The sequence below is a fragment of the Musca autumnalis genome, unplaced genomic scaffold (assembly GCF_047663935.1).
Source record: "Musca autumnalis isolate F117 unplaced genomic scaffold, ASM4766393v1 scaffold_4, whole genome shotgun sequence".
Lineage (NCBI taxonomy): Eukaryota > Metazoa > Arthropoda > Insecta > Diptera > Muscidae > Musca > Musca autumnalis.
The window spans coordinates 211,430,787-212,007,502 of NW_027411977.1; the positions used below are offsets into that span (position 1 = coordinate 211,430,787).

Below are 576,716 nucleotides of genomic sequence, written 5' to 3' on the forward strand. Positions count from 1 at the left end.
TTTCCAAAAATGCTTTTTAAAAAATACCCGTTTCCAAAAAGGCTTTTTAAAAAATGTAAGTTTCCAAAAAATTTATTTAAAAAAAACCATGTTTCCAGAAATGTTTTTAAAAATTCACGTTTGCCAAGATATTTTTTAAAAAACAGGGTGCAAAAAATATTTTTTAAAAAATCCATGATGGGAAAAATATTTTTTAAAGAATGCACAATTGAAAAAAATATTCTTCAAAAAAATCCATGATTAAAAAAAATATATTCTTTAAAATATTTCTATTGGATAAATATTTTTAAAAAATCTACGATAAAAGAATTTTTTTAAATTGACAGTTGATAAAATTTTTTTTTTAAAAATTCCACGATTGAAAAAAATCGACAATTGATAAAAATATTTCTTTAATAAATCCACGATTGAAAACATATTTTTTTTTTGAAATACTCTATTGGAAAAATATTTCTTAAATAATCCAATTTTCTTGAAAAAATATAATTGAAAAAATTTATTAACAATAAACATACAGAATTGAAACGCATTTTTTTAAAAATCCACGTTTCTTAACATGTATTTTTTTAAAAGTCTATGTTTCTTAAAAAATTATTCTTAAAAAAACAAGTTTCTTGAAAAAATATTTCTTGAATTTTTTTATATCCACGTTTCTTGAAAAACTATTATTTAAAAAATTCAAGTTTATTGAAAATTTTTTAAATCCACGTTTATTTAAAATATTTTTTTTATTTAAATAAATAAAATAAATAAAACATATTTTTTTAAAAAAATCCACGTCTATAGAAAAAAAAAATTACAAAAGTCCACGTCTATTGAAAAAATTTTTTTTTAGAAAAATCCACGTCCATTGAAAAAATACTTTTTAAAATAATCCACGTCCATTGAAAAAATACTTTTTAAAATAATCCACGTTTATTAAAAAAATATATTTTATTAAAAATCCACGTTTATTGAAAAAATGTTTTATTTTTTATTGAAAAAATATTTAAAAAAAAAAAAAAACAATCCACGTCTATTGAAAAAATATTTAAAAAAAACAATCCACGTCTATTGAAAAAATATTTTTTTAAAAAAATCCACGTCTATTGAAAAAATATTTTTTTTTTAAAAAATCCACGTCTATGAAAAAATATTTTTTAAAAAATCCACGTCTATTGAAAAGAAAATTTTAAAAAATCCACGTCTATTGAAAAATATTTTTTAAAATAAACCACCTTTATTAAAAAATATATTTTAATCAAAATCCGCGTTTATTGGAAAAATATTTCTTTAAAAAATCCACATTTACTAAAAAATATTTCTTTAAAAAATCCGCGCTTATTGAAAAATATTTTAAAAAACCCTCTATTAAACAATTTTTCTTTAAAAAATCTACGCTTATTCAAAAATTTTTTTCTAAAAAATCTACGCTTATTGAAAATGTTTTTTTTAGAAAATCTACGCTTATTCAAATAATTTTTTTTAAAAAAATCTACGCTTATTGAAATTTTTTTTTTTTAAAAATCTACGCTTGTTGAAAAATATTTAAAAAAACACTTTATTAAAAAAATATTTTTTAAAAAATCCGCGTTTATTAAAAAAATATTTTTTAAAAAATCCGCGTTTATTAAAAAAATATTTTTTAAAAAATCCGCGTTTATTGGAAAATGTTTTTTAAAAATTCCACTTTTATGGAAAAAATATTTTTTAAAAATTCCACTTTTATGGAAAAAATATTTTTTAAAAATCCACATTTATTGAAAAAATATTTTTAAAAAAATCCACGTTTATTGAAAAAATATTTTTTAAAAAATCCACGTTTTATTGAAAAAATATTTTTTTAAAAAATCCACGTCTATTGAAAAAATATTTTCTAAAAATCCACGTTTCTTGAAAAAATATTTTTTTAAAAAAATCCACGTTGCTCGAACAAATATTTTTAAAAAATCTATGTTTGTTGAAATTTTTTTTTTAAAAAAATCATGTTTCTTGAAAGATCATTCATGTTTTTGAAAGGTCGTTTGAAAAAAATAGTTTGAAAAAATCCTCGTTTGATTTTTTTTAAATCCTAGTTTGTAAAAGTCCACGATAAAAAAAATAAAAAATCCACGTTGGAAAAAAATGTTTTAAAACAACCACGTTGGAATACAATGTTCTTTAAAAAATTAAAGTTTAAAAAAATATTCTTTGAAAATATGAAAAAATATTTTCTCTAAAATGCATATTTTGTGGGACACTTGAAAATATTTTTTTTTTTTTAAATTCACGTTTTGTTGAGTAATTATAAATATATATTTTTAATCCGCGTGTTGTTTGAGTCCTCTTTTCCCCGAAACCTCTACTCACTTCTTATAAAATTTATTATTTTCCAGGATACAACCTACCGCCCTGCAGTATTAGCAGCAATCATTAACTTTTTCAAAGATACCGAAATTAAGGGCATGCCTTGTCGCATGTGTAATAGATTATATCGATCTGGCTTGGGACTTTTATCACACGTTGAAACATGCGGATTGGGGTATCAACGAGCTGATTGTGAATATTGTAAAAGAAATTACTCCGTTACTTCCCTAGCCATTCACATACGTTCATGTCCGGCAAAATTAAATCAAATGAAAGCCACCGAAACTACAGAATCTGATAATGTTGTGCCGCCAGAGGAACAAGTGTTAAGTGTAACGGGTCGCGCTAAACGTCATTCCACAATAAAGGCTGAATCAAAAATAAAACAAATTGGTGCCCATTTAGTTAATACCGCCGACGAAGGAAAGTCTGAATTTAATCCTCTCGACCATATACGTTATCAAGCCCCACTGGCAGAAGACAGCATACGTGCAGGATGGTCCGCACATATAGAGAAATTCGGCAAAGCTTGTTGCCCCTTAAAATGGTGTCAATTTTCAAGTGATAAAATCGAAGAACTGGATAATCATATAAAATCTTGTCGATTTCTACCAAAAGTTGGCTATCATTGTACAGCGTGTAAACGTCGACCCTGTTACGAAACTGAAGAGCAAGCAATAGCCCATGTAAGAGCCACACATCGTACAAGTGAAGATTTCTCACAATCCGATTCGGATTGTAACATTAAAACCGATGATGATCAAACATCAGATGATGATGCCGGTGATAGCCTTTCGGATGCCGTTGACGAGGATGAAAATGAATTAGATGATGTTGAAGAATCTAAGAATTCGAAGAGAAGGTCCAAGAAAAAATCCACAACTGCGTATAGGCCGTTTGTACAGGGATATGGTGCTTTCCGAAAGAGAGGTAAGTTTTTGTTTCAAGTCGTAAAACATGGTTATGTTGTTAACAGTCTCTGTGGAACTTGGCAGTGGAGTTTGTATTTTAAAGCATAAAAACAGAGCAAACTTTTAGGCTTTCCTTTTCGTTTATTATTATTTTGTATTTAATTCTTTAATTCACCTTTTCTCAGTCTCTGAGAAAAACTACTTCTATGGAAAAATTTACTCAGTGACTTTTTTCTATGGGAAAAATTTCCTCAGATGCCGAAGAAGAAGAACGCTATTGCTTTTGGTGAAAATCGGTTCAGATTTGGATATAGCTCCCATATATATTTTCACCCGATTTCACGTATTTGCTGCACCAAACACGCTATATACGTCCGATTTGGATGAAATTTGGAATGTTTGACGGAATTCGGTCTAGTAATAAATGTGCCAAATTATATCGAAATCGGTTCAGATTTGGATATAGCTTCCATATATATTTTCGCCCGATTTCACGTATTTGCTGCACCAAACACGCTATACACGTCCAATTTTGATGAAATTTTGAATGTATGACAGAATTCGGTCCAGAAATAATTGTACTAAATTATATCGAAATGGGTTTAGATTTGGATATAGCTCCCATATAAATTTTCGGCCGATTTCACGTATTTTCTGTACCAAACAAGCTTTATATTTCCGATTTCGATGAAATTTGGAATGTGTGACTGAATTCAGTCTAGAAATAAATGTGCCAAATTATATCGAAATCGGTTCAGATTTGGATATAGCTCCCATATATATTTTCGGCCGATTTCACGTATTTTCTGTACCAAACACGCTATATACGTCCAATTTTGATGAAATTTTGAATGTGTGACTGAATTTTGTCTACAAATAAGTGTGCCAAATTATATAGAAATCGGTTCAGATTTAGATATAGCTCCCATATATATTTTCGGCCGATTTCACGTATTTTCTGTACCACACATGCTATATATGTCCGATTTTGATGAAATTTGGAATGTTTGACTGAATTCGGTCTAGAAATAAGTGTGCCAAATTATATCGAAATCGGTCCGGATTTGGATATAGCTCCCATATATATTTTCGGCCGATTTTACGCATTTCCTGTACCACACATGCTATATATGTCCGATTTCGATGAAATTCGGAATGTGTGACTGAATTCGGTCTGGAAATAAATGTGCCAAATTATATCGAAATCGGTTTAGATTTGGATATAGCACCCATATATATTTTCGGCCGATTTCGTGTATTTTCTGCTCCAAACACGCTATATATTTCCGATTTCGATGAAATTTGGAATGTGTGACTGAATTCTGTCTAGAAATAAATGTGCCAAATTATATCAAAATCGGTTTAGATCTGGATATAGCTCCGATTTATATTTTACATATTCACAGTGGTGTAGGGTATCATATAGTCGGCCCCGCCCGACTTTGATCCTTTCCTTACTGGTTTTAAATTAGATTCAAATATTTTTTTTAAAAAATCAGCTATGAAAAAATTTAAAAGTTCATACTTGAAAAAATATTTTTCAAAAAATCCACTCTTTGAAAATTTTTTTTAAAATAAAATTCTCGTTTGAAAAAAATACATTTTATAAAAATACATTTTTTGGAAAATATTTTTTCAAACGTGGATTAAAAAAAAATACCTTTTTCAAACGTGTATTTTATTTAAAAAAATATTTTCTTCAAAGTTCAACTTTTAAAAAATAATTTTTTAAAATTGAATTTTACGTTTAAAAATATGTTTTTATAAGTTAAAAAAAAATAATTTAAAAAAATATCACGTTTAAAAACATATTAAAAACCCGATTCAAAAAATGAAATACTTTATGAAATTATGAAATAAAATATTTTTAAAAAATTCACGTTTGAAAAAACAATTTTTTAAAAAATCCACCTATAAAAAAACATTTTTTAAAAAATTCTCGTTTGGAAAAAAATATTTTTAAAAAAAGCAACTATTGAGAACATTTTTTTTTAAATCTACTTTTGGAAGGAAATTTTATTTTTTAATCCACGTTTGAATAAAAAATATATTTTTGTAAATTCATGTTTTTTAAATTCAACTTTGAAGAAATATTTTTTTTTTGCAGTGTTGGCGGTTTTTATTTGGGATGATGACTTCTATTTTGTTTTTCAAATAAATAAATTAAAGTTGTTTTAATAAAATATCAAAACAACGATTATGGGAATAAGCCTGACTATTTTGAAAAATAAAATAGAAATATTTTTTTTTAATTCAAAGTACAACTTTCAAAATGTCCACTTTTTAAAAATAAATTTTTAATAAAATCTACGTTAGAAAAAAAATATTTTTTAATAAAAATAGGTAAAAAAAACTTTTTAAGTTAAACGGTTTTATGTTAAACATACATTGCAATGTTTAAGATAAAGGTACTAAAAACCAAAAAATAATAAAATAGATACAGTCGTGGGAATTATAAACATATGCATAGACTAGACTAAAATAAAACCGTGGGGCGCGTCAATTGTCTACAATCGTTGACTAAAATGTTTGTTTTGTAATGTTACACTATAATTAGGCAGTTGTTCAACCGACAACGATGGACGTGTGATAAGTGGGGCTAGAATGTGGAAACAAGCTAGCAAGCTCGATTATAAGCGAGTTTTAGGGTTTCATAGTGGTTAGCGAGTAGTACTTTGTCGATTAAAGACAAACTACGAGCAGTGAAACGCTTCCTCGCCAGGCAGCAGTGTGAATGTCCAACGATAAACTAGTTGAAACATCTCTTTTATTTACATGGAGTGTATAACTATTGGAATTTCCATGAGCAAGAAATATTAAGTAATTTCCTCACCGTCTGCGGGCCAACTGCCTAACGACGAATTAAACGATTCTTCTATCGCACATTAAGTCGATAATTTGTAGACAATTGACGTGCCCCACGGTTTTATTTTAATCTAGTCTATGCATATGTTTATAATTCCCACGACTGTATCTATTTTATTATTTTTTGGTTTTTAGTACCTTTGTCTTAAACATTGCAATGTATGTTTAACATAAAACCGTTTAACTTAAAAAGTTTTTTTACCTATTTTTATTTTCTAGTTTTTAGTTTTTATTTCGCATTCTGTTTAATTCATTTAGTGCTTCATTATTGCAAGGTTTCTTGCCCGTTAGTTTATTGCAGTCCAACTCCTCTATACGTAGTCCCTGCAAAGATCTTACTCTACTAAGAGCCACGTAGGCTTGACCTTCTTCAAACAGTTTCGCACCTAAGTATACGACTGCGTGATCCACAGTGCTGCCCTGCATTTTATGTATAGTAGAAGCCCATGATAGTATTAAAGGCAACATTCTTCTTTCAGCCGTCCCGTAATTGTACTTAGCTGGAAACTGTATGGCTTTCGGGTGTATAAGATGTCCTGTATAGTGCACTGTATTCTTCTTGTCAAGCCCTTTTATTTGATACCCATATTGGTGGGATTGATAAAAAATTGTTATCAGCCATTTGGTAGCGGCGGCCATCTTAGATTTCAATTTTGCATAGTAAATTGTATTCTACTTGTTGAGACCTTTCATTTGATACCCATTTTGAGGGGATTGATAAAACCTACGTTATCCGCCATTTTGTAGCGGCCGCTATCTTGGATTTCAATTTTTTATAGTACATTGTATTCTGCTTGTTGAGCCCTTTCATTTGATACTCATATTGATGGGATTGATAAAACCTACGTTATCCGCCATTTTGTAGCGGCCGCCATCTTGGATTTCATTTTTTTACAGTATATTGTATTCTGCTTGTTGAGCCCTTTCATTTGATACCCACATTGATGGGATTGATAAAACCTACGTTATCCGCCATTTTGTAGCGACCGCCATCTTGGATTTCAATTTTTAAAGTATATTGTATTCTGCTTGTTGAGCCCTTTCATTTGATACCCATATTGATGGGATTGATAAAACCTACGTTATCCGCCATTTTGTAGCGGCCGCCATCTTGGATTTCAATTTTTTACAGTATATTGTATTCTGCTTGTTGAGCCCTTTCATTTGACACCCATATTGATGGGATTGATAAAACCTACGTTATCCGCCATTTTGTAGCGGCCGCCATCTTGGATTTAAATTTTTTATAGTATATTGTATTCTGCTTGTTGAGGACGGGGCACAGGGTACTCAGGTTCCAATCGTCGGGTACTCGTTCTTCCTGCCAGATGGTGGCAATTAGCTGATGAATACACCTTATCAGCGTGTCGTCTCCGGTTTTGAACAGCTCGGCTGGCAAGCCATCGGCTCCTGCTGCCTTATTATTCTTCAGCCGGTTTATTGCTGTCTTTACCTCATCTTGGCCGTGTGGTATACATTCAATACCATATTCTGGGATTGGATCTGTGGTATCTTCGTCGAATTCGCTGCTATTGGGTACCAACAGTTTGGAAAAATGCTCTTTCCATATCCTGATGAAACCTACGTTATCCGCCATTTTGTAGCGGCCGCCATCTTGGATTTAAATTTTTTATAGTATATTGTATTCTGCTTGTTGAGCCCTTTCATTTGATACCCATATTGATGGGATTGATAAAACCTACGTTATCCGCCATTTTGTAGCGGCCGCCATCTTGAATTTATAATGATAATGAATAAATATAATTGTATTGTCACCAAAATCCAAAGTGTATACAAAATTTCAGATTAATCGGTTGACAGGAAGAGGGTGAAATTTGAATTACTAAATTTGACCCAAGAATAAATAATAAATAAAACAAACGGGGTGAGCTAAATAAAACCATTTAAAAATGGGTTTTTTCAAATTTTTATCAAAGTCGAACTTTAAAAAAAATCATTCGTCAATTAAAACAAAAAAAAATTTTAAACATGGACTTTAAAAAATATATTTTATTCAAAGGTGGATTAAAAAAAAAATATTTTCTTTCAAAAGTGTTTTATTTTTTTCAAACGTGGATTTAAAAAATGGCTTTTTAAACGTGGATTTTATTTAAAAAGTATTTTCTTCAAAGTTCAACTTTTAAAAAATAATTTTTGAAAATTGAATTTTACGTTTAAAAATATATTTTTTTTTAATATGCGTTTAAAAAAATATATATTTTTTTTAAAAATCACGTTTAAAAACATATTAAAAAACTCGATTCGAAAAATGAAATACTTTATGAAATTATGAAATAAAATATACTTAAAAAGTCTACGTTTGAAATAAAATATTTTTAAAAAATTAACGTTTGAAAAAACATTTTTAAAAAATCTACGTATAAAAAACATTTTTTAAAAAATTCGCGTTTGGAAAACAATATTTTTAAAAAAGCAACTATTGAGAACATATTTTTTTTTAAAAAATCTACTTTGGGAAGAAAATCCACGCTTGAGTAAAATATATTTTTGTAAATTCAACTTTGAAGAAATATTTTTTAGGAGTGTTGGCGTTTTTTATTTGTGATGATGACGTCTATTTTGTTTTTCAAATAAATACATTAAAGTTGTTTTAATAAAATATTGAAAATATTATTTTTTCAAAGTTCAACTTTCAAAAAATCCACTTTTTAAAAAATAAATTTTTAGTAAAAAAAAATATTTTTTAAAAATTGTTTTTTTCAAAATCGAACTTAAAAAAAAAATATTTTTTCTTTCAAAAGTGTTTTATTTTTTCAAAATATGTTCTTCAATAGCTGAATTTTTTAAAAAAGTATTTTTTCAAGCTTTCATTTTTAAATAAATGGATTTAAAAAAAATGTTTTGTCAAACGTAGATTTTTTTAAATAAAAATTTGACAACCTAGATTTTTTAAAAAATATCTTTTTATACCCTCAGCCTTTAGGCTAAAGAGGGTATTTACACTTTGATACGACCAAAAATGTGCCTCATCGAAATAATGGTTTTAGACCCCAAGTATGTTTGTACGATATCCGTTTCAGACAATTTTGAGTAGATCTAGCAATGTCCGTCCGTCTGTCTGTCTGTCTGTCCGTCTGTCCGTCTGTCTGTCTGTCTGGCTGGCTGGTGCGCACGATAACTCTCGAACGGATCAATCGATTCGGTTCAAATTTTGGGTATCGAAATATTTTGTCCAGATTCGATTTAAGTTCGAAGATGGGCCATATAGGTCCACTCCTTCAGGTACCTCCCCCACAAATGTTCAAAAATTATCGCAAAACTTGTGCGCACGATAACTCTTGTACGGAATAACCAATTTGGTCCATACTTTGCACATCGTGTAATTTATACCAACCTTAGATGAGGTTCCAATATGGACTCAATCGGTCCACTCCTTCGGGTACCTCCCACACAAATTATCGGAAAAGTTCAGTTTAGGACCTGGTCTCGAATCGCTTTGATTTTTGTTGACGCAAGTTGTATTCGCTGTCCTCTATACGACGCTATAAGTTTCATTAGGGGCAAGTCCATACTTCCTGAGAAAATAGCCTGAAAGTTACAAAAAACCCTATGAAACCGTGTGTAGTGGTTGGAGCGCAAGATAACTCTCGAACGGATCTGCCGATTCGGTCCAAAATTTGGCTTTTGTAATATTTTGTCCAAACTTAGTTCAAGTTCAACGATGGATTATATCGGTTCACTCCTTCCGGTACCTCCCCCACAAAAGTTCAAAAATGTTCGGAAAATTTGTGCGTACGATAACTCTTGAAGGAAGTAACCGATTTGGTCCATACTTTGCACATTATGAAATTTCTACTCATACGACCAAAATTTTGAAACCCCCTAAATACATAAGTTTTTTGTGAAAAAAGTGTTTCAATTTGCACAGGCTGAGGGTATATCTCTGTCGGCAAAGCCGACTGATACTTTTTTACTTGTTCAAATTTGAATTTTTCAAACGTGAACTTAAAAAAATAATATTTTTTCAAACCTGTATTCTTTAAAAATAATATTTTATTTTAAACGTGGATTTTTTAAGAAATATTTTTTTTTCAATTATATATTTTTATGAAGTATTTTTGCAAAAAATTTTTTTTAAATGTAGATTTTTTAAAAAATATTTTTTAAACGTAAATTTTTTTAAATAATTTTTAAAAATTATTTTACTAAAAAGTACTTTTTCAAAGGTAAATTTTATAAAAAAAAGAATATTTTTTCAAAGTCGAATTATTAAAAAATATTTTTTTTAAATTTGAACTAAAAATAAACAAATCCACTTTTTGGAAAATATATTTTCCAAAAAATACACGTTTGAAAAAATATTTTCCAAAAAATCCTCGTTTGATTCAAATATTTTCCAAAACATCCACGTGAGGAAAATGTTTAAAAAATACACGTTTGAAAAAAAATATTTTTTAAAAATCCAAGTTTGATTTTTTTAAATCCAAGTTTAAAAAAATATTTTGATAAAAAAATCACTTCCGAAAATAATAGAATAAACGTTTAAAATAAAAAAGCTTTTAAAAAATCTACGTTTCAAAACGTTTCCAAATTAAGAAATCACAAAGAAACCAATATTTGTAAAAAGTTTACGTTTGAAAAGCATTTTTGTAAAGTTCACGTTTGAAAAAAAAATAAAAAAAAACACATTTAAAGAAATCGTAAAAACAGTTATGATTTTTTCAAATCCACGTGTGAAGAAAAAATTAAAAATCCATTTAAAAAAAATATTTGGAAAATGTTTTTTTTTTTTTTAATTCCACATTTGAGAAAATATTTTGTAAAAAATCGACTTAAAGAAATATTTTTAAAAAATCGACTTTTGAAAAAATATTTTTTAAATTAATTTTTAATTTTATATTTTTTAAGCGTTTGACATTTTTTTTAAATACCATGTTTTTTTAAAATATCCACGTTAAAAGAAATATAAAAATGTTAAAAATCGTCAGGGCAATTATTAAAAAAAAAAAAAAAATAAAGAAAAACAAATCAGTCAACACTTATTTTTTTTAAAAAATCAAAGAAAAATGTATATTTTTATGAAATATTTTTTCAAGCCTTGATTTTCGAATTTATTTTTCGAATCGGGTTTTTTAATTAGACTTATATTGTTTTGAAAAAAATATTTTTTTTTTAATTTAGATTTTTTAAAAAATATTTTTTAGACGTAGATTTTTTTTATGTTTACCTGTTAAAATTTTTTTAAATAGTTTTTGAAAATTATTTTACTAAAAAAATTTAATATTTCTAAAAAATTTTCCAAAAAATCCACGTTTGAAAAAATATTTTCCAAAAAAATCCTCGTTTGATAAAAGTATTTTCAAAAAAATTCACGCGAGGAAAATGTTTTAAAAAAATATTTTTTAAAAATCCAAGTTTGATTTTTTTTAAATCTAAGTTTAAAAAAAATATTTATAAAAATCACTTCCGAAAAATATTAGAATAAGCGTTTAAAATAAAAAAGTTTTTAAAAAATCCACTTTCAAAAACATTTCCAAATTAAGAAACAACTAAGAAAGCAATATTTTTTTAAAAAGTTTATATTTGAAAAGAATTTTTGTAAAGTTCACATTAAAAAAATAATATATTTTTTAAAAGTTCACGTTTGAAAAAATTAAAAAAATATACGTTTAAAAAAATCGTAAAAACAGGTATGATATTTTTTTAAATCCACGTGTGAAGAAAAAAATAAAAATCCATTAAAAAAATATTTGGAAAAATGTTTTTTTTAATTCCACATTTGAGAAAATATTTTGTAAAAAATTCGACTTTTAAAGAAATATTTTTAAAAAATCGAATTTTAAAGAAATATTTTTAAAAAATCGACTATTGAAAAACTATTTTTTAAATTAATTTTTAATTTTCTAATTTTATATTTTTTAAGCGATTGAATTTTTTTAAATTCCATTTTTGAAAAAAAAAAATATTTTTTTAAAAATCCACTTTTTAAAAAAATGCTTTTTAAATTAATTTTTATTTTTTTAATTTTATATTTTTTAAGCGTTTAAAAAATTTTTTTTTTTTAAACTCCATGTTTGAAAAAAAAAATATTTTTTTAAAAATCCAGCATTGGAAAAATATTTTTTTTAAATCCACGTTAGGAAAAATGTTAAAAATCATCAGGGCAATTATTTTTTAAAAAATCAAAGAAAAACAAATCAGTCAACAATTATTTTTTAAAAAATCGGGGAAAAACCAATCCTTTCTCAGTAGTATGACTTTTTTTTACTAAGAACAATTTTCCAATAATCTATCCCTGTCAATGGGGAGTCTGCAGGTTAACCTAGACCACAATCACAAAACTATATCAGTAGAGGTCAAATGTCTCGGTTTTGCATACTAATTCATCCTAAGATACCCTTCCGATACTAATTCATATTTTTTTTAATGATTTTAGTTTATGCGAGACGTATTCGAGATGGTCCAAGTAGGCTGGTATTGGAAAAGTGGCAACATTTGTAAGTATACCAAATTTCAACATTTCGCCCATATATCTAATAATTTCTTTGTTTTTGCTTCCTTTTCCAGCACAAATTCCAATTATTCCACAAAACCCTTGTTTGTTAACTTCAAGGTGCAATTTTCAGCATTCAAAAACCCAAATTGGGAAAAATATTTACCAAATCAAAATATTTCAATGAAATTTGCCATGTCTAAGAAAAAGAAATTGGCTCCTGCCATTGGCTTGGCCACTAACGATGATGAGATGGAGTGGACACAAATTGAAAGGTTTCAAAATATTCAACATGAATGTAAGTTAAGATGTCTTAAAAAGAGAACAGCACATCATCAAACATGGATGATAACCTTTTTATTGATTTCTCACTGTTCGACAATCACGGAAATCTTCGTCGTGGCTGGACTTTGATTCAGTGGTCACACTGTCAATTTGTTTGATGACATGTTCTCTAGTTTTTTTTGAGAAGTTTCCCAACACTTACTAATTTCTTATCTTCTACAGCTGATGCCTTCTGCTTTGTGGGTGCCCCCGTAATATGTTGTACATGGATCCCCCTGCCCAATGATGTCAAGGAACAATATCTTCTAATAGCCTATCGTAAAGATATCTTTAAATTTACCAAATTTCAAAATCCTAAACGTTTCAAAACAAGTCTGGTGTTATTTAAAGTTACCAGAAGTAAGATAAGCGGTAAGAAGGTGCCACAATTGAGATTACATTATGCCATTGCTCTGGAAGATGGCCCAGTTTATAATATGGCATTTCTACCAAGTGGTGGTTATTGTTTGAAAACCAATCGTTTGGGTTTGATGGCTGTGGCAACGGCTAGTAGTAATGTAAATGTTTATTCCCTGCCTATTGATTTTTCTGCGGATGAGGAGGTGTCCAAAGATCTGCCCATAATTGAACTTAAACCAAGTTTTGAGTTAAAGTTAGACATCACTTGTCAGAAGGGTGACAGTGAGGATCACATACTCATGAATCCACAATGCATGCAGGTCATATGGTCGGAGGTAAGAAGAAATTTGATTGTAATTTTTTTTTCAAAGTGTTTTTGAATTGTTTCTTCTTTGCACAGTTTTCTGGTCACAATCACATTTTTGCCAGCTATTCCAATGGTTGTGTAGGTGTATGGGATGTCAGCGATGATGCCCAGGAGAACTTGAATCGGTTTGAAGTAAATGGTGTAATACAATATGCTCCGATAAATTACTTTTTCGTTGGAGAAAAGGGAATAAGAAGTAAGTAAATCACCACCAGCTGCTCTCTCCCTCTCTCTCTCTTTAATGATAATTTTGTTTGTTTAGAAATTGCCTTACAATATGACACTTGTGGTCCTCGATGGTTAGCGGTTCATTGCTTTTGTCGTAAATTCATTATTTACGATATAAGGAATTTCAGTCTACCAATACCTTTGAAAGAAGAATTTGCCAGAAATATTGTAAGGGATATGGATTGGAGTCCACTGTGGGAACCTATTATGGTGGCCTATTGTGATTCAATACCAAACAGTAAGTAGTGGGCAATTGTTCCGAAGATCATTCTGTCATATTTCACTATCTATTTTCTGTCTTGACAGATGGTCGTAGTGTCTTATTGATAAATCCCACCAACATTATGGCTCAACAACAAAAATTAGATTATGTCATCAGTGCCGCCACAGGGGTCCATTTTAATCCATGGACAAATATGTGTGTAGAATCGGTGGATAATGGTGATATCGTTTTCATGGATTGTCGTGAAATGCACTATGAACAAGTCTTGGGTAGGAAGTTTGGTGAACGCCGTATACTTTCTTCAATGGATATCATGCAATTGAATGGTGAACCTTTGAAAAGGTTGACCGATGTTAAGGAGAATGAAAAATTTGAATCGGAATGGTCCCTGTACGAACATGATTATAAGGACAAATATGGCCTGGTATTTCAACCATTTATTAAGGTATGTAAAGAATAAAAACTTTTTGGAATAGAAAAAGGAAAAAAATCTATAGCAAAAAGTCACCTTATTTCCTGAGGAAATTTTTTTCTATAGAAAAAAGGCAATTCAGTTTCTGAGGAAATTTTTTTCTATAAAAAAAGTCACCTCATTTCCTGAGGAAATTTTTTTACAGAAAAAAGTCTCCTCAGTTCTTGAGGAAATTTTTTTCGATAGAAAAATGTCACCTCAGTTCCCGAGGATATTATCTTTCTTAAGAAAAAAGTCACCTCAGTTACTGAGGAAATTTTTTCCTATAGAAAAAAGTCATCTCTGTTCCTGAAGAAATTTTTTTCTGTAGAAAAGTCACCTCATTTCCTGAGGAAATTTTTCTCTATAGAAAAAAGTTACCTCAATTTCAGAGGAAGTTTCTTTCTATAGAAAAAAGTCACCTCAGTTCCTGAGGAAATTTTTTTCTATAGATAAAAGTCACCTCAGTTCCTGAGGAAATTTTTTTTTCTGTAGAAAAAAGTCACCTCACTTCCTGAGGAAATTTTTTTCGGTAGAAAACAGTCGCCTCAGTTCCTGAGGAAATTTTTTTCTATAGAAAAAAGTCACCTCAGTTCCTGAGGAAATTTTTTCGGTAGAAAAAGTTACCTCAGTTCCTGAGTATTTTTTTCTGTAGAAAAAAGTCACCTCAGTTCCGAGGATTTTTTTCTATAGAAAAAAGTCGCCTCAGTTCCTGAGGATATTTTTTTCTATAGAAAAAAGTCACCTCTGTTGCTGATGAAATTTCTTTCTATAGAAAATAGTCACCTCAGTTCCTGAGTATTTTTTTCTATAGAAAAAAGTCACCTCAGTTCCTGAGGATTTCTTTTCAATAGAAAGAAGTCACCTCAGTTCCTGAGGAAATTTTTTTCTATAGAAAAAAGTCACCTCAGTTCCTGAGGAAATTTTTTTCTATAGAAAAAAGTCACCTCAGTTCCTGAGGAAATTTTTTTCTATAGAAAAAAGTCACCTCAGTTCCTGAGGAAATTTTTTTCTATAGAAAAAAGTCACCTCAGCTCCTGAGGAAATTTTTTCTATAGAAAAAAAAGTCACCTCAGTTTCAGAGGAATTTTTTTCTATAGAAAAAAGTCACTTCAGTTCCTGAGGAATTTTTTTTTATAGAAAAAAGTCACCTCAGTTCCTGAGGAATTTTTTTTCTATAGAAAAAAGTCACCTCAGTTCCTGAGGAATTTTTTTTCTATAGAAAAAAGTCACCTCAGTTCCTGAGGAAATTTTTTTCTATAGAAAAAAGTCACCTCAGTTCCTGAGGAAATTTTTTTCTATAGAAAAAAGTCACCTCAGTTCCTGAGGAAATTTTTTTCTATAGAAAAAAGTCACCTCAGTTCCTGAGGAATTTTTTTTCTATAGAAAAAAGTCACCTCAGTTCCTGAGGAAATTTTTTTCTATAGAAAAAAGTCACCTCAGTTCCTGAGGAAATTTTTTTCTATAGAAAAAAGTCACCTCAGTTCCTGAGGAAATTTTTTTCTATAGAAAAAAGTCACCTCAGTTCCTGAGGAAATTTTTTTCTATAGAAAAAAGTCACCTCAGTTCCTGAGGAAATTTTTTTCTATAGAAAAAAGTCACCTCAGTTCCTGAGGAAATTTTTTTCTATAGAAAAAAGTCACCTCAGTTCCTGAGGAAATTTTTTTCTATAGAAAAAAGTCACCTCAGTTCCTGAGGAAATTTTTTTCTATAGAAAAAAGTCACCTCAGTTCCTGAGGAAATTTTTTTCTATAGAAAAAAGTCACCGCAGTTCCTGAGGAAATTTTTTTCTATAGAAAAAAGTCACCTCAGTTCCTGAGGAAATTTTTTTCTATAGAAAAAAGTCACCTCAGTTCCTGATGAAATTTTTTTCTATAGAAAAAAGTCACCTCAGTTCCTGAGGAAATTTTTTTCTATAGAAAAAAGTCACCTCAGTTCCTGAGGAAATTTTTTTCTATAGAAAAAAGTCACCTCAGTTTCTGAGGAAATTTTTTTCTATAGAAAAAAGTCACCTCAGTTCCTGAGGAAATTTTTTTCTATAGAAAAAAGCAACCGAGTTTTTTTTTCTATAGAAAAAATTTCCTCAGGAACTGAGGTGATCTTTTTCTATAGAAAGAAATTTCCTCAGGAAATGAGGTGACTTTTTTTCTATAGAAAAAAATTTCCTCAGGAACTGGGGTGACTTTTTCTATAGAAAAAAATTTTCTGACTTTTTTCTATAGAAAAAATTTCCTCAGGAACTGAGGTGACTTTTTTCTATAGAAAAAAATTTCCGCAGGAACTGAGGTGACTTTTTTCTATAGAAAAAAATTTCCTCAGGAAAAAAATTTCCTCAGGAACTGAGGTGACTTTTTTTCTATGGAAAAAAATTTACTCATATCCGGAGGTGACTTTTTTCTATAGAAAAAAATTTCCTCAGGATCTGAGGTGACTTTTTTCTATAGAAAAAAATTTCCTCAGGAACTGAGGTGACTTTTTTCTATAGAAAAAAATTTTCGTCAGGATCTGAGGTGACTTTTTTCTATAGAAAAAATTTTCCTCAGGAACTGAGGTGACTTTTTTCTATAGAAAAAAATTTCCTCAGGAATTGAGTGGACTTTTTTCTATAGAAAAAAATTTCCTCAGTAACTAAGGTGACTCTTTTGTATAGAAAAAGGTCTACAGAAAAAACCTTATAAACTGAGGTGACTTTTTTCTATAAAAAAAATTTCCTCAGGAACTGAGGTGACTTTTTTCTATAGAAAAAAATTTCCTCAGGAACTGAGGTGACTTTTTTCTATAGAAAAAAATTTCCTCAGGAACTGAGGTGACTTTTTTCTATAGAAAAAAATTTCCTCAGGAACTGAGGTGACTTTTTTCTATAGAAAAAATGTTCCTGATGTGACTTTTTTCTATAGAAAAAAATTTCCTCAGGAACTGAGGTGACTTTTTTCTATAGAAAAAAATTTCCTCAGGAACTGAGGTGACTTTTTTCTATAGAAAAAAATTCACCTCAGGAACTGAGGTCAGTTTTTTCTATAGAAAAAATTTACCTCAGGAACTGAGGTCAGTTTTTTCTATAGAAAAAATTTACCTCAGGAACTGACGTCAGTTTTTTCTATAGAAAAAATTTACCTCAGGAACTGAGGTCAGTTTTTTCTATAGAAAAAATTTACCTCAGGAACTGAGGTCAGTTTTTTCTATAGAAAAAATTTACCTCAGGAACTGAGGTCAGTTTTTTCTATAGAAAAAATTTACCTCAGGAACTGAGGTCAGTTTTTTCTATAGAAAAAATTTACCTCAGGAACTGAGGTCAGTTTTTTCTATAGAAAAAATTTACCTCAGGAACTGAGGTCAGTTTTTTCTATAGAAAAAATTTACCTCAGGAACTGAGGTCAGTTTTTTCTATAGAAAAAATTTACCTCAGGAACTGAGGTCAGTTTTTTCTATAGAAAAAATTTACCTCAGGAACTGAGGTCAGTTTTTTCTATAGAAAAAATTTACCTCAGGAACTGAGGTCAGTTTTTTCTATAGAAAAAATTTACCTCAGGAACTGAGGTCAGTTTTTTCTATAGAAAAAATTTACCTCAGGAACTGAGGTCAGTTTTTTCTATAGAAAAAATTTACCTCAGGAACTGAGGTCAGTTTTTTCTATAGAAAAAATTTACCTCAGGAACTGAGGTCAGTTTTTTCTATAGAAAAAATTTACCTCAGGAACTGAGGTCAGTTTTTTCTATAGAAAAAAATTTCCTCAAGAACTGGGGTGATTTTTTTCTATAGAAAAAAATTTCCTCAAGAACTGGGGTGATTTTTTTCTATAGAAAAAATTTACCTTAGGAACTGAGGTCAGTTTTTTCTATAGAAAAAAATTTCCTCAAGAACTGGGGTGATTTTTTTCTACAGAAAAAAATTTCTTCAGGATCAGACGTGATTTTTTTCTATAGAAACAAACTTTCCTCAGGAACTGAGGTGACTTTTTTCTATAGAAAAAAATTTCCTCAGGAACTGAGGTGACTCAGTTCCTGAGGTGACTTTTTTCTATAGAAAAAATTTCCTCAGGAACTGTGGTGACTTTTTTCTATAGAAAAAAATTTCCTCAGGAACTGAGGTGACTTTTTTCTATAGAAAAAAATTTCCTCAGGAACTGAGGTGACTTTTTTCTATAGAAAAAAATTTCCTCAGGAACTGAGGTGACTTTTTTCTATAGAAAAAAATTTCCTCAGGAACTGAGGTGACTTTTTTCTATAGAAAAAAATTTCCTCAGGAACTGAGGTGACTTTTTTCTATAGAAAAAAATTTCCTCAGGAACTGAGGTGCCTTTTTTCTATAGAAAAAAATTTCCTCAGGAACTGAGGTGACTTTTTTCTATAGAAAAAAATTTCCTCAGGAACTGAGGTGACTTTTTTCTATAGAAAAAAATTTCCTCAGGAACTGAGGTGACTTTTTTCTATAGAAAAAAATTTCCTCAGGAACTGAGGTGACTTTTTTCTATAGAAAAAAATTTCCTCAGGAACTGAGGTGACTTTTTTCTATAGAAAAAAATTTCCTCAGGAACTGTGGTGACTTTTTTCCATAGAAAAAAATTTCCTCAGGAGTTGATGTGACTTTTTTTTTTATAGAAAAAATTTTTCTCAGGAACTGAGGAAGAACGAAAGGACTTATTCTACAGAAAAAAAACTTATTTTTCTGTATTAAAAAATTTAATTAAAAAACCTCAATCTTTGTAACAAAACTGTCTCCATCTCTCTTCTTTACAGCTCAAAGAATCCTTAAGGGATACCTACTTGAATGAAAATCGACGAGCACCCATAAATATCGTACCCTTTATGCGTATCAACAGCCTGCGTTGTAATTTAAATAGGAGTGGCAAGAGTTTAGTTGCTGTTGGATATGAAAATGGTTTCATACGTGTTATAAATTTTGATAAAGACTCACAATTTAGTAATTGGTAAAACAAAAAGAAACACACATTGTATACTCTATTTCGATGTAAATAAATTTATATAGTATATTATGTAATATACATTATTATGGAAATATTTGTTAAACTATGTAGTCTTAAGTATTACTACATAATTACTATTATTTATTTTATTCTATTGGTACTGCTTTTATAAATCGTCTGCTATAAGTTAGTTTTTTAAAAAAATAACATCTTTTAATTGGAATTTTTCTTTTGAATTTTGTTTTTATTTTTATTTTCATTGATATTTAATTTATTTTTAATAATGCCTTTAAGAGTCCCCAATATATATACTATTATTATTATTATTATTAATATTATTACTATTAGTAGTATTAAGTGTTTTTTGGAACAATTCCATTAAAAAGTTATGAATTTTATTTATTATAATGGAACAAAAAAAAAACCCTTTTTAATAAACTGAACAAATTTTTTACATACATACTTATGTATATAAACAATGAAATAGTGTTTTGGTTGTTTTATTTTTTACAATAATGAGGTATGTACTGAACGGCGAACATTTTTTAATTTATGTTCCCCGACATAATTAAAAAAGAAAGTGTGGACGAATATGGTCTTCTTAGATGTACCTAATGGTCAAACTCATCTTCATATATGAGGTTGATGGTCTAACTCATCCTTATAGAAGAGGTTGTTGGTCATACTCATCATTATATAAGAGTTTGATGGTCAAACTCATCATCATATAAGAGTTTGATGGTCAAACTCATCATCATATAAGAGTTTGGTTGTCAAACTCTCTTCATGGAGGAGTTTTGGGGTCAAATTCCTCTTCATAGAGGAGTTTAATGGTCAGACTCAGTTCGTAGAGGAATTTGGTGGTCAATATATACTCTATAGCTCACACCTATGGCAATGAAATATAAATTCCAATTTGAGTGTTTCAACAATGATATATTTATTTCGTATTATTAGGGCTCTAGGTGCTGCTACTGGTTTAATTGTGTAAATAAGCTTATTTTTTTCTCTAAAATAAACATCTTAATCTCCACCACCACCTTCTCGTAGAGCAGCAGCCTCAGTATCGCCTTCACCCTCAGCCGAAGTCTCGCCACTTTCTTCTTCACCACTAGAAGCCCGGGTACCATCAACTTCAGTTTCCTTTTCGGCCGGTGCATCGGCAGCTTCCTTCTTACGACGCTCCTTCTTTTTGCGTATCTTTTTGGCTAGCTCAGCAGCTATGGCGGCGGCCTCAGCTTCCTCTTGTTCGACTGTCTTGTAAGTGGCAGGGAAAAATTTATTTGCCTCCTGAAGGCCCATCACGCTATTGGGACTAACATAACTGGGACAATATGATATCAAGGTTAAAACGGTATCTTCCGAACTTTTGTTGACCTTCATGATTAATTTGTCGTTCCTTTCAAAAAATTTAAATTTTATTTTTTGTTAACCAAAAAATGTGGTAGCACATGGAAACTTACGTAGTCTGAATTTTATATTTATGCACGGAATTGGATAAATATTCTGCCGTTTCCGGATCATCACTGGTAAAGAATCCATACATGGGTATAAATTCTTTGCGTGCATCAGCCAGAGGTATTAGATCCCGCTTTTTGTAAGTATCAAAAGACATAATAATATAGGGTGGTTCCGGCTCTGGGTCGGGTGCCAAAAAGTTCGCCGTTTGATTTCGAAAATAAACATAAATCATAGCAGCATGGGTCCTTTGATCATTTGGTACCCATATTGCTGGTAACTGCAGCGTTTTACGGCAAAGGCGTTTCTTTGTTTCTTTTTTAGTTGTCTTTGTTTCATCAGTGGGTTTTTGCTGTTCTTCCGGTATAATTTCTTTTTCCAGATCTTCTAGATTTAAATTCAAATCTTCCGTAACCATTTCAAGACCTGGTTCATCAACAGCTTCGAGGTTAAGTTCTTCTTCGGCAAGGGTTTCATCTGTTTCTTGGTCATTTTCATTTTGAGTTTCTTCGGCATTTTCGTTGGGTTCTTGTTCTTCATCTTCTTTATTTGGTGTTGCGCCATCGGCTTCAGGGGCCTCGCTAGTTTCTTCTGCTTGTGGATTTTCGGGGGTTTCATCTTCGGCCTCGTCATCTAGGAAAAAAGAAGATATTATGGATATTTTAAAAAATTCACGATTTGATAACATATTTTTTAAAAATCCACGATTTGAAAAATATTTGAAAAAATATATTTTTTAAAAATCCTCTATTTGAATATTTTTTAAAAATCCTCGATTTGAAAAAATATTTTTTAAAATCCAGGATTTGTAAAAAATAATTTTTAAAAAATCCACGATTTGAAAAAAAGCTTATAAAAAATTCACTTTTTGAAAAAATAATTTTTAAAAAATTCACGATTTGAAAAAATAATTTTTAAAAAATACACGACTTGAAAAAATAATTTCTAAAAAATCCTCGATTTGAAAAAATAATTTTTAAAAAATCCAGGATTTGAAAAAATAATTTTTAAAAATCCACGATTTAAAAAAAAATTAAAAAATCCACGATTTGGAAAAAATAATTTTTAAAAAATCCACGCTTTGAAAAAAGAATTTTTAAAAATCCATGATTTGAATAAAAAAAATATTTTTTAAAAATCCACGTTTTGAAAAAATAATTTTAAAAAATCCACGATTTGAATAAAAAAATTATTTTTAAAAAATCCACGATTTGAAAAATAATTTTTAAAAAATCCACGATTTGAAAAATAATTTTTAAAAAATCCACGATTTGAAAAATAATTTTTAAAAAATCCACGATTTGAAAAAGTAATGTTTAAAAATAATAAACTTTAAAAAAGCCACAAAAAATCCACTGTTTACAAAAATAATTTTTTAAAAATCCATGATTTGAAAAATAATTTTTAAAAAAATCCACGATTTGAAAAAAATCATTTTTAAAAATCCACAATTTGAAAAAATAATTTTTAAAAAGTCCACGATTTGAAAAAATAATTTAAAAAAAAACACACGATTTGAAAAAATTATCTTTAAAAATACAGAATAATTTTTAAAAAATCCACGATTTGGAAAAATAATTCTTAAAAAATCCTCGTTTTGAAAAGTATTTGTTAACAAATCAACGTTTATTGAAAAATATGTTTTTAAAAATCCACAATTTGATTAAAACTCTTTAAAAAATCTGCGTTTATAGAAAAATATTTTTTTTTTAAGATCTGCGTTTATGGCAAAATATTTTTTCAAAAATCCACCCAGATTCGAAAACAATTTTTTACAAAATCCACGTTTATGAAATAATATTTAAATTTTCTTTAAAGTCCACATTTATTGAAAAAATATTTCTTAAAAAAATCCACATTTATTAAAAAAAAAAAAAAATATTTTTTAAAAATTCCACCATTATTGAAAATGTATTTTTTAAAAAATCAACCTTTGTTGAAAAAATATCTTTTAAAAAATCCACTTTTATTGAGAAAAATGTTTTTTAAAAAATCTATGTCTTGCTGAAAAAATATGTTTTTTTTAAATATTTAAAAAAATAAACAATTTTTTATTTTTTTTTTAATCCACGTTATAACGAAGAAATATTTAAAAAACAATCCCTGACTTGTTGAAAACAATTTTTTTTAAAAAAATCCACGTCTTGGGATCTTCTCCCGTTTCTTACCTGTCACTTCGTATTCCACCTCCACCTCTAATGTGGGTACAATTGGCGGCTTAACCTGCTCCTCTTCATTGAATTCATCGGGTGGTATGGTTTCCGATTTTGTCAATTCCCTGGCATATTCATTTAGAATATCTGGAACTTCCTGTCCTTCTCCGGGTATTTTCCAATAACACAACAACAACTCTTTGCCCTCAAACTGTTTCAGGACATCCTCCCCAATGGGATTTGAACAATTGTGATGTATAATTTTAAAATCTTCACGATTAATTTGGGTAACTTTACGATCTTTACATTGAATTTTTAGCAGATCTGCTGGTTCCATAATTTTCTTAAACATGTCACGATTAACCTGCGGTCCGAATAATGTTACGCCCATATCATTGAGATTTTCCATAATGGTGTCGGTAACAAATTTCAAATAATCCAAACGCTTCTTCTCCGCAACAGCTGCTTCAATTTTTCGAGCTGCCTCCTCGGCCTGTTCGATGACTTGACGTCGGGCAATTTCCTCTGGTTGTAATTCAGTTATTTCGTAGAATTTACGATTTTTATTACCCACTAAATTCAGTTCGTTGACAATCAGCGACATTAGCTTGGGGACATTTGTGCCGAACATTAGATTGACGGCTTTGCCACCCTGTAGAGGAAATTTAGGAATGAGAGATAAACTTTTGATATTATTATTACCGTTACCGTTACAAATAACCATGTGGGTTCACTTTTCCTGCGAAACCTTGCCAAGGCCGTTATGTGATCCGATTTACACTAAAATTTAAGAAGTAGCATTTACTTCTCAAAGGCGAACTGTAAAAAAATCCAACTTACAATGGCCAATTGAAGATTATCACCTCCAACTTCCAGTTTTACTTTCTTCAAACTTCCCACCATGCCCAGACAGGGGCCACACCACTCGGAGCAGACATCTAAAACTTAAATCACAAAATGGTTTGAATGTAACCTTGTCCTTTCTTTACAGGACCTCGTGGTCCTAATATATTTCGATACTTACCCAATAGCCCAGGTTTCTCCAGAAACTTCTCGAAATCTTCATCGTTCGATATATCCGTTTGTAGCTGTTGTACTCCACCCTTTTTGGCCATATTTCAAGAATTGAAGAGATTTTCAGAACATTGATTTAAAATTTTCCATATTGGATTGGAAAAATTTGCCAAACATTCTCTTAGTAACGGCCAAACATTGCGGTTGTTAAGGTAAGGAAGGTCACAAAAATGACTTTGGAGCAGCAACAGCACCAACAGTAATTGAGTTTAGTTATTAAGAATATCCTTTGAGGTACGAAACAAAAGGATATGTGGATTTAAAAAAAAAAAAATTTTTTTTTCAATAAACGTGGATTTTTAAAAAAATATTTTTTCAATAAACGTGGATTTAAAACAAAATATTTTTTTCATAAACGTGGATTTTTTGAAAAAAATATTTCTTCAATAAACGTGGATTATTTGAAAAAAAAAATATTTTTTCAATAAATGTGGATTTTTTATAAAAAAACATTGTTTCAATAAATGTGGATTTTTTATAAAAAAATTTAACAATTTTTCAACTTAAACATTAGAGTTTTTTATTTATATGTATATAAAATAAATAAAAAACTCTAATGTTTAAGTTGAAAAATTGTTAAATTGATCTCTTAAATATGTATATTTGAATTATTGTACAAAAATATATCAGGAATATTGCCAATTATTTCATATTCCATTTCAGAAAAAAAGGATAAATTTTTTTCGCGCTACATCAATGATTTTCGATATGTAGGTTAAGAAAAAGATTCCCAGTACGAATCTGGTCGCGAGCCAATTTTTGGTTGTTGCGGACAAAAGTTATGTCGCTTTTATTTCGCTTTTTTAGAAAGAAAATATTATAAAAACGCTAATTATTTTAATGAGCACAATTGTTACAAAAAAGTTCTCTCGAAGTGACTTCAGCGAGTAGATTGCATAATACCTGCAAAATATTACACAGAATTCGCGGAATGTACATAAAATTGATAAATTATTGAATATAAGTCAACTTTTTTCAAAATTAAGGCTCATTTAGTGGTCATAAAATTACATAAAAATTTGTTCTAGATCAAAACTTCACGGCGAATCAAATGAGACTACAATCATACAGACTGGTGTTATAGTTTCGATGTTACAGCCAAAATAAGCACATATTTTGGTCAACAAAATAATTTTTTGTTTGAAAAAATATTTTTTTAAATGCATTATGTAGTAGAAAAAATTGTAAAAATCTATAGGAATACTTCCTTCATTTTGCTTAAATCTCCCATTAAAATAGACGGATTTTGCTTTATTGACATTCATATTAAAGCTTTTCCATTAGAGAAGGTAATTGGGTTGATGAGGATGTATCTCAAAGCTTCTGAAATGGAAATAGAGGTCAAATAACCCATTTTAATTTATATGCATTTTAAAATACGTGTAAATCGCGTAATTATCAAAATCATTTTGTCCGCATGTGATTTTCATGTACAGCAAGACCATATCTTTTAATTTGTATATATTTTTCGAAATTTAATTTGGACGCTAAGATGTAGCATCGGCTGCATCTTAGCACTAAAAAACCTATAAAATATCGCTAATTTGCGCAAAGTGCATAAAATTTTTGTCCGCATCCGATTTCAATGTCAACCATGAAAATCTACATCGATATATATCTATTTGAAGGCGATCAATCAAGAACCGCGGATGTAGCATCACACACTATTTTTTGGGATAAAATGAATGTAGCTTCCTTATCAGTAAAGTTTTCAAATCTCTGTTTCCGCTAAAACGAAGATGCTGCACTAGTTTTTTCATTGCAGTGGAAACGATGCGCAGAAAACGCGATAAAATACGCGATATTTTCAAAAACAATTTTAGGTGATTTTTCTACTTTGGAATTTCTCGTAACTCGCGTTTTAGTAGATCGATTTTCACGAGGAATGATTTATTGGATCCGAAACGTAAAAAACTAAAATGTGCAATGGAGTACGAAGTATTCTAGAGACAATTGCAAATATTAGACCCGAAAAATATGATTTTTAGTAAAATGTTCACACAAAATTTCCGCATTTGGATGCAGATTTCTATGAAGCTGTGCAGACTACATTCACAATATACGTATCAAATAACTCAGAATCGCAAGTATTACAATCCCTGTAGGAAGTGTGGGGTCATGTGTTGACATGTCGCCACTTTGTCTACTAATATGGTGACAAAGTCAACACTTTGTCACCAGGTTGTCAACTATTGATACCTTTACCTTAATAAGAAGAAGCATTGTGTATATTGACAGATGATAGCCCAACGAAGCATCTTTTTTTAATTTTCTTAATTGTTTGGCGTAAAATAATTTTTGCGGTTGGTGAAAAACAGTGTTTTTGTAGAAATCAATAAAATATCGTGAAAACTTAAAGCATATAATTCCAATAACAAGTATGAGCAAAAGAAAATATAAGAGACATGTGAAAAATAAACAATTCTATAGCAAAGTACGAATTCTGAGGCGACTAACAACATTTGTGGTGAAATTTCGACAATTGGACATTATGTGGAACCTTTAGAGAAGATTGTGGAGCCTGATGTATATATTGTCCCGTCTCGCTGGAAATGCTGAATGCAAATAAATATAATACAATGTTGAAGAATTATTTGGCAAAAATCGATTGTGAGATTTTTCCAATGTTATACAGTTGTAATAGGCAAGCAAATTTAATAACATATTTTTTATTTATGTTTATTTATACATGTTTATTCTTTTCAATTCCTAGATATTATATCAACATTCAGCGAATCGCCTGATAAAACGTTAAGTGCAACAGAATAAGAACTATTTTAAGCAGACAAGTCATTGGTGCGACTTGGCCAAGAAAATAAAACGAAAACGTTTTTTATTTGTTATATGTTAAAATAAAATGTTTAAGCAGCCTTGAAAACATTGTCTTTATTTACTAATGTTTACTTATGTGGATTCTTTGGCTTAGCCATTTAAAAAGATAAAAATACTGTAATACGCAATTTGTACATTTTTAGCATTTTCAATATTATTTGTTTTATTCTTTAATGAAATATAGTATTGAAACAAATGTGTAGCTTCATATTCTTTCTTATTAAACGTACTATATAGCTGTTTTATCTATGAAAAGTTCCAAACAAGCTAAAAAATTTAATATTGAAAATCTGGTACTATTGACTCACTACCTCCAATGTCTATACTGACTCACTACCTCCATTGTCTATACTGACTTACTACCTCCAATGTCTATACTGACTCACTACCTCCAATGTCAACACATGGTTCCTCAGGAACTACTGACTTACTATTGACATACTAGTTCCATTGTCAGTACTGACTTTCGAATGACACGTTCATACAAAATGTCTATAGGAAATTACATTAGTTGTCTACAGTTTGTCAGTAGTACTGTAGACAATGTCAGTAGTAAGTCAGTATAGATTCACTATTGACATTTCCTACAGGGATTCTATATATGATTTTTTGAAAAACCTGTTTGCGGAATGAAATTGGAAGAAAATTTCAAAAAACACTGTAAATCTGGCTTCAAAATGTCAGCATCATTTAATGGTAGAAGCAGACGAAATTTTGAAAAGTAATACATTAGTGAGATGATCCTTATTTAGTTTGCTTCTGCTTTTACTTTGACAGAAAACTCAAGAGAAGTGTGGTTTACTCACAAATCAAAATATAACAAAAAAAGACATGGTGGCTTCAACCCATTTTCACCAATTTGTTAACATAAATGTAGCCACAGCTTCCACGCAAATTATCTTTTAAAGCCAATATTTTTTGCCACGACCAAAAACATTTCATTTTATCCAAAAGTATTTAATTTGTATAATATACAATCACGAGTCGCGTTTTCTAAAAGGGTAAACCTTGGCTTCAGCTATGTTAAATTTTCAAAAATATTGGTGATATACCAACTGATCACAATAAAATGCACGAAAAAAAACATTGTTTCAATAAACGTGGATTTTTTATAAAAAATATTTTTTCAATAAAATGTATAAAATATTTTTCAATAGACGTGTATTTAAAATATTTTTTCAATAAACGTGGATCTTTTATAAAAAAATATTTTTTCAATAAACGTGGATTTTTTATAAAAAACGTTTTTTCAATAAACGGGGGTTTTTTGATAAAATATATTTTTTCAATAAACGTGGATTTTTTATAAAAAATATTTTTTCAATAAACGTGGATTTTTTATAAAAAATATTTTTTCAATAAACGTAGTAGTCATCTCCGGTGACTTTTCCCATACAAAAGTTCACCGGAGATGACTTTCCCAATATAAAAGTTCACCAGAGATGACTTTTCCCATACAAAAGTTCACCGGAGATGACTTTGCCAATACAAAAGTTCACCGGAGATGACTTTCCCAATACAAAACTTCACCGGAGATGACTTTTCCCATACAAAAGTTCACCGGAGGTGACTTTCCCAATACAAAAATTCAACGGAGATGACTTTTCCCATACAAAAGTTCACCGGAGATGACATTCCCAATACAAAAGTTCACCGGAGATGACTTTTCACATACAAAAGTTCACCGGAGATGACTTTTCCCATACAAAACTTCACCGGAGATGACTTTTCCCATACAAAAGTTCACCGGAGATGACTTTTCCCATACAAAAGTTGACCGGAGATGACTTTCCCAATACAAAAGTTCACCGGAGACGACTTTCCCAATACAAAAGTTCACCGGAGATGACTTTTCCCATACACAAGTTCGCCGGAGACGACTTTTCCAATACAAAAGTTCACCGGAGATGACTTTTCCCATACAAAAGTTCACCGGAGATGACTTTGCCAATACAAAAGTTCACCGAAGATGACTTTCCCAATATAAAAGTTCACCGGAGATGACTTTTCCCATACAAAAGTTCACCGGGGATGACTTTTCCCATACAAAAGTTCACCGGGGATGACTTTTCCCATACAAAAGTTCACCGAAGATGACTTTTCCCATACAAAAGTTCACCGGAGATGACTTTCCCAATATAAAAGTTCACCGGAGACGACTTTCCCAATACAAAAGTTCACCGGAGATGACTTTTCCCATACAAAAGTTCACCGGAGATGACTTTCCCAATATAAAAGTTCACCGGAGATGACTTTTCCCATAAAAAAGTTCACCGGAGATGACTTTTCCCATACAAAAGTTCACCGGAGATGACTTTCACAATACAAAAGTTCACCGGAGATGACTTTCACAATACAAAAGTTCACCGGAGATGATTTTCACAATACAAAAGTTCACCGGAGATGACTTTTCCCATACAAAAGTTCACCGGAGATGACTTTGCCAATACAAAAGTTCACCGGAGATGACTTTTCCCATACAAAAGTAAATCGGAGATGACTTTTCCCATACTCACCGGAGATGACTTTTCCCATACAAAAGTTCACCGGAGATGACTTTCCCAATACAAAATATCACCGGAGATGACTTTTCCCATACAAAAGTTCACCGGAGATGACTTTTCCCATACAAAAAAATTTCACCGGAGATGACTTTTCCCATACAAAAGATCACCGGAGATGACTTTCCCAATATAAAAGTTCACCGGAGATGACTTTCACAATACAAAAGTTCACCGGAGATGACTTTTCCCATACAAAAGTTCACCGGAGATGACTTTTCCCATACAAAAGTTGACTGGAGATGACTTTCCCAATACAAAAGTTGACCGGAGATGACTTTGCCAATACAAAAGTTCACCGGAGATGACTTTTCCCATACAAAAGTTCACCGGAGATGACTTTTCCCATACAAAAGTTCACCGGAGATGACTTTTCCCATACAAAAGTTCACAGAAGATGACTTTCCCAATATAAAAGTTCACCGGAGATGACTTTTCCCATACAAAAGTTCACCGGAGACGACTTTCCCAATACAAAAGTTCACCGGAGATGACTTTTCCCATACAAAAGTTCACCGGAGATGACTTTCCCAATATAAAAGTTCACCGGAGACGACTTTCCCAATACAAAAGTTCACCGGAGATGACTTTTCCCATACAAAAGTTCACCGGAGATGACTTTCCCAATATAAAAGTTCACCGGAGATGACTTTTCCCATAAAAAAGTTCACCGGAGATGACTTTTCCCATACAAAAGTTCACCGGAGATGACTTTCACAATACAAAAGTTCACCGGAGACGACTTTTCCCATACAAAAGTTCACCGGAGATGACTTTCCCAATATAAAAGTTCACCGGAGACGACTTTCCCAATATAAAAGTTCACCGGAGATGACTTTTCCCATACAAAAGTTCACCGGAGACGACTTTCCCAATACAAAAGTTCACCGGAGATGACTTTTCCCATAAAAAAGTTCACCGGAGATGACTTTCCCAATATAAAAGTTCACCGGAGATGACTTTCCCAATATAAAAGTTCACCGGAGATGACTTTTCCCATACAAAAGTTCACCGGAGATGACTTTCCCAATATAAAAGTTCACCGGAGATGACTTTTCCCATAAAAAAGTTCACCGGAGATGACTTTTCCCATACAAAAGTTCACCGGAGATGACTTTTCCCATACAAAAGTTGACTGGAGATGACTTTCCCAATACAAAAGTTGACCGGAGATGACTTTGCCAATACAAAAGTTCACCGGAGATGACTTTTCCCATACAAAAGTTCACCGGAGACGACTTTCCCAATACAAAAGTTCACCGGAGATGACTTTTCCCATACAAAAGTTCACCGGAGATGACTTTCCCAATATAAAAGTTCACCGGAGACGACTTTCCCAATACAAAAGTTCACCGGAGATGACTTTTCCCATACAAAAGTTCACCGGAGATGACTTTCCCAATATAAAAGTTCACCGGAGATGACTTTTCCCATAAAAAAGTTCACCGGAGATGACTTTTCCCATACAAAAGTTCACCGGAGATGACTTTCACAATACAAAAGTTCACCGGAGATGACTTTCACAATACAAAAGTTCACCGGAGATGATTTTCACAATACAAAAGTTCACCGGAGATGACTTTTCCCATACAAAAGTTCACCGGAGATGACTTTGCCAATACAAAAGTTCACCGGAGATGACTTTTCCCATACAAAAGTAAATCGGAGATGACTTTTCCCATACTCACCGGAGATGACTTTTCCCATACAAAAGTTCACCGGAGATGACTTTCCCAATACAAAATATCACCGGAGATGACTTTTCCCATACAAAAGTTCACCGGAGATGACTTTTCCCATACAAAAAAATTTCACCGGAGATGACTTTTCCCATACAAAAGTTCACCGGAGATGACTTTCCCAATATAAAAGTTCACCGGAGATGACTTTCACAATACAAAAGTTCACCGGAGATGACTTTTCCCATACAAAAGTTCACCGGAGATGACTTTTCCCATACAAAAGTTGACTGGAGATGACTTTCCCAATACAAAAGTTGACCGGAGATGACTTTGCCAATACAAAAGTTGACTGGAGATGACTTTCCCAATACAAAAGTTCACCGGAGATGACTTTTCCCATACAAAAGTTCACCGGAGATGACTTTGCCAATACAAAAGTTCACAGAAGATGACTTTCCCAATATAAAAGTTCACCGGAGATGACTTTTCCCATACAAAAGTTCACCGGAGATGACTTTTCCCATACAAAAGTTCACCGGAGATGACTTTTCCTATACAAAAGTTCACCGGAGATGACTTTCCCAATACAAATGTTCACCGGAGATGACTTTTTACCATACAAAAGTTCACCGGAGATGACTTTCCCAATACAAAAGTTCACCGGAGATGACTTTTCCCATACAAAAGTTCACCGGGGATGACTTTTCCCATACAAAAGTTCACCGGGGATGACTTTTCCCATACAAAAGTTCACCGAAGATGACTTTTACCATACAAAAGTTCACCGGAGATGACTTTCCCAATATAAAAGTTCACCGGAGACGACTTTCCCAATACAAAAGTTCACCGGAGATGACTTTTCCCATACAAAAGTTCACCGGAGATGACTTTCCCAATATAAAAGTTCACCGGAGATGACTTTTCCCATAAAAAAGTTCACCGGAGATGACTTTTCCCATACAAAAGTTCACCGGAGATGACTTTCACAATACAAAAGTTCACCGGAGATGACTTTCACAATACAAAAGTTCACCGGAGATGATTTTCACAATACAAAAGTTCACCGGAGATGACTTTTCCCATACAAAAGTTCACCGGAGATGACTTTCACAATACAAAAGTTCACCGGAGATGACTTTTCCCATACAAAAGTTCACCGGAGATGACTTTTCCCATACAAAAGTTGACTGGAGATGACTTTCCCAATACAAAAGTTGACCGGAGATGACTTTGCCAATACAAAAGTTGACTGGAGATGACTTTCCCAATACAAAAGTTCACCGGAGATGACTTTTCCCATACAAAAGTTCACCGGAGATGACTTTTCCCACACAAAAGTTCACCGGAGATGACTTTGCCAATACAAAAGTTCACAGAAGATGACTTTCCCAATATAAAAGTTCACCGGAGATGACTTTTCCCATACAAAAGTTCACCGGAGATGACTTTTCCTATACAAAAGTTCACCGGAGATGACTTTCCCAATACAAATGTTCACCGGAGATGACTTTTTACCATACAAAAGTTCACCGGAGATGACTTTCCCAATACAAAAGTTCACCGGAGATGACTTTTCCCATACAAAAGTTCACCGTAGATGACTTTGCCAATACAAAAGTTCACCGGAGATGACTTTGCCAATACAAAAGTTCACCGGAGATGACTTTCACAATACAAAAGTTCACCGGAGATGACTTTTCCCATACAAAAGTTCACCGGAGATGACTTTTCCTATACAAAAGTTCACCGGAGATGACTTTCCCAATACAAATGTTCACCGGAGATGACTTTTTACCATACAAAAGTTCACCGGAGATGACTTTCCCAATACAAAAGTTCACCGGAGATGACTTTTCCCATACAAAAGTTCACCGTAGATGACTTTGCCAATACAAAAGTTCACCGGAGATGACTTTGCCAATACAAAAGTTCACCGGAGATGACTTTCACAATACAAAAGTTCACCGGAGATGACTTTTCCCATACAAAAGTTCACCGTAGATGACTTTTCCCATACAAAAGTTGACCGGAGATGACTTTCCTAATACAAAAGTTCACCGGAGACGACTTTTCCCATACAAAAGTTCACCGGAGATGACTTTTCCCATACAAAAGTTCACCGGAGATGACTTTCCCAATACAAAAGTTCACCGGAGATGACTTTTCCCATACAAAAGTTCACCGGAGATGACTTTTCCCATACAAAAGTTGACTGGAGATGACTTTCCCAATACAAAAGTTGACCGGAGATGACTTTCCTAATACAAAAGTTCACCGGAGACGACTTTTCCCATACAAAAGTTGACCGGAGATGACTTTCCTAATACAAAAGTTCACCGGAGATGACTTTTCCCATACAAAAGTTCACCGGAGATGACTTTCCCAATATAAAAGTTCACCGGAGATGACTTTTATCATAAAAAAGTTCACCGGAGATGACTTTTCCCATACAAAAGTTCACCGGAGATGACTTTCACAATACAAAAGTTCACCGGAGATGATTTTCACAATACAAAAGTTCACCGGAGATGACTTTTCCCATACAAAAGTTCACCGGAGATGACTTTGCCAATACAAAAGTTCACCGGAGATGACTTTTCCCATACAAAAGTAAATCGGAGATGACTTTTCCCATACAAAAGTTCACCGGAGATGACTTTGCCAATACAAAAGTTCACCGGAGATGAATTTCCCATACAAAAGTTCACCGGAGATGACTTTTCCCATACAAAAGTTCACCGGAGATGACTTTCCCAATACAAAATATCACCGGAGATGACTTTTCCCATACAAAAGTTCACCGGAGATGACTTTTCCCATACAAAAAAATTTCACCGGAGATGACTTTTCCCATACAAAAGTTCACCGGAGATGACTTTTCCCATACAAAAGTTCACCGGAGATGACTTTCCCAATATAAAAGTTCACCGGAGATGACTTTCACAATACAAAAGTTCACCGGAGATGACTTTTCCCATACAAAAGTTCACCGGAGATGACTTTGCCAATACAAAAGTTCACCGGAGATGACTTTTCCCATACAAAAGTAAATCGGAGATGACTTTTCCCATACAAAAGTTCACCGGAGATGACTTTGCCAATACAAAAGTTCACCGGAGATGAATTTCCCATACAAAAGTTCACCGGAGATGACTTTTCCCATACAAAAGTTCACCGGAGATGACTTTCCCAATACAAAATATCACCGGAGATGACTTTTCCCATACAAAAGTTCACCGGAGATGACTTTTCCCATACAAAAGTAAATCGGAGATGACTTTTCCCATACAAAAGTTCACCGGAGATGACTTTGCCAATACAAAAGTTCACCGGAGATGAATTTCCCATACAAAAGTTCACCGGAGATGACTTTTCCCATACAAAAGTTCACCGGAGATGACTTTCCCAATACAAAATATCACCGGAGATGACTTTTCCCATACAAAAGTTCACCGGAAATGACTTTTCCCATACAAAAAAATTTCACCGGAGATGACTTTTCCCATACAAAAGTTGACCGGAGATGACTTTTCCCATACAAAAGTTGACTGGAGATGACTTTCCCAATACAAAAGTTGACCGGAGATGACTTTCCTAATACAAAAGTTCACCGGAGACGACTTTTCCCATACAAAAGTTCACCGGAGATGACTTTTCCCATACAAAAGTTGACCGGAGATGACTTTCCCAATACAAAAGTTCACCGGAGATGACTTTGCCAATACAAAAGTTCACCGGAGATGACTTTCCCAATACAAAAGTTCACCGGAGATGACTTTTCCCATACAAAAGTTCACCGGAGATGACTTTCCCAATATAAAAGTTCACCGGAGATGACTTCTCCCATACAAAAGTTCACCGGAGATGACTTTCACAATACAAAAGTTCACCGGAGATGACTTTCACAATACAAAAGTTCACCGGAGATGACTTTTCCCGTACAAAAGTTCACCGGAGATGACTTTCCCAATATAAAAGTTCACCGAAGATGACTTTCCCAATATAAAAGTTCACCGGAGATGACTTTTCCCATACAAAAGTTCACCGGAGATGACTTTTCCCATACAAAAGTTCACCGGAGATGACTTTCCCAATATAAAAGTTCACCGGAGATGACTTCTCCCATACAAAAGTTCACCGGAGATGACTTTCACAATACAAAAGTTCACCGGAGATGACTTTCACAATACAAAAGTTCACCGGAGATGACTTTTCCCGTACAAAAGTTCACCGGAGATGACTTTCCCAATATAAAAGTTCACCGAAGATGACTTTCCCAATATAAAAGTTCACCGAAGATGACTTTCCCAATATAAAAGTTCACCGGAGATGACTTTTCCCATACAAAAGTTCACCGGAGATGACTTTCCCAATATAAAAGTTCACCGGAGATGACTTCTCCCATACAAAAGTTCACCGGAGATGATTTTTCCCATACAAAAGTTCACCGGAGATGACTTTTCCCATACAAAAGTTCACCGGAGATGACTTTTCCCATACAAAAGTTCACCGGAGATGACTTTGCCCATACAAAAGTTCACCGGAGATGACTTTCCCAATACAAAATTTCACCGGAGATGACTTTTCCCATACACAAGTTCACCGGAGATGACTTTGCCCATACAAAAGTTCACCGGAGATGACTTTTCCAATACAAAAGTTCACCGGAGATGACTTTTCCCATACAAAAGTTCACCGGAGATGACTTTGCCAATACAAAAGTTCACCGGAGATGACTTTGCCCATACAAAAGTTCACCGGAGATGACTTTTCCAATACAAAAGTTCACCGGAGATGACTTTGCAAATACAAAAGTTCACCGGAGATGACTTTTCCCATACAAAAGTTCACCGGAGCTGACTTTGCCCATACAAAAGTTCACCGGAGATGACTTTGCCCATACAAAAGTTCACCGGAGATGACTTTGCCCATACAAAAGTTCACCGGAGATGACTTTGCCCATACAAAAGTTCACCGGAGATGACTTTTCCCATACAAAAGTTCACCGGAGATGACTTTTCCCATACAAAAGTTCACCGGAGATGACTTTCGAAATACAAAAGTTCACCCGAGATGACTTTTCCCATACAAAAGTTCACCGGAGATGACTTTTCCCATACAAAAGTTCATCGGAGATGACTTTTCCCATACAAAAGTTCACCGCAGATGACTTTTCCCATACAAAAGTTCACCGGAGATGACTTTTCCCATACAAAAGTTCACCGGAGATGACTTTGCCAATACAAAAGTTCACCGGAGATGACTTTGCCCATACAAAAGTTCACCGGAGATGACTTTTCCAATACAAAAGTTCACCGGAGATGACTTTGCAAATACAAAAGTTCACCGGAGATGACTTTTCCCATACAAAAGTTCACCGGAGCTGACTTTGCCCATACAAAAGTTCACCGGAGATGACTTTGCCCATACAAAAGTTCACCGGAGATGACTTTGCCCATACAAAAGTTCACCGGAGATGACTTTGCCCATACAAAAGTTCACCGGAGATGACTTTTCCCATACAAAAGTTCACCGGAGATGACTTTTCCCATACAAAAGTTCACCGGAGATGACTTTCGAAATACAAAAGTTCACCCGAGATGACTTTTCCCATACAAAAGTTCACCGGAGATGACTTTTCCCATACAAAAGTTCATCGGAGATGACTTTTCCCATACAAAAGTTCACCGCAGATGACTTTTCCCATACAAAAGTTCACCGGAGATGACTTTTCCCATACAAAAGTTCATCGGAGATGACTTTTCCCATACAAAAGTTCACCGCAGATGACTTTTCTCATACAAAAGTTCACCGCAGATGACTTTTCTCATACAAAAGTTCACCGGAGATGACTTTGCCCATACAAAAGTTCACCGGAGCTGACTTTGCCCATACAAAAGTTCACCGGAGATGACTTTTCCAATACAAAAGTTCACCGGAGATGATTTTCACAATACAAAAGTTGACCGGAGATGACTTTTCCCATATTAAAGTTCCCCGGAGATGACTTTTCCCATACAAAGGTACACCGGAGATGACTTTTCCCATACAAAAGTTCACCGGAGATGACTTTTCCCATATAAAAGTTCACCGGAGATGACTTTCCCAATACAAAAGTTCACCGGAGATGACTTTTCCCATATAAAAGTTCACCGGAGATGACTTTTCCCATACAAAAGTTCAACGGAGATGACTTTTCCCATATAAAAGTTCACCGGAGATGGCTTTCCCAATACAAAAGTTCACCGGAGATGACTTTTCCTATACAAAAGTTGACCGGAGATGACTTTCCCAATACAAAAGTTCACCGGAGATGACTTTTCCCATGCAAAAGTTCACCGGAGATGACTTTTTCCATACAAAAGTTCACCGGAGACGACTTTCCCAATACAAAAGTTCACCGGAGACGACCATTCCCATACAAAAGTTCACCGGAGATGACTTTTCCCATATAAAAGTTCACCGTAGATGACTTTGCCAATACAAAAGATCACCAATACAAAAGTTCACCGGAGATGACTTTTCCCATACAAAAGTTGACCGGAGATGACTTTCCCAATACAAAAGTTCACCGGAGACGACTTTCCCAATACAAAAGTTCACCGGAGATGACTTTTCCCATACAAAAGTTCGCCGGAGACGACTTTCCCAATACGAAAGTTCACCGGAGATGACTTTTCCCATACAAAAGTTCACCGGATTTGACTTTTCCCATACAAAAGTTCACCGGAGATGACTTTGCCAATACAAAAGTTCACCGGAGATGACTTTTCCCATACAAAAGTTCACCGGAGATGACTTTGCCAATACAAAAGTTCATCTGAGATGACTTTTCCCATACAAAAGTTCACCGTAGATGACTTTGCCAATACAAAAGATCACCAATACAAAAGTTCACCGGAGATGACTTTTCCCATACAAAAGTTCACCGGAGATGACTTTTCCCATACAAAAGTTCACGGGAGATGACTTTGCCCATACAAAAGTTCACCGGAGATGACTTTGCCAACACAAAAGTTCACCGAATATGACTTTCCCAATATAAAAGTTCACCGGAGATGACTTTGCCAATACAAAAGTTCACCGGAGATGACTTTGCCAATACAAAAGTTCACCGAAGATGACTTTCCCAATATAAAAGTTCACCGGAGATGACTTTCCCAATATAAAAGTTCACCGGAGATGACTTTTCCCATACAAAAGTTCACCGGAGATGACTTTGCCCATACAAAAGTTCACCGGAGATGACTTTGCCAATACAAAAGTTCACCGGAGATGACTTTTCCCATACAAAAGTTCACCGGAGATGACTTTTCCCATACAAAAGTTCACCGGAGATGACTTTTCCCATACAAAATTCACCGGAGATGACTTTTCCAATACAAAAGTTCACCGGAGATGACTTTTCCCATACAAAAGTTCACCGGAGATGACTTCGGCAATACAAAAGTTCACCGGAGATGACTGTGCCCATACAAAAGTTCACCGGAGATGACTTTTCCCATATACACAATAGCTTCGAGTTTTTTTCCTTTTTATTTAATTCACTGGATTCTTCTTTACTTCACGATTGTACATCATGGCGTATAATTACTGTCCTTACGTATACGGTATGGTGTCTAAAGAAGTTGAATTACAAATGTTAGGATTTAGAATTTATGGAACTGCTGCTTCGGTAACTAAGTGTTTGCGTACTGTCCCATTACATTATAGTTTTACTCATCATTCCGGACCATCCATTCCTCTATTGGTCATGGATTGTAGTACACCACTGCGTATAATTGTTGTCACAACGTAAACGTTACGGTGGCTAACGAAATTCTTTTACAAATTTTCAGATATAGAAAGAATTTATAGAGCTGCTGCTTATACTTCTCCATAGGATTAGCCTCAAGATTCTGTTACTAAAATAAAACTTGTCAGTATTATTAACAGTTTCTTCAAGTGCCAATAGAAATGACCTTACTTCGATTTTATTCAGACCGAGGGCAAGTGTTCCATTTATTTCCCTGACTATTTCTTTTTATTCGGATCATCTTTAGCATTTTTGGCTTCCTCTTCCATCTCTTCGGCAGCGGTCTTATACGATTCGGGGAAGAATTTCTTGGCCTCCTCAAAACCAACATTTATATTCGGGCTAACATAGCTAGGATCATAAGTTATCAAAGTCAACATGGTATGGGAGGTTGCCTTGTTGACCTTCAAGACCAATTTATCGTTTCTGGAAAGATCAAGATATAAATCTATTACGAAGTAACTTTAATATTCCATTTCGACTTACATTGTTTGGGGACTATATTTCTCTATGGAATTTGCTATAAATTCTGCCTCCTCAACATCGTCGCTGGTAAAGAAACCATAGCAAGGTATTTCATCCTTGTGATGCTCGGCATGTGATATTAAGTCGCGTTTTTTGTACGTATCAAAAGCCATAATGATATGGGGTGGTTCAGGCACAGGATCGGGTGGTAGAAAACTTGTGGTTTGATTGCGAAAGAACACATATATAAGGGCAGCATGTGTGCGATGATTATTGGCTACCCATATTGGGGGTATGCGTACTTTTTTAATACGCACTCTTTTCTTGACGGCCACCTCGGCAGGAACTTCATCTTCTTCCTCGGCTTCTTCAATGTCATCACCCAAGCCCAAATCAAAACCTAAATCTGGCATTTCAGTGGGTGGTAATGGTTCAACATTTCCTTCATCTTCTTCCTCCAAATCTTCTTCTATTTCTGGCTTGGCTACATCCTCTTTGTCTTTGGCAGCCAGATTTTCTTGGGAAGATGCTTCTTCAGGTTCTTCTATCCATATTTCACCCTCTGTGGCAAACAAATAAATGTATTATTAATGGCAAGTTAGGTTGTATAATTGCTGAAGTTACTTATACGCTCTGCAGAGCGTGGTAAATAAATTTATTATTAATGGCATGTCAGGGCGTATGATTGCTGACGTTACTAATACGCTCTGAAGTTAAGGAATGCAGGTAAATTTTTCAATTAAACACTTCTTTATGGACCATCCATACATCCTTGCTTACCGTTAATTCTATCGTAAACTAGCGACAGAGTCCCACTCCTGCTTACCTTTCAGTTCAACCTCAACCTTCAAATCGAGCGGCCCCAAAATCGGTGGTACCACAATTTCCTCGTCATTAAATTCATCCGGCGGATATGTATGTGACTTTGTCAATTCCTTGGCATAATTTTGTAATATTTTCGGTACCTCCTTGCCTTCGCCGGGTACACGCCAAAAACACAATAGCAACTCTTTGCCATCCAGCTGCTCTAAGACATCTTCCTCTATGGGATTGGGACATTTAAAATGCACCGTTTCAAACTGGTCTTTTGTTACCTCAAAAACTTTACGATCTTTACATTGAATTTTGAGCGTATCTGCAGGTTCCATAATCTTTTTAATAAGATCTCGATTTACTTGGGGTCCAAACACGGTTACACCTACATCGGGTAGATTTTCCATTATGACATCTGTTACATGCGTTAGATATTCCAAGCGTTTCTTTTCCTTTGCCTCAAACTCCTTGCGTTGAGCTTCAGCTATAATATTCTCCTTGGCTTGACGTCGTATTTCTTCTTCGGGTTGATATTCTGATATATCATAGGTAGGGCGTTTCATGTTGCCCAAATTGGCAAGTTCTTCTAAAATTAGATTCATTAGCTTTGGGGTATCACTGCCGAACATTATGTTCACAGCTCTGCCGTTCTGGAAAGATGGGTGGATAAAATTGTTAGGTGTTGGAGGGAGCGTATAAAGGTTGTCGTAACGTCTACGTTAAGGTGGATTGACATGTGTGTTTGATGTTAAACTTGTCCAGTACCAGAGGGCGTATAAATGTTGTCGTTACTTATACGTTTAGGTAGTTCAGGGAGTTTTAAAGAATTTTAAAAGATCATGTGGATTTTATGAATCGGAGAAGGATAACAATCGCTTTGATTCAAGAAACGAAGCTGAACAACACCCACAGTCTTCAGAGTTGTGATGCATACAATGTACTGCGCTTGAGCGAGCGGACTTGCAATCCTATTGCACCAGTCTGTTATTTATAGACTTATCTCGCATTAGGTGGACTCTAGTGAACCATATTTGGAGTTTATGAGGATAGCGGTCAAGTGTAGAACCGCCGAGGTAGAACTGCTGAATTTGTATATGAAGCCGCTTAAGAACTGTGTCTCGAGTTATTCGTCTGACATCAAACCACTGGAAACCAATAACCGGCTGGTCCTGGGAGATTTATTTAACGCTCATCATTAGCTGTGACAGTAAATCCTAGGAAATGACCAGAGGGGCAGAGTCGTAGCTGAGCAGATAGATATGTAACTCCACATTTTGACCGTGACCGAGGACAGTCTCACCAGGATAAGATGAGACTGTCGTAGTTCGACTGACATATCCATCGCGTCACCTGGTCTGGTGAATGACGTGATCAGTCATTTCCTTTGGGTACAACCATCTCCTTATATTCATCTCCATCAATAGACCACTTAATAACATCTGAACGCAATACTTTCCATAACCAGATGAAAGTCAATTAGCAAGGATACAGATGACTTTTCCCATACAAAAGTTCACCGGAGATGACTTTTCCAATACAAAAGTTCACCGAGATGACTTTTCCCATACAAAAGTTCACCGGAGATGACTTTGCCCATACAAAAGTTCACCGGAGATGACTTTTCCCATACAAAAGTTCACCGGAGATGACTTTGCCCATACAAAAGTTCACCGGAGATGACTTTTCCAATACAAGAGTTCACCGGAGATGACTTTGCCCATACAAAAGTTCACCGGAGATGACTTTGCAAATACAAAAGTTCACCGGAGATGACTTTTCCCATACAAAAGTTCACCGGAGATGACTTTGCCCATACAAAAGTTCACCGGAGATGACTTTGCAAATACAAAAGTTCACCGGAGATGACTTTTCCCATACAAAAGTTCACCGGAGATGACTTTGCCCATACAAAAGTTCACCGGAGATGACTTTACCCATACAAAAGTTCACCGGAGATGACTTTTCCCATACAAAAGTTTACCGGAGATGACTTTGCCCATACAAAAGTTCACCGGAGATGACTTTGCCCATACAAAAGTTCACCGGAGATGACTTTACCCATACAACAGTTCACTGGAGATGACTTTACCCATACAAAAGTTCACCGGTGATGACTTTTCCCATACAAAAGTTCGCCGGAGATGACTTTTCCAATACAAAAGCTCACCGGAGATGACTTTACCCATACAAAAGTTCACCGGAGATGACTTTTCCAATACAAAAGTTCACCGGAGATGACTTTTCCCATACAAAAGTCCGCCGGAGATGACTTTTCCAATACAAAAGCTCACCGGAGATGACTTTTCCCATACAAAAGTTCACCGGAGCTGACTTTGCCCATACAAAAGTTCACCGGAGATGACTCTTCCCATACAACAGTTCACTGGAGATGACTTTACCCATACAAAAGTTCACCGGTGATGACTTTTCCCATACAAAAGTTCGCCGGAGATGACTTTTCCAATACAAAAGTTCACCGGAGATGACTTTTCCCATACAAAAGTTCACCGGAGATGACTTTGCCCATACAAAAGTTCACCGGAGATGACCTTTCCCATACAAAAGTTCACCGGAGATGACTTTGCCCATACAAAAGTTCACCGCAGATGACTTTTCCAATACAAAAGTTCACCGGAGATGACTTTGCCCATACAAAAGTTCACCGGAGATGACTTTGCCCACACAAAAGTTCACCGGAGATGACTTTTCCAATACAAAAGTTCACCGGAAATGACTTTGTCCATACAAAAGTTCACCGGAGATGACTTTTCCAATACAAAAGTTCATCGGAGATGACTTTTCCAATACAAAAGTTCACCGGAGATGACTTTACCCATACAAAAGTTCACCGGAGATGACTTTTCCCATACAAAAGATTACCGGAGATGACTTTGCCCATACAAAAGTTCACCGGAGATGACTTTGCCCATACAAAAGTTCACCGGAGATGACTTTACCCATACAACAGTTCACTGGAGATGACTTTACCCATACAGAAGTTCACCGGTGATGACTTTTCCCATACAAAAGTTCGCCGGAGATGACTTTTCCAATACAAAAGCTCACCGGAGATGACTTTACCCATACAAAAGTTCACCGGAGATGACTTTTCCAATACAAAAGTTCACCGGAGATGACTTTTCCCATACAAAAGTCCGCCGGAGATGACTTTTCCAATACAAAAGCTCACCGGAGATGACTTTTCCCATACAAAAGTTCACCGGAGCTGACTTTGCCCATACAAAAGTTCACCGGAGATGACTCTTCCCATACAAAAGTTCACCGGAGATGACTTTTCCCATACAAAAGTTCACCGGAGATGACTCTTCCCATACAAAAGTTCACCGGAGATGACTTTTCATATACAAAAGTTCACCGGAGATGACTCTTCCCATACAAAAGTTCACCGGAGATGACTTTTCCCATACAAAAGTTCACCGGAGATGACTTTTCCCATACAAAAGTTTACCGGAGATGACTTTCCCATACAAAAGTTCACCGGAGATGACTTTGCCCATACAAAAGTTCACCGGAGATGACTTTACCCATACAAAAGTTCACCGGTGATGACTTTTCCCATACAAAAGTTCGCCGGAGATGACTTTTCCAATACAAAAGCTCACCGGAGATGACTTTACCATACAAAAGTTCACCGGAGATGACTTTGCCCATACAAAAGTTCACCGGAGATGACTTTTTCCATACAAAAGTTCACCGGAGATGACTTTTCCCATACAAAAGTTCACCGGAGATGACTTTGCCCATACAAAAGTTCACCGGAGATGACTTTTCCCATACAAAAGTTCACCGGAGATGACTTTGCCCACACAAAAGTTCACCGGAGATGACTTTTCCCATACAAAAGTTCACCGGAGATGACTCTTCCCATACAAAAGTTTACCGGAGATGACTTTGCAAATACAAAAGTTCACCGTAGATGACTTTTCCCATACAAAAGTTCACCGGAGATGACTTTGCCCATACAAAAGTTCACCGGAGCTGACTTTGCCCATTCAAAAGTTCACCGGAGATGACTTTTCCAATACAAAAGTTCACCGGAGATGACTTTGCGCATACAAAAGTTCACCGGAGATGACTTTTCCAATACAAAAGTTCACCGGAGATGACTTTTCCAATACAAAAGTTCACCGGAGATGACTTTGCGCATACAAAAGTTCACCGGAGATGACTTTTCCAATACAAAAGTTCACCGGAGATGACTTTTCCCATACAAAAGTTCACCGGAGATGACTTTTCCAATACAAAAGTTCACCGGAGATGACTCCCATACAAAAGTTCACCGGAGATGACTTTTCCCATACAAAAGTTCATCGGAGATGACTTTACCCATACAAAAGTTCGCCGGAGATGATTTTTCCAATACAAAAGTTCACCGGAGATGACTTTTCCAATACAAAAGTTCACCGGAGAAGACTTTTCCCATACAAAAGTTCACCGGAGATGACTTTGCCCATACAAAAGTTCACCGGAGATGACTCTTCCCATAAAAAAATTCACCGGAGATGACTTTTCCCATACAAAAGTGCACCGGAGCTGACTTTGCCCATACAAAAGTTCACTGGAGATGACTTTGCGCATACAAAAGTTCACCGGTGATGACTTTTCCAATACAAAAGTTCACCGGAGATGACTTTGCGCATACAAAAGTTCACCGGAGATGACTTTTCCCATACAAAAGTTCGCCGGAGATGACTTTTCCAATACAAAAGCTCGCCGGAGATGACTTTACCCATACAAAAGTTCACCGGAGATGACTCTTCCCATACAAAAGTTCACCGGAGATGACTTTTCCCATACAAAAGTTCACCGGAGATGACTCTTCCCATACAAAAGTTCACCGGAGATGACTCTTCCCATACAAAAGTTCACCGGAGATGACTCTTCCCATACAAAAGTTCACCGGAGATGACTTTACCCATACAAAAGTTCGCCGGAGATGACTCTTCCCATACAAAAGTTCACCGGAGATGACTTTTCCAATACAAAAGTTCACCGGAGATGACTTTGCCCATACAAAAGTTCACCGGAGATGACTTTTCCCATACAAAAGTTCACCGGAGATGACTTTACCCATACAAAAGTTCGCCGGAGATGACTCTTCCCATACAAAAGTTCACCGGAGATGACTTTACCCATACAAAAGTTCGCCGGAGATGACTCTTCCCATACAAAAGTTCACCGGAGATGACTTTTCCCATACAAAAGTTCACCGGAGATGACTTTTCCAATACCAAGGCTTTAACCCTACGGAATTTTAATGGCGATTCTATAACAGTTGGGTAAATCAGGTATCGAATCTCTGAGCAAAGATGATTGATCGTACCAACATATATCATATTGAACGGCATGCTTGTGATAGCTCAGAACATGTTCGCGTGTAATTTTAGCAAACAATTCAATATTGAGCTTAGGGATACGTAATGGAAAGCAATAATCGATTTTTCGACTTCTCGATTTTGTGCTAAAACTAAAATTACGATTTTTCGGTCTGGCGATTATTTCACTTGTCCTAAAACTCGACTTTCAACTTTTTCATAACCGCAGAAAATCGATTATGATCGATTATTCGTCGATTTTCGAGTTTTCTTTTTAAAATGTAAAACCGCTAAATCCGCCAAGTCCGCAATCAACGGGCAAACTCGAAAATCGATCACAAGGTAATCGATTATGCGATTTTCCCTCCAGCCAAAAGTCGAATACCATTTTTAGACTTTTAACTGCAAAAAGTCGACTAATCGATTAATCGAAAGTCGACTTACCTATCCCTAATTGCGCACCCCAATAGCGACCGAGCGAAATGTTTTACATCGTTTTAGATTACTTTCTGCCGAGGGGACAAAGACCACAGTTTACTATGGGTAACATCTGCGACATTATCCGAGGCGCAAAATATGACAAAGCGCTTGAAGCTGGTGGAACTTCAGTGGTGATGCAAAATCAGCTGGGTGAACCAGGAGCAAAATCTGAGCAAAATCCTTAACATGTCGTAAGCCAACCTAATAGTGGTAGAAACTTGGAATATGAGCAGAGTGATCCCGCTACTGAATCATACTGACCGATTTCACTTTTGTCACCAGGAGCAGGAGGTGTTGTTGTTGCGGATTATCAACACTGGTTACGGAAGCAGCACTGCACGTCATTTCCATACATACTCATATTAGCCGAGGCTTTAAACAAAACAGGCTGTATTGCAGAACAGTGATGGTAGCATTGGACCTGACTAAAGCATTTGATACGGGGGCAGTCATGCTAAGCTGATCGAGAATCTCAAAAATACTACCTTCCGGCCTAGTTAGAAATGTTGGGTCACCAACTGCGAAAATGAAGCTCCTACTGAATGTCAGTAAATCCGAACACTAATTATCCCAAATTCCTGGAGGCCATATCCGATAGCTTATATAAGACGTACGCGTATGCTACAGCTACATATATAGGTAAAACATTCAAATCATCATCTAGTGGATAGGTACCCCATGCCAGGAATGATCTTCATGATCTAGTGAGAGAGGTCCAAAGATGCAAACTCCTTCTTAAGTCTTCATGTCCTATACAAAAGTCCACTGATGTCTCATGTCCTATACTGAAGCATCTGAGATCTTCATGGTCTATACAGAAGCACATTGAGATTTCTAGTCCTATACAGAATCTCTTTGGAAGTCTTCATTACCTATAGAGAAGGCCTATGAAGTATCTAGTACTATACAGATTTCATCTGAGGTATTCATGCACTACAAAGAAGCCCACTCCACTTAACTGGATTGATAGAAAGCTGTAGAGCAGACTGATCAATTCCAGTATTGGAGAGAGTTCCGTAAGGAAGACAGTCACTAGGGGCACCCCACAGGGTGGAGTTTTATCACCACTACTGTGGCTTCTAATGGTGAACGGGATACTCAAGGAGTTCGATAGGCTGGGAACTAAAGTAGTAGCATATGCTGACGACGTTGTCATTTTAATTAGTGGAAAATTCTTGTCGCAAGCATCACGATCTGCCTTGAGGCTTAAGGAGTTAAATCTGTGGCGTTGTTCACATCTTGGACATGCTAGGGTACTGCAGCGGATATGTGGTCAGATTGGACTAAGAGACAGGGGAGATGACACTGACTACATCTCACCAAGCCTGGACTTTGACATAGCTGAAGTAATAATCCCCGACAGGAGTGAATGGGAACAAGGCAGACCACTTCCCGATAGCCTATTAATCTTCACCGATGGGTCGAAGATGGAAGAAGGCACGGGATCTGGTCTGTTTTGTGAAGAACTAAACATCAGGAACTCGTATAAGCTTAATGACAATTTTAGTGTTTTTCAGGCAGAAGTTTTTGCGGTTTTGAAAGCCTTGGAGCTAATAGTGGGAATGACGGATCTTGTAGATAAGACAGTTACTGTTTACGTGGACAGCCAGGCTGCTTTAAAAGCGTTAAGGTCATACAGTATTAAATCTAGGACAGTTCAGTTAAGTTTTGCAGGGCACTGCAATGTTGAGGGAAACGAGATAGTTGATGAATTGGCAAGAAGAGGCTCCCATCCTTGGACCTCAGGGTGGAGGATTGTGTCAAGCCACCTCTCTGTTTTTTCCTCGACAAGCTCAGTAAGCTCTACGCAGAGAAAACCGTTAAAGTTTGGCATGACGTACCTGGTTGTAAGGTATCCAAGTCAATCTGGCCGGCAATCTCAGGGCGTAGAACTGCGTCCCTCCTCTCTCTGTGCAAATCACTTTGTAACAGTGTAACAGTGCTTTTTATTATGTTTGTATGTTCGTTCCTTTGTTCATTCTGGCTCTGGGTCTATCTCCAGTTTCAGAAAAATGGCTGCTTCGATGGAATATAGCCACAGATCCACTGGAGTTAGATGGGTAGGTTTGGCGGGGCAGTTGAAAAGGTCTTCTGTGTCGTGCGGCCCGATGTTTTGCGCGGCGCTATCGATTTCCGCCCAATAAGAATTTAGGCGACAGCAATTTCCCGATCGTAGTTGAGCCAAAACTATTCTGGTTTATCGTGGCAGCTGACACTCCTCAGCTGCGATATATGAGGAATGTACTCACACTATAATTGCTTAATGCCTTGGCAACTGCTTCCGTGTGAATGCTATTCAAACCTGCTTGATATGCTTGTTGATCTAGGGGTGCTCTCCTGTATCGTTTAACCTCTCCCTCTAGAGCATGGATATCCTTCCTGATCTGCCTGAATGTGCCGGGCCTACCCACAAGATGGTGATTGGGATGGCTCACACGGTAACATCCAAGCAGGTACTGCAACGAAAGCATCTCATTGTGTTGCTTTACTGGAAGAATTTTTGCCTCCTCATGTAGATGGTCCACTGAAGATTTGAGGAGGACAGGGTACCTCCTGTTCCTGCTGTTATCAGGGCGGCATTCTGGCAAGTTTGAATCTTTTTCCATTTCGTATCACATAATCTCGGGAACCAGACTGGCGCCGCATAGCTTACCACAGACTGACCTATCGCGTTATATGTGGTCAACAAGGTTTCTTTATCTGCACCCCAAGTGCTGCCGGCTAGGTGCTTGAGGGCCTTGTTCCTATTTTTCAACTTGTCGCAGATAGCTGTGGCGTGTGCGCACGACATGAATGTAGTGTCAAATGTGACCCCTAAAATTTTAGAACATTCTGTGGTCGGAATTCTGCTACCGTCGACCACGACATTCAACTCACGTCCAAACTGCGCTGTCCACGTGATGAACAACAGAATGGCTGTAGATTTTGTGGCGGAAATCTGCATATTCCTCGAATGGAAAAAAGGTGGTAAGATCGGCTAAATAGAGGTTAAACAGTTCTGGAGATATCACCCCACCTTGGGGGACTCCCTGTTTCACTCTACGGATTTTGGACTTCTTATTCCTGAATTCCACGTACGACTGGCGTTCACACATATAGTTGACTATCCAACGTTTCAAGCTTGGCCGGAGGGTTGTCTGCTCAATGTCCTCAATCAGCGTGGGGTGCCTGACTGTATCAAAGGCTTTTGATAAGTCAAGCGCCACCATCACTGTTCTATCGCACGGTAGTCTCTGGTTGGATCCTTGACAGATATATGTGGTAATGGCGTGCAGAACTGTTGTCGTACTCTTCCCTTCGCTCTGTCTCTCTCTGGGTGCTCGACAAACTGTCGAATGAAATTACTTGCGCACCTCTTCGTGTCAGTCAACGTAACGTCGCCAAACGTGACTGAGGTCTATTTTCCTTTCTCCCAGGGTTCGAGAGTGCCCACAATTCACCTATACCGCCTCTAATGTTGCAGTTCTTTAGATGATTTAACCATTTGTTCCGCTTATGTTCGCCGACCAGCCTGTTAACTTCCAGTGTCAGCTCCCTGACTCTGGGGTCATTGGGGTTGGCACGACGAAGCTCATCACGCTCATTTGCTAATCCCGTCGCCTCTGCTGGAAAGTTTGGTCTTACTTCGGGTATTCGACCAGCAGGGATATGGCGAGCGGCTGCAGCAGTGATGATGTCTCGAAACGTCCTTTCCGCTAGCCGAACATCAGAAGGATTGGGCATTTCTCTGAAGCGGTGATTGGTGAACTCTCTGAAACTCGGTCAATCCGCTTTCTTATGATTGACGAATGTGCGGCGTTCAGATGTGATGAAGTCGAGTAATCTGCTAATGGAGACAATTATGGGGACATGGTCTGATCCAAGGGAAATGACGGGTTGCCACGTAACATCATTTGTCAGACCAGGTGACACGATGGTTATGTCTGGCGAACTGCGACACTCTCCTCAAATTCTGGTAGGGGCGTCTTCATTGACCGTGCAAAACGTAGAGCTATCAATCTTCCGAGGACCGTATGCCACATCTCATGATGCGCATTAAAGTCCCCCAGGACCAGACGATTATGACCTTCCAAGAGCGGGCTAATGTCAGGCCTATAATCTGAGATACAGCTATATCTCGGCGGGATGTATACGTTCAGCAACTCTATCTCCGCAGTTCCACACCTGACTGCTACCCCCATACATTCTGTGCACGGGCCATTAGAAACAGGCTCAAGCGAGATAGGTCTGTATTGGACAGACTGGTGCAATAGGAAAGCTAATATCCCACCTCCACTTCTGGTGACATCTTTCCTTAGCATATTGTAACCATCACAATGCTCTAAGCTGTGGTTCCATTTGAGGTCTGTGGTTACATTTGAGGTCTGTGTTCTTCATTTCCTATACTGAAGCCCTTTGAGGTTTCAAGTCCTATACAGAATTCCCTAAGTTCTTCATGTCCTACACAGAAGCTCTCTAAGGTCTTCATAACCTATACTGAAACACTCGGACGTGTTCATGTCATATAAAGAAAATCTCTTAGGTCTTCATGTCCTATATAGAAGCGATTATAGGTTTCAAGTCCCACATAAAAGCCTCGGAAGTCTTCTTTCTCATACTTAAACACTCTGAGGTATTAATGTCTTTATACAGAAGATCTTTTAGTTCTTCATGCCCCATACAGAATGCGTCAGATATCTTCATTGCATATATTGAAGCACTCTGTGGTGTTCAAGTCACATACATTAGCTCCTTTAGGTCTTCATTCTCATACATAAGCCCTATACTGGGGCACTCTGAGGGGTTCATTACGTATATGTAAGTTCTTTCTTTCAGTTCTTCATTTCCCATACAGAAGCAATTTGAGGATGCAAATCCTATGCAGAAGCTCTTTGTGATCCATATCATATACAGAAGCTCTCTTAGGTCTTCATGAAGCTCTCTGTAGTATTCAAGACATATACGAAAGCCCTCTGAGATCTTCAAATCCTATACATAAGACCTTTGAGGTCTTCAGGACCTATACGGAAGCCGTCTGAGATCTTTATGTCATATAAAGAAGACCTATTAGGTGTTAATGTCCTATACAAAAGCCCTTTGTGGTCCTATACAAGAGACCTCTGAGGTTTTCATTTCCTATACAGAGGCAGCCTGAGGTCTTCACGCCATGTACAGGAGCCCTCAGTGGTCTTCATAACCTTTACGGAACGCCTCTGATGTCTTCGTGCCTTATACAGTAGCTATTTGAGGTTTAAGTCCAATGCAGAAGCCCTTTGAGGTCTTCAGAACCTATACGGAAGCCATCTGAGATATTAATGTCATATACAGAAGCTCTCTTAGGTCTTCATGTCCCATATAAAAGCCCTTTGTGGTCTTCAGGACCTATAGGGAAGCTCTCTGATGGGCTCATGTCCTATACAAAAGACGTCAGAGGTCTTCATTTCCTATACAGAGGCCGTCTGAGGACTCCACGCCCTATACAAAAGCCCTCATTGATCTTCATGACCTTAACGGAAGCCCTCTGAGGTCTTCACTTCACATACAAAAGATCTCTGATGCCTTCATACCCTATACAAAACCCTTTGTATAGGTCTTCATGACCATGAGGTGTTCATGTCCTATACAGAGGACCTCAGAGGCCTTAATTTCTTATACAAAGGACGCGGGGGTCTTCGCGCCCCTTATCGAAACGCCTCTGATGTCTTTGTGTCTTATACACAAGCCTTTGGAGGTTTCAAGTCCTATGCAGAGGCGCTTTGTGGTCTTCATGTCCTACGGAAAAGCACTCTGAGATCTTCATGTTATATACAGTTGCTCTCTTAGGTCTTTATGTCCTATAAAAAGCCTCAGGACCTATACCGAAGCTCTCTGATGGGCTCATGTCCTATACAAAAGACCTCAGAGGTCTTCATTTCCTATACAGAGGCCTTGTGAGGTCTCCACGCCCAATACAAAAGCCCTCATTGGTCTTCATGACCTTAACGGAAGCCCTCTAAGGACTTCACTTCATATACAAAAGATCTCTTATGACTTCATACCAATGTCCTATACAGAGGACCTCAGAGGTCTTAATTTCTTATACAAAGGATGTCGGAGGTCTTCGCGTCCCTTACCGAAACGCCTCTGTCCTACGCTTTCATGTCCTACGGAAAAACACTCTGTGATCTTCATGTTATATACAGTTGCTCTCTTGGGTCTTTCGTAACCTATGCAAAAGCCCTTTATGGTCTTCATGACTCGGACGTGTTCATATCACATACAGAAGATTCTTAGGTTTTCCTGTCTCAAAGAGAAGCCCTTAAAATGTTCAAGTCATATAAAGGTAGAAGATGGAACGAATTTGTATTCGAATCGTCTCAATGAAACAGGCCATTAGTCAAGAATTGTATTTAATTACGTTCAGGTGGCTCATAGTGTGTATACGTATTGTCATTACTTATACGCTCAGGTGATTCCTTTATACTATTTCTCTTGGCTCCATGGAAAGGTAACATTAAATATGAATTATGAATGATTTTTAAAAGCTTATACAGAATTCCCCTGAGTACTTCATGTCCTACACAGAAGCCCTCTAAGGTCTTCATATCCATTACTGAAACACTCGGACGTGTTCATGTCATTTACAGAAGCTCTCTTAGGTCTTCATGAACCATACAGAAGCCATTCTAGCTTTCAAGTCCCAAATAAAAGCTGTCGAAAGTCTTCTTTTTCAGAAACTCTCTTAGGTCTTCATGTCCTATACAGAAGCCCTCTGAGGTCTACATTGCCTATATTGAAGCACTCTGTGGTGTTCATGTCATATACATAAGCTCCTTTAGGTCTTCATTCTCATACATAAACACTCCGAGGGGTTCATGACTTATACATAAGTTCTTTCTTTCAGTTCTCCAGCTCTCATACAGAAGCCCTTTAAGGTGTCAAATCCTATACAGAAGCTCAATGTGATCCATATCATATTCAGAAGCTCTCATTGGTCTTCATGACCTTTACGGAACGCCTCTGATGTCTTCGTATCTTATACAAAAGCCTATTGAGGTTTCAAGTCCGCTTTGTGGTCTTCATGTCCTACGCAAAAGCACTCTGAGATCTTCATGTTATATACAGTTGCTCTCCTAGGTCTTCCTATCCTATGCAAAAGCCCTTTATGGTCTTCATGACTCGGACATGTTCATATCACATACAGAAGCTTATTAGGTTTTCCTGTCTCAAACAGAAGCCCTTAAAGTTTTCAAGTCCTCTAAAGGTAGAAGTTCGAACAAATTTGTATTCGAATCGTCTCAATGAAACAGGCCATTAGTCAAGAATTCTATTTAATTACGTTCAGGTGGTTCATAGTGTGTATACGTATTGTCATAACTTATACGCTCAGGTGATTCCAATAGACTATTTCTCTTGGCTCCATGGAGAGGTAACATTAAATATGAATTTTGAATGATTTTTAAAAGCTTTAAAGCCCATCCAAAGTCTCTGCAAATGTGTTACGAGATTGCATACCTACAATCTACATATATTAGAAGACTAGTGGTTTAGGGTCTGGTTTTTACGTTCACATTATAGGAGCCATATGTTCTATCGGTACGTATAAGTTCAGTATGTAGTGGGATTCTCTAAGGCATTTTTTGGTTACCTATAAAAATCGGTCAAATTAAAACGCAGAATTATGAATGAAAATTACAAATGAAAGTTGACAACACTGTTGCTATGGGTAGTACATAGCGACTACTTTATTTTGGTTGCTAACTTACCGACAAACTCCGTTAATTAACGAAATTATAAGCATTTTAATTTTACCGATTGTTGTCGTTAACCAAAAAATGCGTTAGAGAATCGCCCTACAGGTGGTGTCAGTGTATTATTTGACTAGTCTCTATCATGGCTCTCTGAAACAAGTCTCAATTACATTGGCCATGGCAAGATTTTCGAAATTGTTTTTTTTTTATATTACCGTTACAAACAGCCATGTGGGTTCACTTTTTCTGCGAAATCTCTTTAGGGCTTCTATAGTATCACTTTTGCACTGAAAAATTTAGAATAAAATTTATAAAATTAAACAAAAAGCAATTCTTCCCAATATTGCCTTACAATAGCCAATGACAGGTTATCACCACCTGCTTCCAATTTGATTTTCTTTAAACTACCCACCATACCCAGGCATGGACCACACCATTCCGAATAGACATCCAAAACTTTAGGCCAGAAAAAAAACAACACACACGCCGTTGTAAATTTTGATTTTTCTAATAAAGAATTCCAATGAAATTGTATTACCTAATAATCCCGGACGATCTACAAATCTTTCCAATTCTTCGTCACTGTTAATTTCTTCTTGAATTTTTTGGGCAGCAGCTTTTTTGGCCATTATTTATGATTTTTTTTTTTTTTTAACTTTTTAATTTAGAATAAAAATGGAAAGGATTGAAATGAAAATAAAAGAATTGCTTATTTGAAATTTAGGTGACATTCAAGGCATATTTAAACAAGTCTTATGCCAGACTATGAAAGTCATGTACGTGAAAATGAGTTTATAGCCAAGAGGGGTAGTGAAGTGGGTGAAACTCTGAACACAAGGTTCTGTAATCTGAAATTATTCTTTGTGTTTAAATTCGTAACTCTCAAACCAATGCAAAGCAAGGGAAATATCAAAATTTTCATTTGATTTCATATACGTGTGTGGATGACAATGAAATTTTAGAAGAAAATGACAACGATTTTTCAATGAAAATTTTCATAGTCTGGCATAAGACTTATATAAATTTGCCTTGGTAGATTCTTGCAGTACTGGAACAGACCAAAAATATATCAATTGGTATCACCGAACATAAAAATTACAGCCAAATATTTTTCAGATTGAACACGTGTTTATATCAAATTGAATGTCTAAACGAAATTTCAAAAATGAGGCCAGGCGAAGAATTCAAAATTTCAACAATTTTCAACTTTGTGGCCTGAAGCCTCGCTTCGTTGTGGTATGTCCTATTGAAAACAGTACAATTTGTTGCGCTTTGAAACGAGGCGGAAAAAATAAGCAACAAAAATCCATTGAGTTCTCGCCTTTAAGCCGTTTTGGCGCTGAGTGCCTCATTTGTAAGTGACCTCCTTTAGACCCCATAACGTATACGTCAGGGCAGTAATTATACGCAATGGTGTACAAACGTGAAATGTGCAAACATGCACATTTCTGAAAAAAATATATATTTTTTTTAAATCCACGTTGGTTGAAAAAAATATTCTTTTTTGTTAAATTACACGTTGATTGTAAATAGTTTTTTTTTTTTTGTAAAATCCACGTTTATTGAAAAATATTTTTAAAAAAATGCACGTTTACTGAAAATATTTTTAAAAAATCCACGTTTATTGAAAAATATTTGTTAAATAATCCAAAAAATATTTTTTAAAAAATCCACATTTATTGAAAAAATATTTTTTAAAAAATCCACATTTATTAAAAAAAATTTTCAATATACATTCACTTTGGCAGTTTTTGTTGTGATGTGTGTTTACTTTTTACTTTTAAAGTAAGCCCTCTTAATCACATATTTGTTGTTTTCAAATTTTAAAAACAACAAGTTTTTAAAGCGGTTTTTAGTTAAAATTGATTTACTTTAGGAAAGGGCAGAGAATACTAGTTTCGTCCAACACCACTTGGACTCATCAGTTCTCTTAGTTCTTTGCATTGAAGCAAAGAACTCTTCCCCAATTTTATGACGACCAGAGCTCAAGAATAAACGTAATCGATGAATTTGTTTAAATGCGAATTCATCAGAAACATTGCAAAGAACTAAGAGAACTGATGAGTCCAAGTGGCGTTGGACGAAACTAGTATTCTCTGCCCTTCCCTAAAGTAAATCAATTTTGACTACACCCACTTTAAAAACTTGTTGTTTTTAAAATTTGAAAACAACAAATATGTGATTAAGCGGGCTTACTTAAAAAAAAAATTTCAATATATTTAAAAAAAATTCACGTTTTTTGAAAAATATTTTTCAATATATTTAAAAAAAATTCACGTTTATTGAAAAATATTTTAAAAAAAAATCCACGTTTATTGAAAAATATTTTAAAAAAAAATCCACGTTTATTGAAAAATATTTTAAAAAAAATCCACGTTTATTGAACAATTATTTGTTAAAAAAATCCACGTTTATTGAACAATTATTTGTTAAAAAAATCCACGTTTGTTAAAAAAATATTTGTTAAAAAAATCCACGTTTGTTAAAAAAATATTTGTTAAAAAATCCACGTTTATTGAAAAAATATTTGTGAAAAAATCCACGTTTATTGAAAAAATATTTGTTAAAAAATCCACGTTTATTGAAAAAATATTTGTTAAAAAATCCACGTTTATTGAAAAAATATTTGTTAAAAAATCCACGTTTATTGAAAAAATATTTGTTAAAAAATCCCCGTTTATTGAAAAAATATTTGTTAAAAAATCCCCGTTTATTGAAAAAATATTTGTTAAAAAATCCACGTTTATTGAAAAAATATTTGTTAAGAAATCCACGTTTATTGAAAGAATATTTGTTAAAAAATCCACGTTTATTGAAAAAATATTTGTTAAAAAATCCACGTTTATTGAAAAAATATTTGTTAAAAAATCCACGTTTATTGAAAAAATATTTGTTAAAAAAACCACTTTTATTGAAAAAATATTTGTTAAAAAATCCCCGTTTATTGAAAAATATTTGTTAAAAAAATCCACGTTTATTGAAAAAATATTTGTTAAAAAATCCACGTTTATTGAAAAAATATTTGTTAAAAAATCCACGTTTATTGAAAAAATATTTGTTAAAAAATCTACGTTTATTAAAAAAATATTTGTTAAAAAATCCCCGTTTATTGAAAAAATATTTGTTAAAAAATCCCCGTTTATTGAAAAAATATTTGTTAAAAAATCCCTGTATATTGAAAAAATATTTGTTAAAAAATCCACGTTTATTGAAAAAATATTTGTTAAAAAATCCACATTTTTTGAAAGAAATATTTTTTAAAAAATCCACATTTTTTGAAAAAATATTTGTTAAAAAATCCACGTTTATTGAAAAAATATTTGTTAAAAAATCCCCGTTTATTGAAAAAATATTTGTTAAGAAATCCACGTTTATTGAAAAAATATTTGTTAAAAAATCCACGTTTATTGAAAAAGTATTTTTAAAAAAATCCACGTTTATTAAAAAAATATTTGTTAAAAAATCCACGTTTATTGAAAAAATATTTCTTAAAAAATCCACGTTTATTGAAAAAATATTTGTTAAAAAATCCACGTTTATTGAAAAAATATTTGTTAAAAAATCCCCGTTTATTGAAAAAATATTTGTTAAAAAATCCACGTTTATTGAAAAAATATTTGTTAAAAAATCCACGTTTATTGAAAAATATTTGTTAAAAAATCCCCGTTTATTAAAAAAATATTTGTTAAAAAATCAACGTTTATTGAAAAAATATTTGTTAAAAAATCCACGTTTATTGAAAAAATATTTGTTAAAAAATCCCCGATTATTGAAAAAATATTTGTTACAAAATCCCCGTTTATTGAAAAAATATTTGTTAAAAAATCCACGTTTATTGAAAAAATATTTGTTAAAAAATCCACGTTTATTGAAAAAATATTTGTTAAAAAAATCCCAGTTTATTGAAAAAATATTTGTTAAAAAATCCACGTTTATTGAGAAAATATCTGAATATTTGAAAATATTTAAAAAATCCCCGTTTATTGAAAAAATATTTGTTAAAAAATCCCCGTTTATTGAAAAAACATTTGTTAAAAAAATCCACGTTTATTGAAAAAATATTTTTTAAAAAAATCCACTTTTATTGAAAAAAATATTTGTTAAAAAATCCACGTTTATTGAGAAAATATTTGAATATTTGAAAATATTTAAAAAACCCCCGTTTATTGAAAAAATATTTGTTAAAAAATCCCCGTTTATTGAAAAAATATTTGTTAAAAAATCCACGTTTATTGAGAAAATATTTGAATATTTGAAAATATTTAAAAAATCCCCGTTTATTGAAAAAATATTTGTTAAAAAATCCCCGTTTATTGAAAAAATATTTGTTAAAAAATCCCCGTTTATTGAAAAAATATTTGTTAAAAAAATCCACTTTTATTGAAAAAAATATTTGTTAAAAAATCCACGTTTATTGAGAAAATATTTGAATATTTGAAAATATTTAAAAAGCCCCCGTTTATTGAAAAAATATTTGTTAAAAAATCCACGTTTATTGAAAAATATTTGTTAAAAAATCCCCGTTTATTGAAAAATATTTGTTCAAAAATCCACGTTTATTGAAAAAATATTTGTTAAAAAATCCACGTTTATTGAAAAAATATTTGTTAAAAAATCCCCGTTTATTGAAAAAATATTTGTTAAAAAATCCCCGTTTATTGAAAAAATATTTGTTAAAAAATCCACGTTTATTGAAAAAATATTTGTTAAAAAATCCCCGTTTATTGAAAAAATATTTGTTAAAAAATCCCCGTTTAATGAAAAAATAATTGTTAAAAAAATCCACGTTTATTGAAAAAATATTTGTTAAAAAATCCCTGTATATTGAAAAAATATTTGTTAAAAAATCCCCGTTTTTTGAAAAAATATTTGTTAAAAAATCCCCGTTTATTGAAAAAATATTTGTTAAAAAATCCACGTTTATTGAAAAAATATTTGTTAAAAAATCAACGTTTATTGAGAAAATATTTGAATATTTGAAAATATTTAAAAAATCCCCGTTTATTGAAAAAATATTTGTTAAAAAATCCCCGTTTATTGAAAAAATATTTGTTAAAAAATCCCTGTTTATTGAAAAAATATTTGTTAAAAAATCCCCGTTTATTGAAAAAATATTTGTTAAAAAATCCCCGTTTATTGAAAAAATATTTGTTAAAAAATCCCCGTTTATTGAAAAAATATTTGTTAAAAAATCCCCGTTTATTGAAAAAATATTTGTTAAAAAATCCACATTTATTAAAAAATCCACGTTTATTGAAAAAATATTCGTTAAAAAATCCGCGTTTATTGAAAAAATATATGTTAAAAAAAATCCACGTTTATTGAAAAAATATTTTTTTAAAAACTCCTAATTTATTGGAAAAAATAAACGTTTATTAAAAAAATATTGTTTTTTTTTAATCCAAATTTATTGAAAAATTATTTCTTTAAAAAATCCCTGTTTTTTGAAAAAAATTGTAAAAACTCCGTGTTTCATATTTAAAAAATTCGGATCTGAAAAAAAAATTACTTACCCAAGGCCGCCTTCAGTTATAAGATAAATCTAATTACTAAAATCCCCCCAATTTCCAAAGACCAAAGAAAACCAAAAGTTATGTAGTTTTATTAATTATTTTATTTATTTATTTTTTTATTTATTTCACAGGTTACACCTTTAAAGACTGTTCCCCTTTCCCAACCCCAGTTATAATTGAAAAGACCATTTATTTTTGTTTTTTAATAATTTTTTATTTTTTTCTTGGTTGTTTTTTGTTTTGTTTTAAGTTTTTATATTTACCATCATCATATATAATTAATATATAATGTTGTTGTTTATTTTTTATGACAAAGTATTACATTTCATCATTAAGTGTGTGTGTGATTTTTTTTCTCTTTCATTTGTTTGTGATGTTTTATTATTCTCTTAAATGTCTGCAAAAATGAGGGGGGGAGTTGGGGGGAATGAGTGACACAGAGAGTCTGAGTGTGTGTTGTTGGGGGAGATAGGAAAATAGTTTGGATTTCTTTTGCTTGTAATGCAGAGTGTGTTGTTTTCATGAGAGTATGACAGAGAGAATGTTTTGTTACTTCAAAAGTGTTGCTTATTTAGCGTTTTTTCATACGTCTTTTGTTTTTTGTTTGCAAATATTATAGTTTTTTGTGATTTCTTTTTTAAAAAGGATAGAATTCCTTTCGTTTTTTTGTTTTCTTGTTGTTATAAAATAAATGCAACTGAAAGGATATGGTAAAATTGAAATTAAATTTGAAATGCTTCTTTAGAAAATTAGAGAGTTATTTTTTGCTTTTACTTTTTAGTGATTTTATTTTCCATGCCAAATTGTATTTTTGCTTATCCTTGTGGTTTTTTCATTTTGTTTTTTTTTAGTATTCCTTGTATCAGTCATTTTTGTTTTCATTTAGAGAGGGGGGTATTTTTGTTATAATATTTGCAAAATGTTTTGTGTTTTGGTTTTATAAATGTTAAAATTATTCGGTTTTGTTGTTGTTAATTATTGTTTATTTTTATTTTTAAGAAATATTGCATTTTTTACACATATTCATTTTTCATTTTCAATAATGTACACTTACTAAGCTTAGTTTTTTTAGTTTATATATGTATGTATTTAATGGTGTATAGTTAGTTTGAGGGGAGGGGGGGACATGAGGAAGGAAGAGGAAAGGATTTGTTTTTTTTCAATTTTACACATTTTTTTGTTTTTTATTATATGTATGCAAATGTTTTTTTTAGGAAATGATAACTAAATCTAATGGTTTAAATTAATAAGGGATTTTTTGTATATAGTTTAGTTGTAGGCTTAAAATATTTTTTGTTGTTGTTTTATTATTATGCCTTATAACCTAATGTTTAATTTTATTTAATAAAATTGCTAAACCACCATTGTTTATGTGTTGTTTTTTTTTTATTTTCATTGGCTATATTATGTTTTATTTACGATTTAATCATTTTTTGTGTGTCTCTGTTTTGTTTTACGAAATGCTTTTAAAAGCCAATTTTGTTTTTCTTTATAATTATTAATTTTATATCTTAAATGTTTTAAGCTACAACTTAATGACTAAGCAGATTTTGTTGGGAGATATATTACAAGGGTCCAATCTTATAATCTAGTTTTCGCTTTATTTCAAGGGGGATGGATAGGGAGGATATAAGGTAGTAGGTTTTTTACTTGTTTATCATTAATATTATTTTTTTTCTTTATTACGTTTAAGTAGTCAACACTAAATATTAGTAAACAATAATTTATAATTAATATTTATATATAAACGCACGAGCATTATCGTTTTTTTTTTTGTGTTTTTCTTTCGTATATTTAATAAGCATTTTTGTTGTGGTTTTCTTTTTTTTTTTTGTTTTATTATTTAATTTTTAAAAAATATAAATTAAAAAATCATTAAAAATATTTTATATGGCATTTATTAAAATTAAAAAAATTATAGATATTTTTTGAGTATGTCTATACTTAATAAGAAAAAAATATTTTAGAGTTTATAAAAAAATATTGCAAAAATTAAAAACTTTTATATAAAAAAAAGAAAAAAATAATAATAAAATATTTTAAAATACATAAAAATGATAACTTTATTTTTTTTGTGTATGCATAAATTTGTTTTGATGTTAAAGTTTAAGGATTTACGTTTTTTTATTTTTTATAAAGATTATATATCACAATTGTAAAAATTTGCTTGATTTTCGTTACAATTTTTATGGGGTATTTTTTGTTTTATTTTTTTTTTTAACAAAAAATTGTGTTTTTTGTTTTAAATAAACAAAAAAATCAAAATATTCGAGCAGTAAGAAATAAAGAGAAACTATTATAAGACAAATAACTGTTATACTGTTATAACAAGAATTCAATTTGTAATGTCAATCATAGGAATATGTACATTAAATGAGTATTTTTTTTGTTAATTTTTGGTTTAGCTTGGTGATGGAATCTGCAATTATGTTTTTTTTTTTTTTTGTTTGTATAGAAATGTATTTGAATTTTGGTACAGGAAAGTGACAAATCCACAAACAAATTCCAATAATGGGAAGAGGGCGAAACAGGAGGACAAAACACAATCTAAAAGTTGCAAAATCTGTGGTAATTTGCAAGAAATTGAAACTTTAAAATACGAATATCAACAAAATTTGCTGATCACACTGTGAAAAATGGTTACAATTAAACCTTTTCAAACAATTTTCGCAAAAAATTTTCTTAATTTCATCATATTATTACATAACAAATGTTACCGGACAATATTGCGGACCATTTCGGAATTCATTGCCTGAAAAATGCCCCACATGCCTTTCAATTACTTATTTTTTTGTTTCTATGGCAGTTCAGTTTGACATGTTGCTAGGCCACTTCAGAAATTTGTGTAGAAACATGTGAAACCACATCGAGGTTTATGCTAAGTTTACATTTACGAAATCCTCTCGATTTCAACTGTCAATTCCATAGCTCAAACGTCAAATGAAATCTCATCTTCATTTCATTTGACGTTTAACCTATGGATTTGACAGTTGAAATCGAGTGGATTTCGTAAATGTAAACTTAGCATTAAGGAGCAACAGAGTTATCAAGTGCAAATGTATTAAATCTCAATTTCATTAATTAATCAGGCCAACGTGAATTTGTATGGTTGCCATACCGCTTAAGAAAATTGACAAACATATAGAGATGTCCGTGTGTCACATTCGCAATCAATAAAAAGGATTTCTACCTGCTTTACTAGACAGTTGATTTTCTTTCTTCGTCAAGTCGATTTGAAAGGTTACCAGACCACTTAAGAGATATGGCAAACACATGAATCTACCTCAAGTTTCAAAGAACAATAAAATTAGAAAGTTAAAGTACAGAGAAAATGCTCTGAAATACTACAAAAGTATTAAATTAATGAGGTTAAAGTGAATTAGCAAGGTTACCAGGCCGCTTAAGAAAACTGCAAACATTTGTAGATATAAGTGGGGTACAAAGGCAATCAATGAAACGAACTTTTACAATGTTCACTACATAATTTTTCTTCATAAGTGAATTTAAAAGGTTACCAGGCCACTTAAGAAAACTGGCAAACAATTGAAATTGTTTTATTGATATCTGAGTTTCATTTGCTACACTTTTTTGAAGAGATAGACACCAAAAGCCGCACCTATAAAGCCGATATTTCAGAAAAGCTATTATTCACGAGTGAATGACAGTGCACTCCACTATAAGTAAGAGAAAAAGTGCGATAGGAATACAATTGAAACTAATACTATGTTTACATTTACGAAATCCACTCGATTTCAACTGTCAATTCCATTGCTCAAACGTCAAATGAAATCCAATCGATTTCAGATGAGTTTTCATTTGACGTATACGCAAAGGAATTGACAGCTGAAATCGAGTGGATTTCGTTAATGTAAACGTAGTATAATAGCACATTTACATTAGCGCAGAGACACTAGACAGTCCTTTTCTGTCTTTGTTAAGTGAATTTGAAAAGTTACCAGGCCGCTTAAGAAAGCTGGAATACATGTGTATCTACCTTCAACTTGAATGAGTTGCAATTACGAACATTTTCGTGGATGTACGAAGATTGATAGACACGGCACATACGGCGCGTGGAGCGTCTCGTTACAACAACCACATGAAAAATTCACGAACAAACTTGGCATCACTTAAAAATTTTTCATGTGGTTGTTGTTTTCAACGCCCAACGGACCGTATGTGCCGGGGGCTTAATAAAGCCAATAATTGAGAAGTGCTATCATTCACGAGTGAATGACAATGAACTCCACCGGAGAGAAAATATGCAAATAGTGAGAAGAAATTACCAAAGTTGTAACTAATAGCACATTTACATTAGGGCACATCGATGCCAGGAAGAATTCTCAGTGCAAAATATCTTTTATAGCACATTTACATGAGAGTTTTTTTCCGTAATAATCTCCCCTATTATGGTGTATATGCAATAGAATTGACAAGCTAGAAAAGCTATCATTCATGTCCGAAGGTGTGTACTCCACAATAACCAAGAGAAAATGTTCAAAAGTTCGATTTAAAGCACATTTACATTAGCGCACATTGATGCCAAGAAAAAAACTCAGTAAAGAAATTCCTTATAACACATTTACATGAGAGTTTTTTGCCATCATACCTCCTTTATGAGAAATGACAATTTAAATCCACTTGATTTACTAAATCTCTTACAGTGTATTATTAGGATGATATCATATTACGTTTACACATAGCAAATCCAGTGGATTTAAGTTATAATTTGTATGCATGTATGCCAAATAAATCAAGATAATGCACTATGTCATCTAACTAAAGCCATAGTGTAAATGCGCCTTTAGCTTACTGTTTCAATAAAATAAAACCTGCGGATTTGTAGTTTTTCTCTTGTTGTTGTTTCTTTTTTGTGATGTTTGTAGATATATTTAAAGCTTGTGTTCGTTTTTTATTCTTAATTATTTTCTTATATAAAGACAAAATTAAAATAAAAAATGTATATAAGAAAAAAATTTGTTTTAAAAGAAATAATAATAATATTTTTTGATAAATTACAAATTATTCGAGAGTGAATGAGAGACAGATTACAAAATATTGCAAAAGTATAATTAAAAGAAAAATATTTATATATATAAAAAAATAATATATAATCAAGGCTCTATTGTAACTTTACGGCTGTTGTGTTTGCTATTTTATTATTTATAACATTACAATTATTATTTTTTTATAGGGGAAGGAGATTCAATTTTCTTCTTGATGTTTAGCTAATAACTGTGTTGCCTGTTACTTTCTTCCTTTCTGATTTTCTTTGCTAATCTCACATTGATTTTCTTTTATATGTAAGTTTTCATTTTTAATACATAAAAACATTGATTTGAGATTCTAGGTTAGGTTTTTTATCTAAAGTGTTTTTATCGCTTTTCTTCTTCTCATTACATTACGTTATTTTTAGATGTGTTTTTATTTTTTTTTTATTATACAAAACTATAATTTTTTGTTGGAGTTTCTTTTGTTTTCCTATTTATATGTGTGGATTTATATCTAAATTTTAATAGATATTTTTTCACAATTTCTTGTTTTGTGTACCCTGGCACAAATTGCATGACTTTTTTTGATAGACTACCCTTTAAATGTAGACTATAGGTTTCCATAGTCCCAAATTGTTTCTTTTAAACTTTAATGCCCTTGTTGGGGTGTATAGGGTTCTCTAGTTCTTTTTTTACACAAATGTTTCCTGTTTCCTTTGCGCCTTTTTTGTTGTTTTCTTTTCTGTTTTTGAATTCTATACAAATTTAGAGCTAAACATGTTTCGCTTTGCAATTGATCTTATTTTTCGCTTGTCTTAAGTAGTTATTTTTTTTTTCTTTTTGTTGTTTTTTGTCTTACATTTTTGTTTTGGGTTGGGTTTTATTATTTCTTCTTCGTTATTTTAGTTATTTAATAATACAAGTCATCTTCGGTTGAGTTGCTTACCAAGTCTTTTTTAGCGTTTTTATCGTGGAAATCTTCGTTTACTCCATCCTCTTCTCGTTCTACTTCTTCCAGATTCACATTATCTTCCAAATCGTATTGTAGGGGTTGTTGTTGTTGTGGTTGTAATAGTAAATCGTTGTTGTTGTTGTAGTCAAATTCTATGTAAGCTTGTTTTCACGCTGACATATCCTTTAACTTTTGTTGTTGTCGGCGACTTTTTCCCGTTCGATGATTATTGCCAATCTTTCTCCTTTTGCGTTTGGCATCTCGCTGGAAGGCCACATTGCCGGGATCATCAGCCAGTTGAGGATACTTATAAATGCTGTGGATATCAACACCAATCCAGCCATCAACATCACCATGTGATACCAACTCTTCCTTTTCTTCCTCAGTCCAATCACCACGACCCTGGAAGCCAGCGGCGACCAATTGTTTTTCCAATTCCCAGGCCCGTTCTACGGCCCGCTTGTGGGCATGTTTGAGTATGCGATGTCTTTCTTGTTCCGGATCAACACCATATTTAATAATGACCACAGCATCGGGACCATGTAGTCGCAATTCCTTGGCTGCTGAACCACCATGATCGGTGATTTCATGGGTGGAAATATTAAACATGCCTCCCAATCTTCGCAATTCCTCATTGTCATCGCGCAACTTCAAAACATTGTCCTTGACGAAATAGAATACATCCTGGTCATGGATGCTAAAGTGCAAATCCAGGAAATGGGAATTGTTGAAGACCGACGAGACCACATCTTGTACCACACTATTGGAGCCGTCCACCACACTAACCAAGGCACGGCCACCGATACGCGACAATAACACTCCTTCACCAAATACGGCTCGGCGATAGCTTACTCTGGGCAACAGGTTACGCATTTTAGGTTCCATTTTCAGCAAAGGCTTGGGTACAAAATCGAAATCGCTGAACTTTTCATTGGTCTTCTCCACAATACATTCCAAACCACTGATGACACCAAAATCGGGCGCCAATGTGGAAGATTTAATATTCGCCTGGGGATTATATTGCAAGGCCTTGGTGTATTTGGTACTCTGCATATTCTGCAAGTCATAGCCGAACAGCTGTAACCAGGATTCCAAATCAATCATGTAGTTCTGGGATTTACTTGGATTAATGGGATCATTGTTGTGATAACGATAGATAAAGACATCCGTGGGGTGGGACATTTCCGTGGCCAAAGTTTCCCATAGCGGTGTCATCCATTGTCCCAAAATGGGATCGTAGAGGCGATTTTCAGTATAAACCAATTTGGTGTGAGGATCCAATAGGCCACCATGGAAGTCGATGGGTATAAAGAATTCCGGATTGGTATCTTTGATAATGCGGCCAAATGGTGTGCGTTTCATCTCCTTGACAATGGAGCCATTCATGTCGAAATAGGCCAAGGGCGAACCGTTTTGATCTGTGGCCACATAGTAACGTTGATCTCCTGTCTCAACAGCCATCAACATATCACGATCATCATAGAAGAATCGGGTGGTCTTTTGCAGTTTGGGGAAATGCATGTGGGTCAACAGTTGAGGACTCTTGGGATTGGCATAGTAATATTGGGTAACATTTCCCTTCGAGTCATGCCAGGCCACCAAACGGCTGCGATCATCATAGTAATACCAGGTTTGGAATCTCTCACGCTCAAAGGCATGAATCAATTGACCACGATTGTTGTAGCGATACTTTTGCTCTCCATGGCGCACCACAAAACCTCGGGCATCGTAGTTATTAAATTCCACCTCTCCAACTTGAATGACACGATCTCCAATATCATAGCCCAAATTGATTTTCTCACCCTGATCCACCACACCCACGGCATTGCCATTTTCATCATACAAATATTTCCAGTTGTTGGTACCCAACACCTCAATGACATGGCCATCGGCATTATAGTTGATCTTATCAAAGGCCGTGGATCTGCCAAAGGTGGTCTTTTGCGACTTGATTCTGTTCCTCAAATCATAATCCAGCTCCAAACGGAAGACATCTATTTCACGGATATTCATGAGGACGCTCTTGATTCTGCCATGTTGATCGTAGTCGATGATGCTAAAGAACTTCTTGGAGGGATCTTGAATGACGGTGCGGTTAAAGGCATTTCTGGTTATCTTGAGATCTTGCACCACTTCGAGTTGTCCTAGGTTTTGGCTGTACTTATATCTTGTGGTAGGTAATTCCTTGTCATCAATAGAAATCTCTACTCCAGTCAGGCGGGCATTACCATCATAGGCATATTTGTAGTGGGCCGAGGCCAAAGAGTTCTTGGAACCAAAGCGTAGTTTCTCATCCTTTAAGATACCAGCATGGTATTTAAACTCTCGCCGCAATTCAAAACCAGGTTCTTGTACCTCTACAGATTTCACCAAACTTGTTGCTTCTTGGTAAGTGTAGTGGGTACTTGAGAGTCCAGCCAAAATAGTTTCCAAACGTCCTGAGTTGTCGTGGACAAAAGCCACTTTGCCTGAGTGATGAGGATGTATCTTAGCCAAAATTTGCCCCTCATCATTGTAGAGTATCTCGAAGGGATAACGATTGATGGGCGAGAAATATTGATATTTAAAGAAGCCCAAAGATGTTTGCAGCGAGAAGGAGTGGATATGGCCTCTGGGTGTGGTCAAGCTTTGCAGCGCTCCAGCATCATCATATTGCAGTAGATAATCAGATTTCCTGGGGGTGGTTACCTTCAAAGGCAATGAACCATACATATCCTTGAAGTTGTAGAACATTGAAGAACCATCTCCATACTTGATTTCATTCAGCCGACCATTGCGATCAAAGGTATAGGCTTCTTGCAGATTACCCCATTTCCAGGTAACCAATCTGCCAAAACGATCATATTCCAAATCAACATCAGCATAGTCACCAGATTGAGGACGGAAGCTAACAGGCCGCGAGGTGCGATCATAGGTCACATTCAGCAAATCATGTTTATCATCCACAGAAACCAAAATCGATTGGGTGTCACGATCATATTCCAATGTCAAGACATTATCGCCATTGACTCTTAATTTACGTCCAACTTGCGTCACGGTTCTGGGACCCTTGTTTTGTTTGCCCTGCTGCAATCTCCTCACAAAGTAACGCCACTCAAAACGATTTGCCAAGTCACCAGCAATTTCATTACGCTGTTTGGCAGGCACCGGGTAACTTTCACCAATAATTGGACTAATTTCAGCCAAAATGGGATAGGGAACCACTTCCATTTGCAGCAAATGGCCCCAGGGTGTCAAACTTGTGGTAGAACCATCCATCTCCACCATGGTCTTGGATTCAGCCTCACCATTACGCACCACCACCGAGGATCCCTGGATCAACATGGAAATCTCTTTCTGGGCATTTTCGGATACCTTCACCTGGGCTCCCTTGACACTTAAATCGAAAGTCAAGTCAATAACTCTGCCGGTTGGCGTGACGGCCGATGTCAATCTACCAAATTCATCATAGTTATAGACATAGGAGCGTCCGGTGGAATCCAATTTAGTCTTCAGCAATCCCGTGGGACCATGATATTCAAAGGTGACATTGTAATTATCTGGGGTATTCAATTCATGCAACATTTTCATGCGAGTCATGCGAAGGCGACATTTCTGGCCCTTGGTATTTTCAATGGAATTCACTTGCGAGGTATAGTCACGCAACAAGAATACCTTGTTGCCGGCCGCATCGGTCACCGTACTCAATTTGCCATTAGAGGTGTTCACATTATAGGTAAAGACATAGGTGGTTTCACCGGTCAGGATATTCTTGGTCAAGACATGTTGGCCGAAGCGATTGAAGATGTAAATTTCCTGCATATCAGGGGCATAGATTTCATATTCTCGGGATGAGCTGGCCTCTGGGATACTTGACATAACAGCGCGTATGCGATAATTGGCCTGATCGGCAATGTGGACATGACCATCGGGGGTAACAGCCAAGGCAGCAATGGTATTAAATTTGGCACTGGTTGCCAGATAGTGATCAGCTTCGAAACAATCACAACCACGTTCCAGGCAATTGCATTTCGATTCCACACCGGCAAATGGTGCAATACGACCATTGGTTCCAATCACCCTCACCCGATTGATGCGTTGCGAATCACTTTCCGCCACATATAGCTCGCCCAAAGGTCCAAAAGCAATTGACTGAGGCATCACCAATGTGGCATGGGTAGCCAAATCCGAGTCGTAGAGGAATGAAGAAGTAGCACAATGTAGAGGACGTCCAGAAATCACCCTCACTCTACCATCTGGAGTCATGCGCAAAATCATGTGATCATCTATAATGTGCAGGGTATTGTCCAACGGGCTGACAGCCAATTCTGTGGGCCAGCGTAAATGCATTTCTTCCAATTTCAGGGTGCCTTCACAGGGTATGGGTTTCCAGTGTGACTTGTGCATGTGATTACCAATCAGGGTGGAGACAATGCCATCACGATCAACCATGCGTATGTTGGTGCCATCAGCAAAGTACAGGACATTATCACTGGATATGGCAATACCTTTGGGATAGGCCAACTTGGCATCCTTGGCAAGAGCACCATCACCACAATGGGCCTCGTCGCCGGGCAAGCAGCGTTCTCCGGAACCCACAATTGGTTCCCAATTCTTTTCGGGTTGCGAGTAGTCATTTGTATCTCTTACACGAATGATTTGATGTGACTCTGGATCGGAAATGTACAGCGTACCATCCAAGGGACTCAGGGCCATGTGGTAACGATAGCTCACCCTTGTGGCATTTAGTTTCACCACTGTTCTCACGGTGCCATCGGTCATAATGCGTCGTATATAATTGAAATCTCCTACATAGAGACTACCATCTGGTGAGGCAGCCAAGGCCACTGGGGCCAAGAGTCGTTGTCTTGCAGCCAAGCCATCACAATCCATACATTCCAAAGGTCTCTGGTGCCCGTCGCCCATGGTGGTTAGGATAACTCTGGGTTTGTTTTTCAAATAAATATTGGAACCATCACCTTTTTGGAGAATGCCCTCATGGAAGTTATAACGATGATGAATATCCAAATTCCAACCTCCCACTTCGGAGATGGACATGTCATGGCCCGACAGTTTGGTGGTTTGAATATCCCAAATGATATCCTTGCAATCCGTGTATTGATAGCCAACTTTGACAACAGCTGTGGTCACACCATAAACCCTTTGGCGATAGATATTCAAACGATTCCAGGCATAGGTGAATTTGATGCCAGGATCAGCTTCAAAAACACGATCAAAGAGTATACCCTCAATGGTTATGCGTAGATGAATCAAATGCAGCGTTGGAGGTATGGATTCAGGAGTTAATTGCAGTTTAATGGTGGACAGATAACCAGCGGCCCGTGATGAATGATAGACTAGATTAAGGCCAGTACCGGGAATTTGTAGAGACTCCTGGATCACTTGAGACTCGGCTAATATGGCACTGCGATCAGGACAGGCACCTTGGAAGCCATGTTTCCATGAAGCCAAGACCACAGGTTTCATGAGATCATAATCGTGAGAGAAGCAGGTGTGGGTGGTAACAGGCAGGCTCTTTTCCTCTGACATGGACATGACAACGGTATCAATGATAATGACTTCATTCCAGGGCACTTGGACAATGCGTGACTGGGGACGGAAGGGTGAACGGCCAAACTGCAACGTAACGGCACCGCCACCATTTACCATCAAATCAAACCAGCCATCTTCACGGGTCAGGGTGAAACCTTCCAGCAATGTTGTGGTGGAGACGCGCACCCCCACCAAACCCATGCCCAGGGAGGTGACCACACGGCCTCGTATAACAGCAGAACGGCTAGAGGGGAAGGAAAAAATAAAATTATTGTTAGTTTTGGGGTTTCAAAGTGATTTTAATACTTTTTCGGAAATCTAAAAAATCATAAAAAATAACTTAAAATTTATTTTAAAAATTTCACACACACAAAAACTTAAAAAACAATTTCAGAGAACACTTAAGGTTTGTTTTACATAAAACATAAACATATGTATATTTTTTCGATATTTTTTTAAGGGAACCCAATAATTCCAATCCAAATTGAGAAAATCAAACACAAATTAACTCGACTGGCTTTAGTGGTGAGAGGGCCAGTACACAAAAGGTTGCTTGGCGAATTAGTTTTGTTAAATAATGAGAAAATGAGAGTTAAGGGGGGAAAGAATGTGAAATTTTCAAAATCTACTGGAAAAAAAGAAAACAAAATTAACTACAAAAGGCCAAAAATGCCAAGGCAAAATAGTTCCCAAGACCATGTGGCATATAACTACTGACAATACTTATACGCCCCCATGAGCTGAAACATATTTTGCTTATGCTATTATGGCCAACAAATAAAAATGATAATCGAAAGCAAATGAAATACCAAACAACCAGTTTTTTAGTAGTAGTAGTTCTTAATCTCAAGAAGTCCATCTTACCTTGCATTGAAATAATTCCAAAAAATGCTGTTAGTTTTGATTTTTTTTTAGAGAGATGAGGTTAGTTTGCAATTTTGAACGGGTTAGACATGATTTTGACGTGTTTTGTTTGGAGCCGAATGTGAAGTTAGTTTTTTTTTTATTATTTTTTCAAAGATGAGAGCAAAGGCGCGCGCGTTTTTTAGTTTGTTTTTTGTTTTGGGGAAAAAGTTAGGAAGAGAAAAAAGAGCAAAGAAAAAATGTTTTTTGACATTAGCAAATGTTTGTTAACCAAAAACCGAAAAGAAAAATCCCATGACCAAGAAAACCATAAACCAAAGAAGAAAAATTATCAAAACATTTTGAAATGATTCCCTAAAACCATAAATAAAATAGTAGGCCTCAGCTGATCTTTTGGGTTGATATTTTTTTTCACATAAAACAAAGGACGTTGAAATATTTTTTGGGGGAATCTTTTTTCTTAACATATATTATAGTTTTGGAGGAAGTGGGGGAATTTGGGGATTTTTGGGGAATTTTTCATAGACAGGGTCACAAAACTTAAAATAAATAACATTAAAAATTTAATTTAGTTTTATATTAAATATATTTACAGCTAAGCTAAGAAGTGTGACTTGTTTAGAAGAGGAGATAGAGAGAATGCCAACATTTTTAATTTCAAGCTATATTTCAGCCTTTAAAAGCCTAAACAATAGAGCCCTACAATCGTTACATTGTAATGCCGATCCCAGCATTGCGTAAAATGAAATAAAAAGAAAAAATTATGTGGTCTAGCAACATAAACACTTAAAAATGTTGAAAAGAAAAAATTATGTGGTCCAGCAACATAAACACTTAAAAATGTTGAAACGTGTTTACATATAAGCAGGGTTCACACGCTTTAGTTTGTGGTTTGAGAGCATAAATATGTATTGCCATTAGTCCCGGTCCACACTAGAGTGATTTCATTGAAAAAATTTCATGAAATTATGCGTCTCTAGATCGACTTCCATAGTAGAGTAAAATCATAAAATTGCTGTAGTGGGGAATTCGATTTAAGAACGCCTAATTTCATGAAATTTTTTAATGAAATTCACGCTAGTGTGGACCGGGACTTAGGCTACCATGGAAAAAGTGCCATGGAATTATTTAAAATTGAATAAGAAATGTGCAGCTTTACAACCCTAACATTGTCTAATGTTTTAAGAGATGAAGATCCCCAAAATATTCCAATTTCTATGCAAAAGAATCCTTATGCTAAGTTTACATTTACGAAATCCACTCGATTTCAACTGTCAAATCCATAGGTTAAACGTCAAATGAAATCCAGATGAGATTTCAAGCATTAAATTGATGTTAATATAGGTTTCGCACTATTCAGAGGGCATAAATATGCACTGCCATTAGGCAACGTTCTCATAGACGGTAATTGAATTCATAATTCCATTAAAAATATCTAAAATTAAATAAGAAATGTCAAACATTAAAGCTCTACCGTTTTCTAATGTTTACAGAACTAAAGATCCCTAAAATAGCACAATTTCTGTGCTATAGAGTCCTTAAAAGAGTGTTAAAGTAGGGTTCACACGCTTCAGTATGTCGTTTGAGAGCATAAATATGCTACGTTTAAATAGAAAAGTTTTAATTAAATTCATAATTCCATGGGAAAATATGTAAAATTAAATTAGAAGTCTGAAACTCTAAACCCCCAACATTTTCTAACGTTTAAAAAGCTAAAGATCCCGAAATAGATCAATTCCTATTGGGTTCACACGTTTCAGTATGTGGTTTGAGAGCATAAATATGCATTGCCATTTGGCTACGTTTACATAGGCCAATTTTAATGAAATCCACTGTTTAAATTGATAATTCCCTGGAAAATAACTAAAATAGAATGCGTGTTTTGGCGCAAGATCAACTCTCACTAAAATTGTCATATAAAAATTTCTCTTTGTTTTCCATCTTCTAAACAAGTTTTTAAATTTTTTCAATAATTTTTTTTATAATAAAAACTTTTGTGGAACCAAAAAATTAGACCCAATTGTTTTTCATTAAAAAAACCAAAACCTCTAAGTTCTAAATCTCTAAATGTCACAACTTACCTTTCATTGAATGTCTCCAACTTGGCATAATTTTGTAAACTACTTTCATCAATCAAGAATTTCATGCGTTCAAAGAAGGAGGCGGTAATGGCGGGTGGTTGTTTGCGTAACAGCACATCAATTGGTTTGGGGGCTGAGACACACAACTGAGAAGTTTTGCACACATGGCTGGCACAGCATTCAGGATCCTCGCAATCCACCAAGCCATCTAGGGAAAAAATAAAACAAATTAAAACTTCAAACAAAAATTCTCTACCCCTCCAAACTTACCCTTGTCATTATCCTTGCTATCACCACAATTCAACTCAAGAGCAATACCGCAATCGGGACCATCCCAACCTTCATAACAACGGCATTCCCATTGTCCTTCACCGCTGACCCGACATTGACCATGACCACTACACGAATTGGGACATCCTTCAATGGTACAATGTTTACCATTCCAACCGGTAACACATAGACATGTGCCATTTTTACACTGGCCATGTTCGTTGCAGCGAGCATCACACAGCTTGGTATTACAATATTCACCACCCCAACCGTCATCACAGGCACAGGCATCACCAACACAACGACCATGTTGACCACAATCTAAATCACACAACTCTTTGGAGCAATCATCACCACTCCACTTGGGTTCACAGGTACAAGTTTGAGAATCCAAATCGAAACTACCATGTCCCGAACAATCGGGCAGACATTGTAAGGCATCTTGATCCATAGTCGCACAATCGGGTCCTTTCCAACCTTTCTTGCAAATGCATGTACCATCGGCACAGAAACCGTGGCCCGAACAGGTGGGATGGGGGCAATCGACTAAAGGGAGAGAGAGAGGGAAAGGCAAAATGTGAAAATGTTGCGAGTAAAATGAAACAAAAAGAAAAAATTCGACCAAAGTAAAACATAAGCTAAAAATATTTAAACGATTTTTGTACGTTACGTGCTAACTAATTGGTTGTAATTTTTCTAATAGTACGTTAAAATTTAATAAATCCATTCGACTTTAAATCTTGCAAAGCGTGTACGTCAAATATAATTTAGAAGGAGGATTTTTTGACGTATTCACAATGGAAGTGACATTTGGAATGTATTTCGCAAGTCTTAAGGCCTGGGTACATAAGCTGCTTAGCCTGCTTACCTTGCTTGCTTCTGATAAAAGAATAAAAAAGAAAAGGGCAACCTAGTTCGAAATTTGCTCGGCCTTCTTTATTCTTTTATTTTTATTATGTCAGAAATGAAGCAGAAAAGCAAGGCAACCAGGCGAGGCAGCTTATGTACCCAGGCCTTAAACGTACTATTAAAGAAATGAGAAATAATTAGTTAGTGCTAACGTAAACCACAGTGTATATATTTTGGTAAAATGAAATAAAAAGAAAAAGACAACCTAAGTTGTAATAGTACGTTTAGATTTATTCGACTTTAAATGACAATTACATAGTGTAAACGTCAAATAGAATCTAGTCGATTTATCAAGATGATGTATTTGACGTATACACAATGGAATTGACATTTCAAACGAATATCGGAAATGTAAGCATACTATTAAAGTAATTACAACTAATTAATTAGTACGTAACGTAACACACGGGTAACGTAATTTTTTCGTACATTTACAAATTAACAATATCAGGTTGATTATGAATGTAAACTCCATGTGAGTTTTGTCTTTCTGCCGTTTCGACTTAAAGGAAAAAGTGAGAAAACTCACGTGGAGTTGATATTCATAATTGGGCTGTATATTTTTTGTAAAATGAAATAAAAAGAAAAAAATTAACCTAAATTAAGAGAATTATAACCTTTAAAAGTATAAACACAAAATATATTATATTTGGTTCAATTTTTTTATGAAAAACACTATTATTGTTTACCTTCTTCACAGAATTTTCCTTTATAACCACGCATACACTGACATTTGCCACTAACACAATGGCCGTGTCCATTACAATCGGCCACTTCACACTCGTCATGACGCAGAGAACATTCTTTACCCTTCCAGCCGGGATTACAAATACATTCACCATTAATATATTCACCATGCTGGGAGCACAACACAGGGCATACACTTTCACTACAATCATCACCACCAAAACCGGGATTACATTGACAATGGCCCAACAAACACTGGCCATTACCCGAACAACCGTTGGGGCAATTTTGGGTCATATCTTCAGCAATTGTGGCATAGAAAGTGATTTCTTGAACATCTCCATCATCATTGTAGAGAGAAACAAACCAATGACCGGGTTCCATATAACGGGTTACTTCACGTGTTATTGATTGCTGTTGTTGTTGCATAGGTGAATAAACGACCGTTTACACAGAGTCCGTAAGAAAGTCCGTGAATAATGTGTGGGAAAGCAGTGTGGTGAAATGAAAATGTGTAATGAAATGTAGTTTGTGTTGTAAATATTTGAATGTGTGTGATGAGAGGTAGCATGAAAATACACAAAAAAGAGACAAAAACACATCATTAGGTTAATAAAGCAGCCGGGTTTTTAGTAATACACCACATATAATTTTTCTTACAATAACCTCTAAAGGGAAATTCCCCTCAAACCATTTTAGAAGAAAAATAAAAAAGAGAAAATTTTATACTTACGTGTGCCGCCCTGGTTGATCTTGTACTGGCACTAAATCCACTTAGCACCTCTTTGAAATGATATTGGGTATGTGTTGGCAGGGCATTACGTCTTCCATAGACACCTATTGAAGCTCCCCGTGGTATGGTATAATCGAATTTCACATAAGCCGGTTCCGACTGATAGAATTGCATATTCCAATAGCTATAGGGTTGTATTTCCTTGGTCAACTTTTGTCCCAAGGTGATTTGTCCAAAAGTGGTGCCATCTGGTGGGAAACTACGAGCTGGGAATGTGCGAGCACCTTTTGTTTTTTTTTTGTGGATTTCAGATGGAATTTCCGAATGAGAGCGACAACAAACGACACAAAAAGAACGAAATAATGCATTTTTGGGGTTAGTTATATTAATATTTTGTTGGTATAGGTTTTGTTTATTAAAATATCGTAAAAATAAATGAGTTTTTTTGTTGTTGTTGATTTTACAATGGGAACGATTTTTTACACGAGTTTTTATTTTGGATGAAATAATTTTGGGCGCCAATTGGTTTTTGGCATTATTAGATGTGGTCGAGTTTAGTAATTTATGCTTGCTTTTGTTGTTATGTTGTTATTGAATGGAGATGCGACCTATTTGACGTTACGTTAGCCATTAACTAGTGTTTCTTAATATCGAATTCACATGCTGAAGGGTTTCATAAGAGTTTCCTTACTCGTATGCTGCAAGTTGAAACTTTCACAAGTTTTGGGTGAGAACGGATGTGAAGGAGCTCCCTTTCTCCCTTCTTGTCCATAAATTCTAAAAAGATTCGTATGAAAGTTTCAACGTGTAACATAAGAGTTATATTTTTTCTGTAAACGATACTTGAACCACTAATTTTTTTCTTTGTTTTAGTTAGTTCAAGACGTGATTAGTGTTTCACGTATCGTAAAGGTAACGTATCTTTTTTATAATTGTAATACAAATTTAGTACAAATGTGGCAAAATTGTGACTTTCTCAGTAAAAGAATTGCGATTTTGGGAGAAAATACAAATTTCTACTGATTCTTTGTCCAGTTTGTTGTAAACTAGGTTTGAATGACACCAAACTTTCATTCGATTAGTGTGTGACGTATTGTATACCTTACGTATTTTCGATTATTTTGATCAATTTCTTGCAATTTATTGAAAAACTGAGGGTTATTATGAAATTATTGATGAATTGAAGTGCCAATATTTGAAATGATGGTCTTTTAGAATGGTTCTCATCACAACGCTTGTTTTATTACTTTGGAAATTTTGAAAAGTTTTCATGAATTTGTGCCAATACTTTGCTTGAATGATGAAGTGCAAATATTTGAAAAATAATGTTAAGAAGGTGATTTATGAATATTTTACAAGACAATATAATGAAAATTAAATAATTATATGAATTTCAATGGACTTAAAAATACTTCTTAAAAGTTAGGTTAGATTAACCTAAGTTACATAACTATACATATTTGCTGTTTTTAAGGTTAGGGCAGAAAGTTAGTCCAGTTAGGGGTTAGATAAAAGTTAATAAACAAAAAAAGCCACAATCACCTTCAAGTATAAGTATAGGCATAACATCAGGACATGCAAACTTTTCACCATTCGTTAGATTAGTTGGGGGAGCAACAGACACCAAATTATTTGTTTTAGTAGTAGTGCTAACATCCAGCTCTGGCATATTTGTGGTAGTAGTAGTAGCAATAGCGATATTTTCAGCACTAACATTTAAATCAACATCTTTAATGGGATTTATATTGCTAGCATAATTTGTGGTAGTTAATGTTGTAGCAGATGATTGAGGAGATTTTTGGGTTTCAGAAACTTTTTCCCGATTAGTTTGTGGTTCAATGTCATTGTCCAGGTCATTATTGTCAGTCGTTTGATAATAAACAGATGATTGATCTAAATCAGCTGTTTGATTTGAGGAGATTTCAGATACATCATATGGTTCATCTCTATCAGCTGTTTGATAAGGGGTGGTGGTGGTGGTTGTAGAAGAATCGCTTGTTGTCTCCATAAATAAACCACAGGCACAGGGGCATTCTGGTATTGGTGGCGGTGGTTCTGGTATGCAATAGGGGCTATTGGAAAAGTTCGTGTCAGTTTCTTCTTCCTCTTTTTCCAGCTTTTCCAATTTTTCTTTGATTTTTTCTTCCTCCTCTTTAATTTTCTGCAACGCCTCTTTGATATTTTCTTTTGTAGATTTCTCTCCATTTTCTTTAACCGTTTGATTATGTGTAAAATTCTCCATTTGTTCTGTAGACTTTTCTTTCTTAATTGTCATGGGACTTGGAGCAGCGGGTAAATGATCATGTGTCAAAACTTGTTGTACGTGACGTATTTCTCCATTTTCCTGAAAAGCGGGAATATCCACATGTAGAGTGTACATATTCCCGGACCCATCATTTGTGCCAATTGTTAAATTCACCAGAATACGTTTATCGCTGGCAGGGTGTGGCAAAATTTCAGTTTTATAAGCTTTCAAAGTTTCCACTGGGGGTGGAGCAGATGTAACGGGGGATTGTGGTGATACTGGCGCTTCTTTGGGTCTCTCTAATAGACCTCTTTGGGCCATCCACTCTTCCTGGCGTTGTATCACCTCATTCCAATGTTTACTGTAACTAGTGGTGGGTGGTGGTTTTAGTTTTTTGGGTTTGAGGGGGATTTCCATTGGTCCAGAAATATCTATGGTCTTATAGAGCTCATCTTCTGAGGAGTGGGTATGTTCCAATTTGATAATATCAACATCATCCAGTTGATGGGCAAATTTTATTTCATTACTGAAACCCTGATGTGGATTCAGGGGAATCAAGCCATCATTGAACATTAGATTGTCTAATAACTCGGGTGATTTGTTAGGCTCTTCTTCTTTTTCGTCTCCATCATTTTTACTTAACTTGGCACCACCATCTTTTGTTAAGACATCATCTTTTACTTGGTGTTCAATCAAATTTTCTTTTATTGTTGTTGTTTGTCCTAAATAACTGTCATCATTGCTGTCAAATAAATGATGGCCATTAAATGTCATTGAATCACCATTATCCACTGTCGCTTTGATATCATCAACACCACCGCCAGCGACACGAGTGTTTTGGCCGTCTCTCTCCAAACGATTGATAACAAAATTATTACCATCTTTATCATCCAAGTTGTCAGTGACAAGATTATGACTGTCATCATCATCATCTTGGCCATTGTTATTTTGAGCCAAAGTGGTGGATTTACTCTCATCATTATTCACTTTTTCATCTCCGCTTATAGACCCATCAATTATGTTATTGATATTTTGATTTATGCCAATATCCTTGGGGATAACAATTTGTTTGTGGTCACCCTGTGAATTGGCTTTAATCAATTCTTCTTCTTCATCATAATTGTAATTTTCAAAAAGTGTAAAAAGCGGCTTTGATGTGGTAGAGAGAATCGCATCTTCTTCAAGTAGGGGAATTAATAAATCCTCTGGTTTATTAAGAAGACTTAAGGATTCTTCGTCCTTGTGGTTTTCATTATCATGATTTTCGTTTTGATTGTGTTTTAATATGTTATTGATTTTCAAAGTTTTATCAGGAATGCTTGTCTCTTCCTCAATATCTTCCTGTATAGACAAAGTTGTTGTTCTAGTATCAAACTCATTGTCATAATTACTTTTCAAGATTAACATGTGATCAGTTTCTTCATCTTTGCCAGTTTCAGTTTCCTTGTCAATTGCGCCTTCATCCAAAGTAGAAGGACTCAGTGTTGTGTCATTGTCATCATAATTTTCTGTTGCAGCTTCATTAAACGACTTTGTATTTTCATTATTTGTATTACCATAGTATTCATCAAATTCCTCATCAGAATTATCTTGAAGCCCTGTGTATCTCGGTGCTGCCATAATTAATTGTTGGAAACTTTGTGCCACTAAACTTCGACGTTGTCTTTTATTTTCTTTGCCTGACAAGTCAATCACCTGTTCGATGGTACTCGATGACGACGACGACGATGATGTTAGCTGTTGTTGTTGGTGTTCGCCTATGTCATAAACATAATTTTCTTTATGCTCCTTAAATTCGGAATTTTCTTCATCAAACTTGGGTTCGATAATCCATTGATTGGTATCTAATACGCCGATAAATATTTGGAATTTAGTTGAAATGCTTTTTTTACTTAGCTTAAAGATAAATTTTTTTGACTAAAACTAAGTTGTCATTGAAAGAGTCAATGGTCTGGAACGTTATTCGAGAGTAATTAACTAAAATTTGGTATGATTTTGTGTGGCAGCGTGGACTTTTTGTTAAATGTAGCTATTTGAAACTATAAAAAATTGTTTTGTTTTTGCGGGAGGAGGTAAACATACTTTAGGTCTAAAAAAGTGTAATTCGTTTGATATTAAAGCGACTTATAGTACGTTTAGATATAACTAGAATTTCAAATGTAAATTCCATTTCGTATAAGTCACAGCTCTAATGTAAATATAACGTTATACCCCGGTTACACTTCTGCTAGGTTTACATTTACGAAATCCACTGGATTTCAACTGTCAATTCCATTGCTTAAACGTCAAATGAAATTTAATGGATTTCAGATTAGATTTCATTTGACGTTTAAGCAATGGAATTGGCAGTTGAAATCGAGTGGATTTCGTAAATACAAACTTAACCCAGTGGGTTTAGGTTTCAAATGTCAATTCCATAGCCCTAATGTTCGCCACAAAATTCTACTATAGGTCTCTGAAGACAACAAAGCCGCGAATGCTAGAAACAAATTTAAAACCCAAAAATGTGTTGAAAGGTTAATTTGATACTAAAACTAGATTTGTGACAATTGAAGGAATATTCTCCCTCGAATTTAATGAATGAAAATACATTCAATTAATAAAAAACAATTTAGAAAATTTTCCTTTAACATCCTTGTCACAACACTTTCTGTACAAACTGTACAATTAAAGCTTTTTAGTGGTGGTGCAGGATGTTGAAAGGCAGCAACAACATTATTTTAGGTAATGGTGGTGGTGGGGCGATGTTGTTGTTGTTGGAAACCCATTTTTTGTGTCATCTCATCGCATTCATTCATCCAACGCCTTCAAGACGTTTTAGGTTTCACACTTTTAATTATGCCTAAGAAATGTGTTTATAATTTAATTACAATTTGTACACAACTAAATGATGCTAACAGATGACGTAGGATAATGTCGTTTTGCATTTTTTTGCTTTCGTTGTATTGTTTTTGTCAATGTTAGAAAGGACGAACAAAGCGAAACGAAATGATAATTTGCTTGATTTTCACAGAAACAGCTTTAATTTTCTTTTACTGGGGTATTTAAAAGTGATTTGTTTGTTTTAGAGAGGACAAGACGTCATTTAGGAAAGGAAGAAGAAGTAACTCACCGAAATTCATCGGAGAGACTTTCACTAGTAATGTCTGTTGAAAATTGTCCCGGTCCACACTAAAGGCCGCTGCACATACGGCGCGTTGAGCGTTGAAAACTTCAAGAGCAAACTTGGCATCACTTACACATGGTCTGATGGCCGCCTAGTTATATCATGGTAGACATGGTACAATAATACAGGTAGCATTATCAAGCCAGCTGATGGTAACATGATGTGTCAATTGCATTGAATTGATGTCAAATTTTGACATCTTATGTTACCAACAATTGCCGATGCGGCTACCTGTGTATTTGTACCATGATGGTAGATTCCCATCATGGTACAATAATACAGGTAGCATTATCAAGCCAGCTGATGGTAACATAATGTGTCAATTGCATTCAATTGATGTCAAATTTTGACATCTTATGTTACCAACAATTGCCGATGCGGCTACCTGTGTATTTGTACCATAATTCCCATGAATTAAAACCTACAAAAAATCGTTCCATGTTTGTTAGTTTTACCTCATTTTTAAGCTTCTTTATGAGGAGTTATTGCATTTACACTTGAAACTCAGTGGGTTTATTAATATGTAAACGTTATATGTAAACGTACTATAAGACCTTTGATGGCATCTCTTCTTTAACCCAACAATTCGATTAGAATGTCTTTGGCAGTTTCTTCCTTTCTATTTTACAAATTAAGCGCAAATTTCCATTTAATATTTTATGAATCCTGTTGACACTTGGTTTAGTTGGTTGGTTGGTTGGAAGATGCCACTTCCATGGAAACTTACTTCGTTATTATTTTTCTTATTAATTTTTGCTTAACTCCAGCAGCAGCAGCAATGAGTGATTGTCTTGTTTGTCTTTTAGCAAATTTTAGTCCTAAAGACGAGACCGCGAGAAAGAGAGTACGAGAGCTTTAAATAAAACGAATGACATTTTTATTTTCAGTTATTTATTTTTTACTAACAACCTTCCCCCCTCCAATTTCCATGCTACTAAGAGTTTTTGTTGTTAGCAAATGACATAGAAATCTTGTTGAGTTGGCTTTCTTTCAACACCATGACTAACCCTCCTCCTTCCTATCAACAATATCAATTTTCTTCCTTGCGCTGAAGTAGATAAACCCCAAAGAATAAAGTTTTTTGTTTTGTAGTAGTTAGTGTCTTTGGTAATGTCTTTTCTTTCCACCCCGCGACGACCAAAAGTTCAAAATGAATTTTTCATTTAGCCCTTCGCTGCCTGTTTTCCGCCTTAGCCAATGTAAGGCGTTAAAAATTTTTTCCTTCATTTTGCAAAAGTTTCTTTGCCTTCTTGTGTTTTGTTATTTTCCAGTTATTCTGCGATTTCTTATTTTCATTCTTTCTTATTCTTGCGCTTTGCTTGCTTTTGTATAAAACTCATTTAAAAATAATTAAAACTTGTGAATAATTACCTCCATTATTGGCATTTGCCAATGGTGATGACAGCGATGTAGACGATGATGATGGCGAGGATAGCGATGTGGCTGCCTGTGATCCAATGGCCACCGATGAGGCGGACGTCGATTGGAAGGCTGAAGAGGATGCGGCCGCCGCCGATGACGATGCAAACGATGATGGTAGGGAAGAGGTGGCCGTTGTGGTGGGTTGTCCGGTCTTTGAGCGTAACAGGGAATTGTGTAATTTCGATAAATCTGTATTGGTACTTTTTGCGGCTGTTACTTCGCTGGCCTCATTGCCGACTAGAACTGTACAGGGGGCAGAGGGAGACCAGTGGAGTACACCAAAACCTATTCAAGTAAAGAATGTAAAGAAATGGATAATAAATTAATGAAATATTTGAATAAAATTAATCTAAAGGCCTCGAAAAAAAAGGAACATGGCATTCTTGCTTAAGTCATATCTGGTAATTGACTAAAAAGCAAGTTCGACCTAATAAAAAGATTTCAGAATCACATTTAAATTAGGTCGAACTTGGTCTTTAGTCTTTTATCAGATATGACTTAAGGAAGAATGCCATGCTTCTTATGTGTCGAGGCCTTAAGTTTTCGAAAATTTCCGTATTCCTTCCTTACCTGTTAAAAATATTAACAGCACACACATGGCCACAAACACAGATACCGATACAATGGCTATACATTTGGCTGAACATCTGGCGGCCAAATCTTTACGGAAATTCATCGGTGCCGAATAATGATGTGAGGGTATGCCACTCATGACACTGCGTGGCGGAAGCACAGGACCCAGGCAATTGTTGGCCGAACGTTCATAACCTTTCAAGGTATCCTTGGTGGGTGTCGAACAAGTCGAACCGCTTTTATAATCGATGGGTGAACCTTTGTTCATGTCTGCAAAGAGGGATAGAGGAAAAACAAAGATAAATTAGTATGGTAATGAGAGATTTTGTTTTAATAAAGGTTGGAAAAATCATTGGAAATATCATTGGCTTAAGACTTGAGCATATAAAGAGCTTGGCTTTATATATCGGTTGATTTGAAATGTAAGTGAACCGAAGCGACCACATACATAGTTGAAATGGGATGCGGGAAGTCCTTTGCTGTTTCACATTTAAAGGCGAAAAAAGGCGCTCCAAACTGAGACACATAAACAGGATTAGAGATTTTTGCCAGGTTAATATTCTTTATGAGGATGTATTTTTATTATACTACATTTACATTTACGAAATCGAGTGGATTTCAACTGTCAATTCCTTTGCGTATAGGTCAAATGAAAACTCATCTGGAATCCATTGGATTTTATTTGACGTTTAATCAAAGAATTGACAGCTGAAATTCACTCGATTTCGTAAATGTAAACCTAGCACTACTATCATATTTCTAGATATTCGATGTCTGTACCAGGAGTAAAAGCGCTCCAGGCTGAGGTACTGGATTTACTAAATCCGGTATGATGTAAACATACTATAAACCTTTAAGTTCCTTTGTCCCGGTCCACACTAGAGTGAATTTCATTAAAAAATTTCATGAAATTAGGTGTTCTTAGGTCGAATTCCCCGCTACAGCAATTTCATGATTTACTCTACTATGTCCCGGTCCACACTAGAGTGATTTCATTGAAAAAATTTCATGAAATTATGCGTCTCTAGATCGACTTCCATAGTAGAGTAAAATTATAAAATTGCTGTAGTGGGGAATTCGATTTAAGAACGCCTAATTTCATGAACATTTTCAATGAAATTCACGCTAGTGTGGACCGGCACTATGGAACTCGATCTAGAGACGCGTAATTTCATGTCAAAATTGCATTGAAATTACTCTAGTGTGGCCCGGGACTTTCCTTGTTATATTTTATAATTTAAAGCCCTACAAGTTTTGGTATCAAATGCAAATTAAACCAATCAATTCTTCTTCCTCCCACTATTTAGCAATACAAACAACAAAAAGAAGAAGAAGAAGAAGGGATATTATTCATCAGAAAAATCAATTAAACAACAAGAAATCAAACACTTTTTGGACATTTATTTAAAACCCAAAATGTCTATTCATTCAAATGTCCCCTGGGAATGGGAATAGGAAACCCATTAAATTCACACCTAATTCCTAGCATGTAACAATCCTTTTCGATCCTTTGCATTCTAGCCCAAAAACGAAGCCAAACAAAAAATCCCGAAATAGCACGCAAGTTTAACTCTGCACAGAGATTTCTCGGGTGGGTGGTTAAGGATTTTCGGGAAATTGTGTATATATTTTCCAGTTTTTTTTTTTTTTGTCATTCGTTTCTCCCTGCCTTCGTTAGGATACTTATTCAGATTACGTTTTTATACAAAGGATTTGAATAACAACAGAAAACGAAAAAAAGAAAGACAGCCAGATAGAAAAAAAACTTGTCAATGAACATAACCTCAAACATTGGCAATGGCTTTAACCATTCACTTATTATCAGGATTCTAGAGGATTTTTGCGTTTTCATTTCCTCTTGTGGAATGGGGTGGGAGGTAAGGGACGAATGGACAAGGATTTAAGCAGTACTAATAAATTGGTAGATGTCAAATATTTTGGATGTTAAACAAAAAGTGTATGGAATACTACTGCACACACAACCACAATACACAAATACTTTCTGACCATAACGGAAGTTTTTGGGTAAAACTAAACGAATTTTTTGGTTGGGGATTTTTATCATTTTGTTTGACGCGCCATGTTTGGATGATAATTCGATTAAGTGACATGTAAGTGGCAGTGCCAGTGACAAGTAAAAAAACCGTAAAGGAACAGAGATAGTGTTGTAGAGAGAGCCACCCGGTCTAGATTCTTGCCGTTTTTAGTTTAGGAATCCAGTGATTTTTTTCCTCTTTCTTTGTTTCCCTTCTTCTGGGCCCCAAAGTCTGTCCTTGCATTTGTGTTTTTTTTTCCATAAGGGATAGAAATATTGTCTGCTGCATCAATTAATTTAGCCTTGTCCGCCAATAATTTAAGGGTGCGTAACATGCTCTTAAACTTTTAAAGGTTTATGGCTGAGTGTGTGTGTGATATTTTCCGTTTGTGTAATTTTCTCCACTTCATAGCTTTTGCAGGGATTGTCTTGTTAATGTCTGGGCTAGTAGCAGTAGTAGCTGCAGCAGAATATCGATAACGCTTATAATCACATTATCAAGCCAGACATATAAAAATAAAATCCAATAAAAAAATGGCAACAACACGATTAATAAAACTCCATGATTTATAAACGAATGTATGTATTTTTTATTGGTGGATTTTATGTGAACATAAATAAACACGCCGACATAGATATTTACTTAACAAATTATTAGGGGGAGATTTGAAGGATATTTTATGCATTCAAAAGACATGCCATTGAATTTTGGTTGTTTAAACTACCATCTCTGATGAGAGGAACAGGTGGAAATTTAATACAGTGATGTTTACCCTGCGTTTACAAATGACAGGACAGTCGACTTCATGTATTGATTGTCAAAATCCCACAACTTGCCTGTGTGACGTGGGCGTCCAGACAACTGCAAAAACAGTTGTAAAATTTTGAATGAAAATCGTCGATTTATTTTTGTTTTCCGTTCACATATTTTGTTTATGTTCATGTTCTTATGTTTTTAACACATTTCAATTATTATCTCACTTATTTTTACAAAAATGCCAAATATTTGTCTTCCATACTGTCTGTGAAAAAATGATGAACAGCTGGGAGACAAACGACACATGTATGTATGTGTTAGTAAATCAGAGTTGTATTTGAAGACAAACTGTCTGGTGTAAACGCCTAGTTAGTCATGTCGGATGGATTGTTTTCATGTAAACCTGGTCTATGCCGGTTCGAATTGTGAGTCCCAATTTACATTAGGCGAGTTTACTTGCGGCAATTGTCAGTTTGACGGAGTGAGAGGTGAGGCATATGGTAATAATTGCAACAAAACCTAACAAACTTTATTAAGCCTAATTTACACTTGCACCTAAAACCAGTATTTAGGCCAAATATGTCATTTATTTCACATATATTCTATGGAATTGACAACATAAATGATCAAATTTTATAAAACATGCTAGATGTAAATGGGGCTTTAATTTTGGTTATAAATAAATTGGTATTTCCCATAAAATTCTTTAATTTTTGGTTAGCAGCTCTGTGTTGCCAAGCTTGACTTGGAATGTTCATATTTAATAATATTTTTATATCGAAATCCCTTCAAAGACATTTTTCTGGAACGATTTTTACTTAGATTAGGTTAGCTTGACTAGGAGTGTTCACATTTAATGAAATCCCTGTCAAGACATTTTTTGGAGCGATTTTCACTGAGATTAGGTTAGGTTTAAAAAGTAGGTACTTTAACGAGGGCGTATGGTAATTTTAACGAATTCATGGCAAAACGAGGCTAATCTGTACCTTCTTTTACCCCGTGGTTTAAAGTTATGAAAAATTCTTTATTTTGAGCGAAACCAAATAAAAATATTCAGTTCCCTTCAGCCGTTATGATTATTTTGTGTTATTTTTCCGATCTATTTTTAATAAAAACCCCACTAGCTTTGAGTCATTCTTTTCACATAATTAACAAAATAATTATCATAAATCCGTATACAAATAATATTTATAATCCACATATTTTTATCTGTTTTTATATAGAAATTCCTTTTCTCTCCCTTTTATTACAGAGAATTCATTAAAATGTAATTTAAATATGAAACTGTAAAAATCCAACTTTTTAATTGAAATAAAACTGCTCCATTTATCTATTAATTGTTTACAAACAAATAATTATAAAAAAAAATAAAAACAGATAATGAAACACACGAAGTTAATTTCCTTGGCAACTGTTAATGATAAAAAAGGACATCAACAAAAAACAAAAAAACATTTCAAATAATTGTCAATTTTCTAGTTTTGACACAAAGTTGTGCGGGCACATCACTGGGAACAAAAAAAATTCCCAATTTATTATAAGTGTGTGGGTGTGTTTTTAATTGCAATAAATGTCAGAAAAATTGGTTTTGTAATAACAGCCAAAAAAGAACAAAATTGTTTGCACGTCGCCTTTTTTCAAACGTCAAAGTTTTATCTCAATTTAACAACAAATTTTGTAAAACGAACGAAGGTCCAGTGGTGTACAATAAACCCGAACCATGTGCAGTGTAATATGTGTGTGGTAACATTTAATTGTTAAAAATTGGCACGTCAACATTTATCCCTTTTCTAAGCTAAATTGAAGCGTAAAACTTTGTACGTTTTTTTTTTTGGTTCTGCAGGTGTTGTCGTGTCCTTTCAAATGTGTGTGAGATTTTCGTAATACATATTTGTTGTTGATTTTCTCTTTATTTTTAACTAAAGTTTTATATTTTGCTGTCGTCGTCCTTCCCCGCCACAAATTGTTTGTATTTTTCCCCAACATGTGTGAGGGTTTATTTTTATTTATTTTTTCCAACTAGTTTAGTTTATTGTCAAAAAGTTTATTTGAAATTGTTTAGCTAGAATAAATATAAAGAAGTAGAAACCAAAATAAAAACGGTATAGATAATTCCCAAACAATATACAGTATTCATGGGTAAAAGCCATAGGAAATTTGTTGCTGTTGTTGAAAAACAAAAAAACTTTAATTAAAATGTGAAATATTTTTTTATTTTTTAAGTTGAGAGTAAAATAAAAAATTGAAACAGAGTATGGAAATTCCTGGAATATTTTTATAAATTGATATGACATTTCGGAAATTTTTTAATTGTCAATTCAATTACATACACGTCAAATAAATCTTCATAATTAATCATAGAAATGTGATAGGGAACGCATTTTTATTAGGTTTACCTAGGCACCACGTAAAATAAAGCCAGGTTTATATAATAACCCTGTTCCTTTACGTTCAAGAATCTTCAAGTTTTTCCACTTTTTACTCGAAAAGCGTTCCTTTTCTTCAGACACCATACAATTCATATGAGAGCAGTTTACAACTTTTCCTACTTTTGCCGGTTTTACCACTTTCTAAAGTAAAGGAACAGGTCCAATATCATCTTCGAGTGCACAATAAGGACAAAGTTTAAAAATGTAAATGTATTACATATGGTCTGTTCCAGCCCTGCAAGAATCTACTAATTTTTACTATTTTTTCCGAGGACATAAAGAAAAAAATGTTATCGTAGTAAAAAATAGTAGCTTCTTACAGGTTCTGGAACAGAGCAATTCTTCTTGTTTAGGGACGCTTTTTACTTAGTCGTCACTTTATATAAAACCAGGTTTACATCATCAACTTTTGGACAATGATGACGAAAGTATAAAATTTATTAGATTTGTCTTTTTTAGGAACGCTTTTCATGTAAATAAAGGCATATTTACATTATACCATGATCTTCTGGATAATGACGACAAAAGTAAAAAAACATTCTCCATCGAAATTTCCCCAAAAACAAAAAATCTCAATTACAACTTTCTTAAAATTCTTATATTAAAGTGTCAATTAGTTCATATTATTGCTATTATATACTTTGCAAATTGACAACATACAACAGTTACGATTAAACTTACATACATTAACAACATTTTATCATTAAACTTAATTTTTACACTTAAATGGAGACCAAAAAAATATATATGAAAAAATTATCAAGATTGACAGGATACTGTGTGTAATGATAATGAAACTGATGCCTTGCAAACAAACAGTGTAAAATGTAATGCTTCTGTTTTTGTTCGTTTTCATTGTAATTATGTAATATATGTATGTATGGAAAACAAAACATAATGATGGCTTAAAAAAATTACAAGGTTTGTGTATATGAATATCTGTGAAAACAACAGAGCAACAGCAACAACAATAATAATGTATACAATAAATATCACGATTTGTTAAATTAACAATAAAATGTGACTTTTTTGCCAACCTGTCATGTCATTTATACAAGGAGAATGGTTTTGCGGGAGGTTTAATGTAAAATGTGCTTTATATATCCTTTCCACTACGTAGCAATACACGCACACCACAATATACAGCTGTCAATTTTTTAAACAGACATCAAACAGGATGTATAAATAAACGGACATATTTTTTTTGTTTTCTCATTGCTGTTGCATGAAAAAAATTAAAAAAGGATATATTTCAAATTAACGCCATGGCTACAAATGACATATAATATTGTATATGTACTGCAGGGACGTACGCAGGGGGGGGGCACGGGGGGCCCGGGCCCCCCCCGAAATGGTTTGGTCGAACAAAATTTATTAAGCTACTGTAACCAATTATTAAATTTTTTCTTTGTCATAAACATTTTTTATGTTAGGAGATTTCAAATGAAAACTTATATATCTATCTTATATATATGAAGTTTCTGTACAGAAAATGTACATCAAGTCAAGTTATGTAAGATTTTTTTTCAATTTTTTTGTTTGTATACTCCTTTTGGGAGAAACTTCCAATGAAATCTGAATTACGTCTTCATGCCATATCATTCCGCTATTAAATACGAATTCCGTAATTCATATACTCCATATTCGTTATGTCTTATTCAAGCTATAATGAGGTCTCGAGGCTTTACACTCATCCTGAATCCAAAATAATTCAGTATTGTGGGAATGGAAGTGCATGAAAAATATCTATTGGACAAAATGTATGAAGCGTTATTCGTGGACTATATATTGAAAGCCAATTAGAAATTTGTTTCGCTGCCTTCATCAACATTTTTTTTACTTGTTGCTAAACTAGGGGAGAAAATTATGAAGAAAAATGAATTTGTGTTCGTCAAAAACTGCTAAAATCTGCTATATGTAGCATACTCGCATTTTTTCCCTATAATTGCACATATCGCTCATTTATATTTCAAAAAATCAAGTTTCGAGAAAAACGCGTTTTAAGCTGCGGAATGAAAGTGACTTCCCAACTTAAAAAGGTTAATACACAAAAAATAAAATAAATATTGGGATCATCTTTTATACAGATCTTGCCAGATATTCGTGCTAAATTTCTGTGCAAGATCAAGCATGATTCGAATTGTTTTAGTGCTTTATAAAAAGGTTTTTACCTTTTTTTGATTTATGCCAAACTCCTAGAAAACAAGTGTAACTCGTTGATTTTTAGAGATATCAACATAAAAAATTGACACAAGATAAAATAGAAGTCGTAGAAAAAAACCCGTTTTTTGAGTTATGCCACTCTTTGAGTAAATGAGCGATATGTTTGGACGGACAGCCCGTCCGTCTGTACCTCAGTTGTCTGGCAGGCTGGAGCGCATTATAACTTTCGAACGGATCAACCGATTTGGTCAAAGTTTTGGATCTCGTAAAGAACAAAATTTCGCTAAAATGGTAGTAATCGAGTCGATCTGAACTTTGCACATCGCAGTATTTCTTCCAGAAATATATCGAACCCAAAATTGATTATATCGGTCCAGTTCTTCAAATAAAATTTTTTTCCAAATGTACAACAAGTTCCAAGAGAATATGTGTGGCCAACATCTTCATGTACGTCCCTCTCAAAATTCAACATAAGTGCAGCTTAAGACTGATCCTTTGGACTTTTTTGACATTTGTAGTCTTGTTTACTGCGATATCAAATTTTGAGGGGGAAAGTCCATGCTTCAAAGCTCTAAATACTAAGGAGACCAACTAAAATTGCTTGTGGGCTCAGTAACTATTCATAGATGAGAAATAAAAACGAAAAAAAATCGCCGGAGGAATTTTCAAATAAATCGCGATCAAAGTTCACATTTTTGGGTTATTTTAGGTTTTCACGATTTTGCGTGTGAACGACAAGTCCTATCGAAATGGGACTAAAGAAAATGTTAAAGAGGATTTTCACTGCTACAACATTTTCCTTAGTTGCCTTTCGATAGGCCTTGCCGCGTCCAGCAAAATCCTGAAAATCTAAAATGAACCTCAAAATGTGAACTTTGACCGCGATTTATTTAAAAATCCCTCCATCTATTTTCCCAGGTGTAAGCCGTTTTCAACTAAAGTTAGTTAAGGACACCATACATGACATTGTTTTATAAGGAGGCGATACAGTCAGTGCATTGTCCCAATTTGAACTTCTATATCTCAAAAATGGCAAAACTTAGGAAAAAGTAGTAAAGGCCAATCTTGTAGAGAATTTTTATAGCTACAACATTTTTTAGTCCCATTACGATATGACTTGCAATTTCCAAGCAAAACCGTGAAAACCTAAAAGACACCTAAAGATGTGAACTTTGACCGCGATTTATTTAAAAATCCATCCAGCGATTTTTTCTTGTTTTTGGATTTTTCTCCTCTATGAACATTGTAGTTTCAGAAACTGCAAAAACTTCCCAATTGTAAGCACCTTTCAATTAAAGTTTGTTAAGGCGTTTTTTAACATTATACTAAAAGTAAAGAATGCAGCCGGAACAACAATCATGAAAATTTTCGACTTATATTATTTTGTCACGACTTAGCTAGTGTTTGCCAATTGGTTTTTGAGATATTTGATCGACCATGCTGTGGCTTAGTCCAAACATGAGTTTTGTAGTCTCAAACAGTACTCTGAGAAGGATTTGGAGTCTATGAAAGGTAGTCTGTATCGTCCGTTTTTAAATTTCTAAAGTTTTTATTTAATCAAATTTGGCGTTTTTATGGCATTAAAGAATAGTTTATTCTTAGGTTATCGACACAATAGCTAGATATAGAAGTCCAATATGTGCTCGCAGATTCGTGTTATTATTCTTTTTAAAGATAATTAATTTATAGAAGTCGTATGGGTATTTCGATATGTAATTAAAAAAATGAGGCGTTATGTTCGGGTCGAACTATACCCCTATACCCTACAACTCCTGTATAACTCAATTCGTCCTACTCGCGAATATAGTTAAGTAGGGATTGGATTAAAACGTAGATATATTTTAACCACTTTCTGCATGGAGGCTCTTTCACAAAAAGGAATCCCAAAATCTGTATTACAGCTGATATTCTAAAAATTAGATTAAGAGCTTTGAAATACTGAAAATCTTGCGATAGCAGAAATAATGGGATAACTCTGTACTTTTAAAATTCTGGGATATACCATAACGTTGACCTATATTTTTTAATCATATAGGTCCAAAATACTGAAAACGGGGCGCAATTTTTATATGGCGACTATTCCAAACGTGGTTTCAATTTCAATTCTGAATATTTTATATTTAACTTATATTTAATACTCTGTAAAAAGTTAAGATTGTATCCTAAATATTGTGATCTTTCTCAATATTTCATATAAAATCAACAGCAAAACCTTAAAAAAGCTTTACGTAACCCTACACACCATTTTCAATTTTCATGATTTTTGGTCAAGTTGGGCCCCCCCCGAAATGAAATCCTGCGTACGTCCCTGATGTACTGTATATATGATTCAATGAAACTTTAATAACAATAATAATAAAAATGGCAGCAAACTGATACGACATCCATCTGTCACATAAAACTCTTTTTGCCAGGCACCGACAACAACAACAACCACAAACTTGCAACATACGCGCAAAGGATCCATTTATTGTTATTTATGCGGGTTAAAATCCATTTTTAAATAGCATACCCAATTTCTCTATTGTTGTTGTTTTAATAATATTTCATTGTATAGTAACTGCTGCTGCTGGTATATCAATTATTGTCTCATAAAGAGTCATTTATATTTAAATAAAACTCAAATCGCTTATATTGCCGATTATTATTGTTTAAATTTCGAAGGAAAGGCATATAAACTGATAATTGGACAATTTCTACTTTTATTTTGGTGGCACATGTTAAGGATGTTTACCAAGGGTGATTCTTTAGTAAGGGCGTATAGCATACTTTATGCCATACATGGTACAATAATACAGGTAGCATTATCATGCCAGCTGATGGTAACATAATGTGTCAACTGCATTGAATTGATGTCAAATTTTAACACCTTATGTTACCAACAATTGCCGATGCGGCTACCTGTGTATTTGTACCATGATGCCATACAAAGCAACGCATATTTGTGACAAAAGTTAAGTCCCGCTCAGTTTCATGTAAGAGACTAAAGGCAAAGTACTACCTAATTCAAATTAATTAGGCAGCATTTGAATTAGGTAGTACTTGGCCTTTAATCTATGGCATGAAACTGAGCGTGAAAAAAGCGGCGTATTTCATTCTGTTCACACCTTAAAGTGATTTCATGAAATTAGGTGTTCCTAGATCGAGTTCCCCGCTACAGAAAATGTATAAAATTACTTTTGAATGGAACTCGTTCTAAGAACGCATAATTTCTAAATTTTCTCAATGAAATCACGATGTTTAGAAAGGGAGATTCTTCAATAGAGGCGTGTGGCAAACTTTACCAATTGCCCAACAGAATGACGCATATTTGTTATTTTTTTGATGGTACATGTAAGGGCTTGCGGCAAACTTCATTATTCCTAACAGAACGACGAATATTTGCTGTTATTATCACTTAATGTGAGTTCCCGTACTGTTTTTAATGGTAAAAGTAGTACAAGAGCAAACTATGAAAAATGAGATACACATACAAAACTTTATTCAAAAAGTACGGGAACGGAAAAATAGAATCAAAAGTTGATTTTGAATGAATCAGAGCTTAATTTAACTAAAAGAAATATTATAAAGTTCATAAAACTTGTGACAAATTTTATTTTACTGTTTTTGATAGTACGTTTATATATAACCGGATTTAACAAACCCACTTGGTTTCAAATGTCAATTCGATTGCTTATATATCAAATAAATCCTCATAAAGAAGGTTAACCCGGCAAAAGCCATAATATAAACATGGCTTAAGACAACAATAATTTAATTTACCAAAGATATTTACATTTGTGTGTGTAAAATTTAAAATTTCTTTATACCATTTACATTCTATAAGATTTCCTTGTGTTATTAAAAATTCAAAGCAGATAAACCTCAGGTGTAGATTGGAATTAAACACATCTCACAGACTCATATGCCCACACACAAACATATTCATTCATAAAATCACAAGCGTTACAAATCTTACGCAAAAACAAAACCATCACAGCTGTTTATAATGGATTTTGTGGTTTTTATACAAACACACACATACAAACTCATCTATTTGCCTAGAATTTGAACCTTTAATTGTTAGCTACATATGTTCTCAAAAGAAAATTTCTTTGCAGCAAAATACTAAAGAAGAAAAAAAGGTTATACTGCGTATGACATTTAAATGTCATATGGTAAATATAATTTAAAAATAAGAAATGTCAGCCAAAAATAGTAACACATTTCTTTTGGCCAACTTGTTTTGGCATTTGCATTTTTTGAAGGGGGATGAAGTATGGTAATTGACAAATCTAAGGGTTGTAAAGCTTGGTGTCCTATTTCTTAGAAATTGGCAACATATTGTGGTTATGTTTAGAATAACGAATATGGCAAATTATTAAAATTATATTTTGTGGGGAAATTAAAAGCGGGGGGAAAGTAATGCAGTAATAAGAAATACGTTTATTTAGTTAGGTAATCAGCTGATTTGCAATGGTTTCCCCAATAAGTAGCCAATCAGCTGTTTAGTTTAAGATACCACATGTAATATGTGGTTTTGGTAATGATGTAGGTTGTATTTGATTTGAATAAATTATAAGCAAATAATTGAGGTGGAATAGGTTTTTTTATTATATTTTGTGGGGAAATTAAAAAAGGGGGGAAAGTAATGCAGTAATAAGAAATACCTTTATTTAGTTAGGTAATCAGCTGATTTGCTACGGTTTCCACATTGAGTAGCCAATCAGCTGTTTAGTTTGAGATACCACATGTCATATGTGGTTTTGGTAATGATGTAGGTTGTATTTGATTTGAATAAATTATAAGCAAATAATTGAGGTGGAATAGGTTTTTATTAGCATCAGGTGCCTTAAATAAGGGATGTAGGGATAATTTGAAATAAATACAGCATTTCCACACATTTTACTTTATGTTTATTGGCTTTGAGGCAGCGTTAGGAAAGAGGGCGCCAACGTGCTGTCAGTGAACGCTTCTCTCTCCATACACACAATTCAACCAATTGAAAAGGCATGCACTCACACAGTGACAGCCCATACAGTATGTAATAGAAATAGATGGTGCCTATCGCTGCTTTGAGCTTATTTATTAGGTATTTTTGAGCACAAGCAATTGAATTTTTCGTCCACATTGTATTTTTAAGTCATTGTAAGTACCCACGTCGGCACCTCAGCAGCAGGATGTTGTTAATTAAAAACTTTCTAAAAATTCCCCATAAATTTATATACTTTCTTATCTTACACCGGAATATCTCCTTTCCCGAGCATTTTGTATAAGAATTTAAACGGCTTTATATTGCTTTTTTATTGCTAAATTGCGGCGAGTAACCATAAAATGTCTTTAAATTACAATCATGGCCTATACCATTGCCTCCACTCTTCTCCTCTCCTCTCATCTTCATGGAAATGGAATTAAAACGGAAACTCGTTACTCTTAAGGATTCAAATAGGAAATGTGTCGAGCAGCACAGCGTTTAGCAGAAATGACACAAACTCTGATACTTTAAAGCAATTTAATTTTCACCAACCCCCTTCTCCGGCCATGATTAGAATTTTTACAAAAAGTGCTAAGACAGCAGGCAATTAATTTGCATTGTTCATGGCAAAAGTGTAAAACTTTTGGCTGTTAGACAAAAAATTAAATCGTATTGCTTTCCCCCCCATCCTGAGAAAGAGGACAAGATGTTGGAAAAAAGGTCAAAACTCTAGTGAGAATTACGTAAATGGTTTGCTGTTTTGTTACTTTTTGCCGGTGTCCGGGCCATATTTAAATCACCTGATTTATGAACATTTTTAATTACTTTCCATCAATCTTTTCTTTTTTGCATTGAAGATAAGGGTCCACAAAAAAAGTTGGGCAATAAATAAGTTAGAAAATAAAGGCAAGGAAAAAAGGTTAAAGGTTTCAAGGACAAGTGTTAAAGAATTTTTGTTGGGCTAGGTGGAAAATTTCCTAAGGATTTTATTTTTTTCACTTATTTCCGTCTCTCTTTCATAATTATAACTAACTAAAGCTTCTTGAAATCTTTAAGCTCATTCCTTTCATCTTCCAATGCTTTTTAAGCCTTTTCTCTCACCAAAAATATTTTTCCCCAGTAGAAATTAACAATGTGAATGTGTAATCCTTTAACTCTGTTTTTTAATTATTTCAGTCTTAGGTGCTTAGAAGAGTTGAGGAATGCAATAAAAATGTAAGGGATTACATTTTAAACTGAAAAAAATCAGAGTTAATTAAAAGATTTTAGCTTTGGAAGATTTGTTTTATTATCACCGCTTTATTTGTATAATTTTATTGCATGTGAAGCCCCCACCCTTTCCACGCAGACTTGTATTCTTGGTAGCACTTTGTTTCTAGTGACAAAATTGCGGTAATTTTAAAGATTTACAATTCCTTTCATATGGCTTGTTTACATTATAGCTTTTTGCCGGGTTAACCTTCGTTATGAGGATTTATTTGACGTTTACGCAATGTAATTGATATTTGAAACCCAGTGGGTTTATTCAATTCGGTTATATGTAAACCTACTATTATTTGTTTTTAATTATTGGCCACACTTTTTTATGGTACGTTTATATAAAACCGGATTTAACAAACCCACTGGGTTTCAAATGTCATTTCCATTGGGTATACGTCAAATAAATCCACACAAAGAAGGTTAACCCTGCAAAATGCTATTAAATAAACAGCCTATTATTGTGGCCCAGTAGGTGATACTCCAGTGATGAAGTGTGTCAATATTTTATATTTTTGTGATAACTGGCTTACTATACGGAGCGCCTTCACCTAAAACTTTCTATTGGGACTCTGTAATGAAACCGCATGGCAGTTATTGGGAATTTCTGGTAAACAAATAAAAAATTAATGGTATGTTCCCGTACTACACATTTCTACACATTTTTACTCCGATAACCGATTTTTCCTTTATGTTATCGAAAAAAATAGTAAAAATGTGCAGTACTGGAACAGACCATAAGTCAAGTTACATAAGAACTTTTTTCCTCGGTGCTACGGAACGCTTTTAGTTAGGTCATCCATGTGCATTCTTTACTGGAGACGTGTGACAATTTATGTCAAATCGTTAAAAATTAACGCATTTCTGTACTATTTTGGCATTTAAGGCAATGCCAAGGGTATTTTGATTAAAAAATTCTAGTAACCGAATAAATTAAGGGAAAATTTCTTATATTCTGCCTATTATTGTTGCTTGGCGAAGAAAATTTGCCCAACAATTTGTATTAATTAATTTTTATGTTGTTGTATTGATATTGTTATTTACTTTCTTCATTTATTTCATCTTCGTCTTTCATTGTTTATCTTCAACCTCCAGGGTTTATGTAGCCTTAAAATAAAAACAAGTGGAATTTATGCCTTGTTTATAACATGCAACATTTTATGAATTCCCTTATGTGCAATATAATGGCAATGTTAGGACGATAATTACTAACAAATGGTGAACAATTAAGAAGTGTGCAAAACTCTGGGCCCAACTTGAGAAACAACTCGAAATTTAATAATTATTTGTGTGAAACACGATTTAAAGATTTTTTCAAGATATTTTTTAGTGAATTTAACAACTCTCTTTAAAAAATATGTGATTTTGTCTAATTGCTAGTGGTTTCATATTACAATAATAAGCACAAAAAAGAGAAACAAACTTTTCTTAATTACACTAGTCTGGCCAGAAATCAATTTCACCCAATATCCAGACATACATCTGCTTAGCACTTTTATAACATTAATTCGTTTCTTGTTATGTATGTGGTTTTTGTTGCCTCCTTCCAACCAAAAATCTACTATCTGTCAGTCATTTAGAAGTTTATCGCTAACTTCATTTACCACAAACAAAAAGAGAAAAAAACATAATACCATGAAATTTTATAAAAACTCTTTTCACATTTGTAATATTATACTTGGTGTGAGTACGTGTCTGTGTTTGTGCCATGGAGCATCAGCAGTTCGATTTAGTTTGATAAATGTTACTTAATTGCTATTAAATATCAATAGTAAATGAAGTACCAAATGGTTTTACTAATGCGTTAACTGCAAAACACTTCGAACTACGATAAAAGCCAGTTAGAGAGTTAAAGGGGAGAGAGAGAGAAATAAGTTTTTTTTTTTTATAAAGTTGGCAACATTTGTTAACTTATAGATGAAGACTTTACTTTAGGGATTATTTTTGTAATTTTATAAAAGATAAGTGGGAATGGGATTTAATTACATATTTTATTGAGTGTGGAACGCTTTTTTTATTACTTTGTTGTTTAAACATAATTTACTCCGGCGGCTTAAACAAGTGCTCTGTACAAATATGGCCAGTGGAATTGATGTTGGATGTAAATGAGGTTTAAGTCTTTATTTTTTAGCCATGAATGTATTAACCACAGCCAACTTCAGTTTGTTTTAGTACTAACAGCTGTTTCTCCAAACCGGAATTACTCTAAACGTAACGTAAACCTTTTTACAAATCCCTTTTAAGTCTTATTTCCATATTTTGTTGAGTGTGGAACGCTTTTTTATTTCTTTGTTGTTTAAACATAATTTACTTCGGCGGCTAAAACAAGTGGTTTTTTTCAAATATGACCAGTGGAATTAATGTTGGATGTAAATGAGGTTTAAGTCTCTATTTTTTGGCCATGAATGTATTAACCACAGCCAACTTCAGCTTGTTTCTGTACTAACAGCTGTTTCTCCAAACCAGAATTACTGTAAACGTAACGTATCCTTCTTACAAATCCCTTTTAAGTCTTATTTCCACCCTTTAAGCTTTGTGTACATGTTTTTAATCTTTTTTTCGCAAAAGGTTAAATCTTGATTTTTCCCAACACAATAGCCGTCGTCTACCAAACACAAATGTTTACTTTAATCTCTTTGTATGACGGTTGGGTCTTGTTTTAATATAAAATGAACTTGTCGTTCAAACAACCGACCAACCAGTCAGCTATTGTCCCTAACCTTCAAATTTATATGAAATATAAAAGATTCATTCAGTCATTCAGTTTTTTTGTTCGTTTCATTATTTGTATCCTTTAATTGTGTGTTGTTGGTGGTGGTGGTGTGGCTAGCATTGACATTAGTTGTCGTCGTTGTCGTGGACGTTTGTTGTCCATGGTTTTGTGTCATCTTTACCTCTTCTCTTTCTTTGTTTGTAACCTTCAGTTGACTTAAGTAAACGTTGTAGTAGTTGGTCTATGATGTTGATGAAAGTCCACCACACATAAACTAAATGACTAGAAAGGATCTTTTGTTACAGATAGCCCGAACCAACAATACGGCATTATATCCTTGGACTTGAAAAAAAATAAACCATTTGGAAGATAACAAAGACAAAAGGATTTCTTTTCTTATTATAGAAGGCAACATATTATAGATAAGAGTTGTTAGTGTTTTTGTTGTGGGTAGGAAGAAAATAATATTGCATTTTTATCTATCAGGCCCATAAAATTAATATTTAGATAGTCTATAATAATAATGGGGGGAATATTAATGGTAAGGTTTATTAAAATGATTGCTTGTTTTAGGAAAAGAAAGAAAAAAGAAACAGGAAAGTAATTAAGATAAGTTGAAGACATATTGCAGCATTTAAACTCCACTTAGGCAACAATTTGTGGTGTGGGAAGGCCACTTAGTACAAAGCAAACACTGGGGCAGTCCACATGGTAGGGCTTGATTTACACTAATCCCCATTGTTATAATTATTAATGAATATTTATTGATTTGCATAAATTGGGAGTATGAGAAGGCCACTTAACACATGGGGAACGCTAGGGCAATTCACATAGTTAGGCTGGATTTACACTAACAGCCATTGTTACGATTATTTCTGCACATAAAAATATTGGCATAAAATTGTGGTATGGCAAGGCCACTTAACGCATAGAGAGCACTAGGGCTGTTCACAGAGTAAGGTTACTTTTACACTAAAGCCAATGGTTATAGTTATTTTTTTATATTGATTTGACGTTCTTCTTGGCAATGTTTATGTGAAATAAATCAAGTTTTATCAGTTTATCATGAAATTTGACATAAGTGTAATGCCACGTTCACACTGGTATGATAATTACCACATTTCCATTAATTTGTGGTATATCTGCACATATTCTGCGTCAAATAAATAAAAATGGAGTTGTTTATCATAACAAGGTGTTGTTAAAACAGGTAATAAAGCTAGAACGGCTTACATTATGTACTAAACTACTAAAAAATCTTCAATTAGTGATCTCCCCAATTAATAAATTGAACATACATTACTTTTAATATGAAATTTAATGTTTTATAATCTGATTTAATTTATATATGGTTTTCTTTAAACATATAATAGCCCACATATTTAAATACCTGTAAATAGTATTATTTTTATGTATTTTTATCGCATTTTATGGCCATTTTTGATGTTTTTTTTGTGCGTGTGCGTGCATGTTTTGTTTAAAGGTAATTTATATTCCAAAAACAATATTAATCTTTGTTTAAATTCAATTCAATGAACAATAAATGCCGTAATGTAAATTGCAAATATTCAACAATGACATCAAACAGAACTGAAATAATAATAACAACAAGAACAACCAAACAACAACAAACAGCTAACAAAACAACAACGCACACACACACAAAAAACATACACATAAAGAATAAACATTAATTTCAATTAATTTCGATAATTTCCATTAAATAAATTACAAAAGTTTAAAATGCGTTGTGTATATTATGCCAGGGCATAATAGTAGGCATTATAATTATTGGTTTTAAGTTTTTATTTTTCCATAAATATATTTGTAACGGTGGCGGGCGGGCGGGCGTCGTATTTTTGTATGTGAAATATTTACTGTCATAGCTTCATGGTTTATTTATTTTTTTGTTTTGTTCTTTTGTAAATAATAAATAACACATAAAATAATAATAAAATTATTAATATTGTACAGTTCATTAAATAATAAACATAATAATGTTGTATTTTCTATATTTGAGAGACTTAAAACATACAGAAATGTTGAAAGAAAAATAAGAACTACAAAAAAAAAAAAAATAATTTTACTAAATATTAGGAAATGTCATAAACAATAAAATGTGGCAAATGTGTTACGCTAGACATTTTAATTACAAACTGCTCTATAAATTCCTTAAAAATCACCATTGTTGTCTGAGAGAACTTTACATTACCTTAAATCGTAGTCTACGTTACGTTGGAGTAATTGTATTTGGCAACTATCGAATTTTATTGTAAGTTTTTCGATGAACGCACAAAATATCTCATAAAATATGATTTGATGAAGAAAAAATAACCAAAGGAATTTTACATTACGTTAATAGTATTATACGTTACGTTGGAGTAACTGTATTTGACAACTATCGAATTTCACTGTAAGTTCTTCGTCGAATGAACAAAATATCTCATAAAATATGATCTGATGAAGAAAAAATCCACAAGGGAACTTCACATTACATTAATAGTAGTCTACGTTACGTTCGAGTAATTGTTGTTGACAACTATCGAATTTCACTGTAAAACGCCTGTTATAGTACGGTTACACTAGAGTTTTTTGCCGGGTTAACCCACTTCGAGAGGATTTATTTGACGTTTGCGCTATGACATTCACATTTGAAATCCAAACCCACTGGGTTAATCCGGTTATGTGTAACCGGGGTATTAGACTATACACTCATAACATGTTTAAGTGCATTATCTCGATTTATTTGACATATATTGTATGAAAATGACAACTTAAATCGACTGGTTTTGCTAAATCCACCATAGTCTAAACGTACTATAGGTTCACTGATAAGGACGAAATCCCAAAAAAACTTTACATTACGTTAGTAGAAGTCTACGTTACGTTGGAGTAATTATGTTTGGTAGCAATCAAGTGATTGTAACAATCAGCTGTTATAATGCTGTGTTTACATTAAAATGTATTTCTTAGTCCCGGTCCACAAAAAAAATTTCATTGAAAAAATTTCATGAAATTAGGCATTTTTAGGTCGAGTTCTCCACTACTGCAATTTTATGATATTATTCTACTATGGAACCCGATCTAGGGACGCATAATTTTATGAAATTTTTCAATGAAATCGCTCCAGCGTTGGTCGGGACTTATTGCAAACTTTTACAGAAGTTTTTTTGTTACAAATAAAAAACTATAAATGTCAGATTTTTTATGTCCACTTATTAATGTTATCTGTTGATATGGCCATAAAGTAAATAATGTTATGACATTAATTGCTATTTATGTTGTTTTTATGGTCTTCGGAGGAAAAAAGAGCAAACAAAAATTGTTTAAATAGTTTGTAACAAATGTTTTTTAATTATACAATTATTATTGAATAAATGGACAATAATAAAAAGTGTAAAATGTAAAATATATAGACAAAAAATGAGCTTCAAATAGAATTATTATAACGTTTTTTTTTTTGCAAATTTAACCACAATTTATTTTAATTTCTTAAAGATTTCCAACACTTATTTATGGCTAAAGATCTGAGCATAATAAATCTTTCTCCGTTTCTACTTACATTTGTTGCCTTTCAAACACATTCTATCGCATAGAGTATTTTTTTTGTAGAATGAGCTCCAAGAATTAATCTTGATGTCATTTTCTTTCATTTCAATACCTTCTAAAGTAATTAGTGGTTTGATTCATTGTATGCTGGAATGTTGGTTTCTGCAATTTTCTTTTGACTTTTTATATTACTTTTGCTAGATGTGTTGACGTTTGACTTTAATTAAAATGGATTTACTTTCAGTTTTTTTTTTATTTTGGTTTTTTGCCTTTCAACCTTTTTTTCAAGGTTGTTGAGTTGATTTAATAAGGATATTCTTGGTTGCCGAAACTATTAGCAAAATGTAATTAAATATTATTTCGTGGAAAAGTGGGAAAATTTTTATGAAGAAAATATATTTGTAAGGAATATACAAAAGTATGTTAAGTATGGGAAATTTTTAGTATAATATTAAAATATTTTCAAGATTTAGGTAATTAGATTACTAATTAATTAAAATGTAATGCAAATTTTATTACCACGTTACGTGTTCACTAATTGGTAAGGGATGAAAGAAACGAAAAGAAAGTAATTCAACTAAGTTGAAGACATATTGCAGCATTTAAACTGCACTTAGAGGTGAATTTGTGGTATGGGAAGGCCACTTAACACATGGGGATCACTAGGACAGTTCACATAGTAAGGCTAGATTTATACTAACGGTCATTGTTATGATTATAACTGCAATATACAGTTGATTTTCATAAATTTGTGGTATGGGAAGGCCACTTAACAAGCATGGGGAACACTAGGACAGTTCACATAGTATGGCTAGATTTACACTAATGTAATTTTTGGAAGAAAATCGCAAGGGTTGCCACAAAAAGAGTTACCAAAAAATTCCATATATCCAAATATATAAAAAATTATTCGAAAGTATCGCAAATAGTTTATTTGTAATTATTTTCTCTCAACTTTAAAAATAACTACCTTCATTCTCGCTTAGTATTCCTCGCCAAACAAAATGAAATGAAAAATTTTGTTGACATTTTAATAATTGTATACGTATATTTTTTCCCCGAAAACAAATTGCCACCATTTAGTGGGAAATAGTTTTTGTTGTGTTCCATGATGGCATAGTAGTTAAAAAACAAATATATTTCTTATTAACATGTCACTATGTTAATTACGTTTTAATGAGTTTTTTGCACTATAAAATAAAAAAAGCAAACTAATAACAACTATAAATTAGTTTCAGTTTTGTTTTTTGTTACTTGACTTCGCTTTACTAGGAAATGAAAGCTGTGCAAGAGAACGCCTACTAGGGCAAAAACAAAAGTTAAGCGTAGAAAATAAGCGTAACTTTTATGGCTTTCTTTAGCCGACTTAAGTCCTTGATATTTGGATTATGAACGGGGGCAAAAATCTAGCATTGCGTGCAATTAAGGATTTTCTTTTTCTCTATTTTTGCAAATCCATTTATGATGGAAAAATGTTGCCAGTTTTTTACATTGTTACATTTATAGATTTTCAGATTGCATGTCTATTTAGATTTATTTTGGTTGCAAACAAGCCCAGGGGTTAAATACGTTGAAATGAAATCATTGGTATGGGGGTTTGGGTGAAAAGGATTTAGTGTAAATAGTGTAAACAAGTGACTGTAAATCACATAGCACATAGAATGTAATGATTTTAGTGTCACCTCGGTTAATGACATGTCATGATATTAGATAAATAGTTTGCTAAAGTGGATTTGGGGGTAAATTTTACTAATACAAGGGGAAAAGATTTACTCTTTGGAGCGGATTTCATTATGTTGGGCAATTGGTAGTGTATTGGTATGATAGGAAAAAGAAATGGCAGCACTTCTTTGTAACACAAAAGTCAATCAATTTTACTTAAATTTGTTTTATTTGTGAAAGTTACATTCAATTATGTAATAAAAACTCATTTAAATAAATTAAAAAACAATTTATGAAATATTTGCCTTTTGGAGCGAATTTTATAATGTTTGGTAATGTTAATAACGATAAATTTATTGGCAACACTTGATCAAACAGAAGTGTGGTACAAACTTCCGATAAATTTAGGCAACTTAACTCAGCTGTAACTCTTGGTTTACATTCCACTCGATTTCAACTGTCAATTACATTGCTTAAACATCAAATGAAATCCAATGGATTTCAGATGAGTTTTCATTTGACGTATACGCAAAGGAATTGACAATTGAAATCGAGTGGATTTCGTAAATGTAAACCAAGCATAAGCCTTTTTCAAAGCATTTGCGTTTCTTCGATCATCTGAAGTGAAATGATTAATTCCAATACCATTACAAATAAGTTTTATCCACTCCGTGAATAAAAATATAACATTTGACTCTCCACCCTTACCCACCGCAACTAATATATGGATGCCATAACATAAAATGTCAAGCACTTAAGCTTCATTAATTTAATATAATGTTGTGTTTTTTTGTTCAACTTTTTTTTAATATTTTTATTTACACAAATATGCATATAGTCAACCAAACGTCCATAATATTTTATTATACATATATTGGACATAATCATTTTGTGTACATATGTATGTGCATGTTAAAATATATGTATATGTTTATAAATAATTAAATGATTATAATTTAAGTTGTAAAGGTAATTGCATTTATTATGACAATTAACAACATAAAATATAAACTAGAGGGAGTTTGTTTGTTCATATTTTTTTATGTGCTGTAAATAAATATAATAAAATTTACTGTATATTGACATTAATTAAAATAATCATACATTTTAATATAAAAATAGTGAATGCCAGTAAACGATTCCCCGCATAGATGATGGTACAATGAAATGTCAGAATATTAATAGATATTATTAAATTGAAGGCTTAAAATTTGATGGAAGGGATTAAAGAAAAAAATTAATTGATTGGGAAATGTTTTTTTAATAAATTTAAAAATATTTTTTTTTAAAGTTTAAGATCTTTAAAGGTTTTGGACTTTGAGTGTGAACGTTCCTTTATGTCAACAATAAAATCTCCAAAAAATCGGAATATTAATTCAATTCCAATACTTATTAATGCTTGGTTTACATTTACGAAATCCACTCGATTTTAACTGTCAATTCCTTTGCGTATACGTCAAATGAAAACTCATGTGAGATACATTGGATTTCATTTGACGTTTATTCAATGAAATTGACAGTTGAAATCGAGTGGATTTCGTAAATGTAAACTTAATGTAAGTTTTCAATGGAAAAAATAAAGTCATTTTTCCAATTTCTGCGGAAAAAACGACCAATGTGAACATCCCTTATAGAAAATATTGCTTGTTTGACACATTCAAATCACATTGCGGTGTGAACCTTACATATTTTAATGTAATTATCATATTTTTTGATAATTTCTTTTCGTCTATTACACAACAAATTATGTCTCGTTACGCTTAATTAAACATTTGCAAAAATGTTTTTGGAAAAATTTATAACATAAAACGGATATTAATAATAACATTTGGTATATACCACATATACACATAAATAAACAACAAATTAAATATATATTTAGAGGACCATTCATCTAAATAAATATCACTGATAGAATGAAAATTTAATTTCCGTTTTCAAATATCCAAAAAAAGAACTCACTAAAATCCAATAATGTCCTGGTGTGGTGGTTTGAAAATGGAAAAATTAATTAGTTTATTTCCCCCTCTTTGTTATGACCACTTGGCAATTGGGTGTATCCCCAAAGAGTGTGGGGAAAGGTCATATTACCTTCGACATGTGACAAATATTCTTTTAAAACGCAATGAATTTGTGTGTGAAAAATAAATACCATAAAATATAAACGAAATGACCTTATAGCATTTTGTTGTTGGTATTGTTGTTTTTGTGGGATGGAAAAAGGAGAATGCGTATAATGTTTGGTAATTTTTATCAATATCATTTATCTTTAATTTATTATTAAGAATAAAATTAAGAGAAATCGAAGAAGAAACAACAAATAATGATGTTGTGTGGCAGGGGAATTTGGTCCTCAATTCGTTTGTGGAAAGTCATTATTTTAAAAATAGATATCGATAGCTATGACCTTTGTTAAACCCCTAAGTAACTAGAAACAGGTGTGGTGGTATATTGAATTCCATTGCACGTGCTGTGGCAATTATTTTTTGGCTTGGAATAAATCAGGTAATATTGGTATTTATTGACTTTAAACAGTTAATTTGATGGGTGACTAGGCCACCTTGTAACAACTATTACCATGGGTTAAAATATATACAGTTGGCAACACAGTAAACAGATGTTTAAAAATAAACAAACATTAGGCTACGTTTACATTGCCGCTTATTATGATGATAATTCCTTTATTTCAATTTATTTGAGGTATATTTCTTTTATATTTTCCTCTTTACATACAAATCTGCGTGGCAATTTTTATTTTTTCTAATTTTGAGCAGGTAACTTGATGGATTACCTGGGAGTTATATGATAACAATCACTTTGAATACAAAATTTGATGGGTGGGTAGGCCACCTCGTGCGAGAAGTCTCCCTTTTCCCTCCTGGGATGTTTTGGAACAATTATTTTACACAATAAACATATGTTGAATATTCAACAAACATTAGACTACCCCTTATTATCGTAATAATTGCTTTATCTCGTTTTATTTGAGCAATAATTCACCTAACCTTAGTATTTACGTACAACTCAGCCTTCTAATATGGATATTCAATAACTTGAAGCAGTTAAGGTGTGAACAGAATCAAATACGCCGCTTTTTTCACGCTCAGTTTCATGTAATAGATTAAAGGCCAAGTACTACCTAAGTCAAATGCTGCCTAATTAATTTGAATTAGGAAGTACTTTGCCTTTAGTCTTTTACATGAAACTGAGCGTGATAAAGAGGGGTATTTCATTGTGTTTCTACCTTTAATTTGATGGGTGACCAGGCCACTATATTAAAATATGTATATGCCATGGTGGAATAAGAAGGTGTTACATCAAATCATGTCAAACGTCAAATTTGCTCACAAAAATGCATTACTGTGAATTGCTTCTTTACATTTTGTATGCGATTTTATTCACAATAACGCATTTTGACAACTGGTATGAATATCAGCTGTTTTTGGCGTTACACCTTATTATTCCACCATGGTATATGCCTTTGTTAAGAGGGCCAAAAATATGCAGTTGGCAACACTTTAAATATATGTTTAGAACCCAATATAAATTATAGTACGTTTACATATAACTGGATTTAGTAAATACAGTGGGTTTAAATTGTCAAATAAATATTAACGAAGGAGGTTGACAAGGGGCGTTTAACCTCGTTTGCATTAGAGTGTTTTGCCGGGTTAACATTCTTAATTTGACGTATACGTAATGGAATTGACATTTGAAATCCACTGGGTTTATTAAATCCGGTTATATTTAAACGTACTATTAGGCTACGTAAAAATTGGCCCCCATTATCACGATTACTGATTTATTTCAATGTATTTGACGTATATTTTCATTTCATTTTATTTCAATGTATTTCACGTATATTTTCATTCTTTATTGTAAGTTATATCAAAATTTAACAGAGTTACCAAATCTCTTTAAAGAAATTTCCTCTGCATTTATCTATCTTCCACCCCCCAACAATTCCCTCGATCATAATTTAAATATTTTTAATAAATATTTCAAAACTTTCAACACTTGTAGTAGACTAGAAATGACATTTCGTGATGATGTTTTATGCTCAATTCAACATGGGCATGATTTATACCAGCTCGGTGTGAGTGTGCATGTGCCTGTGTAGGTGTTGTTACACGCAATTTCTGAAGAATTTTTGAGTTGTTGTCTTCTCTTCTTAGGATTCCTACTGCTGCCACTTCTTTTAAATTTAAACATCTCTATTGTGTATTATGTGCGTGTACTACTTCTTGGCCTTCTACTACACCATATTTTGCTTTGCCTTTCTTGTTCTTCGTCGTCATCATCATCATCAACATCTACTCTACTCAATGCCATAAATTATAAATGTGAAAAATGCTCACGTTCTTTTGCACAACATTTCCTTACAAAATTACAACATTAAAATGCAAACGTGTGCAATGTAATTGTTGAGATTTTTCACAAAAGCAGCAGCAGCAGCAGTACCGACAACAACTAAACCATCAAGCAAAACTTGTAGTTCAAACGACATTTAACAAGAAGAACGAGTGGCAGTAGAGGAAAAAAGAAATTATGTTTTGTTCCAGTTATAATTTGTAGGTTAGACCGGGTATGGGTGGGAGGAGATTGTGAGAATTATCTTATGAACATTTTTCCCTTTAACAATTTGTCATAATTTTTGTTTAATTTTTAATAGTTCGTGAATAACAAGTTCAAACATTTCAAAGTGGAAGTTTGAGGTGCTGCATACATAATTTTTTGTGTGACCAGGTGACTTCATTAGAGGAGAACATATATTTTGCTAATAATTTAACTTAATATACCTGTGGCGAAAATGGAAATGGAATTTTTGGGGATTTGCTAGAGGCTGCATACAAAATTTGGTATGTGGCCAAGTTACTTCATTGGGACAGAAATCATATGTTGCTAGTCATTGCTAAAAACAGTTGATCTTCATACCAGTTGTCAAAATGCGTTATTGTGAATAAAATCACATACAAAATGTAAACCATGGCCCAATTATACAGGTCCTCTCTCAAGCGAATTCAAACAAAAACAAAGATTTGAAATGTCAAAATTCATAAACAAAGGCGAAAAATTTGTTTTCGCCGACACGGAATATGTTTGAGGCGAATTTGTTTATTATCAATAAAGGTAGATGCATACACAACATTTTTTGAGAAAAAGTTGTTGACGCAGTTATTTTAGTTTGGCGTAACAGAAAATACCAGCTGATCGATCTTTAACTGCCAAAATAAGTTATTGTAAATTAAATTCTAATAAAAAACACAACAAATGTTGACATTTTACGTGTACAACAAAAGGTAATTTGTTTTTTTTTTCGATATACATCTACCTGTTCCTCTACAGTTTGACATTTCTCTACCTCACAGCGAATTCAAATGACAAATATGAATTTTGACAGCTCAAATCAAAATCATTTGTTTTTGAGAGAGGACCTTTATAATTGGGCCATGATGTAAACAAGCACTTCACAGTAATGCATTATTGTGAGCAAATTTGACGTTGACATGATTTGATGTACATAACACCTTCTTATTGCACCATGATTCTAACCATGGCACAATAATACAGGTACAACGGGAAAAACAGCTGATTATCACACTAGTTGTCAAAATGCATTATTGTGAGTAAAATCACATACAGAAGGTAAACAAGCAATTCACAGCAATGCGTTGTGAACAATTTTGACGTTTGGCGTGATTTGATGCAACACCTTCTTGTTCCACCATGATTTTAACTGAACTAGTAATTTAACTGAGAGAAGTCTCCCGTGTCCCGCCTGGGATGTTTGTGGAACAATTATTTTATATTTATTATATATAATAATTTAACTGAACATACCCCATGACAAAAATGTAGAGATCACTAGGTGTGTTAGGTGATTTGCTAAGAGCGGCATACAAATTTTGATGTATGGCCTCGAGACTTCATTAGAAGAGAAATCATATGTTGCTAGTCATTTAACTGAACATACCCCATATGTAAAATGGAGGAATAACTATTGCTCTGTTTCAGAACCTGAATTTTTTCCTTTATGTTATTGGAGAAAATAGTAAAAATGAGTTGATTCTTGTAGTTCGGGAACAGACCATATGTGTTTTAGGTAATTTGTTAGGTACAATTGGATGAAATGTGGACAAAACTAAAAAAATTGGTAAATATCATGGGTAAAATAAATATGTGTGGCCACAAATATGTTTTATTTCTTTATAACCTAAAAGTTTGCTTTTAAAATAATTTATTAGCATTAATTAGTAAGTTTATTTTTTGTTTCTTAAAAAAAAACTAAATTAAATTTACACAAATTGTAATAAATTATTACAAAAATCTTATGTAAATTACATTTATTACCAAATCTCTGGTAAATTAAAAGAAACTGCATATATTTCTTCTCTTCCGACTCAAAAGCCGACCATAAAGACTTAAAACAAGCCATAAATAAATCATATGGAAATCTCAGGCAATAACAACAAAAACATTAAATTCAATTTAACACTAAACAGAAATTTTGCAAAGGCATTTTATAATTTGTTTATGTGTATGTGTGAGAGCTAAATGACTTAAGATATACTGTATATAAATTTCATAAATTGGCAAAAAACAAAAGTCTGTTGATTTCCAAAGCATACATTTGGGCAAAACAAAACTAGGCATATAATAAAAATGTTTATAATAATTGAAATTGTATTTAGTTTTGGATTTGGAAAAAGGTTTTGTTTTTTTTTTTTCGTTCATAAATAATCTATTTTCTCTTTAAATTATGGCCAAAGAGCATTTACGCCCACAATATTTGCCCTTTGGGCTTAGAATAGGGAAGTTCATATATATGTATGTATAATTTTAAGGGCTACTGAAATTGGCTTAACAAGTTTGCGCACACACACAATTTGATACCGAAATATATTCATGTGTAATTTTCCTAGCAATTGGGAAATTCTGGCAGGCCAATAAAATAAGAAAATTATATTTTTGTTGTTTGCTGTGCTGTGCTGCATAGTAAACTAGCTGACTTCAACAATAACAAAAAATTATATTTTATGGCCTAAATCATAACATAAATTCTATCCCAACATGACTAAAATTCAAAGTATTTTGTTGTTGTTGTTGTGAATTCCTAGGCTTCATAATCCAATAGTCAATTTATTTGGAAAAATTTGTTTGTATTGAGATAAATACACATGTATGTATGTGTACAGATCCATTTGCAAAAAGTCAATAATAATTCGAAGAAGCAAATTTTCGAAATAAATATTTGATTGTAGACAGAAGGACAGACAAGAGGCATACAAACATTAAAAGCTTAACTTTCTTGATAATAAAAACATACATTTTGTGATGTTTAAATACAATTAGCAACAAATTGATGGAGTAGCCTAAATGTAGGCAATACATTTTGTAAGCAAAAAGTTCAAAATCGTTCAATATTTGTTCATAATAGTCTATAAATGGACTTGGTAATATTTGTTTTTCCTTTTTCTTGGTAATTTGTACCAAAGGCCTAAAAGTAGGCAATTTAGTTCCACATTTATATATTTGCGCCTAATAGTAGTTTTTATATCATATTTCATTTTCCACAACCTCCCCAAAAGCTATACCTTAAAATTAAAATCACTTCATAATTGTCTAGTTTTTATCTTACCGCCTAAAAATATGTTTAAAAATATTTAAATGTTTTAATTTGTTTACCCTTTTTAAAATAGACGACTTGAAACCGAACAAAGTCTGGTCCGGTCCGGTCCTTTTTTGATTAACATAATTTAACTATAACTTTGTAATTAAATTGTCATCTTTGGTCTATGGACGGCGGCGGCATTATTAGACCCTTGGCATTGGATTCCATGAATTGCATTAGAAAAAACCTAAGAAAAGAAACCAACAAATTCAATGGGTAATGGCAAAACAACAATTGTTGTGATGTCGTGTTCACCAAACCATTTTCTCAACTTTGAACAACAACATAATTCTATTAACAAACATATTAATAGTGTGACTGGCAGACCAGTCAGGAGGAGGGTAAGACGCATTCTTTCACCCCCTTCAATAAAAATTCTATTTTACTTTAACATTGCTGGTAGATCTGGTATTGCTGTTTGCTTGCTAATTGAATTTTCCATTCGTTCTCGAGCAATGATATTTTCTAAAGTTTATAAATATTTATAGGGAAAATAGAAATAGAATATTTCGTTCTCTCTCTCTCTGCCAAAAAGTTATGTTTGAATCTAAGTTTGGTAAGAAATTGAATTTCTTTTTCACTAGCCAAATCACCAAGCCATAAAAGTTTGTGGGTCCACCAATAGAATAAAGTCAATTGTGGATTTTTAACACTTTGTTGAAAAGTTCTCAATTTTTTTCTGGTGTGAAATTTTCAAATAGCTGCAAATGAATTAAGGCATTTGAATAGCAGCGAATTGACAATATTTGACTTTTGAAAAAAAAATATGCAAAACAATTTTGTTAGAGCTACACGACAGAGAGCAAAATGAAATAAAAATAAGAATGTGATTTTCTAAATCAGGCATAGTCTAAACGTACGGTAAGTAGTGTAGTCAGGTTGCTTTATTATAGGAGAAACCATATTATTGGTCTGATCCTTTACTTCTAAAAACGGTAAAGGCCGCTGCACATACGGCGCGTTGAGCGTTGCGTTACAACAACCCCATGAAAACTTCAAGAACAAACTTGGCATCACTTACACCTTTTTCATGTGGTTGTTGTTTCCAACGCGCAACGCGTCGCACAACGGACCGTATGTATTTGGCCCATAAAACCGGCAAAATAGCAAAAGTTGTAAACTGCTCCCATATGAATTGGTGTCAGAAGTAAAGGAACGCTTTTCGAATAAAGAGTGGTAAAACTGGAAGATTCTTGAACGTAAAGGAACAGAGCTTATGCTAATAATTTAAATGAACATAGATAATTTGGTGTGTGGCCAGGTTTGCTTTATTACAGGAGAAAGCATATTTTGTCTAACAATTTAACTGAACATACCTCATGGCTAAAATGTAAGGATAACTAGGTATTTTAGGTGATTTGTTGGGAACAATTAGATGAAATGTGGACAAAACTAAAGGCTTGGGTACATAAGCTGCCTCGCCTGCTTGCCCAGCTTGTTTCTGATCATGGTGGAATAAGAAGGTGTTACATCGATAACAATAATCTGGCCATTTACCACACAAAACGTCAAAATTTGTTCACAATAACAATTGCTTGTTTACATTTTGTATGTAATTTTATTCACAATAATGCATTTTGATAATCAGCTGTTTTTGCCGTTGTGCCTGTATTATTGTGCCATGCTTCTGATAAAAGAATAAAGAAGGCCGAACCAATTTCGAACTAGGTTGCCCTTTTCTTCTTAATTCATTTATTTTTAGCAAGGCAACCAGGCGAGGCAGCTTATGTACACAGGCCGTGAAGAATCTAATTAATACCACGTGTTTTTATCTGAATTTTTAGTAATAACACTGAACGTACTTCATAGCAAGATCTATTTATAAGGTCACGTAAGTAGCACAACAACAACTCTATTTTTGCCGAAAATTCTTCAATATGTCAAAATTATTGTTTACGTTTTCATACAAATGATTCACAATAACAAAAAAATTGACAGATTGAAACAAATCAGCTGGTCGTTTTACGTCACCTTATAATTTCATCATGCTTCATAGCTAAAACGATGTATTTGAGAGACATTTTGACATAGGTTGGAAAATTTGTATTTTAGTGGAATTTTTCTGAGATTTTTTTAAGAAATAATTACAAATACATTGCTAGTGGATTATAGAGAGTTCTCCAGAGGCTTCTTCTTCACTACTCTTTTTAGATGGAGTTTTCTAAAATTTCTAAAGACAATAGTTTTAGTTCTTTTTTTAATTAAATTTTCTCAAATTATCGTCCAAAAACCGCCTTTTAGCAAAGATCAAGGTACATATTAAGTATGTCTGGTTACTTTCCCAGCAAGAATTGTCCAGCAAGAACTTTCTCAGCGAGTAAGCAGTTTTTATTCTCTTTTGCAAGAAAATTGTAAAAAGTAAACAGCAAAAACCACCAAGCAATCAGCTGACTTGGCAAAACAGAACAATTTGTCCACCAATAAAGGAACCAAAGGTAGCAAAAATGTTGTATTTTATTTAACGGCCTGTTCCAGAACTGCAATAATCTACTAATTTTTACTATTTTCTTCGATAACATAAAGGAAAAATTGCTATCGTAGTAAAAATTAGTAGATTCTTGCAGGTTCTGGAACAGAACATAAAATAAAAAAGAAAATGACTTAAAAAAGGAATTTTTCCACTTTGCAAATTTGTTCTCCGAAAAAAGAAACCATACAATTAGGCTTGTTATTTCCACAATAAATTTGTTTTTAATTTTTACAAACATAAATCACCGAATAATTAAAAACAGCTGATTGTTTGATTGTTTTCAGGAAGAAGAAGAGTTACAAATGTTTGTTAGAAGAAATATGTCACAAACATAAATCACCGAATAATTAAAAAACAGCTGATTGATTGTTTTCGGGAAGAAGAAGAGTTACAATGCTTGCTAGAAGAAATTTGTCCAGCAAGAATTTGCAAACTCTCAGTAAAAGAACTGTCAACATGTTTCTCTCGATTCGCTCTCTTTTGCTGGCTTTTTTTTGTTAACAGATGACTTCCAGCAACAATTGGTACAAATTGTTACAAGTTTTATGGTAACCAGACAGACCTACTGTCCTCCACAAAAGCGTTCCTCGAAGTGTCACGGGTAATATTGCTGAACAAGCCCCCAGACTAAATGCAGTTTGGATACTCTAAAGCCACACGTTGAAACTTTCATACGAAACTTTAACAGCTGTTGGGAGAGAGAGGTGATGAAGGAGCTCCTTCACATCCACTCTCTCCCAAAAGCTGTGAATGTTTCGTATAAAAGTTTCAACGTGTGTCTTTAGAGCGGTGGTGCTGAAAATATTTTGTGCATTATTCTCTCTGTGCGAGTCTTTCCTTTGCTAAACCACGACAGATGAGAATAAAGAGAAAATATGTTGTTGTTGTTGTAGTCGCGTTAACGTATATGGGAGATCTTGGCTGCTTTCAAAAAACCTACTGGCTTCCCTAAAAGCGTTCCTCAAAATGCCACAACTAATATTGCTGAACATATCCTTAAGAAAAACTGTTTTTTTTATTTTTTTTTTATTTTTTTTTTTTTTTATTTTGTATGACCGTGTTGTTGTTTTTACTTTTGTTTGTATATTTTTATACCGGGCTAACTGTTTTTTGTTCACGTTTTTTTATATAAAATTTAGTCAAATAACTGCTCAGAAATACTCTCTCATAGGCTGTTTATATTATAGGTTTTTATCGGGTTAACCTTCATTGAAACACACAAAAAAAATTAAATGAAAAATTGCGAATTTTTGTTGAATTTTTGTAATAATGCGTTTATTAATACCTGCCTAATGAAATTTTGTTGAAAAAATTATGTGAATCGCTTTATTTTTGGAAAACATTTTTGACATTTCACAGTACTAAACTGGTTTTTGTTGTAGTTGTGGGCTGATGCATCTACCTGGTAATTGTGCCATGATATAAACGTACTATCACGGAAGAGCTAGATATAGCCTCATTTACATCACGGAATATTAGTAAAATAAATGATCTTGTTACCCAAAAACACTTGATTTAGGCGCCACTGTAAATAAGGTTTAGCTATTGTCTTTCACAAAAGCGTTCCTCAAATGGTCACGAGTAATATTACTACTGAACATACCCCACCGAGACAAACATTTTTGCATATTTTGGCTAATATATCAAAAATTGTTAACACTTTTCAAATAAATGCCTCAAAAGGTCCTTGCAGCGTACAACCAGAATATTATTGATTTTCACAAAAGCGTTCCTGAAGTTGCCACTGGTATTAAGAAGCATTATTACGAGTTAAAACTTTCAAGATTTGTTAATTGGGTCTAATAGTACGGTTACATTGTAGTTTTTTTTGCCAGGTTAACCCACTTCGAGAGGATTTATTTGACGTTTGAGCTATGGAATAGACGTTTTAAATCCAAACCCACTGGGTTAATCCGGTTAAGTGTAGTGCGTGCTCCTAAACATTATTAAAATATATTTTTTTATGAAAATTTAAATAAATTATGTTATAAATGCCTAAGAATGCCTAAAAGTAGAATTAAATTTATAAAAATTAGTTAAAAAAGCGTTCCTGAAGGTGTTACGGGTGTAAAGGAGCATTAATACGAAATAAATCTTTGAAGTAAAAATTTAAATATTTTTGTTTTATAAATAAAACTTTGTATTAAACTTAATTTTATTTTCTAATGCAAATCCCTAAAAGTAGCCTCCTATTTTGAAAACAAACTTGCTTAGATAAGCGCGTTTTTTTATTAAAAAAGGGGAAAAATAACGTTTAAGGAAACTTAACAGATAACCTTTCGTTGTCTTCTTTTTTTTTCAAAATAACATTCTTATCTTTAAAATGGTATCAATAAACTTGATTATATATCTTTATATCTGAAGCTACTCGCTGCCTTTCGCTCTCCCTGTCAACCAAGAAATTATTCTATGGGGAGTTAACCCTTAAACGATTATCAAACCGGCAAGAGGGGAGGTGGTTTGGAGAAAAGACAATTTCATTAAAGTCATAAAACTAAATTTATCTACAATTTTCACAAAAAGGAAGCTTTAAAAACTCTCTACCACAAGCCACACAACAACATTTTGCTAACCCTTTTACGGATATCCAAAAAACGTCTCAAACTAAAATGTATAGAGACTGTTGACGCTGTTATACGAACAACGTGTGAAGGGGTGATGAAAATTGTTTGGGAAGGGGGCGAGGAGGATAGTCTATAAAATTCCTTAACAATTTATTCAATCAACAAAGAAGCAAAGAATTTCCATTCAACAGCAAAATTAACCCTTTAAATGAATGCGATACTACTAAACCCCTTTTTGGCTATAACATAGACGACTTCCGTCATCCCCCACCATTTCTCCTTTACTTGTTTTGCGTGTTTCTAAATATCCGGTGCTTTAAGACAATTTCCAAGCATCATCATCATCATCATCAGCAGCAGCATCAATATTGGCAGGAAACCTCGAAGGTTTAAGCAAATATTCCTGCATCCATCCAGTCATCTATGGCCTGCCCCACCACCAGCAAAGCATAATTTCAGGCAAACAAAGACATTTGTAATCAAGGACAAAATACAAAGGAAATAAAGGTTGGCACAGATAATGGAAGGGGAGTAGGGCAGAAGAAAACAAAAATTGGTAAAAACTTATTAACATCTTTTGTGCCATAAACAATAGAGAGGGGTTAAAAACTTAGAGCAAAAAAATTGCAACTTTTCAAAGATATTCAAAATTCTTCTCTCGCTCTCTCGTAAGAGTTAAATCACCGGCTAAAGAGAGACACATGTAAGATTATTGAAAATATTTGTTTATTTCCGTTTTCTTTTTTTTTTTTTTGAGTCCAGATTCCCTTGAGAAAAACAGTTAAATGCTTGTGATTGCCAGGGTGTTACTGCTTTTTGTTGACTCAAGGGGTTTTCTTTCTCAGCCATTGCCCTCGGAAAACATCAATTCCATTGCTTGTTCTTCTTTAATTCTTTTTGTTTGTTATTTTCATTTTTGGTTTAATTTTTTTTTGGCAAATTCGTTAACTTCCGTTTTTGCCAAACTCTCAAGAGCTTTTCGGGGGTGGGGGTGGTAATGAAGGTGGTGCTATTGGTTATGTAGTGATTCCTGTTGGCATGATTTTTTGATTTGCTATACACCTGGGAATAAGACAAAAATACACAGATAGCACAAAAACAAGAACAACAACAGTAATAATACCAGTTATTTTTGGTTTTCCGGCTTTCCTCAGTGGCCTTATATTGCAAAAGTCAGTTAGTTAGAAAATGGTGGTTGGTTGGTTTGGTTGGTGTTGATGGTATTGTGTTATTTGCTGGTAAGGATTCTTATTGTATAAGAGTGACACACACACACTCACACACACAATTGGCAAGATGGTTGTTTAGCGTCAAGGAAATAAATTGTCTGTGCGTGCAGTAATTGGAAATTACATTTCTTGATTGTAACTTCTCACCCTTCGCCAAAGGGCACACATACACTCAGACACACACACTCAAACACACACATACAAACACACACATTTATCCACAAAGCTACTAAGAGTGCTTATTTTCCTATAAATTTTATTGATCTACTTTGAAATGTTGTCTTCTTCTGACTTCTTCTTCTTCTTCTCCTACTGCCTTTTGCTAAAAGCATAGCATAATTTTTTTTCGCTTTTGTTTGTTAAGCTTATAAATGCTAAAATAAAATGTTGATGATTGACTTTAACATGACATTTCGTTTTATTTTGTGCGCCATTATCAAAAGCCCCACAATAAACATTCACTGTTAATAGGCTTTAAATTTTCTTTTTATTTATTGATTTGTCACCCAAGGAGACGTTTATATACATACATATATACACACATACATGGGAGTTGTAAAAACCCCAAATTAAGTCCTTAAAATGGTATAGACAGTGATTTGCAATTAAAAAGAAAGCCTTAAAGTAGGCTATAAAATATTTCGGTTTGCCTTTAAAATAATAAAAACGAAGCAAGAAATAGGCTTAGAATATTAAATGAATCATAAGTGGCCTTAAATTAGGATTCGCATTACAAGAAATGCCTAAAAATATGCTGTAAAAATAAACAACTTCAGCCTAATAGTAGGCAATACAAATTAAATACTGAACAAATTAGATTATAAAGGAGTGTAGTGTTATTATTCAACATTATGGTAAATTTTAGCCAAAAAGTATGCTTTGATTTTTATTTAAAATACCATAAAGCATTTATTTATTAGGAAATATTTAAAGAGAATAGGACCAAATAAATAAATAAATAAATAAATAAATAAATAAATAAATAAATAAATAAATAAATAAATAAATAAATAAATAAATAAACAAATAAATAAATAAATAAATAAATAAATAAATAAATAAATAAATAAATAAATAAATAAATAAATAAATAAATAAATAAATAAATAAATAAATAAATAAATAAATAAATAAATAAATAAATAAATAAATAAATAAATAAATAAATAAATAAATAAATAAATAAATAAATAAATAAATAAATAAATAAATAAATAAATAAATAAATAAATAAATAAATAAATAAATAAATAAATAAATAAATAAATAAATAAATAAATAAATAAATAAATAAATAAATAAATAAATAAATAAATAAATAAATAAATAAATAAATAAATAAATAAATAAATAAATAAATAAATAAATAAATAAATAAATAAATAAATAAATAAATAAATAAATAAATAAATAAATAAATAAATAAATAAATAAATAAATAAATAAATAAATAAATAAATAAATAAATAAATAAATAAATAAATAAATAAATAAATAAATAAATAAATAAATAAATAAATAAATAAATAAATAAATAAATAAATAAATAAATAAATAAATAAATAAATAAATAAATAAATAAATAAATAAATAAATAAATAAATAAATAAATAAATAAATAAATAAATAAATAAATAAATAAATAAATAAATAAATAAATAAATAAATAAATAAATAAATAAATAAATAAATAAATAAATAAATAAATAAATAAATAAATAAATAAATAAATAAATAAATAAATAAATAAATAAATAAATAAATAAATAAATAAATAAATAAATAAATAAATAAATAAATAAATAAATAAATAAATAAATAAATAAATAAATAAATAAATAAATAAATAAATAAATAGATAAATAAATAAATAAATAAATAAATAAATAAATTAATTAATTAATTAATTAATTAATAAATAAACAAATAAATATTTCAATTGAAAATGCTTTCACCTAAATTTTAGGAAAATTTAATTCAAATTTATTGAATCTGAATTGAATTGGGCCTAAATAGGCAAGGTTTGAAAAGTAGGACCAAAAGTATGCTTCAATTATTTCAATTATTTTTATATAAAATTATGTATAATAATTGTTATGCTATTTTTAAAGATATTATTTATTTATTTATTTATTTATTTATTAATTTATTTATTTATTTATGTATTTACTTATTTATTTATTAACGTTAAACACTTTATGTTTTAAATTTCAGTATTACCAATTTTTAAACATCTACTTATTAGGACGTTCGACCTAAAAGTATGCACTATTTTTTAATGTTTTTTGATATTTTTTAATATGTTTACCTAATCTTTAGAATTGGTTTATTTTATCTAAACGAAAAATTAATGCTCAGGTGTTTATCAGAGTTTTGTTTTAAGGAATTCAGCCCAAAAGTATGCACCATTTTTTGCTTACATTTTTTTACAATTACAATTATATTATAATTAATGTTTTGTAATATACTTAAAACCTACATTGGGTTCTAAATTTAAATTTTTTCTGTGACTCTATTATTCTCTCCCACTTCCCCTCCAGCTATGCTTTAAAATATTTCAAATTGTTTAATGGGTAAAACAATCTTCTTTGATTATTGTGTGTGTGTGCATTGACAAATTGACACTGAAATTATATACCACAAAATATGTTAAGCACCATCACCAACATATCTATGGAAATAAAAAGATTTTTGTTGTTGTTTTTTGTTTTTGTGATTATAAAATGATTTCCTTCGATTCCTCTTAAAATATCACGTGTCTTTCGTGGAACAAACAAATCTATTTATCAAACAAACCGACAAAATCATACAAATCTTATATTAGTGATGGGATGTTAGTGTGTGTGTGATTTCTTGTATAAATCACCATGACAGCCAGCCATAAGAAACTAGCAAAGACGTGCTGCAACAACCGTTCTTACAATGTGTGTAGGTTTGCTAACTGTATACCAACAATGTTGTCAATGCCTAAAAGTAAGCAACATTAAATATGATCTACGTATGTATGTTGGGTGTTTGTAGCTAGGTTACCGGGGATTGTGGGCACGTTTTTTTGCTGCGTTACCAACTGACTGGCTGGCTGGCTGAGAAGCAATGAGGCAAACACACGTTTAAACCATAAAACAAGTGGGCCGTTACAAATGTGGATCAAGTCGAAAGCCTAATGGTATGCTTTAAATGTAATACAGACAAGAAAAAGAAACCAGAAGAAGATGATGCTGGAGCCAAAGCAAAAAGTTTATCTTAAGATATTTTACATGAAAAACTAGTTTACCAAGAAAACAAAACGTATCTCCCAGGCAGCCATAAGTGTAGATGACATATGTGAAGTATACTTTTTTGAGGGGAGGCTCACGTTTAGTTTGTTGTTTGAAGGGGGGTGAAAATTGGAGGAAAACATTTGTAAATATAAATAAAATAAAAAGGTAAATGTTTTTCCGGTTTTCATACTTGTGATAATAAATCATAGGAAAAGGCTTGCTTGCACAAAAAAAGCGACTGCCTGAATATAGGCTTTAAATTAGAATATTTGTTTTTGTGGTTGTATATCTTAAGGGATAGAAGGAATACAAATACTCAACTGATTGTTAATGATGGTATTTTACATTTTGACAGTTATCAGTGGTTGCTTGTAAGACTTCAATTTTCTTTATGGATATTTGGGTAAATGTGTCAGATTTAAGGAGGCCCCAGGCCTTAAGGCTAAAGTGTTTATTTTATTAAACCTTGATATAAATAAATTGCTTTGCATTTGGTTGTCTCCATAATTTAGCTTTGAGCTCTAAGAAAAACAAATGTGTTTAAATGAATTTTCAAAAAAAAAAAAAAATCCATTTGAAACTGTGGCTCATGGAGTCCCAATGAGAAGCGGAGGGATGGAGTGTGAATAACACCCACACAAAGCTCTTAAAACGTTTTAATAAATGACATTTTATATTTTGTTCATTTCTTCTTCGTCTTATTTTACTTTCATTCTGTTTTTGGTAATATCTTCTTAGAATATGTTTTTCTTTTCTTTGTGGTAATTTATTATACAACAAAATATTTTGCATATAAAAAATATGCTCAATGCTATTGACATTTTATAAATTATTGTGTGGCAGGGAGAAAAAACGAGGCGCCCAGGATCTTAGGAAATTTTCCCTGCATACCTCCCAAATGGAGAAAGTGGGCATTATTTGGAAAATATCTGCTCATTTATTACACACACACACAGACACACGAATGAGGTCAAAAATGTATTAGTTTTCATTTTTTTCCCATTTTAATGGAAATTCTGAAAAACATGTGTAAATAATAAATTTATTTCCGGGGAAATTAAGCTGTTAACCGGCAAAAGGCAGGCAGAGGAGACCAGAATCAGATGGATGGCTGGCTGGCTGGCTGAATGAATGTCTGTCTAATCAGCCTGCCATCCAGGCAACTATTGTTTTCATATTTTTCATCATCAATATTAGATGATTTGTTATTCCCCGAACAATGAATATCATAATAATGTACTATTCCCTCTCTATCTCCCACCCTCCATGTGGCAAAAAAACTTCAACTATAAATCAGAAGTGATATAAGCATACTTTTAGGAGCAATAAACTTATAAGCTGTCTATAGCCAGAACCATAGAAGTTGATATTTGCACATTAGTAATGTTAGAAAGCTTCATGTCCCCCATATCACTCACCTTCCCTTCCCTTCATTTCATTCCTCTTGAACACATAAACGAATATGCAAAGTAAGGAAGGGAATGAAGGGTTTAGTGAGGGGCCATCATTGGAGAGCTATTTTGTAGTTTTTCGTACGGCATCAATGGGCCACAATGCAATAAAATTGGCAAAATTATTGAAAGAAGGAAGAAAGAAGCAGAACTATAAGAGGTGGTTCATATTTCTGGCGTTATTACGGAAATTATTAATATATGAAGCATAGTTTTTGGGGTGATGGAAAATGGAATAATTTCAATTGTTAGTAAATTCATAAGATTTTTCATTTTCACAGAATGTGTAAAAATATGTTAAATTTTTCACAAAAAAATCAGAGCATAATTTTAGGGTTAAATAATTTAAATTTCAGAAATATGTGCCTTAATATTTAAAAATCCTTGGGACTCACAATTTCATGGGAAAACTAATAATAAGATTACTAAAAGTTTTATACCAAAAATCGTAGCCTACTTTTAGGACGAGTTTTCTAAAAAATATAATAAATATTATATACATTTTAAAATAAATAATAATGAAATAATTTAAAAAAAATAGACAATTCATAAAAATTTTAATTTTAACAAAAGTATTTTACTTTTTTATAAATAGTTTACAATTCTTCATTAAAAACCACAGCATAGTTTTAGGATTAATTTCTTAAAAAGTTTTAGAAAAATGTTCCATAATATTTCCAGTTGGTTTAAAATATAAAAAAAATATATTAAAAAATATGTTAATACTATCACTTATATATCAAAACTATAGTTGCCTAGTTTTAGGCCATTTTTGTAATAAAAATGAAAAATTGAAATAATTTGAAAAATCGTAATAATTTAATAATAACAATTTTTATTTTCGTAAAATGCATTAAATATTCTATAAAAATTAAAAAAAAAATAAAATAAAAATCATACTTTTAGGATGACATTGTTGTTCTGAATTTAACAAAACGCTCCCCAGAAATCTGTTTTACATAACACAAACACCGTTGTGTGGACCATGTGAAAAACATTCGAGTGTTTTAGGGGAAAACTTTAAACAAATTAATTTTTTCTGCTCATCCCTTTGTTTTATTTCGCATACGGTGGGTGTCCTGTGGGAGAGGCAGATGAGTTTTCCTCTTTTTATGCTTTAATTGTCTGTGTGTTTACAAATACATATGTACCTAGGTCAACTAGCCATCTTCTTAGTGGTATGCAACACTTCTTAAGTTTGTTCAATTGCAGTTTCCCTCCTAAACATATGCAATACATTTATGTTGATACTTTTAGCGGGTGATGTTTTTATTAAAATAAGTTTTAATTTATATTTATTGAGTCTTTTTTATTATTATTTATTATTTTTATTATTAAAATAATATTTTTTAAAAATATTACAATATCAACAATATGTTTATATTGTTTAAAAAAAAAAAAAATGGTTTCTAAAACTTTGCATACTTTTAGGCAATTATTGATTTTTTTAATATTATATTGCCAAACCCTAATACTTTAAAATTCATAAAAATTTTCCATTATTTGTAAATTTGTTATCTCTAAAATATTAGTAGGAGAAACATATTTTTCTCTCTCTCTCTCTGCCCCCTCTATTCCCTTTTGTGACCATTATTATAATTATCGTGGTGCATATTTTTCCATTTGTAATAAATTGTTATTTGGTAATTAATTTACCAGCTTATATGCATTATTGTTTATTTTAATGCGATTTTATGATATAAATTATTAAATATAATTAGCTAAAAATTTTTTGTTGTTTTGATAAAAACAAGCAACTCCCTAAATGCCATTATTATCAATAGCATTTTTTTTAAAACCCTACATATTTATCACCGACTATTTTTTTGGGGAGGAGAGAATAAGTCCCGGGGGGGAGTTGTACTTTGCCACTTTGCAAAATCTACAATTATTTGGGATTTAAGTTTTAAATGTAATTAGACATGTGTGTGCGTGTGGTTTACTTAAATTGACCAGCTAAGTGGTATTAGCGGATAGTGCACTTTGCATTAGCATTGCTGTGAAATGAACGACTAGCTGAACAATATGGCTGAACAAACAAAGTTAAACCCATTAACAAAATATCAACACAAGTAGAATGAAGAAAAAAAATAGGAACAATTGGAGCACATTTTAAGGCTTTCAAGAGCCCACCTACTCAGTTTCGTTTCGTTTTTTGTTTGTCTTGTAACCCAATTTCTTAACTAGTTTAGGTTTTCCATACCTTGTCATGTTTCAATTTCAAATTTAATTGCCTACAATTAGATTAGGCTAAATCACACACCTATATCGCTATATGTACATACATATGTACATCCAACACTAACCCACATTTCCCCCTCTCTCTCAAAGGGCGTTTCATAGCTTCTATTCTATTATTAATGTATTGTGTAATTGATACTTTGACGTTTTTACTAGGCCTATTAGTGGTGAAATTATTTGTCTTAACCCCCCTTGTAATGAGAGAAAGAGAATTTTTAAATAATCTGCAGTTTAAAGGGGGGCCTGAGAAGGAGTATGAAATATATTTGTAAACTATTTTGTGTTTCAGAGATATGTAACATTAATTAAAGAAAATTTAATTTTGGTTAAAGTGACATTTACTCACACACACACACATGAAGGGATTATTAAGTTAGCCAGTCAAAGAGATAATTCAGGTAATTTGAAATAATAAGGGAATTTTTAATTTGTTTTGATTTTTTTTTAAATTTGAAAACAAAAAAAATCTATTATTTAAAGAAGCCACTCGCCTAAATGTAGTCAACAAATGAATTATTTGTATTATTGACCCTAAAAGTATACTTAAAATATTGCATTATTACACAAGTGAAAAAAAAAACAAAAAAGGCTATAAAATTCTAATTTTTTATTATTTTTAAATTATAATCCAATAGTTAAATTCCATATTTATTTAAATATGACCTTAGTGGAACGATTTTGAAAAGGTGAACCTAAAAGTATGCTTCAATTGTCAAACTAAAACATAAATTTACCTTCATAACAATATAGATTAAATTCAATAAATTTTTGTTAATGTTTATCGATATATTTTAAATAAATATATATTGTAAATATATTATTCAATAATCTTGGATTCAAAAAAAAAAAAAAAAAAAAAAAATTAAATAAATGTGGATTTTTCAAAAAATATGTTTTCAATAGTCTTGGATTTTGTAAAAAAATATTTTTTCTATAATCGTGGTTTTTCTAAATAATTTTCAATAGTCGTGGATTTTTTAGAAAATATTTTTTCAATAAATGTGAATTTTTTTCAATATTTTTCAATGAACGGGGTTTTTCTAAATAATTGTCAATAATCGTGGATTTTTAAAAAAAAATTTTTATAATTGTGGATTTTTTAAAAAAATATTTTTTTTTTAATAATCGTCGATTTTTTAAAAAAATATTTTTCCAATAATCGTAAATTTTTTTAAAATATATTTTTTCAATAATCGTGGATTTTTTAAAAAAAATTTTCAAAAACATGGATTTTTTTTAAAAAATATTTTTTTTAATAATCGTCGATTTTTTAAAAAATATTTTTCCAATAATCGTGGATTTTTTTTAAAAAATATTTTTTTAAATAATCGTGAATTTTTTTGAATATTTTTTTAAATAATCGTGGATTTTTTTGAATATTTTTTTAATAATCCTGGATTTTTTAAAAAATATTTTTTCAATAATCGTGGACTTTTTAAAAAAATATTTTTTCAATAATCGTGGATTTTTTAAAAAATATTTTTTCAATAATCGTGGTTTTTTTAAAAAAATATTTTTTTAATAATCGTCGGTTTTTTAAAAAATATTTTTCCAATAATCGTAGATTTTGAAATTTTTTTTTCAATAATCGTGGATTTTTTAAAAAATATTTTTTTAATAATCGTCGATTTTTTAAAAAAATATTTTTCCAATAATCGTAAATTTTTTTAAAATATATTTCTTTCAATAATCGTGGATTTTTTAAAAAAAATTTTCAAAAACATGGATTTTTTTAAAAAATATTTTTTTTTAATAATCGTCGATTTTTTAAAAAATATTTTTCCAATAATCGTGGATTTTTTTAAAAAATATTTTTTTAAATAATCGTGGATTTTTTTGAATATTTTTTTAAATAATCGTGGATTTTTTTGAATATTTTTTTTTAATAATCGTGGATTTTTTAAAAAATATTTTTTCAATAATCGTGGACTTTTTAAAAAAATATTTTTTCAATAATCGTGGATTTTTTAAAAAATATTTTTTCAATAATCGTGGTTTTTTTAAAAAAATATTTTTTTAATAATCGTCGGTTTTTTAAAAAATACTTTTCCAATAATCGTAGATTTTTCAATTTTTTTTTTCAATAATCGTGGATTTTTTAAAAAATATTTTTTCAATAATCGTGGATTTGTTAAAAAATATTTTTTTAATAATCGTGGACTTTTTAAAAAAAAAATATTTTTTCAATAATCGTGGATTTTTTAAAAAATATTTTTTCAATAATCGTGGACTTTTTAAAAAAATATTTTTCCAATAATCGTAGATTTTTTAAAATATATTTTTTCAATAATCGTGGATTTTTTAAAAAATATTTTGAAAATAATCGTCGATTTTTTAGAAAATATTTTTTCAATAAATGTAGTTTTGTTTCAAATATTTTTCAAAAAACGTCGATTTTTTAAAAAAATATTTTTTTAAATAATCGTGGAATTTTTAGAATAATTTTTTTAATAATCGTGGATTTTTTAAAAAAAATATTTTTTCAATAATCGTGGATTTTCTAAAAAATATTTTTTCAATAATCGTGGACTTTTTAAAAAAATATTTTTCCAATAATCGTGGGTTTTTTAAAAAATATTTTTTCTATAATCGTGGATTTTTTTAAAAATATTTTTTCAATTATCTTGGATTTTTTAAAAAATATTTTTTCAATAATCGTGGATTTTTTAAAAAATATTTTTTCTATAATCGTGGACTTGTTAAAAAAATATTTTTTCAATAATCGTGGATTTTTTAAAAAATATTTTTTCAATAATCGTGGATTTTTTAGAATAATTTTTTTAATAATCGTGGATTTTTTAAAAAACACTTTTTCAATAATCGTGGACTTTTTAAAAAAATATTTTTTCAATAATCGTGGATTTTTTAAAAAATATTTTTTTCAATAATCGTGGACTTTTTAAAAAAATATTTTTTCAATAATCGTGGATTTTTTAAAAAATATTTTTTTCAATAATCGTGGACTTTTTAAAAAAATATTTTTTCAATAATCGTGGATTTTTTAAAAAATATTTTTTCAATAATCGTGGATTTTTTTATCGATATATTTTAAATAAATGTATACATTATAAATAAACAAAATTATTCTACACCCAATGACAGGGACTTTTCAGCCCCTGTATTTCAACCCATACACATTTACTTCCTTCCTCCGCTCTCATTCCATCGCCCCCAAAAATCCACAACATTTACTTTTGCTATTGTAGTTCAACAACAACCACCACTATTTGTCGAAAACATTAAAAGTGGGCGCCAAAAATTATGCCATAGTTTTTGGGAAAGTTTTGAGACAACTATTACAGCACATCCATCCATTCTTTCATTCATTCATACATCAATCTATTCAACTTTTCCCAAGGATAGTGAAAAATTTTGGATGTAGAACATCTTTAGCACAACAGCATTTCGTAGAACAAAGTTGATGGAATGTTTTTGGTACATAGTTTTAGGCGCCATGTAATATAATAATTGCAAAAGACTGTAGTTGACAGCTGTTAGCTGCCAAATAATAATACCACGGCATTACAACAACCAACCAACCAAGATAATTCATCTATCAGCCAGTCAACAAACAACCCTGGGAAAGTAATAGAAATAAAATTAAATGATGTTCATAGTTTCGTTCGCTTAACTATACGGAAAAGCGAAAAGGCTTGCAGCACCGTGAGACTGGCAAAAGTTGGGAAAGAGATAAGGAAGAGAAACAAGATGAAGTTACAATATTTTTGACACATAGCAAATAAACATGACATTAATTGTTAGGTTTTGAGAACATTATTTTTGGGCGAGAGAAACATTATAACCCATTGCTATTGTTAACCATGGCATACTTTTAGGTGGTAATATTGAAATAAGGTTGTATATCTAACCCACCACCTTTTAACATAGATTTTTAAGGCAATTCCTTAAAATAAAGGGATTTATTGAAGGTTCTTAAGCAGGGAATATTTTTACACATATGTATGTAGATTTATAAGCTGACATTTCCCTTTTCCACCTATTAAATTACATGTGTTTTCGAAGTGTTGTCCCGTTTGTGTATATGGAGGAGCAGGGCCGCATTGTTCCTTTTTAATTATGCTTTGAAATTTCATTTTACCTCTAATTACCTTCTTATGTGTCATGACAAATTCAAGCTCATTTTCATATACAAAGGACCATACATACACACAAACACATAAGTAACAAGGCAGATAGATGGGTATTACCCAATAGAAAATTGCTTCAAGAAATCATTGATGAATCCAGAAAGACCACAGAAATATTCTTGAAAACCTAATTTATAAAAATTATTTTTTTCTATTAACGTGGATTCTTTTAAAAAATATTTTTTTAAAAAAAGTGGATTTTTTAAAAAAATTATTTTTTCTAAAAACATTTATTTTGTAAAAAATATTTTTTCTGTAAACGTGGATTTTTTAGAGAATATTTTAATAAACGTGGATTTAAAAAAAAATATTTTTTCCTTAAAATTGAATTTTTTAAAACTATTTCTTCTATAAACGTGGATTGTTTTAAGAGAATATTTTTTATTAATAAACTGATTAAAAAAAAAAAAATTCCAATAATTTTGGATTTTTTAAAAAATATTTCTCTAATAATCGTGGAAATATTTTTAAAATATTTTTTTTCAACAATCGTGGATTTTTAAAAAAATATTTTTCAATAATTGTGGATTTTTATAAAATACATTTCAATTATCGTGGTTTTTTAAAAAAATATTTTTTTTACATAAAAATGGTTTTTTAAAAAATATTTTTTCAATAATCTTGATTTTTTTTAAAAATATTTTTTCAATAAAAGTGGATTTTTTAAAAAAATATTTTTTCAATAAACGTGGATTTTTTTAAAAATATTTTTTCAATAAACGTGGATTTTTTAAAAAAATATTTTTTTCAATAAACGTGGATTTTTTAAAAAATATTTTTTCAATAAACGTGGATATTTTAAAAAATATTTTTTTAATAAACGCGGATTTTTTAAAAAATATTTTTTCAATAATCTTGGATTTTTAACTTTTTTTTCATAATTGTGAATTTTTTAAAAATTAATTTTTCAACAATCGTGGATTTTTTAAAAATTAATTTTTCAATAATCGTGAATTTTTTCAAAATTAATTTTTCAATAATCGTGGATTTTTTAAAAATTAATTTTTCAATAATCGTGGATTTTTTAGAAATTATTTTTTTTACTATCGTGGATTTTTTAAAAAATATTTTTTCAATAATCGTGGATTTTTTAAAAATTAATTTTTCAATAATCGTGGATTTTTTAAAAATTAATTTTTCAATAATCGTGGATTTTTTAAAAATTAATTTTTCAATAATCGTGGATTTTTTAAAAATTAATTTTTCAATAATCGTGGATTTTTTTAAAAATTAATTTTTCAATAATCGTAGATTTTTTAAAAATTAATTTTTCAATAATCGTGGATTTTTTAAAAATTAATTTTTCAATAATCGTAGATTTTTTAAAAATTAATTTTTCAATAATCGTGGATTTTTTAAAAATTAATTTTTCAATAATCGTAGATTTTTTTAAAATTAAGTTTTCAATAATCGTGGATTTTTTAAAAATTAATTTTTCAATAATCGTAGATTTTTTAAAAATTAATTTTTCAACAATCGTGGATTTTTTAAAAATAAATTTTTCAACAATCGTGGATTTGTTAAAAATTAATTTTTCAATAATCGTGGATTTTTTAAAACTTAATTTTTCAATAATCGTGGATTTTTTAAAAATGAATTTTTCAATAATCGTGGATTTTTTAAAAATTAATTTTTCAATAATCGTGGATGTTTTAAAAATTAATTTTTCAATAATCGTGGATTTTTTTAAAATTAATTTTTCAATAATCGTGGATTTTTTAAAAATTAATTCTTCAATAATAGTGGATTTTTTAAAAATTAATGTTTTAATAATCGTGGATTTCTTAAAAATTAATTTTTCAATAGTCGTGGATTTTTTAAAAATTAATTTTTCAATAATCGTGGATTTTTTAAAAATTAATTTTTCAATAATCGTGGATTTTTTAAAAATTAATTTTTCAATAATCGTGGATATTTTTTTAAATTAATTTTTCAATAATCGTGGATTTTTTTAAAAATTAATTTTTCAATAATCGTGGATTTTTTAAAAATTAATTTTTCAATAAATGTGGATTTTTTAAAAATTAATTTTTCAATAATCTTGGATTATTTAAAAATTAATTTTTCAATAATCGTGGATTTTTTAAAAATTAATTTTTCAATAATCGTGGATTTTTTAAAAATTAATTTTTCAATAATCGTGGATTTTTTAAAAATTAATTTTTCAATATTCGGGATTTTTTAAAAATTAATTTTTCAATAATCGTGGATTTTTTAAAAATTAATTTTTCAATAATCGTGGATTTTTTAAAAATTAATTTTTCAATAATCGTGGATTTTTTAAAAATTAATTTTTCCAATAATCGTGGATTTTTTAAAAATTATTTTTTCCAATAATCGTGGATTTTTTAAAAATTAATTTTTCCAATAATCGTGGATTTTTTTAAAAATTAATTTTTCAATAATCGTGGATTTTTTAAAAATTAATTTTTCAATAATCGTGGATTTTTTAAAAATTATTTTTTCAATAATCGTGGATTTTTTAAAAATTAATTTTTCAATAATCGTGGATTTTTTAAAAATTAATTTTTCAATAATCGTGGATTTTTTAAAAATTAATTTTTCAATAATCGTGAAAAACTTTATTCATGGAATAATTTTTCCCAAAATGTCTCCAATGATTGTCAATTCTACTGGGTACTAAACATACCTCTCTAAACCTCAACATGTCTATACAAATGTCTTTTCATTTATATGTATGTATGCAATTTGTCAATCAGTTAATGTGCTTGTAATGTGGCACATCATTGTGCTCATATACATGCGTTTGTGTTAATAAAATCCCTTGCCGGTGATAGCAATTCCATGTGCTCCTTTCTCCACTTCTTCTTCTTCTTTTTCACCTTCTTTCTAATGCTAATAGTGATGATGCCAATGCATTTGACAAAATGTTATAAAAGCTAATGAGCCATATTGATTAGTAGTCCTAAGTCTTTTACTGACATTAAAACAAAAACAACAACAACATCTTCTATTACATATAAAGTTCTGTCTGTGCAGGTGTTTGTGTGTGTGTGTGTGTGGGTATTGAATTATGTTGTCTGTTAATTAGTTAGGCTTTCTTGTCATTATCATTATCAGTAATGTTACCGCAAAAATGGTTAAGAAAAATAAAAATGGAAATCAAGGAAACTAATATAAAAAGCACTTGGCTAAGATATTAATTTTGCCTGAAAGTAGGCAGCATTAATGGGATTTAGTGGGTCTACACACAATGGCAAGCTATTTACAAACATTTTTTTTAATGGTGTCTACTACAATTAAATATTTATAAGCATTTGTTATCCCAAAATTAACATTGTGGAAATGTGTTTCAATATTTAAGAAAAATATATTTTATGTTTAAACGTTTTTCCACATTTCTTGTATAAGCTTTCCCATCTTCCCCAAAATTTAAAATCAAAATTTAAAATTTCTAACCAAAAAATCAAAAATTCTCGAAAAAAATCCATATAGATTTTCTTCAAAAAAAAAAACTTTCTTTTTTCGTTACGCTTTAATATTTGCTGTTTCCTTCTTGTTTTCTTCTTCCCCCCCCCCCCTCCAATACCCTGTTTACCAAAAATATACAACAGACAAACAGAGACATACACACATACAAGTTAATATATTATGCACATAATTTATATAAAAAAAAAAACTTTGGCACATATGTTGGGTTATACTTCATTACGATTCCCTCTTCAGTTTTTCCTTCACTCCATGCTTGCTTTTGTGTACATTTTCTTCTTCTTTTACAATTTTTTAAAACTTTATGATTTTCCTGTTTTATTTGGGTTTTGCTGGATGTTTTTTTTTTGTGAAAGGTTTTTCTTAGGAAATCCTTTTGCCTTGGCTTCTTACCACACACACATATGTGTATCTATTATTGTTATTATTTTCAACTCACACACACACACAAAAGAAGCGGCAAACATAAAAAAGAGGCCAAAAACTGTAAAAAAGGTCACTTGGCTTGGCTAAGAATGAGAAACCTTGTATAATAATTTGTGGAAACTTTGTTTGAGAGATAAACGAATTCTTTTTTTTTTGGGTAAGGCCAACAGAACAGAAATGAAAGTTCAACATATGGGCAACAACACAAAGAGAGAGAGAGAAAGAGACCAAGACAATATAAATAAGTTTAAAGGAAAATTAAAGCATACTTTGAGGGATTGTAGCAAAAGGGAAATAATTGTGTTTATGAAATGGAAAGTCTGATAATATGTCATATAGGAAATTTTGTTTTGGAGGTCAAAAGGCAATGGCTTAAGATGGGGAACGGATCTCGTAGAAAAAAATTAAAGCATACTTTTAGGAAAATATTTTTTATTTTGGTTTAAAATATCTATTGAATAGAATATTGTCAAACAGATATTAAAAAATTGATATTTTGAAAAAAGACGGATTATGGAAATATTTTTGAGAAATTTCGAAATATAAAAATATGCCATAAAAGGAAATTTTTTACTTTTCTTAAAATTTCCCAAAAGGGAAATTTCTGTTTTTGCTTCTAAAATGCTTACGTTTATTTCGGAGACTTCAAGAATGAAATATTTTTTTGAAAATTCCTCAAAACAAAAATTTCCCTTAAAGGGAAAATTTCCCCTAAAATTTCCCAAAAGGGAAATTTTGGTTTTTTGCTTCGTAAATTCTTGGTTTGTCTCAGGGACTCCAAAATGAAGGTTATTTTTGAAAAATTCCCTAAAACGAAAATTTCCCATAAAGGGAAGTTTTTATTTTTGATGAAAATTTTCAAATTTATTAAAAATTCTTCAAAACAAAAACTTCCCTTAAAGGGAAATTTTAATTTTTGCACCAAAATTAAAATTTCTGATGTTTTTGTTTACAAAATGAGAATTTCCATTGAAAACAAAAATTTCCCCTAAAATTTCCCAAAAGGGAAATTTTTGTTTTTTGCTTCGTAAATTCTTAGCTTGTCTCAGGGACTCCCAAATGAAAGTTATTTTTGGAAAACTCCCTAAAATGAAAATTTTCCATAAAGGGAAGTTTTTATTTTTGATGACAATTTTTAAAATTTATTAAAAAATTCCTCAAAACAAAAACTTCCCTTAAAGGGAAATTTTTATTTTTGCACCAAAATTAAAATTTCTGGTGTTTTTGGGTATGGCTGTTTAGAAAATAGCAATTTCTATTGAAAACAAAAATTTCCCTAAAATTTCCCAAAAGGGAAATTTTTGTTTTTTGTTTCTTAAATTCTTAGTTTTTCTCAGGGACTTCCAAATTAGAGTTATTTTTGAAAAATTCCCTAAAACGAAAATTTCCCATAAAGGGAAGTTTTTATTTTTGATGGAAATTGTCAAATTTATTAAAAAATTCCTCAAAACAAAAACTTTTCTTTAAAGGGAAATTTTTATTTTTCTGATGTTTTTGGGTATAGCTGTTTGTTAAATAGCAATTTCCATTGAAAACAAAAATTTCCCCTAAAATTTCCCAAAAGGGAAATTTTTGTTTTTTGCTTCGTAAATTCGTGGTTTGTCTCAGGGACTCCCAAAATAAAGTTATTTTTGAAAAAATTCCCTAAAACGAAAATTTCCTATACAGGGAAATTTTTATTTTTGATGGAAATTTTCAAATTTTATTAAAAATTCCTCAAAACAAAAACTTCCCTTAAAGGGAAATTTTTATTTTTCTGATGTTTTTGGGTATGGCTGTTTACAAAAAGCAATTTCCATTGAAAACAAAAATTTCCCCTAAAATTTCCCAAAAGGGAAATTTTTGTTTTTGCACCAAAATTAAAATTTCTGCTGTTTTTGAGTATGGCTGTTTAAAAAAATAACAATTTCCATTGAAAACAAAAATTTCCCCTAAAATTTCCCAAAAGGGAAATTTATGTTTGTTGCTTCGTAAATTCTTAGTTTGTCTCAGGGACTCCCAAATGAAAGTTATTTTCGAAAAAATCCCTAAAATGAAAATTTCCCATGAAGGGAAGTTTTTATTTTTGAAGGAAATTTTCAAATTTCTTTGATGTTTGTTAGGAAAACTAGTAAAAAATATTTTACAAAAAATTTTCCAAAATGAAATCATGTTTTTTCTAAAATTTAAAATTTTTAAATTTTTATTTTTTTTATAATTTAAATTTTTAAATTTAAATTTTTATATTTTTAATTGTTTAAATTAATTTTTTTGTCACACTGATGTTCCCCCCTTTAAAAGTTTCTTTATCCAAATATTTCCTAATGCAAAAATTTTATTTTTTTGCAAAACTTATTGCCTACTTTTAGGTTAAACTATTTCAAAATTAATCATGATTTTCCATTATCTTGTTAGCAGCCATCATCATGACAATTAGCTTTACCAGCAAATAATTGATGATATTTTTATGAACTTTTTCGCAAGCAGAGAAGCAAAAATTTCTGATGTTAGTGTTAAGTAATTTTCTTAATGTGAAAAGTTTTCAGTTTTCTCATTATTAAAATCGAAGAAAAAAACAAATTTTTTTAAAAATAACACTTTTGGCTAAAAGTTTTTTCTGTCGACTTGCAACTGCAAGTGAAACCTTCAAATAACATGACCGACCACCACCACCATTATTACTTAAGAAATTTCCATTAAAGTTCATAAAATTTCCATGCGAATAATTTTCCAATATTCGTATTATTGTTGTTGTTAAATATAAGTTTTTTTTTTTCTGGCGGAATATGTACAAACATTAATGAGTTGTGTGCTTGAAGATGATGAGGATGTGCAGAAGAAGGTTTTATTTGCTGGCTCCGAAGATTGCATGGATGAAGGATTGCATGAAGAAATAAAGAACTGCAGTTGAGTGCTGAATTTGCCTTAAATACATAAAGTTAACAGCAGCTGACATTTCTGACAGCTGTACGTACATATCACTTTCTTTATTCAAGTTAAAACATATTCCCAAAAAGCATTAAAGTAATTAAATATAATTTTAAGGAGTGATATGGAGAGAAAGTATATAATTTTTTTGTCATGTTTATGTCTTTAAAGAAAAACAATTTGTTAAAAATATGTTGCATACTTTTGGGGATTAAAATTTAAATAAACAGTTTCTTGAGAATATGTCATTATATAACTAGGAGTTGTCATAATTGACAATTGACTGAAACAAGACAAGAAGTAGTGCATATTGTTAGGCTGAAAAATTCTATTTTATTTAGGGCATACTTTTAGGTGGTACATATTAATAAAAACACACAAATAAAAAATATATATGAAATATGTATACAAATATTTTTTTAAATAAAATAAAAACTATTGAAAAAATAAAAATAATTGAAAAAATAAAATAAAAATATCGAAAAAATAGCAAATAAAAATTATTGATAAAATGAAAAAATTTTAATAATACAAATTATTGTATTCTTTCAATAGCTTTCATTTTGTTTTTTATTTTTTCAGTCATTTTTAATTTATTATTTTTTTATATTTTTTATATTTTTTAAAAAATTTTATTTTATTTGGTTAATAATTTTCACGCACATCAAACTCAAATATAGCGTAGAAACGTGCAGTAATTTAAAATCGTACTGCCGTGACATAAAGCGGTTAGCAAACTTATCAGAGAGACTGAAATTTTTGTTAGCATGCAGAAAATGTGGACTAACACCAACACATATCTTAAACTCAACAACAAACTCAAAAACTCTCTTTACTAACCAAAAAGTTTTAAAAGAATTCACGAATATAGAGCAAAAATACCATTCGAAATTATTGAACATCGAAATTAAAGAAACAATCTTAAATACAAAACACACGAAAATAGCCATAAATCACATGAAAAAAACACTAAAATCGACGATGCAGTTAGAAGAATATGAAAATTTCATTAAAAGACAACACACCAGATATCTTCTTCTGACTTCAAACAACAGGGAGAAGCATTCATCAAAATTGAAAAAACTAAAACAAAAAAGTATGGAATCATATGGTCTTAGATTCAACCCTTCGTGGTTCGTAAATAAAACAACCATTACCTTTAATGACGAAAGCATGTGGTTGCTGTCATTAGGCCCAAAATTTGCAATCCCCATTAACAACGTCACATTTTCATCAGTTCAACTGATAGCAGATCTCGAACAATGGGTTCAAACATTGACAGATGATAGACAAAAAGATATATTAAGAACAAAAATAACAAACAGAATATTAACATACAAAAGAATAAACAAAATAAGCCAAAAAGATAAGTTTATACTCAGAATTTTTGATGAAACCAAAAATTTCCTAAGAAGACATAAAGATGAAATAGTCATTACAAAAGCCGATAAAGGCAATAAGACGGTCATAATGTACAAAGAAGATTACAAAAAGGGAATGTGCGAATTATTAGAGGACAAAACTACATATAAGAAAATAAGATCGGATCCAACACAAAAACTACATAGAACAAATAATAAGATTGTTATGGACTTGCACAAGAAAAATTATATCACATCACACGAGAAAATTAAGTTAACAACGCATGCCTCAAATGCGCCAAGACTGTATGGGCTTCCAAAAGTCCACAAACCAAACATGCCTCTAAGACCAATATCATCGTCGATAGAAGTCCCTTGTTATAAATTATCAAAACACATTGGAAACATTCTTCAGAACATAATTTCAAGAAAATATAACATTAAAAATTCATATGAATTAAAGAAGAATCTGGATGGAATCATACTTGACGACAAAGACATTTTAGTATCCTTCGACGTGGTATCGTTATTTACAAACATACCGATTCATTTAGCGATTAACAATATAATGACACACTGGACAACCATAGAAAAATTTACAAAAATTCCCAAATCACAGTTTTTAAAAATATTACAATTCTGCCTCAACGACAACAATTATTTTATGTACGACGACAGCTTTTACACACAAATATATGGTATGCCAATGGGCAACCCCCTATCTCCAACAATTGCCGACATTGTTCTAGATAGTCTTTTAACACAAATAGTAGATGATCTGGAAAAGCAACACATAAAGTTCAAGTATTTAACAAAATATGTAGACGATATGTTTGCTATAATTAAGAAAGGAGACGAATTGCATATATTAAAAGCGCTAAATAGTTATCATACAAAATTAAATTTCACTATAGAGATGGAAGAGAACAATTGCATACCTTTTTTAGACTTAAAAATACACAAAGTTGGAAACAAACTACATACAGATTGGTACACAAAACCCACATCATCAGGACGAATAATGAATTTCCATTCCACTCAACCTCTTCAGCAAAAAATCAACACAGCCAACAACTTAATAAATAAAGTATTACAACTTAGCCACGAGGAATTCAGCAATAAAAACATTGCTAAAATCAGGGACATACTCAAAGAAAATGGTTATCCGAACATGATAATAAACAAACTCTTAAATAAATCATCATCCCAGAAAACAAATGAAAACAATACATCTGGCAACACCAAATATTTTAGCATACCTTTCATACCCCGACTAACAGAAACGAATCTAATAAGACAAATAATAAATGAAAATGAAATCAAATTAGCACACAAACCATACAAAACAATATCCACTTTATATACCAAAACAAAATCTAAAATAGATAAACTGGATCAAAATAACATTGTGTACGAGATAACATGTAAAGGGAATGAAGAAGAAAAATGCGGCAGACTATACATTGGGACGACAAAACGAAGCTTAAGTACGAGAGCAAATGAACACAACAATGACATACAAAAAAGAAAACAAACAACAGCACTAGCGCAACATTGCCTTGAAAATAACCACACAGCTGACTTTGACAACATAAACATACTAGACAAAGAGAAAGTGGAGAATAAGCGATATACGTTGGAGAGTTTGAGAATACAACAGAAAATGGATCGTGCAATAAACAGAAAGGAAGATAAAGATAACACCAACGCGATTTACACTTTGGCAATATTCTAATCGTGTTTAAACATCTGTGATTAGTAGTAATAAGGAACTCTGTGATATTTTAACTTAATTTTGGATTATTTTTGCATTTATACAATTAATTGTTTGTGTTGTTTTTATTATTAACCGCAATTATTAATATTTAAATGTAAACCTGACGAGAAATTACTTGTAAGTACCCATTGTTCTTATTACTAAAGAAACAGATAATGAAAAATACGAAAACTAATTATTGCATGTATGTATATTTATGTCGTTGCCAGATCAAATAAAAACTTATCCCTGAAGAAGTTGGAAAAAACCCAACGAAACGTCGGATAGAATAATGAAATAAGTAATTTTTATTTATTTTTCATTGACAATAAAAGGACCTTATAGCCCGATAAGACTGAAGTCTTAAAATATTAGTAAAAATATCCAAAGGTCAATAAAAGCTTTAGAAAATTTGTAATTTAGTTTTAATTTTTGTTTTTTTAATAATTTTCATTTATTTTTTTAATAATTTTAATTTTAGTTTTTGATTCATTTTTTCAATATATATTATTTTTTTAAATTATTTTTAATTTATTTTTTTTTTTTTTCAATTATTATGTTTATGTAGTAATAAATATTAATTAAGGTATAACAACAAAAATTTATAAAAAAAAATAAAAATCAAAAATAATGACATATATAAAAATAAAAAAAAAAATATTAAAAAAAAACGAAATAGAAACAAAAACAATAAATAAATAATAAATAAATAAATAAATAAATATGAATGAATTTTATAAAGATTTCGTTAAACAAATAAAGCTTTTGAAAATATTGCATTTTTTAATTCTTGGAAAAATATTACTTTTAAAATCTTGATTTTTTTTAAATTCTTTAAAAGTTATTTTTTTAAGAGAAATCTTGAAAAAATACTTTTTGAAATAATTACATTTTTGAAATAATTTTTTAAAAAATTTTAATAAATTTTAGTTTAAAAATTCTTTAAAATTTGTATTTCATTATTTTTTAACATTAAATTAAAAAATATATATTTTTTAAATTCTTTAAATTATATATTATTTTAAAATTCTTGAAAATATATATTTTTTTAATTTTTTAAACATTTATTTTTTAAATAATTATAAAAATATTTGTGTCTTATATTTTGGAATTTTCTCTCTTAATATTTTTTTTTTAATTTAATTATCTCTTTTTAATAATTTTTAAAAAAGTACTTGCTGACCTTGAAAAAATATTCGTTTTGAACTTAAAAAATATTTTTTGAGCCTGAAAAAATATATATACTTTTCATCCAATTCTTGAAAAATATTACACATTTTTTTAAAAAATTCCTCAAAAATATTAAAAAAAAAACATCTTAAAAAATTGTAAAATCTTTAAAAAAATTAATATTCTATATATTTTTTTAAAAATTCTTCAAAATATGAAAATGTTTAAAAATTTAATTTTTTTTAATCTACGTTTTCTTTTGAATTTAAAAAAAAAGAAATCCACATTAAAAATTTTTTTAACAAAATCCACGTTTTGTAGGGTATTAAAAACTCCGAGTTTTGTTGGTTACTTAAAAAATATTTTTTAAAAAATCTATGTTTTGTTGGTTACTTAAAAAATGTGTCTTTTTAAATCAACGTTTTGTTGGTAACTTAAAAAATATATTTTTTTAAAAAACTCACGTTTTACTATTTTGTACTTTATCGGAAATATCGAAGGTTACTTAAGAAATACTTAAAAAAAACATGTTTTGTTGGTAAATATTTTTTAAAAAAAAAAATGCGTTTTGTTGGTTACTTTAAAAAAATGTGTCTTTTTAAATCAACGTTTTGTTGGTAACTTAAAAAATATATTTTTTTAAAAAACTCACGTTTTACTATTTTGTACTTTATCGGAAATATCGAAGGCTTCCAATTCTTTTAAAGAAGAAAATTATTGCATAATTTTAGGGCCATCACAATTCCCCAGAAAGTCATTGAAAATTTATTTTTTATTTGGTTATTTTTTCTTAAAGCTTCCTTACATGTCATATTCATCTCTCTTTGTCCCCATGGTATTCTTCCTCTGCCTTTTGTTTTCGTTTTTTTTGTTCTGGCATAATATGGATATGGATTTTGAAATGTAATTAAAATCTTATATATTAATTATGATGTTATGCCAGCCAGGCAAACGCAGCCAAGCAACTTCTTCTATGAATGGCAGATTAACATTCTTGGGAAATTTGTGGTAGATGATGGAGGAGACATACTCATATGTTATGATCCCAGCAATCCCTTTAACTTCAAGTTCACTATGATGAACATAAACCAGGCAGCCAGTCAGTCAGTCAGCCAGCAGTAGCGTCAGCTGCTGTTTAGCAGCAAACTTATGAAGGACATCAAGGGTTTAAGAAGAACATGTGGGTAGTATGTATGTATACCTACATGATTATGTTTATATTTCCATACAATAATCGTCTAAACATTTTTCCTCTGTTCTTCCCTAGTTTGATTTGCAGAACAGCATTCACTCATCATTATTATTATTATTTTTCTTATTATTGTTGTTGTCGTCATCATTATTATGCTAAAGGAAATGCATCTTTAATTTAGTTTCTTTTTTGTCATTTCCTGTATTGCATTGCTGCGAATACACACACATAAATACATCATTTTGCATAGAAATCATGTGAAAAGCTTCTTTTTTACCCCCTCTATGTAAGAAAGAAAAGAAGCAAAAAGTTTGCAACAAAACAAAATATAGAAACGGAAGTCATCAACATAATCATACTCATTTTCAGCTCTCGTTTACAATAATCACATGTTATGTATGTGTGTGTGTGCGGGTGGATGTGTGTGAGTGTGCATTTTTGTATTGTATATACAATAATTTTCCTCTTTTGGGTGTCGTTGTTATTTCAATGGAAATCTTGTTTGCCTGCCACCACACACACACACACTCTTGCATATCCTTTGTAGCCTTTAGAAAATTTTACATTGCAGCACAAAAAAAATTCGTTCAGCGTTTCTTTTCTTTTTCGTTAGAGCAGCTTCCCCTTTTGAATTCTGTTTTTTCATTGACAAAAAACTAGACTTACGGTAAATATAAAAATGGCGTCAAAGCATGAATGACACAACATTTAGAGGGAGGCTGGAAAGCGGAAAGAGAGGTAGGGAAGCTAGGGCATATTATGCTGGTCTTTAGGCAAAAGAAAAAAAGAATCCTTCATCATTTTGTAACCGTGGTTTTAAAGACAGATAACAATTCAGGCTTAGGCGACTACCATGCAAGCACCTTAACAAGGGGGGAGATTTGCAGTAGCTGGCGGTGGTTTCTGTGTGCAAAAAAAAAAAACCAACCTCGCTCCCCTATCCCTCCCTATGCCATTGTATAACTCTAACTGCAGTAATACATTATTTTAATTAACATTTTCATTATGAGCAGCAGCAAAGTAAGGCCCGAGTAGAAAACTGCTAACGAATGTGAAAGCATAAAGCAAACACACATGCATTCTCACACACACACACAAACATGAAAATTGTATAATGTATTATGTGTGCGGGTATGTTAATGTGCATAAAATACCCATACAGACTACATGACGACTCACTACTGTTTGATTTGACTGTAGACAAAAAAGAAACGCCTTAACATATGCAGTGTAATTTTAATTATATATGCAGATTTCCTTTTTGCAGAGGGTCTTTTTTTGTCTTTGCCTCGATGTTGTTTACTGCTGTCATTATGGCATTCATCCACAAATGACTAAGCCGACAGTAAGTAAGGTAAAAATGTTGGTGTTTTTTTTTTTTGTAAGCTTAAAGAAAAGTGTTGCTCTATGAAATCTTGTTAGCGAAGAAAATATTTCTCTTTTTCATTGCAATTGTAAAAAAAAACAGATTAACAAGCATAGCATCAGTGTATAAAAATGTAACAAAAAAGAAAATGTAATTAAAACTAGTGGATTATTTCTGCTTTAAAGACATCTATAGTGAATGGTAGTTCAGTGGAAAAGAAAAAAACTGGGGCATACTTTAAGGGGATATAAATAAAAATAATATATATTTATAAATAAAAGAAAAGATTAATATTCACATAATAATTATTGCAAAAAATAAATAGAACATTATTGAAAAAATACAACTAAAAATATTGAAAAGATAAAATGAAAATTATTGACAAAATAAAATAAAATATTTAAAAATAAATAAAATTGATAAAAATGGTTAAAAATAAATGTTATTGACAAAATAAAAAATATTAACAAAGTAACAAAATTATAAAAACAAAATTATTTAAAATTAAACTAAAACTATTACAAAACTAGAATAGAAATATTTGAAAAATAAAATAAAAATTATTGCAAAACAAAATAAAAATTATGGACAAATAAAATAAAATTTAGTTTACAAAACTAAAAAATAACATTAAAAATTGTGAAAAATTAAAAAATATTGCCAAATTAAAAAAATATATATTATTGACAAATAAAAAAAAAAATTAAAAAAAAATAAAATACGAAAATTAAATTAAAAAAACTATTACAAAACTAGAATAGAAATATTTGAAAAAAAATAAAAACTATTGAAAAATAAAATAAAAATTATTGAATAATAAAATAAAAATTATTACACAACTAAAAAATAACATTAGACATTTTGGAAAAATAAAAATATATTACCAAATTCAAAAAATATATTATTGACAAATAAAATAAAAATTAAAAAAAAAAAATAAAATACGAAAATTAAATTAAATAAAAACTATTACAAAACTAGAATAGAAATATTTGAAAAATAAAATAACAATTATTGAAAAATAAAATAAAAATTATAACAAAACTAAAAAATAACATTAAAAAAATTTGGAAAAATAAAAAAAATATTGACAAATTAAAAAAATATATTATTGACAAATAAAATAAAAATTAAAAAAAAAACAAAAAATACAAAAATACTATTTTGAAAAGCAAAATTAAAAATTACTAACAAAAAAATATGGAAAAAATAAAAAATATTGAAAAAAAAACAAAATATTTTTGAATTGAAAAACTAAAATAAAAATTACTGAATAATAAAAAAAAAAATTAAACAATATTTTTTACTATTAAAAAAAAATGCAATTTATTGTATTTTCGTTTCTTTTAATTTTTGTGTTACATATTGCTTTATTTCTATTTGACAAACAAAATAAAAATTTAAAAAATACGAATTTTTGAAAAATCATATAAAAATTATTTTTTCGCACTAATAAATTTAAGAACATAAAATAAAATAAATAAATAAAAATTAAAAAAAAATAAAAAACAAAAAAATTTTTGAAAATTCCAATACAATAATTTGTATTATTAAAAATACAAATCATTGTATTTATTTATTTATTTGTTTGTTTATTTATTTATTTATTTATTTATTTATTTATTTATTTATTTATTTATTTATTTATTTATTTATTTATTTATTTATTTATTTATTTATTTATTTATTTATTTATTTATTTATTTATTTATTTATTTATTTATTTATTTATTTATTTATTTATTTATTTATTTATTTATTTATTTATTTATTTATTTATTTATTTATTTATTTATTTATTTATTTATTTATTTATTTATTTATTTATTTATTTATTTATTTATTTATTTATTTATTTATTTATTTATTTATTTATTTATTTATTTATTTATTTATTTATTTATTTATTTATTTATTTATTTATTTATTTATTTATTTATTTATTTATTTATTTATTTATTTATTTATTTATTTATTTATTTATTTATTTATTTATTTATTTATTTATTTATTTATTTATTTATTTATTTATTTATTTATTTATTTATTTATTTATTTATTTATTTATTTATTTGTTTATTTATTTATTTATTTATTTTTTATTTTTTTATTTATTTATTTATTTATTTAAAAATAATATTTTTCTAAGAATTTAAAAAAGAAACAATGTTTTCGAAAGCATGAAATTTTTCTTTAAATTCTTAAAAAAAATATTTACAAAAAAAAAATATTTAAAAAAATCAAGATTTTAAAAATAATAATCATCCAAGAATTAAAAAAGAAACATTATTTTCAAAAACTGAATTTTTTTTTAAATACTTAATTATTTTTTAAATTTTCTTATAATAATATGTGTTTAAAAAAATCTTTATAAAATCTTTTTTTTGAAACAAAATTATTTGAACATATGTTAGTTTTATTTATTTATTTATTTTACATATTTTAAAAATATATATTTTTTAAGCTGAAAAAAATATTATTTCAAGTTCAAAGCGAATATTTTTTCAATTTCAACAACTACTTTTTTTTATAATTATTTAAAAAAGTAAATTTTTAAAAAATTTATGTACTTTCAAGAATTTAAAGAAAATATGTAATTTAAAGAATTAAAAAAATATATTTTTTAATTTAATCTAAAAAAATAATGAAAAAAATTGAAGAATTTTTAAATAAGTCTTTAAGAATTTAAATATTTTTTTTTTTCAAAAATTGAAAAAGCATATTTTTAGTTTGCAAAAATTAATTTTTATTAAAAAATATTTTGTCAAAAATAATTTATTAAGAATTTTTTTAAAAAATATTTAAAGAATTTAAAAAAAATATGTTTTCAAGATTTTTCTTAAAAAAATAATTTAAAATATATTTTTCCAAGAATTTAAAAATTAAACAATATTTTCAAAAGCTTGAAATTATTTTTTAAATTTTTAAAAAATATTTTTTAAAAAATTCTTAAAATAATATTTGTTTGAAAAATTCTTTATAACATATTTTGTTAAATTCTTTTTTTTTTTTAATTTTTATGTAAACATATTTGAAAATAATTTTTAATAAAAATATACATTTTTTTAATCAACAAATATTTTTTTTTTCAATTTTGAAACAAAATTATTTGAATTTATAAAGAATATTTTTAAAAATTTTTAGAAATATATTTTTTTATTATATATAAACATTTTAAATTCTTTGAAAAAAATTAAATCCAATTCTGTTTTTAAGTCCATGTCATCAAAAATGTTTTTAAAACAAATCTTTGAAAATCTTTAAAAATTCCTGATATGTTTTTTTATTTTTTTTTTTAAATTTTAAATCTTTAAAAATTCTTGAAAATATGTTTTTTTATTTTTTTTAAATTTTTAAAAAATATTTTTTTCCGAAAAAAAAAACATTTTTAAAGAATTCTTATTTGAACAAAGATTTTTTTTTAAATCTTTAATTTATTAAAAAATTGCTCAAAAAAATGTTTTTTTAAATCTTAAAAAAAATATTTTTTAATATTGCATTAAAAACTTCTCACAAAATATATTTTAAAAATCCTCAAAATATATATTTTTCAATTTTTTAAAAATATATTAAAAAAAATATTTTTTTTTTTAAATTGTTGACCTCTTTCGTAAGGAATAATATTTCATTATTATAGACATAGTTTGCATTAGCTGAGTTTTTATGTGGCTGAATTTGCATTTAAACTGTATTGAAATTTGGCATTTAAAATTTGTGTAGAAAAATTGTGCATATTTTTAGGTCACATCATAAAGAAATATTGCATACTATAGGAATGATTGATGGTTTAATCATTAAAGCAAGTTTAAGGAACCAAAATAAATTTTTCTTTAAATTTCATGGTTTTCTTCCCCTTATAGTTTCCCCAAACCCCTTTAGGATTTGCAATATTCTGATACCCAGTTTTCCTTATTTTATTTCATTGAATATTTCGTTATTTTGCCAACTTATTTAGCGTAATAGTTTTGCTTCACCTTTTTTCCTCTTACATATAAATAAAATTTTCACTAACACCCTTTTAAAGAAATATTTAGCATACTTTTAGATGCTTCCATAAGAATTTCCATTATATTAAGATGGAGGAGAAGCAGAAGAAGTAGCAGAAAAACGGAAAATATTTCACCTGTTTTGGCTTGGCCTGTGATGATGAAAGGGGAACAAGTTTAACGAATTCATTTGTTAAGAATTTCCTTTTAGTTTTGTTGTTGCTTCTATGGCATATCTTAGGGAGAAGTTTATTGCACAAGACATGACAAAGTGTGGAGAAACTGGGAAAAATCTGTTATGCCTTAAGGAAAAATGTCACTGTAGAAGTCATTTAGAGAAAAGGTAAGAAAAAAACGACGACTACACAAAACATGGCCACAAATACCAACACAATTGGAGCAGCAAAGGCAAAGGTTAATGAAGTAACAAAATATGCAAACAGAAAATCAGGGAAAAAACGGGTTAATAAACTTAACAAAATATTTAAAGGTGAACATTTAAGGTGTTTGACAAGAAATGTTGAGAATTTTTGTGAGGCGAAGTTTTAATGGGGGATGCAAAAAATATTTGGCTTTTTAAGCGAATAAATGTTCTTATAATTTTATTAAGCATTAAAAATCATTGCATAGCTTTAGGGTTTGCATGTTGTAAAAAAACATTCCGTCATTTTTTGTGAAATATTTCATTCTGTTATATTTGTTTTGAACAAAATTCAACAAATCAAATTATTGGCTTTTAGTTTGTTGCTCTTTGTCTCTTTTTTTAATTTTGTACACAATCAAATATTCAATATTTCATTTGCCAAATTAAAGCTTTTAAATTGTATAGTTTGATTGATTGTGAAATAAATAAAAAAGTACTACTCAACAAAACACCAAAGTCAATCATAACTTTTCGGTCCATAAATGAACAGAAAAAAATTGGCTATAAAAATATTTGCTGTAAAAAATGTTATGCCATCCATTTATTTAAATTAAATTTAATGTACAATACCAGTATAAAATAAAAAAGAAATTGTATTGCATTTGCCCACTTTTCTGTTAATTTTGTACTAAAGTGAAAATTACCATTTCGTTGGTGGAGGTTGTTTTTTTGGTTTTTCGCAATTTTACTTTAATTGTTAGGCACGACGAAAAAAAAAGAGAGCACTTTTTTGTAGCCGATTTTCATTGAAGTTTTCAATATGCACATAAATTTACATTTTATTAGCATAGAATCCATAAAATTTGCAGAGTGAAACCCCGGTTTTTTTTTGTGGTTGTGTCGTGAAAGGGTCGTTTATGGTTATGGTAATTTGCTTGGTATGTGAAAATTTTTGTGTAAATTATTGTAATAATGAGAGTAAGGGACGAGAAAAAAAACGGCAACACAATATTAAGCCTAAATATGGGCATTACGTAATGTGTAAATTGGAATTGAGAATATACCAAAAACTTTAATAAATAGCCTAAAATATATATTTTTTTAAATTATCACCTAAAAGTATGCTTAAGATTTTCTATTTTAAACAGTTTGTTTAAAACAGAGATTGAATAGTTTTATAGATAAACCCTAAAAGTATGCTTTATATTTTAGTTTTTATTAGAGCCTAGAAGTATATTTTATTTTGTTTCACTTTTGTTTTTCCTTTGTAAATATTTTTTTAAACAAAGATAAAATTTTTCTCTATTATTTTCTCTACTTTATATATTTTAATGTTTATTGTTATTTCCTTAAAGGTCCATCTATTATTTTTTATTATGTTTCTAAGCCTAGAAATAGGCTTAAGATTTTTGAAATATTTTTTCCGGGGTTTCTATTTTAAATTTAAACCCTAAAAGTGTACTTTATATTTTTTAATGTTTATTGTTATTTTCTTTAAAGTCCTTCTATTATTTTTTATTATGTGTTTTAAGCCTAGAAGTATGCTTACGATTTTTGAAATATTTTTCCGGCTTTTCTATTTTAAACAGTTTATTAAAAAATAGTTTTACAATCTTCTGTTATTTGTCTAAACGTAAACCCTTAAAGTATGTTTTAAAATTTAGAATATGAGGGCCTGAAAGTATACTTTATTTTCATTCATTGTTGGTTTTTCCTTTTTTTCTTGTGTAAACATTTTTTTTGAAAACAAAGTTTGCATATTTTTAAGTTATCTATTATTTGTTAAAAATTTAAACCCTAAAAGTATACTTTATATTTTTGCTAATGTTTGTTTTTATTTTTCTTAAAAGCCCTACTTTTATTGTTTTAATACTTTTTTTTAAGATTTTTATATTTCTAATTCCCATTTCTTTACTTTTAAAACATAACACCCACTCTCTACTCCTGCTCCTAAAAATATGCAATAAATACAAGGCTTTAAACCTTTGTGAAATAGTTGAAATTTTCCTCAGCCAAACTAACACCTATTTTTCAAAAACTTTTACATATAAACACACATACATATACAGTGGCGGCCAGCTAATTAGGGACAATAAATTCAGTTTAATAGATTACTCGATTTCATTTAAAAATGTGTAGATTTTGATGAAATAAATTTTGCATATAAGATATAGATATAAGCACTATCGAGTGATGTCAAAACTTTCGGAGATTCTCCATATGTGGGGGAAGTACAGCCCACTTTTCTAAAAATGGTCCATTTTAGCCTGGCCAGCTAATTAGGGACATTATTAGTAAAATCAACTTTAATGTTAATTGATGCACATTTTTATACAAGAATAGCTCGTTTTAGTTACTTTATAGTGTATTCAACTGATTTCATGCTTTACCCCCGCCGAAAGTCCTTTAGGGGGCCGAAGTATTACTATAATCCCTAATAATGTGCTTTAGGCCTTCTTTTCCGTTAATGCACCAAAAATATGCATATTTTTGGCACTTTATAACAAAAACTATAGTTTTAGTAACCCCCGACACCATTCCGAACCATACACTTTAATTACCGTTCCATACTTGGTGTACAATTATCATTGAATTACTTATTGACCAGCTTGGATGAGTTATTAGGGTGAAAATCATATTTGAAGGAAGTGTAATGAGGGATTTTTAAGTCAACAAAATGTGGTAATCTGGTCATCAGCATGCTGACATAATGTGTTAAAAACATTTTGCATTTATTTCAACAACTGGAGCTTTTCGGCATGGAATACAATTTGTGTGTACCATTTTAAAACTATTCAAATAGTACCAACTGTTTGTTTATACGCATCGGATAATTTTAGCAGCAATTTAAACTTATTTTCCCTAAAAAGTGAGTAGTACCGATTGATTTCGATGTGAAAATGTACGTTGTTCCATACAAAAGCTAACACAAGGATCCCTAGGGCTGCCATCAATGTTGTGTGTTTTACAGCCTTTTTAAAAATTGTGTATGTAAATAATCCCTAATCTAAATTTTGCTCAATTTTATAGGTAGCGGAAAAATATTTTTTTTTACATTACGTCGGCATACTAATGACCAGATTACCACATTTTGTTGACTTAAAAATGCCTCATAACTAATCCTACAAATAGGATTTTTACCTTAATGACTCAACCAAATTGGTGAATAAGTAATTTAAGGATAAATGTACACGGCAATTGAAGTGTATGGTTCGGAATGATGACTGGGGTTACTAAAAATATATTTTTTGTTATAAAGAGCCAAATAAATATGCATATTTTTGAGCATTAACCGAAAATAATGTCTAAAGCGTATTATTAGGGATTATAGTAATACTAAGGCCCCTTAAAGGACTTGCGGTGGGGATAAAGCATGAAATCAGTTGAATACGCTGTAAACTAACTAATACGAGCTATTCTTGTATAAAAATGTGCATCAATTAACATTAAAGTTGATTTTACTACTAATGTCCCTAATTAGCTGGCCAGGCTAAAATGGACCATTTGTAGAAAAGTGGGCTGTACTTCCCCCACATATGGAGAATCTCCGTACGTTTTGACATCACTCGATATTGCTTATATGTATATCTTATATGCAAAATTTATTTCATCAAAATCTACACATTTTTAAATGTAATCGAGTATTCTAATAAATTGAATTTATTGTCCCTAATTAGCTGGCCGCCACTGTATGTATTCCTATATAGATATGTAAATTTTACTAGCCCTGAAAACAAAATTCGGTTTTTGCATAACAAAGCATATTTTTAGGCTATAAATGGTTTGCAAACAATACAAAAATCACATAAATTGTTTAGAGTAAAATCAAAAAAATAGAGAATATCATAAAAAAAATCTCAAAAGAATTGTTTTCAAAACAAAAACTGCATTTATATGGAAATTCTTATTGATTTTTTCGGGTAAGGAAGAAGGGAGTAGGAGGAACAGTCTGAGGTATTTTAAAATTGTTGCTAAAACATATCGACAACAACCGGATTGTGTGGAAATCTTTTGTTTTGGATTAAGTTATAGATGAATTGACACCTAAGAAAAAAATGGAGGGGAAATTGTTTGGAATTAAAAGGATTTGGCGCCCAATATGGGGTGGCATGCAACAAAAATACATTATTAGAAGATTTTACATACAAATTTCGCATTAACTGGCTACAAACTCATTCGTGTCATGAAAGAAAAAATTCTGAGATAATTGCAACGTGGGGTTGAAAGTTAGAATTTAAAATATATTTTTTAAGAGATTTTTAAAAGAATATTTGTCCAAGAATATTTTAAAATATTTTAATAATTATTGGTGGAGAAATTTTAAATTTTTTTTTTGCCCGAATTTAAAAAAAAATTCTAGAAATTGAAAAAATATATTTTTTTAAAGAATTTTAAAAAAATATTTTTCAAGAATTTTTAAAAATATATGCTTTAGGAATTTCTTTTAAAACAATTTTCTATTTTTTAATAATGGGAGTTAAATTTTTTTCAAAATGAAGGGATATTGCTTGGAAATTAAATTTTTTTGGCGCCCAATATGGGGTAGGATGTATCAAAAAAATATTATTAGAACATTTCACATAAAATTTTCGTATTGATGGGCTACAAAATCATTTGTGTCATGATAGAAAAAATTTTTGATATAATGGAGAAAAAAAGTAAAAGAAAGTGGCGCCCAACGTGGGGTTGAAATTTAAAAAAATATATTTTTAAGAAATTTTTAAAAGAATATTTGCTCAAGAATTTTTTAAAATATTTTTAATAATTATTGGTTGAGAAATTTTTAAAAAATCTTTTTGGCGAGAATTTAAAAAAATTTTCTAGAATTTTTAAAAATAATTGTTTTAATATTTTCTATTTTTCAATAATGGGGTTAAAAATATTTTTTTTCAAAATGGAGGGAAAAAAGCATGGAAAGTAACAGATTTGGCGCCCAATATGGTTTGGGATGTATCAAACAAATATTATTAGAAAATTTTACATAAAATTTTCGTATTGATGGGCTACAAAATCATTGGTGTCCTGATGGAAAAAAAATTTGATGTAATGTAGAAAATAGTAAAAGAAAGTGGCGCCCAACGTGGGGTTGAAAGTATGAAGACAACCCTTTTATAAGAGGTAAGAAGTTTTTTGTAGGCGACAAGAACATTCCTAGAATCTTCTTTTGGAAGTCCCAAATATTTTCCTATAAGAGACAAGATAGTCTTCTTACATACATATATTCTTATAGAAAACTAGCTCGACTCCTTATATAAAAGGGTAGAATCTCTATTTATGGGAGATTAGAAGTTCCAGAAGGAATTCCTTTTGGATGGACTAAATAAATACAAAACAAAATTAAATATTGGTGCCCAACCTGTAGAAACCCCTAAGGTCTTCCTTGAGTAGACTAGCAAGTCTTTTTATTAATCCTCTTATAAAAGACAAGGTGGACTTCTTATGGAAGGCTAGAAGGTCTTTTTATAAAAGACCTGAATACTAAAATTTTTCCAAATGATTTTTCCATCTTTGAAAAAACTCGGAGAATAATTTCTTATTCCTACAAAGAAATCCAAAAAACGTCTACTTACTTAAATTACCGCTGGGAATGTATACGTTGCCCGAGGGTGTACGCACCAAACATGATGGCTCAAAATCAACACCCAAATCATTTGGATTTGCTGCTACTAAACGACCATTATTCATGCGACTCATTGTGGGATTTCTAGGTGGTACATCTGGTGGTGCCGTAGGCGTAACTCCTTCGAGAAGGAAGCCTGCAAAAAAGACGGGAAAAGAACAAAATGGAAACGTAAGGTAAGGACAAGGGAATAATAATAATAAGAATTGAAAAAGAAAAATATTTGAAAATTAGATGGCAATATAAATAATAACAAATTAAAAAAAAAATTGCCTAAATGTAGGCTTTAAAAATTGTTTAATAATTGAGAGTTAAAAAAAGAAATTTTTTTCATTTAGATTTATAAAATTATTCTAAAATTAGCCTACCAAATAGTTTCAAAAATAAAAAATGTGTAAAATTAAAAAAAATAACCCTTAATTTGCCTAAATGTATGCTTTAGCTTTTTAAAATAATTTTTTAATGCAGTATAAATATTTTTACGAGCACTATTTTGAAATTGAGAATTTTGCCTAAAAAAGGCAACAAAATATTTATATTAAAAGTAGCCCAATACCAAAATTTGCCTACTTTTAGGCTGTTTAAAAAGAATTTTCTTTTACAGTTGCTATTTTCCCTTTGATTAACACTCCCCACAACATCCTTTCAAACTTAGTTTAACCTAATTTTTTGATTTCGTTTCGTTTTTTCACAAAATTACAAACTATTGCCTAATTCTAGGCTTCATTTCATTGTCCTTCACGCACAAACACACACACACACACGGAGCCTAAGCCTGCTGCTTGCTGCTGTCTATCTAATTTATTTCTCTTCTACTTTGTTATGTTTTTTGTTTCCTTTTCTATGTTTGTTTGCAAACTAAACTAATTTTACGCTTTATTTAGTTTGGTAATTTGCTTCAGCTACAGCTTACGTTGTGGTTGTTGTTGTTGTTGGCTGATGGTTTTGTTACAATTGGTAGTTTTTAAACGGGGCGAAAAAAGAACTTGGCGTAAATTTCAAAATGCTGTTTGGGGCACCATCAAAAAGTTCATTTACAATTTAAACTCTCTCACTCGCTGTGCACAACTGGGTCACTTTTGACATGGACGTATGTATGTACATACATACATATGTATGTATACAAATGTTTGCAGGACCTTGTACAAAGTTTTGAATGCAATTTGAAAAGTATTTAAAAAGGGAATTTGGAATTAGAAATGAAATTTAGAATTTTCAAAATGAAATTTTTAATCACTTCACTGCAAAGGAATTTTTAAATAAACAGAAAAAATAATAAATAATTTAAAAGTTTTTGGAATTTTTTGGGGCATACTTTTGGGAGCCGTAATAAATAGAATATATTATTAAATGATGGAGAATTTAATTTGTAAAATTTTTAACAATAAGTCAAATAAATAAAGAAATTTTCAGAATTTTTGAATTTCTAAGCATACTTTTAGGCCTCCATACAAAGTGGTAAATTATGTAGAACTGTAAACCAAGTAAAATATAAATAAATGAAAAAAATGTATTTAAATTAAAAGTAAATATGAATAAATAAATATTAAATAAATAAATAAATAAATAGATAAATAAATAAATAAATAAATAAATAAATAAATAAATAAATAAATAAATAAATAAACAAATAAATAAATAAATAAATAAATAAATAAATAAATAAATAAATAAATAAATAAATAAATAAATAAATAAATAAATAAATAAATAAATAAATAAATAAATAAATAAATAAATAAATAAATAAATAAATAAATAAATAAATAAATAAATAAATAAATAAATAAATAAATAAATAAATAAATAAATAAATAAATAAATAAATAAATAAATAAATAAATAAATAAATAAATAAATAAATAAATAAATAAATAAATAAATAAATAAATAAATAAATAAATAAATAAATAAATAAATAAATAAATAAATAAATAAATAAATAAATAAATAAATAAATAAATAAATAAATAAATAAATAAATAAATAAATAAATAAATAAATAAATAAATAAATAAATAAATAAATAAATAAATAAATAAATAAATAAATAAATAAATAAATAAATAAATAAATAAATAAATAAATAAATAAATAAATAAATAAATAAATAAATAAATAAATAAATAAATAAATAAATAAATAAATAAATAAATAAATAAATAAATAAATAAATAAATAAATAAATAAATAAATAAATAAATAAATAAATAAATAAATAAATAAATAAATAAATAAATAAATAAATAAATAAATAAATAAATAAATAAATAAATAAATAAATAAATAAATAAATAAATAAATAAATAAATAAATAAATAAATAAATAAATAAATAAATAAATAAATAAATAAATAAATAAATAAATAAATAAATAAATAAATAAATAAATAAATAAATAAATAAATAAATAAATAAATAAATAAATAAATAAATAAATAAATAAATAAATAAATAAATAAATAAATAAATAAATAAATAAATAAATAAATAAATAAATAAATAAATAAATAAATAAATAAATAAATAAATAAATAAATAAATAAATAAATAAATAAATAAATAAATAAATAAATAAATAAATAAATAAATAAATCTATATATATAAAAGAGCTTAGTGATGAGTGAGTGAGTGAGTGAGTGAGTGACTGACTGACATATCATCGCCCAGACGAAACCGCTGAAACTAGAAAGCTGAAATTTTGACTGTGGGTTGCTGTCGGTGTGTAGGGGTGAGATAAGGCTGGGTTTTTGGAAATTCGACCTAGAAGGGTACGAAAAGTACTAAAAGGTACTAAATATGGTACCCTTTGTATTAGGCAACCGGGAAGAGCTAGAATTCTGAAATTTAGAATGAGGGTAACTGATGGAGAGTTAGAAAGATGTACCAAAGGGTTTTTGGAAATTCAACCGCTAAGTGTACGAAAAGTACTAAAATTTAGTACCAGTTGTATATTTTGAACGGATATAGCTAGAATCATGGAATTTGGTGTGGAAATCAAGGTTGGGAAGTGGTGCTTCTAAAATGAAATGGTTTGGAAAATTACTAATCATGTGTACGAAAAGTACTAAATGGTACTAAATTTAGTACAATTTAGATTTGGGTGAACGTAAAGAGTTGGAAACCTGAAATTTGGAATTAAGATTACTGTTGTAGTGTAGGATTGAGATATGAGGATAGTTTTGGAAATTCGTAAATTTGGTACAATAGGGATTTGGGTGAACGGATAGAGCTTTATTCCTCAAATTTTGACTGAGGATCACTGATGAAGAGTAAGAAAGATGCACCAAAGGGTTTTTGGAAACTTGAGTGTACGAAAAGTACTAAATGGTACTAAATTTAGTACAATTAGGATTTAGGTGAACGGAAAGAGCTGGATTCCTGAAATTTGGAGTTGATATTACTGTTGGAGTGTAGGTTCGGGGAAGTTTTGGAAATTCTTACTTATGGGTATGAAAGGTACTAAATGGTACTAAATTTGGTACGATGGGGTGAACGGATATAGTTGGAATCTCGAAATTTGGAATTGAGATTACGGGTGGGGTGTAGGATTGAGATAGTTTTGAAAATTCGTACTTATGTCCGGCAGTAATCTTACTAAATGGTACTAAATTTAGTACAATTTGGATTTGGGTGAACGTATATATGTAGCTAGAAACCTGAAAATTGGAATTAAGATTACTGTGAAGTGTTGGACTGAGATATGAGGGTGGTTTTGGAAATTCGTACTTATGTGTACGAAAAGTACTAAATAGTACTAAATTTGGTACAATAGGAATTTGGGTGAACGGATAGAGCTGGAATCCTGATATATGGAATTGAGATTACTGTTGGAGTGTAGGATTGAAGAACTTTAGGAAATTCGTACTTATGTGTACTAAAAGTACTAAGTGGTACTAAATTTATTACAATATGGATTTGGGTGAACGGATAGAACTGGAATCCTGAATTTTAAGTATTTTAATTTTATTTATTTTAATTAAAAGTATGAATTTTAGTAAACGGAAAGAGTTGGAATTAGGAATTAAGATTACTGTTGGAGTGTAGGATTAAGGTAGTTTTGGAAATTCGTACTTATGGATATGAAAAGTTCCAAATGCTACTAAATGTGGTAGAATTTGTATTTGGGTGACGGATAGTGTTTGAGTCCTGAAATTTGTTGGAGTGTAGGACTGCGGTAGTTATGGGTACGAAAAGCACTAAGTGGTACTACCTTCGGTACAATTTGGATTTGGGGGAACGGATAGAGCTGGAATCCTGGAATTTGGTCAGACTGCTGTTGGAGTATAGGATTGAGATGGAAGTAGTTTTTGAAATTCGTACTTATGGGTACGAAATGTACCAAATGGTACAACTTGGATTTGAGTGCACGGATAGCGCTGGAATTCTGTTATTTGGAATTATGGTTCTGTTGAAGTGAAGGATTAAGGTAGTTTTGGAAAATCGAATTGTACAGAATTTGGTACAATTTGTTTTTGTGTAAAAGGGTTTTTGGAAAATAGTCGTAGAAAGGTACGAAAAGTACTAAAGGGTACTAAATATGGAATCCATTGTATTAGGCAAACGCGAAGAGCTATAATTCTGAAATTTTGAACGAGTGGTCATTGATGGAGAGTTATAGAGATGTACCAAAGGGTTTTTGGAAATTCAACCGATAAGTGTACGAAAAGTACTAAAACTTACTAAATTTGGTGCTAATTGTATATTTTGAACGGATATAGCTGCAATCTTCAAATTTGGTATGGGAATCAACCTTGAAGTGGCGTTGAAATAAGGAAATGGTTTTGGAAGTTCGTATTTATGAGTACGAGCAGTACTAAATTTGGATTTGGGTGAACGGATAGAGCTGGAATCCTAAAGTTTTGAATTAAGATTACTGTAGGGGTATAGGATTGAGATAGTTTTGGAAATTCGTACATATGGGTACGAAAAGTACTAAATGGTACTAAATTTGGTACAATTTGGATTTGGATGAACGGATAGAGCTGGAATTCTGAAATTTGGAACTAAGATTGCTGCCGGACAGTAGAATTGAAGTAGTTTTTGAAATTCGTACTTATGGGTACAGAAAGCACTAAATTTGGTACAATTTGAATTTTAGTAAACGGATAGTGTTGGAATTAGGAATTAAGATTACTGTTGGAGTGCAGTATTGAAGACATTTTGAAAAGTCGTACGTATGGGTACGAGAAGTACTAAATGGTACTAAATATGGTACAATATGGATTTGGGTGAACGGGTAGAGCTGGAATCCTGAAATTTGGAATTAATAGTACTGTATAAGTGTAGGATTCAGGTAGTTTTGGAAAATCTTACTTATGGGTACGAAAAGTTCGACTTGATACTAAGTTTGGTACAATTTGGAATTGGACGAACGGATACAGCTGGAATCTTGAGATTTGGAATTACGATTAATGTAATTATTTTGTATTAATGTCCGTGTATGGCTGAGATGGTGGTGAGCAACGTTGATCTTGCTGTTAATGTGTAAGGGTGAGATACGGTTGATCTTTTTGAAAATCGAACTTAAGGGGATACGTACAGTACTAAGATAAAAATAAATATTGTTTAAAATTGGTATTAGTGCAACCAAATTTTCAGTGTTTGCCATTTCCATATTATATATTGTTTATTTGTTTTTTTTTTTATATCCTTTCCGCATACGAAGTAGCGGGCATTTTGCTAGTAAATAAATAAATAAATAAATAAATAAAATAAATAAAATAAATAAAATAAATAAATAAAATAAAATAAAATAAAATGAAATAAAATTAAATAAAATTAAATAAAATAAAATAAAATAAAATAAAATAAGATAAAATAAAATAAAATAAAATAACATAAAACAAAATAAAATAAAATAAAGTAAAATTAAATAAAATAAAATCAAACAATATCAAATAAAATAAAACAAAATAAAATAAAATAAAATCAAATAAAATCTAATAAAATAAAATAAAATATAATAAAATAAAGTAAAATAAAACAAAACAAAATAAAATAAAATAAAATAAAATAAAATAAAATAAAATAAAATAAAATAAAATAAAAGAAAATAAAATAAAATAAAATAAAATAAAATAAAATAAAATAAAATAAAATAAAATAAAATAAAATAAAATAAATAAAAATAAAATAAAATAAAATAAAATAAAATAAAATAAAATAAAATAAAATAAAACAATAAATAAAAATAAAATAAAATAAAATAAAATAAAATAAAATAAAATAAATTAAAATAAAATAAAAAAATAAAATAAAATAAAATAAAACTAAATAAAATAAAACCAAATAAAATAAAATGAAATAAAATAAAATAAAATGAAATAATGTAAAATAACATAAAATAAAATGAAATAATGTAAAATAACATAAAATAAAATAAAATTAAATTAAATAAAAATAAAACAAAATAATATAAAATAAAATACAATAAATTAAAATAAAATAAAATAAAATAAAATAAAATAAAATAAAATAAAATAAAATAAAATAAATTAAAATAAAATAAAATAAAATAAAATAAAATAAAATAAATTAAATTAAAATAAAATAAAATAAAATAAATTAAAATCAAATAAAATTAAATAAAACAAAATAAAATAAAATAAAATTAAATACAATAAAATAAAATTAAATAAAATAAAATAAAATAAAATAAAATAAAATAAAATAAAATAAAATACAATAAAATAAAATAAAATAAAAAAATAAAATGAAATAAATAAAATGAAATAAATTAAAAAAATAAAATAAAATAAAATTAAATAAAAAATAAAGTAAAATAAAATAAAATATATAAATAAATAAAATAAAATAAAATAAAATAAAATAAAATAAAATAAAATAAAATAAAATAAAATAAAATAAAATAAAATACAATAAAATAAAAATAAAATAAAATGAAATAAAATAAAATAAAATAAAATAAAATAAAATAAAATAAAATAAAATAAAGTAAGATAAAATAAAATAGAATAAAATAAAATTAAAGTAAAATAAAATCAAAAATAAAATAAAATAAGATAAAATAAAGTATAATAAAATAAAATAAAATAAAATAAAATAAAATAAAATAAAATAAAATAAAATAAAATAAAGTAAAATAAAATCAAAAAAAAAAATAAAATAACATAAAAATAAAATTAAGTAAATTAAAATAAAATACAATAAAATGAAATAAAATAAAATAAAATAAGATAAAATAAAATAAGATAAAATAAAAAAATAAAATCAAATAAAATAAAATAAAATAAAATAAAATAAAATAAAGTAAAATAAAATAAAATAAAATAAAATAAAATAAAATAAAATAAAATAAAATCAAATAAAGTAAAATAAAATAAAATGAAATAAAATGAAATAAAAAGAAATAAAATAAAGTAAAATAAGTTCGAGTCGTCGGCTTTTCTTTTTCAGATGCATTATTGATCATGAAGCTCGATTTCCTACGAGAAATTAATTAAAAAAATTAATACTAAAATGATCTTCGCCTAAAAGGGCAAAATTTTCAAATGAAATAAATTAAAATAAAATAAATAAAATAAAACAAAATAAAATAAAATAAAGTGAAATAAAATAAAAAAAAATAAATTAAAATAAAATAATTTTTTAGACTTTTAGGCTATCCCAACAAAATATAAAATAGTAACAACAACAAAATATAAAATGTACAACTAGAAATTATAAAAAATAAAAATAAATTAAATTATATAAGTTAACTAGTAAAAATATTAAAATCTTTTAGCATAAATAATTTGTATTAAAAATATAAATAAAAATAACAAATGTTCAGGGTTTTCGGAATTCTATCTATATTTTTAGACCTTCCTAATTGTTTATTAAACATAATTGTTTATTAAACAATAATTAAAAATTAAAAATTTACTACTAAAAGTATGATTTAATTTTATGTTAAGAATGTATGAGCGATGAAAAAATATAATAATTAAAAATATGGATAATTGTTTTTTTTAAATAATTAATTTTTTAATAATTTTTTTAATAATATTAAATATCTTTAAACATAAATAATTTGTATTAAAAAAATAAATAAAAATAAAAAATGTTCAGCGCTTTCGGAATTCTATCTATATTTTTAAGCCTTCCAATAATATATAAATTAATAAGGTATGACAAAAATAAGTTTGAATCTTTTATAATAATAAATAAAAATAATACAAAATTAATAAAATAGAATAGAAAAATATATTACATAATAAAGATTGAATTTTTATAATAATTAATAATAATTACACAAAAAATAAATAAATAAAATAAAATTAAATTAAATTAAAAAAACATTCACAAATTTTTGTTATAAAATTAGAAATTGTTTTTAAATTGTATCAAATATAAATAAATTTATTTACAAAAATTTTAATTATAAAAATAATAATAAAAAAAAAAATAAATAAAATAAACTAAAAAAAATTTTCACAATAATTTTTAATAAAATTAGGATTTTTAAATTATTTCAAATATAAACAAATTAAATTATAAAAATATAAATAAACTAAATAAAATATTAAAAAAATGTTAAGTAATAAATATAGGATTTTTAAAATAACAATTAATATCTGTTCTTGACATTATTTCAAAAATTCCATAAAATTAAAAAATTTTGTCAACACATTAGACTTCCTGTCCCGTCTATGTAAATCATGTTGTTGTTGTAATTTCACACCTATTATTTAACAACTTTCCCTTTTACATCTCTGCCTTATAACCCAGGTTATTTTTTTGTATAACACAACCTTTGTCATAAAATTACACACATAGTCGGGTGATAGGACCAACAACACAAGCCACACACACTTCCATTCACATAAAGAAAGTGTCAAGTGTACTTAACCTTCTTTAGAAGGCAGCAGCAGTAGAAAAAAAATTAGTAGTAGCTGCAGCCGCATGCTTAACAATACCTCTAGTTTCACTAATATCTAGATGACAATCCAGCCGACAACAACTAAACACCACATGAAGACAGTTATAGTCATATAATATTTCAGCTGAAATACCACTCCTCCCCTCCATCATAGATAGTGTAATAAAGACAATGTTGGTGGCGTCGACTGACACTACTAAAAAGGTACTTGACATTTTGTGTTTCGCTTCTATCCACTTTATGTTTGTTCTTTTTTCTATGTTTTGTGACTAGCATACTTTTAGGAGTCTAGTTACTTATATAAGTCTCTCGTGAATTGTTCGCCCATACGTTCGTCTTCTTCCGCCCGCCCAAAAAACAATCATGTATACCGGCTTGTAAATATACATATTTACCAGGATAAAGAAAGAAAAAAATGCCAAACACATGAGGTAATTTTTAGGAGCTACTGAACCAGAGATAGAATAGAGCACAGCAGCAGGCCAGTTATGTGTTAGCTTATATTTCACACATGGTAAGGCAAAAAACGGGTTAAAAGTAATTTACAACTTAAATGCCTTTGTTTTTTAACATTTGCCTTTCACTTAAGCCCGGGTGTTGAGGAGACAACAACAGACAATTAAATATTTGCACAAAGAGTGTTAAGAAGTTCATCATCAGAAGAATGACTACCAAAAAGGGGGCCAAGTTTACTATTAGGTTAATATTTGTAAGCCGGTATACGGTAACCATAGAAATAAGTTATATGGAGAAAAAAGATTGGTTTTCTTTTCATTTGAAGGCAAATAATGGGGGCATACTTTTGGGGCGGAGACATTTCTCGTTGTAATAGGCTTTTGAAGTGGAGAACGAGTGAAATAAAATAATTAAATGCCGTCCTTCAAGATATTGGAAAATAAATTTAAAACAATATTTTTTGTAGCATACCCTTAGGGTGAGGATCAGTTGGATTAGGTTATGGACTAAAAATCGAAATTATATTTTTGTATTTTTTCCTTCGAGATCTTAATATAAAATTTCCCCATATTTCTTAATAATACGATAAATAAATCAAAACACAGAAAACTATTAATTTTGTAGCATACCCCAAGGGTGAATTTTAGCAAGAATTAAAATTTTTATATTTTGTTTTTATTTTCCTTCCTCTTTGAAATCTTAATTTATATTTTCCCCAATATCTTTAAATTCCAAAAAATTCAATAATAATATTTATTAACAAAATTTAATCAGCTAACCATCCATCTATCTCTCTGACCATTGTTATACTAATTATTTAAAAATTTAAATCATTTAATCATTATTATTGCCATTGTCTATTTTGTGTACTATGTATATAAAGTATAACCAACAAACCACAAATATCAATTATGTTGATGGCAATTACAGTTGTTAATTTTAATTAGTATGGAATGTCTAAATGGTATGCAATGGATTGTTGGTGAATGTGTATGAGTGATGGTAGTAGAACAAAAACCAACAACAACAACATGAGGAAACGTGTTTGGTAACGTTTTTGTGGTATTTTTAGGTGACATGTAATTAATGTAATTATATGATAATAAATGTTGCTATATTTTGAGGCATTAATGAAACTAGATTCCTAGAAACAGGCAATGAAAAAATTTTAACATTTTTTTTTAAATAGAAAAAAATGGGATAATTATTGAATAATGATTTAAATTGAAAAATGTAGTTCGATGAAAAATTTTAAAAATGTTTACAAAGAGAAAAATTTTAACAATTTTATAGTAAAAAATATGAAATTAGTTCCTTAAAGTATACTTTAATTTTATGTTTAAAATTTATCATGCTTTAAGAGAACAAAAAATTTGTTTTAATTTTTGATGGGTAATTTAAAATAAAAAATTAGCTCTTGAAAGTATGCAATAATTTCTCATAAAAAAATTGTTAACATTTCGACAAACTAAATAATGTTGATAATTTTATACTAAAACATAAATTTAAATTTTAAAATTATCTCCTAATAGTATGCAATGATATGGTGTTTTCAAACTAAGAGTTTTTTAAAGAGAAAAAAATTGTTTTATTATTTGTTAAACAATAGTTTCAAATAAAATTTAGCGCCAATACTTCCAAGAAATATTTTAACAATTTTTGCAAACGGAACACCATTGATAATTATATATTAAATTATAATTCAAAATTTAAAATTAGCTTCTCAAAGTATGCATTTAATTTATACTTAACAAAATTAATAATTGTTTAAGGAGAACGAATATTTGATAATTATTTATTTAACCTTAAAGTATGCCTTAATTGCACTTTTAAACAAATTGTGTGTGTGAAAAAAGTTAAATAATTTTTAAAAAGAGAAAAAAGTAGTGAAAGTTTTATTTAAATTGTTATATTATTATTATTATTATTATTATTATTATTATTATTATTATTATTATTATTATTATTATTATTATTATTATTATTATTCTTATTATTATTGTTATTATTATTATTATTATTTAATTTTTTAAAGAGAACAAATATTAATAACTGTTTATTAAAGAATAATTTAAAATTTTAAATTTTCTCATAAAATGATTAAAAATGTAATATTTAAAGAAACATATTGATAATTATTTATTAAAAAATAATTCAAAATTAAAAATTTACTACTTGAAGTGTATTTTAATTTTATGTTAACAATGTATGGGCAATGAAAACCGATAATAATGAAAATTATATTTTTAAATAATTAAAATTATTTTTTTAAATAATTTAAATTATTTTTATTAATAATTTAAAATTATTATTTTTAAATAGTTCAAAATTCAAATTCATTTTTTTAATAATTCAAAATTATTTTTCTAAATATTTCTAAATTATTTTTGTTTAAATAACTAAAATTATTTTTTAATAATTAAAACTATTTTTCTAATAATTATTTTTTTTAAATAATTGAAAATTATGTTAATTTTTTTAATATTTCAAAACTATATTTTTATTTTTTTTAATATTTTTTTTAATAATATAATATTATTTTTTTTATAATTATTTTTTTTTTAAAGAATTAACCTTTTTTAAAAAAGAACTCAAAAATATTTTTTTAGAAAAATAATTCAAAATTATTTTTGTAAAAACAACTAAAAATTAAAAAAAAAATAATAAAAATGATTTTTTTAATAATTCAAAGTTATTTTCTTTAAATAATTCAAAATTATTCTTTTTAAAAATACTTTATTATTATTTTATTTAAATAATTTATTTTTTTAAAATAATTCAAAATATTTTGTTTAAATAATTAAAAAATATTTCTGTTGAATAATTCAAAATATTTTTCTAAAATAATTATATTTTTTTAATTCAATATTATGTTTTTTCTCAACAATTCAAAATTATTATTTTTTTTTTTTTTTATTTTTGCCTTATTAAGGCGAAGGCCATTTATAGTGATATTTAATTAATTCTCTTTCGAGTTGAGCTGTTAGGCCTTTAGAGATACATTGAAAAATTAGGAGTCTACCGATATCCCACGCATCCAACCATTACACTACGTTTCACGGGTGGTAAATCCGATCTTCAGGTGTATTAGGATGTTGTTTTTGTGGCAGACGAAGGCAAAGCTTGGTAACTGGTATATATATCGAACTTCATTAGATAAATGTATATGCGAAATTATGTCAGTTAATTGAAACTCCAAACTTTTCCTATAGTCCTGCTTTGGTAATCCCATTTTTCAATGATCACAAATACTATGGTAAGTTTTATTCCTACATCATTAGTAATTGCTCTTCTATATCAGAAGATTTTATTTTTTGATCATCAATTATTGTCTACTAAAGTTTTGACAAGTTGATGGTGGCTTAGAACGCTAAGACGCCGGCAACCTTGACACTCAGTTGTCGGAGACCCAGGTTCGAATCCCAGCCTGGCTCATGCTGAAATTATTTTCGGTAGACTCCTAATTTTTCAATGTATCTCTAAAGGCCTAACAGCTCAACTCGAAAGAGAATTAATTAAATATCACTATAAATGGCCTTCGCCTTAATAAGGCAAAAATATAAAATAATTTCAGCATGAGCCAGGCTGGGATTCGAACCTGGGTCCCCGACAACTGAGTGTCAAGGTTGCCGGCGTCTTAGCGTTCTAAGCCACCATCAACTTGTCAAAACTTTAGTAGACAATAATTGATGATCAAAAAATAAAATCTTCTGATATAGAAGAGCAATTACTAATGATGTAGGAATAAAACTTACCATAGTATTTGTGAACATTGAAAAATGGGATTACCAAAGCAGGACTATAGGAAAAGTTTGGAGTTTCAATTAACTGACATAATTTCGCATATACATTTATCTAATGAAGTTCGATATATATACCAGTTACCAAGCTTTGCCTTCGTCTGCCACAAAAACAGCATCCTAATACACCTGAAGATCGGATTTACCACCCGTGAAACGTAGTGTAATGGTTGGATGCGTGGGACTTCGGTAGACTCCTAATTTTTCAATGTATCTCTAAAGGCCTAACAGCTCAACTCGAAAGAGAATTAATTATTTTTTTTATATTTCTAAAAAGTTTTGAATTTTTTTAAATAATTAAATTTTTTAAATAATTCAAATAATTATTTTTTAATTAATTAAAATTATTTTTTAAAACATAATTCATCAATCGAATTATGGTTTTAAATAATTCAAATTTATTTTTTAATAATTAATAAATTTTTAATAATTAAGTTTTTTTTAAAGAATTTAAACTTTTTTAAAAAGAATTCAAAAATAATTTTTAAAATATACTTCAAACTAAATTTTAAAAAATTCCTTCTAAAAACAATTAAAAATTAAAAAAGAAATAAAAATGATTTTTTTTTTAAAATAATTCAGAACTATATTTTTAATTTATTCAAAATTATTTTTTTTAGTAATTCAAAATTATTTTCTTTAAATAATTCAAAATTATTCTTTCTTAAAAATTAATATAATATAAATAATTTTAAGTAATTATAAATAATTGTATATAACTTAAATTTTTTTTTTTAAATAATTCAAAATATTTTTTTTAAATAATTAAAAAATATGTCTGTTAAATAATTCAAAATATTTTTGTAAAATAATTATTTTTTTTTATAATTCAATATTATAGTTTTTTCAATAATTCAAAATCATTTTTTAATATTTCGAAAAAGTTCTGATTTTTTTAATTAATTAAATTTTTTTAATAATTAAAATAATTAGTTTTTAAATAATTAAAATTACTTTTTAAAACATAATTCATCAATCGAATTATGTTTTTAAATAATTCAAAATTATTATTATTTTATTAATTAATTTTTTAAAAAGAATTTAAACTTTTTTAAAGAGAATTCAAAAATAGTTAAAAAAAAACTCAACATTTTTTTCTCTAAAAACAATTAAAAATTAAAAAAAAAATAAAAATGATTTTTTTAAATAATACAAAATTATTTTTTTGAATAACTCAAAATTATTTTCTTTAAATAATTCAAAATTATTTTTTTTATAAATAATTCATCATTACTTTTAAAAATAATTCTAAATAATTTTATGCAACTTTAAACGATTTTTTTTTAAATAATTCAAAATATTTTTTTAATAATTAAAGGAAATTTCTGTTTAATAATTCAAAATGTTTTTGTAAAATAATTCATTTTTTATAATTCAATATTATTTTTTTTTTCAATAATTCAAAATTGTTTTTTAAATAGTTCAAAATTAGGAGGATTGGCGTTTTGACGATGGATGACGACTTATATTTTGCTTTTCGAAATAGTCAGGCTTCGTTGTCGTTGTTTTAATATATTATATTTATTATATATTTAATATATTATTAAAACAACTTTAATTTATTAGTGGGGAAAAATATAGTTCAAAAAATTTTTTAAATATACAAATTATTTTTTAAAATAATTTAAAATTAGAAAATTGGTGGTCCAAAATAATTTTTTAAATATACAAATTATTTTTTAAAATAATTTAAAATTAGAAAATTGTTGGCGTTTTTATAGGGATAGCTGTTGCAATTTTGCTTTTTTCAAAATAGTTTTGTCTTGTTTTGCAAACACTTTCATTGGGGTTATATGTGATTTCCAAAGAAAAAATTCTCATGGATATTGCTTCCTTGGTCACTCTTTTATTTCGAGCCGACAATTGATGTTTGAGTATAAAATGTGTTTTGTTGAAGAAGTTATTGAAAAACAACTGATGAGGTCCTGTAGCGAGGATCGAAACTATGGTCTTCGCTGCAACAATGGGACTAAGCCAGACTATTTTGAAAAAAATTCAAAATTATTTTTTTTTTCAAATATTTAAAATTTGTTTTTCTAAAAATTAATTTTTTTACACAATTCAAATTTAAAAATTCACTACTTTTAGTATTCACTACCACTTAAATTTTGAATTTTAAAAAATTTTTTCAATAAATCAATTTTTTTTAAATAATTAAAATTTTTTTATAATTATATTTTTTTTATTCAAAATTATTTTTTTTAAATAATTTAAAATAAATATTTTTAAATAATAATAATAATTTTAAAAATTATTCAAAAAAATATTTTTTAAATAATCAAGAGTTCAAAACTATTTTTCTAAAAATATTTAAAAAGTATTATTTTTTAAATAGTTAAAATTTAAAAAGTCACCAGACTATTTTGAAAAAAAAAGACAAAATTCTACATTATGTTTTTTTTAAATTTAACATTTTTTCGAAAAATAATTAAAATTTATTTTTTTAAGAGAATACAAATTTAAAAATTCACTGCTTTTAATATTCGTTACTACATAAAGTTTGAGTTTTAAAATATTTTTTTAATAAATCAATTTTTTTTAATAATTCAAACTTTTTAATACATATATTTTTTATATAATTCAAAATGATTTTTTTAAATTATTTAAAATATTTTTTAAATATTTTTTAAATAATAAAAAATATTTTAAATAACTAATATTTTTTTTAAATTGCTTAAAATTATTTTTCTAAAAATATTTAAAATTTTTTTAATAGTTCAAATTTAAAAAGCCACTCTTAAAAGTACGCATTAATTTTCAGCTTTAAGGAATTTCCATAAGTAGATTATACAAATTGTCCAAATATTTATTTATAATTTTTTATTAAACAATAATTAAAAATTATGTCCAAAATTATGCATTACTTTAGATTTTTTTTAAATTAATTTCCAAAACAATGCTTATTTATTATTTATTTAAAAATTTTCTTAACAAAATAATTTAATAAATAAATATTCCATTCCCCACATCATCCCTAAAAGTATACTTTTCATATTTATTTTTATTCGTTTTATAATTTTCTTGGGAAATGGAATTCTTACCACACCACTTTTGAAATAAACCATAATTTTCTTCCTCCTACATAAGAACTCCTCAAAGTATACTTTGTTTTTGGTCTCATTTATTGTTACTGGCAATATAATTTCAAGGTAACAAATGTTTCTTTCTTTATTTCTTCCATGTAACTTTCTAATCTTATCATTAAGGTGATTTTAAAATATTTTTATTGCTGTAGAAAAACCAAGAAAAAAACAAAAAAAAAAGTTCTTATCAAAAGCGAAATAAAGTGATTTTGTGCTTGCACCTAAAATTATACCTTAAACAAGAGAACAAAAAACAAAACAATATATAAATTACACAACATTAGGGGAAAAAGCAAAGCAGAAAAAAAGTTAAACAGCATTTCGCAAAGACGGCAGGTACACATAATTTATGATATTTACTTAACTATTTAGTATGCAAAAGGTATAACATTGCGCTCGCAATACAATACAAAAAACTTGCCCAGCACCAAAAAGAAAAAAAAAACTTGTGGACCAAACATAGATGAAGAGAGCGAAAAACAACATTAAGAACTTGGACAGCTGATGCTGGAAAATGTTGGATTTTGTTCTTCTTTTTTTTTTTTTTTTTTTTTGGGCAAATAAAAGTTAAACATTACTTTTTACCTTGTTTCGTTTGGGGGCACTTCTTGCGAAGTCTATGAATGGCTGGTTGGCTGGCTGACTGGCTTGGGCGCCAAACTGTAAGCACGTGACTATCATACATAACAATTTTTGTGTGTGTTTTAACATTATGTGTGCTACCAAACACAATTTTTTTATTTACAACCACAAATCAAAAATCTAATAAAACAGACACTCTCTTTCACACACACACGAAGTCACACACATCCACACAGCATCAATAAAGTCTCAAACAAAAAAATAAAAATAAAACTTTGTTATGTTTACAATAAAGTTTATGTTATGGTTGACAGTTTGTTTTAATCATAATAAATCCGCAAATTATTCGTTATAGCAAAAAAAAAAAAAAAGTTTATTTCTTTTCTATGTGTGTGTGCTTGAATTTTGACCCGTAATAACAATAAAATAAAAAAGAAAACTTTAATACTTATAACACAAAAAATAGAAATAAAAATAAAACCAAAACAACAAACTATATTTAGGAGGCCTAAAAGTAGGCAACATATTCTTTATGAACCATAACAACAGAAACAACTTTTAGTTTTATTATGTGGCGGCATAGAAATTAACGAACAAAATGTAATAACATTTATTTTGAGAATTTGTAAATTATGCCTTAAAGTAGGCAATGAAAACATGATTTCGAAATATTGAAAAAAATATTTGCATATCTTAAGGCATTGCTAATAAAAATTAAATATTTTTTCCTAAGAATTATTGCCTAAAGAGAACAAAGACAGGACAACGCACAAAATTTAACAACATATATTTTGAGAATTTGTAAATTATGCCTTAAAGTAGGCAATAAAAACATGATTTCGAAATATTAAAGAAATATTTGCATATCTTAAGGCATTGCTAATACAAATTAAATATTTTTGTCAATAATAATTATTGCCTAAAGAGAACAAAGAAGGGACATCGCAACCACGACGAAAAAAATTGATATTTTCTAAAATTAATGTCTTAGGATCAATGACTTCTGGCTACTATGGCGATTTCGACCCATTCCAGGACTGGTTAGGAAACTTTCATAAAAACAAATTGTGTTATATGAGACTTTAAAGGCAATATTGATGCCATACAAAATATACCGAACTGACAGTAAAAGGGCTGAAAGAGAGTAACTATCAAAAGGGCTCAATTTTGTTGTTGCTAGTCTAGGCCCTTTCTTGGCCATTGCAATCAGTTCAGTTCAGTCAAGCGTCAAACAAAAATGTTGCTAGTTAAAATTGCATACCAATTTTTGATTTTGCCCAAAAATAGAAAACTTCAATGTGTTGAAGTGTGTGTGTCGTTTGTGCCTCAAAATACCAACATAACCAATCAATTCTGCCAGGCAGCCAGTCAGGCAGTCATTCCACACTCAGTCATTCTTTCATTCATTCATTTGAGAGCCAAACTACTACACCGACAAAGTCAGTGGGTGAATTTGAGTGCTTTGACTTTATTGTTTGACTTGCTGTTTGATTTTTGCTACAGCACTAAATATTGGCATTTCATTATTGTAAATGAAATCTCTAACTTTGACACAAACACACACACACATACTCACAGCCGATATATAGAAAGACCTCATGTAACAGCTATATTTATGTTGGGCCAACACTTATACATCTGCACACAAACAACGGCAGCATGTTTATATTGCAGATTGATGAGAATTCTTGTTGTTGTTGTTATTGTTACATATATAGAAAGTTGAGAGTTATGTTCAACAATTGCAATGATGTGGTAGTGAGTGAGTTGTATTGGCAACTAATGTATTTTTCCTGTATGTGAAGGCAAAAAAAAGAGATTTTTGTTGTGTTACTTCTTCTATGTTGTTGTCCTAGTGTAGTGGTCGCCAAATATTGACATACTACTTGAAATTGACAGCAATTGGTTGTTACACACATAGATAGATATACAATTTTGTGATATATGTGTATTTGTGTGGGTTATATGTATGTTAGTGTGTGAAAGCAGGGTAATTAAATTTTTTTTTTTAAATTCAAACAAAAAAATTTTTTTACGAATTTGGATAAATTTATTTTTATTATTATATAATAACATTATTATGTATAATAATAATTAAATATAAAATATTTTAGAAATAAAAAAAATAAATTTTAAAATATATTAAATATATACATATAATAAAATAATAATTATTTTAAAATTTTTTAAATTTAAACAAATATATAGAGAAATGGGTATATTTTGTACTAATATGTACTGATACATTTATTTTGATTATTAATTAAAATTATACGTATTATAATATTGTATATTTTATAATATTATATTTTTATATTTTATAGTTTAAAATATTTTTTATTATTTATATTTAAATATCCTAGAAATAAAAAATAATTTTAAAGTATATTTAATACATATATATATAATAATCAGTTTTATATATTTTAAATTAAAAAAAGATATAAACAATTTTTTTTTTATATTTTGTACTAATTTTGATAAATTTTTTATGTATTATAGTTAAATACAAAATATTTTAGAAATAATTTTCTTTTCAATGAATTTAATAGTTACGTATAATAATTATTTTTATATTTATTACATATAAAGTTTGTATATAAAATTTAATAAAAAATATTTTTGAAATAAAAAAATTATTATTTCTCAATTAAATTTATTTCATATTTTAAATATTATAAATTTCTTATATATTATAAAAATTTATTTATTTTTATATGTTATAAAAATTTAAATATTTATTTATTGTTATATATTATAAAAATTAAAATAAAATATTTATATATAATGATATAAAATGTAAAATAAGAAATTACAGAAATTAAAAATTATTATTTCTTTAATATATTCAATAAATTTATTTAGTGTATTTTATATTACAAGATTTTTATGAGCTTTATAAATTTAACAAAAATATATTTAAAAAAAAACCTTTAATAGATAATAATAATAATAATAATAATAATAATAATAATAATAATAATAATAATAATAATAATAATAATAATAATAATAATAATAATAATAATAATAATAATAATAATAATAATAATAATAATAATAATAATAATAATAAAAATAATAATAATAATAATAATAATAATAAAAATAATAATAATAATAACAATAATAATAATAATAATAATAATAATAATAATAATAATAATAATTATAATACTAATAATAATAATAATAATAATAATAATAATAATAATAATAATAATAATAATAATAATAATAATAATAATAATAATAATAATAATAATAATAATAATAATAATAATAATAATAATAATAATAATAATAATACTAATAATAATAATAATAATAATAATAATAATAATAATAATAATAATAATAATAATAATAATAATAATAATAATAATATTATTATAATTAATAATAATAATATTATTATTAATAATAATATTATTATTAATATTATTTTTAAAAAAAATTTTATATATGTATGTTACAAAAATATTATTTTTTATTTCTAAAATATTTTGTATTGAATTTTTATAATGTATATTGGTTTTATTAATAATAATATTTTTTTTAAAATTTTTTTTTTAAACATTTTTATATTACATAATTATTATACAGTATAAAAATAAATATAAAATATTTTAAAAACGATAAATTAATAAATTCCAAATAGTTTCTAATAAATTTTATATTTATTTTTATAATATTTAATAATTCTATGCAAATAAAATATCAAATATTAATAAATTTATTTATATTAGTATTAATAATATTATCAATATATATTATAAACATTCAATACAAAATATTTAAAAAAATATATTTTTGTAAAATAAATAAATATTTTATTACAAATTTTTATATTACAATATTAGTATATATTATAAAAATTAATATAAAATATTTTAAAAACGATGAAATAATAAATTCCTTATAGTTTTTAATAAATTTTATAATAATGTTATGCAAATAAAATATTCTAATATTTTTTTAAAATTTTTAAATTATATTTATTGTTAGTAAAATTGTTATGTATTATAAACAGTTGATATAAAAATTACATTTTTATTATATTTATTAAATTTATTATATATTTATGTATTATAAAATTTGTATGTGTTATGAACATAATACAAGATATTTAAGAAAGAAAAAATATCAAATCTTTTATATATTTAATTAATTTATTTCATATATTTTCATATTCTTTTAATTTTTTCATATTTTGAAAATTCGTTGAAAATATTTTAGGAATGAAAACATAGTACGTTATATAATAATAAATAAAAAATCGTTAATATTATTTAATAAGTTTATAAAAATAATTTTTTTATAATATTTATTTATTTATTTTTACATAATTACTACTATATTATTTTCTTTGATTACTTGATTAAATTTATTTAAATTATTATAAATTAAAACAACATTTAAATATTATAAATAAATATATAATATTTTATTTTTGCCTTACTATAAAAAATAATAAAAATTATATAACATATTTTGGGAATAAAAAATATTTCCTTTATATGTTAAAACAAATTTATTTATACAATTTATTAAAATATGTTATATAAAATTTGTAATCATAAATAATAATAATAATCATATCATAATAGAAATAAATGTATTAAATAATATTATAAAAATGTTACATTTTTTAATAAATTAAATTTATTTCAACAATGTAACATTTTTATAATATTATTTAATTTATTTATTTATATTATGATATTATTATTTATGATTACAAATTTTATATAACATATTTTAATAAATTATATAAATAAGTTTGTTTTAAATATAAAGGAAATATTTTTTATTTCCAGAATATGTTATATAAAATTTTTTAAAATAAACAATAATAATTTTTTATTTAAAATATTTATTATTTTAAATATAAAATAATTTCATGATATATTCATAAAAATAAAAATTAATAAATAAAGGAAAATAATTATTTCCAAAAAATGTTATATAACAGTTTTTATAATAAATTTTTATTTATAATATTTATTTTTTTAAACATATAATTTCATATAAATATATCAATAAATAAGTAAATTAATGAATAAATAAATAATTTCTTTCATTTTTAAAAATTGTGACATTTTTTAGGTTAATTTTGTCAATTGCTCTGGCTTTTTCGTTTATCTCTGGTGCGTTGTTTTCAATTTCCTTTCTTTTTTCGACATTTTTGGGCTTTAATAAATTTTATGGACCTTGGCATTGCAATGGTTTGTTATTGTTAACAAAAGCCGTAGAGATTAACGTGGGGTTGGGATGGAAAATCCAGCACAGATAGGCATAATGGTTATATGCCCGATACTTTTTAAGCAACAACAAAAGCAAATAGCTAATAAAGTCCATAAGACTTTTATGATTTGATGCTTGGCACCATTTTTAGTCCAGTTTGCATAGTTTAGAGGGGAGTCCAAAGCTCATCAGCAATGTGAAGTAACACCAACAAAATAGTTGTGACATGTTGTGAAAAAATATGTTGTTTGTGAGTGCTTGGTTGGTTTGTCATCTGGAAATGGAAGTTGAAATCTCTTGATTTTCCTTTTGTTAGGAATAGCAGAGAAGGGAAAAACAAAAAAATTTCTATTTTTGTTTTGGAAAATAGCAAATAGTAATGGAAATGATAAGCTACTTAGCTTAATACAAAAACAAAAATACAAATTGTAATACAAACATACTTGCATTTCACTACTATTTTTACAATAGCATACTTTCAGGCTGAATGAATAAAGAAGTAATGCAGGGAACAACAAACCGGAGGAAAAACAGGCAAAATGAGAGGGATTTTGTTAGATTGACAATTTTTGGGTAAAATTGAGAAAGTATTTTTTTGTTGTATTTCTAAAATTCTACTTCTTCTTCAACTTCCCCCATTAGATTCATTAGATATTGTGCAATTTATTTATTTATTTATTATTGTTGTGGTGTTGTATCTTTACTTTATACCAATCCATCTTGAAACTTTTAGGCTCTCAAAATATAAGCAAATATACTTATACGCATATATGTATGTATGTATATAAGATAAGTATATTTGCTGAAGACTTTTGTTATATTTACTTATATTTTATGGTATAAAACCCAAAAACTGTTAATGTTTTAGTTTACAATTTCAATTGAATTTTCGGAAAAAGAAATATTTATTGAGTAACTTGTTGTGCAAATGGGAAGTGTGAGTGTCATTCAGTTTCACTGAGTGCCATGTGTGTATTCAGTTTGTTAAATAATGATACAATTTGTTTTGTATTGAAAAAAAAATTTAAAGTTTACCCAAAATTATACTTTAATAATATATGTATTAATAACATCCTAAAAGTATGCTGCAGTAATAAATATAAACATTTTAAAAAATGCTTTCATAATTTATTTTTGATTGTCAATTTAGTTGTGAACAAAAATCATTGAAAATATCCCAAAACTGAGTATTAGGTTTTTTTATTTCACCATCCTAAATGTATACACCAAAAATTTTAAATACAATTTTTTTTAAACAAATTTACAAGGTAGCTTTATCTTATAAACCAGATTTCGTTTTAAATAAAGAAGAAATTTTTCCCTAATACTTGCTTTAAAAATACAGTTTTAGTTAGGCATCCCAAATGTATGCCTCAAAAATGGTGTATAATATTTCCATTCCACTGTCAAGGGAAACAATCAACATCAAATGAAAAATGCCTTTGGCAAGGATTAGTGATTTTAAGCATTAATAGAGATTTTTATATATATTTTTTTTGTACTCCTCACTGATGGCGATGATGATGATGATGAGGTTGGTGGTGGTGGAGGTGATGGCGGCGAAGGCCATGATAATGGTGTTGGCTGCTGATGTTGCGGTATTAAAATACTTTTGTTATGGGAAAAACTTTGGTGTTGATGATGATGAGCAGCGAACGGCATAACGAATGATTCCAAGTAAACCCTTAAGCTTTGACAAAAAATAATGCGCTACCGTTACTGTTGTCGATGATGATGATACTGGCGTTACAAAACGGTTTTGAAAATGCGGTTACGCTGTTTGGGTTTTGAAACTTAAAACCCCGTTAAATTGAAACAAGTGACACATAGATTGCCATGGTAGTAGTAGTTGAAATTAAGGAATAAAGGCTAGAGGGTGGCATAAAGGTTTATATAAAAATTCCAGTGGATTTTTGTGTATTCATTATTTTCTCCTGTTTTCTTAATTGTATAATTAAGATTTTTCGGCTTATGGGCCATGTGCAACGCAACAACAAAAGTGTGACGCAGAGATTGCTAGGAAAAGAGGCTTAACAATATTTTCTCTAAAAAGAAATAATGAATGAATTAAGTTCTTTCATCATCGGTAAAGGAATTTTTGTTAGTGATGTTCTTTATATGTTCCTAAAAGTATGCTTTATGTAAAGAAATAGCAACATATTTAAACATTCCTTTAACTGAAGTTTTTTAATAAAGTTTTGTGACTTAAGGAAACCAACAGAGTTAGTTTTATATTAAAACCTTTATTTCAGGTAATGCTCCTAAAATTATGTTTAAAATATATAAATTCTACAGGTTAATGAATTTCTATATAGAAAAAAATTTATCTCCCCCATTATCAGGTTGAATTTTCATTCCAATTTGTATATTTAATATTCACACTACTTTCCCCACCTTTTGCTCCCTCTACATTTTGTTCCACCTCCTCCTCCCATCAATTATTCCCTTCCCATTTCACATTTATCTTTACCGCCTAATTAACTGTGCAATTTACTGTAATGTAATGAATTAGCAAATGTTTGCATAACAGATGTCAAGCAATTTCAAATAAAATTTTAATATTTTAACGCCCCTAAGGTATGCTATAAAAATTATAAAATTAACACTTTTATATGTATGTGTTGAGTGAGCAAATAGATGACAAACGCAAATTCTATTAAACTAAATTATCATGTGTTTTAAATGTTTGCCAATGAAATTAGCCCAAAACTAAGTTAGAATGTGATTAAATAATTCTGAAATTAGATTTCTAAAATGTAATTGAAAGGAAATGTGCTTAAATTATTTGACTATCTAAATATTACAAATTTATATAATATTGTTAAGCAAATAATGTTAAAGAAATTTATTTATATTTTGAACATTTTTTAAAATTACTTTTTTATAATAAACATAATTATAATTTTATAATATAATTAAATTTATCAAATAATATTTAAGCTCTTAATTTTAATTATAATTTATTATATAATTTAAATATTTATTTATTTATTTATTTATTTATTTATTTATTTATTTTATTTATTTTATTAATTAATTAATTTATTTATCTTTTATTTATTTATTTTGTATTAATTATCACATTCATAATTTCCAATTACAAATGGTAAATGAAAACTAATTCTTTTTCTCTTTTTCTCACCAGGTGTTAGGCATTATTTATATAACTTTTCTATATATTGCTATTTAATTTCATGAGTTAACTACCAAGCTCCGCTACCTTGCATAATGCTATGGCAATAAAACAGAATTAAAAATAGTGTCTCTATTAAAAAAATCCTGGTTACGTGTAATGACCTCTTTTATGTGAGGCAGCGGAGGCTTTGCAGTTTATAAGAAGGCAAAGAGAAGAGAGAGATGTAAGGAACGAATAAAAACGCCATAGAATTATTATAGTTTAAGCCTTCTTCTTTGCAAAGTATTTGCAAAAGTATCCGCAATTGTAGTTGCTCGTTTTAATTTCTTTACCTTGTTTTTTTTCAAGACTTTAACTAAACATTGTGTGCCTGCCTGCTTTGTTCTGGTCATTAAGGCTATAAGTTGGAATAATTTGTTCGTGTTGTTTCGTTTCTTTTTTTCGATACAGTAGCAAGTCATTGGAGAAGTTACAAGAAAAAAAGAACACAAATGGAGTTGACTTAGTTTAATTGCTTTAGAGAAACAAAAATTAGGAACTGGAAAGGGGGGAGAGGAGGGGAGAGGGGAAATGTTACACAATTCAAGAGGAAATATGCACAAATTTATGGCAACACAAGTATATATAGTCATTAAGATGAAACAAGCCTGCAAAGTTGTATGTTTTTAGGAAATATGGAAATTTAAGCCCAAAAGTATGCAGCACAATTTTTTAAAAGCTTTTAAAATAATTTTTCGTTAATAAAATATTTCTTTTACATACAAAGAAATTTAAATTTAAAGTTTTTTAGATATATTTATGTTAGTACTAAAAACTTAACTCCTAAAAGTATGCCCTAATAAATAGTAATGGTGTTTTTATACCTTAAAACAATTTTTTGTTTATCGGATCTATGGTTTATTCACCGAAAGTAAATAAAATTTTAAGTTTGAAATATAATTGTAGTATTTTTAAGGAATTAGCTCCTAAAAGTAGGCTTGAATAAATAATATTGAGATTTTTGCACCATTTTTGAGCTTTAAAATAATTTTTCATTAATAAGATATTTGTTTTTATTATTTAAAGTAACTGAAATTTTATGTTTTATATATAATTGTGTGTCATTTAAAGGCCTGGCTCCCAAAAGTTGTATGTTTGTTAGGAAATATGGAAATTTAAGCCCAAAAGTAGGCAGTATAATTTTTTAAAAGCCTTTAAAATAATTTTTCGTTAATAAAATATTTGTTTTACATACAAAGAAATTTAAATTTAAGGAATTATTAAAATTTTATCTCCTAAAAGTAGGCCCTAATAAATAGTAATGGTGTTTTTTATACCTTAAAACAATTTTTTTTGTTTTTAGGATTAATCGCTTATTCATCCAAAGTAACTAAAATTTTAATTTTGAAATGTAATTGTAATATTTTGAAGGAATTAGCTCCTAAAAGTAGGCTTGAATAAATAATATTGAAAATTATGTACCATTTTTGTACTTTAAAATATTTTTTTCATTTGTTTTTGTTATTTAAAGTAACTTAAATTTTATTTTTTTATACACAATTGTTTGATATTTAAAGGCCTGGCTCTCAAAAGTTGTATTTTTTTTTAGGAAAAATGGAAATTTAAGCCCAAAAGTATGCAGCATAATTTTTTAAAAGCCTTTAAATTAAGTTTTCGTTAATAAAATATTTGTTTTACATACAAAGAAATTTAAATTTATAGTTTTTTAGGTATATTTATGTTAGTACTAAAAATTAACTCCTAAAAGTATGCCCTAATAAATAGAAGTGGTGTTTTTATACCTTAAAACATTTTTTTTGTTTATAGGTTCTATGGTTTATTCATCCAAAGTAACTAAAATTTTAATTTTGAAATATAGTTGTTAGTATTTTGAAGGAATTAGCTCCTAAAACTATGCTTGAATAAATAATATTAAGATGTTTGTACCACTTTTGAGCTTTAAAATAATTTTTCATTAATAAGAAATTTGTTTTTGTCATTTAAAGTAGTCTACATTTTATTTTTATATATAATTGTATGATATTTAAAGACCTGGCTCCCAAAAGTATACCTTAATAAATAGTAAACGCCATAAAACATTTCCTGGTTAATAAGATATTAGTGTCTTATATCTAAGGTAACTTAAAATGCCCACTTTAGCTATAATTCAGCAATCTTTAGATAATTAGCTCCTTAAAGTATGCATCAACAAATAATATTGGTGTCTTTAAAAAATTTAAACAATTTTGTCTTATAAGAAGTTTATAGTTTTTTATAAGTAATTGAAATTTTATGGTTTTTATATGTCGTTGTGAGACTTTTAAGACTTTACTCCTTAAAGTATGCCTTAAAAATAATAATAGTGGTTTAGAACGCCCACCACAAGCACAATTTTTCATTAATGAGATATTTATATTTTATCCAAAGTACACTTACTATTTTAAATTATAATTGTAATATTTTTTAAAGTCATAGCTCCTAAAAGTATGCCGTAATAAATTTAAAAAAAATTATTTGTCTCAGCTCCTAAAAGTATGCCGTTAATATTATAAAATTATTTTTTAATACTGTAAAATATTTGTTTCTTATCTATATTAACATTTATTTCAAGTTTTAGATTTAATTGTGAAATTTTTAAAGACTTTGCTCCTAAAAGTAGGCCCCAATAAAAATTAGTTGTGGTTTTATACCTCTTACAATGTGCACCGCAATATAGAGAGTGAAAAATCTATCTAAATAGCAATTTTCCTTAGACATTTTGCCTCTTTTACCAGCAAATATTGTAATTGTCATTATCTAGGCATGCCTAAAAATATGCCTTAAAATATGAAATGTTTGAAATATTTTTCCTTGCTTATTTTTTCATATCTCTTTATCAAGTTGTTTTAATAAAGACATAAAATAATTGTTTGACTTTAGATTGTTTGTTTTTTTTCCGCCCCCCCCCCAAAAAGTATGCAACACTTGTGTTACAAATTACTTGTTACATATTCTTCAAATGAATTCCACACACAGTTTCCTTCCTTGTTTTTTGTTCCTCTGGAGGCCGTTTTTATTTGTAAATTGCCGCACATTGCCACAAGAAAATAAAACAAGAATTTTGTTATGTTGGCCTACACTTGGCCTTATAGAAATAAAATAAATAAAAAAAAAACACCAGTAAACACAAACACACACAAACACTTCAAAGTACTTTTTATGTAAATGCAAACAAAGAAAAAAATGGAAATAAAAATATATAATTTTCTTAAGCATAACATTGTTGTTTGTTTAAATATGTGAGAGTTGTTTTTGGGCAGGCCCCTGAAAGTATGCCTTTCCCACATGCTTACAAATGGACATTTGCTTTATATTTGGAGGTTGCTTGGTTTTTATTTTTCTTTGTTTTTTTTTGTTGCACTGCAGAGAAAAACTACTTGAAAATCCCAAGGGAATGAAAGGAAAAAAAATTTTCAAGTAAGGCCGTAGAAAAAAAATCATCACTACTTGAAACTTTGTTATTTTTTGGTCTATTGTTTTTTTCTTGTATCTTATTTTTTTTGTTTCTCTTGGTTTCAAGTGTTTGGTTTTTGCAATTCAACTTTTTCATATTTTATGAGTCTCCAAAGAGTAGTAAAAACAACATTGTTGCTTGGTTAGTTGTTGTTTTCGCTGTGGAGGGAGGAGAGGAAAAATGTGGCAACTAAGTGCTAGGCCATTTTAAAACAAAAACATATAAAGAAAAGCCATAAAGTATATAGAAAAGTTCTATGAACTTGAGACTTATGTTTGGTGTTTTTTTTCATTTTTTTTCTTTTTAAGGAAAGGCCTAGACAAGTTTGAAGGAAATATGGAATCAAGAAACAAACAAAGTCCATATTTACATTAGGCAATTTTCCTTGCGGCAATTGTCAGTTTGTAGGTGAGAGAGGGTGTTGAGAGGCAAAGGGTTACCATATGCCTCACCTCTCTGTCCTTCAAACTGACAATTGCGGCAAGGAAAATTGCCTAATATAAATATGGACAAATGAAAGAAGTTTTGATGGGCATTTTTTTTAAGGAAATGGGACTGGTCTCGCCTGGAAAATTTTGGAAATTATACCTAAGAGGCGAATATGGGAGTCCAAAAGTGTTATTTTAACATTTCAGCACCTAAAAGTGTGCTTTAAAGTTGAGGTAATGGGACTTGCTTTGGTATTGGTTGCAAAAGTGACCAAATTTTCCCCAAACAGAGAATGTTGGGCTATAAACACTTCATTTATGGTCAAGCAATTCATTATTTATGAAATTAGAACCCAAAAGTATGCTTTAAATTTAAGAAAATGGGAATATATATATTTCTATGGCTATACTCTTCCACAAGGAAATCTTGGTCTGCAAAAATACATTTACTCCCATATATTCCAGCACTTAACATTTTTTGAGCTCCTAAAAGTATGTTAAAGTTGAGGTAATAGGACTTGGTTTGGTATTGGTTGCAAAAGTGACCAATTTTTCCGCCAAACAGAGAATGTTGGGCTATAAACACTTCATTTATGGTCAAGCAATACATTTTTTTATGAAATAAGCACCAAAAAGTATGCTTTAAATTTAAGAAAATGGAAATAGATATAGTTCTGCTTGAAAACTATGGCAATATTCTTCCAAAAGCAAACCTTGGTCGGCAAAAATACATTTACTCCCATATACTCCAGCACTTAACATTTTTGGAGCTCCTAAAAGTATGTTTAATTTTTTTAACAGCTACTAAAATATTTTATATTTCGTTATTTAAAATTGGTATATTGGATCGATTTTTATTTTAAAATGTCTACAAAAATTCTTCAATTTCTTTAAAAAATTTAGTTTAGTATTTCTAAGCTCCTAAAAGTATGTTTAAAAATCTCACAAAATTGTATATATTTTTGGATTATCACAATAATCTTTCATCACATCTAAACATACACTACAAATCTGCCTGAAATTCTTGAATTTCTATAAAAAATATTTATTTAATATTCACAAGCTCCTAAAAGTATGTTTCAAAATTTTTTAAATCTTATAAAATGGAATATTTTTGGAATTTCAAGCTAAACAAAATTGGTTTCACTTGTATTACAAGATCTTCATAAAATTCTCCAATTTATATATATGAAAAAAATTAATTTTGTATTTTTAATCCCCTAAAAGTATGTTCAAAAAATATTTAAAATCTCATGAAATTGTATAGTTTTAGAATCCTTCACTAAGATTCACATATACTTTAGAATTTGTTTGAAATTCTCCAATTTCGCTACAAAAGTGTTAAATTTAGTTTTTATGACCCTAAAAGTATGCTGCAAATATTTAAAATCTCATGGAATTGGATATTTTTGAAATACATATTCAACAAAATTCACATATATTTTGGAATTTATTTGAAATTCTCCAATTTCGATAGAACAAATTAATTTTGTATTCTTCATCCCCTAAAAGTATGTTCAAAAAATATTTAAAATCTCATCGAATTGGATATTTTTCGAATCCTTCACCAAGATTCACATATAGTTTAGAATTTGTTTGAAATTCTCCAATTTCGATACAAAATTTTTAAATTTAGTCTTTTTAAGCCCCTAAAAATATGCTTAAAATATTTAAAATCTCATGAAAGTGGATATTTTTGAAATATTCAACAAAATTCATATATACTTTGGAATCTGTTTGAAATTCTCTAATTGCGATGCAAAAGTTTTTATTTAGTACTTTTAAGTGCCTAAAAGTATGTTCAAAAATTTGTAAATTTCATGAAATGGGATGGTTTCCGATAGTTTTAAGATTAATTTCATTAGATTTTACTTTTACTTTCGAATCTTCGTAAAATTGTCTGATTTATATATAAGAAAAATCGGTTTTGCATTTTAAGCCCCTAAAAGTATGTCCAAAAAATGTTTTATATATCATAAAATCGGAATGTTTTTAAAATTTCTGAATAATCCTTCATCTAGAATCAAATATACTTTGGAATCTGCTTGAATTTCTCCAATTTCAATATAAAAAAAAAATTAGTTTAGTTTTACTAAGCCCCTAAAAGTGTGTTTAAAACTTTTTAAAATCATATGAAATGAGATATTTTTAGAATTTAAAGATTAACAAAATTGGTCCCACTTCTATTACAGATTCTACGTGAAATGATCCAATTTGTATATAGGAAAAAATTATTTTGATAATTTTGAGCCCCTAAAAGTATGTTCAAAATATTTTAAATTTCCATAAATTGGATGTGTTTTTAAGATTTCACAGTAACCCTTCATCTAGAATCACATATACTTCGGAATCTGCTCGAAAAAAATTTTTAACTTACTTTTACTAAGCCCCTAAAAGTGTGTTTAAATTTTTTTTAAAATAATATGAAATGAGATATTTTTAGAATTTGAAGACTATCAAAATTGGTTCCACATTTATTGCAGATCTTCGTGAAATTTTCCAATTTATATATAGGAAAAAATATTTTGTATTTTTGAGCCCCTAAAATTATGTTCAAAATATTTTACATTTCCATAAATTGGATATTTTTAAGATTGAAGAATAATCCTTTATCTAGAGTCACGTATACTTCGGAATCTGCTTGAAATTCTTCAATTTCGATATGAACATTTTCAATTACTTTGTTTATAACCCCTAAATGTATGTGCAACTTAGTACTTCAAAGCCCCTAAAAGTGTGTTTAAAAATTTTTAAAATCATATGAAATAAGATTTTTTAGGATTTTAAGATTAACAAAATTGCTTTCACTTTTATTACAGAATCTTCGTTAAATTCTCCAATTTATATAGGAATAAATTATTTTGTGTTTTGGAGCCCCTAAAAGTATCTTCAACGTATTTTAAAATTTCCATAAATTTGATGTTTTTTTTTAAGATTTCACAGTAATCCTTTATCTAGAGTCACACATAATTCGGAATCTGCTTGAAAATTTCTAAATTCGATACTACCATTTTAAACTAATTTTTTTGAACCCCTAAAAGTATGTTCAATTTTTTTTAATTTCATGAAATGGAAGAGTTTTCGATTTTTAAGGTTAATTCCATAAGATCTACGTTTGCTTCAGAAACTTTGTGAATATCTCCAATTTGTATATAAGAAAAATTTATTTAGTATTTGTAAGCTCCTAAAAGTATGTTTAAAAATTTTAAAATATCATGAAATTAGATTTTTTATAATAATCTTTCATCACGTAGCTTAACATCCTCTTCATCCTCCATTTTAAAGGTGATTTCAATTTTCGCTTTCGCTTCAACGAATTGTGAAAGGAGAAGAAATGGATAAAAATCAATAAAACTCAAAGGTATGTTTCAACAATTTTCTCTATATTATCTTCCCTTCCCTTGCTCCTTTCCGTCTTTACATTTTGTCCAAGATTCCCAGCTGGTATATGCCGTGACACGGATTGACTTAACCTTCAATAAAAGCAACAACGACAACATTTATATTTTTTCTTCTTTATCCTGCCTCTCACATGAGTTAAGCACCTTTCCTTTTGCTCTCTCCATTCCACTCCTCTTCTTCTTCTGTAAAGGAAATCCACCAGTAAGTTTGTCTGTGTTATATATTTAATCGTATAAATTGAAAGAAATATAGCTATCAATTGCTTAAGTTGATGGATATTGAAGGGCTGGTTGGTTGGTTGGCTATTGGAATGAAAAGAGGTGGCAGCAATGAGAAGTAGAAGGAGGTTGTATGGGGGGGGGGCCTCCACATACACTCACATAATTTTATTATTATTTTTTTCTGTCTTTATTCGTTGTGGAATTTATTTCTTATATTTATTAAATTTTTTCCTATGATGGCAGAAGCAGCAGCAGCATCATTTTTTTCTATTTCACTTGAAACGCCCAACGATAACAAACACATTCTAGAGAGACTCTTCTGGCTCCTCTTGGCCATAGTCTGTCTGTGGGTCCCAGTATTTGCCAGTTATGATGACTGAAAGAACAAATCTTTTGAGTTTCCTATCAACAATGAAGCAAATATTTTTTTCCCTTCTGCTTTATTATCCATCTGCTTCTGCTCCTTCAATTTTGCCCTAGAATTTTACTTTTCAAAGCATTTATGGATTTTTATTGCTTCAAGGAGATCCTTTCAGTTTTTTGCTTTCTTCTTTAATGTCCTCCTTTTCCTTTTCAACAGGCCTTCTACCAAAGAAGAAAATTTAACATGAATTATGTATTGATAATCATCATATGGGGTCTTGCTGGGGCAAAGGAATTGGTTAAGTAAGCTTTCTTTTCATTTTGACATTCCTTTTTCAACAATAAACACACAATCAAAATTGACAATTGTCCAAAAATAAAATAAGTAGATGTCTAAGCAAGGCAATGGAAAGAGGGGATAGCTTTGAAATGGAATGGAGAAAAAAAACCAGGAAAATAACCTTCAAAATAAATTGCGTGAGTTGTCGTTGGCAGTAATTGAGAAAGGACATCCTAGATGAGTCCCACACAGATACACACATGAATATACCCACACCAAAGCCCACACATGTGTCCCGGCCATATGTAGCTCTGCTCCTGCCGGTATAATGAACTTTTGGGTGTGTAAGGATATTATCAATTCTATTACTTTGGCATTAAGTTAAGCGACTTTTATGACTTTCTATTGCCGCCGCTTAGAGGTTTTTATGGAAAAATGGTAAGGAACTTAATGTCAGACACATATGTATGTATATACAACAAAATCTATTGATTAGTATGTATATATACACATATTATACTTCTATTCCTCTTTTTCTATTAGACATTATTTCAAAGTAATTGATTTTTACTTAAACATGGCCAGAAAAGCGAAGACAAACCGAAGACATAACCACTCACACCATAACCATATGTTTTCCTTATTCTTTGGCGTTTTGTTTACTTCTTCCAATGAGTAGAGAGAAAGAGACAATGTCCTGACTTTTGGGAAATAGTTTGGGAAATTAATTTTGGTATTTATTTGATAGCTTATAGCCGTTCAATATTTACAAATGTCCTTGTTGTTGTTACATGACTTACAAACATGACTACGACATATGTAATCTTTAAGGAGAGAGTGGGTGGTTGGGGTTAGTAAAGAAACATAGGGGAGAAAGTTTAGCTAAAGATTTTACTAGTTTACCTTACCTTAGCCCAGTTTTTCTTACTACTGCAAAACTAACCTGAGGGGATTTGCAAAGTAAGTTGCTTTGCCAAGAAGTTTTGGCAGAAACTTCCTTCGAGAGAGAGAGAGAAAGAGGAAGAAGACTAACATTAGTTAGGTCTTTTGTGTGGTCTTAACGCAATAAAATGGAGTTGATATTTAATGGCATAATTTAAGGTAAATTTGGGCAATGAAAATTACAAGAAAAAAAATCGGAAAGAATAGTAGAACAAAAAGAGGTGCCCTTGGGCAAAGAAATGCCTTATATTATCTAAAGAAAAACAATAAAAAGTCTATACTGTCCCCTTAAAATTGGGAAATATCTAGAGAAGTATAAAGAACTAAAAAAATTGAAGTTATTTATATTTTTCGGGATTTTCGGAGGAAAATACGATTTAATACGGCGTTAAAATTACAACAACTGAATTCATTTTATTACTTCATTTCTAAATTCTATTTTCTTTCCAATTACAGCTAACTTCATGATGATCTTATATACTATTTTATGTATTTAATAAATAATATTTATTTTTCAAGGGCGGTGGAAAACTTTTAGGAAAAGACCCTTTAATTTTGCGGTAAGTTTACGACAACTTAATTAATTTTATTACTTCATTTCTTAAATCGATTTTCTTTCTAATTACAGCTAACTTCATGATGATCTTACATACTATTTTATGTATTTAATAAATAATATTTATTTTTCAAGGGCTGTGGAAAAATTGAAGGTAAAGACCCTTTAATTTTGCGGTATGTTTACAACAACTGAATTCATTTTATTACTTCATTTCTTAATTCGATTTTCTTTCTAATTACAGCTACCTTCATGGTGATCTTAGATACTACTTTATATATTTAATAAATAATATTTATTTTTCAAGGGCGATGGAAAAGTTGAAGGAAAAGGCCCTTAAATTTTGCGGTATGTTTACAACATCTGAATTCATTTTATTACTTCATTTCTTAATTCGATTTTCTTTCCAATTGCAGCCAACTTCACGATAATCTTACATACTATTTTATTATTTTTATCACAGCAATGCAGATAACAGGTAACAGCAATACAGATAACTTTATGATGATCTTAGATACTATTTTATATACATATTTAATAAATAATATTTATTTATTGTTCAGGGACGGTGGAAAAGTTGAAGGAAAGGACCCTTTAATTTGGCGGTAAGTTTACAACAACTGAATTCATTTTATTACTTCATTTCTAAATTCTATTTTCTTTCCAATTGCAGCTAACTTCATGATGATCTTACATACTTTTTAGGTACTTATCATTTTTATTTTCTTTTTCGTGGATTTTTGGACGGTTGAAGCAAAGACACTTTAATTCATCGGGTAAGTTTACAACAACTGAATTCATTTTATTACTTCATTTCTTAATTCTATTTTCGACCTAATTGCGGCTAACTTCATTATGATCCTACATACTATTTTATTTATAATTTTTAATTATTTTTTTTTTAATTTTTCAATGATTTTCGGACGTTTGAAAATTTGAAGGAAAATACACTTTAATACGGCGGTAAGTTTACAACAACTGAATTCATTTTATTACTTCATTTCTTAATTCGATTTTCTTTCTAATTGCAGCCAACTTCACGATAATCTTACATACTATTTTATTAATTTTATCACAGCAATGCATATAACAGGTAACAACAATACAGATAACTTTATGATGATCTTAGATACTATTTTATATACATACATATTTAATAAATAATATTTATTTATTGTTCAGGGACGGTGGAAAAGTTGAAGGAAAAGACCCTTTAATTTGGCGGTAAGTTTACAACAACTCAATTCATTTCATTACTTCATTTCTTAATTATATTTTCTTTCCAATTACAGCTAACTTCATGATGATCTTACATACTATTTTGCTACTTTTTATTGCAGCTCTGCAGAAAATGCAGAGGAACCTCAAGAAGCTCGAAACAATGTCTTGAAGAGTATAGAGAACATTTTCCACCAAAGTCTAAACGGAAATTATATATTAGATATATCTGGGTATGATAACCCTTTGTTCGATTAATTCCAACATTATTTTAATCACCTCTCGGCAGGAATTTTAGGACTATGGGAATGGTGAAGGAAAAGACCCTTTAATTTGGCGGTAAGTTTACAACAACTGAATTCATTTTATTACTTAATTGCTTAATTCTATTTTCTTTCCAATTGCAGCCAACTTCACTTCATACATATGTACTATTTTACTGCTTTTTATTACAACTATGCAAACAATTCATACTGCTTTAAATAAGACAAATAAAAATATTTGAAAATTATTATGGTGATGTTTAACGGCGATTCTTGAAATCCAAAATAATTATAGCTCTTATTGACCTTTAAGAATCCCTTAAATAATTGCATACTCCACTTTAAATGATCAATTAATACCGCCGCGCACCACTTTTTTCCTTTTAACTTCAATTAAAAAGTGTTAAAATCAATACCCTTTTTTTGTGACAATTCGTGGTAAACATTCCAGCACACACAGATTTTGGATTGCACCCGATCGTGGTGACCACAAAAGTTATGACAATTAAATAATATTTTTCATAATTTGAATGACAATGGCAGCAGCAATAAAAACCCAAGCCATGCGTTACGTGCACCGCAACAAACTCCAAGTGTCAAATGATTAATTTATGTTTAAATAGCAGATGTTCTGGCAAAGGGAGATGGAAGAGATGTGGGACAGTAGCCACAATTTCCCAATGATATGGCAAAACAAGCAGGGATCATCCAACAAACCTCAAACAAAAACTGTGGTAAGCACAATTTATTTTAGCGAAAAATTACCATTCATTCAATTTCTGACAGACAATGGCAATCCAACTTAACAATTGTTAAATTGTAATTATGTTTTTTGTTTGGGGTGGGTAGAATGGCAAACGTTTCACTAATTACTTTGGGATGAATTCACTTCCGCTCTAAGTAGAATAAAAGCACCAATTCTTTACTTTTACCAAAAGTTTTGAAAGCTTTCATTTAATAAATCTAAGAGTCTGCTGCAAATTTTTTTGTTTTATTTTTTTTTCTTATTTTTTTGGGAAAGGACTTTGAAAGTCAAACCAAATATTCTCTGTTTCCTTCCTCTATCACCACCCTTCTATTAGAAACTAAATAATAAGTGGAAAATTATTATCTTTTGTCTTACTTTTGCTCTTCAAATTTTCTTTAGAATTTTTTTGGCGGCTTGAAGGGAAGAAGAGCAAAGGGTAAAGTTTCTTAAAATGTTAATAAAGCAGCTAAAGATTTTCTGCACTAAGGGGAGTGAAACCTTTCAAATACCAAATAAATCTTTAGAGCCCCACCACCAAATTTTTCTAATAATAACAATAAATTCCACCCTGTTAAGCTTTAACAAAATGAGTTAACCTCTTATGGAAGGAATGGTTCAATTTTTTTGGTAAAGTAATTAATCATCATTATATTTGTTGGAAAGATTTTCTCTATTTACTTCATAATGATTCGAGAAAAAGAGTAATGACCCCAAGTAAAAAAAATGGGAAAGGGATAGAAGGGTTTGCTGGCACAAGTGCTAATGCTCTTTTTGGGGTTATCCCAAAAAACGTGGCTTCTTCCTTTCCCTTCCATCTATTTTTAAAGTAAATGACCATTATCCTTTTTATTTTCTTCTTTCCTCTTTGGTTTTGGGGTTAAGCTTAAATTTTTGTTGGCCCTCAAAATTCCTTAAAATCTTTTTTATGTCTTAGTAGCTTTTCTGGAGGCCAAGCAAAGTGAGAACTGACATTAATAGCCACTAAGTGATATCTATAACATGACATTGATGTTATTTATGTTATCCTATTTTGTAATAACTATACATTTCTTTGTTCCTGGGTCTTCTTTTTACTATTAGTGCTCCATTTACTTAACCCCCTTTAAATAATGGCCAAACATTAATCATCAATCATTTACAGGCCATAGCAAAATGAAAGCAGGGAAGCAAATAAAAGCACAATACATCAACATTTCACACTTATTTTTCTCCAAGAGCAAAGAAAACCCGGAAAGCTTTCAAAACTTGGGAGATGATACATCAATCGTTGTGTCCACAAAAGAAATGGAAAAAATCATTCGATATATTTACTTTAGTGCGAGAGAGAAATGTTGGGAACTCGTTGAAACACTTATGTAAATTCACCCTCCTAAAAATCTTTCAAAACTCCAATTCTACTGTCATATGTGGGTCCTCCTAAAAAGTATCATCTCTGAGTCTTATTGAATAATTTAAATTTTTTTTTAAGAATTTTAGGTCTATGGAATAGTGAAGGAAAATATTCTTAAATTTGGCGGTAAGTTTACAACAACTGAATTCATTTTATTACTTCATTTCTTAGTACGATTTTCTTTCTAATTACAGCTACCTTCATGGTGATCTTAGATACTACTTTATATATTTAAAAATAATATTTATTTTTCAAGGGCGGTGGAAAAGTTGAAGGAAAACACGCTTTTTGCGGTAAGTTTACAACAACTGAATTCATTTTATTACTTAGTTCCTTAATTCTATTACAGCTAACTTCATGATGATCTTAGATACTATTTTGCTACTTTTTACTGCAGCTCTGCAGAAAATGCAGAGGAACCTCAAGAACTCGAAACAAACTCTTGAAGAGTATAGAGAACATTTTCCACCAAAGTCTAAACGGAAATTATATATTGGATATATCTGGGTATGATAACCCTTTGTTCAATTAATTCCAAAATTATTTTCATCACCTCCCGGCAGGAATTTTAGGACTATGGAAACTGAATTCATTTTATTACTTCATTTCTTAATTCTATTTTCTTTCCAATACAGCTAACTTCATGATGATCTTAGATACTATTTTATATATTTAATAAATAATATTTATTTTTTAGGGACGGTGGAAAAGTTAAAGGAAAAGACCCTTTAATTTGGCGGTAAGTTTACAACAACTGAATTCATTTTATTACTTCATTCCTTAATTCTATTTTCTTTCCAATTACAGCTAACTTCATGATGATCTTACATACTATTTTGCTACTTTTTACTGCAGCTCTGCAGAAAATGCAGAGGAAGCTCCAGACCCTCGCAACAAAGACTTGAAGAGTATAGAGAATAATTTCCACCAAAGTCTAAACGGGAATTCTATATTGGATATATCTGGGTATGATGACCCTTTGTTCAATTAATTCCAAAATTATTTTCATCACCTCTCGGCAGGAATTTTATGTCTATGGAAATGGTGAAGGAAAATATTCTTAAATTTGGCGGTAAGTTACAACAACTGAATTCATTTTATTACTTCATTTCTTAATTATATTTTCTTTTTAACTGCAGCTAACTTCATGGTGATCTTAGACACTACTTTATATATTTTTAATTTTTGATTAACATTTATTTATTTTTCAGGGATTTTCAGGGACGGTGGAAAAGTTGAAGGAAAAGACCCTTTAATTTGGCGTTAAGTTTACAACAACTGAATTCATTTAATTACTTCATTTCTTAATTCTGTTTTCTTTCCAATTACAGCTAACTTCATGATGATCTTACAAACTATTTTGCTACTTTTTATTGCAACTCTGCAGAAAATGCAGAGGAAGCTCAAGAAGCTCGTAACAAAGACTTGAAGAGTATAGAGAATATTTTCCACCAAAGTCTAAAGGGAAATTATATATTGGATATATCTGGGTATGATGACCTTTTGTTCAATTAATTCAAAACTTATGTTTATCACCTTTCGGCACTTTTTTTATAAATTAATACAAATAATAAATTGCCAATTAAAAACAAGTTTCTTGGCCAATTATCATAAACGAAATTCAAAACTGTATTACAAGCGTGGTTATACCAAAATAAACAACAAATTATGTTACACCAATGGTGAGCATATAACACACATTAGGGGCAGCACTTTAAAATCACGCTTTCATACACACGTGGAGGGGGGAGTATGGTCATCAACGGCACCACAAACCTCTTCACAATGAAATAGTTAACAATTCATCTGGTGACAATAATATAAATTAATATAAAATTAACATAAATTAATGTTAAGAGAGTAGGGAGGAGAGGTGTGTTTTTCAAAACCATGACAAAATTTTGAAATTATAGATTTTATGGGAATTACAAAAATTCAAATATTTTTCCGCTGCAATTGGAAAGTGAAGGTGGTGCCACTCGAAACAGGTATTGCAATAAATTTTATTGACACTTTCCCAAAAGAAACACAATTTCTTCCCCTCTTCAACACCCCAAACTTTATGGATAATTTATGTTAATATTTATTTTTGTTTCTGCCCGCCTTGATTTGGAAAGTTATATAATCACCAAAGCTTTGGGGGAGTTACTTTGAAAAAAAAGAAAAGTAAAATTGTTTTCTGGGAGTGCCAAACTTCAAAATTTTCTAATGGCGTTGCTGCTCCCACTGCCAATGACTATGTTGCTGATGATAATGATGATGCTGCTGCCCATGATAAGCATAAAATGAAATTGATGGAATTAGTTCTGCTGTTACTTGAGCTGCTGGATAATTTAATTATAATTTCACTAAGCTCTCTTACTCTCTCGCTTAACAACAAAATACTATACACAGATTTGCCAAGAGATGCTAAACCAGAAATGAAAATGTTTTTGACATATACTAATGATGTCTGTCGTTTATTTTTCTTTGTCCAATAAGAAACAAAACTAGAAGAAGGAAAAATAAGAATGCCAGAAAACCATGGGGTATCCAGCATTTAGACTCAAATTGAAATATAATAGGGAGTGGAGCAAGCTTCATATACTTCTAATAGATTTTCTGTTTTTTTTCTACCATTTTTCCTTTGTAATAGAAACTATTACAGCAAATCCCCAAAATAATGCCTACTAATGAAATGTCAGCTTTAGTCATAATTCAAACTATGAAGAAGAAGAAGTTCTTTGGAAAAAAGAAAGCAACAAAATTTGCTGCTTGTTCTTAACATGTCTGGTCATATTTTAATAGAAAAGAAAGCTAAATAATCAAACCATCACCTCCCCCCGAAAGAAAACCTAGGCAACTTCATTGACAGCCGTCTACTTGTTTCAACCACAAAACGCAAACAAACCAACTGACAGTTAGGAAGATTTATGTAGACTTCGATATATACACTTGAGAAAGAAAATTCATATCTATATGTGTGATTGACCCCCCGTCTCTTTTGCTTCAATGATAATGGCAGTGGTTTAAGTCATTGAAGACATTAATGAATTGCCAGAAATTGTCTTACGAAAAATTGAATAACATAAGAGCTGTCAAAAGTGCTTTTGGAAATTAAAATTGGCGAAAAGCGATAAGAATTGAAGAAAACAGCTTTAGTGTGGATAGACTAGCAGTGTCATAATTGAAGAACTTTGAACCCTTTTTATATTTTTAGGACTTGATGAAGTTTGGCCTGAATTTGGAGAAGTGTAGTGAAGTGGCTGCCAAAATTTATTCGACTATTACTATTTTTCAAGGAACCAAGCGGAGACAACCCAAAACTAAAATCCTTGGATCTTTTTCTTTAAAAAAATTCTGATCAATTCGAATATTACTATTTACCAATGTACTAACAAAAGTGAAAAATCTCCAATTTTCATCAATGAAACAAAACAGTTTGAGTGTGGATAGGCTAGCAGTGTTATAACTGAGGAACTTTGAACCCTTGCCTCAATTTGGAGAAGTCAAGTGTAGTGGCTGCCAAAATTGATTGGATTGATCCGAATATTACTACTTTTCAAGGAACCCAGCGGATCAGTGAGACAACCCAAACAGGAAATCCTTGGAGCTTTTCCTTTAAAAAATTTCTGATCAATTCGAATATTACTATTTACCAACGAACAAACAAAGTTGACAATAGCAGCGCTCAAAATTTTAGAAATCTTTTCTAAAATGGCTAAAATAAAATAAAAAGAAAAAAGTCCTTACAATCCTCAAAAAATTTCGTCGTTTCGAATATTACTATTTTCCAAGGAACCGAAAAAAAGAGAAAAATCTCGAATTTTCATCAATGAAACAATACTCAAAAATTCCGTTTTGATTCGAATATTACTATTTCCAAGGATACTAATATATATTAGGATTATTTTACCAGATTATTAAGGCCTGGGGGGTACATAAGCTGCCTCGCCTGTTTGCTTCTGATAAAAGAATAAAAAAGAAAAGGGCAACCCAGTCCGAAATTTGCTCGGCCTTCTTTATTCTTTTATTTTTATTATGTCAGACATGAAGTAGGAAAGCAAGGCAACCAGGCGAGGCAGCTTATGTACCCAGGCCTTTAGATTCTGTCATTCGCTTCATAATTTAAAGCATTTAAAAAAGGAGGAATTTGTTGCAATTTAGTTTCTATTTTGTATAATCCTTTAAATATGCATTTGACCCAGATTCCAATAATTTACTGATTGAGATTTTGTTGGCAATAAATTTTCCCATTTATTAAGTGTCAAAATCAAAGCTCAGAGCTTCATATATTTGCCGTTTTTTCTCATGCTCCGTATCAATGCAACAGAAAAACAGCTATTTGAAAATGTTCCCTCAGGGCAAATGCAGCATTAAAATGTTGTGTTCCAGAAAAAAAATATGTAAACAATGTTGCGGAAAATTATAAAATATTGACTTGCGTCAAAAGTTCACAATTTGTTTGTATGCAAAAGTATACAAATATTGTTATGGCAAAAAAATAAAAAAAATCATGGACTGTGAACTTGTGTACCCAAGTCGTTTGAAAAACCCATCGTCCAAATGACGAACGAAAAACCTTCTACATCTCTCTACTTGGCACAAGCAACGGCATGTGGTTAACCACAAAATTAATTTAAAATTAAATTATGCTGCAAGTAATTTTTTACGATGGTTTTCATTTCTAGTTAAATTTGTTGATTCTAAAAAGACTGCCATAATAATTATGAAAAAAATTGCCAGAGAAGAAAGAAAAAATTTAGTATTTTTTCCATTTTAAAATAAATAAATTTTGTTAAAAAGAATACAAAGAAAAAAAGCTAGCAAGTAATCAAGCAGCAAAATTTAAATATATTTTCCAGCAAAATTATTTAATTTACCTCTGGAGCAAAATATTATGTGTTGTGTGAACCTGGCTAAATAATGTAAAATAGATGTAAATAGATACAAGGTCGTGGTTACACCATCAAGGGGCCAAAATGTAAACAGAGAAGCAAAGAGATATTCTAATAGGTTGAGAGTCGCATGAAATTGATCAAAACACATGATTAGCGGCTGCTTGTAAGTAATGTTGACGAAACACGGAGAAGTAAAATGAAATAAAAAGAAAAAATATTTACCAAAAACAAAAGAAAAAAATTGATGCACTTTGTTTTAAAACGATAACCACTCCCCTTTTAATATTTTTTATAAATCTTGCCATTAATTAACTGCAATATGTTGCACTCATGGCCATATAATGACTATTAAAAATGACATATCAGTCCATAAACATATTAACCATTATTGTTATGTTTTTTTTTTTCTTTATGCAGATCCCCCCCTTTAATTTTCCCATCCAACAACAAATTAACCACATATGTTTGTACATTGTCATTTCTTTTTTTTTGTTTCCACAAGATTCTTGTCGGTTTTGTGTCATAAACCAGCAAATTGAAAAAGTGCCTTCATTAGTGAGTTACACAGAAGCAGCAAAGGAGAGAGAAAAAAAGGAATACAACAAAATAATGCAAATTTCCCTTTATTATGGCTCACGGCTTTGCAAAAGTCGCAAAAAACGTAAGAATTTAAATTGCCTTATGCCAAAAAAGCAGAGAAAAAAACAACAAAATACTGTCCAAAGAAAGATGAAGATAAATTAAAGACTACGGCGTTATAATAAGGCATCTTACAATATGTAGGGAAGCCAGCGAGCAGGCTAGTATGGAAAGAAGAAAAGCCAAAACAAATGAAATACGAGTATACGTTGGCTTTACATTGCAGCAAACCCCCACGCGGAAATGTACAAAGCATTAATATCAAGCAGCTACTGACAGATGTTGTTGTTGCTTTTTTTAGTTTTCTGTAAAGGTCGATCACGGTTAAGGTGCCTAGCGGTCAAGAGTAAAGTCCATAAGAAGAAACAATGTTGATGATGAGAGGGGAAAATAATATAACAATGTGAACCTGTATGCAAAACGAAATGCCAGGAGGAAATATGTATATGGAACTCTCAATATGTCAGCAGGGACGGTAATAAAATTAAACATGGAGGGTAGAAAAGGTAACTTGGAAAGGCCTTAAGATATTTAACATAATTTTTAATTCAAACTTTTACAGGTTAAAACAGAGGAATGTTAGCAGATGATGGATAATGGGCGTAAAATGAAATAAAAGGAAAAAATCGCGGTAAAGAATTCCGAAACGATTCGAATATTACTATTTTCCAAGGATTCAAGGTGATCAGTGAGACGACTCACACCTGATATGGAGGAACATTTTAGAGGTAAAATGAAATAAAAAGAAAAAAATAGCGACAGTTCTTAAAATTTCCGAATCTATTCGAATATTACTATTTTCTAAGAAAAAAACGATATCCAAACATTAAAAAAAAATATATATCACATAAAATGTTTGAAAATGATGGCACGATGGCAAAAGAAAAATGTCTTAAAAAATTCCGGTTTTTTCGAATATTACTATTTTCCAAGGAATCAACGTGTCCAAGAGAACCAAACCTATAATGGTTGAAGATTATGAAAATATTGGAGGTGGAATGAAATAGAATAAAACAACGATGCTGATATTCCTTAAGAAATTCGGGAACAGTTTTCATTACGAAAAAATAGTTGTAGTTTTTTAGTAAACTGAAGTAAAAAGAAAAATTTGTCTCAATACTCAAAAGTAGCGGATTGATTTTTTTGTAACAACAAAAGTGGACAAGTGGAGCAGTTGTGTTCTATATCAAGGCCTCCTTTTGGAAAGGCCCCTAGCAAACTCCTCTTCTTCCCTCTTTGTGACCACATAGTATATGTAATTTCAAATTGGTTTTTCTTCCCCCTTATCTTTCATGTGGAACCTTCTTTAAGTTTTTTTTTTGTACCTACTTTTCTACCGTGGTTACCACAGAAGCCAAATGGTACGTGCTATGGTTAGGCGGCTATGTCTTATTGTCCATAAGGTAAACTTTAATAAGACTTGAGGTCACAATGCCTGGCTGGCTGGTGGTTGCCTGGTTTGTTGGTTGGATGGATGAATGAATTGTTGCTTGGGTTCGGCAAATTTTCCTTTTTTCTTGTTTTATCATTGGCTTTGGCTCATTTTGCTCAATTACAATACAAAAGAGTTGTTGCCAAAGACACAAAAAAATTTAATCCAACTTCTTGGACCATCTTAATGTTTAACAATGAAATTAGGTATATTCAAGCACAACTTCCTTTTTTTGAGGCCATAAAGAGGAGATGATTTCTTGCTAAATTGTATTATAAAGGATGTTGTTGTTGCTTTTGTCATTGCGGCTGATTATTGAGGTTTTAATAAGTTGCATTTATTATTTAGCATAAGTAGGGAAGGCGGAGCGAAGTAGGGAGGGAGATAGAGAAGGAGATTGCTTGAAATTATGGCGCTTCCATTCTTCTAAAGTTTTGTGGAGATTTTGTTGTAAATTGACGTTTTGTATGTCTACATTTTGAGGTTTGATTTGTGTTGGAAAGGTTATTTTCGTTGGTGTAGTTGGAATTTTCTTCATTTATATTTTGTTTTTGTAGTTGAGCTGGGATTTGTTGTTGCCATAGCTTTGGCTACTGGTCTGCTTTTCTCTAATGCAAATCGGCTTTAATTTTGTGGCTTCCAGTTTCCCTGGTGTGTTGTCATTATGCCAGGGAAATGGGGGCGGGGGAAGTTTAAACTTCATTAGAATTCAAAAGACCAGACCGCGGGAAGTTCTACTTGCAGCGGTAAATGAAATTATGGCACATTGGTAAATTAAGATTATGGAATGCAATGCCAGTCCACCATCTGAGAGAAAATAAGAAGAGACCTCATTCGAAATACATATGTGAATATTGGGCCTTATGCGAGACATAATGGAAAAAATTCCTGGTTGATTCGAATATTACTATTTGTCAAGGGCCAAAAGTGGATGCAAAACATATAAATTTCAAAGAGGAAAGTGGACATAGTCGGAAAAACTTCTTGAAAACCCCTAAAAAAAGATGTTTAATCACGGGAATTTTATTTTTAGGAAATTGAGGAGGGGCCAGATTAGCGGAAAAATCTCCCAAAGCCAACAATGTCCTTGAATATTTGTAGTTACCTTTTGTAGGCTGTCATGAGAGACATACTTCAAAAATTCCGGATCTATTCGAATATTACTATATGTGAAGGGGGCCAAAAGCGAACAAAAACTTTGTATTTGTGCCTTAAAGGTCTTTAAGAGTGAGCTCTGTAGGACAACGGATGTTGGTTTGTAAAGCTTTTAGGTGTGCGCCAAAGACCAGAAGAAGCGTTGGCTTTTCCCAGATATTCTGTGGGATATACAAACATGATTTGGAGGTCAGGACAAAAGTAAGATGAAATAAAAAGAAAAAAATCAGAGCAGAATAGAAGAGGAGTTATAAAGCCTTTAGGAGTGCGCCAAAGGGACCAGGGAGCAGATTAACTGAAAAATTTCTCAAATTCAACAATATCCTTGAATATTTGCTGTTACTTTTTGTAGGCTGTCATGAGAGACATACTTAAAAAATTCCGGATCTATTCGAATATTACTATATGTGAAGGGGACCAAAAGCGAACAAAAACATTGTTTATGTGCCTTAAAGGTCTTTTAGGGCGAGCTCTGTAGGACCACGAATGTTGGTTTATAAAGTTATTAGGAGTGCGCCAAAGACCAGAAGGGGCGTTGGATTTTCTCAGATATTCTGGGGATATACAAACACGATTTGGAGGTCAGGACAAAAATAAGATGAAATATAAAAAAAAAAATCAGAGCAGAATAGAAGAGGAGTTATAAAGCCTTTAGGAGGGCGCCAATGGCCACAAGGATTGTTGGTTTTTAGCATTTATTTCTTGGAAGACATACATATGAGATTTTGAAGAGGCCAGAACAAAAGTAAGGTGGAATAAAACGCAAAAATGCACAAAATAAGAAAAAATCCCGGAAATTAAAAACACATATCTAATATTCGTCGACATAAAAATACTATTTAGAGGAGGTCAGAACAAAAGTAAGATGAAATAAAAAGAAAAAACTTAGAGAAGAATATAATGGGAATTAATAAAATCTTCAAAGGTGCGCCAAAGGCCATAAGGAAAGCTGTTATTCGCATATATCTATTTCCTGGGGACATACAGATAAGACTTTCAGGGTGCGATAAAAAGAAAAAAAATCAGAAAATAAGAAAAATTGCGGCAAACTAAAAATACAGATCTCATATTTGTGATTTACATTTTCTGTATGATGACCATGACCCTGGGACAATTTTGCAATATTTTGCGTTGGAATGATGGTAAGTCCCATCATGCCTAATATTTTGCCTACCCATATACTGATTTCCTTTTGTTGCCACCTTCCTTTAACTCCATTGCATTGTCATATTAGCGTGCCTGGGCAATCTTATTTCTACGGGATATCGTTATTTCTGTTTTTTTTTTCTCGGCCACTGGTAATTTAGTTTCTGACTTAATCTTAATATTTTAATCTTTCATTCAGCGCATACAACAACATTTTTACAAGCAGCATTTCGTTTTCTGGTAATTAATTATCATGAAATTAAGTTTAAAATGTATTTAGAGAGGTAGGAAGATATTTACAGTATTAAGCAGAGAAGAAATAAAAAGCAAACCTTGGGTCGTCTCTCTTAAGAAGTGGAAGCTTCGTCGTATACTGCTAAGGACATGTAGTTCTTTTTTTCTGTGTGGAACTAATGAATTGCCTTTTAACTTCTGGACAATGTATACAAAAAAAAAAAAAAAAAAAAAAACAGAAACGAAATGAATGAATAAATGCAGAGGAGGATATGACCACTAATGGGTATTTAGTTTTGCTAAAGAACGCAATACTCAATCTTGGCTCTTCTAAAGCAAGCAAGAAAGAAAAAAAAAACGGACATTATTACGTCTGTGTTTTTTTGCTTTTTAAGATTGCAAAAGGGTTTCATGGCATGCTTAACTACTTCATCATTCTTAGTAGTAAAGGAAGAAAAAGAAGCAAAAAAATGGAAGAACTCGAAAGAAATAAGTCTTCTTCAGGTAAGTATTAATGTCTGGCTGAAACACACAATAAAAAAAACCGAAAAAATGAGGACCACAAATGTAGCTGAGAATGGTGAGCTTGACGATAACAAGACATTGATGTGGCTATAGTTTTACTTTGCCACTCAACTCGTTGAGGATTTTCAAGAGGCTCCTGGGGTTTCTTTAAACTTGTGGTTGTTTCTTCTTCTCCTACGTTGAGGACAATGCGCTATTGTGTGGGAGTTTGCTCTAACAATTTTCAAGTTGGACATTTACAAAACTTAATGATTCAATTAGGAGTAAAACGTAAAAATATTTATTTTAATGGAGGGAATGGCGAAGATCGTTTTTCCAGCGATTTCAATATGGCAAGACTTTATCAACAGCCAGTCAATAATAGTGAACAGAGAGATAAAGGAAGTATTAAGGAATTTAAGAGAGAACAAGAGACCGATAATGACTCAAAAGCTAAAGAGATAGACATTAGAATGCCTTAGAATTTTTGGTAAATTGAAATAAAATGAAAAATAAATGGGAAATGGATATTTTTGCGGATTAGAAATACAACAATGGAGGCAGATTATGAAAAATTTAGGTAAAATGAAACATAAGAGAAAAAAGATACAACAAAAATTTCGGATTGATTCGAATATTACTATTTTCAAAGAAAACAAGGAGCTCATGAGACATGTCTCCCCTGAAAAGGGTAGAGGTTATCAAAATATTGCAGGAACATTTAAATAAAATATAAAATTATGTCACATTCTTTAAAAAATTCCGGATCAATTCGAATATTACCACAGTTTATACAGTTGGCCATTCAGCCCAAACTAGTTAGCCCTGACTATTTAGTTTGCTGTCAAATACATAAAATATTTTATGTATTTGACAGCAAACTAAATAGTCAGGGCTAACTAGTTTGGGCTGAATGGCCAACTGTATAAACTGTGAATATTACTATTCTTCAAGCAACCAAAGCTAACAAGAAGTGGCATAAAAAGTGGAGGCAGAAATGTAAAATGAAACAAAAAGAAAAAACCGCACTTCCTGGGAAACAAAAATCAAACACCATTTCAATTCCCACTTTAAAGTAGATTTTAAATCCGATTTTCTTCCGGACATTAGCATTAATATTTGTTTGAAGTACTATGTACAAATATCCCTCAAGAAAAAGTGCAAACAAATGCCACACAAAATTTGTTACACTTTCTGGTTATGTGGCTGGCTGTGGCCCATATTTTTCGATTTCATTTATTCGCCCATTCATCTTTTCATCAAACAATAATGGTGGAGACCTTGTGCAAAAAGTTCTCACACCCTGTCAAAATAATAATCACTATGATTTTGTTTCTCTTGGTTTCTGTTTGGGTTGGGATGAAGGATGAATGGAATACGACATCTGTCATAACACATTTTCTTTAACATTGTTGTTCTGGTAGATGACATTGTTGACGATGACGACGCTGTCGTCCTGGTAAGCTTCTTTTGATTGACCATTTTGTTTGGGAACTGGTACTCTTCACAAAGAAAAGAATTCAAATAATACGCTACAATTAGGATCAAAAGAGGAAGTAAAAGAACAAATAAGACTGGAACATTGAACAAAAAAACAAAGCAGGAAATTTCCACGAAACAAAAAGGAAACTGTGACGCCCAGTTATGAACAAAAGCGGCCTATATTTATGATAACAACCACCTCTTCTCAAAAAGAGGAGAATTCTTTTAAGTAAATCAGAAAATGTAATATTTTAAGCTATTTTTATCAACACCTCATTTGTTATGGATAACCAGCCGCTGGGTCCTTGCAAAATGCATGCCGAATTTGATTTGAAGTTATGTAGTGTGTTGCCTGGGGAGTAAATGAATGCCTGCCTGCCTGTGCGGCGTGCGTGCCATTGCCTCAGATTTTTTTCTTTTATTACAAAAGAACCTAAGGTAATGAAATTGTCGCATGGCAAATATATTGACATATATACATTGTAAATAATACATAATTGATATAATCAATACACACGAGGCAGGCACGACACACTTCGTAATTCCTCCGCCTTCTTCTTCCTCCCCCAAAATATAAGCAATTGCAAATACACAATAGGCAAACACTTCCGTTTCCTCTTGGCATCGAAGCTCCCACCATTGTATACATACTAATTTCTTACACCTTGGAGGAAAACTATTGGAACTGGGGGAAATCAAGAAATACAAATATAAAAATTCTTGGCTCCCATATTTTAAGCCTAGATGCCTCAAATCAAAATTCCATGTATATTAAATCGCAAAAAACTACTTATTTTTATTTTTATTTGCTTTTTTGTGTAATAAAGATTACAGTAATAATCCCCAGAGGCCTAATACTTCTTGTGTGTTCAACCAAGCCTTAAAATAATAGTGTGTGTGAACTATGTGTAAACCAAGAACCCAGGAATATGTGGTCAAATCTCTTGTCTGGTGCTGTAAGCCCCCCAGGCCTGTGGCATTTATATTTTGTTATTAGTTTATTTGTGCTTAATTAGAAGTGTAAACAATTTGTCTGGCGTTTAAGAAAAAAAAAAAAAACAAAAATGAAAACGAAAACGAAAACCACCACGTCACGCAAATTTTTAACACAAACCAAAATTGACAATTCCCTGAATACATTTTAATATGGTGGTTTTTTTGTTGTTGTGTGGCAAATGATACATTCGCCTAAAGGCTGGATAAAACGACTTACCGCCGCCAATGAAAATATGATGAACAGAGATTTGAAATGTGATATTTTATTTTTGGGTGGTTTCAAAACATACCTGCAAAGAAAAAAGGAGAGAAATATTGGTAAGTAAAAAGTTGAATATAAAAATTATTATTGAACATTTTTTAAAGGTAGGTTAGATATTTTTTTTAATTTTAAAAGAAGAAATATTTTTATTTGAAATCTCATAATTTTTTGTAGGTCTTGCAAATGTGCCTCCTCAGATGCAATTGGATGAAATGAAAGTGGAATTTCAAAAGTAAAATGAAATAAAAAGAAAAAAGATGGCTATCACACATTTTGAGGCCGAAAAAATTCCGTTTGATTCGAATATTACTATTTTTCATCAAGAATACAAAGCAGACCATGAGGCATTTTTTGAATTCAATGAAATAAGTTTCAGCTGTGGATTTTAAAAAGTAAATTGAAATAAAAAGAAAAAAGATAGCTGTAGAAAAATTATAAAAGGACTAATGAATTGTAGTGGCCGAAAAAATTCCGTATTATTTCAAATCATGAGATTTAGGTTAGGAACTATATAACACAAAAAAATATGGCTATGACAAATTTAAAGCACAGCCGACCAAGAAGAGGGCACACAAAATTCTCAATATTTGCAACTTTTGACAGTGTGTTAGTAACGTTGTATGCACACAGCTGCAAAACAAAAACAAATCAAAACATTTGTGTGCTCTTTCGTTGCCTTCGGGTCGTGTGTGTGAATTGCCGAAAAACTTCGTAACTTTAACAATATCAAAGCACGACATTGATTTAAAGGGTATTCGAAGTGCTGCTGTGCACGAAAAAGTTCCGCCCTGATTCGAATATTACTATTTTTCAACAATACAAGGCAGACCATGAGGCTTACGGAAAAATAAAATTAAATAAAAAGAAAAAAGTTGTTTTAGAAAATATTAGAGGACCCAAGGACTAGCAGAATATTACTACTTTCATGCTATACAAGGCAATCCTTGAAACTTAGGATAAGAAAAATTAAATAAATAATCCTATAAAAATATAAGAGAGCTCAAGGAGTTGCAGTGTCGGAAAAAATTCTGGCTTGATTCGAATATTACTATTTTCCCAAGTATCAAGGCAAACCGCGAGGCTTAGGACGAGAAAAAATTCCTATAAAAATATAGGAGAGCACAAGGAGTTGCAGTGCCCGAAAAAATTATTTTTCTGCAGTCCTTGAAACTTAGGATAAGAAAAATTAAATAAATGATCCTATGAACATATAAGAGAGTCTAAGGAGTTGTAGTGCCCGAAATAATTCCGGATTGATTCGAATATAACTATTTTCCAAAGTATCAAGGCAAACCGCGAGGCTTAGGACGAGAAAAAATTCTTATAAAAATATAGGAGACACCAAGGAGTTGCAGTGTCCGAAAAAATTCCGGCTTGATTCGAATATTACTATTTTCCAAAGTATCAAAGCAAACCGCGATGCTTAGGATGAGAAATAATTCCGGTTCAATTCGAATATTATTATTTTCCAGTGATGAAAGGCAGACATTGAAACTTAGGATTAAAAAAAATGCTATAACAAATTAAGTAAGTGAGGTTCAGGAAAAATCCTTTTTATAATGAAAATATTTTAAAGATAACTCTTGGAAATAACACTGAATTTAATGAAAAGAGCTCAATTGTGGATTTTCAAAAGTAAATTGAAATAAAAAGAAAAAATATTGCTGTAACAAGATTTATAGGAGGGCCTAAGAACTGTAGTGTCCGAAAGATTCCGGTTTGATTCGAATATTACTATTTTCCTACGATACAGAGTAGATCACGAGGCTTGCGTAAGAACTGTGGATTTAGAAAAGTAAAGGAGTTGCAGTGCCCGAAAAAATTTGGTTTCGTACGATGAAGCTTAGGACAAACAAATTTTAAAGACCTGTAGTGCCCGAAAAATGCCGTAAGGCTTGACTTAAAAGTAGGTTCAATGTTTTTTAAATTTTAAAAACAAAAATTTATTTGAGTTCTAATAATTCTCCCATAATTTTTTTAGGTCATGGAAACAACATGGAATTTGATGAAAAGAGCTCAAGTGTGGATTTTCAAAAGTAAATTGAAGTAAAAAGAAAAAATATTGCTGTAACAACATTTATAGGAGGACCCAAAGAGTTGTAGGGCCCGAAAGATTCCGGTTTGATTCGAATATTACTACATTCCTACGATACAGAGTATACCATTAGGCTTGGCGTAAGAACTGTGGATTTAGAAAACAAAATAAGTACGTGAGGTTCAGGAAATGAAAATTAAATTTTTTTAAAGGTAGTTTCAATTTTTTTAAATTTTAAAAACAAAAATTTATTTGAGTTCTAATAATTCTCCCATAATTTTTTTAGGTCTTGGAAATAACATGGAATTTGATGAAAAGAGCTCAATTGTGGATTTTCAAAAGTGAATTGAAATAAAAAGAAAAAATATTGCTGTAACAACATTTACAGGAGGACCCAAAGAGTTGTAGTGCCCGAATGATTCCGGCTTGATTCGAATATTACTATTTTCCAACGATACAGAGTATACCATGAGGCTTGGCGTAAGAACTGTGGATTTAGAAAACAAATTAAGTAAGTGAGGTTCAGGAAATGAAAATGAAATTTTTTTAAAGATAGGTTAGATTTTTTTTTTAAATTTTAAAAACAAATATTTATTGAGTTCTAATAATTCTCCCATAATTTTTTTAGGTCTTGGAAACAACACGGAATTTAAAGAAAAGAGCTCAATTGCGAATTTTCAAAAGCAAATTGAAATAAAAAGAAAAAATATTGCTGTAACAACATGGACAGGAGGGCCCTAAGAGTTGTAGTGCCGGAAAGATTCCGGTTTGATTCGAATATTACTATTTTCCAACGATAAAGGGTGTATGAATTGTGGATTTTCTAAAGTAAAGGAGTTGCAGTGCCCGAAAAAAATTTTGCTTCGTACGATGATGATATAGACATCATGGGACGATCAGTAAAAGAAGTAACCGATACCTTTATGAAGGTGGAAGGAGAATCTGCTAAAGTGGGTCTGACGGTAAACGGCGAGAAGACCAAGCTGATGGTATCTACTCGAAATGCGTCCATTGAGCTCGGACCTGCTTTTGAAGTTGGTTTCTACAATTTTGAGGTAGTAAAAGACTTCATATACCTCGGCACCGCCTTAAACACAACAAACGACATCAGTTGTGAAATAAGAAGAACAACTGTTTTGGCCAACAGATGCTACAATCTCGTCAACTCGTCAAACAAAAATAACGCTTTACAAAACACTGATACTACCCGTGCTGATGTATGGGTCCGAAGCCTGGGTACTTGCGCGATCAGATAAGGCAGTGCTTGGCGTCTTTGAGAGAAAAATTCTTCGAAAGATCTACGGACCAATCTGCGTTAACGGTGAATATCGACGTCGTATGAACCACGAGCTGTATCAGCTATACAACGACATCAGTGCAGATAAACGTATCGAGATGCAGCGATTGCGCTGGCTAGGCCATATCATAAGAATGAGCAATGATGAACAAGCTAAAAAGGCGTATAAATACATGCTACATGGCGGTGCACGCAGAATTGGCAGGCCAAAGAATAGATGGCGCCAGCAAGTGGATGAAGAGATGACAAGGCGCGGTATTCCAGAAAGCGAAGCAATAGACAGAGAGAAATGCAGATCTTTTTTTAGTTCGGTCTATGGAACATATGTTCTGTAATGGGCCAGCTAAGTAAGTAGGTAATTACGATGAAGCTTGGGACAAGAAAAAATTAAAGGAAAAAATGTTAAAGAGTTATAGTGCCAGTAAAAATTCCGCATTATTTTCCAAGAGATCAAGGCAAATCATAAGGCCAAGGACATAGAGACAACCTCAACGTTTTTTTAAAGAAATTTATAATTTAGAATGGTTGTCGAACGTCTAAAATTTGTGAGTATAATTTCTCTGCAAAAAATCTATATTATCTTTCTATCTTCTTCTTATCGTTCCAGTATTCGACACAGTTTACATAGGTCTTCTAAGAATCTTCTTTATCACAAAAGAAAAAAATTTTGACATAAAATTGATTTTTTTTTGGGTTGAAATAACTTCTAATTTTCCCAACAAATTCCCAGCTTCCTTTTATTCCTCCATACTCTTTTTACGAATATAACTTTCTTCTTTTAAAAAAATCCGTCTACCTTATACTCCTAACCCTCTTACCGTAACAATTCATTTTCGAATTAATGTCAAAATCGACATAAAGTAGACAATATACAAACACAACCGGCATTTGGTGGCGGTGGCTTAGATCCTATTGCTGCGGATTTTTTTTTTCAAAAGAATTCTAATAAGGACACCATACACACAAAACTACATATAATGGTAACATTCTTTTGTACTACACGACAACAGAATGGAAATGAGAATCAATGAGTGAGCGAATGATTGACAAAGAGCGTAGGTTTTTATTGGCCCTGATGTGATGGGTCATATAATCAAATATTGATTGCCAAGGCATAGTTATGTTCTGTAGATGACTGCCAGGCTGGCTGGCAAAGTGAATGATTGAATGGCTGGCTGGCTGGCCGTCTAACTAATATTGCTAACTAATTTTATGTTCAATTAGTAATATATAAAAGGCTCTGCTTTCATTTAGATTTCCACAAATTGCAATTTAATAATAAAATATTTTTACTCGCTCTCTCTTTTTGTTATGCCCTTTAATATGGCTCCTCATAATAAATAATAGATAACAAAATCATTGGAATATTTCATGGAAAATTATATTTTCATTCATATTGATGTATAGGAGAGGCCTACAACACTTGGCCTGCTTTGTAAGTCAGATGCATGGTGAAATACAAACTGGAAAGCAAATGTTGAGAGCATCCGCCACTTGATATCCTTTTGATAATTATGATTTTTATTTTTAGTTTTTTTTTTCTCTTTTATTCATTTATTTTTAAAAAAAATCGACTATTCTATAGCATGAGTTATGTGTTAAGTGCTGCCAGCCAGGATGCATGAACTTATATTCAAGTGCATGAGCAAGAGTATTATGTAGATTTTCCACTGGTTGTTGTAGTTTTATGTTTGTAGATGAAAAACATAAAACAAAATATATACTATGAAACAAATATCAATAGTACTTAAGTTTTCTGTTTGTTTGTCAGCCTCTTTCCTTCTCATCTAGGTTTGTTTTGTATGCTATCGAAAAAAAAAACACAATAATTTGCGCTTTTGTAACACCCAGTTTGGATTTTGCGTTTTTTTTTTTTGCACACCATCACTTAATGGCATTGAACTGCCTTCGAAATGAACTTCTGAATGGCAAAAATTTGTACGTGTGTAATGATGGCTCGGTCATTCATGGAAAAAACTTATGTTTATATTTATGTGCTGCTGCTGCTGAATTTCCATAGCAATTTTTTATGCCTGTGTGTCCAAAGGATTTCCATTTGTGTGTATATTTACCAAGCTATATCCTCCATACATAAAAACATATATTTATTATATTCTTTTATATAAAGGAACATTTTATGAACTTTAAAAATGGAATATTGATGGTTATGTGGGTGCGGTGTTGTTGTTGTGCAGGATCAACAATATGGCCATTGGTCTAGTTATAGACATAATAAACAGCCCATGGCTTTTCTCAAAAAGCACATCAAAAAACAATTATCCATCAAATTAAGTTATAAGAAAAAAGGAAAAACGAAAATCAATCAGACCAATAATGTTTTATATTATTGGGCTATTTACCCTTTACACAGTGGGAGTATTAATAAGAATGTTTTTTTTTAAAGAAATTTAAGGAAAATAAAAATAAATTGATACAGAAAACGGAGAAAGAGATTTTTAAGTGAATTCAAAGAGTTCGACTTTATTCAAATATTACTCTTTACTATTTTCGCAAGGACATAAAGATCAATGATAATATTTTAAAGGTAAGTTCAATTTTAGAATTTTACTAAAATGTGATTTTCCTCAGTTCTAATAACTCTCAAATTTTTTAGGTCTTGGAAATGCCCCCAAACGTATGTTTGCATGAAATTAGTGCGAACTGTGGATTTTTAAAAGTAAAATGAAATAAAAAGAAAAAATATAGTTATAAACAAATTTATTGAAAGGTTATTGAAAGAGTTGTAGTGCCCAAAAACTTCCGTGCGATTCGAATATTACTATTTTCCAAAGATACATAGCAGACCATGTGACATTTTTTTGTCATGAAAATGTCCTCTACTAATGTGGAATTGGACGAAATTAGTACCAACTATGGATGTTCAGAAGTATATTGAAATAAGCCTTGTGCCAGACTATAAAAATGTTCATGAAAATGTTTTGAGCTTATGGGTAAGAAGAGAAAAAGGGAGCTCGTTCACCTCCGCCCTCTCCTAAAAGCTAAAAAAATATTGCTGTAACAACAATTATTGGAGGACCCTAAGAGTTGTAGTGCCCGAAAGATTCCGGTTTGATTCGAATATTACTATTTTCCAACGGTACAGAGTATACCATGTGGCTTGGTGTATTACTATTTTCCAAGGACATAAAGAGGAAGAGTTTTAGATCTCCATGAGGCTTCGGGCAAAAAACAGAGGCTTCAAAGAGTAAAAGTATCCAACAAATCCCGATTGATTAGAATATTAATATCATTAAAGATGCCAGGTACACATTTCGGCTTAAACAAAAAAAAAGAATCCGGTCATTTCGAATATTACTATTTTCCACGGACTAAAAAGGGGACGGCCACGTTCCTCAAACGTATTTTTAATTTAAAAAAGTTTGTAGAAGATTTATCCTATCTATGGATCCTAAGTATTTGTCTACTTTTTCTGACTCAATTTATACACAAGAAAAAATGTTTGAAAATAAATAAAAAGAGTTCAGAGCCCTAAAAAATTCCGAGTGATTCGAATATTACTATATTACTAATATTACTATTACTGTAGAGGGATTTTTTTAAATTATTAATTTGGGAATTTCGGGGAATTACTTTTCGTAGTCATCCCATAAGTAGACTATGTTTTTATTTTCAAAAAATTTTAAAGTAAATTCAAAACATTGCCAAACGTTCCAGATTTTTTTTTTCTTAATTTTTCCCTGGGAAAATGTGAAAAAAGATTCTTTAATATTCCCCCTTCAAAGTGATTCTCGAGAAATAAAATCTCCTGAAAATAGGCAATAGATTTCTTGTGAATTTTAATATTTATGATTTCCATACTTGTTTGTATGTGGGTGTTCTCCTTGTTTCTTTGCTTTCGAGTTGTGTCCACTTTAAAAATATTGCCATACCATAGATATTTACTCAAAACCTTATAGCCAACCATATGGAATTCAATTTGAAATTGAGATTTCTTAAAAAAAAAGAGATGGAAAAAAGGAAAGTCTTCATATTCTCAACGCAATGACAAATAAAACTCAGCGTACACAGAAACAACCCAAAAACCCAGCAGCTCTGCACTGAACTCACATCCTTGCCCGCTTACTTTTACAATCTACGATGAGATTGTTTACTGAAGTAAAAGCTTTTTTTTCGGAGCATACACACATACATTGAAGTGACTCGGTGACTGAATGTGGGACAACGGATGGATGGCTGGCTGGTTGGCTGCCTAGCATTGCCATCCATATACTCAAATAGCAAATAAAATGCATTCAAGTGGTCAGTGACAAGAAAAACGTAAACCAGAAAATGTTGAGAGTTGCAAAAATAAAATGAAGAACACAAAAAAAAATGACGAAATGAAACGTTAACAGGACATTGGACAAATAAACTTTAAAGCATCGACATGATGACATCACAGAAAATGTGATTGAAAATTCAACTTCAATTGGCAAATAAAAATTCAAAGTGGGGAAGAAGAATACAAACAGAAGAAGAGGGAGAGGGATAAGCAGCAAGAGAAAGCCAGTACAAAGTAATGACTCTTGAAATTGTAGAAAAATAAAATCTTTAGAAATATTAAGATCTTCAAAATGCACAAATATATGAAAATTTTATGATTTCAAAAGAGGAAAAAAATATGTTGCCTAGCATAGGGGGCAGAATGGAAAAAATTTCATTAAAAATTGTTTACTGGAAATTTGTTGGCTTAAGTAACAGTCATCTTAGTTGCTTTTTAGTGATTATTAGAAAATAATAAAAACTTGGGCATACTTTTAGGGTTATGAGATATTAATATTAGGGGGCAGTAGCAACAAATTTCATTAAAAATTATTTACTGGAAATTTTTTTGGCTTAAATAACGGTCAGCTTAGTAGATTTTTAGTGATTATTAGAAAAGAATAAAATCTTGGGTATACTTTTAGGGTTATGAGGTATCAATATTAGGGACTGTATGGGAACATTTTCATTAAAAATTATTTACTGACCATTTTTTGGTTAAATAAAACTCAGCTTATTTGCTTTATAGTGATTATTAACAAATACTGAAATATTGGGCATACTTTTAGGATTATGAAATATTAAAATTATGAGGTATTAATATCTGTATGGAAAATTTTTCATAAAAATTATTTCATGGGAATTTCTGGGTTAAATAACAGTCAGCTTAGTTGCCTTTTAGTGATTATTAGAAAATATTGAAATATTGGGCATACTTTTAGGGTTATGAGGCATCAATATTAGGGGCTGTATAGGAACAGTTTCATTAAAAATTATTTACTGGGCATTTTTTGGTTAAATAAAACTCAGCCTAGTTGCTTTTTAGTGATTATTAACAAAAAATGAAATATTGGGCATACTTTTAGGGTTATGAGATATTAAAATTATGAGCTATTACTACCTGTATGGACAATTTTTCATAAAAATTATTTCATGGAAATTTTTGGGTTAAATAACAGTCAGCCTAGTTGCGTTTTAGTAATTATTAGAAAATATTGAAATATTGGGCATACTTTTAGGGTTATGAGATATTAATATTAGGGGGTAGTATGCAAAAAATTTCATTAAAGATTATTTACTGGAATTTTTTGGCTTATATAATAGTCAGCTTAATAGCTTTTTAGTGATTATTAGAAAATAATAAAATCTTGGGCATACTTTTAGGGTTATGAGGTATCTATATTAGGGGCTGTATAGGAAAATTTTCATTAAAAATTATTTACTGGTAATTTTTGGGGTTAAATAATACTCAGTTTAGTTGCTTTTTAGTGATTATTAATAAATAATGAATTATTGGGCATACTTTTAGGGTTATGAGATATTAAAATTATGAGCTATTACTACCTGTATGGAAAAATGCTCATAAAAATTATTTCATGGAAATTTTTGGGTTACAAAACAGTCAGCCTAGTTGCTTTTTAGTTATTATTAGAAATATTGAAATATTGGGCGTACTTTTAGGGTTATGAGATATTAATATTAGGAGGAGTATGCAAACAATTCATTAAACATTATTTACTGGAAATATTTTGGCCTTAATAACAGTCAGTTTAGTTGATTTTTAGTGATTATTAACAAATAATGAAATATTAAGCATACTTTTAGGGTTATGAAGTATCGATATTAGGAGCTGTGAAGGAAAATATTCATTTAAATTTTCTTACTGGTCATTTTGTGGTTAAATAAAACTCAGCTTAGTTGATTTTTAGTGATTATTAACAAATAATGAAATATTGGGCATACTTTTAGGGTTATGAGGTATTAATATTAGGGGGCAGTATGCAACAAATTTCATTTAAAATTATTTACTGGAAATTTTTTGGCTTAAATAACAGTCAGCTTAGTTGCTTTTTAGTGATTATTAACAAATAATGAAATATTGGGCATACTTTTAGGGTTATGAGGTATTAATATTAGGGGGCAGTATGCAACAAATTTCATTTAAAATAATTTACTGGAAATTTTTGGGCTTAAATAACAGTCAGCTTAGTTGATTTTTAGTGATTATTAAAAAATAATGAAATATTGAGCATACTTTTAGGGTTATGAAAGAATTGCATATTTTTAAGGGGAATTTTGGTCATATCTTGGACATGTAGTTAGCTGTAAAGATTTCATTTCGAGTAACTATACCGAAATACATTTTTGCAAAAAGTGTTGCATACTTTTAGGTGCACAAAACCCAAATAGCCCATAAAACTTAGCATTTAAATGTAAAATGCCCTAAAATTGTTTCTCTAATTGTTCTCACTTATCTAAACAAGCCCCAAAACTATGCTGTAATTGTTGTAACTGTAAACTTTATTACTTTTTTGAGATTTTTCTATGATATAAAAATTAAATTACAGATTTGTTTTTTTTTTTTTTTTTGTAATTTTCCTTAAGACAATTTTGGAAATTTCTTTACATGTTTAGTAAGGATGTCAAGTTGTGATAGTTTTTAATTTACTTGGGCATATTAAATTTGTGTGTGTGTGTGTGTTTGTGAACACTCTAAATTCTTTATGCACAATTATTTTGTGATGCTGCTCTAACTGAGTGTAAAAAACAATTAAACTAAGGACAAAATATATGTTTATTAAAATATACAAAAAATTGAATTGAATGTAGAAAAAACAGAAAAATGGCAGTGACAAAAAAAATTGAAATTAAAAATACATACATGACCTAGTTTTGGGGTTTTTTTGCATTGGTGTGTATGTATTGTTTTAACAAAAAAAAAAAAAAAAAAAAAAACAACAACATAAATAAACATAAAGTCCTTTTGCAAACATGCTGTATACAAATATAAATACACAATGTTTTTGTATAACCCATCCACCATTAAGCCAGGAAAGAAAGGCTTCCAAGGGGACAAACGGATGGCTGGCTGGTATTCAGCTGTGTCTGGCCATTTATGTTTAGATATGTGAATATGTGTGTTTTTTTTGCAACATTTTTAGTTTTGCAGTTATTGTTGAGGACAATTAAAATTATTTATTAAACGACTGCCATTGTATGGCATTGTTTGTTTTAAGGCCAAAACAAAAAAGGATATACAACAACATAAAATAACAAATTGCACAAAATTTCAAACTAAAACTAATCCATCAATTGTATCTGTTTTTTGTCTCTAAGGCCGTTGAAAGAGATTAATTTTATTTTCATGGGGAAAAGTAAATATATAAATAAATTGTATAAAATAATACTAAAAATTGGGCATTTGTTTATTAAAATATAGGTGAGTAGAACACAAAAAAAACAACAAGAGAGAACAGCAATTGTTTGTTTTGTTTCATAGCAACAAAGTCAAAATCATTATCAAATAGATGAATATGTTAAAATTTGAAAAAAGATTTCAATTGCAAAAAATTGCCTAAAAGTATGCAACAAATTTTTTTGAAGAGATAAATAGTTCGTGAATTTTTTTAAAAATATTTTTTGAAGGTTGAATAGTTCGTAGATTTTTTAAAAATATTTTTTGAAGTGATAGAGATGCTCTGGATTTTTTAAAAATATTTTTTGAAATTTTTAACAATAATTGTTTTTTTTTTAAATATTGTACGAAATTTGAATAATAATTTGAAGAATTTACCAATCATTGCATTTTTCTAACATTTTTTTGACATTTAAAATAAAGCTTCAGCTTAAAATTAAAGCTTTAACTTAAGAGTTGACCCCTAAAAGTAGGCAAAAAATTTTACAGTGAAGAAAAAATACTTCGACTTAAGAAAAAATTCTTACAATGTGTCACACACTTTCGTATTATTAAAAAATATAAATTATTTAAAAATAAAACTTCCTCCTAAAAGTAGGCTATATATTTTCGCCAAATTTATTTAATTCATTGCTTTCACATTTAATAAGCTGCCATAACAGCTGTTACCAAAAATGCCTTAAGGTCAGCCAACACCAAGTTAGACACAAAGAAACGCTAAACAAAAATCTTTCCTTGGAAAGTCACCCCCTAAAAGTATGCTCCTCTTCATAGTAAATGTTGGTTTCTATGCATATCTACACTTTCGCAAATAAATATTTAGACACCAGAAATGTTGTAGCCAAAATGAGTTCGAAATCCACAAATACATGTGCAATTTCTTTAGCCAAAAACATGTTAAGAGATGTTCCAATACGAGTGTGTTTGTGTGTGTGGTTTTTCCTAACATTAGCTTGTTTCGATATTCATTTAAAATTTTCAACATTGCTTGAATACACCAGCAACATGGACTACTGGCCACAATACTCTGGAGTGTAGAGTGTAGTAGAGCTCAGCAATCCTGGGCATTATCACACTCTCACAAAGAGCAACACTCACATATCTAGTTATATCTTTATCTACATTAAATTTAGAGAAATACCACCAACAAGCCAACCATCCAAACAGAAAAAAAGTTACACACAACACTTTGAATATATATCGAAATCCTAAGCCAGCCATGGCATGCTTTTGATAAACATTTTTTTTTTCAAGCTGCCCAAATGTTGGCCATCTCGCTCTCTCTCTCTCTCTGGGAGTATATGTGTTTGTGTCTGTGCGTTTCCACTTTAATTTGCATAAAAGTTTTTGGTGTGTTCAGCATTTTGTGGTTTGTGCAACAGCAGAAGCAGCAGCAGCAACAGCAACAGCTAACATTGGCATACTAAACATTATGCAGCATTTTAATTAATATTTTGTGGCATGCTTTTGGGCGCTCATACTATTTTTGAATGCATGGTGAGAAGCGTACATAAACTGCACACCACACCACACCTCCTCGCATACATACACCCAGCCAATTGTACAACATTTAGTTGGTGTTGTTGTTGTTGCTAGTGTTATTTAAACATTTTCGGTTATTTTGCAAAGCATACTTGGAGGCGTGGGGCCTGGTATTGTATCAGCAGCAACAGCAGCAGCAGCCGTTTGGACAAAATGAAAAGACAACATAGAGGAAATAAATAAAATTGCAGGCAACATATTTTCAATTGATATTGAAATATATACAAACACCGCACACACACAACCACACATAATGGTAAACAAATAGACACACACACATGGAGAGACACAATAGCAAACATAACACCATCAATTAATATGCGTATAAATTTGTGCCCACAAGCTATGCTGTTCAATAATCAAGAGAGGAGGAAACTAAGTGGAATGAGGAGAAAAAAATTAAATGTTTGAAATTAAATTTAAGGTTCTTGGAAGGGAAGCCAATTAGACTAAATTTAGGGAATAATTATGGCAACAATTATGGGCGTAGATTGTTTAAAAATATTTTTTTGAGAGGTATAGATGGGCGTGGATTTTTTAAAAATATTTTTTGAGAGGTATAACTGGTCGTGGATTTTTTAAAAATACTTTTTGGGAGGTATAGCTGGGCGTGGATTTTTTAAAAATATTTTTTGGGAGCTATAGCTTGGCGTGGATTTTTTAAAAATATTTTTTTGGGAGCTATAGCTGTGCGTGGATTATTTAAAAATATTTTTTGGGAGGTATAGCTGGGCGTGGATTTTTTAAAAATATTTTTAGGGAGGTATAGCTGGGCTTGGATTTTTTTAAAATATTTTTTGGGAGGTATAGGTGGGCGTAGATTTTTTAAAAATATTTTTTGGGAGGCCGTGGTTTTTTAAAAATATTTTTGGGAGGCCGTGGATTTTTGAAAATATTTTTTGGGAGGCCGTGGATTTTTAAAAATATTTTTTGGGAGGCCGTGGATTTTTAAAAATATTTTTTGGGAGGCCGTGGATTTTTAAAAAAAAATTTTGGGAGGCCGTGGATTTTTTAAAAAATTTTTTTGGGAGGCCCTGGATTTTTAAAAATACTTTTTGGGAGGCCTTGGATTTTTAAAAATATTTTTTGGGAGGCCGTGGATTTTTAAAAATATTTTTTTGGAGGCAGTGGATTTTTAAAAATATTTTTTGGGAGGCCGTGGATTTTTAAAAATATTTTTGGGAGGCCGTGGATTTTTACAAATATTTTTTGGGAGGCCTTGGATTTTTAAAAATATTTTTTGGGAGGCCTTGGATTTTTAAAAATATTTTTTGGGAGGCCGTGGATTTTTAAAAATATTTTTTGGGATGCCGTGGATTTTTAAAAATATTTTTTGGGAGGCCATGGATTTTTAAAGATATTTTTTGGGAGGCCGTGGATTTTTAAAAATATTTTTTGGAAGGCCGTGGATTTTTAAAAATATTTTTTGGGAGGCCGTGGATTTTTAAAAAATATTTTTTGGGAGGCCGTTTATTTTTAAAAATATTTTTTGGGAGGCCGTTGATTTTTAAAAATATTTTTTGGGAGGCCGTGGATTTTTAAAAATATTTTTGGGAAGCCGTGGATTTTTACAAATATTTTTTGGGAGGCCTTGGATTTTTAAAAATATTTTTTGGGAGGCCTTGGATTTTTAAAAATATTTTTTGGGAGGCCTTGGATTTTTAAAAATATTTTTTGGGAGGCCGTGGATTTTTAAAAATATTTTTTGGTAGGCCGTGGATTTTTAAAAATATTTTTTGGGAGGCCGTGGATTTTTAAAAATATGTTTTGGGAGGCCGTGGATTTTTAAAAATATTTTTTGGGAGGCCGTTGATTTTTAAAAATATTTTTTGGGAGGCCGTTGATTTTTAAAAATATTTTTTGGGAGGCCGTGAATTTTTGAAAATATTTTTTGGGAGGCCTTTAATTTTTAAAAATATTTTTGGGAGGCCGAGGATTTTTAAAAATATTTTTTGGGAGGCCGTGGATTTTTAAAAATATTTTTTGGGAGGCCGTGGATTTTTAAAAATATTTTTTGGGAGGCCGTGGATTTTTAAAAATATTTTTTGGTAGGCCGTGGATTTTTAAAAATATTTTTTGGGAGACCGTTGATTTTTAAAAATATTTTTTGGGAGGCCGTGGATTTTTAAAAATATTTTTTGGGAGGCCGTGGATTTTTAAAAATATTTTTTGGGAGGCCGTGGATTTTTAAAAACAGTTTTTGGGAGACCGTGGATTTTTTAAAAATAGTTTTTTGGGAGGCCGTGGATTTTTTAAAATATATTTTGGGATGCCGTGGATTTTAAAAATATTTTTTGGGAGACCGTGGATTTTTAAAAATATTTTTTGGGAGACCGTGGATTTTTAAAAATATTTTTTGGGGGCCGTGGATTTTTAAAAATATTTTTTGGGAGGCCGTGGTTTTTTAAAAATATTTTTTGGGAGGCCGTGGATTTTTAAAAATATTTTTTAAGAGGCCATGGATTTTTAAAAATATTTTTTGGGAGGCCGTGGATTTTTAAAAATATTTTTTGGGAGGCCGTGGTTTTTTAAAAATATTTTTTGGGAGGCCGTGGATTTTTAAAAATATTTTTTGGGAGGCCGTGGATTTTTAAAAATATTTTTTGGGAGGCCGTGGATTTTTTAAAATATTTTTTGGGAGGCCGTGGATTTTTAAAAATATTTTTTTGGGAGGCCGTGGATTTTTAAAAATATTTTTTGGGAGACCGTGGATTTTTAAAAATATTTTTTGGGAGGCCGTGGTTTTTTAAAAATATCTTTTGTGGAGGCCGTGGATTTTTAAAAATATTTTTTGGGAGGCCGTGGTTTTTTAAAAATATTTTTTGGGAGGCCGTGGATTTTTAAAAATATTTTTTGGGAGGCCGTGGATTTTTAAAAATATTTTTTGGGAGGCCGTGGATTCTTAAAAATATTTTTTGGGAGGCCGTGGATTTTAAAAAAAAAATTTTGGGAGGCCGTGGATTTTTAAAAATATTTTTTGGGAGGCCGTGGATTTTTAAAAATATTTTTTGGTAGGCCTTGGATTTTTTCAAATATTTTTGCGAGGTATAGCTTGGCGTGGATTTTTTAAAAATATTTTTTGGGAGGTATATTTAGGCGTGGATTTTTTTAAAATATTTTTGGGAGGTATATTTAGGCGTGGATTTTTTTAAAATATTTTTGGGAGGTATATTTAGGCGTGGATTTTTTTAAAATATTTTTGGGAGGTATATTTAGGCGTGGATTTTTTTAAAATATTTTTGGGAGGTATATTTAGGCGTGGATTTTTTTAAAATATTTTTGGGAGGTATATTTAGGCGTGGATTTTTTTAAAATATTTTTGGGAGGTATATTTAGGCGTGGATTTTTTTAAAATATTTTTGGGAGGTATATTTAGGCGTGGATTTTTTTAAAATATTTTTGGGAGGTATATTTAGGCGTGGATTTTTTTAAAATATTTTTGGGAGGTATATTTAGGCGTGGATTTTTTTAAAATATTTTTGGGAGGTATATTTAGGCGTGGATTTTTTTAAAATATTTTTGGGAGGTATATTTAGGCGTGGATTTTTTTAAAATATTTTTGGGAGGTATATTTAGGCGTGGATTTTTTTAAAATATTTTTGGGAGGTATATTTAGGCGTGGATTTTTTTAAAATATTTTTGGGAGGTATATTTAGGCGTGGATTTTTTTAAAATATTTTTGGGAGGTATATTTAGGCGTGGATTTTTTTAAAATATTTTTGGGAGGTATATTTAGGCGTGGATTTTTTTAAAATATATTTGGGAGGTATATTTAGGCGTGGATTTTTTTAAAATATTTTTGGGAGGTATATTTAGGCGTGGATTTTTTTAAAATATTTTTGGGAGGTATATTTAGGCGTGGATTTTTTTAAAATATTTTTGGGAGGTATATTTAGGCGTGGATTTTTTTAAAATATTTTTGGGAGGTATATTTAGGCGTGGATTTTTTTAAAATATTTTTGGGAGGTATATTTAGGCGTGGATTTTTTTAAAATATTTTTGGGAGGTATATTTAGGCGTGGATTTTTTTAAAATATTTTTGGGAGGTATATTTAGGCGTGGATTTTTTTAAAATATTTTTGGGAGGTATATTTAGGCGTGGATTTTTTTAAAATATTTTTGGGAGGTATATTTAGGCGTGGATTTTTTTAAAATATTTTTGGGAGGTATATTTAGGCGTGGATTTTTTTAAAATATTTTTGGGAGGTATATTTAGGCGTGGATTTTTTTAAAATATTTTTGGGAGGTATATTTAGGCGTGGATTTTTTTAAAATATTTTTGGGAGGTATATTTAGGCGTGGATTTTTTTAAAATATTTTTGGGAGGTATATTTAGGCGTGGATTTTTTTAAAATATTTTTGGGAGGTATATTTAGGCGTGGATTTTTTTAAAATATTTTTGGGAGGTATATTTAGGCGTGGATTTTTTTAAAATATTTTTGGGAGGTATATTTAGGCGTGGATTTTTTTAAAATATTTTTGGGAGGTATATTTAGGCGTGGATTTTTTAAAAATATTTGTTGGCATGCCGTGGATTTTTAAAAATATTTTTTGGGAGGCCGTGGTCTTTTAAAAATATTTTTTGGGAGGCCGTGGATTTTTAAAAATATTTTTGGGAGGTATATTTAGGCGTGGATTTTTTTAAAATATTTTTGGGAGGTATATTTAGGCGTGGATTTTTTAAAAATATTTGTTGGCATGCCGTGGATTTTTAAAAATATTTTTTGGGAGGCCGTGGTCTTTTAAAAATATTTTTTGGGAGGCCGTGGATTTTTAAAAATATTTTTGGGAGGCCGTGGATTTTTAAAAATATTTTTTGGGAGGCCGTGGATTTTAAAAAATATTTTTTGGGAGGCCGTGGATTTTAAAAAATATTTTTTGTGAGGCCGTGGATTTTAAAAAATATTTTTTGGAAGGCCGTGGTTTTTTTAAAAAATATTTTTTGGAAGGCCGTGTTTTTTTAAAAAAATTTTTGGGAGGCCGTGGTTTTTTTAAAAATATTTTCTGGGAGGCCTTGGTTTTTTAAAAAAATATTTTTTGGGTGGCCGTGGATTTATAAAAATAATTTTGGGAAGCCGTGGATTTTTAAAAATATTTTTTGGGAGGCCGTGGATTTTTAAAAATATTTTTTGGGAGGCCGTGGATTTTTTAAAAATAGTTTTTTGGGAGGCCGTGGATTTTTTAAAATATATTTTGGGATGCCGTGGATTTTAAAAATATTTTTTGGGAGACCGTGGATTTTTAAAAATATTTTTTGGGAGACCGTGGATTTTTAAAAATATTTTTTGGGGGCCGTGGATTTTTAAAAATATTTTTTGGGAGGCCGTGGTTTTTTAAAAATATTTTTTGGGAGGCCGTGGATTTTTAAAAATATTTTTTAAGAGGCCATGGATTTTTAAAAATATTTTTTGGGAGGCCGTGGATTTTTAAAAATATTTTTTGGGAGGCCGTGGTTTTTTAAAAATATTTTTTGGGAGGCCGTGGATTTTTAAAAATATTTTTTGGGAGGCCGTGGATTTTTAAAAATATTTTTTGGGAGGCCGTGGATTTTTAAAAATATTTTTTGGGAGGCCGTGGATTTTTAAAAATATTTTTTTGGGAGGCCGTGGATTTTTAAAAATATTTTTTGGGAGACCGTGGATTTTTAAAAATATTTTTTGGGAGGCCGTGGTTTTTTAAAAATATCTTTTGTGGAGGCCGTGGATTTTTAAAAATATTTTTTGGGAGGCCGTGGTTTTTTAAAAATATTTTTTGGGAGGCCGTGGATTTTTAAAAATATTTTTTGGGAGGCCGTGGATTTTTAAAAATATTTTTTGGGAGGCCGTGGATTCTTAAAAATATTTTTTGGGAGGCCGTGGATTTTAAAAAAAAAATTTTGGGAGGCCGTGGATTTTTAAAAATATTTTTTGGGAGGCCGTGGATTTTTAAAAATATTTTTTGGTAGGCCTTGGATTTTTTCAAATATTTTTGCGAGGTATAGCTTGGCGTGGATTTTTTAAAAATATTTTTTGGGAGGTATATTTAGGCGTGGATTTTTTTAAAATATTTTTGGGAGGTATATTTAGGCGTGGATTTTTTTAAAATATTTTTGGGAGGTATATTTAGGCGTGGATTTTTTTAAAATATTTTTGGGAGGTATATTTAGGCGTGGATTTTTTTAAAATATTTTTGGGAGGTATATTTAGGCGTGGATTTTTTTAAAATATTTTTGGGAGGTATATTTAGGCGTGGATTTTTTTAAAATATTTTTGGGAGGTATATTTAGGCGTGGATTTTTTTAAAATATTTTTGGGAGGTATATTTAGGCGTGGATTTTTTTAAAATATTTTTGGGAGGTATATTTAGGCGTGGATTTTTTTAAAATATTTTTGGGAGGTATATTTAGGCGTGGATTTTTTTAAAATATTTTTGGGAGGTATATTTAGGCGTGGATTTTTTTAAAATATTTTTGGGAGGTATATTTAGGCGTGGATTTTTTTAAAATATTTTTGGGAGGTATATTTAGGCGTGGATTTTTTTAAAATATTTTTGGGAGGTATATTTAGGCGTGGATTTTTTTAAAATATTTTTGGGAGGTATATTTAGGCGTGGATTTTTTTAAAATATTTTTGGGAGGTATATTTAGGCGTGGATTTTTTTAAAATATTTTTGGGAGGTATATTTAGGCGTGGATTTTTTTAAAATATTTTTGGGAGGTATATTTAGGCGTGGATTTTTTTAAAATATTTTTGGGAGGTATATTTAGGCGTGGATTTTTTTAAAATATTTTTGGGAGGTATATTTAGGCGTGGATTTTTTTAAAATATTTTTGGGAGGTATATTTAGGCGTGGATTTTTTTAAAATATTTTTGGGAGGTATATTTAGGCGTGGATTTTTTTAAAATATTTTTGGGAGGTATATTTAGGCGTGGATTTTTTTAAAATATTTTTGGGAGGTATATTTAGGCGTGGATTTTTTTAAAATATTTTTGGGAGGTATATTTAGGCGTGGATTTTTTTAAAATATTTTTGGGAGGTATATTTAGGCGTGGATTTTTTTAAAATATTTTTGGGAGGTATATTTAGGCGTGGATTTTTTTAAAATATTTTTGGGAGGTATATTTAGGCGTGGATTTTTTTAAAATATTTTTGGGAGGTATATTTAGGCGTGGATTTTTTTAAAATATTTTTGGGAGGTATATTTAGGCGTGGATTTTTTTAAAATATTTTTGGGAGGTATATTTAGGCGTGGATTTTTTTAAAATATTTTTGGGAGGTATATTTAGGCGTGGATTTTTTTAAAATATTTTTGGGAGGTATATTTAGGCGTGGATTTTTTTAAAATATTTTTGGGAGGTATATTTAGGCGTGGATTTTTTTAAAATATTTTTGGGAGGTATATTTAGGCGTGGATTTTTTTAAAATATTTTTGGGAGGTATATTTAGGCGTGGATTTTTTTAAAATATTTTTGGGAGGTATATTTAGGCGTGGATTTTTTTAAAATATTTTTGGGAGGTATATTTAGGCGTGGATTTTTTTAAAATATTTTTGGGAGGTATATTTAGGCGTGGATTTTTTTAAAATATTTTTGGGAGGTATATTTAGGCGTGGATTTTTTTAAAATATTTTTGGGAGGTATATTTAGGCGTGGATTTTTTTAAAATATTTTTGGGAGGTATATTTAGGCGTGGATTTTTTTAAAATATTTTTGGGAGGTATATTTAGGCGTGGATTTTTTTAAAATATTTTTGGGAGGTATATTTAGGCGTGGATTTTTTTAAAATATTTTTGGGAGGTATATTTAGGCGTGGATTTTTTTAAAATATTTTTGGGAGGTATATTTAGGCGTGGATTTTTTTAAAATATTTTTGGGAGGTATATTTAGGCGTGGATTTTTTTAAAATATTTTTGGGAGGTATATTTAGGCGTGGATTTTTTAAAAATATTTGTTGGCATGCCGTGGATTTTTAAAAATATTTTTTGGGAGGCCGTGGTCTTTTAAAAATATTTTTTGGGAGGCCGTGGATTTTTAAAAATATTTTTGGGAGGCCGTGGATTTTTAAAAATATTTTTTGGGAGGCCGTGGATTTTAAAAAATATTTTTTGGGAGGCCGTGGATTTTAAAAAATATTTTTTGTGAGGCCGTGGATTTTAAAAAATATTTTTTGGAAGGCCGTGGTTTTTTTAAAAAATATTTTTTGGAAGGCCGTGTTTTTTTAAAAAAATTTTTGGGAGGCCGTGGTTTTTTTAAAAATATTTTCTGGGAGGCCTTGGTTTTTTAAAAAAATATTTTTTGGGTGGCCGTGGATTTATAAAAATAATTTTGGGAAGCCGTGGATTTTTAAAAATATTTTTTGGGAGGCCGTGGATTTTTAAAAATATTTTTTGGGAGGCCGTGGATTTTTAAAAATATTTTTTGGGAGGCCGTGGATTTTTAAAAATATTTTTTGAGATGCCGTTGATTTTTACAAATATTTTTTGGGAGGCCGTGAATTTTTAAAAATATTTTTTAGGAGGCCGTGGATTTTTAAAAATATTTTTTGGGAGGCCGTGGTTTTTAAAAAATATTTTATGGGAGGCCGTGGATTTTGAAAAATATTTTTTGGGAGGCCGTGTGTTTTTAAAAATATTTTTTGGGAGGCCGTGGATTTTTAAAATATTTTTTTTGGGAGGCCGTGGATTTTTAAAAACAATTTTTTGGGAAGCCGTGGTTTTTTAAAAATATTTTTTGGGAGGCCATGGATTTTTAAAAATATTTTTTGCGAGGCCGTGGTTTTTTAAAAATATTTTTGGGAGGCCGTGGATTTTTAAAAATATTTTTTGGGGGGCCATGGATTTGTAAATTTTTTTTTTTCGGAGCTTTAGCTGGTCGTGGATTTTTTAACATATTTTTGGGAGGTATAGCTGGGCGTAGATTTTTCTAAAAAAATTTTTTGGATTTTTTAAAAATATGTTTTGTAAGGTACAACAGGAGGTGGATTTTTTAAAAATATTTTTTTGGATTTTGAAAAATATTTTTTCTATTTTATAAAAATATTTTGGGAGGTATGGATTTTTTAAAAAATATTTTTGGGTGGTATAATAGGTGATGGAATTTTTAAAAATGTTTTTGGAGGAAACAGCAAAGAATTGTTTTTTTTTTTAAATATTTTTTGAAAACGAAAACAAAGCTTGGATTTAAAAAAAAAATAATATTTCAAAGGACTAACAGAGCGACAGAATATTTTGTTGGATTCTTGAAAGTCACAACAAAGCCTGGATCTTTTAGAAGTATTTTTGAAGGAGAAAATAAGGCGTGGTTTCTCTACAGCAAATTTTGAAAGGCACAACAGACTCTGTATTTATTAAAAATATTTTTTAAAAGGCGCAACAGCGCCTTGATTTTTTAAGAATATTTTTTGAAAGGCACATCGACGGCTGGCTTTTTTAAAAATATTTTTGAGAGGCACAACAGTGTCTTTATTTTTTAAAAATATTTTTTGAAATGCACAACACAGTTTGGAATTTTTAATTTTTTTTGGAAGGGACAACAGTGTGATGATTTTTTTATTTATTTTTATCAAACACATTCACACAAAAAAATATTCCAAAATTCACGCCGCGAAGTTCATAAAATTTTAATCCCATTTTTTGATTTATTAAAAAACAGCCCATAAAAATTGCCTACTTTTAGGCGTTCCATAATAAAACAAGCCAAGATAAGAAAATGAAAAAAAATATAAACAAATTTATTTTTTATATTTTTTCTGTTTTATTACTTCTTATCCGAAAGAAGCCAAAGTGATATTTTAAAGGCTAAACATTTCTGTTGCCTGCATAACTCTTTCAATTACTTTTTCGTTCGTTTGTTTTTACGCCTAACACCTGGCCATAAAAAGAATGCAAAAAGAATTTCGGTACTCTTAACTATTTTCCATCACCACAGAAGCTATGAAATTTTTAGGTCTTGCGTTTTATTATCAAACCCCCCCCCCCCCCAAAAGTATGCCTTCTTTTTTACGACATGATTAGGAATTTTGGTTTTTATGTGCCGCTCGCTCATAAACCGATGAGAGAATTGGAAATTTATGAAGTGTTATCGAAACCGTTACATCATAAAAAATATTTTTCCTATTTATTATATTTTCACTAGCAATTTTAATGTTGTTAGCTGGTTGATTGGTGGTTTGTGTGGGTGTGTGTGTGTGAGCTAGTTATTGATTTTTATTTGTAATAACTGGGGAGTGGGGGAGGTGGAGGAAGAAAAACCTTGGAAATAGAGAAAAGATTGCCTGCACGCTTTTCGTAACCTAGTTTTTATTATTATCTAATTTTTGTCTATGTTACAAACTAAACCAATAGGCAATTAATTTAATTAATCTAAAAAAGCTATAGCATTTTGTTTGAATTGTAAGAGGTCATCAAAAAGTCAGTGAAAAGGGAAAAAGGGCTTGAGAAACAATATCCATTGCATGTCTTATTAAAAATTGATAACACGCCCTGCGTTGTTGGAAGAGGAAGTCAATACGGAATAATAAAAAAAAAACAGACACGTAATTAAAGTCATGAAAGGGTGCGTAGGGGTCTGCATAATAAATACTCTCTCTCTCTTGAAAAGCTCACGAATAATAAAAGTTTCGGTAATTTAATCTTTAAAAATAGGATTTTTATGAAAAATATTATTTATTTTTTGTTAAATCTAAATTTGTTATTATTTTCTCTTAATGTCATGTATGCAGTGCATATTTTTGCATCCACCCCCTAAAGTATGCCCCCATTTTAAAGTTTTAACAATTCTCCGATGCAGATGAGTTTTTTTGCTGTCTATAAACTATTTACCCACACATATATGTTGGGTTTAAATCAAATATTAAAAATTTCCTATCTGACACCTAAAAGTATGCAATGAATTTTTAAATAATTTTTTTGTTTTTCTTAAAAAATAATTCCCAGAATTTTCTTAAAAATTCACATTTATGTTCATAACAGATTTTTTAATAAACAATAACACAATTATTGTCCTGGAATAGGATTTTTTTATTTCATACAATTTTGTTGCCTAACTTAGGGGATTTATTTTTTGTTTAATATTTATTGCATAAGCTGTGCATTGAATGGAATGGCAATTGTTTCGAGTTCAATTTTTGTATTTAATTCATATATGACACTGCCATAAGAAGAAGAAACATTTTTTCAAGCACCTAATGGTAGGCAAGAAATTTGTATTTTAAGAATTTATATTTTAATTTCCAAGAATTTTGTATTATTATTTTCTAAAGTATTTTTTGTTAGTTTATTTGTCGAGAAGCTCTATGAATTCATATAAAATATTTTAAAAATATGTGTTTTTTGCTTACATAATAATCGTATTAATTTCCTAGAATAATATTACGTTTTTAAATAAATACATTTTGTTGTCTATCATAAGGGCTTTGTCGTTTATAATTCATTGGAAATATCCCCTTTTACCTCAACCGTAAACTATTTGCCTTTGTAATTTAGTTACATATACATATATAATAAATTAAATGTTCGGAGAATTTACTACATTCTTATGTAATTGTCGCAAAAATAGTATCTACTTTTAGGCTTATTTTTTACAATACAATAATATTTGACAAATAGTTTATTATTCTCGGCAAAAATCTTTAAGCAATCATCTGGAATACTGTTAAAAATTTATTGTGATTGCAGATGTTTTAGAAATATCTCAAAGAATTGAGGAAATCATCCTTAAAGTATACTTTTGTTTGTGTTTTTATTGTTTTCAAATGGAAATCATCCTCAAAGTATACTTTGTTTCTGTTTCTATTGTTTTCAAATGGAATATTTGAAGAATTCAACAATTATTTGTTAAATAATTTGTAAGACCAATTATTCATTAAATTTTCGTTTCGGTTCGGCGATTTTTTAAATATTCAGGCATTAAAAATACTCAAACATTTAAAATATTGTTGGGGCTAAAAAACATAAACGTATTTTTTTGGTGTTAACAAAAGAATTAAAAACATTTTCTGGGCTAACGAAAATATTAAAACAAAATTTTGGAGGCTTACAAAAGATTAAAAAAATATTTTTTGGTGTTAAACAAAATTAAAATTTGGAAATATTCCTTGGGACTAAGTAATATTTTTAAAATTTTTTGTGACCACAAATTTAAAAATGTATATATTTTTTGGCAAACAAAATACAATTTTTTGGGCTAACAACAAATTTTAAGATATTTTTTGGAAGCTAACAATAATTTAGGAAACTTTTTTAAGGCTAACGAAAAAACTTTAAAATATTTTTCTAAAAATTTAAAAATATATTTTTCGGCTAACCAAAAAAAAATTAAAAATATTTTTGGAGATAACAAAAATAAAATAAAAATAAATTGGGCAAGTAAAACATATTTGTGGGTTAAACCAAAATATATATGTATATATTTTTTTTACTAACAAAAGGCTATAAAATATCTTTTGGCGGGCTAAAAAAAATTTTAAACTATACATCTTTGTGTTTATTTCAGCTTTAGTCCATATTTTGTTGTAATTCAATTGTTTGAATAACAATAAAATATTTTAAAGTGAATATGAAATTGATTAGTTGCGGGCAAAGGGTAGGGAATACTATAGTTTCAGTTGTCACCAAACAACTTCATCAGTTCCCTTTTTCGCCGACTCTGTATCGATAAACAGGTCAATAAAGCCATCTAGCAAATTAAATAAAATGAGAAATTTGCTGTATGTCCCTAATGCTGTTTACCCTACAATTTGGGTCGAACTAAAGAATTTCATATCCACCACTGTTTTTATGTCGTCTTTGCTTCGCAAAGAATACGAACATAGGAGTGTTGCTTCAATAAGCGGGGGTAAAAACAACAATAAAGCTGTTTTTGAATTACGCATTGGTCAACAAGGCCGTGCTGATGCCTATTATTGTTGTTGGCGTTTTTTTTTTTTTTTATTTTATATATATATTTTAATATATATTTTTTAAATTATAAAAACCAACGCTTCGTATTTTTTAATATATTTCTGGATTTCTTAAAAATATTGTTTTTATAAATTTTCATTTTGGATTTTTTTTAAGAAATATTTTTGATTATTTTTGTAGTGACCAATACCACGTGGATTTTTTAAAAATATTTTTCCCAAAGACCATCGCTAGCAGATTGTTTAAAAATATTTTTCCTACGATACGTGGATTTTTTTTTTTTTTTTTGAGAAAAAATATTAAAAATGTTTTTTTTTATTATTTGGGCTAACAAAAAATTTTAAGATATTTTTTGGGATCTAACAAAAATTTAGGAACATTTTTGAGGCCAACAAAAAAAAAACTTAAAAATATTTTTCTAACAAATTTAAAAATAAATTTTTCGTCTAACAAAAAATTTAAAAATATTTTTGGGACTAACAACAAAAAAATAATAATAATTTGGGCAAGTAAAAAATATTTGTGGGTTTAAATAAAATATAAATATATATTTTTTTCTAACACAAAGCTATAAAATATCTTTTGGCAGGCTAACAAAAATTTTAAAATATATTTTTTTTTACTTATAAAGACCATCGCTTCGTATATTTTTAATATTTTTTTTTAATTTCTTAAAAATATTGTTTTTTCAAAATCTTCATTTTGGATTTTTATTAGTTTTTTTTTAAGATATTTTTTGAATTTTTTGAATTATTTTTTTGAATTTTTTTTTTAAATATTTTTTGCAGTAACCAATATTACATGGATTTTTTAAAAATATTTTTCCCAAAGACCACAGCTGCGCGGCTTGTTTAAAAATATTTTTCCTACGATACGTAGATTTTTTTTAATTTTTTTGAAGATATTTTTTTGATTTTTTTTTTAAATATTTTTTTGCAGTGCATTTTTTAAAAAAAATTTTCCCAAAGACTATCGCCAAGCGGATTGTTCAAAAATATTTTTCCAAAGATACGTAGATTTCTTTTGAGAAAAATTATTAAAAATATTTTTTGGAAAAAATATTAAAAATATTTTTTTTGGAAAAACCATCACTAAGTGGATTTTTTAAAAATAGTCTTTACATAACGTGGATTTTTAAAGATTTTTTAAGTATATAAAATCAATTTTAAAAACCTTTTTTTTTGGACGAAAATATTAGAAATGTTTTCATTGAAAAAATATTAAAAATATTTTTTCCAACAAAAATATTAAAAATATTTTTTGAAAAAAAAAAGATCATCGCTACGTGGATGTTTATAAAACCTTTTTTAAATAAAAATATCAAAAAATATTTTTTGGACAAACAATATTACAAATATTTTCAAAAAAAAAATATTAAAGATATTATTTGGAAAAAAATATTAAAAATAATAAAAAATATTAAATAGATTTTTTATAAATAGTTTGTGCAAAGATCATCACGACGTGGATTTTTAAGTGTTTTTTTTTAAATATTAAAAATATTTTTTGATTTTTTTTTAAAATATTTTTAATTTTTTTTATTTAAATATTTTCCCAATGACCATCGCTACGAGGATTGTTTAAAAATATTTTTCCTACGACAACTAGATTTTTTTATTGAGAAAAATATTAAAAATATTTTTTGGAAAAAATATGAAAAATATTTTTGTGGAAAAACCAATACTAAGTGGATTTTTTAAAAAAAAGTTTTTGCACAGATCATTAGAAATGTTTTCATTAAAAAAAAATATTAAAAATATTTTTTTTTTGCAACAATAAATATTAAACCCCTTGCTGATACGTGGATTTTTATAAAGTATTTTTTGAATCAAAATATCGAAAATATAATAATATAAAATACTTTGTTGGACAAACAATATTAAAAATATTTAAAAAAAAAGAAATATTAATAATATTGAAATATATAAAATATATTAAAGATATTTTGGAAAAAAATATTGAAAATATTTTATTTTTTAAAAACCAACACTACGTGGATTTTTTACGTTTTTTTTTAATATTAAAAAAATATTTTTTTTTTTGAAAAAAAAAAGATCTGAGAAATGTTATTTTGGAACAAAAATTAAAAATATTTTTTTTTAAATATTTTTTGAAAACAAAACATCACTAAGTGGATTTTGTAAAAAAAATATTAAAATCCTTGTTGATACGTGGATTTTTATAAAGTATTTTTTTGAATAATTTAAAAATATTTTTTTTTTTTTTTTTGAAAAAAAAGGTATTAAAAGTGTTCCTTCGGAACAAAAATTAAAAATATTTTTTTTAAATATTTTTTGAAAAAAAAACATCACTAAGTGGATTTTTTAAAAAAATATTAAAACCCTTGTTGATACGTGGATTTTTATAAAGTATTTTTTTGAATAAAAATATCAAAAATATTTTGTTGGACAAACAATATTAAAAATATTTAAAAAAAAAAATAAATATTAATAATATTGGACAAAATATTAAATTTTTGAAAAAACAACACTAAGTGGATTTTTAATAAATAACAAAAAAAAAATTGTTCCACAACATCCCATACGGGATAAGGTAGACTTCTCTCATATCAATGAGTGCACCCCGATTCATATTTAGCCCAATGACATGGGACCTACTGTTTATCGCCGAGTCCGAACGGCGTGTCTTAAAACACCACTTGTGGAGAAGTTTTTCAAGGCTGAAATACTCAGGAAATGTCGCCAACATTACTGAGGGGTATTTTGCCACCGTTGAAAAATGTTTGATGTTGCCTGGCCGGGGAATCGAACCACCGACCTTCTGCGTGCAAGGCGGGCGGGCGTGCATACCATTGCACCGCGGTGGCAACCATTTTTAATAAATAGTTTTTGCAATATATAAAAATATATTAAAGATATTTTGGAAAAAAATATTAAAAATATTTTTTTTAAAAACCAACACTACGTGGATTTTTTAAGTATATATTGGTAGCGATCAGTAAAATTTTGCAACACTGTCAGTTCGTTTTGAAAAACATTACTCTCTGTAATAGAGGGTAATAAATGAAGTTGAGCCAATGGGGGAATACTCCACTCAAACAATCAAAAATTTTTTCTTAAATATTAAAATTTTTTTTCTTTGAAAAAAAAGATATTAATTAAAAATATTTTTTTGAAAAAAAAACATCACTAAGTGGATTTTGTAAAAGCAATTTTTTGGATATTTTTTTTAATTAAAAAATATTTTTTTTTTGAAAAAAAAAGAAAGTAGAATTGTTCTTTCAGAGCAAAAATTAAAAATTTTTTTTTTAAATATTTTTTTGAAAAGAAATACATCACTAAGTGGATTTTTTAAAAGCATTTTTTTGGATATGTATTTTTAATTTAAAAAGTTTTTATATTAATATTCATATTAATATATTTTTATTTTAATTTAATTTTGTACAAAAATAATTTGTAATTTTTGAAAAAAAAAATACTGTAATTTTTTATTTTCGATTGCTTGAGTGGAGTATTCCCCCATTGCCTCAACTTCATTTATTACCCTCTATTACAGAGAGTAATAACAAATTTTTTATAAAAATATTTTAAAAATTAAAAAATTTTAAAAGAATACTTTTTATAATATATTTATTTTTTTTTTTTTGCAAAGACAACCATAATGTAAATTTATAATATATTTTTATTTTACCTAAAAAAATATATTATTTTATTTTACTATTTTGATTTTTCACTTTCAAAATATATATTTTTATTTTGCTTTAAAAATATATTTTTTATTTTAATTTAATTTTGTACAAAAATATTTCCTAATTTTTGAAAAAAAAAATTACTGTAGTTTTTTATAAAAATATTTTTAAAATATTTAAAAATTTTAAGAGAATATTTTTATATCATATATATTGTTTTTTGTAATATTTTTTAAAGGCAACCATAATGTAAATTTATAATATATTTTTATTTTACTTAAACAAATATATTATTTTATTTTACTATTTTGATTTTTCACTATAAAAAATATATATTTTTATTTTGCTTTAAAAAAATATATATTTTTTATTTTACTTCGAGAAATATATAATTTTTTATTTAATTTTTTTAACTAATATTTTTTATTTTTTTTATTTTACTTCGAGAAATATATAAATTTTTTATTTAATTTTTTAATTAATATTTTTTATTTTAGTTTTTTTAAATATTTTTTTTTAATTTTAAAGAAAACGGTTTGTAATTTTTTAAAAAAAATACTTTTAATTTTATTTTTTTTTCAATACTTTATTTTAGTCTTTTTTTTATTTAGTTTTATTTTAATTTAATAATAATTGCAATTTTGTATTATAATAATTATGTATAACAAAAATAAACACAACAATGAGTGGTTAATAACATATCTTAAAGAAGTATTAAATTTCCAAATGATCGAAAAAGATTTCAGTAACCCTTCCAAAAAACAAAAACACACTGAAGCTTGCCCTGATTATAAAGCAGACATGTCGTATTCAACCACCACCATCAACACCTCACTTCAGCTTCATTATTAATTAAATCACATTTCTACAACACCAAATACTGAATCATTATTTTCAATATCTCTGCCTGCCTTTTCTTTGCCGTACCATGATATTTAATTTGACCGCATTTATTATTAACAAAAAAAAAAAAAAAAGACTGCCTTAACAAATATCATGCCAAGAGCATGAGTTCTAGTTTCCATGGAATGTGAGTAAAGTCGTCTCGTTTTTTTGTTAAATCCAGAAAAAAAATTGGACAAAATATCGCATTACCTATCCAATTTGTTATTGGTGGTGATGACGATGATGATGGCGGTGGTGGTGCCTTGTCTTCAACATATCATCCTACTTTCAATTTCAACAAAAATAAAAAAATGCTGGCTGGCTATGGCAATATTTAGGACTATTTTTTTTTTGAAACTGGTATCAGTTCATTCCTGTTTTTGTTATTGTCTTGTCTTGCTCTTGACAATAAGAATGATGGAAAACAAATTTTTTGTTCCCAATTTTTTTTCGTTATATTTTTTCGTTTTTTTTGTTATATTGTAAACGATAAGGTTTTTATTATATATCAATTTCAATGGTGGGACAACAATACAGATATGAAGAGAGCAAAAGCCCACACACACGGAATATCCTTGAAATTTTTTTTGTTCATAGCCATAACAGTTTGTTTTTTGTTTTTGGTGTGATTGTGTGTGCACTGAGAGTTGGTGGTATAGAAACAATATTTTGACAGTTTTAGGTTAAAATGTCATCAGGAGGCAATGTTGAACTGAATGTTGACAGGAGAAATAAAATAAAGAGAGAGATAGTGGTTTGATTGAAGACTTGAAGTAATAGTAACAAAAGTAATTACACAGTTTTGGGGCATAGTTTTAGGGGACATCCTTGAAAGGTATTAAAAAATCTATTCAACTATTATTTTTAATTTTCCGCACAGTTTAAGGTGTTGCTGTGGGAGGAACTCTTTGTTTTAGAAGTCCTCCAATCTTGGTGCCTACTTTTAGGCTATTTCTAAAGTTTTATTTCCCTTGCCTTTGTACAAAATTTCCATTTGATTTGATTTTGAATTTCTTGTGGAAATTCCAGCAAACTTTTTTTCGCCAAACGAATTCCATGTCGATAAGCCTCAAGTTTAAATGTCAAAACTTTCGCTGGTATTGTTGAAGAAAATTAAAGATTCAAAAAAAAAAAAAAAAAAAAAAAAACTAATCGTCAATGCCATTTAGAACATGCATAGAAAATAGTTTTATTTGATTTGAAATATTCCTAGAATGAAAAAAAAAAATAGTTTTTTAAGTTCTTGCCAAGAAATGCAATTCGTAGATTAGGAGCGAAAAAACCACGGCTACCCGACGTGACCCACAAATGTTTGAGAACTGATGGCAATTGGTAACGAAAAAATATATTTTCTTAGTATTTATTTTAATTGAGTTTGAAATAACAAAGAAAAAATAACAAGGAAACTTAGTTTTCCTGTTTGAGAAAGCATGGCCTACTTTAAGGCTAGAGAAAAAACTAATAATGGAAAATTTTGAGTTTCACTAATTAAACCCAAATGAAATTCAATTGAAAATTGCAAGGATTTTGTGGCCCTTAATTGTGTGCTATATATTAAGGCATACTTTAAGGCTAAGCATATTTTATACTCTGTAGTAATATTGATTTTGTTGAAAACAAAAAAAAAAATGGTGCCTACTTTCAGGAGTAGAATATATTTGTTGGAGCTATCATAGTATTTAGGTTTGACATAGTTTTCATTTGTTTTTTAATTGTCAAAAATATTGGGGAATTTTTGGCAAATAATTTTTTTTTTTTGATATAAAAAAGTTGTGCCTACTTTTATACACAATACACATTTTGAAGCTATCATTGCTTTTATTGCTTTTTTGCCGTATAGTGGCGTGTTTAGATGAAGGCAAGCCCTGAAAAAAACTAAAATTGATTTTTGTTTATCTCAAGCCCATATCTTCTTTAAAGTTTCCACACACCACCGAAAACAAAGTTTCAAGTGATGGCAATAAGAAAATGTTCAACAAAGAGGAGCCCAAGCAATGAGAACAACAAAAATCAATCAGCAAAGGGTAGCCAACATATAAGCAAAAACTTTTTCCTTAAGGAAAATATTTTCTTCTCTCCCTCTCTATCCCTGCGAAAAACAAAAAAATAAAAATAATAAAAACTAAACAAAAAATCCCTAAAAATGTAAAGTTCTTAACATAAGGGGTTACGTACAGAGTGAAAAACAATAAAGAAGAAGTATCCCGAAAAGTGGCAAAAGGCCAACAATTTTCCAAAACTTTGAAAAAGAATCAATATTTTTTTTTACAGATTTTGTTTAAAGCAGCATACTTTAAAGATTGACTTTGTTGGTTAATGATTTGAAGCCCATTTTTCGGTATGGACATTTTTTCAATTTCAATTTGAATGTTTGTTAACTTTACACTTCATTAAATTTTATGTACCTCTTGGTAGCTACACACCCCACACCGTATAAGAAAGTAAGGAAAGGAAAAGAAGTAAGGAAAATTTCGTTCCAATGAGTGTCGGGTATATTAGAGGCTTTTCAATGTAGCCACACAATTTTTCATAGTCATTAAATTTTATGACTTCCCAAAAAAAGAGGCAGGGGAGCATGAAATGAAATTAGAAGACCATAGAGAGAGAGAGTGGGGTAGTCTTTAATTCAATTTGACAATTTCAATGACTTGTTTTTTATTTTGGAGAATAATTTGAAATGACCATAAAGAATTCAGATCAAATTTTAAGGAATGTGCAAATATTTTTGTGGCGCCCAACGTGAAACAAAGGCTTAGCTTCTCTTAATTATTTTTAAAAATTCATTGAAAACTATTTTACTAACTACAAAAAATCAATGCTTTTAACTCATTCCTTAATTCTCAAAAATTATTATAACTTTAGCGGCCATAAATTTCGAAAATATTCAATTTTGGACTTGGTTTCGATTCGGAAAATTTTGCAGATAAATGAGAGCAGAGTCCAGATTTTTAGAAGAAATGACTTCAAGAAAATTTTTTTACCAATCAAACACTTTCAATATTTTTTTTAAATACCTGAATGCTGCCATGGTAGCCAGATTAAGTTAAAATTCGGGGGAAAAGACAAATAAAATCATTTTTGAAAATTTCGAACATTTTCAGTATTTCTTCAATTTCTCACTTAATGCTTCATATCAGAGAGTTGGTGTCAATTAAGGAAGTATTCTTCATCAAATTTCACTATAGGTCTTCAAATAAAACTAACCTGTTGGAATAATGTAACCTCATAGAATATCCCGATTGATTTGTGCAAAAATATTCATTGAATTTTAATAAGTTCATCTCAAAATAATTTTTTTTTGTAATGCATCTCTCTTTCAAAAACTTTTTGCTTTAATTTTAAATATTTTCTTTTATTTTCATTCCTTTTACAAATTTTCTTAATTTCTTCCTTTTTAATTTTCCACAATTTTCTTTCCCTTCCTTTCATGTCACGTAACTTGATATTGAAAATTTAAATAAATTAATTTCATTGCTCGCTTTTTTCTGAACTACAGGGTTTTGACTTTTTTCACGGTACAGTGAATTTGATATGGATGGTTGTTAAACAATTTTTGTTGGGATTTCTTAATTAGAAGAGAGAGAGAGAAAAAAACGGCAAATTTCTCAAACAAAATGTGGGCCAAGAAGTTTTTGTTGTTACACAAGAGAAGAACCTAAAAGTATGCCATATAAATATAAACATATGTATATGACTCTTAACAAAAAAACGGCAATTAAATTTTTGGCCTAAAAGTAGGCAATGCCATGGCATGAGAGGATGCCAGAACATAAGTGTGGCACTTGTGGAGGTTTCGAGTTACCAGAAAAATTAAGGGTATTTTATTAAGAGGGCCAGGAATAAAATAAAGAGGACTTTAATTAAAAATTGTAAGAAAAAGTTACTATTTTATTAAAAAATGGCGCCCAACGTGGGGTTAAGAGAAATATAAAAAATAATAACAAAAATTCAATGGCTAAATATCCGTTAATGTATAAAAACACATTTGCATTTGAAAAACGAAAAGTTCTAGGAGGGAGAAGCCATTCGACAGTCGATACGTCTGAAGAGCTGCTTAACCAACAGCGAAACAAGGTAGCGTAATTTGGTGACTGTGTGGGTTCGAGTCCTTGGCTTTCCTTGCAAAAAATTTCCGATCATCAAGCTCAACTCTAAACGCAAAGTTCTAGGACAAGAAGCCAAAGTCGATACGTCTGAAGAGCTGCTTAACCAACAGCGAAACCAGGTAACGTAATTTGGTGACTGTGTGGGTTCGAGTCCTTGGCTTTCCTTGCAAAAAATTTCTAATCATCAAGCTCAACTCTAAACGAGAAAATTAACAAAAATTCTTTTTCATATTACACCGAACATTTTCAGGACAAATTATGTTATAAAGAAAGTCCTATTGAAAAAAATTAAATTGGCGCCCAATGTGGAAAAGCATTTATAATCGTTTTATAAAAAAAATTAAATAAATTGATTTAAAAAAGCTAAAATACATTTATTAAAAAAAATTAAGTTACATTAATTAATACAAATAAATTTCTCCGCCAAGTATTTAGGACATATTGTGGAAAATGGCGCCCAACGTGGAAAGATTTTCCATAACTTAATATATATACATGTCTGTGTAATATTCAGCAAATTATTAGAATTATTTTTATTTATTTTACAGAACACATTTTAAACACATTTATGATGCCAATGGAAAAAATATTCCTCATCGAATTTCATTATGGGTCTCTAAATAAAACTAATCTCTAGGAATAATATAACCCAGTAAAATATCCCAATTGATTTGGGGAAAAAATCATTGGGTAAATTTTTCAATCATTCGAATTCTGTTATTCTTTGAATTGGACTTAATTGTCCCACTGTACTACGTTTAAGAAGAATGATGTCAATGGAGAAAATATTCTCCATCAAATTTCACTGTGGGTCTCCAAACAAAACTAATTTGTGGGAATAATATAACCCAGTAAAATATCCCAATTGATTTGGGAAAAAAAATCATTGGGTAAATTTTTCAATCAATCAAATTTTGTTTTTCTTTGAATTGGGCTTAATTGTCCCACTGTACTAAATTTTAGAAGTATGATGTCAAAGGAGAAAATATTCTTTATCAAATTTTACTTTAGGTCCCCAAACAAATCTAATCTCTAGAGGTAATATAACCCAGTAAAATATCCCAATTGATTTGGGGAAAAAAATCATTGGGTAAATTCTTCAATAATTCAAATCTTGTTATTTGTTGAATTGGCTTAAATTGTCCTACTGTATTAAATTTTAGGCGGATGATGTCAATGGAGAAAATAATCTTCATTAAATTTCACTATAGGTCTCCAAGGAAAACTAATCTCTAGGAATAATATAACTATATAAAATATACCGATTGATTTGCGCTTTAAATTTTGTTAGGTTGGCCCACTTTTAAAGAGATTTGAAGATATCGCCTTTGAAAATACTGTCCAAATTTGTATTATTATTCAAATTCAGTAAGCCACTTCAACGAAGAGAATGTCTAGCAATAACTTATGGATCTGAAATGTGTTTTGACACTGAGAAAATCCTCGATTTGCTTCTTCTATCGTAAATTCTCAGAGCTGACGATTTGTTTGACATTTGATAGGGAGTAAACACCATTAAAATACAGTAGCACAAAAAAATAGACGCATACATTTTGTAGTCCTCACACAGGTTACACGTTTTGTTTGGGTAACACTCTAATGACTTTTAGCCAACAACAGTTAATAGAAAAAATGCAACAATAAAATAGTTGGTAAGAAGCGTATAAATGTCACAAAGATAAGAACCAAGGAAAAGTCACCACCACCAATTGCATTATCGCTTAGTTTCTCTGGCTAGTTAAGGTTACCAACAAGTGGTAATTAGTGCAACAATGTCAATGAGGGTTAAAAATACGTTGATAACGAAATATTTTTTGGACAGTAATTTTCATTCAAAACTCCATAACCATAAAAACATTTTGTTGACATTTGTAATTTACGATAATATCCAATAAAAACAAAAAAGTTAATGTCTTTCAAGATAAGATGGTTATGCAGTGATGCATGATATCCTTTCCATGGAGAGGGTGTGCATTGAATGCATAATGCGCCCCAAAGAAAAAACCACGCTGTAAGTGACCTTAAAGTTAGTTTGACCATTAAATTGCTTTGCAAAGGGAAATGATGAGTCATAAAATAAAGAGACCCCTCAAACAATGTTTGTCAACTGCAATTGTGGTGGTCATTTTGAGGTATTTAAGATTGAGGGTATCTTTAAGAAGTGTAATGAAATTCATTCGGAAATGGTTATTAAATTCCAAGGTAATGGAAAGAGCTTTCTTTAGTATAAAATGTTTATGCAGGGGAAATGATGTGAGAAATTAAATCAAAAATGTTTTATAATTCTCAAATACTTTAGAAAAGTTAAACTGGCGCCCAACAGGAATTTCTTTTTCGCCAAACTTAAAGTTGTAGAGATATTTAGCACATCTGAATAGTATCCTAACATTCTCAAATCTATGTTCTTCTTCTATGTTTTGCCTCACCTTCCCTAAAGCATGTAATTCTCATTAAGTTCATTTACAATTTAAAATAATTATTTTTATGAGCCAAACATTAAAAAGAAGATATATTTTTTCCATTTTGTAATAACAATTTGCAACAACTAATTGCATAAACAGATTTAAAGATGTTGGCCTTAATAGATTTTTAAGTAATTTTATATTATGATAATTTCCTGTCACAAGTAACAGAAAAAATGGAAATTATTAAACTAAGAAAATTCTTCCAACACCAGCGTTCATCACCAGGAGTTCATTAAACTCCATGGTCCGTAGAATTAATATATGTACCTAATATATGTTTGTGTGGCTAGAAGCATTTGAAATTTGACATTATACAGATAGAACACACCTTAATTGTTTGTCATTTGTGAGTTAATTCATTAACATCAAAAACATTATTTTTTTTCTTACTTGACGTTTGCAAAGGCAACGTAAATGATGATTTGTAACAAGTACTTGAATTGTTGGGAATAAGACAGACAGACAGACAGAGCAGACGAATAAACATTCAAAGCAGCCATTATGGCAGACATTTTCATCAAAATATTAGCAGATATTTGGCAAATGACACAAATATATTTTAAGAAAAAAGGTTTGGGCAAGCGAATGTTTTTCTGCACACTACAAATGACATTTAATAATGACAGCTTACAAAAAGTTCCGTTAGTTAATTAAAAAAATCTTAAAATTTGTTTAGGAAACTTTAATTTGTATCTAGGCAAAGAAAAATCTGTTTTATATCATCAAATAAATCTTAAGAATATTTGTAATCTTTTTTTCCTAGCCTTAGAAGCTGAGGAGAATCAAAAACCCCCTTGTTTTGCTTATAAATAATAAACCATTAAAATCACTGATGGTTGTTAACAGCCTTCTTAATGTTTTATGCAACATCATCACTGGCTCCGACTCCCCTCTTCCCATTTTCTCATCTTCATCCCACCTTTCTTTATAGTTTCTATACTCTTAAATAGCGTGACAAGCCAGTTTTGATTTGTTTCTTCTGACTGGTGGGGATGGTGGTTTTCTTTATGGGTTTTCGCATTTTTATTGTAGATTTTTATTTCATATATATTTTGGAGGTGAGGAAGAAGAAGAAGGAAAAGAAGCATGTTTTTGTTTGCCATATTACTAAAGCCACATGCCTACCTCATAAAATCAAAATTTAACAAGCTACAAAATTTATTTCTAATTTTAATGGCATTTTTGTTTTGTTTTCTTACGGGGTCCATAAAATTGGGCAAAGCGTTAAATGTAAGATTTGCTACCTTAAATTAGGCAAATTAGCCGCATTTTAGGAGAGTGATGTCAAAGGAGGAAATATTGTAAATCAAATTTCACTATGGGTCTTCAAGCAAAAGAAATCGCTAACTATTATGTAACTATGCAAAATATTGCAAGTGATTTGGGGGAAAAATCAATCATTGAATTTGAATAAATTCAACTTTTTGGACGGAATTTGTCCCTATAAATTTCATGTTAGACTAAAAGTGCCAATGGAGAAAATGTTCTGCATTACATTTCACTTTAACCTATGTAATAAATTTAATCTCTAGCTCTAATACGTAACACTACAAAAACAAGCACCAACTTCGGGAAAATAAAAAATTTAACAATTTCAGCGAAATTACGACATGCTGATTTTTTGGCCAATTTATCCCACATCACTCAATTTAAACTAGTTGGGGTCAATGGAAAAAAATATTGTGCATCAAATTTCACAATGGGTCTTCAAATAAAAGCAATCGCTATCTATAATACAACTATGGAAAATATTGCAATTGATTTGGGGGAAAATTGGTCGTAGAATTTAAATAAATTCAACTTTTTGGACGGAATTTATCCCTATAAAATTCACTTTAGACGTATACTGCCAATGGAGAAAAATGTTCTGCACAAAATTTCATTTTAACCTGTGGAATAAATTTAACCTCTAGCTATAATAGGTAACACTACAAAAGCCAGCACAAATTCCGGGAAAATAAGAGATAAAAAATTTTAGCGAATTTACAAAATTATTTGTCAATTTCTCCCACACCACTACTTCATTTAAATAAGTTGATGTCAGTGGAGAAAACGTTATACACTAAATTTCGCAATGGTTCTCCAAACAAAAGCAAGTCGTACTTATTATATAACTATGTGAAATATCACAGTTGATTTGGCGGAAACATGTTCAGTGAATTTTAATAAATTCACCTTTTTGTCCAAATTTGTCCCTTCAAACTTCATTTTAGGCGGATAGTGTCAATGGAGAAATTGTTCTACATTAAATTTTACTAAAGGTAGTATAAAGTAATAAACTGGGAATATAATATCCAAACCTAAAAAAGTAATCACCAATTCGGGGAAAATCAGACATGAAGACATTTCAAGAAATTTCGAACATATCCATTTTTGGCCAATTTTTCCCACAATACTTCATTTCAGACAATAACTGTCAATGAAGAAAATATTCTTCACCGAATTTCACTATATGTCTCCAAACAAAAGCAATCTCTATGTATTATATAACTATGGGAAATACATCAATTGATTTGGGGGAAAACTGGTCATTGAATTTGAATTAATTCATTTGGTTTGGTGCCAATTTGTCCCTTTAAACATCATTTTAGACGTATAAAGCTAAGGGGACAAATGTTCTACATTAAAATTCAGCATAAGGTGCCGATGAAATAAAACCTGTAGCTATAATAGGTAAACGGGAAAAAGTATGCACCAATTCGGGAAAAATCAGAAATGGAAACATTTCAACAAATTTCGAACATTTTCTGTTTTTGACCAATTTATCCCACAATACTTCATTTCAGACAATAACTGTCAATGAAGAAAATATTCTCCACCGAATTTCACTATGGGTCTCCAAATAAAAGCAATCTCTAAGTATTATATAACTATGGGAAATATATCAATTGATTTGGGGGAAAATGTTCATTGAATTTGAATGAATTCATTTGGTTTGGTGCCAATTTGTCCCTTTAAAAATCTTTTTAGACGTATAAAGCTAGGGGGAAAAATGTTCTACATTAAAATTCAGCCTAAGGTTCCGAAGAAATAAAACCTGTAGCTATAATAGGTAAACCTGAAAAAGTAAGCACCAATTCGGGGGAAATCAATCATAAAAACATTTCAACAAATTTCGAACATTTTCGTTGTTGACCAATTTATTCCACAATACTTCATTTCAGACAATAACTCTCAATAAAGAAAATATTCTCCACCGAATTTCACAATGGGTCTCCAAACAAAAGCAATCTCTATGTATTATACAACTATGTGAAATACATCAATTGATTTGGGGGACAAATGTTCGTCGAATTTGAATAAATTCATTTGGTTTGGTGCCAAGTTGTCCCTTTAAACATCATTTTAGACGTATGAAGCTAAAGGGAAAAATGTTCTACATAAAATTTCACCATAAGATGCCGAAGAAATAAAACCTGTAGCTATAATAGGTAAACCTAAAAAAGTTAGCACCAATGCGGGAAAAAATCAGAAATGGAAACATTTCAAAAAATTTGAACATTTTCCGTTTTTGGCCAATATTTCCCACAAAACTTCATTTCAGACAATAACTCTCAATGAAGAAAATATTCTACACCGAATTTCACGATGGGTCCTCAAACAAAAGCAATCTCTATGTATTATATAACTATGGGAAATTTATTAATTGATTTGAGCGAAAATGTTCATTGAAATTGAATGAATTCATTTGGTTTGGTGCCAATTTGTCCCTTTAAACATCTTTTTAGACGTATAAAGCTAAGGGGAAAAATGTTCTACATTAAAATTCAGCATAAGATGTCGAAAAAATATAGCATGTAGCTATGATAGGTAAGCCGGAAAAATTAAGCACCAGTTCGGGAAAAATCAGAAATGGAAACATTTCAAACAATTTGAACATTTTTCGTTTTTGGCCAATATTTCCCACAATACTTCATTTCAGACAATAACTGTCAATGAAGAAAATATACTCCACCGAATTTCATTATGGGTCTCCAAACAAAAGCAAGCTATATCTGTTACATAACTATGGGAAATATATCAATTGATTTGGGGGTAAATGTTCATTGAATTTCAATGAATTCAATTGGTTTGGTTCCAATTTGTCCCATTAAACATCATTTTAGACGTATAAAGCTAAAGGGAAAAATGTTCTACATAAAATTTTACCAAAAGATGCCGATGAAATAAAACACGCAGCTATAATAGGTAAACCTGAAAAAGTAAGCAACAATTCGGGAAAAATCAGAAATGGAAACATTTCAAAAAAATTGAACATTTTCCGTTTGTGGCCAATATTTCCCACAAAACTTCATTTCAGACAATAACTCTCAATAAAGAAAATATTCTCCACCGAATTTCACTATGGGTCTCCAAGCAAAAGCAATCTCTATGTATTATATAACTATGGGAAATATATCAATTGATTTGGAGGAAAATGTTCATTGAATTTGAATGAATTCATTTGGTTTGGTGCCAATTTGTCCCTTTAAACATCATTTTAGGCGTATAAAGCTAACGGGAAAAATGATCTACATTAAAATTCAGCATAAGGTGCCGAAGAAATAAAGCATGTAGCTATAATAGGTAAACCTGAAAAAGTAAGCACCAATTCGGGAAAAATCAGAAATGGAAAAATTTCAACAAATTTCGAACATTTTCCGTTTTTGGTCAATATTTCCCACAAAACTTCATTGCAGACAGTTGCTGTCAATGAAGAAAATATTCTCTACCGAATTTCACTATGGGTCTCTAAATAAAAATAATCCCTAGCTATTATATAGCTCAGTAAAATATCACTGCTAATTTGGGAAAAATATTCATGGAATTTGAATAAATTTATCTCGACATTTTCACATTGAGGGTCAAATTCCTCCACAATGCTGCATTTTAGGAAGTTGGAGTTAATGGAGAAAATATTCTACACAAAATTTCACTATGGGTCTCCAAACAAGATTAATCCACAGCTATACTATAAACATAAGTGTGCAATAGGCAGTTTATAATATTATATTTTATTTGTTTCATAAGATACTTTTTGGACATTTTGGAATCATGCCTAATTGTCCCACTGTATTACATTTTAGGTGATTGATGTCAAAGGAGAATATAATTTTCATAAAATTTCACTACAGGTCTCCAAACAAAACTAATTTCTAGGAATAATATTACTCAGCCAAATATCCCAATTGATTCGAAAAAAATTTCATTGAATTTTAATAAATTTACCTCAAGTAAGTTTTCAATTTGGCTCAAATTCTTACACACTGCTATATTTTATGAAGCTTGTGTTAGTGAAAAAAATATTCTAAACTAAATTCGACTTTGGGTCTCCGAACAAAATCGAACTATAACTATAATATCTACATGACTGTACATGCAGCAAATTAATATTATTATTTTTGTTAGTTCCATGACATACATTTTGGACATTTTTGAATCGTCCCTAATTGGCCCACTGTATTACATTTTAGGTGATTGGTGTCAAAGGAGGAAATAATCTTCATCAAATTTCACCATAGGTCTCCAAACAAAACTAAACACTAGGAAGTATATAACCCCGCAAAATATCCCGATTGATTTGTGCCTTAAATTTGGTTGGATTCAACGCATTTTTAAAGTGATTTGGAGTTATTGCCTGTTTAAATAGCATTAAAATTTTTATTATTAATCAAATTCAATAACAGGGAGGAAGTCTAACATTCAATTATGTATTAGAAATGCGTTTAACACTTATAAATCGCGTTGGAACAGAGAAAATTTGTCATTGAATTTCGTATAAGATTGTATTGTACTTATAATTCTTCCTACTTCCTGCTTCCCACTCTCTCTCTCTCTCTATGTTCTTTCAATTAAGAAACTGTAATCAAATTTGCATAAAATCCAGACAGTTTTAAAATATTCACCCCTTTTTGTTGTTGTTGGTAGCAGGGCCGGGTCAAAAAACCACCAGACAACAAAACTCTAATCTTTAACAAATTAACGTTTACAAAAAATGGGATTTACGAAACAAGTTTTTGGTTGGCTAAAACAAAATTCTCTTGCAAGGATAAAGTTTTGGGAATATATTTTCAATTAAGAGGAATTTACTAATTTGTTAATAGTTTTAGGGAAATGTTAATTTCAAGTTAAAAAATATTTTGGAATAAATTTATTCCGGTTGAAAATATTTTTGTGAAAAAATTTAAAGGTTCTCTGAAATTTGAATTTGTATTTGATTTTATTTTTCTTTTTATTTGTTTTTTTCCTTGGTCAATATATGCATAGATAAATGTCTATCTTCACTCAATCTTTCAAGTGATGGCCTCAAGGGAATAAAGGTAGTTAAAGCGGAAAGCAGGCTGGCCAGCCAACCAAACAATGTAGCTGGCCATCTAACAACTCCTTCAAAAAGGATTCGCCAAAGAACAAATGAAATGCTTGAATGGTTTGCAAGCCTTGAACTCTTTTTTTGAAACCAGGGAGTGAAAAGTTAAGGGGAGCCAACCATTATTAATCATTGTTGAAAAACTAACTGACATGTTATTTTTTCGATAGTTTAGACGAGCAACAAAAAAAAAAAAAAAAAAAAAAACGGAAACGAACGTTAGGGTGTTAGATCAACCATTCAAATGGTGGGACGAGTTATAGTGTTTTAAAACCTTTTTTGTTGCCATGTTTTCAAACTTCCGTTTAGTTTGCACTAGAGTTTTCCGGGTATAGGAAAAAAAGAAAACTTTTATGGTTTTTCAGCAACAAATCGAATATGGTTTTTTAACTTTGTAGCGGAGAAAAGGAAGAAAGGAAAGGAGTAATGTAGACTCCATGCCAGCCAACTAGCTTGGCTTGGCTGTCTATCTCATTCTGGGATTGTTATTTTGAGCTTCATTTACATATCGTTAAATTTTACTTATCAGTTCTTAGCAAATAGAACAAAAACGACAACAACAAAAAATCCTTGACGTCTTTTGCTTCTATTCTTAGTTGCTGGCAATAAGGTTTTATATAATTTTGATTTAAAACCGAAGTTTTCATTGTAACAGACAACGTTAGGCAAATAGGGAAGGAGCGGTTTGGTTGGCATTGAAGTGTCTGGAGTGTTAAATTAAGTACTTTATTGATTTGAGGTTAGAATCCTCTTTTTGGTCCTTACCAGCCAGTCTTTCGGTTTTAATTCCAAGCAACTTAAAGGCAGGGGGTTTTGAAACAAATTTTGTTAGACTACTATAAAATAAAAAAAAAAATAAATAAAATCCCATGATTAATGACTTTTAAACACCAACATACATATACTTGCAAAGAGGTTTGGAAATAATGGATGGAAGAGGAAAATTTTAAGTGATATTTAAGCACAATGTGATGGAAAAGTGTTACAAAAAAGGATATAATTACCGACAAAATACAAAAGCGAAATGAAGTTACAAATTTAAAGCAACATAAAGACGTTTTAAGGAAATCAAGGCGAAATAGGGGCATTTATTCACATTTTGGCAAAATTCTTCTACAATGCTACATATTGCGATATTGGTGTTAAAGGAAAAAATATTAATATAATTTGCCGAAAAAATACCTGTACGAAGAAAGGCAAATCATGTAATTCGGACCTTTTTGTCGCATTATATTACATTTTAGGTTGTTGATATCAATGAAGAAAATCATCTTCATTAAATTTCACTATAGGCCTTCGAACAAACCTAATCTCTAACTATAATATTACCCTGTCAAATATACCAATTGGTGTGGAGAATAAAGGCTTTGGAATGAATATTTTTTATTTAGGCAAATTTTGTAATTCTCGAAATCGGGCCTTTTTCGCATTATATTACATTCTAGGTGGTTGATGTCAATGAAGAAAATCATCTTCAATAAATTTCACAATAGGCCATCGAACAAACCTAATCTCTAACTATAATATAACCCTGTTATATATACCAATTGATTTGGAGGAAAAAATGGATTTTGAAAATGCAATTTTTTAACCTTTGAATCGGGCCTAATTGTCCCACTATACCACATTTTATGTATGTGATGTCAAAGGAGAAAATATTCTTCATCAAATTTCACCATAAGCCTCCTAACAAAGCTAATCGCTATTTATAATATAACTATGTTAAATAAACCAATTGATTTGGAGCACAAAATTTATTGAAATCAACAGATTAGTGATGTTTTATAAGACCTTGTTAGTCTTTGAATCAGGCCTATTTGTCTCACTATACCACATTGTATGTGGGTAATGTCAAAGGAGAAAATAGTCTTCATCAAATTTCACCATAGGCCCCCTAACAAAGCTAATAGCTAACTATAATATAACTTTGTTAAGTATGCCAATTGATTTGGAGAACAAAATGTATTGAGATGTCTTATAAAGCTTTGTAAGTCTTTGAATTGGGCCTATTTGTCCCACAATACCACATTTTAGCTGGGTGATGTCAAAGGAAAAAATATTCTTCGTCAAATTTCACTATAGGCCTCCTTACAAAGCTAATCGCTAGCTATAATATAACTCCGTTAACTATACCAATTGATTTGGAGAATAAAATGTATTGAGTTCAACAGATTAGTGATGTTTTATAAATTTTTGTTAGTCTTTGAATCGGGCCTATTTGTCCACTGTTTTACATTTTAGGTGGGTGATGTCAAAGGAGAAAATATTTTTCATCAAATTTCACCATAGGCCTTCTAACAAAGCTAATCTCTAACTATAATATAACCCTGTTAAATATACCAATTGATTTGGAGAACAAAATGTATTGACATGTCTTATAAAGCTTTGTAAGTCTTTGAATTGGGCCTATTTGTTCCACTATACCACATTTTAGCTGGGTGATGTCAAAGGAAAAAATATTCTTCGTCAAATTTCACCATAGTCCTCCTAACAAAGCTAATCGCTAGCTATAATATAACTCTGTTAAATATACAAACTGATTTGGAGAACAAAATGTATTGAGATCACCAAATTAGTGATGTTTTATAAAACTTTGTTAGTCTTTGAATCGGGCCTAATTGTCCCACTATACCACATTTTATTTGGGTGATGTCAAGGGAGAAAATATTCTTCATCAAATTTCACCGTAGGTTTCCCAACAAAACTAATCGGTAGCTATAATGTAACTCTGTTAAATATACCAATTGATTTGGAGAACAAAATGTATTGAGATGTCTTATAAAGCTTTGTAAGTCTTTGAATTGGGCCTATTTGTTCCACTATACCACATTTTAGCTGGGTGATGTCAAAGGAAAAAATACTTTTCGTCAAATTTCACCATAGTCCTCCTAACAAAGCTAATCGCTAGCTATAATATAACTCTGTTAAATAGGAGAACAAAATGTATTGAGATCAACAGATTAGTGATGTTTTATAAAGCTTTGTAAGTTTTTGAATCGGGCCTATTTGTCCCACTATACCACATTTTATTTGGGTGATGTCAAGGGAGAAAATATTCTTCATCAAATTTCACCGTAGGTTTCCCAACAAAACTAATCGGTAGCTATAATGTAACTGTGTTAAATATACCAATTGATTTGGAGAACAAAATGTATTGAGATGTCTTATAAAGCTTTGTAAGTCTTTGAATTGGGCCTAATTGTCCCACTATACCACATTTTAGGTGGCTGATGTCAAAGGAGAAAATATTCTTCATCAAATTTCATTATAGGCCTCCCAACAAAGCTAATCGCTAGCTATAACATAACTCTGTTAAATATACCAATTGATTTGGAGAACAAAATGTATTGAGATGTCTTATAAAGCTTTGTAAGTCTTTAAATCGGGCCTATTTGTCCCACTATACCACATTTTAGGTGGGTGATGTCAAAGGAGAAAATATTCTTCATGAAATTTCACTGTAGGTCTTCAAACAAAACTAATCTCTAGGAATAATGAACTCCCATAAAATATGCCAATTGATTTGGAGCAAAAAATGCATTGAATTCACCGCCTTGTTAAAGAGATTTGGAGTTATTGCGTTTTGAAAACCTAACAAAATTTGTATTATTATACAAATTCACTAAGCCACTTCCACGCTCAGTTGATCCCAGTGTAAATTATGGATTAGAAAAGTGTTTAAGACTTAAAAATCGCCATGTAGCAGTGAAAATTTGTCATTAAATTTGTTTGGGATCAAGGCATTATTAAAGACAGCTGAAATTATTGAACTTATAAATATTTTTGAAAATTTGTATTGTTATTGAAATTTTTAGAAGATTATTCCGTATTAAATGATGGATTAGAAATTTGTTTATAACCTTTTTCTTTTTTTGGGGAAATTATAATAAAACCATGTTTGAGTTATTATTACAAGTGTTGAAAAAGAAATGAAAACGAAAGGAAAGCAACTGTTTAAATACTTTTTTAAACTTACATGTTTTTCTTTCTTTATAATACTCCTCAATAAAAGAAAGCATTTTATAATCTGCTCTTCTCAATAGAAAATTTTCTATAGATGTTCCCAAAGAAGAGGAAGTAAGGGAAATCAAATGGAAACAACTGTGACAACATAAAGAGAGGTTGTGGTGTTAAGGTTTGTGTGTTTGCCAGGTTTTAGTGGTTGTTTGCTGGTGTTGTTTTTATTTTGTCCATTTGATGTTTTGTTATTGTATTGTTAAATGAATGGTGTTTATTTCTCTTTAGAGTGTTATGTTTACGTTTGACATTTATCATCGAATGTTTTATGGTTTTGTTGGGACTATTGTACAAAGTTTTTTTTCGTGTTTTTTTTTTTGAATTCGAAGTTATAAAAATAAAATTCATTTTATTAGAAAAATTCATTTCCATTATGTGTTGTCACGTTGGATTTGGTGTAAAAAGAAAAATTGAATAATGGTGATTTTTAAGGGCTATTTTTGTTGGAATAATTTTTTGTTTGAGGTACAAATGGTTGCAAACGAATTGATATTAAGGGATGAAGGTGTGAATATGATGACCAAGGTGGAGAATTTGCAGAATTTGGTATGGAAGTCTTGGTGAGTAAAGTAGAAAATTAAAAATAATTTTAAATAATTAAAAATATATTTATTTTACTTTCTAGGATATTTCATAAAGAATTTAATCGAATAAGAATTTGTGTTATTAAAATGGACAAATTGTCCAGAGAAATTCACCAAAAAAGTGATGAAACGTTGGGAATAAAATGCAATAAACTTTTAGTGGACAAATTCGATGAATTGCCACCTTTTATATGAATTATTTTAATTTATTTAAATACTCGCTTAAAATACCAAAGTTTTACAAAATCTTTACAAATAACGTTTTTTTTTTCTTAAATAATACCTTGTCTTTTCTTCATTGCTTTTTAGAGATCTTCTTCTTTTTCTAAATTTTTGTCTCTCTGCTCTTGAACTTGTTACAATTTTGAATTTTGCAATACCATTTATAAAGAAATCACTTTAAAAACTAAAAACCATTCAAAGCAATGCATCCACATAGCCAGGCAAATATATGGAGCGGAACTCTTATCGAAATTTCCGGCAAAGGAAATCAATTCGTTGTGCAGCAGCAGCAGCAGCATTTGAATACTTTTCAACACCCCCAACCAACCAAACTACTCTTTACGATTTTGAAATGTAAACCATTTTGATATTTCTAATACAATACAGTGACTAATTCAGCTCGTCGTTGTTAATCTCAAACAATGAATGAATGTTTTGTCGTAGTACGTCGTCTGACATGTTCGTTATCGCCAAACGTTACTTCAAAATTAGCCTTGAAACAATTTCAAGATTTATTTATTTCTAAACTTAAGTTACAGCAATCAATCTGTTGTTGTTATTGTTGCTGTCATTTTAAATAAGAAATCTATCAAACTGAATTTATTATTTTTATTTACAAAGACACAACCAGACAAATGTCAAATCAAATGTCAATAAAGTCAATGACTTAAATACAATGAATGCAAAATAGCAATAACAACAAAAAAAAAAAAACTATGAAGTGGAACAAAATAGTTGAGTCAAATTGTGGAGAAAATTTGATTATTTTGTTTTACAAAAAAAAAAAAACATATTTTTAAATTTTGTATGGTTGCCACCACGTCCCTAGCAGAACAATGTCTGACTGCATACGAAATTTGTTTATTTCAAAATAAAATAAATTTAAATTATTTTTTTTATCACCATCAACGGAAATGGCACTTGGCTTCACAGCATAAAACCAGACGACATATGCAATTTATATAATTTATTATAAAAAACCCTGAAAGATGATAAGAGAGCTGCTCTCCTTGTATCACAGCAATAATTTTAAAATTGTTTTTTAAAATTTTCTTTATTTTTTTCTGTGATAAGAAACCCTCCCAAAATGAAATGAAATTAATTTCTTGTTAATTAAGAATTTGTAGATTTTTTTGTTGTGGTAGTGGTGTTGTTGTTGTTTTTATCCACAAATTATGACTTGTTCAAAATTTTAAGTGGTTGGTCACCACAACAAGCAGCAAGTATGACTCGTTTCATATTTCATCAAGTAATTTCTTCCTGTAGCTTCCGGTCTTTAGTTGTATTTTTTTCTAAATGAGTGTTTTTGGGGATTTTTTTTTTTTGTAGGAAATTTAATCTACGTCCACTTTTAACTATCATCCACTCCTCCCTCCTCTTCCATATCAAATGTCTTGCTGTACACTCACTCAAATTGTGTTTCGATTGTAAAACTAATTGAGTGCTTAAGCACTTAAGAAACCATATATGCCAGGTGGTTTTCATATCCTCGCCACCACAAAATTGAGGTAAATTGTGAACAAAATTGAAGAAGATGAGTTGAAGTTGAGGGAAATAACCACAAAACCAACCAGAGAAGACCAAAAAGGGGAAGAAAGGGTGGAGAAATTTCTTTCAAGAAATTTTAAGGTACAAAGTTTAAAGCAAATAAATTACTTACAGTTTTGGCAAGAAGTTTGGGTAAAAATTTAAGATAAAATTTAAACATACCTGTAATGACAAGAAAGAAATTAAATTCATTATTTTCTGTATACAAAATATAAGGAAAAAAATATAAACATATACATTTAAAATTGGTTGAACACAAAACTTTGATTTCATATTGGCTTTTCCACACTAAAGTTAAAAATTTGTATTTCATCGAATCGAAATTATTTGTCCCACTGTGCTACATTTTAGGTGGGTGATGCCAAAGGAGAAAATAGTCTTTATCAAATTTCAGCATAGGTCTTCACACACAACTAATCTCTAGCTACAATAGAACCCGGTAAAATATACCTATTGATTTGGAGAAAAAAGTTGTTATTTAAAATACTTTGTAATTCTCTGAATCGGACTTATTTCTTCCACTGTGTTACATTTTAGGTGGATGATGTCAAAGCAGAAAATATTCTCTTTGAAATTTTAGCAAAGGTCTTCACACACAACTAAGCCCTAGCTATAACAGAACCCTGTAAAATATACCAATTGATTTGGAGACAAAATTTGTTATTGAAAAATATGCGTAATTTTCTGGATCGGACTTATTTGTACCACTGCGCTACATTCTATGTAGGTAATGTCAAAGGAGAAAATATTCTTAATCAAATTTCAACATAGGTCTTCACATACAACTGAGCCCTAGCTATAACAGAACCCTGTAAAATATACCAATTGATTTGGAGACAAAATTTGTTGTTTAAAAAACATAGTAATTCTCCCAATCGGACCTATTTGTCCCTCTGTGCTACATTTTAGGTGGGTGATGTCAGAGGAGAAAATAGTCTTTATCAAATTTCAGCATAGGTCTTCACACACAACTAATCTTTAGCTACAATAGAACCCTGTAAAATATACCAATTGATTTGGAGACAAAATTTGTTATTGAAAATTATGTGTAATTCTCTGAATCGGACTTATTTCTTCCATTGTGTTACATTTTAGGTGGATGATGTCAAAGGAGAAAATATTCTTTTTGAAGTTTTACCATAGGTCTTCACACACAACTAATCCGTAGCTATAACAGAAGCCTGTAAAATATACAACTTGATTTGGAGAAAAAAATTGTTATTGAAAAAAAAAGATTCTCGTAATCAGACCTATTTCTCCCACTGTGTTACATTTTGGGTTAGTAATGTCAAAGGAGAAAATATTCTTTTTGAAATTTTACCACAGGTCTTCACACACAACTAATCTCTAGCTACAGTAGAACCCTATAAAATATACCAATTGATTTGGAGACAACATTTGTTATTTAAAATACATTGTAATTCCCTGATTCTGACTTATTTCTTCCCCTGTGTTACATTTAAGGTGGGTGATGTTAAAAGAGAAAATATTCTTTATCAAATTTCACTATAGGTCTTCACACACAACTTATCTCTAGCTATAATAAAACCCTGTAAAATACAATTTGATTTGGAGTCAAAATTTGTTATTGAAAAAAATTGTAATTCTCTAAATCGAACCTATTTCTCCCACTGTGTTACATTTTAGGTGGGTGATGTGAAAGGAGAAAATTTTCTTCGTTAAATTTCACTGAAAAAAAAACCGACCTCTAGCTATAATATAACCTTGTAAAATATACCAATTGATTTGGTGGTAAAAATGCATTGGATTCAAGGCATTATTAGATAGATTTGAGTTTATTGCATATTATTGATAATATTTTTATTATTCAAATATCTACACACTTGGACAACACTAAGTGACAATGAAGGCTGAGGCCCAAGTGCACATCATACTGCATGCCGTTTGACGAGATCAATTCATAGTGGCTATTAATCCGCAGTAAAACACAGACAAAATAAAGACAATTTCTAAAGACTAAATTTTCTACAAAACAGTATTTTCAATATTTTCACACTAAAAGACCGACCAAATAAGAAATGTCCAAAAACCTAATTTTTCTGCAAACAAAGTATTTTCAATATTCTTAAAGGGCAAGTATGTGCACACTTGAACAACGGTAAGTGGAGATGATGGCTGGGGTCCATTGGTTACTTATAATGCATGTCGTTTGCATAGATCAATTCATATAGGCGTTTAATCCCTACTGAAACACCGAACAAATTAGAAATGCCCAAAAATATAAATTTTCTACAAAACTGTCAAAGGACAAGTACGTGCACACTTAAACCACATTAAGTGAAAATGTTGGCTGAGGTCCATGTGAAACTCATACTGCCTGCCGTTTGACGAGATCAATTCATATTGGCCTTTAATCCACACTAAAATACCGACCAAATAAGAAATGTCCAAAAAATAATTTTTCTACAAAAATAGTATTTTCAATATTCTTAAAGGACAAGTATGTGCACACTTGAACACCATTAAGTGGAGATGATGGCTAGGATTCGTGGGCTATTTATAATGTATGTCCTTTGGATAGATCAATTCATATTGACTTTTAAACCACACTAAAAGAAGAAATAACCACACCAAATAAGAAATGTCCAAAAACCTAATTTTTCTACAAAATAGTATTTTCAATATTGTCAAAGGACAAGTATGTGCACACTTGAACCACATTAAGTGAAAATGAGGCCTGAGGTTAATGTGAAACTCATACTGCATGCCGTTTGACGAGATCAATTCATATTGACTTTTAATCCACACTAAAAGACCGACCAAATAAGAATTGTCCAAAAACCTAATTTTTCTGCAAAATTGTATTTTCAATATTCTTAAAGGACAAGTATGTGCACACTTGAACACCATTAAGTGGAGATGATGGCTGGGGTCCGTGGGTTATTTATAATGTATGTCGTTTGCAGAGATCAATTCATATTAGCTTTTAATCCCGACTAAAACACCGAACAAATAAGAAATGCCCAAAAATTTAAATTTTCTACAAAACAGTATTTTCAATAGTTTTAAAGGACAAGTATGTGCACACTTGAATCCGGTTAAGTGGAGATAATGGCTGGGGTCTATGTGAAACTCATACGGCATATTGTCTTTTAATTCACACTAAAAGACTGACCAAATAAGAAATGTAAAAACCAAATTTTTCTGCAAAATAGTATTTTCAATATTCTTAAAAAACAAGTATCTGAACACTTGAACAACGTTAAGTGGAGGTGATGGCTGGGATCCGTGAGCAACTTATAATGTGTGTCGTTTGCATAGATCAATTCATATTGGCTTTTAATCCTTACTAAAACACCGAACAAATAAGAAATGTCCAAAAACCTAATTTTTCTGCAAAATAGTATTTTCAATATTTTTAAAGAACAAGTATGTGCACACCTGAACACCATTAAGTGGAGATGATGGCTGGGGTCCGTGGACTACTTATAAGGTATGTTGTTTGCATAGATCAATTCGTATTGGCTTTTAATCCCTACTAAAACACCAAACAAATAAGAAATACCCAACAATTTAAATTTTCTACAAAACAGTATTTTCAATATTTTCAAAGGACGATTATATGCACACCTGAGGAAATTGGCCTGAAAATGATTGCTGAGATTTGTGTGCAACTCATACTGCATGCCGTCTGAGGAGATCAATTCATATTGGCTTTTAATCCATACTAAAACATCGAACAAAAAAGAAATGTCCAAAAATTTAAATTTTCTACAAAACAGTATTTTCAATATTTTCAAAGGATGATTATATGCACACCTGAGGAACATGAGCTAAGAATGATGACTTAGGTCCTTGTGCAAACCATTCTGCATTCATATTGGCTCTTAAACCACACTCAAACTCGACCAAATAAAAAAATCCAAAAATCTAAAATTTCCACCAAAACAGTATTTTCTACATTGCTAAGGGCCAAGTATCTGCACACTTGAACAACATTACGTGAAAATGATGGCTGAGGTTCGTGTGCAACCTGCACTGCAAATTGTTTGCTGAGATCAATTCATATTGTCTTTTAATCCAAGCCAAAACATAGACCAAATAAAAAATGTCCAAAACCTAAATTTCATGCAAAATAGTATTTTCAATACTCTTAAAGGACAGATATCTGCACACCTGAATAACATGAACTGAGAATGATGACTAAGGTCCTTGTGCAACTCATACTGCATGCCGTTTGCCGAGATCAATTCATATTGGCTTTTAAACCACACAAAATCTCGGAACAAATATGTAATATCGAAAAATCTAATATTTAATAAACATAAAAATTTTAAATGAGATTCTTGGGGAGGGGTATTGTTTAGAGTCTCCTTTCAATATTTTAGCAAAGAAGTCCCCAACACTCGACCCATTGCCTAATGCAGTTTTTATTCCATTCATCCTTTAGAAAAAAACTACAAAACCTTACAAAATGTCTCCATTTGCCACAATGAAAAAGCGTCCCTACCACTTGTTCTAAATCCGAACAACATCAACAACAAAAATATTTACATGTTTTATATATAGTTGTTGCAAAAATAGAAAAACAATATACATTGTTGTTAACTTTCAAAAACATAAAGAAATATGTCGTCGTTTGGTTTTTTTCTTCTTCTTGGCTGGATGGCAAGCAAGTTGGCTATTGGCCCAGTTGTATGGCTGGCTCGCTAGTAGCTAACATGGCTAAGTATCCGTTAGATGTCTTAAGTGGGCCATATAAAGCTCCATATATAACAAAGACACCCAAACAACATACTTGCACTCTTAACTTGTATTGTTTAAAACAAAGCCTTAGAAAAAAAAAGAAAATTCTCTTGGCCACTTGTAGGGGTTATTTAAGGCTCTTGACTAAAGTATTTAATTCATTTCAACAACAGCAACAACTATATATTGCCGGCAAAGCACTAAAGCAAAGAAGAAACACAAAAAAAACAAAAACTTGGGGCCATCGTCACCACTAGCACCATGACCACAATAACAAGCTAAACAATAGTCCCTTACAACGACTAGCAGCAGCAGCACCACCACCAACCACCCCATAATAAGCAATTGCCAGTTTCCCAGTTTTTTCAATAGGGACCCCCGACACAAACAACAACAAAAACCCATTTCTTTTGTTTATAACAATCGCCAGCTAACAACAACTGCCACAATTTTGTTTTTAAGTCAAGTGGTCAATATTTAAGCATCCATACTTTAATATTTTTTATTCGACTTGTTGATGTCTTTTTTTCTACTTTTTGTTATATCAAAAAAGCAATCCAATGGTCGGTCGTCCCCTCAGCGCCCAGCTTGTGTGTGTGGCCAAAAAGAAGTACATACAACAATTTTTTTTTGGAGAATAATAAAAATCTTAATTAGCTAATTTTTGTTTTGTGGACCCCCAATGATGTTTCACCCTGGACTTGATCTTCCAAAACCATGGGCAGTAATAAGTTGGGCCACATGTTGTTCTAAATAGAGTTGCTAATTTGACACTAGAACTGTTGGACAGGAGTGATAGAAATTGAGCTACATATGTAGTTATGAGAAATCATGCCATGCAAATCACACTTAATAGGGGAGAACAATAGAAAAAATCTATGAAATTATTGTGACCTCTAAAGAGAAATTAGAAAAATGTTAAAGAGCTCATGTGTGCACACATGAATGGTCAGTGTAGAAAATTTTAGCTGAGAGTTGTGGAAAAACATTCCTGTCACTCACTTTGCTGTATCAATTCCTATTTACTTAAAACCGATATAAAAAGTTGAGCTGAAATTAAAAATATTTCCCCGAAAGGTGTTTACTTCCACTTAAGAAAGAAATTTGAAAATTTTCAAAGGGCAGATATCTGCACACCTGAACCATATGAATAGAAAATGATAGCTGAGGTCCGTGGGGAATTCATACTGCATGTCGTTTGCCAAGATCAATTCGTTTTTGCTTTCAATCCACACTAAAACTCCCGCCAAATAAAAAATTTCGAAGAATCTAAATTTTCGTCTAAACAGTATTTTCAATATTGTTAAAGGTCAAAGTTGTGCACACCTGAACCACATATATAGAAAATGATGGCTGAGGTCCATGAGGAATTCATACTGCATGTCGTTTGCCAAGATCAATTCGTTTTTGCTTTTTACCCACACTAAAACTTCGACCAAATACAAAATGTCAACGGATCTAAATTTTCCTCTAAACAGTATTTTCAATATTGTTAAATGGCAAACTTGTACACACCTGAACCACATATATAGAAAATGATGGCTGAGATCCATATGCAATTAATGCTGTATGCCGATTGCCAAGATCAATTCGTGTTTGCTTTTAATCTACACTAAAACACCGACCAAATAAAAAATGCCCAAAAGTCTAAATTTTTTTACAAGAGAGTATTTTGAAAATTTTCAAAAGACAAAGATCTGCACACCTGAAGAACATGAACTGGAAATGATGGCTAAGGTCCATCTGCAGCTCATACTGTATGCCGTTTGCGAAGATCAATTGATATTAGATTTTGATTCACACAAAAATGTAGACCAAATAAAAAATATCCAAATATCCAAATTTTTCTAACAAACCGTATTTTCAATATTATTAAAGGGCCAATATTCGCACACCTGAAGAACATGAGCTGAAAAAGATGGCAGAGGTCCGTGTGCAACTCCCCCTTCATGCCGTTTATCGAGATCAATTCATTTTGACTTTTAATCCACACTAAAACACCGACCAAATCAGAAATATCAAAAATTCAAATTTTGTACCAAACAGTATTTTCAAAATGTTTAAAGGACAAATGTATGCACACCTGAACCAAATAAATAGAAAATGATAGACTAGGTCTCTGCGCATCTCATTCTGTACGTCACTTCCCGAGATCAATTCATATTGATTTTAAATTCACACTAAAGCACCGACCAAATAAAAAATACCCAAAAGTCTAAATTTTTTTACAAAACAATATTTTCATAATTGTCAAAGGCAAATATGTGCACACCTGAAGAACATGATTGGAAAATGATGGCTGATGTCCATCTGCAACTCATACTGTATGCCGTTTGCTAAGATCAATTGATATTGGATTTTAATCCACACCAAAACATAGACCAAATAAAAAATATCCAAATATTCAAATTTTCTAACAAACCGTATTTTCAATATTATTAAGGGGCCAATATCTGCACACCTGAAGAACATAAACTGAAAATGATGGTTGAGGTCCGTGCGCAACTCCCCATATATGTCGTTTATCGAGATCAATTCATATTGACTTTAATCCACACTAAAACATCGACCAAATCAGAAATCTCAAAAATCCAAATTTTCTACCAAACATTATTTTCAAATTGTTTTAGGGACAAATATATGCACACCTGAACCAAATAAATAGGAAATGATAGATAAGGTCCCTGCGCATCTCATTCTATACGTCACATCCCAAGATCAATTCATATTGACTTTTTATCCACACTAAAGCACCGAACAAAAAAATGCAAAAATCAAAATTTTCTACTAAACAGTATTTTCAACATTCTTAAAGGGCGAATATATGCACACCTGAGGAACATAAAATGAAAATGATGGCCGAGGTCCATGTGCAACTCATACTGCCAGCCGATCGCCGGGATCAATTCATATTAACTTTTAATCCGCACTAAAACACCGACCAAATACAAGGTATGCAAAAACCTAAATTTTCTACCAAACAGTATTTTCAATATTGTTAAAGGGAAAGTATATGCACACTTGTACAACTTAAACAAAAAACGATAGCTGAGACCTCTGTGCAACTCACCCTGTACCCCATTTCCCCAAATCAATTCCTGTTTTCTTTAAATCCTCAGCTGAATAGAGGAAAATTTTTAAAAATCAAAAATTTAAAATTTTCTCCCAGACGGTATTTCGAATATTTTTAAAAGGCACATAACTGCACACATGATCGGTGCTTATGGGAAATCATGACAGAGACATGTGAGCAGCTAACCCAATAAGCCGTTTCCCAAGATCAATTCCCATATATTTTGCATCTAAAACTTTTACTTGAGAAGAGAACTCAATTTTCTTTTTATGCTTTATGAAACCCACATAAATCCCAATCAAATTTTCCAGCTACTTGTTTCAAATAGGTATTTCTTGTTATTAGTCTCTACTCTATTCTACTCTATAAAACGAATTGAATTAATTTCTAATTAATTAACGTTAACATAGATATTTAGTCTGTGTGTGTTGTTTTTAGGGCCGGTCTCGTTACATGTTACAAGCGTAGCGGGGCTTAATTAGTTAGTGATGAAAATAAAATTTTAGAGGAAAGTTGTTTTTTTATTATGAAAACAAACATAGGGTTTTTTCGAAAATAAACCATAAAAAAGCTTTATTAATAACTTCAACAAATTAGTTATCTTTCGGCATGGTTTGTGTTGTTTTTTTTTTTCTTTCTTCATGTGTTTTTTTCATCTTGTTGAAAACATGTTAAAATATGTAAATTAAGTTAATCACCCTAATGTTATTAGCATAATTTTTTTGAAGGGGGAAAATATTGATGATTTTATCTAAATTATCTGACATTTTGTAAGATTTTCAGGTGACATTAACACTTTTTTAAATGGCTATCAACTGTTTTGTTGTTGCTGGGAATTTGTCTACAGAAGAAACATCTGCTTGGAATTTTAGTAGGAAATAAATGCTGGAGTTAAAATGAATTTTGTTAACAAACATAGCGTTAGCCGTCATGGCTAGTTATCACCTGGGTTTTTTGGTGAAATGAAAACATGTAAATTAAATTTCAATTTCTTTAAATAATGTAAATTGTATTTTCATAACAAAAAATAATATCATTTTAATTTACTTGAAATTATGAAATACATATTTTGAAATTTTATAAAGGGCGTATAACTGCACACTTCAACAACTTATGCGGAAAATGATAGCTGAAATCAACACAAAACTATGTCAGCATGTCGTTTGCTGAGATCAATTCGTATTTACTTAAAATTCGCATATACAATTTCAATAAATTAATAAATAAAAATTATAATTTTCAATGATAATTTCATAATTTGAAATTTTATAAAGGGCGCATATATGCACACTTGACCGACATAAGCGGAAAACGATAGCTGAGATCAACACAAAACTGTGTCCGCATGTCGTTTACTGAGATCAATTCGTATTTACTTAAAATTCGCATATACAATTTCAATAAATTAATAAATAAAAATTATAATTTTCGATGATAATTTCATAATTTGAAATTTTATAAAGAGGTCATATATGCACACTTGAACAGCTTAAGCAGAAAATGATAACTGAGATCTGTAGGAAACTATTACCACATGTCGTTTCCAGAGATCAATTCGTATTTACTTAAAATTCGCATATAAATTTTCACTAAATTATAAAATTAACAAATGATGGAAGTGGGACCAATTGATATTTTGAAAATTTTCTAAAGGACTCATATATGCACACTTGAACCACGTAAGCTAAAACTGATAGCGGAGATCTATAAAAAACTATTACCGCATTTCGTTTCCAGAGATCAATTCGTATTTACTTAAAATTCGCATATATAATTTCACTAAATTAATAAAAAAATGATAATTTTTGAGCTATTTTATATTTTGACTTTTTTGTAAGCGGCTCACATATGCACACGTAAACAAGATAAGCGGCAAATGATATCTGAGACTCATACAAAACTACATCTGTATTTCGTTTTTTAGATCAATTCGTGTTTCCGTAAAATTCGCATATATATCTTCACTAAATTAATAAATTAAAATTGATAATTTTTGAACTAATTTATTATTTGAAAAAGGCTCATATATGCACACTTAAACAACTTAAGTGGGGAATGATAGCTGAGATGCATGTAAAAATAAATCTTGAAGTAGTTTTGTGAGATCAATTTGTATTGCATTAAAATTCGCATATAAAATTTCACTAAATGAATAAATTAAAATTATTATTTATTTAACCATTTTATATTTTGAAAATTTTCTAAGGGACTCATATATGCACACTTGAACAACTTAAATGGAGAATGATAGATGAGATCCATACGAAACAACATCCAAAAGTCGTTGTCTAAGATCAATTCGTCTGTCATTAAAATTCGCATATAAATTTTCACTAAATTAACAATAAAAAAAATTATCAGTTCTTCAACCAATTCATAATTTGAAAAATTTTTAGAGAACTCATATATGCACACTTGAACAACTCAAGCGGAAAATTATAGCTGAGACCTGTAACAAATTATTTCCGCATACGGTTTTCTGAGATCAATTCGTCTGTCATTAAAATTAGCATAGAAATTTTCATTAATTATAAATTAATAAATAAAAAAATTATCAGTTCTTGAAGCAATTTATAATTTGAAAAATTTTCAAAGAACTCATATATGCACACTTGAACAACTTAAGCGGAAAATTATAGCTGAGACCTATAGGAAATTATTTCCGCATGCCGTTTTCTAAGATCAATTCGTCTGTCATTAAAATTCGCATATAAAATTTCACTAAATTAATAAATAAAACAATTATCAGTTCTTGAAGCAATTTATAATTTGAAAAATTTTCAAAGAACTCATATATGCACACTTGAACAACTTAAGCGCAAAATTATAGCTGAGACCTATAGGAAATTATTTCCGCATGCCGTTTTCTAAGATCAATTCGTCTGTCATTAAAATTCGCATATAAATTTTCACTAAATTAATAAATAAAAAATTATCAGTTTTTGAAGAAATTTATAATTTGAAAAATTTTTAATGGACTCATATATGCACACTTGAACAAGTTAAGCGGAAAATTATAGCTGACAACTACAGCAAATTATTTCCGTATGCCGTTTTTTGAGATCAATTCGTATTTCCTTAAAATTCGCATATAAAATTTCACTAAATTATTTAACGATTTGATTTTTTTGAAAATTTTCTAAGGCGCTCATATATGCACACTTGAACAACTTAAGTGGGGAATGGTAGATGAGATCCATACAAAACCACATCTGAAAGTCGTTCTCCTAGATCAATTCGTATTTCATTAAAATTCGCATATAAAATTTTCACTAAATTAATAAATAAAAAATTATCACTTTTTGAACCAATTTATAATTTGAAAATTTTTTAAAGAACTCATATATGCACACTTGAACAACTCAAGCGGAAAATTATAGCTCAGACCTGTAGGAAATTATTTCCGCATGCCGTTTTCTGAGATCAATTCGTATTTCCTTAAAATTCGCATATACATTTTCACCAAAGTAATAAATAAAAACTTATCAGTTCTTGAACCAATTTATAATTTGAACATTTTTTAAAGAACTCATATATGCACACTTGAACAACTCAAGCGGAAAATTATAGCTAAGACCTATGGCAAATTATTTCCGCATGCCGTTTTCTGAGATCAATTAGTATTTCATTAAAATTCGCATATACAATTTCACTAAATTATTTAACCATTTGATTTTTTTGAAAATTTTCTAAGGCACTCATATATGCACACTTGAGCAACTTAAATGGAGAATGATAGACGAGATCCATACGAAACCACATCCGAAAGTCGTTTTCTAAGATCAATTCGTATTTCATTAAAATTCGCATATAAATTTTCACTAAATTAATAAATAAAAAATGATCAGTTTTTGAACGAATTTATAATTTGAAAAATTTTTAAAGAACTCATATATGCACACTTGAACAACTCAAGCGGAAAATTATAGCTCAGACCTGTAGGAAATTATTTCCGCATGCCGTTTTCTGAGATCAATTCGTATTTCCTTAAAATACGCATATAAAATTTTACTAAATTAACAAATTAAAATAAATTGATATTTTGTTCATGTAAAAATAAATCTTGAAGTAGTTTTGTAAGATCAATTCGTATTGCATTAAAATTCGCATATAAAATTTCACTAAATTAATAAATTAAAATTATTATTTATTTAACCATTTCATATTTTCAAAATTTTCTAAGGGACTCATATATGCACACTTGAGCAACTCAAATGGAAAATGATAGACGAGATACCTACGAAACCATATCTGAAAGTCGTTGTCTAAGATCAATTCGTATTTCATTAAAATTCGCATATAAATTTTCACTAAATTAATAAATAAAAAATTATCAGTTTTTGAACAAATTTATAATTTGAAAATTTTTTAAAGAACTCATATATGCACCCTTAAACAACTCAAGCGGAAAATTATAGCTGAGACCTGCAGGAAATTATTTCCGCCTGCCGTTTTCTGAGATCAATTCGTCTGTCATTAAAATTAGCATATAAATTTTCATTAATTATAAATTAATAAATAAAAAAATTATCAGTTCTTGAAGCAATTTATAATTTGAAAATTGTTTAAAGAACTCATATATGCACACTTGAGCAACTTAAGCGGAAAATTATAGCTGAGACCTGTAGGAAATTATTTTCGCATGCCGTTTTCTAAGATCAATTCGTCTGTCATTAAAATTCGCATATAAAATTTCACTAAATTAATAAATAAAAAAATTATCAGTTCTTGAAGCAATTTATAATTTGAAAAATTTTCAAAGAACTCATATATGCACACTTGAACAACTTAAGCCGAAAATTATAGCTGAGACCTATAGGAAATTATTTCCGCATGCCGCTTTCTAAGATCAATTCGTATTTCATTAAAATTCGCATATAAAATTTCACTAAATTAATAAATAAAAAATTATCAGTTTTTGAACAAATTTATAATTTGAAAAATTTTTAATGAACTCATATATGCACACTTGAAGAACTTAAGCGGAAAGTTATAGCTGACAACTATAGCAAATTATTTCCGTATGCCGTTTTCTGAGATCAATTCGTCTGTCATTAAAATTAGCATATAAATTTTCTTAATTATAAATTAATAAATAAAAAAATTATCAGTTCTTGAAGCAATTTATAATTTGAAAAATTTTCAAAGAACTCATATATGCACACTTGAACAACTTAAGCGGAAAATTATAGCTGAGACCTATAGGAAATTATTTCCGCATGCCGTTTTCTAAGATCAATTCGTCTGTCATTAAAATTCGCATATAAAATTTCACTAAATTAATAAATAAAAAAATTATCAGTTCTTGAAGCAATTTATAATTTGAAAAATTTTCAAAGAACTCATATATGCACACTTGAACAACTCAAGCGGAAAATTATAGCTGAGACCTGTAGGAAATTATTTCCGCATGCCGTTTTCTAAGATCAATTCGTCTGTCATTAAAATTCGCATATAAAATTTCACTAAATTAATAAATAAAAAAATTATCAGTTCTTGAAGCAATTTATAATTTGAAAAATTTTCAAAGAACTCATATATGCACACTTGAACAACTTAAGCGGAAAATTCTAGCTGAGACCTATAGGAAATTATTTCCGCATGCCGTTTTCTAAGATCAATTCGTCTGTCATTAAAATTCGCATATAAAATTTCACTAAATTAATAAATAAAAAATTATCAGTTCTTGAAGCAATTTATAATTTGAAAATTTTGTAAAGAACTCATATATGCACACTTGAGCAACTTAAGCGGAAAATTATAGCTGAGACCTATAGGAAATTATTTCCGCATGCCGTTTTCTAAGATCAATTCGTATTTCGTTAAAATTCTCATATAAAATTTCACTAAATTAATAAATAAAAAATATCAGTTTTTGAACCAATTTATGATTTTAAAAAATTTTTAAAGAACTCATATATGCACACTTGAACAACTTAAGCGAAAAATTATAGCTGAGACCTATAGCAAATTATTTCCGCAAGCTGTTTACTGAGACCAATTCGTATTTCCTTAAAATTCGCATATAAAATTTCACTAAATTAAAAAATTAAAATAAATTGATATTTTGAAAATTTAATAAAGAGCACATACGTATATGCAGACATGTACAACTTAAGCGGAAAATTATAGCTGAGCTTCCTACGAAACGATGTCTGGAAGTAGTTTGCAGAGATTAATTCGTATTTTGTTTAAAACGCTTGTGAAGATGGTTTTAATTACTGAAGATTTTTCCCCTTTTTTCTTTTCGAATCAATTCTTTTTTCCCTAAGACCTATATTTGAACTTTTAAATAATTCATATATGTATGTAATTTGTTTGTAATTAAAAATAATAATTTCCATTATTATAAGTGTCATGTGTAACATATAGGGGGAAAATTGCGTTTGTCTTTTTTCTATGACAAGTGACATTTTTTTAATATTTTTAATTGACAAAAGGGTTAAAATTTGTTTCATTATTAATATTTATGAGTTTTTTTTTTCCAAATTGAAATTCAAAAAATGGAACTCCAAAAAACCTTTTGCCCTTCTAATGTTACACCCACCAAAAAAAGAAAAAATATTTCCAACTTTCTTAAGCTTTTTCCATTCACATTCACCCTCCCTTGTTAGAATTGTGTTGCAACGACATATGCGGCTCATTAAAAGCCAAACACAACATTTGAATTAACATTTCGTCATCATCAAAAAAATGAAACACAAAAAAGAAGATGAAATGAAATGGAATAGATCTAACACAAATGCGGCCAGACAGTCAAGCTAAATACGCCACATGAAATGTCATTCATCATTGGCCTTTTAGTAAAGTTTAAATGGAATGTAAAGACCCGAACTTTTTCCAAATATAATTTCCATATGCAACAGAAAAAATGGAATAAAACTAAACTTTTGCTCCCTGCAAATGCTAAAGGGATTTGAAATACTAGCAAAACCGAAAGCAGCTATGAATATGTGGGGTTCCCAGAAATTTCCCAAAACTAAAAAAAAAACAAAACAACAAAACAAAGCAAATGATGAACTACTTAGCAGGGAATTGAATTGTGTAGTGGAAATGAACATAACATAGATTGGTTTTGTAGTTTGTGGAGGGAGGGAATGGGAACACTATTTTTGACAGCTAAACAACAATTGATGGATGTTTCTTTTTTTTCGTATTTGAGATGTCAGAGTGAGTACTATGTTCCTCGTGCTAACTGACTGACTGGCTGACAGGGAGTGCAAAATATCCAAAAAAGCACACATTGCTCTTAATAGAAATGTTGAAATTCGTACAATTTAATAGGGAAGCAGTAGTGGTCATACATAATTTATAAGGGTTACAATTGGAGGAAGATGTTTGGGTAAGGGGGAGTGACATTCGAACATGAAGTTTGGTGCCATATTATTTTGTCCATAATTAAAACAGACAGTTTTCTTTATAAATTAAAACCAAAGATGACAGTTGTTAATCATTAGTTCGCAAATAACCAACATTTACCCAAACTACCTCCATCATTTATTATTAAGATGTCGTTAATGATGAGACAAAACAATTTTTCCAAAACTCCAAATAAAGTTATTAAGTCGATAATGTTATGAAAACATTTCTTATGGATTGAATAAATTAATAATGATTAATGACATGATTATGAGGGGGATTAAATGTGATGCGACCAATGTCCAATAATTTTGGCCCCTTTTCTGCAATTAATTAAATTTCAATTTATTTTAGTTAAGGCACGTTTTTCCTCTATATTTTTTTAAAATAAACCTTATCATGATTTTAATTTGCATCTCTGTATTTCCAATTCCAAAAGTTTCTCCACCTAATCTATAATCTCAATTCTAAGTCAACCATAAAAATACCCTGAGTGCTGCTGAGTGATTTCTATGATAATAATAACATCATCAATGGATTCTGAAGAATTTGCTATTTGCATTTCATGAAGAGCGAAATAAAAATAGAACAAACGCCACATTCATATCAGCACAAAATCAAAAAGTTTTCAAATTGAATTTGAATGCGAGTCATAGACATAAACATTTAGTTGTGACAAATCAAATGGAATTTTGTTTTTTTGACCCTTAACGTAATCGCAATTTGAATTAGGCTACTACAATTATTTGAAAATATTTTTGAAAGAGAGACGGAACATCAAAAGTTTGGGTGGGCTTAAGCAATAACAAGCAAACAGTGGCGGTGAAACTTCAAAAGATGATTTACAAAAATTTACAAAACCAAAAAAAAAAAAAATAATAATAAAAATAGTCAATTGCGAAGCTAGAAATTTTCAAAATATTTCCATAATTGCCTTTCAAAATTCCTTACCAAGGGGAGGGGGAAAAGAAAACGATGAACTGTTTTGGGCCAGTTGATACTTTGAATGAACAACTTAAGCGGATGATAATAACTGAGATTTATGCGAAACTAGGTCTTAACAAGTAAGAAAAGCGTTAAGTTCGGTCGGGCCGAACTTTTTATACCCTCCACCACAAATTTCAGTCATTTCGGTGGATTAATGTGGCCACAACCTTCAAAATACCGAAATTCGGAAGGTACCGTTCTATGGGGGCTATATGATGGCGTGGACCTATACCTACAAATTTCTGGGGGAAAGTTTTATACGCCTAAAGAAGACTAAATACCAGATTTCAGCCATCTCGGTGTGATAATGAGGCTAAAACGTTCAAAATATCGAAAATCGGGAGATATTGTATTATGGGGGCTATATCAACACGTGGACCTATATAAACATTTTATGGTAGAAATGTTTCTTAGCCTCTGGAAACACAAAATACAAAGTTACAACCGATTCTTTGGTCAAATGGGTCTAATACATTCAAAATATATTAAAATGACGCGTACTTTATATGGGGCCTTATATGGGGGCTATACCAAAACGTGGACCTATATAACCCAACTTTGGTAGGAATGTTTTCTGGCCTCTGAAGACACAAAATACCAAATTACAACCAATTCTGTGGTCAAATGGGTCTAATACATACAAAATATATTAAAATGACGCGTACTTTATATGGGGCCTTATATGGGGGCTATACCAAAACGTGGACCTATATAACCCAACTTTGGTAGGAATATTGTTTGGCCTCTGGAGACACAAAGTACCAAATTACAACCAATTCGGTGGTAAAATGGGCCAAATATCTTAAAAATTCCTTAAAACGACGACGCGTCACGCGTCATTTTGTATGGGGGCTATACGAAAGCGTGGACCTACATAGCCCGCTTTCAATACCAAAAGTCCTACGTAAATATAACATATTTTCCCAAAATTTCATCAACCTACGTCAATCCGTTCGGACGCTAGAGTGATTTCCACAGACGGACAGACGGACAGACAGACAGACGGACAGACGGACGGACATGGCTATATCGATGTAGAATTGCACGCTGATCAAGAATATATATACTTTGTGGGGTCTACAATGATTATTTCGAGTAGTTACAAACGTAGTGACAAACTTAATATACCCCCATCCTATGGTGGAGGGTATAAAAATTCGCCGGTAAAGATGGGCTAAATATTTATTTTTGGAGCCAATTGATATTTGAAAAAATTATAAAGAGCTCATGTATGCACACATGATCAGCTTAAGCGGATAATAATAGCTGAGGTCTATACGAAATGACATTTGCGAACCGTTTTCTAAGATCAATTCGTATGTCTTAAAAATCCACATGGTAAAATGGGCAAAATTAATAAATAAAACATATTATTTTTGGAGCAAATTAATATTTTGAATTTTTATAAAAAACACATATTTGCACACATGAATGAAATAAGCGGAGAATGATAGCTGAGATCCCTGCAAAACTATATCCGTAAGTCGTTTGCTAAGATCAATTCGTATGCCTTAAAAATTAGCATGTAATTTTGAATTTTTGTAAAGAGCTCACCTGTGCACACTTGAACAACTTAAGCGGAAAATTATAGTTAAGGTCCATACTAAACTACGCCTGTACGTCGTTTTCTCAGATCAATTCGTACTTCCTTAAAATTCACATATAAAATTTCACTAAATTAGTAAATAAAACTTATTATTTTTTTAACAATTTGATATTTTGAAATATTTTTAAAGGGCTCATATATGCACACATAAACAAGTTAATCGGATAATGATAGCTCAGGTCCATACGAAACTACGCTCTAATGTCGTTTTCTAAGATCAATTCGTATTTCCTTAAAATTCGCATATAAAATTTCACTAAATTAATAAATAAAATTATTATATTTTTTTAACCAATTGATATTTTGAAAAATTTTCAAAGGGCTCATATATGCACACTTCAACAACTTAAGCGGATAATAATAGCTGAGATTCCTACAAAACTACGTCCGCAAGTCGTTTGCTAAGATCAATTCGAATTTTCTTAAAATTCGCATATAAAATTTCACTAAATTAATAAATAATAATTATTATTTTTTAACCATTTGATATATTGAAAAATTTTCAAAGGGCTCATCTGTGCACACTTGAACAACTTAAGCGGATAATAATAGCCGAGATCCCTACAAAACTATGATTGCAAGTCGTTTGCTAAGATCAATTCGTATTTTCTTAAAATTCGCATATAAAATTTCACTAAATTAATAAATAAAATTATTATATTTTTTTAACCATTTGATATTTTGAAAAATTTTCAAAGGGCTCATCTGTGCACACTTGAACAACTTAAGCGGATAGTAATAGCTGAGACCCCTAAAAAACTACGTCTGCAAGTCGTTTGCTAAGATCAATTCGTGTTTTCTTAAAATTCGCATATAAAATTTCACTAAATTAATAAATAATAATTATTATTTTTTAACCATTTGATATTTTAAAATATTTTTAAAGGGCTCATCTGTGCACACTTGAAAAACTTAAGCGGATAGTAATAGCTGAGACCCCATATAAAATTTCACTAAATTAATAAATAATAATTATTTTTTAACCATTCGATACTTTGAAACATGTTCAAAGGGCCCATCGGTGCACACTTAAACAACTTAAGCGGATAATAACAGGCGAGGTATATACAAAATTAGATCTGCGAACCGTTTTCTAAGATCAATTCGTTTGTCTCTAAATACCGCATGTAAAATTGGGATATATTAATAAATAAAAATGTGTTATTTTTGGAGACAATTCATATTTCTAATTGTTGTAAGGAAAACATATATGCACACATCGACAATGTAAGCGGACAATAATAGCTGTGGTCTATACTAGATTGTGCCCGCATGTCGTTTTCCAAGATCAATTCGTATTTCCTTAAAATTCGCATATAAAATTTTATTAAATTAATAAATAAAAATTAAACCTTTTTTTAACAACTTGATCATTTGAAATTTTTTTAAAGGGCTCATATATGCACACTTGAACAACTTAAGCGAATAATAATAGCTGAGACACCTACTAAACTGCGCCCGCATGTCTTTTTCTGAAATCAATTCGTATTTCTATAAAATTCGCATATACATTTTCACTGAATTAATATATAAAAATGATCATTTTTCAACCATTTGATATTCTAACATTTTTTAAAGGGCTCATATATGCACACATGAACAGCTTAAGCGGATAATGATAGCTGAGGTTCACACGAAACGAGGTATGCAAGTCGTTTCCAAAGATCAATTCGTATGTATGAAAAATTGGTATGTAAAATTGGGCTGAATTAATAAATAAAAAAAAATATATTATTTTTGGACACAATTGATAATTTGAATTTTTATAAAGAACACATATATGCACACATGAATGAAATAATTGGAGAATGATAGATGAGATCCATACGAAACCTTGTTCGTAAGCCGTTTGCCCCAATCGTATGCCTTAAAAATTCGCAGGTTATATTGGGCTAAATTAATAAATAAAAAACTATTATTTTTTGGGCTAAATTTAAAATTTAATAATTTGGAATTTTTCAACAGCACATATTTGCACACATAAGCAAGATAAGCGGGAGATCTCAGCTGAAATCCATAGGAAACATAATCCGTAAGTTATTTTTGAAAATCAATTCGTATGACATACAAATTCACATGTAAAATCGGGCTATATTAATAAATAAAAAATATTTATTTTTGGAGCAAATTAATATTTCGAATTCTTATAAAGAGCACATACATGCACACATGAACAACTTAAGCGTATAATGATAGCTGAGACCTGTAAAAAAAATACTTCCGCAAGTCGTTTGCATAGATCAAATCGTATGCCTCAAAAATTCGCATGTAAAGCTGGAGAAAATAATAAATAAGTAATTATTATGTTTTGAACCAATTAATATTTTGAAATTTTATAAAGGGCAAATAAGTGCACACATGACCACCTGAAGCGGATAATGATAGCTGAGACCTTCAAGAAACTACGTCTGTATGTCGTTTGGCAAGATCAATTCGTATGTCTCAAAAATTTGCATTTAAATTGGAAAAAATTAATAAAATAAAAAAATTTATTTTTTTGAACCATTTATTGTTTCGAATTTTTATAAAGATCACATACATGCACACATGAACAGTTTATGCGGATATTGATAGCTGAGACCTGTATGAAATTATTTCCGCAAGTCGTTTGTCGAGATCAATTCGTATGTCTCAAAAATTTGCATTTAAGTTGAGCAAAATAAATAAATAAAAAATATTATTTTTTGAGAAAATTACTATTTCGAATTTTTATAAGGACCACATATATGCACACATGAACAACTTAAGGGGAAAACGATAGCTGAGTCTTGTAAGAAATTATTTCCGCAAGTGGTTTGCTGAGATCAATTCGTATGTCATAAAAATTCGCAGATAAAGATGGGTTAAATAATTAATAAAATATAATTTTTGAACCAATTAATATTTTGAAATTTTATAAAGGGCATATAAGTGAACACATGACCAGCTGAAGCGGATAATGATAGCTGACACCTTCGAGAAACTACGTCTGTATGTCGTGTGGCGAGATCAATTCGTATGTTCATAAAACTCGCGTATATATATTTGGTCTAAATTAATAAAATAAAAAATATTATTTTTTAACCATTTAATATTTAATATTTCGAGATTTTATAAAGAGCACACATATGCACACATGAGCAGTTTAAGCGGATATAGATAGCTGAGACCTATAAGAAATTATTTCCGCAAATCGTTTGCAGAGATCAATTCGTATATCCCAAAAAATCGCATTTAAGTTGAGCAAAATTAATAAATAAAAAATATTATTTTTTGAGAAAATTACTATTTCGAATTTTTATAAAGACCACATATATGCACACATGAACAACTTTAGCGTTTAACGATAGCTGAGACCTGTATGGTCTTATTTCCGCAAGTCGTTTGCTGAGATCAATTCGTATATCTTAAAAAATTCCATGTACATTTTTGCAATATCCATAAATAAAACATTTTTTGGAGCCAATTAATATTTTGAATTTTCGCAAAGAGGACATATATGCACACATGAACAATCTAAGTGGAGAATGATGCCTGAGATATATACGAAACCATTTCGGTAAATCGTTTGATTCGATTGCCTCAAAAATTCGTATTTAAATTAGTCTGGATTAATAAAAATAATTATTTTTTGAGATTTTGATATCTTTTTGATATTTTTATGTGCAGATTTTTTTTTTTTGAAGTGAAATTTGTATCCCAAAATTAAAAAAATATATCCTAACTCTTTGCACTACTTAAACATGAATGGATTTTTACTCATCTTCCTTCAACTTCTTTTGAAGCTGCTATACCAAATTTACACACAACTTAAAACAATGTATGTTCTACGTATCTGAGCTAGCATAAGTGTGTGTACATTGCTTGTGTGTCAAAAACACCTGTCATTATTATTTTTTAGTTTTTTTTTTTCCTTTTTACATCTTGCAGACTTTTCAACATTATTAATTTTTTTTCTACCCATTCCTACTCCCACTGTTTATTGTGTGTGTATGAGCATTTTTCTTATACTCTATTGTCTTATATACAAGATAGGAATGCAATATAGTACGTTTACTTTTCTTGTGTATATAGACATTGTATGTATATATGTACATATATCGACATAGTTATAGTCCTTGCAGTTATGTACATAACAACTATGTAGATATTAAACATTTTGAGCAATTAAAATAGAAACAAAAAACGTATAAAACAGAAAACAAATGCTTGCTTACTCTTCACAGCATCATACTTGAGATATGAGCAAAGAGATGCGAAGAAAAATTCATTTTGCAAAAATCTGGAACATGTTCCATATATTGCAAGTGTTTTTTTTTTGCTTTAGAAAAATAAACTAAAGTAGAGGGAAGGGAGGATGGAGGAGAGATTTTTCTTCTTAAAGGCAGAGACCTTTTAGAAAATTGTCTTTTTTTTGAAAAGGGAAACTTAAAAAAGAAACACCAAACAAGCCATTAACAATTCTCTAACAAAACATAATATATTTAAAACAAAAACCCCACTTCCCCCTCCTTGAATTCTATTTGTGTACGTACGCACCTCCTCTCAACAACATTTTGAAAAATTAAAATATCACCGTGACATTTGAGCCAACAAGCCGGCAAGTCAGTCGGCAACATGACAATGGGCTCTTATCGAATGCTCATTAATTAACAACCTGCATAGGCGGAGGAGTTCTACTGTATCAGGAGGCAATGTGTGTGTGTGTGTTTCTTTTGAAAAATTCACATAAAATGTTTTAAACTAATTACTAAACGTGAATTCACTTTTACTACCACAGTTCAGTTCATGTGTCTACATATGGGAGGGAGTCTCACTCCATATCTCTTTGGTTTTGTGGTGTTTATGCTTCTTCCAATAGCTAGCTGAACGACCTACCATAAAATTAGTTCACCCGCCATTATCCAAATTAATTCGAATTTTTAAGGTTCTTGTTTTGTCTGCCAACGAAATTTCCATATTTTATTGAAGTGTAAAGTGTTGAAATGTCAACGTAACCTCCAAAATACTGAAAGAAAAAAAAACTACAAAATAAAATGGCCATAAAAATTCTTGAATTAGAAACAAATTTTATGGAGCCATTGACTGGATTGCATTGGAGTGGTGGAGTAGACATTGTTGCCCTCACGGGAAAATTAAGAGAAATTGTCAATATAAAGAAATTTTCTTACAAGAAAATACATTTTACATGCATTCGTTTTGTAAGATGAAGAGGCCATAAAGAACTCTAGAGAATGAGTGCAGCACAACATCTTAAAATTCAGGGAGCAAAACATGCAGCCATGAAAACGGGAAAGGTGAAAGCTCCACCATTTACAAGTTGTGCATAATAAAATTGTGTAGAAAATAGAAAATTCATAACAAATCGTTGAAAACATTTTCCATGTTTTTCATTACAATTTAATGATCTAATAAAAATTACTACCAATACCAAATCCACTTGGAATAATAAATTTTTGTATAGAGTTACTTAATTTATGTGCTAAAAGAACATTAAAATTCTGTCACCAAAAAAGTGTCATAAAATTTTGGAAAAACACAAATTTTAAATGAAATGTATAAATCTTATATATCGAATCAATGGAAAATATAAATCATTTTATAAAAAATAAATTCTTAGTAAATTTCCAATCAATCTAAAAAATTTAGCTTTTTAATGGAATTTTTTGTAGCCAAAGAATTATCTCAGATCTTAATCATTGCCTTAAAATTGCTATCTAATAATTTTCCAATTTTATTACCTACCACAAAATTAGGTCGTTACTCAATACTCGTTTGAATATTCACATTACGTGCCAAAAAATGCAGATTTTATCTAAATTCTATGAACCCATAAATCTTTGAAAACATTTTAAGAGATTAGGTGGATAACACAAATTGACATTTAAATATTTTCTAAATCTTGTGGAATTAAAGATTTCAGATAAGCAATTTAATAAGGAAAGATTTATGGGCAAGTGGAATAATAAAGAAGCAAGAAATTAATTTATTTTTACGAAATATTATCCAAAGTGAAAAAATAATAAAAAATTGTGTCCCAACTGTACATGCAAATTTTTAAGACATACGAATTGATCTCAGCAAACGGCTTACGAATAAATTTTCGCATCTATCATTCTCCAATTATTTCATTCATGTGTGCATTATTCGTGTTCTTTATGAAAATTAAAATTATCAATTGTTTCCAAAAATAATATTTTTTTTATTTATTAATTCATGCCAACTTTACATGCCAATTTTTCATACATACGAATTGATGTTAGAAAACGACTTGCGTACCTAGTTTCGTATGGACCTCAGCTATCATTATCCGCTTAAGTTGTTCAAGTGTGCGTAGATGAGCCCCTTAAAAAATGTTAAAATAACAAATGGTTAAAAAATAATAATTATTATTTACTAATTCAGTGAAAATGTATATGCGAATTCTATAGAAATACGAATTGATCTCAGAAAACGACAAAGGAGCGCAGTTTAGTATGGACCTCAGCTATTATTATCCGCTTAAGTTGTTCAAGTGTGCATATATGAGCCCTTTAAAAAAATTTCAAATGATCAAGTGGATAAAAAAAAAATAATTATTATTTTTTAATTTAGTGAAATTTTATATGCGAATTTTGAGGAAATACGAATTGATCTTGGAAAACAACATGCGAGCACAGTTTAGTATAGACCACACCTATTATTTTGTCCATGTGTGCATATTATATTAAAAATATCAATAGGCTCAAAAATAAATATTTTTTAATTATTAATTTAATCCAACTTTACATGCTTATTTTTGAGACATACGAATTGATCTCAGAAAACTGTATGCAGAGATAATTTCGTATGGACCTCAGCTATGATGTTCCGCTTAAGTTGTTCAAGTGTGCACAGGTGAGCCCTTAAAATTTTTTCAAAATATCAAATGGTTAAAAAAATAATTATTATTTATTAATTTAGTAAAAATTTATATGCGAATTTTAGGAAAATACGAATTGAACTTAGCAAACGACTTGCGGGCATAGGTTTGTAGAGATCTCTGCTATTATCATCCGCTTAAGTTTTTCAAGTGTGCACAGATGAGCCCTTTAAAAAGGGTTCAAAATATCAACAGATTAAAAAAATAATTATAATTTATTAATTTAGTGAAATTTTATATGCGAATTTTTAGGATATACGAATTGATCTCAGAAAGCGACATGTGAGCATAGTTTCGTACAGGTCTCAGCTATCATTTTCCGCTAAAGTTGCTTATGTGGGCCCATATGAGCCCTTTACAAATTTTTCAAAATATCAAATGCTTAAAAAAATATAATAATTTTATTTATAAATTAAGTGAAATTTTATATGCGAATTTTAGGAAAATACGAATTGATCTTAGCAAATGACTTGCGGACATAGTTTCGTAGGGATCTTAGGTATCATTTGCCGCTAAAGTTGTTCAAGTGTGCATATATGAGCCCTTTGAAAATTTTTCAAACTATCAAATTGTTCAAAAATAATAATTTTCATTTATTAATTTAGTGAAAATGTATATGCGAATTTTAAGGAAATACGAATTGATCTTAGCAAACGACTTGCGAACGTAGTTTTTTAGGGATCTCAGCTATAATTTTCCGCTTAAGTTGCTCAAGTGTGCACAGATGAGGCCTTAAAATTTTTTCAAAATATCAAATGGTTAAAAAAATAATAATTATTATTTATTAATTTAGTGAAATTTTATATGCGAATTTTAAGGAAATACGAATTAATCTCAGCAAACGACTTTCGGGGATAGTTTTGCAGGGATCTCAGCTATAATTTTCCGCTTAAGTTGTTCAAGTGTGCACAGATGAGCCCTTTGAAAATTGTTCAAAATATCAAATTGTTAAAAAAATAATAAATTTTATTTTTTAATATAGTGAAATTTTATATGCGAATTTTAAGGTAATACGAATTGATCTTAGCAAACGACTTACAGAAGTAGTTTTGTAGGGATATCAGCTATTACTATCCGCTTAAGTTGTTCAAGTGTGCACAGATGAGCCCTTTGAAAATTGTTCAAAATATCAAATTGTTAAAAAAATAATAAATTTTATTTTTTAATATAGTGAAAATGTATATGCGAATTTTAAGGAAATACGAATTGATCTTAGCAAACGACTTGCGAACGTAGTTTTTTAGGGATCTCAGCTATAATTTTCCGCTTAAGTTGCTCAAGTGTGCACAGATGAGGCCTTAAAATTTTTTCAAAATATCAAATGGTTAAAAAAATAATAATTATTATTTATTAATTTAGTGAAATTTTATATGCGAATTTTAAGGAAATACGAATTAATCTCAGCAAACGACTTTCGGGGATAGTTTTGCAGGGATCTCAGCTATAATTTTCCGCTTAAGTTGTTCAAGTGTGCATATACGAGCCCTTTGAAAATTTTTCAAAATATAAAATTGTTAAAAAATAATAATTTTCATTTATTAATTTAGTGAAAATTTATATGCGAATTTTAAGGAAATACGAATTGATCTCAGCAAAGGACATGTAATCGTAGTTTCGTATGGACCTCAGCTATCATTTTCCGCTAAAGTTGTTCATGTGTGCATATATGAGCCTTTTGAAAAATTTTCAAAATATCAAATGGTTGAAAAAATAATAATTAATATATATAATAATTGTTCCACAAACATCCCAGGCGGGACAGGGGAGACTTCTCTCATATCAATGAGTGCACCCCGATTCATATTAGCCAATGATATGGGACCTACTGTTTATCGCCGAGTCCGAACGGCGTGTCTAAGACACCACTTGTAGAGAAGTTGTACAAGGCTGAAATACTCAGGAAATGTCGCCAACATTACTGAGGGGTATTTTGCCACCGTTGAAAAGTGTTTGATGTTGACTGGCCGGGGAATCGAACCCACGACCTTTAGCGTGCAAGGCGGGTGTGCATAACATTGCACCACGGTGGCACCCTTAATAATTATTATTTATTAATTTAGTGAAATTTTATATGCGAATTTTAAGGAACGACGAATTGATCTTAGCAAACGACTTACGGACGTAGTTTTGCAGGGATCTCAGCTATAATTTTCCGCTTAAGTTGTTCAAGTGTGCACAGATGAGCCCTTTAAGATTTTTTAAAATATCAAATTGTTAAAAAATAATAATTTTCATTTATTAATTTAGTGAAATTTTATATGCGAATTGTAAGGAAATACGAATTGATCTTAGCAAACGACTGGCGGACATAGTTTTGTAGGGATCTCAGCTATTATTATCCGCTTAAGTTGTTCAAGTGTGCACATATGAGCCCTTTGAAAATTTTTCAAAATATCAAATTGTAAAATAATAATAATTTTCATTTATTAATTTAGTGAAATTTTATATGCGAATTTTAAGGAAATTCGAATTGATCTTAGCAAACGACATGCGAACATAATTCCGCACAGGTGTTAGCTATCATTTTCAGCTTATGTTGTTCATGTGTGCATAAATGTGCCCTTTATAAAAAATCAAAATATCGACTGTGTCTAAAAATAATAATTTTTTATTTTTTTAGTTTTTATGAGAGAATTTGTCTTCCAATGCAAAATGCAATTTACAAAGCGTTTTTCCTACAATTGACACATTTTTAAAATTAATTTAATTGAAGAAAATATTTCAAAAGCACCCCATCCTAATTTTTAGAGGAGAAAGCAAAGCTTGTAATGTAATATAAAGAATTGTTTAACAAAAGCTCTCTTATTGTTGCTTTTTCAAGCGACTTTTCTATACATTATTTTTTATACAAACAAAAACTGGGGTAAATGCTGTAGACATTCTGAGGAATGGGAATAAGTACCTCCTCACTAGTTACTTGGTGGTTCTCAGAAGAGGAGGGTACATCTTGTAGTTAGTTAAAAGCAACAACAACAAAGTAGCCGTTTAAATTGCAGTTACATCTAATAAACTATGAGTGCATTTAAAGTACATTCACCTATATTTTTTTGTTAAACGATTTTTTTCTTTCTGTTGCATCCACTTACTCTTTATATGACTGGCGTATAGAAAAAAGTAGAAAGAAAAAAAACAACTAGCTAGGGTCTGGCGCTTAAGTAAACAAAATAACCGAAAAAAATGCAGGCGTTTTCTGTTGGAATTTTATATTATTTAACTGTAACAAACTGATGGTGATGATGATACAGATGCTGCTGTGACAGAGTAAACGTTTTTTTTTTGTAAATGATGTTAAATGTATGCAGCAAGAGGGGGAGTCAAGCGGGGGGTTATTGCATTTTTCTTCTTCTCTGTATGTGTTGTAAAAAAACCATCAATGGCAGCCGTTACACATTATTTAAGCTGGTAGCAAGCAGTAGCTTTAAATAAAACTTGGGGTTTTATAATAGAGACAAAAGCAGCAGCAACAACAACAACAACAACAAGTACACTCCTTGCAATAAAAAATAAACACAGTTTAAAAAGAAAAGTAGTGCAGTTTATTTTGCCAAACCCTCCCCACCAAAAAAGAAGAGAAACAAAATAAATATACAAAACAGAAGCAGCAGCAGCTTAAGTAGTGTAATGTAGAGCTGCAAGTTAAGCACTTTAGAATAAGAGATACAAAAACACCCAATTTTATATAAAAATACTACTACTATGTGCGTAGCTGCAGCCACAGCATTTAAGGAATACATGTCTGAAAAGAACGCCCCAATTTCCTTGTTTTTGTTTTTTATTTATTTTTTTTCTTTTTTAACGCCAACTTCCCAAGCCAACTATTTTTATATTTACTCAGCACTTGTGTTTTTTCTGTATTATTTTGACAAAAAGGATGAGGTTGTGTCCACAAGCGTGGTGTTTTTTTTACTAGGTCCAGGTTGAGTCTGCACAATATATAAACAAACAACCATGAAGTTAAAAAAATATACTCAACACTCTTTAGAAAAAAAACCTCGGGTAAGGGAGTATAAAACAAAGTTTGGGGAAAAATTAATGCTGAATTTTGCGGAAGCAGCTGTTTTGAGGGGGAAAAATAAAAAAAGAGTTGCTGACAAAAAAAAAATGCAGCCAACAGGAGGACTAAAGCGAACATTTGAACTTTTAGTCAACATTATTTTGTGATGGCTAGGAAGGAGAATATTCAATAAACGGAAGTTATAGTCAAGAAGAATTAAAGAGCAGTGGAAAAAATTTTAAAATATTTTATAAAATAAAATATTCCTTTAAAAGAAACAAATATTCTGTATCTTGCTTAAAATGCCATACTACAAGAAAAGTCTCAAAGAAAAAAATATGTATGTTGCATAGAATTTCACCAAGGGTCTCCGAGCAAACAAAAAAAATCGGTAGACTTAATAGATTTCGTTAAAATAACGCTACAAATAAGGGGTTGTAATAAAACACTTTTGTTAGTAAGAAAATTTTGTTTTGAGATATTTTTAAAAATCAGCTAAAATCTAACGCAAGTGCACCCTTTAAAAAGATGGCACCAAAGAAAAAAATGTTATCCATAAAATTTTCTCAAGGGTCTCCATTCAATAAAAATATTTAGTCTTTGTAGATATGTTTAAAATAAGGGTTTCAAGATGGAATTGCAGTAAAATTTTTTTGGGTAAATATTTTATTTTAGGTAATTTTAAAAATCAAGTAAAATCTCACATTGGGACTTACTTTAGCAATAGGGTACTAAAGGAAAAAATATTCTACATCGAATTTGACTATATGTCCCCAAACCAATGAAAACTGTATCTCTAGTTTAACTCCATAAAATATCGGGTCCAATTCCAAAGCAATGTATTTTTGGCAATTTTCTAATTTTTATTATTTTAACTCCATAAATTTTTGGCTATATCTCCCTTTAAACGTCATTCCACAGGAAAGTTTCCATTGGAGAAAATGTTCTCCACAGAGTTTTACCTAAGGTCTCGAAACAACAAAAATCTGTAGATTTAGCAGATCTCAATACTAAAACGGTACCAAAATGAATTTTTAATAAAAAAAAATAATTTTATGGGAATATTCTTTTTATTTTAGGTCATTTTCAAAATCAATTAAAATCTCCAACATATACTCAATTTAGGAAGATGGAGGCAAGGGAAATAATATTCTACATAAAATTTCACAACATGCTTCCGAATAAAGAATAAACGTGGCTTTAACTTAACTTTATGTTTTCAGCAGGATCAATTCCAAAGAAATGTATATTTAATTGATATTTAGGCATTTTTGAACCTTTGCCCATATCTCCCTTAAAATGACGTTCTAGGAGAAATGTCTCAATGGAAGAAATGTTCTTTGCAGAATTTTACCTAAGGTCTCTAAACAACAAAAATCCATATTTTTAATAGAACTGAATAAAATAACGCTAACAAAATTAACTTCTTTTACAAAAAAATTATGTTATGGGAATATTTTTATTTATTTGGGTAATTTTGAAAATCAGCTAAAATCTTGTAAAAGTCCTCACTATGGGAAGTAGGTCCCAAAGGAAAAAATATTCAGCATCGAATTCGACTATATGTCTCCAAACAAAAGTAAAGTGCAGCCTTAATTTATCCCCCTAAATAATCAGGTTCAACTCTCAAGAATTTTTTTTTAAATATATTTTTTGACATTTTTACACTTTTTCCCCATATCTCCCATAAAAAGTCGTCCTAGGTGAAATGTCTCTATGGAAGAAATATTCTGCTTAGAATTTTACTTAGGGTCTCCAAATAATGTAAATCTCTATTTTGAATAGATTCCGATAAAATAAAGCCAACAATATGGGCTTATTGCAAAATAAAATATTTTAATAACTTTTTGTTAATTTTGATATTATTCAAAATCGACTTAAATCTGTGGTAATATCTGAATTTAGGCAGAGACAGTCAAAGGTGAAAATATTCTCCATAAAATTTGACTATTGGTGTGCACCAAAAAGATAACTGTAGCTTAATTATAACCCTATAAAATATTAAGTTCAATTTGGAAGAAATTTATTATTTTAATTGATTTAATATTTTTCCGCTAATTTAGAATTCTTGGCAATATCTACCCTAAAATGACATTCCAGAGGAAAGGCCTCAATGAAAAAATTGTTCCTCGGAGAATTTCACTATGGGTCTTCAAACAACAAAAATCTTTAGCTGCAATTGATCACAATAAAATATGGGCAAAAATGTGGGCTTTAATACACAAAAAAAATTATTTGAAAAATTCTTTATTTTTGACAATTATTTCATATCTCTGTAAAACCCTTACTTTAGACACTTGGTGTCAAAGGAAAAAATATTCTACATCAAATTTGATGAAATTCCTTCTAACTGAAGAGATCTGTAACTTAAATATAACTCAAGAAAATATATAATTTAATTTGAAAAAAAAAATTATTTTAGTTAACATTTTTACCTTTCTGGAATTTTTTGCCAATTTCACTTATAAAATGTCATTCTAGGAAAAAGGTTTCAAAGAAAGTTTTGTTCCACACAAAATTCTACTGTGACTCACTAAACAACAAAAATCTCTAACTGTAATACAACACAATAATATAACGCTGTAAATATGTGATTATAATAAAAATATTATTTGAAAAGACTTTTATTTTTGTTCTATTTTTAAAATGGGCTAAAATCTCTAACAATTTTTTACTTTAGGGAGGAGGGGTCCAAAATTTCACTGTGGGTCTTCAAACAACAAAAATCTCTAGCTTCCACATAACCCAATAATATAACGGTACAAATATATGATTATAATAACAATTTTATTTAAAAAAGTTTTTATTTTGGTATTTTTTTCAAAATCGGTAAAAATCTCAGGTAATAATTTAATTCAGGGAGGTGGGGACAAAGGAAATAATATTCTGCACAAAATTCCAGTGTGGGCCTGCGAACAAAAGAAGTCGGTATCTGTAGTATATATGTATGATATATCATTGGCAAATTGGGGGTTGGTAATAAAAATATTTAGAAATTTCTTGGCATATTTACAAAATTACATAAATACTCCTATAAAACTTCATTTCCAGGCAAAGATGTCAAGAAGAAAATTATTCCTCACAAAATTTCACTGAGGGTCACCGAACAAAAGAAATCGATAGCTCTTACCAATACCACCAAAAATATATGTGATATATCGCCAGCAATTTGGGTCTGTTGATTAACAAGCATTTATCAATTTTGTGTATATTTTCAAAATTACCCAAATTTTTCTAAAATAGTAAATTTTACATTGATGAAGTCAAAGAGAGAAATGTTTCTCACAAAATTTCACTGGGGTTCTCAGAACAAAAGAAACCTATAGCTCTTACCTTTACCACTAAGAATGTATGTGATATATCATTAGCAATTTGGGTACATAATAAAAAATATATAGCATTTTTTGGATGTTTTCAAAATAACTTAAATTCTCCTATAATGCTTCATTTCCGAAGGTTGGTCCTAAGGAGAAAATTAGTCCTCACAAAATTTCACTATGGGCCTTGGAACAAAAGAAATCGTTATCTCTTACGTATATCACTACAAATGTATGTGATATATAAATATGAATTTCGGTCTAAAATTAAGGAAACTTTAGAAATTTTTGGTGGATTTTCAAAATGACCCAAATTCTCCCACAAGACTAAATTTTCGGGAAATAGTCTCAAGGCGAAAAATATTCCCCACAAAATTCTACTATGGGTCCCCGAACAAATAAAACCGATAACTCTTAGCTATATAAGTTAAAATTTAAAAAAAAAATATTTTCCAAAAATTAATTCCAAATAAATTTCCGTTAATGCAATTTTGTTGCTCTTTCCTTGTCCCTCCATGTAGTTATTTTTTGTTGCTGTTATTTTTGTTGTCATTGCATTTGCATTAATGTTAACTGCTTAAGTGTCAGTGCCCTGCTATAGCCAGATTTTTTTGCTCTCAATGGACTTTGTGGTTGCATTTGGTTTCCTACCCACTCTCCTATTTTTTTCTGTTTGCAGGCAGGACATTCCCCCAGCCGAAAAAAAAGAGGTAGGAATGCCAATGACATTTACCCAACTCCACGCCGCTATTTGTGGTGTGCGATTTTTTTTTTGTTGGTCCATAGAAATGGAGCCAGAAAAAAAAAACAACAACAGCAAACTTTAATGGTACCCGCATATTGTGTTACTTATTAAATTTGCCAAGTTCGTTTTTTTTTTCTTGGACTTTTGATAAGGGGGCGTTGACATCAACTATCTGCCAGTTTATTTTTGTTTTGGGTTCTTGTTTACAGTTACTCAACTTACAAAATATTTACTTGAGAAGAAAAGTGTTATCCATTTTTCTTTGAAAAAGGGATGCAGAAAAAGAAAAAAACTTTATTGTGAAAAATTTGTTGTAAGAACTTGAGGACGTCTCCTCCTTAAAGGCAAAAACACCTGCAATTATTGAATATTACTTAATTTTTTCGTGATATTTATGCTTTTCTCCCTTTTATGTTGTGTTTGACATTATGATGATGTTGTCCAGCCAGCCAGGCTTCCTGGCTGTTGTCATCATGGCGCCCCGTGTGAGAAGCAAGACCTCAATATAAAGTTTTTTTTTGTTATTGTTGTGTTTTCTTCTTTTAGTTTAATATTACGTGTTGTGTTTAGTGTAACCTATAGCCCATGTTGTTCTTTCGTGGTGAGCATCGCCGGCACCACCACCACCACCGCCGTTACCACCTTCGTCACCAGTTCACCACCGCTTGCAGTGTCATAGCCTGCCTGACTGACTATGTGGCTTTTGGGGATTTGAGATGGCTTTGACTTAAGCAATGGTTGGCTGGCTACATGGATGGACAATCATGTTGTTGGTTACTGTGGCCGTTATATTCCATGGCCTTAGCTCTAGCTGGCTGGTTGACTGGTTGGTTGCTTTGGCTGTTGAGTGTTGGTGGTATTGTTACCGACTGCCTGCTTTGGTGTTGTTTGTTGTTGAAATTTTGTTTAAATAGGATTTCCGCCTTAAACTGCGTGACAAAATGACTTTGAAAGGCTAACATTACACGGCAATAGTTGCGAAATTCTGTTTCCTAACAAGGCTGTGTGGCTGCCTAGAGGTCAGGCAGGAACAAAAATAATAAGGGATAGGAAACACAATGTTGTTTGTGGTAAATGTTGGATATTTTGTGTTTAGAGGGATCATAGGATCCCAAATGGTGTAGAGAGATGATTGGGATTTAATTTTTAAATTTTGGGCAAAATTGAAAACCAGAATTTAGGAAAATCAGGAAAAATTGAAGAATAACAAAGGGGAGTTACCATTTTATGGGCGAGAGTGGGATTTTGAAGTGCATTAATTATATTTTTAAAGTTATTTTTTATTATTCTTCAAATTTCGTTAGCTCTTATCTATACCACTAAAAATCTATATGAATTATCATTAGCAATTTGGATCAAAAATGAAAAAATATATTAAGTTTTCAAATTTGGACAAAATTAAAAAAAATAAATTTACGAAAATGAGGATTTATAAAAAATATTAAATAAATATTATTTTATGAGCATATTTTTATTTTTTTAATTATTTCTTAAATTTTTATGAAAAATATTTTTTAATTTTTTTATAAAAATATTTTTTATTCCATATAAAAGTTTAAAAAATTTTTTATAGAAAATTAATAAAAACAATTTTTATAAACAAATTGTATTTATCAACATCTTATTCTAATTTTTATAAAAATTGAAAAAATGTTTTTTGTAAAATTTTTTAAATTTTTTTTAATTATATCTTAAATTTTTATGTCCAGTCGTTGTTTAACTTTGCTACTAGACAGACGTGTTACTGCTTAAAACGGCAATATTTCGTTAACAACAATTTCATAAAAAATTGCAACGGTTTATTTATTTTTTTGTTCTTTAATTTAAAAAAAAGAGACAGTGCACTGTCTTGCAGTGTTCCAATTTTTTGCATGCGTGCATTAATTGCATTGCTTGCAAAACCTGAATTAACCACAACGCAAAAAATAACAATAATTAAAAAAATAGCCGCAATGAGTGTTACAACAAAAAGTAATGCAACTGATTGCATTGATCATCAAGAAGAAAAGTGGCAGGAAGTGTCGACTAAAAGAAAAATAACTATGTCCCCACCTTTAGGTAATTCGCCAAAAAGGAAGCAAGTGGTTGATGACAACCAGCCGTCCACATCCAACAGATTTAGTGTGTTATCAACTATGGAAAATGAAGCAGATCAAGCTGAACCGAATCAACCAGAACCAAATCAAGCTGTACCAAAACCGCCACCAATTTTTATTCCGGACGTCAAGAATGTTACTAAAATGTTGGATAGTATAAATAAAATGATTCCAGTTGAAGATTTTAATTTTAAATCTCTTCTGAAAGGTGAAGTTCGTCTAATGATAAAAAATGTTGATTCGTACAGAAAAGTAATTAAGCACTTTGATAGTAACAATATATGCTATCATACTTATCAACTGAAAACGGAAAGAGCTTACAGGGTAGTAATTAAAAATTTACATTACACCACCGATGTATCGGATATAAAAGCCTTTTTAATGAGTAAAGGTCACGATGTAAGGAGCGTACGTAACATAATTAGCAGAAAAACCAAGGAGCCTTTACCCATGTTCTTCGTTGATTTGGACCCCAAAAGTAACAATAAAGAGATTTACAATATTACTGGCATATTCAATAACATTGTTACTATTGAACCCCCAAGAAAATTTGACGACTTAGTGCAATGCTTTAGATGTCAAGAATTTGGACACACAAAATCATACTGCCGTAAACCTTTTAGGTGCGTTAAATGTGGTTTAGGTCATCCCACATTAGAATGTAATAAACCAGAAAATACCGCACCTAAATGTTTGCACTGCTTGAACACCCATACAGCTAGTTACAAAGGATGCCCGATTTACCAAAAACTGGTTCAAAAGAAGTCTGCTCCCGTGTATTCTAAACGTAACGAAACTGCTTATGAAGATAACACCATGCCCAACCAGACTTCAGATAACTTTGTGTCATATGCCCAAGCCGTAAAAGGTCAAAGCACGGGAGAAATAAATTTGTTAAGCAAGATAGAATCTTTGCTAACGAAACAAATAGAAATGACAAATTCTTTAATGAATATGATGACATTGCTAATGTCAAAATTATGCAAGTAGATTTGATCATTGCTGAGTGGAATGCCAATGGCATTTCAAATCATAGAAATGAAATAGAATTATTCCTTCATAAAAATTTTATAGATATTCTACTTATTTCTGAAACTCATTTTACAAGCAAATCATACTTCAGAATTAAAGATTATGACATTATAACAGCGAATCATCCAGATAACCGAGCCCATGGAGGTGCAGCTATAATTATTAAATCTAAAATTATATACGAAGAAGCGGAGCCAATCTTAGAATCTTTTATGCAGGCAGCTGGTGTTAATATAATATGCGAAAATTCAAAAGTATCTATTTACTCCGTTTATCTTCCTCCTCGATTTAATTTAAAATGTATACAATATGAAAATTTCTTCAAAAATCTTGGAAACAAATTCATCGTCGGTGGCGATTTCAATGCCAAACATACTTGGTGGGGATCTCGGCTATCAAACCCCAAAGGAAGAGAACTGTATAAATGCATCGCTTTAAACCATTACGAAGTTTTGTCAACTGGTAGTCCTACATATTGGCCTGCAGACCCAAATAAAATTCCCGATCTAATAGATTTTTTCATCTACTCAGGAATATGCCAGTCAATGCTAAGTATAAACGCATGTTATGATTTAGACTCAGATCACAGTCCAATTATTCTTAACTTTAGTACAAGAAATGTTCATAAGCATAAACATAAAACATTAATTACATCAAAAACCAACATACCTATGGTACAACATCACATTGAACAACACCTAAATTTAAATATCCCGATTAAATCCGGAAAGGAATTGGAAAATGCTATAGAACATTTAACACAAGTCATACACAATGCTACAAATCTATACACTCCCGATAAAATTGATCTAAATTCCACAAACTTTTATGTTACGGCTGAAATACGATCAATGATAAGAGAAAAGAGACGATTGCGCAGAATTTGGCAAAATTCGAGACACCCAATGGACAAAACAAATTTAAACAGAGCTTCAAATCGGCTTAAAACCCTTCTAAGTGACTACAAAAACCAATCAATTGGAAGCTTCTTAAGTAATTTAAGCCCAGATGAAAGTAACGAGCACAGTTTATGGAGAGCAACAAAATATCTTAAGAGACCTCAAAAGAGAAATGTGCCTATAAAACATTCAAATGGAAATTGGTGTAGATCAAATAAGGACAAAGCTGAGGCGTTTAAAGACCACTTGGTGAATTCCTTTACACCTTTTGATTTATGTAGTCCCCAACAAAATAAATTAATTTCCGATTTTTTGGATGTTCCATGCCAAATGAGTCGCCCTATTAAACATTTTACGTTTAGTGAAGTTTGTAAGGAAATTAAAAATCTAAAGAAAAAAACACCAGGGTCAGACTTAGTTGATCACAAAGTCATAAGATTGCTTCCAAAGAAGGGTTTGGTGTTCCTAACGACAATTTATAATTCTATTATGAGGCTGTCCCATTTTCCAGTGCAATGGAAATGTGCTAAAATAATTATGATACCAAAACCTGGCAAACCTGAAAACCTGTTATCATCGTATAGGCCTATAAGTTTATTGTCCATATTTTCTAAACTGTTCGAAAAATTGTTTCGAAAGCGACTTCTTCCGATTTTAAATAATATAAATATTATGCCAGATCATCAGTTTGGATTCAGAGAAAATCACGGAACACCTGAGCAGTGTCATAGACTGGTGAAGGTTATAAGAGATTGTTTGGAATGTAAGCAGTTCTGTTCTGCAGCCTTTCTGGATATCAAACAGGCGTTTGATAGGGTTTGGCATCAAGGCTTGTTATATAAACTAAAAATGTTATTACCTGCTCCTTTTTATTTACTTTTAAATTCATATCTGAATGGAAGAACATTTTATGTACACATCAATGATAAAGAATCTAATTTTGGCGTCATTAAAGCTGGTGTACCACAAGGTAGTGTTTTAGGTCCTGTTTTATATACGCTTTATACAGCAGATATGCCCGTAAGAAATGAGACTATGATTGCTACTTATGCAGATGATACTGCCGTTCTTGCTATTAAAGATGATCCTTCTTCAGCTACTGACTTACTCCAAACACATCTGAATGATATCGAGAAATGGTTTAATAACTGGAATATTGGAGTCAATACTGAAAAATCTGTGCATGTTACATTTTCCTTAAGGAAAGGAAACTGTCCTTCTCCAAAATTGAATGGACTTACAATTCCTTCTGCGGATTGTGTTAAATATCTCGGTCTGCACCTTGATAGAAAACTTAACTGGAAAAATCATATAACATATAAGAGACAGCAACTAGATCTGAAGACTAAAAGAATGTTCTGGCTTCTTGGTCCAAAATCAAAACTGAGCCTGAATAACAAATTACTACTGTATAAGACCATTCTAAAGCCTATTTGGACATATGGAGTACAACTATGGGGAACAGCCAGCAATTCTAATATTGAGATACTTCAACGATATCAATCAAAGACGCTTAGATTGATTACGGGTGCTCCTTGGTTTCTTAATAATAACGCGATTCATAGAGATTTAAACATAAATAAAATTACAGATGAAATTAAAAAAATTAGTACTACGTATCTTAACAGATTAAGTAACCATTCGAATGTGTTAGCAATTAATCTATTAGATGACACAGATGAAATTAGAAGACTAAAACGAAGACATGTTTTAGACCTCCCATTTATTTAATGAGTTTCATAAAATATGTAATCTGAAATTAAAATTGTAATATGTATTTATTGTTAAATCCACTGGGGTTTAACAATTCTGTTATATTGTAGTAATTATTAAATTTGCTGAATGTTTCTTGTAAATAGATTGCAAATAAAAAGAATAAATAAAAAAAAAAAAAAAAAAAAAAAAAAAAATTTTTATGAAAAATATTTTTAAATTTTTTTATAAAAATATTTTTAATTCCATATAAAAAGTTTAAAAAATATTTTTTTTTATAGAAAATTAATAAAAACAATTTTTATTAACAAATTGTATTTATTTACATCTTATTCTAATTTTTATAAAAATTGAAAAAAATATTTTTTGTAAGAAAATATCTTCAAAATGCCACAAATTTTTAATTTAAAAATTATTTTTTTATAATAAAACAATTTTTTATAAAAAATAAAAAAAATAGTTTATAGATTTTTTTTTAAATAATTTTAAAAAAGTAAGAACAATAATTTTTAAACAAAATAAAATGATATTTTTTTTATAAAAATTTAAAAATATTAGTTTTGAGAACAATTAACTATTAATAAGTTTTTATAAAAAAATTAAAAAAAAAATATTTCTGTATATAAATAATTTCTTTACAAATAAAAAATTTAAAAAACAAAATTATAGAAAATTCCTTTTTTATAAAGAAATATTTGTTTAAGTTTTCTATAAAAACTTATTATTTTAATATGTAGTTCTAAAAAAATATTTTTAAATTAAAAAAAAAATATTTTTTTAATTTAAAAAATTATTGTTCTGGCTTCTTTAAAATTATTAAAAATATATTTTTTTTTACATTTATTAAGATTTAAGAAATATAATAACTTGGGTGAAAATGTTTTTCTATTTTAATTTATATTTTTTAATTTTTAATTTATATTTTTTTATAAAAAATAAAAACATTTCTTATTTTTAATTTCTATTTAATTAACATTATTTCTTAATTTTTTATGATTTTTTTTTTAATTTTATAAAAATTAATAGATACAAGATTTTTATAAAATTTGTTTTTATTAATATTTCATTAAAATTATTTTTTAATTTTTTTAACAAACTACTGTTTTAAAATAATATTTTTTTGAAGATCTGTGGCGAGATCTGAAACTATGGTCTTCTCTGCCTTACCCCTAGCTAAACATCGCAAATTTTTCTCACTAATAAATTAAAGTTGTTTTAATAAAATATTACAACAACGACTATGGGATTAAGCCTGACTATTTTGAAAAACAAAATAATGTTTTTTATTTTTATTTTTTAATTTAATTAAATTAAAAAAAAACTTTTTTAATAAAACATATTAAAAACAAAATTATTTTTTTCAAAAAGTATTTTTTTTTTATAAAATATATTGTTTTTTAGGCTTCTGAAATAAGAGCGCAGAACAAGCCTACTCTGGCTTAAGGGTATGTCTATACGGGCATGTGGCGATTCCTATATCACCGCTCTTTTTCAACCTAACCTATTGTTTTAAGTGTTATAAAATATTTTCATTTTTTCATAAAATAAAATGTTGTTTTATTGTTTTAAATTTCCTATTATTTTAAAATTAAAATTATTTTTTAAATTTTATTTTTCTTTTAATTTATTATTGTTTTATTTTTTTATATTTTTTTAAATAATGTTTTTAATTTTTTTTATAAAAATGATTTTATAATTAAAAAAAACATTTTTTACTTAAAAAACAAAAATATATTTAATAAAATATATTTTTTTTTCATTCTTTTCAAATCCTCTTTTATTAACTTTTAAAAAATTAAAATGTTTGGCAATTTGAAGAGCATTATTTTTTTATAAAGAACATTTTTTTTAAATAATGTTTTTAAATTTTTTATAAAAATTATTTTATAAAAAAAATATTTTTTACTTTTAGAAAAAAGTAAAAATAGTTTTTATAAAAAGTAATTTTTTTAATTGTTTTCAAAGGGTAAAGATTTTTTTTTAAATTCGTTTATAAAAAATTAAATTTTATGGCATTTTGAAGCATTAATTTTTTGTATAAATATTATTTCTTAAATTTTTATTAAAAATATATTTTATTTTTTTTTTTTTGCAAAATAATTTTTTCCCGCTTTTATAAAAATTAAAATAATTTTTTTTTAATTTTTTATAAAAAAAATGCTTTTTTTAAATCCTTTTATTATCTTTTAACAAAAATTAAATTTTTTGGCATTTTGAAGAGCATTATTTTTTGTATAAAGAACATTTTTTTTTAAAACATGTTTTTAAATTTTTTATAAAAATTATTTTATAATTAAAAAAAATATTTTTTACTTTTAGAAAAAAGTAAAAACAGTTTTTATAAAAAATAATTTTTTTAATTGTTTTCAAAGGATAAAGAATTATTTTTTAAATTTTTTTATAAAAAATTAAATTTTTTGGCATTTTCAAGCATTAATTTTTTGTATAAATATTATTTCTTAAATTTTTATTAAAAATATATTTTATTTTTTTTTTCAAAAAATAATTTTTTCCCATTTTTATAAAAATTAAAATAGTTTTTTTTAATTTTCTATAAAAATATGTATTTTGTTTTAATTTTTCCATTGAACAAATTTTTTAATTTTTTATTAAGAAATGTGTATATATATTTTTTTTAAATTAAAAAAAAATATTTTAAATTTTTTTCTTTTGTTTTTTCATAAAAATATTAATTTTTTTTTAATTTTTTATAAATTTTTTTATTAAAAAAAAAGAAATTTTTTTAATTCTTTAAAAAGATGATTTTTTATAATAAATAATTTTTTAAAATAAATATTTTTTTATAAAAAATAGTTTGTTTATTAAAACTATTTTTTTTATTTCTTATAAAAAGTATTGTTTTAATTGTTATAAATTTATTTTATTTATTTATTTTTATTTTTTATAAATTTAAATTGTTTTTTTTGAATTTATTTTAATATTTTCTTTCGTAAGGATTCTGTTGTTTTTTTTGTTATTTATTTCTATTTTTGTATTCAAGGATGAGTATAAAATTGAATGAAAACAAAACAACAACAAAAATGAAAAGCCATAGAAAAAATTCTCTTTCTGCTCTGTGTTAGTAAAATTTATAGAGCATCAAAGCATTTTCATAACTACAGCCATTAATTGTAGTTGAATGAATGGGGGTGGGGGAAAGAAGGGGGAGAAGATTGAGGCATGTATACACGCACATATGAAAGAACGTCTAACAAGTTAAAAGGACCAACAAATAAATATGTGTGTATATTTTTTTAGTTTTACTTAAAAACTAAAATGTTAAAAAAAAGTTTTAAAATAACTTTAAAGAGGCCTCTTACAAATGTTTTGTTAGTTTGGCATTTGGAGAGCAGTAATATGGATTGAGAATTTTTTTTTTGTATGTTAAAAAAGGAATTTAAAAAAAAAATGTATAGAAATAATCAAATTATATTTTTTACGACAAAATATGATTTTTTTTGAGATTATGATTTTTTTGTTTATTCTCAAAACGACACAATTCCTCCTATAAAACTACATTTTCGGAAGATTGTCTTAAAGAGAAAAATTTTCATCACAAAATTCCAGTATGGGTCTCCGAAAACCAGAAACCGATAGCATGTACCCATACCACTAAAAATTTGGGTCTATAAGATAATGACAAAATGAGCACTCGCCTTTACGTTTTCGTACGATTCACCATACAAATTCTCTCTTCCAATGGTGAATTGGTCTATAATAACAAATATTTAGCCATTGTCAAAGAGAAAAATATTAATCACAAAATTCTAACACAAACAAACAAAATCGATAGGCCTTAACGGTATAAGTAAAAATCAGGTATCAATTTTATTTATGCTTTATTCAAAATAAATTTAAAAAATAATTTTGGTAATTTCTCTTTAGAGTTGGTCTATTATGCCCTAAGTGATACATTGAATGATGAGGAGTCTACCAAAAAAAAAAAATTTCTTTTAAATATATATATTTTTTTAAATGCGTTTATTAAAAATATAATTGAAAAAAATTGAATTTTTTATTATGCACAACAATTTCTCTCCATGTAGCCCTTTTATTTATATAACAAACACTCTGAAATGTAGTATGTAAGCGCCATATCCTGCATATGTAATTATATGCTCTACATACAAACATAGATTATTTATTAATCCTATTGAAATTGTGCACAAAAAACAAGTTGAATGTGGCCTTTTATGTCAGTAATGAATAAAGACCGAGCACACAGAGATAGTACATTTTTATCTGGTTACCTTTTTGAAGCCATTCAACTTATCTGGGAATAAGTTTTTTTCTAGTTAAAATTGTTTGAAATTTTTTTGTGGAGTGGTATTTCATTAATTTATTTGTAAAGTTTTACATACCTGTAAAGAGAGAAAAAAGTTGGGAATTAGTTAAAAAATTAAAATAAGTAGAATAGGATTACAAATTGAAATAAAAAATGGAATTTGACAAATAACTAAGGGGGAAGTTTTGGGCAAAATTAAATGGGGACATATATTTTTACAATGTTTTTTTTTTTTGTAATTTATAATGAAGAGAGAAGTTGTAGAAATAAAACAAATAGTCCTCCTTTTTTCTTGTTTCTTGTAGAAAATTTCCTTTCTACCTCTCTTCCCTGTAGCCATTTATCCCTTTATTATATTGTTAAGGCTAAAAGCAACGAAAAAACTTGCCATCTTCTTGATTTCAATCAGATTATCTGCTCATTTTCACAAAAATTACCAAAACTGTCTATATAATATTGGTTAAACTATACGATTTTTTGTTGTTATTGTTGTTAGTTTTCTGCAATTTTTTATTTACTCTTAGATTGCCAATTACCTCTAGACAGAGAAATCACTTGCTGGCCATCTTTCTTGTGAAAGCCAAACCAAAAAAAAGAATGGGAAGAACTTTGGAAGATGCATCCTTATTGCAGTTAGCATCTCGTTTTTATACATTTTAATATCTTCAACTTGCTGGCATGCCTGGCCTCTTGTCTTCTCCTCTTCCCAAAAAAACAATATTTTATCTTTTAAACATAATCAATGAAGAAAAGAAAAAAATTATTCTATAGTTTTCTTATAAAATTTTTTATATGGCCATTATGTTCTTGTTGCTGCTTGGCTGGCTGGCATCTTTTTCCCATCTTTATTGACCTTTTGCTATTGAATTTCCTATTAAATGGAATCCATACTCAAGATTCTTATAGCCAAGCCATTGCCGAAGCAGCAATTGCTTACTAAGCGGTCATACAACATCCACAACAATATGACCATATTTTCAAGTTGAGTTGGAAATTTTTGTACAAGTTTCCAGTATCAGTTCCATATCTTTGCAATATGGTTGCAAGCATCTAACTGCTGCTGCTGCCTGTTCCTTTTCATTGTGTGTGTGAGTTTGTAAGGAAAACACTGAAATTGCATTGTTCTCCTCGTCAATGATTTTCTTCCCTAAAAAGGCATCAAACAGTTTTCATATCAAACTTCATTATTTTAATGATTATCTATCTTTTCTTTTGGCCAAGATGGCTTGGTTAGTGGCTTTTTCTTTTGCATCTTCATTGAAGACCACCATTACAAGAAGACCAAGACGCCAGCAAAGTTTAAGTAACTTGAAGAGTTCTTTGAATAAAATTAAAATAAAAAAATTGAAGACATTGTAGGTTCCCAAAAAGGGCTAAAGGCTATGAAAATTGACTTAAGGTTAGAAAATATGCAAAAGAATTCGATTCGAAAACTCTTTAATATTAGAAAAGCACATAAGCATTAAGTAGATTCCAAGGAAATTCCGAATTGATTCGAATATTACTAATTTCTAAATTCACCAATCTAAAGCATTTTATGCAGGAAACTAAAAATTTAATAGAGGAATTTAAAGATTCCTTAAAAAGACTAAAAGCTATTAGAATTTACTTTAAGTTAGACAATATTCAATACAATTCTATTCGAAAACTTTTTAATATTATTTTATTAAAAACTTTTTTTATTCGAAAACTTTTTAATATTTTCAAATGAAAAAAATTATAAAGGAAATATTTTTCATTTCAAATTTTCATTGAACAGGAATCCAGCCCCAGGAAACTTAAAACTTAATTGACTTATGTTGGAAAATTTTAATGCCATGTTCATACTAGAATTTGAATCACGTAGTTCGTTCTCATAATTACGTACACGAATTAACCCGTTCATACGACATGGTACACAATTCATAGCAACATGATTCATATTTTCATACTTTTTATTTTCCGATTTTAAAGAAAGTTTCGTCCAGAAGACGAGTAAAATTAATTGATATGAACTGAAAAACTATCTGTCCTTCTTTCAGATATCTATTAAATATTTAATTACATTATTTTCATTCATCTTTTCGATTTTTTCTCACAATTTTGGTGTTTTCAGCAAATAAAAATATTTTTCTATTTTCAAAATTAACGAGAGAGAGACCTGCCAAAATAACTTTTTGGTATACAGACTTTCTGGCAGGCATTTGATTTTTGTTTTTAAATTTGTACGCGACTTTGAAACGATGGACAAGAAATGCAACTGCAATAAACGAAAATAGAACATTTGCTATGATTTGAATGTTTATTAGTCCTTAAACCGTTTACTTTTCATTCAGGTCTTGCAGTTTTACTGAAAAATTTTGGGTTTTTAATAAATTTTAAATTTTATATTTTTCCTGTCATAATTAATTTATTTCGATAAATTCTCTCATATGTTAGAGATGGGACATATTTTATCGTCGTTCTGAGAGTAATTTAAATCGAACAAAGTACACAAATCGTTGTTCGTTCTCAAAATTTTGTATAGGAAATGATGTAATTATATCGTAATTTGGGGTCGAACAACGAATAGAGAACGAATTACCGTCAGTCTGAACAAGGCATAAAGAGAGTTCAGATTATTTTCAAATGACATGAAAATTATTGAGTTTTTGGGCATAAATTGTTTCTTCTACCTTCAAATATTTTCTTATGATATTCTGGTAAAAGAATAAAAGGAAGAGGGCTTGGCAGTTCTTTATTCTTTTATCAGAAATGAAGCCAGCCGCTGGTGAGCCTCAGAGCCTGGCTTACTTATTAGGAGTTACGTTTCGTCCTTTTTTATGTAAAAAAGTGTTCATTTTGGGTTATCTTGTTTCAAAAATTAGTAATATTCGAATAGAACGGAATTTTTTACACACACTGAAGTTCACATATCACATAAAACTCTTCATAACCCTAACCCTAATTCTCTACTACCAGTCATCAGCTCCATCTGTATGTCCCCCAAATCGGCTGTCCTACTGTAACCAAAATAGTCCAACAGACAGCCAACTATGCTACAAAACTTCTTCATAGAACTCCCTATAATCATGAGTTAAGCTTCACATACCCAGTTCACAGTGTGTCCTCGCATCTTTGTCTCCTCAAAAGCCTTCAACTATCTACATAGGATATCATCATCTACCTCTATATCTATGGGGTATTGTTATTTTCTTGCGTTGTAGTTTTGTTTTTTCATTCTTTCTTCGACTTTTTTTCTAACTAAATGTAAGTCCTTAACTCGCTCTCTCACTCTTAGTCAAAAGCTCTATGGTTACTTATTTAGTCAACATTGTTGATATTTTTATCTGATGAATATTCTTTCAGTTTCAATTCTTTATTTTTTTCTCTTGGCTAGTAGTTTTGTTATAAAGTGATTGTCGTTTGATGTAGCATATTTTGTTGTTGTTGCTTTATAGTTTTTGAGAAAAAGATTGTTTATGGTTAAACTATTTCTCTACATGGTTTCATGGAAATGTAATTTGAGGTAATTGAAGGACCAGTGAAGATATGTGAAAGAAACTCAGTTAGATTTGCTTTGTAATTTCAAAAGAAGTCTTAAATATGGAAGTATACATGTAATTGTTCTCTATAAGAGATGTACAATTATTAATAAGTATCGTAATGTAACAGGTTCTTCTACGTTACTGAAACTTGCCAAATTAGTATTAGAAAAAAATAAAAAAAGTTTCATGGATCTAAAATTACAGAAATCTGGTCAAATTCAACAATTTTTTATTCAATCCAAGCTCCGAGAATTATTCGCAACAATTTCCTTTGGTCTGCGTTAATTTTGCATAACACCTAATTAGTCAATAACGTATCGTTGGAAGTATAAGTGCGAGTATCGTAGCGTAGTAGGCTTCTACGTTACTGAGACTCATCAAATAAATAAAAGACATAAACTAGAAGCTTTTCTAGATCTAAGATCATAAAAATCAGGTCAAGTTCGAAGATTTTTCTACAGTCTGAAGCTTAAATTTTTTTATTTATTTTTATAGTCTGGGAAGTGTTACTGAAACTCGCCAAACAAGTATTAGAAGGAAATAAACAGATTTCATGGAACTAAAATTTTAGAACTCTGGTCAAATTCAAAATTTTTTTATTCAATCCAAGCTCCGAGAATTATTCCCAACAATTTCCTTTGGTCTGCGTTAATTTTGCATAATACCTAATTAGTCAATAACGTATCGTTGGAAAAATAAGTGTGAGTGTCGTAGCGTAGTAGGCTTCTACGTTACTGAGACTCATCAAATAAACATAAGATATAAACAAGAAGCTTTTCTAGATCTAAGATCATAAAAATCAAATCAAGTTAGAAGATTTTTCTACAATCGAAAAGGTAAATTTTTTTTTATTTATTTTTATAGTCTGGGAAATGTTTTTCATTTAATAAACCAGAGGCTGGATTCTTGTTCTATGAAAATTTGAAATGAAAAATTTTTTTCTTATAATTTTTTTATTTGACATTTATTTCCTTTATAAATGTTTTCATTTCACGTTTTCATAGAAACAGAATTGAGCCCCAATTCCCTTTCATATTATCCGCCTTAATCATTTTTTTTGCGGCTCAGATGGAAAAATTCTTTTGCGCAATCACGGTGAATCGTTGCTCATCGTGGCATGTCGGACTCGATCTTTATACCCACTAAAAACCACCTTACTTTGAGCTGGCTCCCAGGCCAAAGGCCTTCTTCTCCTTTTAGCAAGCTTCCAAGCACCGCCGCTTGCTTTCTCTAAACAATATCCAAGTATCTTCTTCGTGTCTCAACAGCTCTTCGCAATACCTTGCGATTGCAATCTAGTGTTTCTCATCTGTTAATCGTTTTTTCCACTACATTTTCAGCCGAGATATCGCCTGTTACACGCACCGTTTTTGCTCGGAGTTCAAACCATCGTCTGTACGAAAAGAACATGTGCTCCGCGTCATCTATTTCCCCTTTCTCGTATAAGAAGAATAATGAACTGCACTTTATTTGTTTAAACCAATACTTCCGAAAATATCCATGTCGTTATAATAATTAACATATACATGTCTTCTATTCACCCGTGTTCTTATATTCGGAGTAAGCTTCGCAGTCCACCTGGTATAGGTTTCTCGATCCTAGTGACAACCTGCAATGCCGTTGCAACTGCGTAATGTAATAGTTAACTTATACATGTCTTTTATTCACCCTGTTCTTATATTCGAAATAAGCTTCGCAGCCCATCTGCCATTGGTTTCTCGATCCCAGTGGCAACCTGCGATGCTGTTGTTCTTTGTACTGCTAACAATTTTTTGGTGTTTTGTGCACTTAACAAACTCCGAGCCCAAATTTCGCATCCATAAAGCAAGATACTGTTGCACGCCTCCATCAGTAATTTCCTTTTATTGGGGCAGGCCCTCTGACATTTTTCACCAATTTGCTGAGTTGGGCTATGATAGGCTTAGCTTTTTCATTTGCATATCTCATCTGCGACGAGAAAGACATTTTATTGTCTAGTCGTATGGCAACTTCCTGTGTGCGAATGACCATGTTATTTACTTCCATTTCGACTACTGCTGGAATATTCATGGCCAACTCCAATCCGTGTGATTCCAGCCACGCTCTGGTTCGCATAATTACTTGCCTGAGCCTTTGTTGTGCTTCCTCTGTGTTTCTGGCCCGGATAAGTGCGGCTATATCATTTGCGTACCCTACTAGGAATGTGTTATCGGGCATACCTATTTTGAGAATCTCAACATAGCTGAAGTTCCAAAGGTCAGGGCCTAGGAGGGAACCCTGCGCGACGCCATATGGTATTTGTATATTCTTTGTACCATCATTGGTTTTGTATATTAGTACTCTTTCACTTAAATAACTCCTGATTATCTTCATGAGGTATAGGGGATTTTCCAGGTCTGAAACCACGTTGCTAGCTGATCCACCTTAATAATTAAAGACTGTGACTTTTCGTCTATTTGGCTTGTCGCTACTGCTTTGTTTGCTGTGTTTAATTAATTTTCTCGGCAGCGATCATTATCATAATCCCAGTTAGTCAATTGCGTATACTTGCAGTTACTCACAAGGTAACGTAGTAAGTTTCTGTGTCATCAAGTAAGCAAGCATAAACGGGAATCGTCCTTGATCCAAGAAATAAGGCCGAATTTAACGATTTTTATTGAATTCAAACTCCGCGATGCTTTTTAAAGTATTTCATCTGGTTGGGGAAAGTAGTTTGCAGTTATTCACAACGTAGCGTGGGCATTTTTTGTGTTACAAAGTGTCGTCATGTAAACACAAAAGTCAATTGAAGGCTTCCTTGATCCAAGGAAATTGAATTCAAGCTCTGCGATTCTTTTTAAATGATTTGTTCTGTCTGGGGAAAGTATTTTGCAATTATTCACAACGTAGCGTAGGAATTTTGTGTGTTACAAAGTGTCGTCAAGTAAACACAAGCGTCAATAGAAAGCTTCCTTGATATAAGATCGTAGAAATCAAAGCAAATTCAACGATTTGTATGGAATTTAAAATCATTGTTATCCTTTCAAATGAATTGCTCTGGTTCGGGGAAATATTTTTCTTTGGATTGAAAATCATAATATTTTCCTTATTATTTTTTTTCATATTTTTATTTATTGTTATTCTTTCCTTCAACGTATTTATGTTTACTCATAAATCAATTACGCACACACATTAAAATAATTCTCAAGAATGTTTTTTGTCACCATAAAAAGTTAAAATGAAAAATAATAAAAAAAAACGCAAACAGAACATGAAAAATAATGTGCTGAAAATCCATCAAATTGTTGATGACTACAACAAGAACAATATAGGAGAGAAGAAACAAAGCGTCGACAACAATAAATAATACAAAAAAATAATCATTTTTACAAATTGCCAACAAAAGACACATGAGCGAGCGAACCAAACAATAAATTCACATAAATCGGATTTTCTGTAAAGATGTCGCGTGTTGAAATGTCTGCCCTTTTTAAGTTTCAATATTCCTCCTCTACCTGGCACTTTGCTCTTCTCTGTTTCTACTTACGTCGTAGTAATAATTCTCCAGCATGCATTATGGCAATAAGCGTCATCTTAACAAATTGCCAAAGCAGTGAAAGAGACTTTGGGGAGTCGCAGAGAGAGAGATGACCAATAATAATGATTGGTTGCTTGGCTAGAGAAGGAACTTCAATATAAGTTTGTTGTTTTTTTGTTTTGCTTGTGCTTCACACAAAAATATGCACCAGCATACTCCTGGGAATACATGCCATTACACATGTCCGTTTGCAATAGAACATGTGTCATATAAACTATCTGGCTAAACGTATTTCGCATTATAGAAACTCCTAGGAAATCATCATTGACAACAAAAAAGGGCAAACAACTTTCCATGGCAGTCAGTACGATGTAATGCAACGTGCTTGCCATTCTGAAGAATAAGAGACATAAAAAACTTGAGATTTTTCAAGTTGCAATCTTTTGTTGCATAAAAGGACAAAGATTACCAAAGAAAAAATATAAATTTTCTTCCTCCAACTAACATCATAACAAATCGATTTTTCTCCATAAAGACTAAAAATGAAGGCGAAAAGGAAAAGAAAGAAACAAACTATTGAGTCAAATAACAACAACATCAATAAATAAATTATTGACATAATGTTTTTTGTTTTGTGTGCGAATGTCTTCAAGGGATTTCAAAATGAATGTGAAGTGAAGTGAGGTATGATGTTGCAGACAGCAGCAGCACTAGCCGGTGGTAACCATGGGAAGGGGTTAAGTGTTGACCAAGCATGTGTTGCACACTTGGTCAGCCAGCAAGAAAACTTGCTGGCCGGCCAACTGTCACTGCATTGTTTTATGCCTTAGAGACACCTAAACTTGGATTTTATATGAACAGATCTGGAGATGGTAACCTAAGATGCTGGGAAGCAGAAAAACAACACATGAGTCCAGTAGTAATTGATTTTTATGACAGTATGAGGTATAAAAAAGCAAGGAGCAGCAGAATCTCTACTACATGTCGTCTGCCAGCATTTAAAGTGGCCAGCTGAAAAAAAGCAAAACAAAAACAATCACACAGTAGCTGCTGCATCCAGCAAGCCAGGTTTAAGTAGGTATCAATGCCAGCCAACCATTCACTATCATCAACAGCAGCAACTGATGCCATTCACATCAGTTTTTTTCTCTCTCTCCTTTATTTTTGCCACACATTGTATTCTTGGCATGGCTTAAACTTCGGTCTTTAACTGCTAACAAAACATCATGTCATGGCACTTGTTAACATGAGTAAATTGCTGATGAAAAGAAAGAAAAAAAAATGAACACTTCCCAAGACAACATGAAACAAATCTAGAGGAAAAATGACCAATGACAAGCAGCAACAATGGCAAAAAATTCTAAAAAAAATCTCAAAAAACGTATTAATATGGCCATAAATTAAAAAAAAGAACAACAACCATTGGATATGTCATATGAGGCGTAAAGTTACACGAGTTATGAGGAGTTGTAAAGGTAAGTAAAAAATTTAATAATACAGAAAATACAAGGAATCAACCTAGGTAGTGGAAGAAAAGCAATCATTTCCGACTCGATTCGAATATTACTAATTTTAATGCAATTGCAAGCAAATATCATGGAAGAAATAGAAGGAAGCACCTCAAGCACTGGAAAGAAAACAAAAATTCCGATTCTATTCGAATATTACTATTTTCAAAACAATTGTTTGAACAAATCTCATGCAGTCTCTGAGGCTTGGAAAATAAGGCATACTAAAAAAAGAGGGGGAAAATCCACTACATATATCAGAAAAATTTTAGAGCATTGAAACTAAACTATTATTTATTAGCCTTCATTGATAAGACCTGAAATACTCTCCCACAAATGAAGTGTCTCCCCTCATTAGACTTAAACATTCCGTTGATTCGAATATTACTATTTTCTGCTAAAACTACGGATTAATCCAGTGGGTTTGGATTTCAAATGTCAATTTCATAGCGCAAACGTCAAATAAATTCTCATGAAGTGGGTTAACCCGGCAAAAAGCTGTAGTGTAACGTTGCTATAAGTCAAACTTGTCTGCTTTGGCTATTGACTTTCAAGGTCTCAGGCCTTCTCACTTTCTTCACTAAAGCCCTATGTTCAACATGAGCTTTGTTGAGATATGTTCATATTATTCATGTATTACATTTCTTTAACAAATAATAAAGTACATATATATATAAAACTATTTATAAACATTTTTCTGGCTTCCCTGCCTGACTAGCCCACTCCCCAAATCCCATAATTCGAATTCAAAACCAACTATCATCCGCTTATTTAATCCTTTAGTAATTTCCATTCATTTTTAGCGTTGTACTCTTAGTACCAGCTTGATTCTTTTTTTACATTTATTACCCTGATCAGTGGTTTTTAAAAGGTCATAAAAAATTCCCCAGAGATGAAGAACGCGAAAGGGAAAGAACATCACTAATTATAATGATTTTTAATTGTTGCAAATTAAATATGCAACTGAGCTAAGAATGCATGAATGAATGACTGTGACAATGACCAGCGGATCAAGATTTTGTTCTTTAGAAAAAAAAAGAAATCAGGCTATGGGTTATGATCTTGAAAAACCACAAAATATGGTAATAAGAAACTGCGTTCTATGGGCTTTACAATGGATTTAAGAGGCTTTTATGAATCAAAGTGGACATTAAAAACTCTACTTGATGGCTATGGGTGCTTAAGAGAATATGATTAATAAAACGAAAAATGACAAATCAAATGTAGAAAAAAATAATAAAAACAATATAGTGACACAGCGGGAAGGAATGCAAAGGCGAGTACAAAAAGTATGATGATTCTGGTACTCTCTGAAGACATTATTGAAAGCTTTGAGGTGCTTTAAAAATGTTTTAAATTCCACAATTGTACGTGAAAGAATTCCGATCGATTCGAATATTACTATTTTCTAAATTTAACGAACCAATTCAATAACAACAAACTTCCTAAGCCCACTGTAAAACATATTTTACGTCTAAAGCGTTTTTAAACCGATATGTATCTCAAACATGGGACCCACCGTAAGCCAATTAGGCTTTGGCTGGAGGAGGAGTTCGATTAATTGCCGATACTCCTAAGCTTTTTCTGGTAGCAAATGCTTGCTTTTTCCGGCGTCCAATGTCTCATTAAAGATTTAAAGTTCTTTTAAGGAACTCCCTTTCTTTTTTTTTCTCCTCTCCCTCTTCCCTTTTTCCAACCACTTACGTTAAGTTATTCTTCAAACTTCACATTAATTAAATTTCGTTAAATTCAATTTCCTGTCTTTTGGGCAAAATCAAAGTAAAATCTAATTTAACTCACTCCCACGCACTACAAAAGAGGAAAACGAAAAAAGAAAATTTCAAATCAAATAAAAATGGACACATATATCATTGACTCAACAATATAGTAAAGATGACAAAAAATTTTTAGTTTCGAAAAAGCAAGCCTAGACATCCTTAACTAAATAATGAAGTCTGAAAAGCAGAAGAAAAACTCTTAGCAAGACAATCCTTTTGTTAACTTTGTTTCGAGACTGGCCGTTTTGTTGGAAAAGATGTGTGCGTCGTCCAGTCAAGCATAATATTAAAAGAAACGAAAAAAAAGACTTCCTTGAACAATCATGTCAAATCTCTTTAAACAAACTGCCTATCATGGCCTATTATTTCGTTGTAGTAAGAGTTTTCATTGTATCCAGTCAGTCGTCCACCCACCCAATTCCAATCCCAATCCAATCAATGTTGCATGGATGGTATGGTTTGGCATGGCATGTTTGATGATTGTCTTGAGTTAAAGTGATAGCCATACTATAAGGTTTTGCGATCCTTTGTGACCAACACAACAGGAAGAAAAAAAAAAGAGCTCATACTCCTCCCACACGTATAGTTACGTTTTGCAGAGGAATGTAAGTAAAATTGTAGTCTATAACTTTGATTGAGTCCATGCAAAATGTAGAGAAAAAAAATTGTTCGTTGAATGTTAGAGAGAAAAAAAACAAGCTGGTGGAAAAAAAGTTTCCCAGGCCAATGCCACTGCCAAGTGGAGTCAGCCAAAGTATTGGTAATGAGAAGAAAGCGGCTTGTAATTTCCTAAAAAAATCTATATTAGGTAGGTTTTTTCTGGTAAGTGAATTTGGACATTTATTATGAAAGAAGAAACAAAGATTTTAATGTGGAAGACTGAGGGGAATGAAACCCGCAAAATCCACTTATTGCCTCACAGACTTTTCTCTTTCTGCTCCTTTCGTATTGCAAAATCTGTTTCTTCAGGTTAGAACATCAGAGTAGCTGTGCCATACGCTTGATGATTACAGTATCTGGACGGTTCTTTGGTCTCTTATTCTTCTTTTTGCTTACAGATTGTCATTTAGACTTGTCTGCTGTTTGGAATAAAACCGGTTTCTGTTTGTGTTTCTTCTCCGGATTAGTCACAGCTGGGCTGAGACGTTTGAATTGTTAGTGGGACACTAAACGTTCATTTTTCAGCTACTTTCAATTCCACCGATAATTGAAGATTTTATCTAGTAGCTCGTCTAGTTCCGATACTCCATTTTGAACGTCTCTGCTGATGTTCCGTTGTTTGGTAATTACCTATATCATTTTCCGATGTAAAATGTGACATTTTGCGAGATCTTCCTCCCCTCCGTTGCCCTCATTTGGAGAATGAATTCATGCTTAGGAGAGTTATAAGGTGCTGCAGTAGTTGGTGCTACTATAATTTGCTGTGGGGTTTGTTCGTGGCTCTCTGAATATTCCACTGCTTCTGCAGGCCAACTCATTGGTATGCGTTTTGGTTCTAGAACTCCTGCGAAACGCAAGTTCTTCTTCTTTTTTTAGTTTTAAGGATTCCAATGTTCATCATTTTGGTGGATCCCAACGTAGAGCTATTATTTTTACCCGGGATGTCCATTTTTGACTCTGATGGTGGCTTTGCGAGTAGTGAGGTCTCCCGGGAGTTGATACAAGACCTTATAAACACTAGGGTTCAGAGCCAAGTCTGGCATTTTGCGAAGTCTTCCTCCCCTCCGATGCTCTCAGTTCGAGAATGAATTCATGCGTATTGGAGTTATAAGGTGCTGCAGTAGTTGGTGCTATTATAATTTGCTGTGGGGTTTGTTCGTGGCTCGAGGAATATTCCACTGCTTCTGCAGGTCAACTCATTGGTGTGCGTTTGGTTCTAGAACTCCTGCGAACACACAAATTTTTCTTCTGTTATCATTTTGAGGGTTTCAATGTTCATCATTTTGGTGAATCCCAACATGGAGCTATTATTTATAACCGTGATGCCCATTTTTTACACTGATGGTGGCTTTGCGAGTAGTGAGGTCTCCCGAGAGTTGACACAAGACCTTATAAACTCTCGTGTTCAGAGCCAAGTCTGGCATTAATCAGGATTACATCAAACTGAACCGTGCAATAAGGAGCATTCCCTGAGTCCTAGCCAAGGTTTTATTGGGACGGAAGACAGGCTCGTACCTGTTAACCTGGAAGCCATTTTGGTGAGATGTTACTTTCCCTTACTGAGGTAGCAGAATGCCGCTTCTGCCAGTATTGATCGTTTTCCATGCTCGTAGTTCTGACATCACCGTGCTGTTGGTTGACGGTGGGGGATCACAGAGGCATCACTCTCCTGTTTGCTCTATCACTAGAGCACCTCCTGTGGATGAATGCTTAGTTAGATAGCGTCTTCTACTCGTCATGTTGTGAGAAGCTTTATCGGATTTGCTCTATCATTAGATGAACGCTTTGATGTTTTTTGTAACATATCCTCAGTTTTCACCGCTCAATGGACTTATTTAATTTGCAATTAAACTACATATCTGCAGCAGGCCTTTCAGTTATCGGCCGCCGACTGTCCACCATAATAGTAATTATGATAATAAAATAAAATAATTATATATAAATAATTGTTTATCCCGCTTTGTCGACGGTGTTGCGTGCTGTCGGGAACTAGTTATAGAAGAATAAGACGGCAGCTTTTCCAAGGGTGCCGGTGTCCGGTCTCGAGTGTGGCAATGGTCAGCCTCGCTGCTGGGGCTCACAGGTTCCGGACAATCTTCGTGTCCACCAGAGTCCGCAACGGTTACGTAATGGAGCGTGTGTAGTCTGCTGGAAAAAAAACCCAACCCAAAGGAAAGCAAGAGGTTTTTCTTGAATCTTACAATTTATTGGTTTTCAGCAGTCTTTTGGTGGGTGACGGTATTGGCGTAGCGTGATTAGAAGAGGATATAATCCAAGGATGTAGGTTTTTAAATGCACTATCAGTACCACTTCGTTTTTCTCGGTTTTCGTTCTTAAAACGTTTACTTTTATGTATACTTAAACCATTTGTGTTCGATGACAAAAGAAATATGATATGACAAGCAAGACTGAAAACGGAGCCCAACACTTTTCTATGGTGCCGCCGTCAGTATTGCTTGCTTAGTAGAAAGCTTCAATAAATAATAAAAATAATCTTAAGGCACCTCAAAAACCCCCGATTTATTAGAAAATCATCTCGAAGCATCAATACATTGTTTACCCATTTTCAAAGATCTTACACGAAGTTTTTGAATTCTTAGCCCAGTTTAATTGGATTTTTGACCTCTGACACCATAATGCTTAACTCAAGGAATTTCAAAAATTCCGTTCTGATTCCAATATTACTAGAAAATCATGTCGAAGGACCAAAATTATATATCGCTAAAAGGAATTGGATTCCTGGGCTGGCTTAACTAAAATCTTATGCTCAAATTAAAGAGCCTCCAAAAATTCCGTTCTGATTCGAATATTACCAGCAATAATTTACTATTTGTAATCTTTCCATCCTAAAGTGAAGAAAAAACCCACCTATTATTGTCCATTAACAAAATGTGTGTTTTGTTCTTCTTTTGCTAGGCATTTAGTTTAGACATTGATGCAATCATATGGCAACATTAACGAACCTCTAGCTAAACATTTCGCATTTCTCTACATGTATGGACGATATGGCCAAAGACGTCGACGGGTATATATGGAGCCAAACAACTAACCATTTTTGTGCAGACTCCTTTCCAAGGAGGAAACGAGAGAGTGAGAGCGAGGAGGACAAAACAAAGTTATTTCTATGTGGGCTGCAATGTATGGCTGGTGAACAACAGTCATTTGAAGACGGAAAATCAATCGGACATATACATACTTCAAAGCTAAAAGTGGCAAAAGGTGCTTGGTACACAGCACAGAGTTGGTCTAACGTTTGTTATTTTCCTTCTGCTACTTTCCCTAATGAACCAGCAAATAATGATTGTTGGTTGTTGGAGTGTGGTTTGGAGTAGATGGAAGATGTTATGGTATGGCATGGTAGATGCATTCATTGCTCGCATGAATGGTTTGTTCTTGTTGTTGATGGTGTATGGCATAAACTAATAACAATTGACTTACATGTGTACATAGATGAAAAAAAAACGGCAAAACAAAATAATGTATGGCCAAAGAGGACAACAATGTCGACAACAACATTCAATGTGTATGACTCTTTAGAACCCCATTATAGAAAAAATGCCAAACAAAACTTTACAGCAAAAAAGAAAAAACGCAACTCCTACTCCTTTAAGCGTTATCTAAAACAACAACAAATACATAAATAAAAATGAACTGGCAACTTTTCAGGATACAACAACAAACCATATACACGCAATGCCATTGGAAAAAGAAAATAACATCAGTGTATATCCACCAGTCAGCCAGCCAGTCATCCAACTTGGATAAATAACTCGAGATAGCTTTAATGTATGTATCCTAGCCTAGGTACCTAGCTTGCTGAGTATTAAGAATAAAACGCCTAAAGGTAGGATTTCTATATGTATGTTGGGACGCAATGTAACATTGTAGAAAAAATTGCTGTATAGAGCTGCATGGTAATCGCCAACGTTATGGGGTGGAGAATGCTTTTTTTAGAATTGTTAACAACAGAAAAAAAAAAATCCTTCCACAACTCAACTCAAAATAATAGTCTATAGTTAACAAAACATTTGAAAGGTATGCTGGGTTTTCATTTTGAAACTTGCGTTGCCCCATTTGGGGCTAAATATTTTAAAGGATATATTATGGCGAAATATTTGGAGTCATAGCCCCAAGGAGATTTTGAAACAATTGTTTGTGAATATTTTTTCTGCATACATAAATGGATAATATTGATTATGAATAAAGGGATGCCGATTGAAAAGAAAAAATGTATGAACAATGACGGAAGAGAGAAGCTAGTAATATTCGAATAGAACGGAATCTTAAAATTGATCTTTGGAGCCTTCATGGGGAAGTATGGCCTTGTGGTTTTTGTGTGGATTAGAATATGAGCACCAATCCATAATTGGTCAAGGACAAATCTTCTTTATCCTCCTGGAAAGATTTAGACAAATTCTTTACAGAAAGAATTCAAATTCTGGCTTGTCTGAGAGGTTCAACTTCTACTGCGACTCCGAAAAGTACATTCGAAGCAAATTTAGCTAAGGTAAGTCGAACATACATTGTCGAACGGAATCTTAAAACTGGTCTTTGAAGCCTTCATGGGTAAGGAAGATTTCGACAAATTCCTCACAGAAAGAATTCAAACTTTAGCTTGTCAAAGAGACATAAAAGGTTCCGAAAAGTAGATTCATAGTCGGTCAAATATATGTCGACATCGTTCATCATACGAACCCAGCAAAAATACTCATTACAAATTGGCCTACTTTCTCATTATTTTAACACGGGCATGTCATAGGGAGTAAGTACTTATTTTTTGACAACTAAAAAGTAGATAAATAAGTAGTTACTCCTGGTTACTTCAAGTCGTAACTACTTATTTAAGTACTTTTAAGTGCCAAAAAATAAGTACTTACTCCCTATGACATGCCCGTGTTAAAATAATGAGAAAGTAGGCCAATTTGTAATGAGTATTTTTGCTGGGAAGTTGAACTTGTCCAGGGCCTCAATTCTGTTTCTATGAAAATGTGAAATGAAAACATTTACAAAGGAAAACAAAAAACGATGAGAAAAAAGTGAGGTAAACTGTATGTTGGTACGACTAAAAATAAGACTCGCATGTCGGCACATAAATCCGATATAAAACTGAGAAATACAAATATAATACAAAAAACAGCGCTTGCCGAGCACTGTAAGCAGAATAACCATTTATCAAACATCGACGAAGTGAAAATATTACAAACTGAAAACAATTACAACAAGATACTCACACTGGAGATGCTACACATAAATAGCTTAAAACAACAAAAAGGATAAACAGCAAAACAGATACTGACAACACAGCTTACTGCAGAATGCGGCACCTTTTTACTCGCGAGCAAGCAAGGAGAGCTCTCTCCACTCACTAATTGAAAAACAATGCACTGTCAATAGTGTTTGCTCAAATTGTTGTTGTTGTCTGCCGCATTCTGGCTTATTGTTACAGAGAACTTATTCAGAGAAGAGATCGTGCAATTAGTAAATAATATTCAGTGCAATAAGAACTTTTGACAACGGTAGACATGCTACACTAGTTTCTAAGCGTAAACGATCTTATTTTTTGGGGATTATACCTATTTATTTATACATTTTTATTTATTATTTATACACTTTTATTAGTTTGTAACAAATGCTGTGATATAGATATTAAGTCGTGCTTTATTATTATTTTCGTTTTGTAGATAAAAGGAATTCCGAAATATTGGAAAATAAATAGAGAAAAATAAACATCAAAAGCAGACCTCAAGCTCGAATAATCTTTCATTTATTTAAAGAAAAAAAAAAAAACAAAGGAAATATTTTTCATTTCAAATTTTCATAGAACAAGAATCCAGCCCCAGGCCTTGTTACTTTTAAAATGAAAGTCTTACGAAGGAATGTGGATTCCCAAATTGACGATACATGTCTACTAATTTGGTATACACTCTTCATTTTGAGATTTCTTTTGAAGAGGACTTAAAAGCCCTTAAATTTATTTAACATTTTTCAATTTGTGATATGCTAAGAAATCATCTTTATTATTATTCAAAATTAATGCTAACCTCTCCCCCTCCACCTCCTTTCGACAAAATCTAATTAGAGAAAATCTCAAAATATTCTTATCTCCTTACGCACACCTGTTTTGTTTCTCAGGAATTTGACACCCCAAAATGCCATAATCAAGACCAGAAAAAAATGAACAAAATCCTCAACAAAATTCCCATGTGTCTTGACATAACCACATGACACCCACCACCAAAAAAAGAATTTCTGAGATTCCTCTTTGAAACAACAAAGGGAAAATGCAAAGAAAAAAATCGTATCTGACTGTCATTAATTCATTTGTTAACTGAGGTTAATTGCTTTAAATTAATTATTTATTTGTCAACATAAATAATAAAATAATGGCAAAAAGAAGAAAAAATGGAAAAGAAAGAGAGAGAGAGAGAAAACTCAACCATGCATAACAAAAAGCAAGAAAATCGCAATTTGTTATGGTAAAGGTAGGTGGCCTCAACCACAGGATTTTTATGGTGCTGCTGCTAAAAATGCTATCAATGTACAATACACCAGAGGACTTTTTGAAATACTTTTCATTTTCTTATATTACTTTGTTTTGCTTTTTTTTCTTTCCCCATTCTCCCACTCAAGAAGAATGGAAAAAGGAATGAATATGTAGAAGAAGCTTGTTATGCAGGCAAACGAATATGTGTAGCAATAATATTACCATTGTTGTTGGCACAAGTAATGCGTGTTGATGTTGTGAGTGCTGCAAATTGCTATGGTACTGCTAGGATGTTTCATGGTGTCATTCGGGTTAAAATATAGTCTTGGGAATGTGGTGGGCAATGACGAGGCAGGTAATGGAAATCAACAGAATATATGAAAAATTCCGATTCTATTTGAATATTACTATTTTTCAAAGGATATAAAAAAACTTCAGGTGAATGTGATAGAAAAAGGAAAACCAAAAGCGATCGAGAAAGTTCCGTTTCGCCTCGAATATTGCTATTTTCCAATGATGTCCATGGGGTTAAAATATAGCGTTGAGTTGGGCAACGACGTGGTGGAGAAAAGAAATGGACAGAATATAGTTTAGCTGATGAAAAATTCCGATTCTATTCGAATATTACTATTTTTCAAAGGATATCAAAAAATCTTCTGGTGAGTGTAATAGAAATAGAAAAAGTCAAGAAAAACAAAAGGGATCGAGAAAGTTCCGTTTCGCCACGAATATTGCTATTTTCCAATGATGTTCATGGGGTTAAAATATAGCGTTGAGTTGGGCAACGACGTGGTGGAGAAAAGAAATGGACAGAATATAGTTTAGCTGAAGAAAAATTCCGATTCTATTCGAATATTACTATTTTCCAAAAAATTGTATATGAAGTATCTTCAGGTGAATTTTATAGAAAACAAAATTACTAAGCCAACAAAAAGAAAACTGATCGAAAAAGTTCAGCTTCTATTCGAATATTACTATTTTCCACAAAAAAATCTTTTCTATAGAAAGCGATGATCATCAAGGTAGTAAAATGAAACGAACACAATCAACTTCCATTTTTATCTTTAGACACCAAGTGAGGGCCGAGAGGGTACAATGAAGTCGTTTTGTATAAGTTCCGAAAAGGATCCGAACAGATTTGTGATGGTATAAAATGTTGTGTATGAATCTGATCTACCTGATGATAGTGCCGGCGCTTTAAAACTGTGAATGTAAATAAGTGCTGGCACTAAATAATGCCAAAGCAAGATTTTTAATTTGAGCATTTAGAAATGCTTAAATAAAAGAAGAGTTTTTCGATAGCCAATAAGTCGGCTTGTAAAACTTGAGTGATCCTTATTTTGGAAATGTTGATCTTTTTATACAAATTGTAACGGCATATTATCATATTCTCTTTCAAATTATGTCCTTATAAATAATCATGTTAACTTAATTCTAAACAGCTGTGGAGTATTAACAGCTGTGAAATATAAAACGGGGATCTATAGGTGGATGAATCGATAACTTTCCATAACACCACAGTAGGGATTCAAATCCTAGATTTAGATTTCATGCTGACAGTTTTCTTCCCACATAAAGACAAACCGCAATATTACCTTTTAAACACTACAACAAACTCGACAAATATTCCCAATACGTTTTGTATTCTACTTTTGTTTTGGACTGAAAGACTACGCCAACTTGAGAAGAGGTTAAGAGAAAGAACAAGAATAAGCTACACAGACATGGACCAAAAAGGAAAATAAATAATTTTAAGGAGCAATAAAAGTGAATATTTTTCAGATGAGAAGTTTTCAAACAAAAAATTCCGTTTCGATTCGAGTATTACTAGTATTCCTAAAAAATGCATGTCAATAAACGATGGTATTTGAAATTTCTTAATAGAGTAAAATTAGACTTCTCAAACTGGCTAAATATAGAAAAGATGGCTTCAGATTTGAATTCTTCATGGTGAGAATGTCTAGTTGCCTTCTATTTAAGAACGAATAAAGATCCTAGTGTAATTAAAGATCCAATGATTTGAATTCGAAATGCGCAGGATGTTGTACAACCAGTAGACATTTCAATGAATTTGCTATAAGGTTGGACAATTTGACACAAGATTCCGATTGATTCGAATATTACTATTTCTGAAAATACCGGATTAATTCCAATCTTTCTAATACTATCAGCACAACTGCCACTTTCTTCCGTTGTTGGCTCTATTAAAACACTTTTAGGTCACCACGAAGGACCATTAAATATGTATGCTTATCGCAAAATTCCATTATTTTGCCTCGTATGTGTGTTCAGATTCAAAATACATTCCCATATGTATGGCTATCCGTCCGTCTGCAAGTACCTCAATGTTGTTTACATGTTTAAAAGAAGTTTTGCAATTCGCTATCACAGTGAATTGCGTGCAACATTTGCGTCTTGTTTTGATTCTTGGTTATTTTATTTGTTCAGCGTTGATGTCGTCGTCTTCGTCTTCATCTTCTTTTAACTTTTCAACAGCAAAAAAAAAAAGCGAACTTCAACCACAACACGTAGCATCAGGGGAGGCTGGCAGGGTATGCCACGAAAGAAGCAAGTAACTGAACATGCTGAATGATATGTGGGTTGAGTAGTCACTCCTTATGTTTTTGTTGCTGTTGTTACTAAAGAACGAACAAAAAAATTAAAGGTATTTGCGTGCTCTTGTGGCACGCACATGCCGCCGCTGCCGCGACAGTGATTGGCTATGGGTCGTCCCCATGTACATTGTTGGAACATAACGTATGTGAATGATTCCTTGCCAAACGACAAACGGAGATTTTGTTTTCGCAATTACAACTTTAAATTTTTTTTTTAAGTTTTCTCTAGGAAAAATAAAAATTTAAGGAAATCACACCATCAAGTGACCTTACGGCATATAACATTTCATGGATAGAAGAGGAAAAAAACAGAAAACTTCTCACACACATGTTTTAATCATGTTACTACAACAAAGCAAACATGTTTTTTTGTTTCTTCTACTACTTTTTACTGTAGTTTGTTGTTTAGTTAAATCTCGTTGAAACCTCAACCTTACCATGATGTCGTTGTTGCTGTTGTTGGGACATGTTTCTCCGCAATGAGCAACACATCAAGTACCACCACATCATCCACACACAGTCATCAACATGGCCTACAGCCTCTCAGACTTCATCATCAACAACATCAAGTTGTTGTACATTCCCAAACTCCTCAAACGGGACACCAAAAGTCTAGCTTGTCTTTTGTGTAGTCACCAGCTTCATCATCATCATCATGATGCTGTACTGTAGCCTTGTACCTTTTTTTGTTCTTTATGTTGGCTGTTTGATGCCTGCAGTGTTTGCCTGCATGCATTCCTGGCTGACTGTTTGGCTTAAATGCCACCTTTTGGGCCATTTGCTGCCTTGATGTTGTTTTTTCCTGAGTATTGCTGCAATGTTTTTGTGTCATGCAGCACTAAAAACTCCTCGCTCTCTCTCGGAACATGGCACTTTGGGGTTCCGAAACGTTTGTAATTTATTTAATTTTCAATGTTTTTCCTGCAAAAAAATGTTTATGCGTAGGTGTTTTTCCTGCTGCCGCTGCATTGTCTGTTGTTGTTGTGAGGCCCAACAACATTTTAGACAGTTTTGCCATTGCATGTGGGTATATCAAACGACAACAACGTTTTCTGGCGAAAGAATGTACCCAAACCGAACCAACCAACCAACGACATGCTGGTGATCTTTATGCGAAAGTCTTTGACGAGGAAAACATACACATAAAATAGTTGTTGGCTTCATTATTGCGTGTTGATCTTTTTTCTTTTTTTCGAGAGGATTCTTTTTTTGTTTTAATTAAACTTGTGTTTATAATCTGCTAGGGTCTTGAAAAAAGTTGCCTGTTTAAGTGCCGAGTTTTACTAACGCAAATGATTTATAATGACTTTGATTTATGGCCGCAAAAATATCACAAACATTTTGGCGGACTCTGTCGACAATTGAGTGAGTGACTGACGACTTGGCCGCTTAAGAAAGAGGGAATGTATAAATAATAAAGAATGTGTTAAGATATTTCGTTATCAGAAAGGGGGACAGGTAAGAGAAATATTTGAAAAGCCACTGCAAGGGGGCATTTCAAATAGGAAATCAATTGATGGACCAAAAAGGAAATAATTAAATTTTTTTACCTTGGGAACAATAAAAGTGGGTATTTATCGGATGTGTAGTTTTCAAACAAAAATTCTGTTTCTATTCGAATATTACTAACATTATCAAAATGCAAGTCTGCTGTTTCAGCGTCGAAACCTAAATGACATTTTGGGAAGGTACTTTAACTAATTTTGAAGATTAGTTAAAACCGATGAAAGTATTTGGATATGCTAAGTTCCAAGTTGGCTGTCCATAGACGGTCAAATTTCGTGTTGATTAGCTCCAAGTTATCTCAACTATTATTATTGCTGTCCAAGGAATTCCAAAGTAGGATGGAAAGCGGTTCGGTGTCTACAGAATTTACAAGTGGATTCACCTGTTATTGTTTCTACTCAAAGACTGAAATTCCGCGTTGATTCGAATATTACTAATGATGAAGGAGAACCAAAAGCTGTTCAAGACATTTAAGATTCCGTTTGATTCGAATATTACTATTTCTGAGCACATGAAGGAGTTAAGTTCCAAGTTAAGATTAGCTCCAAGTTAATTAAACTATTATTATTGCTGTTCAAGAAATGCGATAGTAGGATGGAAAGTCGTTCGGTGTCTATAGAATTTATAAGTGGATTCAACTGTTATTGTCTCTACTCAAAGACTGAAATTCCGGGTTGATTCGAATATTACTAATGATGAAGGAGAACCAAAAGCTTTTTAAGACATTTAAGATTTCCGTTTGATTCGAATATTACTATTACTGAGCACATAAAGGAGGATCAAAGGCCAGACAGGACATTTACACAAAAAGTCTACGGGAATTATTGCTATTTTATAGATTAAAGTGGAACTGTTCAATCGTTTTGTTTTTCTATAATATTCATGCAAATGTGAAGGGCCAAGTACCACTTGTTCCTCCTAAGAGAATATCCAATGGCATCACTGGCAGCTCACATCATTATCAAATGTTAAATTTAAATGTTCATATACTTCCATATCATCTAAAAAAATTTCTATCCTTTTGGGGGAAAGGAACTAGAAAGATCGAACTGCTCCGGAAACTACATTGACCAACTCTAGTGACTCTAATATGTGGACAACTTCTCTTGGCAGGCTATTATGAAGAATCCAAGCTTTTTCCTATTGCCATAATGTTATCATTATGGTCATTTGGTACTAAATTAAGTGATGGTGACCCTGCTGCAGCTTTAAATAAAGGTGCATGTATTGTAGGTTGTGCTACATCTTCAGGAAAAATTTGCATAATATTCCTAGATAAAGTAACATGTTGTCCTGTCATTATAGTCATCTTGTAATAAATTAAGTGATGGTGACCCTGCTGCAGCTTTAAATAAAGGTGCATGTTTCTTAGGTTGCGCTACATCTTCAGGAAAAATTGGCATAATATTCCTAGATAAAGTAACACGTTGTCCTGTCATTATGATCATCTTGTAATAAATTAAGTGATGGTGACCCTGCTGCAGCTTTAAATAAAGGCGCATGTATTGTAGGTTGCGCTACATCTTCAGGAAAAATTGGCATAATATTCCTAGATAAAGTAACACGTTGTCCTGTCATTATGGTCATCTTGTAATAAATTAAGTGATGGTGACCCTGCTGCAGCTTTAAATAAAGGCGCATGTATTGTAGGTTGCGCTACGTCTTCAGGAAAAATTGGCATAATATTCCTAGATAAAGTAACACGTTGTCCTGTCTTTTTGACACATTCATCTTGTAATAAATTAAGTGATGGTGACCCTGCTGCAGCTTTAAATAAAGGTGCATGTATTATAGGTTGTGCTACATCTTCAGGAAAAATTGGCATTATATTCCTAGATAAAGTAACATGTTGTCCTGTCTTTTTGACACATTCATCTTGTAATAAATTAAGTGATGGTGACCCTGCTGCAGCTTTAAATAAAGGTGCATGTATTGTAGGTTGTGCTACATCTTCAGGAAAAATTGGCATAATATTCCTAGATAAAGTAACACGTTGTCCTGTCTTTTTCACACATTTTGGAAGGAAATGTACTGAGCAAATATGCATGTTTTTTGTATCATTTATGCCATAGCTGCCCATGGACGAATAGTGTGGATGTTTATTGTTTGTTCTATTTGTCAGCTCCTTATTATTGCATGATGGTTGAAACTTTCCTCCTCCGCTTCTATATTTTTTTTGTGTTGTGGTGATCATCTCCAAAAACTTATATTTTACCTTCACCTTTGCCATCTTCATTTGACGCTGTCGAAGCAGATTCTATTGGCAAACTCAAAGTCTGCTCCTGTTGAAATTAATTCAGAACTATAACTCCTCACCCTTAACATATCATATCCAAAACCAAGTAAATGCGTAGGCGCATACCACGCTGCGACTCACAAATTTATTTGACACAATATTTATAATTTAATTTTGTTGACAGCAACAACAAATTATCAACACTAGTATCCAGACAATAAATTCACTGCAAGCCCAGTAAACAAATCTAAATTTACCCCTACTCAATAAAGAGAAAATGCTAAAGAAAAATACATATAAATTTGTTCCCTATTTATTTACAAATCCTCCTTCACTTAATTTGTTCTGTGCTACAGATTTGCATAGGACTCTCAACACTTACTTATATTCGCATTGCTCGTCTGAGATGGAAGAAAAATGCAACATTTTAGACCATAAATAGTTATAAATTATATAAGTAAAAGAAAAAAAGAAAAAAGGAGTGCAATAAGAAGAAGAATAAAAAATAGGAAGACATTACTAAACTTTAAACGGGGCGACAGTTTAAGTGGAAAATTACATTAGCGCGCTATGTGCAAAACACAGCAGCAGGCCACATCGAGTGAGCACCAAGCAAAGCAAGGCATATTCATGGAATGTTTGATTTTTTTCGCAAGAAAAAATGCCATGCCAGGCAAAGAAGGCGTTTAGAACTTTGTCATAGCATTTGTAATGGGTAGTTTGCTGCATTGGCATGCGGCAATATCATTGCAACATCTTTGTCATCAGCAGCATGGTGGCGGCGGCAACGGAGCAAGGCAATTTTTAAAGAGCGCAAAAGTGTTGTTTGCGAAGCAGTGGATATTACTTTTAGCGCTTAAATTTACCCTATCATGGACTACTTATACAAATGTAGTTGCTGCTGCTGCCAAGAAGAAAAAGAAAGATTACCATGCATGCGTTGTCGTATGGCTGGCGATTTGAAAATCTGTTCAAATTTGTTCTCTCCAAAAAAAGTCGTCGTCTTCTTTTTATTTATATTAATATACTGCTGTCACTTAAATTGTATATAATTTACTTTCGTATGAATGTTGTCACACCATGAACGTAAAGAAAACAAGAAGAAGAAAGCAAAACTAATAATGCATTGAGACCAGGAAATCCTAAAGACGTAGTAGGTTAGGATAAATTGTGGTGGCAATATAGTTAGGTCTTAGAGTAAAGTAATTGCGGTTTAAAAACCTACGCAAAAATATAATTCATTTAAAATTCAACGTGAAGGAAAAAAAGAAACGAAATAATGGCATAAACACCGCAGGAGATTAAAAGGAGAATTAAATGGATGGCCATGATATCTCTTTTGCTAAAAGAATAGACGCCCACGAGAACGCAAGAAGCTCTAATGGAAATGTATGGGGAAGTTGGAAACGTTTTTTTGGTAGAGAATTAAAAGTAAAATGGAATAAAAAAAAATTAATGTGGAGAGCAAGGAGCAGCTAATATGCTTTGGAAAGAAATTACAGGTAAACCCGGCAAAACGCTTTGATGCAAACGGCGTTTTAGATGGCTTCAAATTTTGAAGTTTCATAATGAGAATGTCGAGTTGGCCTCTGTTTTGAAACAGATAAACATTCTAATGAAATTAAAGATCAAATGTTATGCAACCAGGAGATATTTCAATGAATTTGCTATAAGATTGGTTAATTTGACACAGTTTGTGGTGCGATTAGGCTGCATCTAGAACAGTAGTATCAATGTTTGCCCAATATTATTTGCTGCTTTAAAATGTGTCTCAAAAAGAAATAAAAATTCTTTCGATTCGAATATTACCATAGACTAATTAATGTAGAGACAAAGAATGGCTCTCACCATTTATCTGCGGCGACATAGATGTCGTTTACGCATGTTTATGGTTTGAGTGAAAGCTAATTGTTTCACTCAAACGAAAACTCCTTAAAATATTAACATTTACGAAATATATGCCTATCAAAAAGAGTGGCATAGTTAATTTCATATGTAAAGTACATTTTAAAGTGGCGAAGTTTGCAAACAAAGAACCTAATTGGTAGAAAAACAAATAAATTGTTTTCGAAGTTGAGTCATTTGACTAGCCCCAGTCTGGCTTGAGTCAGATGACTAGCCCCAAATCGATTCGTGCGACATCTGGTTGAGAATGAAAAATGAGAGCGTTAGTAGTCTCTACTTAATTAGTCTATGATATTACTAAATTAAAGACAAATTCCTCCATATCAAGACCTGAAGACCTAACCGTTAGCAAAAATTAAAAGTAAATTGAAATAAAAAGAAAAAAAAAAAGATTTGAAATAAATATTTAAAAACAAACTTCTAAAAATCGACCTAATGTTACTCTAAATTCCTCAAAAACAAAAAAATTCTTTCTATTCGAATATTACTAAATTTATGAAACATTTAAAGTCATGATCCGTTAAATCGAAATTAATTTGATTATATTTTCAATTTTCGACTTCGCAATTCTATTTTCCTTGCTAGCATTACTGTAATAGATTTCTCCCTTGTATAGCGTAGGAAGAGCGAGAAAGCGAAAAAAAACTTAACTGTCATGTTTGATTTTCCATAATATTCTACAATTTTGTACATCCATATGCATAACACATAACACTGATTTAGCCCAGTCGCCGCCGCCGTCAATGAACGCCGACAAAGTCGTCATATAGTCGTTGTTGTAGTCAATAATGCTATGCCATGCAAGAAAAGTAACTGCGTGTCGGGCATTTTAAATTAGTTTTTTTTTTTCTTTCCACTAGGCTGGCTGGCTGGCAATGATTTCAAGCCATAGCCATCCTCTGTGTGTTTGTAGGGACATAGGCGAACAATATCTATATGGCCTATCGTGCAATTTAACCAGCCACCAACCACATTGAATTGGATGTTGATGATAATAATAATGACGGCGATCTGGTGGAGGTTCTGTTCCTTGTTTTTTGCAATCCCAGCCAACACTTCATGGCAGCACATTAACGCCAATCGACAAGTATGTGTATGGTGAGCCATTGGACCTAAAACAGTTCTCCAATATGTTGGAAAAACAATAACTGCTGGGTTTGCCTTTTGTTGTTTTTCTTGTACTAACCATAATGAAAATGCCGATAATCAGTTTTTATTGCAAATAAAACATAACGAAAAAAAAATCAAAGAAAAAACTCGCACATTCTATAGTCAATAAATGACAATCACTATGATGGATAATAATGAATGATAATGATGAAGGTTAAATTAAAAAGCTCAGGAAAATTGAATATCAGTTTACAATGGCGGTAGAAAAAAGATGGAAAGCGGTAGGAGAGCGAAGAAAACTGGAAAAATGCTATGGAAACGTTTTTAGAATTATTAAAGACCTTGGATATTTTTAGTAGCGGAAGTGGGTATTAAAGAAACTTTAAGAAAAGGCAAAGCGGGGAAAAGGCAGGGCGGAATGCTTAAAATTGTAGGCAAGTTATGATAAGTTTGAAAAGACTACGAAACAAAGTTCCAGGCGAGGCTTTGGCGAAGGTAAGTTTAAATTTGATTTTAGGAAAAGTATATTCTTTTTTCTTATATAAAAATTCCGCATCTATTCGAATATTACTAAATACAACAATATGATAACAATGTGAAAACATTTCTCCTTGCTTGATGTGAGCAAGTTGGCTTAAGGGGAAAACTTAGAAGAAAGCCCCACGCAAAAATATAATAATGAAAAACTAATAAATTTTGGAAGAGCCTCCAGCGATTTCCTCTTCTAAATTATTGACAGAAGCAACTATTATAAATTATAATAATAACAAGAAAAGACCTCCAAATTTTCTCTGCAACCAAAAAATCCAATCCAAAACTAAATTCCACATCTCGGCCTCTTTTTCTTGTTTTGTTTTGTTCAACTACTTTGCTTGCCAGCAAGTGTCTGCTGCGGTCTGCTACTAAGCCCTTTATGTAAAGTGCATTTGTTTTGTATGCTGCTCATTCTTCAGTGTCTGTCTTCTCCTAAGGCTAAATTTTATGTATGTTTGCCCACGGCAATGCAGTAAGTGTGCTTGCTGCTCAGCAGTCAAATTCGTTAGTTTTTGTTTTGAGATTTTTTGGGCTAATTTTTTTTTTGTTTTTCTTTGTTGCTATTTCTTTTATAGTTCTTGTTGTGTTTTATTTTTTGTTGTATTTTTTTGGTGTCTACAGGTTAATTTCGTTCTTATAGTCATATTGGGTTGTAGAGGAGGATGCTTTGCCGCCAAGTGAATGAATGATTTAAGCCTGCACAGTAACGTAAAAAAATAAACAACAATTTTGATTTCTTTTGTTTACGTCTTGTGTTTCTTGTTCTTTTTTATTGTGTGATTTTGGTAGGCCATTTATGAAAGCTACTTAAATTGCTATACTTTTGGCCTGGCAAATGGCCAACAGAACAAAATGTGATACGGAAGAACCACATCTAAATGTTAAGGCCTAGGGCAAGATTTAAGAAAACTACAAGAGGAAGAAAACTATAAGAGAGAATTTAGTAAATATAACTTTAAGAAAATATATGTGGAGAGAAAATTTGGGTAAAATGAAATAAAAAGAAAAAATATTCGGAAGTTTGAAGATAGGTAGAAGTGCGAGAAGTTAGTGTTGGGGTAAGAAAATTAACTCAATCTCATGTTGGAGTTGTGGCCAAAGATTATTGGACATTCCCACAAGGTTTTTGGTTTTGATATTAAAAAAATTAATAATTTTACCTGTTTGTACAAATATTTTTGAAGAACACATACCTGCAAAGAGAAAAACAAATTTTATGAGATTAGTATTCCGAAAAAGTATGGCGGAATAATATTAGAAAAAATCATATATACATTTTTGAATGAAGTAAGGAAGAAGAAATAAGCGCGACCAAAGCCATTCTTATGAAAGAATTCTGCTTCGATCCGAATATTACTAAAAACTGCAATAGACAAAAGTTGTACCTTATGTATGACGGAATAATATTAGAAAATGTCATATTTAAATTTTTGAATGAAGTAAGGAAGAAGAAAGGATTTACTTCGATCCGAATATTACTAAAAAAACTGCAATAGAAAAAGTTGTACCTATTTCCTGGTTTTAGATGTGGCTCAAGAACTGGCCATTGAAGAAAAAGATGGCCACTAAAATGATAAACTTCCACAAACTGCCAAAGTGAATTAAAAAATATTTGTTGAAGGTCTGAACTCTTCCAGAATTTTTAACAAATATTTTTAAAGACCCGGAAGGCTACGTGGATTTTTGAAAATTATTTTTAAAGACCTTGAAGGCTACGGTGATTTTTAAAATTTGTTTAATATCGCTGAAGGCAGCGTGGATTTTTTAAAAAAATTAAAGACCCTGAAGGCTGTGTTGATTATTATTTTTTTAGACCCAGAAGGCTATATGGATTTTTAAAATTTATTTTTAAAGAACCTGACGGCTATGTGGATTTTAAAAAATTATTTTTAAAGACCCACACTCTTCCAGTATTTTTAGGAAATATTTTTAAAGGCACTCAAGGTCTTGTAAATGTTTAAAAATTATTTTTAAAGAACCCGAAGGTATGTGGATTTTTAAAAATTATTTTCAAAGACCCTGAAGGCTACGTCGATTTTTTAAAATTATTTTCGAAGACCTTGAAGGCTACATGGATTTATGAAAATATTTTTTAAAGACCTGAAGGCTACGTGGATATTTAACAAATTATTTTTAAAGACCCTGAAGGCTACGTAGAGTTTTGAAAATTATTTAAAAGGCCCTGAAGGCTACGTGGAGTTTTGAAAATTATTTAAAAGGACCTGAAGGCTACGTGGAGTTTTGAAAATTATTTAAAAGGTCCTGAAGGTTACGTGGAGTTTTGAAAATAATCTAAAAGGCCCTGAAGGCTACGTGGAGTTTTGAAAATTATTTAAAAGGCCCCGAAGACTACGTGGATTTTTAAAAATTCTTTAAAAGGCACCGAAGACTACGTGGATTTTTAAAAATTATTTAAAAGGCCCCGAAGACTACGTGGATTTTTAAAAATTATTTAAAAGGCCCCGAAGACTACGTGGATTTTTAAAAATTGTTTGTAAAACACAAAAGTATTTCTGAGCAATTGAAATAAACGAGACTTGTCCTGTTTCCATTTAAAGTTAAATTCCACTATCAAAGTGTCCGCTTGGTATTCAATGAATTTGAAGAATAAATCAAACTTCAAGGTAAAAAATTTCGTTTCTATTCGAATATTTCTAAATTTTCTGAAAAAAAGGTAGTTTTTCATTTGACCCTGAAACTGAAAATCTGTACCTGGATTTCTTAAGAAGCGCTTGACATATTTGCATTTAAAGTTAAATTGAATCATAAATTTGTACACTTAGTATTAAATGAAAAAAAAATAATAATAATCTAATAATGAATTTTGTTTCTTGAAGAAGGATTTCTAATAGCCCTTTTCCCCCACATATCAAAACATGACATATTTCCATTTAAAGTTAAATTCACTCACAAAATTGCAATCACCAAGGAAAAATATTCGCTTCTACTCCAATATTACTAAATTTGCTTCACATATTTCCATTTAAATTTAAATTGAACCATAAATTTGTCCATATTATATTAAATTAAAAAATTAATCAAATAATGAAGATCGCTATTTTGTTTTTCAAGAAGGATTTCTAATAGCCCTTTTCCCTACATATCAAAACTTGACATATTTCCATTTAAAGTTAAATTCAAACACAAAATTGCAATCCCCAAGTAAAAATATTCGCTTCTATTCGAATATTACTAAATTTGCTGAAAATTAAAGATGTACCTATTTGTTTACAAAGACCTGGATCCGGAGACCTCTATTTGGGTTTCTAATAGCCCTTTTCCCTACATATCACAACATGACATATTTCCATTTAAAGTTAGATTCACCCACAGAATTGCAATCCCCAAGGAGAAAAATTCTATTCTATTCGAATATTACTAAATATGCTGAAAATTAAAAATGTATTAATTCACAAAGACCTGGATCCGGAGACCTCTATTTGCATTTTTTAAAGAGGGCAAAAGCCAAGCTTTTCTTGTATCCGTTATCCCTTCATCCCAAAGCCTATCATATTCTCCTTTAAATTCAACCAAAAAACTCTGCACTTAATATTCAATGAATTAGAAAAATGATCCAAACACAAAGCAACTATATTCCGTTTCTATTCGAATATTACTAAATTTGTTGGAAATTGTACATTTGTGGATATACTTCTGAATCCAAAAGACCTGGCTGCTTAAGGAAGGGATCATTATAGCCTTCTATTTAAAGTTAAATTCAACCATAAAATTGTGCACTTAATATTCAAATACTTGTATTAATCGAATAATAACAGCCCAAAGCGGCGACACAAATGCAAACACAATTTGAATACAAATAAAACATAATAATAATCCTTTTATAATCCTTGCATTTATACAGTTTCCTTTTTGAAAACCTTTTGGTATTACGCGAATTAATCCTTGCCATCATAAACACATTTTGATGATGAGTCAAAGAATTTCACAAAGAGAATACTATTGAAGAGAGGAGAAGAAAGAAAATTCTGGCATCTGTCATTTATGGCCAGGCGTTAATCTTCTCAAAACAAAAAAAAATCTTCATGACAAACACTTGCATTTAAAAACCACTTTTTGAAGTTAATCCATTTCACATTGCTGCTGCTCCGCATACCCTTTATTATTGTGTCAATAGAACTACGACTGTGGCTGATGCCTTTGTTTTCAATCAACATTTGTAATTATCCCCTAAATGCAAAAACACACATCACACTGCAGCTCTGCAGAAGTGAAAAATGTCAGTTTAGCAGTTTATTTTTGACACCTCATAAACAGTTATGTATGTTGTAACAGGGTTGTTGCTAGTATTCTTGTTTATAAACACAAAATGTCACATATTGCCTTAATCTGCTTATGGATGGATGGATGATGGTTGGTTGGTTGAATAGAACACAAAAACATATAGACAACAACAACGAAAAAATAAATTCTCGTTTGCATTTGAAATAAATTTCGAATGTCATTTGATAAACAGCGGTAGCTGAATCCACACATCATTCAGCCAGGCCAGCCATCCATCCTATTTTTCGGGTAGATAAATGTAGTGGCTTTTTGACCACATGTCCGTTATAATTAACAACACAAAATGTGTGCCAGTGGCATCCTAACTGTCTGTTAGACTAACTGCCTATCTGATGCTGCTGCTGCTGCCGCTCACATCTCTAGTGATCTTTATAATGTAGTTGGAAATGAAAATAATGGCAATGTTGACACTATTATTGGCCAAAAACAACAATTGCCGCCAATGACGGTTATAGAAAAATGTGAAAGGGGAGGATGTTCAATGCCAACCAAAGTTGTTTTTAATAATAATTTAACAAATTTGGATTTTTCCAACCCCCTAACCAAAGTCAAATGCCAGATTTGGCTCTGTTTTTTGGGGTGTTTGAATGTTGTTGGCTCGGTTTGCCTGTGCTTGCTTTTGTGGTTTTATATAATTTATGAAATTTTGACATTTCCTATTATTGCTAAGCGAGAACTAAATTTTTTTTTTTTTGGGATGCATCATAATTAATTACACACACATAACACAACGACCCTTTGATCTGTTATAGATTTGCTATTAGTTTCAAATTGCTCGGTATTGGAAAAACTATTTCAACACCATATGTAATATTATGCTTGAAATTGCATTACATTTTATTTTGGCTTATGTGCAGCTGTAACGAATTGCTAATAGTAAAACTGCAGAAGCTAGTGGCCTCATAAAAATTGTCTCCGACCGGTCGGTCACACCCTCAATGGCTGGCTGCCTGGCTAGTCTTATCTTGATTCGTTTTTACACTTGCCCTGGCAATTTGATATCTCCTTTAATGGGAATGAATTAAATGTGTTTCAACTGACTTTTACTACTCCCTCATCCTTTTTCGGACCCTCTTGCCACTCACTCACTCTGCTGTCACTAAGTAACATGTTGAAATTTATGGCGTTAACAAATAATTTCATTTTTATGTTTATTGCAAAAATTTGAAAAAAAGAATATATATTTTATTGCCTTGCTTTCGATTGACAATTGTTAATGGCTTTGTTGGCGTTGACCATTATGTTTTGCCCTCTGCTGATGTAATTTTTCATCAATCCAGTATCCAGTGGATATTTAGCTGAATGCTATAGAATAGTATAATAATTGCACTAAGGGCGTATTTTGATTGTTCCGTTCTTCTTTGAAAAATTAATGAGCCGTAATGCCCTGAAAGGAATAATTTCTGGCAATATTTTTTTGCATTGCTAAATGGGTCTTTGATTTGTGACTTGGAAACGAGGAAATTGGTTTTTAAGTGTTCATGATATGCAGGGTTAATAAGCAGCTATATAGGCAACTTTACTAAAGCAACAAAATCCAGCAACCATTCTGCCTAGCAAAAAGTTAATAAATAAAAATTCTGATTGATTCGAATATTACTAAATACCACGTGGAACTTCTTCAAAGTAGGTTAAGCTCTTGAAATCGTATTTAAGAATTTTTAGCGCAGTTACGTTTGGTTTTTTTCAGAGTTAAAAGTGTGTGGCCATTATTACATGTGGTCTCTTACAATATGATGGATTTGAAAATGCAAAATAAACTAATTTGGAGGTATTAAAAACATAATTTTCACATTGAAAGTTAATGACAAGAAGAACCAGCATGAAATTCAATCATCACTTTTAACTTTAAGTTAACCGGAACGCTATCTGTTTGGTAAGCAATGGGGGTATATATTATAAGTGCATTCCTGGAGAAAATCTAAATAGCATCAGAGCAGTATTTGTAAATTACTAAAACATGTGATGATATTTATTACATTTTTAAAAATTCCGTTTCTATTCGAATATTACTAAATTAAAATAATCATCTTTAAGGCATAAAAACTTCGTGGATTTTTAAAAAATATATACATATTTTACAGGTCTGAACTCTTTTAGGATTTTTTAAAATTATTTTTGAAGATCCTGAAAGTTACGTGGATTTTGGAAATTATTTTTAAAGACCCTAAAGGCTACGTGGCTTTTTGGAAATAATTTTTATTGAAGGCTACGTGGATTTTTTAAAAAAAATATTTTAAGGGCCTTAAGGCTAATTGGATTTTTAAACATTTTTTTAAATACCCTGAAGGCTACGTGGATTTTTAAAAATTATTTTTAAAGACCCTGAAGGGTACGTGGATTTTTAAAAATTATTTTTAAAGACCCTGAAGGCTACGTGGATTTTTAAAAATTATTTTTAAAGACCCTGAAGGCTACTTGGATTTTTAAAAATTATTTTTAAAGACCCTGAAGGCTACGTGGATTTTTAAAAATTATTTTTAAAGACCCTGAAGGCTACGTGGATTTTTAAAAATTATTTTTAAATACCCTGAAGGCTACGTGGATTTTTAAAAATTATTTTTAAAGACCCTGAAGGCTACGTGGATTTTTAAAAATTATTTTTAAAAACCCTGAAGGCTACGTGGATTTTTAAAAATTATTTTTAAAGACCCTGAAGGCTACGTGGATTTTTAAAAATTATTTTTAAAGACCCTGAAGGCTACGTGGATTTTTAAAAATTATTTTTAAAGACCCTGAAGGCTACGTGGATTTTTAAAAATTATTTTTAAAGACCCTGAAGGCTACGTGGATTTTTAAAAATTATTTTTAAGACACTGAAGGCTACGTGGATTTTTAAAAATTATTTTTAAGACACTGAAGGCTACGTGGATTTTTAAAAATTATTTTTAAGACACTGAAGGCTACGTGGATTTTTAAAAATTATTTTTAAGACACTGAAGGCTACGTGGATTTTTAAAAACTCATCGACTCCTACCAAATGCAACATAATTTAAACAATAACGCTCACATCTGTTTAATGTTAAAGAAAATTCACATTACAAATGTCATTAATTTTACCAACTAAAGCAACAAAAGGAAAGGAAAAATACAAAAAGCCCACATTAAACAGAAGCTGCTAAAGCATATTTCCACATACATGTCATGGCGAGTCAATGGAAAGGAAAGGCGAAAAAAGTAAAGCGCGTTAAGCATTCATACATATTATTCGATGATGAATTACAATTACATGGCTCAACAAATGCCAACATTCATATGGTTTAAATGACGGGCAATGGCAAAAAAAACAAGAATGGAAGAAAGAATTCACGAAACAGTGGCAAATTCCCTAGCAAGCAAAAAAATTATTAAAGTGACAGCTCAACCAAGTAAATTGTTAGAGAGCAAGGGAGAGAGAGGAGAATAGTATGATGAAAATAGCATGTAATCTATAACAAATGTCAAAATATATAAGCTCACTTCTACGAGAAAAGTGGGTGTAAACAGTTTGGTTATTAAAAACATGCAAAAAAGCAGTGAACACCAGAATTTCCATGTCATCTATAATTTGGCGCCCAATAGGGGGCCAGATATTGTTTAGTTTTCTTGCAAAGCAAATTTGCTTCATGTTTTTTTTTTGAGGAGGTCCAGTTTCCTTTTGTTGCAAGAGTAGAGTTTTTTTTTTTTGACATTTTTCCTCCTTTGTTATAATGTTTGGAATTATAAACAGAAGGATTTGTTTGTTGTTGATGATGATGACGGTGTGTGGTGATGTTGGTGGCATGGATTTAGTTGTAGTTAATGACATTAAACATAAATCATTTTTCGCTTGAAGTTTCTTTTGTAAATGTATTTGACAAGCCTTAAGAAGGCTTAAGTATGTACAGAGAAAATGAATATAAATTAACTCCTTGGCAAGAAACTTGGGAGGTGGAATTAATTACTCCAAAAGAAAAACCTTGAACACAAGATTATGACACCAAAGAATTTAGTTGAAACAAATTTTAAAGTAAAATTGTAATATTAAATTGTCTGTCTAGTCTGTATAATAACCACGCACCATAATATCTCTTCCTACCATCTCTCTTTTTGTCCTTTCCTGTCCTGTCCTGAGTTAGTTATCCCTGTAATATTTTTGTTTATTTATGTTTTGTGTGGTTATTCTACATGGTGTACCTTTTCAAAGTTTTCAACACATCATCAAGCCCAGAAGTCATAGCATGGCATAAATATGGGGTCATTGTTTTTAATGGGTCTTTGGGGTAAGAATTTTCCAACAGCAACAACTACATACTATGGCTTTAGATCAGAGTTTAGTTTTTAATTAAAAATTTACACCCATTTATAGGGAAAACTAATAACAACAAACACAAACTATGTACAAGAAGTAGTACACGACGACGAAGAAGTCCTAGATGGCCCAGATAGTCAAGGCATGTTATCTATGTGCAGTGTTAATAATAATGAATTTTTAAAATATGTTCTACCAGAAGTTTTTCATAATTTTTTAACCACACACACACAATTTAATGTTTAATTAAATAAGTTTTAACCAAAACTAGTTAATTTTTTCGGTGTGTTAGTTTGGATGTAGCGCCTATTTCACTATTCACAAATTATCATTACATTTCAAAAATGACCAATTTAATTTTATGATTTTAATTAAAGCATAACGGCATCAATTAAATTTTGTAATAAATGGCAGCTGTCACAGTGGCTGGACAAAAAAAGGATATCCATCCCTTTTTTTGGATGGTAGTCATTAAAGAAGAGAGGACATTATTTAATGATTCATTAAAGCGTTTAAATTGCAAAGCAAATTTAATGTTGTTGTTGCTCAGATTCACATTATTATTACATTTTTTTTTGAAAAGTGCTCTGCCATATTTTGTGTTATTTTTTTAGGTTGTTTGTATACACTGGAAGGATGGGAAAAAATGTGGAGAATTTATATTGAGATACTGGTGAGACATGGATATTTTAGAATACTTTGGATTTTTGAAAAAATTCCGGCTCTATTCGAATATTACTAAATTATAATATTGACTTGAATGCTTCGATAATTGTTAACTAAAATAGTTTTGTGGATTAAAATATTTTTTAAGCCTTGCATGCTTCAAAATGTTTAAACAATATTTCTGGAGGTTTTTGAAAGCTTTACAAAGTCTTAAAAATATTTTTAAAGACCTTTAAAGGCTTTAACATTTTTTAAAGAATTTAAAGGCTTCACACATTTTTAAAAACATCTTAGAAGGGTTTTGAAGACTTGAACATTTTTTGAAAAATATTTTTAAAGGCTTTAACTAATTATTAAATTATCAACATTTTTTCAAACAAAATTTTAAGGCCTCTGATTTCCTTAAAATTTAAAGTTTTAAGGCCTCCGAAGTCTTTAAAATTCTTTAAAGGCTTCAACATTTTTTTTCATTTTCAAACAAAGTGTTAAGGCCTCTGAAGTCTTTAAAAATTTTTAAACATATTTTTATAGGTCTTTAAAGGCTTCAAAAATTTTTAAGGCTTCAAAAAAATTTTGAAAATATATTTAAAGGCCTTTGAAAACTTCAAAAAATTTTACAAAGAATTTTAAGGCCTTTAGAGACTTCAAAAATTTTTAAAAATATGTTGAAGGCTTCACAAATTTTTAAAAATATTTTTATAGGTCTTTGAAACCTTTTAAAAGGCATTTGAAGGCTCCAAAAATGTTTAAAATTATTTGTAAAGGCCCTGCAAGCTTCAACATTTTTAAGAATATTCTTTGAAGGCTTCAGAATATTTTTTAAATATTTTTGAAGGCTTCACAAATAAAAATATTTTTTCTTAAATATTTTTAAATGCTCTAAATATTTTAAAAATATTTTAGAAAGCTACGAAGACTTCGCAAATTTTTAAAAATATTTTAGAAGGGATTTGAAGACTTTAACATTTTTTGAAAAATGTTTTGAAAGGCTTAAGATATTTTTAAAGGCCTATAAAGTCTTCAAAAATTTTTACAAATAATTTTAAAGGCCTCTGACAGCTTCAAACATTTGTTAAAATATTTTTAAAGGCTTCACAAATAAAAATATTTTTAAAAGCTTTACATATTTTAAGAAATATTTTAGAGACCTTTGAAGGCTTCGCAAATTTTTAAAAATATTTTAGAAGGGCTTTGAAGACTCGAACATTTTTTAAAAAATGTTTTGAAAGGCTTAAAATATTTTTAAAGGCCTATAAAGGCTTCAGCAATTTTAACAAATAATTTTAAAGGCATCTGACGGCTTCAAACATTGTTAAAGATATTGTTAAGGGCCTTTAAAGGCTTCAACAAATTTCTAAAGACCTTTGAAGATTTCAAAAATTGTTTAAAATATTTTTAAAGGCTATTGAAAGCTTCAAAATTTTTTTGAAAGTATTTTTAAAGGTCCTTGACGATTTAAAAAAAATATTAAATTTTTTTTAAGACAAATTTTTAAAAATGTTTTAAAGGCCCTTAAAAACTGCAAAAACTTGTAGCTTTATTTTTTAAATATTTTTAACAGACTTTGAAACTTTGGAAAATTTAAAAATTTGTTAAGGCCTTAAAGTTAAAAAAAATAATTTTAAAATATCTATGAAGCTATTTAAAGGCTTCAAATATTTTTAAAGGCCTTTGAAGTCTTCTAAAATTTTGTAAAATATTTTTATAGGTCTTTGAAGGCTTAAACAAGTTTAAATATTATTTTATAAGGCCTTCGAATTATTCAAAAAATTTCCAAAAATATATATGTATTTTAAAAAGGCTTGAAGTCTTAAAATATTTTTTTCAAAATAATTTTAAAGATTTTTAACAGACCTTGGAACCTTGGAAAATATAAAAATTTTTTTAAGGCCTTAAAGTTAAAAAAAATAATTTTAAAATATCTATGAAGCTATTTGAAGGCTTCAACCATTTTTAAAGGCCTTTGAAGGCTTAAAAAAGTTTTAATATCATTTTATAAGGCCTTTGAATTATTCAAAAAATTTCCAAACATACATATTTTAAAAAGCCTTGAAGGCTTCAAATGTTTTTTTCAAAATAATTTTAAACGCCTTTAAAAGCTTCGAAAAATTTTAAAATTTTTTGAAGGCTTCTAAAAATTTTTGAAAATATTTTAAGAAGCCTATGTAGGCTTTTTAAAGACCTTTGAAGATTTCAAGAATTTTTTAAAGGCTTTTGAAGGCTTCAAAAAATTTTTGAGTGTATTTTTAAAGGGCCATGAAGACTTAAAAATATTTAAATTTTGTTTTTAAAAACCTTTTCATATTTAAAAATTTTTAAAAATATTTTAAAGGCCCTTAAAAACTTCAAAAACTTAAAGTTTATTTTTTTTAAATATTTTTAACAGACTTTAAAACTTTGGAAAATTTAAAAAAAAATTTTAAGGCCTTAAAGCTTCAAATATTTTTAAAAATATTTTTGAAGCTATTGGAAGGCTTCAAGTATTTTTAAAGGCCTGTGAAGGCTTCTTAAATTTTGTAGAATATTTTTAAAGGCCTTTGAAGGCTTAAAAAAGTTTTAATGATATTTTATAAGGCCTTTGAATTATTCAAAAAATTTCCAAAAATACATATTTTAAAAAGCCTTGAAGGTTTTTTTTCAAAATATTTTTAAAGGCCTTTAAAAGCTTCCAAAATTTTTAAAGGCTTCTAAAAATTTTAAAAATATTTTAAGAAGCCTACGAAGGCTTCATAAATTTTTAAAAATATTTCAGAAGGCCTTTAAAGGCTTCAAAATTTTTCAAAAATATGAAATTTTTTAAATGTACTAATAAAAGCGTTTAAAAGATTCAACAAATTTTAAAAATATTTTTAAAGACTTTTAAAGTCTACTTTTTTAGACCTTTAAGGCTTCAAATATTTTTAAAAGTCTTTGAAGGCCTTACGAATTTTTCAAAATATTTTAAAGGCCTTTGAGGACTTCAAAAAAGTTTAAAAATATATTTAGAAGCCTTTTAATACTTGTTTAAATATCTTTCAAGTCTTCAAAAAAATTTAAAAATCTTTTTTAAACAATTTAAAGTTTTCAAAATTTTTTAAAAATGTTTTCAAATATCTTTGAAGGATTTAACATTTTTCAAAATATTTTAAAGGCATTTGAGGGCTTAAAAAATGTAACAAAATATTTAAAAGACTTCATGAATTTTAAAAATAAAGGCTTTTGAAAGCTTTGAACATTTTTAAAAATATTTTTAAATATCTTTGAAGGTTTTAAAATTTTTTAAAATATTTTAAAGGTATTTGAGGGCTTAAACAATTTGTCAAAATATTTTAAAGACTTCATGAATTTTAAAAATATTTTTAAAGGCCTTTGAAAGCTTTACACATTTTTAAAAATATCTTTTGAGGTCTCTGAACGTTTCAAAAAATATTAAAAAAAAAATTTAGAGACCTTTGAAAAATATTTTAACCTTTCAAAAATATTTTTAAATATTTTCAAGAACATTTTTACGTGCCCTTGAAGACATTTAAAAATATTTCTAAAGGACTTTGTAGTATTCAAAAATTAAAAAAACGTTTTTAAATACTTTTAAAGGCTTCAAAAAAATGTTTACAGGCCTTTGAAGTCATCAAATATTTTTTAGAAATATTTTTAAATATTTTCAAATTTTTTATAAATATTTTAACGGCCTTTAAAAAAATATTTTTAAAGGCCTTTGAAAGCATTACACATTTTTAAAAATATCTTTTGAGGCCTCTGAACGTTTCAAAAAATATTAAAAAAAATTTTAGAGACCTTTGAAAAATATTTTAACCTTTCAAAAATATTTTTAAATATTTTCAAAAAATTTTAAAAACATTTTTACAGGCCCTTGAAGGCTTTAAAAGACATTTAAAAAATATTTCTAAGGGACTTCAAAGTATTCAAAAATTAGATAAACATTTTTGAATACTTTCAAAGGCTTCAAAAAAAATTTTAAAGGCCTTTGACGGCATTTAATATTTTTTAGAAATATTTTCAAAATTTTTTATAAATATTTTAACGGCCTTTGAAAGTTTCAAAAAACTTTAAAAATACATTAAAAAATATTTCGAAAGGCATTTGAAGTTTTTTTTTACTTTTAATAATATTTCTAAGGACCTTCGAAGGCTTCAAAATTTGTTGAAAATGTTTTTGAAAGACTATGATGGCCTCACAATTTTTCAAAAATATTTTGAAGGCTTCAAAATGTTTTAAAATATTATTAAAATCTCTAGAAGACCTCAAATATTAAAAAATAAATTTTAAAGACATTTATTGGCTTCAAAGTTTTCTGAAAATATGTTGAAAGACTTTTGAGCGCTTGCAAGGTTTTTAAAAATATTTTGAAAGGCCTTTGCGGATTTTACAGTGTATTTTATATTTCTAAATCCCCTGATTTTATTCCGTTGCAAGCAGCCATAATTTTGTTTTTTTTTTTTTTTCTTTTCATACATGTCAAAAATAAAAACAGATATTCTGCAAAAATTCACATAAATCTTTTCTGGCTGTCAAAAAAAGAGTGATTTTTTTATGGCCCAGCAAAAAAAAGCAAAAACTGATCCCCCATAAAGTATGGAACTGCCTGCCGTTTGGTGTATGTTGTGCAGACCACATGTAAATTTTCTTACTTTTAACATATAACCATTAACAGATGGATGGATGGGCGGATGAATGGATGACTTGGACAAGGGAGGTAAGCCAAACAAGCCAGACATGAATCATCCTTCCATGTATGCATCAGAATCAGAGAAAAATATTGAATAGTTTTGTTATTTTCTGTTAAGGGTCTATGTACTCATAACCATCAATGTTCTGTTGTTGGTGTGGTGCTTGTCCATGCCAATGCCATGTCATTATCATCTGTAATGATCAATCATTTGTAAAGGCAGGCATTTGTGAAAGACCTAAGAAGATGAAGGAGTAGTAGTAAGTATAAAATTCAAACATTTTTTCCATTGCCGAGTGTGGTATTTGTTTAAACGAGAAACGTTTTGTTTTCATCATCAATACAACAAGACAATGCTTACAAATGATGCTATTGTCAATAATGACATTTGAGTAAAGAATAAACTCTGATAGGCGTTATTGTTTCGAAAAAAAAAAGAATGTTTAAAACTGATTACTGGCTTGGTAATCTGCCCACACAAAAAGAAACACTTGTAGCACAAATTGGGTATAACAACAAGATAAGAAGTGATAGACAAAACAAAAGAGAAGAGTTAAAGAAGTACTTGACTATAAGAAATTACAAATTGAAAAGCAACAAAAAATAATTATTTAAAATATTATTGTTTTTGAATTGGTTGATGTTTCTAAAAGGTCTAAAAATTGATCAATCACCTAAAAAATTTATTTAAGATTTAAACGTGAGAACAAAATTAAAGGAGTAACCAAAAAGTAAAATGAAATAAAAAGAAAAAATGTTTAACCATAATTACAGGTCTTTGGATACTCAGTGAAGTCATTATGTACTTGAAACTTATATTGCGCGGTAGCTGTGAAAACAATTTTTCTGTTTTCATGTCACTCACTGTTTGCTTGTGGCATTTGTCAAGCATTGTTGCACAGGCGCAGCAGGCAGTCTGTCAGGCAAGCTAATGTACAGCAGCCGCAGCACAACAAAAAAAAACTGTCGTACAATATGTCCATTAATGTCAAGTGCCAACACAAAATGCATTCATTTGTTTCTTTGATGGGCTGGCTGCTTTTGTAATTTATATCTTTTCGAAACTTTTCTTATTGTCACCAAGAGTGTCATTTTCAATATTTAAGCTGCAATATTTCGAAAAGAAGCGCTGTGATTATGTGCTTTTAAAAGAGAAGCTTTTGAAGTGGAAAGAAATGGCGCCAAATGTGGGTATTTGGATTTTTCTCAGAAAGAGTACTGAAATAATTAATTTAAAGCAATTGATACCTTATTAGAATGTCACATGCTAAAAATTCCGATCTATTCGAATATTACTATATTAAAATAAAGAAGAATAATTTTCAAGAACTTGTAAATCAGCCATTCATTCCTCCTTAAAACGTCCAATTTTACATTCTATCCAAGCCTAACCTAACAAAAAATTAAGAAGAAGAGGAAGACGAAGACGAAAAAAATATGCATGCATGCATCCATCCATCTTCTATTTATCTTACTTTTTCAACAATATTTAACTTTAAATGCAAATATGTCAAGATCAACAAACTATTTAGAACCATATTCCTTTGTTATAATCACTTTGAATCCATTTTGCGAGTCCAATGCAAAGTAAAGGCATTTACAAAGTCAAAATGATGGTACCGCAGAAGGAAGCATAATTTTGATATGTTCAGCAGGAAACCTGCCCTACTTCAAAGAAATTATTCCTACGAAAAATTCGAAATGGAAAATTACAGAGAAATATTTAACAGTGGAGTTGTGGTTAATCTGATACATTTGACGGCGACGACCAGCCCAAAGAAGATTTGGTTTTCTCTAACTTCAAAGCGATTTAATCCAACATTTTTACATCGCCCACTCATCCATCGCTATAGCTTTTGGTGTGATTTCTTAACAATTATTTAAGTCTTCTTCTTCGTGTCTTCCATAGTTTCCAAAACAATTTCCAAAATTTTAAGATCATAGCTCCTTAAACCGGCTAATTTTACATTCTATCCAAGCCTAAACTAACAAAAAATTAAGAAGAAGAGGAAGACGAAAAAATTATGCATGCATCCATCCATCTTCTATCTATCTTACTTTTTTAACAAACCCCAAAAAGAACCTCATTAGTTGGCTAGATAGTTTTGCAGTCATTGAGCTTGCTAATGGCATTCACCAAAAGCAGCTACAAAAACTTCAATAATTTTCCAAATGAGAGAAAATAACGGCAAAAAAATAAACAAAAACTCCTGCTTCACAAAACAAAAAACGAAGAAGAAGAGAACAACAAGCACACAATTTTGAGTGAAGTATACATTTTCGGCCATAGCAAAAACAAAAACAAAAAAAAAACGGTTAGAGAAACAAGTTGCAAATACTGATAGATGTTCTCCACTGAAAATGGGCATCTGAAGAAGGAGGTATTGGCCACCATAAACAACCTATAAAACATTATATATGCAGCAGTAGCAGCAGCAGTCGAAGCTGTAACAACTGCAAGATGAATGTTTGGTTAGTTAGAATGATGATGACCATTTATACCAACATAACTACAGACATACATATTTTTCGTTGGAAATATGTTTAAGAAAAGTTTTTTTTGCACTCCAAAATTTCTAGGCAGATATCACCAAAGTTGGGTAATTTATTTATGTAGCAAATATCACTAATAATGTTACAAGTATGCTGGAGTTTTTCTCTTTTTTTTTTGGGAAGGGGGTTTGTCATGAGGTATGCTTAATATATGACCAATTTGGTGATACGAAGACTTCTTTGGAGATATTACAATTTTGGAAATTGTTTTGGAAAGTATAGAAGGGAACAAGAAGTCTAAAATGATTGTTGGGAAATCACGCCAAAAGTTATAGCGATGGATGAGTGGGCGATGCTAAAAATATTGGATCAAATCGCTTCCATATTAGAAAAAACCAAATCTTCCTTGGGCTGGTCGTCGTCGCCAAATGTATCAGATTAACCGCAACTCCACTGTTAAATATTTCTCTGTAATTTTCCATTTTGAATTCTTTGAAGGAAAGAATTCTTTGAAGTAGGGCTGGGTTTCTGCTGAACATATCAAAATTAAGCTTCCTTCTGCGGTACCATCATTTTGATTTTGAATCCATTTTGCGAGTCCAATGCAAAGTAAAGGCATTTACAAAGTCAAAATGAAGTGGTTATAACAAAGGAATATGGTTCTAAGTAGTTTGTTGATCTTGACATATTTGCATTTAAAGTTAAATATTACAATGAGAAAAAAGCAAATCTTCATTTGCGTTGGTCTTCGTCGCAAGATGTATCAGATGTGCCACAGCACCGCTGTTAAATTTTTCTTTGTAATTTTCTATTTCGAATTCTTCGTATGAAACATTTCTTTGAAGTAGGGCTGGGTTTTGACTGAACTTCCTCTGGCGGTACCATATTTTTACTTTGTAAATGCCTTCACTTTAAATTGGATTCGAAATGGTTATACCAAACAACAAATGTGCTTCTGCCTAGTTGGTTGAACTTGACATATTTGCATTTAAAGTTAAATTTTCCAACACAAATATCCTATGATTTTGTGAAGCCATGAGAGGGAATATAAAAAGGTTTGATCGCTTCCAAATGAGGAAAAAACAAAACTTATTTAGGGCTTGTCGTCGTCGCCAGATTTATCAGATGTGTCACAACTCCGCTGTTAAATATTTCCTTGTAATTTTTCATTTTGAATTCTGCATATAATAATTTTGTTTGAAGTAGGGCTGCTGAACTCCTTCACGTAGCCATTGGATTCGAAAAGGCTATACCAAACAACAAATGTGCTTCTAACTAGTTGGTTGAACTTGACATATTTGCATTTAAAGTTAAATTTTCCAACACAAATATCCTATAACTTTGTGAAGCTTTCAGAGGGAATATAAAAAGGTTGGATCAAATCGCTTCCAAATAAGGAAAACCCAACACTTTTTTAGGGCTGGTCGTCGCCGCTAGTTGTGTCATAACCCCGCTGTTAAATTTTCCCTGAAATTTACCATTTTTAATTCTGAGTTTCTTCTGAACTCCTTCACGTAGAAAAAATCAGCTTCATCCCGCGTTACCATAGTTTTGATTTTGTAAATGCCTTCACTTTGCATTCGATTCGAAATGGTTATACCAAAGGAATAGGCTTCTAAGCAATTTCTTGATCTTGACATATTTGCATTTAAAGTTAAATTTTCCAACACAAATAATCCGACATTTTGTGAGAAGCACCAATTGATTTGTGGGTTGAACTGCTTTAAAATTTGTATCTTCAAAGTTTCGCTTCGATTCGAATATTACTATTAATAAATATTAAATAAGTTGGTTTGAATCCAAGTGGTTTGGTCGAATTAGGAATGGATTCCGAGGTAAAATCACATAAATTTCTTGGAAATAGTGTTTCGAAAGCGATATTCATTTAAATCGCAAATTGATTTTGACATATTTGCATTTAAAAATGAATTTGGTTTGAAATCAAGTATACTGCTCGATTTCGAATGAATATATCCAGTAAATTCGCATGAACTGGGGCTCAATTCTGTTTCTATGAAAATCTGAAATGAAAACTTTTATAAAGGAAAAAAACTAATAAATGAAAAAAGTATAAAGGAAATATTTTTCTTTTCAAATTTTCATAGAACAAGAATCCAGCCCCTGTTGTAAGGTTTTCCTTTATATGGCTTAGGAGTAGAATTTTATGAGGGCTTATCCTTAAAATTTCGCTTAGATTCGAATATTATTAAACGTAAATATTAAATAAATTGGTCTGAATCCAAGTAGACTGCTCGAATTCGCAATAGATTCCCAAGAAATATCAAATGAGTTGCTTTAAGATTCACCGCCATACTCAGCATTGAATTCCCACCTACCTGTCATTGGACTTCTTCAGTCCCGAAATTGTATTTCAAAAGAGATCTTGACATATTTGCATTTAAAGTTAAATTTTACACGAATTTGTGGAAGATTTGTTGCTGTTCCTAGGATTGAATCCCGTTCTACTTAGCATTGGATTCTCTGGATGGTGATGGACTTCACAATGGATTCACAGGCCAAAAATCACATTAACTGCTGGAAGATTTTCCTCCATAGCTAGTAGTGAGTTCCGTTTTACGTAGCATTGGATTCCCTCACTCTCAAAATTATGATATATTTCCCCATGAATTCTAGGCAAAAATCCCATGAATTGCTGGAAGATTTTTCTTCATACCTAGTATTGAATTCCGATCTATTGGAATTCTCTGGATTCCCCACTGCCGAAATGGTGCAGGAATTTACAGTGGATTCACAGGTGCAAATCGCATGAAGTAGTGGAAGATGGTCCTCGGTATCTAGAACTGAATTCTCACCTTCTTAACATTGGATTCAAATTAGACAGCTCGAATTTGAAATAGGTTCTCCAGCAGAAGCGACGTTGACTGTGAGTTAATTTATTGCGCAGGTATTTTGAGTTTTTGTAGGCTTTGGTTTTAAAATTTGTAGACTATACTTTCAACCTTCACGCCCCATTTAAAATCATTCTACAATTGTAAGCAAAACCTCATTATCATCTTGTTTCTTTTCTGTTTTTTTTTGCTTCAAACAAATGGCTAAAGGTCACTCAAACATAAATCTTCAACAAACTGATGAGTTTCCTTGAGTTATTTGAAATGGGAGGGTGTTTTGGCTATCATGGCTTTAAACATTTACTCTTGTGGGTTTCCCTCTTTAAACACACATAAAAAATTGCATATGTTTTGAGTTTTGTTTATGGGATAATTCTCCACAGAAGATGTTGGTGATGCTGCTGTTGGTTGCATTATTTTTGTGCAACTTCATCTTGGTCAGGAAGAAAAAAATAAATAACATTAGGGCTTTGCTGCTACAGCAGAAGGTCGTGTGGTTAGCAGCTCTTCTCGAAGAAGCCAATAAAGAAAAATAAACTTTAGTTTATATTTTCTTATTTTATGGTTTAGCAGCAGTAAAGAAACAAATTCCCCAAACTTTTTCCATCACCCCTTTTAACCGGGCTAAAGAATATTTATACAAAAACCATATTTGAAAGTTTAAAGTTCTATGCTTAATGCTCATTTATTATGCTTGAAAGAAAACCCGCAAAATGAGAGAGGCAGTGGGAAAGGAAAACATGCGGTAATGCGTTGTGCAAACTAAACACCCTCGAAAGGGTGCTATTGTGTGATTAATTTTAATTAAATATTTATGTGTTATAACTAACATTATTTTCACAGGGTAATTGTGCGGATACAAAATGAAGTGAGAGGATGAGAGAAGGATTTGGGCAAGCGAGGGGGAGTAACAGAAAAACAGAGTGCATAAAGCATAGTTCTAAAGTCCATAAAGGAAATGATTTTTTTTCTCTTTTTCCTGAGGAATTTATTACTTTTAAACTATAAAGTTTTGCAAAGGAGCAACATATTAAAAACTCTGGGCAAAGGATGTTATTTTTTGGAGTAGGGGAGAAGATTTGGTAAGTCCATAAACTAGGTTAATGGCATGCATTTTGGGGAATATTCGCAAATTTTTGTGCAGCAGAAATTCCATAAAAAATTGGTATTATTAATGGGAGAAAGTTAAAATATGAAGTAGAATGTAATAAAAAGAAAAAAATTCAAAGGATAAAAATCAGAATCAAAGAAACAAATATAAAGTCAAACTATTCTTTTGGGCCCCTCTTGGACGTCAATTTGAGTTAAACTACAACAAAATAAAGAAAAATATTATTAAAGTCTTCATGGGATATGTTAGGGCCCTGAAGGTCTCATGAAATTAAAAGAAACATTTTGATAGACTTTAAGGCTAGAATACCTAGTTTTCAAACTTATCCAAAGAGTTCCGTCGATACGAATATTACTAAATTTATTTGGAGAAAGCAGGAGAACAAGGAATTTTTCTAGGACGTCACATTGAAACAGTTCCGTCGATTCGAATATTACTACATTTATTTGGAGAAAGCAGAAGGCGCTGGAAATTTTCTATGACATCACATTTACCCAGGGAGTTCCGTCGATTCGAATATTACTAAATTTCTTTGTAGAAAGCAGATGGTCCAGGGATTTTTCTAGGACATTATATTTACCCAAGGAGTTCCGTTGATTCGAATATTACTACATTTATTTGGAGAAAGCAGAAAGTACTGGAAGTTTTCCAGAACATCACATTTATCCAAAGGGTTCCGTCGATTCGAATATTACTAAATTTATTTGGAGAGTGCAGAAGGCGCTGGGCTTTTTCGAAGATATCACATTTATCCAAAGAGTTCCGTCGATTCGAATATTTCTAACTTTATCTAGAGAAAGCAGAATTCCCTAGCCATATATTTATATTCCCTGAGGTCCAATTCCCGTTTTTTGAGAGAACAATCCCTCCCCTTTCACATCAAACAGAAATTATCCCATAAATTATGAAGCTATACCACCTTCAGGGCAAAACAACAAACGGCCAGCAATTTCAAGCAACGCCTTTTAAATCTCTTAACGACAATTGGAAATAACTTTTAACCAGTCTAAAAGAAGAAGAAGAAAAAAGAAACACAAAACCCGCCATTAAATTAAATCTCCGTACACAAAGAGAACCGTCTCCCCTCCCAATGAAATAGAAAAACAATTTAATTTTTTGACCAAATTTGTACATCAAACATGGCAAGGCGCTATTTAACGCATTACAATTGTTAGGCTGTCTTGCTGCCACGGCGATCTATCTTACCATCGACGATTTTTCACTGTTAACGCTTAAAACAATTGAAACGGCAAAACCATTTACGTTTTTGAACGTTTTTCTATACCGCCAATCGCAATCGATTGATCTAAGAAGGAGGAAAAACGCTTCCAAGCAAATCGAACAAAGAGAAAAACAATTGTTATTAAACTCAAACCGAACCGCAGCAAGTCGAGGCATGTAAGAATGTTTTCGATGCAATTTGGTATTTGGTAATTTTTCGTAGTTCTGTATTGACTTTGTTGTATCTAGCTAGTTGGCTATCACAACCAAACCTAATCTTGGCCATATATGGTAGAAGAAGATATATCGAGAAGTATTATACATAAGTGGCCTAGGCTGCTGCTTGCTGGCTGGCAAGGCTCTTGTAAAAGATAAATAAAACTATTATAAAACTTGAAGTATTGTTGGCTAACTAAATGGCCTGTCTCCGATGGCTGCTCTTCTTCCCAAGCATCATCCCAAATGTCTGTTAAATTTCCAGCGACAATCATCAATACCTCTAAAAGGGCACACAACAAAAGGAAGCCACATAAAATGTTACCAATGGGGATTATTCCTGAAATACAAAAGAAAAAACATAGATATGTTAAAGGTTTCCAACAACAATGTTGAATTTTGAACTCCTCTCTTGCGCTTCCATATCGATCTTTCAACTATTTACAATTATTATGTCCACATTTTCCCCCTTTTTTTGTGGTGCTATCCTTCCTTTTTTCGAGTTGTTACCTATGATCGCTTTTGGTTTTGTAAAATTGTTTGGGAGTGCTGGCTGGTTGCATTGCAATATTTGCGGCTTTGATTGTCGGCTGCTGCTGCTGCTCATGGCAAGTAAAATACGTGCAATAATTTGTTGCTGCCATGGTTTGGGGGCCAAAGCAAGGAAGGTAAGCTTAAGCTCCTCTATTTTGTTTTTCTTTTTGTAATAACTAGCAATTGAACAACCATTGACTTGTATCGATACATGAATTTACCGCCACAAATATACCTTGGAGAATTACAGAAAAGGACTGTCGGGGGCACTTGACGGAGCAGGAGAATAAGAGAAGTTAAAAGTCTCGCAAAAATAGCAACGTCTTAAATGAATTTCTGAAATGAAACTAAAAGTAAACTCCCAAATAAAATGTAACTTTTAACGATATTTCTATGGACCCAAGTTGGGCGCCAATTTTAGTTTCACAGACAACAAATAAATCCATTAATTGGAGGGAACACGAAGTTGAGGGGTTCAAGAATGAGTTAAAAATATATAAATAATTTGAGAAAAATTCTTAGGCCTCCATTTGGGCGCCAATTTGAGTTCATAAAAAACGGTAGATCCTGGGGCAAAGTTGGCCACGAAATCGCGGATTTCTTGCAGAAGTTTTCGGAGGAAAAGAATTTTGGATTCCTTGAAGACGTTTTCTGAGGAAATATTGGCGGAGAAAACGCGAATTTCTCGGAGAAGCTTCTGAGGCAAAGTTAAGAAATGAAATCGTGGATTTCTTGGTGAAGTTTTCAAAGGCCAAGAAGGCCCTTGAATTTTTGTAGGACATCACATTTACTTAAAGAGTTCCGTCGATTCGAATATTACTAAATTTATTTGGAGATATCTGATGGGCCTGGAGTTTTTCCAGGACAACACGTAAAATTATTTAAAAGGAAGCAGAATTATCTTTATATATATGAGGCCAACATGAAATCGTGGATTTCTTGAAAAAGACTTCTGAAGCGAAGTTAGCAAAGAAATCGTGGATTTTTGGAAGAAGTTTTCTGAGGCAATGTTCGCCATTAAATTGTGGATTTCTACATGAAGGTTTTGATGCAAATTTGACCATGAAATCGTGGATTTCTTGAAGAAGTTTTCTGAGAAAAAGCTGCAAATGAAATCGTGTAATTTGCTGAGGCAAAGACCGTGGAATTTTTCTAGGACATCACATTTATTTAAAGATTTCCGCCGATTCGAATATTACTATTACTATTATTTGGAGAAAGCCGATCGCCCGTGGATTTTTTTAGAACACCACACTTATTTAAAGAATTCCGTGGATTCGAATATTACTAAATTTATTGGAGATATCTGATGGGCCTGCAGTTTTACCAGGACAACGCGTTTATTTAAATGGTTCCGTCGATTCGAATATTACTAAAATTGTTTAAAAGGAAGCAGAATTCCCTTTATATATCTTGAGGCCAACATAAAATCGTGGATTTCTTGAAAAAAATTTCTGAGGCAAAGTTAGCAATGAAATCGTGGATTTGTGGAAGAAGTGTTCTGAGGCAAAGTTGGCAATGATATCGCGGATTTCATGAAGAAGATTTCTGAGGAAATGTTGGTAATTAAATCGTGGATTTCCTGAAGAAGTTTTCTAAAGAGAAGTTGGCGATGACATAGTGGATTTCTTGTAGAAGTTTTCTGAAGAGAAGTTGTCGATGACATAGTGGATTTCTTGTAGAAGTTTTTTGAAGAGAAGTTGGCGATGACATAGTGGATTTCTTGAAGAAGTTTTCTGAGGCAAAGACCCTGAAATTTTTCTAGGACATCGCATTTATTTAAAGAATTCCGTCTATTCGAATATTACTAAATTTATTTTGAAAAAAAAGCGTGGATCAAATCGTGGAATTTTTGCAAAAGGTTACTGATGAAATGTTGACAAATAATCGTGGATTCCTGCAAAAAGTTTTCTAAGGAAATGTTGGTGAGGAAATTGCGGATTTCTTGAAGAAGTCTTCTGAGCCAAAATTTAAGCATTTGTGTGGGAAATATTTATTCTAAATTGAGAAATTTATTCCAACGCATGGCAATAAAATCGTGAAGTTTCTGTAGGAAAGCTTTTCCTCAAATCGTGAGGTGTTCAAAGCATTTCCGTCGGAAATCTTAAATTGTTTCCGAAGCATTTCTGTGGGGCAAAGTTGTATCCTCAAATCGCTAATTTGTCAAGGAATTTCAGTAGGGGAAAGTTGATCAACTGTTGAATTTTTGAAAAAAAAATCTGTGAATCTGAACTTGAAATCGGAAATATTTAAATTAATTGTTCTGAGACAAAATTGGCCTTGAAATTTTGAATATTGTAAAGGATTTTTCTTGGACAAAAATCCATTTTTTGTGGAGAAAGTTAATTCTCAATTCGAGGAATTTCTGATGTAGGAACTTAATCTTCAAATCGTAGATTTTTTAAAACAATTTTGAGGGACAAATCTGGCACTGAAATTCTGGATATTGGAAAGAGTTTTGTGGGCGGAAATTAATCCTCAAATCCGTTATTTTTTTAAAATTTTCTGTAGGAAAAAATTTTTAAATTGAGGAGTATTCAAATAATATTTCTAAAGCAAGATGGTCTACAACTAGTGGACTTTTTTGAAGCGAGGTTGGCTTCGAACTTCTGAATGTTTTCTAGGCTGAAATCGTCTTGCTTCAAAAAGGTATGTTGGAAGTTGGGCCTAAGAACTCAAATTGTTTTCCTAGAGCTAAACTAAACAACACTTTTAGGGATTTATGGGGGATAATCGATCAAAGATTTTTTGAGGGATAATCGAGTCCAGTAAATTGGATTTTTTTTTTATAGATTTATTTAAATATTTGTTTAGTGATCATCAGATATCAAAGAGTGTTTTTAAAACCAATTGAAGTTTCTCTTTGGTGCCTAATGTTCCCCAAACCTTTGCCTAGTTTGTCTGCTTATCTATTCTGCCATTCTTGGGGGACTGAAATAAATATTCTATGTTCTACAATGCCCTGCTTTTGTATGTATGTACGTGTGCTTGATAGTTTGTTTGATTGTCTGTTTTTCTTTCCTTTTTTGTTGTCCTATGTTATTTATTTCATTGGCAATTCTGAACATAGCCTGGCAATTCTGCTGATGCAATCCTTGCATCTCAGGCATAAACTGATATCTACTGCCCTCCACCGCCGCCACCACCTTTCCAAGCTGTGTAGTGAATTCTTTTGGTTTATGTGGCCAAAGACTTTTAATATTGAAACGATGTCGTTCGCTTTGGTTTTCGAGAGGAGAGATACAATTTCTAGGTTGTTGTTGAGTGGTCCTTGCTTATTTTTATTGTCTTTGTTTTGCTGGTCGGTTGGTTGGTACTTGGGCAACATATTAAGGTTGTGTTGATGTTGTTGCTGTAGCTGTTGCTATTATTGTTTGTTGCTAATCAATTTGTTGTTTATTGTTGTTGCTGTTAGTGGATTTTTATTGGCCATGTTCAATGCTGAAAGTTCACTACAACAGGGTATTTGAGTTGGAATCATCATCATCATCGTCGTCTCAGCAAAGTCGACGTAATTGCTAAGGTTTGCTTGTTGGTCACATGGTCTTGCCTGGCTGCCTGCCATTCATGTTTCAGTTATGTAGTGAATCTTTGTTTTTTGTTGCAATTGCTTTTCTGTGGTTTATCAACGCTTTATTACGTTGACGTTTTGTCAATTTGATTGCTTTTGATTTTTAAAGCTCGGCGTTGTGCCTATCTCTCTTTTAGCTTGGCTTGGCAGCTGCTGCCAGTGCCACCACTATTGACTTCTGTCGTTGGTGATTGCTTGACCGTTCGATCGTTTCGGGTCGATTGAATGTTGCCACAACCAAAATAGCCAAGTCAACTTACCAGCCAACGACAGCAACAACAACTACAAAAACAATACCATTATATCAGTAACCATTAAATGCAGCAACATCAATTCCAATACCATATATTTTTGTGTTTGGTTGGTTGGTTGGTGGCTGTTGTTCTCGGAGCTCTTCAAAAAAAGGTATTGATGTTCATTTTGTTGGACATCACAATGACGATGATGATGATAAAACTGTTGACGATGATAATGATGATGATGCCGTTGCTGCTGGTTGCAATAGCCTTTCAATTGGTTTGGTTTGCTTTGCAATGGTTTTGGGTTTTTGGTCATTTGAGTGGTTTGTTGCTGGGTTTTCCGTGGGGGGAAGCTGGGGAGGCTTCCAACCAGTTTCATTTTTCTGTTACAACAACAACAAAACAATTGCATATAATTTCATGAGAAAAATCTACAATATTTTGTTGTAAATTTTATATGGATTGACTTTTTGCTCTCAAGTGGTTATAATTTTATTGTTGTTGTTGCTGGAGTTGTAATGCTTGATTGTTCTACAATTTAAAAACGAGGTTTAAATGCGCGTATTTTGTTGCATTTACATGGTTTTATATTTTATTATAGACCTTGAAATTTGTTTTTTTACATTTGTAATTAAGGGCAAAAATTAAAAATGAAGGACAGCAATTTTTAAGAATTTCTTTTTGGGAATAAGAAGAAGAATTTTTAAGGCTTTTTTTGGAGAAAAATTATGTTTTTTAAACGTGGATTTTTTAAGAATATTTTTTCAGAATTTTTAAAACGTGGATTTTTTAAAGATTATTTTTTTTTAGAATTTTTAAAACGTGGATTCTTTAAAGTATATTTTTTTCAGAATTTTTAAAACGTGGATTTTTTAAAGATTATTTTTTTTAGAATTTTTAAAACGTGGATTCTTTAAAGAATATTTTTTCTGAATTTTGAAAACGTGGATTCTTTAAAGAATATTTTTTTCAGAATTTTTAAAACGTGGATTCTTTAAAACATATTTTCTTTAGAATTTTTAAAGCGTGGATTCTTTAAAGAATATTTTTTTCAGAATTTTTAAAACGTGGATTCTTTAAAACATATTTTCTTTAGAATTTTTAAAGCGTGGATTCTTTAAAGAATATTTTTTTCAGAATTTTTAAAACGTGGATTCTTTAAAGAATATTTTTTCAGAATTTTTAAAACGTGGATTCTTTAAAGAATATTTTTTCAGAATTTTTAAAACGTGGATTCTTTAAAGAATATTTTTTTCAGAATTTTTAAAACGTGGATTCTTTAAAGAATATTTTTTCAGAATTTTTAAAACGTGGATTCTTTAAAGAATATTTTTTTCAGAATTTTTAAAACGTGGATTCTTTAAAGAATATTTTTTTCAGAATTTTTAAAACGTGGATTCTTTAAAGAATGTTTTTTTTTTCAGAATTTTTAAAACGTGGATTCTTTAAAGAATATTTTTTTCAGAATTTTTAAAACGTGGATTCTTTAAAGAATATTTTTTTCAGAATTTTTAAAACGTGGATTCTTTAAAGAATATTTTTTTCAGAATTTTTAAAACGTGGATTCTTTAAAGAATATTTTTTTCAGAATTTTTAAAACGTGGATTCTTTAAAGAATATTTTTTTCAGAATTTTTAAAACGTGGATTCTTTAAAGAATATTTTTTTCAGAATTTTTAAAACGTGGATTCTTTAAAGAATATTTTTTTCAGAATTTTTAAAACGTGGATTCTTTAAAGAATATTTTTTTCAGAATTTTTAAAACGTGGATTCCTTAAAGAATATTTTTTTTTCAGAATTTTTAAAACGTGGATTCTTTAAAGAATACATTTTTTTCAGAATTTTTAAAACGTAGATTCTTTAAAGAATATTTTTTTTCAGAATTTTTAAAACGTGGATTCTTTAAAGAATAATTTTTTCAGAATTTTTAAAACGTGAATTCTTTAAAGAATATTTTTTTCAGAATTTTTAAAACGTGGATTCTTTAAAGAATATTTTTTTCAGAATTTTTAAAACGTGGATTCTTTAAAGAATATTTTTTTCAGAATTTTTAAAACGTGGATTCTTTAAAGAATATTGTTTTCAGAATTTTTAAAGCGTGGATTCTTTAAAGAACATTTTTTTCAGAATTTTTAAAACGTCGATTTTTTAAAGAATATTTTTTCCAGAATTTTTAAAACGTCGATTTTTTAAAGAATATTTTTTCAGAATTTTTAAAACGTGGATTCTTTAAAGAATATTTTTTTTCAGAATTTTAAAGACGTGGATTCTTTAAAGAATATTTTTTTTCAGAATTTTTAAAACTTGGATTCTTTAAAGAAAATTTTTTTCAGAATTTTTAAATCGTGGATTCTTTAAAGAACATTTTTTTTCAGAAATTTTAAAGCGTGGATTCTTTAAAGAATATTTTTTCAGAATTTTTAAAACGTGGATTCTTTAAAGAATATTTTTTTCAGAATTTTTTTTAAGAATATTTTTCAAGCATTTTTAAGCCAATAAACGTGGATTTTTTAAAAAATATTTTTTGAGAATTTTTCAAGAATATTTTCCGAACAACCGAAGGCCAAATAAACGTTGATTTTTTCAAGAATATTTTTTCAGAATTTTTTAAGAATATTTTCTTAGCTTCCAAAGGCCAAATGAACGTGGATTTTTTAAGGAATATTTTTTTCAGATTTTATTAAGTATATTTTTCAAACACCCAAAGGCCAACAAGCTTGATTTTTTAAGAATATTTTCCAAGCATCCAAAGACCAATAAAGATTTTTTTAAAGAATGTTTTTTCAGATTTTTTAAGAATATTTTAAAGCATTCAATGGCCAACAAACGTGAATTCTTAAAGAATATTTTTCAGATTTTTCTAAGAATATTTTTCAAGCGTCCAAGGTTCTATAGAAGCATCCTTTCTTTCAAAAGGGGTCTATTGAAGCATCCTTTCTTTCAGAAAAGTTCTATAGAAGCATCCTTTCTTTCAGAAAGGGTCTATAGAAGCATCCTTTCTTTCAGAAAGGGTCTATAGAAGCACCCCTTCTTTCCGAAAGGGTCTATAGAAGCACCCCTTCTTTCAGAAAGGGTCTATAGAAGCATCCTTTCTTTCAGAAAGGGTCTATAGAAGCACCCCTTCTTTCCGAAAGGGTCTATAGAAGCACCCCTTCTTTCCAAAAGGGCCTATAGAAGCACCCCTTCTTTCCGAAAGGGTCTATAGAAGCATCCTTTCTTTCAGAAAAGGTTTATAGAAGCGTCCTTTCTTTCAAAAGGGGTCTATAGAAGCATCATTTCTATCAGAAAAGGTCTATAGAAGCTTCCTTTCTTTCAGAAAGGGTCTATAGAAGCACCCCCTCTTTCCGAAAGGGTCTATAGAAGCATCCCTTCTTTCCGAAAGGGTCTATACAAGCATCCTTTCTTTCAGAAATGGTCTATGGAAGCACCTCTTCTTTCCGAAAGGGTCTATAGAAGCACCCCTTCTTTCCGAAAGGGTCTATAGAAGCACCCTGTCTTTCCGAAAGGGTTTATAGAAGCACCCCTTCTTTCCGAAAGTGTCTATAGAAGCACCCTTTCTTCCAGATAGGGTCTATAGAAGCACCCCTTCTTTCGGAAAGGGTCTATAGAAGCACCCGTTCTTTCCGAAAGGGTCTATAGAAGCACCCCTTCTTTCCGAAAGGGTCTATAGAAGCACCCCTTCTTTCCGAAAGGGTCTATACAAGCACCCCTTCTTCTAGATAGGGTCTATAGCAACACACCTTCTTTCAGAAAGGGTCTATAGAAGCATCCTTTCTTTCAGAAAAGGTCTATAGAAGCATCCTTTCTTTCAGAAAGGGTCTATAGAAGCATCCTTTCTTTCAGAAAAGGTCTATAGAAGCATCCTTTCTTTCAGAATAGGTCTATAGAAGCATCCTTTCTTTCCGAAAGGGTCTATAGAAGCACCCCTTCTTTCCGAAAGGGTCTATAGAAGCACCCCTTCTTTCCGAAAGGGTCTATACAAGCACCCCTTCTTCTAGATAGGGTCTATAGCAACACACCTTCTTTCAGAAAGGGTCTATAGAAGCATCCTTTCTTTCAGAAAAGGTCTATAGAAGCATCCTTTCTTTCAGAAAGGGTCTATAGAAGCATCCTTTCTTTCAGAAAAGGTCTATAGAAGCATCCTTTCTTTCAGAATAGGTCTATAGAAGCATCCTTTCTTTCCGAAAGGGTCTATAGAAGCACCCCTTCTTTCCGAAAGGGTCTATAGAAGCACCCCTTCTTTCCGAAAGGGTCTATAGAAGCATCCTTTCTTTCAGAAAGGGCCTATAGAAGCACCCCTTCTTTCCGAAAGGGTCTATAGAAGCATCCTTTTTTTCAGAAAAGGTCTATAGAAGCATCCTTTCTTTCAGAAAGGGTCTAAAGAAGCACCCCTTCTTTCCGAAAGGGTCTATAGAAGCACCCCTTCTTTCCGAAAGGGTCTATAGAAGCAGCCTTTCTTTCAGAAAAGGTCTGTAGAAGCATCCTTTCTTTCAGAAAGGGTCTATAGAAGCACCCCTTCTTCTAGATAGAGTCTATAGCAACACACCTTCTTTCAGAAAGGGTCTATAGAAGCACCCCCTCTTTCCGAAAGTGTCTATAGAAGCACCCCCTCTTTCCGAAAGGGTCTATAGAAGCTCTCTTTCTTTCAGAAAGGGTCTATAGAAGCACTCTTTCTTTCAGAAAGGGTCTATAGAAGCACTCTTTCTTTCAAAAAGGGTCTATAGAAGCACCCCTTCTTCCAGATAGGGTCTATAGAAGCACCCCTTCTTTCGGAATCATTATCATATATTTTCCATAAGTCCTCCCTCTTCTTCATGTTTCGTTAAAATTTTTCTACGAAATCTGTAAATAATCCGCAAGTTTGGGTCCTTAACCAACGTTGGGCGCCAATTTACCCACAAATTATTCTTTTGCCATCTGTGCTAATTCTTAGTGTACATTTAACATACCACCATGCGACATTTTTTAACGCCTAAAGGCCAAAATTTCCCAATCGAATCTTTGAAGATATTTACAATAACACCTTAAACATATACTACAGATCGGCTTTAATGATCTGTCGTAGCCTACAGACCATTCCTCTTCCCCCTCCTCCCCCTCCTCCTCCTCCGAAAACCAATCAATTTGAAAAATTGCCTTCAATTGTGAAAGTTGCAATAATTTCTCCCACAATCTTCCAATCTAGCAGCTTAGCAGCCACTTAACTCCTCCACATGATGCCACATGAAATTCCCATTAAAATGCATTTCATTTTACTTTCATATTCCGCCATTGCCATTAATCATATTAATGAGGAGGATCCTCTTCAAAATAACAAAATAAACAAACAAACAAAAAAATGGATATCCCGCTATTTCCTCATCTATATCAACACATATTCATTCATAAAACTCCAGAACCAAATGTCCGAACATTATTACGAAAGCTCCTATTAAATTACAACACAATTTTTATACAACAACATTTTTCCCACATTTTTGTTGGTTTGGTTATTTATGATGCACATTTTCCCGGCTAAATTTACACCAAGATTATCATAAATTTTAATTACAAAAGCCCCCCAACTCCTGCCAGCCAACCAGTCAGCCAAAGATGCTCGCTCGGCAAATGAAGATGAGAAAAACACTTGAGGCCAACTCGCATGGAACGCGTATCACATGGACATTATAGCGAATGGTCATCATTTGAATTTCAAATGCAAAACATGCAATAGAATTGCAACATACAACAAATCGGGGAAGCTAGAACCGAACGTACAACAAACGGCAAAAAATCATTAAATATTTGTGGTGGTGGATGTGTGAAAAAAATGGCCAGCCATTGTATCGGATCGGCCACTTGTGCTACATCTTCTTGCTGTAGACAAATCGCCACAACATTAAATGTTGCATTAATAGGTTCCCCCCAAACAAACATGTTGCACATGTTAGGCAGCGGCGATTAAGCAGAGGAACTTATGGCCGGCCATTAATGCGGTCAAATGGCCAAACAGCAATTTCATCAAATTCTAAATAAACACAACATGACCAGCCGCAAGACGATAATGATCACCCCCGCTATGTTTGATAGCGGCCTAGGAATTGTGACCTGTTTCTAAATAAACAGATTCTTTTAAGATTTTACAAACAGTTGCATTGTTCCAATTACAAAAACAACAAACAACTCCACAGGCTTGAAAACGAAGAAGAAGAAGTAGAGAACAATAAAATCCATCTAAAATCATAGGCGTTCCATGTGATTGATGATGTTAAGCGGGGGCTTTATTTTATTGTTGTAGAATAAATGGAACAGGTTGCCAAGTATTTAACCTCTAAAAGTGCTTTGAAAGTCATAAGATCAAGAAAATAGTTTTCCTTCTAACAAATCTCCTTAATTTTCCAACAATAGTTTTCCATTGATAGTTGCAACCGAAACGCTTCATTTCAACTTTTCTTTGACATGACTTTTGTTGCCTTGTTTTTCCAAGGAAAGCCAAAGCCAACGAAACAGTTTCCAAATGAAGAAAATGATTGCAAAGCTTTGTTTGCTAGATAGATAGCTTTTGGCAACAAACAAAATTCCACACAAAGCATCACGATATCCCATAATACGTTAGTGAATAGAAGATGAAAACGAAGAAGAAGAAGAAGAACGAATAGCATCATCAAATAAGGTGAACATAGGATGCAGGGGGACACAGAGAGAAAACCTAACGCCAACCATGAACATCAATCCCTCCCTAAAAACCGTTTCACTTCACTTTTCGAAAGTCAAAACTACGAATACAAAAAATGGTATAAGCATTTTTTTCACAGAAATATATAAATTTGTTTTATATGGTTGGCGCCCAACGAGGGAATTTACGTTCAATCCAAAGAATTTTAATTTTATGGAGCCGCCATGAAATATCGTTTTTAAGTGTGGCAGCTGTTTAGGCAAGGAAACAAAACAGTCTATATATGTGTTATGTTTAGTAAGTGTTTAAACTGGCGCCCAAAGTGGGACTCAAATTTAATTGAATGAAATTCGAATGCTGGAACGTATTTAAATGTCGTTTATTGCTCCAGTAGTCGTTTAAAGGAATATTCTTACAAATTTCGCATTTTTCAAAGTGGCGCCCAACATGGGTTTCATACACAATTCGTAGAATTTCTACTTTTGGAACCTAACAAAATAGAATTTATAGCTCAGATAGTCATCTAAATGAATATTCTGAAAAACCTCATAGCTTTTCACAGGTGGCGCCCAACGTGGGGCTTAAAATGCAATATAAGTAACATGAGCAATTTACATGTTTAGAATTTTAGAAAAATTTTTGATACTTGTGATAATCGTTTATACAAAAATGCATAGGAATTTTATAGTTTTTCAAATTTAATATTTTTTTCAAAGTGGCGCCCAACATGGGTCTCATACACAATTCATAGAATTTCTACCTTTAGAGCCTAATGAAATATCCGTTAAGGCTTGGATAGTCGTTTGGATAAATGTTCTTGAAAACCTCATAGCTCTTCGCAGTTGGCGCCCAACATGGGGCTCAAAATGCAATATAAATAATATGGAGAATTAAAATTTTTGAGATTAAGAAAAATGTTTTATGCTTGTGATAACCTTCTAGTAAAAGTTATATCTTTTTAAATTTAATAATTTTTTCATAGTGGCGCCCAAAATGGGGTTCAATCTGAGTTTAAAGATTTTCTTTTTTTAGACCATAATAAAATGTCGTTTCTGGCTTTGTTAGTTGTTGGAACAAATATTCATAAAAATGTCATTGTTTTTTAAAGTGGCGCCCAACATGGGTCTCCTATACAATTCATAAAATCCCAACATTTAGAGCCTAGTGTTATATTCGTTTGAAATATCGGTTTAAATGAATATTTAAAAAAAAATCTCATAGTTTGTCGAGGGTGGCGCCCAACGTGGGGCTCCAAATTCAAAACGAGGAATGTGTATTTTCTAAAAGCATTTATTAATATAATATATCTCCAAAAATAATATATCCCAAAATACACTTACATATCGCTATCAAGCTGGAGCCCAAAACTTCTTCCCGCAAATTCCTTACTAAAAGTTCCAAAAGAGACGTTTTTGTCCTGTGTATCTCCTAACAACTTTATACTTATGTTTCCAGTGAAAACTCTCTAATGTTCAACATAAGTTGGGCTATGATACTACATACATAGAAGTTACATATTTATACATGTATGTTCGTCTATGCATAGGGGGTGGAGGCATCCTTCTCCACAAACATATAACTACCACAATAATGACTATGCAGCAGTTGAGTTTTTTTGGTGTTTAGCAACCCGCCACCACCACCCACCTTTTGATTGTCATACTTCTAATACTGCAGTTTTAGTTTTCAATTTTGTCTATAAAGAGCTTTGGAATTGTATACAATTACTAGATACTTAGTTCCGAAGTTTGAAGGAAGGGAAGATGCGGAAGCAGCAAAGGAGTAACACAGCTAAGTAGGTGTGTACGCTTCATTCACAGAAAAGTAGACATGATAAGAGAACATCTAACGACATACAAGCATGTAACCTGCTTTGCTTGGATATGACGAGGAGCAACAGACTTTAGAAGAAGAAAAAATAAAACTACATAACAACAACATCAATTGTAGTATGATATGTTGATGTTGAAAAACTAAACAACAACAACAACTTCTAAATCTACATACATTGCTTGTATTGACAAGCAACAACAAAAACAACAACAAACTATACACAATAACTACCCACAGCATTAACGAACAACAAATGCATCATCATCATCTTCGTCCTCATCATTTTCATCTCATCATCTAAACATGGCTGCATCAATTTCCAGCCAACAAATAGCACATTATAGCCAGCACATTAAGCTTTTTTTTTTGGTGGAAATGATGATCGTTTTGAGGAAAACAATCCGAAAACTACAAAATATATGCACCAAACAACAGAGCCAAAAAACAAGTTGCAGCTATGCTGCCGAATCATCATCATGGTCATAATGTTGCTGCCAATTTCTGCTCCTGCTGCTTAAAGAAAAATTATAATGTTTTTGTTTTCTTTTGCTGCTGACACACTCACTCACACTCCTCACTAACTGAAATAATGCCATCGTTTTTAGAGTGTCCGTCCATCCATCCATCCATACTCTTTTTATCCTACGGTGCTGATGCTTGGTATGTTGTTTTGGTTTGTTAGTTGTATTTTCATGTTGTTGTTGTTTGTTGTTGTTGTTATGTGAATGAATATAATTTCTTGACATGATGTTTTTCGTATGTTTTACATGCTGGTGTTAGTTGTTGTTTTTGTTGCTGGTGTTTTTTGAATTTTTAGTTTGCTGTTAAAAAAACGAATACCAGCAACTGTGTTAACGTTTGGATGCAAAATTTTTGCAAAATATTAAGGAAATTGGGTAAATGGAGGTTTAAGGTCAGTAGTTGGCGCCCAACGTGAGGGTCATCAAAATGGGCCATGGTTGTAATGGAAAGCAAAGAGAAGAACCACAGAGTATGTCTAAGAAAAAAAATATTACTTTACAAACATTTTTGGATATTAAATAAATAAGCTAACAACTGGCGCCCAACGTAGATTAATGAAAGGAATGTAGATTATAGCTAAGAAAACTTAGTAACTATGAAAACAAATTAATTGCTTTTAAAAATAGGTTTCAAAACCATTCTCGTGTCATAAATTTTGAAATCTAAAATAAAAAATCTACAAAAAAAACTTACCCACAAATCTTCCCACAATTTATCATTTCATTCAAACACTACTTTTTGGCCTCCTCAACACTTTAACATTTATAACACAAAATCCAAAAGGAAACAATCTTTTCAAGTACTTAACAAATCAAGAAGATGATGATAATAATTTTCAAACACAAAAAAACATGCTACGCAAAAAACACACAAATTATTTAAAAATATCTCAAACAAATCAACATTAAAACCGCAGTCATAAACAACACATATGCTCGAAATCTATAAAGATTTACAATTTTTGACAACAATACCCCCTCTCCGAAAAAAAACAAAACTAGAAATCAACATAAATTAACAGATTTGCCCACAAAACATTGGGAAGATGAATAAGTAACAGCAGAAAAAACAACATAATGCGGTAAAAATCAAACAAAGAACCCCTTCCCCCAACCATTGAAAAAATTATGTATGAACATAATTTTCAAAAGAGTATATATTTTTTCAATGTTTTACACACATCATAAACTACTACGGCCAGAAATAAATCTCAAAACAATATTACAAAATTTTGTGTGAGGTTGGCTATATTTAAGTGAGATTCATTAGCCAAGATGTTATGGGCAGATTAGTTATTGTGTTCAACAACTTTGTTAAATATTTTAAAAAATATATATTTCAAGAGATTATAGATTAAAAGATAGCTTAATTAAAGGTTGTAAGAAATATTCTTGATATATTTGCAGTTAAAGTTATCTGATATGGATTAAGGGCTTGGTAAACATTATATTTCGCTGTTTTGTGGCAGCACCATCTATACTTCAATTTGAACGTTATTCACGACAGAGTATATAAGCATACGGGTGGCAAGTAATTATCAAAATTTCACTTCAACGATTTCTTGACATATTTGCATTTAAAGTTAAGTAACTTGTATGGAAAACAACGCGAGTTTTTTGATTCCAAATTTATCCTAGAAGGTTTGGCATCAAGAATTTAAAAGAGTACTCAACACCATCTATATTTCATTTATATTTGAATGGGTGATATTATTATCGTACAATTGTATATTTGAAGTTATATGAACTAAAGTTTGCAGGTGGATGAACTATGCCTGCGAAAATGCGGATTAAGGCGTTCTTGTTTTGGAAATGCGTCCCAGTAATGTAATGTTAAAGATGAAGTATAGGTTGCATATATTTCTCGTCAATGTTCCTTTGCAGATGCTTGAAAAGAGCATTGAAGAGAAAGCGATGCCATCTGTACTTCATCTTGGGAAAATTTCTATAAAAAAGGTTTTAAGAATTAGTGCGTGGTCTGGAAAACAATTGGCGCCCAATGAGACAAACTTGAATGTGGGAGCAAACAAAAAAAGAGGTTTACAATTTTAAGAAATCAATTGAAATCGCCAAGATTTAGAATTTAAAATTTTTCTCCATAGATAGGCGTAAGATATCGCTAGTTTTTATTTAAAAAAAGGAATTACTGGCGCCCAATGTGGCCTCCAGACACTTAATATTGGTTTATTTGAGGACAAAGAAAGATTCCATCTACAGACTAAAGACATTGCTTGTTTTTAGTAAAAAAGGTGTTATTGGCGCCCAATGTGGGTACAAAGCACACATAATTTAATTAAATGGGATCAAAGGAAGTAGTTAAACTTGCAAAGATTTTAAAATTGACAAATATTCATATACAGACTTGAGAAATTGTTTGTTTTTAGTAAAAAAAATGTTATTGGCGCCCAATGTGGGTCCCAGATAGCCAACATTGCAATATTTGTGGTCAAAGGAATTTGCAAAAATTTTAAAATTGAGAAATATTCCATGGGAAATATTCCAGACTCGAGACATTGCTTGTTTTTAGTAAAAAAGGTGTTATTGGCGCCCAATGTGGGTCACAGGTACGCAAGATTGCAATATTTGTGGTCCAAGGAACTTGAAAAAAATTTAAAATTGAGAAATATGCCATCTACAGACTAGAGACATTGCTTTTTTAGTAAAAAAAAGGCTTTATTGGCGTTCAATGTGGGTCCAATGCACACATAATTTAATTAAATGGCATCAAAGAAATTTGTTAAAATTTTAAAGATTTTAAAATTGAGATAGATTCCATCTACAGACTAGGGATATTGTTTTTATTTAGTAAAAAAGGCTTTATTGGCGCCCAAGGTGGGTCCAAGGCACACATAATTTAATTAAGTGGCATCAAATAAATTTGTTAAAATTTCTATTATTTTATAATTGAGAAAGATTCCATCTACAGACTCGAGACATTGTTTTTTTAGTAAAAAAGGCTTTATTGGCGCCCAATGTGGGTCCAAGGCACACATAATTTTATTAAATGGGATCAAAGAATTTAGTTAAAATTGCAAAGATTTTAAAATTGAGAAAGATTTCATCTACAGACTAAAGACATTGTTTGTTTTTAGTAAAAAAGTTGTTATTGGCGCCCAATGTGGGTCCAAGGCACACATAATTTAATTAAATGGCATCAAAGAAATTTGTTTAAAATTGCTATGATTTTAAAATTGAGAAAGAATCCACCTACAGACTTGAGAAATTGTTTGTCCCACATACGCAAGATTGCAATACTTGTGGTCAAAGGAATTTGCACAAATTTTAAAATTGAGAAATATTCCATGTACAGGCTCGAGACATTGCTTGCTTTTAGTAAAAAATTTAATTATTGGAGCCCAATGTGGGCCCAAGACACACACACAATGGATTATAGCCATAAAAATTTATTGAAATTGCTATGATGTTGAAATTGAGAAATATTTCCATCGACAAGCTAAAAACAATGATTGTTTGGATAAAATTATGGTATAATTGGCGCCCAATGTGGGCCCAAGAACTTCAAGAGTGGATTACTTGGGATTAAAGTATATCTCAAAAATTTTTTATACTATTCTAATTTTTCTACAAAATTTAATTTCATTTTATTTTCTAACCATTTAGTAAAAACGGTATTATTGGCGCCCAAGATGGGTACCAGACACACAATTCTTGATTATTTGGGGTCAAAGTATATCTCAAACAATTTAAATTTTCACATTGAGAAATATTCCATCTACAGACTTGAGGCATTGCTTGATTTTAGGAAAAATGTATTATTGGCGCCCAATGTGGCCAAAGCACCCTGAATTGGATTATTTGGTCACAGAGATTTGTTGAAATTGCTTTGATCTTAAAATTAAGAAATATTTCCATCGCTAAGCTTGAAGCATTGTTTATTTGGATAAAATTATGATACAAGTGGCGCCCAAGGTGGGTCCAAGGAACGCTAGAGTGAACTATATGGGGTCAAAGTATATCTAAAAAAAATTATATTATTCTAATTTCTCTACAAAATGTAATTTAATTTTTTTTCTACCCATTTATTAAAAATGGTATTATTGGCGCCCAAGATGGGTCCTAGACACACAAGTGTTGATTATTTGGAGTCAAAATATATTTTCTAAAAAAATTAAAAATGTTCAAATTGAATAATATTCTATCTACAGACTTGAGGCATTGCTTGATTTTAGGAAAAAGTGGTTATTGGCGCCCAAGCTGTGCCCATGAAACTCTAGAGTGGATTATTTGGTGCCAAAGTGTATATCAACATTTTAATATTTGTAATAGCTCTACAAATATAATTTCACTTATTGTACCCAATTAGTGAAAATTGTTTTATTGGCGCCCAATGTGGCGCCCCACAATTGGATTATTTGGTCACAGAGATTTGTTGAAATTGCCATGATCTTAAAATTGAGAAATATTTCCATTGCTAAGCTTGAAGCATTGACTATTTGGATAAAATTATGATACAAGTGGCGCCCAAGGTGGGTCCATGGAACGCTAGAGTGGATTATTTGGGGTCAAGGTATATCTCAAAAAAAATTTAAAATTTTTCTAATTTCTCTACAAAATTTAATTTTATTTTTTACCCATTGAAATGAATATTTTTATGCCTATCCCTTTTCAATATTTTCAATTAAAAATTTATTGACATTTATGTACAATAACGGTTTTGACAGTTTATTACGCACACACACAACCGACAAACAGTGCCACAAATTTGTTTGTTGTGTGTACATTTGACCCTTATTTCAAATACATTTCCTCATATCTTTTTGATGATTAAACATAAACCGCTCAAACTTCTCCTACTCTTCCGCCCCTCTTTGATCCAAAAAGCCAAGCTTGGAAAGAAATTCTAATTAGAATAAAATGAAAGAAAGTAATTCTGAAGTACATAAATTGTGTGTGATCACCCCTTCTTGACCCCAGAAAAATTGAGAGGGAGCGAGAGACTATGAGAAAACCACTTCAAAATTAGCTGGGTGTATGATCATTGGTTTTTTGTCCGCAACTAATTAATCATATAAGTGGGGGCAAATGCCGGGTATTTTTGTTGTTTAATGTTTTATTTTCGAAAAACAAAAATACCACATTAACAACAATACTGGAAAATAAAACAATTCCATTTGTTGTGAATGATGAGCAAAAAAATGAGTTCATCATCAGCTGGAAATAAATGGGAGGTGGAAAGAAAGGCAAAGGTTTGTGAATACAACAAAACCTCTTAATTTGTAACAATAGCGTGGGGAAACAAGGGGCACAGTTGGAAGCTAGGTGAAGCATTGAAATAAGCTAATCTTCGTTCAGGAAGAAATGTAAATGACAAGCTTAACAAGTTATCTATATGGACGGACAAGAGAAGTTTGGTAGAAAAACAAATTTAAAATAAAGCAATTTTGGGTATTTGACCCATTTTTTGTCTGCTGGCAAAATATAAAAATAAAAAACAAACAATATTGCAATCACAGTTTATACAGTTGGCCATTCAGCCCAAACTAGTTAGCCCTGACTATTAAGTTTGCTGTCAAATACATAAAATTCAAAGGAAATCAAATCACAATAATGAACAATCTATTATGTTTGTTGTCAAATGTTGTTAACAGAACTCTGAATGGCCAACTGTATAAACTGTGATTGCAATGTTAAGACATGCTGTGTTAACCAACCATATGTGTAAGCGAGAATTTTCTCAGGCATAAAGTCGTTAATTTTTTTTTTTTTTGAAATACATAATTTTTTTTCCAAAATTAGTCCAAACACAAAATCGCCTCCCCTTCAAATGATTTTCAAAACTGCTACATTTCCAAGTCATTAATTACGAAAAAAAAACGGCAAATGTTATTTAACTTATTTTTTTGGTTTTGACAACTCTTTTTAGTGTAGCGTCAGGGGCTGGTTGATGGTGGCCGGCCAAACCTTAGAAATAAACCAACAATTTAGCTATAGGAAATACGAAAAATACAAAACAAACAAAAACCAACTCAGCAAGCGTTTAAAAACACAACAAATTAATTTGTTGTCTCAGTAATTGTCATAATGCTTATGCATTATGCTGTTGTTGCTTTGTCTTAACCTAAAAGTTTTGTTGGTGAACAAGCCTTTTTTAATTCAAGCATAATTAAATTAAATTGTTAACTTAACACCCTGTACAATAAGATTTTTTTGTTTTATGAAAATATAAAAAAAACATTAAAGAGCCACTACAACAACAAGCTAAATTACAATAAATACTTTGGGGATTGAAGAAAAATTTACATAGCAGAGAGTTGTGCAAAATTTTGATACTTAAGAATAAAACACAAGGGCTTGGTAAATATTATATTTCGCTTTTTGGGGTAGCACCATCTATACTTCAATTTGAACGTTAATCATGGCAGAGTATATAAGCATACGGGTGGCAAGGAATTATCATCATTTTACTTCAACTATTTCTTGACATATTTGCATTTAAAGTTAAGTGACTTGTATGGACAACAACGCGCGATTTTTGATTCGATAATTGTAATAGAAGTTTTGGCATCAAGAATTTAAAAGTGTACTCAACACCATCTATACTTCATTTTTAATTTTAATGGGTTATATAAATATTGCAGAATTATATATTTGAAGTTATATGAACTAAAGTTTGCAGGGGGATGAACTATACATGCCAAAATGCGGATTAAGGCGTTCTTTTTTTGGAAATTCATCCCAGTAATGTAATGTTAAAAATGAAGTATAGGTGGCATAGATTTCACGGCAGAGTATATAAGCATACGGGTAGCAAGTAATTATCAACATTTCACATCAATTCTTGACATATTTGCATTTAAAGTTATGTAACTTGTATGGAAAACAACGCGAGTTTTTTATTCGATATTTATCCTAGAAGGTTTGGCATGAAGAATTTAAAAGAATAATCAACACCATCTATACTTCATTTTTAATTTGAATCGGTCATATTATCGCAGAAATACATATTTGAAGTTATATGAACTAAAGTTTGTCGGTTGATGTACCAATGCCAAAATGCGGATTAAGGCCTTCTGTTTTTTTGAAATTCATCCCAGTGATGTAATGTTAAAGATGAAGTATAGGTGACATAGGTTTCTCGTCAATGTTCCTTTCAAGATGCTTGAAAGGAGCATTGAAGAGAAATCGATGCCACCTGTATGTCATCTTGGGAAAATTTCTATAAATAGAGAGTTTTAGAAAAGACTCCGGATGTTACCTAACACCATCTAAACTTCATCTTTTTACTTGTTCTTGTAAAAATCATAATATGAATTGCATGCTTTTAGGGGAAATATTCAACTATTAGTAGTAATAAAAAAATGTTGGGTTTTTTGCTAGCTTCTTGCTTTGGCGATATGAAATAATTTGAAGTTTCTAAAATTCACTGATATTAGTTTTGATTTCTCTTAGTATAAAGGTGATCTTACATCCAGGAAGAAAGGACTGGTAATAAATGTGCCAAAAAAGGCAATCTTTCTCAATGCTCAAACTACAGGGGCATAACTCTTTTCAGCATGGCAAATAAAACAATTACATATATTTTAAATGACCGAATTTCATCAGCAATTGCACCCGAACTAAGAAAGCAGCAAGCTGGCTTTCGACAAAACTATTCCTGTGTGGATCACATAAATACTCTAAGAATCATCATAGAGCAATATGTAGAACTAAGATCATCATTGCATCTAACGTTCATAGACTTTCAAAAAGCATTCGACACTATATCCCACAATGCCATATGGGCGTCCCTAGTATGCAAGGGTGTTCCAACAAAAATAATCGACCTTATTAAAGCTCTCTATGATGACTCACACTGCAGAATTTTGCACGACGACTTAACTAGCCAGAGAATTAAAATATGTGCAGGACTAAGACAAGGATGCGTATTATCGCCGCTCCTTTTTAACATTGTTTTAGATACGGTGATGGCTGCTGCGACGCGGGAGCTTTGCGGCATCATTTGGGTTTAAACGGCAGATTGACTGATTTAGACTACGCTGATGATATTTGCCTTTTGTCGCATCAGAACTCAAACATGCAACATCAAATCAACCAAGTTCAGGAGTATGCGCAGAGAGCTGGCCTTCATATAAATGTATCCAAGACTAAATGCATGCGCATCAATGCTGGAAACGCAACACCATTAACCTTGGACAACACCCCTTTGGAAGAAGTAGAAGAATTTACCTATCTCGGCAGTATGTTAACGTCGACAGGAGGCTCTGAAGTAGATATAAAGGCAAAACAAGCATTCGGAGCACTCAACAATATATGGAGATCATCGCAAATCAGACGGAGTACAAAAATACGACTATTCAACTCAAATGTAAAATCTGTTCTATTGTACGGATGCGAAACATGGAACATGTCCTCAAGAATAGCGAACTCACTCCAGGCATTCGTCAATAGATGCTTAAGAAGAATTTTGAGAATACATTGGCCTAATGTGATTACAAACCAATCTCTTTATGAAAGGTGCAACCAAAATCCAATAGTCAAGGTAATCAGACTAAGAAAATGGAGATGGATCGGTCATACACTGAGGAAACAAGAAGGAAATATTGCCAAAGAAGCCCTTGAGTGGAACCCACAAGGTAGCCGCCGTAAAGGTAGACCTTTGCTAACGTGGAGACGGCAAGTTTTAGAAGAACTGAGGAAGGCGAACAAATCATGGAATGAAATTAAAATTTTAGCTTTAAATAGAAATAATTGGAAAAATTTTGTTGTGGCCCTATGTTCCACCTAGGAACCTGGATATTAATAATAATAATAAAGGTGACCCAAAGGGTCTGAAATGATAGGGAAAGCCGCCATTCCGCCGATAGCACGACATAGAGCGCTTTAGTTAAACATTTCTTAGACTAAAATTTCCAAAACCTCATGGTTATCATACACTATCTATATGTCAATTTCATACTGCATTTGGATAATTTGTCCGGGAAAAGTATGGCGTACTTTTAGGAATCACTGTTAGTAAAGTTCTTTTAAATAGACTTTTCTGCTTTCAATTTGAAAGTTATTCACGGCAGTGTATATAAGCATACGGGTGGCCAGTAATTATCAACATTTCACTTCAACGATTTCTTGACATATTTGCATTTAAAGTTATGTAACTTATATGGAAAACAACGCGAGTTTTTTGATTTGATATTTCTACTAGAAGGTTTGGCATCAAGAATTTAAAAGTGTACTCAACACTCAATGTTAGTAGTGTTCTTTTAAATATACATTTCTCTTCAACGATCTCTTGACATATTTGCATTTAAAGTTATGTAACTTGTATGGAAAACAACGCGAGTTTTTTTATTCGACATTTATCCTAGAAGGTTTGGCATCAAGAATTCAAAAGAGTACTCAACACTCACTGTTAGTAAAGTTCTTTTAAATAGACTTTTCTGCCTTCAGGGTTTATTTTTTGGGACTTTTCTAAAATTTTATGGCCTTTTTATTAACTTACGTTTTTTTGTTGTTTTTGTTTGTTGTTTTATCTTTTTTAATTAGAACATACCTATAAAGAAAAGACAAGAAATTACAAAATTAGTAAATCATCAAATATTTTAAGTCAAATTTGTTTACTTATATTTTATTTTTATATCTTCTATATTATATTTTATATTTTTTTTTATTTTATTTAATATTTTTATTTTATATGTTAAATTTTATATTTTATTATTTTATTATGAATTTATATATTTTATGTATAATATTTTTGTCCTTTGCTATATCTGTAAATTGCATATCAATCAAATTTATTCCTTCACACCAATCAAGCAGCCCCCACAAAATTTCCATATCTCAACTTTGTTGCCAATATTGCCTGTCTTTATTGTACTTGACTTCCTTCGACAAAAACAATAATTTGTTAACAGTTTTTTTAGGCAATTTCCGTTTGCCATTTTGTTGCAGACCCTTTTTTTTGCTGCCCCCACAGACATACGACGAATGTCAAGAACACCATTTATTTTGAGAACAACAAGAAATAAGACAACAATTCGTTTCCTTTAAGCATTGAAGTGGAAATAAGGTTTCTGTTTCTTTTTTGGGCAAAATGGAAAACACCAACGTGACAGAGTCAAGTAGATGTCTATATTATTATGACATGCACATCATTAATAGGCGGGTGAAATATGCCATCAAACTATTCTCCAGAACCTTAAATAAAATTACAATAAAATATGAAAAGAGAGGAAGCTCAAACGAATTTATAAGTTGGCAATTTCAAATACTTGCACTTTTTCCAGCCAGCCTTAACATTATTTCTATTTTTATGCTAAAATGTTTGGCTTCCGTTTCCTCCGGTAAGGTATTCGCAAAAAGCCCAAGCTAGGTTAGGCCAGTGTCAGGTCGTTTAACTCACTCAACCATTTATTGGGAACAAAATAATTTTGCAGAAAACATAAAACTAACACAACTTATTCTAGGTTAATTTCTTTTTCTGCTTCCACTTTTGCTTCTTGGCATTTATTTTTCCTTCCCTTTTAGTTCTTTTTGTTTTTCTGTGCTAGTAAAAACTAAAAAGCCAACCTTAAGACCTTCTAGTTTCGGCCTGGCGACAACTAAATAAAGTCTAAAATGTTATTTTGTCACGAAATATTATATCGACATTGTTTGCCAGTTAAGAACGTGGTGGAAGAGAGACGAGTAGGGAGTGGGAAGCAAAAAATGACATTTTTGTTATAAAAATCATCATGACTTTGAATTTTTCGTGTATGAATATCATGTGTGATTGTTTGCTTTTGGAAAGGGGGGAAAAGGGGCTAGAGACCACAGATGAAGGAAATGAGTGTCATTATTGCTAAAAGAAAATATTTCACATATTTCCATTGTTTGGAAGAGGGAGGGGTAAGGCGGAAAGAAATTGCATGCAATATTTAAGAGGTTTTGATTTACAAAATTTTGTTGTTGTTGTTTTTTCTAATAGTTTGGTAGGTGTTATGCTGGTTCTGCATGCAATGGGGTTCAATTTCAGTGGAAATATGTCAACTTCTTTTGGAGAGAAGGACAAACATTTTGGAAATGTAATCTTCAATCCCATAGTGACAAAGTTTGGCATATGAGCAAAATATTGGAAAATATTTTTATTTTACATTTTCTATATTTTTTTAGTTTTTTTTTATATTTTTAATTTTATATCTTTTTAATATTTATTTTTAAAATTAAAATATTATATTTTTTTATATGTTAAATTTTATATTTTATTTTTTATATTATATATTTTATTTTTATATTTTATTGTCGTCATCCCTCATCCCAAACAGCTTTTCACAACCACTTAACACTTAAACCTAAATAAACACAAATAAATACAAAAAAAAACCAACAACAAAAATCCCTTTAATATGCAACTACTTACCGGAGGACAGAAAACACTGGTTTTCCATTAAAAAAGCCCAAAACAGACAATCTTAAGTGATTGTTTTAAAGACAAAATCAAACAAATCTCTTTTTCCAACCACCCACAATCTGCTCGCTCCTCCAAAGCTTAAGTTAAGGGATGGGCTAGGCACTCATCACCCAATAAACGGATGACAGTTGAACGACAAAAGCAAAAATTTGAAATTGAAAACAGAAGCAAGAAAAAAACCAACAACAAAACAGGATAAAAGTAGCAGTGTTTTGTAAGAATACAACAACACCAACAATATATTGTGTTATATAGCAATGGCTTTCAAACTCAATACCTTTTATGCTTACTTTCATATGTAACCGAATTCTTGTGTTTATGTGTGTGTGTGTAAAGTGAGTTTTTTTGTTTTGAGACGGCTTTCAGGCTTTTATTGCCAACCTAAATTGTTTACATTAACAGGCAATCATTGGAACCTGGGTGAAAAAAGGATGAGGCAAATGTTAAGGAAGGATGTCGAGTACAGAGATTGGAAAAAACAGCGGCAGTAGAAGAGGCAGGAAATGAAGAAGTTAGCAAGATTGCCATGGAGAATGGGGGAGGGACACTTCTTTCTTGCTGTTCTACACCTGTAAAACGGATATCCAAACAACAACAACATCTGCAATGCAATCGCTTAAGCATTAACAAAACAAAAAGCAGCAATGAAGGAAGAAAGGAGAAAAACAAAGAAACACACGAAATTGTTTGCAAATGTTTTTTGTTGATGTTCCATTAAACAATGACATAGAAGCAAAACAGAATTTCAGAACCAGCAGCAGAAATCGAAAACAAATACCCGTACCCGGTGGATGAAAGAAATTCAATGGTTTTGCTTTTTTTTAATGGGGGGTCTTCAACACATGAAATGGAATGCTGCTGTTACAGGAACAAAACACGCGACCGTAACACCAAACACCCGTAAAGGAACGTGTGTGACATAAGCCAAGGCGTGGGAAGGAGGAGAAGTGTTTAACACGTAAAAATCCATACTCAAGAAATGGCACAGCTTTTTATCCCCAAAACAACAGCAAAAAAAAAAAAAAAACGAACGAAAAAAGAAATCCTTAAACAAAAATCTATCAAAACATGCTATCAAAGCCTAAAAGTATGCAATTTCTTATGGGATATTTACATACATGTATGTATGTGTTTATGGTCTCCCCAAGAATGCACGTTATATCGAGCGTCAATAGCAGCAGGATTGCGTGTCTAGCAAGGATATGAGTTACTCAATGTTTGTTTGTTGTTGTTTTTTTTTCTTCGTCGTCGTCCTTACCAACCCAAATGAAACATCCTTTAAGAAAGGATCACGCAAAATGGCTTTTATGATTCAAACATAAGAAGCCTGAAATACTGCGACAAATGGTTAGGGAAGAAGCAGCATTTGACGAACAAACCTGGCATTTGCAATAATCACGGAAAACCAGCCTAAAAGTATGCCATTAAATAGAGTGGTAGAAGAGAGAGATGAATACAATGACAGGATTTTTGTAAGGAAATCTTAAAGGAGCACCAATGAAATGAAATGAAGGAAATGAAGTTTTAAAATGGAAAACTTGGTGAATAGCAAGATTTCCATAGGAAAAGTTGGTGGAGAGCAAGTTTTCCATAGGAAAAGTTGGTGGAGACCAAGTTTTCCGTGGGAAAAGTTGGTGGAGACCAAGTTTTCCATGGGAAAAGTTGGTGGATAGCAAGTTTTCCATGGGAAAAGTTGGTGGATAGCAAGTTTTCCATAGTAAAAGTTGGAGGAGACCACGTTTTCCATGGGAAAAGTTGGTGGAGACCAAGTTTTCCATGGGAAAAGTTGGTGGTGACCAAGTTTTCCTTAGGAAAAGCTGGTGGAGACCAAGTTTTCCTTAGGAAAAGTTGGTGGAGACCAAGTTTTTCTTAGGAAAAATTGGTGGAGACCAAGTTTTCCTTAGGAAAAGTTGGTGGAGACCAAGTTTTCCTTAGGAAAAGTTGGTGGAGACCAAGTTTTCCTTAGGAAAAGTTGGTGGAGACCAAGTTTTCCTTAGGAAAAGTTGGTGGAGACCAAGTTTTCCTTAGGAAAAGTTGGTGGAGACCAAGTTTTCCTTAGGAAAAGTTGGTGGAGACCAAGTTTTCCTTAGGAAAAGTTGGTGGAGACCATGTTTTCCTTAGGAAAAGTTGGTGGAGACCACTTTTTCTTATAGAAAACTTGGTGGAGACCACATTTTCTTATAGAAAACTTGGTGGAGACCACGTTTTCTTATAGAAAAATTGGTGGAGACCACGTTATCTTATAGAAAAGTTGGTGGAGACCACGTTTTCTAATAGAAAACTTGGTAGAGACCACGTTTTCTTATAGAAAACTTGGTGGAGACCACGTTTTCTTATAGAAAACTTGATGCAGACCACGTTTTCTTATAGAAAACTTGGTGGATACAACGTTTTCTTATAGAAAACTTGGTGGAGACCACGTTTTTTTATAGAACACTTGGTGGAGACCACGTTTTCTTATAGAATACTTGGTGGAGACCACGTTTTCTAATAGAAAACTTGGTGGAGACCACGTTTTCTAATAGAAAACTTGGTGGAGACCACGTTTTCTTATAGAAAACTTGGTGGAGACCACGTTTTCTTATAGAAAACTTGGTGGAGACCACGTTTTCTTATAGAAAACTTGGTGGAGACCACGTTTTCTTATAGAAAACTTGGTGGAGACCACGTTTTCTTATAGAAAACTTGGTGGAGACCACGTTTTCTTATAGAAAACTTGGTGGAGACCACGTTTTCTTATAGAAAACTTGGTGGAGACCACGTTTTCTAATAGAATACTTGGTGGAGACCACGGTTTCTTATAGAAATCTTGGTGGAGACCAAGATTTCTTATAGAAAACTTGGTGGAGACCACGTTTTCTAATAGAAAACTTATTGCCCCCATTTAACATTTTTAAGGAAATGACGCCATATTTTTGTATACTTTTTCCTTTTTTTCCTCCAAGAATTTCCATGGCTTTGACCAATTTGTTTTTTTTTTGTTTTTGTTCCTTAAACTTGGCAGCCATGTCTTACATGTATATTACGGTAGTTTCTATTGGTTTTTGTGTGTGTTCCGAATTCCTTTGAATATTAAAGAAATACCAAAGGAAATGACCAACAAAAACAAATGTTCCTGGAAAGTAATATTCTTTTTCTAAAAGATGTGGAGTGGGCATATAAAAACCAGCTATTATGAATTTTTATAAAGAAATATAATAATATTTTTCTTATACTTTTCCCCCTAAATCTGGGTAAAGCAAACTTTCCTCTTAGGCTCTCTTGAGTTTGTTTTAGTTTTTTTTTCTTCCCTTAAATTCTTTAAAGTAATTGCCCCTCTTTTGTTTCTTTGGTTTCATCAAAGACCCATCGGCATCTGTTGTAACCATTACAAAGTTGTTTCTATAACTGAGCCACTCTTCTTCGGTGTTTTCTCCTTACTTTGTATTACTTTGCCGTTCTCTTGTGTGTTTCTTTTGGGGTTTGTTTTTCTATCATTATTGTTATTATTACTCAGAGCATAACGCAGCACAAATGTCAATATTTACTTATGACAATTACAACATATACCACCCGCTCCTCTGCCTATCATGGAGATGTATGGTTTGGTTGTGAATCTTTCTCTTTCCGACTGTGGCTGTTTCTCTTTGTCACGCTTGTCCTTCCTTCCACCTAACAAAAAAGTTTTACTCCTGGCAATTTAACCTGTAATGACATTCTGGTATTTTGACGTTTATCAAGCGTTTACATTGTCAAGTTCTATGGAATATTTAATGCTGTGCCTTGTGCCGCCGTCCTTCCTCCTGCTTTCTGGTTACACATGTTAATATTTTTTGTTATTGTTTTACTTTCACCTAAAGAGAAAAAGTTTTTTTTGTTATGTGCATGTAGATGTTTCTTTCGTTCTTCCTTTCTTTCTTTATACAACAACAATCTGTTGTTGTTGTAACTTAGTAATCTTGTCAGATTTTATATGTAAATCTTAAATAAATTTGTATATTTTAGAGGTTAATATGTGTATTTATGAATAAAAGAAGAGACACACCGGGATCTATGGCTAAAACATGGCAAGGAAATGATAAAGCCCAAAGTAAAATCTAAGAAAATTTCTTGAAGTTTGTCAAGTTTAAGGTATGGCCTTATCATCCTTGAGAGATGTCGTCTTCGTCATCACACAAGGTGTTTCATTGCATTTCCATTTACTTTGTGCCACGCCGCCTTCTTCCTTGAAAGGTACCACATGCCTTGTGGCAGCTGTTTTGTTGTTGTTATTATGTTTCTTGTTTTTTAATGTCAATATTTTGACAATTTAATGAATTCTTCTTAAAAGTCAAACGTTATCCAACCACACACACCGAGAGACACCATATTTTACTTCTGGCACCCTTAGAGTAAATAAAAAAGTTATTTTAATAATTTTTGATGTATGACAAGAGACAATATTAAAATAAGAAATCATATTTCAATTAATCTCCATAAAAGATAAAAATAGAAAAAAAAATCTAATGGAAATCAAACAACTTAGGTAAGGAGATATGAAATATTTTTAGATTTAAATTTATGGACTTTAAATAAAAAATACAGAAAAGTTAGTATGAAATAAAATATGAAATATAAAATATAAAATATAAAATATAAAATATAAAATATAAAGTATAAAGTATAAAATATAAAATATAAAATATAAAATATAAAATATAAAATATAAAATATAAAATATAAAATATAAAATATAAAATATAAAATATAAAATATAAAATATAAAATATAAAATATAAAATATAAAATATAAAATATAAAATATAAAATATAAAATATAAAATATAAAATATAAAATATAAAATATAAAATATAAAATATAAAATATAAAATATAAAATATAAAATATAAAATATAAAATATAAAATATAAAATATAAAATATAAAATATAAAATATAAAATATAAAATATAAAATATAAAATATAAAATATAAAATATAAAATATAAAATATAAAATATAAAATATAAAATATAAAATATAAAATATAAAATATAAAATATAAAATATAAAATATAAAATATAAAATATAAAATATAAAATATAAAATATAAAATATAAAATATAAAATATAAAATATAAAATATAAAATATAAAATATAAAATATAACATATAAAATATAAAATATAAAGTATAAAATATAAAATATAAAATATAAAATATAAAATATATAATATAAAATATAAAATATAAAATATAAAATATAAAATATAAAATATAAAATATAAAATATAAAATATAAAATATAAAATATAAAATATAAAATATAAAATATAAAATATAAAATATAAAATATAAAATATAAAATATAAAATATAAAATATAAAATATAAAATATAAAATATAAAATATAAAATATAAAATATAAAATATAAAATATAAAATATAAAATATAAAATATAAAATATAAAATATAAAATATAAAATATAAAATATAAAATATAAAATATAAAATATAAAATATAAAATATAAAATATAAAATATAAAATATAAAATATAAAATATAAAATATAAAATATAAAATATAAAATATAAAATATAAAATATAAAATATAAAATATAAAATATAAAATATAAAATATAAAATATAAAATATAAAATATAAAATATAAAATATAAAATATAAAATATAAAATATAAAATATAAAATATAAAATATAAAATATAAAATATAAAATATAAAATATAAAATATAAAATATAAAATATAAAATATAAAATATAAAATATAAAATATAAAATATAAAATATAAAATATAAAATATAAAATATAAAATATAAAATATAAAATATAAAATATAAAATATAAAATATAAAATATAAAATATAAAATATAAAATATAAAATATAAAATATAAAATATAAAATATAAAATATAAAATATAAAATATAAAATATAAAATATAAAATATAAAATATAAAATATAAAATATAAAATATAAAATATAAAATATAAAATATAAAATATAAAATATAAAATATAAAATATAAAATATAAAATATAAAATATAAAATATAAAATATAAAATATAAAATATAAAATATAAAATATAAAATATAAAATATAAAATATAAAATATAAAATATAAAATATAAAATATAAAATATAAAATATAAAATATAAAATATAAAATATAAAATATAAAATATAAAATATAAAATATAAAATATAAAATATAAAATATAAAATATAAAATATAAAATATAAAATATAAAATATAAAATATAAAATATAAAAAATACATTATATAAAATATAAAATATAAAATATAAAATATAAAATATAAAATATAAAATATAAAATATAAAATATAAAATATAAAATATAAAATATAAAATATAAAATATAAAATACAAAATATAAAATATAAAATATAAAATATAAGATATAAAATATAAAATATAAATAAAAAAATATTAGAAGCATAATATATAAAATTTATTTATTTATTACTAAAATATCTCCCCAACAAACGTTTGAAAAATTAAGTCGCATAAACCATTTTTGTCAAATTTCCTACTAATTTGGTACAAGTTTGAATTTTCTTCTTAACAAACTTTTCCTAATAATTGCAACAATTTGTTATGTCGTATTTTCTTAGAGGAAGAGAAGAGCAAAACAAAAAGGAAGAGAGTTAACCATATGTAAGTCCATAAAATAAAATTAAATAAATCCAGCAATAATATGATGAGCTGCTATTGCTTAAGAAACTTTTTTCTCTCTATATACATATGTACATATTTAGCTAAACTTTATTTGCTGCTAAAATGACAATTCCAAACTACAAGTGGCTTATAGCAAATGAAGAAGACGAAAAAACAGCAACAAAAACGACCAAAAAAAAGGTTGAGAAAAACTTTATTACATTAGTTTGGCACATACCAGCTATTTATTGATAGAAAAATGAAATGAAAACAATCAAATGACAAGTGTCAGCAATATTTTAGTTTTCTCTTCGCACAATTTCCACGAAAAAAGAAACTTGGGAAGAAGCAGAAGGAGTAGAAAAAAATAAGTTGATATTTCTTTTGCAAAATATTGACTCATAACTCCTTTAAATTCCCCACAGTTATGATTTTGCCAGATGCCCCATATTCCACCTACTCATCAGTTTTTTTCTTTTGGGGAAGAAATGAAGCTTAGTAAGACCAAATTGAAAACTTTACATGTTTTTTTCTGTTCTGCCAGAGTTATGATGAAGTCTTGCTTTTTGGAAGATTTGTAAAACTCCCCCGAAAAAAAAATATGGAAGAAATATTCTTAGCAAAAGTTGTTCCTTTCCACAGTGCGTTGCACAAAAGAAGTAAGAAAAGTCCAAGTCAGAAACAAATATTCTACAAAAATTATTTTGATCTTTCTATAACTGTGAACAAAAAAATCGCAGAATAGTATTTGAACTAAAAGAAACTCCCACAGTTTGAAGAAAAAAAATTTTGTTTGAATACTTTGGCATTATGACAGGGATGGCCAAAAAATAAGAAGTTTTCACGAAAGAAAAAACGCAGTTGTGTTATAGTTCATGACTTAGAATAGTTGGTTTTTCTAGCTGTGTTTCTTCGGCATTGTCATCGATTTTTTTTTCGTGAGGAATCAATTTCGTTCTCAATTGCAAATTGTAGGAGGGAAATTGAATGTTGTTAAATGTCATGTCACAAAATTATTGGAAATTTCAGTAGTGGAAGCAAAAAACTAAACCTAAAATCTCTTCATTGGCCTAAATTGGCTTGGAAACTTTTTAATTTTGTTGAAAATTGATATTTTATAAAAAATTCGGTTATAAGCAACCAGTTGCTTATTAGCGTTTTTCTGTGGAATTTGTAGATTTATGAATTTTAAATGAAAACTACACTCTTGGCATCTTGAAATAAAATATTTTATAAAGAATCGCTAACAAAAACCCCTTAATATAGGCAATATGTATGTATAAAGGCCTAAAAGTAGGCAATTTGAAATAAATGATGGAGCACGATTACTAGCTTTAGTGACCAGTTAACTTTTTCAAGGCTTCTATTTCATCAATATCCTTTGTTTTTGATAAAAAGAAATTTTTACTAAAAAATTCGGTTATAAGCAACTAGTTGCTTATAAGTGTTTTTGAGCGAAATTTGTAATTATATGTAGTTTGAATGGAAACTATACTATTATCACCCAGAAAAGCTATTTTTAAAAGCCTTTTCCTCGAAACTCCCAATTATTCTTCATTTCTTACGATATTGTCACATTCCTCATAATCCAACTACTCATTATTTTCTTTGAGAAAAAAATTGAAATTGAAAACATTACATACGTCATTTGACAAGTTATGGATTTTTTTCTCACAGCAAACAAGTTCTCAATACATCAATGAAACCCAAAGATATCCCCCATATTTACGATTTTGCCTGGGGCCTCATATTTCACCTACTCATCGAATTGTTGCTTATTTTGAGAAAATGAGCACCCATTACGGGTTTAACTAGCCCTTAGTTAATTTCTGAAAGCTTGTATTTGTTCATAATGCTTGACTTTTGATAATAATGGATTTTTTCTACGAAATTCGGTTATAAGCAACTAGTTGCTTATAAGCGTTTTTAAACGAAATTTGTACTTTTATGTAGCTTGGATGAAAACTACACTGTTATCAGCCAGAAAAGCGATAGTATGCGATTTTCAAACGAGTTTTCCTCGAAACTTAGAATAGTTCCTCATTTCTTACGATATTGTCGCATTCCTCATAATCCATCTACACATTACATACGTCATTTGAAAAGTTATGGATTTCTTTCTCAGCGCCAACAAGTTCTCAATACCTCCATGAAACTCAACCATATCCCCCATATTTACGATTTTGCCTGGGACCCCATAGTTCAACTACTCATCGAATTGTTGTAGCTTATTTTGAGAAAATGAGCACCCATTCCGGTTTAACTAGTCCCCAGTTAATTTCTAAAAGCTTATATAAGCATAATGTACGCTTGACTTTTGATAATAATAGATTTTTTTCTAAGAAATTCGGTTATAAGCAACTAGTTGCTTATAAGCGTTTTTGGGTGAAATTTGTAGTTTTATGTAGTTTAGATGAAAACTACACTGTAGTCATCCAGAAAAGCGATATTATGCCTTTTTTAAACGAGTTTTCCTTGAAACTTAGAATACTTCCTCATTTTTTACGATATTGTCGCATTCCTCATAATCCATCTACACATTACATACGTCATTTGACAAGTTATGGATTTTTCTCAGCGCAAACAAGTTTTCAATACATCCATGAAACCAAACCATATTCCCTTATATTTACGATTTTGCCTGGGGCCCCATATATCACCTACTCATCGAATTGTAGCTTATTTTGAGAAAATGAGCACCCATTCCGGGTTTAACTAGTCCCCAGTTAATTTCTAAAAACTTATATTTGTTCATAGTGCTTGACTTTTGATAATAATAATAGATTTTTTCTAAGAAAATCGGTTATAAGCAACTAGTTGCTTATAAGCGTTTTTAAACGAAATTTGTACTTTTATGTAGCTTGGATGAAACCTACCTGTTATCAGCCAGAAAAGCGATATTATGCAATTTTCAAACGAGTTTTCCTCAAAACTTAGAATAATTCTTCATTTCTTACGATATTGTCGCATTCCTCATAATCCATCTACTCATTATTAACATGGCGGAGAAAAAAAATATCTTTGAGAAAAAAATGAAATTGAAAACATTACATACTTCATTTGAAATGTAATGTATTTGTTCTCAGCCCAAAAAAATTTCCAATAACTCCATAATACCCCATTATATTTACGATTTTGCCTGGCGCCCCATAATTCACCTACTCAGCAACTACTTTCTTGGATGATCATTTATAAAACAGTTAAAACTTAATAATTTAATAGTTCTTAACCCTACACTTAGCATCACTTATGGCCAAATTTTTTAAAATTATTTTTAGAATTTTTTTTCTTCTACATATTTACGATTTTGCCGGATACCCATAATACCCAATCATATTAATGATTTTGCCTGGTGCCCCATATCTCCACTACTCTTCATCTTCTTTCTTGGATGATCATTTAAGAAATAGTTAAAAATTAATAATTTAATAATTCTTAACCCTACACTTAGCATCACTTATGACCAAATTTTTTAAAATTATTTTTATTATTTTTTTTTCTTCTACATATTTACGATTTTGCCGGATGCCTCTTATTACCATTTTATTTATGGAGAAAAAGGGCTTTTATGTAAAAAATTAAAGTTTCAAAAATCCCTTAAAATAATATATGTATAAAATAGTTTTCAAGACCTCAATAATACTTATCCATATTCCCCATATTTACGATTTTGCCTGGTGCCCCATATTTCACCTACTCATAATTTTGTTTTTTTTTTTTGAATGAAATATGATATTTATAAAATAATTAAAACTCTATATAATTTTTCTTGTTTATTATTAGCTTAAGTTATGCCCAAATTTTTAAAATAATTTTTATAAAATTATTTCTTCTATTTACGATTTTGCCGGATGCCTCATATTTTACCTACTTACCATTTTGTTTATGGAGGAGAAAGACGGTTTTATGTAAAAAATAATAGTTTCAAAGATCCCATAAAATAGTTTTTAAAGTTGTTTTCAAGACCTCAATAATACTTATTCATATTCCCCATATTTACGATTTTGTCTGGTGCCCCATATTTTACCTACTCATCATTTTGTTTTTTGGATGAAATAAGATATTTATAAAATAATTATAACTCTAAATAATTTTTCTTGTTTATTTTTAGCTCTAGTTATGCCCAGATTTATAACATAATTTTTATAAATTTATTTCTTCTATTTACGATTTTGCCGGATGCCTCATATTACACCTACTAATCATTTTCTTTTTGAAAGAAAAGGGGTTTTTGTGCATAAACAAAATTTTTAACAATTTTTCTGATTTATTAGCTTCAATTAATCCCAAAATGTATAAAATAACTTTTATAAAATTATTTCTTCTATTTATGATTTTGCCGGATGCCTCATATTCCACCTACTAATCATTTTCTTTTTGAAAGAAAAGGGCTTTTATGCATCAAATAAAAGTTTTAACAATATTTTTCATTTATTAGCTTCACTTAATCCCAAATTTTTTTAAATAATTTTTATATATTTATTTCTTTTATTTACGATTTTGCCGGATGCCTCATATTCCACCTACTTATCATTTTCTTTTTGAAAGAAAAAGGGGTTTTATGTATAAAATAAAAGTTTTACTAATTTTCTCATTTATTAGCTTTACTTAATCCCAAAAAATATTAATAATTTTTTATTCCCTTTTGCTAATTGTTTATCAATATCAATAACATAAAGTGTATAGCTTCATTGAGGTCGGTCACGTCTACAAATAACCCCCAACCACCTGGCGTTAGTATAATTACCAAAAAAAATTGATTAAATATACATGAATCATGTTGCCAAGATGGCATGTGGATATGTATGTGAGTAAGTACATATTGTCAAACATGTATTAATATTTAACTAAATTAATACTAGTATTAATATTATTATATGGTCAAAGTTTTGTTATGATAATTAATGCCATGAAAATCTAAGCATTGATAGCTATCAGCCAGCCAGCCAATAAAAGGCAAAAGACATGACAGGCAAAGAGAACATAGCTAAGGTGGGTAGAGAAGAAAGAGATGGAGATGGCATGGAGATATGGAAAGTTAACAAAAGAAAGTCACAACAAAGGATAAAAAAAATGTGGCAAGAAAAATGAAATAATAAATCGGAATTTTATTATACGATTTTTCTTTTACTACTATTTTATTGTTTTTTTCATTATGTTTAATTTTTATTATTTTTTTGTTATTATTTTTATTTAAACCTTCCTACCTTCCACCCATAAATTTATTTTTTTTTATTATTATTTTTTTTTTCAAAAATATTTTTTTTAAATTTTGTTTATTTATTTGTATCTTGACCCACCTTATTGTCCATCTGCTAGCTACATCAACCTATCAATTATTAATACAATACATGTGTCACACACATTGAACATGCATATTAACAACGGATTTCAATTAATATGTTAAGCACATGGATGGATGGATGATGATGGGATATCACAAAACAAATTCTAGACTCCATGGAATCGTCAAAGGTGGGCTCCTCACCTCAAACTTCAATACAAATGTGCTTAAAACAAAACAATATAACAAAAGGTAACGAAATATTAAATCCAAAATGTGTTGGCTTTTCAATAAAAACAAATTAAATTGTTTATTTTTGCGCTTATTTTGACGGGTGGCTGGCAGCAGCTCCCCAAAATTCCCTTACTAGGGGGTTTCGCCACGAAAACAAAATCATTATTATTGTTGTTATTTGTTGACATCTTGTTAAACAAAATATGTAAACGACAACTCACTAACTCACTTGCTCGCTCACAAAACACATTAAGGCGTCAAGTTAACAAATATGGCCTAAACTTGGTATGTTTCTTTTTTTTCGTTTGTGGGGGCGAGGGGTGGATGTAAATAAGGAAGAAATAACAAATAAAAGGAAAATCTTCTATTGCCATAACAAATGGCGAAAATATTTTGGTTTGTTCAATTAACAGAGGATGGGATGGGAAACTACAGTTGAATGCAAATAAAGGAATTTATTTTTGAAAAAACAAATAAAACAAAAAATAAAAAAGTATTTGAAAATAAATATTTTTTTGGTTATAAATACTGTCAATTGTGTTGGAAAAAAATCTTAAAATTTATTTTTATTAATATTTTAATAAAAAGCAACGATTTGCAACAAAAAACGGATATAAGCAACTAGTTGCTTTTAAGCGTTTTGATGGGAAATTGGTATTTAACAGCAAAATAAATATAACGACAATATCAAAATATGGAAAACAGTCGTCCAAACCTTTTAAATGTTTCAGAAAAGGGAATCGAAGAAAAATTCTGGGAGAAAATGATCCGAAAATCAAATTTTTCTTAGCTAAAGGGCTAAATTGGCCCTAGAAACCTTTTTCAAGATTATTTCTATAACTATTGAAAGCCAAAGAAGAGTTTTTCAGCAAAAAACGGATATAAGCAACTAGTTGCTTATAAGCGTTTTTATGGGAAATTCGTATTTTAACAGCAAAATAAATATAACAACAATAGCAAAATATGGAAAACAGTCGTCCATACCTCCTGAATGTTTCAGAAAAGCGAATCGAAGAAAAATTCTGGGAGAAAATGGTTCGAAAATTCAATTTTTCTTCGTTAAAGGGCTAAATGGGTCCTAGGAAAAATTTTTTAAATTATTTCTATAGCTGTTTAAGGCCAAAGAAGCGTTTTTCAACAAAAAAAAAACGGATATAAGCAACTAGTTGCTTATAAGCGTTTTTCTGTAAAACTCGTATTTTTAGAGTAAAAACAATATAATAAACTTATTGCAGCATTTAAAATAGACCCAAATAACTCCCAAGCTATTCTTAGATGACATAATTTTGCAAAAAAAACGGTGACGTCCTGTTAAAATATTATCAAATTTTGCTGTTTTAGTGCCATTGAAAAATGTGGCTAAATGGATTATGTCGTTTAGACCACATCCCCTATCCTTAAAAAAATTCAAAAAAAAAAAAACATTTCCATATAAACAATTTTTGCTTATAGGCAATAAAACAACAACAACAGCAATAACAATATTATGCATAACAATTAAAATATGCCAAGAAAAAAAGAGAGACATAGGACTCCATATAGTGTTAAAAAAACCTGTCATTGTTTGTAGAAACATATACAGACAGACAAGACATTTCCGCAACAATCATCCAGGCTGGCAGACAGCTTGGTATCCCCTTTTTACGAGACAGGCAGACAGCCAACCAGCAGTAGACAGCTTGGTTGGTGTAACCCTCCCCCCACAAAATTCATTTTAACTCTACTATAACTGTCTTTTGCGACTTCCTTTCCTTGTCCTTTATGGTGTCAAATGTAAATAAAGATTTTTTGTTTGCTTTTCTTTGATTCTTTCTTTCAGCAACCACCTTGACAGGGAAACCCCCTTCAAGGAAAATGTCAACAAAGTTGTTTCTATTTTTGTGTTGAAATTTTGTTTTTAAATAAATTTATTACTTTTACTTGACATCTTTGCGAGAGACAAGAAAAAAAAGAAAGAAACATAAAATGAAGCAAAAGATAAACAATTTTGCCAGAAACGTAAGAGAGAAAATAAAGCAAGGAAATGTCCTAGCAATGACTTATTTATAATATAAAAACCAGGTTGATGGCGGTTAGTGAAGGAAGTGGTAAGTTAAGGTGTGATGGACGGTTAGAGAAAGGGAATCAGATAGAATGATTCAAAAGAATCGGATAAGGAACTAAAAAAAGAAGACAAATTAAATAATTTGTTTTCAATTTTTTTATAGTACAAAGGTCAAGGAGTTTAATTATTTTGCTGAAGATATTTTTAAGGTTTTTTAAAGATTTTGTTGTTATTAATATTATTATTTGTTAGGAATTATCTAAGCTTTAAAATTAATGTGATTTAACTTCATTTCTCCTTTATTTTCTCCCTTTAAGGTCATCATCCAAGGTTATAACGTCTAAATTCAAATCTTATCAATCTTCTAAGCCATAACATTTTTAATAAAATTTTTTTCGATCCAACGAACTTTCTCCTTCCACCTTGACAGGAAAAACTCCTCACCGCCGAAGGATGCATGCATATTTCACACATACATACACACATATCCTCCATAAGTGTTGGCAGCAAGACATTTTAAAAAGAATCTCCAAGCCTTTCGCAAAACAAATACCAATACAAAGCACTTATGCATGTATGTGTGTGCCTGTAAAGTGTGGCTAAAACATAAATCCTTAATGTTTAAAAGGTTCCTCCATTCACTCGTTTTTTTCCTCTGCTCACAAATTGGTCTTACACATTCAGGTGTAAAATATCCGAAATGTTTTCTTCATGGGAATAGGGAAAAGTGGATGGGGGGAAACATTTGAATTGCTTATCAAATTCTTAAAACATAGCTGAAACAATGGTGTACAAAGAAAGGCCGAAAAAGGAGTTGGCAATAGTTTGTGATGAGTTTTTTTTTGGTTGAGGTTAAAGGATATATGGAGGATTTTTTTGATTGTTGTAACGAGTTGTTGATGGCTTTTTGTGGCTTATCGAAGTTATGCAATTTTTAGATGCTTAGAACATTTGTTTAGGGAAAATACACGTGAAAATTTGTTAATAATCAAGACAGTAAAACCTGAATATCTTAGAATAGGAAACGCAAACTTAGTAAGATTGAGTTTTTCAACTCCTTCTTTGGGGCTTTCGTTGCAAACCTTCTTCGTAAACAAATTCTCTAAAATTGCCTATGGCATAAATTGGCCCTAGAAAATTGTTTAAAAATTATTTCTGTATTAATCGAAGGCCTAAGACATGTATTTAAACTAAAAACGGTTATAAGCAACTAGTTATTGAAGAACAAAAAAATTAATGAAAATATTCTTAAAATTCATGAACCGATAAGTATCCCAAAAAATATGTATTTATGAAAATTCATAAAATTTTAAAATTATTTCTGTATCAAATGAAGGCCTAAGAAATGTTTTTTAATAAAAACGGTTATAAGCAACTAGTTACTTATAAGCATTTTTATGTGAAATTAGGATTTTAACAGCAAAACTAACATCATAAAGTTATTGTAGAATAAAAAAAATTAATGAAAATATTCTTAAAATTCAGGAATAAATATCACAAAACACATGTACATATGTATGAAAATTCATAAAAATCTATAATAAAATTATTGAGGAACAAGAAATGAGTAAATCTAATATTAAAATTAATGCTCAAAAAAACCATGAATATGAATATTCTTAAAATTCACGAATTCTCAAAAATTTTCTTAAAATTTATGAACATCTCAAAAATGTTCTCTAAAATTGGCTATTGGCCATAGAAAATTTTTTGAAAAATATTTCTATGTCTACTATCGAGGGCCAAAGAAATGTTTTTCAACAGAAGACGGATATAAGCAACTAGTTACTTATAAACGTTTTTATGTGAAATTAGGATTTTAGCAGCAAAATCAATATAATATAATGGCTGAAGAATACAAAATGGGTGAAATAATTTTAAGATTCATGAGGTGATAAATATTCTCAAAAAAACATGAATATGAAAATTCTTAAAACTGATGAAATTCTCAAAAATGTTCTTAAAATTCATGAACATCTTAAAAAATTTTCTCTAAAATTGGCTATTGGCCTTAGAAAATTTTTTCAAAAATATTTCCATATCAACTGAATGCCAAAAAAGTGTTTTTCAACAAAAACCGGATATAAGCAACTAGTTGCTTATAAGCGTTTTTATGCGAAATTGCAATTTTAAAGGCAAAACCAATAAAATAAAAGGACTAAAAGGATGAAAAATGAGTGAAAATATTTTTAAAATGTATTAACCGAAAGAAATATCCACAAAATTTATGAATTTTTCAAAAATATTCTTAAAATGCATGAACACCTCAAGAATGTTCTCTAAAATTGGCTATTGGCCATAGAAAATTTTTTGAAAATATTTCTATATCAACTGAATGCCAAGAAAGGGTTTTTTAACAAAAAATGGATATAAGCAACTAGTTGCTAATGAGCGTTTTTATGCGAAATTGAGATTTTAAAAGCATAACCAATACTATAAAAGGAATGAAAAATGAGTGAAAATATTTTTTAAATTTATTAACGATAAATATCCACAAAACAAGTACGAGAATGAAAATTCTTAAAATTTATGAACTTTTTCAAAAATATTCTTAAAATTCATGAACATTTTATAAAATTTTCTCTAAAATTGTCTATTGGCATTACAAAATGTTTTCAAAAATATTTCTCTATCTAATGAAGGTCAAGGAAGTGTTTTTCAACAAAAAACGGATATAAACAATTAGTTGCTTATAAGCGTTTTTATTGCAATTTTAAAAGCAAAACCAATATACTAAAAATGACTATAAGGATGAAAAATGAGTGAAAACATTTTCAAAAATTATTAACCGATAAATATCCATCAAAGAAATACGAGATTGAAAATTCTTAACATTTATGAACTTCTTCAAAAATATTCTATTAAATATTCATAGCATTAATGAACAAAAACATGTTCTTTAAATGTTTTTAAATCCAACCTTTCACAGCTTATTAGTACAGGTCGTAAAACTTTAACCTTTTAGGTTTCAAATAAATGTGTCTCAGAAGAGAAATTATTTATCCCACAAATATGAAAATATTCATACAATTTATGAAATCTAAATTAATATTTGTGAACTCAATAATATGAATATATTTTTAAAATTCAACACAACTAATTTGCACAGGTTTTAAAATATTCTTAAAAGTATTGTTTGAAAGTTCTTAAAATTTGTGATCATCTCAAAAATATTCCCTTCAATTCTGAACCCAAAACTACACTTTACATGCTAGTTTTGAACATTTGGCCGACCTTAGAAAAATTGAATTGTCCTGTCTTAAAATTCAACACAATTAAGTTACTTACTTACTTACTTAGCTGGCCCATTACAGAACATTTGTTCTATAGGCCGAACTAAGAAGAGATCTCCATTCCTCTCTATTTGTTGCTTTGCACTCTGGAATACCGCGCCTTTTCATCTCATCATCCACTTGTTTGCGCCATCTATTCCTTGGCCTGCCAATTCTGCGTGCACCGCCATGTGGCATGTATTCATACGCCTTTTTAGCGGGTTCATCATCGCTCATTCTTTTGATATGGCCTAGCCAACGCAATCGCTGCTTCTCGATACGTTTAACAATATTGATGTCGTTGTATAGCAGATACAGCTCGTGGTTCATGCGACGTCGATATTCACCGTCAACGCAGATTGGTCCGTAGATCTTTCGAAGAATTTTTCTCTCAAACACACCAAGCACTGCCATGTCTGCTTGCGCAAGTACCCAGGCTTCGGAGCCATACATCAGCACGGGTAGTATCAGTGTTTTGTAGAGCGTTATTTTTGTTTGACGAGATGTGGCTTTGTTTTTAAACTGCTTACTTAATCCAAAGTAGCATCTGTTGGCCAATACAATTCTTCTTTTTATTTCACAACTGATGTCGTTTGTTGTGTTGACGGAGGTGCCGAGGTAGACGAAGTCTTTTACTACCTCAATATTATAGGAACCAACTTCCACAGTCGGTCCGAGCTCAATGGACGCATTGCGCGTCGACACCATCAACTTGGTCTTCTCACCGTTTACCGCCAGACCCACTTTAGCAGATTCTCCTTCGACCTTTATAAAGGTATCAGTTACTTCTTTTACTGATCGACCCATGATGTCTATATCATCAGCATAAGCAAGTAACATGTGACTATTGGTGTATATTGTGCCACTTCTTTTGACGTTTGCCTCTCGTATAACCTTTTCTAGCAGGATGTTGAAGAGGTCACACGAAAGGCTGTCTCCTTGTCTGAAACCTCTTTTGGTACCAAACTCTTCGGAGAGGTTCTTTCCTATTTTAACTGAGGACCTCGTGTCAGTTAAAGTCATGGCTTGGAATACCTTTGAGCGCAGCGGACTGTCGAAGGCTGCTTTATAATCGACAAAAAGGTGGTAGGTGTCGATCTGCATCTCTTGGGTCTTCTCCAGGATTTGCCGCAGGGTAAATATCTGGTCAATGGTGGACTTGCCAGGTCTAAAGCCGCATTGGTATGGTCCAATAATCTCGTTGACCATTGGCTTTAGTCGTTCGCACAATATCCCTGACACGATCTTGTAGGCAATAGGGAGTAGACTTATGCCCCTATAGTTAGAGCATACAGTCTTATCTCCCTTCTTGTGGACGGGGCACAGGATACTCAGGTTCCAATCGTCGGGTACTCGTTCTTCCTGCCAGATGGTGCTAACTAGCTGATGAATACACCTTATCAGCGTGTCGCCTCCGGTTTTGAACAGCTCGGCTGGTAAGCCATCGGCCCCTGCTGCCTTATTATTCTTCAGCCGATTTATTGCTGTCTTTACCTCATCTTGGCTGGGCGGTATACATTCAATACCATCTTCTGGGATTGGGACTGTGGTATCTTCGTCGTCTTCGCTGCTATTGGATACCAACAGATTTGAAAAATGTTCTTTCCATATCCTGAGTACACTATCTGTATCAGTTACCAAATTACCTTGCTGGTCTCTACAGGAGGATGTGCCTGTACCAAAGCCATCAGTTTGATGCTTGACTCTTTGGTAGAATTTTCGGACTTCATTCTGGCTCCTGTACATCTCGATTTTTTCACACTCCAGCTTTTCCATCTCTCTCTTTTTCCTGCGGAAAAGACGTTTCTCCTCTCTCCTTTTCTTCCTGTATCTCTCTCGTGCGCTACGCGTTGCTACGGATTGTAAAGTAGCCTTATATGCCGCATTTTTCTCTTAGGTGGCAGCACGACACTCCTCATCATACCATGGATTCCTTGGTGGAGGTCTCTGGTATCCAAGTATGGATTTTGCGGCTGTTTGCATGGAGTGGGCAATGCTTTGCCATTGCGCTGATATGTTATCGGGATGAGGAGGGCTTTGATTAAGCAATTGGGCTAGTTGAGTGGAATATGCTGTGGCTATCTGTTGTGATTGCAGCTTACCGATGTCTAACTTTCGTGTTGTGTCTGTTCGTACTTAAGTTGCACAGGTCTTAAATATTCTCAAAAGTATTGTTTGAAAATTCTTAAAAATTGAGAACATCTCAAAATTGAGAACATCCCATCAATTCTGAACCCAAAACTACGCTTTACATATTCTTTATTTTTGAACATTTCACCGACCTTAGAAAAACTGAACTTTCCTGTCTTAAAAGGGAGACTTTTTACCGCAAATATGGCTCATTAGACTCTTCTGAAATTTCCATTGGCAGTAATGCTTTCGGTCATCTATAGATAAAAGTCATTCAGCTGTGGTGTGGTTCTACTGTTCATCCATGACCTGTGCGTGTGTGTCTATTCGTATACAAATTCCATAAATTTGTATTCTTCATTGTGTGTTGCTAAAGTGTTCATAACTGAAGGTCTTTGCAAACATTTGCAATTTTATACAAAAATTGTGGAAACAAAAATCAATCAATAAAGTATTGATTGCAAAAGGTAACAATTGAGTTACAGGTAGGATCAGGAGAATGCGTTGGAAGAAAATTTAAATTTATGGTTCTATAGATGGATAAGATGGATTCAGAACCTTTCATTTTGCAGTCGATCCAAGAATAAATATTCAAAGGACTTGGCCTTTTGAGCTGTTGAACAGATTCAACGGCATAATTAGAGAGCTAATGCATTATTTGAGATTTCCATTGAAGTTTTGCCCCGCCCATTCTGAGTAAACACTAGCGGCTTTGTATTTAAATGTCCTTTAACCTAAAGTATGGTTGATTTTTTCTTTGCTTTAATTTCAGAGCCTTATCTGTAGCTTCTTTTTCTTCTGAAACATTTATGTTGAATTTTGTCCATAAATTTTTGTATTAAAATCTGTATATGTATGTTTATAATTTCAAATATCAAAACTTCGAATATATGCACATAACCAACAACAATATTTACAAATCTTGGTTTCTTTTACCAAAATACATATCCTTATGTTATTCCTTTCCCTCTCTCTCATTGTATTAGGTGTTGCTGTCTCGGTGATGGTTCTGTAACAAAAATTGTTTGGATGTGTTTGGAATTTCATTAATATTTTATTACATTACATCCACTACTGCATAGATTTTGCTATACCTTTTGTTGTTTTTGTTTTTCAAAAGTAAAGCAAGAAGGAGAAGGATGTGAAGACTGACACTCCTTTAAAAACCTCAAAATATTTACCACATCCTGAAGGAAGGGCTTCCATCTCAGGACTGGAAATTGAGGTGAGTTCAGTCAGAGTGTGTAAACTGGTGTCTATCGGAGAAATTGTTTCCTTCGAAACTTTCTTCCCCTCTCAACCATCTAATGGCTGCTGCTTGTTCTCTCTGTTTGTTTTGTCTATTAAAATATTAATATATTCAAAGTGAAAATTCAATTTTGATTCAATGATTTTGTATTTTTTTCTTCTTCATAACATAAAGGCTCTGACACTCATTGACTGAGTGACACATACACATACAGCAAGGAGCATAACGTCTGGTTATGTCTGTTGTTGTTGTAGATTTATGATGAAATTTTCATTTTTGTAAAACTTAAAGGAGAAAATGTATGCTAAGGCAAACATTAAATGGAAAAAACGTTGTATGTAAAAAATTTTTGGGACATGAGTCAATTGTTAACACTTGTCACATAGGCACAAACAATTGGTATGTATATATCTTTGCATAGGCAAATGGAAATATATTGTGTCATGATCACAGATTTTAAGGACATTTAAGAATTTGGATTTGAATTTTTAAACAATGGTTTTTTAAGAACATAATTTAGATTAGGAAGGAAGAAACCCTAAGTTATAATGATAGAAATTGGCAAAATTAAAGCCTTTTTTTGCAATTGTTCATGAAATCTATGTATTAAATCATAAAATCCATGAAATCATGGAACAACATTTAGATTAGGAAGGCAGAAAGCCGAAGTTATAATTATAGAAATGGATAAAATTCAAGCCTATTTTACAATTGTTCATGAAATCTATGTATAAAATCATGAAATTCATGAAATCATTCATAAATCTAATGAATTTTTGTTCTCTTAAATAAGTTTATACTTTAAGGCATTATTACAGTGGTTCATAAAATCTACGAAATCAGTCCATGAAAATTTAGTCATAAAATCCATGAAACTATTCATCAATTTTCATCAGTTATAAGTTTTGGAAAAATAAAATTTAACTTAGAATTAGAGAAATAGAAGGAAATTTGATAGAACGGTGTAAAATTCAAGTCATTTCCAGAATTGTTTACAAAATCTATGAATTTAATCATAAAATCCAAGTCAGGCATTCTTAAATGTCATGAATTTTTGTAAATAATTTTAAAAGTCTTAAATAACCCTATACTTTATGGCAACAATACAAAGGTTCATAAAATCCATGGAATTTGTACTAAAATAAATGAAACTTTTATCATTAAATCTAGGAAACTATTCCTTAATTTCATGAATAAGTTTTGGAACAATAAAATTTTGATTAGAATTAGGAAAATAGAAGGAAATTTTATAGAAACATGCAAAATTCAAGTCATTTCCGCAATTGTTCACAAAATCTGTGAATTTAATCATAAAATTCATGAAGTCATTCGTAAATGTCATGCATTTTTGCAAAAAAATTTTAAAAGTCTTTAATAGGCCTATAGTTTATGGCAATAATACAAAGGTTCATAAAATCCATGAAATTTGTACTAAAATAAATGAAGCTTTTATCATTAAATCTATGAAACTATTCCTTAATTTCATGAATAAATTTTGGAAAAATAAAATGTAGTTTAGAATTAGGAAAATATAAGGAAATTTGATAGAAACATGTTAAATTCAAGTCATTTCCACAATTGTCCACAAAAGCTATGAATTTAATCATAAAATTCATGAAGTCATTCGTAAATGTCATGAATTCTTGCAAATAATTTTAAAAGTCTTTAATAAGCCTGTACTTTATGGCAATAATACAAATGTTCATAAAATCCATGAAAATTGTACCCAAATAAATGAAATTTTTATCATTAAATCTATGAAACTATTCCTTAATTTTATGAATTAGTGAAATTATTTTAAAATTTTAAAATTTTTAATAGTCTTATACTTTATGGCATTATTCCAATGATTCATAAAATATATGAAATTTTTACTAAAATCCATGAAATAGTTCATAAAATCTACAAACTTTATGAATAGTTGGAGAAAAACAAAAATTAGGTTAGACGTAAGAAAACAAAAGGTGGCGTATGAGAAATAGGTAAACTACAAGGGTTCTCATAATTAATGGGTTCACAAACTCGCCATAAAATCTATGAAAACATACATAAATTCCATGAAATGAATGACAACGCCAATTATGGCGTGGTTGATTTTCTGTTGTGAGCCTCGAAAATATTTCAATTTCTGCAAATATTTTCCAACAAGGAAAAATGGAAAGAAAATAAGCAAAAATCTCTTGAAGTCTTATATGCTTTACATAATTAATAATGGTTAAAAGTGGTTCATTAAGTCCATGAATTTTGTATTAAAATCCATGAAATGATACATAAAATCTTTGAACTTTAGGAAATGCACCTAAAATTACACGAAATACTGTGGAATATACCTAAAATTAGTTAATTTCTAGTTGGAATAGCCAATAGCCTTGAAATAAAGACAAATTCATTAAAAAATTCCTTAATAGTATTTGCAACTTTGTTCATAAAATCCATGAAGTTTATTATAAATATCATGAAATATTCATTAGATCTATGAATTTTAGAAAATGTATCTAAAAACAATAAATGAAGCAAAAATATCCTTGAAATTAAGAAGAATTCTTAAAAAAGTCATCCTTGTTCATAAAATCAATGAAATTTGTTCTAAAATCCATGAAAAAAAACATTAGATCTAGGTAATTTAGAAAATGTGCTTAAATTCACAATAAACCAAGTCGAGTAAGTCTGATATTAGTTATTTTGACTTAGAAGTTCACCATTCTTGATAATTGAGACAAACTTGTCAAATATTAAGAATTTTTGGAATCCTTTCCCTTTAATTTTGTAAGAGTATATTTTCCCTTCATCTTTGATGACCAATATCTATCTCAGCTCTCTAGAAAATCCTTTAATTTCTATCCTCTTCAAATTTTTATCAAGTGCTTTCAAGTGTTTTTTTAATTCAATAACATTTCCTTTTTTCACACTCTCTCCCATACAAACGCCCACCAACACAGCTTTAGAAAAACTCATGCCGAAAGCAACTGCTGCTGCTGTTTATGGCTCTTCAACATGTTAACCCCATTTATTACCTTTGTGGTTATAAAGTAACGAATTTTTTTATCTGTTTTTCTTTCAGTTTTTTGCTTCGTGAATGGTTTATCGAAATTGAAAGTGTTCAAGAGTGTGTGTGTGTGCGTTCGCATACATATCCATTTTCGAATGAAAGTATGTGAGGGAAAGGTAACATCACAAAAAATGTTGCATAGAAAAAATGTTACTTTTATTCCATATGGAGGCTGAAATTTGGGTCAGAGTCACAAGAGTTGGCAATGGCGTAGAGGTGTTACTGAGCTAGGTTTCTCAAACCAGCTCAGTAACTCATGATGCCTAAAAAGTTCTAAGAAAGAATAGTTGGTGTCCTTTAGTTGAGATAGAGACCATCGAATTTGATTGATAATGTTTTACATGTTCTAGGTCTTCAAAATCCGAGATTTGTTTCCAAAAGGCCTTGAAATGATCGACCTACCGAACAAAAAAATTACTGTCCCTTAGTCTCTAAATAATTTTAGGAAACCTAAATGTCTATAGACTCTCATCTTGGCATCCCTGAAAGCACCGAAAACCTATGCCAGCGACGCCATTGCTTATTGCCTTTGAGAAGTGTGAAATATGATGTTTTTATGGGATTTTTTTTTCTTCTTTCCATAAGAGCTACTCTTTGCCGGGACATACTGGTTCTCTCCTCCTTGGAAAATAATATTTAATTATGAATACTCCCACACACGTCCACATAAAAAAACAGAGGATGTAAACTGGATTTTATTGCTTATAAGCCGCCTAAGAGGATAATATATAAAATGCATAAAGCAGAAATAAAATGTGGATGAGAGAAGGGAAGAGAAGAATGATTTGGAGTTTTATTTTTCAATTTTAAAATAAATAGAAAATAAAATAAGGCATGTTAATAAAAAAGGGAAGAAATAAGTGAAGAAATATTTTGGAATATAAAACTCAGGAAACGTAAAAATGTTTAAAAAATTCATAAAACTTTTTTTTATAAAACATGAAATTATTTGTGGACGAACCGAAGAACTTTCCAACGTTCGTGAAATGTCGGAATATTCGTGAAACCTATGAAATTATTCCTAAATTAAAGGTAGCTACTTAAAATATTTAAAAAAGATCATTAGACTTAACTTAAATTATTTTTAGGAATCTTAAAATTGCAATTTCTGAATATTTCTTATTCGTGAAATTCATGAAATTATTCCTTAAATACATGAATCTACAAATATTACCAAAAACTGCTTTAAATCTACGGAATTATTCCTAAAATTTAAGAAATTACAAATATTATCGAAACTGCGTAAGCTAAGCATAAAACATGTTTCAATAATCTAAGAATCGCAATTTTTTTAATGAAAATATTCATGAAATCCATGGAATAGTCACTAAAATTCAGGAAACTTGGAATATTAACAAAATGCCATTATCCTTAAGAATCTATGAACCGTTGTGTTGTGATTTTTAATATATTCGTGAAATGCATGAAATTATTCCTAAGTTCTAGGAAACTCTAAAAATTTTTACAAAAGCCACTGAGCTAAAGTATAAAATATTTTTAGGAATATAAAAGTCACATATTTGGTAAAATGAAAATATTCATGAAATCCATGAAATTATCCCTGAAATTCAGGAAACTCAAAACATTTTCAAAAATTCATTAAGCTAAAGTCTAAAATATTTTTTAAAATTTAAGAATCACTTTTTCTGTAGAATTGTAATATTTATGAAATCAATGAACTTATTCTTGAAATTCAGGAAATATTCTTAAAATTCAAAATATGATAAAAAAAATTCAACTAAAAATATTTTTAAGTATCTAAGAATCACGTTGTAGAAGAATGTTTCTAGAAGAATAAAAATCACATATTATGAAAAATAAAAATATTCATGAAATATCTGAAATTATTCCTGAAATTCAGGAAAATCAAAATATCAAAAATTCATTTTAGACTATAGTAAAATATTTAAGAATTTATCACATTTTTTGTAGAATTAATATATTTATGAAATCAATGAAATTATTCCTGAAATTTAGGAAACATTCTTAAAATTCAAAATATGATAAAAAATTCTACTAAACATATTTTCTTAGGTATCTAAGAATCACATTTTTGTAAAACGAAACTATCCATGTAATCTATGAAATTATTCATGAAATTCAGGAACATCATAGTCATATTCCCACCCTATGAAATAGTCAGTAGACTAACTGCTAAAATGTTTTTAGGAATCTATAGCATTTTTTTTTTTGATACTATTTGTGGAATCCATGAAGATATTCATAAATTTCAGGAAATTCAAGATATGATCAATAATTCATTAATTTAAAGCTAAATATATTTTTACGAGTTTATTGGCCGTTGTGTAGGTTCAAATTTTTTATTATGAACATTTTTGTGAAATCCATGAATTTATTCATAAAATTCTGGAAACCCAAAATATGACCCACATTTTCTTGCGGTAAAATAGTCTAAAATATTTTTAAGAATTGCATATTTTGTAGAATGAAAATATTTATCAAATCAATGAAATTATTCATGAAATTCAGGAAATATTCTTAAAATTCAAAATATGATAAAAAATTTTACTAAAAATATTTTTAAGTATCTAAGAATCACATTTTTGTAAAATGAAACTATCCATGATATTTGTGAAATTATTCATAAAATTCAGGAACAATACAGTCATATTCGCAACCTATGAAATATTTAGTAGACTAACTACTAAAATGTTTTTATGAATCTGTAATTTTTTATGAAACTATTTGTGGAATCCATGAAGATATTCATAAAAATCAGAAAATTCATTATATGATCAATAGTTCATTAAATCAGAGCTAAATATATTTTTACGAGCTTATGAACCGTTGTGTAGATTCAATTTTTTTTATTATGAACATTTTTGTGAAATCCATGAATTTATTTTTAAAATTCGAGAAACCCAAAATATGCCCCACATTTTCTTGGATAATGACTAAAATAGTATTGAGAATCTTAAATGAATATTTCTTAATATGAAAATATTTATGAAATCTATGAAATTATTCATAAAAAAATTATGAATAATTCTACATCGAATCTTTTAAGTTTTTTGATTAGAAAACAATTAACTCGTATTATATATATGAAAAATAATATGAAAATGTTCATAAAATCTATGAAATTATTCATAAAAATCCTAATAAACCGATTAATTTGGGGACAATTTTAAAAACCAAAAATTGCGATTTTTCGATTATAATAAAATCTAGTAGTACTATAGATGTCCATGGGGCAGACTGTTTGCGTTTCTTCATCTGTTTTGATTGGATCCCCGACATTTCTAATTCTAAGATAATTTTTAAAAATTTCTTCTAACAAATCTTTAAAGTATCTTCACTCAAAATTAAATTAAATGACCTTAAATGAAATTACAATGAATAGCCAAGATTTAAGATTTCATTGTAAAACGCTGCTGCTTTTACTTGGCGCTCTTGGGAATAGTTTATTATTATGGTGGCCCCCTCAGGCACACAGAAGCAAGGCTTACTTGCCATTAAGTCTCAGAAGAAACACAAAAAAAATGTTTTATTACTTTTTTGTGTACTCGCTTCTCTACGCTGCCAACAATTTGTCATAGCCAGAAACTACAACAAAATCCCTATCACACTTTTTCTTCAAAAAAAAAAAAAAAAAAAAAAAAAATACCATAAACTATGCGTAACTTGCTCTCTGTAGCCCGGTAGTTCTCTATAGTAGTTTTCCAAAACACCGTTAAGTATTCGTTGTTCTGCCTTATGACAGAACATAGACTTCTGTTAGTCTTCTTGCTTTGCTTTTTTTTTGGTTGCTTGTTATGTTTCTAACACACAGAAAAAAAATGTTCGTCACGTTTCACAAGCTTAACGATGACGATGAATTGTATTCTAGCTATAGTATAGCTCAGTATGGGTATGTTTGTTGTTGCTTTTTTGTTTTTGTTGAAATAAAAACGAGAGACATTAAATTCGTTTTGTTAAGAAATGATGACGACTGACTGCATGAATGAATGGTTGGCTGGCTGGCTGCTTGCTTGGCTGTCGCGTTTGTTTGAATGAGCCAAACGCACAAAAGAAACAAATCTTTGGGAAAAACGTGTCATCCACAGTTTTGGAAAATCTTTGGAGGATACTCCAAAGATTTTTTGGTGTGTGTGCGCGACATTTTTCCAAAATTTCGAAAAGAAGGAAGAAATGAGGAGGAAAGGGATTGTGATTTATAAAGGGTTTGAGTTTTTTCTTAGAAGAAAAAGGAACTGATTATTTTTGATTGATGGTAATTTTCAATGGGACCTTCAGGTGGCTTAGGATCTTGGGGAAATTAGAAATTTAGTAGAATTTGCAAAAATTATCGAAAAAATAATAACACAAAAATTTTAAAAACATATGGCGACATACTTTTTTCTAAAGAAATTTCTAGAGACCTCAAAAGGCCACAAGGCGTGGATTTTCTAAAGAAATTTCTAGAGACCTCAAAAGGCCACAAGGCGTGGATTTTCTAAAGAAATTTCTAGAGACCTCAAAAGGCCACAAGGCGTGGATTTTCTAAAGAAATTTCTAGAGACCTCAAGAGGCCACAAGGCGTGGATTTTCTAAAGAAATTTCTAGAGACCTCAAAAGGCCACAAGGCGTGGATTTTCTAAAGAAATTTCTAGAGACCTCAAAAGGCCACAAGGCGTGGATTTTCTAAAGAAATTTCTAGAGACCTCAAAAGGCCACAAGGCGTGGATTTTCTAAAGAAATTTCTAGAGACCTCAAAAGGCCACAAGGCGTAGATTTTCTAAAGAAATTTCTAGAGACCTCAAAAGGCCACAAGGCGTAGATTTTCTAAAGAAATTTCTAGAGACCTCAAAAGGCCACAAGGCGTGGATTTTCTAAAGAAATTTCTAGAGACCTCAAAAGGCCACAAGGCGTGGATTTTCTAAAGAAATTTCTAGAGACCTCAAAAGGCCACAAGGCGTGGATTTTCTAAAGAAATTTCTAGAGACCTCAAAAGGCCACAAGGCGTGGATTTTCTAAAGAAATTTCTAGAGACCTCAAAAGGCCACAAGGCGTGGATTTTCTAAAGAAATTTCTAGAGACCTCAAAAGGCCACAAGGCGTGGATTTTCTAAAGAAATTTCTAGAGACCTCAAAAGGCCACAAGGCGTGGATTTTCTAAAGAAATTTATAGAGACCTCATAAGGCCACAAGGCGTGGATTTTCTAAAGAAATTTATAGAGACCTCAAAAGGCCACAAGGCGTGGATTTTCTAAAGAAATTTATAGAGACCTCAAAAGGCCACAAGGCGTGGATTTTCTAAAGAAATTTATAGAGACCTCAAAAGGCCACAAGGCGTGGATTTTCTAAAGAAATTTATAGAGACCTCAAAAGGCCACAAGGCGTGGATTTTCTAAAGAAATTTATAGAGACCTCAAAAGGCCACAAGGCGTGGATTTTCTAAAGAAATTTATAGAGACCTCAAAAGGCCACAAGGCGTGGATTTTCTAAAGAAATTTATAGAGACCTCAAAAGGCCACAAGGCGTGGATTTTCTAAAGAAATTTCTAGATGTTTGTATGGGAAAAATGTAACGTCTCAGTGAATGGCTAGACTGAAGTCTTCTTTGAAGTTTTTTTTTCAATCTATTGCATATGCAGCGGCTTACGGGGGACACAAGGTCCTGAATTCCCCCAATAGGAAACAATATCACTCTATTTTTGACGTTCCTGTGGGCACTAATGTATCACTGGCCATCATCCCTAGTGCATGGTTTCACTGCAAACAGCTTAGAAATTTTCTAAGCTATTTTATATACAGTGGCGCTTATGGGGACAATTTATAAAAAAGCAAAATTCTCCTCCTCCCTCTTTGACTCTCAAACTAAAAAAGGTGGAAATTTGCCATAAAAAATAAGTGATTTGTTATTTTCATTTTTTTGTCTTGCATCCCTTGACAATATGACACTTTACACCCTGCCAAGACAAGTGGAGATGCCGTAGAAAAAAAAACTAACAAATAAATGACCAAAAATATTTTTTTGGATGTCACAAACCAAGGGTGTCTGTTAAGGGTGGTGGTCCTTTCTATTTTTGGCACGTAATAAAGTTGATTCAAAACTAAATTTACAAGCATTATTTATCGCAAAAGAAATGCCAGGGGAAAGTTTTGTTTTTTTCTTCTTGAGCTAAGGAAGAAGAAGCAAAAAAGCCTTTGAAATAATTCCCAGAAAAAGAAATATAATCTGCAATTGCTTCACTTCATGTCCTTTTGGGTTATCTGTCCATCTATCTTTCCTCTGTAGCGCTCGTAGGTAAGAAAAGTATCAAAAATCCAAAACTTTGATACTTGTATCGGCGGCTAAAAATATAACTGTTATACTTATTTAATATTATTGGTCATTGAATCCAATAGAGAGAAGGCCTTTGCCCTTGTTTTTTTTTTTTGTGGGTGGCAAAATTTTCTATTGATTTTTCTTCACATTTTCACGCTTTATTAAAACTTATCGAAGAGTGTAGAAAAAAAGTCTATTTTTGGTATACCACCAAAAGTCATGTAATACAAAGTTGTTTGTTTTTTTTTGTCATCCAAAGGTGTGGAGGGGGAATGGTTGGCAGTCTACTACATATTAAAGGGCCGTCTGACTTGTGGTCATTACTGTCGGCCACACCATAAAATCCGAAAAACGAAAGAAACAAAAAACGACACGTACTTTTTTTGTATTAAATTTTGTGGTTAATAAACAACTCCAGACACGTAGCGTTAAAGAGATGGAATTTATACCCAACAACAACACGAACAACAACAAAAAAAGTTTCTTGACTTTATAATTTGTTCAAGGTTTTCCTAAGCTTACACGGCTGATTGGTTAAGGGTGTGCGCCTTGCACTTTTGGGTGGGAGATATTGGAAACTCTTTTTTCCCATTTCCTCTAGAAAGGAAACTTTTTGATTAAAGTTTAGGGGAGAAGAATAATTTAAGGTTTAAAAAATTAACTTCACAGAAATCTAAAATTTATTTTTATGGAAAAACTAAATCCTCTAAAATTTTAATTTTTTTTTTTTCATAGAAAAGTAAATTCTCAGACAAAAAACCCCATAAAAATATGCAGCCGGTGGATTTGGAGACTGCGGTGAATTTGGTGACTGCGGGTAAATTTGGAGGACATTTATTTTTTGTGTTTTAATTTCATTGATATTTGAGCCTCAAATTTTATTTTTCCGAAAAGAAAATTCCCTTGGAGATTTTTTTTTTAAATTCCCAGGAAATACCGTTATTGCAACAATAAAATAATGAAAAACATGGCAAGTAAATGGTTTAAAGTGTTTATTTTCAGTTCTTTGGCATTGCAGTGCCATAAATTTTATTTTTTGATGAAAAAATTGACTGGGAACAGTTATTTCGAAAAGTGTTCCCACCCTCAAAAATTCAAAATTTTGTTAAAAAAAGCTATTTTAAAGGACCCTAATCCAATTTTAAATAATTTCTGGCGTCATTAGGCCGATTTCATTATTATTACACAATTTTTGTGGGAAAATTGGATAATTTTGTAAAAAAATCCCCAAGTGGGGACAATAAAAAGTTCCAAATTATGTGAAATATAGCGTTAGAAAAGCTTGGACATTTCTTTTTTGTGTTTTAATTTCATTGATATTTGAGCCTTAAAGTTTATTTTTCCGAAAAGAAAATTCCAGTGAGTTGTTAACCCTTGGAGATTTTTTAAAATTCCCAGGAAATACCTTTATGGGAACAATAAATAATGAAAACCATGGCAAGAAAATGGTTAAAAGGGTTTATTTTCAATTCATTGGTATTGCAGCGCCATAAATTTTAGTTTTCTATGAAAAAATTGACTGGGAACAGTTTTTTCAAAAAGTGTTCCCACCCTCAAAAATTCAAAATTTAGTTAAAAAAAGCTATTTTAAATGATCCTAATCCAATTTTAAATAATTTCTGGCGTCATTAGGGCGATTTCAGTATAACTACACAATTTTTGGGGGAAAATTGGATAATTTTGTAAAAAAATCCCCAAGTGGGGACAATAAAAAGTTCCAAATTATGTGAAATATAGCGTTAGAAAAGCCTTTTTTGTGTTTTTTAGGCATATATGCTCTGAAATTTTCATTTGCCATCAAAAAATCAAGTGGGAAGAGTTTTTGCGAAAACTGTTCCCACCCTTGAAAATGGTAGAAGTGTGGATAAACTGGAAATTTATAGCACCCTCATAAGATTTGAGGCATTTAGACAACATGTTAGATCAATTTAATTTAGAAAATAGGGAATTCTTATGAATTCCCCCCTTGAGTTTTGCCTGTGGCCACAATAAAAGGATCAAAATTAAGTGACATATTGAGTTTAAAAATTTGTTATTATTTTTAAGACATATAAGTCTCCGAACATTTTATTTATTATCAAAAAATCGAGTGGGAACAGTTTTTTTTCAATTTAATGGGGGAAATATGAGATTTGTTATAAATTCCCTTGAGTTTGGCACAATAAAAGGCTCAAAATTAAATGACATATATGGTTTAAAAAATTTTAATTATTTTTTTAGACACATATGGCTCCGAAATTTCCATTTTATATCAAAAAATCAAGTGGGAACAGTTTTTGCTGAAACTGTTCCCACCCTTAAAAGTGCTATATTTTGGGATAAAATAGATTGTTAAAGCTTTCTATAAATTTTTGAGGTCATATTAGATTCGAAATAATGTGTTTTTAAGACAAATAAGCAACATTTAAAGGGGAAACCGTGGGATTTTTATAATTTCCCTGGATTTTTTTGTGTGGGAACAATAAATGGACTGAAACTATGTGACATTTAACATTTAAAATGTTAATATAGCTTTTTCTGGCATAAAGAGCACTGAAATTTTCATTTTCCATCAAAAAATCAAGTGGGAACAGTTTTTCTCAAAACTGTTCCCACCCCTACAAATGTTGGATTTTGCTATAAAATCAATTTTTATTGTTACCTTATTACATTAGAGGTCATTTTAAGTTTAATGAGTGTGATTTAAGGGTGGGAACAGTTGCAAGGAATTGTGAATATTCCAAGATTTTATAAAATTTTAACTAAAAATGGGACTGAAAGGGAGTATAAGCTGTTCTGAAATTTATGGTAGACATTATTGAGAGAACCGATGATTTTCATAAGCTTACCGTAATAAAAAATACCATTATTTAGTGTTAAAAATGAGGCGGAACATACCTGCAAAGATAAAAAATATGAAATTAAAATTATAATTTTTATTTTTAAAAATTTTAATATTATTTTTAATTAAAAAAATTTAGAATTTTTTTTTTGTAAAAATTTTAAAATTATTTTTAATTAAGAAAATTTAGAATTTTTATTTTCAAAAATTTTAAAAATTTTAATATTATTTTTAATTTGGAAGATTGGCATTTGTTTATTAATAAAATTTAAAATTTTTATTGTTAAAAATTTTAAAATTATTTTCAATTAAGAAAATTTTGAATTTTTATTTTCAAAAATTTAAAAAATTTTAATATTATTTTTAATTAAAAAAATCTAGAATTTTTATTTTTAAAAGTTTTAAAATTATTTTTAATTAAGAAAATTTAGAATTTTTATTTTCAAAATTTTAAAAAATTTTTATATTATTTTTAATTTGGAAGATTGGCGTTTTTTAATTATTAAAATTTAAAATTTTTATTGTTAAAAATTTTAAAATTATTTTTCATTAAGAAAATTTAGAATTTTTATTTTCAAAAAATTTAAAAAATTTTAATATTATTTTTAATTAATAAAATTTAGATTTTTTTTTTTGAAAAAATTTTAAAATTATTTTTAATTAAGAAAATTTAGAATTTTTATTTTCAAAAATTTTAAAAATTTTAGTATTATTTTTAATTAAGAAAATTTTGATTTTTTTTTTGAAAATTTTAAAATTATTTTTAATAAAGCAAATTTAGAATTTTTATTTTCAAAAATTTTAATTTTTTACATTTAATAATAACAATCAATTTCAATCTTTTTGTGTATATCCCTGAAATTTGTTTCGCATTACTGTAATTTCCAAAACTAACCAAAATTTCCTCTAAATGAGATCATTGCTTGCAAATTCCCAATAACACCAAAAAGCCATAATAACGTCATTTTGCCGCAAATAGCAACAACAATCTTGGCACTCAAACAAAGCAACGACTGCTTTAATGGTGCATCAAAGCTAGCTCACACCAACAAAAATTTTTAGTACAAATTTGTTGCAAAAGGATGAAGGTCTTTCCCATTCCGCTGCAAATGAGGGGGGTAGGCGGAGAAAAAATGAAAACTTGTACAAAAGCAATAATAAAAGTATGTTAAGATTTTCTTTCCTTTTTTGCTTTTGTTTTAAATATTTTATCAGTAACGGAAATGCGCTCATTGTGAGCTCTCTTATGTGGATGGCCATAGAATGCAAATGCACAATGGGGTGGTGGGAAGGAGATGAAAGAAAAAACAATAATACTTTTTTGTTATTGTTTTGAAAAATTTAAATTAGACATAAAGATTTTTTTAGAGGCAATAAATTTAATGTAACCCTGGCGAACGATGATGATGATGTTATAAAATGAAAATAATTTGGGGGGAAAGGGAAATGACACAAATTTCCAAATTTTTTTTTAACTTGGCAAAGGAGTTACTTTTTTATGGCAGTTACAAAAAATTAAAAAAAAAAAAAAACTGGAACCTTTTTAAACTGGGTTAAGCGTTCATTCCAAACAAACAACAAAAATGGAAAAAACAACAACCGCAACCACAGACATATTTCCCATAAAAAGGACATTTTTTTCATAAAGCCATTTAACTTGTGTGGTGCTATTGGGGGTGGGGTGGCCATATAGGCTTTAATGTATAAATGTATGTATCTGTGTGTGTGTCTGAAAAATCACAATTACATAACACTGTACTGTGAATGACTGCAGTAAAATTGAGACATAAATCATTAATGGCCGAATGAATTGGAAAAATTGCAAACAAGGAAAAAAGAAGGGAAAAAAGCAAAAAATACGATTGAACAGAAAAGTTGAAATTTTTTTAGAAAACAGGAAACTGGGCCACAAACTAAAATTTAAAAACTAGAACAGTTATAAATTACAAATTTTAAATGTGGGGTATAAGGTGGAGAAAAGGAAGGAAGGAAGGAAGGAAGGAAGGGAGAGAGAGAACTAGAAGTAGGCAACTGAGGCCAAAGAAATTAAAACTTAAATACTTTATAAAGGAAAGGGAAAAGTTTTATGGAAATTTCACAGGCTCCTGTGGATTTTTTATGGCATCCCAATACTTCCCTTAGATATTTCTATCATTATTAGAGGGATTTTATGGTGGGAACAGTCTGAAAAAGGAACTAAACAATTCTAAAATTGATTCAAATTTGAGTTCAAAATATATTTCTAGCAACTGTTTACCAATAAGAGGGATATTAGTGTAATTTCAAAAAAAAAAAAAAAAAATCCCAGGAAATTATTAAAATATCCCCTGGAATTCATTAGTGGGGACAATAAAGAGGCCAAAACTAAGCGAAGTGTGGGCGTTAAAGGAATGTTAGTATGTTTTTAGGTATATATGACACGGAAATTTAAATTTTCCATAAAAAAATCAAGTGGGAACAGTTTTTTGGAAAACTGTTCCCACCCTTAAAATTGCTCAATTTTGCAATAAAATTGAATTCCATAGATTTCTTATAACATCTGAGGCCATTTTAGGTTCTACAAGTGAGATTTATGGGTGGGAACAGTTGAAAAGAATTTCAAAATTGTCAAAATTTAGTGAAATTGTAACAAAAAGTGGGGCTTGAAGGGGAAATAACGTTTTTAATAAGCATATTAGCACAATTTATGAGGCGGAAATGTGAGATGTGTCTAAATTGCCCCGAGTTTATTATTTTTTTTTCGAAGAGAAATTTTTGTTGCTGACCCAATTTAAAATTTCTTCGATATTGTGGCTTATATTGAAGAAAAATTACAAATTCTATTAGAAACAAAAATTTCCCTAAAAATGTTCCAAGGGAAATTTCGGTTTTTCACCTCAAATCGATTCAGGAAGTCATAAGAAAACCGAAAATTCTAAAATTTCCTCAAAAATTTCCAATAACAAAAATTTCCTTAGAATGGAATTTTCCAAAAGGAAAATTTTTATTTGTGGACCAAATTTCGAATTTCTTTAATATTTTGGTTTATTTTGAAGAAAAATACAGAGTTCCATTTGAAACCAAAAAATTCCCTTAAAAATTTCTCAAAACGGAAAATTTCCCTAAAATTTCACAAAAGGGAAATTTTTATTTTGCGTCTCAAATCGATTTATTTAATTTTTTTGTGCTATAAATGCAACATTTTTCGAAAAATTCCCAATAACAAAAAATTTCCCAGAGGTAAATTTTTGTTTTTCGGTTCAAATCGATTCAACTTTTCATAAGAAAGCCGAAAATGCTCAAATTTCCGCAAAAATTTCCATTAACAAAAATTTCCCCTGCAAGAATTTTCGAAAAATTCCCATAAAAAAATTTCATCGAAAGGAAATTTTTATTTGTTATTCAAATTTAAAATTTCTGTGATATTTTGGTTTATTCTTGAAAAAGATTAATGATGATTTTCAGTGAAAACAACAATTTCCCAAAGGAGAATTTTTTGTTTTTTCTCATAAATCGATTAAATTTTCGTTCCTGAGACGAAAAACGCAAGAATTTTTGGAAAAAATCCCATAAACAAATTTCAAATTTCTTTGATTGATGATGTTTATTTTGAAAAAAAATCCAAAGTTGAAATTTTTTGTTTTCAGCTCAAATCGATTTTATTTTTCATAATGCAAAAAATTCCCATAAACAAAAATTTGCTCAAAATGCGTTGTCCATTGAAAACAAAAATTTCCGTTTTGAGAAAATCGATTAAATTTTTCCTCAGAAACCCGAAAATGCATAAATTTTGAATAAGTTTCCATAAACAAAAATTTCCCTCATAGGGAAATTTTTATTTTTGGGCCAAATTTAAAATTTCTTTGATATTTCAGTTTATTTTGAAGAAAAATTAAGATTTCCATTGAAAACAAAAATTTCCCTAAAAATTTCCCAAAAGGGAAATTTTTTGTTTTCAGCTCAAATCGGTTTAGTTTTCCTCCTTGAAGCCGAAAATGCAAAAATTTCCCAAAAATACTCACAAACAAAAATTTCCCTCAAAGGGAAATTTTTATTTCAAGGCCGAATAAGAAATTTCTTTGATATTTTTTCATATCTCAATGAAATATGACGATATCCATTGAGTCCACCTTGACTAAAAAAGATTTAGTTTTTCATTTTAAATAATTTTCCTCGTTGGGAATTTTTTATTTCAAAAGTTTCCGAAAAATTCCAATAAACAAAAATTGTCCTCGAAGAGAAATTTTCATTTGTGACCGAAATTTCAAATGGACTCGAAAATGCAAAATTTTTCGCAAAAATTTCCTCAAAGGGAAAATGAGTTTTCCATTGAGGACAAAATTTTCCGTTTAGAGAAAATCGATTTCCCTCAAAGGGAAATTTTTATTTGTGGGCCAAATTTAAAATTTCTTTGATATTTCAGTTTATTTTGAAGAAAAATTAAGATTTCCATTGAAAACAAAAATTTCCCTAAAAATTTCCCAAAAGGGAAATTTTTTGTTTTCAACTCAAATCGATTTAATTTTTGATAAGAAATCTTAAAATGCCAAAATGTTCGAAAAATACTGAAAAACAAAAATTTCCCTCGAAGGGAAATTTTTATTTCAACGTCAAATTAGAAATTTCTTTAAGATTTTTTCATATTTCAATGAAATATGACGATATCCATTGAGTCCATGTTGACTAAAAAAGATTTAGTTTTTCATTTTAAACAATTTTCCTCGTTGGGAATTTTTATTTCAACGCATTTTATTTTATTTTTTTTTTTGCTAAAATTTTCGTAATAAATTCACAGTTTTAGTAAAAATAATAAAAAAAGATTTAGTTTTTCATTTTAAATAATTTTCCTCATTGGGAATTTTTTATTTCAAGGCATTTTTTTGCTTTGATTTAAAAAAAAAAAAATTGATTAAAACTTCCCCAAAGTTTTCGTGTCAAATTCACAATTTTATGAAAAAATAACCCATTTTCCTTTCTCCTCTTCAACTATTTTTCTCCGCCTTTAGTTCTATTCCTTATGCATTTCAGGATCACCATTTATCCATCCATTTATAAAATGTTGTTTTTTTATCTTCCAATGTTGTTGTTCACCTAGTTTTTTTATGACTGAAGGAAGTTCTCCCATAAATGTCTGGTTACTCTTGGGATTTGAAGATTGCCCTTTTGTTTTATTTCTGCTTTTTTTCGGGGACACTCTTCACTATTTTTAATATCTTTTACTCATACATTTTGACATTTTTATTGGCCTCTTCAATATCTTGTACAGCTACATACTATCTGTTTCCTTCATTGTAAACATTTTGTTACAATTTAATGATGGTGGCAAAAGGGAAAAAAATATTTCCCTCTTTTATCGGTCACACAGAACAAAACCAACCGAGTGGCCGGCCGGAGAGTTTGTTCTGAGTAGATTTTCATGTTTTTCTTTTGGCTATGTGATTTCATTTCAGCTTTACTTTGCTTTTTCTTTTCATTTGAATGAAGTTAATAGCTGTCCTGATTGCAGTGTGTGTGTGTGTGCACGAACGCCAGCAAAGGAGATGGAGCAAAGAAGAAGAAGAGAGTGTCATTTTGTAGGAGTTTTGTGGGCCATACATATCTCCCTTACTCTGTGTGTATGTGTGCCTTGCTATGTTCTTTGTCAAGAATCAAAGATTTTCATTTTATGTTTTTCTTAGTCATTTATTTTATGTTTGCTTTGGTCCGTACTCTTCAAAGCAAAGCATGAACAAAAACAAAAAAAAAAAAACAAAATCAATTTTTTATGGTGATTTTCTTTAACTTCTCTCCATGTTTTCTTGGTTGGATTTTTTTCCTACTTCACCATGTTATCGTGATTTTTGATTTTTCCTATGCTTTTCCTTGTTCGTTTTTTTCTTTGTTCTTTCTTTTTGTAAAATGATATTATTTGAACCAAACAAAAAGGAAAAGGAATATGTTGCGGTTCATTTACATTTCTTAGATTTGTTACTTATACTCGTTGATGTTGTTGTAGTTATTATTATTGTTATTTTTATTATTTGTGTGATACATTTTAAGAATTTCCTGTGATAACAGCAGCAAGTGTAGGAGACTTGCTTGCTTTGTGTGGTGTTAAGCAGTAAAACAAAGGTTTCAATTCATTTAAAAGTTTTTTTGTTTTCGTTTTTTAATCTCAACAAATATTGTGGCGCCATTTTTTATGATGAAGAAGGAGGTTGAAACACTTATATGTCGCATTGTTTTCAATTACGAGATAAGGCTTAACACACAAAGACAGAGGTTTCAATTTACAATCGTTTATGCCAAAAGGCAGGGTTTCCGAAGGCCCCTAAAAGATTAAATAAATACATTTTTCGTTTACAACATTTCCCGAATTTTGTTGAAATTGTTTTCAACTGCCATTTCGTTAGGATTTTTTTATGGGGGACAATAAAAAATGAAAGGCCAAAAACGGAACTGAACTGTGGTATAAAGTGCCCAATTTATTTTTGTGACCATATTAGACTAAAATTTATAATTTTCTTAAATAATCTGGGAATTTTTACAAATCCCCAGGAATTATTTTAAGGGGACAAAAAATAACGAATTTTTGACAATATTAAATCCTTAAAGACATAGTTTTATTTTTCTATGTATGTAACGGTCTCATATTTTAATTTTCCATCAAAAAATTGACTGGGAACAGTTTTTGAAAAAAGTGTTCCCACCCCAAAAAATGGAAAATTTTTACTCAAAAAACGTTCTTGTGTTATATAAAAGTATATGAGCAATTTCAGGAACTATTTTGGACTAAAATAAAGAATTTTTCATTAGTTCCAGGGGGGAATTTTCAAAATTCTCCAGGAGTTTTAGGTGGGGAAATTTGAAATTCAAAATCTACCTAAAATTTATGGGTTTATTTTACATTTGTAAGCACATGTGAAACTTACATTTCACTTTGACGTTAAAAAACTGACTATTCCCACCCTTAAAAATGCACACTTTTTATTATTATTTTTTTTTTTTAAGAAAATGAAAGGGAATGAACAATTTTAAGAAAATTTTTGTAACATAGTAATATTTTTTATTAGTTTCTGGAAAAAGTTTTTAAAATTCCCCAGGAGTTTTTAAGTGGGGGCGATAAGAATTAGGTTTTATTTTATTTTTTAAGAAACTGCGAATCTTAAATTTCAATTTGATATTTAAAAATAGAGTGGGAACAGTTAAAATCATTTTTTTTTTTTGTTTAAATTACAATACTTTCTGGTCATTGTAAAATTATTTCAAAACATTTCTAATGATTTTTAACACAGTTTTGTTACATTTTGCCCAGATTCCCTTGAGAAGACCATGTGTGGACATTTAAAACCCCCAAAACTACGTGAAATATTTGCTGTATTCTCCTAATTATTATTTTTTATGCATTTATCGTTCACATATTTTAATTTGGCGCCAAAAAATTGGGTGGGAACACTTTTTATTGAAACTGTTCCCACCTTTAAAATTGCAAAATTTTCACATAAAAAGCTTTTTTAGGCCATTCTAAGCCCAACTGAATGTGTTAAACTAGTTAAAACATGGTTTTTAGGGTGGGAACAGGTGTAAAATTGTTACTAAAATAAAAAAAAAATAAAAAAAAATAAAATAAAAAAAAATAAAATAAAAAATTAATAAATAGAAAGAAACAAATTGCCTCCTCCTTTCAATTGAAATTAAAAATTCCATTTTTTTAGTTTAATTTATATTAATCAGGTGTTATATATTAATTTTCCCCAGATTTCCTTGAAAATCCCAAGTGGGGACATTAAAATACCTGAAAAACTATTTAACATATTTGTTGTATTTTCTTAATTTTAGTTTTCCAGGCACATACGGTTGCTATATTTTTATCAGGTGTAATATTTGAATTTGGGGGCAAAAACTTGCCTGGAAACAGTCTATACGAAAACTGTTCCCACCCTTAAAATTGCAAAATTTTAACATAAAAAGCTTTTTAGGCCATTCTAAGACCAACTGAATGTATTTAACTTGTTATAACGCCGTTTTAGGGTGGGAACAGTTGTAAAATTTTGATTAAAATAAAAAATAATAATGAAATAAATTACCTCCTCTTTTCAATTGAAATTGAAAATTCCATTTTTTATTTTAAGTTATATTTATCAGGTGTCATATTTTAATTTGGGGGCAAAAACTTGCCTGGGAACAGTCTAGACGAAAACTGTTCCCACCTTCAAAATTGCAAAATTTTTACATAAATAGCTTTTTTAGGCCATTCTAAGACCAACTGAATGCGTTTTGTTTGTTACCACATCGTTTTTAGGGTGGGAACAGTTGTAAAATGCTTACGAAAATCAAATTAAATTAATAAATGAAATAAATTACCTCCTCTTTTCAATTGAAATTAAAAATTCCATTCTTTTATTTTAATATATATTAATCAGGTGTCACATTTTAATTTGGGGACAAAAAATTGGCTGGTGACACTTCTTACGAAAACTGTTCCCACCTTCAAAATTGCAAAATTTTTACATAAAAAGCTTTTTGAAGCCATTTAAAGACTAACTGAATGTGTTTTGTTTGTTACAACATCGTTTTTAGGTTGGGAACAGTTGTAAAATGTTTACAAAAATTCATAATAATTGTTCCGTTACAGAACCTGCAAGAATATACCATGTTTTATGTTTTGGTTGTTGTTTTTTTTTTCTTTCTTTTATTTCCAAAAATTATTTTGAGTTTTATTTTCTGAAAAAAAATTTTCAAAAATTCCTTTGAAATTTTCATGTGGCGACATTTAAAGCCCCAAAAACTACCGGAAATAGGTAATTTATTGACCTAATTTTCATTTTCTAGCCATCTGTAGTTGTCACTTTTCAATTTGGCGACAAAAAATTGCCTGGGAACAGTTTATACAAAAACTGTTCCCACCTTTAAAATTACAAAATTTTTACATAAATAGCTTATATAAGCTATTATAAGGCAAACTGAACATGTTTCGATTTTCACAACATTATCTTTAGGGTGGGAACGGTTGTAAGAATTATATTAAAATATTAAAAATAATTCAAATTCAAAAGTCTATTCCAGAATATGCAAGAATCTATTATTTCGGAATTTTTTGCTATTTTTTCCTTTATAAATTTGAAAAGTTTTCCAATTGAAATAATATTGAAATGAATGTAATAAATTAGCCAAATATTCTCCCTCTCTTTTGAAATTGAAATTAAAAATTCCTATATTTTATTTTAATTTATATTAATTGCTTAGCTAAACACACAGACACACATTCATGCCGTAATTTTTTCCTAGAAAATTTTCCAATTTAATTTGTTACACATTTCACTTTGAATTTATTACTCCACGCTTTGTTCTTTTGGTGGCGGGGGAAAGGGAAGAAAAAACATGGAGGGAGATAGACTTTTCCTTGATCTCTCCAGCCCGATAAAAGTTATTATTATTTTGAATGAAATGTAGAAAAACTCCGTCTGTTGACCTTAGATTTTTATTTGAGAATATAGAAAAAACATGATACACAAATAGCAACAACAACAATAACAGCATCCATACAACAACAAAAATTAAATAACAAAAATCCAAACAAGTATTCAACATCGTGTACCTGTATTTTGATGATGTTTAAACCCCCCAAAAATCTCTGATTACTTTTGATGGGTTTCCGAAAGCATGTATTGTGAGTCCTCTGAATACAATTCCCTCACTCACACATAGCCACACATACACACACTTGTAACTATTTCAAAAAAACCTTTTGCTTGCCTTTTGCTGGTGATTTTTTGAATAGAAAAATTTTTGTTCATTTTTTTAAAGACTCCTCCAAAACAACCAACCGTTCATACAACCAACCAACCAGCCAGTCATTGTTGTCATTTGCTAGATAGACGTCACACAAACACACACTAACACACACCCAGAGAAAAAAAGGATGTTTTTGGGTACTCTTTCATTAAAACATCAGGGTGGTATTCTTTTGTTAATCTAAATGCAGACACACTGGAATAAACGGCCAGACTTCATAACAAACATTTATTGGAGCTGGTGGGCCGGTTATTTCTTCTTGTTCTTCTTATTTTTTTTAACTATTGTGTCCACCACATATGAACGAATGAACGAACAAATGCGTTATCAGACATGAAGAGTTATATGATATGTCTACAATATGGGTTTTGTTGGATTTTGTTATAGAATTCCCCCAAGGGAGAGAGATCGAAAGGGGAGAGAGAGAAGAGAGGTAACTGTGTTTTGGGAGAAATGCTTTAATTAAAGGCCTCGTTTTTACTTCTAACACCTTGTTGTAACGTGTTTTTTTGGAATCTTTTTCAAAATCCATCACATCAATTTGCGAAGGCCCTTTTCCCTGGTGTGTCGTCACATGGCTGACATTTCGAGCCGACGAAACTCACACAAAGGTGTTAGTTTGGTAATTTAATGCCTATCAATCAGCAATCAGCAGAGAGTGTGAGCTATTGTTTGTCGTCCTTAGCGTCTGGACTGGCAATGTCGTCCATGATGATGGTGGTGTTGGTGTGATGTTGGTAGGTAATTTAAAACCCTTAAAAATTAAGGCTATTTTTATGGAAAAAACAATACAAGAAATGTGCGATTTTTTTCCATATTGTTATTGCCCAGGTCCTTTGTCTGGCCACTATGCTAAATTTCAATTGTTTTTTTGGTGTAGCTGTTTTATGGCAAACGAAAAGAAATTTGTATTAAATTACAACATGTGGAACAGCCAGCCAGCTAACAGCATGTTGTAAGCGCCAGTTGTTGTTTCTTTATTGCCATTTTGTTATGCAGCAGCAGCATACCAATCATGTTCGAGGTTTTGATGAATTCCTTTTTTTTTTGTTCTTTGATGAATTTGAGTGGATTTGCTTTTTTTGCTACAGCTTCTTTGAAGATGTAAAGCCTTGAGAAGAGGAATATAGGATGAGGGCCGAAGAGAAAAAATAAACCTCACACAGATGTGTCGAGGGGGAGATTTACGATTTCAAGGGAATTCATAAGAACAGATGAAGGATTTCGAAAAAAGGGATATTTTATTACAAAAAAATCAAAACTTCAGAAACCCAAATTCAAAGAAAAAATGGTCAAGAAAAATTTATTTCTATTCAAAATTGAGTTTTTTGAACTCTTTGGTATAAAATCAATGGAAAAATTTTATTTTCCTTGAAAACAAAAAAAAAATTGTCCCCCCCTTCCGAAGCCAAAAATGCCACAAAAAAAATTTTGAAAAATTCCCAGGAACAAACTGTTCCCTCGAAGTGAAATTTATGTTTTTGCACCAAACTGTAATATTTTTTTTTCAATATTTTGAAAAAAAATCTCATAAGCAAAAATTTCCCTTCTAGGGAAAATTTGAAAAAATCACCCAAAACTATAAATTCCTTTATATTTGTATAAAATTCCTTCGAAGAAGTTGATATCCAGTAAAAAACGAAATTTCCCTAAAAATTTCCCAAAAGGGAAATTTTTATTTTCTTGTTCCAAATGATTTAGTTTTCCTCACTAACTCTAAAACTGCAAGAAATTTTGAAAAATTCTCTTAAAGAAAAATTTCCCTGCATGGGAAATTTGGAAATAATTGTCAAAAAAGAAAATTCCTTTACAAACATATTCCAAAATTGAGGGCTTCTCTATATTTGTATAAAATTCCTTCGCAGAAGTTAATTTCTAATAAGAAACTAAATTTCCCTAAAAATATCCCAAAAGGGAAATTTTTATTTTTTAGTTCCAAACGATTTAGTTTTCCTCACTAACTCTAAAACTGCAAGAAATTTTGAAAAATTCCCTTAAAGAAAAATTTCCCTGCATGGAAAATTTGGAAATAATTTCAAAAAAGAAAATTCCTTTACCAACGTATTCCAAAATTGAAGGCTTCTCTATATTTGTATAAAATTCCTTCGAAGTGGTTGATTTCCAATAAAAACCAAATTTCCCTGAAATTTTCTCAAAAGGGAAATTTTTATTTTTTAGTTCCAAACGATTTAGTTTTCTTCAAAAAACTCTAAAACATCAAGAAATTTTGAAAAATTCTCTTAAAGAAAAATTTGCCTGCAAGGGAAATTTGGAAATAATTGTCAAAAATTTAAAATTTCTTTACAAAAATTTCCCTAAATTTGAAAATTTCTCTATATTTGGCCAAAACTCCATTAAAAACGTTTATTTTCACTGAAAAAGAAACTTTCCCAAAAAGGAAAATTTTATTTTTTTTTGAACCCAAAAATCTAAGAAAAATTTGAAAAATTCGGATAACAAAATGTCTCCTCAAAGGAAATGTTGAAATACTTGCCCAAAATGGAAAACGTCTTTATTTTTGAGCAAAACTCCATCAAAAATTTTAAATTTCAATGAAATCCAAAATTTCCCTAAAAATTTCCGTAAAGGTAAATTTTTGTTTTTTTTTTTGATGTCCCAAATGATTCAATGCTAAATCCAAAAATGCAAGACAATTTGAAAAATTCCCGTGAAGAAAAAATTCACTCCAAGGGAAATTTAGAAAAAATTCCCAAATTAAAATATTTCTTTATATTTGCATAAAACCAGTTCGAAAAAATTGATTTTCACTAAAAAACAAAATTTTCCTAAAAATTTCCCAAAAGGGAAATTTTTATTTTTTGGCCCTAAATGATTCAGGTTTTCTTTCTTTATCCAAAACTGAACGAAATTTTGAAAAACTCTTTTAAACAAAAATTTCCCCTCATGGGAAATTTTGAAATAATTGCCTAAAATTTAAAATTCTTTTATGTTTATATAAAACTCTACCTAAAACGTTGATTTTCACTGAAAACTAAATTTGCCTAAAATTTCTAAAAAAATCCTAAAAGGAAATGTTGAAAAATTCTCATAAACAAAAATTTCCCTTTAAGGAAAATTGTGAAATATTTGTTCAAAATTAAAAAAATAATTCATTTTTATATAAAACTCGCCCATAAAAATTGATTTTCACAAAAACCACACAATTCAAGGGAAATTTTGAAATAATTGATAAAAAGAATTCGAATTGAAATTTTTAATGGTCCTCAATGTTTGTTCTTTTCTTATACCAAATAAAATATCATTAAAATTTGTCGATTTTGATTATTTTTCAATTTTTTGTTAAATTTCAAATACCAAATTACCCTGTCTAAACTTGTTGCAAATTCTATTCAAAATATGGTCTGGCAATTTCTTATATTTAAATATATTTGGGTGTGTGTCCAATTCATTTTCACTTTAATTTATTTTACTAGTTGTTTGGTGTTGGTTTGCCACTTAACGAGATTCCTACTGTACCTATCTACTTAAAAATTCCATCTGATTTATTAAATTAATTTGTTATTAATTTCATATACAAAATACTTTTACAATTTGTAGTTTTAGAGATTCCTACTGTCCCTATATACTCAGAAAAAAATCCATCTGATTTATTATTAAACTAATGTTTGTTCATTTCATATCCCTTCGGTTTGTCACATAACGAGATTCCTACTGTCCCTATCTACTTAAAAATTTCATCTGATTTATTAAATTAATTTCTTTCTCATTTCATATCCCAAACAAAATATTTTTACAATTTGTAATTTTCGAGATTCCTACTGTCCCTATATACTTAGAAAAATGCAGCTGATTTATTATTAACCTCATTTTTCTTAATTTCATATCCCAAACAAAATATTTTTACAATTTTGTTAATTTCGATATTCCTACTGTCCCTACAAACTATCTGAGATAACCCCAGCCACGGCAAAGGTCTTGGAATTATTAGCGGGGCAATGCGAAACTGTTGAGATTGATGAAAATAGCCATGCCTACTTTCAATTAGGGATTTTTAATAGTTACAGGACTCCTGTACGACACTTAACGACGAGATTCCTACTGTCATCATCTACTCTCTAGCGACATCAATAGCCAATACAAAGGCCTCGGAAAAAATTAGCAAGGAAATGGCGAAAAAGTTGATTGAACAGTGAAATGAACAAAAATTAGGTTAATAAATCGCAAAGATATTTTTTTGATTTTTTTAATTTCCCATGAAGGGATAGTAGTTGGAGACAGTAGGAATCTCGTGAATTGGCAAATACACAACCCAAAATGGGCGATTTTCATTTTGGGTTATGTCTTTATCAATTAACGAGATTCCTACTGTCTGCAACTACTATTCCTTTATTGGAAATTAAAAAAAAAAATTTAAAAAAATATATCCAAGTGATTTGTTAACATAATTTTTGTTCGTTTCACATAAATAAAATAAAATATTTTTACAAATTGGAAATTTCGTGTTTTTTTTAAATGTTGTTACTTTACATCCCTCATATTAATTTTCAAAGTATCTCTGCTTTAAATTTTAGAAAATTTGAAATCATTTTTAATTCTATGTGAACATACCAAAATAAACCTTCTTTAAATCTTGTCTAACCATAATTTCCCCTCTGTTTTGATGGAAAATATGGTTAGACAAGATTTAAAGAAGGTTTATTTTGGTATGTTCACATAAAATTAAAAATGATTTCAACATGATAACAACATATCTTTTTCCGTCTCCCTCTCGTTCCCTTTAAACCTTTCCTTTATCAACAATAATAATGAAAATAATAACCATTCAAATTCTTCGACTGTCCTAATCCCTTAGGGGATGTTGTCTGGGAAAGATCCTTTGTATAATAATATTAAAAAAAGACACACACACATAAATGCATACACATGCCTACACACCTGCCTTAGGAATATCAATACACACATTTTAATCACTTGGCTATGCATTTAAATCCTTTCCTCAATACTATTGTTTTATTTCAAAACAAAAGCAAAAATTAAACCTGACTTTAATAATAATATTATCCTTGGCGATTTTGCTGTATTTATTTTTACACCTCACAAAAAGTAGATTATTTAAATTGTTTAACTTTAAACACCATAAGCGTTTTAATTATATATTATTTTTTTTTTTTTTTTGCTCCACAAAAGGATGACCAGAAACACACACGCACATATGTACATTTCCATGTAAAATATCCTTTGGCATTTTGTCTGTCTCGCTCTCGCTTTGCTCGCTCGCCCATCAACTTTAACTGATGTGGATGGTTAAATTTGTAAAAAGACCCCGAAGGCTCTATTTCATAGTTCCATGGTAATTTGTGTTGGTGGTTTTTTTCACTTTTGCTTAAATTTTAATCCCATCTAAGTTATTGTTGTTGTAAACTTATGTGATCTGTGGTTTTGTTGTTTTTATTTAACGAGTTTTTTTCGTTGATTTTTTTCCTCGACCATGTCGGAACTAATCTATTAATATGCATATTTGTGTTGACGCGTGTGTATGCCATGCATTTAGGCATTTTAGCATTCAGATTTTTTGTTGACTCGCCTTCCTTCCTACCTGAGCAGCGTCTGTCATTTATTAAGTGGAGTCCGTACATGGTTAATTATAAGGCCAGAAGTTATAATGTTTTGTTGTAATCTGTTTTAATTTTCCAGGTGAATGAAATTTGTGTGAGATTGTTTTTGTGAGAGGAAGGTGGGAGGGGTTAGATTGAGTTTTTATATAAATATATAACAATCCATGTCCATATTCTTTATTATTTTTTTATTTGTTTATTTTCATAGCCATTGCACTCAGGTTTTTAAGTTAACGAGATTCCTACTGTCCCTATTTACTATCATAGTCATTGCACTCAGGTTTTTAAATTAACGAGATTCCTACTGTCCCTATCTACTATCATAGCCATTGATCTCATGTTTTTAAGTTAACGAGATTCCTACTGTCCCTATCTACTAACTCGCGAACCCCAAGGTCAGATCTTGCAACAATTGGAGAGGCAAGAAGAAACCGCTGAGCTTGTGTATTTCAAAAGTCCGTGGACTCAAGTTTGCAAATTAACGAAATTCCTACTGTCCCTATATACTATTTGACGTTAGTAGATGGGGAAAGTATTTTCGTATTTTTTTTTAATGGAATCGTTTTTTAAGATATGTATGTGCCTAATTGGGGCATACGGGTCTAGGGTTGGGTAGCCAAGAAGTTCCTTAGGTCAGGATTTCCTTCCTCCTCTAGCTTTCGAAGTGTAAATACTTGCTTCAAAATCGGAAGTAGGGGGTTAGCTGCTTGAAAAATTCAACAAATAAATGTGTCCTGGCCATCAGAGATTTGCCGTACGTAGTTTAATAGCTATTGGATCCCATTTTGTAAATTTACGAGATTCCTACTGTCCCCATCTACTATTTGTTATGAGTATATGGGGACAGTAGGAATCTCGTTTGGTTGAAAACGTCGGACCAAAGTGGGAAAATCATCATCAATGGGTGGTTGTTTTTTGTGTAAATTCGCAAGATTTAGAGTTGGAAATAGTAGACAGGGACAGTAGGAATCAAGTTTTTGAAAACTAAAACCCAATGTGGGAAAATCATCATTTTTGGCGATTGTTGCCGCTTTGTAGCAAAATTAAGTGTTGGAAATAGAAAGTAAATAGGGACAGTAGGAATCTCGTCTATTTGAAAACTAGAGTCCAAAGTGGAAAAATCCGCATTCAGGACTGTTTTTTTTTTGTTGGAAAAAATAAATTTGGCAATTAGTAGATGGGGACAGTAGGAATCTCGTTAGGTTGAAAACGACAGACCAAAGTGAAAAAATCGTCATGTAAATTTGGCAATTGGTAGATGGGGACAGTAGGAATCTCGTTTAATTGAAAACTAGAGTCAAAAGTGTGAAAATCATCATCAATGCGTAGTTGTTGTTGTTTGCGTAAATTCGAAAAATTTGATGTTGGAAATAGTGGACAGGAACAGTAGGAATCTCGTTTATGAAAACTAAAACCGAATGTGGGAAATTCGTATTTTTTTTTTATCAATTTTTGTCGTTTTGTAGCAAAATTAAGTGTTGGAAATAGAAAGTAAATAGGGACAGTAGGAATCTCGTTTATTTGAAAACTAGAGCCCAAAGTGGAAAAATCTGCATTTCAGGTTTGTTGTTCTTTTTTTGGAAAAAGTAAATTTGGCAATTAGTAGATGGGGACAGTAGGAATCTCGTTTGGTTGAAAACTAGTGTCCAAAGTGGAAAATCATCATCAATGGGTTGGAAATAGTAGACAGGGACAGTAGGAATCTCGTTTTTGAAAACTAAAACCCAATGTGGGAAAATCGTCATTTTCGCCGATTGTTGTCGTTTTGGAGCAAAGTTAAGTGCTGGAAAAAGAACGTAGATAGGTACAGTAGGAATCTCGTCTATTTGAAAACTAGAGCCCAAAGTGGAAAAAAATCGGCATTTCAGGATTGGTGTTTTTTTTTTTGGAAAAACTAAATTTGGCAATTGGTAGATGGGGACAGTAGGAATCTCGTTTGGTTGAAAACGTCGGAGCAAAGTGGGAAAATCATCATCAATTGGTAGTTGTTGTTGTTTATGTGTATTCGCAAAATTCAGTGTTGGAAATACTAGATAGGGACAGTAGGAATCTCGATTTTGAAAATTAAAACCCAATGTGTGGAAATCGTAATTTTTTTTTATCGATTTTTGTCGTTTTGTAGCAAAATTAAGTTTTGGAAAAAGAAAGTAGATATGGACAGTAGGAATCTCGTCTAAACTAGAGCCCAAAGTGGAAAAATCAGGATTGTTGTTCTTTTTTTTTTGGAAAAAGTAAATATGGCAATTAGTAAATGGGGACAGTAGGAATCTCGTTTGGTTGAAAACTAGAGCCCAAAGTGGGAATTAGGGATTCTTGCCGTTTTGTCGCAAATTTTGGTGAACGAAATAGTAGATTTCGCAATTGTAAATGGGGACAGTAGGAATCTCGTTTATTTGAAAACTGGAGTTCAATGTAGGAAAATCATCGCACATTTGAGGAAATATCATCAGGAGAGACTGTATTCTCCAGATGCTATTGTAAATTGTGTAGTTTTAATAAATTGTTTTATATTGATTTTAGATCATTTAAAATTATTTAAATTAAATTAAATACTTTTTAGTTCTTTTTTACGTAGTTTTTACTTATTTTTACTTACTTATTTTCATTAATTAAGAACTTTTCGTCCCCACCTATTATAGTTCTTATTATTAAGTTTTTTTATTGTTGTTGCAATTTTGTGTTTGTTTTTGGAATTTAAAAGCCATAAATTATTTTCATTTTAATTTTTTTTTTAAATTTGGAAAATATTTTTCATATTTTTTTACATTGCCTTTGGAAATCCGCACATGCTGCGAGCGACGTTTTCAAAACAGCGAAAAAGATGAATCACCGCCACAATAATTTTTCGCAACACATTGGGATCTTTAGGCCCGTTTCCCCTCTCTTCTAACAAAAAAAAAAATGGACTATTTAAACAAAAAAGAAACCAACAAAACTAAATGTTTATAATTAACAGGCGCAAAGTGCTTGTACTTTGCCCGAAGTGTTTTTTCTTACAGCCACATCGAGGGACCATTTAAACACAAAGGAATGATACGATTTTCCAAGGGAAGGAACGAGGAAAGAGATCACGAACAGGTCCCACCTCACAAAAACATTTGGAAAAATACATGGAGGGGAAACTCGTTGTTTTAAAACTATAAACAAAAAATCACTTCATATGGATGTTAGGTGATGGTGCTGCTGGAAGTGGTTTTTAATGCTTGTGTTCCCACATCCCCCCAACATTTTTTGTAACACACATAAATGAACATCTATGACCTTGTCCATTTGTTTGCAATTGATGAAATCATTTTCATTGTTTATGCTAGAATGGATTGCTACTTCGGCTACTAATATCAAAAAGAAAAAAAAAATATAAACAAATTCAAATTTGTGAAAATGAATATTCATTTGAAATTATAAACAATTTTGTGGTCAAAAGAAGAGCGAGAGCACGTGCGGGTTATGGAAAAACAAAAGTTCACTGTTTGGAATATGTATATATGGAAAACTGTTTTTCGCAATTACCCATCATTATTGGCCACAGAACCACAAGAAGCTTGGTGAGCTCATAGCTGCTCTGGCTACCCTCTTAATTTGTTTATTAAAAAATCATCACTTGCTCCGCATGCAAAAATTAGTCTGTCTTCGTAAGTGATTAGCCGATAGATTGTTGTTAATTTTTTAAACATTTTGTTTTGATTTTCAAAATTTAGAAAAGTGCCAAAAGATTTGTTGTTTTATTCTTTTTTTTTTGTTTTTGCAAAAAAATACATGGCAATTTTTCTCCACACTTTATTTGTTTTGTTATAAATTATTTGAAAATGTTTAAATTTCATCTCTGTTTTTTGTTGTTGTTTTTCCTCCTTTCGGTTTTCAACTCTATAGAGAGCCATAAAATATGAAAATAAATTTTGTTGTGGACCATTCAAAGCGGAAACGGATGTGTTAAACAAAAATAGATTTATATTCATAATTTAAACAACAAATGGGTGAAAATGTTTTTATAAAATGGCCCACAAAAAAATTGGGATTTAAAATTATGTTTTTGTTAAAAGAAATGGTGGGGGCATTGAAAGTGGCCAATACCTACTTTTTTCATGTTTATAAAATAAAATAAATAAATAAACCATTTCATGTTTTAGTTTTCCCACTGTTTTCCAATTTTCTTCTTAAAGGGAAAAATTCAAAACAAAATATAATTATTTGTTAAACAAAAATGTCAATGGCAAATATTAAGAAAAATCCCAAAACTAAAATTCCTAATAAAAAAAATCCTCCAACCATTTTGTCACCAACTCCTTGGTAAAAAAAGCTATGCCTTGCCTTCCTTTCTTAGGCTAACATCAGCAGCAGCAAAAGTTATTACTTACTGACAGCTGTCAAAAAATATGCTAACACCAGAAGATTTTTTTGGCGTTGGTGTACAGATGGTGGAAAAGGGAGTAAAATATGCAAAAATTTGATTTTACATAAGAAAAAGTATTTTTTTTTTGGAGGAATGGCAAAAAGATTTGATTTGTAAGGAAAAGAAGAAGAAGCTAAACTACGCAAATAACAAATAGTAGCAAGAAAAAAAAGAAAATAATATGACTGCATGATGATGATGAGGAAGATGAAAAACGAAAAAACTGTCATTATGTAAATCACAAAATAAAGTAGTTCGAGAAAATCAAGAAGAAAGAAAAAACTGCCAAAAAAAGGATCACCCGAAATCTTTGAATCTGAATTTCTGTTTAAATATTGACATGAAAGGCAAAGAATTTCGCCTAAAAAACCAATACGAAAAAAGAAAAATCACATAATAAGTACTCTGCTACTTATGAACATTTTTTGACAGTTTGCAGGATATTCAAATGTCAAATATTTGAAACGACAAAAAAAAAAGAAATAAATAAAGGGAAATATGACAAAGTTACAAATCTGAGAAATAAGTATGGGTAACAAGAAAAGAAAAAAACTAAAGGGAAGTTGTGGGAAAAAAATCTTCTAAAGCAGGAAATTATGACAACAACAAAAATTCTTGTTACCAGAAATTACATGACATTTACACGCTAAAATTTTACAACAAATAAATACAAGATGCCTTTGTAGCTCAACTAACCCCTGTTGCTTAAGCAAAAAAATTTGTTTTGTGTGTTAAATTGTTATAATTTTAAATAGTTCAAGCATGTCGGGGATCATAAAAGACCGAAAACAAACACACAATACTAAGTAGCTGACTCTTTAGGGAATAGTCACTTGAATCCATTCCCTAAAATACTTCTGTGTGTTTACATCAAAGACAAAGGAGATGATCTCCTGGTTAGTAGGGCCTTCTCTCATCTCTACTCATTCATCATTTTGCATTTTGATCCTTTTGTTTTTTCCCAAAAAGGGATTTAAAATATTTTCTTGTTTACAATATCTTTTTGAGCAACAAGAAAAACAAGAAAAGGGGATTTATTATTCGCTTCAATCCTCTTCCTCTCCTTTTTTGTATGCCTCATTTACTTTGCCCAGCTGATATGTCATCAATAATGTCATTGAGAAGCCGAGTAGAGGCAAAATGTATGAAAGACACAAAGAGAGTTTTGGGATGGAAAACAATTGTTTCAAAATCCTTAAATAATCCTGATCACAAAAATAAACATAAATCACAAGAGGTGATTATGACTGTAGGGTTGTTATGGAAGCGGAAGGGTTAATTGGGAAATATTGAAGAAAAAAAAAAACAATTGAAATCACTTATAAAAATAAATATTTATTTTTTGAAAATAAAATATTGAAGACATTTTGAAACCTCTATTAAATTCCCATCTATGATTTTGCGAGGCTGGCCAGCAAATTGAATCCAAAAACTTCTATTGAATTCTCTTCTATGATTTCCGCAAATTTATTCTCAAAACTTCTATTAAATATTCTCTAAATACTTGTTTTTTGTATATAAAATATTGAAGAAATTTTAAAACTTCTGTTGAATTCCCATCTACGACTTCGCGAGGCTGGCCAGCAAATTGAATCCAAAAACTTCTTCTATTGAATTCTCTTCTTCGATTTCCACAAATTGATTCTCAAAACTTCTATTAAATTCACTTCTCTAAATATTTATTTAGTGTATATAAAATATTAAAGACATCTTAAAACTTCTATTAAATTCCCTTCCAAGATTTCTCAAAGCCCTGAGTTCGGTAAGTAAATTGATTCCCAAACCTTCTATTGAATTCTCTTCTATGATTTCCAGAAATTGATTCCTATCATTTCTCTTCTATGCTTTTCAAAACACAGATTTCGCAAAGCCCAGAGTCTGGCGAGCAAATTGATTCCAAAAACTTCTATTGATTTCTCTTCTGTGATTTCCACAAAATTGATTCATAAAACTTCTATGAAATTCACTTCTCTAAATATTTATTTTGTGTATATAAAATATTGATGAAATTTTAGAACTTCTGTTGAGTTGTCTTCTATGATTTCTGAAAACCCAGAGTTTGGCGAGCAAATTGATTCCAAAAACTTCTATTGAATTCTCTTCTGTGATTTCCACAAATTGATTTTCAAAACGTCTAATTAAATTCACTTCTCTAAATATTTATTATGTGTATATAAAATATTGAAGACATTTTGAAACTTCTATTGAATTCCCTTCTATGACTTCGCAAAGCCCAGAGTCTGGCGAGCAAATCGATTCCAAAAACTTCTATTGAATTCTCTTCTATGATTTGCACAAATTGATTCTCAAAACTTCTAATAAATTCACTTCTCTAAATATTTATTTTGTGTATATAAAATATTGAAAAAATTTTAAAACTTCTGTTGAGTTGTCTTCTATGATTTCTGAAAACCCAGAGTTTGGCGAGCAAATTGATTCCAAAAACTTCTATTGAATTCTCTTCTATGATTTCCACAAATTGATTCTCAAAATTTCTATTGAATCCACTTCTCTAAATATTTATTTCGGGTATATAAAATATTAAAGACATTTTGAAACTTCTATTAAATTCCCATCTATGATTTCGCAAAGCCCAGAGCTTGGTAAGTAAATTGAATCCCAAACCTTCTATTGAATTCTCTTCTATGATTTCCACAAATTGATTCTCAAAACTAATATCTAATTTACTTCTCTAAATATTTATTTTGTGAAAATAAAATATTGAAGATATTTTGAAACTTCTATTAACTTCCCTTCTATGATTTCCCAAAGCACAGAGTCTGGCGAGCAAATTGATTCCAAAAACTTCTATTGAATTCTCTTCTATGTTTTCCACAAATTGTTTCTCAAAACTTCTATTAAATTCACTTCTCTAAATATTTATTTTGTGTATATAAAATATTGAAGAAATTTTAAAACTTCTGTTGAGTTTTCTTCTATGATTTCTCAAAACCCCGAGTTTGGCGAACAAATTGATTTCAAAAACTTCTATTGAATTCTCTTCTATGATTGCCACAAATTGATTCTCAAAATTTCTATTAAATTCACTTCTATAAATATTTATTTTGTGTATATAAAATATTGAAGAAATTTTAAAACTTCTGTTGAGTTTTCTTCTATAATTTCTCAATGCCCAGAGTCTGGCGAACAAATTGATTCCAAAAACTTCTATTGAATTCTCTTCCATGATTTCCACAAATTGATTCTCAAAATTTCTATTGAATCCACTTCTCTAAATATTTATTTAGTGTATATAAAATATTGAAGACATTTTGAAACTTCTGTTGAGTTGTCTTCTATGATTTGTCAAAGGCCAGAGTCTGGCGAGCAAATTGATTCTAAAAACTTCTATTGAATTCTCTTGTACGATTTCCACAAATTGATTCTCAAAACTTCTATTAAATTCACTTCTTTAAATATTTATTTTGTGTATATAAAATATTGAAGACATCTTGAAACTTCCATTAAATTCCCTGCTATGATTTCTCAAAGCCCTGAGTTCGGTTAGTAAATTGATTCCCAAACCTTCTATTGAATTCTTTTCTATGATTTCCAGAAATTGATTCCTATGATTTATCTTCTATGATTTTCAAAACACAGCGTTTGGTAAGTAAATTTATTCCTAAAATTTCTATTGAATTCTTTTCCATAATTTCCAAAAGCTTCTACAAAGTTATCTTCTACGATAGAATTCTCTTCAATCTTTTCTCAAAGCCCAGAGTTTGGTATGTAAATTGATTCCTAAAACTACTATACAAAATATTGAAGACATTTTGAAACTTCCATTAAATTCTTTTCTATGATTTCTCAAAGCCCTGAGTTCGGTTAGTAAATTGATTCCCAAACCTTCCATTGAATTCTTTTCTATGATTTCCAGAAATTGATTCCTATGATTTCTCTTCTATGATTTTCAAAACACAGCGTTTGGTAAGTAAATTTATTCCTAAAATTTCTATTGAATTCATTTCTATAATTTCCAAAAGCTTCTACAAAGTTCTCTTTTACGATAGAATTGTCTTCAATCAAATCCAGAGTTTGTTATGTAAATTGATTCCTAAAACGTCTATTGAGTTCTCTTCTTTGATATCTTAAAGCTCAGAATTTGGTAACTAAATTGATTCCTAGAATTTCTATTGAATTCACAGTTATGATTTCCACAAAGCGATTCCTGAATCTTATGATGAGTTCTCTTCTATGATTATTAAGAGTCCTGAGTTTGAAAGTAAATTGATTGCTTAAATTTCAATTGAATTCTTTTCTACGGTTTCTGAAATCCCAGAGTTCGCTAAGTAAATTGATTCCTAAAATTTATGTTAAATTCTCTACTAAGATTTCCACAAATTGATTCCTTAATCTTCTATGGAGTTCAATGATTTCTCAAAGCTTAGAATTTGATAAGGAAATTGATTCTTCAATTTTTATTGAATTCACTTCTATGATTTGCACAAAGCGATTCCTAAAACTTCCTGAGTTTGATAAGTAAATTGATTGCTTAAATTTCTATTGAATTCTCATCCACAATTTCTGAAATCCCAGAGTTCGGTAAGTAAATTGATTCCTAAAATTTATGTTGAATTCTCTACTAAGATTTCCACAAATTGATTCCTTAATCTTCTATAGAGTTCTATGATTTCTCAAAGCTTAGAATTTGATAAATAAATTGTTTCCCACATTTTTTATTGAATTCTCTTCTACGATTTTCACAAATTGATTCCAAAAACTTTTATTGAGTTCTCTTCTATGATTTCTGAGAGTCCTGAGTTTGATAAGTAAATTGATTGCTTAAATTTCAATTGAATTCTCTTCCACGATTTCTCAAGAACCATGTTCGGTAAGTAAATTGATTCCTAAAATATCTATTGAATTTTCTACAATGTTGTTCACAAATTGATTCCTAAAATTTCTATAGAATTCGCTTCCATGATTTCTCAAAGCTTAGAGTTTAGTAAGTAAACTGATTTATGAATTTTCTATTGAATTCTCCACTATGCTGTCCACAAATCGATTCCTAAAACGTCTATTGAGTTCTGTTTCATCATTTCTTAAAACCCAGAATTCCGTAAGTAAATTGATTTCGAATTAAATTCTCTTCTTTAATTTCTCAAAATCCTGCGTTTGTTATGTAAATTGATTCCTAAATGTTATGTATGGATGAAATATAATAAAAATAAATATTTATTTTAATATACAAAATTTTGAAGATATTTTGAAACTGCTATTGAATTCTTTTCTATGGTTAGGAAAATGATTTCCAAAGTTACATAGAAAATAAAAGTATTGTAATATTTTTTTATAAACTCACAAAAATAAAATATTTGTAAAAATGGTTGCATAAGTAGAAGTTATCAAAGTCAGCCTTTGTCTTCTAGCCATTTACATTCAAAATATGCCTGATGAGCTGGCCTAAACCACCAGCAAAACGATCGTAGCATAGTGGTTGAGTGTGAGGTACTTCGCTGGAATTCATTTTTCAATACAAATTCCTTAGGCCATGTTAGCGCGATTAAGTCAAATAATTAATTAAAAAAAATTTTTTTTGTGTATAAAATATTATTTGCATTTGATTTCCTTACTCCAAAAACCTTCATAACCAAACTAAACTATGACCAACTGCTTGCTGCATAAGGTTATCTCAACAAAAATAAATATGAAACAATTACCAAAAAAATCACCAAACAATTATATGAGCATAAAAAACCACATCCGTTGTTTCACTTTCTGCATTTTTCGGTTGTTGTTTTGAAATTAAAAACAATTATTTTCATTATTATTTTGCTTTTTTTTTGTGGAAGAGCAGCACTTATATGTCATATTATTAGCTTCAATTTTCAATGTTAACAATGTAGAGCAGTAATTTGTGGAGATTTTTGTGAATGTGTGGAGAATGATTTTTTTGGATAAATCATTATTTTTGATTAAAACATACATACATATGACGTAACAATTAAAATCAAGATCAAGAAAAACATTGAAACCCCTTACCAAAACAAATTTTAAACCATAAAACTCCCAAAAACATCACGTAAGACAAATAGATTACAAGACAGACATACCCAAATGAAAAGGTTTTTAAAAACCTCGAAAAGTAATTCTCCAAGAAGATGAAGAAGACGAAGAAAAAAATATGAAAACAAGTCAACACAATAAACGAATTATGCCCAGCAAAAATGACACCAGATTTTAGAGCCAGAGTTGGATTGAAGAAACCCATAAATAATAAAAATAAAAACTCCCGCAATAAAAAATAATAAAATTTATGGGTGTGTGTGGAAAATCTTGTTAGGCTGCTTCCTAGAAAAAATTTTATAGAAGAAATCATTTTTTTAAATAATGACCGATATTTTATAGCTTGAAAATCAGATGACTACTATTTTGAATTTATTTATTTTTAAAATATTAAAATATTTTATTGCTATGTTATGGACAAGGAGTTGTAGCAGTATATCAAAAAGTTTTTTTGTGAGTTCATTGAGAATTATTTCTTTATGTTTAACGACACTACCTTAAACTGATCTTAAAAGGAAAGTATCTAATAAGTTTTCATGGAATGTCAGTTAAAATAATATAATAATAATGACCGATATTTTATAGGTTTAAAATATGTTCACTGCTTTTTCGAATTTATTTATTTTTTGCCAATAAAATAAAAAAAATGATGTAGTCATTTTATGGATAAGAAGCTAGCTTTAGCAGTATTGAAAAACTGTTTCATACGGTCATTGAGAATTATTGCTTTAGGCTTGACAAAACAGTCTTTCGCTCTCGCAAAAATTACCTGCTCTTGTAAAGCCAAAATATCCGATAAGTTGTCGTGTAATGAATGTAGTGGGCATTTCCGAGTGATTTTTGTTTATTGCCTCCATAAAATAATTCACTGCATTGTAAAAAAATTGCCAAACCTCCTCAAATAATTCTCAATATATATGAGAAGAAGTCATTAAAAGAAGAAAATGTTCTTAGACACTTTATCGGATTGATTTTGATTTTTTTGTTAAAAAGATAAGCAAATTTTATCGTTATTTTATGGATATGGTAATAAAAGAAAAAAGTGTTAATGTCATTGAGAATTATTTCATTTTTGTTTAACAAACATTGCATTTCGCTTTCGCAAAAATTACCTGCTCTTGGATGCCAAGAATATCCAAGAAGTTGTCGTGGAATGTCATGGGAATTTCCATGTAATTTCTCTTGGTTGCAAAAGACTTTCGCCTCCACACAAATAATTCACTTCATTGTAAATGAATTCACTGCATTGTAAACAAATTGCCAAACCTCCCCAAAAAATTCTCAAAATATATATGAAAAAGTCATTAAGAGAAGAAAATATTCTTAGACACTTTATCGGATTGAAATCAGTATATTACTATTTTGACTTTTTTTGTTAAAAAGATAAGCAAATTTTATCGTTATAGTTGTAATAATAAATGAAAAAAAGTTTTTCTGATGTCATTGAGAATTATTTCTTAATGTTTAACAAACATTGCATTTCGCTTTCGCAAAAATTACCTGCTCTTGGAAGCAAAAATATCCAAGAAGTTGTCGTGAAATGTCATTGGAATTTCCATGTAATTTCTTTTTGGTTGCAAAAGACTTTCGCCTCCACACAAATAATTCACTTCATTGTAAATAAATTGATATAATGTTTGAAGCAATTCTCATTCAATATGCAAGTTATATCCAGAGGAAGAATACATTGAAAAACGAATGGTAGATATTTTATAACTCTGAAATAAGTTGAATAAAATATTATTTGAAATATATTTTTGGAGTATTCCCCCATTGGCTTAACTTCATCATTACCTTTGAGAGTAATGTTTACAAAACGCACTGACAGCCTGCAAAATTTACTGATCGCTACCAATATCATGATTTCATCCCGGCGAAGGGAATTATCAATTGACTTTTCAGTTATTGAAATGATGATTTTTCTAGTGAAAACCTGAACTCTTTAATTTTATTTTGATATGGACACATGCAATTCAGTGTCAAACTATTCTAAAGTGATTGAGAATTGTTTATTTATGTTCAACAAACACTTTACAATATATCCAAAATTATTTTACTCTCTTATGGAAATTCCTAAAATATTACCTGCGCTTGGAAAATAAATATTCCAAGTAAATACAAATTTCATGGGATAAAAAATGTCTTGCCTTTATAGAAATAGTTCGCTTCATTGCAGACAAATTTCTATAATTCTCATTAACTGCAAATTTTTTATATAAATGAGAATGTATAGCAGATTTTTTAAAAATATTAACAGAGTTTTAGAATAACATAGAAATCATTTTGAATTAAAATTTTGCAAGCAAATAAACAGAAGCATATCCACAGAAATAATTCACTTTTTAATAACTTCTGAAATAATTCTCATTAACTAAACACTTTATAACAAGAAGGAAAACTACGCGATTTTTCAAATGGGCTCAATAAACTTTCAGAATAATATTGAAATCGTTTCAACTCGATAACTTGTAAAACACAAAACTAAAGATAATTCTCATTAACTGCAAAGTTTTTATATATAAATGACAAAGTATAACAGATTTTTTAAAAAGATGAACAGAGTTTTAGAGTAACATAGAAACCATTTTGAATGAAAATGTTGTAAGCAAATAAACAGAGGTCCAATTCTCCACTCCACAGAAATAATTCACTTTAATGTACGAAAATTTTAATTACTTCTCAAATAATTCTCATTACCTAAACACTTTATATCAAGAAGGAAAACTATGCGATTTTTTAAATGACCTCAATACACTTTCAGAGTAATATTGAAATCGTTTTAACTTCATAATTTGTAAAACACAAAACTAAATAGAATTCATTGTGTTTTAGGGAAAAAAATTGTTTCAGTGAGGAACTGTAAAGCAATGTGACGAGGATTTCGCCATAAATGGTTATAAGAGATGAAAATAATACGAGTACCTAAGGTAAAGCTCGATATTGGAATACCTCACAGCCTTCGATGTCTTTGTCCTTGCCTTATGAAGCCTTTGTCCTTCTAAGTCATTCAAGTATCTGTCCCTAGAATCAATTTCATTACACACTCATATACGAATAGAGTTTTTTTTTTTATTTTTTGAAATTTTGCCTGTTAGGGCGAAGATCATTTTTAATGATTTTTATTAATTTTCTCGTTTAGAGTTAAGCGGAATTTTTTTGCAAGTGAAAAAACAAAGCCAAAGACTCGAACCCATACAGTCAGCAAATTACATTACCTGGTTTCGCTGTTGGCTAAGCAGCTCTTCAGACGTATCGACTTTCGAATGGCTTCTCTGCCCTAGAACTTTTCGTTTTTATCAAATGCAAATGTGTTTTTATACATTAACGGATATTTGGCCGTTGAAATGTATTTCTTCATGACAAACGGAATTTTGCGCTGTCTTTGAAGTTATGAGTTTTGGCTTTGAATGCTAACACGCCGTGTTTTCAAGGACGTGGGCTCAGCCTGTTTTTTTTAAATATTTTTTGAAATTTTGCCTGTTAGGGCGAAGATCATTTGAAAAACGAAAAGTTCTAGGACAGAGAAGCCATTCGAAAGTCGATACGTCTGAAGAGCTGCTTAGCCAACAGCGAAACCAGGTAACGTAATTTGCTGACTGTGTGGGTTCGAGTCCTTGGCTTTCCTTTTTCACTTGCAAAAAATGTCCGATCATCATGCTTAACTCTAAACGAGAAAATTAATAAAGTTTTTCCCCCAATTTGCATTTCGGAAAATTGAGAAATTGGCAAAGGCTTCGAGCGTTAAGATGTCGCCAGCTCTTGATGTAGTTTAAAGGGGAATTTATGTTTTGTTGTTTTTAAGTTCGTTCTGATTTTTTTCTTCGAAAAGTTTCTATGTACCACAATTAGATACCTTTCTTTCCTGCGAAAAACATATATAAAAAAGTTTAAACTGCAAGTCAGGGACAATTGCTCTAAGATGTGGGCTTCCTCACGTCTTTTTTTAAAAAACAGTGCCGAGGTTTGGAGCCAATCGCCAGCCAAGATCTATAATCTGCATTTATCGGCGAATAATGACATGATGATATGATTGAGTGAATTCCACCTCTATCTATCACTGAAGAAGAAGCACCATCTTTGCCGCAAAAAACAATAAAATATAAAATCAAAGTTCCGAGCCAGCCTACGTCTATTAAACATAAGTAATGGCCTGTTTCACTAAAACGATTCGAATTCAAATTCGTTTGAGTTACTACCAAACTTATGGTGCTTTGGAAAATATTTCCTTCATTTTTGTTTTCAATCAAACTAAAATCTTCTACAATCAGTGGAGTTTGATAGTACAGTTCGAACAAATTGGGCTTCGAATCGTATTACAGAAACAGGTCCTAAGACTCTTCTAATATTTAACTAAGGCAAATACCAATTAGCTAAATATTATGGCCAAGATGGCTACAAAATTTGAAGTATTTACAATGAAAATGTTTAGTTGGCCTCTATTTCTGGAAAGATTTTAATGAAATTAAAGATGGAATTGAATTAAATTTCAAATGTACAGCATGTTATACAGCCAGAAGTAATTTCATAGAATTTGCTATAAGGTTGGATAAATGTTTCCATAAGACGATTCGAATTCAAATTGGTTCGAACCACTACCAAACTTCTATTTTCTGAGCAAATATTTTCTCCATTTTTGTTTTTAATCAAACAAAAATGTTTTACAATATAACAGGAGTTTGGTAGTACAGTTCAAACGAATTGGAATTCGAATCGTATTTCATAAGCAGTCCCTAAAACTCTACAAATGATTAACTTAGGCAAATGCCAACTGGCTAAGATGGAGTCAAAATTTGAAGTATTCATAATGAAAATGTCTACTCGAACAAATAAACGTTCTAGTGAAATTAAAGATCCAATGAATTAAATTCAAAAGGGCCAGCATGTTATACAACCAGGGAGTCATTTCATAGAATTTGCTATAAGTTTTGGTAATTTGACACAATTTCTGATGAGATGTGGCAGCATATCAATCAAAGTAATATCGATTTTTGCCCTAATGCCATTCGCTATTTTCATTTTTTTTTTTTTTTTTTGAAAATATTTTTAATGTATAATCCGAAGTCAATGGTGTTGGTCTTTCCGCAACGTCAATTATAATGAACGGATCATTAGCAAATATAGAATTCAAGAGGAAACCATAAACGGTGACCTTTCATTCCATACAAATACCTCGACACATTTTAGATGGCTTCAAATTAACATGGAGAATGACTAGTTGACCTCTGTTTTGGAACGGCTAAAAATTCTAGCATGTTATGAAACCAGAAGCAGTTTCAATGAATTTGCTATAAGATTGGGTAAATGTTTCTCTAAGACAATTCGAATTCAAATTCGTTGTTGGTGTCTTCTTTCAACTCCAAGGCATTGTTCATCTTTGTATAACAATTAATTTCGGTTCTAAAACTTCTCTGTAGATTCAGAAACCCCTACAAGTCCTGTAACGGAACTTGTACAGATAATTTTATTTGAAGTTTTTTGGATATTTTGTTGTATTACCAACAATTTCTAAGGCGTAAAGTGTAAAAAGGAAACTGCTTTCGAAGCTAGTTTGAATCCCTTTTAAATGCAGTAAAAAATGTTCAGATCCAATAAATTGAATTCCAATTGTGCGGCCGTTGTTATGCAAACCAGGAGCAGCTTCAATGAAATTGCTATAAGATTGGGTAAATGTTTCTCTAAGACGATTCGAATTCAAAATCGTTGTTGGTGTCTTCTCTCAAGTCCAAGGTGTTGTTCGTTTTTGTATAACAATTAATTTCGGTTCTAAAACTTCTCTATAGATTCAGAAACTTGTACTGATCATTTTATTTAATTTCTTTTTTGGATATTTTGTTGTATTCCCAAAAATTTTTAAGAGGCAAAGTGTAAAAAAGGAAACTGCCTTCGAAGGATTCAAAATAATCCTTTTTTAAAATAGTAAAAAATTTTCACTGCTTCCAGATTTGAAAATAAATTTTCCCTTCATTATTTTTATCGCAAAAACTGTTTACTGTTCCTTTATACTTCGTATTGGGCTCTCCTTAAAGAATGGGTTCCCCCTCTGACTTTTTTTTCGATTTCAAATTAATTTCTCACAATTTTTATATTTCAATTTGGCAACTAATACCAATGTTGTTGGTGTCTTCTTTAAAATTCAGCGACTTTTTTCAATAGTTTTTGTAATTTCATAATTTTATATTTTGTATATTTTCCTTTAAAGCTATTTTCAAAAATGTTCCCAACCGTCCCAATTTTTTTGCTTAATTTTCAAATTTAAATTTCCCTATGAGAACTTTTCCAAGTTATCGAATTTGGGTTTTCATAATTTATTCTTTAATTTTTTGGCCATAATTTCCGAACTCTTGAGAACACTCTAAATTTTTTGCAATAAGATGCGACACAAATGTGCGCAATTTTAAACATTTCTGTTGAAATGTGATTTTCACGCATAAAGTGTGCTGAAATTGTGAACCTATGAGTCTAAAGTGAATGAAACATTTGAAACATTTTATGCGTAAAAATAGAATTTCAACACAAATGTTTAAAATTGCGCACATTTGTGTCGCATTTTGTTGCAAAAAGTTTAGAGTGAACCTTTCCCAAAACCATTGAAATTGAGTCGCCTTAAATTATCCTCCAATTTCATTCAATTTTTTTTTTCACCATTCCCGGAACTTACCTTGTCTACCATGTGTGCGGGCTGCTGTCGATGTTGATGATGGAGGCTGGTTTTCATTTGCCCTATGGGGTAAATGTTGATATTCATAATCATAATAGGATGATTGTGAATCGGTTTGTTGTTGTTGTTGCTGCTGCTGTTGCAATTGGAAATTTTGTTGATTTTGATGATGCAGTAGGGTATTTTGTTGTGATGGTGCGGCAGATTGTGTTGCGGACATACTAGTGTGGGGATGGCGCGGTGTCATGGAGCCGTTGTGTATCGAACCACCGCCGCCTCCACTCCCACTACCACCGCCGCCACCACCACCTATCGCTCTTGTATCATCACGACAATCCAAGGTGGTTTCATATTCATAGGGATTCATGGTGGACGATTCTAGAGGACATTCGTCGTCGTCGGTATCGGTGCCACCGTCGTAGATGTTCTCAGCGTGACGGTATGCCGGATGATGATGATGATTTTGCTTTGAGAACTTAATTTTGATGATTTTGGGGATTAGCGGTATATAAACCGCTAATGTTGTTTACAAGCAAAAAAGTGAAAAGAGTTAAGAGAGAGAAGGGGGAAAGAGAGAGGGGGCTAAGGGGCCGTGTTCGAAGCTCTATGCCGGGGCTCCTTGTGTTGGTTTAACAATTTTACAAATTTGTACAGAATATTTTGGGTTTTGAAATTTTTTTAAATAAGTTTTTATTGTTATTTTTCCGTTATCCTCTTCTTCTCCTCCATTTAATGCCCCCTGGCAAAGGCAATAAAATGCTCAAAATTTATTTTATTTGCTTTTTTAAAAAAACAAAATGCCTTTAGGGCCCCCAATATGTGGCTGCTGCGGCGTAGCAATATCCTTTTACGGTTTCCTTGGGGTCGGGGTAACAAAATGAATTTTTTGGGGCTCCGCTTTTTCTGCTACAGAAAGGCAAATAATTTTTAATCCGTATTTGTTGCTGTTGTTGGCATCACACCATGACTATGTTCAGCATGGGCATGAAGTGTGCGGGGCGGTCTATGTTGGGGCCACCACTAAGGCAGGTCAAGTGCCATTTATTTGCTTGGCATACTCGTTTTTTGGCGTTTTGCACAGAGATTTTTTTGTTATTATTTTTTGTTATGGTTGTTGTTGTTACACTTGAACACTTTTTTGCAAAAGAGGGCGTTTGAAAATGAACAGACAAACACACACACGACAAACTTAACAGAACTTAAATCAAAATTTATTTTCCTTTTTTTCTGATTTTCTTTTTAAATTAAAGGCAGTTTTTCCTTATTTTTCACAACACTTTTTCTTGTAAAATTATTTTTTTCTATTTCTTGCAATATTGAAAATTTTTTTCTCGTTTCATAGAAATTCCTTTGGAATTTTTGTTATTTTGCACGCGCGTATTGTTTCCTTCAGATTTATTTTTCCTTTCGTTTGCTCGTTTCGCACTTTAAGATTCACCTTTGATTACACATTGCAAATCTATAGATACTTTATTTTTTCCATTCGTTAGATTTTCGTTAGGTCAAACATATAGAACATCTTTTTTTCCCGTAGTTGTTGTTGGTTTTATTTTCCTTCGTGTAATTCGTATTGTGTATGGAAATGTTGTGTTTTATATATGGTGATTTGAAACAAGTAGCTATGTTGTATGAATGATGTGGAAAAACTCAAAGAAAATCTATGTATTTTTTTTTCTTTTGGATTGTGATGTTTTAGTTGTTGTGTGTGAATAACGGCCGCCGATTTTTTCCTGGGCTTCATAAACGATTTACAAACAGCGAGCGACGTTTTAAGACTGAATGCATGAAAGAATTTTTGTGTATCTTGACTGTGGTGCGTATGCGAGACATGAACACACTGCACAACGGCTCTCTGCCTCTCTCATAACATTCTCTCTCTCCCAAAACAGAGCCAACAAACAATTAATCAGGTTTTTAGTTGTGCCACACTGTAAAGAAGAAAAACAAAGCCTGCGCAAACCAAAAAGCAAAGAGGTTTACGAACTTCCATCATCACCGCACACAGCACACACAACAAACAGGAAAAACACACAGCACACACAACAACAACGACAGCAGCAGCATAACACCACAACAAAACTCCCTCACAGTTGTAGAGCAGGAAAATCCAAGCAAACGCACAAATCCATTACCCAACACACAATGGCAGTGAGAGAAGAGATACATCCAAAAAATGAACAAGAGCATAACCCAGATAGAGAGAGAGAGTATCTTAAATTCAGAATCTCATTTTGAGATACATTTTTAAAACTTACCGTTTGCCAACAGAATCTTTTGCAGGGAGTTAAACATAAACAGAGAGAGAGAGAGTTTTTTGATTAAATGAGAATATCTCACAGATACTTTATGGGAGAGGAGACTATTTTCATTCCATTAGAAAACAAAACAAATAGATATGAGTTACAGAAAGGGCATTTTAATTGGGAGAGTCGACTAAACAGAGCCGAACAAATATCTGCAAACTAAACTATCTGCTTCGTTGAATGTATCTGAAACGAAGTAGCCCAACATTCGTTAAATGTATCTACACAGGGAATGGCACAGTAGATTGAAAGGGCAGGAATTCTGCAATTAACAGAAAAATAACAGTGGGTTTTTAAAAATCCCAACAGTAGAACAAAAAAATTGTTATTAATATTTTTTGAAAAGCAAAATACATGGATTTTTTTAGAGATTTTTTTATTTTTGCAGAATATTTGTAAAAAACAAAAAAAGTGATTTTCATAAACTTAAAAATAAAGACGTAAATTAAAACAATTTTCAGGGCCAATGAAGATATGGATTTTTTTAAATATTTTGTTTTAACTATCAACAAAGATTTGGATTTTTTTTAAAAGTATTTTTTAATAAACAACGATTTACGATGTATATTCTACACAGGCAAACGGCACAGTAGCTTGAAAGAGGAGGAATTTTGCATTAAACAGGAAAATAACAGTGGGATGATTAAGTTCGCAACAGAGCAATAAAAAATAATTTAATATTCCTAAGTCACAAATAGGCGGGGATTTTTTTCAAACAATATTTTTTCAAGTATCCAACAGGCGTGGAGTTTTTCAGGATATTTTGTAGGCACGACGTGGATTTTTTAGAAAATATTTTTTCAAGTACCCAATAGACGTGTATTGATTAAAGAATAAACAAATATTGCAGAAGACATGGATTTTTAAGGAATAAACAAAGATGTCAAAAGACGTGAATTTTTAAAGAATATTATTTCGGAAGGTCACAATACGTGCATTTTTTAAGAAATATGTTTAAGAAGGCCACAAGAGATGTATTTTTTAGAAGAATATTTTTTCAGACTTCCGCAAGACTTGGATTTTTTAAAGAATATCTTTTCAGAAGGCGGCAAGCCGTATATTTAAAACTTAAAGAAACAAAAAGGACATACAGTTAAAAAAATATTTTAAAGGACCAACAAAAACCGGAAATTAAAAACAAATAAGGACCAGCCAAGGACGAATTAGGACGTGTTATTTTAATACTTTTTTAACAATCAGCAAAGACATGGATTTTTTAAATATTTTGTAAAACCCAACAAAGAAATGGATTTTTAAAAATATATATTTCAAAGGACAAAGACGTGGATTTTTAAAAATATATATTACAAGGACAAAGACCTGGATTTTTAAAAATATATATTTCTAAGGACAAAGACCTGGATTTTTAAAAATATATATTTCTAAGGACAAAGACGTGGATTTTTTAAACATATTTCTAAGGATCGGATTTTTTAAAAAAAAATATTTTAAAGACCAACAAAGACGTCGATTAAAAAAATATTTTTAAGGAACAACAAAGACTTGGACTTTTTTAACAATATTTTCAAAACCAATAAAGTATTGGAATTTTTAAAAAAATATTTATAAGGAACAACAAAGAAGAGGATTGTTAAAAAATATGTTTAAGAATCAACAAAGACTTTGATTTTTTAAAAAAAATATTTTCTACCGACCCATTAAGACGTGCAACAAAAACTTGGATTTTTTTGAAAGATATTTTTAACCACCAACATAGGCTTGGTTTTCTTAAAAGAAAATATTTTTAAAAGACCAACAAAACGTGCATTTTTACACAATTATTGTTTAAATGAAACACGAATACGTGGATTTTTTATAAAATTTTTTTTAAAGGATGAAAGAAGGCTTGGATTTTTTATAAAATTATTTTTAAATGACCAATGAAGACGTGGTTTTTTACAAAATTATTTTTTAAAGGACAAACAAGGACATGGATTTGTTATAAAAATATTTTTTAGGGACAAACATGGACGTGGATTTTTTAAATTATTTTTGAAAGGTCCAATGAAGACTTAGATTTTTTATAAATTTTTTTATGGACAAACAAGGACGTGCATTTTTTATAAAAATATTTTTTTTTTTTAAAATAATTTTTTATGGAACAAACAAGGACATGGGTTTTCTATAAAATTATTTTTTAACGGATCAATGAAGACGTGAATTTGTTATAACATTATTTTTTAAAAGACAAACAACGACATGGATTTTTTTATAATAATATTTTTTAAGGACAGACATAGACGTGGATTTTTTATAAAATTATTTATTAACGGACCAATGTTGACGTGATTTTTTTATAAAATTAATTTTTAATGGATTAACAAGGACATGGATTTTTTATAAAAATATATTTTAAGGACAAACAAGGACGTGGATTTTTTTAAAATTATTTTTGTAAGGTCCAATGAATACATAGATTTTTTATAAAGTTATTTTTTTAAAGGACGAACAAGGACATGCATTTTTTATAAAAATATTTTTAAGGACAAACATGGACGTGGATTTTTTAAAAACCTATTTTTTAACGGATCAATGACGACGTGCATTTTTTATAAAATTATTATTTAAAGGGCAAACAAGGACATGGGTTTTTTTAAAAAATATTTTTTATGGAAAAACAACGTGGATTTTTTATAAAAATATTTTTAAACAAGGACGTGGCTTTTTTAAAAAAATATTTTTTAAAGGACAACATGAACATGGATTTTTTATAAAAATATCTTTTAAAGAACAAACATGAACATGGATTTTTTATAAAAATTTTTTTAAAGGACAAACAAGGACATGGATTCTTTATAAAAATATTTTTTAAGGACAAACAAGGACGTGGATTTTTTTATAAAATTAGTTTTAAGGACAAACAAGGACATGGATTTTTTATAAAATTATTTTTTAACAGACCATTGAAGGCGTGTGTTTTTTATAAAATTATTTGTTAAAGGACCAGCAAGGACATAGATTTTTTATAAAATTAGTTTTAAGGACAATCAAGGACGTGGACTTTTGATAAAATTATTTTTTGACGGAGCAAGGAAGACGTGAATTTTTTATAAAATTATTTTTTGAAGGCCAAACAAGGACATGGATTTTTTATAAAAATATTTTTAAGGACAAACAAGGACGTGGATTTTTTATAAAATTATTTTTTAACGGACCAATGAAGACCTACATTTTTTATAAAATTATTTTTTTAAAGGACAAACAAGGACATGGATTTTTTATAAAAATATTTTTTAAGGACAAACAAGGACATGGATTTGTTATAAAAATATTTTTTAAGGACAAACAAGGACGTGGATTTTTTATAAAATTATTTTTTAAGGACCAATGATGACGTGAATTTTTTATAAAATTATTTTTTAAAGGACAAGCAAGGACATGGATTTTTTATAAAAATATTTTGTAAAGGACAACGAAACGTGCACCTTTACACAATTATTGTTTAAAGGAAAAACGAGATAAAAATATTTTGAAAGGATGAAAGAAGACGCGGATTTTTTATAAAATTATTTTTAAAGTACCAATGAAGACGTGGATTTTTTATAAAATTATTTTTTAAGACAAACAAGGAAATGGATTTTTTATAGACATATTTTTAAGGACAAACAAAGACGTGGATTTTTTATAAAATTATTTTTTAAGGACAAACAAGGAAATGGATTTTTTATAGACATATTTTTAGGGACAAACAAAGACGTGGATTTTTTATAAAATAATTTTTAGTGGACCAATGAAGACGTGCATTTTTTATAAAATAATTTTTAGCGGACCAATGAAGACGTTCATTTTTTATAAAACTATTTTTTAAGGACAAACAACGTGGATTTTGTATACAATTATTTTTTAAAGGACAAACAAGGACATGGTTTTTTTTAAGGACAAACAAGGACGTGGATTTTTTACAAAATTATTTTTTAAAGGACAAACAAGGACATGGATTTTTTTATGAAAATTTTTTTAAGGACAAACAAGGACGTGGATTTTTTTATAAACATATGTTTTTAAATCATCAACAAAAACATGGGTTTCTAAGGACTAACAAAGACGTGGATATTAAAAAAATTGGAGACTAAAACGTGGATATTTTATATAGTCGTAGGTTTTTTAAAAAATATTTTTTTAAAAACTGACAAGAACGTGGATTTTTTAGAGAGGAACAGATTTTTTAAGAAATATTTTTTAAGGACTAATAAAAACGTGGAATTTATAGTGAGGCATTGATTTTTAAGAAATATTTTTTAAGGACTAACAAAAACGTGGAATTTATAGTGAGGCATTGATTTTTAAGAAAATATTTTCAAGAGAATATATTTTTTTTCTAGAAGGCACTTCTGATGGAGATTTTTACGGAATATTTCAATATAATATCGACGAAATAAATAAGGGAATTTCTAATTAATTGAATACAATTTACTCAAAACCATATTTATAAGAAAACGTAATTAAAAAAATAAAATCAAATGAATAATTTAATTAAATATATTTTCGACAACATACAGATGGCGGTTTTCTGGTTATTTTAAAGGACTTAAAAATGGAAATTTTAAATAAATTCAAGATTTGTTTCGGAGAATACTTTTTTCAGATGGAGGTTTCAAAATAATTCAATGTGAGATTTTTTCGTAACACTACAGATGACGAAACATGATCTAATTAACAGAAATAAATTATTACAAATATTTCCCAATAAGCAAAAAAAAAAATCAAAATGTAAACAAGCCAAGGACCACAGAATTTGGGTTTTTTAATAATATTTGTTTAGGTGACTCTACTAACCTGAACCTATTTGAAAGTTATTTTAGAAAAAAAAACTTCCAAAGTAAACTCTTATTAACAGAATACCCTTAGGACTTTTCTGCGGATGGGTCCTTTATCTTCCAAATGGGTCCGCTTATCTATAGATAGGCGAACACATCAAGGGACTATATACATATGTATGTAGGTAGAAAAGTCCGCGTGAATGAGTCTTCTACAGAGGAAAACATCTTGAGAGAGTCCTTTATTAGGGTAGACTCATGATATCTTTAGAAGACTTACGACGTCCTGAAGGGGTTTCTTTCGATATAAAATCTCCTACAGTTGTCTCTTTTTATATAGAAGATCTTCTAGAGGGTCTTCAAGAGATAGACTATCTCCAAACAGTGTCCTCTTTAGATAGCTGATATATGAAAGACCTTCTAGGGACTTTATGGATAAAATACCAAATATATGAGACGTTCTAAAGCAGTCCTCTATATATAGAAATAAGTGGAATATTCTATAAAGGATTCTTCCAAAGATATAAGACCTCCTAAAACGTCTTCCATAAGTAGAGAATCATTGTATAGAACAAACATTGCTAATGAATAGAAGTCCTTCTAACACGATCAAATATAATTAGAAGACCTCATTAAAGTTTCTCCTACCTCCTAAAGGGATCTTGGTCAGCTGCCCTCCCCTAAATCATACATAAAAGTTCATTTGTATGTAAACAATTATAAATATTACGAAAAAATAAGCATTTGACCCACCTCTCTCCCCCCTACAACGAAGCAACAAGCATTCCAGACTACGCCCGTGATGCTGGGTTGACAACCGCTAGCAGAAACGCTTTTGGTTTCTGGTCAATCCGGCGTAAAGAACCCGCTGCTAGAAATCATATTTTTCAATGGTGATAAAAGTCCCTCAGAATAATGAAGGCGACATTTCCAGCGTATTTCAGCAATGTACATCTTCCCTACAATTTGTGTCGTCGTACTATGTACGACTAATTATTCAGACTAGGAAATAACAAGGTATTATGAACCGGACTGCACTACTTAATATGAGAGGAGTCTCCCCTTGCTCTTTTGGAAATGTTTGTGGGAAATAGTTTTTCATTTTATCAAATCTCAAATTATCAATTAAATAAATAATTTCAAAATTTCAGCTTTTTAAAAACATTCAACTGTTACAGTTGATTTTGTCCAAAAATTTTTCAACATCTTTTGTCTGAAAGCGTAGATAAACTTTCATCTGCAGACAATCTAATTTTCAAATTTAACGAAATAGACTCTTTGAAACCTGCGCCTGTTATGCTGACAAAAATGTTTTCACAAAAAAAAAAAAAACGCAAAGAAAATTATCTTTTTGCAGCATCTTGCAGACATCAAGTAGTCGGAAAAATTCTTCCAATACTCACTTGCGTATTTCCCAAATAAATCACAACAAATCGTTAGAAAACTCTATGACTCTCCAGACCCCCAAAATGCTCAACACAACTCAATGAAAATTTGCAAACTCACAGAACAATTGATTTGAGATTTCTCAGATAAGAAATAATCTCTTTGACAACCTCCCACCTTCCCCCTCCAACATGACAAATAACAAATCAATATGTTAATAAATATCTCTGAGATTCACAACATTAACTCTCTATAAAAAATATAAATCTCTGCTCTGTATTCTGTAACTGCAGCACACGCATGAAAAGTTAACTGAAGCAGAGGCCAAAACAAAACACCAAAACATTTAACAATGGGCTGGCAGGCAGGCCTCCCCCTTTGTGGCCAATAGAGAGCCATGTTTCTTGGACCATAGAGAGTAGTTATGGTAAAAATGCCTCTTGTTAGCAGCCAGCCAAACAGTTTGAACATCGTCCGCAAAAGCCAACATAAATGACAGAGCAGCAGCATAAAATACCGCTGCTGTCTAACATAACTGAAGCATAAAACTGCAAAGAACGCAACGCACGAAAAGAGACATTTGAAGGTTACAAAGTGCGTTAACTTTTTTTTTTTGGTTCGGAGTGGCTGTTGTTGTCTGTCGCCTTTGCAGTGGAGTAAATTCGCAACAATGGGTCTGTACGGAAGAAAAGTGGGGGAAAAACTCATTAGTGCAGCAGCCGAAGTTTTGTTGATGATAGATGCTGAGGGGTAGGTTTTCTAAATGCCTTGAGATACTTCCTCCCCTATTTATTTTGCAGATCGTATTCGCACTTTTTCTGTCGTTGGGAAATGACAGTTTTCATCGGTGCAGCCATCAACAGCCAGACATTTTATCTCAGATCTGACATAAATAAGGGGTAATTCGTTCAAATGCTTTGAGATAATTCCTCCCCTTTCTTATGTTAGTTGGGTAGAATGTACCCAATACATTCATGTTTATCGGAACAGAAATGTGTCTGCAGATAAAAGTATCTACATTGGAATGGAGCTGTTATTATTATCAATGTTATTAGCATAATTATGTTAGTAACATTTCACAAATCAAATGTTGTTCTGCAGTTGCTGTTAAGATAAATGTAAGGAGATTCGTAGCAATTAAAATGTTTCCCCAAGGGGTTTATTCGGAAAAAAATTGGAAGTCAGGGCAAATAAGATCATAGGGCATACAATTTAATAGAATCATAATTCAGACTGGGTGACGTACGGGATGAAAGTTACCAAGGAACGGTCCTGACCGGCTCTAACTTGGCAAAGTCCAGGATCTATCTTGGTCCCCTCCCCGTGGTGTCACCTGGGGAGCTACCTATAACACCAGTAACGATAGATGGCCATTGAGCCCATCTATCGCACGATAGATGGCCATTGAGCCCATCTATCGAACGATAGATGGCCATTAGGGTGTCCAAAAAACCGGTTTTTCCAAACAAAACGGTTTTCGGTTAACCGAAATTTTTAATTTTTTCAAAAACCGGTTTTCGGTTTTCAAAACTTTTCAAAACCGGTTAACCGGTTTAAACCGGTTTTGTTAAATAGGTACAAATTTGCTCATAATTGATATATATTTGATTAAAAATGTGCGGCAAGGGGTATATTAAGTATAATGACTTCGTTATTACGAGTATATAATACTTATCTCATAATATCCTTGTTATTTGAAAATAAACCTCGAAGTGGGGACAGCAAAATTAAGACCGAAATTCTGCCCTAAGGATAGTAAAAGCCCTTACAAATATAAAATTGTCTACTAAAAGAATTAAGTTTACATTTTATTAAGTTCGGATTCTTCGTCTTGCTTTGCCAACCTCAAATTATCGTGAAATGCCTGAAAATTCTGCGGTCATTTTAATAATGACTAAGTTGGGCCAACCACTCGTTTTAAATTGTAGCTACTATAACTCTAGTTCCTAGTTCACTGTATTAGTTCCAAAATGTATGAGTAACTTCATACAAACTAACGTGCGATATCACGTATACGCAAATGGTGGGTACCATTGGAACTGCGTAGTGAACTAAATTGGCACAACTCTACATTTTACACAAAATATTTTTAAGATTTTAAGATATCTGACATTTAAAACTTTGCCCTACCTGGCGTTAGTTAAGTTTAGCTTACATTTAAGAATACAATTGTAATGAAATATTTAAAATATTACTACTTTTTTTTAAACCGGTTAACCGACACAAATAACCGGTTTTTACGGTTAACCGAAAATGACGTTTTTGACGAAAACCGGTTTCGGTTTTGTAACCCAAAACCGGGTAACCGGTTAACCGGTTTCGGTTTTGGACACCCTAATGGCCATTGAGCCCATCTATCGAACGATAGATGGCCATTGAGCCCATCTATCGAACGATAGATGGCCATTGAGCCCATCTATCGAACGATAGATGGCCATTGAGCCCATCTATCGAACGATAGATGGCCATTGAGCCCATCTATCGAACGATAGATGGCAATTGAGCCCATCTATCGAACGATAGATGGCCATTGAGCCCATCTATCGAACGATAGATGGCCATTGAGCCCATCTATCGAACGATAGATGGCCATTGAGCCCATCTATCGAACGATAGATGGCCATTGAGCCCATCTATCGAACGATAGATGGCCATTGAGCCCATCTATCGAACGATAGATGGCCATTGAGCCCATCTATCGAACGATAGATGGCCATTGAGCCCATCTATCGAACGATAGATGGCCATTGAGCCCATCTATCGAACGATAGATGGCCATTGAGCCCATCTATCGAACGATAGATGGCCATTGAGCCCATCTATCGAACGATAGATGGCCATTGAGCCCATCTATCGAACGATAGATGGCCATTGAGCCCATCTATCGAACGATAGATGGCCATTGAGCCCATCTATCGAACGATAGATGGCCATTGAGCCCATCTATCGAACGATAGATGGCCATTGAGCCCATCTATCGAACGATAGATGGCCATTGAGCCCATCTATCGAACGATAGATGGCCATTGAGCCCATCTATCGAACGATAGATGGCCATTGAGCCCATCTATCGAACGATAGATGGCCATTGAGCCCATCTATCGAACGATAGATGGCCATTGAGCCCATCTATCGAACGATAGATGGCCATTGAGCCCATCTATCGAACGATAGATGGCCATTGAGCCCATCTATCGAACGATAGATGGCCATTGAGCCCATCTATCGAACGATAGATGGCCATTGAGCCCATCTATCGAACGATAGATGGCCATTGAGCCCATCTATCGAACGATAGATGGCCATTGAGCCCATCTATCGAACGATAGATGGCCATTGAGCCCATCTATCGAACGATAGATGGCCATTGAGCCCATCTATCGAACGATAGATGGCCATTGAGCCCATCTATCGAACGATAGATGGCCATTGAGCCCATCTATCGAACGATAGATGGCCATTGAGCCCATCTATCGAACGATAGATGGCCATTGAGCCCATCTATCGAACGATAGATGGCCATTGAGCCCATCTATCGAACGATAGATGGCAATTGAGCCCATCTATCGAACGATAGATGGCCATTGAGCCCATCTATCGAACGATAGATGGCCATTGAGCCCATCTATCGAACGATAGATGGCCATTGAGCCCATCTATCGAACGATAGATGGCCATTGAGCCCATCTATCGAACGATAGATGGCCATTGAGCCCATCTATCGAACGATAGATGGCCATTGAGCCCATCTATCGAACGATAGATGGCCATTGAGCCCATCTATCGAACGATAGATGGCCATTGAGCCCATCTATCGAACGATAGATGGCCATTGAGCCCATCTATCGAACGATAGATGGCCATTGAGCCCATCTATCGAACGATAGATGGCCATTGAGCCCATCTATCGAACGATAGATGGCCATTGAGCCCATCTATCGAACGATAGATGGCCATTGAGCCCATCTATCGAACGATAGATGGCCATTGAGCCCATCTATCGAACGATAGATGGCCATTGAGCCCATCTATCGAACGATAGATGGCCATTGAGCCCATCTATCGAACGATAGATGGCCATTGAGTCCATCTATCGAACGATAGATGGCCATTGAGCTCATCTATCGAACGATAGATGGCCATTGAGCCCATCTATCGAACGATAGATGGCCATTGAGCTCATCTATCGAACGATAGATGACCATTGAGCCCATCTATCGAACGATAGATGGCACTTGAGCCCATCTATCGAACGATAGATGGCACTTGAGCCCATCTATCGAACGATAGATGGCCATTGAGCCCATCTATCGAACGATAGATGGCTATTGAGCCCATCTATCGAACGATAGATGGCCATTGAGCCCATCTAAGGCTCGTGATTACAATGATATATTTTTTTTTTTCGAGGGTAAGTCCATGCTTCCTAGGAAAGGGACCAAGAGCTGAATATATCCGCCGGCGACCAACTAAAACGGAAATGTGTAGGGTAACCATCGGAAAGAGTTACTGGAAAACTGATATAAAATTTCGGACAATTCATTGAGGTACCTCAAGACTACAATTTTATTTTATTTCAATTCTCATAAGCCCAGCCTTTCGACCTTAAGGCTGTACACTACAATATAATGCCATGATAACAAAACAAATTAAGTAGCTAAGGGAGGGGTCCCTCTTTCATCCCAAGTGGACACTGACCTCCCCGTGGTGTCACCTGGGGAACTGCCTTTAACACCCGTTAAAGGTAGTGAGCTAACATGTGCCGCGCGTTCACCCATAAGAACGTTAAAAACTTGGGTTTGGGCGTCGGGTTAGTAACCCTCCCCTAGAAAAAACAGCCTACTATGAAAAAACGAAAGAAAAGAAAAACAAACCCCTCTAAAGTTGACGAACCCCGCAAACGTTTTAAGGACCATGATCTGCGAATCGGCACCTGGAATGTTCGCACTCTTTATAGAGAAGGTGCAGTATTCGCATTGGCAGACGTACTTGAAAAGTACAAGACCGATATTACTGCCATACAGGAAATACGATGGATTGGGAAAGGCGTCACAACAACACCTAAAGGTGACGCACTGTATTATAGCTGCCATGACGTAAAGCATGAGTTTGGTTGTGGATTCGTAGTTAGTCGGAGACTAAAACATCTTGTATCCAGCTTCACTCCAGTGAATGAAAGACTTGCTGCAATTCGAATAAAAGCTAAATTCTTCAACATCAGCTTTATTTGCGCTCATGCTCCCACTGAAGAAAAGGATGAACAGACCAAAGATATATTTTACGAGCGCTTAGAAGAAACATATGACCGTTGCCCTGCCCATGACATTAAAATCATTCTAGGCGATTTTAATGCCAAAATTGGAAAGGAGATTATCTTTGGCCCAACTGTCGGGAAATTCAGTCTCCACAGTGAAACATCTGACAATGGTATGAGACTGATAGACTTTGCAGCTGCAAAAAACATGGTAGTTAGCAGTACCAGATTTAATCATCTCGATATTCATAAGGGTACCTGGCTGTCTCCAGATCAGAAAACAAGAAACCAAATTGATCATGTTGTGATAGATGGAAGACATTCATCGAGCGTGTTGGATGTACGATCGTTCCGAGGCGCAAACATTGATTCGGACCACTACCTTGTTGCAGCAAAGGTACGCACCCGCTTAAACGTAGCAAACAAAGTACGAACAGACACAACACGAAAGTTAGACATCGGTAAGCTGCAATCACAACAGATAGCCACAGCATATTCCACTCAACTAGCCCAATTGCTTAATCAAAGCCCTCCTCATCCCGATAACATATCAGCGCAATGGCAAAGCATCGCCCACTCCATGCAAACAGCCGCAAAATCCATACTTGGATACCAGAGACCTCCACCAAGGAATCCATGGTATGATGAGGAGTGTCGTGCTGCCACCGAAGAGAAAAATGCGGCATATAAGGCTACTTTACAATCCGTAGCAACGCGTAGCGCACGAGAGAGATATAGGGAGAAAAGGAGAGAGGAGAAACGTCTTTTCCGCAGGAAAAAGAGAGAGATGGAAAAGCGGGAGTGTGAAAAAATCTAGATGTACAGGAGCCAGAATGAAGTCCGAAAATTCTACCAAAGAGTCAAGCATCAAACTGATGGCTTTGGTACAGGCACATCCTCCTGTAGAGACCAGCAAGGTAATTTGGTAACTGATACAGATAGTGTACTCAGGATATGGAAAGAACATTTTTCAAATCTGTTGGTATCCAATAGCAGCGAAGACGACGAAGATACCACAGTCCCAATCCCAGAAGATGGTATTGAATGTATACCGCCCAGCCAAGATGAGGTAAAGACAGCAATAAATCGGCTGAAGAATAATAAGGCAGCAGGGGCCGATGGCTTACCAGCCGAGCTGTTCAAAACCGGAGGCGACACGCTGATAAGGTGTATTCATCAGCTAGTTAGCACCAACTGGCAGGAAGAACGAGTACCCGACGATTGGAACCTGAGTATCCTGTGCCCCGTCCACAAGAAGGGAGATAAGACTGTATGCTCTAACTATAGGGGCATAAGTCTACTCCCTATTGCCTACAAGATCGTGTCAGGGATATTGTGCGAACGACTGAAGCCAATGGTCAACGAGATTATTGGACCATACCAATGCGGCTTTAGACCTGGCAAGTCCACCATTGACCAGATATTTACCCTGCGGCAAATCCTGGAGAAGACCCAAGAGATGCAGATCGACACCTACCACCTTTTTGTCGATTATAAAGCAGCCTTCGACAGTCCGCTGCGCTCAAAGGTATTCCAAGCCATGTCTGAATTTGGTATTCCCGCAAAGCTCATCCGGCTTTGTAAAATGACTTTAACTGACACGAGGTCCTCAGTTAAAATAGGAAAGAACCTCTCCGAAGAGTTTGGTACCAAAAGAGGTTTCAGACAAGGAGACAGCCTTTCGTGTGACCTCTTCAACATCCTGTTAGAAAAGGTTATACGAGAGGCAAACGTCAAAAGAAGTGGCACAATCTACACCAATAGTCACATGTTACTTGCTTATGCTGATGATATAGACATCATGGGTCGATCAGTAAAAGAAGTAACTGATACCTTTATAAAGGTCGAAGGAGAATCTGCTAAAGTGGGTCTGGCGGTAAACGGTGAGAAGACCAAGTTGATGGTGTCGACGCGCAATGCGTCCATTGAGCTCGGACCGACTGTGGAAGTTGGTTCCTATAATATTGAGGTAGTAAAAGACTTCGTCTACCTCGGCACCTCCGTCAACACAACAAACGACATCAGTTGTGAAATAAAAAGAAGAATTGTATTGGCCAACAGATGCTACTTTGGATTAAGTAAGCAGTTTAAAAACAAAGCCACATCTCGTCAAACAAAAATAACGCTCTACAAAACACTGATACTACCCGTGCTGATGTATGGCTCCGAAGCCTGGGTACTTGCGCAAGCAGACATGGCAGTGCTTGGTGTGTTTGAGAGAAAAATTCTTCGAAAGATCTACGGACCAATCTGCGTTGACGGTGAATATCGACGTCGCATGAACCACGAGCTGTATCTGCTATACAACGACATCAATATTGTTAAACGTATCGAGATGCAGCGATTGCGTTGGCTAGGCCATATCATAAGAATGAGCGATGATGAACCCGCTAAAAAGGCGTATGAATACATGCCACATGGCGGTGCACGCAGAATTGGCAGGCCAAGGAATAGATGGCGCAAACAAGTGGATGATGAGATGACAAGGCGCGGTATTCCAGAGTGCAAAGCAACAAATAGAGAGGAATGGAGATCTCTTCTTAGTTCGGCCTATAGAACAAATGTTCTGTAATGGGCCAGCTAAGTAAGTAAGTAAGTAAGTAACTATTTTTGCAGAAGCTCCTACAGAGGTTCGTGGATTTTTTTAAATATTTTTGCAAAGGTTCGCGGATTTTTTAAGAAAATTTTCAGAGAGGTTCCTACAAAGGACCGTGGATTTTTTTTAAATATTTTTACAAAGGTTCGCGGATTTTTAGGAATATTTTCACAGTTTCCCTTGTGCCGTAGAAAAATTAGGACCACACTTTCATACACATCTTGCACAAAAGTCCAGTTAAGTTGAGGTTTTACTGCAGATAGACTTTGTGGTCTTCGATGCAATCCTATAATTTTTCTATCCATACTTCTGTCGATAATGGGCCGAAAGTTCGACACTGGTTTTGCCCATAGTAGTTCATACAATCTTCGTTTTTTTCTCTTCTACAGGATTGCACAATAGGCATTCTGAAACAAAAACAAAAACCTCTAAACAAATCTTTTTTAACTTTTCCAATTAACTTTCTAACATCAATAACTGGTAACTAATCTGCGTGTTCAATTACTAAATCAAATTTCTTTCCCTAAGGGAAAATTGGTAACAACAAACTCCCTATAATATCAACGATAAGGATACACCTGTCAACCACTTGCCATCGCTCCCTCCTAATAGCTGATATACGAAAATTACCTAAATGAAAAATTGTTTGCCTATCGTTTTTGGTTAACAATCACTTACCAATTAACCACCATTATTAGTACATGTGGTGCCCACTGACTCGCTCTCACTCTTAACTGTATGGTGTGGTATTCTAGTGAGGATTTCTTATGCAGGTAGTCACAACCCATAGTGTCTTTCGCAAGTATTCCTATCTATGGGTATTCATTCTTCGCCTTTCATGTGTGTGTAATTCACTTAGGACCCCTGTTTGACTTGTGTACTCTAAATTAAATGATAACACGGTGTACAACAAATGCTAGTAACAACAACAACTACGACAACAACTACTGGGCAATTATTACTCAATTATGGGTTTTTTAGCGTTCATGTATCGCCAATATCTACACAAAAAAATGGAAAACAAGCTCAATTACATAATTGTAACAAACAGAAACAGCAGGGCAATGGGAATATTTATTATTAACGTGAAAAGCAAGAAATATGAATAGCCACAAGATAAGGGACCTTTGGGAAGGAAGATATGCCATCGAAAAGTGATAATGAGGGGGGATAATAAATAATAATTTTGGTTAGGTTGTCATAAATTGTCACATTTCAGTGGGAATATGCCAAAAAATTTTCGAAGCATTTTTGATAAAAAGACAATAGGATCTAAATAACAGTTAATTTAATTAGTGACCAAAAACATAAAATCGTTCAATGAAAAGCTGGAGGTAATTTCGACACAATCCTAAAACCCCAATAAAAATATGTATAAAATGGCGCCCAACGTGGAAAATTTTTTCTATTGAAAATTTCCTTTTTCTATAGAAATAGTTGTCGATAACAACTTTTTTCTATAGAAATAGTTGTCGATAACAACTTTTTTCTATAGAAATAGTTGTCGATAACAACTTTTTTCTATAGAAATAGTTGTCGATAACAACTTTTTCTATAGAAATAGTTGTCGATAACAACTTTTTCTATAGAAATAGTTGTCGATAACAACTTTTTCTATAGAAATAGTTGTCGATAACAACTTTTTCTATAGAAATAGTTGTCGATAACAACTTTTTCTATAGAAATAGTTGTCGATAACAACTTTTTCTATAGAAATAGTTGTCGATAACAACTTTTTCTATAGAAATAGTTGTCGATAACAACTTTTTCTATAGAAATAGTTGTCGATAACAACTTTTTCTATAGAAATAGTTGTCGATAACAACTTTTTCTATAGAAATAGTTGTCGATAACAACTTTTTCTATAGAAATAGTTGTCGATAACAACTTTTTCTATAGAAATAGTTGTCGATAACAACTTTTTCTATAGATATAGTTCTCGATAACAACTTTTTTATTGAAATAATTGTCTATAACAACTTGTTCTATAGAAATACTTGCCGATAACAACTTTTTCTATAGAAATAGTTGTCGATAACAACTTTTTCTATAGAAATAGTTGTCGATAACAACTTTTTCTATAGAAATAGTTGTCGATAACAACTTTTTCTATAGAAATAGTTGTCGATAACAACTTTTTCTATAGAAATAGTTGTCGATAACAACTTTTTCTATAGAAATAGTTGTCGATAACAACTTTTTCTATAGAAATAGTTGTCGATAACAACTTTTTCTATAGAAATAGTTGTCGATAACAACTTTTTCTATAGAAATAGTTGTCGATAACAACTTTTTCTATAGAAATAGTTGTCGATAACAACTTTTTCTATAGAAATAGTTGTCGATAACAACTTTTTCTATAGAAACAGTTGTTGATAACAACTTTTTCTATAAAAATATTTGTTGATTACAACTTTTTCTATAGAAATCGTTGTCGATAACAACTTTTTCTATAGAAATGGTTGTCGATAACAACTTTTTCTGTAGAAATAGTTGTAGATAAAAACTTTTTCTATAGAAATAGTTGTCGATAACAATTTTTTCTATAGATATAGTTGTCGATAACAACTTTTTTATTGAAATAATTGTCTATAACAACTTGTTCTATAGAAATACTTGCCGATAACAACTTTTTCTATAGAAATAGTTGTCGATAACAACTTTTTCTATAGAAATAGTTGTCGATAACAACTTTTTCTATAGAAATAGTTGTCGATAACAACTTTTTCTATAGAAATAGTTGTCGATAACAACTTTTTCTATAGAAATAGTTGTCGATAACAACTTTTTCTATAGAAATAGTTGTCGATAACAACTTTTTCTATAGAAATAGTTGTCGATAACAACTTTTTCTACAGAAATAGTTGTCGATAACAACTTTTTCTATAGAAATAGTAGTCGATAACAACTTTTTCTATAGAAATAGTAGTCGATAACAACTTTTTCTATAGAAATAGTTGTCGATAACAACTTTTCTGTAGAAACAGTTGTCGATAACAACTTTTTGTATAGAAACAGTTGTCGATAACAACTTTTCCTATAGAAATAGTTGTCGATAACAACTTTTTCTATAGAAATAGTTGTCGATAACAACTTTTTCTATAGAAATAGTTGTCGATAACAACTTTTTCTATAGAAATAGTTGTCGATAACAACTTTTTCTATAGAAATAGTTGTCGATAACAACTTTTTCTATAGAAATAGTTGTCGATAACAACTTTTTCTATAGAAATAGTTGCCGATAACAACTTTTTCTATAGAAATAGTTGTCGATAACAACTTTTTCTATAGAAATAGTAGTCGATAACAACCTTTTTCTATAGAAATAGTTGTCGATAAGAACTTTTTCTATAGAAATAGTTGTCGATAACAACTTTTTTTATAAAAAATGTGGTTTATAATAACTTTTTCATATGAAATATTTTCTATAAAAATTCTTTCCACGCAAAATGTTGGCGATAGCAACAATTTTCATGGAATATATGACTCCCTTAAACTTTCACCGAATTTAAATTTTATTCAAGTTTTTGCTAATATTTTAGTTTTGTGTTATTCCCAGAATTCTCTTCTGAATGAATTCATTTTGTTGTTCGAGTTTTGCAATTTATTTTGTATGTTTTATTGAAAATAAATTGAGTTTATTGAATCTACATGTATAACAATTATATTAGACCCCCTGTCATAAAATATTTTACTTTCCAACGGAAAAAGGAAGTTGCTCGGTGCTGTGTTGAATGTTGCCATTGGTTGTAGTTCTCCGAAAAAAAGAGAGAAAAGCAACAACAACAAAACGGAATGGCCAACAAAGAAGGAAACAATTATATTAAACTGTATATGGACTATGGAAGAATTCCCCCAAAAAAAATATGTTAAAAACATTGCTTTACCAGGACAACAAACTTTATTGGAAAAGGGAACTGGGAAAAAATTGGGAGAGACAAAAAAAGAACATTGCGAAAAAATTAGGTCAAAAGATGCGAAATTTCATATCCTGATGAATAAAAGAAATACAATACAACAACAGGAGAAGGACAACATCAGGAACACACACGCACACCAACTCTTCACATACACACACACAGAGGGACACTTGACGTTGCTGTTGTTGCTGATGGCAACAACACAAATTGACCAACAACAACAACGGTAGCAGCATGAAACCTGAACACCATACCAAAACACATAATAATACCGGTAGCCAGCAACACCAGCAGGACATCCATTGAGCAGGCAGCAAGAGGATAACAATGACCAGCTAACAGGGCTTCACTTGTTGTTGTTGTTGGTGCCTTTGGCATCTAGCTGGCTGGCATGGCGTGCAACACTAGCCATCGTCGTCCAGTAGCAAGAAAAAAATCACCAAAAACAAAAGACACACTAAAACCACACATGAGTGGACAACAGAGCTCTGCCTGGCATCAAGCTTGGCACTAACCGAACCAAACCGTTGTTGCCCACTGAACTAAAATTATCAGAGTGGAGTTGAGTCAGTGAGTGAGTGTGTCGGGAGTTCTGTGCAACATAAAACCCCAGCCAACAACCAATGCAACACCTGTACGAGAAAAAAAAGCTTTGATGCAACAGCAGGACATTATCACCAAGAATATACCCTGATGTTATTTGAGATATAGAGTACCGTGTGCTATGAAAGAAGAACTTCAAACAACAACACCCTTCCCTCCACGTTGTTGCTGCCATTAATGTTGAAAATATTTCCAATGCACTTTGTGGGTAAAGAAAAAAAATTAAATTAAAAATACTCAAAAAATTAACAAAAATGTAAAGCTTCTCCTTCTGCTGCTGCTGCTGTTATGACTAACAGGATTTTGTCATATCCATAAAGGATAAGAACAGGTCCTTTCTGTTGGCTGTGTTTTTATAGCAATTAAAAACTAAGTGCTGGTCAGTCCAAAATTATTGAAGAAATTTGATCAGAAGAAGGCGAGAAAAGGCTACAGAAATGCTTTAAATTTCCTGGAAGCCTCAGTAAGGTAAAGGCTACAGGTGGCTGCTAGAGAACAAAAAGAAGCGAAGCCTTAGAAAAGATGGGAAATAACAAAAATATTATTTTCGATATTATTTCCCATATAGGAAATGTCGCATTCGAAAATATTTTTTTTAGAAAATATAAATATTGATATTTGTTGCAGAAAGTATTATTATCGATAATAATTTCTATAGAAAATATCACTATCGATAGTAATTTAAATAGACAATATCACTATCGACAATAGTTTCTATAGAAAAATGCAACTATCGATAATATATTCTACAGAAAATATCACAATCGATAAAAATTCTGTAGTAAATATCACTATCGTTAATATTTTCTATAGAAAATATCACTATCGATAATATTTTCTATAGAATATGTCACTATCGAAAACTTTTTCTGTAGAATATGTCACTATCGAAAATATTTTGTATAGAAAATCTCACTATAGATAATATTTTCTACAGAAAATATCACTATCGATAATATTTTCTAGAGGAAAATCACTATCGATTATATTATCCATAGAAAATATCAATATCGATAATATTTTCTACAGAAAATAACACTATCGATAATATTTTCTACAGAAAGTAACACTATCGATAATATTTTCTACAGAAAATAACACTATCGATAATATTTTCTACAGAAAATAACACTATCGATAATATTTTCTACAGAAAATAACACTATCGATAATATTTTCTACAGAAAATAACACTATCGATAATATTTTCTACAGAAAATAACACTATCGATAATATTTTCTACAGAAAATAACACTATCGATAATATTTTCTACAGAAAATAACACTATCGATAATATTTTCTACAGAAAATAACACTATCGATAATATTTTCTACAGAAAATAACACTATCGATAATATTTTCTACAGAAAATAACACTATCGATAATATTTTCTACAGAAAATAACACTATCGATAATATTTTCTACAGAAAATATCACAATCGATAATATTTTCTATAGAAATTATCACTATCGATAATATTTTCTATAGAAAATATCACTATCGACAATATTCTCTACAGAAAATATCACTATCGAAAATATTACCAATAGAAAATATCACTATCGTTAACATTACCAATAGAAAATATCACTATCGATAATATTTTATATAGAAAATATCACTATCGATAATATTTTCTAAAGAAAATATCACTATCGATAGTATTTTCTATAGAAAATATTACTATCGGTAATATTCTTTATAGAATAGTTGTTATCGACAACTATTTTTATAGGAAAAGTTATCGGCAACCACTTCTATATAAAAAGTTGTTATCTACAACTATTTCTATAAAAAAAATTTTATCGACAACTATAGCCATTGAAAAGTTGTTATCGGCAACTATTAGCATGGAAAAAGTAGTTATCGACAATGGAAATAGGTGTTCATGGAAAAAGTTGTTATCGACAACCCTTTTCAAGGAAAAAGTTGTTATCGACAACTATTTCCATGGAAAAAATTGTTATCAACAACTATTTCCATGGAAAAAGTAATTATCGACAACTATTTCCATGGAAAAAGTTCTTATCGACAACTATTTCCATGGAAAAAGTTGTTATCGACAACTATTTCCATGGAAAAAGTTCTTATCGACAACTATTTCCATGGAAAAAGTTGTTATCGACAACTATTTCTATGAGAAAATTTGTTATCGACAACTATTTCCATGGAAAAAGTTGTTATCGACAAGTATTTCCATGGAAAAAGATGTTATCGACAACTATTTCCATGGAAAAAGTTGTTATCGACAACTATTTCCATGAGAAAAGTTGTTATCGACAACTATTTCCATGAGAAAAGTTGTTATCGACAACCATTTCCATGGAATAAGTTGTTATCGACAACTATTTCTCTGGAAAAAGTTGTTATCGACAACTATTTCTATAGAAAAAGTTGTCATCGACAACTATTTCTATAGAAAAAGTTGTTATCGACAACTATTTCTATAGAAAAAGTTGTTATCGACAACTATTTCTATAGAAAAAGTTGTTATCGACAACTATTTCTATAGAAAAAGTTGTTATCGACAACTATTTCTATAGAAAAAGTTGTTATCGACAACTATTTCTATAGAAAAAGTTGTTATCGACAACTATTTCTATAGAAAAAGTTGTTATCGACAACTATTTCTATAGAAAAAGTTGTTATCGACAACTATTTCTATAGAAAAAGTTGTTATCGACAACTATTTCTATAGAAAAAGTTGTTATCGACAACTATTTCTATAGAAAAAGTTGTTATCGACAACTATTTCTATAGAAAAAGTTGTTATCGACAACTATTTCTATAGAAAAAGTTGTTGTCGACAACTATTTCTATAGAAAAAGTTGTTGTCGACAACTATTTCTATAGAAAAAGTTGTTATCGACAACTATTTCTATAGAAAAGGTTGTTGTCGACAACTATTTCTATATTATTATCGATAATAATACATTCTAAAAAAATGTCAATATGTATATTTGTTGTTATCGACAACTACTTCTATAGAAAAAGCTGTTATCGACAACTATTTCTATAGAAAAAGTTGTTATCGGCAATTATTTTTATAGAAAAAGTTGTTATCGGCAACTATGTCCATAGAAAAAGTTGTTATCGACAACTGTTTCTATAGAAAAAGTTGTTATCGACAACTATTTCCATATTTTTATAAATAATAATACATTATAAAAAATATCAATATGAATATTTGTTGTTATCGACAACTATTTTCTATAGAAAAAATTGTTATCGACAACTACTTCTATAGAAAAAGTTGTTATCGACAACTATTTCTATAGAAAAAGTTGTTATCGACAACTATTTCTATAGAAAAAGTTGTTATCGGCAGTTATTTCCATAGAAAAAGTTGTTATCGACAACTATTTCTATAGAAAAAGTTGTTATCGACAACTATTTCTAAAGAAAAAGTTTTCATCGACATCTATGTCTATAGAAAAAGTTGTTGTCGACAACTATTTATATATTTCTATAGAAAAAATTGTTATCTACAACTATTTCTATGGAAAAAGTTGTTATCGACAACTATTTCTATAGAAAAAGTTGTTATCGACAACTATTTCTATTGAAAAAGTTGTTATCGACAACTATTTCCATATTTTTATAAATAATAATACATTATAAAAAATATCAATATGAATATTTGTTGTTATCGACAACTATTTTCTATAGAAAAAATTGTTATCGACAACTACTTCTATAGAAAAAGTTGTTATCGACAACTATTTCTATAGAAAAAGTTGTTATCGGCAGTTATTTCCACAGAAAAAGTTGTTATCGACAACTATTTCTATAAAAAAAGTTGTTATCGACAACTATTTCTATAGAAAAAGTTGTTATCGACAACTATTTCTAAAGAAAAAGTTTTCATCGACATCTATGTCTATAGAAAAAGTTGTTATCGACAACTATTTATCTATTTCTATAGAAAAAATTGTTATCGACAACTATTTCTATGGAAAAAGTTGATATCGACAACTATTTCAATAGAAAAAGTTGTTATCGACAACTATTTCTATGGAAAAAGTTGTTATCGACAAATATTTCAATGGAAAAAGTTGTTATCGACAACTATTTCTATAGAAAAAGTTGTTATCGACAACTATATCTATAGAAAAAGTTGTTATCGACAACTATTTCTATAGAAAAGTTGTTATCGACAACTATTTCTATAGAAAAAGTTGTTATCGACAACTATTTCTATAGAAAAAGTTGTTATCGACAACTATTTCTATAGAAAAAGTTGTTATCGACAACTATTTCTATAGAAAAAGTTGTTATCGACAACTATTTCTATAGAAAAAGTTGTTATCGACAACTATTTCTATAGAAAAAGTTGTTATCGACAACTATTTCTATAGAAAAAGTTGTTAGCGACAACTATTTCTATAGAAAAAGTTGTTATCGACAACTATTTCTAATAGAAAAAGTTGTTATCGACAACTATTTCTATAGAAAAAGTTGTTATCGACAACTATTTCTATAGAAAAAGTTGTTATCGACAACTATTTCTATAGAAAAAGTTGTTATCGACAACTATTTCTTTGAAAAAGTTGTTATCGACAACTATTTCTATAGATAAAGTTGTTATCGACAACTATTTCTGTGGAAAATGTTGTTATCGACAACTATTTCTATAGAAAAAGTTGTTATCGACAACTATTTCTATAGAAAAAATTGTTATCGACAACTATTTCTATAAAAAATTTGTTATCGACAACTATTTCTATAGAAAAAGTTGTTATCGACAACTATTTCTATAGAAAAAGTTGTTATCGACAACTATTTCTATAGAAAAAGTTGTTATCGACAACTATTTCTATAGAAAAGTTATTATCGATATTGTTGTTCTATACAATATTGTTGTTATCGTTTTAATTTACCGTTGAAATTATTGTTATCGTCCACCTTAAACTTTAGCTTGTTCAATTTAACTTTGTTGCTGTTTATTGTTCTAATTATAAATTTTTAATTTTTGTTTTTATTTCTCTTTTTCATTCTCATAAAATTGTTCTAAATTTTATCCACTGAAAATTAGATGAGGTTTTTTTTTGTTTTTGTAGATTTGCTGTGCCAATTTTCTTACTCGTTAATGCAATTAAACTTTGATTAAATTTGTCTTTAACATTGCCTGTTTGTGGTCCGTGGTACTGCTACATCCACACACCCTGTTGTTGGCTGTTGTTGCCTTTGTTGTTTCTAATTGTTTCCGGTGTTTGCAACTCGTTATACGTGCAACTCTACAATGACTGCAGCATTGGCAACAGAACTACAACCCATACAAGGGATATAGAAGGGGACGATATGTCGTCCTAAGTTCTCTTATTAGGAGGGGCTGGAGAGGAGCACCATACATTGTGCCTAATATCTCCATATTTGACCCCACTCTGCCAACCGAATAATGATTATGTTTTCTATTTTGGCTGAGATTTGATGCAGCAAATTGGTCTATGCATGGCCAAAAAACGAGGATGTTGACCTGGTCTCGGCCAACAAATGACAAATAAGGAATACAGGTCAGTGATTTGCCGCAAACGGACAAACTTTGCACGTGTCATACATTTCGATGGATTTGTTTGGTTGTTCGTGTTGACTGAAATTAATGTGTAATTTTTTTGGTGGGTAATTTGAAAAATATTTCAAAAATTGTTGATGATTATTTTATAGAATAGAAGCAACTCAGGGAATAATGGGAAACTTTTAAAGCAATTGCAACTTCGATATTTTTATGGTCATTTTTCACGTTTGTCGATAACAACACTTTCTATAGAAATATTTGTCGCGAACAACTTTTTCAATAGAAATAGTTGTCGATAACAACTTTTCTATAGAAATAGTTGTCGATAACAACCTTTTCTACAGAAATAGTTGTCGATAACAACTTTTTCTATAGACAAAGTTGTCGATAACAACTTTTTCTATAGAAATAGTTGTCGATAACAACTTTTTCTATAAAAATAGTTGTCGATAACAACTTTTTCTATAAAAATAGTTGTCGATAACAACTTTTGCTATAGAAATAGTTGTCGACAACAACTTTTTCTATAGAAACAGTTGTCGATAACAACTTTTTCTATAGAAACAGTTGTCGATAACAACTTTTTCTATAGAAACAGTTGTCGATAACAACTTTTTCTATAGAAACAGTTGTCGGTAACAACTTTTTCTATAGAAACAGTTGTCGGTAACAACTTTTTCTATAGAAACAGTTGTCGGTAACAACTTTTTCTATAGAAACAGTTGTCGGTAACAACTTTTTCTATAGAAATAGTTGTCGATAACAACTTTTTCTATAGAAACAGTTGTCGGTAACAACTTTTTCTATAGAAACAGTTGTCGGTAACAACTTTTTCTATAGAAACAGTTGTCGGTAACAACTTTTTCTATAGAAACAGTTGTCGGTAACAACTTTTTCTATAGAAACAGTTGTCGGTAACAACTTTTTCTATAGAAACAGTTGTCGATAACAACTTTTTCTATAGAAACAGTTGTCGATAACAACTTTTCCTATAGAAACAGTTGTCGATAACAACTTTTTCTATAGAAACAGTTGTCGATAACAACTTTTTCTATAGAAACAGTTGTCGATAACAACTTTTTCTATAGAAACAGTTGTCGATAACAACTTTTCCTATAGAAACAGTTGTCGATAACAACTTTTTCTATAGAAACAGTTGTCGATAACAACTTTTTCTATAGAAACAGTTGTCGATAACAACTTTTTCTATAGAAACAGTTGTCGATAACAACTTTTTCTATAGAAACAGTTGTCGATAACAACTTTTTCTATAGAAACAGTTGTCGATAACAACTTTTTCTATAGAAACAGTTGTCGATAACAACTTTTTCTATAGAAACAGTTGTCGATAACAACTTTTTCTATAGAAACAGTTGTCGATAACAACTTTTTCTATAGAAACAGTTGTCGATAACAACTTTTCCTATAGAAACAGTTGTCGATAACAACTTTTTCTATAGAAACAGTTGTCGATAACAACTTTTTCTATAGAAACAGTTGTCGATAACAACTTTTTCTATAGAAACAGTTGTCGATAACAACTTTTTCTATAGAAACAGTTGTCGATAACAACTTTTTCTATAGAAACAGTTGTCGATAACAACTTTTTCTATAGAAACAGTTGTCGATAACAACTTTTTCTATAGAAACAGTTGTCGATAACAACTTTTTCTATAGAAACAGTTGTCGATAACAACTTTTTCTATAGAAACAGTTGTCGATAACAACTTTTTCTATAGAAACAGTTGTCGATAACAACTTTTCCTATAGAAACAGTTGTCGATAACAACTTTTCCTATAGAAACAGTTGTCGATAACAACTTTTTCTATAGAAACAGTTGTCGATAACAACTTTTTCTATAGAAACAGTTGTCGATAACAACTTTTTCTATAGAAACAGTTGTCGATAACAACTTTTTCTATAGAAACAGTTGTCGATAACAAATTTTTCTAAAGAAATAGTTGTCGATAACAACTTTTTCTATACAAATAGTTGTCGATAACAACTTTTTCTAAAGAAATAGTTGTCGATAACAACTTTTTCTATACAAATAGTTGTCGATAACAACTTTTTCTATAGAAATAGTTGTCGATAACAACTTTTTCTATACAAATAGTTGTCGATAACAACTTTTTCTATAGAAATAGTTGTCGATAACAACTTTTTCTATAGAAATAGTTGTCGATAACAACTTTTTCTATAGAAATAGTTGTCGATAACAACTTTTTCTATAGAAATAGTTGTCGATAACAACTTTTTCTATAGAAATAGTTGTCGATAACAACTTTTTCTATAGAAATAGTTGTCGATAACAACTTTTTCTATAGAAATAGTTGTCGATAACAACTTTTTCTATAGAAATAGTTGTCGATAACAACTTTTTCTATAGAAATAGTTGTCGATAACAACTTTTTCTATAGAAATAGTTGTCGATAACAACTTTTTCTATAGAAATAGTTGTCGATAACAACTTTTTCTATAGAAATAGTTGTCGATAACAACTTTTTCTATAGAAATAGTTGTCGATAACAACTTTTTCTATAGAAATATTTGTCGATAACAACTTTTGATATTGTTGATAACATTCCACAATGTCCATTTCATGTCCGTCTATGTTTTCTGTGTGGGTGTACGTGGGTGCTAGGATGCAACATTCATTTTATGTTAAAATTGGTTTTTGTTTTACTATTTAATCTCTTTGCTCTTTGTTTTTGTTTTTGCCATGAAATTTAATTAACAAAAGAATTTTTGCACTCAAAACTCCAAAAACAAATCCGATTTATATGTGATTAAATTTTATGAAAAACATTTTTGTTCCACACAACCAACAAAAAAAGTTTGGAAGTTATACAAAAACATGTGAAATAACTGGCTGCAAACTGATTGAGGTTATGTCAAACTTTTAACGGTAGGGAAGAAGGGGTCATGGAACTTGATGAGATTTCAAGGTAACAAAAATAACAAAATAGATTAAGGGAGTGATGTGGGCGAAGGAACATTATTCTAAAGGAACCGTATTCTAAAACCTATGACCACAAAGGTCCTTTGGAAAGGATAAGATGGCTTGAGAGCAAACTTTAACCCCTTTGGCTCTCTCTCCCTCCCAATTCGCCCTCTTTTCTTACCTTTGAAGAAAATGCATTTTTTAACTAATGATCACGTTCCTGCAGCTCACCTTGTCTCATTTTATTCATACCCGCCAACGAAATCAACAACGTCGATTGTCTGTCAATATTATGGAAATGTTGCGTTAAACAGGAAAAGGTGTCGGAGAAATATACAATTCAAAATATGTCCACATATGCAATATGCCATATCTGTCTGTCCGTCTATGTCTTTCTGTCGATTTCAGTGTAAAGTTTTGTTACGATTTTTGTCACTTCTTGTAATGTGGCTGACTGGATGAATGGTTGACTGGCTTTCAGGCTGGCTTGTTGGTGGTTTGGTTGTTGCTCCGCTAGGCCACATATTTTACATACAACAGGATGGCATCTCCATCATCTAACATCTGCATAATTGTATTCCTGCATGGGTGGCAAAAGCCGTATGGCACTCTACTTAACCAGCTGATGATGTTGGAGCTTCATATGTTCTCACTCCGTGTGTGTGTGGCGGGATGGTTGACTGGCTGGTTGACTACTTTTAGATGATGATGGCGTTGACAATATCAACATTATTGTCACTTTACTGCAAAACATAAAGCGACAGACAGACTTGCATATGAATTACTTTTAGGAAAGGGGTTGGGTACAGAGTACGAGGGCTCAACAAAAAGCCCAAATTTTCTATAGAAAATAGAAAAGTTATTATCGACAACCAATTCTAAAGAAAAAGTTGCTATCGCCAACTATTTCTATAGAAAAAGTTGTTATCTACAACTATTTCTATAGAAAAAGTTGTTATCGACAACTATTTCTATAGAAAAAGTTGTTATCCACAACTATTTCTATAGAAAAAGTTGTTATCCACAACTATTTCTATAGAAAAAGTTGTTATCGACAACTATTTCTATAGAAAAAGTTGTTATCGACAAATATTTCTATAGAAAAAGTTGTTATCGACAACTATTTCTATAGAAAAAGTTGTTATCGACAACTATTTCTATAGAAAAAGTTGTTATCGACAACTATTTCTATAGAAAAAGTTGTTATCGACAACTATTTCTATAGAAAAAGTTGTTATCGACAACTATTTCTATAGAAAAAGTTGTTATCGACAACTATTTCCATAGAAAAAGTTGTTATCGACAACTATTTCTATATAAAATGTTGTTATCGACAACAATTTCTATAGAAAAAGTTGTTATCGACAACTATTTCTATAGAAAAAGTTGTTATCGACAACTATTTCTATAGAAAAAGTTGTTATCGACAACTATTTCAATAGAAAAAGTTGTTATCGACAACTATTTCTATAGAAAAAGTTGTTATCGACAACTATTTCTATAGAAAAAGTTGTTATCGACAACTATTTCTATACAAAAAGTTCTTATCGACAACTATTTCTATACAAAAAGTTGTTATCGACAACTATTTCTATAGAAAAAGTTGTTATCGACAACTATTTCTATAGAAAAAGTTGTTATCGACAACTATTTCTATAGAAAAAGTTGTTATCGACAACTATTTCTATAGAAAAAGTTGTTATCGACAACTATTTCTATAGAAAAAGTTGTTATCGACAACTATTTCTATAGAAAAAGTTGTTATCGACAACTATTTCTATAGAAAAAGTTGTTATCGACAACTATTTCTATAGAAAAAGTTGTTATCGACAACTATTTCTATAGAAAAAGTTGTTATCGACAACTATTTCTATAGAAAAAGTTGTTATCGACAACTATTTCTATAGAAAAAGTTGTTATCGACAACTATTTCTATAGAAAAAGTTGTTATCGACAACTATTTCTATAGAAAAAGTTGTTATCGACAACTATTTCTATAGAAAAAGTTGTTATCGACAACTATTTCTATAGAAAAAGTTGTTATCGACAACTATTTCTATAGAAAAAGTTGTTATCGACAACTATTTCTATAGAAAAAGTTGTTATCGACAACTATTTCTATAGAAAAAGTTGTTATCGACAACTATTTCTATAGAAAAAGTTGTTATCGACAACTATTTCTATAGAAAAAGTTGTTATCGACAACTATTTCTATAGAAAAAGTTGTTATCGACAACTATTTCTATAGAAAAAGTTGTTATCGACAACTATTTCTATAGAAAAAGTTGTTATCGACAACTATTTCTATAGAAAAAGTTGTTATCGACAACTATTTCTATAGAAAAAGTTGTTATCGACAACTGTTTCTATAGAAAAAGTTGTTATCGACAACTGTTTCTATAGAAAAAGTTGTTATCGACAACTGTTTCTATAGAAAAAGTTGTTATCGACAACTGTTTCTATAGAAAAAGTCGTTATCGACAACTATTTCTATAGAAAAAGTTGTTATCGACATCTATTTCTATAGAAAAAGTTGTTATCGACATCTATTTCTATAGAAAAAGTTGTTATCGACAACTATTTCTATAGAAAAAGTTGTTATCGACAACTATTTCTATAGAAAAAGTTGTTATCGACAACTATTTCTATAGAAAAAGTTGTTATCGACAACTATTTCTATAGAAAAAGTTGTTATCGACAACTATTTCTATAGAAAAAGTTGTTATCGACAACTATTTCTATAGAAAAAAGTTGTTATCGACAACTATTTCTATAGAAAAAGTTGTTATCGACAACTATTTCTATAGAAAAAGTTGTTATCGACAACTATTTCTATAGAAAAAGTTGTTATCGACAACTATTTCTATAGAAAAAGTTGTTATCGACAACTTTTTCTATAGAAAAAGTTGTTATCGACAACCATTTCTATAGAAAAAGTAGTTATCGACAACTTTTTCTATAGAAAAAGTTGTTATCGACAACTATTTCTATAGAAAAAGTTGTTATCGACAACTATTTCTATAAAAAGTTGTTATCGACAACTATTTCTATAGAAAAAGTTGTTATCGACAACGATTTCTATAGAAAAAGTTGTTATCGACAACTATTTCTATTGAAAAAGTTTTTATCGACAACTATTTCTGTAGAAAAAGTTGTTATCGACCAATACTTCTATTGAAGAAGTTGTTATCGACAACAATTTCTGTAGAAATTTCTATAGAAAAAGTTATGTATGTATAGGAGAAGTTGTATCCGACAACTTCTTCGAAAAATATATCGTTAAACTTCCTACTCCACCCCTCGCATTTCTAATCTATAGCCACACATAACTATCTATCAATCTTCAATTGCAATTTATGCATATATGCAGTGCATTTATGCCATTATCAACACCAACATCATCGTCGTTGTCACCACGACCATTCTGCCATTCCTCACATTCTCAATATTTGTAGAGCCTTCGAACTCCTCCATATGGTTATGGTATTGCCGGAAAAGTCTCCTTTGCTTGATTTGGAATGTCGCAAAGGTTAGATTGCTGTCGTCTTCGTCATCATCATCTCAAACGATGTATGTGGTCCTTTAACGCACATACACACACACTCCTACATACTTTGCATGTGTGGAGTATGTAGAGGTTCCATATGTACTGCTGCGCGCTTCTTGTAGGTCTTATGCCACATGACAATGATTTCATTTCAATTTTGGTTGAGAAATTAAACTTGAAAAATATTCACCAAAATAGAAAACACACATCAATTCCGTTTCTCCATTTTCTCTGCTAGACAGTACAGATCGCAAAGGAAAGCATGGATGGAGTGTGCTATTGGAGGAGTTCTTCTTCGTCTTCTTTTACGTAATTGCATTGTTGACATCAGCAGACCAAAAATATTATTGCCTTTGACGAGTGACAATGCTGAATGCAATATTGAAGCAGCCAGAACAGAATGGTTCGTTGCTTGGTTGGTGTTGATTGAAGTCGGGAAAAAGTTGTTTCCTTAATGGCTAAAATTGTTAGGAATGGAGATGTGTCTTTCTCTCCATTTCTCTTAAGGAGTTTTATTGAAGTGTACCATAGTTTTTTTGGTGGTTAACTCGTGACATACGGAGGTGAAAGTTTCCCGAAATGAATTTTAATTAAAATTTTTAAAATAGAAAATATAAAATATAAAATGTAAAATATAAAATGTAAAATATAAAATATAAAATATAAAATATAAAATATAAAATATAAAATATAAAATATAAAATATAAAATATAAAATATAAAATATAAAATATAAAATATAAAATATAAAATATAAAATATAAAATATAAAATATAAAATATAAAATATAAAATATAAAATATAAAATATAAAATATAAAATATAAAATATAAAATATAAAATATAAAATATAAAATATAAAATATAAAATATAAAATATAAAATATAAAATATAAAATATAAAATATAAAATATAAAATATAAAATATAAAATATAAAATATAAAATATAAAATATAAAATATAAAATATAAAATATAAAATATAAAATATAAAATATAAAATATAAAATATAAAATATAAAATATAAAATATAAAATATAAAATATAAAATATAAAATATAAAATATAAAATATAAAATATAAAATATAAAATATAAAATATAAAATATAAAATATAAAATATAAAATATAAAATATAAAATATAAAATATAAAATATAAAATATAAAATATAAAATATAAAATATAAAATATAAAATATAAAATATAAAATATAAAATATAAAATATAAAATATAAAATATAAAATATAAAATATAAAATATAAAATATAAAATATAAAATATAAAATATAAAATATAAAATATAAAATATAAAATATAAAATATAAAATATAAAATATAAAATATAAAATATAAAATATAAAATATAAAATATAAAATATAAAATATAAAATATAAAATATAAAATATAAAATATAAAATATAAAATATAAAATATAAAATATAAAATATAAAATATAAAATATAAAATATAAAATATAAAATATAAAATATAAAATATAAAATATAAAATATAAAATATAAAATATAAAATATAAAATATAAAATATAAAATATAAAATATAAAATATAAAATATAAAATATAAAATATAAAATATAAAATATAAAATATAAAATATAAAATATAAAATATAAAATATAAAATATAAAATATAAAATATAAAATATAAAATATAAAATATAAAATATAAAATATAAAATATAAAATATAAAATATAAAATATAAAATATAAAATATAAAATATAAAATATAAAATATAAAATATAAAATATAAAATATAAAATATAAAATATAAAATATAAAATATAAAATATAAAATATAAAATATAAAATATAAAATATAAAATATAAAATATAAAATATAAAATATAAAATATAAAATATAAAATATAAAATATAAAATATAAAATATAAAATATAAAATATAAAATATAAAATATAAAATATAAAATATAAAATATAAAATATAAAATATAAAATATAAAATATAAAATATAAAATATAAAATATAAAATATAAAATATAAAATATAAAATATAAAATATAAAATATAAAATATAAAATATAAAATATAAAATATAAAATATAAAATATAAAATATAAAATATAAAATATAAAATATAAAATATAAAATATAAAATATAAAATATAAAATATAAAATATAAAATATAAAATATAAAATATAAAATATAAAATATAAAATATAAAATATAAAATATAAAATATAAAATATAAAATATAAAATATAAAATATAAAATATAAAATATAAAATATAAAATATAAAATATAAAATATAAAATATAAAATATAAAATATAAAATATAAAATATAAAATATAAAATATAAAATATAAAATATAAAATATAAAATATAAAATATAAAATATAAAATATAAAATATAAAATATAAAATATAAAATATAAAATATAAAATATAAAATATAAAATATAAAATATAAAATATAAAATATAAAATATAAAATATAAAATATAAAATATAAAATATAAAATATAAAATATAAAATATAAAATATAAAATATAAAATATAAAATATAAAATATAAAATATAAAATATAAAATATAAAATATAAAATATAAAATATAAAATATAAAATATAAAATATAAAATATAAAATATAAAATATAAAATATAAAATATAAAATATAAAATATAAAATATAAAATATAAAATATAAAATATAAAATATAAAATATAAAATATAAAATATAAAATATAAAATATAAAATATAAAATATAAAATATAAAATATAAAATATAAAATATAAAATATAAAATATAAAATATAAAATATAAAATATAAAATATAAAATATAAAATATAAAATATAAAATATAAAATATAAAATATAAAATATAAAATATAAAATATAAAATATAAAATATAAAATATAAAATATAAAATATAAAATATAAAATATAAAATATAAAATATAAAATATAAAATATAAAATATAAAATATAAAATATAAAATATAAAATATAAAATATAAAATATAAAATATAAAATATAAAATATAAAATATAAAATATAAAATATAAAATATAAAATATAAAATATAAAATATAAAATATAAAATATAAAATATAAAATATAAAATATAAAATATAAAATATAAAATATAAAATATAAAATATAAAATATAAAATATAAAATATAAAATATAAAATATAAAATATAAAATATAAAATATAAAATATAAAATATAAAATATAAAATATAAAATATAAAATATAAAATATAAAATATAAAATATAAAATATAAAATATAAAATATAAAATATAAAATATAAAATATAAAATATAAAATATAAAATATAAAATATAAAATATAAAATATAAAATATAAAATATAAAATATAAAATATAAAATATAAAATATAAAATATAAAATATAAAATATAAAATATAAAATATAAAATATAAAATATAAAATATAAAATATAAAATATAAAATATAAAATATAAAATATAAAATATAAAATATAAAATATAAAATATAAAATATAAAATATAAAATATAAAATATAAAATATAAAATATAAAATATAAAATATAAAATATAAAATATAAAATATAAAATATAAAATATAAAATATAAAATATAAAATATAAAATATAAAATATAAAATATAAAATATAAAATATAAAATATAAAATATAAAATATAAAATATAAAATATAAAATATAAAATATAAAATATAAAATATAAAATATAAAATATAAAATATAAAATATAAAATATAAAATATAAAATATAAAATATAAAATATAAAATATAAAATATAAAATATAAAATATAAAATATAAAATATAATTTAATATCTTCCTCCTTCTAACTACCTGCCAAAGGTAAATTACTGGCCTCTACTTCAAGTCACCAACCATCAGGAGATGCTCCCTTTCCTCCAACCCATCCAAAATTTGGAACAAGTCACTAAATCAATTGCTTTCCATTGCTTGGTTTTTGGCATCCTACTCAAGTCATGTCCTGTCATTTTGTGACATTACTATTTTTGGAAACTTTTTGGGGAGCAACATTTAAATGTAGCTTCATTTGTGAACAAATTTTCGTGCAACCTAGTTTTAAGTTCGTTCGTTCGTTCGCAAACAAACTCGAAACTCGGCAAAACTCTTTTCAAATGCTTGAACATGCATCATCATGATTCAATGATTTTTAAGGTCATTTAACATGTCGCTTAACACTTTGTCTTAACTAATCACTGTCACAGGGCACCTTACCCAAAAATATACTTGCCCCTTGTTGGGCGCCCCAAAAAGTTTTTCCTCAAGCCAAGTGACAGTGTTTTCCTTGATTACATTGGCAACGAATGCTGAAACAATGGCGGAATGACTACATGACTACCGGAACTGGCTAATAAATCGTTGTCGTATTGTCATTCACCCACAAGCTACAGCAGCAGTTTGTAACAGAAGGAGTTGGAGAGGGAGGCTCATAAAGTTCGGAACACCTAGGCGACTCTTTTTGGCACAGGATATGCCTGAACAGCCATTACAAGAACAATTATAACTCTTGGATGGAGTAATGAAACAATCGATAAGAGTTTTTAGTTCATAGAAAAGTGGAGTAGAGAGGAGAGGGGTGCAAAATGCTCAGAATATATTTGACATTTGCTTTAAAGAGTTGAGAAAACCCGGTCCTTTTTTGGCTTCCTTAACCAGAATCAAACAAAATAATGATAAGCGTACAGTTCAGGATTTGATGCCAAAGTCTTATTTTCCCCCCTCTCCCCATCATTTGAAACTATGGAAATTTTAAGTCAAATAAAGTGCAAAACTATGCGGTTGGCTTAATTCCAGCATCAATGTGTCCATACATGTCTCTCATGCACACACATACACACACATGTACTAAACGTCACTGTGATAACAATCCCTGGCTAGTTTTGATAGTCTTCCACCAAACCACAAATCTTTTGGTGCAGTAAAATGAATGAAGCAACGTATGAACGAACGACTTGGCTTGTCACAAAAACTCCCATCATACTTCAACAATTGATGCTAAGTTGGCCACACATGCTCTCTTCCCTCCCAGGCCAAACCTCTTTCCCTCTAAAGCTACTTCACCAAAAAAGGCAACTAAACACTTTTGGAATTGGTTAACTTTGTTTAGGTTTTGACGCTAATACTGACTGCATTGAGTTTGACATTTTTGACAATAGCTTGCCAAAAAAACAAAGCTTGCAACTCCCCATTTTTAAAGAGAGAGGCATCTGACATCTGAGTATGTGATTTTGTAATAGTTGGCAATTGCAAGTCGATAATAACAACTGTTTATCCAAAATATGGGGAGATAAAGTCAATGATTTGTCTTTGGAATGTTTGTTTGTTCCTTCCTTAAGCACAGGAAATGTATGTGGGCTATTTGAGAGGTTACGTCATAAAAGGATGTTGAGTTTTTTTTTTCAAAAAACAGTGTGGCAGGTGTATGAAGCAAATGAGATATAGAGATAACTACAATTATCTCAAAATAAAAATCTGGATAAAGTGGATAATTTCCAGACAGTTATTGAATATCTTGGATAAATTCAAAACAAAGTTGATACTTTAAGACCAGCATCTGTAACTTGAAAACAGTATTTGCTTGGGGTGGATAACTTGAAAAAGTATTTCGATAACGTGGCTAACTAAAAATTGCATCTGGATTACATGGAGAACCGTATCTAGATAGGGTGGATAATTTCCAAAAAGCATGTGTATAGCTTGGATAAAGTCAAATAGATACGTTCAAAACAATATCTTGGAAAAGATGGATAACTTAAAAATATTATCCGGATAACGTGGATAACTTCAAAAAAGCAAGTGTATTGCTTGGATAAAGTCAAAACTAAGTGGATACCCCCAAAACAATATCTGGATAAATTGGATAACTTGAAAACAGTATCGAAATAACGTGGATAACTTGAAAACAGTATCTGGATAATGTGGATGGTTTCCAAACAGTATCGGGATAACGTGGATAACTTGAAAACAGTATCTGGATAATGTGGATAGTTTCCAAACAGTAAGTGTATAGGTTGGGTAACGTCAAAACTAAATAGATACCCTCAAACAATAACTGGATAACGTAGATAACCTAAAAATATTATCCGGATAACGTGGATAACTTGAAAACAGTATTTTGATAACGTGGATAGTTTCCAAACAGTATCTGGATAACGTGGATTACTTGAAAACAGTATCTGATAATGTGGATAGTTTCCAAACAGTAAGTGTATGCGTTGGATAACGTCAAAACTAAATAGATACCCTCAAACTTTACCAGGATAACGTGGATAATTTGAAAACAGTATTTGGATAACGTGGATAATTTCCAAACAGTAAGAGTATATCTTAGACAAACTCAAATCTAACGGATACCCTTAAAATAATATCTGGATAACGTAAATAACTTGAAAACAGTATCTGGATACTGTGGATAACGTGAAAACAATATTTGGATAAAGTAGATAACTTGAAAGGAGTATCAAGATAACGTGGGTAACTTGAAAATAGTATCCGGATAACGTAGATAATTTGAATACAGTTTCTGGATAAAGTAGATAACTTCAAAGCAGTATCTGGATAAGATGGACAACTTGAAAGCTGTATTTGGATAACGTGGATAACTTGAAATAAGTGTCTGCAAACAGTAATATTATATTTTGAATAAAATCAAAACGAAGGGGATACCCTCAAACCGTGTATCTGGATAACGAGGATAACTTGACAGCAGTGCTTGGTAATGTGAATAAATAATAATATAATTTGAAAGCAGTCTGGTTAAAGAAGATAACAGTGTCTGGGTAATGAAGATAACTCAAAACCCGTGCCTGGATAACATGAAAAGAGTACCTGGATAACGTGGAAAACTTGCAAATAGTACCTGGATAACGTTGATAACATGAAAACAATATTTGGACAAGGTGCTTAACTGATTACAGTATCTGGATAACGTAGATAACATATAATTATTATCTGGTTAACGTAGATAACACATAATTATTATCTGGTTAACGCCAATAAATAAACGTAGTATCTAGATAACGTGGATAACTTGAAAACAGTGTGTGGATAACGCGGACAAATTGAATACGGTATCCTGATAAAGTGGATAACATGAGACAGTATCTGGATAACCTGGATAACTTGAAAACAGTGTCTGATAAGGTGGATAACTTGAAAACATTATCTGGATAACGCGGATAACTTGAAAACAGTAGCTGGATAACTTGAAAACATTATCCGGAAAACGTGGATAAGTTGAAAACACATTTCGGGAAAGGTCGATAACAACGTAGATTAGTTGCGGACAATGTCTGGATAGCGTGGGTAACTTGAAAATAGTATCCGGATAACCCGATAACTTGAAAACAGTGTCTGGATAACGCGGATAACTTGTAAGAGTATTTGAATAACGTAGATTAGTTGCAGACAATGTCTGGATAACGTGGAAAACTTGAAAACAGTATCTGGATAACCCGGTTAACTTGAAAACAGTGTCTGATAACGTGGATAACTTGAAAACAGTAGCTGATTAAGGTGGATAACTTGAAAACATTATCCAGATGACGTGGATAACTCGAAAAAGCATTTGGGAAAACGAAAATAAACTATAAAAGGCTCTGGATACCGTGATTAACCTGTAAACACGTTTGGGATAACGTGGATAACCTGTAGACGCTTTTCGGGAAACGTCAATAAACTCAAGAGGGCTTCGGAAACCGCTAATAGTCGGTAAACACATTTCGGGCAACGTGGATAAGGTGTAAAAACGTTTTAGATAACTCCTATAATGTGTAAATACGTTTAGGATAACATGGATAACGGATAACGTGGAAAACCTGTAAACGCGTTTCGGAAAACGTCAATAAACTCAAGAAGGCTTCGGAAACAGCTAATAGATAGCATTTCGGGCAACGAGGATAAGGTGTAAAAATATTTTAAGATAACTCCTATAATGTGTAAATACGTTTCGGATAACATGGATAACCTTTGACTACGTTTCGGATTACGTGAATAATTTTTAAAAGGCTCTAGATAACGTGAGTAGCCTGTAAATATGTTCTGGATAATGTGGATAACCTGTAAACGCGTTTCGGATAACGTCAATAACTCAATAACCAGTTTTGGACAACGTGGATAATCTGTAAACACGTTTTGGATAACGTGGATAAACTTTAAAAGGCTCTGGATAACGCGAATAAACGGAAACCAGGTGGCAAATAACGTTGATAGCATCTAAACAAATTCCGGATGACGTTGATGAACTGCAAACGCGTTTCGGATAACGTGAATAACAAGTTAACAAGTTTCGGATAACATGGATAGCCTGTAAACACGTTTTGGACAATGTGGATAAAATGTGAAAACACTTCAGACAACGTGGACAAAGTTTAAACGCCCCTCTATAACGTGAATAAACTTAAAGAACGTGTCGGATAACGTTGATATCCTTTAAAAAAGTTTCAAATAGCATGAATAACATGTAAATACATATTGAATAACGTAAATAACTTTCAATCATAATATCCCTATAGGGATAATCAATAAATATGATTTGGATAAAGCGGATAATCAATAAATATAATTTGGATAATGTGGATAATCAATAAACATGATTTGGATAATGTGGATAATCAATACACAAGATTTGGATAACGTGAATAATCAATAAACATTATTTTGATATTGTGGATAACCAATAAACATGATTTGGATAACGTTGATAGTCAAGAAGCATGATTTGGATAATGTGGATAATCAATAAACATAGATTAGATAATGTTGATAACCAAAAATTTGATTTGGAAAGTTGATAATCAATAAATCTGTTTTGGATAATGTTGATAAACAATAAACTTGATTTGGATAATGTGGATAATCAATAAACACGATTTGGATATTGTGGATAATCAATAAACATGATTTGGACAATGTGGATAATCATTAACCATGTTTTGAATAATGTGGATAATCAATAAACATGATTTCGGTAATGTGGATAATCAATAAAAATGATTTGCGAATAATCTATAAACAGGATAATGTGAATAATCAATAAACATGATTTGGATAACCAATAAACACGATTTGGATAACGTGAATAATCAATAAACATTATTTGGACATTGTGGATAACCAATAAACATGATTTGGATAATGTGGATAATCAATGAACATGCTTCGGATAACGTTGATAGTCAAGAAACATGATTTTGATAATGTGGATAATCAATAAAGATAGATTAGATAATGTGAATAACCAAAAAAATTGATTTGGATACGATGGATAAAAAATTAAGATGATTTGGATAACGCGGTTAACCAATAAACATGATTAGGATAACGTGAATAATCAATAAATATTATTTGAATATTGTGGATAAACAATAAACTCGATTTGAATAATGTGGATAATCAATAAACATGATTTAGATACGATGTATAATCAATAAACATTATTTGGACAGTGTGGATAATCATTAACCATGTATTGAATAATGTGGATATTCAATAAAAATGATTTACATAACGTGGATAACTAATAAACGTGATTTGAATAATGCGGATAATCTATAAACATCATTTGGATAATGTGAATAATCAATAAGCATGATTTGAACAATACGGAAAATCAATATTCATTATTTTGATAATGTGGATAATCAACAAACATGCTTTGGGTAACGTTGATAGTCCAGAAACATGATTTGGATAATGTGGATAGTCAATAAACATAGATTAGATAATATGGATAACCAAAAAAAAAAAATTGATTTGGATAAGGTGTATAATCAACAAACATGATTTGGATAACGTGGATAATCAACAAACATGATTTGGATAATGTGGATAAACAATAAACATGATTTGGATAACGCGGATAACCAATAAACATGATTTAGATACGATGTATAATCAATAAACATTATTTGGACATTGTGGATAATCATTAAGCATGTTTTGGATAATGGGGATAATTAATAAACATGACTTGGATAATAGGGATAATTAATAAAAATGTTTTGGCAAACGCGGATAATCAAAAAATATAATTAGGATAAAAATCTGTTTTGGATAATGTTGATAAACAATAATCATGATTTGGATAATGTGGATAATCAATAAGCATGCTTTGGATAATGTTGATGGTCAATAAACATGATTTGGATAATGTAGATAATCAATAAACATAGATTAGATAATGTGGATAACCAAAAAATTGATTTGATTTGTATAATCAACAAACGTGATTTGGATAATGTGGATAATCAACAAAAATGATTTGGATAACGTGGATAATCAACAAACATGATAATGTGGATGATCAATAAATATGATTTAGATTACGTTTATAACAAATAAACATGACAATGTGGATAAACAATAGTCGTGATTTGCTTGTCAATAAACATGATTTGGATAATGGAGAAAACCAATAAAAATAACAGAAATTGGATAATGTGGATAACAATTAAGCATGCCCAGAATAACTTCAACTTTTTCAAGTGTTAACTGTTTAACATAGATAATCTGTAAACAGGCTTTGGATAATGGGGAAAACCAATGAACAGCTTGTGATAACTTAAGTAACTTATAAGCATCCTCTGGATAATCCACTAAAAAGCCCGGGATACCTCTGACAATGCGAATGCTTGTAATGAGGTTATCAGGTAACGAGGACATCATGTTCATATTGTCCTGATGTCAAGTTAATATAATAAATTTAGGCCTCTTTTCCCCTCACGAAAAAAACCTTTCTTCCTCAAAACAAAACGAATCAAATGAATAAAATAATTAAATGTGGCAAACTTCACTCAGAGCCCATCACTTAAACAGGCAACTTTTGTACTGGTAGGCTATATCAGCATTTCTATTTGAACTGAGTACTATCTGCCTGTCAAATTGTCTCCTACTTTTTCTCCCTCACATCTCCACTTGTTTTCGGCTATACCTTTATCTCTAACTGTCAGCGTGTCTACGATACGAACGTTCGACGTAAACCAAAAATACCACAACGCCCACAAAATTGTTTGAAACATTTGGTGACACTAACGAGTTTCAATTAGTTTCAATGCATAAACTTACCATACACCAATACAGGCACACGCACACTCATTTATGCGTACACATATACAAAGCAAAAATGAAGTTATGCATTGGCAATTCTAGGTAGCAGCATATGTCAATGTTGTAGGATATGGATACAAGGCAAACACACACAGACACTCGTAGACCAAAACATGAATTTTAGTTTTGGAAGACACAAATTTAAATGAAATGTGTTCTACAACTTGGCGTATTGGTTATGCAAATGTATGCGTACAGGCTAAATGAATATGTGTGGTAGATGTGTGTGAATGTCTGTGTGAAATGTGTTACCTATACAATACTGAAATGGTGTAGAGTTAAGAGACATTTGTGGGGAAGCTCAAGAACCGAATAGAAATTAAGTATTTGTTAACCGGTTTAAGCGGATAACCTAAGAAATCGAGTCTTCTTAACGAGAATAATCTGAAAATAGGATCTAAATAACGTAAATAATATTAAACAATATGTGCATAATAGAGATAGCCTAGGAAGAGGCTCCATGTAGTGTGAATAACATATAAAATTTATGTGTAAGTGGGATAACATCATAACAACATCGGGATAACATGGATAAAACGTAAACAAGCGTGGATAAACTAAAATCAAAGAAATCAAAATCTAGATAATGTGAATAACTTATAAACGTGCTCTGGATAAGGTGGATAACCTGAAACAGCGTAGGTATACTATTATTAACTATTTCGGGTAAAATGAATAAAATTTTAATTTTTTCTGGATAAGATTAATAGCGCCTTTCGGATAACGTGGATATACTTTAAACAAATCTTGGATAACGTGAATAACTTATAAACAAGTTTCGGACAAAGTGGATAATCTCTAAATAAATTTCGGATAACGTGGATAATCTTTACCCAACTTTCGCATAACGTGGATAATCTCTAAACAATTTTCGGAAACCGTGGATAATCTCTAATCAAGTTTCGGATAATGTGGATAAACTTTAAAAGGGTCAGGATAACGTGGATAACCTGTATACATGTTCCGGATAACGTGGATAAGCTGTAAACTCGATTCGGATAACAAAGATAACCTGTAAACACGTTTCGGATAACGTGTATAAAATCTAAAATATTTTGTATAACGTGGATTACCTACAAACAAGTTTCGGATACAGTGGATAAGCTTTAAAAAGCTCAGAATAACGTGGATAACTAGTAGACATATATCAAATACCTTGGATAACATGTAAAACGTTTCGTATAACGTATATAAAGTTTAAACGCGTTTTGAATTACGTGGACAACCTGTAAATAGGTTTTGGATAAGCCTGTAAACACGTTTTGAATAACATAATAACGTATAACGGGTAAAATTTGAATTGCTCTGGATAACGTGAATAAACACCTTTCGGATAACATGGATATCCTGTAAACAAATTTCGGAAAACGTGGATAATCTACAAACAAGTTTCGGATACCGTGAATAAAATTTTAAAGGATCAGGATAACGTGTAGACATGTTTCGGATAACTATGACAACCTGTAAACATGTTTCGGATAACATGGATAATCTGTAAACACGTTTCGGATAACGTGGATAACCTGTAAACATGTTTTGGATAACGTGGATAACCTTTATACACATTTCGGATAACGTGGATAAACTGTAAACACGCTACGGATAACATGGGTAACAATTAAAAATTTTCGGATAATGTGGATAACCTGTAAACACGTTTCGGATAACGTGGATAAGCAGTAAATTATTTTCGGATAATGTGGAAAACCTGTGGATAAACTTTAAAACGCTCAGGATAACGTGGATAACTTGTAAACACCTTCCGGATAACGTGGACAACCTGTAAACAAATTTCAGATAACGTGTATAAAATTAAAATGGCTTTGGATAATGTAAATAACTTGTAAACACCTTCCGGATAACCTGTAAACAAATTTCGGATAACGTGGATACCTTACAAAGAAGCTTCAGATACCGTGAATCAACTTTAAAAGGATCAGGATAACGTGTATAACGTGGATAAACTGTAAACAGGTTTAAGATAACGTGGACAACCTGTAAGTACGTTTGGGTAACTTTGATAACCTGTAAACACGCTTCGGATAACTTTGATAACCTGTGAACAGGTTTCGGGTTACATGTATAATCTGTAAACACGTTTCGGATAACGTGGATAACCTGCAAACATGTTTTGGATAACGTGGATAACCTTTATTCACATTTCGGATAACTTGGATAAACTGTAAACACGCTTCGGATAACATGGGTAGCTGTAAACAATTTTCGGATGAAGTGGATAACCTGTAAACATATTCCGGATAACGTAGATAACTTGTAAACGCATATCAGATAACGTGGATATAATTTAAAAGGCTTTGGTACATAACTAGCAAACACCTTCCGGATAATGTGGACAACCTGTAAAAAAATTTCAGATATCGTGGATAACTTACAAACAAGTTTCGGATACCGTGAATCAACTGTTAAAGGATCAGGATAACGTGTATACATGTTTCGGATAACTTGGATAAACTGTAAACAGGTTTTGGATAACGTGGATAACCTGTATACACGTTTCGGGTAACTTTGATAACCTGTAAACACGCTTCGGATAACTTTGATAACCTGTAAACAGGTTTCGGATAACATGGATAATCTATAAACCCGTTTCGTATAACGTGGATAACCTGCGAACATGTTTTGGATAACCTGTATACACGTTTCGGGTAACTTTGATAACCTGTAAACACGCTTCGGATAACTTTGATAACCTGTAAACAGGTTTCGGATAACATGGATAATCTGTAAACCCGTTTCGTATAACGTGGATAACCTGCGAACATGTTTTGGATAACGTGGATAACCTTTATACACATTTCGGATAACGTGGATAAACTGTAGACACGCTTCGGATAACATGGGTAACTGTAAAAACTTTTCAGATAAAGTGGATAACCTGTAAACACTTTTTGGATAAAGTGGATAACCTGTAAACACTTTTTGGATAACGTGTATAAGCAGTAAATACTTTGCGGATAATGTGGAAAACTTGTGGATAAACTTTAAAACGCTCAGGATAACGTGGATAACCTGTAAACGCATCTCAGATAACGTGGTTAAAATTTAAAAGGCTTTGCATAAGGTAAATAACTTGTAAAACCCTTTCGGATAAAGTGGATAACCTTTATACACATTTCGGATAACGTGGATAAACTGTAAACACGCTTCGGATAACATGGGTAACTGTAAAAAATTTTCTTATAAAGTGGATAACCTGTAAACACTTTTCGCATAACGTGTATAAGCAGTAAATACTTTGCGGATAATGTGGAATGAAGTGGATAAGAGAGGTTCTGGATGACGTGGATAAGCTACTAAATGCTCGAGATAACTTATATAAACCATTTGTAGTTTCTGTATAACCTATCTGTGGTTTATAATGTGGGAAAAATATCTGCAGGTACTAGATAACCTATCTGCAGATATTGGACATCTATTGACAGGTTCGGATAACGCTAATAGCGTTATTCTAATCATAGAATATGTGGTTAACTTGCATAATCTGCATATAGGCTCTGTATAACTTTGCTCATCTATCACATTATCTGTATAACTTGAATAATCTCTGGATAACATGAATTGCGTATATAAATGTTCGGGTTAACCCGATTATTTTTTCAATGTGCTCCGGATAACTGGGGTAACTTATCTGGGGGCTGCGAATAACATGGTATTTGATATTTGCAGTAACTGGTCAACAGGTTCTGGTTAACTTTAATAGCCTCTCTAGAGCGGCATTCGGCAGCCCTTTATTCGGGAGCAAGGAAAGAGAGCTTCTCTATTACCGCATTGAAAAACCATGCAATCACCCAATGTTTGCTCAATTGTTGTCTTGTGCCGATTGCTGCTCTAGAGATAATTTGGAAACCCTATTTAGGATCAGCTTTATACAGTTTCTGGATAACCTTATTACGGGTTATAGAAAACGTGGATAACTTATCTGTGTGAATAGGATAACATAGATAGAGGGTGTAGGCTAGAAATAGATAACATGACAAGGTTCTGTATAGCGTTAATAGTCTTCCTTCATGTTCTGGATAATATGAATAACTTATTTGATTAAATTGAATGTACATAATTCACCTACGCAACTATGCAGGTAAAATATAACGTAGGTAGCCTGTCTAGAGTTTCAGAATAACATGGACAACCCAAAAGCTAGGATAAATTAACACAGATTCAGTCTTATTTAATTAACCCATCTATGGATCCTGGGTATTGGGGATATATTATTCACTGTTTCTGGATAATGTGGATAACATTGTTTAATCCTTGTGGCCCAAATTAAAAAAACCTCTTCACCACTCCCACAACAAGCAGCCCCTATTCCTCCGAACAACTTCTCTAAGTATGTCAGGTAAATAAGACCCACATAAATAGGAAGTTAGTTAAGTTCACCAAAAATATCTAACTAACCTGTTTGCCAAGCCTGTATGTTAAGTGCGCGAGTGTGTATGGCAAGATTTCTGCTGCAGCCTATCAATCTAACATCAACTTGAAACATTATTTCACCTCGCATACCCGCCGAAAACATAATTGGTGGGGAGGAATCAGGCCAAAATGTTTGAGGTGTTTTGTTGGTAATGCTCGTTCGGCTGCTGCTGCCTGCTTGCTGTGTATTTAACTCTTGTTTTTATTGTCACTGACAACAACAATAGCGGCTTCTGATGAGTCTGGTACGTAAGTTGTTGTTGCTGGCATTTTTAAATGACACCAAAATAGCGTTTTGAAACACTAACACAGTTATAGTCTTTAGGTTGCCTTCCACTCTGCCTCGCTATCATCAAAGAACCTCAAGAGTTGTGGCACCACAACCTATTACTGCTGCTGCCACCTATGCTGTTTTGTATGCGAAAAGAAGCTTTTTACTGGGTAACTAAGTGTGTGCGTGTGTGTGGCATGTGTTTGCTGCGTGTAAGTAGTTGTAGTTGTTGGTGCGGAAGATGTACCAGTACTTCAGGCTGATGATTTTATTACCAAACTTCAAATGTTGTTGCGCTTCATTTAGTGTCACAAAATTCATGGTATTTTAGTTTTCCATGAGAGGATGACTGACTGGTGGGATGGAGAAGCCTGCCTGGTTGACAGAAGATTTTATTTTCATGCTGCCTGCCTGGTTGACAGCAGGTTTTATTTCCATTTACGTGAGGGAAATGAAAGTTGTAAGCGCGTAGCAATTGTGCGGTGGCATGCACCATTTGTAATATGATGAGCACCATATGGTGGAGATTTGCTGGTGATATTTCTACTTCTTTGAAACTGGTAGGAAATTTAAAAATTAAATATTCAAATTTCAGGATTTTTATAGATTTTTTCAAGTATCCACCAGACGTGGACTTTTTAAATAATATTTTTTTAAATATCTATTTTTTAATTTTTTTTACATAAGTATCTACCAGACGTGGATTTTTAAATAATATTTTTTTAAATATCTACGAGACGCGGATTTTTTAAAAATATTTTGTTTTTAAAAATACACAAAGCGAGGACTTTTTTAAAAAATACTTTTTCAAATATACGCCAGACGTGGATTTTTTCAAAATAATTTTGTCAAAAATCCAGCAGACGTGGATTTTTTAAAAAATATTTTTTCAAATATACACAAGACGTGGATTTTTTAAAAAATATTTTTTCAAATATACACAAGACGTGGATTTTTTAAAAAATATTTTTTCAAATATACACAAGACGTGGATTTTTTAAAAAATATTTTTTCAAATATACACAAGACGTGGATTTTTTAAAAAATATTTTTTCAAATATACACAAGACGTGGATTTTTTAAAAAATATTTTTTCAAATATACACAAGACGTGGATTTTTTAAAAAATATTTTTTCAAATATACACAAGACGTGGATTTTTTAAAAAATATTTTTTCAAATATACACAAGACGTGGATTTTTTAAAAAATATTTTTTCAAATATACACAAGACGTGGATTTTTTAAAAAATATTTTTTCAAATATACACAAGACGTGGATTTTTTAAAAAATATTTTTTCAAATATACACAAGACGTGGATTTTTTAAAAAATATTTTTTCAAATATACACAAGACGTGGATTTTTTAAAAAATATTTTTTCAAATATACACAAGACGTGGATTTTTTAAAAAATATTTTTTCAAATATACACAAGACGTGGATTTTTTAAAAAATATTTTTTCAAATATACACAAGACGTGGATTTTTTAAAAAATATTTTTTCAAATATACACAAGACGTGGATTTTTTAAAAAATATTTTTTCAAATATACACAAGACGTGGATTTTTTAAAAAATATTTTTTCAAATATACACAAGACGTGGATTTTTTAAAAAATATTTTTTCAAATATACACAAGACGTGGATTTTTTAAAAAATATTTTTTCAAATATACACAAGACGTGGATTTTTTAAAAAATATTTTTTCAAATATACACAAGACGTGGATTTTTTAAAAAATATTTTTTCAAATATACACAAGACGTGGATTTTTTAAAAAATATTTTTTCAAATATACACAAGACGTGGATTTTTTAAAAAATATTTTTTCAAATATACACAAGACGTGGATTTTTTAAAAAATATTTTTTCAAATATACACAAGACGTGGATTTTTTAAAAAATATTTTTTCAAATATACACAAGACGTGGATTTTTTAAAAAATATTTTTTCAAATATACACAAGACGTGGATTTTTTAAAAAATATTTTTTCAAATATACACAAGACGTGGATTTTTTAAAAAATATTTTTTCAAATATACACAAGACGTGGATTTTTTAAAAAATATTTTTTCAAATATACACAAGACGTGGATTTTTTAAAAAATATTTTTTCAAATATACACAAGACGTGGATTTTTTAAAAAATATTTTTTCAAATATACACAAGACGTGGATTTTTTAAAAAATATTTTTTCAAATATACACAAGACGTGGATTTTTTAAAAAATATTTTTTCAAATATACACAAGACGTGGATTTTTTAAAAAATATTTTTTCAAATATACACAAGACGTGGATTTTTCAAAAAAAAAAATATTTTTTCAAATATACACAAGACGTGGATTTTTCAAAAAAAAAAATATTTTTTCAAATATACACAAGACGTGGATTTTTTAAAAAATATTTTTTCAAATATACACAAGACGTGGATTTTTTAAAAAATATTTTTTCAAATATACACAAGACGTGGATTTTTTAAAAAATATTTTTTCAAATATACACAAGACGTGGATTTTTTAAAAAATATTTTTTCAAATATACACAAGACGTGGATTTTTTAAAAAATATTTTTTCAAATGTACACCAGACGTGGATTTTTTAAAAAATATTTTTTCAAATATACACAAGACGTGGATTTTTTAAAAAATATTTTTTCAAATATACACAAGACGTGGATTTTTTAAAAAATATTTTTTCAAATATACACAAGACGTGGATTTTTTAAAAAAGATTTTTCTAAAAATATCCACAAGAAGTGGATTTTTTAAAAAATATTTTTTAAAATACACAAGACGTGGATTTTTTAAAAAATATTTTTTCAAATATACACAAGACGTGGATTTTTTAAAAAATATTTTTTCAAATATACACAAGACGTGGATTTTTTAAAAAATATTTTTTCAAATATACACAAGACGTGGATTTTTTAAAAAATATTTTTTCAAATATACACAAGACGTGGATTTTTTTAAAAAAAATATTTTTTCTAATATACACAAGACGTGGATTTTTTAAAAAATATTTTTTCAAATATACACAAGACGTGGATTTTTTAAAAAATATTTTTTCAAATATACACAAGACGTGGATTTTTTAAAAAATATTTTTTCAAATATACACAAGACGTGGATTTTTTAAAAAATATTTTTTCAAATATACACAAGACGTGGATTTTTTAAAAAATATTTTTTCTAATATACACAAGACGTGGATTTTTTAAAAAATATTTTTTCAAATATACACAAGACGTGGATTTTTTAAAAAATATTTTTTCAAATATACACAAGACGTGGATTTTTTAAAAAATATTTTTTCAAATATACACAAGACGTGGATTTTTTAAAAAATATTTTTTCAAATATACACATGACGTGGATTTTTTAAAAAATATTTTTTCAAATATACACAAGACGTGGATTTTTTAAAAAATATTTTTTCAAATAAACACAAGACGTGGATTTTTTAAAAAATATTTTTTCAAATATACACAGGACGTGGATTTTTTAAAAAATATTTTTTCAAATATACACAGGACGTGGATTTTTTAAAAAATATTTTTTCAAATATACACAAGACGTGGATTTTTTAAAAAATATTTTTTTCAAATATACACAAGACGTGGATTTTTTAAAAAATATTTTTTTCAAATATACACAAGACGTGGATTTTTTAAAAAATATTTTTTCAAATATCCTCCAGACGTGGATTTTTTAAAAATTATTCTTTCAAATATCCACCACACGTGGATTTTTTAAAAATTATTTTTTCAAATATCCACCAGACGTGGATTTTTTAAAAAACATTTTTTCAAAAATCTAACATACGTGGATTTTTTAAAAAACATTTTTTCAAAAATCTAACAGACTTGGATTTTTTAAAAATTATTTTTTCAAAAATCTAACAGACGTGGATTTTTTAAAAGTTATTTTTTCAAAAATCTAACAGACTTGGATTTTTTAAAAATTAATTTTTCAAAAATATCCACAGGACGTGGATTTTTTTAAAATTAATTTTTCAAAAATATCCACAGGACGTGGATTTTTTAAAAATTAATTTTTCAAAAATATCCACAAGACGTGGATTTTTTAAAAATTAATTTTCTAAAAATATCCACAAGACGTGGATTTTTTAAAAATTAATTTTCTAAAAATATCCACAAGACGTGGATTTTTTAAAAATTAATTTTCTAAAAATATCCACAAGACGTTGATTTTTAAAAATTATTTTTTCAAAAATCCAACAGACGTGGATTTTTTAAAAATTATTTTTTCAAAAATCCAACAGACGTGGATTTTTTAAAAATTATTTTTTCAAAAATCCAACAGACGTGGATTTTTTAAAAATTATTTTTTCAAAAATCCAACAGACGTGGATGTTTTAAAAATTATTTTTTCAAAAATCCAACAGACGTGGATTTTTTAAAAATTATGTTTTCAAAAATCCAACAGACGTGGATTTTTTAAAAATTATGTTTTCAAAAATCCAACAGACGTGGATTTTTTAAAAATTATTTTTTCTAAAATCCAACAGACGTGGATTTTTTAAAAATTATTTTTTCAAAAATCCAACAGACGTGGATTTTTTAAAAATTATTTTTTCAAAAATTCAACAGACGTGGATTTTTTAAAAATTAGTTTTTCAAAAATTCAACAGACGTGGATTTTTTAAAAATTATTTTTTCAAAAATATCCACAAGACGTGGATTTTTTAAAAATTAATTTTTCAAAAATATCCACAAGACGAGGATTTTTTAAAAATTAATTTTTCAAAAATATCCACAAGACGTGGATTTTTTAAAAATTAATTTTCCAAAAATATCCACAATACGTGGATTTTTTAAAAATTAATTTTTCTAAAAATATCCACAAGACGTGGATTTTTTAAAAAATATTTTTCTAAAAATATCCACAAGGCGTGGATTTTTTAAAAAATATTTTTCTAAAAACATCCACAAGGCGTGGACTTTTTAAAAAATATTTTTCAAAAATATCCACAAGACGTGGATTTTTTAAAAAATATTTTTCTAAAAATATCCACAAGAGGTGGATTTTTTAAAAAATATTTTTCTAAAAATATTCACAAGACGTGGATTTTTTAAAAATTAATTTTTCAAAAATATCCACAAAACGTGGATTTTTTAAAAATTAATTTTTCAAAAATATCCACAAGACGTGGATTTTTTAAAAAAATATTTTTCTAAAATTATCCACAAAACGTGGATTTTTTAAAAAAATATTTTTCTAAAAATATCCACAAGACGTGGATTTTTTAAAAAATAATTTTCTAAAAATATCCACAAGACGTGGATTTTTTAAAAATTAATTTTCTAAAAATATCCACAAGACGTGGATTTTTTAAAAAATATTTTTCTAAAAATATCCACAAGACGTGGATTTTTTAAAAAATAATTTTCTAAAAATATCCACAAGTCGTGGATTTTTTAAAAATTAATTTTGTACAAATATCTACAAGACGTGGATTTTTTAAAAATTAATTTTTCAAAAATATCCACAAGACGTGGATTTTTTAAAAATTAATTTTTCAAAAATATCCACAAGACGTGGATTTTTTAAAAATTAATTTTTCAAAAATATCCACTAGACGTGGATTTTTTAAAAATTAATTTTTCAAAAATATCCACAAGACGTGGATTTTTTAAAAATTAATTTTGTAAAAATATCCACAAGACGTGGATTTTTTAAAAATTAATTTTGTAAAAATATCCACAAGACGTGGATTTTTTAAAAATTAATTTTGTACAAATATCCACAAGACGTGGATTTTTTAAAAATTAATTTTGTAAAAAATATCCACAAGACGTGGATTTTTTAAAAATTAATTTTGTACAAATATCCACAAGACGTGGATTTTTTAAAAATTAATTTTGTACAAATATCCACAAGACGTGGATTTTTTAAAAATTAATTTTTCAAAAATATCCACAAGACGTGGATTTTTTAAAAATTAATTTTTCAAAAATATCCACAAGACGTGGATTTTTTAAAAATTAATTTTTCAAAAATATCCACAAGACGTGGATTTTTTAAAAATTAATTTTGTAAAAATATCCACAAGACGTGGATTTTTTAAAAATTAATTTTGTAAAAATATCCACAAGACGTGGATTTTTTAAAAATTAATTTTGTAAAAATATCCACTAGAAGTGGATTTTTTTAAAAATTAATTTTGTAAAAACATCCACAAGACGTGGATTTTTTAAAAATTAATTTTGTAAAAAATATCCACAAGACGTGGATTTTTTAAAAATTAATTTTGTACAAATATCCACAAGACGTGGATTTTTTAAAAATTAATTTTGTACAAATATCCACAAGACGTGGATTTTTTAAAAATTAATTTTGTACAAATATCCACAAGACGTGGATTTTTTAAAAATTAATTTTGTACAAATATCCACAAGACGTGGATTTTTTAAAAATTAATTTTGTAAAAATATCCACAAGACGTGGATTTTTTAAAAATTAATTTTGTAAAAATATCCACAAGACGTGGATTTTTTAAAAATTAATTTTGTAAAAATATCCACAAGACGTGGATTTTTTAAAAATTAATTTTGTAAAAATATCCACAAGACGTGGATTTTTTAAAAATTAATTTTGTAAAAATATCCACAAGACGTGGATTTTTTAAAAATTAATTTTGTAAAAATATCCACAAGACGTGGATTTTTTAAAAATTAATTTTGTAAAAATATCCACAAGACGTGGATTTTTTAAAAATTAATTTTGTAAAAATATCCACAAGACGTGGATTTTTTAAAAATTAATTTTGTAAAAATATCCACAAGACGTGGATTTTTTAAAAATTAATTTTGTAAAAATATCCACAAGACGTGGATTTTTTAAAAATTAATTTTGTAAAAATATCCACAAGACGTGGATTTTTTAAAAATTAATTTTGTAAAAATATCCACAAGACGTGGATTTTTTAAAAATTAATTTTGTAAAAATATCCACAAGACGTGGATTTTTTAAAAATTAATTTTGTAAAAATATCCACAAGACGTGGATTTTTTAAAAATTAATTTTGTAAAAATATCCACAAGACGTGGATTTTTTAAAAATTAATTTTCTAAAAATATCCACAAGACGTGGATTTTTTAAAAATTAATTTTGTAAAAATATCCACAAGACGTGGATTTTTTAAAAAATATTTTTCTAAAAATTTCCACAAGACGTGGATTTTTTAAAAAATATTTTTCTAAAAATATCCACAAGACGTGGATTTTTTAAAAAAGATTTTTCTAAAAATATCCACAAGACGTGGATTTTTTAAAAATTAATTTTTCAAAAATATCCACAAGACGTGGATTTTTTAAAAAATATTTTTCTAAAATTATCCACAAGAAGTGGATTTTTTAAAAAAGATTTTTCTAAAAATATCCACAGGACGTGGATTTTCTAAAAAAGATTTTTCTAAAAATATCCACAGGACGTGGATTTTTTAAAAAAGATTTTTCTAAATATATCCGCAAGACGTGGATTTTTTAAAAAAGATTTTTCTAAAAATATCCACAGGACGTGGATTTTTTAAAAAAGATTTTTCTAAAAATATCCACAAGACGTGGATTTTTTAAAAAAGATTTTTCTAAAAATATCCACAAGACGTGGATTTTTTAAAAAAGATTTTTCTAAAAATATCCACAAGACGTGGATTTTTTAAAAAAGATTTTTCTAAAAATATCCACAGGACGTGGATTTTTTAAAAAAGATTTTTCTAAAAATATCCACAAGACGTGGATTTTTTAAAAAAGATTTTTCTAAAAATATCCACAGGACGTGGATTTTTTAAAAAATAATTTTCTACAAATTTCCACAAGACGTGGATTTTTTAAAAAAATATTTTTCTAGAAATATCCACACGACGTGGATTTTTTAAAAAAATATTTTTCTAATATCCACAAGACGTGGATGTTTTAAAAAAATATTTTTCTAGAAATATCCACAAGACGTGGATTTTTTAAAAAAAATATTTTTCTAAAAACATCCACAAGACGTGGATTTTTTAAAAAATATTTTTTCAAATGCCCAAAGTCATTACAACATTCCATGCCGTACCTTAAGGTGAATGTATATATACCACTATTTATCCTAGGAACTCCCCTGTGTTACCACCACTGACTGATGTGTCTTCAAGCTGAAATAGCTGCAACTGAACTATTCTTGTTGGTGCCCATGTTCGCATTGTTGTTGCTGTTGTTGATATTCGGGTATGTTTGTTATGTTTTGTGGCACACCCGTTTATTAGAGGCAGACATCAGCGTCAACCTCATCACATCACACATGCATCACATAAAGCCCAAACGCCGAACCTTCGTCATCTTCTTGAAAACACAATAACCAATTAAATGCCATCAGAAGGAGTAGAAAAAAAATCAAAAATAAATTTTCGGGGAAGGGGTGGGGATACCAAACAGCACCACACAAATTACTGCACAGACACACATACATACATCCTCCACACAGATTCCGTACAACAACTGAAAAATAAAGTGGGAGTACTCGAGACAAGGTGTTAATCGAATTATGAGCATATGACATTTACTCCATGAACTCTGGAAATGTTTTTCGAAAACTGATGTTGATGACGACGACAACAACAACAACAACCAACGCCTGATGACGATGATGGCAATATGAATGATGCTTAGAATAGAGCCACAAAAACCTATTCTCTAGGGAAGACGCCGGTACATGAATTATGAATGTTGAATGAAGCATGCATAGAGAGGTGGGTGTGTGTGTGGCTGTGTTGAATAGGGAGGAAGCAAGCACCTATTCATACAACGCACACACATTCATACATATCGTATGTATGTTTGTGACCTGGGGTACATGTCATGTACCGCCGATTCTCTCTTTCTTCGCTATGACTGCCTCTGAAACTTAAACGAGCCATAAACAAATTGAACTCATGCCACTTAAAATTATGTTGTACAACAACATCGTCAAGTCGTTTTCATCACCGCCATTTCGAAAAATAACAACAGGAAACTTAAAGGAAGTTCATGGTTGAAAAGCCTGCAGTCTGGCGAGGAAATTTTAAGACATTTTACAAGTCTAGGGAATTGTAGAGGATATGCATTTAATGATAAGGAATAATTAAAAATAAATAACAGAAAAACGTTATTTAAAGCCTTGGAAAGGCTTGATGAAAGTGTACGGATTTATTGAAAGGAATCTTACTTTTTTATTAGGAGGTCTGCGAAGGCAGCTTACATTGTCAGCCGTAGCAGTTGCTCCGAACTGCCCCTTCAGGGGTTATGAGCACTTATTGTGCACTAAAAAATCAATTTTTCATGAATTTTTTCATCATTTGGGACATACATATTCTTCCTGAGGATAAAATTCTGATTCAATCAAGCCCTGTACGACAGTTGTAATCGCTCTAGCGACCGCATTAATTGAGCAAGAATGCTATATTTTACCACCCGATTGTATTTTTTAAATAGGTAGGTCAAGTTCCAACGTGGGCATTATCGGTGCAACTTTTGGTATAGTTTCTATATAAAGGTACCGCCGGCTTTTAGGCATTTTTTAGATTTTGGCTGCATTTTTTTTGTCTGAACTGCTTTTAATTTAATTTGAAAGAGACCTTTTGAAGACATCAATGGTCATATAACTTCTCCATCAAAAATGTCCAATGTAGGTCCGTGTTTGGTAAAGCCCCTCAAAGCCCCCGTCCCGATTTAACGTATTTTGAGAATTTATGTTACTTTTTTTATCGGACAAGTCGTAATTTGACATTGGAGGCTTTCAGTGGGTCACAAAAATTTGTCCACTAAAAATTGTAGACCTACGTCTACGTTTTGGTATAGCCCCCATATAACAGTACCTCCGGATTTTTGGTATTTTAAGGATATTAGCTGCATTTTTTGCCCGAACTAGCTGAATTTGACATTTGAGAGTCGCAGTGGTCACAAAACAACTCCACTAAATATTAAATCAATTCCACGGCAGCGGGTTCTTTGTACCGGATTGACCCGGAACTACACAACATCATTGTTCCGGCCAGCGGCTGTATTGTTTAGTTTTTCTGTGTTGGAAGCAGTATATCCCGGAATGCCTGCTCCGAATCCTTTTGGTCCGTGCCGGGACGGAGGAAAACCCAGGAGCAATATACTTGTGCTCGGTTTGTCACATCCGCATCTTCACCCACATCCAGCCTTCAGTGAGATGCAATATATGTCAGGAGTGGGTGCATCTAAGGTGTTGCTCTGGACTTGTCCACGTGAGGGACTACGTGTGTGAATACAGTCCCCAGTGAGTCGTCATCGGATTACGAAACTGCCTCGTCATCTGATTATAAGACTCCCCCGCAGTCCCCTCGACAACAACCGCACATGCAGCCTTTAACACCAGCCGTTGTTGTCCCAATCCCGAAAAATTCATCCTTTTTGCAATTTAATTGCAATGGACTCCGAGGTAAGATCGAGGAAATAGTAGATTTCATGAGTCGGTGGAATTTCAAGGTCGCTGCGGTGCAAGAAACCAAGCTCAACAACAACTGTTTCTTACAACGTTGCGATAATTACAACGTGCTAAGGAAGGATCGCACCAGAAGTGGATGTGGGGAATTAGCTTTCCTATTGCACCAGTCTGTCCAATACAGACCTATCTCGATGGAACCTGTCTCTAATGACCCGTACATGGAATGTAAGGGGGGTAGTAGTCAGGTGTGGAACTGCCGCGATAGAGTTGCTGAACGTATACATCCCGCCGAGAAGTAGTTGTATCTTAGATTACGTGCCTAACATTAGCTCGCTTTTGGAAGGTCATAATCGTCTGGTCCTGGGGGACTTTAATGCGTATCATGAGATGTGGCATTCGGCCCTCGGAAACGACCAGAGAGGTACAGCGCTGGCTGAACAGATTGACAGCTCTACGTTTTGCACGGTCAATGGGGACGCCCCTTACAGAATTAGAGGAGAGTATGACAGTTCGCCAGACATAACCATCGTGTCACCTGGCATGACAAATGACGTTACCTGGCAACCCGTCATTTCCCTTGGATCAAACCATCTCTCCATAATTGTCTCTATTAGCAGACCACCCGATTTCATTACCTCTGAACATTCGTCAATCATAAGAAAGCTGATTGACCGAGTTTCAGAGAATTCACCAATCAACGCTTCAGAGAAATGCCCAATCCTTCTGATGTTCGGGTAGCGGAAAGGACGTTACGAGACATAGTCACTGCTGCAACCGCTCGCCATATCCCTGTTGGTCGAATACCCGAAGTAAGGTCAAACTTCTTAGCAAAGACGACGGGATTAGCAAATAAGCGTTATGAGCTTCTTCGAGCCAACCCCAATGACCCCAGAGTCAGGGAGCCGGCACTGGAAGTTATCAGGCTGGCCGGCGAGCATAAGCGGAACAAGTGGTTAAATCATCTGAAAAGTTGCAACATTGGAGCCCGTATAAGTGAATTGCTGGCATCGGTTAAGTCACTGTCGAACCCTGGAAGAAGGGAAGATAAGATCTCAGTCATGTTTGGCGACGTTACGTTGACTGAACCGAAGAGGTGCGCAAGTTATTTCAAGCGACAGTTTGTCGAGCAAACCGAGAGTGACAGGGCGAAGAGGAGAGTATTACGTAACATCAGATCTGTTCCTGCCGAGGATGAACCACCACAGTATACAATCGATGATGTTGCGAATGCCATCAGGAACGCTAAATCATGCAAAGCGTTGGGCCCTGATGGAATCTCCATGGTAATGCTGAAGCAGCTGGATGAGTCGGAGTGGAGTATCTCACTTAAGTTCTCAACTTGTCGCTAGCCACGAAGTCTGGAAAATGGGCAGGCCCGCTACGGAAGCCAGGCAAGATGCCAGCAAAAGTGAATCGTACAGACCGATTTCGCTTTTGTCGCCCGTAGCAAAGACCATTGAGGCCTTAGTCCTCTCCAGTATCAGCAATAGCTATGCCGATCATCAGCATGGATTCCGTAAGCAGCACAGCACGACAACAGCGTTGCACGCCATTACCACACATATTTGTCAAGGACTCAACCAGAGACAGCCGTGTGATAGAACAGTGATGGTGGCGCTTGACTTATCAAAAGCCTTTGATACAGTCAGGCACTCCACGCTGTTTGAGGACATTGAGCAGACAACCCTCCGAACAAGCTTGAAACGTTTGATAGTCAATTATATGTGTGGACGCCAGTCGTACGTGGAATTCAGGAACAAGAAGTCCAAACCCCGTAGAGTGAAACAGGGAATTCCCCATATCTCCGGAACTGTTTAACCTCTACCTGTCCTGTATTCCGCCCCCTCCAGACGGCATCGAAATCGTAACGTATGCGGATAATTGCACGATCCTAGCGTCGGGAACCTATCCTGATGACATCTGTGAGAGACTGAACAACTATTTAACCGATCTTACCACCTTTTCCCATTCGAGGAATATGCAGATTTCCGCCACAAAGTCAACAGCCACTCTGCTCACCACATGGACAGCGCAGTTTGGAAGAGAATTGAATGTCGTGGTCGACGGTAGCAGAATTCCGACCACAAACTGCCCAAAAATCTTAGGGGTCACATTCAATAATACTTTCACGTCGTGCGCGCACGCCACAGCTCTATACGACAAACTGAAAAGTAGGAACAAGGTCCTCAAGTCCCTAGCCGACAGCACTTGGGGTGTAGATAAAGAAACCTTGTTGACCACATATAACGCGATAGGTCGATCTGTGGTAAGCTATGCGACGCCAGTCTGGTCCCCGAGATTATGTAATACGAATTGGAAAAAAAAATTCAAAGCTGCCAGATTCCCGCCCTGAGAACAGCAACAAGGTGCCTCCTCAAATCTTCAGTGGACCATCTACATGAGTAGGCAAAGATTCTTCCAGTAAAGCAACACAATGAGATGCTTTCGTTGCAGTACCTGCTTGGATGTTACCGTGTGAGCCATCCCAATCACCATCTTGTGGGTAGGCCCGACACATTCAGGCAGATCAGTAGTGCGATTCTCTAACACATCTTTTGAGTTACCGACAAAAATCGGTAAAATTAAAATGCTTCTAATTTCGGTAATTAACGATAATTTTCGGTAAGATAGCGACGAATAAAAAGTAGTCGTAAAGTTCTACCGATAGGAAGAGTGTTGTCAACTTTTGTTTGAATTTTTCATTCATAATTTTGCGTTTTAATGTTACCGATTTTTGTCTGTAACTCAAAAAATGAGTTACAGAATTCCACTACTGGAAGGATATCCATGCACTAGAGGGAGAGGTCCAAAGATACAGGAGAGAACCCCTAGATCAACAAGCATATCAAGCAGGATTGAATAGCATTCACACGGACGCAGTTGCCAAGGTCTTAAGCCATTATAGTGTTAATAAAGTACTCGGAGTACATCCCCCATCTATCGCAGCTGAACAGCGTCAGCTGCCACGACAAACCAAGTAGTTTTGGTTCAACTACGCTCGGGATATTGCAGTCGTCTAAATTCTTATTGGGCGGAAATCGACCGCGCCGTGAAAGACATCTGCCCAGTATGCGGCATGGGCCTGTACGACACAAAACACCTTTTTAACTGCCCCGCCAAACCTACTCATCTAACTCCAGTGGATCTGTGGTTACATCCCATCGAAGTAGCCACTTTCCTGGAACTTGAGATAGACCCAGAGCCAGATTGAACAGAAGAACGAACATACAAACATAATAACAAACACTGTTACAATAACAACAACTGCATAACACAGTTTGACTTTTGACTACGTTGATGTCGGCTACTTTCCTGTATCTGCGACATTCTAATTTCCTGAAAGGTCCGTGATTTCCTCTCAGAAGCCTCAGACTTTTCAGAAAATTCAGTGGTACCAAGGAACGGTTTTGACCGGCTTTAACATGGCAAAGCCCAGGACTTATCTTGGTCCCTCATTCATCTCAAGTGGACCCTGACCTCCCCGTGGTGTTACCTGGGGAGCTGCCTTTAACGCTCGTAAAAGGTAGTGAGCTAACATGTGCCCCGCGTTCACCCATAAGAACGATAAAAACTTGGGTTGGGCGTTGGGCTAGTAACTCATCCCGTCAAAACAGCTTACTATGAAAAACAAAGAAAAAGAAGAAAAACAAAACCCTCTAAAGTTGACGACCCCCGCAAACGTATTAAGGACAATGATCTGCGAATCTGCACCTGGAATGTCAGGACTCTTTACAGAGTAGGTGCAGTTTACGCATTGGCGGATGTACTTGACAAGTACAATGCTGATATTATCGCCTTACAGGAAGTGCGATGGAATCGGGTAGACGTAAAAATCACAAACGATTACGCAATGTATTATAGCTGCCATGAAACGAAGCATGAGCTAGGTGTTGGATTCATGGTAAACCGGAGGCTTAAAAATCTTGTATCCAGTTTTACTCCGGTTGATGAGAGAATTGCCACAATCCGTATAAAAGCAAAGTTTTTAACATCAGTCTCATCTGCGGCCATGCTCCGACCGAAAAGAAAGACGAACAGACCAAGGATATATTCTAGAGAGAGTATATGACCGCTGCCCTGGCCATGACATTAAGATTGTTCTAGGAGATTTTAATGCTAAAATTGGAAGGGAAAATATATTCGGTCCCACGGTCGGCAAATTCAGTCTTCATGAGGTAACATGCGATAACGGAATTAGGCTAATTGATTTTGCAGCGGCAAAGAACATGGTAGTGAGCAGCACCATATTCGAACACCTCGACATACACAAGGCCACGTGGATATCCCCAGATGGGAAAACAAGAAACCAGTCTGATCATGTTTTGATAGACGTAAGACACTAGTCCAGTGTGTTAGATGTCCGATCGATTCGAGGTGCGAACATCGATTCGGACCATTTCCTTGTAGCAGCCAAGGTACGCACTCGTATTAATGTTGCGGCAAAAGTGCGATCTAACACAGGACGAAAGCTGGATGTCGAGACAGACAGCACAAACCTACTCCGCTCAACTGACTCGCATGCTGGAAAACAGCACTCCTTGTCCCGATAATGTAGAAGCACGTTGGCAAAGAATAGCCCACTCCCTTCATACTGCCGCAAAAACCATACTTGGATTCCAAAAACCTCCACCTAAAAATTTATGGTACAACCAGGAGTGTCGTAAAGCTACAGAAGAAAAGAACGCGGCATATAGAGCAACACTGCATTCAGTAGCAACACGAAGAACGAAAGAAACTTATCGGGAGAGGAGGAGAGAGGAAAAGCGTATTTTCAGGAGAAAAAAGATGAATCAAGAAAAACGTGTGAGTGAGAAACTCGAGATGTTCAGGAGTCAGAATGAAGTCCGAAAATTTTACCAGAGTGTAAAACACCAGACTGAAGGATATGGTGCAGGCACATTCTCCTGCAAAGGTGACCAAGGGAATCTGGTAACTGATACAGATAGCGTACTGAGGATCTGGAAGGAGCACTTTATGAAGCTTTTGGTATCGGATATGGACGGCGATGAAGATACCCCAGAACCAATCGTAAATGACAATGTTGAATATCTATTACCTACCCAAAGTGAGGTTACGACAGCCATTAATCGGCTGAAAAACAATAAGGCAGCAGGAGCTGATGGACTTCCCGCCGAATTGTTCAAGACCGGTGGCGAAATGCTGGTAAGGAGTATGCATCAGCTAATTTGCGAAATTTGGCAGGAAGTAAGCATACCCAACGATTGGAACCTCAGCCTACTATGTCCCGTACATAAGAGGGAGACAAAACTGTTTGTGCAAATTACCGAGATATAAGTCTCCTTCCCATCGCATATAAAGTGTTGTCGGGCATACTGTGTGAACGGTTAAAACCCATGGTCAATCAAATAATCGGGTCATACCAATGCGGTTTTAGACCTGGTAAGTCGACAATTAACCAAATCTTCACACTGCGCCAAATATTGGAGAAGACCCACGAAAGACAGATCGACCCATACCACCTATTCGTCGGCTATAAGGCCGCGTTCGACAGCCCAATTAGAGCAAAGGTGTTTCAAGCCATGTCTGAGTTTGGCATCCCTGCAAAACTAATTCGACTATGCAGGATGACATTGGCTGACACAAGATCAGCGGTTAAAATAGGAAAGAACCTCTCCGAGCCTTTCAACACAAAACGAGGTTTCAGACAAGGTGACAGTCTATCGTGTGACCTATTTAATATCCTACTGGAAAAGGACATACGAGATGCGAATATATATACGGCCAGAGACAAAAACAGCACGATATACAATAAAGATGTAATGTTGCTTGCATACGCAGATGACATAGACATAATAGGTATATCAGCGCAAGCCGTAACAGCCACCTTTGCAAAATTGAAAAAGAGTTTGCCAAAGTGGGTCTGGCAGTCAACGGCGATAAGACGAAGTTTATGCCATCAACACGCAAGTCGTCCATTAGACTCGGATCAACTGTGGATGTTGATAATTATAAATATAAGATAGTAAATGACTTTATCTACCTCGGCACCGCCATAAATAAAACCAACAATATAAACCTTGAAATAAAGAGAAGAATAATATTGGCCAACAGACGCTACTTAGGTCTAAATAAACAGTTTAAAAGCAAAACCACCTCTCGTCAAACAAAACTTACACTTTACCGGACACTGATACTACCCGTTCTTATGTATGGATCTGAAGCATGGGAACTTGCGAAAGCAGATGAGGCAGAACTTGGTGTGTTTGAGAGAAAAATTCTTCGAAAGATTTATGGACCAATATGCGTTGAAGGTGAATACCGACGTCGTATGAACCACGAGCTATACAACGATTGCGTATCGAACTACAAAGAACTACAACGATTGCGTTGGCATTTGAATACGAGCCACTCGACGGTATACGCCCCAAGGGAAGGCCAAAACTCCGATGGAAAGACCAAGTAAGTAAGGCAAAAGATCGGTGCATTTGGAAATCTATTCTTAGTTCGGTTTATGGAACAAGACGTTCTCTTTAGTATAAAAACCATCTAAGTAAGTAAACAATAGCTCTTTGAAGTCTTCTGTAAATATAAGTTTTTATATAATGAAGGTTTTTAGGGCTTTCTTACAGAGAAGACCTTCTACAAAGACAAACGACCTTCCCAAAGTATACCTTCTAGGAATTTTCACGAATAATTAAGAATCTGTTAGACGATGACTTAATTTCACACCATATTTCTTTTCACATGTGCATAATTTTTGTTTCTGGATCTACCAAACCTCCATTGTGACCTTCCAAACCAAAACACTAAGAAAAAACATTGTTTCACACTTAAATATTTTCTTGTTCTCATTTCGTATGCCATTTCAATACCACCGAGGCCATTAACTCCCCTCCCCAACAAGTGGGCATACAATCGTTATTGATTGTTATTGGAATCTACTTTTGGGGAGCAAAGTCTGCTGCAGCCATATGGAAGTCATGAGCAGAGGGTTGCAATAGACGCTGTTGCATAGAAATGCATTCTTGGATATCCGCCTAGGTACTTCCTATTCTAGTTGTTCGTTGTTTTTTCGTTATTTTTCTTCATAGGTAATTATTTTCTTTTTACAGGGTGTTGCTTTAAAACATCTTTCAATTAGTAAAAGTCCTTAAAAAAATACAAAAAATGCTCTTAACAGAGACGAAGAGGCGAGGCGAGGCAAGGCGACACACACACTCACTGCCATGCCCTCCCATTCATTACAAGTGGCAGATGTTAAAGAAATGATAGCTGTTACCGATCCCGATGCTGTTGCAGTTGTTGTTATTCTTATCTAAATGGAAATTGGAAAGTACTTCCTCCTTCTTGGGCTTATCGCTCTCTCTCCGCATTTCTGTTTATGTAGATGGTTACGTATGGTTCCTATGTAGGTTCTTGTTGTGCTGTTCGAGTTGTTGTTGCTATTGTTGTGATTGTTATTGCCTTGTGATAATTGTTTATAGACATTTTGTCAAGTTTAAGTAATTTCGTTGAGAGGGAGTCATAGAACAAAAATGGAGATAGAAAGTGGAAAACTAATTTTCCCCCTCCCTTCGAACGTTTTACAAACATGCAAAGGAAGTTGAAATGGATTTGTTTTGGGTGTCGGTTTTTGTTGTTGGTGTTTTGTTGGTATCTTCAAGTGATTATGAGTTTTCATATTTGAAAGATTTGTTGTTTGATGGGTCGGTTGGTTTTTCATGTTTGTCCCTATCTCTCTCTGTTGGGGTAATGGGTTTTTAAAGAGCCTGCCAGTTTATGGTTTAATGGGTTTAATGGGTTAAAGGTTTATGGCTTGAAATTGTCAATTTTCTTTTGGATTTTTTCATTTCTTTTTTTATTTGTTTGTTTATGTTTTCGGGTCAATTTTATTGATGGCGTTATCTGACCAACCACTTACTCCAGTTAGTCCATCCATCAATCAGTCCTTTGATATTTGACAATTTCTTTTTTTCGTTTTATTGCTGGTGATAGATAGCAATAACATCAAAACAAACGTATGACTCAGTGACCCCAAGAAGTAAAAGAGAGACATTATAACCATACGAGATAGTGGAAAAGTTATTACATTTTTGTTTTGGGGTTAATGGTAATGAGCTTGAGCTTGAGCTTCCTCACCCGAAAATGGAAAATACGAACCTAATGTTTTCTAGATAAAAAATTAAATGTTATTGAGTGGCACCGGCAGAGGGGAACTCAATGGTTTGAGACGTCATCGAAAGTTTCTCGTCGTAGAAAGCAGAACATTCCGGCCAGAACTTGCAGGGCTTACTACAGCTTGAACAACCGACATCATCAAGGCTTACTTAACTTTCGACTATACTCCTAAAACCTGACAGGAGGCAAGTTGTACCACAAGATAAGTGTAACCTCACACTTACTCTTGAAACGATGGAAAGGAAAGTCTATACCGTAATAAAAAAATTGATTCTAAACTACACTCTAAAATCCAAATAACATGCATACGTTAATGGAAGACCAGTGGACACGCATTACCTGAGATAGTACACCACATCGAGATCACCTTTGACAATAAGATATTTACAGACCCTTAAAAACTCAGGCAAGGTATGAATCGGACATTGCAAGCATAAGGGGATTTGTTAGTGGTTCGAATGATACCACGTAACATACCAGCAAAATATGTATATGTACATGTTACGGGTTACAAACGATGATCCAATAGATCATATTTTATCAGATAGGAAGCCCGAAATAGTTGTAATAACCTTTTGTGAAACATTAATACCGAATGGAGAGATTCGGTGCAATGGAAAAAAAAAAAACTATGCTATGATGGATAATAGGACTGTGCCTTTTTATTCAAGGACCCGAAACGAAAATCTTTCACCGACTGGCGGATCATAACACAATCCTTCAGGCGGAGGTCTGAGCTATAGCAGAGGCCAACTACTCGTAACGCTGTTGTTGTTGTTGTTGTAGCAGCATAGAAACCTACGTAGAAGCATAGGTTTGATGTTGAGTTGACAACTACTGGCCGAAAAGCCATGATTTCGGGACACTCCGGTACGAAAGAACCTGCTGCCGTGGGATTGTACTTTCAACGTTCTTACGACCAGTAAAATTAGTAAATATGTGACTCACTGAAATAATGATTTTAGACCACTAGTATGTTGGGACGAAATCCGCTTAAACAATTTGGAGTTGATTTAGTCCAATCTATCTGTTTTTCTGGCTGGCTCGAGGAGGTCACGGTAGATCTCGAATGAACCAAACAAACTTAAATCAAGTTCGAAGTTGGACTATATCGGTTCAATCATTCGGGTACCTCTCACACAAAATTTAATCATTTAACGGTAATGTGTAGTTTAAAAGCAGGTAGTGGGTTGCTTTGATTTTTTTTTTACTGCAGACTTGCCCCGGAAAAAATTTTACCCTTGTAATATAATTTTTTGGGAGCAAGTCCAAGCTTCCTGAAATAATGAACCAAAAGCTTCCAAAAGTCCTACGGCAACTGAATAAAATGGGTGGTCGTCAAGAGAAGGAATGACTCCCTAAATTGTTTCAGTTCTATGGACAATGTCGGTCCATTCATTACTTTTGGGCTGTTATTCAGTTTAATTGCATATCTCAGAAGTTAGGGTTTCACGCTCTTCTATAAGAAGACCTGAAGACCTTCTAAAAGTAGACCTCCGGGCCTTCAAAAAGAAGACCTCAGGGTCCTCTATAAGACGACCTCAGTGTCATCTGTGAGAAGATCGCAGGGACTTCCAAAAGAAGACCTCCTTGTCTTCGAAAAGAAGACCCCCTTGTCTTCGTCTTCTATAATACGACATCGAGATCTTCTACAAGAAGACCATAGGTTCTAATACCACATGCCTTGGATGAGAACACCTCATGATCTTCTATAGGAAGCCCTCATAGTCTTCTAGAGAAAGTCTTTATGTATTCCTATAAGAAGACATCATGATATTCTATATGAATGGCTCATTAAGACCTCAGCATCTTTTATATGAAGATCTCAGGGTTATCTATAAGAAGACTCAGGATTTTCTAAAATAATACCTCAGGGACTACCACAAGAAGACTTTTGTGGCGTCTATAAGAAGCCCTCATGGACTTCTATAAGATAACCTAAGGGCCTCTGTAAGAAGATCTAAGAATCTCCAATTAGAAGACTGCAGGATCTTCCATAAGAAGATCTCAGACTCTTCTATAAGAAAACCTAATGGTCGCCTATATGAAGAACGCAGGGCCCTCTATTAGAAGACCTTTGGTCTTCTATGAGCAAATCCCAGGGTATTCTATAGGAAGATATCCGGGCCGGAATACCTTCTCTAGTAAGACTTAAAAGTTTTTTTATAGGTCTTTTATAAGAAGCCATCAGAATCGTCTATATGAAGACCTCAGGGTATTTTATAAGAGTACCTCACGATCTTTTAAGATAAGACCTCTGGTCCTTCTATGAGAAAACCTCAGTTCCTTCTATGAGAAAACCTAGGATCATCTAATGGAAGACCTCATGGGCTCCTATAAAAGCGCCTCTTGGTCTTCTATAGAAAGACCTCAGAGCCTTCTTCACGAAGATTTCAGATCCTTCTGCACGAAGAACTCAGGTTCTTCTATAAAAAGACCTTAGGATCTTCTATGAGAAATCCGCATGGACTTCTGTAAGAAGACCCTAGTTTCTTCTGTAAGAAGTCCTCTTGGTTCTCTATAAGAATACCTCAATGACAAAACCTAGGGTCATCTATAGGAAAACGTCATGGTCTTCTATTAAAGGAATTCTTGATCTTCTATAGAAAGACCTTAGAACCTTCTACACGAAGAACTAAGGGTCTTCTATAGGAAGTCTTCAGTGCCTTCCATAAGAACACTTCAAGGTCCTTTATAAGCAGACAACAAGTATTTCCATAAAAGGGCCGTAGGCTCTTCAATGAGAAGACCCCATGGACTTCATTAGAAGGCTCTAGGTTCTTCTATAAGAAGACCTTGGACTTCTGTAAGGATACCTCGTCGTCTTCTCAGTGTCTTCTATAATAAGACTTCGGGGTATATCATAAAAATACCTCAGGGTCTTCTATAAGAATACCTCAGGATCCTTTAAGAGAAGACCTCAGGTCCTTCTATGACAAAACCCAAGGTCTTCTATAGGAAGATCTCATGGTCTTCTCAGGGTCATCCATCAACATTTTTTATCCTCTTGGTCTTCTATAAGAAGGCCTCAATATCTTCTATAAAAGGCCCTAGGATCTTCTATGAGAATATTCCAAGGACTTCTATATGAAGACCCTATTTTCTTCTATTAGAAGGCTCATGGTCTTCTTTAAGAAGAACCCAGGGTATTTTATAAGAAGTCCTCGTGGTATTCTATAAGAAGACCTCATGGTCTTCTATAAGAAGACCTCATGGTCTTCTATAAGAAGACCTCATGGACTTCTATAAGAAGACCTCATGGACTTCTATAAGAAGACCTCATGGACTTCTATAAGAAGACCTCATGGACTTCTATAAGAAGACCTCATGGTCTTCTATAAGAAGACCTCATGGTCTTCTATAAGAAGACCTCATGGTCTTCTATAAGGAGACCTCATGGTCCTCTATAAGAAGACCTCATGGTCTTCTATAAGAAGACTTCATGGTCTTCTATAAAAAGACCTCATGGTCTTCTATAAGAAGACCTCATGGTCTTCTATAAGAAGACTTCATGGTCTTCTATAAGAAGACTTCATGGTCTTCAATAAGGAGACCTCAGGGTCTTTTATAAGAAAACCTCATGGTCTTCTTTAATAAGACCTCATGGTCTTCTGTAAGAAGACCTCATGGTCTTCTGTAAGAAGACCTCATGGTCTTCTATAAGAAGACCTCATGGTCTTCAATAAGAAGACCTCATGGTCTTCTATAAGAAGACCTCATGGTCTTCTATAAGAAGACCTCATGGTCTTCTATAAGAAGACCTCATGGTCTTCTATAAGAAGACCTCATGGTCTTCTATAAGAAGACCTCATGGTCTTATATAAAAAGACCTCATGGTCTTCTATAAGAAGACCTCATGGCCTTCTATAAGAATACCTCATGGTCTTCCATAAAAAGACCTCATGGTCTTCTATAAGAAGACCTCATGGTCTTCTATAAGAATACCTCATGGTCTTCTATAAGAATACCTCATGGTCTTCTATAAGGAGACCTCATGGTCCTCTATAAGAAGACCTCATGGTCTTCTGTAAGAAGACCTCATGGCCTTCTATAAGAAGACCTCATGGTCTTCTATAAGGAGACCTCATGGTCCTCTATAAGAAGACCTCATGGTCTTCTATAAGAAGACCTTATGGTCCTCTATAAGAAGACCTCATGGTCCTCTATAAGAAGACCTCATGGTCTTCTATAAGAAGACCTCATGGTAATCTATAAGAAGACTTCGTGGTCTTCTATAAGAAGACTTCATGGTCTTCTATAAGAATACCTCATGGCCTTCTATAAGAAGACCTCATGGTCCTCTACAAGAAGACCTCATGGTCTTCTATAAGAAGACCTCATGGTAATCTGTAAGAAGACCTCATGGTCTTCTATAAGAAGACCTCATGGACTTCTATAAGAAGATCTCATGGTCTTCTATAAGAAGACCTCATGGTTTTCTATTAGAAGACCTCATGGTCTTCTATAAGAAGACCTCAGGGTCTTTTATAAGAAGACCTCTGGGTCTTCTATAAGAAGACCTCAGGGTCTTTTATAAGAAGACCTCAGGGTCTTTTATAAGAAAACCTCATGATCTTCTATAGGAAGCCCACACTGACTTATATTAGATCTTAAAGTCTTCTATAAGAACACGTCAGAGTCTTCTCTAAAAAGATCTCAGGGTCTTCTCTAAGAAGATCTCAGAGTTTTCTACAGGAAGACCTCAGGGTTTTTTTTGTCCTTAGAAGACCTCTTGGTCTTCTATAAGAAGATATCAAATTATTCTATAAGAAAACATCAGGGTATTCTATGGAAAAGTCCTAGGGTCTTCTACAGAAATACCTCAGGGCATTCTAAAATATAACACCAAGATCTCCTACAAGTAGACCTTGTAGTCTTTTATAAGACGACCACGTCTTCTGTATGTCCTGACCTATATAAGAACACCTTATTGTCTTCTATGGGAAGCCTATATTGGAAAAATCGTTGTCTCCACGTGTATATGATCCAGTCCGATGTCACACATACAAAGTTGTCGGTAAAGTATACTGGGGTTTTGGTAGAGTGGGGGAGGAAAGAGCTCCTCTATAACTGACAACAAGATTGTACAATAAACCGCTTACTTAACAATCTCTATGTCGTCTGGAGGGGATGTAGTATAGGAGAGCTAGAGGTTTAACAGTTCCGGAGATATCACCGCACTTTGCTGAACTCTCTACGGGCTTTGGACTTCTTGTTCCTTAATTCCACCGGCGTCCACACATATAATTGTTTATCTAACGTTTTAAACTTGGTCGAAGGATAGCCTGATCAATGTCCTTAAACAGCGTGGAGTGCTCGACAGTATCAAAGGCTTTTGTTAAGTCGAGCGCCACCAACACTGTCCTATCCCACGGCTGGTTCGAGTTCAGTCCTTGGCTAATATCTGTGGAAATGATGTGCAGCGCTGTTGTCATGCTGTGCTGCTTCCGGACTATTTCTAACGCTGGGAGGAGTAAAGATTCAAGAGTCTTTGCTAACAGCGTCGAAAGGGAAATCGGTCTGTAAGATTCACCTTTCCCGGCATTCTTGCCTGGCTTTGGTAGCGAGAACACCCTGTATGGAAACTTCACACTTCGCGAAAGTTGTGTGTGGCTAGCGATATATTGAGAACTTTGGTGAGATATTCATCCAACTGTTTCGGCATTAGCATGAAGATCCCATCAGGTTGTTGGGATTATAAAATATTCCAGAAGATAATTATCAGTACCTGTCCTCGGGTTCCTATATCCCCCATAGAAGCATACCTCTTGATTTTCGGTATTTTTTAAGGTTTTACCGAAATATCGGAAATTTGGTATTTAGTCTTCTTTAAGTTTAAAAACTTTCCGCCAGAAATTGGTAGGTATAGATTGCCACCATAAAACGGTACCCATAAATTATACTGCCATGACGTGTCACATCTTTGTTACTAAATATCCTGCTTTCCACAAATTAATATCCTAACCGTGTCCCTCAACAACAACAGAAACTCTCAAAATAATAATATTCGAGTAATGCATCTCAAAAATTCAACTTGTCTATAAATGCAACGCTTTTCATACCACGAAGTCAATCTCATTTGCAACGAAAATAAGAAGAAGAATATAAAAAAATCCCATCATTTGCTTGAATTTCAACAATTCATCCTACTATTACTGCTGCAGTTCTTAAGAAAACAAAGTTATATTTCATCAACATTTTCATTATTCCTGTTGATGGAGGTTGGAGGAGGATCCCTTCTTGCATGGGGACAGACCGACAGACAAACAAAGAGTCACATTTTAACCTGAAATTATTTATTTTGCAACTACTTTGTGAGACAGTTTTTTCTTTCGTTTCAATTTCTTCTACTTTTCGTTATTCACTTCAATATTTACTGTGAATAATATGACAAATATAAGCTATGGCAGTGGCAATGTCATAATGCTCCGAACGACGACGATAGTGAGGAGAATTGGAGAAAAAGAGCTGCGCTGCGTATGCGGGAGGCCAGGTGATGTAGGTGAGCATAAAGAAGTCTTCTTAAACAAAATTGAAAATGGCATATTTAACCTCAAATAGCAGTAAAACCAACAAACCGCAACAACAACTTCTACTACAACAAAACCAACAATAATGAAGCTGTGTTGCAGGAATAAGTCTTTTTGTTATTATAAATGCAACTGACTATGATAAAGATGCGGCAAATACTGCTGCAACCACTACTGCCACTTGGCTAAAAGTTATCAATGTTGAGTCATTCTCTCCTGCCCCCCCCTCACAGCAAACATTTACCTCTCTTCCATCTTTTACCGGGGATAAGTATTTAGTTTTGTTAGCAACTTGAAACCGTATTTAAGCCACGCAGACAAATATAATTTACCATTTGCCGGATATTTATCCTTAAGCCAAAGTTAAACTTGTACTCCGGCTGCTCCACCTTGTCCTATCTCTTTCTTGCACTCTTTACGCAAAAGAAAGTAAGACATTACTAGCTTTGGCACACAAAACTTGGTAATATTAACGGTAGTAGAATAAACTATAAGCTGGCCAAAGAATTTCCCTTCACCCCCCTCTACCCTTCTTCTTTCTATCCTGGATGGCTACAGGTATCCTAACCACAAATACAACACCATCAATGTGCTACATCCCATTCGAGGGTTAGCAGAACAAAACTGGCATCCATTGGTATCATCGTCAGTGTCATTTATGTTCATTGTCATTGCAATGACGGAGGGGCGGAAGGTAAGCTGCAGCTCCCGCCGCCAACACTTTTGTTGCATTCGTTCGTTCTATGGCAAAAAGTAATCATTATTGTCGCCATCATTATCATAGACATTTAGAAGGATTTCTGCCTGTCTGCGGCAATCATAAAAACGACGACCAACACTCCTGGTGGTGGTTATGTCAGTAGAAAGTAATACCCGTGAATTACCATCACTAAAGTTGGCATTTGCATAAGCGCAAAATATTTAAGATTAGAAAATGCAGTGGTCAGAGATTTCTTTAATTTTTGTTTTGTGAACGAAGACGCTCCTAGGAGGATAAGAGGAGAATGTCACAGCTCGCCAGACATCACCATTCTGCTTCTATAGACCCTTTCTGAAAGAACGGGGTGCCTCAATAGACCCTTTCTGAAAGAACCTCTACTTCTATAGACCCTTTCTGAAAAAAAGGAAGCTTCTAAAGACCCTTTTTGTATTAAAGGGGTGCTTCTATAGACCCTTTTTTGAAAGAAAGGGTGCCTTGATATACTTTTTCTGAAAGAAAGGTTGCTTTGATAGACCCTTTCCGAAAGGAAGAGTGGTTTGATAGACCCTTTCTGAAAAAAGGGTGCTTCTAAAGACCCTTTTTGGAAGAAATGATGCTTCATTAGCCCCTTTCTGAAAGAAAGCACCCGATAGACCCTTTCTGAAGAAAAGAATGCTTCGATAGACCCTTTCTGAAAACCCCTTTTCTGAAAGAATGTATGCTTCGATAGACCCTTTCTTAAAGAAAGGGTGCTTCGATAGACACTTCTGTCACCTATAGGCCCGTCTGATACCTATAGACCTTTCTATCACCTATAGACGACCTCCGCTTTCACTTATAGACGACCTCAATATGACTTCCTTAACTTATAGTAGACGTTAAGAGGTCTTCTGGCGTCCATAAAAGACCTCAAGAAACTCTCTGTTGGCTGTATAAGACCTCAAGAGGTTTTCTGTCGCCTAAAGGAGACTTCAAGAAGTCTTCTGTTGCCTATAGTACACTTGGTGAGATCTTCTGTCGATTATAAAAGACCTCAAGAGGTCTTCTGTAGTCTACAGGAGACATAAAGATGTCTTCTGTCACATATAAAAGACCTTATAGGGTCTTCCGACGTCTGCTGTAGACCTCAAAGCTTTCTATCGTCAATAGAATACCTCAAGAGGCATTCCATCTACATAAAACCTTAAGAGCCTTCTTGTCGGCTATAAAATACCTCAAGAGGTCTTCTGTCGTCGGCTGGAGACCTAAAGAAGTCTTCTGTCACCTATAGAAGACCCCAATAGGTCTTATTTCACCTATAGAAGATTGAGATTGAGAGATAAGTCATCTATCACCTATGGAAGGCCTTAAGAGGTCTTCTGTCACCTACAGAATATCTTAATAAGTAATCTCCTATAGAAGACCTCAAGAGGTCTTCTATCGTCTGCTGGATACCTTAATACGTCGTCTGACAACAATAGAAGACTATAATAGGTCTTCTGTAACCTATAGAAGACCTAAAGAGGCCTTCTGTCATCGAGAGGAGACCTCAAGAGGTCTTCTGTTGTCTATAGGAGACCACAACAGTTCTTCTGCTTCGATAGAGCCTTTCTGAAAGAAAGGGTGCTTCGATAGAGCCTTTCTGAAAGAAAGGGTGCTTCGATAGAGCCTTTCTGAAAGAAAGGGTGCTTCGGTAGAGCCTTTCTGAAAGAAATGGTGCTTCGGTAGAGCCTTTCTGAAAGAAAGGGTGCTTCGGTAGAGCCTTTCTGAAAGAAAGGGTGCTTCGTTAGAGCCTTTCTGAAAGAAAGGGTGCTTCGATAGAGCCTTTCTGAAAGAAAGGGTGCTTCGATAGAGCCTTTCTGAAAGAAAGGGTGCTTCGATAGAGCCTTTCTGAAAGAAGGGGTGCTTCGATAGAGCCTTTCTGAAAGAAAGGGTGCTTCGATAGACCATTTCTGAATAAAAGGATGCTTCGATATAGCATTTCTGAAAGAAAGGGTGCTTCGATATAGCCTTTCTTGAAGAAAGGGTGCTTAAATAGAGCCTTTCTGAAAGAAAGGGTGCTTCGATAGAGCCTTTCTGAAAAAAGGGTCCTTCGATAGAGCCTTTCTGAAAGAAAGGGTGCTTCGATAGAGCATTTCTGAAAGAAAGTGTGCTTCGATAGAGCCTTTCTGAAAGAAAGGGTGCTTCGATAGAGCCTTTCTGAAAGAAAGGGTGCTTCGATAGAGCCTTTCTGAAAGAAAGGGTGCTTCGATAGAGCCTTTCTGAAAGAAAGGGTGCTTCGATAGAGCCTTTCTGAAAGAAAGGGTGCTTCGATAGAGCCTTTCTGAAAGAAAGGGTGCTTCGATAGAGCCTTTCTGAAAGAAAGGGTTCTTCGATAGAGCCTGTCTTAAAGAAAGGGTGCTTCGATAGAGCCTTTCTGAAAGAAAGGGTGCTTCGATAGAGCCTTTCTGAAAGAAAGGGTGCTTCGATAGAGCCTTTCTGAAAGAAAGGGTGATTCGATAGAGCCTTTCTGAAAGAAAGGGTGCTTCGATAGAGCCTTTCTGAAAGAAAGGGTGCTTCGATAGAGCCTTTCTGAAAGTAAGGGTGCTGCGATAGAGCCTTTCTGAAAAAAGGGTCCTTCGATAGAGCCTTTCTGAAAAAAGGGTCCTTCGATAGAGCCTTTCTGAAAAAAGGGTCCTTCGATAGAGCCTTTTTGAAAGAAAGGCTGCTTCGATAGAGCCTTTCTGAAAGAAAGGGTTCTTCGATAGAGCCTGTCTTAAAGAAAGGGTGCTTCGATAGAGCCTTTCTGAAAGAAAGGGTGCTTCGATAGAGCCTTTCTGAAAGAAAGGGTGCTTCGATAGAGCCTTTCTGAAAGAAAGGGTGATTCGATAGAGCCTTTCTGAAAGAAAGGGTGCTTCGATAGAGCCTTTCTGAAAGAAAGGGTGCTTCGATAGAGCCTTTCTGAAAGTAAGGGTGCTGCGATAGAGCCTTTCTGAAAAAAGGGTCCTTCGATAGAGCCTTTCTGAAAAAAGGGTCCTTCGATAGAGCCTTTCTGAAAAAAGGGTCCTTCGATAGAGCCTTTTTGAAAGAAAGGCTGCTTCGATAGAGCCTTTCTGAAAGAAAGGGTGCCTCGATAGAGCCTTTCTGAAAAAAGAGTCCTTCGATAGAGCCTTTTGAAAGAAAGGCTGCTTCGATAGAGCCTTTCTGAAAGAAAGGGTGCTTCGATAGAGCCTTTCCGAAAGAAAGGGTGCTTCGATAGAGCATTTCTGAAAGAAAGGGTGCTTCGATAGAGCCTTTCTGAAAGAAAGGGTGCTTCGATAGAGCCTTTCTGAAAGAAAGGGTGCTTCGATAGAGCCTTTCTGAAAGAAAGGGTGCTTCGATAGAGCCTTTCTGAAAGAAAGGGTGCTTCGATAGAGCCTTTCTGAAAGAAAGGGTTCTTCGATAGAGCCTGTCTGAAAGAAAGGGTGCTTCGATAGAGCCTTTCTGAAAGAATAGGTGCTTCGATAGAGCCTTTCTGAAAGAAAGGGTGCTTCGATAGAGCCTTTCTGGAAGAAAGGGTGCTTCGATAGAGCCTTTCTGGAAGAAAGGGTGCTTCGATAGAGCCTTTCTGGAAGAAAGGGTGCTTCGATAGAGCCTTTCTGGAAGAAAGGGTGCTTCGATAGAGCCTTTCTGAAAGAATGGGTGCTTCGATAGAGCCTTTCTGAAAGAAAGGGTGCTTCGATAGAGCCTTTCTGGAAGAAAGGGTGCTTCGATAGAGCCTTTCTGAAAGAATGGGTGCTTCGATAGAGCCTTTCTGAAAGAAAGGGTGCTTCGATAGAGCCTTTCTGGAAGAAAGGGTGCTTCGATAGAGCCTTTCTGAAAGATGGGTGCTTCGATAGAGCCTTTCTGAAAGAATGGGTGCTTCGATAGAGCCTTTCTGGAAGAAAGGGTGCTTCGATAGAGCCTTTCGATAGTGCCCTTTTGAAAGAAGTATTCTGTCACCTATAAAAGAACTTAGTAGGTCTTCTGTCACCTATAGAAGAACTTAGTAGGTCTTCTGTTAGCTATAGAAGAACACACGAATCCGTCTGTTAGACCAGAAGAGGCCTCCCGTCATCTAAGAAAGACCTGAGAGGTCCTCTGTCGTCTTTAGAAGACCTAAAGATGTCAAAAGAAGATCTGACTCTTCTATCGTCTACTGGGGACCTTATAAGGTCTTCTGTCACCTTTAGAAGACCTCAAGAGGTCTTCCGTCGTCTTCAATAGGTCTTCTGCGGTCTACAGAAGACTTCAATAGGTCTTCTGTCAGAGAACTTACGAGATCTTCTATCGTCTATATACGACCTCAAGAGGCTTTCTGTCGTCTAGGAAAGACCTGAGAGGTCCTCTGTCGTCTATAGAAGACCGAAAGAGGTATTCTGCCACCTATGGAGCACCTTAATAAGTCATCTGTCACCTATAGAAGACCTTAAGAGGTCACCTATCGTCTATAGGAGACCTCAAGAGGTTTTCTGTCGTCTATAGGAGACCTCAAGAAGTCTTCTGTCGTCTATAGACGACCTAAAGAGGTATTTTGTCACCTTTAACAGACCTTAATAAGTCTTCTCTCGTCTGCTGTAGGCCGAAAGAGGTCTTCTGTCATCTATAGAATAGCTTAATAGGTCTTCTGTCTATAGAAGACCTAAAGAGGTATTGTGCCACTTATGGAAGAACTTAATAGGTCGGATGTCACCTATAGAAGACTTCAGTATGTAGAATACCACAAGACTATTATTATTGTCTATAGAATAACGCAAGAGGTCTTCTGTAGTCTATAGAAGACCTCAACAGGTTTTTAGAAGACCTCTAGAGGCTCTCTGTCGGCTCTTTCTGATATTAACAGGCGATCTCTTGTCTATAGAAGACCTCAAGAGGCCTTTTGTCGTCTATAGAAGACCTCAGAAGGTCCTCTATCGTCTGCTGGATAACTAAAGAGTTCTTCTATCACCTATAAAGGACCTCGATATATTCTGTCACTTATAGAAGACCTGAATAGTTTGCTGCAGACCTCAAGAGGTCTTCTATTGTCTATAAAACACAACGAGTGGTCATCTGTTATCTATAGAAGACTACAAGTGGTCTACTGTCAGCTATAGAAGACATCAATAGGGGTTCTGTCGTCTGCTGGAGACCTAAAGAGGTCTTCTGACGTCCATAGAAGACCACAAGAAGTTTTCTGACGTCTATAGAAAAACTTAAGAGGTCTCCTGTCGTCTGTAGAATACCCCAAGAGCCACAAGACGTTATCCGTCGTATATAGAAGAACCATCAGACACGAAAAAGCTGTGAGGCGTAGCTGAGCAAAAAACTGCTGGATGCTCCCAAGGAGATCAAAGACACGCTTTTCACTTTCTCGGAATCGGCAAAGAGGATAAGATCTTCCAAAGAGCAGGAAACTGCGAAACCAATATATGAGGAAGTACCTCAAATGCCCCTAGTAAACCTCATCAAGATCCACGCAGAGAATATTGTCCAGAGAATCCTTTGGCATATGACGACACAGTGAACACGGACATGAAGATGGTGATGCCGACTATAGAAGTATGACCATTAAAGTACCTTCGATTAATATAGAAGAATATTAGATTGGTGGTCCTTATTGCTCTTTACAACGGCCTTTTTGCTTAGGAGAGGTTTTAAGGGTCTTTTCTAGAAGATATTGGCGTTGTCTTATGTTCATACATGTTCAACATTTTACGGGTCTTCTGTACTTAGAAGGACCTTTTAAAAATCTATATTCTCAAAATAAACCTCTATTTCGAGACCGTGTCTCTGTTGTGGCTGCTGTCCATGAACACCAACCCGCTATAGTGGCTAAAGGAATATTTGATGTTCAGGTGTAACTATAGAGTTGTTGGGGATTTAGTGCTGCAACCGAAAGCTGCTCTGCTCAGTCCCTCCAAAGAAAATTCATTAACAAATGTTTTGTTTCTTATGCAAGTGGCGGCGACGACGATGGCGTTGCCATAAAGACCTCACCATGATGAGGAAATAAAAGGATGCAAAGACTCAAGGAAGTTCCTGGTTGCATTTGCAATGAAGAACGACGCAGGCGATGCCCGTCGTCGGGTGGTGAAAGTAAATAATTCCGTTCATAGAGTCAGCAAAGGAAAATATTTGATGGTGTAACAGATCTCAAGGACTATGCGACAATTGCAAATGAGGAACAAGTAATGTGGCGCAGAAGTATGAAGAAGTATGGGTTAAGTAACTGTGTAGTTAATATTAGAAAAAGCAAATGCAATGAAAGGAAGATGAAAACTGTGTTGCAGGCAATGATGAAATGGATGACGGTGAAACAAACGCCATAAATGAAAACTAGGAAGACAGGAAAAAGGAAATCATTCTTACAAATGATTATGATGATTACGTGTGTGCTGCTGGCTGCATGCACTCTATTGTCTCTGGCCAAGGATATTGATGTCCTTGGAAGAAAGTGGGTAGGTAGCAGTGCTACCCACCGGTGCTGCAACTTGTACAACAAAAAAGGACTGAAGGCAGAAGACTTGACAATTGCCAAGACGTTGTCGAATGAAGATGGTTTGATAATCGTAATCGTAATAATAATAATGGGATTCCAGACGCTGTTACTGCACGGTGTTTCAGTACTGCAGAGCTATTGCATAGCTATGATGGTCTTGCTGTCGCTGCAACTTCGATGACAATGGATTATGAGTTTGATGAAAATGTTGATTATTTTCAAGTGGTAGAGCAATGGAAGACATTGACGATATGCATTGCCGCAAATACTTATGTTCAAGGGCGAAAAGGATATGCTGCATTTATTGAAATAAATAGGGATCTCCGTCTACTTCATTTTTTGTGTAATAGATTTTAAGACGACAAGGAAAAAACAAAACCTGAGCGGTATTTATAAATTATCTATTATCTGCACATCTATCAGTGAATGCGTTATATTAAGATGGAATATGTGTTGTAAAGGATAACATAAAATGTTGCATTGCAGCAATAACAAAAGTAAATGCAATGTCTCGTATGACATCATTAGGCAATAAAGATGATAATTTTGTATAAAATGTGCTAAGCAAGGATTAATCACGATAAAGGGGACCACAAGAATTATTGATATCAATATTAACAGGGCAGCTTATGTAATAATAATTTAATTAAACTGTTTTTTGTTTAAAGGAAAAAATCCGCAGACTATAAAAGTTCGGCGGGAGATAAACTAAACGGCGAATGATTATTGTAAACCTTCCATTGTAGGTATTTTAATCGGAATCATCATCAGATCAGGTTTTACTTACCGAAGTTGTTGATGTAAATTATCGAATTCGAACTTACCTGCAAAGAAAAAGATATTGGAACAATTAATAGAAGGTTTTTAATATTTTAATATGCATATTATATTCTCAAGGAAGTTTTTAAACATTTTTTTTTAAAGACAGTCGGAGCTGCAATAATGGACTTTCAATGATTTTTTTTTTTTTTTGAATGAACTACCCGTAATTTGAAATTTGATGTTCCCTGGATTCAATAAACTTCTCTGCCGAAAATCGGCCCATGTTTAGGTACAGCCCCCTATATAACGGTACCTCCCGATTGTCGGTATTTTTAGGATTTTAGGTTCCAAGTGGTTGCAAAACACCTCCACCGATAGCTATCAACATAGATCCATGTTTTGGTATAGCCCCCAAATAACGATACCTCCCGATTTTCGGCATTTTGAGCCACAACCTTCAAAATACCGAAAATCGGGTGGTACCGTTCTATGGGGGCTTTATGAAGGCGTGGACCTATACCGACGAGTTTCATACGGAATGTTTTGTACCTTAAATAAACACAACTTACTTACTACTTAGATGGCTTTTATATTAAACAAAACGTCTTGTTCCATAAACCGAACTAAGAATAAATTTCCAAAGGCACAGATCTTTTGCTTTACTTCTTCAATTTTGGATGCCATGTTTTGTGATATCTTCTTCAACTTGGTCTTTCCATGGGAGTTTTGGCCTTCCCTTCGGGCGTATACCGCGAGTGGCTCGTATTCAAATGCCTTTTTGGAGGGGGCATCTTTATCCATCCTGCTGACATGGCCAAGCCAACGTAATCGTTGTAGTTCGATACGTTTTACTATATCGATGTCGGTTGTTGTTGTTGTAACAGTGCTTGTTATTATGTTTGTATGTTCGTTCTTCTGTTCAATCTGGCTCTGGGTCTATCTCCAGTTCCAGGAAAGTGGCTGCTTCGATGGGATGTAACCACCGATCCACTGGAGTTAGATGAGCACGTTTGGCGGGCCCATGCTACATACTGGGCAGATGTCTTGCACGGTGCGGTCGATTTCCGCCCAATAAGAATTTAGGCGACTGCAATCTCCCGAGCGTAGTTGAGCCAAAACTACTCTGGTTTGTCGTGGCAGCTGACGCTCCTCAGCTGCAATAGATGGGGGATGTATTTCGAGGACTTTATTCAAGTCAATGTAACGTCGCAAACGTGACTGAGGTCCTATCTTCCCTTCTTCCAGGGTTCGAGAGTGACTTAACCGTTGCCCACAATTCACCTATACCTGACTCTGGGATCATTGGGGTTGGTTCGGCGAAGCTCATCACGCTCATATGTTTGTATTTGTTTCGTTTTTCTGTGTTGGGAGCAGCATATCCCGGAATGCCTGCTCCGAATCCTTTTGGTCCGTGACGGGACGGAGGAAAACCCAGAGCCAATATATTTGTGCTCGGTTTGTCACATCCGTATCTTCACCCACATCCAGCCTTCGGTGAGATGCAATAGATGTCAGGAGTGGGTGCATCTAAGGGGTTGCTCTGGACTTGTCTACGTGAGGAACTACGACAGGGACTATGTTGCTGCATGCAGTGTGAATACAGTCTCCAGTGAGTCGTCATTGGGTTACGAAACTCCCTCGTCGTCTGATTATGACACTCAGCCGTTGTTGTCCCAATCCCGGAAAATACATCCTTTTTCAATTTAATTGCAATGGACACCGAGGTAAGATCGAGGAAATAGTAGATTTCATGAGTCGGAGGAATATCAAGGTCGCTGCGGTGCAAGAAACCAAGCTCAACAACAACTGCAGCTTGCAACGTTGCGATGGCTACAACATATCGATGTCGTTCGGCTGGTATAGCTCGTGGTTCATACGACGTCGGTATTCACCGTCAACGCATATTGGTCCATAAATCTTTCGAAGAATTTTTCTCTCAAACACACCAAGTTCTGCCTCATCTGCTTTCGAAAGTACCCCTGCTTTAGATCCATACATAAGTACGGGTAGTATCAGCATCTGGTAGAGTGTAAGTTTTGTTTGACGAGAGGTGGTTTTACTTTTAAACTGTTTACTTAGACCAAAGTAGCATCTGTTGGCCAATATTATTCTTCTTTTGATTTCAAAACTGAAGCTGTTCTTTTTATTTATGGCGGTGCCGAGGTAAATAAAGTCATTTACTACCTCAAAATTGTAGTTCTGAACATCATGACCTTTTCCAATAGAATGTTAAATAGGTCACACGATAGGCTGTCGCCTTGCCAGAAACCTCGTTTTGTTTCAAAAGGTTCCGAGAGGTTCTTTCCTACTTCCAGCATAATCTTGTTTTGCAGGGATACCAAACTCAGACATGGCTTGAAACACCTTTGATCGAATTGGGCTGTCGAAGGCGGCCTTATAGTCGACGAACAGGTGGTATAAGTCGATCTGTCTTTCGTGGGTCTTCTCCAGTATTTGGCGCAGTGTGAAGATTTGGTCAATTGTCGATTTACCAGGTCTAAAACCGCATTGGTATGACCCGATTATTTTATTCACCATGGATTTTAAACGTTCACACAGTACACTCGACAGGATTTTGTATGCGATTGGGAGCAGACTTATGCCTCTGTAGTTTGTACACACCGCCTTGTCTCCTTTCTTGTGTACAGGACATAGGAGTCTGAGGTTCCAATCGTTGGGTATGCTCTCTTCCTGCCAAATTTCGGTAATTAACTGATGCATACTCCTTATCAGCATTTCGCCATCGGTCTTGAACAGTTCGGCGGGCAGCCCATCAGCTCCTGCTGCTTTATTGTTTTTCAGCCGATTAATTGCCGTCATGACCTCGCTTTGGCTAGGTGGAAGACATTCAACGTCGTCGTTTGTGATTGTTTTTGGTGTATCTTCATCGCCGCCCATGTTCGATACTAAGAGCTTCATGAAATGCTCCTTCCAGATCCTCAGTACGCTATCTGTATCAGTTACCAGATTCCCTTCATGATCTTTGCAGGAGAATGTGCCTGCGCCATACCCTTTAGTCTGGTGTTTTATACTCTGGTAAAATTTGCGGACTTCATGCTGACTCCTGAAAATCTCGAGTTTCTCACGCTCACGGTTTTCTTGCTCTTTCTTTTTCTTCTGAAAATACGCTTCTCCTCCCTCTCTTCTCCTGACATTTTTCTTTCGCGCTTTGTGTTGCTACTGAATGCCGGGTTGCTCTGTATGCCGGGTTGCTCTGTATGCCGGGTTGCTCTGTAGGCCGCGTTCTTTTCTTCAGTAGACTTACGGCACTCCTGATCGTACCATAGATTTTTAGGTGGTGGTTTTTGCTACCCAAGCGCAGATTTTGCGGGACAAGCAGTGCCGTCTTCCAGCATGTGAGTCAGTTGAGCGGAATAGACTTGTGCTATCTGTTGTGTTTGCAGCTTCTCGACATCCAGCTTCCGTCCTGTGTTAGATCGCACTTTTGCCGCAACATTAAGGCGAGTGCGTACCTTTGCTGCTACAAGGAAATGGTCCGAATCGGTGTTCGCTCCTCGAATCGATCGGACATCTAACACCCTGGATGAGTGTCTTCCGTTATCACAACATCAACAATCTGGTTTCTTGTTTTCCCATCTGGGGATACCCACGTGGCCTAGTGTATGTCGAGGTGTTGGAATCTGGTACTGCTCACTACCATGTTGCAAAATCTATCAGCCTCATTCCGTTGTCGTATGATACCTTATGAAGGCTGAACTTTGCGATCGTGGGACCAAAGATATTTTCTCTCCCAATTTTAGGATTAAAATTTCCTAGAACAATCGTGGCCAGGGCAGCGGTCATATGCTTTCTCTAGGGGCTCGTAGAATATATCCTTGGTCTGTTCATCTTTCTCTTCGGTCGGGGCATGGGTGCAGATGAGACTGATGTTAAAAAACTTTGCTTTTATACGGATTGTGGCAATTCTCTCATCAACAGGAGTGAAGCTGGAGACGAGATTTTTAAGCCTTCTATTTACCATAAATCCAACACCTAGCTCATGTTTCGTTTCATGGCAGCTATAATACAGTGGGTAATCGTTTGTTATTTTTACGTCTGCTCGGTTCCATCGCACTTCCTGTAAGGCGATAACATCAGCTTTTTACTTGCCAAGTACATCCGCCAATGCGCAAACTGCCCCTGCTCTGTAGAGAGTCCTGACATTCCAGGTGCAGATTCGCAGAACATGGTCCTTAAAACTTTTGCGGGGTTCGGGTTTCATAGTAGGTGGTGTTTTGACGGGGTGAGTTACTAGCCCAACGCTGAACGTTGAATAGGTGAAAAGCTTGGTTTTCAATATTCCAAAAATCCTACACTGATGATTATAAATAGCTCATTAAGTTTAAGAATTGATTATGTCTTCGCATTCCTTCAGTTATATCCTTCACAAATTTGTATTCTTTTTACGCTTTAATCCAGTTTATTGTCACTTCTTCGATCGTTTTGAAATATTAACAGCGCGTAATCCTTGTGGTCATGACTACCTCCATCAACAGGTAGTCTTTGGTACTCTTACAAGGCTTCACAAGAAATTTTTAATATTTTCAATTTTCAAACATTCAAAATTTCATTTAAAAATTTCCTCATTTGAAACAAACTAACATTTATTTTTACATTTTAAAACACTCACATACAGTTAAAAAGAAAACTTTAAGCCAATTAGACAAATAACGGTGTTCTATGCGAATACAATGCGCTGCCATAAAAACGTAGCGCCAACAAAAAAAGGATATAAAAGAAGATGAAAGAGAAAAGGAGAAAAAACAATTTACAAGTAAAAGTGAATTATACTTTTTTCTATTATTTCTTTTCAACCAACAAAAAAATTTGTGCGTTACAATCGAAACGGGCGGGCTTTATTGTTTCTCGTGTTGTTGTTATTGTTGTTGCAATTCTGCTGTTAAGTTCGTTGTTGCACAAACTAATTAAATTCGTGCATGTTGTTAACAATGTCGAACAATAAAATACGCGATAAAGAAAAAGAACACAAATGGATAACAGAAAAAAAACGCGGGCAAAAAAGAAAACAAAAAAACAAGTTGCAAATAACTTAAGAGCTAAAAGGAAATTCAAATGATGCCGGATTACAAATCTTTCCCCAAAGACCAAAATATGCATGAAGGTAATCTGTCGAGATAATCACTTTGGAAAGCTACAAGAAAATCACAGGGGCTTCTTATAAAAGACAACAAAGTCCTTTTCAGAAGTCTACAAGGTCTTTCTATAGCAGACCACAAGGTCACTTGGTCCTTCTAGAGAAAACCACTTGGTGTTCTTGGAGAATACTTCTTGGTCTTTGTATAGATGACCACGTGGTCTTCTTATTGAACACCTCAGCCACTCGTTAATCCCACAATCTGGCAACTCCGTCATCAAATAAAAACAATCATTTCAACACATATAAAATTCGAATATTCGCCAGATATATCCCCATGGATGTCGGTTTGTTTTGTTTTTGTAATGTAATTTTATAGCACTAAAAAAGCCCAGGAAACTTTATAAGCCATTATAATGTTCAACATTGAAAGAGAAGCGATAAAAGTAGCGGCGGCTGCAAAACAACAACAAAAAAACGAGCTAGCAGAAAATTAAAATCGAATAAAAGAAAAAAAGGATAATGCAAACACACAGAGGTGCATATTGGCGCATACCTACACACATGTATGTAGCAGTATTAGTGTTCCTATATAAATGTAATTCCAATGCAATTGTTGTATGCAAAAAAAGTGAACGAAACAAAAAAACCATCGTAGCTGGGAAAATGCGAAATTCAACAAAAAGAAGGATGAGAGAGAACAGAGAAGGTTTAAAATGCAAATTTTTAATTCAATTTTATGATTTTACGAATATTCTTTAATACTTCAGTTCAGTTTTGTGTAGAGTTTTGCCATTAAGGCAAAACTGAAGAAAAAATAAACAAAAAAAAAATGTTTCTATTGGCATTAAAGTTAGAAAGGAAAGCACAGAAAAAAATCTATTAAAATCATCAAAGGTTTTAAAGCGGTATAACGGCAATGACGTGTTGAAAAATTGACTCTTTATAGACGACCTGAAGGTCGTCCTTAAATACGACCTGTAAAGTGTCTTTAGAGACGACCTAAAGGGCGCCTTTGTAGACGACATAAAGGGAGTCTTTATAGACGACCTAAAGGTTTTATAGATGACCATAAGACCTTAAAGCGTGGATTTTTAAAGAATTTTTGTTGAGCCACACAAAAGACTTTAAAGCGTGAATTTTTAAAGAATTTTTTTTGAGCCACCCAAAAGACCTTCAAGCGTGGATTTTTAAAGAATTTTTGTTGAGCCACACAAAAGACTTTAAAGCGTGAATTTTTAAAGAATTTTTTTTGAGCCACCCAAAAGACCTTCAAGCGTGGATTTTTAAAGAATTTTTGTTGAGCCACCCAAAAGACCTTCAAGCGTGGATTTTTAAAGAATTTTTGTTGAGCCACCCAAAAACCTTCAAGCGTGGATTTTTAAAGAATTTTTGTTGAGCCACCCAAAAGTCCTATAAGCGTGGATTTTTAAAGAATTTTTGTTCAGGCACCAAAACACCTTCAGGCGTGGATTTTTAATGAATTTTTGTTCAGGCACCAAAACACCTTCAGGCGTGGATTTTTAAAGAATTTTTGTTCAGGCACCAAAACACCTTCAGGCGTGGATTTTTAAAGAATTTTTGTTCAGGCAACAAAACACCTTCAGGCGTGGATTTTTAAAGAATTTTTGTTCAGGCACCAAAACACCTTCAGGCGTGGATTTTTAAAGAATTTTTGTTCAGGCAACAAAACACCTTCAGGCGTGGATTTTTAAAGAATTTTTGTTCAGGCACCAAAACACCTTCAGGCGTGGATTTTTAAAGAATTTTTTTCAGGCACCAAAACACCTTCAGGCGTGGATTTTTAAAGAATTTTTGTTCAGGCACCAAAACACGTTCAGGCGTGGATTTTTAAAGAATTTTTGTTCAGGCACCAAAACACGTTCAGGCGTGGATTTTTAAAGAATTTTTGTTGAGCCACACAAAAGACCTTCAAGCGTGAATTTTTAAAGAATTTTTGTTGAGCCACCCAAAAGACCTTCAAGCGTGGATTTTTAAAGAATTTTTGTTGAGCCACCCAAAAACCTTCAAGCGTGGATTTTTAAAGAATTTTTGTTGAGCCACCCAAAAGTCCTATAAGCGTGGATTTTTAAAGAATTTTTGTTCAGGCACCAAAACACCTTCAGGCGTGGATTTTTAAAGAATTTTTGTTCAGGCACCAAAACTCCTTCAGACGTGGATTTTTAAAAAATTTTTGTTCAGGCACCAAAACACCTTCAGGCGTGGATTTTTAAAGAATTTTTGTTCAGGCACCAAAACACCTTCAGGCGTGGATTTTTAAAGAATTTTTGTTCAGGCACCAAAACACCTTCAGGCGTGGATTTTTAAAGAATTTTTGTTCAGGCACCAAAACACCTTCAGGCGTGGATTTTTAAAGAATTTTTGTTCAGGCAACAAAACACCTTCAGGCGTGGATTTTTAAAGAATTTTTGTTCAGGCACCAAAACACCTTCAGGCGTGGATTTTTAAAGAATTTTTGTTCAGGCACCAAAACACCTTCAGGCGTGGATTTTTAAAGAATTTTTGTTGAGCCACCCAAAAGACCTTCAAGCGTGGATTTTTAAAGAATTTTTGTTGAGCCACCCAAAAGACCTTCAAGCGTGGATATTTAAAGAATTTTTGTTGAGCCACCCAAAAGACCTTCAAGCGTGGTTTTTTAAAGAATTTTTGTTGAGCCAACCAAAAGACCTTCAAGCGTGGATTTTTAAAGAATTTTTGTTGAGCCAACCAAAAGACCTTCAAGCGTGGATTTTTAAAGAATTTTTGTTAAGCCACCCAAAAGACCTTCAAGCGTGGATTTTTAAAGAATTTTTGTTGAGCCACCAAAAAGACCTTCAAGCGTGGATTTTTAAGGAATTTTTGTTGAGCCACCCAAAAGACCTTCAAGCGTGGATTTTTAAAGAATTTTTGTTGAGCCACCCAAAAGACCTTCAAGCGTGGATTTTTAAAGAATTTTTGTTGAGCCACCCAAAAGACCTTCAAGCGTGGATTTTTAAAGAATTTTTGTTGAGCCACCCAAAAGACCTTCAAGCGTGGATTTTTAAAGAATTTTTGTTGAGCCACCCAAAAGACCTTCAAGCGTGGATTTTTAAAGAATTTTTGTTGAGCCACCCAAAAGACCTTCAAGCGTGGATTTTTAAAGAATTTTTGTTGAGCCACCCAAAAGACCTTCAAGCGTGGATTTTTAAAGAATTTTTGTTGAGCCACCCAAAAGACCTTCAAGCGTGGATTTTTAAAGAATTTTTGTTGAGCCACCCAAAAGACCTTCAAGCGTGGATTTTTAAAGAATTTTTGTTGAGCCACCCAAAAGACCTTCAAGCGTGGATTTTTAAAGAATTTTTGTTGAGCCACCCAAAAGACCTTCAAGCGTGGATTTTTAAAGAATTTTTGTTGAGCCACCCAAAAGACCTTCAAGCGTGGATTTTTAAAGAATTTTTGTTGAGCCACCCAAAAGACCTTCAAGCGTGGATTTTTAAAGAATTTTTGTTGAGCCACCCAAAAGACCTTCAAGCGTGGATTTTTAAAGAATTTTTGTTGAGCCACCCAAAAGACCTTCAAGCGTGGATTTTTAAAGAATTTTTGTTGAGCCACCCAAAAGACCTTCAAGCGTGGATTTTTAAAGAATTTTTGTTGAGCCACCCAAAAGACCTTCAAGCGTGGATTTTTAAAGAATTTTTGTTGAGCCACCCAAAAGACCTTCAAGCGTGGATTTTTAAAGAATTTTTGTTGAGCCACCCAAAAGACCTTCAAGCGTGGATTTTTAAAGAATTTTTGTTGAGCCACCCAAAAGACCTTCAAGCGTGGATTTTTAAAGAATTTTTGTTGAGCCACCCAAAAGACCTTCAAGCGTGGATTTTTAAAGAATTTTTGTTGAGCCACCCAAAAGACCTTCAAGCGTGGATTTTTAAAGAATTTTTGTTGAGCCACCCAAAAGACCTTCAAGCGCGGATTTTTAAAGAATTTTTGTTGAGCCACCCAAAAGACCTTCAAGCGTGGATTTTTAAAGAATTTTTGTTGAGCCACCCAAAAGACCTTCAAGCGTGGATTTTTAAAGAATTTTTGTTGAGCCACCCAAAAGACCTTCAAGCGTGAATTTTTAAAGAATTTTTGTTGAGCCACCCAAAAGACCTTCAAGCGTGGATTTTTAAAGAATTTTTGTTGAGCCACCCAAAAGACCTTCAAGCGTGAATTTTTAAAGAATTTTTGTTGAGCCACCCAAAAGACCTTCAAGCGTGGATTTTTAAAGAATTTTTGTTGAGCCACGCAAAAGACCTTCAAGCGTGGATTTTTAAAGAATTTTTGTTGAGCCACCCAAAAGACCTTTAAGCGTGGATTTTTAAAGAATTTTTGTTGACCCACCCAAAAGACCTTTAAGCGTGGATTTTTAAAGAATTTTTGTTGAGCCACGCAAAAGACCTTCAAGCGTGGATTTTTAAAGAATTTTTGTTGAGCCACCCAAAAGACCTTCAAGCGTGGATTTTTAAAGAATTTTTGTTGAGCCACCCAAAAGACCTTCAAGCGTGGATTTTTAAAGAATTTTTGTTGAGCCACCCAAAAGACCTTCAAGCGTGGATTTTTAAAGAATTTTTGTTGAGCCACCCAAAAGACCTTCAAGCGTGGATTTTTAAAGAATTTTTGTTGAGCCACCAAAAGACCTTCAAGCGTGGATTTTTAAAGAATTTTTGTTGGGCCACCCAAAAGACCTTCAAGCGTGGATTTTTAAAGAATTTTTGTTGAGCCACCCAAAAGACCTTCAAGCGTGGATTTTTAAAGAATTTTTGTTGAGCCACCCAAAAGACCTTCAAGCGTGAATTTCTAAAGAATTTTTGTTGAGCCACCTAAAAGACATTCAAGCGTGGATTTTTAAAGAATTTTCGTTGAGCCACCCAAAAGACCTTCAAGCGTGGATTTTTAAAGAATTTTTGTTGAGCCACCCAAAAGACCTTCAAGCGTGGATTTTTAAAGAATTTTTGTTGAGCCACCCAAAAGACCTTCAAGCGTGGATTTTTAAAGAATTTTCGTTGAGCCACCCAAAAGACCTTCAAGCGTGGATTTTTAAAGAATTTTTGTTGAGCCACCCAAAAGACCTTCAAGCGTGGATTTTTAAAGAATTTTTGTTGAGCCACCCAAAAGACCTTCAAGCGTGGATTTTTAAAGAATTTTTGTTGAGCCACCCAAAAGACCTTCAAGCGTGGATTTTTAAAGAATTTTTGTTGAGCCACCCAAAAGACCTTCAAGCGTGGATTTTTAAAGAATTTTTGTTGAGCCACCCAAAAGACCTTCAAGCGTGGATTTTTAAAGAATTTTTGTTGAGCCACCCAAAAGACCTTCAAGCGTGGATTTTTAAAGAATTTTTGTTGAGCCACCCAAAAGACCTTCAAGCGTGGATTTTTAAAGAATTTTTGTTGAGCCACCCAAAAGACCTTCAAGCGTGGATTTTTAAAGAATTTTTGTTGAGCCACCCAAAAGACCTTCAAGCGTGGATTTTTAAAGAATTTTTGTTGAGCCACCCAAAAGACCTTCAAGCGTGGATTTTTAAAGAATTTTTGTTGAGCCACCCAAAAGACCTTCAAGCGTGGATTTTTAAAGAATTTTTGTTGAGCCACCCAAAAGACCTTCAAGCGTGGATTTTTAAAGAATTTTTGTTGAGCCACCCAAAAGACCTTCAAGCGTGGATTTTTAAAGAATTTTTGTTGAGCCACCCAAAAGACCTTCAAGCGTGGATTTTTAAAGAATTTTTGTTGAGCCACCCAAAAGACCTTCAAGCGTGGATTTTTAAAGAATTTTTGTTGAGCCACCCAAAAGACCTTCAAGCGTGGATTTTTAAAGAATTTTTGTTGAGCCACCCAAAAGACCTTCAAGCGTGGATTTTTAAAGAATTTTTGTTGAGCCACCCAAAAGACCTTCAAGCGTGGATTTTTAAAGAATTTTTGTTGAGCCACCCAAAAGACCTTCAAGCGTGGATTTTTAAAGAATTTTTGTTGAGCCACCCAAAAGACCTTCAAGCGTGGATTTTTAAAGAATTTTTGTTGAGCCACCCAAAAGACCTTCAAGCGTGGATTTTTAAAGAATTTTTGTTGAGCCACCCAAAAGACCTTCAAGCGTGGATTTTTAAAGAACTTTTTTTGAGACACCAAAAACTTTTAAGCGTGGATTTTTATAGAATTTTTGTTGAGGCACCAACCTAAAGGGCATCTTTATCCCTTCCCGTGTTCCTTAGAATATCAAACAATCTTAAAAATCCGCAAAACTAGGTGTTACTGAAACGCGAAAGAAACAACATGAAAAGCAAGAAAAAAAAAACTTGAAATAAATCGAATTTATTTTACAAAATATTTAACAGTCTGAAATGCAAAATAGCTAAGAAAACAGCTAAGGAAACTCAAGTCACACAAGAAGGAAATATTAAAAAAGTAGTTTTTATTTTTCTGTTCGCTGAGAATTTTTTCCTCGACAAAACAAAACACTAAGAAAAAAGTGCACCAGGAATAAGAACAAAATGCAATAACAGCTTTAACACCATCTCCAAGTGTTCTTCTTGCAGCACTGCTTCTTTGTTTCCATTATAGTTAGCTTCTTGTAAGTTTTTTTATACTCCTACCAATGCTCCTTTTTGTTGCCGTTCACTTATAGTTCGTCTTCACTTCATCTACTTTTACTTATCGCCTTGGCACTCTTATCAGTCAAAACAATGGCAATAACGTCAACAACAATAACTTCAGTTTCCAAACACCAGGAGCAGCAACAATAGGACTGGCTGACTGGCTCGTTGTCTGTTGCCGGTTGGCAAGACTTAAGACAAGAGGCAAATAATAAATATTCAATTATGTTTTTTAGCTTCTTCTTCTACTTGTTTAAAGTAGGCTTTTGTGTGTTCTTTTCTGTTTTAAATTGTGAGACTTTGGTAGCTGTCAGAAAGAAGTTAGGTTTGAAAGCGATATGATAAAACGTTCCGAGAAAAGGGCTTAAACTGCACTTATACCAAAAAAATTGTGTGGAAATTCCCGGAGGATTGGACCTGTACAGTAGGGTTATAACTTTTTGCACTCTTTTGCAAATATCAAAAATACCACCACATAGCCGTGTAGAGCATGGAAAACTATTATGAAATACGGCGTCAATTTTTCTCTATCGCGAAAAAAGTTTCCGCACCAAATACATTGAAGTTCAGTAATGCATTTTTTAATTTTAGCTGTTATGACTACATATTTGCTTTTAATTAAAATTTTTATTTTTTTGTAATCTAATTTAAAATCATTATCAAAGCGTTATGGACCAATTTGTTCTCAAATCGCGCCATTTCGGAGCATATTAGGAACTTTTGACACTATTGCAATTTTTGTTTTTTCTTTATAAACTCGTGAATTTTGTGTTTATATTTATTGTACCTATTGGACAAGAGAATATGGTGTTAGTTGCAACAAATTTGATCATGATTTTAAATTAGATTACAAAAAATAAAAATTTTAATTAAAAGCAAATATGTTGTCATAACAGCTAAAATTAAAAAAATGCATTACTGAACTTCAATGCATTTGGTGCGGAAACTTTTTTCGCGATAGAGAAAAATTGACGTCGTATTTCATAATAGTTTTCCATGCTCTACACGGCTATGTGGTGGTATTTTTTTGGTTATAGCCCTACTGTACAGTCAATATTCAAAGCTGATCTACGTATGACAGAAATATACCTAGGTTAAAAGTTTGTACAAAATAGGTTGCTCCTTTCGAGAGTTATTGTGTGCACTATTTTAGCGAAACATATTATACTTTTGGCGGGAGGTATTCGAAGGATACTTGATCTTAGTTAGGACAAAAGTTTCGCGCAAAGTTTCGTCCTTTAGGGCTAAATCGACTCCAAAATGTCTCAAACATACCTTTTTCGTCCAAACCTACTTGGAGAACAAATCATTATTTCTATGAGGCTAATTTTAACCATATCATTTTTGATATGCCTAAAGTCTGAGGGTATAAAATAAAGTTTTTTTAGTTCACGTTTAATAAAGAAAAATTTATTTAAAAAAATACCTTCAAGTGTGGATTTTTAAAGAATTTTTGTTGAGCCACGAAAAAGACCTTCAAGCGGGGATTTTTAAAGAATTTTTGTTCAGACACCAAAACACCTTCAAGCGTGGATTTTTAAAGAATTTTTGTTCAGACACCAAAACACCTTCAAGCGTGGATTTTTAAGGAACTTTTCTTCAGGCCCCAAAAGAGCTTCATGTGTGGATTTTTAAAAACAAATTGGGCATCAAAAGGATATCAAATGCTGATTTTTAAACAAACAAATTATGTAATTAAACAAATTATGTAAGTATTGCCAGCTGTATCTTGATTTCAACAAAAGGACTGACAGATGGACATAGTTATAACGACTTATAATTTTATGCTGTTGATAAATAATGAATGACAAAATTAATTACACCCTCGATTATGGTGGAGTGTATTAAACTATTGAAAAAAAAATATTTAATATATTTATTGAAAGAATATTAAAGAACATATTTAAAAAATTCAAATTCACATTAAAATATTTATTGAGTTTTTTTTTAATATTTAAAACAATCGCGTTTATTGAAAAATATTGATAATATTTATTGAAGAAATTGTTTAAATATTTAGTGAAAAGTATAACAAAATTCACACTCATTAATAAATATTTCGAATTTATATATTAAAAAAATCTAAATAAATATCAAACCTTCTTAAAAATATCCATTAAAAAATCTTAAGAAAATCATCGTTTATTTAAAACAAAAATAATAACAATATCAATGTTTATTAGAAAAAAGTATACTTTAAAAAATTTGATTTTGTTAAAAAATATTCTTTTTACATTCGTCGAAATGCTTAACATATGTACTTATTGATTTTTTTAATTTTTAATGAAAAAATTTACGTTTGTTGAAAGAATATTAAAAATGTTTATTGAAAAATATATTTAAAAAAATTTATTTTTTTTACATATTGAAAATATTTATTGAAAAAATTGTTTAGAATATTTATTAAAAAAAGTTTAATTATTTATTGAAAGAAATATTAAAAAATCGAGGGTCATTGGAAAATATTTATTGAAAAAATATTTAAAAAAATCCCAATATATGTCAAATATTTTTATCTTTAAAAAATCTGATTTTGTTAAAAGATATTCTTTTTAAATTCGTCGAAATGCTTAAAATAATTATTGATTTTTTTTAATTTTTAATGAAAAAATTTACGTTGATTGAAAGAATATTTAAAATATTTATTGAAAAATATATTTACAAATTTTATTTTTTTAAAGTATTGAAAATATTTGTTGAAACAAAAAATGTTTAAAATACTTATTGAAAAAAATTGTAATTATTTATTACAAATCAATAGAAAATCCAATTTTATTAAAAAAAACATCTTTAGAAAATCCATGTGTATTTTTAAAATCTTTAAAAAATCAGCGTTTATTAAAAATAAAAAAAAATTCTGTAACAATTCGCATTTAAAAGTTTTATTAGAAAAAAACATCATTAGAAAATCCATGTTTATTTAAAAAAAATTTAAAAATCTGAGTTCATTAAAAAATGACCTTGAAAAATTCGAAGAAATTTTAAAACTATTTATTGAAATTGTTAACAAAATTTAGCGAAAAGAATCTGGCTATTGAAAGAATATTTAAATATTTATTGAAAAATATTTAAAACACATATTGAAAAAATATTTATTGAAAAATTATTTAAAATATTTGTTGAAAAAATGTTTAAAAAATTGCGTTTAGTGAAACAAATATTTGTAGAGAAAAATATTGGAAACTCCAAATTCACGTCAAATATTTACAAAATATCCATTAAAAAATTTGTAGAAAATCCACGTTAATAAAAAAAAAATTAGAAAATCTATGCCTATTAAAAGTCTTTTAAAATCCGCGATTATCATTTTTTTTAGAAAATCCATGTCTATTATAAAATATTTAAAATTCGCGTTTATTAAAAAATCTTTAAAAATTCGTGTTTATTTAAAAAAATATATATTCTGTAAAAATTGGCATTTATTTTCTTTAAAATTTTATTAGAAGAAAAAACATCTTTAGAAAAACGCATCTATATTTTAAAAAATCAGAAGCATTGTGGCGTTTTTTTATTGGGATAGCGTTTGCAATTTTGTTTTTTTTTTTCAAAATAGACTGGCTTAATCCCATTGTTGTTGTTTTAATATTTTAAAACAACTATTTTATTAGTGGAAAAGATTTGGCATTGTTCGCCAAGGGGTAAGGCAGGGAATACTATAGTTTCGATCCACGCCACTGGATCTCATCAGTTCCCTTGTTTCTTGTTTGTGGATATTCTCCACCGAAGTTATTTTTCAATAACTTCTTCAACAAGAAACTTTTTATACCCAAACATCAATCCTCAGCTCGAAGTATAAAGGTAAGCAAAGGAAAAAGTTCAATGAGAAGTTTTTCCTTGGCAACCTCATACAACACCGACGAAAGTGTCTGCGAAAACAATTCAAACCTCTTCCACTAGTATGTGTCGTCGAATTTCAACGAATGGGATTAAGCCAGACTATTGGGATTAAGCCAGACTATTTTGAAAAAACAAAATTGCAAACGCTATCCCAATAAACAAGTAAAAAAGTATCAGTCGGCTTTGCCGACAGAGATATACCCTCAGCCTGTGTATATTGAAACAATTTTTTTCCAAAAAACGCATGTATTTAGGGAGTTTTAAAAATTTTGGGCGTTTGAACTAACAAAAATGTTGATTAGGATTTAATATCAAAAGTTTTGCGGAGGAGATACTAAAAATAATGGATCTCCAGCCACTACATATGGTACCATAGGGGTTTTTTAGAACTTCAGGGATATTTGCTCAAGAAGTATGAACTTGCCCCTGAAACAACTTTTACCATCACAATTGAGGCAGCAATGTAAGATGCTTCAACAAAAATCAAAGTGATTCGAAAGCAGGTCTTAAAGTGAACATGTATCCGAAATTTTGAGTGGGAGGTACCGGATGGAGTGGACAAATATAGTCCATATTTGAACCTGATCTATATCTGGCAAATATATTAGGATGTGTAAAGTATGGACCAATTCGGCCACTCTCTTCAAGAGTTATCGTACGCACAATTTTCCGAACATTTTTGAACTTTTGTGGGGGAGGTACCTGAAGGAGTGGACCGATATGGCTTATCTTCGAACTTAAACTATGTTTGGACAAAATATTACTAAGGCCAAACTTTGGACCGAATCGGCAGACCTGTTCGAGAGTTATTTTGCCCTCCAACCTCCTCACACGGTGTCATAGGGGTTTTTTTGCAACTTTCAGGCTATTTTCTCAGGAAGTATGGACTTGCCCCTGATGAAACTTATACCGTCGTATGGAGGGCAGTGAATACAAGTTGCTAAAGCAAAAATCAAAGCGATTCGAGAGATGTTCCTAAACTGAACTTTTCCAAAATTTTGTGTGGGAGGTACCCGACGGAGTGGACCGGTTGAGTCCATATTAAAACCTGATCTAAGTCTGGTACACGCTCCACGATGGGCAAAGTATGGACCAAATCGGTTACACCCTTCAAGAGTTATCGTGCGTACAAAATTTCCGAACATTTTCGAACTTTTGTGGGGGAGGTACCGGAAGGAGTGGACCGATATAGCTCATCTTCGAACTTAAACTAAGTTTGGACAAAATATTACGAAAGCCAAAATTTGAACCGAATCGGTTCATCCGTTCGAGAGTTATCGTGCGCTCCAGCCAGCCAGACAGACAGACAGACAGACAGACAGACAGACGGACGGACATTGCTCAATCGACTCCAAATTGTCTGAAACACATTTCGTCCAAACATACTTGGGGTCTAAAACCATTATTTCGATGAGGCACATTTTGCCCGTATGAAAGTGTATATACCCTTCATAGCCTAAAGGCTGAGGGTATAAAAAACGCCACAATGCTTCTAATTGAAGACACTGGCAGGACGTGTGTTGTTTTTGCTGTAAAGCAGATTATTGAAAAAATATTTTTTAAAAAATTTACGGTTGTTGAAAAAATATTTTTTAAAAAAATCCATGATTATTGAAAAAATATTTTTTAAAAAATTCACAATTTTTAAAATAATAATAGTTTTTAAAAACAATCCACGATTATTAAAAAAATGTTTTTTTTAAATCCACGATTATTGACAAAATATTCTTTAAAAATGCACTTTCATTAAAACAAAATTCTTTACAATATCCACGCTTGTCGATGAAATACCCTTTCAAGAACCACATTTAATGGAAAATATTCATTAGAAAATCCATTTTTATTAAAAAAATATTTTGTACAAAATCCATGTTTATTGGAAAATATTCATAAAAAATCCAAGTGTATTAAAAAAAATTAAATATTAAAATATTCTTTAAAAAATCAAAGTTTTTGAAGAAATATTCTTAAAAAAATCCACGTTTTTTGAAAAAAAAATTCCTTAAAAAGTCACGTTTATTGAAGAATTTATATTTAAATTATTTATTTAAGAAAATATATTTAAAACATATTTAAAATATTTATTGAAGAAAAAATTAGAAAAATCAACAATTATTGAAAAAATATTTAAAACTTTTTTTAAAAATATTTATTTTGTGAAAAATTATTTAAATATGTTGAAAAATATTTAAAAATCCACGACTTTTAATAGGCAAAGATTTACTACTTATTTTGTCGAATTTAAGTGGCCAAAAATAAGTAGTTGTTTTTTCTAGCTACATGCCCATATTAGTAGCAGATTTTTGATGAGTTGTTTCTTGATGGGCTTAAACACGTTTTCTCGAAATTAAATTTTTGAAATCGGGGAATGAACGCTGTATTCTGATCAAATTTGTCCCATGATGATTTTACTAGCCATTCTTTACTGGTCATTGTATTATCTTGGACTTTTTTTGTTCCTAAAATTGTCATTTATGTTTCTAGGTATCCAAGTAGAAATGCAAAAAAGACAAACTAACATTTCCTCTCCTTTTTGTATTTACTTTGCTTTCTTTATTCAATTTTCCAATGTTGAAAGCATTTTTAACGTTTTTATTGTGTAGCTTTTTACATTTCAAACCACCAACAACCTGACACTTTGGTTTGATCAATTAATTTTAAACAATACCAGAAAAGGGAATTAATTTAAGTCACAACAAATCTTTGGAGAGAGAAAAAAAAAACTAAAAATCCCCAAGACATAGACAATGGAGGAACAAATAATTAATTATGTGAAAATAAAATGGATTGCACTCTAAGTTCACGGATACATATTTCTTTTAAATAAAATTAGTTTGTATTAAGTCCATAGAGTGATGTAGAGGGAGAGGGGTGGTGGCAGATGTCAAGAAGTAGCTGGGCGCAGCTTTGACATGACAGATTCCAGCTTCTGCCTTGGCTTTTCTATGGAGGGAATACACTTTTTTAAGATTAATCTCTGAGAATTGTCATTTTTGCTATGGGACCTTTAGAAAGTCGCCAAGGAAAAGGTCAAAACACCACTTTTTAAAAACTCGGCAAGGAATCATTTCGTGTTCACTATTATACACATACATACATATATTTTAAGACATTGACTATGTATTAGTAAATGATCTGCCTGAGATACATTATTTGTTAAAATTTCCAAATATTGACATTCACTCCCCGTACTCTGGGAACAAATTTGACATTTCCATCACTCCTTCTCATTGCTTCATTGCCACTTACATTTATTGACATTGTCATAAAAGTCAACAAGATTTACTGTCATCGTTTTTCGTTCAGCTGTAGAATTTGAGTCATGCCTGTTATTGGTAATATCATCCAGCCGCAATCATGCGGGAAATAATCGTTAAGCGTAGTGAGTGAACAATTCTTGGTAATAAATATACAATTATAACTTCAAAAGAATAATTACATGGGCATTTTGTAGATAAGAAATCGTTTTTTTTTAAATTGGTCTGTCATTTGAGCATTAACCAACCAACCAGCCAACCACACAAAAAGTACCCCCAAAAACCACACGGCTGCGCACAACAATTCCCCTGAACAGAGAAACCCCTCAATCTGAAATGCGAGAAAACAAATGCTGTACGCGTGCGCACATGCAATGAGTGTGACAAATACCAGTTTACAGCGTAAAATAAAACCATTAAAATGTTGCTGTTGTTGCCGTCATTGCCACAAAACCACAACGACGACGCACATTGTAATAATGTGTCCGACCGTTTGTTTGGACCATAAAAATCATAAGACTTAAAGGAAAAATCAAGAAAAAAAGAACTTAAATGTCATTTTAAAAGATTCTTATCGAAATGGGTCATTCATTACGTTGCTCACAGTGCCTGAGAACACATAGTATTGGAGATAAGAGTAGTGAGGTTTAGTTGAAAAGCGGAGGTGGACGTCAATAAATTTATTTTGGATCAGTTTTTTTTGGTTTTCTAAGACACTCAAAGTAAATGGATCGTTAGCTGCTAATGTGTTTGAAATTTTAATGAATTTTTGATTTTAGATTTATTTTGGGAATAGATTTTTTGTTGAAATTAAAAAAATGTGGCATTTTTTTACAAAATAAATTACATATGGACCAACAACATTCAAGACAACATTTTTAAAGAGTTTTTGTTGAGCCACCCAAAAGGCCTTCAAGAGCGGATTTTTTAAGAATTTTTGTTAAGTCATCAATCGTGAATTTCTAAAGAATTTTGGTTGAGCCACCCAAAAGACCTTCAAGCGTGGATTTTTAAAGAATTTTTGAGCCACCCAAAAGACTTTGAAGCGTGGTTTTTTAAAGAATTTTTGTTGGACCACCCAAAAGCGTGCATTTTTAAAGAATTTTTGTTGGACCACCCAAAAGCGTGCATTTTTAAAGAATTTTTGTTCAGCCAACCAAAAGACCTTCACGCTTGGTTTTTTTAGAGTTTTTGTTGAGCCACCCAAAAGACCTTCAAGCGTGAATTTTTAAAGAGTTTTTGTTGAGCCACCCAAAAGACCTTTAAGGGTGGATTTTTAAAGAGACTTTCAAGGGTGGATTTTTAAAAGAATGTTTGTTGAGCCACCCAAAAGACCTTCAAGCGTGGATTTTAAAGAATTTTTGTTGAGCCACCCAAAAGACCTTCAAGCGTAGATTTTTAAAGAATTTTTGTTGAGCCACCCAAAAGACCTTCAAGCGTGGATTTTTAAAAGAATTTTTGTTGAGCCACGCAAAAGACCTTTAAGCGTGGATTTTTAAAAGAATTTTTGTTGAGCCACGCAAAAGACCTTTAAGCGTGGATTTTTAACAAGTTTTTGTTGAGGCACTAAAAACCTTCAAGCGTGGATTTTTAAAAGAATTTTTGTTGAGCCACGCAAAAGACCTTTAAGCGTGGATTTGTAAAAGAATTTTTGTTGAGCCACGCAAAAGACCTTTAAGCGTGGATTTGTAAAAGAATTTTTGTTGAGGCACTAAAAACATTCAAGCGTGGATTTTTAAAGAATTTTTGTTGAGCCACCCAAAAGACCTTGGAGCGTGAATTTTTAAAGAATTTTTGTTGAGCCACTTAAAAGTCCTTCAAGAGTGAATTTTTAAAGAATTTTTGTTGAGCTTTCCAAAAGACCTTCAAGCGTGAATTTTTAAAGAATTTTTGTGGAGGCACCAAAAGACCTTTCTAGAGTGGATTTGAAAGAATTCCTACTGTTTAAAGAATTTTTGTTGAGGCACTAAAATACGAATCGATTTTTAAAAAGGAATTTTTGTAATAATCCTAGATAAAAAAATTGTTCAATAACCGTTGTTTTTTTTTAAAAATATTTTTTTAATAATCGTGGATTTTTTTTAAAAAAAATTATTTTTTAATTAACATGGAGTTAAAAAAAAATTCAATAGACCTGAATTTTTCAAAAAAATATTTTTTTAATTATCGTGGATTTTTAAAAATATTTTTCCAATCATAGGGGATTTTTTAAAAGAGATTTCTCCAATCATCGTGGATTTTTTAAGAATATTTTTTCAGTAATCGTGGATATTTAAAAAACATTTTTTATTTAAACGTGGATTTTTTAAAAATATTTTTGAAATAACCCTCGATTTTTATAAATATTTTTTCAATAATCTTGGATTTTTTTATAAATATTTTTTCAGTAATCGTGAATTTTGTAAAAAATATTTTTTCAATAATCTTGAATTTTTTAAAAAATATTTTTTCAATAATCGTGGATTTTTTAAAAAATATTTTTTCAACCAGCGTGGATTCCTTAAAAAGGCATTTTTGAATAATCTTGGAATTTTTAAAAATATTTTTTCAGTAATCGTGGATTTTTTTCAAAAATATTTGTCAAAAATGTTTTTACCAATAAATGTGGATTTAAAAAAAAAATATTTTTCAATAATCGCAGAATTTCCAAAAAATATTTTCAATAATCGTAATTTTTTTTAAAAATATTTTTTCAATAATCGTGGATTTTTTAAAAAGTATTTTTAAATAACCGTGGATTTTTTAAAAAGTATTTTTTCAATAACAGTAGATTTTTAAAAAGTATTTTTTCAAAAATCGTGGATTTTTTAAAAAGTATTTTTTCAATAATCGTGGATTTTTTAAAAATGTATTTTTCAAATTCGTGGTTATTTTTTAAAAAATATTTTTTCAATAATCGTGGATTTTTTAAAAAATATTTTTTCAATAATCGTGGATTTTTTAAAAAATATTTTTTCAATAATCGTGGACTTTTTAAAAATATTTTTGCAATAATCGTGGATTTTTTAAAAAATATTGTTTCAATAATCTTGGATTTTTTATAAAGTTTTTCAGTAATCGTGTATTTTTTAAAAATATTTTTTCAATAATCGTGGATTTTTTAAAAATGTATTTTTCAAATGCCTTGTTATTTTTTAAAAAATATTTTTGCAACAATCGTGGATTTTTAAAAAATATTTTTTCAATAATCGTGGATTTTTTAAAAAATATTTTTTCAATAATCGTGGAATTTTTAAAAAATATTTTTTCAATAATCGTGAATTTTTTAAAAAATATTTTTTTAATAATTTTGTTTTTTTTATAAAGTTTTTCAGTAATCTTGGATTTTTTATAAAGATTTTCAGTAATCGTGTATTTTTTAAACATTTTTTTTTCAATAATTGTGGATTTTTAAAAAAAAATATTTTTTCAATAATCGTGGATTAAAAAAATATTTTTTCAATAATCGAAGACTTTCTAAAATTTTTTTTCAATAATCTTGGATTTTTCTATAAATATTTTTTCAGTAATCGTGAATTTTGTAAAAAAATATTTTTTCAATAATCGTGGAATTTTTAAAAAATATTTTTTCAACCAGCGTGGATTCCTTAAAAAGGCATTTTTTGAATAATCTTGGAATTTTTAAAAATATTTTTTCAGTTATCGTGGATTTTTTTCAAAAATATTTGTCAAAAATATTTTTACCAATAAATGTGGATTTAAAAAAAAATATTTTTCAATAATCGCAGAGTTTCCAAAAAATATTTTCAATAATCGTAAATTTTTTTAAAAATATTTTTTCATTAATCGTGGATTTTTTAAAAAGTATTTTTAAATAACCGTGGATTTTTTAAAAAGTATTTTTTCAATAATCGTGGATTTTTTAAAAGTATTTTTTCAAAAATCGTGGATTTTTTAAAAAGTATTTTTTCAATAATCGTGGATTTTTTAAAAAGTATTTTTTCAATAATCGTGGATTTTATTAAAAAAATATTGATTAAACAATCATAGTTTTAAAAAAAAAAATTATATCCTTTCATTAATCGTGGATTTTTTAAAAAATATTTTTTCAATAATCGTGGATTTTTTAAAAACAAATTTTTTCAATAATCGTGGATTTTTAAAAAAATATTTTTTCAATAATCGTGGATTTCTTAAAAAATATTTTTTCAATAATCGTGGATTTCTTAAAAAATATTTTTTCAATAATCGTGGATTTAAAAAAAATATTTTTTCAATAATCGTGGATTTAAAAAAAATATTTGTTCAATAATCTTGGTTTTTTAAAAATATTTTTTCAGCAATTGTGTATTTTTTAAAAATATTTTTTCAATAATCGTGTATTTTTTAAATTTATTTTTTCAATAATCGTGGATTTTTTAAAAAATATTTGTTCAATAATCGTGGTTTTAAAAAAAAAATATTTGTTCAATAATCGTGGTTTTAAAAAAAAAATATTTGTTCAATAATTGTGGATTTTTTAAAAATATTTTTTCAATAATCGTGGATTTTTTAAAAATATTTTTTCAATAATCGTGGATTTTTTAAAAATATATTTTCAATAATCAATATTTTCAATAATTAAAAAGTATTTTTCACTACCAATATCATTATTTCATCCCGGCGAAGGGAATTATCAATTGGCTTCTCAGTTTTTGAAAGGATGCCTTTTTAGCGAAAACCCGAACTCTTTAAGTGTCTAGTATTCCTATATGAATGAGAATCACACTCACTTGTCAGTTCGTTTGAAAAACATTGCTCTCTGTAATAGAGGGTAATAAATGAAATTGAGCCAATGGGGGAATATTCCACTCAAGCAATCAAATGAGATTGAATCTTCAACAATAAACAAAACAAACAAATTTTTCAATAATCGTGAATTTTTTAAAAAATATTCTTCAATAATCGTGGATTTTTTAAAGAATATTGTTTCAATACTTTTCAATAATCGTGGATTTTTTATAAAAATAATTTTTCAATAATCGTGGATTTTTTAAAAAATATTTTATCAATAATCGTGGATTTTTTAAATAATATTTTTTCAATAATCGTGAATTTTTTAAAAAATATTTTTTCAATAATCGTGGTTTTTTTAAATATATTTTTTCAATAATCGTGGATTTTTTAAAAAATATTTGTTCAATAATCGTGGATTTTTTAAAAAATATTTGTTCAATAATCTTGGATTTTTTAAAAAATATTTGTTCAATAATCGTGGATTTTTTAAAAAATATTTGTTCAATAATCGTGGATTTTTTAAAAAATATTTTTTCAATAATCGTGGATTTCTTAAAAAATATTTTTTCAATAATAGTGGATTTCTTAAAAAATATTTTTTCAATGATCGTGGATTTCTTAAAAAATATTTTTTCAATAATCGTGGATTTCTTAAAAACTATTTTTTCAATAATCGTGGATTTCTTAAAAAATATTTTTTCAATAATCGTGGATTTCTTAAAAAAATATTTTTTCAATAATCGTGGATTTCTTAAAAAATATTTTTTCAAAAATCGTGGATTTCTTAAAAAATATTTTTATCAATAATCGTGGATTTCTTAAAAAATATTTTTTCAAAAATCGTGGATTTCTTAAAAAATATTTTTTCAATAATATTTCTTAAAAAATATTTATTTTTTTTTTTGGATTTCTTAAAAAATATTTTTTCACTAATAGTGGATTTCTTAAAAAATATTTTTTCAATAATCGTGGATTTCTTAAAAAATATTTTTTCAATAATCGTGGATTTCTTAAAAAATATTTTTTCAATAATCGTGGATTTCTAAAAAAATATTTTTTCAATAATCGTGGATTTCTTAAAAACTATTTTTTCAATAATCGTGGATTTCTTAAAAAATATTTTTTCAATAATATTTTTTCAATAATCGTGGATTTCTTAAAAAAATATTTTTTCAATAATCGTGGATTTCTTAAAAAAATATTTTTTCAATAATCGTGGATTTCTTAAAAAAATATTTTTTTTAATAATCGTGGATTTCTTAAAAAATATTTTTTCAATAATCGTGGATTTCTTAAAAAATATACTTTCTATAATCGTGGATTTCTTAAAAAATATTTTTTCAATAATCGTGGATTTCTTAAAAAATATATTTTCAATAATCGTGGATTTCTTAAAAAATATTTTTTCAATAATCGTGGATTTCTTAAAAAATATTTTTTCAATAATCGTGGATTTCTTAAAAAATATTTTTTCAATAATCGTGGATTTCTTAAAAAATATTTTTTCAATAATCGTGGATTTCTTAAAAAAAATATACTTTCAATAATCGTGGATTTCTTAAAAAATATTTTTTCAATAATCGTGGATTTCTTAAAAAAATATTTTTCAATAATCGTGGATTTCTTAAAAAATATTTTTTCAATAATCGTGGATTTCTTAAAAAATATTTTTTCAATAATCGTGGATTTCTTAAAAAATATTTTTTCAATAATCGTGGATGTCTTAAAAAATATTTTTTCAATAATCGTGGATATCTTAAAAAATATTTTTTCAATAATCGTGGATTTCTTAAAAAATATTTTTTCAATAATCGTGGATTTCTTAAAAAATATTTTTTCAATAATCGTGGATTTCTTAAAAAAAATATACTTTCAATAATCGTGGATTTCTTAAAAAATATTTTTTCAATAATCGTGGATTTCTTAAAAAAATATTTTTCAATAATCGTGGATTTCTTAAAAAATATTTTTTCAATAATCGTGGATTTCTTAAAAAATATTTTTTCAATAATCGTGGATATCTTAAAAAATATTTTTTCAATAATCGTGGATTTCTTAAAAAATATACTTTCTATAATCGTGGATTTCTTAAAAAATATTTTTTCAATAATCGTGGATTTCTTAAAAAATATATTTTCAATAATCGTGGATTTCTTAAAAAATATATTTTCAATAATCGTGGATTTCTTAAAAAATATTTTTTCAATAATCGTGGATTTCTTAAAAAATATTTTTTCAATAATCGTGGATGTCTTAAAAAATATTTTTTCAATAATCGTGGATATCTTAAAAAATATATTTTCAATAATCGTGGATTTCTTAAAAAATATTTTTTCAATAGTCGTGGATTTTTTAAAAAATATTTTTCAATAGTCGTGGATTTTTTAAAAAATATTTTTCAATAATCGTGGATTTTTTAAAAAATATTTTTTCAAAAATCGTGGATTTTTTAAAAAATATTTTTTCAATAATCGTGGATATCTTAAAAAATATATTTTCAATAATCGTGGATTTCTTAAAAAATATTTTTTCAATAGTCGTGGATTTTTTAAAAAATACTTTAACCAATAATGGATTTCTTAAAAGAAAATTGTTCAGTAATCGTGGTTTTTTTAAAATATATTTTTCAATAATCGTGTTTTTTTTTTAATATATTTTTTCAATAATCGTGGATTTTTTAAAAAAAAACTTTTTTCAATAATCGTGGATTTTTTAAAAAATATTTTTTCAATAATCGTGGATTTTTTAAAAATATTTTTTCAATAATCGTGGATTTTTTAAAAAAAAATTTCAATAATCGTGGATTTTTTATAAAAATATTGTTTCAATATTCGTGGATTTCTTAAAAAATATTTTTTCAATAATCGTGGATTTCTTAAAAAAATATATTTTCAATAATCGTGGATTTCTTAAAAAAATATATTTTCAATAATCGTGGATTTCTTAAAAAAATATATTTTCAATAATCGTGGATTTCTTAAAAAAATATATTTTCAATAATCGTGGATTTCTTAAAAAAATATATTTTCAATAATCGTGGATTTCTTAAAAAAATATATTTTCAATAATCGTGGATTTTTTATTTTCTTTTTTTCAATAAATATATTTTCAATAATCGTGGATTTCTTAAAAAAATATATTTTCAATAATCGTGGATTTCTTAAAAAAATATATTTTCAATAATCGTGGATTTCTTAAAAAAATATATTTTCAATAATCGTGGATTTTTTATTTTCTTTTTTTCAATAAATATTTTTTCAATAATCGCAGATTTTTTAATTTTTTTTTTCAATGATCGCGGATTTTTTAAAAAATATTTATTCTATAATCGTGGATTTTTTAAAAAATATTTTTTTCAATAATCGTGATTTTTTAAAAAAATATTTTTCACAATCGTGGTTTTTTTAAAAAATATTTTTCAAAATCGTGGTTTTTTTAAAAATATTTCTTCAATAATCGTGCGTTTTTTTAAAAAATATTTCTTCAATAATCGTGGATTTTTTAAAAAATATTTCTTCAATAATCGTGCGTTTTTTAAAAAAATATTTCTTCAATAATTGTGGATTTTTTAAAAAATATTTTTTCAATAATCGTGGATTTCTTAAAAAATATTTTTTCAATAATCGTGGATTTCTTAAAAAATATTTTTTCAATAATCGTGGATTTCTTAAAAAATATTTATTCTATAATCGTGGATTTTTTAAAAAATATTTTTTTCAATAATCGTGATTTTTTAAAAAAATATTTTTCACAATCGTGGTTTTTTTAAAAAATATTTTTCAAAATCGTGGTTTTTTTAAAAATATTTCTTCAATAATCGTGCGTTTTTTTAAAAAATATTTCTTCAATAATCGTGCGTTTTTTAAAAAAATATTTCTTCAATAATTGTGGATTTTTTAAAAAATATTTTTTCAATAATCGTGGATTTCTTAAAAAATATTTCTTCAATAATCGTGGATTTCTTAAAAAATATTTTTTCAATAATTGTGGATTTCTTAAAAAATATTTCTTCAATAATCGTGGATTTCTTAAAAAATATTTTTTCAATAATCGTGGATTTTTGCGTGTATTTTTAAAAAATATTATTTTAGCCACCAAGAGTTTTTTTACGTTTCCTCTTTCCCTTGGTTTCCTAACTATTTAAGAAAAGTTATAAAACATAAATTGTATATCATATATCATTTAAGTGAAAAGTAATAACCAAAAACCTCCTCAATATCGTCGACACTAATCTTTTACTGTTTTTGTTTTATGCGACACACCTTCCTCGGTGTAACAAATCAAAAAGTTTTCTAATATCTTTAACGATTGTCTTTCCATTAGGAATTACATGGATTGCCGTTCTTCTTTTACGAAAGTCTGTGAGACTTCGATTTGATTTGACTGGCACAGACAATTTGAACACGCCATTTGTCTATTAAAAGCTAATAAAGCAGAAAAATATCACAACATTTGATAATTTATTTTCCAAATTTTCAGACACCATTTATTTCGCTTTTTTTGGGGGGAACTTTTTGGGAAAACAGTTCAGTTTTGTTTCGTTTCATTTGCTAAATGGTTGATGGTGTTGGAAGACAACAAAAACGAAAATGCAGTGAATAAAAAACAACAACAACAATGTTAACATGAAAATAAATAACTTTGATGTTCTGTTAATATTTGTCAACTACTGATGGCAGCTCCCCTTTTCGCACCCCCACACCCTCACTTGCCCATGGGTAGAACAAAAATGAAACAGAAAACAAACTTCAAACTTATCATTTGACACTTTTTTGTTGGTTGGTTGGTGGTAACATTTCAATGGAATACCTTGAAAACAAAACCTTACTGGGTTTGGTATCCTCAGCCAAGGCTTGTTTTTATTGGTGGGGAAGAAGAATAAAACCCAGGTGGGAGCAGCAGTGGCTACCAGCTATCACCATAGACAAATGACAATGTCCATAGGTTTAACATCATTGTAAGCTCCAAAGTGAAAGTGTTTTCAACAATGTCCACTCCGGGTTGCCACAACAGCTGGGTAACACCAACATCTCGACGCCATTGTTTTGAGCTTCTTTATGTAAAACTCGGATTTTTTCTCCCGAAAATGAATGAATGCCACCAACAACATTGTTGTCATTGAAAGTTTGTTTTCACACAACACGAAATAAAATTCCATAAAAAAGATCTTGGCTTTTGTTTGAAAAAAAATCGATAGTTTTTTTTCTCATTTCTTTTCATTGTCCATTTTGGTGACAATGAAATTTAAGTGCATTTGTTTTCCACCGAATTTTAATCAAAATTTAATGGCACAGTAATTAATCTTGTTATCAGCTACAAAGCGCCCAACATACATTTGTTTGTTGGAAAAAGTTTGTTTTACATTTGGCCAGAAACTTTATTTCGAAATTTTCTTACAAAGGGAAACAAAATGGCCATTCTTTAGATTAACAAAAAACATGATTTTTCAAAGTTTTGCTTTTATTAGAAAAATAAAAAATATGTACTGATATCAATTTGTGACATATGTATGTTTAAGAGAATTGAAAATTGATGATCGTATCAAAATATATTGATTTGTATAGTTGGCAATGGCCATTGAAATTGGAATCAAAATTTGAAAATTTTAATTTTTTCAAGAAATTTTCTCAGGCACAGGCTGAAATTTATGCCTGGATTTTTAAAGAATTTTTGTTGAGGCACCAAAACAACTTTAAGCGTGGATTTTTAAAGAATTTTTGTTGAGGCTCCAAAACCGTTTCAAGCGTGGATTTTTAAAGAATTTTTGTTGAGGCACCAAAACAACTTCAAGCGTGGATTTTTAAAGAATTTTTGTTGAGGCACCAAAACAAATTCAAGCGTGGATTTTTAAAGAATTTTTGTTGAGGCACCAAAACAACTTCAAGCGTGGATTTTTAAAGAATTTTTGTTGAGGCACTAAAACAACTTCAAGCGTGGATTTTTAAAGAATTTTTGTTGAGGCACCAATACAACTTCAAGCGTGGATTTTTAGAGAATTTTTGTTGAGGCACCAATACAACTTCAAGCGTGGATTTTTAAAGAATTTTAGTTGAGGCACCAAAACAACTTCTAGCGTGGATTTTTAAAGAATTTTTGTTGAGGCACCAAAACAACTTCAAGCGTGGATTTTTAAAGAATTTTTGTTGAGGCACCAAAACAACTTCAAGCGTGGATTTTTAAAGAATTTTTGATAAGCCACCAAAACAACTTCAAGCGTGGATTTTTAAAGATTTTTTGTTGAGGCACCAAAACAACTTCAAGCGTGGATTTTTAAAGATTTTTTGTTGAGGCACCAAAACAACTTCAAGCGTGGATTTTTAAAGAATTTTTGTTGAGGCACCAAAACAACTTCAAGCGTGGATTTTTAAAGAATTTTTGTTGAGGCACCAAAACAACTTCTAGCGTGGATTTTTAAAGAATTTTTGTTGAGGCACCAAAACAACTTCTAGCGTGGATTTTTAAAGAATTTTTGTTGAGGCACCAAAACAACTTCAAGCGTGGATTTTTACAGAATTTTTGTTGAGGCACCAAAACAACTTCAAGCGTGGATTTTTAAAGAATTTTTGTCGAGGCACCAAAACAACTTCAAGCGTGGATTTTTAAAGAATTTTTGTTGAGGCACCAAAACAACTTCAAGCGTGGATTTTTAAAGAATTTTTGTTGAGGCACCAAAACAACTTCAAGCGTGGATTTTTAAAGAATTTTTGTTGAGGCACCAAAACAACTTCAAGCGTGGATTTTTAAAGAATTTTTGTTGAGGCACCAAAACAACTTCAAGCGTGGATTTTTAAAGAATTTTTGTTGAGGCACCAAAACAACTTCAAGCGTGGATTTTTAAAGAATTTTTGTTGAGGCACCAAAACAACTTCAAGCGTGGATTTTTAAAGAATTTTTGTTGAGGCACCAAAACAACTTCAAGCGTGGATTTTTAAAGAATTTTTGTTGAGGCACCAAAACAACTTCAAGCGTGGATTTTTAAAGAATTTTTGTTGAGCCACCCAAAAGACCTTCAAGCGTGGATTTTTAAAGAATTTTTGTTGAGCCACCCAAAAGACCTTCAGGCGTGGATTTTTAAAGAATTTTTGTTGAGCCACCCAAAAGACCTTCAGGCGTGGATTTTTAAAGAATTTTTGTTGAGCCACCCAAAAGACCTTCAAGCGTGGATTTTTAAAGAATTTTTGTTGAGCCACCCAAAAGACCTTCAAGCGTGGATTTTTAAAGAATTTTTGTTGAGCCACCCAAAAGACCTTCAAGCGTGGATTTTTAAAGAATTTTTGTTGAGCCACCCAAAAGACCTTCAGGCGTGGAATTTTAAAGAATTTTTGTTGAGCCACCCAAAAGACCTTCAGGCGTGGATTTTTAAAGAATTTTTGTTGAGCCACCCAAAAGACCTTCAGGCGTGGATTTTTAAAGAATTTTTGTTGAGCCACCCAAAATACCTTCAGGCGTGGATTTTTAAAGAATTTTTGTTGAGCCACCCAAAAGACCTTCAGGCGTGGATTTTTAAAGAATTTTTGTTGAGTCACCCAAAAGACCTTCAGGCGTGGATTTTTAAAGAATTTTTGTTGAGCCACCCAAAAGACCTTCAGGCGTGGATTTTTAAAGAATTTTTGTTGAGCCACCCAAAAGACCTTCAGGCGTGGATTTTTAAAGAATTTTTGTTGAGCCACCCAAAAGACCTTCAGGCGTGGATTTTTAAAGAATTTTTGTTGAGCCACCCAAAAGACCTTCAGGCGTGGATTTTTAAAGAATTTTTGTTGAGCCACCCAAAAGACCTTCAGGCGTGGATTTTTAAAGAATTTTTGTTGAGCCACTCAAAAGACCTTCAGGCGTGGATTTTTAAAGAATTTTTGTTGAGCCACCCAAAAGACCTTCAGGCGTGGATTTTTAAAGAATTTTTGTTGAGCCACCCAAAAGACCTTCAGGCGTGGATTTTTAAAGAATTTTTGTTGAGCCACCCAAAAGGCCTTCAGGCGTGGATTTTTAAAGAATTTTTGTTGAGCCACCCAAAAGACCTTCAGGCGTGGATTTTTAAAGAATTTTTGTTGAGCCACCCAAAAGACCTTTAGGCGTGGATTTTTAAAGAATTTTTGTTGAGCCACCCAAAAGACCTTTAGGCGTGGATTTTTAAAGAATTTTTGTTGAGCCACCCAAAAGACCTTCAGGCGTGGATTTTTAAAGAATTTTTGTTGAGCCACCCAAAAGACCTTCAAGCGTGGATTTTTAAAGAATTTTTCTTGAGCCAACCAAAAGACCTTCAAGCGTGGATTTTTAAAGAATTTTTCTTGAGCCACCCAAAAGACCTTCAAGCGTGGATTTTTAAAAAATTTTTCTTGAGCCACCCAAAAGACCTTCAGGTGTGGATTTTTAAAGAATTTTTGTTGAGCCACCCAGAATTTTTGTTGAGCCACCCAAAAGGCCTTCAGGCGTGGATTTTTAAAGAATTTTTGTTGAGGCACCCAAAAGACCTTCTAGGCCTCATTGTCTTTTATTACTTTCGTGATTTCCCTGTTCCTTCCCACTATGCTTTCACCAAGCATTTTTCATTATTTTATTACTATTCGCAACGAATCTCCAGGCTCTCAACGGGTAAAAAAAATCATTTTTAAGCGGAAAGCCCTTAAACCAAAATTAAGGAATTTCTGAAGAGCAGAATTTTGAGGTCACTTCACTGGAAAAGTGCAATCATTTAAATGGGAACCGCATAGCTCTGGGAAAATTTAATAATGGCCAACACAATGATAATGAAAGCGACATTAATAATGAGAAAAATGAATGAATGCCGAACAACGAACCGAGCAACCGACCATGGGGATTATCACGATAATGATGGAAATTATGATGATAAGGATGTTGTTGCTGATGATAATGGCTCAACATTGATAAATGTATTGCTGTGCATATATTTTTGCATGAATAGTTTTCCCAAAGTGTGTAAGTGTATGTGTGTGTCCGAGTGTATGTATAATTGTGGTCATGTCCTGGATGATATATTTTAAATATAGCACTACCTATACCTCTACATAAACACAAATTGTTTATGATGATAATGATGATGATGATGCATGGCTAAAATAGTAAATGTATGCATTTTTATGTGTACTCGTATGTGGGTGTGTATGTGTTTGTATTTATGTATGTGTTTATGCATAAATATGACTAAAAATGTAAACAACGCATAATTAATGTTTATTTTCACTGTTGATTTTTCAGTTTAGTTTTAAATGAGTGGCGAAGTCCCGAGATGGCAGGAGGTAGGCCGTCCGGCCGGTCATTTGTTCATCACCGTTGTGCATTGCATTGCATTTTTGTGTTAACATTGGTGGTGTAGTGTTGGTGTGCCAATATGTGGTGGCGTTTATGGCCACCATGATTATATTGACCCCGCCCTCCAGCTCCTCAAATGGCCTGCTTATTCATCGACAGTGGCAAATGGTGGCGTTAGCTGTTGATATTGACTGACTGATGGTTTTAAATGCAAATTATTGACATGTACCCACACGCACACACATATGTATTTATATACATATTTATATCAGCAAATTCATTCAATGTGTTGTTTTAGTTTTGCGCAATAGAATAGTTTTTGTTATTATTATTTTTGGATAGTCTATCATGCGAAAAAATTAGGCCAAATATTTTTTTTTAATAATAGGAAGTAAAATATTAGGTATTAAGTTCGGTAAGAGATTGTAATGATGGTAAATGAATCAGCTCTGGTTATGGCATCAGGAGAATAAATGTGAAGTTAGCTTTTACAGTCCCATAGTTGCCTGACTGCAAAAAAATTCCTTAAAAATCCAGCCCAGAAGGTCTTTTGGTGACTGAAAAAAATTCTTTAAAAATCCACGCCTGAAGTTGTTTTGGTGCCTCAACAAAAATTCTTTAAAAATCCACGCCTGAAGCTGTTTTGGTGCCTCAACAAAAATTCTTTAAAAATCCACGCCAGAAGCTGTTTTGGTGCCTCAACAAAAATTCTTTAAAAATCCACGCCTGAAGCTATTTTGGTGCATCAACAAAAATTCTTTAAAAGCCCACGCCTGAAGCTGTTTTGGTGCCTCAACAAAAATTCTTTAAAAATCCACGCCTGAAGCTGCCTCAACAAAAATTCTTTAAAAATCCACGCCTGAAGCTGCCTCAACAAAAATTCTTTAAAAATCCACGCCTGAAGCTGCCTCAACAAAAATTCTTTAAAAATCCACGCCTGAAGCTGCCTCAACAAAAATTCTTTAAAAATCCACGCCTGAAGCTGCCTCAACAAAAATTCTTTAAAAATCCACGCCTGAAGCTGCCTCAACAAAAATTCTTTAAAAATCCACGCCTGAAGCTGCCTCAACAAAAATTCTTTAAAAATCCACGCCTGAAGCTGCCTCAACAAAAATTCTTTAAAAATCCACGCCTGAAGCTGCCTCAACAAAAATTCTTTTAAAATCCACGCCTGAAGCTGCCTCAACAAAAATTCTTTAAAAATCCACGCCTGAAGCTGCCTCAACAAAAATTCTTTAAAAATCCACGCCTGAAGCTGCCTCAACAAAAATTCTTTAAAAATCCACGCCTGAAGCTGCCTCAACAAAAATTCTTTAAAAATCCACGCCTGAAGCTGCCTCAACAAAAATTCTTTAAAAATCCACGCCTGAAGCTGCCTCAACAAAAATTCTTTAAAAATCCACGCCTGAAGCTGCCTCAACAAAAATTCTTTAAAAATCCACGCCTGAAGCTGCCTCAACAAAAATTCTTTAAAAATCCACGCCTGAAGCTGCCTCAACAAAAATTCTTTAAAAATCCACGCCTGAAGCTGCCTCAACAAAAATTCTTTAAAAATCCACGCCTGAAGCTGCCTCAACAAAAATTCTTTAAAAATCCACGCCTGAAGCTGCCTCAACAAAAATTCTTTAAAAATCCACGCCTGAAGCTGCCTCAACAAAAATTCTTTAAAAATCCACGCCTGAAGCTGCCTCAACAAAAATTCTTTAAAAATCCACGCCTGAAGCTGCCTCAACAAAAATTCTTTAAAAATCCACGCCTGAAGCTGCCTCAACAAAAATTCTTTAAAAATCCACGCCTGAAGCTGCCTCAACAAAAATTCTTTAAAAATCCACGCCTGAAGCTGCCTCAACAAAAATTCTTTAAAAATCCACGCCTGAAGCTGCCTCAACAAAAATTCTTTAAAAATCCACACCTGAAGCTGCCTCAACAAAAATTCTTTAAAAATCCACGCCTGAAGCTGCCTCAACAAAAATTCTTTAAAAATCCACGCCTGAAGCTGCCTCAACAAAAATTCTTTAAAAATCCACGCCTGAAGCTGCCTCAACAAAAATTCTTTAAAAATCCACGCCTGAAGCTGCCTCAACAAAAATTCTTTAAAAATCCACGCCTGAAGCTGCCTCAACAAAAATTCTTTAAAAATCCACGCCTGAAGCTGCCTCAACAAAAATTCTTTAAAAATCCACGCCTGAAGCTGCCTCAACAAAAATTCTTTAAAAATCCACGCCTGAAGCTGCCTCAACAAAAATTCTTTAAAAATCCACGCCTGAAGCTGCCTCAACAAAAATTCTTTAAAAATCCACGCCTGAAGCTGCCTCAACAAAAATTCTTTAAAAATCCACGCCTGAAGCTGCCTCAACAAAAATTCTTTAAAAATCCACGCCTGAAGCTGCCTCAACAAAAATTCTTTAAAAATCCACGCCTGAAGCTGCCTCAACAAAAATTCTTTAAAAATCCACGCCTGAAGCTGCCTCAACAAAAATTCTTTAAAAATCCACGCCTGAAGCTGCCTCAACAAAAATTCTTTAAAAATCCACGCCTGAAGCTGCCTCAACAAAAATTCTTTAAAAATCCACGCCTGAAGCTGTTTTGGTGCCTCAACAAAATTTCTTTAAAAATCCACGCCTGAAGCTGTTTTGGTGCCTCAACAAAAATTCTTTAAAAATCCACGCCTGAAGCTGTTTTGGTGCCTCAACAAAAATTCTTTAAAAATCCACGCCTGAAGCTGTTTTGGTGCCTCAACAAAAATTCTTTAAAAATCCACGCCTGAAGCTGTTTTGGTGCCTCAACAAAAATTCTTTAAAAATCCACGCCTGAAGCTGTTTTGGTGCCTCAACAAAAATTCTTTAAAAATCCACGCCTGAAGCTGTTTTGGTGCCTCAACAAAAATTCTTTAAAAATCCACGCCTGAAGCTGCCTCAACAAAAATTCTTTAAAAATCCACGCCTGAAGCTGCCTCAACAAAAATTCTTTAAAAATCCACGCCTGAAGCTGCCTCAACAAAAATTCTTTAAAAATCCACGCCTGAAGCTGCCTCAACAAAAATTCTTTAAAAATCCACGCCTGAAGCTGCCTCAACAAAAATTCTTTAAAAATCCACGCCTGAAGCTGTTTTGGTGCCTCAACAAAATTTCTTTAAAAATCCACGCCTGAAGCTGTTTTGGTGCCTCAACAAAAATTCTTTAAAAATCCACGCCTGAAGCTGTTTTGGTGCCTCAACAAAAATTCTTTAAAAATCCACGCCTGAAGCTGTTTTGGTGCCTCAACAAAAATTCTTTAAAAATCCACGCCTGAAGCTGTTTTGGTGCCTCAACAAAAATTCTTTAAAAATCCACGCCTGAAGCTGTTTTGGTGCCTCAACAAAAATTCTTTAAAAATCCACGCCTGAAGCTGTTTTGGTGCCTCAACAAAAATTCTTTAAAAATCCACGCCTGAAGCTGTTTTGGTGCCTCAACAAAAATTCTTTAAAAATCCACGCCTGAAGCTGTTTTGGTGCCTCAACAAAAATTCTTTAAAAATCCACGCCTGAAGCTGTTTTGGTGCCTCAACAAAAATTCTTTAAAAATCCATGCCTGAAGCTGTTTTGGTGCCTCAACAAAAATTCTTTAAAAATCCACGCCTGAAGCTGTTTTGGTGCCTCAACAAAAATTCTTTAAAAATCCACGCCTGAAGCTGTTTTGGTGCCTCAACAAAAATTCTTTAAAAATCCACGCCTGAAGCTGTTTTGGTGCCTCAACAAAAATTCTTTAAAAATCCACGCCTGAAGCTGTTTTGGTGCCTCAACAAAAATTCTTTAAAAATCCACGCCTGAAGCTGTTTTGGTGCCTCAACAAAAATTCTTTAAAAATCCACGCCTGAAGCTGTTTTGGTGCCTCAACAAAAATTCTTTAAAAATCCACGCCCGAAGGTCTTTTGGTGACTGAAAAAAAATTCTTTAAAAATCCACGCCTGAAGGTCTTTTGGTGACTGAAAAAATTTCTTTAAAAATCCACGCCTGAAGGTCTTTTGGTGACTGAAAAAAATTTCTTTAAAAATCCACGCCCGAAGGTCTTTTGGTGACTGAAAAAAATTTCTTTAAAAATCCACGCCTGAAGGTTTTTGGTGACTGAAAAAAATTTCTTTAAAAATCCACGCCTGAAGGTCTTTTGGTGACTGAAAAAAAATTTCTTTAAAAATCCACGCCTAAAGGTATTTTGGTGACTGAAAAAAATTTCTTTAAAAATCCACGCCTAAAGGTCTTTTGGTGACTGAAAAAAATTTCTTTAAAAATCCACGCCTAAAGGTCTTTTGGTGACTGAAAAAAAATTTCTTTAAAAATCCACGCCTAAAGGTATTTTGGTGACTGAAAAAAATTTCTTTAAAAATCCACGCATGAAGGTCTTTTGGTGACTGAAAAAATTTCTTTAAAAATCCAAGCCAGAAGGACTTTTGGTGATTGAAAAAAATTCTTTAAAAATCCACGCCTGAAGGTCTTTTGGTGACTGAAAAAATTTCTTTAAAAATCCACGCCTGAAGGTCTTTTGGTGACTGAAAAAAAATTCTTTAAAAATCCACGCCTGAAGGTCTTTTGGTGACGGAAAAAAATTTCTTTAAAAATCCACGTATAGTGTTCTTTAACACTTTTGGGCTTAGAAAACTCCTCAAACGCCTTTTTTATTTCCACGTAGCTCTTATAAGCTGCTAGGACATCTAAAAATCTTTGTAGGTCCTATATGAGTCTCCTTAAGAGTTAAGGCCTCTTGTCTAAGAAGCCTCTTATAAGTTGTTAGGACCTCTAAAATGTATCGCGAAAGTTCTTCGGACTTCTATAGATATTGGGCAAAACATCCTTGAAAAATATTCTTTAAAAAATCCACGTTTATTGGGCAAAACATCCTTGAAAAATATTCTTTAAAAAATCCACGTTTATTGGGCAAAACATCCTTGAAAAATATTCTTTAAAAAATCCACGTTTATTGGGCAAAACATCCTTGGAAATTGCAACAATTTAAGCCGAGAAGTATAAAATAACAACAGCACTGAAATTAACACAAAAATATCCTCATGTGCACCACAGGGTTCCCTCAGTCAGCCTCCCCCACTATCTTGCAGCTACTATAACAACAACAACTACTACTTCCACTACTATTCATTGGCACTTTAGAAGCCATTCAATTAATTAATTTGTGTAAATTGTTTACTTCGCATTAATTGAATTTGCATTTAATTTATGTGAATTTTACGCATCAAATTGTCTGATGGTTGGCTGTTGTTCGGTTACTCGGTTGGTTGGTTGGTCCATCCATCCCTATACCCTATCCTTTCTCCATTTATTATTGGATACCTTTTGTTATTATTATTGCTACTGCTAGTGCTGTTGTGGTGTGTGAGTGTGTATGTGTGCTGAACAAGGAAAAATAAAATTAAAATAAGTAAACAAATGCGCAATGATAATAACCATCATCGTGATAATGATAAGTACGAAACGAAGCCGATGTTGTTGATAATGATGCTATGGAATAAATGAACAAACAAAATAAACATCAACGTTGGATAATTCAGCATAAAATTACAACTTTAATTATTATTCTAAGAGGATAGAAACATTGATGCAACTAACCATGGAGGGAGGAAGGGAGGGAGGTAGGGTAGGGTAGGCAGGCAGACAGGAGGTAGACATTGATGGAGAAAAATGGTATTATTTTAGAACGAAAGAGGATGGTATTATTTTAGAACGAAGAGAGTAGTTTTGGAAATGTTCATGCATGGCGAAATTCTCATTCAGATGGGCTGAATTGAAAATTTCCTATGGAAATTCTCATTCAGCCGGGCTGAATTGAAAATTTCCTACGGAAATTCTCATTAAGCCGGGCTGAATTGAAAACTTCCTACGGAAATTCTCATTAAGCCGGGCTGAATTGAAAACTTCCTATGGAAATTCTCATTAAGCCGGGCTGAATTGAAAATTTCCTATGGAAATTCTCATTCAGCCGGGATGAATTGAAAATTTCCTATGGAAATTCTCATTCAGCCGGGCTGAATTGAAAATTTCCTATGGAAATTCTCATTCAGCCGGGCTGAATTGAAAATTTCCTATGGAAATTCTCATTCAGCCGGGCTGAATTGAAAATTTCCTATGGAAATTCTCATTCAGCCGGGCTGAATTGAAAATTTCCTATGGAAATTCTCATTCAGCCGGGCTGAATTGAAAATTTCCTATGGAAATTCTCATTAAGCCGGGCTGAATTGAAAATTTCCTATGGAAATTCTCATTCAGCCGGGCTGAATTGAAAATTTCCTATGGAAATTCTCATTCAGCCGGGCTGAATTGAAAATTTCCTATGGAAATTCTCATTCAGCCGGGCTGAATTGAAAATTTCCTATGGAAATTCTCATTCAGCCGGGCTGAATTGAAAATTTCCTATGGAAATTCTCATTCAGCCGGGCTGAATTGAAAATTTCCTATGGAAATTCTCATTCAGCCGGGCTGAATTGAAAATTTCCTATGGAAATTCTCATTCAGCCGGGCTGAATTGAAAATTTCCTATGGAAATTCTCATTCAGCCGGGCTGAATTGAAAATTTCCTATGGAAATTCTCATTCAGCCGGGCTGAATTGAAAATTTCCTATGGAAATTCTCATTCAGCCGGGCTGAATTGAAAATTTCCTATGGAAATTCTCATTCAGCCGGGCTGAATTGAAAATTTCCTATGGAAATTCTCATTCAGCCGGGCTGAATTGAAAATTTCCTATGGAAATTCTCATTCAGCCGGGCTGAATTGAAAATTTCCTATGGAAATTCTCATTCAGCCGGGCTGAATTGAAAATTTCCTATGGAAATTCTCATTCAGCCGGGCTGAATTGAAAATTTCCTATGGAAATTGCCATTCAGCCGGGCTGAATTGAAAATATCCTATGGAAATTGCCATTCAGCCGGGCCGAATTGAAAATTTCCTATGGAAATTGTCATTCAGCCGGGCTGAATTGAAAATTTCCTATGGAAATTGTCATTCAGCCGGGCTGAATTGAAAATTTCCTATGGAAATTGTCATTCAGCCGTGCTGAATTGAAAATTTCCTATGGAAATTGTCATTCAGCCGGGCTGAATTGAAAATTTCCTATGGAAATCCTCATTCAGCCGGGCTGAATTTAACATTTCATTCTCTCAAAGCCTAGTTTTTTTTAGAGATGTTTGTGTTTTAAGTTTTGAATGATATTTCTTCTTCCAAACATTCTCACGCAATCGCATTGCATTACAAGTTAACAATTATGACAATGTTTAAACATGGTGTTGGTGTTGTAGGTTAGTCAACCATTGGAATGGCGGTTTTATTGGCTGTGGCAGAAAAACAAAAAAACAGACAAACGAACAACACTAACCAAAGAACAACAACATTGTCAGCCTCACCTATGGAAAACCATAAATTTCTGGTAAAATGCCAACAAATAAATGAGGTTTGGGTGAATACCAACCAAGCAACGAACGAAACAACAAGCCAAACAATATTTGTTGTAACACACAACAAAAGGTAAATAAATGTTGGGAACACACGCTGACTAAAAATCGGGGAAAAAAAACTCATTGCACAAAAATGACTAAAAATAAATTGCTCTTTAAATGGGCTCATTATGAGGCATTATCTGAACAATTGAATCTCGGTTGTGGTCACATTAGGATTTCAAGACAAAATATGAAACGCTTAGAAAAATTGTTAAATAACGCGCTTCCAAACCAATGAAGCCTACATACATAGATATCTAACAATCGGACAATGCAATATTTGGCCAAACAAGCCACAGGAACATTGTTGACTGGCGCTGACAATCAACGAACATGTGGTGACATAACCAACGATGGACAATATTAGATAATAATTTTCGGGGAAACAAGCTTTTAAAGTGACAAGTGACATTTTTGTTTTTTTTTTTGTGGGAAGGGCGAGGGGAAAGTTATTGTGTTTGGAAATGTGAAAGGAAACATTATTATGAATGGGTAATATTGACTTTAAGGGGATCTGGAGGTGTTAATTATATGTGTTGGGATCCACGATTATTGAAAAAATAGTTTATAAAAAATCCACGATTATTGAAAAAATATTTTATAAAAAATCCACGATTATTGAAAAAATATTTTATAAAAAATCCACGATTATTGAAAAAATATTTTATAAAAAATCCATGATTTTTGAAAAAATATTTTATAAAAAATCCACGATTATTGAAAAAATATTTTATAAAAAATCCACGATTATTGAAAAAATATTTTATAAAAAATCCACGATTATTGAAGAAATATTTTATAAAAAATCCACGATTATTGAAAAAATATTTTATAAAAAATCCACGATTATTGAAGAAATATTTTATAAAAAGTCCACGATTATTGAAAAAAAAAATTTATAAAAAATCCACGATTATTGAAAAAAAAATTTATAAAAAATCCACGATTATTGAAAAAATAATTTATAAAAAATCCACGATTATTGAAAAAATAATTTATAAAAAATCCACGATTATTGAAAAAATAATTTATAAAAAATCCACGATTATTGAAAAAATAATTTATAAAAAATCCACGATTATTGAAAAAATAACTTATAAAAAATCCACGATTATTGAAAAAATAATTTATAAAAAATCCACGATTATTGAAAAAATAATTTATAAAAAATCCACGATTATTGAAAAAATAATTTATAAAAAATCCACGATTATTGAAAAAATAATTTATAAAAAATCCACGATTATTGAAAAAATAATTTATAAAAAATCCACGTTTATTGAAAAAATATTGTTTAAAAAATCCACGATTATTGAAAAAATATTGTTTAAAAAATCCACGATTATTGAAAAAATAATTTATAAAAAATCCACGATTATTGAAAAAATATTTTATAAAAAATCCACGATTATTGAAAAAATATTTTATAAAAAATCCACGATTATTGAAAAAATATTTTATAAAAAATCCACGATTATTGAAAAAATATTTTATAAAAAATCCACGATTATTGAAAAAATATTTTATAAAAAATCCACGATTATTGAAAAAATATTTTATAAAAAATCCACGATTATTGAAAAAATATTTTTTAAAAATTCCACGATTATTGAAAAAATATTTTATAAAAAATCCACGATTATTAAAAAAATATTTTATAAAAAATCCACGATTATTAAAAAAATATTTTATAAAAAATCCACGATTATTGAAAAAATATTTTATAAAAAATCCACGATTATTGAAAAAAATATTTTATAAAAAATCCACGATTATTGAAAAAATATTTTATAAAAAATCCACGATTATTGAAAAAATATTTTATAAAAAATCCACGATTATTAAAAAAATATTTTATAAAAAATCCACGATTATTGAAAAAAATATTTTATAAAAAATCCACGATTATTGAAAAAATATTTTATAAAAAATCCACGATTATTGAAAAAATATTTTATAAAAAATCCACGATTATTGAAAAAATATTTTATAAAAAATCCACGATTATTGTAAAACAATTTTATAGAAAATCCACTATCATCGAAAAAATATTTTATAAAAAATCCACGATTATTAAAAAAATATTTTATAAAAAATCCACGATTATTGAAAAAATATTTTATAAAAGATCCACGATTATTGAAAAAATATTTTATAAAAAATCCACGATTATTGAAAAAATATTTTATACAAAATCCACGATTATTGAAAAAATATTTTATAAAAAATCCACGATTATTAAAAAATATTTTATAAAAAATCCACGATTATTGAAAAAATATTTTATAAAAAATCCACGATTATTGAACAAAAATAATTTATAAAAAAACCACGAATTTTGAAAAAATATTTTATAAAAAATCCACGATTATTAAAAAAATATTTTATAAAAAATCCACGATTATTAAAAAAATATTTTATAAAAAATCCACGATTATTGAAAAAATATTTTATAAAAGATCCACGATTATTGAAAAAATATTTTATAAAAAATCCACGATTATTGAAAAAATATTTTATACAAAATCCACGATTATTGAAAAAATATTTTATAAAAAATCCACGATTATTAAAAAATATTTTATAAAAAATCCACGATTATTGAAAAAATATTTTATAAAAAATCCACGATTATTGAACAAAAATAATTTATAAAAAAACCACGAATTTTGAAAAAATATTTTATAAAAAATCCACGATTATTGAAAAAATATTTTATAAAAAATGCACGATTATTGAAAAAATATTTTATAAAAAATGCACGATTATTGAAAAAATATTTTATAAAAAATGCACGATTATTGAAAAAATATTTTATAAAAAATGCACGATTATTGAAAAAATATTTTATAAAAAATCCACGATTATTGAAAAAATATGTTATAAAAAATCCACGATTATTGAAAAAATATTTTATAAAAAATCCACGATTATTGAAAAAATATTTTATAAAAAATTCACGATTATTGAAAAAATATTTTATAAAAAATCCACGATCATTGAAAAAATAATTTATAAAAAATCCACGATTATTGAAAAAATAATTTATAAAAAATCCACGATTATTGAAAAAATAATTTATAAAAAATCCACTATTATTGAAAAAATAATTTATAAAAAATCCACGATTATTGAAAAAATAATTTATAAAAAATCCACGATTATTGAAAAAATAATTTATAAAAAATCCACGATCATTGAAAAAATATTTTATAAAAAATCCACGATTAATGAAAAAATATTTTATAAAAAATCCACGATTATTGAAAAAATATTTTATAAAAAATCCACGATTATTGAAAAAATATTTTATAAAAAATCCACGATTATTGAGAAAATATTTTATAAAAAATCCACGATTATTGAAAAAATATTTTATAAAAAATCCACTATTATTGAAAAAATATTTTATAAAAAATCCACGATTATTGAAAAAATATTTTATAAAAAATCCACGATTATTGAAAAAATATTTTATAAAAAATCCACGATTATTGAGAAAATATTTTATAAAAAATCCACGATTATTGAAAAAATATTTTATAAAAAATCCACGACTATTGAAAAAATATTTTCTAAAAAATCCACGATTATTGAAAAAATATTTTATAAAAAATCCACGATTATTGAAAAAATATTTTATAAAAAATCCACGATTATTGAAAAAATATTTTATAAAAAATCCACGATTATTGAAAAAATGTTTTATAAAAAATCCACGATTATTGAAAAAATATTTTATAAAAAATCCACGATTATTGAAAAAATATTTTATAAAAAATCCACGATTATTGAAAAAATATTTTATAAAAAATCCACGATTATTGAAAAAATATTTTATAAAAAATCCACGATTATTGAAAAAATATTTTATAAAAAATCCACGATTATTGAAAAAATATTTTATAAAAAATCCACGATTATTGAAAAAAATATTTTATAAAAAATCCACGATTACTGAAAAAAATATTTTATAAAAAATTCACGTTTATTGAATAAATATTTTATAAAAAATCAACGATCATTGAAAAAAAATATTTTATAAAAAATTCACGATTATTGAAAAAATATTTTATAAAAAATTCACGATTATTGAAAAAATATTTTATAAAATGTCCACAATTATTGATAAAAATATTTTATAAAAAATCCACGATTATTGAAAAAATATTTTATAAAAATCCATTATTATTGAAAATAATTTTATAACAAATCCATTTTTATTGAAAATAATTTTATAACAAATCCAAGATTTATTAAAAAAAATAGTTTACAAAATATCCACGATTATTAAAAAAATTTTTTATAAAAAATCCACGATTATTGAAAAAATTTTCTATTAAAAATTCACGCTCTTTTTAAATGTATTTTATTAAAAATCCACGATTATTGAAAAAAATATTTTATAAAAAATCCACGATTATTGAAAAAAATATTTTATAAAAAATTCACGATTATTGAAAAAATATTTAAAAAAAAATCCACGATTATTGAAAAAATATTTTATAAAAAATCCACGATTATTGAAAAAATATTTTATTAAAATTCCACGATTATTGAAAAAATATTTTATAAAAAATCCACGATTATTGAAAAAATATTTTATAAAAAATCCACGATTATTGAAAAAATATTTTATACAAAATCCACGATTATTGAAAAAATATTTTATAAAAAATCCACGATTATTGAAAAAATATAAATCCACGATTATTGAAAAAATATTTTATAAAAAATCCACGATTATTGAAAAAATATAAATCCACGATTATTGAAAAATCCACGATTATTGAAAAAAATATTTTATAAAAAATCCACGATTATTGAAAAAATATTTTATAAAAAATCCACGATTATTGAAAAATCCACGATTATTGAAAAAAATATTTTATAAAAAATCCACGATTATTGAAAAAATATTTTATAAAAAATCCACGATTATTGAAAAAATATTTTATAAAAAATCCACGATTATTGAAAAAATATTTTATAAAAAATCCACGATTATTTAAAAAATATTTTATAAAATGTCCACAATTATTGATAAAAATATTTTATAAAAAAATCCACGATTATTGAAAAAATATTTTATAAAAAAATCCACGATTATTGAAAAAATATTTTATAAAAAATCCACGATTATTGAAAAAATATTTTATAAAAAATCCACTATTATTGAAAAAATATTTTATAAAAAATCCACGATTATTGAAAAAAATATTTTATAAAAAATCCACGATTATTGAAAAAATATTTTAAAAAAAATCCACGATTATTGAAAAAATATTTTATAAAAAATCCACGATTATTGAAAAAATATTTTATACAAAATCCACGATTATTGAAAAAATATTTTATAAAAAATCCACGATTATTGAAAAATCCACGATTATTGAAAAAAATATTTTATAAAAAATCCACGATTATTGAAAAAATATTTTATAAAAAATCCACGATTATTGAAAAAATATTTTATAAAAAATCCACGATTATTGAAAAAATATTTTATAAAAAATCCACGATTATTTAAAAAATATTTTATAAAATGTCCACAATTATTGATAAAAATATTTTATAAAAAAATCCACGATTATTGAAAAAATATTTTATAAAAAATCCACGATTATTGAAAAAATATTTTATAAAAAATCCACGATTATTGAAAAAATATTTTATAAAAAATCCACGATTATTGAAAACATATTTTATAAAAAATCCACGATTATTGAAAAAATATTTTATAAAAAATCCACGATTATTGAAAAAATATTTTATAAATAATCCACGATTATTGAAAAAATATTTTATAAAAAATCCACGATTATTGAAAACAAATATTTTATAAAAAATCCACGATTATTGAAAAAATATTTTAAAAAAAATCCACGATTATTGAAAAAATATTTTATAAAAAATCCACGATTATTGAAAAAATATTTTATAAAAAATCCACGATTATTGAAAAAATATTTTATAAAAAATCCACGATTATTGAAAAAATATTTTATAAAAAATCCACGATTATTGAAAAAATATTTTATAAATAATCCACGATTATTGAAAAAATATTTTATAAAAAATCCACGATTATTGAAAAAAATATTTTATAAAAAATCCACGATTATTGAAAAAATATTTTATAAAAAATCCACGATTATTGAAAAAATATTTTATAAAAAATCCACGATTATTGAAAACATATTTTATAAAAAATCCACGATTATTGAAAAAATATTTTATAAAAAATCCACGATTATTGAAAAAATATTTTATAAATAATCCACGATTATTGAAAAAATATTTTATAAAAAATCCACGATTATTGAAAACAAATATTTTATAAAAAATCCACGATTATTGAAAAAATATTTTAAAAAAAATCCACGATTATTGAAAAAATATTTTATAAAAAATCCACGATTATTGAAAAAATATTTTATAAAAAATCCACGATTATTGAAAAAATATTTTATAAAAAATCCACGATTATTGAAAAAATATTTTATAAAAAATCCACGATTATTGAAAAAATATTTTATAAATAATCCACGATTATTGAAAAAATATTTTATAAAAAATCCACGATTATTGAAAAAAATATTTTATAAAAAATCCACGATTATTGAAAAAATATTTTATAAAAAATCCACGATTATTGAAAAAATATTTTATAAATAATCCACGATTATTGAAAAAATATTTTATAAAAAATCCACGATTATTGAAAAAAAATATTTTATAAAAAATCCACGATTATTGAAAAAATATTTTATAAAAAATCCACGATTATTGAAAAAATATTTTATAAAAAATCCACGATTATTGAAAAAATATTTTATAAAAAATCCACGATTATTGAAAAAAAATATTTTATAAAAAATCCACGATTATTGAAAAAAAATATTTTATAAAAAATCCACGATTATTGAAAAAATATTTTATAAAAAATCCACGATTATTGAAAAAATATTTTATAAAAAATCCACGATTATTGAAAAAAAATATTTTATAAAAAATCCACGATTATTGAAAAAATATTTTATAAAAAATCCACGATTATTGAAAAAAAATATTTTATAAAAAATCCACGATTATTGAAAAAAATATTTTATAAAAAATCCACGATTATTGAAAAAAAATATTTTATAAAAAATCCACGATTATTGAAAAAATATTTTATAAAAAATCCACGATTATTGAAAAAATATTTTATAAAAAATCCACGATTATTGAAAAAAAATATTTTATAAAAAATCCACGATTATTGAAAAAATATTTTATAAAAAATCCACGATTATTGAAAAAATATTTTATAAATAATCCACGATTATTGAAAAAATATTTTATAAAAAATCCACGATTATTGAAAAAAAAATATTTTATAAAAAATCCACGATTATTCAAAAAATATTTTATAAAAAATCCACGATTATTGAAAAAATATTTTATTAAAAATCCACGATTATTGAAAAAAATATTTTTAAAAAAATCCACGATTATTGAAAAAATATTTTATAAATAATCCACGATTATTGAAAAAATATTTTATAAAAAATCCACGATTATTGAAAAAATATTTTATAAAAAATCCACGATTATTGAAAAAATATTTTATAAAAAATCCACGATTATTGAAAAAATATTTTATAAAAAATCCACGATTATTGAAAAAATATTTTATAAAAAATCCACGATTATTGAAAAAATATTTTATAAAAAATCCACGATTATTGAAAAAATATTTTATAAAAAATCCACGATTATTGAAAAATATTTTATAAAAAATCCACGATTATTGAAAAAATATTTTATAAAAAATCCACGATTATTGAAAAAATATTTTATAAATAATCCACGATTATTGAAAAAAAATATTTTATAAAAAATCCACGATTATTGAAAAAATATTTTATAAAAAATCCACGATTATTGAAAAAAATATTTTATAAAAAATCCACGATTATTGAAAAAATATTTTATAAAAAATCCACGATTATTGAAAAAAAATATTTTATAAAAAATCCACGATTATTGAAAAAATATTTTATAAAAAATCCACGATTATTGAAAAAATATTTTATAAAAAATCCACGATTATTGAAAAAATATTTTATAAATAATCCACGATTATTGAAAAAATATTTTATAAAAAATCCACGATTATTGAAAAAATATTTTATAAAAAATCCACGATTATTGAAAAAATATTTTATAAAAAATCCACGATTATTGAAAAAATATTTTATAAAAAATCCACGATTATTGAAAAAATATTTTATAAAAAATCCACGATTATTGAAAAAATATTTTATAAAAAATCCACGATTATTGAAAAAATATTTTATAAAAAATCCACGATTATTGAAAAAATATTTTATAAATAATCCACGATTATTGAAAAAATATTTTATAAAAAATCCACGATTATTGAAAAAAAATATTTTATAAAAAATCCACGATTATTGAAAAAATATTTTATAAAAAATCCACGATTATTGAAAAAATATTTTATAAAAAATCCACGATTATTGAAAAAATATTTTATAAAAAATCCACGATTATTGAAAAAATATTTTATAAAAAATCCACGATTATTGAAAAAATATTTTATAAATAATCCACGATTATTGAAAAAATATTTTATAAAAAATCCAAGATTATTGAAAAAATATTTTATAAAAAATCCACGATTATTGAAAAAATATTTTATAAAAAATCCACGATTATTGAAAAATATTTTATAAAAAATCCACGATTATTGAAAAAATATTTTATAAATAATCCACGATTATTGAAAAAATATTTTATAAAAAATCCACGATTATTGAAAAAATATTTTATAAAAAATCCACGATTATTGAAAAAATATTTTATAAAAAATCCACGATTATTGAAAAAATATTTTATAAAAAATCCACGATTATTGAAAAAATATTTTTTAAAAAATCCACGATTATTGAAAAAAAATTTAAAAAAAAAACTCCACGATTATTGAAAAAATATTTTATAAAAAATCCACGATTATTGAAAAAATATTTTATAAAAAATCCACGATTATTGAAAAAATATTTTATAAAAAATCCACGATTATTGAAAAAATATTTTATAAAAAATCCACTATTATTGAAAAAATATTTTATAAAAAATCCACGATTATTGAAAAAAATATTTTATAAAAAATCCACTATTATTGAAAAAATATTTTATAAAAAATCCATGATTATTGAAAAAAAATATTTTATAAAAAATCCACGATTATTGAAAAAATATTTTAAAAAAAATCCACGATTATTGAAAAAATATTTTATAAAAAATCCACGATTATTGAAAAAACATTTTATAAAAAATCCACGATTATTGAAAAAATATTTTATAAAAAATCCACGATTATTGAAAAAATATTTTATAAATAATCCACGATTATTGAAAAAATATTTTATAAAAAATCCACGATTATTGAAAACAAATATTTTATAAAAAATCCACGATTATTGAAAAAATATTTTAAAAACAATCCACGATTATTGAAAAAATATTTTATAAAAAATCCACGATTATTGAAAAAATATTTTATAAAAAATCCACGATTATTGAAAAAATATTTTATAAAAAATCCACGATTATTGAAAAAATATTTTATAAAAAATCCACGATTATTGAAAAAATATTTTATAAAACATCCACGATTATTGAAAAAATATTTTATAAAAAATCCACGATTATTGAAAAAATATTTTATAAAAAATCCACGATTATTGAAAAAATATTTTATAAATAATCCACGATTATTGAAAAAATATTTTATAAAAAATCCACGATTATTGAAAAAAATTTTTTATAAAAAATCCACGATTATTGAAAAAATATTTTATAAAAAATCCACGATTATTGAAAAAATATTTTATAAAAAATCCACGATTATTGAAAAAATATTTTATAAAAAATCCACGATTATTGAAAAAATATTTTATAAATAATCCACGATTATTGAAAAAATATTTTATAAAAAATCCACGATTATTGAAAAAAAATATTTTATAAAAAATCCACGATTATTGAAAAAATATTTTATAAAAAATCCACGATTATTGAAAAAATATTTTATAAAAAATCCACGATTATTGAAAAAATATTTTATAAAAAATCCACGATTATTGAAAAAATATTTTATAAAAAATCCACGATTATTGAAAAAATATTTTATAAATAATCCACGATTATTGAAAAAATATTTTATAAAAAATCCACGATTATTGAAAAAAAATATTTTATAAAAAATCCACGATTATTGAAAAAATATTTTATAAAAAATCCACGATTATTGAAAAAATATTTTATAAAAAATCCACGATTATTGAAAAAATATTTTATAAATAATCCACGATTATTGAAAAAATATTTTATAAAAAATCCACGATTATTGAAAAAATATTTTATAAAAAATCCACGATTATTGAAAAAATATTTTATAAAAAATCCACGATTATTGAAAAAATATTTTATAAAAAATCCACGTTTGTTGAAAAAATATTTAATAAAAAATCCACGTTTATTGAAAAAATATTTAATAAAATATCCACGTTTATTGAAAAAATATTTAATAAAGAATCCACGTTTATTGAAAAAATATTTAATAAAAAATCCACGTTTATTGAAAAAATATTTTATAAAAAATCCACGTTTATTGAAAAAATATTTTACAAAAAATCCACGATTATTGAAAAAATATTTTACAAAAAATCCACGATTATTGAAAAAATATTTTATAAAAAATGCACGATAAATAATCAACGATTATTGAAAAAATATTTTATAAATAATCCACGATTATTGAAAAAATATTTTATAAAAAATCCACGATTATTGAAAACAAATATTTTATAAAAAATCCACGATTATTGAAAAAATATTTTAAAAACAATCCACGATTATTGAAAAAATATTTTATAAAAAATCCACGATTATTGAAAAAATATTTTATAAAAAATCCACGATTATTGAAAAAATATTTTATAAAAAATCCACGATTATTGAAAAAATATTTTATAAAAAATCCACGATTATTGAAAAAATATTTTATAAAACATCCACGATTATTGAAAAAAATTTTTTATAAAAAATCCACGATTATTGAAAAAATATTTTATAAAAAATCCACGATTATTGAAAAAATATTTTATAAAAAATCCACGATTATTGAAAAAATATTTTATAAAAAATCCACGATTATTGAAAAAATATTTTATAAATAATCCACGATTATTGAAAAAATATTTTATAAAAAATCCACGATTATTGAAAAAAAATATTTTATAAAAAATCCACGATTATTGAAAAAATATTTTATAAAAAATCCACGATTATTGAAAAAATATTTTATAAATAATCCACGATTATTGAAAAAATATTTTATAAAAAATCCACGATTATTGAAAAAAAATATTTTATAAAAAATCCACGATTATTGAAAAAATATTTTATAAAAAATCCACGATTATTGAAAAAATATTTTATAAAAAATCCACGATTATTGAAAAAATATTTTATAAAAAATCCACGATTATTGAAAAAATATTTTATAAAAAATCCACGATTATTGAAAAAATATTTTATAAATAATCCACGATTATTGAAAAAATATTTTATAAAAAATCCACGATTATTGAAAAAAAATATTTTATAAAAAATCCACGATTATTGAAAAAATATTTTATAAAAAATCCACGATTATTGAAAAAATATTTTATAAAAAATCCACGATTATTGAAAAAATATTTTATAAATAATCCACGATTATTGAAAAAATATTTTATAAAAAATCCACGATTATTGAAAAAATATTTTATAAAAAATCCACGATTATTGAAAAAATATTTTATAAAAAATCCACGATTATTGAAAAAATATTTTATAAAAAATCCACGTTTGTTGAAAAAATATTTAATAAAAAATCCACGTTTATTGAAAAAATATTTAATAAAATATCCACGTTTATTGAAAAAATATTTAATAAAGAATCCACGTTTATTGAAAAAATATTTAATAAAAAATCCACGTTTATTGAAAAAATATTTTATAAAAAATCCACGTTTATTGAAAAAATATTTTACAAAAAATCCACGATTATTGAAAAAATATTTTACAAAAAATCCACGATTATTGAAAAAATATTTTATAAAAAATGCACGATAAATAATCAACGATTATTGAAAAAATATTTTATAAATAATCCACGATTATTGAAAAAATATTTTATAAATAATCCACGATTATTAAAAAAATATTTTATAAATAATCCACGATTATTAAAAAAATATTTTATAAAAAATCCACGATTATTGAAAAAATATTTTATAAAAAATCCACGATTATTGAAAAAATATTTTATAAAAAATCCACGATTATTGAAAAAATATTTTATAAAAAATCCACGATTATTGAAAAAATATTTAATAAAAAATCCACGATTATTGAAAAAATATTTAATAAAAAATCCACGTTTATTGAAAAAATATTTTATAAAAAATCCACGTTTATAGAAAAAATATTTTATAAAAAATCCACGTTTATTGAAAAAATATTTTTTAAAAAATCCACGTTTATTGAAAAAATATTTTATAAAAAATCCACGTTTATAGAAAAAATATTTTATAAAAAATCCACGATTATTGAAAAAATATTTTATAAAAAATCCACGATTATTGAAAAAATATTTTATAAAAAATCCACGATTATTGAAAAAATATTTTATAAAAAATCCACGATTATTGAAAAAATATTTTATAAAAAATCCACGATTATTGAAAAAATATTTTATAAAAAATCCACGATTATTGAAAAAATATTTTATAAAAAATCCACGATTATTGAAAAAATATTTTATAAAAAATCCACGATTATTGAAAAAATATTTTATAAAAAATCCACGATTATTGAAAAAATATTTTATAAATAATCCACGATTATTGAAAAAATATTTTATAAAAAATCCAAGATTATTGAAAAAATATTTTATAAAAAATCCACGATTATTGAAAAAATATTTTATAAAAAATCCACGATTATTGAAAAAATATTTTATAAAAAATCCACGATTATTGAAAAAATATTTTATAAATAATCCACGATTATTGAAAAAATATTTTATAAAAAATCCACGATTATTGAAAAAATATTTTATAAAAAATCCACGATTATTGAAAAAATATTTTATAAAAAATCCACGATTATTGAAAAAATATTTTATAAAAAATCCACGATTATTGAAAAAATATTTTATAAAAAATCCACGATTATTGAAAAAAAATTTAAAAAAAAACTCCACGATTATTGAAAAAATATTTTATAAAAAATCCACGATTATTGAAAAAATATTTTATAAAAAATCCACGATTATTGAAAAAATATTTTATAAAAAATCCACGATTATTGAAAAAATATTTTATAAAAAATCCACTATTATTGAAAAATATTTTATAAAAAATCCACGATTATTGAAAAAAATATTTTATAAAAAATCCACTATTATTGAAAAAATATTTTATAAAAAATCCACGATTATTGAAAAAAAATATTTTATAAAAAATCCACGATTATTGAAAAAATATTTTAAAAAAAATCCACGATTATTGAAAAAATATTTTATAAAAAATCCACGATTATTGAAAAAACATTTTATAAAAAATCCACGATTATTGAAAAAATATTTTATAAAAAATCCACGATTATTGAAAAAATATTTTATAAATAATCCACGATTATTGAAAAAATATTTTATAAAAAATCCACGATTATTGAAAACAAATATTTTATAAAAAATCCACGATTATTGAAAAAATATTTTAAAAACAATCCACGATTATTGAAAAAATATTTTATAAAAAATCCACGATTATTGAAAAAATATTTTATAAAAAATCCACGATTATTGAAAAAATATTTTATAAAAAATCCACGATTATTGAAAAAATATTTTATAAAAAATCCACGATTATTGAAAAAATATTTTATAAAACATCCACGATTATTGAAAAAATATTTTATAAAAAATCCACGATTATTGAAAAAATATTTTATAAAAATCCACGATTATTGAAAAAATATTTTATAAATAATCCACGATTATTGAAAAAATATTTTATAAAAAATCCACGATTATTGAAAAAAAATATTTTATAAAAAATCCACGATTATTGAAAAAATATTTTATAAAAAATCCACGATTATTGAAAAAATATTTTATAAAAAATCCACGATTATTGAAAAAATATTTTATAAAAAATCCACGATAATTGAAAAAATATTTTATAAATAATCCACGATTATTGAAAAAATATTTTATAAAAAATCCACGATTATTGAAAAAAAATATTTTATAAAAAATCCACGATTATTGAAAAAATATTTTATAAAAAATCCACGATTATTGAAAAAATATTTTATAAAAAATCCACGATTATTGAAAAAATATTTTATAAAAAATCCACGATTATTGAAAAAATATTTTATAAAAAATCCACGATTATTGAAAAAATATTTTATAAATAATCCACGATTATTGAAAAAATATTTTATAAAAAATCCACGATTATTGAAAAAAAATATTTTATAAAAAATCCACGATTATTGAAAAAATATTTTATAAAAAATCCACGATTATTGAAAAAATATTTTATAAAAAATCCACGATTATTGAAAAAATATTTTATAAATAATCCACGATTATTGAAAAAATATTTTATAAAAAATCCACGATTATTGAAAAAATATTTTATAAAAAATCCACGATTATTGAAAAAATATTTTATAAAAAATCCACGATTATTGAAAAAATATTTTATAAAAAATCCACGTTTGTTGAAAAAATATTTAATAAAAAATCCACGTTTATTGAAAAAATATTTAATAAAATATCCACGTTTATTGAAAAAATATTTAATAAAGAATCCACGTTTATTGAAAAAATATTTAATAAAAAATCCACGTTTATTGAAAAAATATTTTATAAAAAATCCACGTTTATTGAAAAAATATTTTACAAAAAATCCACGATTATTGAAAAAATATTTTATAAAAAATGCACGATAAATAATCAACGATTATTGAAAAAATATTTTATAAATAATCCACGATTATTGAAAAAATATTTTATAAATAATCCACGATTATTAAAAAAATATTTTATAAATAATCCACGATTATTAAAAAAATATTTTATAAAAAATCCACGATTATTGAAAAAATATTTTATAAAAAATCCACGATTATTGAAAAAATATTTATAAAAAATCCACGATTATTGAAAAAATATTTTATAAAAAATCCACGATTATTGAAAAAATATTTAATAAAAATCCACGATTATTGAAAAAATATTTAATAAAAAATCCACGTTTATTGAAAAAATATTTTATAAAAAATCCACGTTTATAGAAAAAATATTTTATAAAAAATCCACGTTTATTGAAAAAATATTTTTTAAAAAATCCACGTTTATTGAAAAAATATTTTATAAAAAATCCACGTTTATAGAAAAAATATTTTATAAAAAATCCACGTTTATTGAAAAAATAATTTATAAAAAATAATTTAAAAAAAATTTGAAAAAATATTCTTTAAAAAATCCTCGGTCAGGTCAACCTTAATAGGACCTTTAGGAAGTAATTATTACTAATTTTTGAAATAGTTAATTGGTCAATATGACACTTAACTACAACAATAACAACAACATCATCTATTAAGTGTCATTAAGGTGGACAATAATATTTGGTCTTCGTGGCGGTGTATGTTTTCCCAAACATTTTGGCTTGTCAAGGCAATGGATACGACCAACCATCTAACCTAACCAAACCTTTGGTTGAATTGGTCATTTTCTGTTGATTTCCATAGATTTTTCATTTAGAAGTTTTTTTTTGCAAAATTTCTGAAAATATCAGCAATGCTATTTAAATGCCTCTAGGCAGCCTGGCTGCTATTCAACGAGGCAATCAGGCAAGACAGCCTGTAAATTTGTAGCCAATATAGTTGCCATGTTTTTTTTGCTGTTGGTTTTGGCAAAACGTTTATGGTTTCATTTTCATTGCGGTCGATATTTTGACTCAGGTAATTGAAAAAGAGAAAAAACAGCAACAACAACATCAAAGCCAAACTTTAAAGTTAAATGCTTGGCAATTATATATCTAAATGGTTCTCTGTGAGGTAATTCATTTCTATTTTTTTCGTTTTATTTTGGCCTGGCCTCTATTTTATTTCGGTTCTTTTATGCTAAGTTGTTGTTGGCTTTATTGGTGTGCCACAGCCACAAAGATATTTTTCCTGCTGCTGCCGTAGTTGATCATGAATGACTGGCTAATACCGTATAAACAACAACAACCAAATTGTTAGCCAATACTGGAAATAAATACCAAAATAGTTGGGAAAAGAAAAAAAAATCGAAAATTAAATGACAACAACAATTCAAATATCAATATACATATGTATGTACGGTGTTGTTGTTGTACACATTTTGACCCCCAGAGCATATTAGTCAGTATCCAGTATTTGCTGCCATTGATTCCTATAAACAAAAACAACACATCACCACAAACAACAACATTAACATGCAGCATCGGCATCATTACCTCTATTTTGGTCATTTAACTGGTTTCCATGTTCGCTTGGGTTCTGTTCCTTGTGGACCGACCAATGGCGTAGAGAGGTTTTTGCTATTGCTTAAATTAATGGCTTAGTTTTTAGTTTGACATTAAATACCACTAAAGCCAGGTTGGCTACTATTTATGGTCATTAGGGAGAGATAGAAATGGAGATGAAATTAATGAGGATTTTTAAGTTTTGTACAAAATAATAAATAAATTGGCATGAATTGAACATTTCCAATGGAAATTCTCATTCAGCCGAGCTGAATGTGAAGATTTCCTATAGGAATTAGGAAAAATATTCAACAATGAATTTTCTTCTGTAGCAAGACATTTTTTCAAAAAAATGACAATGACATTTTTCAAAAAAAAATTCTATAGAAATATTGGTGAAAAGTTTTCTATAGAAAAATTTTCGTTGGTGAAAAGTTTTCTATAGAAAAATTTTCATTGGTGAAAAATTTTCTATAGAAAAATTTTCATAGGTGAAAAATTTTCTATAGAAAAATTTTCATTGGTGAAAATTTTTCGTATAGAAAATTTTTCATTGTTGAAAAGTTTTCGTATATAGAAAAATTTTCATTGGTGAAAAGTTTTTGTATATAGAAAATTTTTCATTGGTGAAAAGTTTTTGTATATAGAAAATTTTTCGTATAGAAAATTTTTCCATTGGTGAAAAGTTTTCCATAGAAAATTTTTCATTTGGTGAATAGTTTTCCATATAAAATTTTTCATTGGTGAAAAGTTTTCGTATATAGAAAATTTTTCATTGGTAAAAAATTTTCTTATATAGAAAATTTTTCATTGGTGAAAAGTTTTTGTATAGAAAATTTTTCATTGGTGAAAAGTTTTCGTTTATTGAAAATTTTTCATTGGTGAAAAGTTTTCGCATATAGAAAATTTTTCATTGGTGAAAAGTTTTCGCATATAGAAAAATTTTCATTGGTGAAAAGTTTTCGTATATAGAAAATTTTTCATTGGTAAAAAGTTTTCGTATATAGAAAATTTTTCATTGGTGAAAAGTTTTCGCATATAGAAAAATTTTCATTGGTGAAAAGTTTTCGTGTATAGAAAATTTTTCATTGGTAAAAAGTTTTCGTATATAGAAAATTTTTCATTGGTGAAAAGTTTTCGTATATAAAAAATTTTTCATTGGTGAAAAGTTTTCGTATATAGAAAATTTTTCATTGGTGAAAAGTTTTCGTATATAGATAATTTGTCATTGGTGAGAAGTTTTCGTATATAGAAAATTTTTCATTGGTGAAAAGTTTTCGTATATAGATAATTTGTCATTGGTGAGAAGTTTTCGTATATAGAAAATTTTTCATTGGTGAAAAGTTTTCGTATATAGAAGATTTTTCATTGGTGAAAAGTTTTCGTATATAGAAGATTTTTCATTGGTGAAAAGTTTTCGTATGTAGTACAGTTTTCATTGGTGAAAAGTTTTCGTATAAATAATTGTTCATTGCTGAAAAGTTTTCGTATAGAAAGTGAAAAGTGAAAAAAGGGAAAAGTTTTCTTTAGAAAATGAAAAATTTTCTATACGAAAACTTTTCACCAATGAAAAATTTTCTATATGAAAACTTTTCACCAATGAAAAATTTTCTATACGAAAACTTTTCACCAATAAAAAATTTTCTATAAAAAAACTTTTCACCAATGAAAATTTTTCTAAAGAAAACTTTTCACCAATGAAAAATTTTCTAAAGAAAACTTTTCACCAATGAAAAATTTTCTAAAGAAAACTTTTCACCAATGAAAAATTTTCTAAAGAAAACTTT

The 576,716-nt window shown here is 30.6% G+C and overlaps 4 protein-coding genes and 1 long non-coding RNA gene across 9 annotated transcripts in view; 2 read left to right on the plus strand and 3 right to left on the minus strand.

The window, feature by feature from the left end:
- Positions 1-19,911, plus strand: part of LOC141404196 (uncharacterized) — a 55,772-nt gene extending 35,861 nt beyond the window's left edge. Inside the window, exons 3-10 of the mRNA XM_073987560.1 lie at positions 2,355-3,255; positions 12,499-12,559; positions 12,630-12,853; positions 13,063-13,574; positions 13,640-13,802; positions 13,869-14,072; positions 14,141-14,502; positions 19,245-19,911. Of these exons, the coding sequence (XP_073843661.1) occupies positions 2,355-3,255; positions 12,499-12,559; positions 12,630-12,853; positions 13,063-13,574; positions 13,640-13,802; positions 13,869-14,072; positions 14,141-14,502; positions 19,245-19,439 (2,622 nt within the window). The 3' untranslated portion in view covers positions 19,440-19,911. The remainder of the gene's footprint in view (positions 1-2,354; positions 3,256-12,498; positions 12,560-12,629; positions 12,854-13,062; positions 13,575-13,639; positions 13,803-13,868; positions 14,073-14,140; positions 14,503-19,244) is intronic.
- A 436-nt stretch (positions 19,912-20,347) lies between these two features.
- Positions 20,348-24,344, minus strand: LOC141404197 (uncharacterized). Its single transcript, XM_073987561.1, has 6 exons — positions 24,068-24,344; positions 23,884-23,987; positions 23,752-23,823; positions 23,059-23,695; positions 20,896-21,523; positions 20,348-20,831 (listed from the first exon to the last, which is right to left on the minus strand). The coding sequence occupies exons 1-6, from the start codon at positions 24,156-24,158 to the stop codon at positions 20,456-20,458; spliced, it is 1,908 nt and encodes a 635-aa protein (XP_073843662.1). The 5' UTR covers positions 24,159-24,344; the 3' UTR covers positions 20,348-20,455.
- Positions 24,345-38,715: 14,371 nt separating this feature from the next.
- LOC141400928 (uncharacterized) lies at positions 38,716-54,535 on the minus strand. 2 transcript variants are annotated; one of them, XM_073980632.1, is made up of 7 exons: positions 54,329-54,535; positions 54,143-54,246; positions 54,006-54,077; positions 40,279-40,915; positions 39,474-40,014; positions 39,159-39,413; positions 38,716-39,090 (listed from the first exon to the last, which is right to left on the minus strand). In XM_073980632.1, the coding sequence occupies exons 1-6, from the start codon at positions 54,417-54,419 to the stop codon at positions 39,206-39,208; spliced, it is 1,653 nt and encodes a 550-aa protein (XP_073836733.1). In that variant the 5' UTR covers positions 54,420-54,535; the 3' UTR covers positions 38,716-39,090; positions 39,159-39,205. The 2 variants fall into 2 exon arrangements, with proteins under 2 accessions (XP_073836733.1, XP_073836732.1); XM_073980631.1 differs by having other exon boundaries at positions 38,716-39,096.
- A 10,031-nt stretch (positions 54,536-64,566) lies between these two features.
- Ten-m (teneurin transmembrane protein Ten-m) lies at positions 64,567-438,088 on the minus strand. Of its 4 annotated transcripts, XM_073985775.1 has the most exons (11): positions 436,311-438,088; positions 153,828-154,013; positions 83,723-83,995; positions 83,102-83,437; positions 77,862-80,408; positions 76,320-76,603; positions 75,589-76,000; positions 73,991-74,536; positions 73,721-73,928; positions 71,640-71,666; positions 64,567-71,019 (listed from the first exon to the last, which is right to left on the minus strand). In XM_073985775.1, exons 1-11 carry the CDS (start codon positions 436,675-436,677, stop codon positions 65,412-65,414), a joined length of 10,794 nt encoding a protein of 3,597 aa, XP_073841876.1. In that variant the 5' UTR covers positions 436,678-438,088; the 3' UTR covers positions 64,567-65,411. The 4 variants fall into 4 exon arrangements, with proteins under 4 accessions (XP_073841876.1, XP_073841879.1, XP_073841878.1 ...); XM_073985778.1 differs by lacking the exon at positions 77,862-80,408; XM_073985777.1 differs by lacking the exon at positions 71,640-71,666.
- On the plus strand, positions 140,191-140,480 carry LOC141403410 (uncharacterized). The gene is made up of 2 exons (XR_012412790.1): positions 140,191-140,317; positions 140,410-140,480. It is a non-coding gene; the product is annotated as an uncharacterized lncRNA (long non-coding RNA).
- Positions 438,089-576,716: the final 138,628 nt, after the last annotated feature.

Bases quoted from the DNA above. Each gene is read 5' to 3' on its own strand.
- LOC141404197 (XM_073987561.1), bottom strand. From the start codon at position 24,158: ATGGCCAAAAAGGGTGGAGTACAACAGCTACAAACGGATATATCGAAC. The intron at 23,988-24,067 runs GTAAGTATCGAA...TTGTGATTTAAG, and splicing joins GGAGAAACCTGGGCTATTGG to TTTTAGATGTCTGCTCCGAG. The intron at 23,824-23,883 runs GTAAGTTGGATT...CTTAAATTTTAG, and splicing joins ATAATCTTCAATTGGCCATT to TGTAAATCGGATCACATAAC.
- LOC141400928 (XM_073980632.1), bottom strand. From the start codon at position 54,419: ATGGCCAAAAAAGCTGCTGCCCAAAAAATTCAAGAAGAAATTAACAGT. The intron at 54,247-54,328 runs GTAATACAATTT...TCTGGCCTAAAG, and splicing joins AGATCGTCCGGGATTATTAG to TTTTGGATGTCTATTCGGAA. The intron at 54,078-54,142 runs GTAAGGCAATAT...TAAATTTTTCAG, and splicing joins ATAACCTGTCATTGGCTATT to TGCAAAAGTGATACTATAGA.
- Ten-m (XM_073985775.1), bottom strand. From the start codon at position 436,677: ATGAATCCCTATGAATATGAAACCACCTTGGATTGTCGTGATGATACA. The intron at 83,996-153,827 runs GTAAGTAGACGT...CCCTCTTTGCAG, and splicing joins CATTCCCAGCGGTAATTTAA to ACATGAACAAAGGTTCACCC. The intron at 73,929-73,990 runs GTAAGTTTGGAG...TTTTTTCCCTAG, and splicing joins TAGCAAGGATAATGACAAGG to ATGGCTTGGTGGATTGCGAG.